Raw genomic sequence first — 576,716 nt, forward strand, 5'->3', positions numbered from 1 at the left:
AGTCTGCCCGTTCTCAGATCTCTAGCTGCGTGCTGGGAGAACCACTGCTCTCTTCAAAGCTGTCAGACAGGGATATTTAAGTCTGCAGAGGTTACTGCTGTCTTTTTGTTTGTCTGTGCCCTGCCCCCAGAGGTGGAGCCTACAGAGGCAGGCAGGCCTCCTTGAGCTGTGGTGGGCTCCACCCAGTTCGAGCTTCCAGGCTGCTTTGTTTACCTAAGCAAGCCTGGGCAATGGCGGGCGCCCCTCCCCCAGCCTCGCTGCCGCCTTGCAGTTTGATCTCAGACTGCTGTGCTAGCAATCAGCCAGACTCCGTGGGGTAGGACCCTCCGAGCCAGGTGCGGGATATAGTCTCGTGGTCCGCCATTTTTTAAGCCCGGCGGAAAAGCGCAGTATTCGCGTGGGAGTGACCCGATTTTCCAGGTGCCGTCCGTCACCCCTTTCTTTGATTAGGAAAGGGAACTCCCTGACCCCTTGCGCTTCCCGAGTGAGGCAATGCCTCGCCCTGCTTCGGCTCGCACACGGTGCGCGCACCCACTGACCTGCGCCCACTGTCTGGCGCTCCCTAATGAGATGAACCCGGTACCTCAGATGGAAATGCAGAAATCACCCGTCTTCTGCGTCGCTCAGGCTGGTTGCTGTAGACCGGAGCTGTTCCTATTCGGCCATCTTGCCTCCTCCCCCCGAATTTTCTTAATTGTAAGTATTTGGAGTCAAAGTAAATTTGATAGACTTACAGTTGTATTTTAAAAATATTACTCCCATGTTCATGTATCTAGTCTAGGGGGGAGATGAATTTGGACATGTGACAGTGACACAGAGGATGGCCTGTTGTTGCTTACCAAATGCTAGGGTATGCATGTGCCAGCACCTAATAGTGCCTGTCACATCACAGGTGTTCAGTATATAACTGACTGACTGAATGAATGGGATGATGCCATCCTTCTGTTTAAGATCCTCCAAGAGTGTCCTGTATATATACAATAAAGTCCCAATTTTGACCCTGACCTTCAAGACTTGCTTACCTTGCTAATCTCACTTATGCAGCCTCATCTATACTGGGCTTCTTAAACTCTAGCCTGTCTAAGGACTTTTGCACAGGTTTTTTTCCTCCGCCTGGAATACTTTTTTTTTCTGTCCATCCTCAGTTCTCAGTTAAAATGTCAGATTCTTAAAGAGGCCTTTTCCGGTCCCCCCACTTAAGTAGGTTTCCCTCTATTCTCCTCCCTGTCACCTTTTTTGTTGCTTTGGCAGTATTTTCCCCAATTTTCAATTATTTAAATTTAGCATATTTTAAAAAATGTCTCTTTGCCTGTGTTCCCCAGACAGCTAGCCCAAAGTCTGCCCATAGCAGATCCTGCTAGGCAATATAAGGGCAGTGAAGTAAGCAGTCATGAAGCGAGGTTGCCTCTTTCAAATGATTGCAGATAATATGGGGTAAAACAATCTTTTTCTCCTCTTCACCATAAACCTCAGAAGGTTTTTTTCTGATAGGGCTAAGAACATTTCTTTTTGGTCTGTGGGTCACATAATTTTGGTTTCATATTTGGTAGACAATATCTCTGCTACCATGAGCTTCATTTTATGAATGCAAAAGCATGGGCATTATATTACATTAATTGTTTCTTCTTTAATTGTTTATCAAGCACCTACTAGGTGCTAAACACTGTAATCCATCCTGGAGATTGAACAATCAGTAAAATAGAGTCCTTGCTTTCAAAGAGCTTATACCCTATCTTAGTCTGCTAGGTTGCATAACAAAATACCATAGACTGGAGGCTGAACAACAGAAATTTATTTATTTCAGTCCTGGAGGCTGAAGTCCCAGATCAGAGTGCCAGCATGGTTAAGTTCTGGTGAGGGCCTTCTTCCTGGCTGGCAGATGGTGGCCTTCTTGCTGTGTCCTCACATGGCTCTCTGGTGTCTCTTAAGGCATTAATAAGGGCACTAATCCCATCATGAGGACTCTGCCCTCATGGCCTCATCTAACCTTAATTACCTCCCAAAAGCTGAATCTCTAAATACCATCACATTGTGGGTTACAGCTTCAACATGTGAATTTTGGGGAGGACACAAAGTTTCAGTCTATAGCATATCCCCTTCTAGGCAAGGCAAGCAAATAAGAGGGAGTGACCATGCAGTCAGGATATGGGTGAGAGCCCAGGATGCTGTGGATTCCCTAAGAAGGACCCTACTGGCTTGGGTGTCCATGAGAGTTTTCCTGGAGAAATGTTTTTTAAGTTGCTAAAAGCACATGTGTGCTCACCAAGATGAACCAGGCTGGTTGAGAAAAAGCCAGAAAGACGTCATTTTTCTGACTGCTCTTTCCTGTGCTTCGTGAAAGGAGATGTGAAACTATTTAGTAGATGGTACTTGTGAGTTTTCCAACAGGTTGGTGTCTAAGAAATAGTGCTGGCTATACTTTACTTTCAAAGTCTAGATTACTCATTGCAAGCAGGACTCCCCATGTAATAGATACATATTTAAGTTTTAGTCATGTAAGACAAACAAAAGATCCAGAAGAATTCCAGGTATTCTACAGGGTCAGGGACATTAGCTTTCACTGTGGCAGGAAAATTGTTCATGCTCTGAGCAGCCCAATACCTCTTTACCACTGAGAGGACAGTCCTGGAAAGAAAGCTGTAATAAGAAGTGAGGACCCACTTTGTCCCAGAGGCTCTCAGGACTACACCGTCAAGCTTCACATCCTGTTCACCATGGTCACCACCAGAACTCCAAGCTTCCAGCATCCTCACTCTTGTTCACAAACAGCTTGGTACATTCCTCAATGTGACTCAATCTCCCGTGATTCTTTTTTTTTTTTTTTTTTGGAGACGGAGTCTTGCTCTGTCACCCAGGCTGGAGAGCAATGGTGTGATCTCAGCTCACTGCAACTTCCGCCTCCCGGGTTCAAGCGATTCTCCTGCCTCAGCCTCCTGAGTAGCTGGGATTACAGGCGCCCGCCACCATGCCCAGCTAATTTTTGTGTTTTTAGTAGAGATGGAGTTTCACCATGTTGGCCAGGCTGGTCTTGAACTCCTGACCTCGTGATCTGCCCACTTCGCCTCCCAAAGTGCCGGGATTATAGGCGTGAGCCACTGCGCGCTGCCGTGATTCTTGACTTTACAAACGCTTCCATGGTGCCCTCTGGAAGGGTCATCACCAGCAAAATCTCCTCTTTCTTCAAACTTTTTTTTTTTTTTTTGAATGTTTTCTTCATCTTGTTACTCTATCAGAAACCCGTTGTCCCTGGAGGCTTCTGAAATGCTGCCTGCTTTTACCTCCACATCTGCTTCTGAGAGTGGGTTAGATGTCCTCCCTGAGCCAATGGATCTCAGCGCATTTGCTAGCCCTTGTCCCTCAGAAGTCTAGTCCTTTGAAGTACCTGCTTTTAGTGTACTTGCTGACCTTCTCGTCCCTTTTAATTTAGCTTTTAGCACCAGGCTCATTTTCCTTCTGGCTATCACTATTACTGTCTCCATTCTCAGTGACTGCAATAACAAAACACAGGGCATGCATCTAATAGTCTGACTTTGGTTCCTTGATCTCCTTGCTTTCAACTCTCTCTTCTCTGTTTCTCTCAGTCATATCCTAGACCTTGTCATTACCAAAAACCATACTGCCTCTGAAATGGAGACTATAAGCTGAACATCACCGCCTAACTTCCAGTTCACTAACTCTAGTACCCAACTTCCATTATATTAAAACTTTATTGGGACCTTCAGTTCACCGGCCTTGCCACTCTTCCGTGTCACCTCACGTCCCTCCCTCATCTTCTCCCCGCCCTCATTAACGTGCTTAGATTTCATTCCACACACCCTTCACTTTCTTGCTCCAGCCTCCCTCTATTATATTTTCCTGGTTAAAACTAATTCTCTGACTACTTTGCACTTGCACCAAAGCAGTTAAAAGTGTTCCAGAAAAATACCCAAATGTGCTGATTGTTTTCACTTTAGATTTAGATTCGCTGATCCAAGTGGGCTTTTAGCACTGCTAAGATGAAGTTTAACTTCACCTTCTTGGTATATTCAGTTTCTCTTTCTTCCAGTTAACAGTTTCATACACATCACACTCTCCTTTTCAACTTTAAACTCTAGAGATTTCCTTTCTCTGTGCTCTTAGCTGGTAAGATAACTTCCTGATTAATTTAGAAAATATTAGTAATCATTTGGCCACCTTCGTATTGACCAACCTTCCTATCCTGTACTTAAATATGTTCTTTGCCAGGCACGGTGGTTCGTGCCTGTAATCCCAGCACTTTGGGAGGCCCAGGCGGGCAGATCGCCTGAGGTCAGGAGTTCAAGACCAGCCTGGACAACATGTAGTGAAACCCTGTCTCTACTAAAAAATACAAAAATTAGCTGGGCTGGTGGTGCATGCCTGTAGTCCCAGCTGGTTGGGAAGCTGAGGCAGGAGAATCACTTGAACCTGGGAGGTGGAGGCTGCAGTGAGCTGAGATCATGCCACTGTACTCTAGTCTGGGTGACAGAGCAAGACTCCGTCTCTCAAAAAAAAAAAACAAAACACTTTTTTTTTTCAGACTTTAAAAATATATTTTAGGGGTGTGTGTGTGTTTTCTTAAAAAATTCTTTTATTTCAATAGCATTAGGGGTACAAGTGGTTTTTGGTTACATGGATGAATTGTACAGTGGTGAAGTCTAGATTTGACTGTATCTGTCACTTGGGTAATACACATTGTATCCAATAGGTAGTTTTTCATCCCTCATCCCTCTTGTACCTCCTTCTCTTCTGTGTCTCCAATGTCCATTATACCATTCTGTATGCCTTTGCATACCTATAGCTTAGCTCCCACTTATAAGTGAGAACATGAGGTATCTGTTTTTCTGTTCCTGAGTTGCTTCACTTAGAATTGAACTCCAATTCCAGCCAAGTTGCTGAAAGACGTTATTTTGTTCTTTTTTTTTAATGGCTGAGTAGTTGATTCCATATCTTTGCAGTTGTGAGTTGTGCTGCAATAAGCATACATGTACAGGTGTCTTTCTGATATAGTGACTTCTTTTCCTTTGAGTAGATACCCAGGAATGGGATTGCTGGGCTGAATGGTAGATCTACTTTTAGTTCATTGAGAAATCTCCATATTGTTTTCCATAGAGTTTGTACTAATTTACATTCCCACTAGCCGTGAATGAGTGTTCCTTTTTCACCATATCCACGTCAACATCTATTGTTTTTTGACTTTTTAATAATGGCCATTCTGACTGGGGTACGGTGGTATCTCATTGTGGTTTTAATTTACATTCCCCTGATGATTAGTGATGTTGAGCATTTGTAAATGTTTACTGGCCATTTGTATATCTTCTTTTGAGAAATGTCTATTCATGTCCTTTGCCCATGTTTTAATAAGATTGATTTTTTTTCTTGCTGATTTGTTTGAGTTCCTTGTAGATTCTGGATATTAGTCCTTTGTCAGATGCATAATTTGCAGATATTTTCTCCTATTCTGTAGGTTGTCTGTTTACTCTGATGACAGTTTCTTTTGCTGTATAAAACTTTTTAATTTAATTAGGTCCCATTTATTTTTATTTATTAATTTTTTTGAGACAGAGTCTTGCTCTGTCACCCAGGCTGAAGTGCATTGGCATGATCTTGGCTCACTGCAACCTCCGCCTCCTGGGTTCAAGTGATTATCCAGCCGCAGCCTGACTACTGGAGTAGAGCTACAGAGTTTCCCCACTGAGCCCAGCATTGCACCTGTGCCTCTGCTGAAGAAAACATCCCACAGGTGGAAAGTTCAGGGACTGAAGGCTTGCAGTCCAGTATCTTTTGTCCCATGCTCCCTTAATGTGATACACTCCCTCTTCCCCTAAGTGTAGCAGTCCCTGAGGACCAGAGTACTGTGAATCCTTTTGCTCCTCTGGGTCTAGCTGCCCAGTGGGGCTGCCACACTCTAGGCTCCAGTGATGTGACTTGTCCTCTAGTCTCTAAGCAGCAAATACCAGCACCAGCTCTGGTAGTGGTGGGAGGGGAGTGATGTAAACTGTGAGATTTCCTTGGTTATAAATGGCTTTAGTGTGTTGAGTTTTTCAAATGCCAGCTGTAGTCCTAACTTACTAGGCACACGGACAAACTCAAGCCTTCCGGGTTAGCGAGAGTGATGCAGGCAATGAGGATAGATGAGGCCATGCAAAAGTTTTCTCCTTTCTGATTGCTGTGTTATTGTGCCTGTAGCTGCTGTCATGGGCTGTGCTGGTTGACCACCAGCCAGAAGGCGGTGCTTGCAAAAGAGCACCAGCTTGGTGGTAGCAGTAGAATTTGTGCTTGGTTTATGTTATTCAGGAGAGGTATTCTGATGTCTCAGGTAATGGGTGGTGCCATGGAGTTCCCAAATGTCTTATTCTGTTGTGTTAGGCTACCAGGGCAGGTGGAAGGACAAATCTGGGTGTGGGCTGGGTCAGGTAAGTTTGTGCTCTGGGTCCCTATGTGGAGATTGAAGAGCAGTTCCCTGGCCATTGGGGTAATGTTCCAGGGAGGAGTGCAGCTGCCTCTGCTGCACAAAAAAATCTGCATGGGGAATGGGCAGGTAGCAGGTGGCAGTAAGCTCCACTCCACTCCCACACCATTGGCAAGGCAGGTCTCGCACCCACAGTGTTCTTTTAGGAGCAGCTAGCTGGGTTTTAGGCAGCCTGCACTCAGAACTCAAAACTTCCCCAGGCCACAAGCCTTCCTGACAGAGACAGATACTGTGTGGCTTTCAGGCCACACCTCTCCTGGTCCACCTGTGAAGAAGAGGTGTCCAGCTCCTGCATCTGTGACTATAGCACTCTTCCCACTCACCCCTCAGTCTGGCCAATGGGATTTGTGCCTACTCAAGATTCTGTTGCAAATCTCAGTTGAAAGCGTCTCCCAACGGTGACCACTGTCTGAGTTGCTGGTTGGCTTCTGTGAGGTCCCTTGTGAGGTTAGGATCAAGAGTGGTTTCCCATCATCCCCACTGCAGTCTGGGACTGCATGCTAAGCGTGCTCCTTCTCATATATTCCCCATCACTCACTAAATCAGCTCCAGCGCTGGGCAGGGTCAAGGCCTTCACCCTTGGCTGGGTAGGGGTAAGGTGCTCCCCCTTGGCCTGGATTGCCCAGCTGCCCTGTGGGAGCGTGTCACAGTAGCAGTCTCTCTCCCTCTCATGCTCTACAGACTCAACAGTTTTCCATCTGGTTCACCGTGTAGGCTGCTGCCCACTGCTTCTTTCAAAGGGTCTGTGGTTTCTTTCAGTTTTTCTGTTAAGTTCCTGTGTTGCTCCTTGAAAATGGTTCAAAATCTCTACTCACTAATTGGTCTTTCAAAGTGGGAGAAGCATGCTAACAATGTCTCCAATCCACCATCTTGCAAAAACAAATGTGCTGTCTTGTCTCTGAGTACCTAATAAACTTTATGTTTCTCTTCAGGGCCACTTTTCCACTTGTGTGCAACATCCCTATACTTCTACTTTGTTGAGAACTCTGCTCTTTTTTCTCTCCTTCCTCATTAATTTTCCTCTTCTGTTGGATTATTCCTATCAATATACAGACATGTTGTATTATCCGCTATTAAAAAGAGATTTCTCTTGGATCCGCATCCCCCTGCAGCCTTGCCTACGTCTCTTCTTTCCTTCATAGTTAAATTCTTTTAAAGATTTTTATATACTTGCTGTCTCCACTGCCTTACCATCCAATTATTCTGAATTCCACTCCTGTCCGGGTTTTGTCTCAACACTCTACCTACACTGGTCTTTTCAAAGCTACAAGTTACCTTTATCTTGCCAAATCCAATTCGACAGGTCTGTCTGCAGTCTACCTGACTGCACAGATGCATTTAATATAATAGTCGTCTGCCTCCCTCTTGAAATACATTTTCACTTGGTTTTTGGGCCCCTCTCCTTTCTTTTTTTCTCTTTTCCAGTGCCTTCTCAACTTCCTTAGCTTGTCCTTTTGCAATCCCTGACCCGTTAATGGGTAGGAGGGCCTGTGCCTTAGTCCTAGAGCCCCCACTTCTCTTCCTTAGTCATCCCATTCAGGTTTCTGACTTTAAACATCATCTACAAGCTGATGATCCCCAAATCTATACCTCTAGCTGTGACTTTTGACTGAACTCTAGACTCTTACATCCAATTACCTACTCAATGTCTCTATTTGGTTGTCTAACAGATACATCAACCTTAATATGACCTAACTCTCAGTTTCCACTCTCCCACACTTATTTTCCTTGTGTCTTCCCTCTCTCAATTTATGAAAACATTCACCCACTTGTTGGAGACAAATATTTAGGTGGCATCCTTGATTTTTCCATTTTCTTTGCCCTGCCCATTCAATCTATCAGCAATCATGTTGGCTTCGCCTTGTCAGTATGTTCTGAACTCAACCATCTGCCTCTTCCACTGTCATCCCCAGGTCTAAGCCACCACATCTCTGGCTTGGGCTATGTTCGTCTTCCTATATTTTGTCCACCACATTGAAGCTAGAGTGAATTTTAAAAATAAATAAATTAGACAGGTTTTCCTGGTTACCATCCTGGCTCTGCTACATATAAGCATGTGTGATCATATGTTATAAAATCTTTCCGAACCTCAATTTTGTTATCTGTAAAATGGGGAGAATAATATAATATCATCTACCTCATAGACTTGCTGTGGAGATATTAAATGAGTTTATATTTGTAAAGCACTTAAAGCAATTCAAATACATGATCAACATTATTATCGACCTAAAAGGAAGAAGCTGAGGCAAAATTAATATACATAGAGAGTTTATTTGTTGGGCCAATCTTGAGGGTTGCAGCTTGTGGGCATAGATTCAAATTGCTCTGAATATACACTCCAATTAACAGCAGTTACAAATAGATTTTTAAAGAAAAAGGAGAGGGAGTTCTTAAGAATTTACATTAAGGTAACATAAGCTATTGATTGGTTATACAATTTTCTTTGTATCACAAATTCCAGGAATGTGAAGATAATGGATGAGGCAGCTAGTCAGGAACAAAATGCCTTTAAACAATTGTCTCCAGGCATGGGTGGGTGGTGGTGGTGGGGATGACTGAAATCCCATACTCATATCTCTGTGGGCGTGATAAATTTTGCTTACCTCACATAGCTCAGACTGTTCTAAGCTTCTTTTGTTTTCTCACTATATTAGAGATTTTAAACTACAACAGCTAAAACTCCAATTGCTTCTCATTACACTTAAAGTAAAATCCAGATTGAGCATGAGTCTCTAAGGCTTTGTGTTTTCTTGTTCCCTGTCTGCCTCTTCAAATCTACTACTTACAACTCTTTTTGTTCTCTATTCAACTACACTAGGCTGCCTTGTAAACTTCAGGTCTTAAAGCCTGATCTTGGCTGGGCACGGTGGCTCATGCCTGTAATCCCAGCACTTTGGGAGGCTGAGGTGGGCGGATCACTTGAGGTCACAAGTTCGAGACCAGCCTGGCCAATGTGGCAAAACCCCATCTCTACTAAAAAGATAAGAATTAGCTGGGCATGGTGGTATGTGCCTGTAATCCCAGCTACTTGGGAGGCTGAGGCAGGAGAAACTCTTGAACCCACCCAGGAGACGGAAGTTGCAGTGAGCCAAGATTGCACCACTGTATTCCAGTCTGGGCAACAGAGCAACAAGACTTCATCTCAAAAACAAAAACAAAACAAACAAAAAACAACAAAAAACCCGATCTTGCCACTGGTTAGAACAATCTTTGTTTAATTCACTCTTCAGCAACTCAGGGTTCTTCCAACTGAAAAATGATAAAGTTCATAAACTTGGAAAGGAGAGCTTTATTTCTCATTAAGAGTTGCAGACTGTAAGGTGGCCATTCTGACAGGCTGAGATGTATAACCTTTGACAGTAGCCAGAAACCGGCACTTCAAGGGAGGGAAGCATAAGAGAGGACTTTATGCAGAATGGGTTGGCTAGATGTACATATTTAATAAGTGATAGGAGGAGTCATAAATATTTATGAAAGAAGAAACATGTGCATGCACAATTGAGCTTCACATTTCCTTGTTGGGCTGCATGTTCAGAAAATGGTAGCATTAGTATGATCTGAGGGTGGAGATTTTGGCTGTCTTGTAATCAACTGATGAATTCTTCCTGCCCTCTGCACAGACAAAACCAATTCACTGAGACTGTGGTATTGCAGTGAAGAAAGAGTTAACACAAGGTAGCCAAGCAGAAGGACCAGAGTTACACTTAAATCAGCCTCCCTGAGAATTCAGAGGCTAGGGTTTTTCAAGGATAGTTTAGTAGGCAGGGGACTAGGGAATGGGTACTGCCAATTGGTTAGGGATGCAATCATAGGTGTGTGGGAACTGGTCCTCGTGCTGAGTCTGCCTCTGGGTGGGGGACCACAGGACTGGTTGAGTCATAAGTCATGAGTACAGGTGGGGTCAGTTAGTTGCCAGAATGCAAAAATCTGAAAAACATCTTGAAAGACCAAACTTAGGTTCTACAATAGCGATATTATCTATAGGAGCAATTGGGGAAGTCACAGATCTTATGACCTCTGACCAAATGACTCCTGAGCAGTAAGGGGTTATAGAAACTATGTTTACATTTTAGCAGAATTCAAGTCCTTCCTGTAATTCCTGATCTTGTGTCCTTTCATTAGACTTGCAAAGGTGGTTCAGCCCCCGAACAAAGAGGGGATTAATTTTAGGGAGGGATGATTATCATGCTTGCTTCAAAGTTAAACTATAAACTAAGTTCATCCCATAGTTAGCTTGACCACACCTAGGAGTGAGTGAGGACAGCCCACCTGTGAGGCTAGAAGCAAGATGGAATCTGCCATGTTAGATTTCTTTCACTGTCATGATCTTTGCAAAGGTGGTTTCACTCTTATATCAAAAGGTGAAGCAGAAGATATGAAAATCCTCAATGTGCCATCTCTGTAGACTGGCCAGAACCACTCTATGGTCAGTGGTCTCTTATCAGGAAGGAATGCTGTTTAGTTACTGTGTTGTAACTGCAAAAGGGAGGGGAGTCCAGTTGCAAGTCTGGTTGCAGCCTCAGATGATTGGCTAAAGGTGATAAAGGAATGAGTCTCCCATTTCTTGTTTTCCAGAGCTGGTTTCTTCTTACTCCTTAGGAAAGAATTCTGATTCAAGGTTAATAAAAAAGGGGCATACTGAGGCCTGTCTGACCTCCCATCCCATCATGGCTGGGAACTTAGTTTTTAAGGTTTCTGTGGGGTCCCCTTTGCCAAGAGGGGATCTGTTCAGTCAGTTGGGGGGCTTAGGATTTGCTTTTTGTTTCTCGGGTCTGTTGAAACATTGCCTCTTCAGAGAAGCCTATTCTGATAGCCTTTCCTAAAATAACCCCACCTAATCCCCAATTATACTCTATTCCCATATATGTATTATTTTTCTATAACAGTTTTTGTAATCTATAATTATATATATATGTTTATTTATTTATTATTTTCTGTTTCTCACACTCCCATGGTATCTCCATGGTGTAAAGCATTTTGTTTGCCTGATTTACCTTTGTAGCCCCAGGATATAGAACAGTTCCTGGCACTAGTTGGCACTCCATAAAAATTTGTTGAATAAATTGCAAAGTAGTCTTATAAGTGCATTTTACTATTTGGCAGAATTATTGCCATTTCATTCTTCTTGGCTAATGAATAGTGACTGTGGGGTAATTTAATCTTCTTAAATTAACTGTGAGCACTTGATTGGGATTAAGCAAATTCCAAATTTACTTGATTATAGTACAAGGAATTATTTTGACCTTTTCAGAAGTGTGACTTTTTCAGTTACTACCATTTTTATTAAATCATTGTGTAAAAATGAAATCTCTGGTCTTCCCTAACAGATGCAATTTAAATTATTTGGAATAGTTGAAGAAGATAAAGAACCAAGGAAAGGGTTTTCTCTCAATATTTATAGTCTAACAATTTTTGATGAATGTATTTTCTGATTCATAGCACATTTTATCAGTTTGGTAAGAATATAGTATAATGATAGAACTACTATGGTGTCACAGTTGCAAAGGCATATGGTGAGGGAGACATTCACCTTGACTGGACAGGGCTTTGGATGTAATAGTGGTGAGACTAATAGGATAAATAAAATGGCTATAAATTCTCCACGTTAAAATCTATAGGGTATTGCTGAGACAGCAATATTAGCATCATGTAGGCACTTGAAGGGGTGTCTGTAGTGAACCCTATATTCTTGAGGGAAAAATTCAGTGTTCATAGATATTTATAATCATCTAGGGTTTTGCTCTGGGTTGGTTCTATGGATGCACTTGTTGGCTTCTGTGGTCAGGCATCTTCAGAAGCAGCCTTACAGCAAGGTGAGCCAAAAGTTGCCAAGAGCATTCCCAGAAGCTTGACTAGACCAGGACATTAAGGAGATCACATAAATACACTCCTCTCCCTACCTCCAGCCCATGCTAAGCGTGCCTCATGGTTGCATTTAACTGAGTCCTTGATTCTTCCAAGCCTGGTTTATCCATGTTTTTCCAACAATTATTAAAAGAGGGCAACATATTAGCTTTGGAACATTTTCCTTGCTGAATCCATTGAATTGGACAGAGCCTAAAGTGACCCTCACTGGTTTTCTACTTCCTGGTATCTACACCTTTGTGTAATACCCTCCCTTTGAGTGTAGGTGAAATCTGCAGCTTACTTCTAACTAATAGAGTAAGCCAGAGATGATGGAATGTCATCAAGGTGACTGTTATATTATGTGACAACAAGAGATTATTCTGCATGGGCTAGACTAATCAGATTAAAGTCCTTAAAAAGAAGGACTGGGCCCTATCTGAGGTGAGATACTCTCCTGTTGGACCTGAGGAGGCAAGCTGCTAAGATGTGACCTGCCTTTGCAGAGGGCCATATGGCAGGGAACATACAAGTCCTACAACTTGCAAGGAACTAAATTCTGCCAACCACCCAGTGAGCTTGGCAGAGGATTCTGGGTTCCAGAAAGGAACATAGCCCAGCTAACACTTTGATTGCAACCTTCCAGCAAGGATCCAGCTAAGCTGTCCTCAGACTCCTGGCTCACAGAATCTGTGAGCTAATAAATGTGTGTTCTTTTAAGCTGCTGAATTTTTTTGTATTTTATTATTCAGCAATAGAAAACAAATACAGATATCAATTCTGTTCACATGCACATGCAAAACAGCATTATATATGAGTTTTGTGGTGTCAAGTATATTGTAACCACCTTACATGTGAGAATAGGTTTGAAAGGGATTCTCTGTCTTCTAAAGTTAATGTGGGAAACACTGTAATGTGATGTAGGACAGGTGTGGGAAAGGTGTCTATAAAAAATAAGGTCAAAGACAAGTTATTTGGGAAGATATGGATTTCTGTTATGAAACAAAGAGCTTTGGAAGAAAAGTAACCCTAGAGTGAATGTCAAATAAAATTTACAGGAGGCCATGGGTTTGGACTGAGCTCCTGCAGTAGGCCCCAATGGACCAGCCAAAATGGACTTTCTCATGCTAAAGTTTCATGTTACCAAACTGAAACAGTTGTTTATCTGATCTTCCAGGTAATCAGGAGAGAGATAATAGTCAAATCTCCAAACAGACCAGTTTAGCCAGCATGATAAGGAAGTCTTCTCTGCTTTAACCTTACAAGGAAGGTAACTTGATGCTAAGCAACCCCCTTTTTGATCCTAGTTTCTGCTTTCTTCAGCCCTTTTCTGCCTATAAAGCGAAACTCCCCTGGTCAGCTGAATGGAGCACCTTTTCTAAATTTTTAGAGGAGACGTCACCCTAATTCGTGAGTTGCAAATAAGAGTTAGTTAGATCATTTTGCTAAGTTTGTTGTGATTTTGTCTTTTGATAAGAGTTCTTTGTGTTGCTTTTACATGTTGAAGTGAGAATCTGTCCCAACCATGTCACACCCCCACCTCAGTGGAGGAAAGGGGAAGGAGGTAAGGCCATTGCTTAGAGGACAATGAGGACAACCCACTCCTTCCTTCTTTTGAGCAACACTCAGTGCAGAGGTGAAAAGCAATTTACAGTCTGTTTTCCAAGCTGGAAATTACCTGAAGGGATCAGTGGGTTCCTAAGTGTGTCAGTAGGGAGAGGTGGGAAACCTGGTTGGAGGTGGGGCAAAAGTGCAGGAGGGGGAGAGCTAAAGGGAGATGGACACAAGAAGTGAAGCAAAGGAGGAAGAGTTGGGGAAAGAAGGCCATGTCCCGGCAAGGCCTGGGGAAAGGTCACGTCTTCCTTCTACTGTTCCACATGATCCTCCCCATCCCACACTCCTCATCAAAGGAGAAGAATGAGTCCTGTGTGACCTGAGGCTATAAGAGGTCTGGACCAGTGACCACAACACCTGAATCCCTGATTCCCTTCCTTTCCTTTCAGTCTCCCAACACATCTCCTGCCAATGCACAGGCACCCCAGGATGGCCCCCTTGGTAATTATTACTTCTCCAGTGAAGAATTGCTTGAACGTTGCCTGTGGCTGTGACTCATGGTGGCCATTTGTGTCCTTGGGATGTCTACCCACGGACAAGGCCTGGCTGGAGAAACGGTCAGGTGTACATCTCTTTGCCTCTGGAAGGTAGATGCCAGCACTTCAGCTCTTTAAAAAAGGAGTCATCACACAATTTCCAGATATAATTGAGACCACAAAGAAAACCATTAGAGGCCAACTGTGGTGGCCTGTAATCCCAGCACTTTGGGAGGCCGAGGTAGGAGGATCAATTGAGGCCAGGAGTTGGAGACCAGCCTGGGCAACACAGTGAGACCCTGTATACACAAAAAATAAAAAAAATTAGCTAGATGTGGTGGCACACACCTGTGGTCCCAGCTACCTGGGAGGCTGAGGCAGGTGGATCTCTCGAGCCCAGGAGTTTGAGGCTGCAGTGAGCCATGTTCATGCCGCTCCACTCCAGCTTGAGTGACAGAGCAAACAAGCAGAAAGAGAGAAAGAGAGAAAGAAAAGAAAGAAAGAAAGAGAAAGAAAGAAAGGATGGAAGGAAGGAAGGAAGGAAGGAAGAAAGGAAAGGAAGGAAAGAAAGAAAAGAAAACCATTAGAAACTCAACTGAGGATTTCCTGTGAGTCTGAAACTGAGAGTGGGGAATATTCTCTGCCCTGACATGCTCTCTTCCCTCCCTCATCTCTGGGGTCTAATAGAAACCTAATCAAATGAGGCTGGCATTAACAAGAAGAAAGCATTGTCCTGAAGCAAAGGAGTCCATCCTCTCCCATGAAAAGTAGAACAACTTCCACTATGAACCAAAGAAATGTATATAAAAGCAATGATTATTCAACATGCAGATCATTCAAGATATAGGTAAATATTCAGAGAATGACAACAATTCCACTTAGAATCATTGGTGTCCCTTTCTAAGATATGCAAGTGTGGGAAACATGAGTTCTTAAAGATAGAATCTAACCTTAGCCAATCCCTCAGCCCACTTCTGATCTGTCTCATCTTCAACGTCAGCCCTTAAATCTTAGAGAGAAAATGATGCTCATTGTTTGGTAGAAAACAAAGGTGAAAATCTGGTGGTTGGTATTTGGACAGTGTCACAATGTTCCTGCTTCAAAGTAATCCCCTCAAATTGACCTCATCATATTGTCCTTGGTATCAATATGGCCACATCAACACAGCTTCATCAATAGATTATGCACTCAAGACAAATCGGGCACAACATTACCTCCACACAAGAGTGGTTATTATACCATCTGCCCTTGTAAATATCCACCGCTGACATCCATGCTAATTAAATCAAGTTGATTAGAACTCAGCAATGACCTAATTCCATGTCTTACACATCAACAGCTGTTTGTGTATACCAGTTAGCGGAACAGGGCAACCAAGCCACAGAAATAATTTAGGTGGCACTTTCTAAACAATGTAGATCAATTTAAAGTACATTTGCTTGTGGTAAATGACTCATGGTGGACCAATGAGATCAAACCTATGATAACTAATGTTTACAAATGGAAGAGAATGTGACAAGGGTAAAAAATTGTTAATAGAGTTACTTAAATACTTCAGATAAATTAATCTAGTTAACAGCTACTTATTGAGCACCTACTATGTTCCAGGCATGAAAATCCCTACCTTCATGGAGCTTTCATTTATGTGGATGGAGAATAAAAATATCGAAAATTAAATATGTATTATGTCAGAAGGTGGTAAGTGCTATGAAGAAAAATAATGCAAGAAAGGGGAACATTTCACATCTAATCTGTCAGCTAATCCTGATGGTTTGCGTTCAAAATATATTCAGAACCCATACTTTCTTCACTTCCACTGCTTGGGCCACATTACCAAAAGAATATTGCCTAATCTCTTGATTGTTCTTTCTTGCTTTAACTTGGCCCCTTTTAGTTTATTCTCAATACAGTAGCCAGAGTCATTCTGCTAAAAAGAAGTTAGATAATTTCATTCATCTCCTGTAAACATTCCAGCTGTTTACAATGTCACCCAGAGTACAAGCCTGAGTCTTCAAAAAAGCCTCTGAGGTCTTGCATTGTATAACCTCTGTGTGCTCTTTGTGTGCATCTCTTATTACTCTTCTCTCTGCTCCAGTCTCACTGGCCTGATTGCTGGTCCTTGAATGCTGGGCACCTCCTTCCTCATGGCCTTTGCTCTTGCAGTCACTGTGCCTAGAAATCACCTTGTTTATTTTTAATTTTTATTTTTGCCTTGGATGCCACCAGCTCCCAAATCACCTCTGGTGTCTGCACTTCAAAGTGGAATATGTCGGGGCTTGACCCCATGATCACCTTTGACCAGTTTTGCCTGCCATCTCATCAAGCACCGTGTGCCACATTAAAAGGGTGATAACACACGTGACATCTTGTCTTGCTCTGTTCATCACTCCCCCATCCAACTACCGAATGCTACTTTTCTCATTTCACCCTCACCTTCTGCCTTAGTCCTGTGCTATTATCTTCCTGATTGTGCCCTTGACTCCTTTGCGTGTGGACCCTGCTCCATTCTGGTAAAGAACACTGGACCTGCCATGGCAACGCACCTTCTTTCTGACTCAGACCCATGGAACATTTCTAACTGAAGGCTGTCACCAACCTCGCCCATGCTTCAAACATAGGAGGCAGGATTTGGACATGACTAGTTCAAGAAGCCACATTTCCTCTGAGTGATAGTAATAAATAGCAAAATGGGAACAAACATACAATTTTACCTTATAGCTGGTAATGATCCATAGGGTGAAGTGGAAGTTCTTCACTCAGCTCCTTATTCTAGGAAAATCTTCCCTTCTCTCATCCCTTCCTCATTTCTGAAAAGGACAAAATGTTATTTTGATTGCATATTTAGACGGTTAATTAGGCCACTCATGGTGGGGTTATTAACAGATGTGGCTCTCTGCAGAGATATGCACTTTTCTTGTCTACCTCTTGCTCCACACTGGAGCAATGTTAAATTCTGTTTTCTCTCATTCTCTTTGGCCCTGTCATGTTGCTGATCTTTGGGTACTAAGAAGAAATATTCAGGTATGGGCTTGAAAGAAGGAAGAGGAAGTGGTTCAACTTAGCTTTCCAGAGTTCCATATAACAGTCTTATTTGTTACCTATATCTATTAATATACTTATCTTCCCCATGATGTCTGAGACCCCAGCTGGAAAGAATTGAATGGCTGGGGTGACTGATTAGCTGGAGGCTGAAATCATCTGGAGGCTTCGTTTCTCACATGTTTGTTGTTTGGCATGGTGACTTGAAGTCTGGGCTCAGCTGGGACACTGTCAACCGATGAGTCTATGTGCATCCTCTTGATACAGCTTGGACTTCCAACAATGATTTTTATTGTACATTAAAATGTAATATAGTACTATATAGTTCCTGAGTGATGAAAAACAGCTTTCACAAACCCCATATTTCAAAATCTCTCAGGCTGCGTTAAAAAAATGTTCGCTTTTATTTTCACACACACAACACTAATTGGGGTGTGTTTTATGTTACTTGGCCTACAGCAGATTATGAGTGGCAAAGTAGACACGCAAGGCTGGCTGCTACAGGCAGGTGTACAGATAGTGCAGTGACTGTCAGATTAGTATTGGGGCTGCAGATTGTTTTTTTAATCAATTAAAGGAGGAATGAAATTATCATTGCAATTCAGAAAGAACAACAGTATGAATCATTTAGTGTAAGAATCAATAGATCTTCACAACTCACTAGCTCTTTCAGGCAGTACAGTGTGGTAGGGAAGGGATTTCATTTACTGGGTAAGGACACAGGTTTTGTAGTGAGACACTCTTGAGTTCATTGTCCTATTTCTATTACTTAGCAGCTGTAATAGAAATTGGTTCCGTAAAAGGGACTTATCAGACTCATCTTGTAGGATTTTTTTGGTGAGGGGAGGAGGGGAGATTAAATGAGGTAATATTTGAAAAGCACAGCATAGATGTGGATGCTACAAGCTGATAAACAATGGTCCCATCTCTGAGAGTCCAGGTGATGACCATGAATCATTAAGAGAAGGGCACAATATAATATGTGCACTCATTTACTTAGAGAAACAAGGAAGTGTACTGTAAATATTATCAATATTAAAATATTAAAATTATAAGGGTCCCAAGTAAAACATCTGTATCACACAAGGTTTTGACAAGAAACAGCCAATTCAAATGGAATGATTTGTGGATAATTTTACAGATGCATGGGCAGGGTAGTATACAGGAATCACTGGCTAAGTTGGGAAGGTTTCATATTACTGCTCCTAGGTCTAAGAGTAAGTAAGGGAAGTTAGCAGGACCTAGACCCAGTGAGGCTATGTGGAGAGGGCTGCTGAGACCTTTTGTGGAGAGACTCTCTCTCTGACTCTTTAGGGAGAAAGGTGGAGAAATAAACGATCTCGGTTTCCTCTTTCTAATCTGCTGATGCTATGCATTGGAACCTACTGGAAGCCAGTGTGCAACGTAGCCTGCTGTTGAGGTTCACTCAAGTTAGCGCTCCGGGACTTGGAACAGGGTGAACAACAATATCGTTTTCATCTCCCAGACAAGGAAAGATGAAAAGACCAACAATATGCAGTATGTAAAACTTAGAACATCTGCAAGCAAGATTAAAGGGCTTCTCTGTCTGGCTTTGTGAGTATTTACTTCCCCCTGTCTTCTCCACTCTGCTTCTGATTTTCTGTGGACAAGTCATGTGGTGATTTTAGATGAGTTTAGCCATATGTAACTTTTGCAGCAGGCGAATGTAGACATTCTTCTTGTTCCTAGACTGGCATCCTCACTCAACAGCCCTATTAGGTGCTCAGAATTGTGTTAGAGGCTGCGGGAGAAACAGACAAGGAGGGAAACCCAATCCCTGTCATGCAAGAACTTACGATGTGATTAGGGAGATAGGACAAACCCATAATATGGAGCAATTCAAGATGATGTATAATTAAAATATGGTAGGAGTTCTGAAGAAGGCCATCATTGAGGACTTGGTGCAGAGGGAAGAAAGATTTGTTGGAGGGGACAGCACAGCTGAGCTGTAATTTGACAGTAGTTGAGGTAGAGAGGAGAGCATCCCAGGTGACCAGACTACATAAGCAAAGAAGTAAATTTTTGGCTTCCAGTGGCACCAACCAGTAGAACAACCATTACCCAGTGAGCAAGGTGGAATAGGCTGAGAGTTAGAGAATCTCAACTCTGGTTTTGTGAAAAATGTAATATAATAAGTCCCTGGGGAATAAGGTAGGGTTACTTTTTCATTTGCTGTCCTGTTAAATCTGGGATATAATGCGAAGAGATCAGAAAAATTTCTAATGTTGTCTTTTTTTATTAATGTGGGATCTTCAAATGTGACCAGGCGAATTCAGTAATTTTCTCCAGTTTTTCTACGTGCTGAATTTGCGAGGTGCTCACTAAGAATCTCAAAATGGTGAGGTTGATGGATTTACATTAATTATTATGGTTGCAGGAATTTAACTGACTCAAACCTCTCCCTAAGACAGAAAACTTAATTGACAGTGAAAATAAAAATAGAAATTTACATTATCACTGTGAATATGAACACAATTATGATATATTTCAAGGGTCTGACTTTCAAATGAGTCTTTACAAATAATTGCAAGCACCAATATCATATTTTATCTATGTAAAATAAGTTATCTACTTTCTTGTGTGGTTTTATGTTCTTAGGATTTCTATGGTGAATTTTCAGTGTCCTCACTTGGCACTTAAAAAATTTTTTTTTGGGTGAACTCAAGATGCTTCTTTCTTTCATCTGTACCATTAGTTGATTTAACAAGTCTACCAGCCTGTGCTTTGAAGAAGGAATGAAGGCTACAAATTGGGGGTTGACCCCACCACAACCCCCAATAAATGCAGAAGATGAAAAGAAAATAACATTTACTTAAAATTTTCTATCTACCTAGTCCTTTTATATTTTTGATGGTAGTAGTATCCATAGCAACCTAGTAGAGGATTAATATCATTTCCAAGTTATATTTGAGGAAACTGAGGCTCAGAGAGGGTAAATTGTCTAAGGTCAGACAGCTATAAACAGATGGAACTGGAGTTTGAACCAGGAACAATTAGCTCTTTATTCCAAATCTCATTTTCTTTATGTTAAAATAATCTATTTGCTGAATTAATTCTTAGACATTAATAATACTTTTATTTGAATCTCACAAACATTTTATACAAAATTATGTCTTGTACCTTGGAGAATAACAAAGTCAAGCAAAAATACAGAATGACATTATTTTTTACTGTCTCAGACTCAGAAAGGAATCAGGGCTGATGCCCAAGTTTTGTTGAATGACCTCTTCCCCAGAGGTATCTGTTATTCTGACTTCTAACAGATTATTTTTCCATGTTTTGAATTTCATAGGCACAGAAGCATGCAGTACACATTTTTTTTCTGCATGTGGCTTTGCCTCAAAAATACATTTTTGAGATTCATCCATGTTATTTCATGTGGCAATTGATTGTTCATTTTAGTTGCTTGTAGTTCAGACTTCCCCTATCTAATGACTGTTCAGTTAAAAATATTCATTGTGATGACTCTTAGAAATTTATACTATTTTTAAGGAATGACTCCTTTTTATTAAGTATAATGACTTTTTCACTGTAAAATATACTAAATAAATATGCTGTAGGAAGTGATATTTGACAATGATTTCAAGGAGACACATTCACGAATAATCTTGACACAGTTTTTCCTGACCAAAGATTGTCACATGAAACAAATTCTAATTGTGTGACACATTTGCATGAACCCAAATGTGTTGTTTTGCATGTACATGCCATGAGAGAGGGATAAAGAGGTGGTTTATTTCAGTAGTTCTTCATTGTGTTGAGTGGATGTGGCATTTCCACTTGTTTCAAAGGGATCTCACATTTAGCTCTATTTTGCCCTCTATTTTGCTTTTCCATACTTTATCAGTGCCATTTGAGTGCAAGAAACGCTTAACCCCCCAAATGTTGAAAAATTGTTATAGAAAATGGTGTAGAAAGAAGAAAAAAGACTGAATGCAAAAAACCTTCATTATGTTTTATGTGCAAACTATTCTAATCTATTGTTTATTACATATATAAATTTGTTTTCATTATTCAATTTATTATTTTCTATCTGGATCTTATATCTTGGGTTATTAGGATTAGAATGAAATACATTAGTTTTTTCCATTAAAACTCATATAAATATTTTTCTTTTAATGTTTTTGATTTAGTGACAGGGTTTTAAGGAATGAATTAAAGTTCATCGGGCAAAGGATAGGTATATTCCACAGCACGACTATATCATAACTTATCCATTCTATTGTTGATGAATATTTTGGTAGTTTTCCTCTTTCTGCAGTTAAGAATAATGTTTCTAAAAATATCCTGTACAAGCTGTTTTGTGTGCACAGATTCACACTTCTGTTGGGTATAAACTTAGGAGTGGTTTTTCTGGATCACATAAATACATGTGACTAATAGATAATGCCAATGAATTTTTTAAAATGCTTGTAACAAATTACATTCCCACAAGTAGCATATGAGAGTTTTAGTTGTTTGAATCTTTGCAAACATTAGTTATCTTAGTATTTAAAATTTTATCCATTCTGGTGTGTATGTCAAAATCATTGTGGTTTTAACTTGCATTTTCCTGATTATTGAAAAGTTGAGCACCTTTTCATACGTTTATTGGCCATTTGGATATTTTCTTTTGTGAAGTGTCTGTTCTCGTCTTTTGCCTGTTTGTCTGGCATATTTCTATTGATTTGTAGGTGTTCTTATACATTCTGGATACTGGCCCTTTGTTATTAGCGTTAAAAATATATGTTCTTACCATGTGACTTGCCTTTTCACTCTACTAGTAGAACCTTTTGATAAATGGATATTCTTAACTTTTTTTTTTTTTTTTTTTTTTTTGAGATGGAGTCTCGCTCTGTCGCCCAGGCTGGAGTGCAGTGGTGTGATCTCGGCTCACTGCAAGCTCTGCCTCCTGGGTTCACGCCATTCTCCTGCCTCAGCCTCCTGAGTAGCTGGGACTACAGGTGCCCGCCACCATGCCTGGCTAATTTTTTATATTTTTAGTAGAGACGGGGTTTCACCGTGTTAACCAGGATGGTCTCGATCTCCTGACCTCGTGATCCGCCCGCCTTGGCCTCCCAAAGTGCTGGGATTACAGGCGTGAGCCACTGCACCTGGCCTTCTTAACTTTATTGAAGCCCAGTGTATCTATTTTTCCTTTACAGTTTGAGTTCTTTTGTGTTGTTAAATAAATCTTTGCCTACCTCAAGGTCACAAAATTGCTTTTTTATGTTGTCTTTGAGATACTTGATTGTTTCACCTTTCACATTTAGATCTACAATCCACCTGGAATTGAGTTTTTGATATGATGAGAAGTAAGGGTCAAGTTTCATTGTTTTCCATATGGATACCCAATTGACTCAGCACCATTTTTTGAAAATATGACCCTCCCTCACTTCTCTACAGTGTCATATTTGTCATAAATCAAGTGACCATATATGTATGGGTTTGTTCTGGCCACTCTGCCCTGTGTTGATCTGTCTATTATGTATCAGTGGCACATTCGCTTAATTCTTATAGCTTTATAATAAGTCCTAATAATTGGTAGAGGAAATCCTCCAACTTTGTCCTCTTTATGCTTATACTGGCTATTCTTGGTCTGTCACATTTTATTGAAACTTGAGTTTCAGGTGGTCAACTTACACACACACACATACACATACACACACACACACACACACACACAACTGCTGGAATTTTGATTGGGATTGCACTGGAAATATAATTTAATTTAATTTTCAGAGAATTGATATGGTGTATACTTTCATTTATATCTTTAATATCTTTTGAAAATGCTATATCGTTTTCTGTATACAAGTCTTATGTATCTTTTATTAGATTAATTTCTAAGGATTTGAGTTGTAGATGCTATTGTAGACTACAATACTTCATTGTTTTAAAACTTAATTTTCCAGTTTTTTGATGCTGGGATAGAGAAATACAACTGGTTTTGACTTGGTATTCAGCCAAGTGACCTGCTAAATTCACTTTTTAATTTCTATAACTTATTTACAGATTCTTTGGATTCTCTACATTCTCAATTATGTTGTCTGTGGATAATGACAGCTGTATTTCTTCCAGTCTCCCCTTAGCCCAAAGGTGGAGCTCTTTGAGGTCCCAGTCTAAAGCAGAAGAGGGTGATTTAACCAGTTCCTTGACCTTGGTGGGCCTTGGACTCTTACTTTGGTCTCCCCAGACCTTCAAGGCTGCTATTGGGCAATGTAGTCTCTTAGCTGTCTCTTCCAGATAGACAAAAGCTAACAGATGAAAGCTGCCTCTGAGTTCTCTCTTCTTTAAATCTTGACCTAGTTTTTCCTTACTGTTTTGTTAGCTCTTTGATGCTTTTATTTATTTATATACTTTTTTTTTTCTTTTTTGAGCTAGTCTTACTCTATCGCCCAGGCCAGAGTGCAGTGGCACAATCTCGGTTCACTGCAACGTCCACCTCCTGGGTTCAAGCCATTCTCCTGCCTCAGCCTTCTGAGTAGCTGGGATTACAGGCCTGCACCAGCACACTCAGCTAATTTTTGTATTTTTAGTAGAGACGAGGTTACACCATATTGGCCAGGCTGATCTCGAACTCCTGACCTCAAGTGATATGCCCGCTTCAGCCTCCCAAAGTGTGGGGATTACAGGCGTGAGCCATTGCGCCCAGACTCTTTGATGCTTTTAAAAATGTTTGAAATATTTTTAAAAATTTAATAACGTTAAAAATATTTCATCCAGTATTTTTCAATTTGTCTTCAGTGAAAATATTATATTAATTACCTAGCCTGCTATTACTAAAAGCAGAAGTTCATTGGATATTTTTCTATGGCAGCCTTGGGAAAGAAAAGATGCCAGGTTTCAGGACTGAATTCTTAAGTCTATTTGGGAGCAAAGAGATGAGTCATGGATGACGAGGCCTGACAGAGCCAGGTCAGAATGACCTTCTGGCTTTTGCCATGCTCTGGGATTGCAATGCTCATGGACAAAGCTAAAATTGTAGAACTTTGTATACTGGGAATGGGTGTAAGAAATACTCCTGAGTGCACGTGGAAACACCTTTCTTATCTATGCTAAACATAGTTGATTGGAGTTCACCCAAAGCTGCTTTCCTTCAAGCATTCATGTTTATTTTTAATCCCTGGGACTGCGGTGTCACATGAGAGTCCGTTCAAGGAAGTGAAATTGAGTTCTAAATTGGATAGTATAGATGAGCAGATATGAACATGATAGAAAAGGCCTTTTACATGTTTAGGGACCAAGGATTCATTTTGTGTGTGTGTGTGTGTGTGTGTGTGTGTGTGTGCGTGTGTGTGTGTGTGTGTGTTTTGAGACAGGGTCTCCCTCTGTCACCCAGCCTGGAATGCTGTGGTGTGAACACAACTGCAGCCTTGACCTGCTAAGCTGAAGTGATCCTCCTGCCTCAGCCTCCTGGCTTCCTGAGTAGCTGGGACCACGGGTGCACATCACCATGCCTGGCTAGTTTGTGTATTTTTTGTAGAGACCTGGTCTCAGCATGTTGCCCAGGCTGGTCTCAAACTCCTGGGCTCAAGCAATTCTCCCACCTTGGCCTCCCAAATTATTGGAATTGTAGGCACAAGCCACTGCACCTGGCTGAAATCATTTGCTGAGTAGACTTATTTATTTCACAGCATTTCCTAAGTCATATCTACAAATACAGTCATGTGTCCTTTAACAATGGGGATATGTTCTGAGAAATTCATTTTTAGGCAATTTTGTCATTATGTGAGCATCATAGAGTATATTTACACAAACCTAGATGGTATAACATACTATACATTTAGGCTATATGGGATAGCCTATTGCTCCTAGGCTCCTAACCCATATAGCATATTACTGTACTGAATACTGTAGGCAGTTGTAACACAGTAGTATTTGTGTATCTAAACATATCCAAACAAAGAAAGCAAAGTAAAAATACTGTATTGTAATCTTATGGGGCCACCGTTGCCTGTGTGGTCTGTTGTTGACCAAAATGTCATTATGTGGTGAATGACTGCAGTTGGCACACAGAAATAATTCTGCTGTATGGGGGCTTAACTTGAAATGGTATTTATTATATGGTATTTATTATAATGGATTTTTAGCTATCATAATTCTGGGCTGGGTTTTCCATATATAATATGCATTCTGATGAGATTCCATCTGAAAACATGATACAAAACCTTATGCTAAGCAGCACACTTTAGGAAGGACTGAATCCAGTCATAGACCATCGCTGAGTTTCTTAAAATGTTGCTCCTCCCCGGCCAGGCACAGTGGCTCATGCCTGTAATCCCAGCACTTTGGGAGGCCGAGGCAGGCGGATCACGAGGTCAGGAGATCGAGACCATCCTGGCTAACACGGTGAAACCCCGTCTCTACTAAAAATACAAAAAATTAGCCAGGCGTGGTGGTGGGTGCCTGTAGTCCCACCTGTACTCAGGAGGCTGAGGCAGGAGAATGGTGTGAACCCAGGCGGCAGAGCTTGCAGTGAGCTAAGATCACACCACTGCACTCCAGCCTGGGGGACAGAGTGAGACCCCGTCTCACAAAAAACAAACAACAACAACAACAACGACAACAAAAACGTTGCTCCTCCCCTTGCCTTCCACTTTTGAAAAATACTCTAATACTCTATTCCATAAGGAAGCATTGCCTCTTAAAAAATTTTTTTCTACCAAAAAAAAAAAAAAAAGATAAAACCCATCTTTCAAGAGCTGAAGGATCAGCAATCAATTTAAATTTTCACATGAAAATGGCTGAAGGCCTCTGGGAGTCTGTTGATCCAGCAATCATCCAGCTTTAGTTGATTCAGGGACACCTGAGCACTGGAGAGTCAGCATTTCTCTTTCTTTTCTAAGAGTCCAAGACTTTGTATGTTCTTCTTTAGCTATTAAGGAAACATGGCTTTTGACTATGTGTGCACTTCCTATGTAGGGGTATTTTGCAGTGTTATTAGAGGCAGAATGTTAAGGAAAATAGACATTTGCAATGAACATCTGTTATAAAGTTAGAAAGAGTCTGGTTTAGGGTATCACTAATCCCACACCATAAAAATATCTGGTTGAACGGTCATCGCTAATATTATTCATGGAGATTCAAGCTAAATACAGTTAATTCATCCTACTAGGACTCATTTGACTAGAACCTATCCTTTGCATCTAAATGTTGTAAATAAACCTTTAATAAATAGTTATTAATACAATATAGAATAGTATATTCAGAATGCAGAAAGATCCTTTCAGGCTATAAGAGCATGTTTAATAAAATTCAGCTATGAGATATGAGATGGAGTAAGTAACAACAGCAGCGACATCCACAAAAGCCTCAGACAAACAAATCATTCATGCACATACATGTGAAAGTATCTCCTTCCCATACCTCCCAACAGAAATTATTATTTAATTAAATGGGCAAAACCTTGAATTAAATTGATCTTATATACTGTACTCTATGGCCAAGAAAACCACCTCTGTTTTATGTGGTGGTAAACACACATAAATAATGGAGGTCAGAGAAACAGGATGAATTTATATTTCTAGTTGGTTTGAAAGGGTTTACAAATCGTGTGGGTTTGAAAAATAAATATTTTACAACCACATTTTATGCTATCAGTTTGATATTTCAATATAAATTGAGTAAATCCTCGATGTACCTTTTGTTTGCTATTACCCTTTGTAGAATAGTACCAAATAAAGGTTTTCAATAGGGAAGACAACAGGTGTCATCAGAAGAAAGAGAGACATGATTTTCACATTAAAGTGCCTTGGATGGCAATTAAATCAACAACAAAGCACTGATATAGAACCCTGAGATTCAAACGTCAGAGAAATGTGAATAATGCACAAAATCATGGTAAAAACACCAAATTATAGTTTCTTTGGAATAGCATTGTATTGTATGTAATGCCAAAATATGACAGGTATTACTGTCATGTGATATTGAGATATCTTGAGGCAATACGCTGGGATAAATTCATTTCAATTGAAACCAGATTTTCAAAATTTACAGCTCCTGTAATGTATAGAGACAGAATACTTCTTGTAACACATGATTAAATAAACTCCATTTGGAGGGAGAGAAAGACAAGGGTTGGAAACTTAGGCACTAAGAGTGGCCCTGTAAAGAAAATAGGAAATCAACAACCCCAAGACCCATGTAAGTACCAATGCTTTCTAGGGTTATAAACTACTACTTCAGACACTCAGACAACTAACTAGTATTTCCATTACTTCCCACTGTCTTCCAACTGTTTCTTTTTATTTCTCCAACTAGTGTTGGGCAAAGTAAAAGTTGAATACCCAAGCAGGCTTTCTTCCATTGCCACTAAGTCCCCACAAAGTTGCTTGAAGGATGCCCTAATGTATATGACTAGAAGAGGGAGCAAGAGGCTTGGAGGGACAACTATGGTCAATGATGATATGACAGTCACTGGGGACACAGAGATGGTCAAGGAAGAGTTCTTGTCTTTAAAGTTTCCATAATGAGTTGAGAAGGCAAATATGTTAGCAAATAATTGTAACCACACTATGTTGGTCATGATAAAATAGATTTGTATAAAATAGGGGTATGTGGGATGGGGAAGGAGTAGGGTGGAGGTGAGTGGTGGGGAAGGCACAGGGAGAGCCCAGAGAGAGGTATCTCTCAAGCTGAATCCCTAAGGCTGAGCAGGAGTTCTCTAAGCAGGGAAGGGAGAAAAGGCCTTCTGAGTAGCAAGCATATGCCAAGACCTGGAGATGTTTAACAAATCAGAGTACAGGTGTGATGCTGGGAAAACCGGTGAGGGGACTGGAGAAAATGCACAGGACTCAAAAGTCTGAGGGTCACAGGCTCTGAATTTAGATGTTGTCTTATAGGCCAGAGGGACAAATACAAGGGCTTGAACAGAAGTGTAAAATTATTTGATTTGCTCTTTGGAAAGACCATTCTCTCTGCCTCATTGAGAGCTGATTGAAGAAAAACTAGGGGAACAATGACTAATTGGGAAGTCATTGCCAGAAACCAGGATTTGAACTAGGACAGAAGTGTGGTAGAGAAAGGTGTCAAGATAACTACCAGATTGCAGGCTTGAGTTACCAGCAGTTTATCACTAGGATAGGGAATACAAATTTGGAAATATAATCATTTGAGTTTTGGACATGCTACATATGTGGTCTTGGATGATAGCTTGATTGATAGATGATAGTGTAGAGAGTATGGATAGAGGGAGGCTCAGCTTGGCATTGACCTTACAGGCAGAGGGATAGTCATCCGGATTGACTGGCAAGCACCTCTCTGGAAAGTGTTTATCTCCTGTATACAAAGCCCAGGAGAATGGGCAGCTTTCCTCCCTTCTACTGCGTGGCTAGTGTCACCCCTCTACCCCAGCACTGCAACGGATGTGTAATTTAAAAGAAAAATAACCTGTGGGAGTTAGTGGGGTGCCAGTCACTCTCAACCTCATGTTAAATAGAGTAATAAATAGCTGAGCTCATCTTAAGTTTGGAGGAAGTGGGAGGAACTAGTTTTGGGATATGGGAGAATACGCAATTACTGGATAGTGGCAACTGGACAGCCAGGGGTGCATGACACCACCCAAATTAGGGGATTAGAATAAGGGAATGCCAACTGTCAGGAGGAACAAGTCCAGACAGGGAGGTAAGAGGGTCCCAATTATAGCACTTTGGAATTTTGTCCCTAGAGGGTCCTGTTTACTGCATTGCTAACAATCCCCCACAGGTGGAGCGTAACACTCATGTACCAAGTACTTTTAATTTAAAGTAGATATGACCATATCTGTGAGTCCATTTTACAGATGAAAAATCTGAAGCTTGGAGAGTTGAATAACTTGCTAAGTGGAACAGCCAGATCTTTCTGCCTACAAAGTCCATAATACTCTTTGTACTGTATCATATTTGATCCTGAGAGGAGAGAGGAAGGAAAATTAATAGGATGTGCGAAAGTGTTAAAGTAAGAAGAATGAGTAACATTATTAAAATGTGTTTGATAGATATAGGTCCTTAGAAAAGACGTCCCCATTACTTCTCGTTGCAGTGCCTGTGTTCAAGCCTCTTCCCAGATCCTCAGATCTCTCACCAGGGTCCTAAGGATTGCATTTGAGATACGGCAAATCTGAAAATAATAATTTTACTTCTTCAAGATATCAGTCACTGGTTATTAGCATTCCATCTAGTGGCTTTGCTACTCAAATTTATCTACCATGGAACATATTGGCAGTGGGAACATGTTGCCAACCGTGCTGTTATAGAGAATATACAGAGTAAAGGCTTATCATTTTCAATGTCCTTCCATGTCATTATCTCACATCAATCCTACAAGATGACAGATTACAGAGTTAAGGAAATGGAGGACCAGAGAGGTTAAGTGACTTGCTCAGACCTACAGGTCTAGTAAGAGTTGGTGCCAGTACTAGAAATACAAGTCTTCTGACTTATTGGCAATATGCTTTCTGAGATATCACACAGACAGGGTGTGGAGAGATTGAGAGAGAGATGAGGGGATGGGAGGGAGAGGTTATATAATAGAGAAAAGGAATGCAAAGCAAAATCTAATAAAAATCCAGGGAACACGGAATCAACAACTTTGCTTTCAAATGCATCATTACGTTTTTTTCATCCTTTTGTTTTGCCCACTGTTTTCAAAGATTTTTAGGCTCTCAAGATTTCAGTGAAGAGCCACTTGAGGTAGCCACACAGGCTGTCACTAAAAGGTCCTGGAGCTGAGGAGTTAATGGACCCCAGAAATCTACTGCCACTGCAGTCACGCACAGCATCAGAGTTACAATTTCCATGCTGGTAATGAGCTGAGCATGCCCCATGGTCTGAAACAGATCCATGGTAAGATGCTACTTGTTGCAAATAATAGCAACTGTGAACAGCATGCTAGTGGGGCTGACTCTGGGCCTGCGATCCACTGTGGCACAAGTATCGCCAGTGAGATTTAATTGCTCACCTTGAGAGCCACTGTAGATAGGGCACAGGACATGGGGAGAACTGTTTCCACCCCTCGGATGGCAGTTCCTTCCACTCATTGGCTTTAGTGGGTGTCGGTCAATGTGCCTTACTTTTCAAAGGGCAATGTTGAATCTCTATCAAGTAATACAGCCAAGAGATCCTTCCAGTCTCTCCTGCAGCAGTTCAACAATTCTCAGGAAATATTTATTTCTGCTTATTAACAATGTTGACCAAGGATTAAGCGTTCTTATTTCTGGACTTTTTCTCTCCCTTGAGTTGTCTCTTTGGACAGGGAGCAGAGATGGCACCCAGGCATACCTACAAAACTTAATTGCTCCTTTCCCCTGGTTGTCTTGCCTGCCACTGCTATTGAAGCCAGGCTAATTAGTTTCTTCCAGAAATATCCATCCAAATCTGTGCTAGTCAAATCAAAATATCTTTATAATATAGCTTTCAAGGTGCAGGGAGAGCATTGATCCTAATATCTCTGTTTCCCCTTGAATGCCAAGATGGAAAAAAAATATGTTCCAGTCAAATATCCCCCCAAAAAGAGCATGTCAAAGTATTAAATGCATCAGCGATAGCAAAATAGTTAAAACCCTGCTGTTGCAGTAGACTCAGGGTCATTACTTTTGATGAATATTTTCCTTTTTTTAAGAGGCATAGCTAATATAAGTAAGTAGACCAAAGAGGATATTTAAAATATATCCATAGATTGCCTTTTGTTAAGATCTTTAACCCTGGAAAATCATGTCCATAATCGTAGCTCATTATCTTAATTAGATCTGTCCTACATTATCTCATGATTTATTCTCATTACTTCATAGGTGATCAGCCTTTTGAAAAGGATGTGAGCAGAATTTGCCGATTTTTATTGTGATAGTGTCTGTCTTCTCTTTCAAACTCTATTTAGATCTTTTGGGTATAATAATGGTGATGCTATATTTAATTAAAAATTACATTAGAAAGATATTAATATTCATTCTACTGAATGAGCACAGGAATAACTCAAGAATTAAAATCTCTATAATGGCTAATGAGGTGAACTATGCTGGGATGCCCATAAAAACAGAAATGAATCATAAAAATGGCTAAAAGTCTGAAGCTTTTTGTCCTATTGTCATGCTGTTTGTATGGAAAGCAGGGCTATCTGCTCACAAGTCACTTGAACATATGCTTGCCCCCAAGGGAGTGATGGTACCTGATGTTCAAGTTGCAGCTTCTTAGGATCAAGATTGTGTTGTCAGGAAGTTGTACCTTCTCTCTTCCTCTATCCCTCTCACTCGGGTTAAAAACATGAGGAATAGCTGTTTTAATACCTTGTCAGTTAACATGGGTTTATATCGTTTGAGGTAGGAAATAAATACCACACTTTCAGTTTTCTGGTTTGTAATACAGATTGTAATATAGGAGAAAAATTGCAGATGAAGAAGGCAGAATTTGGCTATTGATACAAAATAGGAAGAGAACATTGCAAGATTAAAGTTATTAGCAACTGTATGTGGAGCAGTTATCTCTAGATGAGACATCACTGGGCAAATGCTGGCACCTTCTGGGGCAGGTTGGTCCTAGAGGGAGAAACAGTCCCAGGGCAGGGCAGACAATTAGGATTATGGAAGTTCACTGTCAGGAAACATGCTCATGGGCAGCTTACTCATGGCTCAAGGGAGGTCAAGGTAGAACAGGGCAGGGCCTAGTGAGGAAACCATAGCTGAAAGACCAACAGGCTTGGTTGGCTACAGTTGATGAGTTTCTAGATAATCGTTTTGTAGCAAATGTGGACAAAAATATGGAGTACAAAATCAAATTTTCTTCTGTCCTAAAGGTATCCTTGGAAGAGAGGTAAAGTGTGGTGGAAAGAGCTCTAAGCTGAATCAAAGAAATCTGTAGTCCTCCTTCATCTATAAGCCATTAATCAAATTGCTTAACCACTTTGGTCCTCAAATTCTTTATCTCTGAAATTAGAAGGTTGAAGTAGAGCATGATCACTAAGATCCTCCCAACTCTAGAGTTATAAGTTTATCTCACACGAAGAGTATTGCAATAAAAGTAAAAATATCAGGTATGGTAGATTGACTGTAAAAAGGCCCCAGTCATTGCTCTTTTAGAATCTGCCTCCCGTGCAATTGACTACACAGCTTTTCCCACGGAGGTGGAGTCTACATTTGAATCTGGTGTGGCCTTGTTACTTGCTTTGGCCTACAGAATGGGATGTGAGTAATGGTGATCCAGGTCCAAGTTTAGGCCTCCAGAAGTCTTTTGCTCTTTTGCTATTTCTCAGACCCCTGTATCCACTGACAGGACAAGACTGAATTAAATTGCTGGAGGAATGAGACAGGTAGAAGAAAGCTGTGTCATTTCAGTCAAGGCTTCCTCATTCAGCAAACCTCAAGCTGGTCTGTTAGCTGATCACAGACACATGAGAGAGTCCAGATGAGATAATCCAAACCCAGCCCAGATTACCGGGGCTGCCCAATCTACCCAGACTTGTGAGAAATAAGAAATGCTCCTAGTAATAAACCTGTAAGTTTCGGGGGTTTTCATATGATAAAAGTTAACTGATATGTAAGGTCCACTTGTTCACCTAAGAATTCAGTACCCAGTAAAATCCTCTCTCTCTCTCTCTCTGACTGTGACTATTTATCATGGTCTTCAGGAAATATTTCCAAAGTATTCATGAAAAATCTTACTTGCCAAATAGCACCCACAGGGTCCTACTACCACTTCTACTGGGTGCTGTTGATTCAATTGGGCATGTTGATACCCTATTCGTGGTGGTCATTGCTTCTACCTTTTTCTGCCTTGCACTAGGGAATCAACAAGTGCTTCAAGATGCCAAGGCTTTTCTTGAAAAGAGGGCAGTGAAATTGCGGAAATGCCTTGCTCCTCATTTTTTGCTATTCTCTGTTACATGGTTACTAAAGCTATGTCAATATGCCTAATGTCTTAAGGAAGTTTAAATTAAATAAATTTTAGGTTTTGCTTATGGTTCTTTGTTTCTCCAGGACCCTGGGCCAGGGAAAGAAATGAATGAAGATGCCACCTTATGCCCAGAACACTTCTCTCATTCAATGATAAAGGATTTGTGGTTGGGTCAACTTTTGTTATGCTCAACTCTTTCCTTCGTAAGGATGGGCTCTTTCTCAGGAGGCTTTTGTACTCCCAATTAACGCACTGCTATAAGTTTGCCATATCGTTATGTAACACATACCTGGATGTGTTTGAACTCTGTCTCAGGATGAAGCTATGATGTCCCATTGCAATTGTTTTGAAATCTGCTTCCTGTATCCAGAGAGAGGGGCATTAAGATCCCAGAGATAGGTAGTTAAACATAACCTGCATATCAGCTGCTCTTCATTGCAAAATGTCTGTGTTTGCACATAATACCTTAACATTTTCAGCTTCAGCTCATTCCAACATAGACATTTATGGGATCTTTTCAAACCTATCCTTCTCCATTTATTCACACCACAAAATCTAGTGATCGGCATAGACCCTGATAAAACTTTTGTAGGGAGAATGAGGATGGGGCTTATATTGCATAATATATTAATCTAACTTCAGCTATGTTGTGATAATAAATAAACCTTCAGATCTTAATGACTTTGTATAAACAATAAGTATTTCTCTCCCATGCAGAATCTGATGAAGCTCTATTTTGTAGCTATGCCATCTGGATCACATAGCCTCCAAGGCCAGCAGAGCAGAGGAAGACAAAGAGCAGAGCAAGATAGAGGTGGAAGTTACACGTCCTTTGTGCTTACTTTCTACTGGCCTCATCGGGTCACAAGATCCCACTCCGATAGGTGCATGGGGGCTTGGAAAATTAGAAAAACATGTGAATATTTGGTAGGCACTTACAATCTCTGCCAGCATCTGCCCTTCTAATCAGCAAATTTTCAATTACTTTTTTCTTCACCCACATAAGACATCTTAATCCAACCTCGGGACACATCCTGATGTCCAGTCTAGTCACTACTTCAAGCTTAATGGGATACATGGGCCTCTCTGTCATGTCTGCATGAGGCTCTTCTTGATCAGGTGACCTATGAACTGAAAGAAAGGATATATCGTTGTCCTCCACTGTCTATATCACTGCATACAGAGTGGTGGAAAGGAACAGAATAACGATGGTATACATTCCTATTTGAAAGGGTATGATTAGAGACACAAAACAATGATAACATCTCACTGGTCAGACATGGTGAAAGTTCCCCTGTGCAGGGGATGGTAAGTGTTCCTTAATTAGGCCTTGGTTCTGGTCCTCGAGAGGCATTCTTTTATCCATTGTCCTCTATGGCTGTAAGCTGTGCCCTCCAAGATATTCTTTCTTTTCCATTACTCTCTGAAGTGGTTGAGGGGGAATACCTCTTCCTTTGGGGCTGCATGGTTTTCTCAGCAAACTTCTTTCCCACAGAACATTGGCAGCTTAAGGGTTATAAGTCTCAAAATGTCAGTGGCTTTTTTTAGTCCAGGCTCATGATTTATTTAACAATGCATTTCCCTCAAACACACAGTAGGCTTCTGATCTATTTGCTTTAAATAACTTTCATGTGGTAGTAACCACACCTAAAGTTCTTTTCTAGGCATAATTCTAAAATCTGCTTTGTTTCATTGCTTTCTCACTTCTGTGCATTTCTCTCTCTTCTATATGGGGGCTATGTTGAAGATGTCTGACTAAGAGGTAGAAAGTTCACACACTTAATCTGTTTACACTCTTAATTGATTCTCATCCTAAGTCATTTCATCCGATGGGGACATTTCACTGTGATTTTGTGGCAGTCTTTTGAGATGCCAAGTCTTCCTGTTTAGAGCCTAGAAGTAGTCACTTTTCCAACTTACAAACTTCCAAATTTCTGAACGATTTTTATTCCTTTCGTTTCTGTTTGCAAGCCAGCCAGGGTTTTCCTGAGCTTATTTCATTATTGTAATCCTCTGCCAAATACAGCCAACATTCACTTTCAACATTGTTTCCCTAAGTTGTTGGACTCAGAAGCCCCACGGTCTGCCTCCCAAATTACCACAGGATTTTAATTTTTGCCAAATGGTTTCCTACTGCTTAAAATGGATTGCCATTTTTTTCCAGCCTCTAACATTGGATTCTTCACTGCCCTCTGCCTAATTACTTAAGTCATTGCTACACATTTTAGGTTTCTTTGTGTTGGCCTCTTATCACTGATAAAAATTCTGAATTTGTTAGGATAGGCTAGACTATGCTGTGAAAACAAATATCCCCATTTCAATTCACTTACTAAACAAAATGAAGTTATCTTTTTTGTTCACACAAAATCTCCAGGTTCCCATCTGATTTCACTTTGGGCTGTGGTTGTGAGCATTGGAGAAGTATAAATTGTGGGGCAAATGGAAAGGAAGTTCAAGGTGACATTTTGCTTAGCAAACCCGAGGTGTATGTTGGTATTATTGCTTAGGTATGGTATATTTATTTGTATGTTTACATAGTGTGACTGCCTAATGGCATTAAAAAAATCTATAGTGCATGGTTCACTGTTTTCCCTTCGCTGAGAAGAACAATGAGTAAGAATAGAAATAGGAATATATTTTATCTGATGAACCAGGGTGAAAATTAGCAAAAAATTTGTGACAGTGGATATATAAAATAAAATTTCCCCTTAAGTTATATAATCATGTTTACACTTTTTGCATATGTAACTAAATGAATGTATACTTTCTTCTAGTGGCTTAGTGGTAGAAAATAAACACAGATGTTTTTGTTTTATATTTTACAGCAATGCTTTCAGTAACCTGGAGAGGTACACATGGCTGGTATAACAATTATCTTCATTTAATGATGTGGAAACACCTACCACAAGTCCTGGCACATTGAGGGTCTTGAATAAATTCTGTCAGATGAATGGACAAGTGCACAAAAGGTTGAAAGAGTGAATGAGGCAGGTTAAATGACCAGTTCTAGATTGGTTACTAAGTGACACAGCCTAACTGAGTTTTCTAATGTTCCACTAACCCTGCCTCCAAGCAACTTCAGAATGCAGCTTACATTTCTGCTATAAATATTTTCTTTAGAGTTTTGCTGATGAATTGAAGTTTCATAACAAGAAGAAAGCAGATGGCTTTTGGGAGGGGTTTATACTTGCTCTTTTAACTGTGTTTCTGTTTTGCTTGTTTATGCAGAGTGTGCACAAAGGTTGCCAGAGCCTTAATTTCAAACTGCATCATTTAATAAAATACAATAAGGAGAATTAAGAAAAAAGGCTGCAGGGGAACATCCTGCTTATTATCTCTGTAATGAGAGGACTATTTTTTCTCCCATCAGTTGCCAATGATGAGGTTTTTTGTTTCCTTTTGTGCAGGCACAATTGTGATATTCAACGAGAGTAGTGCGAAGTGCCACTTTACAGCCAAACATTCAATTCCTCCTAATTCACAAGGGAGAGAAGGATCAAGTTGTGCAGCTGGGAGGTGATGTTTCTTCCCAGCAGCTGTCATTGAGGAGACACGTGCAAACCATAGAAGTCATTTGTCACAAGAACCCCATCCAGAATTTGCTATGTGCGTCTCACTTGCTAACGTGACATGAAATACTGAAGCTTTCAAAATCAAGCACAGAGACTTTGTTGTGTTGACATGGGCAAAATGAAATGAAGAGCTGAGGCAATTATGTGGATAAATCAGGCCAAAAATATCCAACCATTGAGAGGAAAAAGTTCCTTTGGCTCAAATTATTCAGAGTGACTGTCCATGTTCATCAATTTATCAGGATAATGAATTTTATCCTATACTTTACTTTGTCACTATAGATATATCTTTAGTCTATGAATTTGAATGACTTTGTGATATTTTACTTCACTGAAAATTATAATAGGGGTTGAATGAGCAAGCACCGTGTTAAAAGATTGCTACTGCAGCTATGATAATAGTCCAGGAGATTTTAAACCCCGTTATTCAATAGCTAGCAGATATAGTTATTGGAATGGGGGTAGAGAGGGAGACACGAAATCTGTTGAGAATCAAATGCTTGTAACTAATCTGTCTTTCCCATTTAGCATCCTATTATCCAAAAATATCTTGGTCTGTAGCTCCCGGCTGGTTTCCTGGTCATTTGACTACTGGTTAAATGAGCCTGAAAATTTCATCAGGTTTCATATAAAGAATAATATATTATAGTTACATACATATAAATGTATATCTTTGTGTATTTTTAATATCCCTTATTTATCTACAAAGAGATGAATGTTTGAAACATGTGACGGATAAGCAAGGTCAATTCTTGTGTCTGCTCATGCATTGGCATTGAGCTTTCTGCTTGGAGTCCTTAGCATATTCTGCACTTGAGCCATCCTTCTTGTTTCTTCATACTTCCAGAGCCACTAGAATCACAGGCAAAAGGGCAGGAGCTTCTCCTTGGGGCAGAGGGAGAACCTCTGAGCATTACCCTGGGTGGTTTGGTCCTGCCAGAGTCTCTTAAACATTAGAGACAACTCATCATTTGGAAGTTACAAATCATGAAAGTGCTCACTGAAGCAAAATAATACCACATAAGAAATAAATGCCTAATGTTGATGAACATTTTAATCTTTATTATAAAATTATAACACAAAGAAGAATCCTGAAGAATGACCCTAAAGCTTTTGTCACAATAGCATTGTGATGGAAATACAGGTGTGTTTTCTTTTCTTTCTTTTTTCCTTTTTTGAGACAGGGTCTTGCTTTGTCACCCAGGGTGGTGTGCAGTGGAGCTATCATGGCTCACTGTAGCCTCGACCTCCTGGGCTCAAGCAATCCTCCCACCTCAGCCTATTGGGCAGCTGGGACTACAGGCATGCATAACCACATCCAGCTAATTTTTTGTAGAGATGGGGTTTCTCCATGTATTGCCCAGGCTGGTCTCGAACTCCTTGGCTCAAGTGATTCTCCCACCTTAGCCTCCCAAAGTGCTGGGATTACAAGCATGAGCCACCATGCCTGGCCTATGTGTGTTTTATGATTAAGAAAGAAATACATACAATTATTGGGACAGAACAAAATAAAGAGAAAAATACAAATTACCTGTAATTCAACTATCCAGAGATAATTATTTTTTACGGACTGAATGGTGTTTTCCAAAATTCATATGTTGAAGCCCTAGCCCTTAATGTGATTAATATGGTTTGGCTGTGTCCCCACCCAAATCTCATCTTGAATTGTAACTCCCACAATTCCCATGTGTTGTGGGAGGAAACTAATGGGAGGTAATTGAATCATGGGGGCGGGTCTTTGCCATGCTGTTCTTGTGATAGTGAATAAGTCTCATGAGATCTGATGGCTTTAAAAAATGGGAGTTTTCCTGTATAAGCTCTCCCTCTCTTTGCCTGCTGCCATCCATGTAAGACATGACTTTTTCCTCCTTGCCTTCCACCATGATTGTGAGGCCTCGCCAGCCATGTGGAACTGTAAGTCCCTTAAATGTCTTTCTTTTGTAAGTTGCCCAGTCTCAGGTATGTCTTTATCAGCAGTGTGAAAACGAACTAATACAGTAAATTGGTACCAGTAGAGTGGGTTGCTGCTGTAAATACCCAAAAATGTGAAAACGACTTTGGAACTGGGTAACAGGCAGGGGTTGGAACAGTTTGGAGGGCTCAGAAGAAGACAGGAAAATGTGGGAAAGTTTGGAACTTCCTAGAGACTTGTTGAATGACTTTGCCCAAAATGCTGATAGTGATATAGACAATGAAGTCCAGCCTGAGATGGCTTCAGATGGAGATGAGGAACTTCTTGGGAACTGGAGCAAAGGTGACTCTTGTTATGTTTAGCAGCATTTTGCCTCTGGGCATTTTGCCCCCATCCTAGAGCTTTGTGGAACTTTGAACTTGAGAGAGATAATTTTGGGTATCTGGAAGAAGAAATTTCTAAGCAGCAAAGCATTCCAGAGGTGACTTGGTTCACCACTTGGGTGCTGTTAAAGGCATTCAGTTTTAAAAGGGAAATGGAGAATAAAAGTTCAGAAAACTTGCAGCCTGACAATGTGATAGAAAAGACAATCCCATTTTCTGAGGAGAAATTCAAGCTGGCTGCAGAAATTTGCATAAGTAATGAGGAGCCAAATGTTAATCCCCAAGACAATGGGGAAAATATCTCAAGGGCATGTCAGAGGTCTTCACAGCAGCCCCTCTCATCACAGGCCCAGAGGCCAAGGAGGAAAAAGTGGTTTTGTGGGCTGGGCCCAGGGTGTCTCGCTGTGTGCAGTCTAGGGACTTGGTGTCCTGTATCCCAGCTGCTCCAGCCATGACTAAAGGGGCCAAGGTACAGCTCAGATTGTTGCTTCAGAGGGTACAAGCCCCCAGCCTTGGCATCTTCCATGTGGTGTTGAGCCTGTGTGTGCACAGAAGTCAAGAATTGAAGTTTGGGAACCTCTGCCTAGATTTCAGAGGATGTATGGAAATGCCTGGATGCCCAGGCAGAAGTTTGCTGCAGGGGCAGGGCTCTCATGGAGAACCCCTATGAGGGCAATGCAAAAGGGAAATGTGGGGTTGGAGTCCCCACACAGATCTCTATCTGAGACACCACCTAGTGGAGCTGTGAGAAGAGGGTCATCACTATCCTCCAGAACCCAGAATGCTAGATCCACCAACAGCTTACACTGTTTGCCTGGAAAAGCTACAGACACTCAATGCCAGCCTGTTAAAGCAGCTGGGAGGGAGTCTGTACCCTTCAAAGCCTAGATGTGAGACATAGAGTTAAAGGAGATCATTTTGGAGCTTTAAGATTTGACTACCCCACAGGATTTCAGACTTGCATGGGGCTTGTAGCCCCTTTGTTTTAGCCAATTTCTTTCATTTGGAATGGCTGTATTTACCCAATGCCTGAACCCCCATTGTATCTAGGAGGTAACTAATTTGCTTTTGATTTTACAGGCTCATAGGCTGAAGGGACTTGCTTTGTCTGAGACTGTGGACTTTTGAGTTAATGTTGAAATGAGTTATGACTTTGGAGGAATATTAGAAAGGCGTGATTGGATTTGAAATGTGAGGACATGAGATTTGGAAGGGGCCAGGGGTGGAATGATATGGTTTGGCTGTGTCCCCACCCAAATCTCATCTCTAATTGTAACTTCCACAATTCCCATGTATGATGGGAGGAAACAGTGGGAGGTAATTGAATCACAGGGATGGGTCTTTCCCATATTGTTCTTGTGATAGTGAATAAGTCTCATGAGCTCTGAAGGCTTTACAAATGAGAGTTTCCCTGCACAAGCCCTCTCTCTCCCTCTCTTTGCCTGCTGCCATCCATGTAAGACATGATTTGTTCCTCCTTGTCTTCCACCATGATTTTGAGGCTCCCCAGCCATGTGGAAGTGTAAGTCTAATTAAACCTCTTTCTTTTGTAAATTGCCCAGTCTTGGGTATGTCTTTATCAGCAGCATGAAAATGGACTAATACAGTGATAGTATTTGAAAAGGGGCCTTTGGGAGGTAAACAAGGTTAAACAAGGTCATGAGGACCCTAATCCAATAGGATTTGTGCCCTTATGAAAACAGGGAGAGACAAACCAGAGCTCATTGGCTATCTCTTCCATGTTGGGACACACACAAAGAAGGTGGCCATCTCCAAGACAGAAATGTGATCATGCTGGCACCTTGACCTTGAACTTCTAGCTTTTGGAACTGTGAAAATAAATTTCTGTTTTTTAAGCCACCCAGTCTATGGTATTTTGTTATGGTAGTCCAAGCCGACTAACACACCACTGTTAATATTTTTACATCCTTTTATATTTTAATATTATTCTATACTAAAATATATATCTATCCATCAACCCATCCATCCTTACGTACCTGTAAAGATGGTACTATACCCAATGGTTTTACATCAGCACTGTATGATAGACATATATTGTGAATCACATACATTAATCACATGTAAAAATTTTTTAGTGGCCTCTTTGGAAACAGAAAAAATAAAAATGTGAAATTAATTTTAGTAATATTTTAAATTTAACCCAACATAGCCAGAATATTGTCATTTCAACATGTAATTATTTAAAAATTATTCTTCAGGCCAGGCATGGCGGCTTACTCCTGTAATCACACTTTGGGAGGCCAAGGTGGGAGAACTGCTTGAGGCCAGGAGTTCAAGATCAGCCTGGGCAACACAGCAAGACCTTGTGTCTACTAAAAATTAAAAAAAATTAGCTGGGCATGATGGTGCATGCCTGTAGTCTCAGCTACTCAGGAAGCTGAAGTGGGAGGATAACATGAGCCCAGGAATTTGAGGCTGCAATCCTGGTTGTGCCACTGTACTCCAGGCTGAGCAGCAGAGCAAGATTCCGTCTCTGAAACAAAAAGTTATTCTGAGATAAGTAACTTCTTTTCAAAATTCTAAGTCTTTAACATATCGTGTATATTTTACACATACAGTACATTTCAATTTTGACTGACCACATTTCAAGTGCTATTACCACCATATTGGAAAGAGCAGTTTTAGATCGAGGGCTTTCAGTCCTGGGCTGGAGTTGGGCCTGTCTACCTTATTTGACAAACGGCGTTAGACAATTCATTTAACTTTTTTTTTTTTGAGATGGAGTCTCACTCTGTCACCCAGGCTAGAGTGCAATGGCGTGATCTCAGCTCACTGCAACTTCTGCATCCTGGGTTCAAGTGATTCTCCTGCCTCAGCCTTCTGAGTAGCTGGGATTACAGGTGCCCACAACTACACCCAGCTAATTTTTGTATTTTTAGTAGAGACGGGGTTTCACCATGTTGGTCAGGCTGGTTGCAAACTCCCGATCTCGTGATCTGCCTGCCTTGGCCTCCCAAAGTGCTGGGATTACAGGCATGAGCCACTGTGCCCGGCCTATTTACCTTTTTAAATCCTGGGCTTCTTGTATTTAAAATGAAGGTAATAGAAGCATCTACTTCAAAGTGTTGTCATGATGCCTGAATAATCCAATATGTAAAGTATGTATACTTCATGGTGGAGAGCACTCAATAAATGTTGGCTAAAATTATTTTTGTGGTTATGAAATATGAATATTTATTTTACAATAAATGCTGATTTGAATTTGAAATCATTTCCAACTTAATAATATTTTTCCATAAAGTCTAAATTTATAGACATGCCACAAAGTGAAATGTGTTACCATCAAAGGTCGTATCTTCTCATTGTAGTGTGTGTGTATTTCCGCTCCTGCTTTAGGAGAAGTATGCTGGTGAGAACATGCTATCACAAAAATCTTCCAGGACTGACATGTGCCTTTATTGAACTGAACCCCAAGGTCTGATGGGCTGCATTATGTTGAGCATTCAGGCAAGTATTTGTAATGGTGGTGAATGATGAAGCATCTTCCAATTTCTTAGTTGACATGCATCATATTACTCTACTGTTGCTGAATTTAATAGCCATTTCATTTATTGACAGTCTCAGCAAAGAGGTAAGGAAAATCAATTCTGAACATGAATTATGGCATTTCTTTGAATATCAACCATTTATGTTGTTTCTAAAATCTGCACCATGGTATCCTCTATTTCTGAGTGGTAGGTTATTAATGAATTCTAGTTGCACCTTTTCCTGTGCTTGTTATAATTTTTGTCAGAAAGATAATAGCAGTTCCTGGCACAATAACCTTTCCAACACTCTGTAACTTGATTTGCTGACAATTCTTTTACTCAGTTCTTGTGACTGGAGAAGAGGTGAAGTGGAAGGGTCGATCAAAGGACAGAGATTATCAAAAAAGTTTAAATAACTAAATCATTAAATGCTGATATCTTCCCACATGACAAAGATATTAACCAGAAGAGGAAATGGTATAATATGAAAGCATTTTTCATGAAATGAATATAATGGGATTAGAGGAGAGGAAATTATACCAACCTACATGCATTCATTAGAGTCTGAATATTGGCCTTTGGTACTCATCCTATTTCCTGAGCTCATCTCTGTTAAGAATAGCAAATCAATATGGCATTTTTTGAGGCCCTAAACTTGCCTGAAAACCATATTTCTTTTAAAATAAAACTATTATGTTAGTCATATTTAAATATGTGCAGTGGGAATCTAATATGACAGTGATTTGATATCCACCACTATCCATTAAAATTACAAGAACAAACTCTGCTTTAAGAGTCAGTCATTTAACATTATTCTTACGTTCTTTTTTCTCACTTCTCTCACTTCATTTTATCCTAATGAAGTACATATTTTTGTTTGACAGTGTTTTATTGATCATCCTATCATATTTATCTGTTATCACAATATGTTTATAAAATAAAAATTAAAAAAAATTTGGTAAGGCTCTAAGTAGCAATGACACTTTTGTTAATTAAGAATTTATAAAACCAAAGTAAACATATTAAATTATTGCAAAATATTGAAAAATCATTGAAAATTTTTTTGAGATGGGGCCTCGTTCTATTGCTAAGGCTTCAGTGCAGTGATGCAATCATGGCACATTGCAGCCTTGAGCTCCTGGGCTCTAGTGATCCTCCCATCTCAGCCTCCCAAGTAGCTGGGACTACATGTGTGGCTATTTTTTTTTTTTTTTTTTTTTTTTGTGGAGAGGGGGTCTTGGTATATATTCCAGGCTGGTCTTGAACTCTTGGCCTTCAGGGATCCTCCCCCGCCTTGGCCTCCCAAAGTGCTGGGATTACAAGTGTGAGCCACTGCACCCAGCCTGAAAGTTTATTTCTTAATGAGAATTGTGTCTCAAGCAATATTTCAAATTATCCCCTGAGATAATATACCATAAGGAGAGAAGCTATAGGTGGGAGGTATGCTTTTCTTTTATAAAATGGGGGAAAAAAACTACTTAAGAATGGGGCTGGGAAAGGAAAATCCAGTAGATAAAACTGCAGGTGCATTTCTGGCTGATTTTTAAGAAATAATATACTGTATGTGGAAGCCGATATTAGATCGGGAAAATTCAGTTTTTAAAAAGTTTCTATGCCCACATTTCCCTCTGGAGTAATTATTTTGAATTCCCAAGTGTCAGCAGCCCCTCCTGGAAGACCTAGAAAATAACTCTTCCATATATCTTGATAGAATATTGATGAATGGGAACAACTTGAAAAAGAAAACCACTTTCTAGCTCTCCATCCTTTTCTAGGTGAAGAGTGCTGTGTCTGAACAAGAGCAATGTCAGTCAGAGTGTGCTGTAGTGGAAAGACCCTAGGTTTTAGGGGCTGGTATTGTTACTCATTAGTTACTAAGCTGCCAGTTTTGTCATCAGTGAAATTGAGACAATCTATTAATATGTTATAGAGTTGCTATAAAGAGTCAGTGAAATAATATAAAGTACTTGGACCGTAAAACACATAGTAAGTGCTCAGTAAACAATATTTTTAAAACATGTAAATACGTGTGCAGTATTTACTTTGTTAAGAGATAAACTTAGGATTGCGGGGGGGCGGGGGGAGGAGCCAAGATGGCCGAATAGGAACAGCTCTGGTCTACAGCTCCCAGCCTGAGCGACGCAGAAGATGGGTGATTTCTGCATTTCCATCTGAGGTACCGGGTTCATCTCACTAGGGAGTGCCAGACAGTGGGCGCAGGTCAGTGGGTGCGCGCACCGTGCGCGAGCCGAAGCAGGGCGAGGCATTGCCTCACTCGGGAAGCGCAAGGGGTCAGGGAGTTCCCTTTCCTGGAAAATCGGGAAAATCGGGTCACTCCCACCCGAACACTGCGCTTTTCCGACGGGCTTAAAAAAGGGCGGACCACAAGATTATATCCCACACCTGGCTCGGAGGGTCCTACCCCACGGAGTCTGGCTGATTGCTAGCACAGCAGTCTGAGATCAAACTGCAAGGCGGCAGCGAGGCTGGGGGAGGGGCGCCCGCCATTGCCCAGGCTTGCTGAGGTAAACAAAGCAGCCTGGAAGCTCGAACTGGGTGGAGCCCACCACAGCTCAAGGAGGCCTGCCTGCCTCTGTAGGCTCCACCTCTGGGGGCAGGGCACAGACAAACAAAAAGACAGCAGTAACCTCTGCAGACTTAAATGTCCCTGTCTGACAGCTTTGAAGACAGCAGTGGTTCTCCCAGTACACAGCTGGAGATCTGAGAACGGGCAGACTGCCTCCTCAAGTGGGTCCCTGACCCCTGACCCCCGAGCAGCCTAACTGGGAGGCACCCCCTAGCAGAGGCAGGCTGACACCTCACACGGCAGGGTACTCCAACAGACCTGCAGCTGAGGGTCCTGTCTGTTAGAAGGAAAACTAACAAACAGAAAGGACATCCACACCGAAAACCCATCTGTACATCACCATCATCAAAGACCAAAAGTAGATAAAACCACAAAGATGGGGATAAAACAGAACAGAAAAACTGGAAACTAAAAATCAGAGCGCCTCTCCTCTTCCAAAGGAACGCAGCTCCACACCAGCAACGGAACAAAGCTGGACAGAGAATGACTTTGAAGAGCTGAGAGAAGAAGGCTTCAGACGATCAAATTACTCTGAGCTACGGGAGGACATTCAAACCAAAGGCAAAGAAGTTGAAAACTTTGAAAAAAATTTAGAAGAATGTATAACTAGAATAACCAATACAGAGAAGTGCTTAAAGGAGCTGATGGAGCTGAAAACCAAGGCTCGAGAACTACGTGAAGAATGCAGAAGCCTTAGGAGCAGATGTGATCAACTGGAAGAAAGGGTATCAGCGATGGAAGATGAAATGAATGAAATGAAGCGAGAAGGAAAGTTTAGAGAAAAAAGAATAAAAAGGAACGAGCAAAGCCTCCAAGAAATACGGGACTATGTGAAAAGACCAAATCTACGTCTGATTGGTGTACCTGAAAGTGATGGGGAGAATGGAACCAAGTTGGAAAACACTCTGCAGGATATTATCCAGGAGAATTTCCCCAATCTAGCAAGGCAGGCCAACATTCAGATTCAGGAAATACAGAGAACGCCACAAAGATACTCCTCGAGAAGAGCAACTCCAAGACACATAATTGTCAGATTCACCAAAGTTGAAATGAAGGAAAAAATGTTAAGGGCAGCCAGACAGAAAGGTCGGGTTACCCTCAAAGGGAAGCCCATCAGACTAACAGCAGATCTCTTGGCAGAAACCCTACAAGCCAGAAGAGAGTGGGGGCCAATATTCAACATTCTTAAAGAAAAGAATTTTCAACCCATAATTAAATATCCAGCCAAACTAAGCTTCATAAGTGAAGGAGAAATAAAATACTTTACAGACAAGCAAATGCTGAGAGATTTTGTCACCACCAGGCCTGCCCTAAAGGAGCTCCTGAAGGAAGTGCTAAACATGGAAAGGAACAACCGGTACCAGCCACTGCAAAAACATGCCAAAATGTAAAGACCATCCAGACTAGGAAGAAACTGCATCAACTAACGAGCAAAATAACCAGCTAACATCATAATGACAGGATCAAATTCACACATAACACTATTAACTTTAAATGTAAATGGACTAAATGCTCCAATTAAAAGACACAGACTGGCAAATTGGATAAAGAGTCAAGACCCATCAGTGTGCTGTATTCAGGAAACCCATCTGACGTGCAGAGACACACATAGGCTCAAAATAAAAGGATGGAGGAAGATCTACCAAGCAAATGGAAAACAAAAAAAGGCAGGGGTTGCAATCCTAGTCTCTGATAAAACAGACTTTAAACCAAGAGATAAACTTAGGCACATTAAATTTTTTAAAGAGTTTATTTGAGCAAACAGCGATTCATAAATCCGCCAGTGCCAGATCACTAGCAATTCAGGGCTCCACAGAGGTGCTGTGAAGGGAAAATTGTATAAGATGTTCTGGCAAGCAAGACAGAGAAAATATTTGATTAAAGTGGAAAGTCCCTAGTTAGAGGTTTCTGGCAGTTTCTGATTGGTTAACCCTGTTTTGCTGTCCTAGGCTGTGACCCTTCACTTTGAGTTGGGTTTCACTTTGCTGATGTAGGTACTCAAGGTTCTGGAGCTGTCTCAGGCTAATGGCCTCCCAATTAATTTTTGTAAAACAACTTTCAGCAAAATTCTTCAGAGGGAGGATGGGTTCAAAAATGCCCCAAGATTCATCTCGGCTACACACAGAGTGGTAACCAGTATTTACCTCCTTACTCAGGGATCATCTCACTTGTCATTTTGCAAGAGAAGAGGAAGAAAGAATAACCAGATACTCTTCTAATCTCTACTTGGAAAATTGCAGGAATTTTATCAGCCATCCGTGAGCACAAGAAGATATAAGCAAAAGCCACACAGAGAGAAGACCTATTCTAGACTCTTATCAGCCAAACACAATGCCCAAGAAACAGCTAGAAGGTTTCATTTAACCAGAGAAGAGCTCCTGCTTTGAAATGTTTTCAAAGTTTCCATGACAAAATATTCTTTCACAGTCTCTGCTTCAGTGAGCTGCTTTGTATTTCTAGCGCAGCTAAGCAATTAAAAGAAGATGAATAGATGTATTCCGGCATGTGTGATAACAAATGGCATACTTAAGGTGACAAGGTTTTCTGTGTTAACTGGCTTTGCAGTCACTTGCAAGTTTTTGAAAAATATTCCCTTTTTTCGGAAGTTTTTCCCTTCTTAATCTCAGCTTAAAGGCTATTTTTTCTCAAAGCAAATTGGAGGAGGACTTTTGAAGTCATCTTTGATGGGACAAAATATATGTACATATTCTCTCTGTGCAAAGGAATTGCTGCTTTTCTTATGACAGCTTAAAATTGATAAAGTTTTAAGCATCAAGCCATTCACCATTGCAAAAGATGCTCATGTGTCTATGAATGATGAGACTTCCACAGGAAACCAAGGTGGTCCATTTAAATTGCTACTCTATGGCTCCTGTTGGCAGTAATGTTCATGTAAACTGGAAAGGCTCTCCAAAGATCTTGAACTCAGGACATTTTTGGATCTAGACTATTCTTAGGGACAGGAAATAATGGGAATTTAGATACCATTTTGATTGCAAGTTGATGGAAAGTTGGCATTTAAGCCTTTTAAATTTAATCTTCAGTTCTCATTAAGTCTTTTATTTTCTCTTTTTTTTGTGTTTTTGTTTTGAAAATTAACCCACCCTCGACTTCAGTTAGGATCTCTCTAGTTATATGAACTTATGTTTATTAAATCTGATCATTAGAATCCTAGGAAATACTACCCTCCTGCTTGGCTTATGTACTATTTTGTAGCTTCAGAAAACAGGCCTTGTGGTGTAAGGTAATATATATCAACTTGGAGGAAAACAAACCTGGATTCAGATTCTGACTCTGCCGCTTTTGACTCTGTGACCTTCAGCAAGTTACTTGACCTCATTTAGCTGGCAGTTACAGATGTAAAAATGAGGACATGGGATTGACCACATTCTCTAAGGGGGGTAATACGGCCCAGTGGTTAAAAACTTATCTTTGTGATCAGATAGACCTGGATTTGATCAACCTCTTCCATTTCATAACTGTGAAATCTTGAGAATTTTATTTAATCTTTATAGGCTTGCTTATTATCTCAAACAAATTAAATTTTAAAGTGAAAGTAACTACCTTATAGGATTGCTGTGCTGGTAAACTCGTAAGGTTGCTTAGAGGGTTGCTTTTAATCCTTAGAGGATTAAAAGTCATATGCAAGTGCCTGATAAAGACCAGTTCATATTGGCTGAGATCTCTTACCCTAAAAACATTGTGTACCATTCTAAGGTCCTTGATAAAGATTCAAATCATAGAACATTGAATGGGTTTCAGATTACCTAATCTAAATTTCTGATTTTATACATAAAAAACACTCCATGGAGAGACTAAGTGACATGCTCCAAATCCCACGCCAATATCTCACACTTGAGTCTTTACTATAACAGTAAGTATATGTGGCACATTCAACAAATATGCTGTTCATTCCAAGAAATTCCATATAGAGTATTTCACCTCCAAATCAGTGAACTCACCAAAACATTCTTCTTGTAGGGGAACAAAGAGGCCCTTGTGATCACAATATTCTCCTTCCTACCTAAAATAGCAAACTTGCCATGAGTAACCAATGAAATAGACAAAAAGAAGAGTTAAGACATTTAGCAAGACAGAGTGCTTTGTCTAGTCTGAATCCACCTCTGCCTTTCAGTAAGTGAAAAAAAAAATATCCGCAGACCACTCATCAGAGGTGTGGTGAAATTTTTATGTTGAATGCTTACATTTTGTATTCCAATTTTCATCCCCTCCACAGAAAATGTTTCCAATCTTCTCTATCCATAATTCTTTGAAGAATTATTTTCGTTGTACTTCCCTGGAAACATTTTGCCCCTTGGTTCCATTTTAGACACTTCACTTCATTAGGCTAAACTAGTTTCCAATTGGAGAAAAGAGAAAATGTGAAAATTCAACCATAAAAACAAATACATATTACATAATTTTTACCTGGTGAAGTTACCTTGCTGAGTGTTTTGGCTAACTGGTGCCTTTAGATACAATTAATCTTACTATCTGGTATACCTTTTGAAGAGGTTAGAGCATGTCCCAGCTCTTTAAAACTCTGAAGTGGGAACATTAAATGACAGAGTGCCTTCTAGTATGGATATGGCCTGCATGGCAAACACATCATGCTATTTCACAGTTCCTTGCACAGTGTCTTTTAAAGATATCCCCTGTCTTCATTCTCCTCACTTTCCACCCTCTCTTTCTACAGTGGAAAAGAACCTTATGCAAAGGCATAGAGAACAAATACTGTATTGGATTTATCTACAAAGCATGTTGAGGCTGGAGCCGTAATGTTTACCCATATTCTACAATCTCCATCTGAATAAATAAAGTGGCATCGAGGGATAGGCTGCTCTACAGATAACGAGTTTTAAACTCATTCACCCTGATAAATTTCAATTGATATAGTTTGCCTATTAAATGGATTTAAAATTGTATTGTCACTACACTGCTTTCTATGGCGATTTCTGCAGCTCCGTGGTTCCATGCCTCAATAGATGGTTTGATTGTATATATCTGCTGCTTTCTTCCTATGATTCTGTTCATAATGGTCTGTAATGTATGACCCTGCTATCCAGTTATAAAGCTGAACATAACCCCTTCTGTGCTTTTAACTAAGGAACTTATCTGTTTCTAGTGCTATTTTCCGAGAGTAAAAGTGGATATCCTTTTTGCTGAGGACTTTTTTTCTCTCTCTCTTTCTTTCTTTCTCTCTCTCCCTCTCTTTCTTTTTTCCCTTCCTCCTTCCCTCCCTCCCTTCCATTTTTTCTTTGATCTATGTCTCTTTCTTCGACCACGGGCTTGATGAATATTTCTGCTGAATTTTCGTGAAAAGAAGATAAGTTATCAATGCATTTTCTACTTGTTAATGGCTTCAGTGGCCCATCATTTATTATCTGAGTGCTGTGTGCCCTGAATAGATGGTGGAGAAGATGAGGCAGCCTTTTACTTGGCAATCTGCCCCCCAACTGTCAGGGAATAGCCTTGGATCTTTTATTGAAATCAAGGACTGTCCTGTGCTTCATGCTTCACTGGTTCCAGGAATGAGTCTGGGATTATATCCTGTCCCTCTGGAAACACAATCAGCTACATTTCCCTCAAATGCCTAGGTTTCACTTTCAGGCTCAATTATCTATAAAAAGAACTTCTACAGCAAAGAGATTTCACCATAGAGAAATGATATTAAGTCAAATGGAATATTTAAAAAACCATATTCCAAACTGTCTCTGCTAAAGTAATATTAACTGAAGTCTGCAGTTGCAGAATAAAAGTGAAACAAAAACAAACCTGAATTCTGATGCTTTCTCAAAGGATAGATTGTTAAACTGCCTTGCTCGAGTTAGCCCCAGCGTTCTCTCTACAAAATCATCCGTTTAACCACTCTCTCTGAATAAAATTCTTAAAAAATCAATATCAGCATTATCCATTTATTAAATTTGATGTTGACTCAAAATGATGAGGTGTAGAACATCATTGAATTTTAAACTGACCTTGACATGTAGAAGAAATGGGCAGCTATAAACAGGGTGAACTGGCTTAATGTAGAGAGAAGGTGAGAGAGAAAGACTATGCATGCATATACCAGCAGGGCAGAACAGCTGGTACATACACAGTAGAAAACAGGTCAGGAGACATAGGAGTCACTTCATTCCAGATTTGCCTTAAATGTTACCTCCTTAGAGAAAGCTTCTCTTTGACTACCCTATTAAATATAGAACCCTAAGTCACTCTCCATCCCTTAACTGAGCTTTATTTTTCACCATATATATATATATATATAATCAAATATATTAAAATACGTGTATTTTTAAAATGTGGTTATTATCTGAATTTTTCCATTAGAATACAAGCTCAATGAAGGCAATAGCTTTGTTTAGTTCACTGCTGTAGCCTCCACACTTTGAGTAGCACCTGGCATTACATAAGCATTTGTTGAAGCGATTAATAAAAAACGAAAATTATAAATTGGTTATGTTTCCTTGCAGCTGGATGGCTTAGCCTGAAGTATGGATTGCTAGTAATTCCCCCAGTCACTAAACATTTTTTAGGTTTTATATAAGAACTTTACTCTGGTGCACAATGGTGTAGCGTTAGAAACTTGGCACAGATCTTGTAAACATGGTCGAAAACGAGGTATTCTTCAGCATTTGCATGAATTTCCTATGGGGTCTATTACATTTAGACAAGTTAAGGTGGATTATCTTAGGGAAATATTTCCTATATTTCCTCTTAGGGAGGAAAATGTAGCACAAGTGTGAGGTTTAATAGCACCTATTGAACATATGCAGAAATATCTAATATTTAATGACCAATAATGGCTAACATTTCTAGAGTGACAGTGTTTTAACTAATTTACATTTATTAGCTCTCTTAATCCTCACAACAGCCACTTGAGGTAGATCTTATCATTAGCCCCTGCTACATAGTAGTGGATTTGGCTGGACTTTCTCCCTGGTCCATGGAAACAAAGAAGCCTCTAAATCCTTAGATACTTCCTGAGTGATAGTGTCTTTGCTCTTCATGGTGGGTCCTGATAGATTATGCTAATGAGATGGCTCATCGTGGGTCCCTAGGTAGTTTCAGGATGAGGGCTGACTATGCTGGAAAGACCGGCCATGTGATTAAAGGACTGACCCATACGATATCAGTCCAACCTCTTGGGAGGGAAGGCAGGCTAAAGGTTGAGTTCAATCACATGGTCAATGATTCTGTCAATCATGCCTATATAATTATATATGCCTCATTATATAATGAAACCCCAGTAAAATCTCTGGACACTGAAGCTTGAGTGGGACTGGCATGTCGTGACCCTACAAGGAGAAGTCATCGAAGCTTTGCACAGAGATCCTCCCAGACCTTGCTCTGTGTGTCTTTTCTTTTTGCTGATTCTATTATAATAAAACTGTGAGAGTATAGCACATACCTGAGTTCTGGGAGTTGTTCCAGCAAATTATCAAACCTGGAGAGGTAGTGAAAGCCTCCAAACTTGAGGCCATTTGGTCAGAAGTGCAGGTGGCCTGGGAATCCCTGAGTTTGTGGCTAGTGTTTGAAGTGAGGCCAGTCTTGTGGAGGTCTGAGCCCTTGATCTGTGAAATTTTACCTAACTCCACGTAATTAGTGTCAGAATTGCATTGTAGCCCCACTTTCCAGATGAAGAAACAGAGGCATGCAGAGGTCAAATAATTTGCCCAAAGTCTCACAGCTAGTAAGTGGCAGCATCAGTAATCAAATTGCGGATATCGTAGGGGAGAAAAAAATATTTTTCTCTCTACTCTTCAAAGTTCTTGGACCCCTGTAAGCTGGGGCCCCTATAACAAAAGACCTATTAACAAGAGAAAAACAAACAGCCATTTATTAACATGTGTGCTTCCTATATACCTGGGATAAAATTCAAGGAAAGAGTAACTCTGAGGTGGCTTGGAATTCAGGCTTAAATATCATCAGCTAAAGAAAAAATAAAAAGGATGTACGGAAGGCCAGTCATGGGAAGGTAGCCAGAAAATGTATATCAGCAAGAATGAGGTTTGGCCCTGTGATTTAGTCATTTTTTTTCTTCCTGGAAAGAAGAGAGGAGATCAGAGTGGAAGGTCATCCTTGAAAATGGAGATTTATTTTACAAATGTAAATTTACATTACAAAAGGGTAATTTCTAGTGTTTTCAGACCTTTTCCTGTGTCTGCTGTTTCTCAAAATCATCAGCTGGAAATAATCCTTACGCAAAAGTGTCGTATTTTTAGGGTGGCATGTCTGTTGCCTGTAGTCTCTGCCTGCAAAAGTTTTCTGCTCTTAATCATTAGGCAGTTCTCTGTCTCAATTGAAGAGCTCATTTCAGTTTTCAACAGATGTAGAATTATAATGAATCAGTTAGAATTCATTAACCTACTCACACCTTGATTTTGAACTTCTGCCCTTCAGAACTGTGAGAGAACACATTTCGAGTGTTTTAAGCCACACAGGTTGTGGTAATTTGTTACAACAGCCCTGGGAAACTAATACAGTATCTTAAGTTTAATATGACTAAAACAGAACTCTTGCTCTGCCCCCACCCAAAACCCACATCCCCACAGTCTTAGTTTCGCAGTAGGTGGTAATTTTATCCTTCCAGTTGCTAAAACGAAAATTTGAGGAGTCATTCTTGATCCTCTTTTCCTTATCTCCCACATCTAATGTTTTACAGACCTGTTGCTTTTATCTTCAAAACAGATCTGCCTTTTCCACCTCCATTTATTTGCAACTCAGTGATTGCTACCTTGCTCACAGCCACCGTCATCTCTGGCCTGGACTACAGTAATACCTTTCTTACTGATCTGTCTCCTTAAGCTCTTGCCCCATTATGCCTAAAATAAAATCCAAACTTCTTACCCTGGCTTGCAAAACACTGCATACAGGGGTTCTTTTTGTTTCGCAAACAGAACAGCTCATTCTCATTCTCACCTTAGGCCTTTGCTCTAGTTGTTCCCTCTGCCTGGAATGCACTTCCCTTTCAAGATGCAACCAGTTTCTTGTTAATTATATCTGAACTTCAGTGTTACCTTCCTTTGGACACCCTTTTCTGATCAGCTGGTGTAACCAGCCTTCCTAGTAGTTACTCTCTGCTACAATAGCCTATTAACATTCTTTGCACTGTACTCGTCGTTACCTAACATTTTTCTTCATTTGTTCACCTATGCTCACTAGAATGCAAGCTCTGTGAGAATAGAGAACGTACTTACCTGGTTCACCACCACTTTGCCAATGCCTGAGCAGTCATTGGCATATAATAGGAACTCAGTAAATGTTTGTTAAATGAATAACTCCCATCCTCCCCATCCCTCACAACTATATGTGAAGAAATAATGACAGGTTTTCAAGCATAGGTTCTGAAGGTTTGGGTGAATCAGCTAGAGAAGAGTGAATAATAACCTAACAGGCTCCTTTTTTTTGGTAAGAGTCTTTTACACATTTTGGCTTTTCTTTTGGATTTGTCAAGTTCTCCCTTCTATTGACATATACTGAACCCCCCCCAACTGGGATGATTACATATCAAGAAAAAAATACATACTTCTTTCTCAAAAACGTGTATGGCACCTCTAACATTGTTAGTACTTTTGTGTGTGGGGAGGTTACTTATAAAAAGTAAATGAATAAATGTGCTCTTAATTAGTACCCCCAAGCAATTAAAACTGATTGAAGCATGACTAATTTAATCATTCTAAATTACCTACACAGTGAAAATAATTTTTACAGTTCACTTAAATTCAGAAATTTTAGAAACTTTGTTATTAGAAAATAATAAAAACAAATCAATACATTTCTGATAAAAGACTGCTTTCTAAAGAAGCACTTAACGATTGTCTTAACCCTCTCTCTTTAAAATATGAATTTCAATTCAATATCTGTTTAACTCATACTTTTAGAAGTCAAATTTTAGATTGATATGAAAATGCTTGATAAATTCATACAATATTCGAATACAGGTAATATTCTAACACCAAACTGCCTGTTTTTGTGTAGTCTGTGAGCTAAGAGTGTTTTCTACATTCTTAAATGTTTGAAACAAAATTCAAAGAAAGAATATTTTGAGACACGTGAATATTAAATGAAATTAAAATTAAAGTTAATTAAAATGAAATGAAATTAAGATTAAATTAAATTTCAGTGTTTATAAGTAAAGTGTTATTGAAACAGTCATGTTTATTTACTTATATATTGTCTATGGCTGCTTTCTCATTACAATCACAGGGTTAAGTAGTGGTGACAGAGACCATATAGCCCACAAAGCTTAGATATTTGTTATTGGGCTATTCGTAAAAAATTAGCTGACCCTTGTCCTAAGATAGAAAAACCTTTGAATAATATTCTTATTGCTCTGTTTATCTTAACCATCTAATTAAAAGACAACAATGTGGTATTTTAAAATTCAAACCAGTATTTTCTTGTATCTAAGAACTGGTGCCATTCAGAGTAAGAACAGCAAAACAAACAGAGCTACATATACTTGTTATACATCAAGTATTACAGCATATAACTATAGAACCTATTAGTTAAAATGTTCTTTCCTAGACTACATGGAAATAGGAGACTGTCTTTGTTAAGGCATCTATTTATATTCAGATGTGGTGCTGTGACACAAAGAAGAATGAGGAAGTCCCTACTCTCTAGGAGTTCGTGATCAAGCAGAAGTTCACATTCTTATTTAATTCCCATACAACTTAATGAGACACATCACTATTTTAGAAGTGAGGCAACAGAAATGCAGATATTTGCTTAACAGAAATGCAGAAATTTGTTTAAGACACCCTGAAAATATTTGAAATTCTTGTGTTTATTTTTCTGGATTCAAGTTAACATAGTAGTAAAATATAGAGCTACACTTTTACAAATGGTATAGAAAGAAGGAAGAACCTAAGGACAGTCCAGACCTGGCCAGTCCCTGTCAGAATGGATTCCTGGGCATGTTGTTTGTTTCAACATCTGATAGATTCCTATGTATATTCCAGGTTTAACGTGGTTAAGGGCTAAGCACAGGAGGCAGGGAATGGGAGGGCAGTAGACTGCCTGTTTTCTAAAGAAGTGTGTCCTTTAGAAAATATATTTCAATGGATCACAGACACCATACCAACTTTCCACTTTAAAAAAAATCTCAAAATAGACTCTGTGCAGCCCTGGAAAGTGTAACAACATAAGGGAAACAGCTGGGGGCCTGAGAGAAGCTCTGAAGTCTGACCTATCTCAGATATGGATGTGATGACCTACTTTCATTCCAGGTAGAGAATAAATTCAGATAACCGTATATGCTGCCGTCCTGTGGAGCTCACATATGGCCTTACAGTAAATGGGCATGCTGCTGGAGCTCAGAGCAACCAGGTTTATATTATAGATGCACTGATAGTCATCTCTGTGGTCCCAACTGGAAAGGCAATTCAGAAGAATAAAGGTTTAGACTGTAGACTTTGTCACTGTGAGAAGAAAATGACTCCTCCCTCTGGCCTGAGCTATTTTTGTAACTAGGAAGTTTAAGAGAAAATGAACAATATAGTCAGAAGAGCAGAGAAGGAGGAGCATAAACTCTTGCCCTACACCTCTGGGAACCAGCTGATTCAGACCACCTTCCTCATAACACGCATGGACTTGCTTATTTTGCTCATTGATTCATTTAAACTTCAATATACACTTTTGTCCCCTAGGATGGCGGATCCCAATTAGAACTGAAATGACTTTCTCAAATGAGATTTCCCAGAATCATATTAGAAAAAATATTACTGTTAACTATAGTCATCCACTGTAGTTAACAATATTATATAGATTTAAATGGCTAGAGGTGAGGTTATTGTATGTTTTCAACACAGACATGATAAATGTTTGAGATGATGGATATACTAATTATCCTGATCTGATCACTAAACATTATATGTATCAAAACATCACTATGTACACTGTAAATGTGTACAATGATTGTCAGTTGAAAAATTAGAAAAATAGCCCCCAGTAAAGTTCAATCTCAAAGAAAAAGCATATCCAAGAATAGTACAATAAACACACATAAACCTAAACCCTACATATAATTATTAACATTTTGTCACTTTTGTGCTTGTATGCTCTCTCTCTCTCTGTTGCTATTCAATATAAGAATAGCTCTCTTGGGATATGTGGACACTAATGGCTCTTAGCCGTCAGAAGAAATCTTAAGTATTACCTTCTCATGTACAGTAGGAAAAAAAATATAACATATATGTATATTTTTCTTTTCCTGAACAAGCTGAGAATTAGTTGCAGGTTTCCTGTTGCTTGCCCCTTCTGCCTGTGTTTGCTAGGAAATGGACATTCTTTGACATAACCAAACATCAATATCACACTCAAGAAATCAACATTAACACAACATTAGTATCTAATTTCTTGTCCATATTCAAAATTTCACAATTGTTCCAAAAATGTCCTTTATAGGTGTTTAAAAAAGTTTTAAAAATTAAAAAATTAAAATTGCATTTGCATGTCATGCCTCTATGGGTCTTTAATTTAGAACTTTTTTTTTTGGCCTTTTGGCCTTTTGGCCTTTTGAAGAGTCAAGGTTGGTCATTTTACAGATGTCTAATGATTTTCTTATTATTCAGATTAAACTTTTTTTGGCAGAAAACTACAGAAGTGATGTTGTATATTGTCACCCTAGGGTATCTAATTAAGAGACGCATTAGGTCAGTTTGCTCCTTTATTGGTTATGCTAAATTTGATCTTTTGATTAAAGTGAGGTCCATCAGATTTCCCCACTATCAAACATACCTTTCTTCATTAAAATTAATAAGTAATTGAAGGAGAAATAATTTCAGATTGTGTTACTATCCTGTTCTTCAACAGTCTTTCATTTGTGCTTTTGGCATCTATTACTAATTATTATCTCAATCAATTATTACTATGGTGGTTGCAAATGGTGATTTTTGAATTCTATTATTCCTTCTTAATTTATTAGAATTATTTTGCAAAATAGAGCTTTTGCTTGTCCACTCCACTTAAAATAGTATTTATTTATCATTGTTAAACATATAAACATGACCACACACACATATATAATACATATACACATTTTATATTCGTATGGAATCATGAATTAAAAAAATTCATTGTGTTATTATTTGTTTCTGCCATTCTTCATTATGATACTTGAATCATAATCTTTTTAATTTAGATCCACACTAACTTAGTCCTGCTGATGGGAATGTGGGATCTGTGTGACTGAATCTAGCCTGGAACAGAGCTTTCCTGGGACATACTGACTATGGCTCTTAAGAGGTGAAGAGATCTTAACCATTACCTTCTCATGGACAGTAGGAATTGTCTGCACAATGTCTTATATCCATTGGTGGGAAGAGTCTATACTATTCTATTTGCTCTCGTCTCTGGAATGCCTGTCTTCTTCCCAACAGAGATGCCCTTATGCTTCTGATTCATCACACATCTTCTGCCATCTGGTGGTAGGTTGCTAAGCAAACAAGAAGAGACCAGGCAAAGTCTTTACAATATTTGGAGAACACAGTAGGACCTGTGCTGTCCAGAAAACATAAAATGATGGTGTCCAAATGGCAGGTCATTTTTTAAAAGTAGGACTCTTAAACGCATGTGACTTTTTGGAAGAAGAAAGAAGATGAGAAGCATTTATGGGTCTCTGTGCTGAGATCTGTCACAAACGCTACCCAAGTTAAACCCCAAGAAGTTCTAGGAGGTAGATGCTATTATCCTCATTGTATAGATCAGGAAAGGGAGAATTAAATATTTTGTCATGGCCATGCATCTTCTAAGTGGTAGAGACAATATTTGAAACAAATTTACCTGACTTTGAAGCCTGGATTCTTTCCTTTCACTGCACTGACTCTAAAGTGTATTTGTTTTTGTGTTTGTACGTGTGTGCATGAGTAAACATAGAGGGTACTATCTGCTATGTAAATTAATGAAGGCCTTCCAAAATCTCAGATGAATATAAACAAATAAAAATATGTTAGAATATAATAATATATTCCTTTAAACACTTTTTTTTTTTTAAGACAAAGTCTTGCTATGTTATCTAGGCTGGCTTCAAGCTCCTAGGCTCAAGGGATCCTCTTGCCTCAGGCTCCAAGCATCTAGGACTACATGTGCTTGGCATCATGGTGGGCTTACTTTTCAGGTGCATGCCTAATCAGATAATCACTAATATTAGATATCCTCATTTCCATAATACATTTGAGATAGGCAGGACAGTCAAGTCCTGCCTATCTCAAATTTTAAAAAGGCTGGACTTAGGAATCATTGAATTGCTGTGAATACTAAATTAGGTAATATATATAAAGTTAACTCAGGGCCTGGAGAAATTCTGCTTAGCAAATGATGACAATTGCCATTATTAATTATGAGAAGAGTTAGTGGGAATCCTTTTAAGCCAGTAAATATTTCTCAGGTCTGAAGATTTTCTTGACATGTCTTCTTAGAGATGCTTCAATAAGTTAGTCTTGTTTTTTCTCCTTGACCCTACTTCGTATTTAAATAAAAGTGGTTTTTGGCCAAACAGTTCCAGGGCCTCAGTACTTGCTAATCAGACATTATCTGTGATTGGTATATGGAGACTCTTAACTTTTTTCTTTCACTGCTTGTTGCTAACTAGAGTCCCCAGAAACCACCTGATTTGGAAAGAACAATTATTCCAGATCATCAGAACTCAATATGTGATGAATTTTAAATCATTTGAGGATAAGCTTATTTTAGGCTATATTTCTAAGGTGCATTGTAGATTTTGATGTTTATCTCAATGTTAAGGAGACAAAAAAATGAAGCATTGTCTTTCATTATCTTCAAATATTCTTCGATTTGTTTTTGCACGTACATATGCAACTCTCCCTTTACTTATAGTTTATCAAATAAAAATGCATGATATTTTATTTGCTCTACTTTTGATATATCTTACTGTATTTCATCATTTAATAGAAAACTTTGCCATAGATTTACTTAAAAATATTTATTGCACGTCTATCGTATGCCAGGCACTAAGTCATATAAGGTAGGATTTAAGAGAAAAATTACTTAATGTAAAAATCCATGTGCCAAGCACTGTGCCTGGTATACACAATATAACAATTAAAAGGATATGGTCTTTTCCCTCAAGGAACTTTAAGATTGGTTTATCATCACAACTTAATGAAATTAATATTATTAAATACATTTAATGGGAGATGAGGAAACTGAAGTTAAAAGAAGTTGAAATAACTTACATAAGGTTACATAAGAAGTAAGTGGCAGAATAATAATTTGTGTTAAATATTTTATAATATTATATTTTATTTCCTAAATTGGTTTTTGAACTGTATCTCTTTGTTTTCTTAAGACATTGATCTGAGGTTCAAATATGCATTTTTAACTTATTACAGTCTATATAGAATCAATATTACACAGCTTTCTATAAAGTATAATAATCATATAATAATATACTTTTATTTTCCCTCTTTCAGCCTTTGGACTATTTTTCTCATACATTTTATTTTATTTTTATTTTTCCAGGTAGCTACCATTTCTAGTGTTGTGCATTCCTTCATATAGATCCATATTTCTTTTTTTCTTTTTATTTCAAAAGGTTTTTGGGGAGCCGGTGGTGTTTGGTTACATGGATAATTCTTTAGTGGTGATTTCTGAGATTTTGGTGCACCCATCACCCAAGAAGTATACATTGCACCGAAAGTGTAGCCTTTTATTCCTCACCCACCTCTCACCTTTCCTCCCTAAGTCTCCAAAGTCCATTGTATTGTTCTTATGCCTTTACATCCTCATAGCTTAGCTCCCACTTATAAGTGAGAACATATGATACTTGGTTTTCCATTCCTGAGTTACTTCACTTAGAGTAATGGTCTCCAACTCCATCCAGGTTGCTGTGAATGCCATTATTTCATTCCTTTTTTATGGCTGAATAGTATTCATATCTATCTATCTATCTATCTATCTATCTATCTATCTATCTATCTATCTAATCTCACATTTTCTTTATCCACTCAATTGATGGGCGTTTGGGCTGGTTCCATATTTTTGCAGTTGCAAATTGTGCTGCTATAAACATGCATGTGTTTTCATATAATGACTTCTTTTCTTCTGGGTAGATACCCAGTAGTGGGATTGCTGGATCCAATGGCAGATCTTTTAGTTCTTTAAGGAATCTCCATATTATTTAACATAGTAATTGTACTAGTTTACATTCCCACCAGCAGTGTAAAAGTGTTGTCCTTTCACCACATCCATGCCAACATCTATTACTTTTTAATTTTCAAATTATAGCTATTGTTGCAGGAGTAAGGTGGAATATCATTGTGGTTTTGATTTGCATTTCCCTGATAATTAGTAATGCTGAGTATTTTTCATATGTTTGTTGGCCATTTATATATCTTTTTTTGAGAATTGTCTATTCATGTCCTTATCCCACTTTTTGATGGGATTAATATTTTTTTTCTTGCTGATTTATTTGAGTTCCTTATAGATTCTGGATATAGTCCTTTGTCAGATGCATAGTTTGTGAAGATTTTCTCCAAACCTGTGGGCTGTCTGTTTACTCTGCTGATTATATCTTTGCTGTGCAGAAGCTTTTTGGTTTATTAAGTCTCATATATTTATCTTTGTTTTTGTTGCATTTGCCTTTGGGTTCTTGGTCATGAAGTCTTTGCCTAAGCCAGTGTCTAGAAGTGTTTCTCTGAGTTATCGTCTAGAATTTTTATGGTTTCAGGTCTTAGATTTAAGTATTTGATCTATCTTAAGTTGATTTTTATACGGGCTGAGAGATGAGGATCCAGTTTCATTCTTCTACATGTGGCTTGCCAATTATGTCAGCACTATTTGTTGAATAGAGTGTCCTTTTCCCACTTTATGTTTTTGTTTACTTTGTCAAAGATAAGTTGGCTATTTGGCTTTATTTCTGGATTCTCTATTCTGTTCCATTGGTCTGTGTGCCCATTTTTATAACAGTACCATGCTGTTTTGGTGACTATGACCTTATAGTATAGTTTGAAGTCAGATAATGTGATGCCTCCAAGTTTGTTCTTTTTGCTTAGTCTTGCTTTGGCTATGTGGTCTTTTTTGGTTCCATATCAATTTTAGTATTGTTTTTTCCAGTTCTGTGAAGAATGATGATGGCATTTTGATGGGAATTGCATTGAATTTGTTGATTGCTTTTGGCAGTATGGTCATTTTTACAATATTGATTCTACCCATCCATGAGCATAGGATATGTTTCCATTTGTTTGTGTTGCCTGTGATTTCTTTCAGCAGTGTTTTGTAGTTTTCCTTGTAGAGGTCTTTCACCTCCTTGGTTGGGTATATTCCTAAGCATTTTATTTTATCTTTTTTGCAGCTATTATAAAAGAGGTTGTGTTCTTGATTTTTTTCTCAGCTTGGTTGCTGTTGGTGTGTAGCAGTGCTACTGATTTATGTATATTGATTTTGTATCCTGAAACTTTACTGAAGTCATTTATCAGATGTAGGAACTTTTTGGATGAGTCTTTAAACTTCTCTAGGTCTACAATCATGTCATCAACAAACAGCAACAGTTTGACTTCCTCTTTATTGATTTGGATACCCTAAATCTTTCTCTTTTCTGATTGCTCTGGCTAGGATGTCCAGTACAATGTTGAATAGAAGTGGTGAAAGTGGGCCTCCTTGTCGTGTTCCAGTTCTCAGGGGGAATGCTTTCTGCTTTTCCCCATTCAGTATAATGTTGGCTGTGGGTTTGTCATAGATGACTTTTATTACATTAAGGTATGTCCCTCCTATGCTGATTTTGCTGAGGGTTTTAGTCATAAAGCGATACTGGATTTTGTCAAATGCTTTTTCTGCATCTATTGAGATGATCATGTGATCTTTGTTCTTACTTCTATTTGTGTGGTGTATTACATTTATTGACATGTGTATGTTAAACTATCCCTGCATCCCTGGTATGAAAGCCCCTTAATCATGGTGTGTTATCTTTTTGATGATATGCTGTTGGATTCTGTTAGCTAGTATTTTGTTGAGGATTTTGGCATCTATATTCATCAGGGATATTGGTCTGTAGTTTTCTTTTTTTGTTATGTCCTTTCCTGATTTTGGTATTAGGGTGACACTGGCTTCATAGAATGATTTAGGGAGGATTCCCTCTTTCTCTATCTCATGGAATAGTTTCAATAGGATTGGTAACAATTCTATTTTGAATGTCTGATAGAATTCAGCTGTGACTCCATCTGGTCCTGAACTTTTTTTTGTTGGCAATTTTTTAAAATTACCATTTCAATCTCACTGCTTGTTACTAGTCTGTTCAGAGCTTCTGTTTCTTCCTGGTTTAATCTAGGAGGGTTGTATATTTCCAGGAATGTATCCATCTCCTCTAGGTTTTCTAGTTTGTGCACATAAAAGTGTTCATAGTATCCATGAATGATCTTTTGTATTTCTGTGGTATTGGTTGTAGTATCTCCCATTTTGCTTACAATTGAGTTTATTTGGATCTTCTTATTTATTTTCTTGGTTAATCTCGCTAATGGTCTATCAATTTTGTTTATCTTTTCAAAGAACCTGCTTTTTCTTTCATTTATCTTTTATATATTTTTTTGTTTCAGTTTCATTTAGTTTTGCTCTGATCTTTGTTATTTCTCTTCTTCTGCTGGGTTTGGGTTTGGTTTGTTCTTGTTTCTCTAGTTCCTTGAGGTAAACTGTGTATTTGTGCTCATTCAGACTTTTTGATGTAGGCATTTAATGCTATGAACTTTCCTCTTAGCACTGCCTTTGCTGGATTCCAGAGGTTTTGATAAGTTGTGTCACTATTATCATTCAGTTTAAATGATTTTTAAATTTTGGTCTTGATTTCATTGTTGATGCAACAATCATTCAGGAGTTATTTAATTTCCATGTATTTGCGTGGTTTTGAGGGTTCCTTTTGGTGTTGATTTCCAATTTTATTCCACTGTGGTCTGAGAGAGTACTTGATATGATTTCAATTTCTTCAATATACTGAGACTTGTTTTGTGGCCTTGGAGAATGTTCCATGTGCTGATGAATAGAATGTATATTCTGCAGTTGTTGGGTAGAATGTTCTGTAAATGTCTGTTAAGCCTATTTGTTCTAGGATATAGTTTTAAGCCCATTGTTCCTTTGTTGACTTTTTCTTGACGACCTGTCTAGTGCCATCAGTGGAGTAAGGAAGTCTCTCTCTATTATTGTGTTGCTGTCTATCTCATTTCTTAGTTCTAGTAGTAATTGTTTTATAAATTTGGGAGCTCCAGTGTTAGGTGCATATATATTTAGGATTGTGATATTTTCCTGTTGGACTAGTCATTTTATCATTAATTAATGTCCCTCTGCCTTTTTAGCTGTTGTTGCTTTAAAGTCTATGGGGTGGGCGGGGGGGCATAGAGCCCTCAGAAGATTATGTTTTTTGTCTTTAGCTACCAAGACGGACAGAGAAAGACCATTTGGTGGGGGCAGGGTTAGGCATGAATGAGCTCAGACTCTCCTTGGGCAGGGCTTGCTGCGGCTGTAATGGGGGATGGGGGTGTGGTTCTCACCCCAATGGAGTTATGTTTCTAGGTGGATTATGGCTGCCTTTGCTGCATCATATAGATTGCCAGGGAAGTCGGGGAAAGCTGGTAATGACAGGACTCACCTAGCTTTCACACAGCCAGTAAAGCCAGTCTCACTTTCACTATGCCCCACCAACAGCATCAAGTTTATTTCCAGGCAGCTAGTGAGCAGGGCTGAGATCTTGCCCCAGGCTACAAGGCTACCTACTGTGAAAGCAAGTGGGGCTTTCAGGTCCCATCCCTCCCTGCCTGCCATGGCTTCCATGCTTGTATCTGCACTTCCCATTCATCCCTGCCCCTGGATTCTGCCCAGGAAAATCTGTGCTTGGTCAAAATTATTACAAAGCTCAGCTTTGTAGTAATATTACAAAAATAATTTTAAGAAAACTAAAATCAGAAGTTTTCTTCTCCTTGTGGTCCTTCCCCAATTCCACTGAAAGCCCTCCCCCAGGACGCCTGAGAGATGAAGTCAGAAATGTCTTCCCTGGGGACTAGGAGGGCCTACAGGGCTCTTCCTGCTGCTTCTTCTACTTTTGTATTTCACTTGGCTCTCTAAATTCATTTCAGCTCTAGGTAAGGTTAAATCCTTCTCCTGTGATCTGGATTTTCAGGTTCTCCAGTGAGTATGTGCACTTGGAGGTGGATGTTGCCCCTCTCACACTTTGGGCACTCACAGTTTTCAGCTGTCTCATGGAGTTTGCAGTGGCAAGCTGCTTCTTTCAAAGAGCCTGTGAATTCTTTCATTTTTCTTGGTATGTTCCTGCAGGAGTTCTTGGAGCAAAGGCTTATAGTGTGAGTCTCCACATGCTGCTCTGTCTGTCTGAGTGAAGCTGCAACATAGTCCTGCCTCTTTTCTGCCTTTTTTTTTTGACTCTAGATCCCTATTCCTATATGATATCTTTTTTATTCTGCCTGAACAACCTTTCTATTAAAAATTATTTGTTATACAAGTAGTGAGTGCAGATCTGCTGGTAATAAATACTTTCAGCTTTTTTATATCTGAAAAAGTCTTTATTTTGTCTTCAATTTTGTAGCATATATTTGCTGCATATAGATTTCTAGATCATCAGGGTTTATTTTTCTTTTTCTCTATTGGTATTTTAAAGACATTCCTCCATTATCTTCTTGCTTCCTTACTTTCAGATAAGAAATCTGCTCTCATCTTTAATTCTGATCTTCTTTAATGTAGCATGTTCTCCTGTCTCTGCTGGTGCTCTCAAAGTTTTCTCTTTATCACTGGTTTTGACCGATTTAATTATGACGTATCTTGATATTTGATATGGTTTGTCTCTGTGTCCCCACCCAAATCTCATCTTGAATTGTACTCCTATGATTCCCACATGTTGTGGGAGGGACCTGGTGGGAGATAATTGAATCGTGGGGGTGATTTCCCCCATACTGTTCCCGTGGTAGTGAATAAATCTCACGAGATCCGATGGTCTTATCAGGGGTTTTCGCTTTTGCATCTTCTCATTCTCTCTTTGCCTGCTTGCATTCCATATAAGATGTGACTTTTTCCTCCTTGCCTTCTGCCATGATTATGAGGCCTCCCCAGCTATGTGGAACTGTAAGTCCAATTAAACCTCTTTCTTTTGTAATTGCCCAGTCTTGGGTATGTCTTCATCAGCAGCATAAAAATGGACTAATACATTAAATTGGTACTAGTAGAGTGAGGTGTTGCTGAAAATGTATCTGAAAATGTGGAAGCAGCTTTGGAACTGGGTAACAGGCAGAGGTTGGAACAGTTTGGATGTCTCAGAAGAACACAGAAAAATGTGGGAAAGTTTGGAACTTCCTAGAGACTTTTTGAATGGCTTTGACCAAAAGCCTGATATGGACAATAAGGTCCAGGCTGAGGTGGTCTCAGATGGAGATGAAGAACTTGTTGGGAATTGGAGCAAAGGTGACTCTTGTTATGTTTTAGCAAAGACATCGGCAGCATTTTACCCCTGCCCTAGAGATTTATAGAAATTTGAACTTGAAAGAAATGAGTTAGGGTATCTGGAAGAAGAAATTTCTAAGCAGCAAAGCATTCAAGAGGTGACCTGGGCACTGTTAAAAACATTCAGTTTTAAAAGAGAAACAGAGAATAAAAGTTCAGAAAATTTTAAGCTTGACAATGTGAAAGAAAAGAAAATCCCATTTTCTGAGGAGAAATTCAAGCCAGCTGCAGAAATTTGCATAAGTCACGAGGAGCCAAAAGTTAATCTCCAAGACAATGGGGAAAATGTCTCCAGGGCATGTTAGAGTTTTTCACGGCAGCCCCTCCCATCACAGGACTGGAAGCCTAGGAGGAAAAAGTGGTTTCATGGGCCTGGCCCAGGGTACCTGAGCTGTGTGCAGCCTAGGGACTTGGTGGCCTGCATTCCAGCTGCTAGAGCCATGGCTGAAAGGGGCCCATGTAGAGCTTGGACCAGCCATGGCTTTATATGGTGCAAGCCCCGAGCCTTGGCAGCTTCCATGCAGTTTTGAGCCTGGAGGTGCACAGAGTCAAGAATTGAGCTTTGGGAACCTCCACCTAGATTTCAGATGTATAAAAATGCCTGGATGCCCAGGCAGAAGTTTGTTGCAGGGGCAGGACTCTCATGGAGAACCTCTGCTAGGGCAGTGCAGAAGGGAAATGTGGGGTTGGAGCCCCCACACCGAGTCCCTACTGGGGCACCACCCAGTGGAGCTATGAGAAGAGGGCCACCATCCTCCACACCCCAGAATGGTAGATCCACTGACAGCTTGCACCATGCACCTGGAAAAGTTGCAGACACTCAATGTCAGCCCATGAAAGCAGCTGGGAGGGAGGTTGTACCCTGCAAAGCCACAGGGGCAGAGATGCCCAAGACCATGGGAACCCACCTCTTGCATCAGTGTGATCTGGATGTGAGACATGGAGTCAAAAGAGGTCATTTTGGAGCTTTAAGATTTGCCTGCCCTGCTGGATTTTGGACTTGCATGGGGCCTGTGGCCCCTTTGTTTTGACCAGTTTCTCCCATTTGGAATGGCTGTATTTACCCAATGTCTGTACCCCCATTGTATCTAGGAAATAACTAACTTGCTTTTGATTTTATGGGCTCATAGGCAGAAGGGACTTGCCTTGTCTCAGGTGAGACATTGGACTGTGGACTTTTGAGTTAATACTGAAATGATTTAAGACTTTGGGGGACTGTTGGGAAGGCATGATTGGATTTGAAATATGAGGACATGAGATTTGGCAGGGGACAAGGTGGAATGATATGGTTTGGGTCTGTGTCCCCATCCAAATCTCATCTTGAATTGTACTCCCGTAATTCCCACGTGTTGTGGGAGGGACCCTGTGGGAGACAATTGAATCATGGGGGTGATTTCCCCCATACTGTTCTCGTGGTAGTGAATAAGTCTCATGAGATCTGATGGTTTTATCAGGTGTTTCTAGTTTTGCATCTTTTCATTCTCTCTTTGCCTGCTGCCATTCCACGTAAGATGTGACTTGCTCTTTCCTGCCTTCTGTCATGATTATGAGGCCTCCCCAGCCATGTGGAACTGTAAGTCCAGTTTAACCTCTTTCTTTTGTAATTGCCCAGTCTCAGGTATGTCTTTATCAACCGCATGAAAATGGACTAATACAATAGTTTAATTCATATTTCTTATTTTTGGGGTTTTTTGAGTTTCTTTGATCTGTGAGTTTCTAATTTTCATCAATTTAGAAAAATTTTGGTCACTATACCTTCAGACATTTAAAAATTTCCTCTCTTTCTTTTCTCTTGTTTAGCAACTCCAAATATATAAATATTAAGCCACTTGAAGTTGGCCTACTGATGCTCTGTTAATTTTTGTAAATTCTTTTCTTTTTGTGATTAATTTTTTATTGCTTCAATTGCTACTTCTTCAAGTTTACTAATCTTTTCTTCTTCATTATCTAATGTGCCATTATTCTCATCCAAGGTACTTTTCATTTCAGCCATTGTAGTTTTCATATCTTAAAGTTTGATTACCCCAGATTACTGGCTTCAGTCTTCCTCTCTTTTTCATATTTCTTTTCTCTATTTAACATTTTTGAACATATGAAATACAGTAATAATAATTATCTTTTTGTTCATGTCTGTTAGTTCTAACATTAGTCTCGGTTCTGGGTTGATTTCAGCTGATTGAATTACCCCTTCATTAGGGATTATATATTCTGGCTCCTTTGCATACCTGGCAAATTTTGATTAGATGCCAAATGTGAATTATATCTTGTTGAGTGCTGGATACCCTCTTGGAGCCTCAGGGCTGATTATACAGCAGAGCTGAGACATAGATTGAAGTCTGTGTGACTCTAAAACGTCAAATGTGTATCATTTAGAGTAGGCTAATTGCTGTAACAAACTACTGTCAACTCTCAGTGACTGAATATGATAAGAGTTTATGAAAGTGTTCTCGTTCTCATCAATTCTGGTGTGAGTGGATTGTGCATCAGCCTCCAACAGTCCTTCCTTCTAGTGGCTCCACTTTTCCTGGGGGACTTGGAGTTCTCTGTTGTTTCACTTTATTAGAAGACAAAAGAAGAGAGTGTGGAGGATCAAGCTGGAAGTTCTTAAGGCTGGTAAGTGGAGAACATCACCTTTGATCACATTCAGCTGGTCAGAAGTCAGTTATCAAGCCCCACCTAACCACAGGGATGCTGAGAAATGTGGTCTATCTGTGTACTAGGAAGAAAAGGGACAGGTTTTGGTGAAAAAACTAGTTAGTCTCTACAATAACACATTAAACCAAATTCTCCCCTAAGTTGCTCTTTGGGAAGTGCTTATATGTTTTGCTCTAAATGGAATTTTTCTAGTCTCGGGCTCTGGATTGGTACCACAAATAGTTCCTTTAAGCTAGTGAAAGTTAACAGAAATCATTCTCTTAGAAGATTTGGATATTTAGTTCATGTATGTATCACATTGCCCCACGTAGGGCCAATAATAATTATTATAATCTCCAATTTTAAGCAATATATTTTTATTCTTAAATTTTTGACATCCTAATCTACAGGTAGTATCTACATTACTTTAACTAAAGCATTACACTTACTTTCCCACCATTCCCTCCTATGCTGCCCCTCAGATCTGAACCACCATGGAGTCAACACCTTGTTTTCTGGTTTTTGACTTGTGCCTGTGTCAGGTTCTCAGAATGATGACTTCCAGTGAAAACTCTGAGTCTATAAACACAAAATAAGTGTCATTTTATGCTCTGGAATTGCTCTGGAAACAATGCTAGTGATAAATGAATAGTCAAAAACAAAACAAAATATCAATATGGGGAAGACACATCCAATGAAGGCTGGCTTAGGTTCCTTTGGGAAATGGTGGTGACACTTGGGGGATTAAGAGTTAAGTTAGAAAGAGGCAAAGCTGTGAAGCACTTTAGCCAGATTGCTTTGCTCAGCCCACCTGAGTCTTTTGATTTCAGTACATCTTTCCCATCTGTTTGGTTGGAATGTTTGAACGAATACCCTGAATTTCATTACAAATGCACCTGCCCTAAACCAGGACCTCTTTTTCTTTCCCTGTGATGACACTTTCAAATTTTCTCTGTTTTTAATATCTTCCTTCCTAATTCATCCTACACAGGGTGATAATTATCTTCTAGAAGTGCAGTAGATGTCATGTCTTATTCTTGCTCAGAAGTTTCCAATGGAACTTCCCCATTTCCAAATCATGGCTCTACCCTATATCTTTAACTTTGTCTCTGTTTTCTTCCCTCATATGCCCTCTGATCCAGCCAAACTGGTGTCCTTTGTGTTTTCAGAACTTGCTGCATGCTTTCCTATATCCATGCTTTTATTAATAGAGTTCCCAATACCTGGATATTTTCTTACTGTCATATCTACTCCTCAAATCCTACCCAGATTTCAGGGCCCAAGTAACAATTGATCTGTTCTGTGAAGTTTGCACCATTTTTCTGGTAAAACAAATCTTTCTCTTGTTTATATTTGTGTAACGCTTTATGCCAATCACTGTCTGCTTTATGTCCTGTATTCCCTACTAGATCATAAGCTCTTGGGGAACAAGTGTCTTGAGAACCTTCCTATCCATCCCACACTGCCCAACACTATATACCTTGTTCAGTGCAGAAGCTTAGAAATGCTTATTGGGAAAAATTAACAGCAGGATCTGACATCAGCTGTATCAAGACTTTTTTTGAATTAAAATGGAAACTAACAAGAGACTATCCTCAAAATGACTTGACAGTAAATTTGAGATAAACTACCTTATGCACAACCTAAAAGTGCATTTAAATACTTTCTTTAAAAAATAAAAAACACAGAATGCATGATTTAGAGCAAGTAGTAAAAAACTAATTTCTTCAAATAGTTAATTTTTAGTAGATTCATAGTGCTCTTTGATAGTCTGTAGTTTCTTAAAGATAATATTATATGCACTAATAAGACAGAAAGAAAGATGAGAATTATCCCTGTAAAATGAGTTCTGATTTCTGGTTTCCAAAAGGTACCTTAAATGGTAGGTATTTTGTGTGGCTGGGATAGTGCCATTGCAAGTGTCTTCCTTAGCCATGTCGTGGATACAATTTTGCATCTAGATTGGCTTTGTCCAGGAGAAGCACAACTTTTGTCAGAGATCACAACTGCTGGTACAGCAGAAAGGGTTTCATATGAGAGAGATCTTTCAGAGAGAGAGTGTGTATCTTCATCAAAATTCTAAAGGCATTGGAACTGTCATTCAAAGAGTTAACATCTGTGAAGAATAAAAAATGCAATGGAGAGGTTTCAGGCAAAGCATGGGGAGACTGATAAAATTATCAGTGAATTAAATTCAGGCAGATGGCTTTGGAAAGGAATGAAGTATACAAACCTTATGCAGAGTATAATGACTCTCACTTTGACAGGGGCTTTGTCAACAGGGTAAGCCCTTTTTATTTTTTAATCTGCATTTTAAAGCAGTTGGAGTAAAATTCTTCTCCTTTTCCAAAGGTGTTGTTTAGTACTTACAGCAACAAAAACAACAATGAGCTTATATATAAAGCAGACTTGACAGACACAGACTCTACTATGCCCAGTATAGGGACACAGGTTGGTAGAAGGCACATGGCAGGCATCATGCATGCCATTTCTTGTTGTTCTCAGATTGGCTGCCCATATTAATAGGTCCTTGGCAATTAAAATATTTCTACAGAAGAGAGGCCAATCATTAGCTCTGCTTGTAACAGCAGGATAACAAAGGAAGCCTTTAGTTGTCACACCAAAACAAAAATCAAAACAAAAATGAGGAAAAACTGCCCCCAAGCTCCATAAAACAAAAAATGCCTGCAAAACAGACAAACCCCTCCAAACTTAGAGAATGAAAAGACAAAAGTCAACCGATGTCTGCTGTTTAAATTTTCAATGTTTATAATTGTTGTTGATTGTGTTAAATAAAAAATAGAGCTCCTAGAAAGACTAATGAATAATATCCTTCTACATTTAGACAACAATAATGAGAAAATATATTATTTCTCTCTCCAGGTTTCTTTCCCCTTACGGTTTCTATTTTATCTTCTTCTTTAGCTCGAGGGACTGCCTCTTTCAGGTGACAGGACCTGGCATATTCATGCTTGAATGCTGATGGTCAGGCTGCTTCTTAGCAATGGACTTTGCTTTTGTTCCAGACCAGATGTTCTATTTCTCCCTGGTAACAGTTTGCATTGTGGTACCTTATTATACTCTCTGGAACTGGTGCCAGGGTAGCCTCCGAATCAGCCAAGAGCAGCACTGAATCAATGAGACAGCTGGCAGCCTCCCTGGGGAGGGAACGTTTTTACCTTTTTGATTCATGCAGTCTCCGCTAGTTCAGATCCAGGATGCCATGAATGATTTTTCTTAGCGACAGGTGAGAACAAAAAAGCTTTGTAAACCTAATTCAATAGAAGCAGGAGACTCAGTGTGCTATTGATTAAAAGGAGAAGACAATGAAGAGGAAGTGTACGCATGGTCTAGTTGCATTTTCTCCATAATCGACTTCTGTGCTTCTATCTGTGTTGGAGTTGTCAGGTTTGCCGGGAGGAAAAGCTTGAAATCAAGAGTATAGTGTTTATTGACTTAGGATTAGAATTTTAATCATGTCTGTGAGATTGCATGTCACCTACAAAAGCAAGATTACTCTTTTTTCATTTTTTTTTTTTTTTTTTTAGCTATAAAATTCCCTGATCTATCGCCAACTTTGCTAAAAATTCAAGGGTACTTTAATGGACTTGTTCATATCATCCAGGATTTAATGTTTGGGATGTGTTTATTTATCAGGGCTATGGATTCGGGTTAAAATCGTCCGTGTTTACACTCAAGCAAAGTATTACAACTCACTTTGGATCCTCGCCCTGGGTGATGCACATTTCAGCACACTTTTTGAGTCAGCAAGATCATTAGTGCTGGTCTCTCACTGCTCTATGAAAGCAGGGCAGTTCCTGAGCCATTTTAATCAGAGAGCCATTAGGAGATGAGATGGTACAATACCTGAGAGCTCCAGCCCTGGTGTGGCTGAGAGGCACAAATGTGACAGTAACAGAAGTTAGAGATCCTGCAGTACATCACCCCATCAATCATGGCAGACATATTGGCAACATGATGGATGATACCCAACCACTGACCTTGGTGGGTTAGCCTTTGTCACATAAGTAACAGAATAAGTCAAAGCAGTGGGTCTACCCACCATCAAATAGGAGAGATAAGCTGTGATAGTGGCAGAGGGAAAAGGAACATTAGTGGCAAATGTTGGCCATATTTCTGAGCCAGGAAGAGCAGCTCTCTTATTGTTTAACCATTAAATGGGATGGCATATTTCAAGAAGGGGGAAAATCAATATCATCAATGCATCCTTGTAGCAATATGAGCTTTTCTTTCTTAGCTAAGGTATAACTTAGAGGGTAGTAGATCTTAGTACAAATATTAGAGATCTGTAGACACTCTCATAGGGTGGGAACTATTATAACATAGGGTTCTTTACTTTAAACCTGAGAAAAATTAGTCTAATCAGAGAGCAAATCTCATATGAACTAAAGTTTCAATTCCATGTACAACACATGATCTCATATACATAAAGTTCAACATTCTGTTGGTAACAGATGGCTTGGCTTGGGAATAGAAATAATTTAGTTGGGGAATCCTGGTGGACTTTTCTTTCAAGCAATCTCCCAAAGCTTCACAGTTACAAATGACCTATCCCAAGTCCCTTTTCTGGAATTCAAATGTTACTTGATTGGTCATAGAAAGCAAAGAGAGATTCTCAATAAGATATCTCAATAATGTGCAGGTGGACATGTGGAGGGCTCAATGGCTAAAGAGGATAAAGGAAACAGAGGAAAGATGATGATCAACTTGCTTTTCATAGGAAAGTGGGGTTGGAGTGGACTAAAGCAAGATCAACTCATTTTTTCTCCAGACGGTAAGGAATCATGCCACATGGTAAGGAATTTGGTCAGCTTCATCAAAGAAAAGAGCCTTAACCATGCCCCTGAGCCAGTGAAATCTCTGAAAATCCCGTCTTATTTTTTTGAAATCAATATTTTTAACCCCCTGCCCAAACAAGAGATCCAGATATTCTATTCTTGCCTCCCCTTCCAAGTCAATGCATTCAAGTTGGCATCCTGAGGCACCCAGTCAAGTTGAGCCAATCAGGTGGTGCATTCATATTGAGGGGTCAGACCCTGCATATTTCTAATCCTGCCAATTCAAGTTGATATGTATTTTTTCAAAACATCTTTTGTATGCTTACCGTAGAGCCAGCCATCAGTAAAGTGTTGTTTTCAGGCAAACAAAAAAGACACCATGTATCACAGCCAAACTTACAAACTTTTGAACTTCAAGGGGCATGCACAAGCTGAAAAATGCATATTGAGTCAGTAAGGATTTAGAAAATAAAGGAGCAATATTGTATGCATCCTAGCTTTCTTAAGGAAAGGAAATCTATAGATGTCTCAAAATCAACATTCCCTGTTTTGAGATTGATGAGGAAAATGAACATATCCTTTCAGGCATGACCTGATGGTATAAGACATTTGTCTGATCCAACAAGACGTTTCTTATGTTCTCTAGTTCTTGTGATGGGAGTAGAGGCTGAAAAGCCAAAACATCTAGATGGGCTGTGTTTGGCTGTGTGGGCCTCTGTCTAGAGAGAGCAGATAAAGCCAAGGTGCAAGCCCTGATTGTATTCTGAGTTCATTCCTCTCCTTCCTGGATGAAAGCCTAAGATGCTGCTACACTAAAAACTGAATTACTTCCCTTGTTAATCTTTCCCATTCTTCTTGACTGCAGCATTTATAAAACATTGCTCTTTGGGTCTAGGTATCATTTTGGGATCACATCATGATAACTCTATGTGTGTGTGCTGGGAGGGCAAAGTTGCAAAGCAATTACTCAGCAATGCTGAAGAAAGAAGCAATTACTGGAACACATTTTAGCCCCGCTTGTCAGAGTGACTTTCACTGGGGCACAAGGGAAGCATTAACTTGGGCAGTATCCCTTTCAGAGGCTTAATTTAGTTTTTTCTTCCCTTTAATTGTGTGATTCCAGTATTTTAGCTACAATCCCTAGGCTGTAGGAACCTTTAAACACTTCTTTTTATAAAAGAAATGCATGGGCTTTTGAAGAATAAACAGGGGGCTGCATAATTTATAGGAAAATGGCACGATGGACTTTTCCTTCACAAAGAACATTGGGGTTACATTGGAACAAGCCAAATACCTTTTTAATGAATAGTCAGTAATCAGCAGCAGCTACAGTAAGTGCTTGAAAATTTTCTTTTATGTGCTATGAGTCCACAAATTAAGCATCTGATTCTGATTGCAGCCATGAATGCATTGCCCTATTGCTACCCGCCCCTCTTGCTCAGATCTCCCGCGGCAGCTCATGCTCAGCAGAGAGCCTTATGAAAAGCAGAGGGCAAGACTCTTTTAATATGTTCAATTTCCATCCATTTTAAATACTATAATGGAGAGGAATGTTGACAATACAGTTCACTTTCCTTTTTGGATCTAGATCACAATTTGGGGTTGAAGAGAGCAGTATTGTGTTCCAGAATGTAAGAAAAAAGTGTTTATGCCAAAAGCCATATTTTAATGTGAATTTTAAAGTGAATTGTCAAGGTGTCTTTTAAAAAATAAAAAAATTCTTCTAGCAGAGCTTTATCTCAATTGTAGGCTTCTAACTTGCTCATTCCTCCAAGATTTTGCGCATACTATTTTCATCACTTGGAATGTATCCTCTTTTTAATTTCCCATTTCTCAGTATTTCTAATGCTAATGACAACCCAAATAAAATATTTCAGGAAATTATTATTTTCTCATCTCATCTACAGCCAGATCCTGTTCACTCTCCTACACAATGGTTCCTTAGCCTCTGTGAAGTTAATGTGAGCATACAGTTTATTAATTTTTAACTAAGATGCCTTCTAAAAGTTCAAGAGCATTTAAAAAAGTCTAGACATATATTTTATTTGAAACAATGTTTTATGTAGTAGTTATAGCTTTAGGCCAAGTTACAAAATTTATTTAACCCAAAGTATGGGTTAAGTACAAATATTTAACATTTAAAAATAGCATTAGACAATAATCTTGCAATATGGGAAATACAATAAAATATTAATATTAGAGCTTTATATATGCTAAGCACTGTCTTAAGTTCTTTACAAGTACTAATTCATTTACTTTTTGCAATATTCCTGTAAGGTAAGTACCACTATTTTATGGAGGAGAAAACTGAGGGCCAAGAAGGTTTAAGTGACTTCTCAAGCTAGTAAGTGTTTAAGTAACTTTACATAGCTAGTAAGTGATAGATCTGTAATTTGAGCCCAAGGAGTTTAACTCCAAATATCATGATTTTAACTAAAATATTAATGGTATTTAATTTTCTAAAATTTTGGCAATTAAGGGATAAAGGAAATAAAGTGTAGAAGATGGCTTTAGTAAATATATTCAGAAGATAACTTTGGGACACTGTTAAGTGTTTTAGAAGTTGACAAAAATGCTTCTATTGAGGTTTAGACAGTTGCTGCCTTCTTAGGAAGTTTTTTTTTTTTTTTTCTTAAAAGAAGTAGAGAGAAAGGGTATAAAGAAAAAGAGAAAGTAAGTGAAGTTTTTTTAATGAGTTTGGGAAGAATTTAAAACTGAGGGAAAGGGGGAAAGAAGGAATTTATAAGAAAAAATATTTTAAAAATTAAACGAGTATTGAAGGAGAAAATATATGGAATTGCTACATATGCCTAAAGCTTCCTTATAACTGACTCAAGAAGGAAGAAAAAGACTATAAATGTGGGGTCTGATAGCTTCCTCAAAGGCCTACTAGGCAGCAGTGTTGTCTGAGACAGTCTTGTGGATAAAGCTGCTTAGCCAGAGCATAGGGTTTTTAGGGGAAGGGAAGTCTGAAACATGTACAGGATGTTTATTATTTAATTGTCATAACTTGGAGAATACCTTACTAGTGGCTATCACTTGTTATTCTAAAACTTTTTGACTTTCTTTTTTTTTTTTTGAGACAGAGTCTCACTCTGTTGCCCAGGCTGGAGTGCAGTGGCGCGATCTCAGCTCACTGCAAGCTCCGCCTCCCGGGTTCACACCATTCTCCTGCCTCAGCCTCCCGAGTAGCTGGAACTACAGGCGCCTGCCACCACGCCCGGCTAATTTTTTTTTTTTTTTTTTTTTTTTGTATTTTTAGTAGAGACAGGGTTTCACTGCGTTAGCCAGGATGGTCTCGATCTCCTGACCTCGTGATCTGCCCCCTCTTGGCTTCCCAAAGTGCTGGGATTACAGGCGTGAGCCACCGCACCTGGCCACTTTTTTACTTTCTTTATGTTCTTCCTTTAATTCAGAAAATTATAATATTTAGGGACAGGGAATATTATATCTTTTTCACATATCCTGCCATTAAGTTTCTCATATTTGGAAAAATGACAGAGATCATTCCTACAAGACACAAAAGCTAAACTGACATGGAACCACTTTCGTGACCAAGGTAGTTCCCTGTCCATGAAAGTTTCGTACTGTATCTCAAGTGTCCCTGAACACTGTATCCTTTACATTAATAATGTTGAATAAATGTTATCTTGCATCCTGAATCTTGAGTTATATGTAAGCACAGGGATTTTGTAGTTTAAGCCTGAAAATTATCTGTTGTGTCATTTCGTCAGCCAAGGACAGTAGCTTCAGCCACTTTCTTTTGTATTTTGCTCTTACTTGCCTGAGGAGAGAGCAACGTTGAGTAGAGGAACCCCAGGAGAAGATTTGGGGGGAATGTAAGCACTGTGGAGAAGTGAAGTGTTTAGCTTTGCATTAGGTAAGCAGAATTTCAGCAAGTCAAGATCAGCAAATTTGTGCGATGTTCTGGTAAGCCACTTCCCTTCTGCAACCCACTCATTAATTTTCGGAAGCCTGACAGAATGGCTAAAAGGATGATCAATTTCAAGTGTCACTCCTGGCTTGTTTCTAGCCTTATGTAAAAGGAGTTCCTGACAAGTAACCCTGTTAGTGGCCTCAAAATGTCTCCTATTATTAAATATTGGGAATAAGCTAAAATAATGAAACTAGCTTTTTTCTGTCACTAGAATGGTTGGCTTAGAAGATGCTGAGATTAATGTCTATTACTCACTTTTAGGTGGGCTCGAGCACCCAAAGCAGCAAAACCTTGAGAGAAATGAACACATTTCAGGAGAACTTGTTTTCCTTAATAGATTTGTGTGGAACACATGGGACATCCCTCCGCATGTTCCAAGTGATTGCATAAAGTTATTACCTAGTAGGTAATATCCCAACTCTTTCTTCCTCCTATTCAATATCTGTTTTTCTGCTTTACCCAGGATATCTGCTTTAATCCTGGGTAAACAACTGGTACCCCTGGGGTTCTGATAGAGTTGTAGCTGGCACTGTAGGGGTCCCTCTATCAGAGCGACAGTCTTTCCCTCCTCATTTATGCCTCTCCTATCTCCTTCTCATTTACTCAGTTTTCCCTTCTTTCCTGAATGTTTCCCCTTGCCCTTCCTCCTTTTGATAAGAACTTCTACTCTTACATTTTCAGGCCAAATCACAGGCAATGTTTGGCCATTTTAATGTCTATTGGCACTGAAGCATTTGTTGATGGTGATCTTAATTGCCTCTATATGCTAATATTTGGTGAACTGATTTTATTCCCCAAGTGCTTGATGAGAAAAGGGGAGAAAGTTATTGCAGAACCTGGCCGTAGAGTCTCTATTGCAAAGAAGTGGAAAGCTTTAAGAAAGATATGGCCTTAAGGTCAGACAAGCACTGCAAAAGTGGTGGCAAATGTGAACCCCTGCCTACAAGAGCCAGGTAGTTAGAGTAAGTAAACAGCACAGGCCTAGGAAGGACAGGGAAGAACAGGACAGCATCTAGCCCATTCAAAAGGGGCAGCTGCTACTCAGCTCCACTGCTTCTGCCCTTCAAGAACATATATGAGATCTATGAATTTGCTTGGTTTGACACTAATTTAAAAAAATTGTCCTGGTAAAGAAAGGAAGGAAGAAAAAATAAAACAAATAGAGCAGGAAAGAAAAGAAAGTTAAAGAAAAGTTATCTGGAGGCCTGGCGTACCGTAGGCAGCTTGTTTGTGACTTCTGCCATAAACACTATAATTCTGGAGATAGAGTGTTACACCTGAGAACCTTTATGTTACCACGGTGTTCTGACAGAAGTTTGAGCACAAACACTTTTCTAGATGAATGTTCATCCACTCAATTAAAACTCTGTAACTCAGAATGTGAAGTTCTGAAGTAAGACTGGAAACAAAAAACTGACTAATTAAACAGCCTCCCCTAGTGCTGCAATACAAAGAGCTATTAATTTATAAAGCTAATTGGATTGGAATCCAGCTAAACTTAAACCTGAGTTACATTCTAATTGCTCTTTTACTTTAGAAAATTTCAAAGACTACTGGATGATATTTTTATAGTGACAGTTTTTAACAAGCCATGCAGGTCTTCAACAGAAGCCTTTATTAAGGTAGTGGCATTTGAAAGAATTAAATATAACAGGCCAACTTCGTAGAATTGGCTCAGAGCACAATAGAAGAAAAATAATTTGTAAAGGCCTTTAAAAACACAGCTTACATTCCATATACACTAATATCTAATAGGCTCGTTATGTGTTTAAAATTTTTTTTTCTGGAATGTTGTCTGAAATATATATTTAACAAACTGAGTTGTTTTGAATTCTTTGAACCGCTGAAGACTCATCTTCTTTGTCTTAATAGAGCTGTCAGGCTGTTTACAATCATCTTGGCTTTGATGTCTGTCAAGAATCCACACACAGAGAGAAGGTTGGGTGACCTGTTTGACATGGTACTTCCTGGTAGATACAAAGTGACTGACTTAACCAAGCAGAAGAGCATGATAGACAATGTGACATGGAGTAGAAGACACACGCTCATCTGGTCTGAACCCCGACTGATTTTTGGGTGTTAAAGGATGGTGTACACTTCTATTCAGAACTATTTCTCAGATATTTGCCCTTGAGAAGGGCCTCAGATCTCAGGTGCTCTTTCTTTCATAATCTAAGTTGGAATAACCTCAAACAGACCTATGAGTCATTTCAGTTTTTCTTATCAGTGAGTTTCCTGTAGCTTTTATTCAGTGTCTTGAAAATGTGCAGTCTACTGAGCTTTCTTGGACATACTGAGTGCACCCATGTTCCTCAATTCTTCACAGCCCTGTTCCGAAGAATTGGCTATAGTTTATTTTTTAATCCCAAGGATTATCACAATCGTGGCACTCAGTAAGATTAAATAACACCCAGGGGCAGTGATAAGTCCTTAAACAGAACTCCTAAGACCTACACGTGTCAGGGTGTGTGCACTGGGCAGCCGCTGGCTTGTCATTGCTAACTTGGAGAATACCGCACCCTGCTTCTCTGCAGCAGCTCCTCAGGGGCCAGTCTTCACTTTCACAGGCTCACGGCTGCTGCTGGCCATGAACAGATGTTTCTCAGGGTGGATAACTTTTACCTTCTTGTGCTCTGTCAATCATGCATTTCTGCCCAGTGACCTTTTCTTCATGTCTCTTTACTAGGTGCCCATTTGTGGATGCAAACAGTGTCTCATTATTGGTTTCCTTGCTGTGTCCCTTGCCAGCCTTGTGTCAGGCTACAGCCTGTCAGCAACTTGTCACCCACAGTTCTAAACCAACACTATGGCTTATTGTTTTCTGCACACATCTCCCCTCTGTCTGGCATTGGATGGAACCTCACTCAGTGCCACGATCTGGTACCGTTGTGCAGCACAAAGGGAGATAGGGTTAGGAAATGCTATGCACTTAGTCGCCTGTCAAAGATTATGTCTCTATGGGGCAATTTCCAACTAGGCTTTGTTATTTGGCTTCTAGTTCTTCCCTAGCCCCCTCCCTCATGCCCTTTCCTCCCACTACTTATCGCTTATCCACATGGCCACAAGTGAGAACTGTGAAAAATATGAGACAAGATTTTACCTTGAACAACTTTAGGACTTGAAAGTTGAAGGCCTAGGCAATACCAGTGGAATGAATGGGAAGAAAATAATAATTGTAACTAAATTGCCATCAATACACTTCTGTGGGGAAGGTGACAAAGGATCAGTGGGGATGGAAGAAACATTCATAAGGATCCTTCAAGGTTTTACATGAGAGAAACAAATCTATTTTATTTCAGATATTGGCTTATTGCCTCTGAAGCTGAATGGTCTTGTATGATTACTCTTTCTCTTTTTTCCATCTCTCACTTGTATTTCTCTACCAGCTCTAGAAACCTACTTCTTACTTAAAGGCACCTAATCCAGTAAAGCTGCATTTCCCTGACAGTAAAGAAGCTGTGTGCAACCCTAATATGTGTGTGATGTGTTTTATTCATTCCTGGACTTGTCTTTCTGTGAGCAACAAGTTTGAACACACATACACACTAGTTCATAACAATCTGTTTGTCATATCTTTGCCTCCATATGTAATATTTTATGTAAATAAAGTCTGTAATTAATTTTACAATCTTGGCACCCTTTTGCAGTTCTTTTCCTCATCACTGTTATGTACAAAGTTAGCATGATATTAAAATTTTTCTATCAATTTATGTTCCTTGCTAATCTATTTCCAATCTGTGGCACTTTAAAGATCTTTCCTTTGAAATCATTGCTTTCCTCAAATGGGAAAACTTTATAATTAGGTGGAGTGATTTTACATCAGTAAAATAAAAAAGAATGTCTCAAGATTTAACCCCTTATGGTCTATCTTTAGATGGTAATTTGCAAGGTGTCTGAGAATGCATGGCTTCAGAATTTATGTTTGGACTGCTTTTTTTTCAATAATTGTAATAATTCATGTGCAAACACAAATTACAAACTTCTGCAATATTTCCAATTTATTCATATTTTTATCCTTGCCTAGAAGCAACTGCTTTGTTTTTGGACTGCATTTATCTGTTCTTTAGAAGCTATATGAGAATTTAACATTTCCTCTTCCAGAGGATAATGAAAGCCTGACAGATGAGAATCTAAAAGGGTCTTCTGTATTTCCCATTTTCTAATCACACAGTGTATTTCACCCTATTTCAGTTTTATGATTTGCACAGAAAGTAAAGGCATTATTTCACCCACATTTCTTCAGTCAGTCAAGTAAGGATAGCAACAGGTGTGTGCTTTACACAGTGAAAGAATGCTCATCCCTGGTTGTGAAGAACTTTAAAAAATTTTCTGGTAGTAGGATTTTTATGTTTTAGTCTGGGAGCACAAACATTCCTCTGGGTTCTTCGTTTCTTGTGTGTGTCTGAAACCAAAGAGAGTCTCCAGGCGTCAATACCTGTGTCTTTCCTTTGCTTTGTTATGTAGACATTTCTTGTTACAGATTGTTCAGTTGGCATCATCTTTACAAGCACAGTGGATCTTTCCACTTAGTTACAGGATGCGTTTCCAAAAACAAATGGAATCTTTTCCACAGAGAGCAGAGATCCTTTTTTCTTAGCCAGAAAAGATCTAGTTAGTTATAAGTAGAATTCCCCCATATTATGGCATACCTTTCTCACTGTGCATCTTTTGAAATGCCACTCCCATGCTTGGGAGTCATCAGAAAGTGGTAGGATGATCAAACAGCCCTCTATTATCTTAGAAACACCCCGGAGCCAGAGCTTTAGAAAACATGAGTAAGAACTCCTCACATTTCTGTCGATTTAATAGTTTAGCATCAGAAGCAGACCTTGAGATGAGGATTCATGTGTGAGTGATTTGCTGGAGAAACACTCTTTGGACAAATAGAAAAGAGTGAGGGAACCGAGGGTGTGATTCCAAGCTAAGTCTCAGGATTCTAACCCCGCAGGGAAGCACGTAAGAGAGGCAGCTGGGCTTGCTTGGTCCCGCCCCCAATCAGTCATTGGCTGCGCACCACGTAAGGGCGGAGCCAGCATGTTCAGAGCCTTGAGGGCTGCCTCCAAAGCAGAGTAACAAGTGTCATTTGTTGGAGGTTAAGGCACACTGAAGCCAGAAACAGCAAAGAGGACCTGAGAGCAACTTGGCGGAACACTGTATCCACTACATCACATAACTCCTGTGAAAACTGGTTTGGGCTTCATAGTATCACTGCGATGTTTCTTCCAAGGGTGATGTTTTTCTGCTAGTTAAGCCTTCTAGGGATCCGGCTTCACAAACAGGAAGCTTGAATGCTAAACTGGAGTGATATTCTGGAGCTCACTCCAATTTACTTGCAAGAGCTGATTGTGCACATCCTGACTCCTATTTGAGCGATGCATTGGTAGCTTGCAATCAACTATGGCAGGGATGTTTACATATGGAAATCTTCATTCAGGGCTTTTTCTGAGGGGGAGGGGTATGTGGAAGAAGGAGCCAGTTGTTAAACAATTACCATCATACCACTTTGATGCTAAGCTGAAATGTTAATAGAGACAAAGATATTGTTAAAAGTGAATGTTTATTCTGTTAAATGCATTAAACAATGTATACCCACAAATAATGTGTGTGAAACATTTTGTAAATCATGACATCACACACCAATGTAGTTCTTGAAACAATAGCCTGTTACAACGTAAAACACACAACATACAAAATTTCTCCCCAACTCCACCAACCTGGCAATATATGGTAAAAAAAATTGTGTGAAAAGGGGATTCTTTAGTTGTTTTGATATACTGTTGCTGATATTCAGCAAAAGCCATCCCAGAATAAAGTTCGGCTTTCATTTTCTTCTTTTATTTCCTTTCCCAAGATGCCTTATAATTGCATTACGACTCATGTCTTATACTTTGCTTCTCTCTTGGGCAGATATAAAATAATTTGTTGGGAGGAGTTACCACGTAAATGTGGAATATTCTCCAGTCTGGCAGATATTATGAAGGAAATAGGCTAGTCTAATAAAAGGAAGTCACAACAACAAAAAATCAAGATTTTCTCAGTCTGCCTGAGCATTTTCAAGGAGCACAGTGGTCTTCAAACTTAAAAAAAATCATCAATAAATCTCTGTTTAAAATGCAATATCATAAAGCCCTGTTTGAGGGTTGGGGAGGGGCGGTCAGCTCAACTCCTTTATCAGCCCCTCACCTGCTGGGACCAGCCAGGCTGGGGACCTGCAGTGGGGGAACTGCCCTGAAAGGATTGATTCATATTCCTCCATTATTCCAGGAAGGCAATGCGTCTTTCATTTGATCACTATGGTTTTGAAAAGCAAAGTGTAGTAGACAGAATAATGCACTATTTCCCCCAAGATATTCACATTCTAATTCCTGAAACCTATGGATATGTTATCCTGCATGGCAAAAGGGACTTTGCAGATATGATTAAGTAAAAGCTCTTGAGATGGGGAGTTATCCTAGATTGCCTAGATTGGCCCACTGTAATCACAAGGGTCCTTTGAAGAGGGAGGCTGTAGAGTTAGAGTCAGACAAGAAAATGTAGTAATGGAAAGAGAGGTCTGAGTCATGTGAGGAAGAGCCATGAACTCAGTAATGCAGGCAGCCTCTAGAAGCTGGAAAAAGCAAAGAAACTAATTCTCCCCTAAAGCCTCCAGAAGAAGCATAGCCCTGCTGACATCCCATTTAGACTTCTGACCTTCAGAACTGTAACATAATAAATGTGTATGGTTTTAAGAATTGAGTTTGTGGTAGGAAACGAATACAGCAAGTTTCTAGGCTCTGGTCTCTCATTTGAAGGTACCTTTTTTACTTCCTTTTTCATAGACCTGTTTGGTGATTTCCGTCAGCTGGGCAGGGAGAGTAATAAATGCAGCTCCTGAGAGGAATGCTACGTGCGACTTTTAATGAGCTCAAAGAACTCTTCTGTACTGGTTCATTTATCCTAACAAGTTTTTTTTTTTTTTTTTTTTTTTTATGAAAAGGGATTTTAGTCTAGCTTAGCATGCAAAAACATTAACAGTGTCTAATATATGGAGTCTTTGCAGGTTTTATTATCTTCCTGCTAACCTGATTTTTACAAGATAAGCATTTTCTATTATAAATGAATTAAGTATTCATTATAGAAAATTGGAAATAAATGGACATAGAAAGAAAAAGAAAAACCATCTATTTTCCCATTATCAGAGGAAACCACTCAACAGTTTGATATATTTCCTTCCAATGTTTTCTATGCAGTTTCTATATTTAGTGTACTCATTTATGTGCATAACATTTTGTATCTTGCTATTTTTACTTACTATTATATAAATACTTCTTTATGATTGTGAATTTATTGTAACTGTAATTTTTGCTGTTCTTCAATTTGGAAACTGTACATATGAGGGTTCTTGCATGCAAATGTAAGAAATCAACTCTGGCTAATGTAAGTAGAACACGTTGTGATAAAAGGACATTCAGGTGGCTTATGGAACGGTGAAAAGACACAGGAATTAGGGAGACAAGGGTAGCCATGATCACTTTGCATAGTATGCTTGGAATCCTGGTCGTGGACCTCTCATTTTGGACTGTGCCATCTTTTATTATTGCCTCCAATACACTGAGAAGCCCCATGAGCATTATGCCTTTTTTTTTTTTTTGTGATAGGAGGCTTGTTGCACAGCCACTTGCCCTTCCTCTTGGAAAGAATATGCTGATATTAGGTCCTGTAAGATTCCTTGAGTTGACACTTCCCTATATTTTTATGGGATTTATCTTCCACTCTGTCATATATAGATATATTTCCATGGTTTCTAGGATAATTTATCTGGATCTTGATTTCCAGATCATATCATCATGATGTCATCCATACAGAGAGCCACCACAATGAACTGTGGGAGGATATAATGACTTTTTTGGGATTAATTTTGGCACAGAGCTAGAGATTTTGTGTGATTCTGAGGCAAGATAGTAAAGGTGCACTATGCTGTCTTCCAGATTGTAGCAAACTGCTTCTAGTCCTTTCTGCTTTTGAAAATTTATATAGAGAAAAACATGTTTTCTTAGATTAAAAGTTATATATGAGCTGCTAAGGTCTACATGTATTTGCTTCAAGAAGAATAGCACAGCTAAAACCGTATTTTCAAGTACAGCAACCAACTGAGGAAGCTAACGTGTAACCACTAATTCTCTAAGAACCACATGTCTTATGCACAGACTAAACTGAATGCTTAAATGGAATTGTCTATTCATTTGTTTCACAAATAGATATTGAATGCCGAAGTGCCAGGTTCTATTTTAGACCTGAAACACATAAATGAACAAAACAAATATTCTTGACATCATATAGTTCATATTCTAAAGAATCTTGCCCTTTGCAATTTTCAGGTTTGGAGGAAGACACCAGTCCTTGAGATTTACCATTTTGGTAGTGACAGAGACCACCAGGAGCTTCCAGCTGCCCTGTCTTGCTGTAATGGCACTCACTCCATGCACTTGTCCTCAATGTGGGTGGTATCATCTGAAAGGACATTTTGGAAATTTGTGGGTACATTTCTCACTACTGCAATGATTATCTGTGCTGCTAGATTTTGTGGATAAGGGCCAGGGATGTCATATACAAGACAGACCTAAGCAAGAGAGAATCATCCTACTGCTGTACAAATTGCAGTAACATTCCAGATATTCCATAGACTAAGACCTAACTCCATCTTTCATGGAATGCTATTGTGCTTTCATAGTTTCAATATTCTTCAAATTTTCCTGTAGTGGAACTCCCATGCAAATTGGGGTTTGGTCTTACTTTGTTTGGAATTTTAAAAGAGTTTCACACCACTTTGCAAAATCACATCTTTGAAGGTAATGGCACTTGTGGCACTTGGGTTGCCAACACAACACACATGCATTGGTCTACACTGGCAGCTGTAACATTCATAGGGTACTATGTACCCTGTACCCAGGCTGGAGTACAGTGAATGGAACAAGCATCTGAGTAATTAATTATGACTTCTAATGCAATCATGCTTAAGTATTTCCTTCTATTTCTTTTGTTTTTTTCTTCATATTACTGTTAGGCCATTCTATTGTCCTTTAAAAACTTAGGTTTGTATGTTATTATCTATGAATTTTATTTCAGGAAAGTAAAGCAGGCTGTATAAAATGTCTGAAGGAGGCTGGGCACAGTGGCTCACGACTGTAATCCCAGCACTTTAGGAGGTTGAGGTGGGCGGATCACAAGGTCAGGAATTTGAGAACCAGCCTGGCCAATGTAGTGAAACCCCGGGCATGGTGGTGTACACCTGTAATCCCAGCTACTTGGGAGGCTGAGGCGGGAGAATCAATTGAACCCGGGAGGCAGAAATTGCAGTGAGCCGAGATCATGCCTGGGCCACAGGGGGAGACTCCATCTAAAAAAAAAAAAAAAAAATCTGAATCTGGGTCTGACTGGCTTAAGATTCACCACTTCATTGGCCCCTAAATTAAGAAGCCAGGGAGGGAATTCTGTCAGCTGATGAGCCAGCAATGGCATATCCAAGAAAAGGGGAAATAATCTCTAATTGTGAGGTTCCATCCAGACTACAGTGAAATGTTCTTGGTTCAGAATTGATCAATATTCATCAGCAGACTTGCATATGACCCTCTCTCACAGGTGAAACACCTGTGGTGCTTAGGGTGACCAAGATTTAAAGTTAGCTTCAGCAAGTGACTAAGAGTCCCCAGTGCCACAGATTCTCTTTGAAGTTTAGGGAGAAGATTCACAGTAAATGCTTGTGTGTTGCAAAGCCCTCCTCAAGGACCTGCAGATTCTTCCTCAGCTAAGGAGCTCTATATCTGTGAGATATGTGATTGTTAGGCCTCTATTCACCAGCCTGGAGACTTAGTTACAGAATCAAGATGCACTTTGGTAGTCTACTCATTTACTTTTGTGCTATGGACCTCATGGTCAATTATCCTCTCTGGAAAAGCCCACTTAAGTCAGTCACTGCAATTTTCACCCTGGCCCTTCTTTTTGTTGTGGTAGGTATTACTATTTTCTGTTGGCATTTCATCAGGGCTCCTGAGTCTCTGCCATCTCAGGATCCTGCCATCACCAAGGAAATATAAGAGCTCATTTCACTGCAGTGTCTCCTACCAGTGTCCTGGCATTAGGAAAGAACCACTTAAGTGCTTTTCAGAGATGCTAGCAGTCTTCTTGCGAGTGTATTTCCCAAGGCTATGGTGAACAAAGTGTCACGTGCCCTTGAAGGACAAGTTAGAGGATGGGTGAAGATGAATATGACTCATCCATTTTGGTATTCCTATATTATTAGTTCTTTATATATCTTCTTGTTTATTATACCAAGATTAAAATTTTATTAAAAATTATTTTATAGAGACAGAGTTTTGCTTTGTCACCCAGGTTGGAGTACAGTGATTCTATGACAGCTCATGGCAGCCTCAATTCTGTGGGCTCTAGGTATCTTCCTACCTCAGTCTCTGGTGAATTTTTAATTTTTTTGTAGAGATGGGGTCTTGCTATGATGCCCACACTGATCTCGAACTCATGGGCTCAAGCAATCCTCCTGCCTCAACATCCAAAAGTGCTGGGATTACAGGTGTGAGTCACTGCACCCAATCAAGGCTGTTTTTGTTTTTCTGGCATGCCAACTTCATTTAGTATTGTCTACTCTCATGTCTAGGTTTCAGGAAAATCATCCTAATGTCAATCAAAACCACTTGTAGCTGCTTGAATTAGTTGATCAAATACGTAATCTTTGGTGAATGTACTTGTGCTGAATGCATTTGTTTGAACACCTTGAGAATTCATTTCCACACATATTCCCAGATTTTTCTGACATGAAATTGTAGAGCCCAGAAATTCTTTTGGTATATAAGACTTCTCAAGCGTTTGACTTTCAAATTGTATTCCCAAGACATTCTGGGATCTGACTACATAGTTTTAAGACTAGTAGTAGAGAGAAATGAAGGATAAAGAGAGAACTGGCTTTTCCTTGCAAAGCAAGTTCTTCATATGAGATTACTAGGGGTCTTCAAGTACAGTAGAGATAACTTCATCAGACAGGGATGGAAGAGCTGAACCTTCTGTGGCAGTTGAAGGTTCAAGGCATTTAAAGTTCTCCAAATCTTCCCACATATAGTGTATTCATCAGCTTGCTCTACCATAACAAAATACCATAGACTGGGTGGCTTGAACCATAAGAATGTATTTATTATACTTCTGAAGGCTGGGAAGTCCAAGATCAAAGTGTTAGCTGATCTGGTTCCCTGGTGAGGGCTTTCTTTCTGATTTGTGGATGGCTGCTGATATGACTTGGTTGTTTTGTCCTCTCCATATCTCATGTTGAAATGTGATCCCCACTGTTGGAGATGGGACTTGGTGGGAGGAGTCATGTTAGAGTCATGGGGAGTAGATCCCTCATGAATGACTTTGTTCCATCCTTGTGGTAATGAGTAAGTTTCCGCTCTACAAGTTCATTCGAGATCTGGTTGTTAAAGAAGCCTGGCATCTCCTCCCTCTCTGTTACATGTAGCATGCTGGCTCCCCTTCCCCTTCTTCCATGATTGTAAGCTTCCTGAGACTCTCACCAGAAGCAGATGCCAGTAATATGCTTTGTGGACAGCCTGCAGAACCACAAACCAAATAAACCTCTTTTCTTTATAGGTTACCCAGTTTCATATATTCCTTTATAGCAATGCAAACAGACTAACACAGCAACACAGCTGCCTTCCTCCTGTGGCCTCACATGGCAGATAGAGAGAGAGAAAGAGAGAGGGAGAGAGAGTGTGAAAGAAGAGAGAGAGAGAAGGAGATAGAGGGAATGAGGTGGGGAAGCAAACTCTCTGGTGTCTCTTCTTATAGGGGCACTAATCCCATCATAATGTTCCTGCCCTCATCTAAAACTAATTACTTTCCAAAGGCCCTATCTCTAAATACCATTATATTGAGGGTTTGGGCTTCCATATATTTGAATTTTAGGGGGATACAGGTCAGTCCATAGTACTATATATCCTCAGTACAATTCTCAGAGTTCAATTACTTTCCAATTCACATGCTAATTTTCACATATGATGCATGGTAAACATATGAATTCGGATAATATGATTCAGTAGTTTACAGGATAAATATCCTCAATTATTGTTAATTTCCAACCACCCCCTGGCTCTTTGTGTCACTCCCTCAATATTCAAAATCCATTGAGTATCTGATTGGATAAGCCTAGGTTGCTGACACACATCCTGGTTGTCTTCCACTGTGGGAGGTAAAGCCCTGAATTCTTCACCTCTTGGGGCTTCCCCTAAATCAGCTCAGGTTTGGGTAGACAAAATGAAATAAAATAAAATAAAATAAAATAAATAAAACACAACAACCCACAAACCCAACTGTTTATTATAAAGATGTTTAGATATTTTTCTTCATTTTCATGCTATTTTAAATGACAGTCTGGTAAATAGCAAGGTTTTTGGTTATTTTCAGGATAGATTCTCAGAAGTAAAGTTTTTGAGTCAAAGGTCTTATAAAAATTTTAAGATCTATAATATATACTATCAAGTGACTTTTAAAAATTTTTGTACCAATTTTATTCTCACTCCAGCCATATTGGACTGATCCCATTTCACTGCGCCCACACTCCCACTGACCAAGACATTTTCTTTTCTGTCAACAGTCCATCATTCTTTCTTGAAAACATTACTGTCTTATCTTTTAATGCAACTTAGCATTTCCCCACTGCTTTCTTGATTTCTTCTGTAGCCCCTTAAGAATACATGGAGTGAGAAGGACACAATGTCATTTCTTTGGGATTCTTGCCCCAAATATACACCCCTTAAGCTGATTATGAGAGAATGTCAAACTCACTTGGATATTCCACAAAAAACCTGGCCTTCAAAAGTGTCAAGGTCATAAAGACAAAGAAAGACTCAGAAGTTGTCCCAGACTAGGAGAGACTAAGGAGATAAGATTACTAAGTGCAAAGTGAGATCCTGAACTGGGTCCTGGACCAGAAAACGGCTATTCATGGAAAAACTAGTGAAATTTGAATAATCTCTCTATATTAGTTAATGATATAATCTCTATGTTTATTTCCTGGTTTTGATAATTTCACTATGGTTATATAAGATGTTAACATTAAGAGAAGCTGGGTGAAGGGTGTATGATAGTACCTTTCTGTACTAGTATCATGACTTTTCTGTAAGTCCAAACTTATTTCAAAATAAAGTTAAAAAACACTCCTGGTTTGTGATGCTTGTATCTTGTGTTTTGTCTGTAAATAGTAAAAAATAAGCAGCAAAAGTTAGTGTAGAGATCCTGGTCTTATTTCTTCTCTCCCCTATTTTTACTTTCCAGTGTCTCCTTATCTTATGAATAATGGTAAAGAGGTGTCATAAATGTGGCAAGTCACCCATACCTCATCCAAGGCAGACATAGCTAACGGATCCAGAGTCTTTTTCCAGTTGAGCTCATTTTCTGCCATCACGGCTTGGTTGGAATTGTCATGCTAGTTAAGATGTACTTACTGTCTCTGCATGATGGGATGCCTTACTGTTCTGTAATTCTTAATTGATTTCTGAAATTTGATTTGAAACCATGTATTTGCACCACTTTACATTTTAATACATGCTTCATTTTTTCTAATGTTTTCTTTAAATAATTTAAGTACGCTTCTTCCATTTGTTTCATAACCATGTACTCTGAGCTCTTTAAGCTGTGCTTGACATTTTGTTATTTCAGGAGCAAAAAGGAATTGGAATACAGGCCGGGTACAGTGGCTCACACCTGTAATCTCAGCACTTTGGGAGGCCAAGTCAGGTGGATCACCTGAGGTCAAGAGTTTGAAACCAGCCTGGTGAATATGGCGAAACCCCATCTCTACTAAAAATACAAAAATTAGCTGGGTATGGTGGCTGCACCTGTAATCCCATCTGTTTGGGAGGCTGAGGCAGGAGAATCGCTTGAACCCAGGAGGCAGAGGTTGCAGTGAGCCTAGATTGTGCCACTGCACTCCAGCCTAGGTGACACAGCGAGACTCCACTGCCTCAAAAAAAAAAAAAAAAAAAAAAAAAAAAAAAAAATTGGAATACATGATTCCACTCTTCAAAGAACTCAGAGTCCAAGTAAAGAGATGAAATATAATCACAAGAAAAACTAGATAATGTGTAAAAACCACATAATAAATATGATATAAAAACTGAATGACTAAATTCTTAGACATTACAAATACACTAATGATTTGAAGGGCCAGTTTACAGAGGGAATATCTTCTGGAGAAGTTGTGTTTCCTGTATTTGTGTAATGTGGAATTGCCTAGGCCTCACCAAATATGAATATAAATGCAGATCATATTAATAGTGACAACACAAATTTCACCCCACCTACTCTTTATGAACTTGCAGCTGTTCTCCAAGTGTTGTGGAAATCCTTCAAAGATGGTGCACATGAACGTACAAATGATCACCTCCTGGCCTTTGATTCTGGCTTCTAGTTGATTTCTGCTACCTGGGAAGGCACTTGACTTGGCTGCTCCCTCCTGGCCTTGCTGCTCATGCACTCGGTAAGAGAGCTGATGTCCGAGCTGATGCCACTCTTTTTCTGCTGCTTGCTGGAGTCTCAATAGGTCTGAGTCACACTAAAGTCTGCAGAAAACTAAAGGGAGAATTCCTGTTACCCAGTCTGTATCCTACCTCATCTCTCTACACCAAATAGCATTCCTTGTGCCCATGAATTTCTCAGAATTCTTTGGAAATATAGCTCCTCACCTGGAACTGGATGAGAGAGCAACATTCAAGATAGATACCATGGATTTTTCCTCCTAGTACTCATGCAAAAAAAAAAAAAAAATTCTCCTCAAGCCCAACAACCCTCATGCAAATTTACCCCTGGAAGAGCTAGTCATGGCATCAGACTAGTTCAGATATTAGATTTTCCAGATAAAGCTCAAGATGCACTGTTGAGATCTCACTCTATTTCTTACTTGATATCATTATTTTTCATGTGGTGATTAAAGTTCTGAAATGTACTTTCATTTAGATTGTTTGATTTACATCTTTGGGTAGACATCTCTGTTAACCAATATTGGGATAATCTTCTAAGGGTCTGCCCTATATGTAATGTCATGGACAACACAGTAATGGATGAAGATACTGTCTGGATTTGGTGACAGTAAGGCTTTTCATTTCTAAACGTTTTTTATACTCTGTTTTACTCAGAAATATCATTAATCCTTGTACTGCGGTCATTTCCCTTAATGTTTTGTCCAAGGCTTTTTTAAACTGTCAAGGGCCTTGATAAAATCCACCAGTGAAATTCTCCAACCAAAGAATACTCTGTGCCCTCTGGAGCCTCACCCTATTATGCTTCTGCTTGTTTATTATCTTCTCATCTTTAACACATCTCCACCCGCACTCCTGGAGACAGCTCCTCAGTATTTCCGGGAAAATCAATGAAAGTTCCATACGAAGCATATATTTTTTTAAAATTGTTGTTGTTGACTATTACACACTCTCCATTGCGTAGGACTCTCATGCACTGTTTCTGACCTACTATGTCCATTGGTCTTAGAAGCCTGAGGGTTGTTCCTGTTTTCCCTCTCAGTCTCCTGGCATGGACATGGATAGCACTGAATGTAATCTTAGTGCTTACTGGTCCCTCCTGTTCAGGAGTATACATTTACTAATGCAAATTCTTGATGATACTTACATGCCCTTGTACATAATTCCCATTGTCACTCAATTGGTCAGGATGGGGTTTTCTGTCTGCAGTTCAGTAGATGTATAGTAGCTTTTCCACAAAGTGTGGTCCATGGGTCACCTGTACCAGAAGTCCTAGGAGTGCTTTTAAACGTGTATGATCATTTTACTCCTGTCACACCTGCCACTGTGTCAGAATCACTGGACTCATGAAGAAATATTTGCGTGTCTGAACCATCTTCATTCTTTTCTTATTCTTGATTGAAAGTTCCTTTTTGAATATACAACTGAAAACAGAAAATATCAGTTCCTCAGAATTTGAAGAAAATATTTGATTGTGAGAATTTCCTGGGAGAGCTGTTTCTTCCTAAACCTAGAGCCAGAATTAGAGAGCTGGCCAGAAAGTTTGAATCAAAATCTCTTGGTATGAAAACAAAAAAAAATCTGTATTGTTAATAAGATTTGCTTCATTTTATTAGGTTCTGTTTGGTCTTTGGCCATAACTACTTCACCCATATTTGACTTTTCTGGACTTATTTTTACATTCATATCTATACCTCCATTTCATGGAAAGACTAGTTGATTCATTCTTTTAACCCACATCTCTTTACTGAGACTCTAATTTGAATGAGACTCCGATACAAAGAAGAGTCAACGTCTCAGCTTTCAAGGAATTCACCTTTGAAGAGGGTAACAGACAAGACGACAATTACTACATATCAACGATGAGAGCTGCGGTTGAGGAGGGCAGGCCATAGCACAGCAGAGTCAACTCAGTCTGGGAAGGTCAGGCAGAGCTTTCTACAAGTACTAACACTGAGCAGGCAAAGACTGAGGGCAGCAAAGTGTCAGAGCTTTCTGGTGCATGTGTGTGCGTGTCCATGAGTGCCTCTATTAGTTTGATTTACTTTAGTCATCTTCTTTCTACTATTTTTATTCTAGTAGTTAAATCCTTATTGTTTTCACATCCCTGTCTACCTCCTTTCATCCCCTCCTCCCATTTTTACTGAGCCATTTTGAGGGAACCAATCCTCTCATCCCCACTAGCATTGGCCAGCCATACTTCTCCAAGTGTTCCTTCTGCTTCCATTTCCCTCTCTTCTCCCTTGTTCTTGTTGGACCTTGAACGAGTAAGTGCAGGTATTCCTTCAGGATCCCTGCATACCTGCACCTTGTGCAGTGGTCCCCATCAAAGACTGAACTGGCCAATCTCTGACACTGAATGACATTGAATGAGGAGGGATGATTGGCCCAAAAGAGGCGCAATGATTTCTCTCCACCCCCTAGTGAGAGTCAAGAGCGAGTAGTTTGTTACAGCCTTCCCCTGCCCTAGCTCTGCCTAAGTTCCTCCAGTCTGCTTGCTGTCCCATATGGGTGAGTAAAGGTTGCCACATTACCAGCTCTTCAGAAAGATGTTAGAGACTTTGTTTATTAAGTGTCAGCCATACTGTATGATCTTTGGATCAAATACCTTGGGGCATTTAAGGTACCAGTAGTTTTGATTCACTTACGAATTAGTTGCTGCCTTCTCTAGGGTATTCTTACATTACCCCAAATTATCTTTGGGGGCCTTCTCTAGGGTATTTTTATATTACAGCAAATTATCTTTGGGGGCCTTGCGATCCCTCGTTTCTCCTTTAGAAACCATATACATTTAAATTTCTCATTCTCTTCCTGTGAAACAGGCTTCAAGATAGGGCAACTGCTTGCACAATATTTAATGCACAGTATTTAAAAGTATTTGGAAAGACTTGCGCTAAGGAAAGGTTAAAAATTTGACAGGGAAGGAGTTCTCAGTAGTGTGCTGTATGAGACACTTCTTGTGCATCACTTTGCCTCCTCTTAGCTGTGCTTCAGTGACTAGTTCCATGCAGCTTTCCATGGGTGTCCTCTGTTAGCACCTCACCTCAGGCTGCTTCATGTTATCATGGCGTTTTTAGTGACAGCAGCTTGAGTTCTGTGCATGTGCAACCTGGAAGTGCCTGTGGACTCATCCTTGACCACTGGGAGACAGAAGCCAATGGATAAAATGTGTCTGTCTCTCTTTTGTCTCCTGAGTGGACAGCTCTGATATTTTCTGAGACTACTTCGAATGCTTCAGCCAGGTCAGATACGAGTCATCCGTAATGCAGTGGCAGTCTCAGCATTGCATCCTTGTATTGCTGTTTCTTTCTCCTTCTCTGTTTCATTCTAACTGGTCCCTCACTCCTGCTCCTTGCATCACATTCCCAAATAAACTACCTGTGCCTAAGGCTTTACATCAGTCTTTGCCTTCAGAGGAATCTCAGACTGTGACATCATGAACGTTTTAGCACATATATTTAATAGTACCATATTTCTCTCTTTTTTCACTCTAGGAATTTTGGGGCCATCACTGAAGCACTAGGAACATTTTATTCTATTTTTGCACTTCTCTCTCCTTTTCACATATTTCTTCCTTCTTTCATTCTTTTTTATTTCTTAAGCACTTGCTATGTACTAAGGATTATTTTATCAGTTTGGGATACATACATGAATAAAACAGACAAAGATTCCTGCCTTTAGAGAGCTGACATTCTGGTGGAGGGAGACAAGCAATAAATAGTAAACCACATAGTCGGTTAGAAGGTGATAAAAAGTATGAGAAAAACAAAAATTAAGGAGGGTAAGGGGAAATCAAGAATTCCAGGGGTTGGATGGGTGTTGTAGATTTAAATAGGGCAGTAAGAGTAGGCTTATTGAAAAGATGACATATGATTAAAGACTTGAGGAAGAGGAGGGAATTACCCTTGCAGATAACAGGAGGAAAAACTTTCCATCAGAGGCAAAAGCTGGAGTAGGCATGACACATTCAAAGAACAGCAAGAGTGAATTCCTTTTCTTTTTGTCTTCAGTCATCTTACTTTCTGCTATTGGCTATTCACTTATGGCAGGTGAGCTTCGCACACCATGATGCACTTTCCTGTATGGTTATTTATGGCTCCTGCTCAGTCTCCCATGAACTTCTAATTTCTTCACATTGTCCTCCCCATTTTCCTCTTTTTCCTTCACACACTCCTAACAATATTTTGCCATTTATTCAAAGGTAATCTTAGGTATATCCTTCCTCTCATGTTGATGGAGCAAACATTTTTGTTTTCATTTTGTAAGACAAGAAGAGGGACTATCCCAATTTTGTACAAGAAGAGACTAAAACACAGGAAATTTGTGATTGACTCAAAAGAGGAGGAACTTCCAGTCTCATGTGCTATGGATTTCCTAGTTTGATTGTGTAAAATAAAATCTAGTACTTCACACGCTTTAGGATGGTTACTGTCAAAACAAAACCAAAAAACCAAAAATCTGAAAACAATAAGCATTGGTAAGGATATGGAAAAAAATGGAACCCTTGTGTACTGTTGATGGGAATGTAAAATGGTGCAATTGCTGCGGAAAACAATACGGCAGTTCCTCAAAAAATTACAAATAAAATTACCATATGATCCAGCAATTCCACTTCTGGGCACATATCCAAAAGAATTGAAAGCAAGATCTCAAAGAGATATTTATACACCCATGTTCCTAGCAGTATTATTTACAATAGCCAAAAGGCAAAAGCAGCACACGTGACCATTGATAGATGATTGGATAAACAAAAGTGGCATACACATACATTGAGGTATTATTTAGTCTGAAGAAGGAAAGATTCTGACACATGCATCAGCATGAATGAACCCTGAGATCACTGTTAAGTGAAATAAGCCAGTCACAGAAAGACAATTACTGTATGATTCCACTTATATGAGGTACCTGGAATAGTCCCATTCATAGACAGAAAGTAGAAGGGTGGTTTTCAGGTACTGAAGGGAGGGGGAATGGGGAGTTGTTTAATGGGTTTAAAGTTTTAGTTTTGCAAGAAGAAAAGATTTCTGAAGATTGGCCATATAACAATATGAATGTACTTAACTATTGAACTGTACACTTAAAAATGGTTAAAATGGTAAATTTTATGCTGCATATATTTTACTATAGTTAGAAAAATAAAAACTAGTAACAGAAGAAGTTTTCAAAAGACTTTGATAACCAGTTTAGGATGGTACTTGGAGAATCAACAGGCTACAGGAATTACTGACAACCATGACCCTGTCATCACTTTGCTCATATAGAACCTAGACTGTGTTGAGTGTCTGTCTGGCCAGCCTGGAGCTGTGCTCATGAGCATAAAACAGGGGAAGAAGAAAAGCCAAGGCTCAGATGACCAGCTTGGGGCTCGCTTTCCTTACGAGCCAGAAGCTTAGATCTCTTAGCCCGGAATTCACAGGCTAAGCTGTGCCGTTGTACTTTGCCCAGCTTTTGCTAATATTAGTATCTCAAACAACCATGGTACATTTATCAAAACTAAAATAATTAACATTTGTACAGATTTTACAGATTGGTGCAGATTTCTTCAACTTTCTCTGGTGATGCTTTTTCTTTTTTCTTTTTCTTTTTCATTTTGGGATAACATGTTGCATTTAGTGGTTGGGTCTTCTTAGGCTCTTCAATCTGTGACAGTTTCTCAGTCTTTCCTTGCCTTTCATGACCTTGACAGTTTTTGAAGAGTACTTGCCAGGTATTTTGTAGAATGTTTATCAATTTGGGTCTTTCTTATGTGTTGTCATGGATAGACTGGGGTTATGCATTTATTTTAATTTTTTTAAATTTTACTCTAAGTTCCGGGATACATGTGCAGAATGTGCAGGTTTGTTACATAGGTATACACGTGCCATGGTGGTTTGCTGCACCTATCAACCCATCATCTAGGTTTTAAGCAGAACACGCATTAGGTATTTGTCTTAATGCCCTCTCTCCCCTTGATCCCCACTCCCCAACAGGCCCTGGTATGTGTCATTCCCCTCCCTGTGTCCACGTATTCTCATTGTTCAACTCCCACTTATGACTGAGAACATGTGGTGTTTGGTTTTCTGTTCCTGTGTTAGTTTGCTGAGAATGATGGCTTCCAAATTCATCCATGTCCCTGCAAAAGACATGATCTCATTCTTTTTTATGGCTGCCTAGTATTCCGTGGTGTATACGTGCCACATTTTCTTTATCTAGTCTATCACTGATGGTCATTTGGGTTGGTTCCAAGTCTTTGTTGTTGTAAATAGTGCTTCAATAAATGCAAATCAAAACTACAATGAGATACCATCTCATGCCAGTCAGAATGGCGATTATTAAAAAGTCAGGAAACAATAGATGCTGGTGAGTTTGTGGAGAAATAGGAATGCTTTTACAGTGTTGGTGGCAGTAAAAATTAATAAAACCATTGTGGAAGACAGTGTGGTGATTCCTCAAAGACCTAGAACTGGAAATACCATTTGACCCAGAAATCCCACTACTGGGTATATACCCAAAGGATTATAAATCATCCTACTATAAAGACACATGCACATGTATTTTTACTGCAGCACTATTTACATTAGCAAAGACTTTGGGTTATGCATTTTTAAGAATACCACAGATGTGAAGTGCTCTCCATTGTATCGTATCAGGAGTAACAGGATATCAACATGACTCACTGCTGGTGATGTTAACCTTAATCTATTTTGTAAATGGTATATGCCAGGTTTCTTCACTGTAAAGTTACCATTTTCCTTTCCATCTTCTATTTGATAGAAGAGAGTCACTAAATCCAGTTCATGTTCAAGGAAAGAGGAATTCAGTTCTACCTCCTAGAGGGAAGAGTATTAGAGAATGTGAATATATGTTAAAACCACAACAGTAATTAATACTTATTTTGGGGGAGGTTCTTTGAAGCTATTCAACTATTCTGTTTCTCATTGAAATTTTACCCACTAATTTTAACATGCCTGACTGAATCTTATCAGCAGCAATTATTACTGCAGTATTTTGATGGAGATTTTCTGTTTCACTCCTTCCTGCCTGGCTTTACTCATAGCGAGGCAACTATATAAGAAAGATTTGTTTCTTCTCTATTTACTTATTTATTCAATCATTTGTTTATGTCAGTATAGATCCATGAATCTTTATTTTATATTTTGGGTTATAAATCAGTGCTATTGCTATTTATTTTATTGCTCAATTTCTTTCAGCTTTGGTCATTGAGAACCCTTTCAAGTTGACTTCTGTGTCCTTTTGACAGGTTTTTATTCTCCCTCCCTCCTTCCTTTCCTCCTCCTTTCTCTGTCTGTCTCTTTCTTCCTTTCCACATTCTTATTTTCTGTAATTACAAGATTTTCCAGGTTCATCTTGTATTATCCCTGCCCCAGACCTACAGTCAGCCATTTCTTCAAGGCGCACTGGTTCCTTTTATTGGAGAATAGTATTCAGAAACCAAGATCTGGATGCTAGATAAGAAAATTAGTTTTAAGAAAGAGTATATGTGAATGTTGAGGATCTAGAAATGAATTTCCTTAAAAGTTATGTCTACATGTCCTCTGGAGGCTCTTGTATGTTGGACATTAGGTATTATGAGGTTTATAATGCATGTCTTAAAATCTGTATGTGAGAAATAAGTTCTATAAGATGCTGAAAGAGTGACTACATGTTTACATCCATGCCATATGGAATAGCTACCATGTTTTATCAGAAATAAGTGCAGGGGCAGATCAAAGCTGGTGAGAAAGAAGGATGCCTGCTAACTCCCTGCTAACTAAATACAACAGATTAACCCCGTTTCCTTTCTTCGTAAGCTTCCTTAAAGCTAATCAAGCCCAAATCTATAATTAATTAGGTGACATTTAACTTCTTGAGTGCTTACTCTGTACCTTTTAGTCTCTGTTGTAGTGGCTTTTGGTAGATATTAAAATCTTGGCATCTTTGCTTGATATCCTTACGTGTCCTCTCTTTTTCCATATATGCTGCATTAACAATTTCCTGCTTCACTGCTCCTTCCTATAAAACAGTTGTAAGGTTTTGCAGTCTTACAGCAGAGTTGAGTAACAGTGCTTCCATTTTGCTTTATAAAAATTGGTCTCCTTTATTTTTGCCTAGTGTTAGTCTTAGCGCAGTCACTCACTCAAGCTTTGAGGATATTTAAATGGTAGCAAAGGAATCCACTGCCCCCATCAGCCGATGAGGGCTCAGCTTCCCTATAGTTCCTCTTGATCCTACACTGACTACATGTCTGATCTACACTGTGGGAAATGCCTGAGATCAATGTTAGAGACTGGGCACACACATATAATAACTGAAGATTTGTGTTGTGCTTACATTCACCCAAATTCATACTGTGGGCTTAAGGAAAATTTTGGCCTTCAGTGTGGGTGCCATTGTTAATTTTTAAACTTTTTTTAGATTGTTGCAGCATCCCTCACTGAAAGAAGACAGTGCTTGAACATCTCAGAAAAGGATACGATAACTGGCCTGGTGTGGTGGCTCACGCCTGTAATCCCAGCACTTTGGGAGGCCCAGGCGGGTGGCTTACCTGAGGTCAGGAGTTTGAGACCAGCCTGGCCAACATGGTGAAACCCCATCTTTACTAAAAATACAATAATTAGCCGGGTGCGGTGCTGGGCACCTGTAACCCCAGCTACTTGGGAAGCTGAGTCAGGAGAATCACTTGAACATGGGAGGTGGAGGTTGCAGTGAGCAGAGACCTTGCCACTGCACTCCAGCCTGGGCAACAGAGTGAGACTCTGTCTCAGAAACAAACAAACAAACAAAAAAACAAACAAAAAACCGAAAAAAAAAACCCCCCAAAAGCCCCTCAGTTTTTACCTAATGTTGAACACAAGCTGAAGAAGAACTATTTGAATGACATTTGGTTTAATGTGTTTAGCAAGTGCATGCCTTGCCTAATGCCACCAAATGTACACATGTGCTCTGAAACATATTTAAGCAGTGTTCAACATTTTTGAATATGATGAAAACTTTTTAATGTTCCCTCACCTCTAAAACTTCCATAATAGCTTTGTATTTTCAGGATCTTCTGAGAAAACACTTGGTGACAAAAGCTCTTATGAATTCAGCAGTGCTTTGAAGTAAATCTGTATTTTTCACAATAACAGACACATACATTGGAAAATAGTGGTCTGCCTTTATGAGATATATAATATGTATTCAATGTACAAATAACTCTTGGTTAACGTGTTGATTTTGGAACTCCTTACAATAAGCTTGGGGCCAAGATCAGAGCATGATAGCCAGGGAACTACAGATACAAATAGCGGTTGATTTATTTTACTGATCTTATCAGAAATTCTTAATTAAAGAGTGGTAAGCAAGCCAAGACTAAGCCTTAAAGGCAGAAGCATATTCTGTCAAAAGACTTATTAATAAGAACTATGCTTTATAATATGGGGGAGGGCAGAAAAAATAAATACATACTTTATAATGTCAAAAGACAATACACTTTTTCATTGTTTAATCAGGATTCTGTAGAAAAAGCTGAACTTTTTTTTTTTTTTTACAATCACTTAATATCTGGAAGTAGGGGCTTGGGTAAATTCAATTGAAGTTTGTCATAATAAGAACAAGGCTCAACTCTGATGACCATTTGTAGAGCAGAGATTTCTCTTAAACAATAATATTAAGATGTGTCAGTGAAACAACCATTCAGATAATATTGGGGAGAGTTAAATTAGCACAACTTCCTATGATAGCAATTTGGCAAGATGCATTAAAAGCCTTAAATAGTTTGGCCCAGTAATCCTATTTAGTGGATATACAAATGCATTTAAACATTTTTTACATTGGTGAAGAATATGAAACCATCTACATTTCCAGCAATGGAAGTACGGTTAAGCAGATTATGGTTCACTGACTGAATGGAACATTAAGCAGTTATTAAAAATTATACTTACAAAGCACTTATTAAGTAAAAAATGCATTTTAAATTGTTTATGTTGTATAACATTATTGGACAAATAAAGATTTCCAGATTTTTATAATAAACACAAACATCTTTTATAGTGAAAACAATACATTTGTTTATTTTCAAACTGTATATTACAAAGTAGTTTTCCATTTTTTATATTATTGGAAAGCAATATGTAAACTAGCAAGGTCATTGACTTTTTATACAGGCAGATTTTGATTCAAATTTCAGTTCTGGGACTTGGTAGGTGTGTGACCTTGGGAAAGTAGTTTAAAAGCTCTAGTATCAGTTTCCTCATGTATATGAGTTGTTATGAAGATGAAATATAATAACAGACATGTAAAATTCTTAATGTTAAGAAACAGTTAACAGTTTCTATGTATGTATACTGGATTTGAACAAATGAAGAAATGAATGGTGGATGATGGGAATCAGTTTTCTCACTGCTGGAGAGTGATGTTAGATAAGCCAGGAGGAGGCAAGAGTGAGCCATGTGAATCAACTATGGATTAGAGATAGAAATCTCCATATGATGTCATGTTTCCCTTAATATAAAGATGCATAAATGCAGACATAATTGTAGATATGTATAAGCCATTTACATGGATTAGGATATATATATATATATATATATATATATATATATATATTTTTTTTTTTTTTTTTTTTTTTCTAGCTCTGTCTGCTGAGAGGATCTAGAAACAGTGACACCCTATTAGCGAGGAGCATACCCAGAGTACAGATCTTGGTTTCTAATACAATTCTTTCATTTAAGGAATGATGGCTCCTTGGGGAAATGGCTGACTCTAGGGGTGGGGCAGGGAAAATACAAGATGAGCCTGGAGCATCTTGTATTGCTAGAAAGTAAGGAAGCAGTCAAAAAACAAAAAGACGGGAACATGTCTAAGAAGCACAGGAGGTAAAAGAATTACCAATGGCCAAAGCTGGAAGAAGAACAAAAAGAAAAACAAAAAGCAAAAAACAAAAAAAACAAATTTGCAGAAGAGAGAAAAAAATGTAGTGGTAGTACTGGATTGTAACCTAAAGATAAAATACATGCTTATGAATCCATACTTGTATAAATGATTGATCAAGTAAACAAATAAATAAATGGGGAGAGAGACACATCTTACTTATGGAAAGATTCCAAATAATTTACATAGACACTATCTCCTGCAAGAGATGGAGCTCAATTCCTCCTACCCCTGAATGTGGGCTGGGTATAGTGATTTTCTTCCAAAGAACATAAGGATGAAAAAAGGGGAAAAACAGTAACTTTATAATGGAGAGATCTGACAAACACTACCTCAGCTTGATGATCAGTGTTAACATCAACAGTGGTACCACATTGATAGTATGTACTCTTGATATAATGTAATTAAATATGACACTTTACCTCTGTTGTCTTTCCCCTCCAAATTTATAACCTCAGTTTAATAATGAGGAAAACATTAGGCAAATTCAAATTGAAGGACATTCTACAGTATACTAGGTGATTCCTTCTCAAAACTGTCAAGGTCATCAAAAGCAAGGGAATTCTGAGAGACTTTCACAGTCAAAGGCACCTAAGGAGGCATGACAACTAAATGTCGTCTTCCATCCTGAATGGAATCCTGGAACAGAAAAAGATTACTACTGGAAAAGCTAGTGAAATCTGAACAAAGTGTGATGATTAGTAAATAGTGATGTTAGTTCTTTAGTTGTGGCAAAGGTACCATAGTAATGTAAGATCATGTTTACTACATCCTGGAAAGTGGTTGAAAAGTTCCCTTTGAACTTTCTAATCCACAAATTGAGGGAGGCTGTTCCAACTTTGGTTAGCTATGAAGATTACTCACTCTTCATTCCCATCCATCCATTTAATTAACACTGATTATGCACCTTAAGGCCCATGCTAGGGCATTAAGGTACATTGGTGAAGAAAATGAATGTAGCCTCTGCCCTCCAGGAGTGACTAAAAAGTGCTTTCTGTAAATTTGTTGAAGTTCCTTATAGATTCTGGATATTAGCCCTTTGTCAGATGGATAGATTGCAAAAATTTTCTCCCATTCTGTAGGTTGCCTGTTCACTCTGATGATAGCTTCTTTTGCTGTGCAGAAGCTCTTTAGTTTAATTAGATCCCATTTGTCAATTTTGGCTTTTGTTGCCATTGCTTTTGGTGTTTTAGTCATGAAGTCTTTGCCCATGGAAACAAACAAACAACCCCATCAAAAAGTGGGCGAAGGATATGAACAGACACTTCTCAAAAGAAGACATTTATGTGGCCAACAAACTATGAAAAAAACTCATCATCACTGGTCATTAGAGAAATGCAAATGAAAATCACAATGAGATATTTCCATATGTTTCCTTCTAAAAGCTTTATAGTTTTAACTTTATTTTTGGTCTATGATCTGCTCAAAATAAGTAAAGTTTTATTGAAACACAGCCACACTCATTTGTTTACGTATTGTCAATGGCTGCTTTCCCCCTATAACAGCAGAGTTGAGAAGCTGCAACAGAGACCCGTGTGACCCACAAAGCCAACAATATTTCCTACATGGCCTTTTACATAAAAAGTTGGCTGATCCATGTTCTAGGGATTGAGCAGGGACAGGGTTGGTTAGACAAAAAAGGAGATAGAAAAAATACACTAGCGAGTGATATATGTCAGATGGTGATAGATGCAATGGAGAAGGATGAAGCAAGGGAAAAGGGATACCAAGAGCAGCTGCAAAGGATGTGGGGGGTCATTAGGTAGTTTAGGGTTCAAGAGGACCTCTCCAAAATGGTGGCTTGGGATTGAAGGGAGTGATTCATGAGGGTATTTTAGAGAAGCACATTGGGAACTGCAAAGACCCCAGGCTCTAAGAGAAAAGGGTCCTTAGATTTGAGAAACAGTAAGCGGCCACTGTGACAGAAGAGAACGTGAGGGACAGGGAGAGTGGAAGGAGCTGAGGTCAGAGAGGAGAGGAGAAGGGGAGGAGGGGCTGAGTAGGCATGTTTGAGACCATTTTTTTCTCTGACATGGGGAATCTGTAGAAGATTTGGGGCCAGGAGTGGTGGCTCATGCCTTAAATCCCAGCACTTTGGGAGGCTGAGGCAGGAGGATCACTTGAGCCTAGGAGTTCAAGACCAGCCTGGACAATATAGGGAGACCCTGCCTTTACAAACAATTTAAAAATTTAGAAAAAAATTTAAAAAATTTGCTGGGTGTGGTGGTGTTGCACCTGTAGTCTCAGCTATTTGTGAGGCTGGGCTGGGAGGATCGCTTGAGCCTGGAAAATCTAGGTTACAGGGAGCTTTGATAGCACCACTACACTCCAGCCTGGGTGACAGAATGAGATCCTATCTCAAAAAGGAAAAAATAAAAGATTTGGGGCAGAGGAGTCAGGTAATGGGACTCCTTGTAAAGGATTGGTCTGGCTGCTATATTGAGAATGGACGGAAGAAGGGCAAGGACAGAAGCAGGGAAAGCATTTAGTGAGCTACTGTGGGGATCCAGGCAGCACAAATGGTGGCTCAGACCATAGCCACACATGGAATGAGGGGCAAAGCAGGACTGCAGCTCCAGATCAGCCTCACTCCAGAGTCTGTGCTCTGTCAAATGCAAGTTCTAATCACAGAAACTGATACTTTAGGTTTGGGAAATGCAAGGAAACATTTACCTGCAAAGGGTCTGGCCTCCTCAAGGATTCTCTGAGTCCTATCAGGGGAATTTGGGTAGTTCTGATAGACAAATCCATAATAACAAGATAATTGGGGGGATGCTAGTTAAATCCCTCGGGCAGCACTCCTTGGGTCTTTTGAGTCAGAGTAGGGACATCTTTAGCATCTGATTAAAGCTATGCAACACACTCTCTGGAAAAGAAAAAGGACACACACACACAGATTCGCAATATTTTGCATACATTTTTAGAGTGTTGATAGTCTTTGCCTCTAGGATTTAAGATTCTGTTGAGGTTATCTACATCTGAGCAAACTTCAAAATTGAGAATTGGAGGTTCATCAGTAAGAGGAGGTGGGCCTTCACGGAGTCAGTGGAGAGATACTGGGTTGGTGCAAAAGTAATTGTGGTTTTTGTTATTGAAATTAATGTAGTAAAGTAGTTAGGCACATGTGAATGTTATAGCAAGCTTTAAGCCATACTGAGCAAGTCACCTATTGTGACAACATACAGACTGACGTTTTGCATATGTGTTAGTGAGAAATAACGTTCATTGTAGAACTTAAGGCTTGTACATTTTCAATGTTCTAGTTAGCATAATAATATTAATATGTTAGGCCCTGTTATACTACACAGTTCCCTCTGATGAATTTACTGATTATTTTTTAAACACTACAGGAAAGAACTATTTTAACCTCGATGTACTTCTATTGTATTGAAACAAAATGATGTCTTTGGTGGTGTATTTTTCAAAAAATAAATTTATGAATGCTAGAAAATACAGACATATTTGGTTTTATTGCACTTTGCTTTATTGCACTTTGTAGATATTGTTTTTACAGACCGAAGGCTTTTGGCAAACCTGCATCCAGGAAGTCTATTGGCACCATTTTCAAACAGCATGTGCTTACTTCGTGTCTCTGTTTCACATTTTGGCAATTCTTGCAATATTTCAAACTTTTTCATTATCATTATATCTGTTATGGTGATCTGTGTTCAGTGGTCTTTGATATTATTACAATTGTTTTGGGGTACCATGAACCATGCCTGTATAAGATGGCAAACTTAATGAATTTGTGGGTGTTCTGACTTTTCCACTCACTGGCCAGTCCTCTTCGCTTCCTTTCTTCAGGCCTAATCCCTGAGACACACAATATTAAAACCAGGCCAATTAATAACTTAAAAATGGCCTTTAAGTATTCAAGTGAGAGTTTCACATCTCTCATTTTAAATCAAAAACTAGAAATGGTTGCGCGTAGTGAGGAAGGCATGCCCAAAGCCAAGACAGGCCAAAAGCTAGGTCTCTTGAGCTACACAATTAGGCAAGCTGTGAATGAAAGAAAAAGTTCTTCAAGAAAATTAAAAATGCTACTACAGGGAACACATGAATAATAAGAAAGCAAAACAACCTTGAATAGATCAAACCAGACACAATATTCTCTTAAACCAATGCCTAATCCAGAGCAAGGCCTTAATTCATTTAAATTGTATGAAGATTGAGAGAGGTGAGAAAACTGCAAAAGAACAATCTGAAGCTAGTAGAGGTTGATTCATGAGGTTCAAGAAAAGAAGCCATCTCCATAATATAAAAGTGCAAGGTGAAGCAACAAATGCTGATACAGAAGCTGCAGTAAGTTTTCCGGAAGACCTATCTAAGGCAATTGATGAAGGTGGCTACAATAAACAACAGATTTTCAATATGGACAAAACAGCTTTTTAGTGGAAGATGTCATCTAGGACTTTCATAGCTAGAGAGGAGAAGTCAATGCCTGGCTTCAAGGCTTCAAAGGGCAGGCTAACTCTCTTCTTTGAGGCTAATGAAGCGATGAACTTAAGTTGAAGCCAATTCTTGTTTACCATTCTGAAAATCGTGGGGCCTGTAAGAATTATGCTAAATCTCTTCCTGCCTCTATAAATAAAACAACACAGCCCGGATGACAGCAAATCTGTTTACAACATGGTTTACAGAATATTTAAAGCCAACTATTGAGACCTACTGCTCAGCAAAAAGGATCCCTTTCCAGATAGCACTGCTTATTGACAATATACCTAGTAACCTAAGAGCTTTGATAGAGATGTACAAGGTTAATGTTTTTTTCATGCCTGCTAATACAACATCCATTCTGTAGCCCATGTATCAAGAAGTAATTTTGACTTTCAAGTCTCATTGTTTAAAAAATACATTTTATAATGCTATAGCTGCCATTCATAGTTCCTCTGATGAATCTGGGCAAAGTAAATAGAAAACCTTCTGAAAAGGATTCACCATTCTAGATGCCACCCAAGAACAGATGTGTTTCATGGGAGGAGGTTAAAATATCAACATCAATAGGAGTTTGGAAAAAGTTGATTCCAACCCTCATGGATGACTTTGAAATGTTCAAGACTTCAGTGGAGGAAGCCACTTCCGATGTGGTAGAAATAGCAAGAAAACTAGAATTAGAAGTAGAGCCTGAAGATGTGACTGAATTGCTGCAGTCTCATAATAAAAGTAGAGCAGATGATGACTTGCTTCTTATGGATGAACAGAGAAAGTGGTTTCTAGAGATAGAATCTACTTCCGGTGAAGTGACGATGAACATTTTTGAGATGACAACACAAGATTTAGAATATTTCATTAAACTTAGCTGATAAGGCAGCAGCAGAGTTTGAGAGGACTGACTCCAGTTTTGAAGGAAGTCTACCATGAGTAAAAGGCTATCAGCTAGCATTGTGTTCTATCTTTCGTGAAAGAGTTAATCAGTGTGCAAACTTTGCTGTTGTCTTTTTTAAGAAATTGCCACAGCCACAGGTATGATCTGCCACAGTCAGACCTGCAGGAACCACCACCCTGATCAGTCAGCCACCATCAAAATCAAGGCAAGACCCTCCACCAGCAAAAAGATTATGACTGGCTGAAAACTCAGAAGATCATTAGCATATTTTAAGCAAATGAGTATTTTAAAATTAAGGTATGCATATTGCTTTTTTAGACATAATATCATTACACCCTTAATAGACTACAGTGTAGCACAAGCATAACTTTTGTATGCATTGGGAAATCAGAAAGTCTGTATGATTTGCTTCATTGCAATAGGCTGGAACTGAACTCTCAATCTCTCTTAGGTATGCCTGTATTGTCAATTTTCTTTGGTCTCTTTTGATATATTTATTTGACAGTTGAGTACAAGGCAATATCACAATTCCTCTTGTTACATTTACGCTACCATTCCCACTTTGTAAATGAAGAGATTGAAAAAGCTTTATAGGGAATGTAGATTCTTTTTCATTTATTAACTTGGCTTGAAATAGAAAAAAAAAGGCATTCAGGCCTAAATGGTGAGTTTTCTCCTTCCTCCTGACAAGTGCAGCATGATGAGAGTTGCACAGTAACGCTGGGTTTTCCATGAGCGGTCTAAACTAGCTATTAACCTGGTATGTATCTGGATTTGAAAGATTCAGACTGCAATTCTATTTCCTTAGACAATGCTCTTTATCTGACCCAATTCTAGCACTTCTTATCTAGAAGCAAAGACATTTTTCTAGTTGTTGTATTACTTTGATAAAGAGATTTGAGAGAGAGTAAATCAGAACAAGAATAATATAATATTTTCTCAAGGCATGCATGTAGAAGGTCTCATTCTCATGTGTGTTCAAGAACAAAGGGGTACATGTTTCCTTAGTCAGTGTCATGCAGTGGCATACCGAACATATTTGACACTTGAAGCTGATCATTTTCTTTTCTTTTTTTTCTTTTCTTTCTTTCTTTTTTTTTGGGGGGGGATGGATTCTCACTGTGTTGCCCAGGCTGGAGTGCAGTAGCATGATCTTGGCTCACTGCAACCTCCGCCTCCTGGGTTCAAGCGATTCTCCTGCCTCAGCCTTCCGAGTAGCTGGGATTACAGGCCTGTGCCACCACGCCCGGCTAATTTTTGTGTTTTTAGTAGAGTCGGGGTTTCACAACGTTGGCCAGGCTGGTCTCGAACTCCTGACCTTGTGATCTGCCCGCCTTGGCCTCCCAAAGTGCTGGGATTACAGGCGTGAGCCACCGTGCCTGACCAAAGTGGATCATTTTTTAACAACACATTTCCTCTCTATGACAAAACCATCTTCAGTAATTATCATAAAATAAAATTAGAGGCCTGTAGCTTTCATCCATAGGGATAGTGCCTAAATCTTTACTTGTAAGTGTTTCTGTGTCCAGCCATTGGTTTAGGATAATTTCTGGTTTCCTGACGCTGATCATAACATAACAAAATTTTGTTTCAAGGATTTGTTACACCTGCCTCTAGTGAATCTCTCATGCAAGGTAGTTATTTGAGCACTGTTAGATATGAGTTCTAAATTTCTCTTCAAAGATTCAATATGTCCGTATGTTCAATTCTTTGCCTTCTACTTTTAAACTTAACTTCCTCATAAAACAACCTTTTTTGATCACCTGCTCCACCCTGACTCATTCCGATTACCTGCTCCACCCTGACTCATTGCGATTTCCTACTCTGCCATAATCATTTTTCCCTCCAAACCATCACCCCATCTCTCTCTTTAAATTAGCCAATCGGAATTAGTTTAGCCTGTGCTCCCTTACCCTAGCCAATAGGGGAACTACACAACAGCAGGGGCCACCTGCGTCAGGAATAAGAACCCCTTCCCCTTCCTTGTCCAGGTGTGCGCTCACCATTGCTCCGTCGGTGAGAGCGCACCTTTCTATAGAAGTAAATTGCCCTTCTGAGAAGAAAAAAAGAACATTTTATATTTGAGTGCTATTTCTTTTGTGGCACCGAAGCTTTATTTATAACAGGACTAAAAAGAATACAGCTGAGACTTTATTTAGATCAAGATATATTGTATGAACAGTTCTTTTTTACTTGCTTGCAATTTCATATTTATTTAATAAATGTCTATATAAATGTGTCATAATCTGGTCTGAGATATGCTTTTATTACAATTTGGTAATGAGGTTACGGGGAAGTGGCTGACACCCGCCTTAACATTCTTTTGAGACCAACAAGAGTAACTTCAGAGTGTGCTCAACCAATTCTGTCAGCTCACAAAAACTAGGTATTCAATGGTCACCTTTATTTTCATGTTGCTTTGCTCCTTCTTATATGTGTAGGTATTGCACTCTAAAACGAATCGATTATGAAATGACTTATCTTATAAAAACAGGGTTAACCTTATAGTTACTCTGGTTTTCCAGGGAACAATGGCAATTAGGCATTTATCAATGGGATGAACCCAAACATGCAAAAGACTTAGTTCAACAAAAGAGACAAAGGCTTTTCAGCAATTTAAGAGTATTAAAACAATAGAAAATACTTTGACTATGAGATATCAAAATTAAACTTTGAGGTCTTCTTGTTTCCTTTTATTTGGGATGTATGACTATTATTAGTTTGGTTTCATAGGTGAACTGGGCTATAACATCATATGGCAAACACTAGGTGGCGCTGAAGGACTGTAATAATTGACCACAATTAGAGCCCTTTACAAATCACATCATTGTTGGAATCAAGAAGAATGTGAATGTTTACATTAAAAATGATGCATATGATCAGATTTCTCTCTCTTCTGACTATGGCTTTGCTTAGTAAAAATCCAAGTGCAGTTTTGTCATGAGTGAAATAGAATTTATGCAGTGCTTACTAGGCAATAACTTTTCAAAACAAATTACACTGGGGAAACAACATCCTTTTGTTTGGGAGCTCCTATTTTCAAATTTTGCTGCTCCTCAAAGTCATGGTCTTAGTCTGGTTAACAGTCATCAACTCATTGTAAAGCATTCACAGGAAAATATACTTGATAGTCACCTCCCTAGTGACTGACAATTTCCCATTTTGTGCAGGTTTTTAATTTTTTTAAAATTTTTTATCTTAAAGAGTTACTGTAAATCTTGGAGCATAGTAGAGCATGTGAAAGGTGAAGGCTGTTTCTTCATCCTCCATTTGCTCACATTGTAAAAAAGAATGAAAAATGCCTGCTGCAGAAGCTCATATTTTTCATGTCTCATCTTTACTCCTCAATGAGAAAACTCATTTTGTAATCGTTTCATCGAGGGCTATTTTTGTTCATTTTCATTGAAGGGTATCCACTTCCCAGAACCTAATTAAGGTTTGGCAAAAGAGAGGATAGTATGCAAGGTTAATTAGTTACATTTTTATTCTCTTTTTAGAAATGATAAAAGAAAGCATATACCTAGTTTGTCAATCAGCTTATTTGTTATATTCCTCTGCAATATATGGAGAGTTTCTGTCTCATTCATTAATTCTGAAACCTAAGACACAAGATAGAAGTAGTGAACCTGGGGCTTAAAATATAGAAATATATAGTCTTAAGATACAAAGTCTACAGTGTCTTAATATCTTACTCAATAGGAAGATCATTCCTACAAAATTAACATGAGTCTAATATAATTCATTTTATTTTGAATTATAGAAGCTTTTAAAATCCAAAACCTCTACATTATAGATTCACAGTTCACCATGAAAATAACCAAAAAGCATTTAGTGTTATATAAAATAAGAAATTTATTCACTAATATATGGTTAAATTTAAGTTAAATTATCCCAACTTTATATTCCTTTATCAAAGATAATTATAAAAATAGCACTTTGGTTTTGTACACAATTTCTCTGAAAATCTCAACACAACTTCAAGTTTTAGGACAGCTGACTTTAGGGTATAAGCTATACACTGAGGGCACTTGGGATGCTGAGTGGCTGTCTTAACTAGAGAATATATTTCCTTTATAGCATCATATGTTGCCATATAACTCTTATTTCTTAGGTTTTTTTCCTTAGAGCCCATGAACAAAAATAAAGCAAATGAGATTGTCAGATTTGTATTGTTAATCTTGAAGGATTCAATTATGTTGGGGTACCTGCTAGTTAATTATTCACTCAGATCTCGAATGGAATGGTATCTCAATGATCTAAGATGGTTAAGAAAGCTTTCAAAATTCACAAGAGTTTCCACACTAAGGAAGTAAGTAGAACATCTTTTAAAATATATCTAAGGTATGGAGTTCAAATAGGCTCAAGAAAACATTTGATTAATAAACCATTCTTTGTTTTGTGTTCTTAAGATCAGAAATCTAAGAGAATGAACATGTGGCAGAAAGATGTTCACTCCAAAGAGAAAATGTATTCCCAGAGTACATTTCTAGCTTGCATACCATTACCGTTTGAGTCAGTGGTAGTCTGACAAAGCTTTGTAGAGGTACAGAACCAAAAGGAAAGAAAGTTGTTAAAGAGCTATGTACTTTGCTGTGCTGTTATTTTGTTAAGTTAAGTAATCAAAACAGTTGTGAGACTATAAGTTTGTTATTAAGGAGTAAAAGAATATAATAGTAGAATTACAATTTCACTGGAAAACAGATTCAGCAAAATCTCATCAATTCTAAATGAACATGCTTTGAAAACAATTTTGAGTTAGGATTCCAGTGGTTTTACTTATGTATTTATTTCCAGCAAACAACCATGGTGGAAAGAGAAAATAACTGGATTTTAGTAGTTTTGGAATTGGATTCTGAATCTAGAACTGAATTAGGAAGTTTGGGTTCCAGTGTCCTGGAAAAACTTTGGGAAGGTTAACCTTTTTAAAACTATTTTATCATCTGTTAAATGTATGCTACCTACACCTGACAGCTGTCGTGTAGATTAAACGGGATAATGTATGCTCTATCAGATAACTGTACAACGTAAAAGCCATTTCCTTCCATCCATCCATCCATCCACCCACCCATCCATCCAACCATCATTTATTTATTCATTCTATCATGTATTAATCCTTAATTAAAAGCCTTTACCTGTAGTAATACTTTATTTCTCATTTTATTTTTCATTGATACTGAAAGTGCTAGTTAATGAATAGGAGAAACAGAAAACCAAAAATGCTAAGCTTGGTCTAGGATGTTTTTTAAAGTGGAACAAATATAAAAGTAGAATTATGGAGTGCAATAGACAGCACAGGAAATACCTCATGAGGTTGACATAGATATGATACCTAAAATCTGGGGTAGCTATATATTAAAGCAAAAAGCATCCAAATATGGGACCAGAGCTATTACTTGGTTAGTTTCTAAGAGGACAAAAGCCCTTGGATTGAATGAGGAATTTCCAAAAGATAATATCATAATTAAAATAATATGTGAAAATGAGCAGCTTTTTTTCAGTAAAGTCAACAAAATATCCTGACCAAAGCAGAGGGCTGTATAAGAAAATACTAAAAGACAAATTTTGGGTAGGGCCATTTTATGAAGGTCCTTAAATGTCAAATTGAAGAACAGAAATTTAATCTACAAGTTGCTTGAAGTAGTTAAAAGCTAGGAAAAGGGACAGAGAAAGACATTGGAGAAATATTTATTTGGTTTGCCATGTATTTTTGGATACTCATTGATATGGTTTGGATTTGTGTCCCCGCCAACAACTCATGTCCAAATTGTAATCTCCAATATTGGAGGAGGGGCCTGGTGGGAGGCGATTGGATCATGGGGGCAGACTTTCTCCTTGCTGTTTTAGTGATAGTGAGTCAGTTATCACAAGACCTGGCTGTTCAAAAGTGTGTAGCACCTCCCTGTTGTCTCTCTTCCTCCTTCTCCGGCCATGTAAGACATGCCTGCTTCCCCTTCGCTTTCCACCATGATTGTAAGTTTCCTGAGGCCTCCCAGCTGTGCTTCTTGTACAGCCTGTGGAACCGTGAGTCAGTTAAAACTCTTTTCTTTATAAATTACCCAGTCTCAGATAGTTCTTTATGGCAATGTGAGAACAGACTAATATACTCATTATGGGCACAGAATTGTGCAAAGCAGTGAGGGGAGTGTTGCAGATGTGAAATGAGATACCGATTCTTTCCAATAAGAGCTTCCAAATTAGCTGGAAAGAAGATATAAACACAATTGAAAACTAAGTATCACTGAGGGTGATCGTAAAAATGTGCAAGTAAGAAGATTAGTCCTAGATGGTGTAGAGACTGAGGGAGAAGAAAATTAAGTAGGATAAAAGTAACGTCCTGAAAGATGATCCATATTCACTGTCTGTACACCTCTCTCCTTACCAATGAATCCCCTCCATTCTAGCTCTCCCTTTATTTACTCACTGAAACTGCTCTTGTCATGGTCAGCAAAGACTTCCATATGTTTTAATTAAATGGTAATTTTTTAAAATCTTACTTGACTTATCAAAGCATTTGATTCCATTGCTAACTCCTCTTTTTTGGTCTCTGCCTGCCTCAGTGTGTGCTCATTCTCAGTCTCTTTTTCTGGGTCCTCCTCACTCCTCCACACCGACTGTTTAGCATTTAAGTGCTCCAGGACTCTTTTCTCCTTTTTCATTATTATTATTATTATTATTATTTTTTTTTATTATTATACTTTAAGTTTTAGGGTACATGTGCACATTGTGCAGGTTAGTTACATATGTATACATGTGCCATGCTGGTGCGCTGCACCCACTAACTCGTCATCTAGCATTAGGTATATCTCCCAGTGCTATCCCTCCCCACTCCCCCCTCCCCACCACAGTCCCCATAGTGTGATATTCCCCTTCCTGTGTCCATGTGATCTCATTGTTCAATTCCCACCTATGAGTGAGAATATGCGGTGTTTGGCTTTTTGTTCTTGCGATAGTTTACTGAGAATGATGGTTTCCTTGATGATCTCATGTCTTTAAATACCATCTATATGCTGATAATACCCAAATTTATGTTTCCAGCACAGACATTTACCCTGAATCCTAACTCATAATACTCAATAGCTCCACATGGACATCCAATGTACATCTCAAACTTAACATGCCTCAAACTGAGCTATCGATCTCTCCTCTTCCTCTGTCTACCTTTTTCTTCCACAGTCTTCCTCAAATTAATGGTGACTTCCATTCTCTCAAGTGTTCAGGGCAAAAACCTTGGAGACAACAGTGTCTCTCACATTCCATATTCAATCCATCAGCAAATTATGTCATCTCTCCCTCCAAAATATATCCAGAATTGGTTCATTTCTCACAACCTCTGCTGCAATCCATGTCATGAAGTCACCATTGCTTCTTGTTTGGACTATTACGGTAGCCTCCTAACTGCTGCTCTTGCCCTGCTTCAGACTGTTGTTGACACAGGATGTACAATACTGTGGTTAAAATATGAGTCAGGACATGCTTCTCTGCTCGGTGTAAAGCTATCCAGCAAGGACTTGTGAAGCGGAGTCCTTCCAGTGCCCTTCAGATGCTGCTCAGTCTGTCACCTCTGATATCAGCTCTTTGCCACTTCTTCCTAGCTCACCAGGAATGTGTCTGTTCTTCCCCAGACAAATTGGCATTCTTGCTGTCCCTCTAATGCCCAATGTGTACTCTTGCCTCAGCTTTTTTCACTTGATCTTCCCTCTACTTGAAAAGCTTTTGCTCCAAATATCCACATGGTCTACTTCCTCACCTCCTTCCATCTTTATTCAGTTTTCACTATCCTCAACCACTCCACTTAAAATTGCTTCTGCATTTTACTCCTGCCATTCTCTCTCTCTTCCCTTCTTTATTTTCTCCATAGAACTTATTGCCATCTAACTTAACCACATATTTTATCTTACATTACAATTTGTTTGTCAGTCTTTATGCACTAGAATATACACTCTCTGAGGACTAGGATTTGTGTTTATTTCTTCAGTGATATATCCACAGTACCTCATTCAATAAATTTGCCTTGAATGGATGGATGGATGGATGGATGGGGGAAGCTTGTTCCAGATGATGAACAATGGTTGGATTTGGAGATGTACAAAGGAAGAGGAAGTGGATGGAGAAGAGCATTCTAGTTAGGGGGAAGCTGCATAAGAAAGAACGTAAGGGCCGGGCATGGTGGCTCACACCTGTAATCCCAGCACTTTGGGAGGCTGAGGTGGGCAGATCACCTGAGGTCAGGAGTTTGAGACCCGCCTGACCAATACGGTGAAATAGAAAAAAATTACTAAAAATAGAAAAAAATTAGCCGGGCCTCGTGGCATGGGCCTGTAGTCTCAGCTACTCAGGAGGCTGAGACAGGAGAATTGCTTGAACCCGGGAGGCAGAGGTTGCAGGGAGCCGAGATCGCACCACTGCACTCCAGCCTGGGCGACAGAAACTCTGAAAACAAAAAAAAAAAAGAAAGAACTTAAGACTTGAATCAAGCCAGATATTAATATGATTGGGGGCAATAGGGCAATAAAGTGAAGCAAATGTTCTTGGGTGCACTTGCTATTAAATCTTTTTAAAAAATATATTTTATTTTTAATTAACAAATAATAATTGTATATATGTTTAGAGTACAACATGACTTTATGATATAGTTGGCCCTCCATAGCCATGGGTTTTGCATCTGTGGATTCAACCAAAACAGAATTGAAAATATTTGGAAAAAAATTAACAATACAACAATATAAAATAGTACATATTTTTATTGTAACAATACAACAATAAAAAATAATACATTGTATTAGGTATTGTAAGTAGAGATGATTTGAAGTATGCAGGAAAATGTGCATGGGTTATACGCAAACACTATACCTTTTTATATAAGCGACCTGAGCTCCCACGGACTCTGTGGAGAGGTGGTCCTAGAACTAATTCCCTGTGGATACCAAAGGACAATTGTGTATGTATACATCATGCAATGATTGAATCAAACTAATTAATGTATCCATGTTATCAAATCTTGATGGGTGGGGTAAACAGGAGACTTTGACAAACTTTAATGTCTGCCACAAGGGGTTCAAATGTCATTCTGTGAGATGGAGTTTTAAAATTCCAATTTATCACCTTCTAGGATAAGGTTTCTCAAAGTGTATTCTTCTGACGACCTTCATCGGATCACCTGGATGCTTGCTAAAATGCATCTTTTTAAAGATCAAAGCCCAGACTAGTAAATCCTAATCTAAAGTAGGGCCTGATAATGTGCATTTTACTTAACCCTCCAGGTGGAAATTAAGCAAACTAAGGTTTGGGAATTTCTGTCTTGGGGTATCTTAGATAGTTTCTAGCTCTAGGTTTGCTTGGGGATGGGAGAGAGGAGAGGAGGTAAGGTGGGAAAGGCTGTAGGTATGGATGTAAACATTTTACCCTAGATTCAACCAGAGAAGCTTTGAATTTCTCTATTTTACCTACCATGTTTTTGAGTGAGAATTCTCTTGAATAAATAATTTCTTGGAAAAAATTAATGAATACATAAAAAGTAACCCTGTTCTAGACATGGGAAGATAAGAGGAGATTTTCTGTGTGTGTGCCGAGGAGTAACAGGGCAAATATGTTGTGTAAGCAATAATCTATGGGTAGTATAAGGAAATGATCCACCCATCAAGTAAACATTTATTGGGCATCTACTGTGCAGTAGGCATCACACTAAGTGTTGGAGGTACAAAGATGGATAAGACCTTTGTACCATACAGTCCTTACCACTATAGTGCTCATAGAAGTGAGATTAGTGAGAACTGGAAAACTAGTTAGGAACTGGAAAACCAGTTATAAGGTGTCTGTCCACATATGAGATGATGAAGCCTTGTCCACGGTGCAAGGAGGTGGATGCAAGAGATATTCCGAAGGAAGGCTTGACGAGACAATGTGCCTGACTGGTCTATGAGATGAACACAAAAATAACCAGATTAATTCTGAGGTGTAAAGCTACATAGAAAGTTTGGGTGCCACAAATGAAGTCATGGGAGCTGTGAATAGGAAGATATGTGTTGGGGGTGGGGGTGGAGTATAGTGTTGGGAGTATTGTCTAGTTTACCATTGAACATTTTGTATCAAAGAATGGCGGGCATTTGAGTGAAGATTCCGTCTGGCAGATAGAGATATTAGCCTGTAGTTTCAAACCAAAGGGGTGGGCTGGAGGGCAAATTGTCAGCCTGGGAGTGGTTAGTAGGAACAACCAGCACAGGAGACAAAAGGAAACTGTCACAGGTGTAGAAAAGAGACCTGGAAAGAGTGGTTTTATTAAATAGTTACTGGTAAGGTTAATTCAATAGCCCAGGGCTCCAAGGCCTAGTGTTGTTTTTCTCCGGGGATGGCTAACTCCATTTCCCAGGTCCAGAGTTGGTGGTAGTTATGATAATGGTATGCACAGTGCTTTCTGTAACTCTTCTCCCTCTATCTCCTTTCCCTGTTTCATCTGGTCCTGAAGGTAGAGTGATAAGGTGAGGTCTGGTTGTAACAAACTGTTGGGTAAGATACTAATAAGTGGTGAAGCAACTGAACTGTGAGATAGGATTTGGGGTGTACCTGTGCAGAGTGAGCTAGAATTTGGGGACATTGGGGTCTTTTTGGTATCACCACATACTTGGCTCTGGACATGAGGGGGTTAATGAATCTGTCCTGAGTAACCCATTCAGTGCAAATTTTCCATTCAGTTTCTGATTCTGAGCAGAGTCTCTGAGGATGTTTGGGATGAAGGAGCTTGTGCCTTCTGGCCAAAATTTCCCACTCTAGTACTGTTCCTTTTGCTCATTTCACTTGGCTGATGTTTGCCTGAAAACTTCCTCCAACGACGCACTCTGTGAGAACTTCCTAGATGAGGACTTGCTGCTCCAGAGGCTCTGATATGCTCTCCTGCAGTGGGGTACACAAGGCTGTTTTTCGGACACTGAGCTTTCTGAGCATGATTGAACATTCAGCTCAATCTAGTTCAAGGTAAGGCTGGGGGTGCAAAACTGAATGTTGCTGTCCAGTAGAGAAGGGACATGTATAAACAGCATGGTGCAAATAGTAAGAATACGTTTTAGTACACAAGTCCCTGAGAAAAGTGGAGAGGATGAGAGGTGATCTTTGAGCAGAGGTTGTAGGAAGGTGAGGAGTTTACCTAGAGATTGAATTGAGAGGCATCAAAGCAAAGGAAAGAAGGTGCAGAGGCTCCAAGTTGAGACATATGGTTGTGTGTTAGAAGCTGTAAGGATAGGTAACTGATGAATGTGAAGCATGTAGTTGAGGAAGGGCCAGATGGAAGGAAAAAAAATGGAGTGGACAGAGGCCAGCTCACAGGGGGTCTCCTGTGCTGAGCTAGGGAGCTGGACTTGATTCTGTAAGCAGTGGAGAGTTTATGAGGAGATTTAAACAAGTGTCTGATGTGGGAACATTTTGGTTTTAGCTCCATCATTCAGGTAACAGTGAGGAGGATATATTTATGGAGATAGAAGCTGAAATGAGGGGAGATCAGTGAAAAGACTATTTCCACAGCCCAGATGACTAATGATATGAGCCTGGGTTATGAGCAGGAGCAGGAGCAGGAGCAGAGAAGAGAGGAGATAAGAGATAATTAGAAATAAAACTGAGATGTGTTGGTAATTTTATGTTTGATGTGGAGGACCAAAAAGAAGGCATAAGAAAATCTGGTACTTAAGTTTTCCAGTATGTTAGTGGGATCAGTTAGTCAGCTTTGCCTGTGATATGCTGCAAAACAACACCGAAATCTAAACAGTTAAAGAGTGAACATTTGCTTCTCACTTTTGGATCTGCAGAACTACAGGTCAGCTTGGTGGCTATGCTCCAGATCCAGGTCGGGCTCTGGTCTTCATGTGCTTTCTCATTTTAGGTCTCAGGCTGAAGGACACAGCTTCTACATGGTGCGTGCTGTTCTCCTGGTGGCTGAAGGAGCAAGTGGAAACATGCTATGCCTCTTAAAGACTCTGATTGTGATGGAAAAGAATAAGTAAGTAACACAGGAATGAAAGAAAGAGAGAGAAAGGAAGGAAGGAAGGAAAGAAGGAAGGAAGGAAGAGAGAAAGAAAGAAAGAAAAGAAAATAAAAAAAGAAAAAAAAGAAAGGCTTTGCATATATGGAGAGGTGTACTTCTTCATTCCACCAAGAGATCTTTTGGCAAAGGGCATGAGCTTAGTCCCATTACAAGTGGAGAACTCCACAGTGTGTGACACCAACTAACAGGATATATGTGTAATATAATGACATAATTTCTTCTGTTTTAGGCATGTTAATTTTAGGTTCCTCTAGCACATCTAAGTGGACATGATGGCAATTGAATATTCAGACAAAGAAAAAGATCAGAAATGGACTTTATGAACTTGGTGGTCACTAGATGTTAGTATATAATAAAAACATGGAACTAGACAGGATTGTCTAGTAGGAGTGAAAAGAAAGTTATTGATGGAACCCTGAGGAGCACCAATGTTTAATGTAGGAAGATTAGTGCACAGATAATCTGAAAAGGAATGGTTAGTGGGTTATTTAAAATACTTGGAGAGAATAGTGGCACTGAAACTAAAATAGTGGAGACAGTTACTAGAGAGAGGGGTATACATTAACGGGCCAGTGATTCTCAGATTTTCAAGTCAGCCTTCGTGGAGATGAGTGTGAATGAGATCTTCTCATCTAACCCGGGAAGTTTATTTTTAAAACTAAATTGCTGATTGATGCTCATGGACTCACTAGGGATACAGTGGAATGATATAAATAAAACACAGGGTAGGGTTCCTGGCATTTGCCTGGCACTTGGTAATTGGTAGCCATTACCCTGTTGAAAGCTATGGAGCTTTGAGAAATTACCATCTACTTAATACAAAATTTCATGTTAGACTATTTTGCTTTGAACTTTATCGAAAGCATTTTATTATTGAAACTAAAAGAAGCAGAAAAAATGTAATATTATGTGATTTTTATAGCATGACCCCTGAAGTTAATTATGGTGAAATTGTAATATAGTTGTTTTCATTAATTTGATATTAAAAAGGGAGATTGAAAGGTTTGTTGCATCCCTGTGATATCTCCTATTTAAAAGGTGTCTAATCCAAAACACTGTTATCACTATGACACTATGATATTTGGGTTGAAGCAGTTCTTTGTTCCCTGCCTGTATAAGTCATCTTGTTTTAGAGTGATGTATTCATATTGTCAAATCAGGATAAAAGCTGGACAAACATGAATGTTTCAAAATATCTAGGTACTTTAGATTATGGAGATGAACTATGCATTTACAGACTCATTTTCAGCTTCTGATAACCAAAGAGCTTGTAGCCTTTGTCCTTATAATTTCTTCCATCCCTACGTGGTTGAGAGTCCCAGTGTTCTTTCTGGCTGAAAGCAGATACTGTATTTTGCTTTGTTAACAGAACTTTGGTTATCAAGTTCTTTGTCTCTAATGATTCTGCTTTAGGGAACTGTCAATTAATAATCTCTGGAGGAATCATCATAAAGAATTTCTGTAATGAGATTATAATGCAAAGGTTTGCTTAGTCACAATATTTTTTAAAATTTTAATTATGATTTTCAGGCGATGACCCCAATCTTTCCATCTTTTACATTCAACTGCCTTTTAAATGCTGGCTTTCTTCAATTTCTCTTATTATGTTCATCCTCTTTTTAAAGTTTTTGAGCATAACTAAAACTACCCTACCTTTGAGAACCCTCTGTCTTCACCTAGTAGAATAAATGAAATGTGGATACAAAGGCTGAGCATATAAATTACCTTTAAAAAAGAAAATGCCTTCTACATAAAGCTTTTAGATTCCCTTTAGTTTTTTTTTATTCTAGAGCTTGACGGCTATTTTTCCTCTCTAGTCCAGTGATCTTGTTATTAAAGCATTCTTGTAAAGGTAATTTAGCACACATGCCTCATAGTTATTAAACAAGTTCTACTACATTCAAATGCCAAATATTCCAGGCTGGTAAAAATCACTTTGCAAATAATCCTTCCTTCCACTAGCAAAATATGTTGGGGGAGTGGAGAGGCCAGGGGCTTTTTTAGTAGTTCTGAGTGACATTTAAGAATTCTGCTAAAGGCCAGGCGCGTTGGCTCACACCTGTAATCCCAGCACATTGGGAGGCCAAGACGGGCAGATCACGAGATCAGGAGACTGAGACCATCCTAGCTAATATGGTGAAACCCCGTCTCTATTAAAAATACAAAAAATTAGCCAGGCGTGGCGGCGGGCTCCCGTAGTCCCAGTTACTCGGGAGGTTGAGGCAGGAGAAGGGCATGAACCTGGAAGGCGGAGCTTGCAGTGAGCCCAGATCGGGCCACTGCACTCCTGCCTGGGCGACAGAGCAAGACTCCGTCTCAAAAAAAAAAAAGAATTCTGCAAAAGTAGTGGAAATAGCTTTGGATCTTTGGATCTTTTCTAACCAATATTCATAAGTATAATAAGGATGCCACTTTGAGTGTAGATTCTCATAAATCAGTGACATTAAAAACATGTACAGAACAATTTACATGAAAAAGTAATATGATGAATTCAATACAGTCAACCTCTGACCTAGAAGAAAGGTTATGAGGGTGGAGCAGGGAAGAAATGCAGAAAAAATCTTTGGCTCAAACCTATAAACACACTTGACTAAAAAATCTTTGAAATGCACCAAAAAAGAATGTTTTTTCAAACTGTTAATATCTTTGAAAATCATAATGCAGTATACAATTGTTTTTTGGGAAGCAGGTAAATTTTTTAAACCTGCATTTAATCATAAAAGGTAAAATGAAGGAACTTTAGAATTAGAAATCACTTAAAACATCATATAACCTTACTTCTGCATTATACGGAGGAGGGTACCAAGGCCGGGGAATATTTAGGCACTTGTCCAGGACTATACAACATGCAAATGCCAGGTTATACTGAATTAAGGGCAGGAGGGTGATACAGTCTTTGTAAGTTTTCTATCACTATTAGGAAAAAAAATAGGTACAATGAAGTACTATGTGCAAAGTGATGTAATTTGGCCTGAAGCTTAAGCAAGACCATAGCTGGATGGTTTGTAACAATAGTTCTCTGTTTTTACTTGGATTTTGGGTAGAATATGATGATATTAAGGTGTTTAAGACAGGTTCATTTTAGGACAAAGTTTTGTAGAACTCAATCTCTCTCTTTATGTCTCTCTTCTCTCCAGCCCCAAGATAATTCAAACCTCTCCCTTCCCTCTCCCCTGCCAAAATAGAGAATCATACAAATGAACCAAACCAAAATAGATAATTACATTTAACAGAACTATCAGTATATGTCAGAAGATTCTAGTTTAATTTCTTCTGGTTTTAACTTTCAGGAAAGTTAATTTCACTATTTTCTTTTGATGCAGCCCATTTTAACCCTTTAAAAATATATTTCTTAGAGACAAAGATCTATATTATTTCTCGTACTGTTCATTTCAGGTTGGACCAGGGAAAAGCAGATGCAAAGGGTTGTGTTTTACAGTGGTTATCATTCATACTAAGTTTATATGTGTATTAAGTTGCATTGCACACAAAGTTTGGAAACAGTATTTCTGAAAGAATTTTCAGCATGAGTAAAGTCAGTAAAAATTGGTACAAACACTATACTTCTTAAGGTAATCACACTTTTGTTCTCACTCAATGAAGCTGACTGTTCATGTATTCTAAGAGTGCATTTTAGAGTAGGATACTACTTTAAACAGAAGAATGTAAGAAAATCATGCTTTTATTGCTCCATGTTCTTTATAAAGCAAATGATAGGAAAAAAGGAGGGTGAATGAACCATTCTTGTCCACTTCTCCCCCAATATTATATTATTAAAACTGGAGTGGTTTAGCAGAAACAATGATACATTTTTCAGTGTTACTTGGTGGCTCGGTATCCTTTTCTGGTTGAGTATTATAGGAGATGAAGACCCCTGTGAAATATGAAAAATGACAATCCGCCACTGTTTTATATCCCAGGCCAAGTGTCTCATAGGATCCAGCGAAGGTTGAATGTCTGGGAAGAAGATCTCAGGTCATTAACAGAAAAAGCTCTTTGGCATCCTGTGTCATAGAACAAAGTGTCAAACCTGTTCCCATTACTAGGTAGCCTGTGGTGCTTTTCTTAAATAATCAGTCCCATTCAGACAGACATTTTAAGGTCTCTGATCATCTTTCTATTTCACAAGCAGTATTTTTTTAAGGCTAAATGGCACTAGAAGCAGAATGTTTTTAAAGTAAGGCTTAGAAAAGAACTTGGTATATTCCAAAGCTAGCCGGATTCTTTCTCATTTTCCCAAAGGTCAGACAGAAGTTCAGCTCTGACAGCGTTGTAGCTGGGCATCCAGATAGAGGCAGGCAACATTTGCTCCAGCTCTACACTCCGGTCTGGGAGGCCTGGGAGCTCCTGTACAAATAGGAATCAATTTTAGGATAGCCTCATGAATCCTAGAGGATGGAATTAGACAAAGCTTTTTTTGCCCCTGCTTTGACCATTTGGCCTCAGATACGGGTGCCCCAATACTTTAATTTTTCTTCTTTAAAGTTTAAAGTTTTTAAGAAAATGAAATAGCTGGTAAGTGAAAATAGTCAAGAAAACGTTGTAATTATGCTATATGTACATGTGCGTTTTTTCTGAAGTGGATTTTCAGAGACCCAGTTAGAAGGTGTGCTTCACTGCTTTATTCTGCATATGCCCCCAATGAATTCCAGGAGGTCACAGCAGCAGAGTACAACTTTTGAGATTAGAAGAGCTTGCTCTTTAAAGAGTTATTTTTAGCTGGAAGGGAGAGTGTAGACCTCAAAGTGCTGGTAGGTATGTTCTACAGTGGGGATCTAATTTGGAGGTCTTTGGAGATCTGATTCCAGGGGAAGGTCTCAGTGGGGCTCCTCTTGCCTCTGCTGCAGGACTGGGTGGCTCTGCTGATTGTCACTGCCTTGTTTGAGGGGTGGTCTCCATCATCCAGGGGAATTCAGCCTGGGACCTATTGTCTAGAGTGTACACTGTATCTAGGCCCAGACCTGCCAGAGTGTCCACAGCCACACTTGAGGAAAGGACATTCCAGACTCATTAAATATCACAATTCGATTTTGATGTCACTAACTCAGGTTCCTGAGATAAATTTCCATACAATTCCTACAGATTGATATGGATATGTGCATCACCCCAGGAGAGGCTCTGGTGAAGGGCAGGCTTGGAGATGCAATGGGCAAGGTTGGGGAAGAGATACCCTCTTCCGGGTTCCGATTTGTGCCCTGAATTTGGGCAAGTTCAAGGAGCACTGGCAACCCCACCAGCACCAGAAGAAGCTGGTCCTGGCTGTCTCCCAAGACTGGTGAAACTGCTCTGGTGGTGGTGCACTGGAAGGGTGGAGGAAAAAAAGGCAAAAAACAAAACAGGGTTTGAGGGGGAATGGCAGGGACACGGTAGAGGCACAGAGATACAGAGACCTAGAGTCAGAAATCCTGAGTGAGACACACAGAAAGGCAGAAAAAGGCAGAAAGATGCTGAGGGACACAGACGCAGACCACAAGAACGACAGAAGAAGGAGACAGAGAGAGAAAGGGAGTGAGAAAGATACTGAGAAATAGGGACAGTAAGGGAGAGACTGAGAAAGACAGAGACAGCCAGAGCCGGAGCACAGAGGCCGGGTCTGGGAGACGCTGGTTGAGTGGGAGGTGTCAGTAGCGAGGGAGGTGGTGACGGCTCGAAGCATCCCCCGTCCTCCTCCTCCCCCTTCACGCTCAGCCCAGCCGGCGGCGAGGAGTCCAGAGCCCAAGGTCGCCCAGTCCTCTCGGCTGTCTCGAGCTGAATGGCTGGCAGTCTGCGGCTCCCCCGCCTCCGGCCCGGCAGCCACAGGTCGGAGGCGCCCGGCGTCCGCGCTCGAGGCCGGCAGGGGCGCCCTGCACCCTCCCGCGCCCTTCCCCGCCCTACGCTACTCCGGGCTGCTCTTCCCGCCACTCCCCTGGGCTTTGCCATCTTCCCTACGCCCCCCGGGAAGGGGGCGCTGCGGCCACCGAAGACACCGCGGGAGCCACTTGTCCCTGTGGGCCCAGCCCGCGAGAGCCTGAGAGCCGGATCTGTTTACACAGGGTACTAATTAGTCTTTGAGGAATCATTCACCCACGTGCCAAAGTAATTGTCCGTGTCGGGAAGGTAGGCGTGCCAAGCCGCGGCTCTGCGGAGAAACCACGACCACCGCGGCCGCCGGAAACCCAAAGCGCTCCAGAGCGTCCCCGGGTGGCCGGGCAGCACCAGGGACAGCGCCCGGGACTCCACTGGGGACCGGCTCCTGGGCTTCCCAGCGTCGCGGGTAGAGGTACGGCTGCTCCGTGTGCCGCAGGCTCCAGATTCTCGCCACCCCACCCCTCCCTCAGAAACTCGGACTGCTCTCGTCTGCCGTGTGGTTCTCTTTTCTTCCGAAAGGCCAGTGTCTTATCTCTCAACTTCAAGTCCAGAGGACTTGTTCAGTCTCCCCCCCTTAAGTCATTTCCACCATCCTCAGGCAGCTGTGGGAAGCCGAGAGTCCTGGACTGTTCGTCCGGGTGCCAGCGCTGGCAGTCCCAGTCCGTCCGGTGCAGCAGCCCGGCGCATTCCCCTCTCTCCCTCCCTCTTGCTCTCCCTCCCTTTCTGTCTTCCTCTCTTTCCTCCTCTACTGCTCCCTCCCTCTCTTGCCTCTTAAGTTTCCTGCACCGTGAATCCAACTGTGCCAAGCCTTGGCTCCCGCGAACCAATCCTGAGCGCGACCCGGGCACTGGGACGGCGACTCCGCCAAAGCTGGACGAGGCAGCCGGACCCGTCTGCGCTCGAGCATGGAGACGGAGCGCCTGGGAGGGCACGTCCGGGGCGCTGGAGACGCCAGGCCCGAGTAGCTCCTCCATGGAGCCTGCCCAGAGCTGTCCCTTCTCGCAGGATTCGCCCCAAGTCCTGTGCGGTACGTACCCTTTGCCTCCACTGTTCCCGGAGGATACACCTGGGAGCGGGGTGGTGGGCACGAGGAAGGGACGGCAGCGAGGGGCGCTGGTTAGGAAAGAGAACAAGCCTGGCAGGTGACCCTCACAGCTCGGAGGAGGCTTCTTCTCTAGAAGTTAGCGACCGGCTGTACCCTTTGGCTCGAAAAAAGTAGTGCTAGAGATGTGACTGTGAGCATTCGTGGGTATCTCTGTGTGCGCCAGGGGTTCGAATGGGTAAACTGAGCCCTGCTTTCCTGTATGCAAATTGCATTCTCTTTCCCCACCCCCACTTCACCGAACGTGTTGAGATACCTAGCACCTAATCGCGGTCAGTTCTACCTACCCCTTCCTCTCACCGCGCCCCCCTCGCTCAATCTCTCTCTCCCTTTATCTTTCCCCTCTATCTCTCTCTGCTGGTGTGTACGTGTGTGAGCACTGCCAGGGCTGGCGAAGAACCAGCCGCCGCCTTTAGTCCGAGCCGCCGGGCCACCCAACACTAGGGCAGGTCTCGCTGCCGGAGAAGGCTGGGCTCCGAACCAGCCTGCACGCGGCTCAGTGTGCTCCACCGCCTGGGAACTCGCACCCGAGGAGCGCAGGGGGCAAGGAGCCCCTCACCCTCCCTCTCGTCCGCCCGCCCGCCTGCCCAGCTGCGGACCGCGCGCTTGCTGGTCTCAGGCGCTGGATTTACTCGCTTTTCAATTTTTCGTACCCTCCCTCCCTTTTTTTTTTTTTGGTCCCCCACTCCCCGCTACGACCCCCTTTCCCCGCTTGATTGTCAAGCCTAACCTTGCCCGCGTAGTCATGGGATGTCTAATTTTATTTGCATCTAGGCTGCTGAGAGCGCTCCTTGCTCTGTAAAGTGGATGTCAGGTGGATCTATGTTTCTGAAGGAACAAAGACTCAAAGAAGGCACCGCCAAGGAAGTTTGAGACGCGGGAGAATGCAGGCTGCGTGCTGGTACGTGCTTTTCCTCCTGCAGCCCACCGTCTACTTGGTAAGTCTTGGAGGGTTCGGGGCTTTCGCATTCTTACCCCGGCCGGGAGGCAAGGAAACTGGGAACACGCGGGAGAAGGGTTACGCCGCCAGTTCAGCGAGAGCAGCTTCCTAGCAGCTGTGTTGGAGCAACTTTGGCAAGCTGGTCTCTGGATTCCTGCGGATTTTCCGGGGTTCCCACCCCATTTTCTGCTCCAATCCCCCAGTCTCCTGCGCGTGATTCTTGAAAGAGGCTAGGGCGCCCCAGACACCCTAAACCCAAGGAGGTAGTGAGATGGGGTGCTTTATGTGATAGAGGGCCAACGAGAAGAAGTGGAAGGCAGGAACTCTCAGTAGCTCATGCACAGAGTTTAAACGAAGGGAAGTGGGGGTGTAGTTGGGTGGTGGAAAGAACAAATCTGCCCAGGTCTGTGAGTTTAAAAGTGAATCTACCCACCCACTTCCCCGATTTGGAGATGAGACACATAAAGAAGCGCAGTTAACTTTCTTTGACTTGTAAGGGTTCCGATAGGATAAGTTTAACTATCAGGGGTACTGCAAGCAATCGGAGTTAGGTCAGAGATACTCCAGCAAACATGTCCACCTTCCTCTCGTCTCGACCTCCCCTTTTCATCAAATAACTAAATCCCATCTCCAGTGACTAGTCCATTATTAGGGAATGGTAGGCCTTGTCGCCAGGGAGAGTATTCTAAACAAAGCCGCGGTCCTTGTCCTTCAGTAGCAGAGTTTTCCGGGGGGCTGGACTTTGTACGCTGCTGGAACTCGGTTCCTGGTTGAAGAGATTTGTTGTGGTGAATTGGAAGCTGTTTGTGCCATGTTGAGACAAGGAGAATGAGATATTTCAGGTCTGGCTTCTGGGGTGGGAATGGGGGAATGGGGGTAAGGGACACTTGTGCCCTGCTGGTGAAGTTGTGTTCAGTGTCCCGACCCCCATAGCCCATCCTGGGCTGCGGGAGTGCACCGAGGGCTCGCTATGTTCTGTCTAGGGGTGAGGTGCGCTAAAGCAGCCCGAACTCTCTGATGGGCTACACCTCTGATTGGAGGTGATACTGGCGCTCCTCAATCCCAAGAGCCTTAGATAGAACCCAGAAGCCTGAAAATTGCCATCCCTACAATTGACAGCGTTTCTCGGCCGTTGCCCTGGTGCATGTGACTGCAAAGCTGCGAGTTGTGTGAATTCTGTGTATGTGAGTGACTACGTATATATATATGTGTGTGTGAATGTGTATTTAACCGATTTCAGCTTCAATCCAAGAACCCTCAATGTTGCCTGTCTTTGCACCTTTATCGCCTGACCGTAGCAGCCGCGGACGCCAGAGGGCGCTGCGCATCAGCGTCCTCGCCCACAGGACACCTTGGGGTAAATAGGTGAAAGCCAGGGCAGCCAATCCAAAAGAACAGCCTTTCTGACTCTGTCACCGAAGTCTGTGCCTTTACCCGCTGGAACGCAGGCGGAATGCAAAAAGTGTCCTTCCCATTTCCCATCTTCAATCATTTTCACCCCCACCTGTGTTCAGTAAGCCCACTGACATTGAGAGACCATGGATGGGGGCAGAAAGTTTGGCCAGAAGAAATATAGAATTTTTTTATGGAGAGATGGGGGGAGGGAATGCAAAGTGAAAGCGACGGGGGCGGGGGGGAGGTAATTTTAAGGATTCCCTTGACCATCGTAACCCGCTTGCCCTTTTCCTCTGCATACCTTTACGCATGACCTGAACTTGAGGACTGTTCTTACGTCCTTGGGCTGTGCTCACACACACGGCAAGGGCTTGTGGCTATGGTGCAGTTTATTGCTTGGAGCAAGTATTTCGATAGTCTGGAAAATAATCTATCAAAAGCAGAAGTGAAATCAATACGTTGTGTTAAATTTTAAATGTGTTTGTTGGCAGTTAAACCGTTTTCCACTCATTACAACAACAGTGCTGGATTTATTCTAATGCGCTGCGTTCTCAACAACAAGCGCATTAATTCTCCTTTAATTGTAAACTGGGAGCATTTGAAAACCATTCAGTGTGCAAATTATGCTGATTCAATTACCGTTTAGTTACAGACTTCATTACCTGAATGCCTTTTGGCAATACAGAGAAAGGAGACAATTTTTCCAATTTCACTCAAAACAATACGAAATGTGAACAATAAAATAGAGAAGGCGATTTAGAAGTCCATTCTTTTTTCTCCAATCTAAAGTACTTTTGTGTGTCGGGGACTAGAAACCACATGCACCACAAAAACTACAGCTGATGGCTGTGACCCAAGGCAGTATTTCCAGGGATTGTAATCCCATAGATATTTGCCAGCAGAATTCCGAGCTGTTTTCCTGAAGGAGCAAAAAGCTGACTTCTACCATGGAAATGAATTTAAAAGGGTGAATTGGGCAGTCATTTCGGGATGGTTTTAGGCAAATAAAGAAGTAGAGAGCCTTGATTAAAACTCTAGGGCAATGACCCGATCAAGAAGTGATCAAGGCTTCTTTCTTCATCTATTTCATTAAATACCAGATACAGTTAACTGGATTGATTATTTGTTTGTAGCTGCACATTGGAAGATCTTATCCCTTTGTAAGAACCTGCACTGGATGCATACAGATTGTCAGGAGCTGCTTTAAGTTACATTCAAAGAAGGCAAGAGTGGCAAAATCATTATTTTAATTTTCTCTTGAACTGACATAAGCCAGGGAAGAATTTGATGGATAATTTTTGTCTTTGTGAGCTCACACCACTAGTTAAGTGCCTGCATCACTCTGTTAATGCCTTACCTCTTAGCTGATATCTCAGTGCACCTTGACCTTTAAGCCCATGGTATCCTAGTTATGTTTCCCAGGGAGTAATCACCACATTAACTCCAGGAAACAAGGCTTGTCTAGTTATCTCCTAAAGAAATATTTAGGCTTCTGTTTAAAGAGAATACCTTAAATACCCCCAAATTTGAGAATAACTTCTTATGAAAACTCTGCAGTAGGTCAATGCCCCACACCAAGCCACAGTTTCCTACCTGTATTTGGGTGAATGTTTGCAAAGTATGTTTCTGGGCCTGGGATTCTTTGAATGCTTTAGGTTGAGGATTTTTGTGTTTTTTGAGAGATAAGTCTGTCCTAGTTCAAAATAGAAGCTTATTTTAGTACTTTAAAGGGAAACTAATTAGATATGTGCCCACAGAGTTACCGTCTGAAGCATGTTAGCTGGAATACTCAAAATCCACCACAGGACAAGCTCCAGCCATAAATGCATGGGGGTGGGAAACTAACTTTTAAAAATAAAGGTAAATAAAATTTCAGACTATTGAATGTTATGTATTGCAGATTTAAAAGCCTGAATTCAATAGGAGAGAAGTCTATGGTTAACAATGCTTATTAAAAATAATAAAAAAAAGTTTTGCAATCTTTATACTCTTATTATTCCTGGACCAATTCCAGGATATTTTCAGTATGATACAATGGGATGGCAGGATGATAGCATTTTAACTTTATTGAAGTATATATTGAATAAGCTAGAAAAATATGGTTTCTTACTGTGAAGAGTGGGGGTTCTAACTTGAATCAGCCTCATTGGATCAAGTAGAAGGATAGGCCAGGACACCAGGAGAGCATCTCCCACAGGGTGTGGCATTCTGTTTGGGGGCTCACCTGTGGTAATTCTCAGTTAGAGAGGTGAGTCTAATGAGCACTTTCTGAGCATGCTAATGAAAAAGTTACTCAGAAATTGAATCCAATGCATCTGACAAGGCATTGTATAATGTTACTGTGACTAGTCACCCATCCACAGCTCTATTCTAATGAGAAGGGGTCCCACCATTTCTGCTAGGAATTAAATTGCTAATATCGAGGTGCTTTCTAAATCAAAATAGGTGGGAATTAAAAATCCTTTCTAAACTTGTGCCACAACATTATGAGCCATCTATTCTCTCAAATTTGGGATATCCTTAAAATGTGAATTCTACACCAATTGTTTAATAGAGTTTGGAGAGTAATTAGTGTATCTATGGGACCACTACCTCTGCACTGTTAAAAGCTAGACCATTTGGGTGAAATCCACTCATTATGAAGATGGCTGTTAAGGTATATTGGAGCTGGGGGAAAAGCAGAGGGAGAGAGACCAGCAATGTCTTTTCTTTGGACTAGGTATGTGTGCTTCTCATTCTTTAAAAATTAAGCCAGCTGCACACTGAAAATTCTAATCAATTTGAGCTTCTTACTGAAAATAAACAAAATAAAATAAATTTCCTGACAGTGGCTATTAAGTGTTCCCTATTAAGGCTAGTTCTTGGAGGCAGTACTAAAATTTTCTCATTCCACTGCATTTCCTGACTCTTCTACTACAGACCAGTCTTTCAGATAGATACAGGATTCAGACTAGATTTTTGGAAGGCCCTCTACCCCAGCAGCACAGCCTTAGAACTCATCAGTTTTAAGATGTATTCCTGAGCTCTGGGGGACACAGAAGTTGCTACTATTCTAGGCATTTCCCTGAAATGTTCAACTTTCCATTGACCAAGAAAGCAGCTCGCCCAAGTGTGTGGGAAGCACTTGGGTGGGACACTTTTCTGCCCCATTTCCAGAAGGATTATCTTGGTCTGAGGCCTTCTAGTGACAGCTTTAGAGAAGCTGACTTTAGTATTCGGAGAGAACCAGGATTGCTCCAACTTTCTCAGCGGTATTTTTTCGGAAAGCCGTTAAATTCGTGGCTCCTCTGTGCGAAGTTGATTTCTATTTGGCTTTGAATTGTTGACGGCTATTTCTTCCTTAATGAAAGTGTTGTCTGGGTGAAAAATATATCAGGTGGCTGGGAAATTGGTTGATGTTTTTTTGAGATAGGTGCCCAATGTCCTATTTTTCTATCTGAGGAAAGATTTTCTGCAGACTACAGAAATTGACAGCATTGTCCGGGTAATAACCGTCGTCGACAATATTTTCGAAAGGGCATTTGAGTGACGAAAGCATTTGGATATTGCTTTTTCAAATAAGAAATTTTCTGCCCTGAGCTTCTTTGATTTTACAGGGGGTGGGGAGTTGACTAGGGGGGCGATGGGGAAGAAGGAGCCTCGCATTGGCAAAGAGATGCCTTCCCCATCCTCCCAGTCCTGGAATACCAAGGTGCTTGTCAGCTTCACCTGGAATTCCTGGATCTGAAGAGCCCTCAAATAATTCGGCTGCGAGTCAAAAGGGAATTTCGGGAATGAGGAATAACACTCTTCTTGCGCTCCTGTAAAGCAAGTGATGGAAGCTCTGAAAGTTTGCCTGCTCTCAAGTGGGAAGTTAGGAAGTGTGCGTTCTTTCTGATTTTTTTTAAAAATAAAAAGTGTCTAGCTTTGATTCGATTCAGGAAAGCTCCTCTTGGGCAACCATTGTCCGTTAGGGGCTTCAGATCTCATTTTAAGACCTTAACAGTCCTCGCCGTTCTAATTAAGGAAAGGCAGGCGAGCCTGCCAGCCGAGAGCGGTTGGGTCAGCGGCTTCATGGTGCAGCCGAGTCTCAAAGCGGGTCTGCACTCTCGCCTCCCTCTGCATTCTCTTAGCCACTATTTGCCTGGTCCCGTCGCGTATGTGCAGGAAGTTTCAGTCTTGATTTATCCACTAGTCAAGTTCCCGACCAGCTCTTTTTCTGGATGTCAGCACTAAACCCCTCCCGGAGCTTGGTAAACACAGCGCGCGCATTTTTCTGCCTCAGATTGGCATGTTGACGACTCTGCTTGAAGGAATGTGACAATAAAGTGGGAAACCAAAGCTTGGCAAGCACTTAATCAAGGATAAAAAGGTTCCGCTGTAAGGATGTCACTCAATTTATTGTGAAAGTCGAATGAATTACGTTTAATGAAAGTGCTCCCCAGATGAATATTACCAGCAATTTCCTGAGTTGGCTCTGTCAGCTCGAGATGAGGAAATGCCAACCCAGATCAGAAAAGAGCGCCCGTCTCAATTACTATGCAAGCTTTCCAAGAGCGGCTTTTTATTGAGATGATATATATTGGCGGCTTCTTCAAACCCCTCCGCGCGCCCAAGAGCGCGTTTGCGCATTTTCCAAGTTTGCCCTGCCCTCGCATGTTGGTGGCTGTTGTTTAAACTTCTGATGAGCGCGCTGCGTTTCTGCTACGGGATGAAAACCTAATTACCTCCTCTGTAAACAGCTTTCCCTAGTATATTTTATTGATTGCGGACGTGGGAGCCGGCAGGGGGTCTGTGGGGGTGGGCGGGGAGGGGATTCTCTTGCTCCGGTGCCCTCTGTTGCCGAAAGTTCCTTAGGCGTCTAGTCAGGGGTTCGGGGTGGTGGAAAGCGAGATGGCGTTGGGAGCCAGGGTGTTGGGACGGCACAAGCAGTGGGGTCCCAGGAGCAGCAAGACAGTAGCGCCTCTCGGGCCACGGCTTGCGAAAAGCTTTCCTAGCTCCTTCTTCCTATAAATTAATGAGGGTATTTTACTCGTTCAAGCCGGAAATACGATGGGGAGGGGGAGACACAGGCCGCATCCAGAGCGCATCCTCATCTGCATGAGAATGGAGAACCGGGAGGCTTTTCTTGTACTGTTTCTTTCTCCCACAATAAGACAAATTGCTGCTTAGAAAACTGAGTGTTTCCTTAGAAACTGGCTTGCGGGGGCTCTGCGCGTCCCCGCTGAACCTGCCTCTGGCCGCGCCTCGCCATCACCCCCGCCGCCCTAATGGATTCTGAAGCGAAGGATCCTAGCTGCCGCGGCTAAGGGCGCAGGGGGAGGCCGCGCGTCCTCGCCACACCGGAAGGAGAGGGCATCCGGCTCACACATCCCACCCTATGTCTTAGACCCCGTCCTCACACATTGACTTTAAAAGGCCGTTTTCCTTCTTCTTCTACAAGAAGCAAGAAACTTTTTTCGACGTAGGCTTCATACCCTCCCTTCGGAAACTCAGTCCGCTGACCAAAGCCGCAGTGTTCAGGCCCCGGGGTTTCCCAGCCGTAGTGGCCGCCGCCACAGCTGCGCGCTTTATTGTCTGCTTTCAGTCGCAGGTGACCTCGAGCGATCCCGACAGGTTTATGGAAACACAGATGCAGCCCTCTCGCGTCCGGAGCCCAAGTCCCCATGCAAAAGCGCTGTTTCTGGGTAATTTTCGTCGACGCCACCAAGCTTCGGTGCTTTTGGGACAGCGGGCTGGATAGCGGCAGTTCTCGGGAGATAGGCCGCGGGCTATAAGATTTGATCGCGGGCAGGAGGGCGTGGGGCACGCCAGGGCCGGGAGAGCGACTCTTCAGCACCATGGCCAGCGCCACAGGCTCCGCCCCCGCCCGGTGCCAGCAGTAGCGCCTCCCTCCCCCGCTGCCGCTCCGGCTGGGTCCTTAAAGTCGAGTTAGCACTCTCGGTTTCCGCAGATACCTCCTCAAGGCCCGCTCGCGACTGTGACGACCCGCCTACCCCTTCCAGTTATTCGGGGGGCAGCTAGCTCCAGTCGCTAGGTCCCCAGCATGACCTGCGGTCAGGAACTCTTGCTTGCACCCCTCTCCATTCCCACACTCCGTGGTTGCGGCGTCACGTGATCACCACGGAGATTATGCGAATCCTTCTTTTCCCCAACTTCTCCCCCTACCCAGTCTCCCATTCTTTCACAGTTCATTAAATCTACCCCTCCCCCGAAACAGAAACGTGAAGCCTGTAACGAAGAGCTAGAAGTGTCTTTAGTAATGTAAAAGTCTCAACTGACAGACAAGGAAACTGAGGCAACCAACTTATTCGCAAGAGTAAAACCCTATGGGGAGAAGCGATTCCTGCCCCTCTTCCCCCGGCGAGGAACACGGCTGGAGCCACCCAGGCGCCTTCCAGGCTAAGGCGCCTTTAGCGGCGCGCAGGGGTGAGGGAGAGGGTGGGGAGAGTCCTAATTATTATGAATTTCTAAAGGCGCAGTAATTATTCACGGGGAGCAGGACAAACCACGGCCAGGCAGGGAAATCGATATATTTGCTATCGAAAGTTCCTGGCTCGCCTTTAATGCAGACGAATGGGGGATGCAGCCTCATTATTTTCCGTGGTTAGGCTCGCCAGCGTGGGGCCTGATGCAGCGTGAAATCTATCATCATTAGACCCAGGATGGAGCGGGGTGGGGGGGGTGGAATTTCTCTTTACTTACCAAACCGCAACAACAAACAAACAACGACAAACAACCGCCCCCTACAAACACTCATTCTCACACAACGTTGCCCTACCTCCCTCGCCCCTTGCCCTGGCCGCTGTTGCACACTCCCCTGGGGGCTGTCTGCACGCCCTAGAGCAGACACTGCGGTCACTTAAAGTGCGCCCAGTTCCTCCACCGCAGCGGTCACACCGTTGATTTGATCCAGAAATAAGACGGATAGTACCGAGCGTTGGCGCTAGGGGTTGTCTATGTCAAAGGCGAAGGTTAGCTGGGAAGTTCTGTCCGTTTCTCTTGCCTTAGCATAGGAGTCAATCCTTTTCTTGTCACCCGATTCTGCAAATTCTCGCTGTATTAAAGGAGCAGAGATCTGGCATGTAATGCTCCATTAACCCGTAGCATAAGTTAGCTCGGACGTAAGGCAAGCCCTCGAGAAGGGAACGAATCAGAAGGTGAAAAGAGCGGTCGGAAGGTGAGGAAGAGAAGGTTTAGGCGCAACGCCTCGGAGGTATTCTCTGAGGCCCTGGCGAGATTTCGGCCTTTAGCTTAAGGGCCAACCCGCTTTAGTTTTCTAGGACTGGGTATAGGCCCCGCCTCCACCCACCGAGGTCACTGAACTGTCCAGGGTCTTGCCTGCTGGATTACAAGCCTATTCCCATTTCTCCTCTCTTCCGCAGTCCACCCTCCCTGGCACAGTCTTTTTCACACTCAGAAGTTGCCTGATGCCCCCGGTGGACAGCTGCTGGGATGAAACTTGTATTCCTGTACAGGTGTCTTCGCAGTTACCTGCAATGCCATAGTACTTAGGGTTAACTGAGGTGTGTGTGTGTGGTATGCATTTGTCAGTGCCTCATCTTCAACGTCTTCATCTAGCTCGCCCCTCCCTTATAACAGTGAATCAATCGCTGCAAAGAAGACAGGATGTAGCAGTTTTAAAATAACCTAACTCCTCCTTCATTGCAGTAAAATGATCGTATTTATAATAACATTAATGAGAACAAAATTAAAAATTATGGCTTTCCAGGCATTAAAGTAATAATATCTGCCCTCTTCTCTTGGATTTTCTTTTCCTCAGAGCCCAGCCTTTTTATGGCATATTGTGATTACCTGAGTGTCTTTGTTTCCTTGTGGTCAGAGACAGCTAGCCAACACAATACTAGGACTGTATGATGTAGGGCATCATTTCCTCCCACCCTCTTCATTTTTAGAGGCTTTGTAATTAAACTCTGTGAGATATATGTAACTTACATCCAGTGGACAGCTCTTTTATTTATATTTATGTAGCATGCTGAGAAAGGAAAATTAAGGAAGTGCTTATATTGAAGTAATAAGCCTGCTTTGATATTAACAGAATTGTCCTCTTAATTTACTTTTCTCAAGTCTAAAGGACTATCTCTCTGAGATCAGACCCCACAGTCAAGCCTCTTTAAAGAGAGATCCCAATAAAGCGAAAAAGACATTTATTAGCTTGTACTAACTTAGAGGAACAAAAGGCCAGGCTTACCACTCACTGAAAATGTACACTATGGTAAAGTGCAGTATGATGCAGGAAGCTGAGCAGAAAGAGGTGACTGGAAACAGCTGCAGGGCCCTACATTTTTCTGCCTCCCTGCCTCTAACCCACCACAATGCATAAATTTACACATAGTGTAACAGGGCCTTCTAGAGCTAAGATAAAGATACAAATTGGCAGGAATTTTAATACAATTGAAAACCACAGACTAAAAGAAAGAGGCACTTTCTTCTCTAAGAGGTTATTGGCACAAAAATTACGACAAAGATTTAGAGAAAATTTCCTGGTTTTAAAGAGCCTTTTTCATTTACAGATTACACATACACATATACACAAAGCAAAGCAAGGTTATATGTTTCTATGTATTCACCTCTTTAGAGGATTCCATGGAAAATAATTGTGGAGAATTCTTTTGTTTTCATATAAGTTGTTCCAACATGGATTTGAAAGTACCATTTCCTTGGTAGGAATCCGATACCTGACATTGCACTGTTGTCCTGTTTATGTCAGTGTTTTCAGCTACAGAATGAAAGCAATTTTGGTAAAGAGGAACTACAATGGCATGATAGCTGAAATTTTAGTCATGCGCACTCCAACCTCTTCAACTGAACTTTAGAAAATGATTCTTCTCCTTGTAACCTTGTAGCTGGATGTTATTAGAGGCCCATAGGTATATAAAACAGCTTATATGAAATTAATGGACTGCTTTACATTCACAATCTCTTACTTGTGAAGCCCTTGTAAAATATTGCATCTACTTAAAATAGGAAGAATATAAAGTTAGGTTTGGTGTGCAATCAATAGTTGTAAACGGTTCAGTGAAATATTTGATTGTTTTGAGTGAGTTTGACAATATAATGGAAATTTATTGTCTGTCTTAGTGCAGTGATATGAACACTGGTATGCTAATCATGAGTTGTCCCTTCTTTTATGTACTTGACCTGTTTTGAAAGTGATTGTAAGAGTCCAAGGTAACATCTAAGTACATAATCAAAATTTTAGGAATGATGCATTTTCTTAACTTACCAGATACAAAGAAATTTATGGGTCACAAAGAAGTCATGGCTAAGAAAGAAAAAGGCCTCTCTAACATTGCTTTAATATTTTGCTTAAAATAATCAACAATATATGAGTTATGTATTGTTGATATTCTATATGCATTTTTGAATAAATGAATAGAGGTTTTGATTTTAGCATCAAACATAATAAAAATGAGACTTTTTGAATGTAGTTAAATCATTAAAACCAAATCTCTTCCTGTTTTCCACAGGCACAATTTGAGGTCCTTATTTTTTTCTTCCTCCAAACAGAAATTAAAACTACATTTTCTCATTTATTCTGTTACATAGTGTATGGATCTCTAAGAAATGCCATAAATTCCACTATGATTTCCTTTTTTCCTCACTGTATATTTATATTGGGGGAATGAAGCATTTTTTTTTTCTTACCTTCCTGGACTGAGAATTATACACGGTTAAAAATCATGGTGACATTTTAAAAAGCTGTTCCCCTCCCCATTTCATTCCAATGATAACTAGAATAGTAATATTCTTTTTTTTTTCTTATAAGAATGACCACTGCACTATCCTGTTAACATCTCCTCTAAATCAGAAACAGTGCCCTGACTTATCAACTGGCTAGATGCACTGCTGATGCTGCCCAATACTTGATGGAAAACTCTTAAAAGCATGAGCTGGGCTATATGAGACCTGTTATATTTTCTGTTTGAGAAATTCTAAGTGAAAATTCCGTAATTAATCCTAAGTTTAATTCTAAAGCCTGTTTGCAGAATGATGAGTTGTGATTTGTTGTTGGAACAGCTGTGGTGTTAGTAATAGAGCTGTCTATCTAATCTCTGAAATTGAAGATACAAAACACCTTTACTCACATATTTTTTTCCAGTTATTTGTGAATAGTTTCTTTCACCAGGGCACCATCATTTACTGTGTTAGAGAATTAAATGCAGAGAAAGATGCAAGCCACTGCATGTGAAAGGAAGTTATTCATGCATGGTCAGTGTAGTATTTCTCTGGTCTTGATGTGGAACTTAATTGCTATTGATGTGGAGATTTTGCAGAACATGGCAGAGTTTTTGCGTCTTTCACAAGAAATATATAATTGAATGATGAGTGCCTGGTGTTAGCTTTTCAACCTTATTTCTTTCGGTTTAACAATGCAGAATTGTGAACAGCTGCAGCAAATAGGCAGCTACAATATCTAGCTATTATCAAATAAATGCAGATCTGGCATATGAGCTGAGCTACCACTTTTGGATCTGCACCTCTTGAATAAACATTCTGAAGTGTGGAAGCATGAAGAGTGAATGATTTGCCCTGAGGTGTTTAATCCTGCCTTGCATTCTTGACTGAAATTCTTCACAATTTGGGTGACTAACATTAATATGTGGCCAGATGCATTTGCACAGATTGATGGATTCCCCCCCACCCTTGATGTTCCTCGAACAAGTGGTCAAAAGTGTGAGAGACTTTAAAGGCAAAGCCACGTGCCTCCAGGTGGCTGATATTTTCCCAAAGACCATCATCAAACTTCCAGCCAGGTGGATAATATCACGGCACCCAACCAGGTGTCAACACTGAATTCACTTGGCTCCAATGAGGACCTGGCCATAAGAGAGAGAAAACAGGCCTGTTTTCAGTTATCCCAGGACCTCTCTCTCAGATCCCTCACTGCAATTCTTAAGGGAAGCAGCATTGTGAAAGACTGGCTAGGAGAAAAGAGAAGGTAATGGCAAAGTATTTCCTTAATTCTGTGACTTTGGGCAAGCTTAACTTCTCAAATCCTCAATTTCCCTACTTGAGAAATGGGGCTGACAATACCTCCCACCCATTAGAGTTATTATTGAGAATTCACAAAGTTAATGTATTTTAAAGAGCTTAGAAAGGTGACTGGTACAATGCAATGATGAACTAACAAAGAAAAAAGTCTTGCTAACATTTTAGAAAGAAGGGTTTCCGGACCAGGTTCCCATGTGCTTCCAGCACAGTCCTTATGAATATGACACAGAAGGGCTGATTCTATCCTAGGGCCATATTTTTTGTTTCCTTCTTTCAGCTAGTTGATGGCTATATAGTTGCTCAGTGCTGCCCAGAAAGCCATATGTATTTAGAGTGGATAGTTACCTTTACGATTACAGCCAGAAGAAAATGGACATTTGGCTGGGTGCGGTGACTCACGCCTGTAATCCTAGCACTTTGGGAGGCCGAGGCGGGCGGATTGCTTGAGCTCAGGAGTTTGAGACCAGCCTGGGCAACATGGTGAAACCCTGTCTCTACTAAAATACAAAAAACTAGCCGGGTGTGGTGGCACATGCCTGTAGTCCCAGCTTTGGGAGGCTGAGGCAAGAGAATTGCTTGAACCTGGGAGGGGGAGGTTGCCATGAGCTGAGATTGTGCCACTGCACTCCAGCCTGGAAGACAGAGCAAGACTTCGTCTCGGGGAAAAAAAAAAAAAAGGACATTTCTACAGCAACTAGCCAATTGTTTATGGAAATGAAGAGACAAGTCATCAATAGGCTCAATAAATAGATTGCCTAATTGAGATGAGAATCCTTGTGATGTTTTAATTCCATGTGGCAAACACTATGGCCATTTACTAAGATGTGATTTTAAATATTAATTTGTGAGTAGTATTTGCTTTAAACTACTTTTAACATTTGAGAGTATCTTAAAATTTGCACACAGTATAATCGAAATTTATAATAGCCTACTGGGTTTCAAAGTCCAGGGACCTTTGGCCAGGGGGCTTTTTCCTATTGAAGTTCATTCTAGCTGAATATCTGAGTGTGACACATTAACTCCGTGGAAGGACTTGTCGAAACAGTTTGGTGGAATGAGAGCCACAGTATCCCTCTCATATGCTGCTAAAAATATCTTGTATAGGTTACCCTATGCCCCCTTCCAAGGCATTGCCCTGGGTATGCAAGAAGAGTTCCTACACAAAAACACTATTTTGTTGTATATTTGACATTAGAGTGGGGAAGGTGTAAAGACTACTAGAAAGGATAAAACGTTCCATATTTCTGTTTATATTTGAGGCAAGCACTGTGCCAGGATCTTAACATGGAGTTTTTTTTCCATTTAGTTATTTTAATGACCCTATAAGATGACATGTACTATTAATATTAGGTCATATTAATATCTTTACTGTTAATACATTAATATGCTCATGCTAGTGATATGGTTGATAATACCCATTTTATAGATGAGGAAATTGAGGCACTGAGAGTGTGTCTGGTGTAAGGTGGCAAGATTCTATCTCAGGCAGTCTTATTCTTGAGCCAGGGCTTTTAATCATTAACCCATGTTATGTTTGTGTTGGAGAGTCTCATAAAAATATTTCAAAAGAAATAACTGTTGCCTTCCATTTCAATTAAGAGTTCTTTTTTTCTCCCTCCTTTGGGCAGATCTTATTTGGGGAACTGGGGTCTGCATAAAATTGCTGTTGGTACTACTGTAGTTAAGTAGTTTTATTAGATGCAGTTTTTATTCTTTAGGGACTTCCCATCAAATGGGGTTACAAAGTTAAGAAATGCAAGCTTGATACTGATGATTGTGACTGCAGCTTCTGCTCGTGGCACGTGGGACACAAGCATTTTAGGAAGTCTGCATCTATTGACCTGACCAATATGAAAAATGATCCCTGGGCCTCAGGGTAAGGTAAGAAGCCAGACTGGGACATAAAGTACAACCCTCAGTCATCTGTAGTAGATTTAAAAATGATACATAACATCTGTATCTCTTCTAACAAATCACAGTCATGTTTTTTGAATTATTTGCCATGTCTTGGCAGCAGGAGGTGGGGAGAGAAGAGCAGAGTTCATTTCTAAGGGGGAAACCATATATACAAAGCATAAACTCTAACTTTCCTGTGGCATTTAATCTAATGAGTCCTGCCGTGCTGACAGCTTACTGGATTTAAAAGGAGATGCAAATCTACACTCTTTTTAAAGTAAAATATTTGCACAATTTTACAAACTATGAAACTTCAAATCTGCTTAGTTTAAAACCTTACAGTCAAAAGAGTTTCAGACATCCAACTAACTTAGCACAGGTCTTTCATTGCATTCTGCATGTGTAAAGATGAAGTAGAAAACTTCCTTGACAATATTTTATAGAATTATTCAGTCTATGTTGGATCTAGGAATTTATCTATCTCTGAAAAATAAAAGTAGATCCAAGACACTTTTGCCCCAAGTGGAAATCCTCTGGTAAGAGATGAGGGAGGAGAGTCTGGCTTCATTTCAGTCTTGTACTACTTTTGACCTTGGGAGAGCTTAGTTATGCCTTGGGGCAAAAAATTAAATGTTCCATTTTGCAGCAGTATCATCTTTCACCTTTACGTGGATTTAAAAATGTAAATAAAATTGCTTTCTGTAAATGGTATACATGAAGGTCATATTCATATTCTCCGCAAGAATTCAAAATGCCATTTGATCCATCATTGGCTCAATAGATAATAATGTGTTCTATTAGTTTCTAGTAATCTACTTTTTAAGCATTTTATGACCCAATATTTTAATGCCTAGTTCCTAGTTTGTGAAATAAGAAGTCAGAAATAAACCTTTTAGCACTTCATTGTAGATTTATTTATAGAATGTGTGCTTTCAACTTTGAACTTTAAAAAACGCCAAATCTTCCCAGAATATATTTCCTTAGTTATAAAAGTGGTCTGGATGAACATCTGCACTGTGGAAGAATATGCATTTGAAAGATTTTGAGGGATCTAGCTTTTTTTTTTTTTTCAACTATCATCTGTGTTCCTTTTGCTTATTTTTTCTTGTAGATCCCTCAGGAATTAGGGTTTAGGAATCCTGATAACAGAGTGCAGCCAACAGACTTGGGAAGTTAAGTGACTGTTCTGTCTTTCAGAGAGCGGGTGTCTGAATTATTTTTATTGCAATTTGGATAATAAGACCCTGATAGATCCTTGTATTTAATTGTCATGATTTTGATCGCTAATGACTTTTGATTGCTTCTTCTGGAGACACCTGTCAGCCGCTTCCGAAGCACAGATGGCTTTATCAGCAGCAGTAGGAGTTTCTTTTTCTTACTAACCTTGAGCTGAACAAATTATTTTGGGAATATGAACATACCAATGTCATCCCAAGTTTTTCTGTCTTTGGAACATTATTTTGTTTATTGAATAACGAATTGAGACTGCTCTTTTTCAAAACCTTTTGGATTTTGTTCGATAGTAAAAAGCATTAGTCTTTTGTCTGAGTAGGTATGTGACAATTTTTCAGTGGCAAAGGCCATACAACTATGGTGAGAGAATACTTCTCTGTTTACTTGGAACAGTTCTGTTTTATGCCCATTGCCTATATTAAAAACAACCCTCCTCTTATATTCAGAAGTATCCTGGTTTGGATGATTAAATTATATCATCGTCTTACATGTGATTCAATGTTCAAATGGCTGACTGAGAAAGGTCGATCATGAGCTATGAAAGATTGCTGCATAGGCAAGAAGAGTATTTCCATTTCTTTTTCATGATCCTTTCCCCATTAGGCATTCAGGGTCCTCATGGACTTGGGTACATAGGGTTCACCATGGTATGTCTCATGGAACATAGCCCAAACTCTTTTCCTTAAAAATCTGGTAAAATTTTTGAATGAAAATTGGGCAGTACACAGTTAGTTACTGGAAAAGCTGACAGAAGAAAACTGACTGATTAGCCACTCAGATGTCCCGCGGTTTGCATCAGCCTGGTGAAATTGATTTGGTCCCAGGCCCGGAAATGGAACTTTGTCAGTGATTCTAGAGTTAATAGATACTCAGAAATAAACTGACTCTCACCAGAATACGTTTTTGATATACCCTTTTCTTGTGAGAAGAATATCTGAAACACTAGAGTACTTTCCTTTCTAGCAATCCAATAACTGAATCCAAGTTTTCTATGCTGACAAGCCCATCCAGTCTTTCTGATATACTCTTTCTTTAAATATGTTACCACCACTGATGAAACTTCAGTTAAATAGCTGTACCATTGACCTGTTGAATATTCCTCCTATTCCCATTTTTGATTTATTATATCCACTGAAGGCATTTTTATCTCCCTTAATGCCTTGGTTCCTTGATAGGCTAGAATCTCATTGACAGCCTTGATTTTTTCATCATGTTTTACAGCTCTCTTTGTAAGGAGATGTAAAGGCCTTGGGAGTAGAACTGTGAATGTATGATGTTGATTTAATAGGTCAGATTATTCATGGTGGGGAATTCAAGCAATTAGTTAGGATCCTAGGCAAAGCCATTTAGGTATCTGGTGGAAAGAGGGGAAAAGAAAGCCTTTTCCATGCTTCTATTCAAATGTTTGACTGTTTTTCTAGTGGGCATCCTAAAGACATATCTCAGTTTTCCTAAATTTCTTAGGATTATAGAAGTTGGTGCCTCATAAAGTATTAAAAAGAATGGGGGGTAGGGTGAGGTGGTCCTGGGGATTGATACTAGAGCCACTTCACAAATCTTCTCTTTTTGTAAATGTATTGGCAAAAATTAACTGGATCCTTCTTGGTAAGAAGCATCAATGCAGATTGCTACTTCTGACAGCCCAGAAGATGAGTGTACTTTTTAGTTTGCTTTTCTGGGGAAAGTCTCATCAGAACATGTACCCCAGGAATATAGTATCTGCAGGCCTCTGGCAAGAACAGAGTTAATAATGATAACATACCAGAATTTCACTCCAGTTAGGAAAGTAAAATGGTCTAAAAGACAGAAAGAATTAAGTTTACTTTCAAAGATACTTTTTTATTTTTTACAGAATTAGAAGGAGAGGGGGAAAGGGGAGAGAGGGAGAGGAAGAAAGAAATACTTGTATTTATATTTATACTGTATTCAGAAACTGTCATCATAAACCTATTACCCTCTCCAATGAGCTGAACAATTGACATGCGATCTTGCCTTCTTAGTCACCGAACATCTGAAAATCATTCTAAATATTTTAATCGGCAGGAAAGAGACAAAAAAACCCACCCAAACATCAAACATGCACAATCACCAAAAATGTTATAGAAATGCATCATTGGTTGCCAAGGTGGCTGTATATCCCAAACACGGCATTTTTATTTCCAACTGTGGCATTTTGCAGTGGGGTTGTTTTATAAACTTAGTATATGAACAAATATGCTCTTACTCATGAGTTGTAAAGAACCATTTTCTTTAAGAAAATTTAATATGTTTTATTTATGAAACTGCCTTAGAGGAATATTGTGTAGGTTATTGTTGATCTGAGGACTAATGATATTGGTACTACTGCATCTCAGAAGTGAGTAATTCCTCTAACATGCTTTACACATAATGGTTTTAAGATATTTGTTGGTTCACTAAGGATAACGGCTTCCAGCTCTACCCATGTCCCTGCAAAGGAAATGATCTTGTTCTTTTTTATGGCTGCATAGTATTCCATCTTATATATATACCAAATTTTTTTTATCCAGTCTACCATTGAATGGGCATTTAGGTTGATTCCATGTCTTTGCTATTGTGTATAGTGCTTCACTGAACATATGCATGCATGTGCATTTATAATAGAGTGATTTATATTCTTTTGGGCCCGTATCCAGCAATGACATTGCTGGGTTGAATGGTCTTTCTCCTTAGCAAACTAAGGAACAGAAAACCAAATACTGCATGTTTGCACTCAGAAGTGCGAGCTAAATGATGAGAACACATGGACATATACAGGAGAACAACACACACTGGGGCCTTTTGGAGGGTGGAGTGGGGGAGGAGAGAGAGGATCTGGAAAACTAACTAATGGGTACTAGGCTTAATACCTGGGTGATGAAATAATCTATAAAACAACTCCCCATGACACTTATGTAACAAACCTGCACTTGTACGCCTGAACTTAAAATGAAAGTTTAAAAAAGGAATTTGTAGAATTGAATTTTGAAAGAGAAAGTTAGTGGACTGCCTTTGGAACCCAGTAGTTTACCAGTGAACTCTGTGATATGGTTGAAATAATGGGTAATTTTCAATGTCTTAGGTGTTTAGAATTTAAAAGGGAGATAGATTTTAACCACCACAAGGTCTGAGACAAAGCATTTATCCTCTGCTTTGTGCATCATGCTTCTCCTTCTACAGGATGTTTCAGTTTTTCCAAGCCCTTTGTTCATTTGTAAATTTGACTTGTATTGATTGGGAAGTGTCAGAATTAGGGCCAGTCATGGAGCTAGATGTAGAAGATTTTCTGATGACATGCATTGGCCACTAGCCCCTCTTTCTGGCCCCCACCATATCTCTCCTCCTCTATGATATACTCAAAATTACAAATAAGTGCAAAAAGGCTCTTTAAAAAGAGAAACGTGGCTCTAGAGGAACATTGGTGGCTTGTGGTAGAGTTAGAATAAGTCAACTTTTCCAGCAATCAGTGCTCAATGGAATCCCGTAATTGAAACTAGAGTCCACGTCCCTATTGGGCAATATGACACTCTTAGTGAATTATAAATTTCTCCATTCCTGTGGCTTACTACATTAGACAGTCATCTTTCCTAGGAGCCACTGCATTATATATATGTGCTCATGGTAAGTTGTATTTCAGAGACAGAAAATGGATGAAGAGATTTCAAAAGAAGTATGTTTTCTTTGATAATTGCAAAAGATATTAAAAAATAGTCTAGAAGTCTAATTTATGATGCTGTTTTCTTCATTTGTGTAGCCATTAACAGTAGAGTAAATTGTGGACCAGAGGGCTACATGTTTGTGTCTTCTATTATCAGAGGTAACCTTGCAATCGTATGCCACGCCATTATTTTTTGTTAGACTGCCACATGAATCAATGAATTATTCCACCCACTATATTGTCGGTTCTCCTATATACATAAATCTAATAAAAGGAGATTAAAGCTGTGTTTGCAGAACGGTGGCATACGGCTAAAAAGAAAATAAATTGGCTTAAATTAAAGAGCAACTTGTGGCCACTTTAAAAGACTAATCCTGAGACTTTAATGAGTTGTCATGATATTCCATGTATGAAGAAAATTGATGTGCAGTATATTGTGTCTTGGTGCATAATCTCTGGCCCTATTTTCATCTGTGGTGCCATTGAAAAAGGAAATGAGTGGATCTTTTAATGGAAATCAGGACTGTTAACAGCTTTAGCAGAAGGGTGAAAGGTAAAGCTTTATTTCCTAGCCAGGACATTTCAGCTCACAATGAGAACAGACTTCCCTCTTTCTGTACACCATCTGCACAGCCTCGTGGCCTGCATTGCCATTACTGTCCAGAGAGAATGTTACTTCCCAGAAAGGATCAGAATTTGAGCAATGTTCCAGCCTGGAATTTCAACTGTCATAGGCTGTTTGTGAACACATGTTGGGAGGAAATTGCCTGCTGCTTATCAGCATCCTCTCTTCGTTGCTTCTTCCAAAAGGGTTTCAGCCAATATTCAATATCAGATGCTGTTGGAGCCACTAGCCTATAAAATATCAAGTGGCTTGTTACAAAGCACATTGGCATACTTAAAATTTGTTCAAACCAAATATGAGATGGCAGGGTTTTCTTCCCATGTGTCCTAGGGGATATTTTCTTGCCAATCATTTATTTCCTGACCCTTATAGAGAAGGACAATTCTCTGGAATGGTACACATGATCCTTGCAAGGTCATTAGGCAATTTTCTAGATGTAGCCTCTGCTCTGAAAATGGGAAGAGAGGAAAGCCAGGCATGGGTAAGTCATTTGATAAGTGGTGAATATGAGGCATAGGGTAGTTAATTGTCTTACCTGGGTTACACATGTTGGAATGAGAACTCTAGTCTGATGATTTCCATTTTGCCCATGACAGAAATTAAAGCCACAGGATTTTACTGCTTCCCCATCTACATAAGGGTAAAAGTCTAATATGTTACTAAGGAGGGGCTTACCTAACAACACTATGTTTTTAAGGGAGGTAGAGTTCTGGTTTGTCTTGGTAGTAGCTGATTACCTTGGTGATCACTGAATTGGAAATAATAATGAATGCATATTATAATTGTTCATCACTATTTCTTGATTCTAATGTTACAATAATTTCAGCAATTTTACAATATAATCTGTCTATCTCTGTAGAATTCACAGAGGCTGTGGGACCTTGAGTCTGGTCCAAGTGGCTCTGTTTGCTTAGCATGTGACAAAAATGATGAATGGAATTGCAGGTTTAAGGAAACAGAGGTCTTATTGGAATGACATCTGCTTCTCTTCCAGGCCAGACATGACATACCAGGGGTCAGTGAATCATGGTGGAAGAGAAATTTGACAGGCTTGAAAATGTAACATTTTTTTTGTCTATTTGATTTTGAGCTGAAAAACCAAAACAAAAGTAGTTGAATTTTTCTATTATCCATAACTTTGTACATCCAAATCCATAAAGCTATATTCAAATAACTGCAGTAAGAAACACATTTTTGACTTTATGAGACTTACAGTTTAAGGCATGTTGCCCTTTTATATCTATTCCATGGGTAAAGTCTAGCTTGGTGAAAGAGACATTTTGCTTTTGATTTGTGTTTTAAGTTTATTCCTTGCCAGTGATTTCTAACTCCATTTATACCACTCTCCCCACCACAGCCTAGATAAGGTCTCTAACTCTCTATCCTTCTTAGATTGTCAAAATGGTGGCACAATATCTTCTAAACATTGTCCCTGGCATCTAGGACAAAGAACCCCTAATGTCCGCAAAGGTCAGTTGGATATTTATGCTTGATACAAGGGTTTTTAAAAACATTGTGTAGGAACTGGGGGTTCTTCCCATTTTAAAATGGCTTTTAAGTGGTGTTTTCAAACTCTTTACCTGTGGAAGAGGCATTAATTCTTGGCTTTTCCACTTAATTTGTGGTGGCCTTGAAGAAATTCTCTTTACTGTGCAACCATTTTACAACAGTTGGCAACTGACACAAGGGAAATAAATGTCTACTTCTCTGGTCTATGTAGCCTAAATTTCTCAGACAATCACAGAGCCTCTTCCTAAATGGGGGAAGAAAACAACCCAGAGATGCAATCTGTGTCTGGGTCAGGATTGGTACACCGATGGAGAAGGCACTTGTCAAGCTATGCAGCAAAGAATCAGGGTGCCTGTGACAGCTAGGCCTGGAGGCCCACATTCTTAACATAGTTGGAAAACCGAGGGTCTAGTCACATACACTTCTTTTTTTGCCATTGGTAGAATGCTTTTCGTTGCCCCAATTCTTAGTTTTTTAAAAATTTTATTAAAAAAAAAACTTGAAAGGAGCCTCAGAAGGCAGGTAAGACAATTTCACTGGTTCATTTGGTCTCATATAGCTCCTGGCATTCTCCCATTGTTCATACTTATATTTTCTCAGCATTCTCCTTGACTGGAGTGCTCAGTTCCTGGCTCACCTGAAATATTTGCATACTTATCCCTTGCTTCTCAGCCTTCTGGCAAAGACTAAGTGGAGGCTATGTGTGTATATTGATGTGTTTAAGATCAAGGTTGGCATTTCTGTCATCTTGGTTGCCATTGATTAAAATAATTGAAAAAAAAGTTAGAGCTATAAAAAATTAGCAACAATTCAGCCCAATTTCTTCATTTCAAGAACCAAGGCCAGGAATGGTTCACTTTCTTCCTTCAAGAGTTAGTCACATGCCAGAGGCAGGTTCCCAAAGCAATTCTTAATAATGTCATATTAAATGTTTTTATTTAATTATTTGAGAAAAATTTTAATGGGAACTGATGCATTTCAAAAATTATGAAAATAAATGCTATTCCATAAAAATAAAATGTTAGTGCTAGTGCAATTGAGATTTAATCTGATTGCATATATTCTACGCTTCTTCCTATGTAATCTGTGGGACTGTACTGATGTGAAAAGATGAACAACGGTGTTGCAAAGAGACGTGGAGAATCATTGACTTTAGGGTCTCTGGAATTGACTAGTGGGAAGAAGACCAGATGAGGAATTTTCTCAGGCAGTTCCAGAACCTCTTTCTAAGTGGGGGAAGGAAACAACCCACAGATTCATGCTGTGGTTGATATATACTGGATCATAATTAACACATTGATATAGAAAACATTCTAATACAGATTCGTAATATACCCTGATACAGATTCTCTCAGTTTTGGGTAAGGCTTAGAATGTAGAGCTGAAAAGTACTTTGGAGTTAATTTACTTCATCCCCTCATCCTTATTCCTTAAGAAAATGAACCAAAGAGTGATGAAGTGACTAATTCAAGATCACATAGCTAGTTTTAGGGGCACTTAAGAAGAGAATCCCAGACTTCGACTTTATGTCCTTCAGTATTTCTCCTACAATAAACTGCTCTCAGTCATTCAGTTTCTTGAAGTCTCAGTTTTCTAATATGTAAAGTGATGATTGTGGCATTTGGTTAACTATTCAATAGAGTTGTTGAAAAGAATAACCTTTAATGAGAGAGAAGACAAGAGAGAGGGAGAAAGAGAGAAAAGTAGGGTTTACCATAACTTCATAGAGTAGGAATTATGAGTAAAACACTGCAAATTTAGTAGGTTGAAATGATCTTGATAGAAGGAATCACTTTACACAACTATTTGAAAAGATCCCTCCTGGCATGGAAATAGAATTTTGGGGTGAGGTTAAGAAGGAGCAAATGACACATTCCTTTCCTTAAACTAAATTTATAAATTGATTATTGTCTTGGGAGCATTCTTACTCATAAAACTGTAATTACATAAAGCATTCCCCTTACCATAAAGTAGCTTTTTGATTCTGATCTATTCATGATTTTTCCTTGATTTTTTTTTTCTTCCAAGGAGAAGGAGTTAACTTAATGAACATCTTGGGTTGTCTCTGCGGTCTAATAATTTAATGCTTATCTAAGAATTTTAGTATTTTGCATGGAAAGTGGTTAATGAGGACATAAAATTATTCATTTTTACCTGAATTCCAGATGAAATGATATGAGAGAAGGATGATTAATTTTATCATGTAGAGACTTTACTGGATTTTACAAATTAAAGGCAAACACCCTTCACAAAAGTTCTTGGAGATGTGACAAACTGCTTTATATTCCATTAATTTAACTCTATTTAGGCAGAATCATGGACTTGTGTAATAAAACACAAAATTAATTAAATTGCCCAATAGTATAATTACAGTTTCATCAATAGAGAAAACAACTTTGAGTGCCAGAGTTTTAAAATGTTAAACTGCATTTTCAGTTTAATTTGGTTAAAAATGTGTAATTGTACTCTGCCCTGCCATCTTCTTTCTTCTAGAAATATTAATGCAAATGCAGTCACTGCTTTCCCCTACTAATGACTTCAGCTTTGATTCCAGTCTACTAAACTTGTCCACTGTGGGTCCTCAAGACTGAAAGAGACTGAGGTTGGGGCAGCAAAAGCATTGAAATGGAGTGGAAAGGGTAAGGAAAATCTAGGGGAAAAGAGTAAGGATGTGCAGTAGATATAAAATCCCATTATGAAGTCTGCGTGTCTGTAAAGAATATGACAGAAAGCAATATAGACCCAGATATGCAATAAATATTTGTTGCACGAATGAATTCGTGAATGAACATTGCAGGGCTGAAGATCCCTTGAAAATAAAAGCAAACATGAGTTATATGAAACATGGGTGCTTAGCCAAACTGAGCTATGCTGTGACAACCCCAAAGGTTTAATTGAATAAGTGACTTTCTGTAGGATTACATTTTAATGTGTGACCTTCCTTGTTTCCATGTTAGGTCTTCTGTTAGTTTTGTTCAGATGAGTAAATCAAAAGCTTATTTTTATACAAAAGAAGCTCAATAAATATTTAATTTACAAACGTAAGGATGATATAAATATATCATTTTTCCCTAGGCTAGATTTTTGAAGTTAAACTTTTGTTAATTTTATATAAAATTTGTGCTTGCTTCAGCAGCACATATAGTAAAAAAATTTTACCTGGAATTTATTATTTACTAATTTTGTACCTCTGATCTTTTTTATTCATTCTCCCTAATGGCCTTAGACTTCCCATTCCAAAAGAAGATGAAAGTAAAGAGGGACTGTCTTTATATCTATCTTTCCTCGTCCATTTAGTTGTTGCTGTTTTGGACTATATTTTTGTTAAGAATTAATTTTTTAAAATCAAGCAGTAGAGTACAAATTCAGGGGTTTGAGCCTTGATAGCAAACTTGACTCCTCTTTGCATGGCACTCTGCTTAGGATTTTCCTGAAGCAGGTTTGTTTAGTTAGTAATAGAATGTGATCAATGGGAAGGTTTGGATTCAATGAGAAGGCTAACTTCTACATTTTGCGTTGACCATTGGACATGCCTAGCTCTGATCCCTCTAGATGAGTAGAAAGTTAGGGGAAATAAGCCAACAGTGTTTTGAATGGTTATTGCACTCCAGGCTTTTGTTTCTTGCTTAATGGAAAGTAGAAAGGAAAACAACATGAGCCTCGCAATGGACATGCTTGAGTGTGAATCTCAGCACTCCCAATTATTGACCACCTATCTTGGGAAAAATTACTCAACAGCAGTCAAACATCTGTTGCCTATCTATAAAAAGGAAGATTGGAGTGATCATCTCCTAAGACTTTGTGAAAAATCAATGAAATAATCCATGTGAAAGTACCTGGCACTCACTCAGTAGGGCCTCATCACATTTCCTCAACTTCATTTCCCTTACTTTTGGCTATTTGTGTTTGGATCTTTTCAATATTAGGTATTAAAAAACTGCCTTACACTGATGGATAAGTATTGGATGGACTAGAAATGTGGTAGCCATTGTCTCTTTGGAGGGTTATGAAAATACACAAAGATTGGAGAATTGCTTGGAGAAGATCTCAGCACTGGGTTGCAGAGGAAGAGAACATTTGGGGAGTGAACCATGCCCCCTTGCATTCAGTCTCTAATTGTTGAGTTTTCAATTCTCCATCCTCCCTCTGTCACATTACATGGTTAGGAAGAGATTCCAGTTGGCACACATCCCTTTCTCTTTCTCCAGGTTGTATTTTTTTTTTCCTTTCTCTCTTCTTTTGCTTAAAACACCAGTTGAAGAAAGAGTAACTTCAGCTACTCCCAAGCTCTAAGGTGGAGAGAGAAATAGAAAAGATAAAAGAATTAAGGAGACTTGAAGACAGGGGAAGCCTTTGTAGAGACTCTGAAGATGGTATTATTAATGTGAAGTAGATAGCGTTATCTAGGTCACTGTATTTTCCTCAAATCCAAATAGCTTTGTTGTTTTGCTCACTTTAAGAATAAACACACAAGTGCATACGTGCACACCTACATATACTCAAACACCATTTAACACAAATGGAGTCATACTCCACAAGCTACTTGGGGTTTATATGTAGTATATTATTTTTATATTAATATAGATCAATGTTCTGTTCTTAAAAACATTACTCTTTTAAATGACCACACTGTTATATATATCTATATATCTATATCTCTATCTCTGTCTATTTTTTGAGACAGAGTCTCACTCTTGTTACCCAGGCTGGAGTGCAGTGGCGTGATCTTGGCTCACAGCAACCCCTGCCTCATGGGTTCAAGTGATTGTCCCACCTCAGCCTCCCAAATAGCTGGGACTACAGGCATGCACCACCATGCCCAGCTAATTTTTGTATTTTTAGTAGAGATGGGGTTTCACCATGTTGGCCAGGATGGCCTCGATCTCTTGACCTCATGATCCACCCACCTTAGCCTCCCAAAGTTCTGTGATTACAGGCATGAACCACTGCACCCGACCTTGTATTATGATTTATAAATATTTTATGTATTTAAAGAACATATATGTGCTAGGCACTTTACAAATGTTAACTCATTTAATCTAGATAACAGCTCCCTGGTAATAGGTTCTGCAGAGGTCAAATAGCTTCCTACAGTCACTCAGCTAATGATGACAGAACTGAGATTCAAATGCAGGAAAGCTGGCTCCACAGACTGTGCTCTTAGCTGCTAAGCTATGCTCCTTCCATTCTCCTATTGATGAACATTTACATTATTTTCAGTTTTATGGTTTGTATCAGAGAAAATGCTGATCCCACAATGTATAGATATCTCAGGACAACATGTTGTACATGATATATACAATTTTTATTTGCCAATGAAAAAATAAATAAAACAGAATACTTGAGATGAATACCTTTGCATATTTCTTTTATCCTTTTACTCTTATCACTGTTACTTATCTCTGTATCATTTTGCATTTACTTAGTTATTTCCTTTGGATAAATTGCTAAAAGAGGAATTGCTGGATTGAGAGGCTTATTTTATAGTTAGACTAATAAAATCTCAAAGTTTGAAGAGACATTACAGACTACCATGTTGCTGCCCAGCTTCTCTTTAATCTCTTACTTGAGGTAGGTGTTACATAGATTCCTTTCTCTTTTGTAATCTCCCTTCTAGCCCAGAAAATTGTTTACTTTTTAAGTAAACAGTGGAATTTACTGACAAATATAATTCATAAGTTTAGGGGTAATTCTTCAGTCATAGCCAAGGCAATGGAAAATAAGCCTTTTATAATAGATCTGAAATTCTCAAAAGTGAAATACATACTGCTCCTTTAAAACACAAATTGAGGCATATTTACATATACTGACACTTCCTTCTTTTTCACTTACCATCTTGGAGGTATTACCAAATGGTATCTATAAATGTATCTTTTTTTTTTCACGGCCACATAGTATTTTTTTTTTTTTATCATGAACTGTAATTTACTTATTGAAGTCCTCAAATAGACATTTATATTTTTTAACCCTTTGAAAATATAAACAGTGTTGCAATGACTACATACACACTCTTTTATGTGCAGTTATATTAGTATTACCAATTCTTGGAAGTGAACTTGCTGCGTCAAGGATATGCCAATTTAAAATTTTGATATTTCCAAATTGCCATTCAAAAGTTTTGTCTCAAGTTATGTTTCCACCAAGAATGTATATGAGAGCTGTTTTTCATATCCTTTCCAACTTTTTGATTATTAGTATTTTCTTAGATTAAAAAATAGCTACTTATTTCAATTATTTGCATTTACTTAATTTTGAGTGAGGTTGAGTACCTTTTACGTGCCTAAGGCCATTTATATTGCTTTGTTCTATGGACTGTTCATTCCCTTTTTGAGTTAGTCGCTTAAGCTTTCTAAGTTTAGTTTCCTTATCTGTAAAATGAAGGTTTTGAGGGATTAAAGATTATCTAAGGGGTTTTGTACAGTGTCTGGCAGAAAATAGGCAATTAATATGAATGTTGACTATTGCTGGCATTATTTCTACTACTCCATACTTGCATCTTTGTCTGTCATTTGGACCTTTCTTAGGAGTTCCTGATTCATATTTCTATTCATATATTTTGTTCAAAACCGTATGTTCCCAGAGACGTCTCTCCTCTTCCTCCTCCTCCTGTTCTTTGTTCTCTACCTTAGTGGCTCTTACGTGCTCCTGCATAATCAGATTTGACAATTCTCAGTGCTCTTTGTCCTTCACTCCTCACTCTTCCTTCTCCCCCATATCTAATCAGCTGCCAAATTGTATCAGTTCCACTTTAATGATCTATCTCCATTTAACCTCCTTCTTTCTTAGCCATCCCTAGACATCTTTATATCCCCCCGTAAAACCTTTTACCAACAATGTATGAGAGGTCCTTATCTGTGACCACTTGCCACTTCCATCCATCATTTTCACTCTTTTAGGAATATTTCTTTATGAAAACAAAGATGATAGTATGCATCTTTTTCAAATTATTTGATAGCCATCTGTTGCTCATAGGTTAAAGTCCAAACTCCTGAGTCAGACATTCAAAGCATCTTGCAATTTTAATCTTCCAGTCTTTTTACCCCACTACACTAATTCTTTCATGATCCCAAAATGTCTTCCTGATATTTAACCATCCTAATCAATCTTTTGTCTGCTCCCTACACATGCTCAAGGAACCTCCTTAACATATATCACTTGCCTGTAGGAGTCAAGAAGATCTAGATTTGAATTCTGTTTAGTTCTGTTAAGGTAACCTAGAAAAGATAACCAATTTCCTTGTTTATTAAAATCTAGGACAATAAAGGTGGAATGATGCTTCTACAGAGTTTAGTGGAGTGAGAGGCACAGAGCAAATGTGTAATGCATGTAGTTTTTTTTTTTTTGTACTTGAATACTATTATTGATAGCTTATCTGGAAATGTTTTACTCTCCTAAGAATTCATATAGCAAGTGTATCACTCATTGGGATGGCATCCTTTATAGCCAAGGATTCATATGCCCATGTTCTGGAGGGCCTTAAAGTTAGCCTAACTAGTTTAGACTTTGGACTTTTGATGTTTTTTTTTGAATGAGGGAGGGAAGGACCAAAATGTGCTTTAGGAAACAAATCTGGCAGCCTAAAATAATCCAGATGGGAGAGAAGGAGACACGAAGACCTATTAAGAGGTGGATATAGATACCAGGACTTGGGAAGGAGAACAATTCTAACTAGAAACAGTGGGACTTAGAAAGGACAACAGGAAAATTTATAGTATAGGGGATCTCCCCAAAATCTAAAAGAAAAGCTTTCAATTGCACAAGGAGGTCTCAGTTTGATGGAGAAGTATGGGTAAAATCCAGCTGAAACCCCCAGAGGATTATTGTAGCATCTTTACAGAAATATTTTTCTACTGGAATTTCTGATATAGCCCCCTTTCAGTGTGATCTATATAAAGAATTTAGAATAGTGGAATTTTCCACTCGCTTCTCTATGCTCAGGTGACATTGGGGATTGTGCCTCCTGAAGGATTAATTACCTTTTATAAGGCCTCTCACCCCTGAAAGACTTCCTTTTAGGTCATGGTCCAGCTCAGCTTGGGTTGAGTTGGGAAGGGTTGTATGTGGGATGCCTGCAGTGTCCCTGACAAGTAGACAGATGAGCTCTCATTTCTCATATTGTGCTATTAGGCTCCCAAGCTAGTGTAGCGCAAGACACCAGGAAAGTATTGCAAAGCAGGGGGCATTTTCACGGTCGCTTTCCAGCTGTTGGCTGTTAGCAACAACATCCATTCTGCTGCTGACACTTTGCTCTCCCTGGTGGCACTTATACTTAGAAATTATTTAAACCACTTAAAGACGGTAGAATATTTAAAAGTCAAAATGCCTGCTTTCTAACTATTCCCTAGACCTCACTTACCAATGGCTGGCTTCATGTCACACAACATGACTCTCATGGGGATTACAGCAGCCCCCTGAACAGAAGTGATGGTGTTGGCATGCTACTAACTAAACTGGAGACTGTTGTGTCCACAGCCTTGAAAAAGAAAGAGAATCCCCTTTTGTCTCCCATGTACTGCAAAGTCTCTAATTCAGAGGATAGGGCAATTTCAATGGGTTGTTCTTAGGTGGTTGGGGGAATCTTGAGGCTATTCCTTGACTTGCTTTAATTCACTCAGGTCATTCCTAATGAAACGATCTGTGAAAAATGTGAAGTAGTGAAAAGGGGATTTGGTACTGTTGGCTTCTCTTGACCCTCACTGACTTTTGTGAGTACCTTGAAAAGTCATTAAAAAATACAAAAGGATTAATGAGTTAAAGGAAATCAAGACAGGGACCATGATATTATCAGGAAGTTTGTTGAATGAGCTTTTGAATTTGCTTTGTTAAATCTTGAAAATGGCATTAAGCAGCTAATGGAGTTGATATATTAAATACAACCCTAGTCTGTATACAAGATGGACACTAGCTAATCAGTGATGTGCTACTTCAATTGGTATGGGAACGATGAGCTCTTTTTATTAGGTCAGCAGAACCAGTGATGTATGGAAGCACTAAAATGAAGGAACAGATTAGGCTGCTCTTTGCAATTTTAATTATGAATTTTTATGAACAGAAAAACGTAGACATTTTTGACTGCAAGAATAAAGGTGTCTGCAACATTTGCTGGAGTTCTGATCTATTCATGTTCTTTTTTCTTTAGCCTCACACCTAGATAAAGACTCGAAGGGACATTGTAAATTAACGTATTCTTAGTTTTTAGTGTATCATTATGGAAGATGGTGTGGGGAAAATCCTTTCATCTGACGGCTTGTGATATTACTCATATTACCCATTTTTAAAAAAGTAAAAAACCTAAAACTTTATACCTTGAAGAAACTTTGGGAAGTCAAGTTCTAGTCTTTCGTTCCCTAGTCTTGAAAATTTACTTTTCTTTCAGTTTCCGATCCGCCCCTCCCACCCTGCCCCGCTCCATTTTGTGTTTGGGAGGTGGTATAGGATAGTGGTAATGAGCACAGGGTCTAGAGTCATTAGAGCTGATGGGAATGTGGACTCTACCACTTGCTAACTATGTGACCTGGGACCATTTCCTTAATTTTTCCAAACCGTAGTAGTTTCTGCATCTGTAAAATGGACATAATAGCCTCCCCTCCTTCCAGGGCTGTTGTGAGGATGAATAATATAAATGCAAGAAATATACAGCAGCTAGCACACTGACACTCAGTATTCAGTGAATTTAAAAAATTATTTGGTATATGAATCTTGGAAAGTCTTCCTATTATAGAGTACTTTCTTTTTTATATGAAAGTCTGTCACTACTTTGGGTCTCTTGGATTTTTCTGATAATGATACTTAAAGTATGCACAAGTTTAACTAAAATCTGGTTTAAAAGGTCCATGTATTTTATAGATCTATGAAAGGGTATTAATAGCTAAAGACTGTGAAATGAGGAGCCACAGAAACATCAGGTGATGAAGCCTCTTCTAGAATTCTCCCTAAGGTCATATCATGCACATTTGCATATAGTTGGCATATGATTTACAGAAGCTTCCTGTCTGTTCTGAGATATTTTTAACTTATGCTTTTATTATGGCTCCCCTTAGGACACTAATTTCCTGAGTTTCCCTAATCTTCTTTCAGACTATCTTACATCTTACACTCTTTATGTTGTTAACTTTCTAAAAACATGAGCCTGAGATAGTAGATATATAAGTTAAGTGAGGGATATATAGCGGTGGGGGCTGGCACATACCTTTGACTGGGCTTCTTAACCTGTAAATGAAAATGTTGCATTTTTGGTCTAGCATCTTTAGATCTTGTGAGAGCATCTTGGAAGTTCAGGGGAATCAGGTTGAAACTATGACCAGTTAGTTAATACAGTGGTCAGTAACAAGATAGCAACCTCTTTCAATTTAGAACATTTTATTTAAAGTGAGTAATCATGAATACACATTTCCTTAGAAGAAAGGAGTTATCAGGTGTTCAGCCTGTTTTCTTCTAGAAAATTTATTATCAAGCATGGCTATTTATTTTGAGGCAGCTTCTAAGTTTTTTGGGCATTGTATACTATCAGTATTATTGATTGTACTCTGTAGGAATGCCTGTAATTTGTGTGCAGTTAATTAATAAAGTTTATTGAGCATTTAGTTGTGAGATAAATTGCACAAAAAGAAAAATTTGTGATCCATCCATACTCCATTTAAATAAAGCACGAAAGATAAGGAAAATGGTTTGTGCCATGTTTTAATATACTTTCACCAAAATTTCTAAAACAAAGCAGGCTATAGAATAAATAATCAATATAAATGCTTCCAGAATGTAGCATATGAGATATTCTATAAAGATAAATCTAGAACTTGGCTAGAGCATTAAAAATAAAGTCAGACAAATGTCAGACAAATGGCCAAGTAAGAATGATCTTTCCTTGGAGTTTTCCTAAAATGGTTACATAGGTGAGTTTAGACAGTTGAAGGGGATTTAAACCCAGTTCAGAAATTTAAAGCCTATTCACATTTTATCTTGAAAAATGTCTTCTTTGAAAATGCTGACCGTTAGATAAAAGCTATGCTTGCAACAATCTGCATCTGTTCTACTATATCTCATTTTAAGATATTTTGTCCATGAATATAAAATCTTTTGCTTTGGTTTTTGGTTTTGAATTTGTGTTGTGTAATCAAAGATAATATCCCATGTCCTGCTAACTTATTTTTCATCAATACTCAACCAATGATCAGGAAACTATGGCCTGGGATTCTTTTCTGTACCTTAGGATGTGTACATTCCCTGGAAGTCTCCAAGATAATACTGGCTTTGGAAAGTTCAAAGCTTGGGGTTAAGTTTCTATGTTGCTTGCAGTTGATTGATTGAAAATGCTTTTTTTATTTGTAAGTTTTTCCCTAATGGTTAAATTGTTATGATAGTTCAGTTCTTAGATTTGAGCGACTATTCTAGTTGTGCTAGTGTAAAAGACAGTGTAAAAAATTACCCAAGATAATAAAATTAAGGAAAGGTAGTTTCATCTAAAATAATTTATTTTCTTCTATTTCTGGAAAAGTATATAAGGCAATTTTTAAGACTGTTAAATTTTTATCTGTGATTTTGAGACCATTTCTTTTCCATGCAATTGATATAACAGTCTTGTTTTTAACTGAATGCTCATGTTGAAATTCTTATTTTTTAATTCATAAATTTGAAGTTTACATAAAAAGTAGATTTAAGTATCTTTAAGATACAGAAAAAAGAAATATTAAAATGTAGAAAAAGGATGTCAATTTTCTTAGAGTCCCATATTATACAAAGAAAGGGGTGAATGTTATTTTTTTTAAAAAGTAACATTATAGTGATTTTTTTGGGAAATTCTACAATCTCTGAAATTTAAATTCTTGGACTATTTTAGACTTTCACTTGAATTTATCTAGACTTTGAAAATGACTTCTATAGGGACCCATGGACTTTCTGTGATAATAGTCACATGAACATTAAAAAAAAATCTTTATTTGCTAACACATTTTTATTGAGTATTTACCATGTGCCAGACACTGTGCTGGATGATTTAGCTCCAGCTCAGCAGCTCTCGGTTTTGTGAGTATAATCATCTAGGATCTAATGACAGAGAGCGTCAAATGTATGTGTGCTCTCAGTTTCTTTTCTAAGTCCTGAACAATCGTTCCCTCTCCTCTTATCCTTTCATGAAACTACTAGTCGTTTATCTCTCTCTTTCAAAGTATGGTCCCAGGAAACAGTCAGATAATCAGATAACTTACATCTTATATTGAATAAGCTAACTTCATTATGAAGATTACCAGGGATCTTTACACTTTAATTCTATCGAATTGTGGATTGAAATGCACACTATGATGAGGGTAAAATACACACTATTACTATTATTGCTAACTATAGAAGTCTTCCATATATATGATAACTACCAAAGACTAGACATGCTGGGCATTTAATATACATTGTCTCTAATCCATGCAACAATGTTTGTGAAATGTCATTATCCTTACTCTCAGTTTACAGATAAGGAAACTGAGCTTCAGTGATACTGGCTTGCTAAAGTCCATATGGCTAATTATTAGAAGAGCTGCAATTCTATCCTAGTTCTGACTGCTTCCAAAGCCCATGTCCCTCTCATTCTACTAAACTGGTCTCCAACTGTATCTTAACATTGCATACATTAGACAATATGGATTATATGTCTTGTGTATGTAGTTGACATGCATGCACTACAGGAATCCAGCTCAGGTATGGTCAAATTGGTTGAAATTACTTTTGGGCTGAGTTTAGCTTAAGCATCTAGAGTTGGCCATGGCCCAACATGTCAGGCTTACAAAGAAAAGTCTATTTCCCATTTACACTGTACTTTTATCGCTGGATAGATTATGCAGAGATCTACATTGACTATTAAGTTGGCTGAAATGTGGATTTCTATCATTTGATGCACATATAAGTGATGTTAATACATGTCAACCAAGAATGAGAGGGAAGTTTTTGATATGTGGTCAAGAGTAACAGACTAACATTCTTGAGGACGCCTGAATTTTTTGAAATAATTTTCCTACAAAGGGAAACATTTTGCTTTGTTCAAGTTGTGGCTGTTCCCTAGATTCTCAGAAATTCATGTTTTGCTTGAAGCTGAATCACTTCTGAATATTAGACCATTTAGGGCAAACTTTATCTTTCTAGGGAAAAAATGCAGAGTAGGAACAGATCTCAGGAAAAGGTAGACCTGGTGCCTGGCTAAGCCAGTGGTGAAGTGTCAAACCTTTACTGGAAGTTCAAGAGAGGGTGAGCATGAAATAAACACCCACCTTTAAGACTCTTGCTTAGGCATTACATAGCCTGGTTTACATATGGATTAGTATAATGGCTGTTTATCAAATTCTTTAAAATGTCCTGTCAACTTGTCACCATAAAAACATTGTTGCAAAGGTGCTACTTTTGTAGCATGTTTTCAAGGCTGGCAATTGTGAACAGTCTTCCTCTTCACCAGCTATGGCTCTGCGATGATGAAAATAGATTTTTTTTTTTTTTTAAGAAGAAGGAAATAGCAGAATGGCCTAGACATGGGAATGGGATCTTATAAAATTCTATGGTTCAGAGGGGATCTTACAAATTTTTCTGGAGGTTAGGGCAAGAACAGGAAAAGTGAACAGCTAATTGGAACTTCTTGGGTTTCCTTTTTTTGGGTGATTGGGGTAGTGGGCAGATACAAAGTGATAGCTTGGGTTTTCAGTGAGTTTATATCTGAAAATCAGAGCTAGTGCAGTAGGCCTGGTTTTACCCAAATTGGATTTGAATGACTTATGTGGAACTGCCGAGTTTAGCGTCTCAAAATTAAAGAAAACAATGGGATGTGGTCACCTTTGAATGTTACTCTTTAAGGCAGAGATCAGGCCAATGTGGCGGTACTCTACACGAAAAGCTGTGCTTAAGGGAATTTATAAGTGGAATGAACCCTCACTCTGAGGGGAAGGATTTGCGAAGAGTAAAAACTCTGGGTCACACGAATATCATTAACATAGAAGATATATTCTTATAAAACTGACCTTTAGTTTAGAAGAGGGTTGGAAGAACAGAGGGTTAAGGATGAGTATTAAAAAATCACAGTCTCAATTCTGATACTTAAGATGGGAACTGCTGAATCAATGGCTGCTTTGGAAATGGGTTGTAAATACAACAGCAGACAACCTCCCTTAGGAACTCATTTTGTTGCTTCCTACAGAAAAGATCTTGACTTGGCATGGAACAGTGGGAGGAAGGATTCATCCATGGCCTTCAACTAACTAGAGAAATCACTTTTTACCTTTTTATTCTTGAACTATCTATATTTATTTTTTTCTTCCCTGGAGACTAGAGCAAAATCTTTGTGAAGGTTTTTCTTTACTCATGAAAACAAGTATGCTATTACTCTTACATTTCTCATTTTTAACATGTTTCACTGATGTTCCTTTGTTCAACTATACAGGAGAGCATCTTAAATTCTTTTCATTTAAAATAACAAGTTACAAAAACAGTAGGTAGAGTATAATCTCATGGTAAATGGTGTTTACCATAAAGCTAACATTGATATTTTTCCTGAGAGAGACATTATGGGTAATTTTAATTCATTTATTATTTTTTTGATATCCTACACGATGGCCATAAAAACTTAAAATATAAATAATATTATTTTATCATATTTATAATATAGTAGCAATAAGCCATTATTTTGTATCCCAAACATAGTAGCTATTATTTTATTTCCATAGGTGATGTGTCTTCTTTTTGTGCTAAGGATATATAAAAATAACTTACTGATATAGGTATATTCATATTGGAACTGTACAAATTTGTAATAATTGTGCTTTGACTTGTAAAACAGCTCTGCTTCTGTTTGACTTTGTTCAAGTCATTTAAGCCCTTGGGGATTGTTTCCTCATCTGTATAATAAGGGACTGCAATAAATGATCTCTAAGGCCCTTCTAAAATTCTGTGATTTCATGAGTGAACACATTCTTCAAAGTACTTTGATATTCATGATTTCATTTGATTCCTTGACCACCTGGTGAGGGAGATAAGAACATTGCCATTTTACAAATGAGAGACTGAGCCAACGAGGGGTCGAGTGGTTTGTCCAAAGTCACCCTGAGTTGGTATGAGACCCTGTGTGAGGCTATGGCTGGCTGTCCTTCTGAGGGCCCAGGCTTTTTGCCTCTAGTGCTGTCAGAGACTCCAGGATCTGGATGCCACACTTCCTTGGTGGAAGGAAGGGCCCAATTTCCTGGTAGGGAAGAGAGTCTGGATAGGATACCACAATCTGAGTTCCCTAATGGCAGAGAGGAGATGGAATAAATCCCAGGCCAAGTCAGGGAAGCTGTTGGTTTAAAATTCTCCTTCTCAGTCTTATAAAGAGTTAAACTAGGCTGCTGAAGGAATTGACTCATTAGCTGCAATAGATTCCCACTTGTCTAATGAAGGCAGAAGCCTCAAACAGAAAGATCTAGACTAAACAAGGGGAACTCACTTGGTTTTAGCACCTAGTCCTGGCATTCCTACAGGCTTCTAGAAGTTTGGAAAAGCCATTACTGTTCTGAGATCTCAGTTTCTCTATAGTCCAACAATAGGGCCAATCTACCTTGTCACTGAAACATCTCCTTGTGGGCCTTGCATAAGAGGCACATATTACTACCAGTGTTATGTGCTGCTCTCCAATTCTAAAAACAGACCAAGATCTGCACCCAAGAACCACTTTTCTGGTTATGGGGTTTAGACATGGCATAACTGATGGTCTTTTAAAATCTTTCTTACCATTTTCGTATCTGAAGTTTTCAGGGAACACCCTTCAGAGTAATTCTTCAATGTAGGGAAATGGCCATTGTCAAGTGCCTAGGACTATACATGCTTTATCGAGCGGCTGTTCCCAACCAAGGCTTGAAAATCATTGACAAAAGCAGGCTGTATTATCTAAGTTAGTTGTTTCAATGCATTACACCCAGGCTATGTTATCCATCATAAATGTACAAGAAAGCCTTTTTCCCACTGCTATTGATTTTCGCATGGTGACTATTTGTTTGTATTCTTGACAGGATGATAGTCGGCTGACATTGCTAAGCTCTAGTGTCCTATACCCCCTGCCATCTAAAACTGGCATGCGGGTGTGAGGCTTCAGATTAACACCTACTTAAATAATTGCTCTCTTATTGGAGTTTTTCCATGTAACTTATTATTGTACTGTATTATCAGTTCAACATCTTTTTGCTCCCACACAAACTTTTGTTATATTTTTTCAGTTTCCATCTCTCTATGCTGTGTTTTCTGTATAAATAAGCTTATATTATCATTTGCTAGATTCTAAAGGCATTCTAAGGCAGTACACAGTGATTTGAGGTAGACATCAGAGTGCTGTGTTTTGTTTTTTTTTTAAAGAGAACGCAAATTGCCAAAAGATAGACCAGCAATGATAGACTTTCCATTTAGTTAATTTCACAGCCCAATTTGACTAGTCTAGATGAATCTACCCCCAAAGAACCGACGGTTTCAGCTTGGGCAGGATGTCATTTCTCTTTTATAGGCTACTCAGATTTCATTTTCCACTTGAACTGCTGCAGGTATCCTGAGCTCCCTTCAAATTACCCAGGAGCTTGATGAATAGCTGGACTCACCAGTGAGTGGACAGCTCATTAGCCAATCTACAAGAGCCTGCTGTGACTACTCTGAATCAAAAAGCCAGTTTCTAATGGTGGATAGCCAATTAACAGCAAAGTATAACCTCATGAATTTTAACTTACCCTGTCAAAAGTCTGAGTTTGTTCTCTTCATGATGTTTATTTTCCTTATTGTAATTAGGAATGTGAGAGGACATAGAATCAAGAATCAGGTGTATAAAAATAATTTTAGGATTGCTACACATATTTTGTGTTTTTTTTCTTTCTCTTCAATTGGTGCAAACAATTTTGATCAGTTTCTATCGAATGGGTGCTGAGAGAAATGATACAGAAAAAGAAGTAGTAGCAAAGCTTTCTTGTTTTTATTAATAACTATTATTGTTTTATATATAGTACCAAATTGGGAAATATAGGGAAGTCTAAAAATGAAGATAATCACCCACAATCTCATCATGCATAATAGACTCATGCTACCATTTGATTATACATCTTTCTGTCTTCCTGGCCTTTGTCTCTACTCCTTACTCTCTCACACACATCTAATTAACACATACCAAGTATGTATGTTTAAACACATTTACAAAAAACAGGTTGATGCTCTGCAAACTACTTCGAAATCTGCTTTTATAGTTGATCATTATATTGTGAGGATCCCTATATCATATATCTGACAAAACTTTAATAGTCGCATACTAACTCTCAAGGTTTCACTCAATCTAGCCCTGATCAGTCACCTTTTTCTTCTAGTTCACTTCATCCAGGTCTATACTTTTTCATGTCTCTTTTTTCCAACCTCACTTTTATACCCCTCTCTCCATCTCTAGTACATTGTCCACTTCCCACTGGCTTTTTCTTCCCTCTCAGCTGGAATTTAAGAGGAACACATCATGAAGCTGCGGCCATGCTGGTTGGTTCTTCTAAGTACCTTCTCCCAGGGTGAGCAGAATGAATGCTCCTGAGGCTTATGCGTGAGGACAGTCCCAGGTCTGAGAGCAGAAATGCCACTACCAAAGTCCCAGCCCTGGATATCACCCCTACTTGTGGGAGGCCATCCTGGTTTATGGAGAGGCACTCTGACTGGGGGGTGGGAAGAGGGTGTTGAGAACTTGTTTTCCTGCAGTGTATTATTCTCTTTGCCTTTTCACCTCTACATTCCTAGATTCCTTCTTTAGAGACCCCTAAAGTTCAGTTGTTTAACTCTTGTGTAAAGAGATCAAGGGTGTGAAGCCTGATTCCCAATCTGGCCTGTCCCTCAGAGGCTCTATTTGAACCCTGCTGCTTGGTGTCCCCAGAGAGAATCTCAGGGACTTTGTTTCCTTTGAGGTTTACCTTTATTAGGAACCTTTCTGTTCTATAACTAAACCATAAGGTTGAACTATGTAGCTCTGGCCTAAAATCAATGGATAATTTGGGAAAATTTGGTATTAGGTATGTGAGGGCAAATTAGGACTTGATTTACAGTTGAATAATAACTAAACCCATGGAATGAAGATTTCTAAATAAAAAATAACAATAGCCATGCTGAAAACCCAACTAGAGCAGAAAAGTGATCCTCTGTGAATTGTATAAAGTGGATGTCTTCATATGACTTTCTTCTCTGGTAACTGCAACAAGGGAATCGGGACTGATTGCTGGGGAAAGTTTAGTGTTCAAAGGTTTTCTTCTTTGGTGGGAAGCTCTTTTTTTTCCCCTTTCAGGATATTAATGCTAGTGTTTTCTAATTTTTAAAATCCTTTTACCTCTTCACCTCTTCTATTCTTTTCTTTTGCTCCTGTTAAAATAAGGATATAATATCACATATATAATTATTGATTAGGAACATGAAGCCATTTGATTGAAGTAAAATTTAGTCATATTAAAAATGTTATCTTGAACTGGCATTTGAATTCTGTAATCTTTATCTCTGTTTTAATTCCAGATAATACCCATATCTGCCACCCCTGCACAACCTCTCCAACTTCCACTCACCTTGCCAGCAAGGAATATTTTTGTTTATTTTTAAGGCAATGAGAGTGGAGGTAGGGTGAATCTGAAATGATGCTAATATTGCTCTTACATAATGCAAGTAATGTTCTGAAAGTAATTTGATAAGTTCTTCTACAGTAGGTTTCTTAACATTTTGGGGACCATAGGCCCTTTTCTAAATCTGAAAATATTTATGGATCTTCCATTTTAAAGACTTAATTACCTTTCCCTATTCTGTATGTATTTAAAAGATGCCCATGAATATCTGGCCTGTTCTTGGCAACACTCTGAGCGGTGCAAGTGAGTGTGGATATTCACAGTAGAATGCCCTGTTATTTCTCTGTCAGCTGACAAGTTTCTTCCCTCAAACACTTAACCTACTTTTTCTAATCTTTTTCTGTTCTTTCAGGCCTGGGTTTGTATCTTCATGTCCCCAGCACACACATGCCTTTTGAGTCTCTCCTATAGAATCCTCTTACCCTATCTGAGTTTAGACGCAATTCATTTTTTTTTCCTTTCTAACATTACTCAAACCTTAGCTTGTTTTTCTTTTCCCTCATATTCATATGAGGGATTCATATAGATTCATATTTGGTGTTCTTTGATATACAGGTGTTATGTTGTTTTTTAATGATGTTTTTACACTAACCTTCCTGATCTGACATCCTTAAATGCAATGCTATACATTCTTTATTTTTTCTACCTTAGCTATGAAGTATATCATTAAAAGGCTTCATGTTAATAAAGATAATAAAAAATAAAAACTGTAATGTGTTATACAAAATAAGCTAAAACTGTAAGAAAATGGCTCAATACATGGATTAATTAAATAAAAATACCCAGCAATGAGAGGGTGTAACTCAGGAAAGAACCAGAAATTTTAACCAGGCACAACCAGGTATTGTTGTACTTAAAAATCTAACAACCATATAGAACTATTCCCAGAGCTGACTATAGGAGATCACAATGTACCTATTTCCTTATACTTGCCTTCAAATTTATTTTAAATTGAAGACTAGCTGGGAATCTTATGCCAGAAGAAGACACCTAAGTACAAATATGTTCACGTTTTTGTGAGACTTGGGGTTTGTCTGTATGTTAAGCAGTACCCAAAAATACATCATGTCTGTGTAGTTGGGAGAGTAAGCAAATGAAGAATTCCTTTTCTCCTTCTTGGTTCTAAAATGGAGACAACCATATGGGGCATGACTCTATAAAAAGTACTTCCCTGGTGGATGACCTGGGACAGCAAATGTCCACAGTTTCTATAAGCAATTAAAGGAAGGTCTACCCAAAGATTGATATGCTTGTACACATTGTGTTTTACTTACTCTTACTTGTTCCCCTCCCTACCAATCCCCTGCTGTTCCGGAGCTGTATTTTTTTTAAAATAATTATGTTGCTAGAGTGCAGGTGATTGATGGCTATAGATCATCACTCCAGTGGTCAAGCTGAGTTGTTAATCCAGCTAATAAACATACATTTTTTGGACATGAGGATGACTGGGAAAATGGCAATAAATTTTCTTTCTTTCCTAGACTTTTGCCTAGCAATACATACAAATGTACAATAGGATAGAGAGAGCTATGTAATTAAAAAAGAAATATGCAAATGTGCCTAATTTTCTCACAAGTCTTAATGCGCCTCTTAATGTAATTCTAGATTTAATGGCATTTTGGTGCTTGGGTCAGACCAGTGATTCTTAATAGGAATCACCTCCTGCTGCAGGGACGGTGCTGGGGGAGGATGGCTGCATCAGGATCACATAGATGAGTGTTTAATGTGCTGCCTTAAGGAAACATGCTTTCTGAGCTGAAAAATCATCACTGTCTAGTTAGCCATTATTGCTATTCTATTTCTTATGTGTCTTATTGTAGAGAAAGATTGAGAACCACGTAAGCTGATTGTCCAGGGACTTTATTACAATTATGTGTTTGAATTTCTGACTCCCTTATCAGCTTTTAAATCTAGGATTTAAAAGGCCTGAACCATGTCTGCCTCATTAATCATTCTTCTTGCTAATCATTAATAATCTTGTTAATAATTTGATTCCCACTGCTACACTTATAGTAGGTGCTCGTTGGATATTTGCTGAATGAATAAAAAGATGAATGCATGATGACAAGGAGACATTGCAGTTGGAGATTTCTCTGAGATTGGATTGTCTAGTTGGAAATTACCTTGCATGAGAACTTGCAAAAATGTGTAACTGTCTCCTTTCCTCCAAAAGCCACCAGAAAAACATGCTGTAGGTTTCTTAACATTTGATAAGTTCTTCTACAGTAGGTTTCTTAACATTTTGGGGACCAAAAACTGTAATGTGATATATAAAAATAAGCTAAAACTTTAAGAAAATGGCTCAATATATGGATTAATTAAATAAAAATAAAAATACCCAGCAATGAGGGGGTGTAACTCAGGAAACAATCAGAAATTTAAAAAATATCAGTTAAGAAAGAATAAACATAAAACCAAATAAACAGAATGGATAATTCCTTAAAAGAAATATAAAGTAAAATGGACAAATTTTAAGATCAAAAAGAAATGAAGAAGTAAAGTTTTTGTAAAGAAAGATCCAACATAAGTATAATGGAAATTTCTGAAGAAATAAACCAAGAGAACAGAACAAATTCTAAAACCATAATTCAAGAAAACTTTCCAGAAATAAAAAACTGATTTGAAACTACATAGTGAAATATGTAGCTGAGAAAGTCCATCCAGAACAACAAATGCCAAGACATGTTCTAGCAAAATTTGATACAAAAGGAAACAAAGGCCATTTGAGCATATTGATCAAACCAAAAGTGATTTGTAAGTGAAAGAAAATAAGATTATTATCAGACTTTTTTGATAGCAATTCTTTATAGCAGAACAAAATGGAGTAACATACTTAAGAAATTCAAAGAAAGAAAATATGAGCCAAAGATTTTTATATCTAGAAAAACTGACTTACAAGTGTAAAGGGCTCAGACTATTATTGGCATACAATGACCCAAATAATGTTGTTCCATGTGGGCAGGCTTTTCCTGTGCTCTCTTTGTGATAGTGAATGAGTCTCATGAAATTTGATGGTTTTATAAAAGGGCAGTTCCCCTGCACGTGCTCTCTTGCCTGCCTCCATGTAAGATGTGACTTTGCTCCTCATTCACCTTCTGCCATGATTGTGAGCCCTCCCCAGACATGTGGAACTGTGAGTCCATTAAACCTTTTTCTTTTATAAATCACCCAGTCTTGGGTATGTCTTTATTAGCAGCATGAGAACAGACTAATACACCAAGCCGAAAACTGAAGCCAAACTAAATAAAAACGTGTCAACGCATCCTCCAGAGGGTCTTGTTCATGGATACCTCAGAAGTTCCTCAGAGGAACTTCTAATTTCTCATTATCTTTCCTCACTCCACAGAAGGATGGCACAAACAATGACTCTGTTCTTCTCCGGGCCCCATGAGCTCCCATTGTCTTCCAGGAGATAGGTAGGGGTGGAGGTGGGATAGACTAGAGGTGTAGTATTTCGCTTAAGTGGGGGGGGGGGGCTCAAAAGACTTCTCATTTGCCAAAGTTCTTTGTAGTCTAAATATTATATTAAAAACAACTATTTTTCAACTGTAGGCTAATAAGTTTCAAGGGACACATCAGAGGCAATAATTACAAATTATTTTCCTGAAGAGAACATTTTGGATTCAGGTATTGATTAGGACCCTCTGTGAAAATGAAAAGAAAACCAAGATGAATAAACTTAAATCAATGTCATAAAAATTAGAACAGCAGCTGCCAGAACCATCTGTGGGTTAAACTTCATTGGTGTTCATCTGGCATTGACTTTAGTTATAAAGATCAGTTTCAACTTATCTGGTGTTCCCTCTCCAGCCTGACTTATGAAGATAAAATGCCTAGAAAGAGTTACTCTTGGGATTTTAAAACATATGATGGGATTTGAGGTACCCCATAAATGCCATTTCTTTCCCCATCTGAATGAGTCAAAAATATTTTATTTCTGATAAAATCGATTTTGGAGATTGTAATTTTTATCTGCTTGCAAGTAGTTTCCCTCCTTCTGAAGGAAGAACTAGACAGAATTCCCTTCAGCCACAGGGAGCAAAATGGCATGGTGCCTCTCCTAATGTAGGAAGACCTAGAGGAGTAGAGCAGAATATATTCTTTAAGGAAGTAGAATGTTCTTTAAGGATAAAGCTAGAAAGCAGGGCCTTGGTTCTGACTGCCGGTTTTACCTTCCAAACTCAGTCTGATTAATTTTCTCCTCTGCAGCAGATAAAGGCTGGCCTATTGTTTTAGTAAGCTCCTTTACTTGTAAGAATCATTTGGTAAGGAAGGAGTATTCCCTTAAAGGATACATTCTTCTTTTAATAAGACTGCCTTCTGCCACAGACCAGCTGTGTGAACTCAGACAAGTCATTTAACTTTTCTCAATCATTGTTTCCTCATCTGTAAGACAGGGATCATAAAGACCTGCTTAGTAGATTAATTAAGCGAGATAATAAATTCCATGCTGGATCCAGCCCTGCCTGTCTCTCCAAACTCATCCTGTGCTAGTCTACACTTATTTCTAATGTTCTGGCTTTCCCATCTTTCTTTGCATTCCTGGCATACATAATGTTCTTTCTGACCTCATAATTTTTGGTGTGCAGTTCTCTCTATCTGGATAGGTCTCTTCTCATTATTTTTGTTCTGGTTAATTCCTACCTTTTAATCAGTTCTCAGATTAAATATAACTTCCTTAGTTAAACCATTCTAATCTCCCTCATTTATTTAAATTACAGGCCCTTTATTATTTCTTGCTTATAGCCCTTATGAGTTATAATTTATCTTTCTTTGATTATTAGTTTAATCTCTATTTTCCATGATCAGATATTATGCATATAAGAACAAGAACCTGTGTTTTTTTCATTTATCATTGCACATTGAGAGCCTTTAGAGTACTTAACATAATAGTTTCTCAGTACATATTTTTGAATGAATATGTAATCTACTTATCATATAATATATTCTATAAATAGAGGTTTCCTTTTGTTTCTCCTCAATATGTTATCAGTTCACTGGTTTGTATGATGGTAGATCCATCATTTGTGATATGGTTTGGCTGTGCCTCCACCCAAATCTCACCTTGAATTGTAGCTCCCATGGTGGGAGGTAACTGAATCACAGGGGTGGGTTTTCCCATGTTGTTCTTATGATAGTGAATAAGTCTCACGAAATCTGATGGTTTTGTAAGGGAGAGTTCCCCTGCACATGCTCTCTTGTCTGCTGCCATGTAAGATGTGAGTTTGCTCCTCATTTGCCTTCTTCCTTGATTGTGAGGCCTCTCCAGTGATGTGGAACTGTGAATCAATTAAACCCCTTTCCTTTATAAATTACCTATTCATGGGTATGTCTTTATTGCAGCAGTGGGAACAGACTAATACTGTAAATTAATCTAGCTTCTCTCTTGTCCTTCCATTTTATCACTCTACTTCCATACTACTTATGCATTGGTACTGTATCTCTCTAATCACTGTGTAACACTTTTAAGTGTCTTGAAATATAAATCTTTTTACTTCATTCACTAGCTTGCTCTGAAACAAGTGACTCTACTCAAAATAGAAAGAATAAAATTTTGGAATTTGTTTAACAAGGGAAGCTTCCCCATTTGGAGTGAGACCGTGGGACATGAGACAGCTTCGGACTGTGGGAAGGGCTCAGAGTTTAATATTAGAGGAGGTGTTTTGAGTTTCTCTTTCAATACCAGATTGCCTTATTAAGTAATTTAAACTTCTGAAACTTAATTTCCTTATCTGAAGAATTTTAAGGGTCACATAGAATAACATATTAAAAAGTTAAATTATAAAAGGCCATTACAAGGCTTACAAAGGTCATCAGTTGTAACTTGGCAGGATTAGGTACTTATCAGGCTCTGCCACCAGATTATAAGCCAGTTTAGGGCAAAGTCTTTACTCATTATTTTGTCTTCCATAGTTCTTGCTCTTCATTTGTTTAATGGTGATAACAATATCTAACTTATAGATCTCATGAACACATTTTATGGAAAGCATTATCCTACAGTAGGTAACTTTTCTTTTTCTTCTTTTACCACTATCCCATACCATGGGACACATACTGCATCTTACATATTACATCTTACATACTACGTCTTACATAATACATCTTACATACACATTTATGTATGACCATAATGTGATCTGTCAGTTTATAAATCATACATCCATTAGTTGTGATATCAGGCTTCAAAAAAAGTAATGACTTCCCTCTTAAATGTTTATAACATTTGACCATTTAATAACTCTAGAGATTAAATTGATTAAGTGATTTTCCCAGAAGCATAAAGCCAATCTTATAGAAATCAAAATAACTGAAACCCAGGCCTCATCTCCCTTGGTTTTGTAATTCTTTCTCCAACCGTGGCCGCTTATAGTGCTACCAGAAGGTACATAATGGGAATTTTATTTTGTGCCTTTTATTCTAATTTGTATGTTTTTGGTCTTCTGAAGGCTAATCGAGGACTTGCCTCTTTCATGTTCGCCTTCATATAGGAATTTCTGACCTAGATCAATCACCCTTAGCTGTGGAACCAACAATAAATCTACACTGAGTTTCTACATCTGTAAAATGGGTACAATGGTAGGACTCATCTCAAAGCTTCTGAGGGTTAAATGAGATAATCTCTGTATCAGACTGTGTGCAGTTTCTGGAAGATAGTAAGAGCTCAATAAAAACAGCTAATGCCATTGCTTCTGTTAAGATGATGGGTTTTGTAACTGTCAACTTTATCTTGTAGCAGCCTACTGAACTTCAACAACTCTGTTTTGAATTCTGCAGTAAGTTCTCTTAATGTCTCAATACTAATTGTGGTTGAAGAGTCTTTGGACTCAAACCTTTCAGAGGCAGATAATTTTGTTCCTTGCATTTGCAAATCATCACGTATGGGGCTCTGATAGATGGGATGGGATTACAAGATTCGTGTCCAAGAGAATTTCATGTGATTGGCTGTTTCGTTGTCAGGGCTGTGACGGGAGGGTAAAATAACTGCAACATCTGTCCCCACGTGCTGGGGAAGATTCAGCCTATCTAGGGATGTTCTCTTCCTTCTTCAGTGTTCTATACAGAACTCTCTGGAAAGGGGGTGGCCTTCTCATATCGAAAAGGACCCTTCTTCATTCTAGGGAGTCTGAATTTTCATAGCACCATTGAGTTATCTGTTCCAGTTCCAGAAAATTCTGGTGGTATAATACAGGGGATCAAGCTACTAACCACAATGAACAAAGAGAAAGGAACTAAAATTTATTGAGTGTATATGATGTGCCAGGTACTTCACTTGGGTAGTTTAGAGCTATTCTCACATTTAGTGTCACCAACTCCACTGAAGTCTGACTGGGGCTAATGGTTGAGTGGGTGGTGCTCTTACTATTAAACGGTTGATTTATGAGACCTGGGCTGTGCAGTCTGAACATTTTCTTAGCCAACATTGGCCCATCTGAAAATAATGGACAAATATTAGGATACTGTGATTTAGAAAGAAAAGCTCAAGATTCCTGCTTTGCTATTCCATTTGAAAAAACTACTCAGACTCATGGCATATTAGTATTATGAATGACATGTTGAAAGGACCTGCCTTAACATACCCTTAATTCCCTTAGCTGGACACTTAACCTCCACCTACAAATTCAAACCTGCTCTCAGTTAAGGGACCAATTTCATGGATGTATCAGGAGAATTTCTCTGCATCTCAATAGCTTTGCTGGGTCATGTTTTGGTCTGATGCCCTGGTTCAAGGTAAATTGGTTCTTGATTTAATTAAGCCAAACAAATCTTACTCAATTGAGCCTATGTCTTGGTCCCTCCAACACTCAAGTTCTGCGGTATCTTCAGTGGAAAAGCCAGAGGCTATTGTATTTCTGAGTCCCAGCCTTAAAAGGAGTGTCCTTCAGTATCCTACTGACTTAGTCTGGCTCTTTGAAATATCCTCTCAAGGCATGTGCTTGATTTGTGCATTCAAAGTCCACAATTTTCCAAACCAAATATTTAAATGCTTTTCTGTTAATAAAAAAGAATTTCATGACTGCTACTTCGAGGGAAATTAACCAAATCATTCTGGCAGTACTTCAGATTAATTTTAAAAAACACAGGAGAGATTAAAAGAATGCATGAATGGTAATCTAATGAGTACAGAAATTACTAGACTAACTTAAATCCATGTATTCCAATGTTACAGTAGGAGGTCTGGGGAGTTGCAGAGAAATAGCTGCTTGTAGTTACACATACACAGGCTGTTTTTTTTTAAAGCAAATTTTAAATTTAATTAGCTGATTACAACTTTGTAACCAAATTGTTTACTTGGTACTTCATACAAAGGAGTATAGTTTTCATTCTCATTTAACCTTCTCTGAGTGAAGGAATGTGGAAGTGATGATTCATTTTTTGTGGTCCTACATTTATAACTGGGGAGCTCTTTGCTTCCTGTGAAGCAGATCGGCTCCAATGTTTGTGGGAAGATTTTGACGACAACTGTTTACTAGTATAAAAATCTGTGTTATAAAATGTGAGAATCACTGTTTTCTATGTAAGATGTCAATAGTTTTAAAATGGCAATAAATATTTAAGGGGGGAAGGAGACAAAATATTTAAGTGATTCTAAAGCTTGATATCCCAAGCCATATAATTTAATCACAACAGCCCCACCTTCCAGGTCTTTAATGTTTTACCAAATACATTTTATGAATAAATATTAGCCAAGTACTTCTGGTGTTTGTGATTAAATATTAACAGGGTTATTTTTACAAAATGCATAAGAACATTTCACAGGACTGTGTCTATGAATGTAAATAGGTTGACAGACATTTTGACAGATGCTTATGATTTCTTTTAGTGACACCTGCGACACCTGCTTTGGTTATTATTTAGTATTAGAAAAACATTTTTTTTTTGCCTAATGTTCACCAGTTGCCTTCTTCCTCATCAGTGTAGCTTGTAGTTTATTATCCTCTGAAAATGTAATTTTACCAGAGCAATGAATAAAAAATTTTGTAATGTATACTAATAAGCTTGAATGGGAATCCACTTGCTTTGGACATTTCCAGCCAGGCATAATTTATCCCTATCCTTGGCTGTGAAACAGTGTGGATCTTCTTAACTGAGTCCCTGACAGATGGTTTCAGCGTTTTCAGGACTCCATTTCCAATCATTTTGCCCATATTGCAAAATTGGCCTTGAAAAAGGGTAAAGAGTTGTTATGCTGCATTAACATCCCTTCAGAATTGCTTGCTGTGAAGGGCATGAAGAAATGAAGGAAATCAAGACAGTAAGGTTTGAAAAATATGCTCCTGGAAGTTAGAAATGTTAGTGACATATTGATAATCCCAGATTACATCACAATCTCCATTTGATTTTGATTGTAAATCTCAAAGACACATTAAATACACTAGTAAAAACACAAATATTCAGTTCGTGTGGCTCATAAGCCATTCTGATGGTATTCATAATGTGGAAAGCTAGAAAGGGCTATCGTTTGGCTGGCTTCCCATCATCTTAAATCCTGCTGATAGGTACCACCACGGACTATTAGATGAACAGGGATTCTCACAGTACTTTTCAAGTCTTGCTACCAGCTCATGATGAAAGCACTGAAATATCTACATTCATTTTCCAAGAAACATGAATTGATCACATTCAGCATGCCAAATTTTCATTTTCTTTTGCAGCTTCAGCTGACTGACTTCTTCATCTAAAGTGCTGTTCTTTTCTTTTTGTCGCCTTTTAGTTTATGATCAAAATCAATGAGGACTGAAGCTTTCCACAGCCATCTATAAAATGCAATTACTGTATACAACACACAGTAAAACTCCTGTGGTGTGTATGTTGAGACATAATTTATGCCACTTACCTCCAGAGGTATCGATCTTTTCCTGTGAATGTTTTACAAAAGGGTCTCTTGAGTGCAAGCACAAGGAAATATGTGGCTATTGGAGCTGATCTATAATTTGATTAATAATGACCAATCTTTTGAACTTGACTCCTTACTGCACTTTTATTGTGATCCGACATTAGAATTTTAGATTTTTTCCTTCTGTCATTCTTTCCAGAAGCATAGTTATTCCTACGTTTTGACGTGCTAATTTTGTTACTTGCCTTATCCATGATGTCACTCTTATTAAGTTCGGCAGCACTATAGGGTGATGAATACTAAATTTGGAGTCAGAATATCTGAGTTTGCTTTTGATTTAGCCATGTAAGAGCTGTGTGATTGTAGGTACACTGCTTACATACCTGAGTCTCAGTTTTAAACTCTGCAAAATAGAAACAATAATCCATTTCAGGGGATACTGTTTTCTGAGGAGTAAATAAGATATTTATTTATTCAGCAAATGTTTATCAACTAGGCCTTTTGACAGGTTTTGGGGGACACAATGGTGAATAAAACACACATGATTCCTGACTTCATGGAGCTTACACAATCAGCTGGTATGTAAATAAACTTCATATGCTTTAATATGTTATACATATGGAAGATGGCACCATCATCATCACTGCTATGACACATTGTGGTTGTTGTCATGCCTGAGAGTGGAAAGCACAATAATGCTGATGCTGTTTCTGACAGTGGGTCCCATTGGTGGAGGGAGCACTTAGAACTAATGCCATGGAAATTGTTCTGAAACTGCACAATGAGCCTTCTTAATGCTCCAAAGCTTAGCATTTACTAGTTTATCCCCTTAAGTTTGGCTGGAAACTCTATTTATTGATTATTTCCCTTGTAGCCAGAGTGTTCTAAGTGAAAAAGACAGAAAGAAAAAGAAGGAAAGGTCTTTTCTTTTGACTCTCCTAAAATGTAATCTATTAGAGTCAATGAGCACAGGAAGTTCATTTTCAAAGAACAAACCTTCCTGATTCATCCACGGTCCCTCAGGATCTTATCTTGGGACAGCATGTGATGAATAATCCACTCTCCTCTCGACTATCTTTGTGAGGCAGGGTAAATTTGTGATTAAGGGGTTGTGGCCCTTTGACCTAGAATATATTTGCCATTGCCAGGGTTATATTATGGGATTTTATGCCCCCCAAATAATGTGAGTATAATGGTTAGTTCACCTGAAGGAATGTCTCCTGCTAAGGCTCTGCACCAGCCATGGAAGGAAGTATGTTTTAAATTGCTTGCAATTTTAACCCTATAGCTCAGGCTATTTCATCATGGCTGGAGGAAATGTAGGGTTCAAACTCAGTACTTCGCTGGCATAGAAAATGGCAGCAGGTAAGTAATTAGTATATCAGACTGCCTTATGCTTTGACTTTGCTTACTGCTGTGCCCAGAATCTCATACTTTGCTGGAACATTTGGACTATGTGAAGAAAGAACATTTTGTCCTGCTAGAATGAGAGAACAGCTCAGGCTAATTTACCTTGAGCAGAAAACTGGAGAGTAATATTAAACTTCATTGTTATATGACTACAATATATTTTCTCTCCTTGACCTGGAGTAAATGTCCACTTACGGGATTAGAAGAAAATTAATTGCCTACTTTTAGCTCACTGAAGTCAGTGACATAATAAAATGTTCATGTATCTGTGATCAGAAGGATTGTATTGTCAAGAAAACGTTCCAGTGGCACATGGCCACTTTTTGTCTTAAGCACAAAAGTCTGGAAGAAACCACTTCAAGTCAGAGGCGATACTTGTGAGTGCATGAAAAGTTATCTCTTCCTCTCTCGGTCTCATTTTCTGTAAGTTTTAAGTGCCAGGAAAAACATGAGTACTATTGGGCTAAGATCCATGGGATGGGATATTTTATCATGTTTCTGTTCACTCAAATAAGAAAAAGGATCCAAAAAATAAAATGAGGGTAAGCTTAAGAAGAAGTTAGTTGATTTTTATAATCATGTTTTAAATTAGAAAAGTTCCTTCTTATGTATAGTATCCTAGATTTTTTTCCGTCTCAGGATATTGAAGGCCTTTACTGAGAATCAAGCTGTCAGCAGGCTCACAGGGAGGTACTACTTGTCACACTCTGTTTTCTAACTTGATTTTTCAAATTAGATTTCTTGATTTTTCATAGTAGAGTGATTTTTCATAGGAGAATGATTTTTTTTTTGGCAGAAAGGCATAATTTCTTATGTAAATTTTTATTCCTGCAGAGGAAAAGGAATTAATTTTCATTGACTATATAGAATGTGACAAATCCCATGATTGGCATGTTACACATATTTTTCAATTGTTATCTCTTTGTATCCACCTGTGAGGTAGGTAGTATTTTTTTTCTTTTTTGCTGCTGTGGGAATTAGGAGTTAACTTATTTTTTCTGCAACCTTATTTGACATCAGTGAGGCTCAGTTTCTCATTTGTGAAGTGAGGCTGATCGTGCCTTCTTCATAGATATTTAATGATACAATGTGTGTAGAGTGAAGATCACAATCACATAGTAACAATTTCAGAAAATTGTTGCTCTTTAAAATTTTCATTATTATTACTATTTTTCCCTACCTCCAAATACCTTGACAATGCCAATAATGGAGTCAATCATCTGAATGGTGTATCTTCGTGCGGTACAAACAATTGGTTCTATCGAGTTGACAGAATTATCCTGAACTTAAGTCACTGCATTAATTGTTCTTATTCCAGGTACACATAATTTCATGGATGAATCTGCATATGCATATAGAATACAACTCAACTGGCTTAGTGGTCTAGCTTTTATGGGCACAGAGTAATAGATTGTGGTGGTGAGAACATGATCCTAAGAGTCAGAGACCTGAGTTCTAATCCCAGGGGTACATCCTGATCGTACTCCCACTAAATGCTGTCTCTTGGTTAAGTTCATGCTTTTATTTCCTCATCTGTAAAATGGGGACAATATAGATTTTTGTGAGGTTTAAAAAGGGATGTTAAAATGGAAGTTTCAGCAAGATATCATGGATTAGTTAGGTTTCTCCAGAGTAATAGAATCAATAGGAGATAGGTAATAGGTAGATAAGTAGATAGATAGGGATTTATTTTAGGAACTGGCTCAGTGATTGGGGGCACTGGCAAGTCTGGAGTTTGTAGGGCAGGTTGGTAGCCTGCCTACTAGGATTGATGTTGCAGTCTTGAATCTCAAGGTAGTCTGGTGGTAGAATCCTTTTTCCTCAGAAAACCTCATACTTTGCTCTTAAGGCCTTCAACTGATTTGATGAGACCCACCCACACTATGGAGAGTAATCAGCTTTAATCTAAGTCTACTGATTTAAAGATTAATCACATCTAAAAAATATTTTCACAGCAACATTGAGGCTTGTGTTTGACCAAACAACCGAACACCATGTTAGCTAAGTTGACACATAAAATTTGCCATCGCACACCATGATGCCATGGATGAGAAATTCTGAAGCTGGTTTTCCGTAGATTGACTTCATAGAGAATATGACTTAGAGCCAATTCCATACTTTTCTAGCATTTTCTTTCATATTCTAAAAATGTAAGAGGGTCTATGGAGAAGAAGAGGAATGATTTAGGAAGAGATGTAACTGAAGAGAGGCATATTATTTTGTGGAGATGCAGAGGAAGAAAGAAGTGGGATGGGTGTTACCTGCTCTGCCTCAAGCTTTGTGAATGAGATTTCTATAGGACCACTCAGAGAATCTGAAATACGTTCCTTGCATGTGGGAGAAAGACTTAGAGGATTGGGGCTTACACAGGCATGGGAGTGGGGAATGGGCCTATGGCAGCAGGATAGACATGGCTGCCATGGTATTTGTTTGCATTCTTGGAATTTAGTGGGGCAGGCAAAGCATGTAGTTGTGTTTCTGGTGAATCACAGGAGAGAGAACTATTGTGGGCTTGTCATGGGTCTTTCTAATAGGGCCTCCTGAAGGCACAGAGGGTTCCTGTGGAAAGAACTTAAGTATGAGCACTGGATTTATAGGGGCTTAAGAGGGACTAGGTGGTAGCTATTTTGAATGAAGTTATATCAAATGAGTTGCAGCATTTGGATTCTCCAAACAGCACACTAAAAGCCCATTGGAGAGTCAGCTTCAAAATCTGCCAGACCTGGAGAGTGCAAAGATTATTAAAATAGTACCATTTCATGTCGGGCCTTTCTTTACCCCTTACCTCTCTTCACACACACAAGACCCCTTCACCAATCTCAGAGGAGCTGGTGTGTGAAGGGTGAGCACAAGGTAGACAAATCCAGAAGCCAGGCACGTTCCTCTTTCCTTCCTCATTGTTTTCCATCCAGCTGGAGGAGAAAGAAGGCAGAAATTTTAACATTAAATAAAATTCAGACTTTTGATGAATATCATAATCTTGACATTCTAATTTCTAAATTGAGATTGTGTTCATAATTTACAGCAATAGTAATTGCAATTTAATATAATCCAAGAGTGGGCAGAAGAGCCTTGAGACCTACCTGCCCAAGTCTTTAATTGGAGTCAATAAGAGACAAAAGAGAATTGTGTCATGAGTACTTGAAAATGGTTTTCAAAGTGTGGTCCCCAGACAGGCTACAGTAGCATTGCCTGGGAACATGTTAGAAATGCAACTTCTTGGGCCCCATCCCAGAACTCAGGGAGAGGGAGCTCAGCAATTGCAAGCCCTTCAGGTGACTGTGAGGCATGCTTTACTTTGAGATAACTTGTCCTAAAACAATGTCTCAATGTCTCACAAGAGAAAAGTAGTTTCCTTTTCTTATGCTCAGATATATCTATTTAATGACCCATGCTTCTCATAATAAATATAAAGGAGGTAGGTAGGTAAATAAAAACAGATTTTTTAAAAATTATACTTTAAGTTCTAGGGTACATGTTCACAATGTGCAGGTTTGTTACATATGTATACATGTGCCATGTTGGTGTGCTGCACCCATTAACTGGTCATTTACATTAGGTATATCTCCTAATGCTATCCCTCCCCTTACCCCATGACAGGCCCTGGTGTGTGATGTTCCCCACCCTGTGTCCGAGTGTTCTCATTGTTCAGTTCCCACCTATGAGTGAGAATGTGCAGTGTTTGGTTTTCTGTCCTTGCGATAGTTTTCTCAGAATGATGGTTTCCAGCTTCATCCATGTCCCTACAAAGGACATGAACTCATCCTTTATTATGGCTACATAGTATTCCATGGTGTATATGTGCCACATTTTCTTAATCCACTCTATCATTGATGGACATTTGGGTTGGTTCCAAGTCTTTGCTATTGTGAATAGTGCAGCAATAAACATACGTGTACATGTGTTTTTATAGCAGCATGATTTATAATCCTTTGGGTATATACCCAGTAATGGGATGGCTGGGTCAAATGGTATTTCTAGTTCAAGATCCTTGAGGAATTGCCACACTGTCTTCCACAATGGTTGAACTAGTTTACAGTCCCACCAACAGTGTAAAAGTGTTTCTATTTCTCCACATCCTTTCCAGCACCTGTTGTTTCCTGACTTTTTAATGATCGCCATTCTAACTGGTGTGAGATGGTATCTCATTGTGGTTTTGATTTGCATTTCTCTGATGGCCAGTGATGATGAGCATTTTTTCATGTGTCTTTTGGCTGCATAAATGTCTTCTTTTGAGAAGTATCTGTTCATATCCTTCGCCCACTTTTTGATGGGGTTGTTTGATTTTTTTCTTGTAAATTTGTTTAAGTTCTTTGTAGATTCTGGATATTAGCCCTTTGTCAGTTGGGTAGATTGTAAAAATTTTCTCCCATTCTGTAGGTTGCCTGTTCACTCTGATAGTAGTTTCTTTTGCTGTGCAGAAGCTCTTTAGTTTAATTGGTTCCCATTTGTCAATTTTGGCTTTTGTTGCCATTGCTTTTGGTGTTTTAGTCATGAAGTCCTTGCCCATGTCTATGTCCTGAATGGTATTGCCTAGGTTTTCTTCTAGGGAATAACAACAGATTTTAACCTGTTTCCTTATAGCAGTAGTATTAAAACTGAAGTTTCCTCCTCTGTATGAGACAATCATAGGGCTCTGCTTATTTTGTGAGAATATTGAATCAAATGAGCTAATATCTGTGAAAATGCTTTTTAAACCATGAAGCATTGTACACATGCAAGTTATTATTATTACAAGTACCTTATTTAGATGGACATCAGCTTCATTTTGAAAGGATATCCCTGGGGTTTGCTGATCATTTAACTTTCATTATCATACCTGTCAACCAGTTTCCACCGCTAACCAATTAAGTATCAGGCAGAAGAGCCAAATCAGAGGGGAAGATTGGTAAAATCAGTGCTGAATGCTTTAATTTCAGTGGGAAAAAGTAGAGTTGATAGATTTTTGTCTTGGCTGAAATTGGATATTTAGAGTAACTTAATGACTACTGGTTTATCAGTCCCTCTATTTTTTCCCCCTACTTTCGAAAAGGTTTCTGCCAGTTCCATAGACCCAGCCTTGGATGAAGTTAATAAAATTTGCAAACCAGAAGGAATTTCAGGATGTGATTGATTGTTTTTGAAATCTCCACTTGTGGAAAGTTCTTTTCATATTGAAAATAGTCTCTCATTTTTTTGTTCTTATTGGAACATCTCTTTTTCAGTTCTATTGGGAAATTATAGCATGATGGGTTTATAGATACTGATAATTGTGTGTTACAAACTTCAGCATGCTAGCAGTCAATGAACACACTATTTTCAGGACCTATTATGAGCAAAGTCCTAGGGGAAATATCTAATGTGTCCTTGTTCCAAGTTGTTCTAAGAGCTTAGTAAGAGGGATAAGATTTAGACCTAGGAAAGGGAAATGTGATGTCAGTCAAATAGAATCTAGGTTAGAGTTGGGTAGATAATGCATGAGTGTGGGTGGCTTCCTTGAGAATTTGAGAGTTTAACTCTGATTAAATAAATGTCATATATTTTATGTAACATTTGAGTATAAAGTTTGGTATTTGACATTCCAGGAGCTCGGACTTGAGAGAATGTTTAGCATGAAGTGAACAGATTCTACATAGTGTAAAGCCTCCTATCAGGTAAGATGATGTGAGGCACTACAGGTGCCTGGGTGATGATCAATGGTGTTGGACAGGAAGTATCTTTGAGCTGTGCCAGTGGAGAATTCTTTTTTGGTTTCTATACCAAGCAGGAAAGAGGAAAGGACGATTCTTAAGGAAAGTACTTTAAAGTCTCTTCTATCACCACTACAAAAAAGAACAGTTTGTTTGAGCATAAGAATGCTCCTTCCAGCTGAGACAGCACAGACAGAATGCCCAGGTGACCCCCAGCTGTGACAGCTGTACACAGCCCTCCCAGGGTTCATAGCAAACAGCCAGTGCTCCAAGACTACTTTCATCAAATACTCAGCCAAAGACCAAGGCTCTGTAATAAGGGCCCTGATACAAACAGCAGGGATCCCAGCTGAGCTATACCAGCCTACAAAGGCTAGTCTTGATTTGGAAATTAGCAAGAATGAGACTTGGATTCAGCCTAAGTTGCTTGTGGTTTGGTTAATTATTGAGCTATAAAAACAGACAGTGCAAAAATAAGGGTACAAGTAAGTGAGTATATGCAGCATCTTCCCAGAACCTCCCAGGTTGCACACAGAAATGCTCCCAAATTCTGTAATCAATACTCATGCCTAGTGGGAAACTCACCAAGTCAGAACAGCAAAAGCTAGACTCCCAGTGGTGAGGCCCAAGGAGCTCTCAAATGTCTATTCCCCGCTATTTTTGAGGCCTTTACTGCATGCCGTAGTTGCACACTTCTGAGCATTGGCCTCTGCAGCTGGACGAGCCATGGCTTTCCATAGAACCACAGATTTTACAGAGAGGGAAGGACTGGGCCAGCAAAGAGCCTCCTTGTGCGGCCACATTAGGAGTTAAAGGTGCTCACCACTTCCCTCATGAGGAAGAAGCATGTACGGACAGAAAAATCTCTTCATATCCTTTATGGTTTGTTTTGTATGGATTCTGTGTACTATAAAGCGAATAACATTTTTGTAACAGAATGTGGATTGCAATATTTCCAACAAATCTTTTTGTTCTTTTCATATATTTGTGAGTTAAAATACTGCATCCAGGTATAAACTCACACAGGCAGAAGTTTCCTCGCCATCAGGTCAAGATCCTGGAACCCAAAGAGGGCAAAAAAAGACAAGGCTTTTTGGTGTCTGGCATGGACTTAATTAGTGGTCACTTTTAGATTCTAAATCTAAGTTTTACTTCAGCAGCATCAATTACCTTTTGTCTAGTAGTCCTTCAGGTAACAGTATTGGATCAGATAATTTCTTTATGTTTGGTGTTTTAGGGAATTTCTGAAGTTTGGTTATCTGAGAAAAGGCAGGATATCATGATGATGAATAGCACAGACTTTAGGGTCAGGCTGCTTGAGTTTGAATTCGAGCGTGGCATTTTCTAGCTGTGTGACCTTGGGCAGGTTGCCAACCTCTCTGTGATTCAGAAATGGCATCTGCCTTATTTGGGTGTTGTGAGCATTGAATGAGTTGCTGTGTTTTGAAAATTCATAACAGTGCCTGACATGTGTTTGCTATTATTATTTCCAAACACAAGACTCTTTTGTGAGGGGCACAGTATTATCTAGACTGCTCAGGGTTTGCTTGCTTCTGTCATATAGAATTTTTGAAAGGAGCTTGTTTCTTAACTAGCTTTATGGCAACAACACTGTCTGTAACCACTGGAACCAGCTGATGCATTATCCATAATCCTAATAGCAAAATACAGATTCAACGTCTTTTACTTTCTTAACCTCATTTTTCACAGTGTTATACGATTTTGATGCAGGCCTTCTCCAGTTGGCCCTCCCATTTTTCAGACATGTGATCAATGGTTAAATAATGACGTAGGGGTCCCTTAGCTTGTGGTTGCAGCCTGAATTTGAATATACACGTCTTTAGGCACTTAGCTCTAAGAAGTGTCCAGTAAGACATAATGTTCAAAAGTAAATAGCATGGAAGAGGTCTCTAACTCAAATCTTGAAAGGTCTGGTCTGCAATTGTGGAAGGTGTCTTATCCTTTAATGACACTTGTTTATGATTTGGGATCTTCAGCATAGTTTTGGTTTTTGCTTTTAGAACTTTGAAAAATCTATCAGCTGTCACAGATACGATTTTTGTCATCTAGCTCTTTTGAGCTCTAGGGATCTGCCTTTTCTAAATTTCATAATATAATGTGGCTATCAGTTCTCACCAATGAATTTAAATTAGGCTTTTCATGTGCACAATGCAAACATGAGAAACTGTAGTTTGTTACTGAGTAATGAAATGGCAAATAATCAGTTCCTGGAAGCTTTTAGGAGTTGTACCATGCAAGATATGACTACAAATCACAGCCTGAGTGCCTGGACACAGTGATTTTCATACCCAGCCATGTATCCTGGGTAGAGCCTTTAAAAATGTGGATTCCTGGGTCCATTCATAACTTGGGAATCCATATGTCTTATGAACAGAATTATGTAAAAAATTTCATAGTGATTCTGATGAACCACTTTCCCAAATGACACATTAAAATAATTTCAGAACTCCAGAGTCACATTTCAAATATTAACATTAAAGCATTTGGACACTGGTAGGAACTTACATTCTACCATTTTACAGGTGAATAAATTAAGACTGGGAATGATGTAGCAATTTTAGGGTCATAGAGGTTTAGAGCAAGGAGCAAGTACACCAATTATCTGATATGTCATTGGCACTTTATAAATGAAGAAACTGAAAACCAGTGCAGCAAGTAAAGATAGAGCTGTCATAGCTCCCCAACGCAGCGACGAGAGCTATAGCAAGAACAGACTAACAGTCTTACCCAAGAGTCGTGGGTACATCAATGAAGACGGCAATTAGAGGGTAAGGCCTAGGGCCTATATACCCATCCAGTGGCCTACGCAGATATTCTAAAGTTGTCTTGGAATATTATACAATTAGAGAAAAAAATTAATCTGAGATGACATCTGAGTTTGGAGTGATCTTGTTGCTTGTTAATGGGGGAGTTAATAGAGTGGAGGGAAAAAACATTTGGCTGAGAGCTGGGAGATCTGAGATCTTTTCTCATGTCTATCATTAATTGGCTCTGTGGAACCGTGTGTAAGTCACTTAACCTCTTCTAGCTTCAGCTTCCCTATCTCAGAAATTACAGTGATAATGTCTTTACTAAGTATTTTTCAGAATTGTTGTGAGTATACATTTTTTTAAATGTACAGAAATTTTAGATTTTATTGTACTAAGATGTGTTTAATGGCAAAAACTAAAAGGAAAGCAAATATTAGTTTTTCTTTTCCCAGGATTCCCTATCAAGGGAACATTTTGATGAGGAACTAGGTCTAAAACTATATTTATTTCTTTTTTTTCCTGGCCCTTATGTTAAAGATTAATTTAACAAACATTCATAAAAGTGCATATTATGTACAAGGTGCTGTCTTGCACTCAACGAATAGGATTTTATTAATCCTCTTACATCAGTCAGAGTCCAACCAGAAGACAGAAACCACACAGTAATTTGAGTAGGGTAAATACAATATAAAGCATTAGTGGTGTGACAAGGGATTGGAGTAATGAGGGATTGGCTAGTAAGAAGTAAAGAGAACTCTGAAGAATAGAGGAGTAGCAAGTATAGGAGCACTCACTATGCCCAGGCTGAGATAGAGCTTTCAAGGAAGAAATAGGTCTCCTGTACCCAGGATTAAGATCCAGAACTCATTAGGAAGTGCATAATCATGGCTCACTAGATGGTAGAGGATACATCAAAGTACCTCACTGGCAGAAGTTACTGCAAGCCCATCTTCTGGAGTGCTGGAGAAGCTGTTCACAGAGATGGGCTGGGCCTCCGAATGTGTGGCAATACTGTCTCAGAAGTTTTGGGGAAGCTGCTGGGTGCTAGGTGGGGCTGGCCACTGCATGATGCACAAGGTAGTACTAGAGAACCCATCCATGGTAAGGGCTGGATCCTGGAAAGACCACATATTGCAGGAGCCTGTTGAGTGCAGTGTCTTGGAACTGGGTGGGAAACCACTGAAAATGTCTTTTTAGTGCCCTTTCATGATGGTGCTTTGCTTACACCAGCTGGCAAAGAGAAATATTTGAAGGGCCCCACTCTATTTGTGCACAACAGACAACAAAGGGTGAATATGGAGCTTCAAAATCAACACATTGATAACGGGAACACTTTTTAACAGTTCTGTGAAATAGATACTATTATTATCCTTATTTTATAGATAAGGAAGCTGAGACACAGAAAGGTGAAACAACTTGCACAAGGAAGTTCACAGGAGTAATAAGGGGCAGAGCTAGGGTTTGAACCTGAGTATTTTGACTCCATAGTCTACTCTAAATTCCTCCCCTGTGCGGCCTCTTTGTCTCCTTCCTCACCGGTGATGCATGGTCAGTGTTATCTTGCATTATCCTGTGACTTTATATGCAAGTCCCACTACACTTGAAGATTGACTCTTACATTTACAGACATCTGTAAAGTCCTGGAACTATTTAGCTCAAAGTTTTCTTGATACTTTTTCTGCCTTAACTATTTCTCCTGCTTGTTTTTGATGTTTCTTCAATTTCTGCTACAATCATGTGTCCAACCCAAACCTCAAACCTACTTTCTTTTTAGATTTCCTGATGCAGGTAAGGAAGGAAATGTGAAGGAGTGGTTTGATCTTCTCTGTAACATTTCTCTGTTTTCTGCTATCTTGCCACACTAGTTCAGACCCATAGTATTTCTTACCTATGAACACGGCCTGCCTAGCAGTCTGTCTGCTGCCCATTTAAGGTCCGGTTCATCCTGAACACCATCACTGCATTAGCCTTCCTGAATAGCTGCCCTGGTCACATCACCACTCTCCTCAGTAATCTCCAATGCTTCCTTAGGCACTGCTCTGTTAAAGCCCATTCCCTCAGTTCAGCCTGCAAAGCCATCTACATTGTGGTCCTAAGTAGTGAGCTTTCCAGCCCTAACTCTCCTGTCTTCTACTAGTGCCTATTCTTCTGCCTGAAGTTGCTATTCAGTGTTTCCTCAACTTTGTTTCTGCCCTGCCCCTGCTTCATTTCAGGGATGCATTATGCCAGGGGCTTTTCTGTCCCCATGTGTGTCCAATGTCACCCATCTTAGAATCAGATGTCCCTCTTTCCACAAAGCCTTTCCCATTTCCAAACAATCTTGTTCTCTTTTGAAGCTCTAGAATGCTATATTTTTCTCTTGTGGTATTGCTTCTTAGGATAGCAGTACTATTCTCAACCTCCACCCTATTATTAGATCACAAATTCCTTGAAGACTGAGGCAATATTTTACTAGTTTTTCTTTCTTTCTTGTTTCCTTTCTTTCATTTTGTTTATATATAATTGTATTTTTTTCATCTGAGAGGCCACTAAAATAGGTTTCAAGGTATGGATTTTCAGTCAAGTTCATAAGACTCAATTAGATTTACTTAGCAGAAATTTTACTTAGAAAAAATGTAGAACAGGGAACTCACCTATGTAAAGCAGCATCATCACAGAAACTGCAGCCACTCAGGAGCAGTTTCTGTCTCTTAGTCATGGCTAGGACATGTTTTTGTCTAAGATTAATAGTAAATGAATGGAGAACAAGGCCTATCAGAGAAATCACATGCTCTGCATTCCCTTGATGCTATGGACTGAATGTTTGTGTTGTAATCCTAACCCCTTAAAGTGATGATGTTAGGATTTGGGGTATTTGGGGTAATTGATTCATGAGGACAGAGTTCTCATTAACGGGATTAGTGCCTTTTCAAAAACAGACATGAAAGCTTGCTCTTGTTCTCTGCTCTGCTAAGTAAGGATATAATGAGAAGATGGGCAACTGAAAACCAGGAAGCAGATCCTCACCAGACACCGGATCTGCTGGTTCATTGAACTTGGACTTCCCAACCTCTAGAACTGTGAAAAATAAATATTTGTTGTTTGAACCACCTTGTCTATGGTATTCTGTTGTAGCAGCCCAAACTTACTAAGGCATTCAGTTTGAATGCCCTGCTAGCTACACAGCCCTGCAAGAGTAAGGGACATTCACTACCATGGTATCCTGCACACAGTAGGGGATTAAATTTTTTTAAATTCAATTTTTTGTCATTTTTTGGTTAAATATCTGATTTTACAGTGCACTGAAGGTCAGTGTTTTCCTCATATTAAATGAATGCCAGGTCTCTGACCTACTGCTGGCTCTGATACTTTCTATACGTACCCTTAACTCTCTGTTTCTAATTCTCAGCCCCATTGAGACCTCCAGTCACTGCTTGGTTTTCAAAACTTTCCTAATAATTTGGACTCATTTTCAGTGCTAACAACCTTCTTGATCTTTGAAGGCTTGTCTTAACCTCCTCTCCAGTTCTGGGTCCTTTATATTGGTCTATAATTTGCCCCAGAGTAGCCCGACTGGCCAATATAGTCATTTGTGAGCAATATACCATGAGAATACCTATGCCTAGAAATAAATAATAGACCTCAACATTGCAGACTGGATTTCTGAGCCACTCAGCAGGGGTTCCTGGTAGAAGCAATAAAAGAAAAACAGTCTTAAAATCACATTTTTTATATTAGCAAATCTAAATCTAGGGGATATCAAAGTGTGTACTTATGAGATAATTTCCATAATACTTTTTGTAAAACTTGTGCCCATTAGGTTTCTCATGTGATTAATTGGAGATTTCAGTTTGCATTAAAGTTTTGCATACTCTGAACATTCAATCATTCAATAAAAGTTAGTTAAATAACTATGTTAGGCACATGATGTTCTGTTCTCAATTACTAGAAGTGTCATTGTTTGCTAGAAAATTGACTCTGAGGAGCATGCAGGTGTTTCTGTATTCTAAACTTTGTTGTGCGTAAAAACCATTTCCCATGCAAATTAAAAGTGTAGATTTCTGGGAACCATTTTGATTCAGTAGAGACAGAAATGGGCCCAGACACCTGCATTTTTGTAGTGTCCATATGGTTCTGATGTATGTGATCTGAGGACCATACTTGAAAAAACAATAAATTAGTCTTTACCAAAAGCATTCAAGAGTTTCACAGTTTTAGAGGTACTTTCTGAGTTGAACTCCAAAATATCCTTGAGGAACTTAGAGAGATTTTTAAAAACAATTTTATTGAAGTATAATTTATCTATTATAAAATTTACCTATTTTAGTGCACAATTCAATATTTCTAATACATTTGTTGAGTTGTGCAACTGTTGTTGCAATGATTTTTACCTCCTCTTCCTTGCCTGGATCGAAGGAATTCTGTTACTCCAAGGGAAGACCACAGAGTCAAAGACCCAAGTTTGAGTTTTGGCTACATCATCCAGTGTCCTGAGACCTAGGAGCAAGGGACATGGGTCTTTCCATGTCTTAGTCACCTCATTTATAAAATGGGGATGCTATTAATATTTCCTTTATAGGATACTTGTGAAGATTAAGTGAGAAAAGACGTTTGGAGTGCAATTTGTAAGTTTATTCAACTATCTAGTGAATGAATACCTACCTTTGGTTGCTTACTTGCTGGTCTAGGAACAGACTATTAATGAGTAAAGACAGATACCATCTCTGCTCTCCCTGAGCAGATAGCCAGTAGGGACAGTGTGTGTTTTATGAGAAAATACAGCAAATAAATTTGATTTGAGTGGGAAGACAGGATCCTGTTTAAGGAAGTCAGAGAAGTTTTACTGAAGGAGGTGATGTTTGAGATAAGAGTTAACAGATGAACTGGCATTAATTAGGCAAGGAGATGGTGGTGCTAGCATATCAGGGGGAAGGAGTGAGGGCCAATGCAGCAGAGGGTACATGGAACATTACAAGTATCTGAACAAATGCTAGGGTAGCTGCAACATGAGGCTCAATGAAGAGGGTGGTGCTGGGGGCAGGCACTAGACCCTGCATGCCCTGCAGCCCATGTGAAGGTTTGGTTCCAATCCCTGAAGGGCTTTCAGTGTGTGTATTTTCATGAGCATGCGTGTGACATGATCAGATTTGCATGTCAATTGCCCACCCTGGGAAGATGAAAGGGGAGTAGGATGAGGGCAGAGGTTATCAGAAAGCCAAATGGGAAGCTATGCAACAGTTCAGGTGAGAGACAATGGGCTAAGGTAGTTGTGGCAGACCTGGAGAGAGGTGGGTGCAGAAGAGGCAGATTTAAGGGATGAAATTGATTGGGTTTAGCTATGGGTTATATTTGGGGGTGGGGTGGGGAGAAGGAAGTGTCTGAATGACTATTAGATTTCTGACTTACATAATTGAATAGATGGTTGTTAATACATTAGGGCATGGAACACAAAGATGAAGAATTTGAAGGTGAAGGGGTAGATCATGAGTGAAACAGAAGCAAAACATTTACACCAGTGTTTGACATAACCAGGGATAGCCACTATGATGATGGTGATAATTTTAAGATGTCATTGAAGCATCCTAGTGAACATCTTAAGCTGTAATGAGCTATACTATTATTATCATTACTTTGGTCATAAAACTTGCAAGCAATATTTTAATTCATGTTTTAATTTCTTACCACATATACATCAAAATCACTTATAACATGAATCCTTCTAGTAGTTCCCCCAGTGGTATAAAAGCAGGATTTTACCATATTACATAGGTGCACATGTTTCATAATCTTCTAAGTTTATTGATTGAAGCTGAAAGCTGCAGCTAGATCATTCCTCAGAGTGCCTCTAGGGAGTGTTACATTAGAAAGATAACAGCAGGCTTATAAATTAGTACAGTTTACCAACTCACAAACATTTGTCACCCTCTCCCCTCCTCACAGGAGAAAATAAGCAGTCTTTCCTCAGCACCTCCTGCCTCATGATTTGTTTGGCATAAATTGCTACCTGCCTTGTGGCTGGGCAGTTAGCTAATTTAAAGGCTGAATGAGAAAGCTCAGAGAACAGCCAGAGTGTTCTATTGAAGTAGACGGTCAGTCAATAGGGAAAAAAGGGAATAAGCTGATTAATGATCAAATCAGGAACACCCTTTGAAAAGAATCTTTATGCTTTGCCAAGCTAATTTCAGTGGATCTCATATCACTGGTCACCTGGTGCCCATCCAATGTTCCTGATTTCAAGTTTAGACAATTCTCAGTATATCACTGTCAAATCATGACTGATATTCCTTTCAGTGGAACAATACTCAGATAATTGCAATTTAGCTTTTCTCTCTATTACAAATTTAGTTGTCTCTTTACCTGTGCAACAAAATCATAATTAGATGAATACCTGCATATTTATAGGTATATTTCAACCCAACAGACGGTCTAGACATTTTCTGCTAACAAACTTTGATTGATTGTTAAGGGCATGTGGAATCAGTAGTTGGCTATGTTGAGTACATCTGTGAGCTTTGCTTTTTCCATCTGTAAAATAGAAATAATATTATCTCCCTCATAGGGTAATTGCTGGAACTAAATGAAGCAAATATCTGTCGTATATATCTGTAAAATTCTTTGAACAGTGCCTCTTACATAAAAAGCATTCATTCGGTGAAAGCTATATTATTGTTAAAGAGTTCCTTCTAGCTCAGCCTGGGGAGATAGGGTGTAACCATTTCTCCATCCTTGGATAAACACTGTGGGTGGAGTTTGAGTCAGACCAAAATAAATTGCCCTTCATTTGTGAGATCTCATATTTGCTAAGCATCTTTTTTTTTATGTCTTGAATGTAAATCCTGGAGTTCAGAGGCTACAGCTATTTCTTCTATAACCCCAGTGTCTGGCCTCATGTGCTGCAAAGGGTCTAAGTTCAATCACTGTTTGTTGCATCAATGAATACATAGCACAGTGATTTGAAGTCTTTTCATTGGCCCTCAAGTCTCTGTGGAAGGAAGTTAGGGTCTTGTAAAAGGAAAGATATCAGTCTGAGACTATTAATTTTATGCCTATGGTCATTTGGGGAGGCGGGCACATTAGAGGAAATAGGACTAGATCCATGGCCAAAGAGAAAGCTCAAACACAATTTCTTGTGGCATAATCCAAACAAGCGATATTCATAAAAACAACTCCATATCTGTGGATATTTTCTTGTTTTTAGATGACCAAATTTGTCTGAAGGAGGCATGAAGCACCATGAAGTAAAAATTCTAACACTTGGTGTAATTTTGATATCTTTATTAAATGACATTATCCATTAGTGCATGACTGCTGAGCCTACTGTTTACCAGCTTGAGGTGAACTGCAAAACTTATATATCTTATTTAAAAATTAAAATGTTGATTCTACAGGGTTATCAAAGAATCTAAGACATGCTGATTTCATATTGCAAATTATGTAAATGGAATTAATTTTGGAAGACATTTTGTACAATTTAAGTAGCTTATTTCCACATTAATAAATATGATGTGGTGGCTAGGATAAACACCTTGCTTTGGAAGAGGACGTTTATTTTCCAAAGACAGTGTTAACTTGTGCCCTGTCATAGAGAGTGACAATATATGTGGAACGTCTCTTCTCTTTATTTCTTTCTTCTTTTTTCTATCTCTGGAGACTAATGTCTTCATTTACCTAAGGTCTCCAGCAATTGGAGGCAATCCTAAGGAAATTGGTAGTCCTCTGATTCTTGTGCTCCATTGTATTCCCCCTTCTTTTTCTGAGCGTGTGCTTGTTAGGGAGCTTGCAAGGATCTACAGTGGGCAGAAGCTTGTGTTTCATCTGAGAGAGGAGAGTGACAAAAGGGGACTAGGAAAGTCAGGCCTGACATGTCTATTTGGTGTGATCTGAGTTTCTTCCTGTGTTTTTCACTATGGGCTTCACTCACAGCCATGAAACAGTTAACACATGTTCCAACAAAAGCAAAACCAATGTGAAAAATGTCTCATCAATGCCTTTGTGTGGTGAGCAATGGGAAGTTGGGCAACAACATTTTTTCATGTAGCTGAGAATTAGCAATGATTATTTCTTCTTAAAGCAACATCTGCTTAATGACAGCTCTTTTAAACTTTATCAGGAAAAAGTGAGTGAAAAATCCTGTTATAAATACTACAGTGAAAGATTCTATTTAGATGTTCACTGTTTCAAAGTCACTAGCTCTGAGCTAATCCTAAGCTTCAGAAGCTTACTGTGCACCCTGACATGCTGACTATTCAAATGGGTCTTTCTCAAGATGGCTGGGAAAATTGTTCATATACAAAGGAGCTCAGCTTTAGCACCTAGCGGGGCTGAAAGCCAGCTGTGACAAAGGGTGTCTGGGGAGGCCAGAGAGATAAACTTGACATTTTGCCTATTTTCAACATTGAAATGACTGTTTATAAGTCAATGATGAATGTAATCATAGTCTTAATTAGTAATTACTAATGTTTATCATTATACACAAATATTAAGTGAAATACTTTCACTAACATTATTTTATATAATTTTCACAACTACCTTCTGAGGTAACTAATATGCCTGTCTCACAGATGACAAAGTTGAGGCATAGGGAGGCTGAGACAATTATCTGTAGTAGAATTTGCACTGGAATCTAAGATTAAAAAAAAAATCTACATGTTCTCCACATACAATTCTAGCATTAGCCCCACTAACATATAGGGCCACAGGGGAAAGTAAAATGTTTAAAAATTTTTTAAAGTTTGGTGACTGAAGGAATATTATATTTTGGTTTTAGGTAGAATGAGAAGTGTGGGCACAAAAGCATGGAATGCCTGCTCCTTTTTGAAGAATTATACAAATACATAGTCATATAATGTATAGGAATAGGTAACTTTTAAAAATACTTTATATGCTTATGTTCATAATGTATGTATTTATAACCACTATCAATATTAATTTAAATATTCTGTTATAGGCTCCAACTGAGGGACTAGTATATATTTAAGGCATTTGCCACTCTACACTGAAAGTATAGTCTCTCTCAATAGACGCTTGCTTTTTGGCTCCAATTCATTTTAAGTTTGAACTTCTGAACCCTTCCATTGGAAGTTTCCATTTATTTTGTCATGGGCTCTTGGGAAATAAATACCTGTAGTATGCTGCTACTAGTCTGATCTTCTCTGCTTCCCTGACCTTGGATCAATAAAGGAGGGGTCAAAGTAGATGTTCTCCACTTTGCAGAAAAACCTTATTTTAGGTAGAACAATAGAGCTTGGTTTAACCTGGAATCCAAAAAGAATAGGACTTGAATTACAATTACAGGCAAGTCTTCTAAAAAAATTAATGCATTATGTATAGCATTAAAGAATTATTCTAACCCTTAGTGATAACAGCCAATCTGGGGCATTACTCATATCTCATTTGTAAATACTTGCTATATTTCCAGGTTTTGTGTTGGTGACTTTCTGGGTTAATTACTGCAGAGTCTGTTTTCTTTTCCATAGAGGCCACAACTCTTGTGACAGAGGCTGCCAGCCACAATTTTGCATTTCCTTTCTGCATGTGGAACCTGTCCTGCCTGTGAATATTGTCCCAGCCTTTGATTTCAGATTTCTGCTGCATGTGGCCTGGGCTCCACTGTTGTCTGGCACCCTGCTCCCTCTCTCAGATGTGAGGCTAGTGTGTACAGTATAGACTGACCCCTCATTCAACTAGAGACCTTGAAATATCTCCTTCACTCTATAAGGAGTGGAGGTGAACAGCCCAATAGTAGAACAAAAGAGGAAGCTGCACATTGTACCCAAAGGATTTGGGGAAGACTTTTCCACCTCTCTTCCAACCCCCTGGCCCCAGCGAACTTGTAGACTATATGTCACCGTGCGCTACTTTTCTGGCACCAGTATAATACAGCAAATAACAATTATTTCTGTTCTGATGCTGAATTAGATTCTTAGCTTTAAGTCCTCTCACACAGAGCAAGTTTGTAGACCCTACTGAAGATTCTGGCACAATTTCAGTCCTGGTGCAGGCAGCTTCAATAAGACATGGTCCAGGGGACTGAATTGAAGGCATATTTTCTTTTATCAAGGTTGACTGAAAGAAAGTAGCCACCGGGAGGTTCTGACAACCCAGGAATGGATGACCCTGCCCAGCAGCTCTGGCCCTTGGCGCCCAGCCAGGGCAGATGCTAGAGATGAGTCTCACTACAGCTGCAGATGCCAAAGCTCAAGATGCATAATCCTGAGCTTGACAGCTGCCAAACTAGCCCCCTGAGTGTCCAAATGAGTTGGCTCTTCTGAAGGAGATGACAGGAAGGAACCAGAGGGATTGCTGTGGCTCCTCTCCAAATACAGCACTAAAAGGAAGCCAAGAGAACTTAGCAATTTTGCCTGTATTGTAAGAAGCGCAAAGAATCATGCAATAATCTTAACCAACTGTTATTTCAGTGGTTGGAAGCGGTTATGAGCTAGATCCCTTATATTTTTGTAACCCTTTTTGAATTTTAAAACATTCATTAATTCCATCATTTGACAAACATTTATGACATGTCCACTGCATGACAAATAGTGAGAACACAGAGGTATATAAAGGTATAGGAACTTACCTTAAGGAAGTGACTCTTAATCTTTTTGAACACAGTCTAATTAGAAGGGGACAATACTGTGGCTCATCAACTCCAGCCTTTCCCCTTTTGGTAGGGGATATTTGAGAGGGTGATTATGATGAATTTACTTTAGGATTAGTGGTTTGTATTTGAATCATAGTGCCCAGTCTAGTAATTTAAAAACTAGAGGCTAAAATAATTTTGATGCAAATACACATTTCTTCATACTATAAAGTTAACCAAGTAGCACAAAGTAAATTAACAACTAGAAAGTTAAATTAATAGTATTTCTTACTAACGGTAACAAATACAAACCACCCCCAGTTTATTGTACCCATAATAAAGTGTTTTCTCCCAACTGCAAAATTCTATCTGCTTATGCATGTGTAGAAAAGGAGCGTTTCCATGTTGACCAGAATTGCACGGCAGCCAGACTTCTTAGCAGAAAACCAAATTAGAATTCTAACTACATTCTTAGAAACAGTAATTTTCATTTACAAACACTAAATGTTAGAAACTTATGACACACTGGATATATTACTAGCAAGTAATCCTTAGTGGTACAGGAAGATGAGGCTATACAGTATCGACCTTCAGTCTCTCTAAGGACCTGGAAAAAGGTGTTCTTTCTGAGTGTGTACCAAGTCAATATGAGAATTACTAAAATAGAAATATGCATGTGGAAGACATCATAGAAGAAGGAGGGAAAAGTGCCCAACTACCTAAGTAATGAGAGAACGTTACTTGGGACTGGTGGTCTTTGAATGGGGTCATGAACATGGAATAGGAATTTTACAGGTGGATGAGGATGCAAAAGGAACAGTCCAGGTGCAGTAAACAGAATATACAGGGATATCACAGAATAGAATAGGTTCCCAGTCTCTTACCTGCAATTCTGAATTCCCCACATCTTTAAAAACTGAAGGGTTTTCTTAACTCATGTGGCAACAAAATTGACCTTACGTGATGTGAGGCTACATGTAGTTTCTACTTATCAGCATTAATATTCACATATTTGGTTACAGAAATATTAAAGTGTTGATTACAATGTATACCAGTACATCCTGCTGGAGGTTTTACTTAATAGATGCTACATGCATCTATTTCTAAAACCTGAATAATTTTGAATTCCAACACACCTGGCCCTAAGGGCGGCAGGTAAGGGATTGTATACCTTTGAGTAGCTACCAACATTGCATTATGGTTTGGGGGAACAAGGAACATTTGGAGATGTGATTAGAGATAGGATGAAAAAGGTAAGGAGGAGTCATCTGAACCTCTTGAATTCCCTTTGAGCTCTCCACTAAGGCTTTCAAGAGAACCACCTATGTCATATGGTTTGTCAGACTTGCCTGCGTCTTGCTCCATGTATTCGTTTTCTAGGGCTGCCATAAAAAAGTAGCACAAACTTGGAGGCCTAAACAACAGACGTATTGTCTCTCAGTTCTGGAGACTACAAGTCTGAAATCAAGATGTTGGCAAGGTTGGTTCTTTCTCAGGGCTATGAGGGAAGGATCTGCTCCAGGCCTCTCTCCTTGGCTTGTAGAGGACCATCTTCTCCCTGTTTCTCTTCACTTTGTTTTCTCTCTGTGCATCTCTCTGTGTCGCAATTGTTCCTTTTTAAAAAGACATAACAGATTGGGGTCTATCCTAATCATCTCATCTTTACTAATTACTTCTGAAAAGACTCTATTTCCAAATAAAGTCACATTCTAAGGTACTGAGAGTTAGAACTTCAACACAAGAATTTTGGAGGTACAAATTTAATCCATAACTTACCACATCTTGCCTGCCTTCAATACATTCTGCTTTTTATATTAGTAGGCTGAAGCTATAAGTGTTGCTTCTCCTTCATAGACTCTCTCTCTCCAACATTTTTAAAGCCTTATTATTTGGGAAACCTACAAGTTATTTTTCTCATTTAAAAAATCCTCACTTCTAACGATGATTCAGAGAGGTTCAGTGACATCCTTGAAGTTGCACAGCGAATAGCAGACTTGGGAATCAGTCTCAAGTGTTTCTACTACTATGGACAAGCATTTGGCTTTTGCTCAATGCATTGGAAAATGGTTAAAACAAAAAGAAGAGTCTATTCCCTGATGCTACCTCAGGATGGTAGATAAAACTTCATATCCCGCATGTGCTGTGTGTGTCATGATTGTGGACTTATGAAAGTTATAGGGTCTATGTTCCAAGTGGGTAGATCCCATCATCTCATTGGTCTTTTAGACTCTTAGCTTGTGAGATAATGTAAGTTCTGTACGTATCTCTGATCCAAACAGACACTGTGCAAGACTGCATATTAATTTTTTAAATTGCATGCTATTCTTTTTCACCAAGCGGATGTCCATCTCCACTCCACTTCCTGCCCCTCCACTCACCTCCCCTTGCTACAAGTCAGTAGTTCAGTTGAGATGATTTAACCCAGATTACACACTGTGAAGGAAATTTACTTTACTGTCTTAGTTTCCAAATGTTTTACAGTCAGTTTAATTCATATGGCCCATATGTCTTCTATCCCACACAGAGGCAGCTGCATACTTAGTGCCTTTTCTCCCTTCCCAAAGAACATTAGAATAAACAGAGCGTTGCAGAAAGTGATGCCTGTGTGTATGTGTGTGTGTGTAAGAGTGCACACATGCAAGAGATAGTGAGACTAAGAAAGAGAGATTATAGTTTACAAAATGCTTTCCAGCTAAAATGACCTTTTAAAGGAATTTCTAATCTAGCTGGGCTGAAAATGTTTCCCATGGGGGATGATTGTAAGTGAGGCAAGAAGTCTGCATTTCTGGGCAGATGTGTGTCTAGGTGGGAGGTGGGATAAATTAGAGAACAGTTCTGCAGCATGTCCACCAGTCTGTGTGATTTTGCTTCATCATCATCAATTAATATTTATTGAGGGATAGATCATGGGACACATGGTACTGTATGCTGCTCCAAAGGCTAATATTTTATCTCCTGCCATGGATTCCTGGAGAGCTGCTACATTTCACAGCTAAATTGTGCATACTTGAACAGTTGGTTAAAGGGATTCATTCATGTATTGTTTATAAAAATGCTTCACATTCTTTGGAATCAAGAAAAGCTTTTATGAATCGGTATAATTTTAGCTGATTATCACAGAGAGGAAGAGAAATGTATATATTGCACCAAAAGTAGTTTGCTTTAAGAATAGAGTAATAAAACAACTCGTGAATTCCACATTACTTTTTACCATGGTGTTCTAAAGGGCTGTAAATAAGACCTAATGTGTAAATTTGGAATCATTGTTGAGAAACGTTTTTATTGCAGGTGTTATCATTTTCCTCATTCAACAATTGGTAGGCCTGAGCATTTTAATCACATCTGTAAACTCACATGTGGAACATGAATCTGATCACATCAGCCCTCTGAGCCAAAGCAAATTGAATTAAATACTAATTTTTCTTCTGTATGGCCCATGGGTTACTCATTACTCTGCTATCTTACCTAACTCTAAATCTTCCCTTCTTCTGTTCTTACCACCTCATGTTCCCACAGCCTCTCACACACTCATGCATACCTATCTGGTGTGCATGCACCAACTTCTGTCTTAGTCATATATTTTTCTGCCACCAAACCTTCGATTTGATTGTTTACTCACCTGTAACACCATAGGCTATTATTCAAATCCTGCTTGCTTACGTCTTGGACATCTTTAAGGAGCTATTCAAATATCACCAGTTATCAAGACCATTTTTTGATGTCCTTTCTTTTCCATCATTAGTAACCTCTCTATTTTTACCTCTTTAGCCATTACTCATCAGTTGGATCATCTACTATATCTCTTTCCTCCTGCCTCCGCAATTTCTCATGCTTTATCTACTTGGGATTTGCTTATTAGTTGCTGAATATTTCATGTTACTGGCTGGGTGCTCTCTTGTACCTTAAGGCAATAGAATCATCAATCAATAAGAAACCAGTTACTCAGAATATTTGTTTGGTTGTCTACTGTGAAGTAATAAACACAAAGAGCATTACAGTGAACCTCAAATGATGATTTAATACTGTTTTTGCTGATTAGGAATTAAATTGTTTTGTATGAAATGTCATTTGAAAGTCTTCAGATATCACCTGGTGCTCAAGGATATCTTGATCCTGCTGAGGTTTCCATTAAGTTGATCAATAAAAGTGATGGTTTTGTCCTCGAGGAACATACTTGCCCAAGGCCAACAGCAGAATGGGGGAATTGCTTCATCTAAGTTATTCTTGCCTTTATTATATACTTTCAGTTATTAAGAGGAGGTAGAACTCTGGAGCCTTTTGAGTTTAGAACTTTAGTGAGAAGTGGAGAGGGAGAGAAAAAGAATGAATCTCTTGTTATTTATTCCCACTCAAACAGGTTTGCAAAGCTGTTTATTAACAACAAAATCATGAGCGACTATAGAGAGACCCAATGCCCAGGGTGCAGAAGGTGGATGGAAAGAAAGAGGGCAGATCTTTTCCCTTCATGATGTGTGGTCTGGCCATCTTAGGGGCTTCTGTTTTTGTTTTGTCCTTTAGGGTTTAATTAGATAGGATTCATCATTGAACATCTAAGAAAGCATGTATAAGTCAATAAATTATAAACAAACATTAATCAATGGATTGATCCAATCCACAAATGTACTGAGCACCTACTATGTTCCAGGCATAGTAAAGCACCAAGAACACAACAATAAAGAAGACAGATGTAGCATTTGCCTTTGCTGAGATGGCAAACTAGTGTGCATAGTAGTGACTCAGCAGTGAGCAACAGTGGCAGGTGACTAGGCTGTTACAGGGGAAGGACAGGGTGTTGCGGGGCCACAGAGAGGCACCTCACCCAGATTTGGAGGCTCAGAGGTAGAGTTGTCTAGAAATTGGGACTAAAGGGTAAATAGCATTTAACTGATCAGAGTGAGGAGAAGAGGATTGTAAGCATGTGGAGGACATATGTGGAGGACTGGGATGAAAGAACATGGAGTGTATGACTGTTGACATGGCTGAAGCATAGAAGCTGGGGGCACAGTTCGGTGCTGTCAGATGTAAATTTTGTTTCTAGGGGAGCCCATCTCCTAGGTAGGGGAGTAAGAAGTGGAGTCTGGAGTGATCCTTGCACATCAGTGTTTGGTTATGTTGCTTAAGATCTGACTCTGAGTTTGAAGCAGACAGATACACAAGGACTGAAGGGATATTTCTCTTTAAAGAGAACATACGGCACTGGATTACTGAACCCTCCCAGAAGAGATCTCTCCTCATATTTGTGCTTGGGCTTCTGTTTACAGAAATGGTGGAGCGGAGGTCAGGGAAGTGGGGAGAGGAACAGCATTTATTTTTCTTATACTCTACTTGGGACATTTACAGAGGCAGTTCCTGGCAATTCTTTGAGATAATGAAACATATGCACTGGGAGAGAGCTAGGGAGATAATCCCTGACATCTCTGAAGAACCGTTAGGAGTGAACAGAGTTGCCTGGGACCATGTTTTGGTGAACAGAATTGTTTTTGAAATTGAGTTTCACGTAAGCTTGATGTCCTGAAGCAGTTTCTTTCTACCACTGCAATATTCATCAAACATGCAGATAAAAGGTAGATAGGAAAAGCAAATGCTTAGGTGCTGAATTTTAGTAGCTATATTTGTGAAACTTTGTAGGCCTGAGGTATGCCTTCATCTAAATTATGACAGTACTTTGTACATAGTAAATGTAAAAAAATATTATTAGATTGAAGTTAACATTTAAATATATTACTAAAGGGTACAGGTCAATATGAAATTCAAGGAAAAACCCAGACTTATTTTCTTCCATATTAAGAACGATTTATTTACTTCTTTTGCATTATTCCTACCTGGTACTGATCAGGGGCCTGGGTATGTAATATTTGTTGAAACATTGAAGGAGTGTAGTCCCAAATAAGAGTAGCATAAATATCTTCATCATCAACAACATAGTTATTATGTCTCACATTTTCAAGGTATTTTATTATATACCTAACACATAAAATTATTAAAAAAGAAAGTATTGACAGCAAAAACAGAAGAATATATAAAGCATACATTTATTTCCTAGCTCCAGGTAGCTTTCCGCCCCCTTGTTTATAGAGGCAGGTCTTGCTGTGTTGTGCAGGCTGGGTTGGAGTGATGCAATCTCACTGTAACCTCGAACTCCTGGGTTCAAGTGATCCTTTTGGCTCAGCCCCCCAAGTAGCTGGGACTACAGGGACAGGACACCACACTCAGCTAATTAAAAAAAAAAAACTGTAGAGATGAGGTCTTCCTATGTCTCCCCAGGTGGCCTCAAACTCCTGGCCTCAACCAGTCCTTCTGCCTCAGCCTCCCAAGTAGCTGGGATTATAGGCGTGAACCACTGCACCCAAGTAGCTCTTTCTAATCCATGGGTTTTGGAGCCACATAAGCTTGTGCTTAAACCTAACAGTTTCCACTGTTGAAGTAATATAGGGGCAAGTTCTTAAATTCTTTATATCTCCTTCCCCAGCTTCCCCCATCCCCTGTTCATTTTTTTTTTCTCCCCAAAGACTGGAGATAGTGCATGCTGATTTTGTAGTTTTGTGAAGCTATGAGGAGATTGTATCTTTATGTAAAGCATGTAGCAGAGTGCTTGGCACGGGTAGGTGATTGTTATTTGTCTCCTCAACTTTCCATCACCCTTTCCTTTGTTCTGAAGAATCAAGCTTATGAGCAGTATGGCTAAGCCTCATTAGTATTATCTCATTTATTCTGAATTTGTTATTTTGCCAAGAATAGACAATATATTTTGTATATTCTATAAGGGAAGATTTCCTTAAATAAATGAATGGTGTAAAAAATTATAAAAAGGTATTACATTTACTCAAAAAACACCTTTAGAAAATGTGAGGCAAATGACACAAACATTAATTAAAGTTGCCCCTTCCTATGTAGAGAGTCCCTAAAAGAACTGAGTAATATATATTCTGCAATTCACTTGTTTAAATTCAGGATAGCTTAGCCATGTTGTTTGATTTAGTAAAATTTCCTACAGTGTTTCCCAACATTAAAAATGCTATTTTGTTTTCAGCAATGAACACATTTAAACTGAAGACACACTTAAACTAAGGGATTCCAAGGAAATAAAAGGACTAGGTTATACAAGGAAAGAGTTCTAATATGGAATAAGCATTTTCATTGCTTTTTTTGCTGTGAAATTGAATTGTCAGTTTTCCTATCTTCATAAATTGCAAAACAGCATTCATTTCCTTGTGCCTTCTTCTCTCTCTCCCTCACTTCTCCTTATGTTTTTACCTTTCCGTATGTGTGTGCATTACTTGAAAGCCAGGCATGGGCTGAAGGATGTTGCAGTAGAAAAAAATAAGAAGGCAAACAAAAGCTTATTGAATTCACTGTTTGTTAACAAGAAAAAAATATATATACACACACATATATTTATACACATGTATACATACAAATACATGTATACGTAGGTGGACATGTACTTGCATAGACATTAATGTATCATTTGAAATGAGAAAGTTTATTGAGGAAAACCTATCATCTTAAAAATCTCACTGCCACAGTAGCTACAGATAAATTTCTAGTGTTTTTCACTATCTTCATCATGTTTATAAAAAATTATTTATATAAAGATGATGCATAATATATATATTTTCATTATACAAAAAGAATGGGGTTATAAACCCCAAATTCAAAAATGAGAAATACGGATTAAAAAAACTCCTTGATCATGTGTCACGAGAATCTGGAATAATCTTCCAATCTTTCATGCTGACCTGGATTAGGCACTCAGAAAATCCATTGCCGCTATCCATCCTCTCCTGCCAGTAGTAGCTAGACAACCCAAATATAAGGTATTTTTGCAAGTCACTGTCTGACTTTTTCAGACAATTCAACAACTTCTTTTTAAGGGGAAAAGCAGCAGCATTTGTTTTCCTTCAAAGCATTTTTGTTCTATGATTGAGATGACATGGTTTTTGGACTGCTCCCTGCAGGAGGAGAAGCCAGACGGAAGGTGGCTTTCTCTCAGCTCTGGTAATTATAGCAAAGTCATAAAACCCCAGGTAAATGGGAACTCTTTAAACATTTGCAGATATAAATCCGACACGGTAGGAAAGTGACCCAAAGGGAAGTGCTTATTGATCCATTTCCCCCCAAAGCTGTCAGTGACGAATGAACATCATCTAATTTAATAGGAACAGCTCTAAGCCTGCAACCTTGCAGGTATTCTCCCTGGTTTTTCTTGTGTGACTGTTTGACCATGCCCAAGAAACTTAACCTTTTCAGGTGTCACTCTCCCCATCTGTTAATGGGGATAACAGTGTTTCAGTTCTGAGCCTTCTTATCTAAGGTAGCTCAGGAGAAATATGCTGTTGAGTTGCATTGTATCATAAACATATTTCATGCCGGGTTTTGTCACTTCATTTTCTCTTTGGTAAGGCCTTGTCCATCACTGCAGAATTCATTCTGTCCTAGAGTATAAAGCAGTGAAGGGGGACATTTCAAAGTTGTGGCATTCACATGTAGTTGATTGAAACAGCCACAAGAAATTCTGACATCCCTGCCAAATTCATTTGTCTCGTAAGCTGCACTTTTTCTGCAGCTAGATGTTGGAGCAAAGAGCTATGGAAGAGACATAACTTGATCAGATGATGTTTTCTCTGTCAGTTTTCAGATTAAATCCATCAATAAATACTTCCTAGGGTGATTCTAGTATATATGAGGTGTAGTTCTAGAAACTCAAGCAGAATCCTGAAGATGGATATGATGAATGTTTTGCACTTAAAGACTCTAGAGTGCTCAGACAAGTTAGAGCCACTACCAAACAATCAAAGTGCAGTTTAAACCTGCTTGGCATCACTGATGTCCCAGTCCATTTGGGAAATATGATGTACACTCACTGTGATAGAGAGTGCCGGGGCTCATCTACATCCAGTTTTCCTATTCTCTTGGAACATTTGCCAATGCTATAGTTCCCAGCCCCCTTGCTGTTAGGTGGAACTGTGTGATGAATTCTAGCCAATTGCATAGTAGTGGGTGGGATGTATGTCACTTCTGGGCCAAGGCATTGAATTGCTGAGAAAGCTACCTCCAAGCTTGCTTTATCTTTCCCCACCATGGTATCCTTGAAGGCCAGGTGTTGAGATGGCAGCATTGCCAGATGGAGGGAGCTGGGATCTCTAGTTGTTGAATGATGGAGAGACCCTAATAATCCCCACTGGACTTTATGTGGGTGAGAAATACACTTTTGAAGGGGTTCACAATTGAGATATAGGAGTTTTTAGACATCATTGCATAGTCTGGCCTATTTTGACTGATTGAATGTTAAATCATAAGAATTAAATGGCAGTGTAAGACAATGGCAGTGTAACTGTCACAAGCAGGTAGAAAAATAATTACCAAAAAAGAATTCAGGTGAACAAGCTTCCTCAGCACATGGGAAGATAACCAGTGTGGGTGGAAGCGATTTGAAGGATATGGAGATTTGGATAGGAGGAGGACAGAGGCAGGAGAAGAGATAGCCTGAGAAGAAGGCAATGAGATGATGTTGTGAGCCAAGACTACATGGCTGCAAGGGAGAGTAGGATACTGACACTGCTACCTTGGAAAAGGGAAGAAGAAAGAAAGATAAACTTTGTATTATTGAAATACTAAAAGCTATAAACTCATACACATATAGGTAGTTATTGTTCTTAAGAGGCATTGTTTCAAAATTTAGGACTACAATGCATTACTGACATTCAGGGTGGAGAATATCACAGTTGATTATTTGAAAGAGAGCAAGACAAGTTACAATTGAACAAAGACCATAAGAATCCCTGGGCAATAGGAGGCCATTCTTGTGAAATCCAGGACACCAAGCGTGAGTCTAGCTCTATCCCTTGCTCCCATTTTCTGCTGGGCTAGCTCTCCAGTTGTGTGCAGTGTTGACAGTGCAGGCATAGCATTCATTGCACAGCATTGAGGCCTGTAAATCAGCTAGTTCATACAATTGAATGTGATGACTAATTATGTCCAACATTGCTAAAAAGTCCCTTAGAAAATGGATCTAATTTGTTTTATGTAGTTAATATTATTTTATTGAGTATGCATTATTGATTTTATAGAGTAGACAATTCTTTGAGAGATATGTTTATGAATTTGTATCAGCTCTAGCACCGTTTTTTTAAAGCACAGGAGATGCCAGTGAGGGACTTAAAATTCAAGTCCTCATTTTGTGATTGTTAATTTTATTCCATTGTCATTTAGATTAATTTCCTCCTGCATTTCAGAAAACTAATTTTCCTATTTAAAGGCTGAATTGTGAGCTCAAGTCTGGTTCCCTCAGCCTATATCTTCCATAAATGCCAAAGCTGGATTCATTCCTGCTTCCCACCTCTAGGTCCAGCCCTAGGTGCACCCTGTCCTTCTGGTGGAGACAGTGATTATATTATGCTCTGAGTTCAAAGACCTGCAGGCTCTGTAGAGTCTACTTTGTACCCATGGGGCTTCCCCTTAGAAAGTGTTACAATGTGTCACAGAGCATTGGCTTTGGAGACAGATGAACCTGAATTTCAGTCCCAGCTCTGTCATATACCAGCTGTGTAACTTTGGGCAAATACACTTTTTGTGCTCAAGCTTCCTCATCTGTAAAATGGGAATATGCAGGTATACTAGTTGTGAGAACGCTAAGAGAGGATGTGTTTCATGTCAGAAGATAACAGGCATGCAAAATGATTGTTGGATGAGTGGATATAACGAGTAATGCTGGCACAGTTTAGTCCAGTACTTCCTTTGACTGCACTGGACCTGATTGAGGTCCATCTCAAGCCCATATCTTCCAGAGTTACAGCAGAGAGCCTATTGTTACCTTTCACACTTGGTGCCTCATAACAGGCACACTCAGAATTTCTAATATTGGGAGATGTTAATCTGACCTCTTCTGGCACCTGTATATTGAAGCTGGGGTCCCCCCAGCCAGGTTTTCACTACATGAAAATTCTTAGAGTCTTTTCTTCTCTCATGATTGTACAAAAATAACTGAAGGATTTGATAAATATGACTGTACATTTGTCCTTTATGAGAATTAAGTACAATTTTCTCTACACTAGCACTTCTAAAACTGTGTCCCAAGGAACACTAATTCTCTGAATGTTCTAAATGTTCTTAGAGGGAAAAGAATAGGATTCTAAGGATTAGATACATTTGGGGAAACTTGGGTTAAGTAATCTTTTTTTCTTTTTGTTCAGGATTTCTTGAAGCGTTTGTAAAGTAATTTGTACTAAGGAGCTCTAAAAGACCTGACACAGACTAGGCATACAACAAACATTTGTTCCATGAGTGAATGAGTAAATGAACAGCTGAGTTAAACCTAAATTTCTCTTTCTGGATCCATTTTTGAAGCCTCATCAGCTTCCCCTCACTCCTCACCCTTCATACATTCTATATCATGGGTCTGGACATGATTGCTGTCCTTCCCCACTAACCATTTGCTTTTGCCAACCTGCATGCCCCTATCCAGAAAATCAAGCGTGAGAGAAAACACTAGTGTTTCTCGTGTGTCAAGGATACAGGAAAGCTATCTTCAGCCGGGCACGGTGGCTCATGCCTGTAATCCCAGCACTTTGGGAGGCTGAGGCGGGTGGATTAGGAGGTCAGCAGTTCAAGACCAGCCTGGCCAAGATGGTGAAACCCCTTCTCTACTAAAAATCCAAAATTAGCTGGGCCCAGTGGCAGGCACCTGTAATCCCAGCTACTCAGGAGGTTGAGGCAGGAGAATCGCTTGAACCTCAGTGGTAGAGGTTGCAGTGAGTGGAGATCGCGCCATTGCACTCCAGTCTGGGTGACAGAGTGAGACTCTGTCTTAAAAAAAAAAAAAGGAAAGCTATTTTCATACTTGTGAATCCTTACAGAATGAATATAGTGACCCCAACAAATCTTGGTCAGCATCCTCTTAAGGCTTGGCTCTTTTCCCCTTGAGATGCTATGCTCTTAAAAGGAGTACCTCAGGTGGGACTTACAGGAGTCTTTCTGCAGGATCTGCTTCAGAGGTTCAGCTGTCCCATTTTTTCCTTCCTTACTTACACTGATTGACAATTACCTGTTGGAAATCATAGCATGGATTGTTCCTCTCTCCTTTGCCCAATTAAGGGGACTTTCGTTTAAAATGACAATGCCACGGTGTCTGATATGGTTTAGCTCTGTCTCCACCCAAATCTTAACTTGAAATATATCTCCCAGAATTCCCACATGTTGTGGGAGGGACCTGGGGGAGATAATTGAATCGTGGGGGCCGATCTTTCCCATGCTATTCTCAGGATAGTGAATAAGTCTCATGAGATCTGGTGGGTTTATCAGGGGTTTCCACTTTTGCTTCATCCTCATTTTTCTCTTGCTGCCACCATGTAAGATGTGACTTTTGCCTCCAACCATGATTCTAAGGCCTCCACAGCCACATGGAACTGTAAGTCCAATTAAACTTCTCTTTTTCTTCCCAGTCTCAGATATGTCTTTATCAGCAGTGTGAAAATAGACTAATACAGTAAATTGGTACCAGGAGTGGGGTATTACTGAAAAGATACCTGAAAATGTGGAACTGACTTTGGAACTCGTTAACAGGCATAGGTTAGAACAATTTGAAGGGCTCAGAAGAAGACAGGAAAATGTGGGAAAGTTTGGAACTTCCTAGAGACTTGTTGAATGGCTTTGCCCAAAATTCTGATAGTGATATGGACAATAAAATTTAGGGTGAGGTGGTCTCAGATGGAGAAGAGGAACTTGTTGGGAACTGGAGCAAAGGTGACTCTTGTGATGTTTTAGCAGAGAGACTGGTGGCATTTTGCCCATGCCCTAGAGATTTTTGGAACTTTGAACTTGAGAGAGATGATTTAGGGTATCTGGCAGAAGAAATTTCTAAGCAGCAAAGCATTCAAGAGGTAACTTGGGTGCTATTAAAGGCATTCAGTTTTATAAAAGAAGCAAGAATAAAAGTTTGGAAAATTTGCAGCATGACTATGTGATAGAAAAGAAAAACCCATTTTATGAGGAGAAATTCAAGCTGGCTGCAGAAATTTGCCTAAGTAGCAAGGAGCCTAATGTTAATCCCCAAGACCATGGGGAAAATGTCTCCAGGCCATGTCAGATAACTTCACTGCGGTCCCCTCGCATCACAGACCCAGAGGCCCAGGAGGAAAAAGTGGTTTCATGGGCTGGGCCCAGGGTTCCCATGCTGTGGGCAGGCTAGGGACATGGTGCCCTGTGTCCAAGCTCCTCTAGCCATGGCTGAAAGGGGCCAACATATAGCTTAGGCTGTGGCTTCAGAGGTGGAAGCCCCAAGCCTTGGCAGCTTCCACGTGGTGTTGAGCATGTGGGTGCACAGAAGTCAAGGATTGAGGTTTGGGAACCTCCACCTAGATTTCAGAATGTGTATGGAAATGTCCAGATGCCCAGGCAAAAGTTTGCTGCAAGGTTGGAGCCCTCATGGAGAACCTCTGCTAGGGTAGTGCATAAGGGAAATGTGGGGTTGGAGCCCCCACACAGAGTCCCTACTGGGGCTCCACCTAGTGGAGGTGTGAGAAGAGGGCCACTGCCCTCCAGACCCCAGAATGGTAGATTGACCAACAGACAGCTTGCACCATGCACCTGGAAAAGCTGTAGACATTCAATGCCAGCCTGTGAAAGCAGCCAGGAGAGAGGCTGTATCCTGCAAAGCCACGGGGGCAGAGCTGCCCAAGACCATGGGAACCCACTTCTTGCATCAGCGTGACCTGGATGTGAGATCTGGAGTCAAAGGATATCATTTTGGAGCTTTAAAAGTTGACTCCCCTGCTGGATTTTGGACTTGCATGGGCCCTGTAATCCCTTTGTTTTGTTCAATTCCTCCCATTTGGGGTAGCTGTATTTAACTAATGCTTGTACTTCTATTGTATCTAGGAAGTAACTAGCTTGCTTTTCATTTTACAGGCTCATAGGCGGAAGGGACTTGACTTGTCTTAGATGAGACTTTGGACTGTTAACTTTTGGGTTAATGCTGAGATGAGTTAAGACTTTGGGGGACTGTTGGGAAGGCATGATTGGTTTTGAAATGTGAGGATAAGAGATTTGGAGAGGCCAGGGGTGGAATGATATGGTTTGGCTGTTTCCCCACCCAAAACTCAACTTGAATTGTATCTCACATAATTCCCACATGTTGTGGGAGGGACCCAAAGGGAGGTAATTGAATCATGGAGGCTGGTCTTTTTCATTCTATTCTCATGATAGTGAATAAGTCTCATGAGATCTGAGAGGTTTATCAGGGGTTTCTGCTTTTGCTTCTTCCTCATTTTTCTCTTGCCACTGCCTCGAAAGAAGTGCCTTTTACCTCCTGCCATGATTCTGAGGCCTCCCCAGCCATGCGGAACTCTAAGTCCAATTAAACCTCTTTTTCTTACCAGTCTTGGCTATTTCTTTATCAGCAGCATGAAAACAGACTAATATAATGTCTCAGCAGAGGTAAGGCACAGGTAAATATATTGTCGTGCATAAACTTCTGTTTCTTGGAAGACAGGGGCTATCATAGCTTTTAATTCCTGTTCTTGTAATACCAGTCAGGACCACTCTGATGATAATATCTCACCAGAAATTCTCCTATAGTAATTTCCCAACAGAATTTGCCCCTTACCAAAAAAAAAATGGGTAGAATTTTCCTATGAATTGATATTTGGGTAAATCAGGTTTAATAGCTTCCTCTTCCTCTCTCATTAGTGGCCAAAGTAATATTAATAACTGACATTGAGTAGGAGAAGGCAAGGCCATTTTGAGTGGCCGCTTCCTATTATGTGGAGATTCTGGTTGACGCTATTGTTGCAAGGAACCACGTAGTGATGTGTCGCCTCCCATGCAGCCTCAGCTTTTGCTTTCTTGGATGCACTCCAGAGGATGAAATTCTGATCCATGCATGATGGCTGGACAGTAGGCAGAAGGGGGCACTCAGTGAAGCTCAGATGGCCTCTAAATTGCTTTCAGAATCTTATCTGCAGTGTATACAACTCATTTTTCAGCTGCAACATTTTGTCTTTTTGGATAAAACTAACATGCCTCCTCCTTAAAAAATGACAGCATTATGGCTTTGGCAAACCCATAGAGGGGACAAGTTAGATCCACACAATCAGAAGGGGGAGACCAGTGCAATTAGTTGGGACCAGGACTTAAATATTTATAAATCTGGCAGGAATTAGTATAGGTGTTCCATACTTTTGAATGAGACTTTTCCGTGGACCTGCTAAATGGATCCAGACTCTGGCAGGAGAGAAATGAACTTGTTGAAATTAGCTGAATCTTTGTCATGTCCTCCAAATGGCTCATTCATCCAGGATCCAATATGAAATTGTCTGACAGACATTTTCCTCTCCTGAAGAGACCTAACTATTGTAATTTAACATGGCAAAAGGACACCCACAACTTGATACACTTTTTAGTGTGAGAGATGGGAAAAGAAGGAACATGGGATGTGGAAATTGATCAGATAGATTTTAATCCACTGTCAATGACCTGTGACATGCTATCTATTTCTAATTGATCATTTGGTAGAAAAGAGTTTCCTCGGGAAGAATCTTCTCTCTGTAGACTATTTTCTTCGTGTTAGTTTTCTTTTTGTAGCTGATAAAACTCATACAGGTAGTTCTTTGACCTAGGTCCAAAAGCACAATAACCGATGGTTCGAATGAGAGAGAGGAGCTGTGGAAGTGGGGAGAGAGGAGTGGGGAAGTGGTTTCATTTACAGAAAACAGAAGCTAGAGAAGGGAGCAAAGGCTTATCTTGCAAAGCCCCCTCCTCCCCTGAAGGGCAAGCTTTGGGGCCTGTGGCAGTGCCCACCAGCAGTGGCACAGATTGTGCCCTTCTCCATGGTACCTGGGCTGCTTGCTGAGGTAATGGCTCTGGGGGGAGCCAGAGTGGGTGGAAGTGCCCATGCAGCTTGGGGCTACAGCCTGGACATTGCAGGAGAATGTGTTGGAATTTAGGCATGACTTTGGTTTGCAGAAATGCTTTTGTTTTTCCAACAGATTGCATCCCACAAGTAAACAACATGTACAGACACATGATTCATTTTAACATGAAATCTGCACAGATGAAGTGCAAGGCATAAACCATATTGAATCGTCTGTCTTGTTTTAAGAGTCTTTATCTGAAAGGATGCCTTATTTGCATATGAAAAATATGTTCCTTTTTGCAGTGGTCTCTTCTCCCTCATTCTTCTTTGAAGGAACAGCTTTAGTTTGCTACTGACAATCATAAGGTTTACTTTGTTGAAGAGTAGAAAGAGACCTTAGGAAAATTGCATATACTTGCTTCATATTTTAAGTTTTATATTAAAGTTGAGACATCTGTTTTTCTTGTCCCAGGTGGACCTTGAAATAAAAGCAGAAGCTTATGATACAGAAGAGAGTACTACATGAGTTTTCTATTGCTCTAATAACAAATTTCCACAAATTTAGCAGTTTAAAACAACACATATTTGTTATTTCAGTTTCTGTAGGTCAGAAGTTCAGCATGGCAGCACTTGCTTCTTTGGTTAGGTACTCACCAGACTCAATCAAGGTATCCCATGTGGTTCCCATCTGGGGTTCAGTGTCCTCTTCCAAGTTCACCAGTTGTTGGCAGAATTTAGCTCCTGGACCTGTTTCTTGTAGGACTCTATTCCCTTGACATATGACACCTGTCATCATCAAGTTAACAGTGATGCATTTACTCCTTCTCATCCTGGTTGTCTCTCTGATGTTCCTCTCTGTCACATCTCTCTGACTTCTTCTGTCCTTTGATTTTAAAGACTCACGTGATCACATTGGGTTCACCCAAATAATCTACAGTAATATCTATTTTCAGGTCACTAATAACCTTAATTATATACACAAAGTCCCTTTTGCCATGTAAAGTGACGTAGTCATAGATATGGCACCAGGGGGCCAAAATTCTGCCTGCCACAGAGAGGGATTACAGCAGGAAGCACAGTATAGGCAGCTGTGTGGGTGCAGTACACATGGGAAGGTAAAAGGACATATGATTAAGTGTTTTAGAAAGGACAGTAGAGATAAGGAGACTTGATGGGAGTCATGATAAGGGTTCACACCTGCCAATATCTATTGTTCATGCTGGCAAGAAAGGGCTCCATTACCAGTAGAGTACTGTGGCTAAGTGTGGATGGTAGGATCAGGCAGCCTGCATTCAAGTCTTGGCTTTGCCGTTATTAAATTTATTAACTCAATCAAATTATTTAATTATATTAAGCTTAAATTTTCCCATGTGTATAATAAAGATAATAATAAAGCTTAGCTTATAGGGATGTCATGCAGATTAAGTGAGCTAGGGCATAGTCTGGCATACAGTGAGTGGTCAATAAATTTTGTAATTTTTATTATTACCTCCTTTTCTTCCTGAATTAAAAAAAAATGGTCCAGAGTAATTACATTAAGCTGAGAATGGCATGAATTTAATTTCTGTCCTCTCTCTTCTACCAGCTACCTGGGTGATCTTTCTTTGTCTCACAATTTTGTCACTTTTAATATGAAGATTATGTTAATTATGCTAATCATTCCAAAAGTAAGTTGGTGATTTTAGAACACTTTGAAGTAATCACTAGTTATTTTTGAAATGTGTATGATAATTTAGGGGAAAACAATCCTGATTTCTTTTAGCTCATTCTGTAGCAGAGTCACCCTACAACTAGTGGTAGAGGCCCAGGACATTTCCCACGGGATGTAGAGAAAAACCAATCATCATGAAGAGCCTGTTGGAAGTGGACTTACCCTATGGATGGGCAGGGTAGCTGGTTGGCTAAGGGGTATGAGTTGTGAGATGTCAGAAAGACAAACTGCCCTCAAATATGTATGCTATTAACCTGTAGCAAATGCCTCAAATATTAATTTTAGAGATCTTATCTTTTCCAATATTGAGACCTAAAAAGCAATGTGTTAGAATACAAAGAACATTTCGCTCACAAAAATCTAGATTGGTTCTAGGACTAATTAGCCACATATCATACATCCTTTCTGAGTCCCATTTGTGAATGAAGGAGGTTAGTCTAGAATGATGTTTGAAGTCTTTTCCTTCTTCTAGATTCTGTGAACTAGACATCTAAGACCTTTGATCTTGGAGTATAAAAATCAGACAACCATTCTGGTGAGCAGCAGTTGCTCCAGAAGGTCGTCTCTGAGGAGATGAGCAAGAAAGACGGTTGTTGTAGGGTTTCTGCAAGTGTCAGTGAAAACTTGCCTGGAGGGGCATGAGGGAGGAGGTGAGTCAACAGAGGAGATGTTCTCAGGGGTGAGGTGAGAGCAGAGGGTGCCATGCAGGCCCTTGCCCAATTTTCAGCCCTGCTGAGGAGCTCTGACTACAGGCATCATCTATTCAGACATCTGGTTTGTACTATAAAGTTACTAGCCTGTTTCCTGGGCTGATTGAACTCTGTTGGCAAAAGCTTTGTCTATAAATGAAGTTAATACCAATTTATTTGTCTGAAGGCAGGGGGTTAAATTATACAGGTTTTTGAGGTTCAGTTAGCAATGAGGTATATTTATTCTGGGATGTACATGATCTCTTTTGCTTCAAAAGAGGACAGAATGTAACCTAAGGTTTTATATGTTGTAGTTTAAGGAGAACTAGAATGGGGATCAGAAAACATTATTTTCATCTTTGCTCTGGCACTGAACAGAGACACAAACAGGGGCATTCTGAAACCCATCAAGATTATATTCCTTCTTGGCAAGTGGAGATAATAATATCTGCCCTGCCAGCCTATTAAGCCATGTAAAGTGCTTTGCACAATGTTTCACTTAGTAAATCCTCCATAACTATGAGCTATTATTTTTCCAGCCCTGGCACACTACCTGAAAAATTTGAAACCGTCAATAAATAGCTATAGAGTGAATGAACAAAAAAAGGGTATAGTGAAGTTCAAGGTAACTTAGTGTGATGTACTACATAATAATGTCATACTGTATTTGTTGAATGAAGCAACAGTTTTTACATGTACAGAAACATTGTAGAAAAATTCTTTAAACATCTCTTCCCAAGTGAGGTGGATGGCATAATGTGTCACCTAATATCAGCGATCTCTTCTGTGAGCACCCTATGTAACTAGAACTCCCTTCAGTTACTGTACTCTCTATTCTCTATCTTGCCTTATTTTCCATCTCAGCACTTACTTATTATCACCTGATGAGCATTTTTTTGCTTTTTAATTGTCTGACTTCCCCCACTGGAATGTGACATCTATAAAGGTAGGTTCTCTGCTTGCTTTTGTAAATTCTTGTTGCTGTAAACTACATTGGTAGAACAATACATGGCACATAGTAGGCACATAAGAAAGATGATGAGTTAATATATTTTGGGGATGCCTCCATTGTGACAATGACTTTTCTTAAATAATCAAGCTGTTTTCACTCTATCCACCATTACTTGCAGCCTACAATATGTTCCATCTGGTGTTAAAGCAGTAGCAGTATTTTTCTGTGTCTCATAGTAGGTATCTTACATATGGTTGGATCTTATTACTAGGACCTGGAAACTATTTGTATCTGATCCTTCGTTTCCTTAGGGATGGTCAGGATAACTACTTCCCAAATGGAGGTACCCTCAATCCCAACAGCTACAGAGGTGTCTACGTTAGGAACAACACCAGTAATTCTGCTCTGTGCTCCATAAAAAATTAACAGCCATAAAAGTCAAATCAGCTTCCTCTCTAGCAAATGAACTTTACAACCTGCTTTAGCTTACAGACTCTTAGTAACCAATATGTAAAAAATACCAACCAGGGAAAGATATTTTCCTGCTTTATAGGCTTTAAAAAAACCATTTAATTCAATCTGGCACCCAGGCTGAATGTAAAATAGCTGCAAAGCAGTATTGATGGAACAACACATGATATAATTAAATCTATGTATCAATTCATCCAGTGTAAGATAAAAATCAATCCTGCTCAAACAGACACCTTCAGGCAGGAAAGAAGGAAAGCATTTGCTGCAGCCTGCCCCTATGTTGTACCCTGTTGGTTTCTTATTGGAGCAATACTCTCGCCTGCTCTAGAATTATCCTTTCATATTTTTTTTGAAGTGGGGGAGGGGGCTGCTTTTTACAGGGCTCTGAATAAAATATGAGTTTTTGAGCTTCCACTGCTGTTTTGAAGTTACTCCTTTCTGGAAAAAAGTGACAGAAAGCGACTTTCCCATGTAGACCACTCAGGAGCAAAAATCCATGATCTGAGGTCTGAGACCTTCCTGGGGAACTTGTTAAATTTGCAGACTCTTTGGCTCCATCACAGAGATTCTGATTATGCTGGTGGTGGTCCTAAGACCACAGCGTCATTTGCGCCCTGGGTGAGAATCCAGACTCTATCACTCAAACATTCTATGGCCTTGGGCAAGATAATTACATATTTTTATACCTCCGTTTTCTCATTTGTAATTCAAGCTTATGAATGGTAATGTGCTCTGGGTACATTCTCATTTAATCCTACTTTCTAGGTTAGTGTAGGGGTAAATGAGGCAATGTATGTTAAACATTTAGCTTAGAGCCTGATAAATAGTGTACTATTGCCACTGCCAGCAGCCAGAATTACTGAGTGCTTGCTGTCTGAGGGGCACTGTTCTGAGTGCTTTACATGTATTCACTCTTTTTAAAGCTTAGGTTGGTACTGCTATTATACTTATTTTATAGTTGAGAAAACAGGCACAGAGAAATTAAGTGACCTGTTTTAGGTCACACAGCATTGAGGTGATAGAGCAAAGACGAGAATCCAAGTTTGTATGACTTCAAACACCACATATTTTACCCACTATCATTATGTATTTTCAGCTATATATCACCTATCTTTTTTTCTTCTAGCTTTACATCTGTTTGTCATCAGCCCAATACTGAAGTTGTCTTCCTGGTTAATCTGTTGTTCTTTTATAGGTTCTGGCACTAGTATATTTTATTAGTGAAAGGACTCTTAACATATGCTTTCAGCATATATTCTAAAATTAGAATCCACATCATAAAATGTAAGAAGTGCAAATAATCTGATATTCTGTCTCCCTCCCCCATAAAGATTAACATTAGGTGACATATAGGAAAACTTAGCATTTTTTTTAAAAAATTCAGGTTAGTGTTCATCCTCAAGGGGAATCATGAAGAAAATGTTTAAAAACCAATTGAAAATTTAGTATTGTTTATGGTTATTTATGGCTAGTGGTATTATAGGCAACTTGCCTATCTCTTTACATTTTCTGCTTTTTCCAAATTTTGTACTACAAAGAACTGATACTATTAATACTTTTATAATCAGAAAGAAATTCTTTCTGTAAATAAAAAGCAAATTAATTACAAATAGGACCCCGTGGCATTGGTCCCATGTTTCTTCAGCCTGCTGTTCACTCCTAAGCATGCATCCTGGTCATCTCCATAGGACACCCAGAGAAGAGCTGATCAATATTTTGGTGTCAAGGGGAGGAAGAAGGAGCTGGTGAGAGGGAATGTTTTGAAATTCTTTCTGTGAGCTCTGTTAGAAGTATGCCTCAGTTCACTGACCTTGAAAATTAACCTAGGGTAATCAGAGGACTAAGCCCCAGAATAAACAAACAAGCAAGATAATTCATTTTTAATTTTGACCAAATGTTAACAACATATTGTGCTTCCATGATGCCAAAACTTATTAGTTTAATGAAAACAACATCAGTTAAGTCATTGGAAACACACAAAAATCAATATGGGTGTTATTCTATAGATCAAGCTATCACTTTATAGATGGGATTTCTCTACCATTCATGTATTTGTTTATCACTTGACATAGTTAGAGGTCGCTCTGAGCAGATGCTGGTGCCTCACAGACAACAGTTATGAAAATATGAAGTCAGAGAAGGAAATGTGATGAAGAAGTCTCTAGTACCCTTCAGAGCCATAAAAGAACCACTGGAAACATTCCATTTTCTAATAAAGTGACTGCTAAATTTTAAAAAATAGCACAGTGGAATCTATTTACTACTAGGTTGAAAATGTTTGGGTATAAAGAAATTGTAGACTGTGTAAAAAAATCTTCCACACCAATAATAATCTCCCAGCCACACTGATGCATTAAGCTACTTTATAATAAGAGTTGCTGGGTAGCTAATGGGATAGGAGGCTCTGGAATGAAGGTATTTCATATCTCATATAAAAGCATAGTATGTAAAATAGGGAGAGATGTTATTGTAAGTTCCTAAGAATTTGGAGAAGAAAAGCCTTTTATTTATCTGTGTAAGCTAAAAAAGAAATATCAAACAATAACAGTATCTTACATTTATAAATTATTGTACTCTCAAATATTTGACATGATTTCAGGTCTCTTATCACTCTATTCCTGCTAACAGCGCTGTGTCAGGTAGGCATTATCACCGCTGATTGATGAGGAAATGAAGTCATTGTTAAGTCATTTGCTCAAAGTTACTGGTAGGGCAAAAACTACAACGCAGGTTATGTACCTACTAAATTGGAGTTTATTTATACATTGCATTTTTTTGTCTGTCTTGAGCATTTGTCATCATGGCACAAATGTATCTGAATGAAACATGAAAGAAAATAAGCAAATAGACAAAAAGAAAAAACCCAGTACCTAATTTGCTTTGTTTACAAATCATTTAATATTTAGACATGCCCAAATCAATGAAAGTAAAGTGCAGTGTTCCAAAAAATGTCTAGGTGATTGACTACTATCTTTCCTTGTATCCAGATGCTATAGCATCATTTAGACCCAGATAAAGTTAAAATATAGACAGACAGACATGAACACCAAAAATCTGAATCAAATTATGCATTTGGTAGTAGTCCTATCTTTGACTCAGGTTTGAGTATAGCTAGATGCCTGTCACGTTTAGGTTTGTACCAACAAAAAAAGAAAACAATCAGTGGAAATAATGGGGACAAATTTAGAGATACATAATAGAATCTTATGCTTCATTTGGGATTTTTTGAAAAGATTTGTTAAAAGAATGTTCCAATTTAAGCCGTTGATGATGTACTTCTGAATAACCTTGGCTATTAACAAAAATATACCCTGAAATTAGATGACCTGGATTCCTATCACATGAGACTGATAATGGATATGTGCTGACACTGTCTTGGTGACTGGGATTAATTGGGATATGGAATATAGCACTGGAAAAAAAATCCAGACAAACCAAACACAAGAACAAACCAAGACCCTGCGGTCATGGTGGTCAGAGTCTAGTAAGGGAAGAAAGATAGAAAATAAAAAATCCTAACTATATGCCATTCCAAGGGGCTAGGATGAAAAATAAAGCAAGGTAAGAAGAAAGAGATAGAGAGTGACTGGGGTGTTCTTTTAGATAAGGGATCAGGCAAAGCAGTTTGTGGACAAGGTAAAATTTTAATAATAAATTTAATTCAATTTACAATTTTGAAAAAACTGGATTTTTCAAAGGTGGTTGGTATGAAAATATTAAGGCAATACGTGGTGGCAGAACCATGCCATGTTTACCTTTTGTTCACCTGCTGTTTCCTTTGCCAGAAGCATCTCCTTTGTTCCCATATCCCACCCAGGTCTCCCCTTTGCCTAGGTGATTGTGGTAACTCCTGTTTATTTTTCAGGTCTCAACTTGTGTGATCCTTTGCTCAGATGGGCATTCTCTTCAATTCCCCCTAAACAACTTTTACTTCTACTTTTGTAATAGGAATCACATTTGTAATTGTGTGTTTATTATCGGTCTTCCCACTTGATTGAGTTATAAGAGTGCTAAGATCATGTTGCTCTGTTAACCTTCGCATTTTCTTTCTTCTATCCTTGTGGAGCTTGCAGATAAGAAAATATGAGTTTATCTCCTAGTTGGGGAATTGAACTCACTCACATGTATCAACGCATATAATAATAGAATGTTTGAAGCTCAATGCTGATCACATATTGAGGGGAGTAAACATGGGTGTCAGTAAGTTAGATTTTGGAGTGATAAGAACATGGCTTTAGAACATTTCTGTTTTTTTGTGATTGCATTGTGTAGCTAGCAATGTCCTGTTGTTGTTTGCTGTTCTTAAGAAAGGTACCATGTAACAAACTCTGGTAACTGAAGTCATGAATGGCTCTTTTTGCTAGTAGTTTGCCTAGTTAACTGGTAGCTGACAAGCTAGTTGTATTTTTGGGGTTCTTTGGGGAAAGTGCTTAATAAGCTCAGCTATAAACTACAGAAAAGAGGCTATTGTGAGCATTGGTAGACTTAAAAAAAAGGAAGTGACGTCATTGGTTCACTTGCTCTTAGAGACATTCTGGTTGCTAGGTAGAAAATGTATTGTAAGGGGCCCAGAGAAGAAGAAGAGAGACTGTTTAGAAATCTATATTAATATCCCAGACAAGAGAATGTGGTGGCTTAGAGTTGTGGAAATGGAGGAGAGAAGCAGACATATTTAGGTTGTGTCTTGGAAATCGGATCAAGAGGATTTGTTTTATGGATACAGGGTGAGAAGGAAATAAAGATGTCTGCTGATTTCTGGTATGAGTATCCAGATAAATGGTGGTGGCATTCACTGAGATGGCAAGCCTAGATGGTGGCCAATTGATAGTGAGAGTTTTATTATGAATAGTTTTAAGTTTGAGATGCCAAATTACACATACAGCTCTATGTTCTGGGCTAAGACTACAAATTACTGCATTTATTATGATGTTTGGAAATAATTTTTAAATCTTTTCTCTCTGAATTGTGAACTCCTTCTCAGCATAGCATGCTTTTGTATTCCCTCTTGTACTCCTTATTTCTGGAGTCTCTCAATTACCTGGACGGATGAACGGATGGATGATGACAGGGACTTCTACACTGCTTACTCTTTATTTCTCTGTCTTTCCTCTCCCTCTCCCCCTATTCACTTTATGTGCCACCTCCCTGCTTTCTGCAGTTTAACAGAAGCACTGTATTAATTTGTTCTTATGTTGCTAATACAGGCATACTTGAGACTGGGTAATTCATAAAGGAAAGAGGTTTAATTGACAATTTGGCATGGCTGGGAGGCATCAGGAAACTTATGATCGTAGCAGAAGGGGAAGCAAACATGTCCTTCACATGGTGACAGCAAGGAGAGGTGCTGAGCAAAGGGGGAAAAGCCTCTTATAAAACCCTCAGATCTCATGAAAACTCATTCACTATCATCAGAACAGCATGGAGGTAACCACCCCCATGATTCAGTTACCTCCCACCAGGTCCTTCCCATGACACATGGGGATTATGGGAATTACAATTCAAGATGAGATTTGAGTCGGGACACAGCAAAACCATATCAAGCACTAAACTGGGAATTATCACATTTGTGTACTAGCTGTGTGACAATGGGAGCTCTAATTAATATTTTTCTGGGCCTCAGCTTCTTCATCTGAAAGATGAGGCAGTTGGACATGATCTCTAAATTTCCTTTCAGCTTGAAAATTCTGTAATTGATATTTTTTTCTCTGAGATGTTCAAATCAAATATGTACTTTTAGACCTTACTTTTTATGTTTTCAAAGGCATGCATTTTTAGAAAGAGACAATTTAGAGATAATCAGTTCAACTCACTCGTGTGAAAGGCGAGGGGAATGGAGCCCTATGATATGCTCCTCCATTTATAAAATAAGGCTACCAATGATAGTAACAATAACAATAGTTACAGCAATGATGATTGCTTCTCATCCTTTGGCTAAGATCAAGTGTAATAATAGTAATGATAAAAAGAACACCTATATCAAAATATTCTTGTGGAACTAAAATTAGATAAAACATATAAAAGTGTCCAGCTAGGAGTAAATGTTCAATAAATATTGATTCTCACAGGGGTTTTTAATATTAAATGTCATGTGACTTGCCCCCAAATATCTGGCTGGTGACTGGCAAAGCTGGGACTGAACCGTTTCCTTAAGGCATACAAGCCATTCATTTTTCTTCTAGGCCCCTTCTTGTCTTTTCCTCCAACAATCAGAACTAAACCATCCTTCTTCATACAACATGGAGATAATACAGTGAAATAGTTATGAACATACCTTAGGGGTAGGATAAAACCTGGGTTTGAAACTAAATTCTGATATTCTCTATTTCTGGGACTGGGTAAGTTACTGAATGTTTCTGAATCTCAGTCTCTTCATCTGTAAAATGAGGATAATGATAATGGGTACCAACCTCAAAGAGATGTAGTAAGGATAAGACATTATGTCAAGTACTTGGAACAGCTCATGGCATGAATAAGGTCAATAAATAGTATCTATCTTAATTATCAACTTTTCCCCCATGTGCTAAGTGGCAGAAGTTCTCCACATTGTCTCCTCATTGCCTAGACAGAAGTTATTACACATACTCTTGAAAGAAGACTTGGACATTACCACTCATGGCAGAAAAATATATCAATTCAAATGCTGACTGGAGAAATATTGTCAGAATCATTCAGTTTGGATGTTAGAAGGTGACGGTAAAGCTGAAGTCCCAGACAGCAAGCTGTACGGATTTGAGCAGAAGGATGGAGAGGCATTTAAGAGGGTGGGCAGGAAAGAGATGAAATTAGCAGATTATCCAATATGTTTTGAATGTTTGAAAAATATTACTAGTGGCTGGTAGATGTGTGGAAATATTTTAAAAATTCAGTGATAATTCATGTAAATCTGAGTAAATGAGGCTAGTAAAAGAAATGTCATCATTGGACATCATTTGGCTCAACAGCGAACAATATTACACAGACAAAGTTATGCAAACACTGACTACCTATGTAACCATAAATTGCAACTTCACTCTCCTGGGAAGATGGGTAGGTGGAAGGGGAGGAGTTGATGGTGGTGCTGAAGAAAAGCACCACTATCAGCTAAATTCTCATCTAAATTGACAAGAAGCTAAGGGATAATATCTAAGCTTGATAAATAAAAAATATAAGATTTATATTTAGAAACATGCAGAAAAACAGCTAAAGAAGCTGAAAGTGGCTATACTTGGAGAATAGGACATGGGGAGTTAGAGGTTTGTTGGATAGAGGCCACTGTCTTTTCTTGTAAGCATTTATGAACTGTTTGACTTCTAAAACACTGATCACTCTGATAGCAAAAATAGAAAAAAGTGATAATACATACTATCTTTTCTTTTCGTAAATAAGATATATATGAGTTATCAGTAAAATTTACATGAAATTTTTCCTTTTAAAATGCTTATCAAGACTTTCACAGTGGTTGCAGAACTACAACCCTCACATATTATGTATAAGGATGTTTATAAAATACAGTATTGGATGATAGAATGTTTCTCACATTTATATACAGATATTGTTAATGCTGGAAATAAAGCATGTATTGATTAAATTATCAATGCACATGTATTAATGATATTACCAGACACATGTCCACAAACAAAAATTGAGGTTATAATTTTTAAAATAAATAGATACCATAATAATGCAGGATAATGCTTATTGTTTTACTATACTTTTCTTACATTGAGTGCAGGAATTGAGTTTTTCTCATCTTTGATAACTCTTGGAACCCAACAATGAATAAATATATGAGTTACAAATATTTTAATTAGTGACTTTTGTTAATTATATTTCTTCTTATGAATATGTGCAAGACAGTAAACCTTTATATTTTGTTTTAGATAATTTACTTTGTTAAAAATATGATTTTGATAGTCTCATTTAGTGGTTTTGTTGTATACTTTTTGGAAAATATGAAATTCTATTACACGCTAATTTTATAGCAGATTTATTAGCAGATCCTACAATCTTAAAAACAATATAGTGGTGATTCTTATTTGGGGAAGATCAATGACAATCACAGAATCACCTGGGAAATTTCAGAAATTAAGTTACTACCCACCTTGGATATTCGAAATAACTCTCCCAATACCATGGGAGAGCAGGGTGATGGTTCTTATCAGAATCTGAAAGAAGTAATCCACTTGAACTGGGACTTCTGCTGTCGGTAAAAGTGAAGTAATAGGGGCCAAATTTACACTGAAACAACCAAGAATTAATAAAATATGTGAAACGACAAGTTTAAAGATGTTGGACATCAGACACTGAAAGATAGTGATCCCTGAGAGTAGAAAAATAAACAAGGTGAGCCCTACAGTTTCCCTCACTTATTGCCTTGAGAGGGTTTCCAGGCCACTGTGCAGGGAAGGAAAACCCAAGTGAAGCCCAGGGGACCCCCTAAGTGAGGAGATGAAGCTGAGTGAATGGGGAGGTCAAGGTGGTTAGGATTCACATACAAAAAAAGAGTCCTCGAAAGGAGAGAGCTGCTTTTAAAGAGAATTTCCAAGGTCTGCAGAGAGTACCTTTCAATTCAGTGGAATAATAACTACCATGTAAATGTGAAGAAATTAACCAGCCTACAGAAGGAACCAGCTGAAAATGTTAGGAGTAACAGTGGCTAACACTCACACAGTGCCAGCAATAGTGCTGGTTTCCTCCAGTCAGACTTGAAAACCTCATGATTCATGGGCTGGAAGGTTCTTGTCTCAGTGGTGAAGAATAACTAACCCATGACTGAGCATGCTCCAGACCTCCCCAACAAATCATAAAACCAAAGCCAGAATGAATCAAACTATTTCTAAGTAACAACTCTTCCAGAACAAAGCTTAAGTATATTTATTGAAATCCAAAAATAATGAGCACCCATCAAGGAAGATCTACAATGTCTGGCATTTAATTGAAAACTATCAGGCATGTAAAGAAGCAGGAAAACACAACCACTAATGAGGAGAAAAATCAAACAATCAAAAGTTATCCAGAGATGACATGAATGTTAGATTGAGTAGATATGGAAGAGATGGACTTCAAGGTAGTCATTACAACTCTATCCCATATGTTCAAAAAGTTTAGATATGGAAGATACAAAAAAGACCTAAATTAAACTCTGGAAAAGATGAATAAACTTGAAGACATAACAATAGAGATTATCCAAAATGAAACACAAGAGAAAAAAGGATATGAAAGAGGACATCAGTGAGTTGTGGGATAACTTCAAGCAACCTAATATATATAATTAAGGTCACTGAAGGAAAGGGAGGGAGGATTGGAAAGAAAGATATTTGAAGAAATGATGCTTAAAATTGTTCCAATTTTGATAAAATTATAAATCCAAGAAGTCCAATGAAACCTAATCACAAAAAATATGAAGAAATCTTCAACAAGGCACATCATAAACAAATTTATCAAAACCAGTGATAAATATAAAGAAGGAAGGGCATTAAAACTGGTTGCCACATGGGTAAATAAAGAAGAATTTATGGTATAATTTAAATCTCAAAAATTGCTTAAACCAAAACAATCACAATGTAATATGGAGTTAAAAACATGAGTGAGAATAAAATACATGGCAGTAAAAGCACAAATGTCAGAAGGGGGAAAATGGAAGTATATTAATATAAGGTTTTTATACTATATATAAAGTGGTATAATATCACTTGAAGGTAAACTGTGATAAGTTAAAGATGTATAGAGTTAACTCTAAAGCAGTAACTAAAATAACAAAACTCACAACAGAGAGGATAAAATGGAATAACAAAAATATTTAATTAATCCAAAATAAGTGAAAACAGAGGAAAAGAGAAAGAACAGATAGAACATTTAGAAAACTAATAGCGAGATAATGATAGATTTAAACCTAACCATATCATGAATTAAAATAAATGTAAATAGCCTAAATATTTTAATTAAAAGGCAGATATTGTCAGATTATGTGAAAATTGAGATCTATTAATAACTATATGTGGCTTGGGAGAAACACTTTATCAATTATAAGAAAAAAAGAAAAAATATACAATGTTAACATTAACAAAACAAAGCTGGGTTGGCTATATTTAATATAAAAGTGGATCTCTGAGCAAAAAAATAGTACTGGATATAAAGAAGGTAATTTCATAATAATTAATGGGTAAATTCATTAAATGGTCATGTAATTATAAGCATTTATGTATCTAATTTCAGAGCTTCAAAATACATGAAGTAAAAATTGCTATAACTTTTACAGCAGTGAGAGAGTTAGCGATTCCAACACCACTTTCTCAGTAATTGATAGAACAAGTAAGCAAAAAAAAATCGTAAACTATATGGAATATTTGAACAACACAACCAACAAATTGATCTAATCTGCAGGTATAGAAAACTCTATGCAACAAGAGCAGAATATACAGTGTTTTCAAATCTACATAGTGTGTTATCCAATGTGGATCATATTCTAGGCCATGAAACAGTCTCAGTAAATTAGAAAAGTATTCAAGTCACAAAAACTAGTTTCTCTGACCACAGCAAAAATAAATTGGAAATCAGTAAAATAGTCCATTTAATAACTAAATGAAATTACTTATACAACAATTCAAGTGAAAGTATACTTTGATTTTAGGGACAAAAACCTATCAACTCTCACCTCAGGAGGAAAAATTATTATGTTAGATTATGCAAAAATTACCAATATAGGAATACCATTTTAGGTACAAGGTTACACAGGCAAAATAATGTGGGTACTATGAGAAAGACTTATTCAGCAAATATACATGTACTTTGGATAAATGGAAGGAATTAGGAGACTTTGAGATCTGGAAGGTATAATGCATAGCGTAATTTTATTTTCTCTTTGCATTGCAAATACAGCCTAAAAGTCACTGAAAACACTTTTCCTTCAGACAACATTTAAATTGAATTTACATGCATTTGAGCTATCCCTCCTTGACCCCCATGATGATTGTCCTTTTGGGGGTAGATATTTTGAAATTGGTTCTACCATGTATGTGTAGCGAACTCACTTTATTCATTATTTCTGCTCAATACATATACTGCTACTATAAAACTCTTCATTGACCTTCAATTGCATCTCATCCACTCCCACCTATGTATTTTTGCTCATGTTGAAACTCCACGTTGAATATATTAATACCTTTTCCTTCCATTTTGCTTTCCAAACCTTATCCATGCAAGCTCCCATCTTACCTGCTATGGACTTCTCCTCTATTATTCTGATCTGTCACTTATGTTTCTTCTCTGAACTCCTACAGAATTTCATAGATAATTACGACTAAAGCAATATCACACAGACTCTCTTGTTAATTAATTTTGTACTCAGCAGGTTTTAAACTATAGTATACATTATAATTACTTGGGGGTGATTGTAACAATGCAGATTTGGGGCCAAATCCTCAAAAATCCCAGACCACTAAAACTGGGGGCTCAGGAATTTATATTTTATAAAAAATCCCAGGAGATTCTGATGTGATGATTTGCAAATCACACTTTGGAAAAAACAAATTTCTTTAATGGATTTTAATAATTTGTCTAGTTCACACATAGATGCACAGTATCTAATCCTTCTTTTATATTTTTATGTCAACAGGTAGCATGCTAAGCATATAATGGATCCTTAATAAATGCTTGTCCACCTATTGATGTAGTACAGTTAAACATTTTGTGTATGTACTCTTCAGTTAGCTTTTTAAATAAATGATTGCATACCAGGTGTTTTAATTTTTAATTTTTTTTCTAAGCTTATGATTTTGCTTTTCATTTGAATAATGGAATTTTAGAGCTGGAAGCGATCTGTAGAATTAATTTAGCTCGGTTCTTTCTTATTTTTTCTGGAGGCAATTGAGGGCAAAAGAGGTTAAGTGACTTAACCGAGTTCATACAGTTAATTAGAAAGAGAGCTACATCCACAATCCAACTCTCCAGGCTCCCAAGCCTAGTGTTCTTGCTGGGGCACATGTTGCCTCTTACCAAGGAATTTGCCCGGTAGTTCTAGTTAGTCACACAAGTGAGAAGATTCAAACATGCATTTGTCAATAATTTGAGTGACTAAAAACTTTATGTCACTCTTAAGAAATCACAGCAACTGTTGCTTTAGCTTGTTTGCTGTGGATAACTTTAGATTCAATACTTCTTTGTTTTGGGGGCTTTCTTGTACATTGTAGAAATTTTAGCAGGATCCCTGACCTCTAATCCCTCACTCATTGCCAGGAGCACCCTCCTACCACGATTGTGTCAATCAGAAAGGTCTTTAGACATTGAAGAATATTCTCTGGCAAGCAAAATCACCTGCAGTTGAAAACCTCTACTTACAGACAAAGACATAGATCATAGATTCTTGAAAGACTCATAAAGAATGTTTACATGGAAGGATGCTTGGCATTTGAAATAATCCCTACCCGAAGATATCATAGGCATATGCCATAAACAAAAGAATAGTGAAGTTAGGAGTGCAGTGCAATGTTATAATGTAGACTGTACTGAGGCAAATGATGGTGTCATTTTGATTTTATGGCTTTTTTATTTGTATGAATTTTTATTATGCTTCTTAAAAATTTTACTTATCAGTTCTAAAGTGCCTGTTTCTTTAAGTAGAGCATTATGTTATGGTATAAAGAGTGGTTTTCATCATTTATAAACCAACATATATCTATTCTAGACATGAAGCATTTGTTTTGCAGAATTTTCAAAAGTCAAGAAAAATTATGTAGCTATACCCTTTAGAAAATGTAAATACATATAGTGCTTTGTTATATGCAATGTCTTATCTTCTTTTATTTACTCTTTTCTTTGATTGTAGAAGCTTAGGGAAGCTATTTGACCACTTAGTCTAGCTTGACCTTAACAGAATAGTTTCTTAATGGATATCTACTCATCTTTGCTGCAGTACTGAAGGAAACAACTTCTTTCTACTTTCACAGAAGAGGATATAAACTGAGGTTTAACAGATGAGCAGCATGTTATCAAGCAGCTACCAGGGAAATGTCTCTTCAGTGCTATCAAATGTCCAAAATAAAGGAAGAGGAATATTATTTACGGAAAGTTTTATCCCAAAGAGTAACTTGTGAAATTGAGGCAGCATGGAGGGAGTAGAAGATTGAGTTTCAGTTCAGGCTTTGTCACTAGGACAATTTCTACTCTTGGGATCATTTTTATTCATCAATTAATGACAGTGTTGGGCCGGTTGATCTTGTACATGCCTGTGCTGCATATCTACAGTAGAAATTGTAATTATTTATGTTGCTCAAAATAAAATATTTTTAAGCAAAAAGATGAAAAATAGTATTAGAAAAACGCCTCAACTGATAACATAAACCTAATCAGGAAAAACTGTCCTCTTGTAGAGTTAAATATGAGATTTTACTTCGAGGGCATATGTACATATATACCTCAATACACAATGGTTCTAATTAAAATAAAACAAAATACTAACCTGCAAATAACTTTCTTTTTCTATGTTTGAAACAAAATACTGTATTTGCTCTTAGCAACTCTCTGCTCAGTTAGGTCAATTAGTGGTTTAATATTTAAAGGAAATACTCAGCTTTATAATATTGATGATTTTCATAATTAAAGAAATTATAAATATCAACTGCTTAGACTCCAATGAGCTTATTAACATGCAGTAGAGAATACAAATGTTCATAACTGATACCATTTTTCTTAATCCATGGCAACTAAGCACTGTCAGCCCTTAATACAATTACATCAAGCTCTCATACAAGTTAGCTTCTGGCCAAATGGTCTGACACAGGCAGTCAATATCTGGGCTTAATTATGTTGATAAACAACAAAAGTCACTTTTTTGTGTGTAGGCTAAATGCTCACAGTGGGTAGAGAGACCAGCTGTTGTACTTTTGATTTCACCGTAAAGATTGTAGCAAAAGGTCAGAACTCTTTTGATGCCAGCTAATTAAAATATCAATAATTATGCAACTTATAAACTTGCTCTTAGTGTGTAAAGCTGAAACCTCTTTTTCATATATTTTGTGACTAGGTACTTTAGGGTAATTATTTTGATGTGTTAAGTGTCAAGGAGATTGACATGTTAAAGAATACTCAGGCAATCATTCCTGGAGTTGGGTTTTCTTCCTTCACAAAATTGAGTACATTAAAGTATGGTCCTCCCATTCATGACAAAGGGAAATTGAGTTCGGGAGAGAAAGTCACAAATATGGAGGAAAGTATGTTCCATCAGATCATTACTGAAACGAGATGGGGATATTCTTTACTAGTGGTTTTTGGGCCTATTATTATATGCCTGTGAGTATTCCAGCGTAATTAATTGTGTTAGCTTCCTTAAAAATTTGTCCCTTTAGATCACACTGCAATCTATGGACTCTGTCTTAGAGTCACTGAGTGTTCTTATTAAAATGCATATTCCCTGGCCTCATGGTCAGATGTTCTGTTTCAGTAGGTCTGGAGTAGAGCTTGTGAATATACTTCGTAAATATTTGTTCTGATACTCATTAAAAGTTCTCAAACCACTAACTTAGGTTGCAGGAACCTAAACTCTGTTAGGACAAATATTTTGTCTATTTGCTTGCTTATCTTTCTGCTCATTCATCTCCCAGTGACCCCTCTTCCCTGCTCCATCCCCTACCATAAGCTTATCTAGGTTTCAGTGAACTGTCAATTGGTATCTGCTAATTGGTGCTTGAAGTATTGATGCTCATGGTGGTATTTTTGTTTCAACAACAATAGTAATAACAGCAACAACCACAAGAACAGTAATATCTGGTTTGCACTTTTGAAACCTTGTATCTCTTTGACCCTCAAATACTTCTGGTGCCACAAGTTGTAGGGAATTTTCATACTGTGAGATGATATTGGCCTTGGACTTTCATGTAATCACTTGAAATGAGTCAGCAAATTGGGAAGTAGGAGTACACTTGAACATCCTCCTGAACTGAGATGGTTAGCAATAACTTAAGTCTATATGGAAGTAACTGTAAACCATATAAATATTTCCCATTAAGTTCCAACTAAATGTAACCATTCACAACCCAATGCCCCCTTAGGTGAATGCCAAAAATTCCTGCACACAATCGCTGCCACAGCACACAAGGTTATTGGAAGTGTGAGAGAGGGGGAAATTGGAGGAGAAAAAGATAGTGGCCTTAATGTCATTGAAGTATCTTCTTTTGCAAATTTTAGAAAAACATATAGATTAGGAGAATATGTGTTGTCCTTCTCTTAAAGGGTTCCAGATAAGTAAGGGGCCCTGAAGCTTAAGCTTCACTCACTTCTCAGTAAGACACTTTTGCCTGTACACCTTGCTCAGTAATAGAAACAGCACAAGATGTATATACGATAAATAAATGAAAGACTAGAAAACGTGTAATTCTTTTTTAAAAATTATTTTAGATTCAGGTGATACAGGTGGTACAGGTACAGGTTTGTTTCATGGGTATATTGCATACTGAAGGGGATTAGTCTTCTAGTGTACCCATTGCCCAAATAGTGAATATTGTATCTGTTGCCTATAGGTAATTTTTAAACCCTTGTCCCCCTGCCCCACTCTCCTGCCTTTTGGGGTCTCCATTGTCTACTATTTCCATCTTATGTCCAAGTATACTCATTGTTTAGTTCCCACTTCTAAGAGGGAATATGTGGTATTTGATTTTATGTTTCTGAGTTAGTTCACTTAGCATAATGACCTCCACCTCCATCCATGTTGCTACAAGGGACATAATTCTTTTTTTATGGCTGCACAGTACTTAATGGTATATATATGAATTTATCCAGTAAACTGTTGATGAAAACTTAGGTTGGTTCCATGACTTTGCTATTGTGAATAGTGCTTCAATGAACATACAAGTGCTGGTGTTTTTTTGATATGATTTATTTTCCTTTGGGTAGATACCTACTAGTGGGATTGCTGGGTCAAATAATAGTTCTATTTTTAGTTCTTTAAGAAATCTCCGTACTGTTTTACATAGAAATTCAACTAATTTACATTGCCACCAACAGTGTATAAACATTCCCAAAAGGTGTAATTCTTATCCTCCCACCTTTTCAGATGAAGTGTTGAAGTTGACCTGTTTGAAATCACTTAACTTATTACAATGGGACAAGTATTAAAAAGGATACTTCCTGTTCATGGAGTTTACCATGCTCCTCAATGAGCACTACTCCTAGTGTAGCTCACTGTCACTTGGTTTCCATGTTGGACATCGCCCTGGTTTCAGAGACCAATCTGCATGGCGACATTTTTTTCTTTAAGAAAATTTCTATCTGCATGGACCCATTCTTTGTTAAAAGGAATCCAGAAGAATGTGACAGCCACTATTAGGTTATTTCTTCCAGATATCAAAACTCTTTGACTTAGTTAACTTGTGAGTTCTTAATAAGCCTATAAAGTAGCTGTATAAATGCTGGGTAATAGAGAGAGATAGAGGGATATTCAGACTTTTGGGTAGTTTCCCTGTGAGACTGCCTAATGTGCCACTGACGCTGTCTCTGACATGAGAAGGACTTAAATGCCAGTTTACTAAAGTTAGCATTATACAGGGGTTGACAGCCTGATTTATGGAGTTGGCATTCCTGAGTTCTTAACACAGCTTTGCTGCTTACTATGTGACCTGTGCTCATTCACTTAGTCCTATTTCACTATCACATATTACTATCTGTTAAGCATAACTGTTTTGAGGATTGAATGAATTAATATGATTAGTAAGTAGTCAATAAATACTGGCACTTACTGTTGCTGTACTTGGTTTTGTCTTTGACACTAACTAGCTTCTTGACATCAGCATCAGTTTTGTCATCAGTAAAACTAGTAGTTAAATGGTAGTTAAGATTCATAAAATTCTATGTTGAGGAATATTGGATTATACATATTACACTCAGAAAAAATTATTTTGAAGTAAAAGCTGTTGTAGAGATCCTTTGTTTAATAATTGAAAGATAAAATCCCACTAATTATCTAGCATCTTAAAAGATAAATTAAAAAATCCAATAAGTTGGTTTCTTTCTTTCTCTTCGGAAACAAGTTTACCGAAGAGCCAGTCTTGTTGCCTAATGAACCAAGAACCCAGACCTTGGATTTCATTACTGTTACGATTCCAGATCCCACTAGAGTCTCTTATCAAATGTGGCCTCATTAAGTGCAACAGGTAATGCAATTCTCCATTAAATTATGCTGAGTTAACTCGTGACTGACATGAGCCAAAATGAAATGTAATTATTTTAAATCGTTCCTATTGGACTGTAGTTGCACATCACAGACAGATATTAACACATGCACCACTACTTGTGAATCCTCATTTACCCAGGCTTTATTCTGAGTAAGTATACTGAATGCCAAGTCTTTTTAATGAAGCTTCTGTCGATAATAAAAATGAAATATAAAACAACTCCTGTGTTATCCTGTTTTGAGTAAGTTGTTGCTAAGACTAATTTAGTAGATTGTTTTCTTCCCCTTCTATGGAAGACAGAATTACTTATAAACAGACCCCAGCCCCCAATATTAATCTCTGCTTTTTGGAATTTTGTAAAGATATTTATAACTTTGAAAAAAGAGAGAGTACACTGCCTTATAATAATTGCTAAGATTTTACACCAGAAATGGTTATAAATGCCATATATGTGTAACTAATTAACTTACTTAATCTGTTTTTACAGAGGAGGAAATAAATGTACACAGAGATTACACATTTACCCATTTATACATTTTAGCTAGTGAAAGAGCTGGATTCACACCCTGGAAGCCCAGTTTCAGTGCGTGTTTGTAACCACTAAACTACCATTGTTTCTCAAATTCCCTCTAAATTATACTGCTTTCCTTAGGCAGAGAGACACACTAAGCACTGAACAGTGAGGATTGAACCCACAGAATGCAAGTTTGTATCTGGTGATATATATATGTCTTATTTTGTTTCTCAGTTAGGAAGAATACAATATATCAAATGCAACCCAATTTTTAAATAGGAGAAACCACCAATAGGTAGTTATAAAACTTGCCTGCGGTGATCTGGAGACTTTAGTGAAAAGCAGGAATAGTACAAGCTTGTGACTCTGACTCTGTCCTTGGCTAAAGCCACTAGAGAATGTGTCTGCCTAGTGACAGCCATCAGTGGCTGTAGGGGATAGAGATGACTTGGACACAATTAGTGATTCCAGAGGGAAGTGACAGAACATGAAACGCCTGGGGGCAAAAGGGGGGTGTTGCTGGGATCCAGCTTACGGTAATAACTTCACCAACAACCTCAACTCAAAACAAAATTGATAATATATTTTAAAGGGCATGCCAAAAGGATCTTACTATTCAACCCTTGGGTTCCACTGTTACAGAGTGAGCCCGCACTTTCATTCCTGAAGTCTTTTTTCAGAGGCAAAGACACATAGGCAATCCTATAAACTCTTCCCATGACTTATTGGAAGCATAGTGCTTCTGTTTTTCATTGACTTTTAAAAATAGTATTACTTTATATCAGAAATAATAACTCTTGAATAGACATATTATATGCAAAATAACCCATAATACCAACTCAGAGAGGAAATAGGAATTATTTTAGTCCCACCATTCAGAAACTATCAGTTAACATTTTTCTATATTTACAGCTATAGTTATATCTATAACAACTTTTGAACCACATGCATCTGCAATTTTGGATCTTGTATTTCACTTAAGGTGAATAGTTCTCCAGGTTGTTACATATTTTTAAATTTTAAATTTGAAATACCATTTAATGGGTGGATAATAACCTATTGCACATTGTACCATAATTTATTCTACATGTTCCTGTTGAGCAATTAGATTGTATACAGATGTTTTCAATTTTGAACAACACATATTTTTATACTTGAGTCCTGGAATTTTAAAAATTATTTTTAGGATAGTCTTTCTTAGGATAGGCATTTGTCTTCAAAGAATGTACAGTTTTAAATAAAACTTCTAATATGTAATAGAAAATTGTCTTACTGAAATATCTTAGTTTTTTAAAAATTCTATCAGCTGTGCAAAAGGATGTCTGTCTCATGAGATCCTCAAAAAATTAAAGATTATCATTAAAAATATTTGGTTAATTTAGTAGGTCAACTATTATACCCTATTCAATTTCTATTTTTAAACTATTTGTCATCTGTGTTTCCTCTTTTACAAATGAATTGTCTACTCATATCCTTTGTCTAAGATCTAATATATTAAAGAAGTGTTTGCTACTGTATGTTGTGATCAAAATGATGAATTCTGAACAAACTTGGTTAAAGCAAAACATGCTAAATTCCAATCAACTTCACAAGGAGTTTAAAAGTTTTCCTTTACTAAATAAAATTCAGCCAGACTTTTAAAAATGAGATATGTGGAAAGATTTAGGTGAAACAAATACCATATTTATAATATCTTATAAAATGGTGATGAATTATAAATAACGCAGAATTATCCTTTACGATTTTGGAACAAGGTAAAATACTCTGTTTAAATAAAATAAGAATTATCCTTTACAGTTATCTTTTACAATTTTGAGGAAATTATCCTTTACAATTTTGGAAGAAGGGAAATGCATTCTTTTTTAAACAGAAAAACATTCTTTTAAAATAAGATTTAGGAATATGTTTCATTCCTAAGTCTTATTTACTACTCTAACTGCTCATTGTTTCTGAATTCCTACAGTGCATTATAACGACTTTGAAGAGCAAACAAATGAGCCAGAAAACAGTGTTGTACAAATATTGTCAAATATTTTTTCTCCATGTCCAACCATTTTAGGTTAAACAGTCTAATAGCTTTCTTCACCTTGTTCACCAAGTCAGCTTCCAATTTGTTCAAGTAGATCTATAGCTTTAAAGATGTGCATATTTTTTGAACATTTTTTCCCTTAAATCCTCTGATGTCTCTTTTTTCTTAAACAAAAGACACAGTTTGCTTAGCTGCAAAATTTGTCTGTACTTTTCAGAAATTAATGTGAATCTTCCCAAGTCTAAGAACAATAATTCTATTTGGCTTAACTCCAATTGTCTGCAGAAAAAAAACCAAAAAAAAAAAAAAAAAAAAAAAAAACCACCAAAACCACACAAACCGTAAGGAGAGTAATGTAATTTGTAGAAATCTGCAGTAGGCCTTGGTCCTTGGTCCAGGAGTACTACTGCTGACAATTACACAAATAATGTTCCTATGCAATTATCCCAGCAATAACCGATAGCAAGCAAAAATTATAGAGGCCTGATGGGATTTATACTCAGAGGTTTCTATGTAGCACTTTGTTTGAATCAAAATGGCTGTCTTTATTTTTTTTTTTCTTTTCTTTAAAGAAAATAATCAGTCAACTTCTTAGGAGAACATAATTTTCTTCCATCTAGGTTTAAATGGCATTAGCACAGCAATCAGATGTCAAGGTGAAAGAAACATGTCTGCCCCAGGTACATAAATGGCAAAAATACCAGGTAATATGGGTACCATTTCCCTGGCTTTTGCATTTTAAATTGCATTAACCTTGTGCTGTGTAGAGTTATGATTTCTTGAACTGTTTTCACTCTAAAATGGGCAATCAATTCTACAATTTGAAAATATGCTGTGTGCTGTCAAGTTTTTCTCTTGGATGCGAAGGCACAGAAAAATATTCAGTTTGTTTTGGTTTTCATGTTTGCATGATTACTGCACTGTATTTATTTCCACAATTCCTTCAATGTCACCATTCGACTACCCTTAATTAAAATCTGCTTGTATTTGCTCTTTGCCTAGGAGATTACATCTCAGGACATTATGTAATACATTTCAAGCAAATCAGATTGGAAGAAATTATTTTTTCCTTTTTTAAAAGATGCAGGTATTAATGGTCACGTATGAAGTGTGTTGAAAAGTAGCAAAGGTCTATCATTTAGGAAGTCAGACAGCCATTTTTACAAAAACTAAATACAACCACAAAATCTAAGAAGGAAGAAAGAGAGCACATGTGTAACAAATTCCCTTCCAATGATCCCTTTTATAAAACTTGACTAGAGGCAAAGAGAAATTGAAAAGCAGTTTTTAGTGAAGCTGTCTTTGGAAATTGTGCAGATTCTCTTTGGCTGAAAAAGAAAAAAAGCAGAGCTGGACAAACAAATTTATTTCTCTATCCTTAATGGATTGAATGGAAAATGAATTCCAGTGGGCAAACCAGTTTTGTCTTCATTGGGGTTTAAAAATTTATATTCCAAAGGAAATTTGGTAGCTTTTAATGAAAGTTCCATATTTTTTTTCTGAGGAAGGTGGTGGGCATTTTTTTTTTTTTTGGCTTATTATGTGTATTAGAAAACCGGAAACAATCTAATAATTTTCTATATTTAAAATGATGGAGCAGAAATTGGCTGGTACGTAATCATTATTAAAAAAATGCTTGTTGGATTAAATATTACTTGACATAGTCTTGACTTGAAGCCTAGGCCAGTTTTATGACTAATGAGGAAGATACCCAGGTTTTAGCCTTAATTCAGAATGGGTCTTAAAGGAATGGAGGGACTGTCCAGCAAACTTTCTCAGGGTAATAGTTTAGAATATATGTGGCAGTAAATCTCTAGTTTCATCTATCCACCCAATACTGTCTTTTCCTTAAATCTTCCAGCTAACTTATCTCCACAGATTTAATGAATCACCAAGTCCCATCAGGCTAAGATGTTCAAACACCCTTGGTTTGAAAAAATCATCTTGAGCCATGATCAGTGTAGTCATTTGTTCTGTTGGATAAAAATAAAACAAACTACAGGTTTCCCCAAGTTGAGATCTATTACTAATTCCAAATCATCACATAATTCTCTAATGAGTGTTGAGATTTCCTGTGGCATTGGAAAAATTTTTCAATTATATTTCTTTCCAAGAACATTTCTTAGGAAAATAATCCTTTGATTTAACTGTGGAATTTAGTATTGAATCTCTAGAAAGCTGAAATGGTTATGTCAGTGGCTGAGGTGTGGTTTTAATCGACTGTGCTGTAAGAGGTACACAAACTGATTACAGGTGGAGTTATGCTTGTTAAGAGCTAAGTAAGATCTTGGTCTCAACAAGATGTGGGACTCAGGGAGCTTATAACATGATGGAAGAAAAAAGCAAAAAAAATAAGACTATGCCAATGTTAGATACTATCATTGCTTAGGTGTTAACCTTCAGGCATTTAGGATGACACCGAAGTTGCCTAAACACAATAATAGCCAGGGGCAATCCTTCAGTCTAATGAGACAGATGTGATCCAAACCTGGGGATGACGCACTTGTCAGAGGAGGAGCAATACCGACCATATGGTGTGAGATCGACTCACATCCATCAGAATGAGGTGGTCGGTGCTCTTAGGATTTGAAGCTGAGAATGTTGTGCTTATGGGGCTGTACATGTTTTTGGGTGTATGTGAGTGGGTAAATGAGCTGCAGTCCTCAGTACCCTGAATTGTGGTCCATAAATACATTTATAATAGGCTCTTAGTACATTAATATGTGTTATCTACGTTCCACATACTTCCACATCCTTTCTTAGGTTCACATTTCAGGAAAAGCAAAACAGTATTTGGGTAGAAAAGAGGCTCTAGAGATACCTGTTTTAAAACCTGTGTTAAAAAACAGAACATGGCTGATCTATTTCCTGAATTCTTTGGCCTTTTAAGTACAAAGTCCTTCCATTCTTTAGGAAGGCTCTTTGCTTGAAATAATACAGCCTGTTCACCAGAACAGTTACGTTTGTAACTGTATGTGAAACAAGACTTTAAGGATTTAAAAAATGAAAGAAACAATCAAGACCTTAACTTTTCTAATTCCAGTTTAAATTTTTTCTTGATCCTATTAGAATTTTAGGAGGGATATCAAATTGATGGAAATTGCCATGACGTCTTGAATCACAGGGGTGTTAAATCCCTTTTGGATCAAGACACACATAGATGTCATCTTCTGCCAGAGCTTGATAGTAGGGAAGGGCAGTCCTTGGAAGGCAGTGTGGTTTGGCTTCGTTTCTGAAAAAGTGTAGGTCCTCAATAAAAGGCATTGAATGAAAAGACTGAATGCAACCCAGATATGCTGGTGTCAAGAGCCTGTGGTTCTAATGGTCAGGAATGAATACAGTTCACTGGTTGGGGAAAACTAACACGCAACTGATAGATTGAAGTCCAGTGGGAGTTATTTTCTGCTCAGCACTCCATTGGAGGCTGCATTTGTGAATCAACTAAGAGCAGCTTTTATTGATATGGTCACTTTGCTTTTAGTTCCCATTTTGAAGTGTGTCTCTTTGATGGATGTGTAAGGAATCTGCTTAGACACCTCTGACAGAAGACACCAGGCAGAAGATACGAGTAGATTTTGAACAATCCTGATTCCACAAAAGAGATGACACAGACTGCTGAGTAAAACACAGCAAGCCAGTTTGTAAAGAGACCAAGCATTACATGACAGAAGCACCTAAGTCACTTTTCAGGTTGCTTGTCTTTGAGGGCTGGAGAGGAGGCTTCTTTCTGAAAGGAGAAAAGAAAAACTTTCCCAAGGCCAAAGCACACCAGGTTGTAAAAGCTTGGAGTAGAGCTTTGCTGACCTCTTGTCCAATCTCCCCAACCTCATTTCTTTGTTCTTCTTGGCAAGGACCCTCTGCTAGAATTTAGGCAGTTTCCTTCACAGATCTTGGCTATAACTTGTTCATTACCAGTTTTGAACCTTTGCATTTGTTATTTCTCACTTACTGAATGTATTCTCTGCCTGTTTCCTGTGTGTCTACTTTATATTTTTTATCTTAAAAAATCTGGCTTACATCTAACTCTTGGGGAAGCATTTCATATCTAAGCTTCTCCTGTCTATGTCCTATGTCCCCGCTGGGCTTTCTATCTGTACTTGGAACAAATGGATCTAGTTTAGACAGTATAATTCGCATTGGGGTTAAATACTTGTTAACTATGGATAGTCATTCTCTCTAACTATAATACAGGCTCTTGAGGGGAGGAACATATTTTTACTCATGCAGTTGTATTTGTCCTTCTTCCCTCCATCCAGGATAGGCCAGTGATTGGCAAACAGCAGGCACTTAGCACATGTTATGGCTATTGATCCAAAAATAAGTATCTTTATAATGGGCCCCAACTCAGAGAAGGTGAGCATCAGGAAAATGGAAAAGAGTGATTACATAGAGCGTGTGTTCTGGGTGTCTACTGCTGCCTAACAAACTATCCCCAACTTTGGTGACTTGACACAACAGTCATCTGCCATTTAGCAGGGTTTGGAAGTAATTGCTCAACTCTGCTGTGTGTGATGTTAGCTGGATTTTCTCTCTACTGAGTCTGGAGCATCTACCTCCAAGATTGCTCACTCACCTGGCTGTCAAGTTGGTTCTGTTTGTCTACTGGGAGTTCAGCTGCAAGTGTTGGCTGGGGGCTTTGATTTCTCTTCATGTGGGCCCCTCCACCAGGTTACTTGTGCTTTCTTACAGAGTGATCAATGAGTTCCGAGAATGCTCCAGCAGGCAGAAAGTAAAAACTAACTGGCCAGTTAAGAACTATGTATGTCTAGAACTGACACAACATCAAATCGTCAGAAACAAACCCTACCTCTTTATGGGGGAGTAACATGATAGTATTGCAGAAAACCACACTTGTTTTAAACATAGGTATTTGGAAAATACAGACTGCTATATGTTGTGTTACTAATAAAACTACACAAAGTCACATTACATAAAGCATGGAAACCCCTTGGTAGTGAACTCTTTTCAAACGAATGATGATAGTTAACATTTATTTAATGCTTACTCTGTGTCAGGCATGGGCTAAAGGGCTTATACATGATTTCTCATTTGATTCTCACAACTTACAGGTCAGACATTTATTCCTGTCCCCATTCCAGATGAAGAAACAGATACAATGAGGTAATGTACCTTGCTCAAGGTCATAACTATTAAGAGGCAAAGGCAGGATATGAATTGAAGTTGTCTAAATTCATAACACATACGCTTAACTCTCCTGTTTCCTAGTCGATGACTACATAGAATGAGACATAGTAACGTAGCACAGAGATATGAGAAATACCAGTGGTCACTTGTCCAGAGGTTAAGAACCTGTGTTTGGGTCCATACATGTGCTTATGGGATAGTTGAAACCTCTGTGATTGTGTTACAGCATTGTTCATTTGGGTACATCCCGGGCTTTTGTTAGTCTTAAAAGGGCATGCATTGTAAATGCTTAAATGTTAAAACAACAACAACAACAACAACAAAAATGTGATTAGACCCCTCTTCCTAAGGCAGGCTCAATCTCAAATATCTCATAACAATGTCAATCAACACCTTCCTTTAAAACATTCAGAAGGAGGCTTCCATGGTATACTGGGGTCATGCTTGCTTTGGGTCCTGTGACAGACTTGGTCAAAATCCTAGCTACTCCTTTGCAATCCTTTTAATCTTGGGTAAATTATTGACCCCTCCACTCAGGGTCTGGTTTCTTGGTTTGTAGACTAGAGCTAATGACAACCACCTTTAAGGGTTTTGATGACAGAATAATTTACTGTGTGTAATGTACCCAGCAGTAATAGGGTTTTACCCATTGTTATTTCCTTTAATGGTATTTTGAGTATTGCATAGAACTGGTGGAGTAAAAACATTTCCTTCTCAAGTAGCTGCTACCCTCTAAAGGCAGGACAAACCTCCAGTGAAATTCATCTCTCACATCACTCATATACAGCGACATAAACTGCTCAGCTCACTTTTCAGGATTCAGTAGAATGCTGGACCCATATTTTCCTCCTTGTGCTAAAACATTCTGCAGATTTAGTACCATGTAAAGGCATACAGAAAATCAATCCAGGCAATTGCTTCTTTACTTTCTGATCAGTTCCTCCCAGTTTATCCCCATCTTTGAATGTACTTAATCTCTTCTATGTAGACCATTATCCTCTCTGCCCGCACAGTCCTATCATAAAAAAAGGTTCAAAGCACTTCACACACATAAAAAGGCTTGTTATTAAAATTTCTCTTCCGTCCTCCCTAATTTGATATTTTCTTAATAAAATCAGAGAGAGATTTCTATGAAATTTATGTATGAGAAACATTTTGATTTTAAATTCTTACAATTAGGTTTTATATGGGTTTCTTTATTATCTATCAGCTTTCAAGAGTCAAAATTGTATCTGTTTATTTGGTTATTTTTTTCGGTGACACATTTTATCTATTTTATTTTATTTTTTGGCAAACATTAACAAGTCTTTTTGGGAGGTGGGAACTCCTGTACGTAATGGAAGCAAGTTGTAATTCTTCCAGAGTGTTTTTCTCAGGTGCCACTGGACATCCTGTTAGACTTGAAGAGTTAGAGCAGCTGGGGCTTGGGAGAGAATATTAGTAAATGGTTAACAGTAAAATCAGCTTTTAATTTTATCTTTTTAATGTCTAGGAGACATTGGAGCCAATAAAGCTTAGTTACTACATAAAATGATATCTATTAACAATGCTTCCAGTGTGGTCTCTTTCTTTGTTCTTAGAGCCTTTTCTTACAAGTAGGTTTAGTTCTTTAAACCTTTGAATGTGGCTCCATACTGAGCTAGATTCTTATATCTCATAGGCTCAAGTCACCTATGAGCCCAACCTTTTCCTTTTATATGGTTGTTACTGATATTTAATAAGTTTCATTTCTCCTTGTTATTTTTAAATTAAGTTTCGTCAGCCTACAGCAGATTTCGAGGTATTTTCTAGTTAGAATCGATTGTTTAAACTGCCCACCTTTCTTGCTTGCTTTTCATTTTGTTTCATAGATGACTGCCGTCTTTTCTGTTGATTATCTTGCTATAGTTTGTTTGTTTGTTTTGATCTGTTTTTGGAAGTATAGTGAACTGCAGAAAAAAATTAAAAACAATAGAATATTGATTACATCCTAATATTGGGATCTTTTTATTTTATTTTATTTTGAGACAGAGTCTTGCTCTGTTGCCCAGGCTGGAGTGCGGTGGCATGATCATAGCTTACTATAACCTTCAACTCCTGGGCTAAAGTGACTTCCACCTCAGCCTGCTGAGTAGCTGGGACTATAGGTACCATGCATGGCTGATTTTTAAAAATTTTTTAGAGACAAGGTCCCATTATGTTGCCCAGGCTGGTCTTGAACTTCTGGTCTCAAGTGATTCTCCTACCTCAGCCTTCCAAAGTGTTAAGATTATAGGCATGAGCCACCACGCCCTGCTGGAATCTAATTTTAGAACATTAATATGAACATACAAAAAAGTCTTAATTTGATTGAAAAAGAAAAGTCCTTTCTTTCTTCTGTCACCTCCCGAGTGTCTTAGAAGATCTGTATTTACAATTTCCCTTAAATTGGTAAGACATGCTTTTGCCTTAGGTGTTTTCATTAAAATTCATAAACACCAGACAAACTCATTATTTGGATGCCCAAATTTAATAAAAATATAAATTCTTTTGGTTCCTATTTTCTCCCTACTTTCTTAAGACACAGTAATTAATTTATGCTGAGAACACTCATTTTTGTCTTAGCTGAGTTCCCTAAAACTTTCAGCGCTAAGTTAACAGGTACATGAGCTTTTTTCCTCAGTTAGATGCCACTAGTCCATTCAGTGTTGATAGAAGGCTGGGGGTGGGTCTGGTGCCTTAGCAGAGCCAAGTGTGGACCTTATAGGCTTAGGTCCGTAAACTTCACCTTATATTTTTCCTTCAAGATAATGCTACATAGACATGGATTTCAGTCATAGAAACTCAAATGTGTCACTTAATACAGAATGAGTCTTCATGATGTCACCAATTTGGAGTGGGCATAGCATACTGGGCCAGTAGTCAACTTGCCTGCCAAATCTGATCCATTTGTAGTGGTTGTTTTTCTGAAATTACAACTAGGCTGACATGAAAGATTGCCAGAATCGATTATTGATATCTACCATGAAGTAGGGAGAGAAAAATGGTAACGGTAGAGCCATGCATTTGCCGTCTTTAGGCATTATTTATGAAGAAAACAAAGAAGGACTCCTTTTCATTTTACTTTGATGCCTCAGTTACAAAACAGAATTCTACTTGAAAGGTTAATATAACTCATTTCTGCACATCTTGAATAATCCACTTAATTTCAATATTCATAGTATAGTCAGGTCATATAAAAAATAATAGCATATGTAAAAGTCTAGTATTATCAAAAAATTATAAGCTGTGAAGTTTGATTTCTCAAACCCAACCTTCTCATACTATAATGCAGATGTGCTTTGCTTTACTCCTTGGCATTAGATATTTCAAAGACTGTTGACATTTGATAACCAGAGTAGCTGAACATGGACTCTCTAAAGAACACACTCTAATTCTAGAAAAAAGGCAGTGTGATCTTTATTATTTTGTTTGATGTGACAGACTGCAAGGGAGTATACTCTGTGGTCATAGGGATGCTCTCATTTCAGAAGCAGCCACTTACTTGAATCCACATTATTACTGTTACGCCCTCCAATGGTAGGTTGTTGGCAAGTATTTATTACCCTTTCTGCAGTGTGTAAGTTAAATTTCTTTTCCAAGGCAATGGGGCCCTAAGGGAAAATCAAGGAAGGGGGAGAGTGAGAGGAGCCTGGGATGAGACGTCTGGTTCTATAACTTCCTTCCAAGCCATTAGTTGATCTATTGGATCAGCTTTTCTCAACCTTTTGTGTGTAACTTTCCTGGCACAGTTGTTGAATTATGTGCAGGCACTTTCAGCAAGCTGCTTAGGTCAGGGGGCTTTTCTTTGGCATTTAGCTCCCACATACTTAAACAAAACCTCAATTTGCTAAGGTTTTTAACACTAGAAGCTTGTTCTCCTTATCTGGTTGTATTATTTCTTCCACACATTGTTATTCATAACACATCTGGCTGCAGGTTACAGCATTTTGGCTGAGTTTCACCATGCTAACCTTTGTTACCTCTCCTAGGGTTTAGGAAACAAGCCCCTCTGGATTGAAATATTAATGATCATAAGTACAACAGCAACCCCTCTGCTTTTCAAGTAATGCAATTCTAAGCCGAAGGGCAGCAGCACCAATTATAACTACGGGAATTCTATATACTCTCCCAGTAGGATAGACAGATGCACACACAGGGACTCAGCTGGGCTCTGATACTTGTAACTCAATGCTTCCTTGTGCTTTGGTGTTTTGAAGCTCTAAAAGAGAAAAATGATTCTAGCAAGGAGATTTGGTTGATGAGGGAGAACCACTCACAACTGCTGAGCTAGCTGTGTAGCAAATTGCCCTTAGGTAGGGTCTCCTTACTTCTTGTAACACTCAGTTTTGGAGATGAGGGAAGCCTATGTGACACACACACACACACACACACACACACACACACACACACCTCTCTCTCTTTTTCTCTTTCTCTTTCCCTCCCTCCTTCCCTCCTCTGGGCTGTTTTCAGTAATTAGAATAGTGTACCAAAGAATGTAGTAGTACATTTTATTTTCAACTCAACTGCCACCTGAGAGACGCCCTGAGACATTCAGCCCAAGGGTGAAAACAAATGAGCAAAGATTATAAAATGGGTCGAGTCACATGGTATAGGGAGCCTGTTGGCAGAAACAGATTCACAGACTGAATCTTTTGAGGCTGACTTTTCTGCTAGACTAGTCCCTAACTCCAGGCTGACAGTCAAAAGCCTTAGATGATTAGAGGGCATAATGAGGTTTTGTAAAGGTCCATGAGTTCTCAACAGGAAGAAAAGAGAAAAAAAGTGTAGAGCACCAGGCAGGGAAAAATTTAGGTATTTACATAAAAAGAGAGTGGTGCTAAAAGAATAAAACTGCAGAAAATGGGCAAACAATGGGGAAAATGTTGCTGAGAAACAAAAGAACAAAGCAGTATGTGATTTTTTTAAAAAAAGTATTGTATATGTTTAACAACATGATGTTTTGATATACATATACATAGTGAAACGGTTACTACGGTCAAACGATATTAAGCATCCAAATGAGAGTTACAGATAATGGCACTCATCATTTATTGAATATCTATACTGTTCCAGGCACCATTTTAAGTGCTTGGCGTGCTATTGACTTATGATCCTTGTTAATGACCCTGTGAGGAAGGGAATATTTTATTACCATTTTACAGATAGGAAACTGGAGGCACAAAAACCTTAAATTTTAATTTGCTCAAGATCAACCTTATATTCTTAACCATTATACGTCAGCTTCCTCCCAAGAGATTGAAGAGGCTTTTTAAGAAGAGGTTGGAACAGTTGGAAAGGCCAGATGGAAAATATTGATCCTCAAAAAATCTGTAGGATTGAGCTAGGCAGGGGAGCTGATGTCTATTCCAGGCAGATGAATAATATTAACAAAAGTACTTCAGCAAAAGAGATACCTTACAAAAGAGAGCTTTGTAAATGCATGATTTTTAATGGTTGATTCATTTCCTTGAAGCAACTGATTAACTTACTTTCCTTTTCCTCTGTAACTCTGAATTCAGCCCTGGTGATAATGAAATGAGTTTTTTTTTTGTTCTTTTCTTTTCTTTAAACTGTAACTTTCTTAAATGTGATTTTTACAGATATTCTTCAATGACTAACACATTCCTGTGCTTGAGTGATTTAAATGGAAACTTTAAAATAAATCTAAAAATAAATACAGTTGATGGATATCCTAATAGATAATATCCTAATAGATAATATCCTAATGGATATTGTCTTAACATATCCTAATGGATAATGTTTAATATAAATGGGAATGCTCATGGTATAAAAAATATGTCTGGTATAAGCTAGTGTTGTTTAAAAATGTGTATTGGTATGTGCATATATTTCAAAAAGATTGAAAAAACATATTTCCAGTTATCTCTGAGTGGTGAGAATATCAATGACATATACTTTTTCTGAATTTCCTAATTTAAAAAATAACATGTATTATCTCTATAAGCAGAAAAGATGCCATCAAAAGTAAAAATAAATATGGCTCTAACATCATGTTTTAGAAATGGCTCCAGTAGATAACTAAGTTATGAATTCTAACCTATAAGCATATACATACTTAGTTCTACTTTTTATTTGAATTAAATCTTTTGACTTTATATGCAAGATAGAACATTGACTTCCAAATCTGTAACAGAATTAGTCAAACCTCAGGAGGTCAAAATGAAACCAATTCTCTATCACACATTGCAAAGAAAACTGCCAGTTCCTGTTCTAAACTTTGGGTCCTTGAATTCTTTATCTGATTTCTAGTGTACAGCACTACTTAATTAGGAGAAGAAAAACATTGTTGTGTATTTTAAAAAAGAAGAAACTGTGTCTTAAGGCAAAAATCAGCCTAATTTTCTGTAGGTTATATTCAGTCATTGTGTTTGAATTCTTAGAGCTCTTTGAGAATGCCCACTAACTAAGAATTTGGATATATGTGCTCCTAGTTAGAGCCTAGAATGAGCAACAAAATTGGAGTGTTCCATTACAGAAATATAAACTTATGAAAGTATAATATGTTGATGTTACCATTTTTATTGATGACATAGGAAAGGAGGATGCAGAAGGGATTGAAACAAGACTCGGAAGCACTTTCTGACTATGAGCAATAAGGTGTGAAAAAATGTGGAGAGCTAGTATGAGAGCTGGTAAAGGGAAAGGATTTTAGGAGAAGTCAAATTTCCTTGGGGTGATTCTGGTTGGGGGAAAAGGTTACCCATTTGGAAATTCCTCCTTCTCTATAGATTGAGACAAATATCCCCAGCAAATGCTTTATCTTTTTACCTGGAGTCCAAGGCAGCCACTGTGCTCTGCTAATAATGCACGCAGAAATTCTTTGGGAATGCCACTTATTGTGGTTAACTGGCTTGCCCAAACCATAAACCCTGGAGGGAGCTTAGTTAAAAATTGATGGGCCATTGAGATTAAAAGAGCAAAACAAACAGCCACAAAACAAATAAATAAGTGATGCTTCTTCAGTTAGCCAATGCCAGAACTCTTCACTGCCAGTTGGAATTTGAATAGGGTAGAATATATGCAAAGAACAGGCAAAATGCCTCTCTCAGTTCCATTGCATAAAACTAAGAAACTTCCCACCTCCAATCCTTCCTCTTGTCCCCAGAGCACAAAAATTATAGATTTAGCCCATGCTTTTTGACTATCTGCTCACTCCTTGGGCAGAAACATCAATCACCTTGCCATCCGCTTACTCTGATGGGGCTGTATAGTTTTTCTTTTTCATTGTCTGTTTGCCATCCTAGCCTCCTATAGCAAAACAGATTCAAGCCAATTGCAAAATTAATTTTAAAAATAAATGTCTTAAACCAGCGTAGCAGTAAATTAATTTCATGCCTATTCTAAATAGTTCTGTTAATAAAAGTAGAATGCGTATGGTACTTGAGAATGACTGTAGAGGGGATGATTTTGCTGGCTTTCTCCTCGGGATGTGACATTGCTCATGGCTCTTCCCAACTGCTGCCAGAAACTGTGTTGATTGTAGGTTGTGGGTGCTTAACAGCCATCTGGAAGGAAAGTTGGCAACACCTAGTTGAAAGCATATCTCAAACTGAGGGATCCTGGCTGCCATCTCGGTTAGTAAACACTGTAGCTTCCCCACTGGATTGAACACTTACTCCAAATTCCTAATGGGAAGAGAAAATCAAGAAGGAGGGAAAAGAATAAGCGTCACTTGAATGCTTTACAAACTGGAAATTCATTAAGGCAGGATGCTTTTCTTTTATTCCAGGACTCAATCAAGGTGAAGTGTGGTCCATTTCTTTCTTAATCTCATTAGATAGAGCTAGTCAATTCAATTACTGCTCAAGTTTAAAAAGAATATGCACTCTGTGCTTTTTAGAAACCAGAGTTTGTAACAGTCTTTGCTGGAAATAAGCAAAGAAGCAGGAGACATAGGATGATTTTGCTGTATGTTTATTCAACACTACAATGCCAGTTCTGGAATTATTCTCTTGAATCTTTTTCTCTTATTTGCTGGACTGTGTCCTCTCAGGAAGTAAACAAGTAGACTTCAAGAGTCCCTTAAATTTTGGATTAGAGGTAGCAGTAGTAATAAAATAGGGAGCTTTTGTTGAGAACTCTTTCCTGCCCAATCACCTGTGGCATATAAAACGGCACCACAAATCAGATGTGGCCCTGTGTATTCTTTCTCATGTTTTCTTTCTCGTAGTTTTCAGGGTCATTCTCAGAAACCTGGAGAGTGATGATGGATAGATTCCAGCCCACTGTCACTCTGGGTGGGTCCTTTCAAAACATCAAAATGTGATTTTGCTGTCATTTGAGTGTCAATTTCTTTTCTCTCAAGAGTATTTACCAAGAACATCACTGGAAAGAGTTTGTCTTATACCCATATTTTAAGCACGCAATGCAGGATCTTAGTATTTTTAAAGCCAAATAAAGCAAGGAAGACATAAGTCAATAGAGAAATTGAAACATAGAATCTAGATTTGTTGCCTAAATCTGATTCAAGAGCTTATGCAATCCTTAGAATGGGACTATTTCTACAGAATCACAGTGAGTTTGACATACATTCAAATATAAAGGAGAGAGGGTTTAGGTATAACAAACCTTGTTGTGTTCTAAACTAGAACATTTTTATCCAAACTAGATGTTAGTTTACTTTTATACTGTAGAAAAAACGTGAAACTATGTAGCAACAAAATATCGAAATATTTTGACTTACGCCACATCTTTTTAAACTTTATAATTTTATTTTTTTGGGTGTTTCACTGGTGTGTTTAGGTGCCCTCACAACATATTTTGTGGAATAAACTTATACTACCTCTGGCCCATGGTTACTTTTAATGAGAGTTTTGTGAAGCACAACTTTACAGTGGGTTTGGCTTTCTATTTCTATGATTCCTGGTGAATTTTAGGGCCACAAATTCAATTACAAAGGTGTTAAAGCATTCATTTAGTTTAGTATTCTCCCACAAACCTCACTGTAGCCTAACTCTCTTCCTTGAATTAAGAATGGGGGATCCTTTGTGTGTTTTAAAGAGCTGACAGTTTCCCTTGGAAATTCTGTTGGTTTGGGGCACCCTGGTTACTCCAAAGTAGGTGGGATGATGCCAGATGAGGACTTTACTGTCAAGAGAATCCAGTTGTTATTGCTTCCTTCTTACCCACTTTGCTTACCAAGTAAGCACAGCATTGTGTTTTCTGAGGCTCTCATAGAGGCTCGAGCAAAGGAGCTTCAGTCTCTCTAGTTCTTTGGCACCATCGATTCTGATGACTCAGATACTTGTCCAGATGGAATCATTGGAATCTTCTCTACGTAATGACACTGTGGTGCTCTCTTTTGGAGGACCATGAAATTGTTCCAAAATTAAACCTGTTGTGTAGCTTTGGTTGCATGGACAGAGACTATGATGATTAATTTTAAATGTCCACTTGACTAAATTAATGAATACCTAGGAAAGTGGTAAAGCATTATTTTGGGGCTTTCCTATGAGGATGTTTCCAGAGGAGATTGGCATGTGAGTTTGAGTGGACTAAGTAGGGAGGATCTACCTTAAAGGTGGGTGGGTAGCATCTAATGTGTTGGAGCCTTGGATGAATAAAAACAGAAGAAAGGCAAATTGGTCTCTCTCTCTCCTGGAGCTGGGACACTCTTCTCCTGCCCTCAGACACTAGGACCCCAGGTCCTCCATCCTTGCAATTCTCGGACTTACACCAGTGGCCCTCATGAGTTCGAAGGCCTTTGGCTTTGAATTAAGAATTACACTATTGGCTTCTCTGATTCAGAGGTGTTTGGACTTGGACTAAGCCATGCTATCAGTATCACAGAGTCTCCAGCTTACAGGTGGCCTGGGTCGTGGGACTTAGCCTCCCTCATCATCTGAGCCAATTCCCCTAATAACCTCATATTCATTCATATTTTTTTCTCTCTCTCATCTATCTATCTACTGTTAGTTCTGTCCCTCTGGAGAACACTAATACAGAAATCATCATTTACTCAAATTGTTTCAAGAACAAGAAGAAAAAAAGAATACTTAAAGATTCATGTGGCCTAAAATTTTAGTGAAACATTCAGGCTTCTCTCTTGACTGTCTGCTTTATCTCTCACACATACACATCTCTGATGGAAGCTTTGCTTTTCTACGAATCTTCATTATACACTTTCTACTAACTGGTTTGGCTCTGGTCCCTTATACTGTTAGCTTGCTTCAAATCTTATGTTTCCAACTCTAAATATGATTTTATCTCCCCCAGATAACAGTTTAAGTTCTTTTGGGTTTTCTAGAAACCATTTCTTGAGAAGCCCTGTTTCATTTTATTTTAAATAACAGGTCCTTTCAAAGATCACTTGCTAAGTATGAATTGTTTGCCTTTGGTTCATGTTTGTACCTCTGGTCAAATCATTTCTGCAGGGGTCTTATAGTAAATACTGCACCTAAGAATTATGAGCATTACATTTCTTTGTGGAAAAGGCTGTGGGCAGGGCCCACAATGACTAACCACCTGTGTATCTGATATGCAATCCTTAGAATGGGACTATTTCTATAGAATCACAATGAGTCAGACATATACCTTGTTTCATTCTAAACTAGAACATTTTTATCCAGTAACTAAAGTAGATGTTAGTTTGCTTTTAAACTAAAGAAAAAACGTGAAACTATAAAGCAACAAAATATTGAAATATTTTGACTTATGCCACATCTTTTCAAACTTTATAATTTTATCTTTTTGGGTATTCAATGCCACCAGACTGAAGCCTGCATATTTCTCTGAGGTGCTCTCTGAGGTTAGTTTCCTGCTAGTGTGACTATGTGGAGTGTGATGTTCTTATAATCGACCTAAATATAGTTTAGTTAAAGGAGAACATATGGTCTTTCAGTGTTGCTCAAGGCATGATTTCACTGGACTAATTTCAATCAGGTACTTTGCTTTCAGTGTGGCACTTAACAGAATCATAGGCAGTCTGAGCTAGGAGTGGCCTTACATCGTCTACTCCAAATCAAGTCCAACCCCTTTATATTTATAGAAAATAATTTGACCGAATACAGGTAATCTGTGTGGGTGAAAATAAGCTTGCTGAATTGCAGGGCGAGTCTTTTTTCAATGTCCCATGCTATTTTCAGGGATAGATATAACACATAGCTTTAAAATTGATATTCATCCTAAGTACTTTAAATACAGGTAAATTAAATAGAGCAGATTATGTGACACTAACTGTAAATGTCCTGAGAATGGTAGAAACCTCTGTTGACTATAACTGGTTCTAAACCAAGATGCTGGAATTTTATTTTCTCAAATGTTTTCAGCATTTAAAATTTCCCTTGTATGTCTCTCTTAAGGTCCCAATTTCCTCAAATGAATAGGCAAACAAGAACTAATAATGTATTTTCTCTAGCTACATTCTCCCTCCTGATGCTATGATTTTTAAAAATCTCATGCTTTCTGCAAATATTTTAAATGATAAATTTTTACACAAGGCCCCAAAATAGCAGCTTATGTGCAGATGCATAAAGAGAAGGCTGTATTTTGTATGTAAACTATGTTAATGCAATGAGGAGACTATTTTTTATTTGTTTCTTTTCACAGCATTATGACCTCCTAACTGTGGTTCTGTTATTTTGTATGTGTGTAAATCTCCAAACCTGATGCTTTGATCAAGTAATATGTCATCAAATTTCCCTTACATAATGCATAAAAGAAAGTTTTCATTCTTAGCAAAAAAAAAAAAAAAAAATTCTCGTTTCAACAGAATAAATATTTATTGAATCAGTGCCAAAATGTTCAGTGAAGAACTGAGTACCCTGCTGGTACTTGAGGTCTATGTCAACTACAGTTTGATGGAGTGCTTTTTCTTTGGTCCTTAAATGGGTAGTATTTTCTAAAGCTAGAGACTTTTATCTGCCTCCAAGTCAGTACTGAGTGCAGTGTTTGATATCTTTGCATTTGTAACCTGACCCATTTACTGAGCAATGCAACAGGGATTTGATCATGGATAAGAATTTCAAGTTAACAAATGCAAGGGGATTATGCAATTAGAAAAAAATTATAATTCTAAAAGCCTTTAAAATATTGACCCTTGACAATATGAGTCTATGAATTTAAAACTATTTTGATGAAATTCAAACACAGAGTCATTAATGCATCAGGTTGCCAATTCTGATGCATCCCATCAATCTACTAATTTGGGATTACCAGACATTATAATTCTAATCAATAGCTCTGGACATGTATAGCATCACCTATGAAAGTTTTGCAAAGATAATTGAACCAAAATCTAATTAAGCTTCTACACCTAGCTACCAGTTCTACATAAATGTCATGAGAAAATTAGAAAAGGGGGAGGAGCCATTGTACTTTAAAAGAAGCAATATACATAACAACCCATTGAAAGGGATATATGTTGTTAGGATTTAAATTCAAATATGACTATAAAAGAATATTTTTGAGACAATCAAGGAAAAATAGCAAGTATTAGATTTAATTTAGAGGTATTAATTTTGTTAAGTGTGATAATCATCTTATAACTATTTTAAGATATCTGTTAGCAATACATACTGATAAACTTATGAGTAAAATGATATAATATTTGGGACTTACTTTAAAGCTGTTCAGTAATAAAAGAAAATGTGGGAGGGCAGGTGCAGTCATGAATGGCAAGTTGTAAATAATTTTTGAAGCTGGATGATGGGTCTATGGGAGATTATTACACTCATCTCTATTTTTGTGTGTGTTTCAAAGTTTTCAAAGTAAGAAAATTACAAAATAAGCTAACAGAGGTTTGTCTTCTTCCTAGAGTGGGCAAGATCTTTAGAACCACAACTCAGGTTTGACTTGGTAAGAAAAAATGATATTCTGTAGGTTCCCACACTACTCAACACTGAAGGCTGACAACTTATTTATCAGGAGAGGGCTACCTACGGTATTACTTTGGTCTATTACTGGTTGTGTGTCTATGGGCATTCACCTCTATCAGCCATTAGAGTTATCATTTGTGATGTGAAAATAATAGTACCCATAGTACATGATTGTAATGAGGTTTAAATATGACAATGTATGTAAAATACTTGGTATGATGCCCAGCATTCATTCACTCCTCAATAAAGTGGAGCTGTTACTGTCTTTACCTCACTTAACAAAGATCAATTGAGTGCCAGTTATGTGCCAGAACCTGTGCAATATCCATAGGATTTTATGACGAAAAAGATATACTTCTCCCCATGAATGGTTCTTAATTTATTTAAAAAATTGACTCAGAAGAGATTGATGTTTTGTTGATATAAAACTGTTAAATATCAGCAGTTTCATGCAGTTCAACTTGGTAACTAAAGTGAGATATGATAATAGAGGCAGCATAGTTAAGATGATAGATTCTAGCACTGGACCTTTTGGACTTGAAACTTGGCTCTGGCATGAATAAGCTGTGTGATCCTGGGCAAAGTCATCTTTTTGTGCTTTAGTGTCATTGTGAAGTGAGGGATAGAATAGTACTTACCTTATAGGATTGTTATGAAGACGGCACATAACATACACAGCACAGTAATTAGTACATAATAAGCCTTGTATACTATAGTAATCAGCATATGTAGAAAGTGATGTGCGAAGGCACCCAATTGTGGGAAGTGCAGATAATCATATTGGGTGTTGGGGGTTTTTGCTGAGGGGATCATAGAAGGTTTCACAGAGAGAGTATGACATTTGAGATTCAACAGGAAGAAGGAGTTATGCAGGCAAAGATTACTCTAAGCACAACTTAGACAAAGGACCTGGAATGTGCAAAGGCATGGAAGTGAGAGGGAAGAGTTTCAGGAGCAGAGAGAAGTGGAGTAGGGTTAGAGTTTAAAATGTGGGTCTTTGGAATGGAAAGGAACAGGGCATGATATAGTCATGGTAGATTGGGTGGTTTATATTTTGATAATTTGGTAGGCAAAAGAGTCATAAGGAGATCTTAACCAAAAGAACAATAGCAGTATTGTGATGAATTGCAATTGAGGGAAGACTTCTTGGGAGTTTATAAAAATAACCTACTCAGAAGGTGGTTTCTGTATCAACAGAATCAGTATATATGTGTCTGTCTATCTGTCTGCCTAATCTAATCTAATCTAATCTAATCTAATCTAATCTAACTCTGGTTAGAAATGGGAATTCCTGGTCCCACTTAGAATTATGTGGTCCCACCTCACCCAGAATCTTTAACAAGATCTCCAGGTGAGCTATAGCATGTTGAAATTTGAAAAACACTGGCTTGACAATGTCACAGGAGAGTCTGGGCTAAGACAGGAATAGTGGGATGTAAAGGAGGGTGTGAGGACCACTCCCAGATATATTTAAGAAGTGGAACTGAAAAGATTTGACTGATATGGTATGGGGATAGTGGGTAGTAAAGAGGATGCCCATCGAGAATATGTCTGTGATTACTTATTAGGGTTTCTTTGTGGATGGCAATGGGAAACACAGGAAAAGGGGAAATTTGGGGGGAACAGAGGTGGGAAAAAGAACTCATTTTATTGCATATTAAGCAGCCTGTAGGACATGGAAGATCCATAAGAAATGGATTGAGGAAAAAGGAGTCACTTTATAATGAGGAAAATCTTAAGAAAGCGGTTATTTTAATGTCAAGGAAGAGTCCCAAAAAGACAAATGCTAGAAATATCCCTCTCTACTGTTCTTCTACAACAGAACAAGGACAAATTAGAATTGGTTCTATAGTAAGCATTAACTACTCTGAAAAATTTTGAGCTTGTAAAGTCAAAGATCTCTGGTTCCTCTGTCAAGTATAAATGCATAAAAATAAAACCGTAAGACACAACAAAGCTTAGTAATTTGTACGTAATTCTCCTCCACAGACTTGGCAGGAATTCAAGCTCTGGAATTGGAGAGGTTAAGGAGTCCTAGTGATTCCTTGGCATCATTGTTGGTGGATTTGTTAAAAAAAAAAAAAAAACACTTGGTTTGGAAGGATGTGAATAATTTAGATATCTGAATTCACTATCTGCTGAGTTGAAATGAAATGCTACCCAGGGGTAGGCTTGAAAGGTTATTTAGCCAGATTGTGGAATCTCTAAATATGCAATCACTCCCCAACTCAGAGTTGCCACATTTAGCAAAAAACAGGACACCCAGTTAAATCTGAATCTTAGATGAACACAAATAATTTTTTAGTATATCTTAAATAATGCATGGAATATACATATATTTTAAAAAGAATCATTATCTGAAATTCAAAATTAAGTAGATGTCGTATATTTTATCTGGATACTTCCTCCAATGCCCTAATTATATTAAATAATTGCAATATATATATTGCAGATATAATGAAAATAGCAAATAATGTTTAAGGGCTAAGCTGAGAATTTTGTAAAACATTATGTAGAAATTTAAAGCAGTGATTAATACAAACATGTATATATTCAATTTGGAGAAAAAGAAACAGAACAAGCTTGCTGGAAAAATTATGCCATGATTTTTCTTCCTGTGCTTATGATAAAATTACTGACTTATTTTTTAAACCCTGCATACGTTTTAGCACCTCGTTCTATAATCATAATACAGCATTTAGTGGCAAGACAGTCTATTAAGGTGTAAGGTATCAAACAAACAGTAGACATAGAGCTGTGAAGATAAAGCCTGATGCTTATTTTTTTAAAGCAGACTCTGATATTAAGCAGATGTGCTTGTAGTGAACAAGGCAATGTTGAAAAATCAAACTCTATTGCAGGTAGCATCTAATACATAATGGAAACCTCCTTTTTGGTTGGATCTGTTTTTAAAATTTTAAGACTTGGGTATATATTAGTTTTTTTCAATTAAATTCAACAAATATATCAAACAGAATATGCAATTAAAAATAGTTGGAAGTAAGAAATATTATGAGGCCACAGAGAAATAAGGAATTAATTCCATCAAGGGTCATTTGAGAAGGTCTTACAGAGGGCAGCATGAGAGCATCTTCTTAAAATACAGGATTTGAAAAAACCTCAGTATGTTATTTTTTTCTGATTAAAAGTAATACATGCAGGAATTTTGTAGAGGGGAGTTTAAAAAAGCAGCAGAAAACAATTACCCTGAATCTCAAGACCTAGAAATACTGATATTGTTTTGATATATTTCCATCCAGTCTTTCTCTGAGTTTTTTTTTTACCCAGTTAAGATCATACTGTGTACATGCAATTTTCTGTCCTGCTATTTCACTTAACAAATGTCTTAAACATTTCTCCTTGTCATTAAAAACTCTCTGTTCACATCATTTAAACCAATCATACATTATATTGGTGAGTAGTGATTTTCAATATAATTGTCTAACTTTGGGTTTTTATGTACTGATAAGGTTTTTAAGCAACTGTTTTACATTTAAATAAATTTATATCTCTATTTCTGAGCCTTAGAAGTAAATTTTGGGAATTAAGGGTATAAAACGACATGAATGGTCTTGACATACATACTACCGAACTACTTTATAAATAGATTATCCCAATTTAGACTTGAAGAGTCAACAGATAGAGACAGGAAACAAAAGAGCACTGTAGGGCATAGGTGGGGAAGTGTAGTATGTATTTGGCAACAAGGAACAGTTGGAATATTTTGGAGCATAATGCATGAGTGATGGATAGGTACAAACAGCCTGAAAAGGCACTTTAGAACCAGGTTATGGAAGCTCTTAAATGCCAAACTAATGCAATGAGCTTTCTTTTTGCAGTGAGTTGTGAGCCATGGAAGGCTTCTGAGTAGGAGAATGCCATGACTTTAGAACTTTCTTCCAGTTAATTATAGGTTATTAAATGTCTCTGAACTTTTGGATCATGACCAAATAATATTTAAGGTCATCAGCTATCAAAATTTGAATGTCTGGAAATAAACTATGCCATTGGCTCCTCATGTTTAAAGACATCATTGACATTTACCTTATTGAACATAAATTGATTTTTACACACTTCTGTCAGTGACTACATAAAGCTCCTGGAAGGTAAAAAGTGCTAGGTCAATTCTATGTCATGGAAACCTTTAAAGGTGTACTCTGGTGGTATACAGAACTGTGAGTGTCATAAAGATTTATTGAGGATTTAAGATGTTCTTAGGACCTTCTAGTTTAATGATGTGCCCTGTAAGTGTTCAGGCTCTGAGCAGGACCAGAAGAGCAAAAATGGTATAAAAAGGCTATTCAGGTACATATTGTCTATTTAAAATCTGTACACAGTTTGCACCTTTTCCCCAAGTGTTCTGTTTGTCTATGACATGAAATATTCATCTGAAAAGCTAAATAAAATACTCAAATTTATTTTATATTTTCTAGGCAAAACTGTTTTTTTTAATTTTCAAAATTAAAAACATTTTTTTAAGAGATGGGGTCTTTCTATGTTGCCCAGGCTTGTCTCCAACTCCTGGGCTCCAGCGATCCTCCTGCCTCAGCCTCCCAAGTAGCTGGGACTCTGACTCGAACTGACTTTATTTTATTTTCTCTCATCACATAGATGTTTTTATGGAGCCAGTACAGATTCAGTTTAAGATTGCTCAGTCTGGTCAATAGATTGTCTCTTTCTGAAGGAAAAAGATGGAATCTGTTAACTTCTTTCACATGAGTGCATACCCACAAAAAGGAAGATGGAACCCCAGATGGAAAAGGAAGGCCAAACAACACCACAGGTTGTTTTCCTGGTGTCTGCATCACATATACTTAGGGGGTGGGACAATGAAAGCTTCCAAATTTAGAATCTATTTAAACATTGAAGGTTCTGTGTTTCAAATTCAACTTGATCTTGTTCAGCCTTGGATTCTGTCTCCTGCTGTCACAACATCCCTTCTCAATTCAAAAGGGAAGAAAAGAGATTCATAGGACCTCAAATAGAGTTTCTCTGGCATGGCTGTGCATCAAGTGTAAATGAATAAGAAAACTGAGCATTAACTTTTACTTGAAATAGATAAGACTTTAAAAAATAGGGATAAAAATGCATTGATGGTTTGAAATAGCAATTCAAGTAGTTTTATGGCACTTACCACCAGACATGCTTGGTTAAGAGAGTGAGGTACTCCTTCGACATTATAGCATTCATCGGAGACGTTCTGTTAAATCTAAAATGTAAATAGCTTCTCCCTTTTATACTATGTTTGACTCTGACATTAATGCTGTATCATTTAAGTGACTAAAAGAGTATTTCTGACTAATCCTTCTAATTTTGTCATAAAACTTTGCTCAGAATGAATTTTTGCTTAAAAGGCCAACTCTAATCCATTTTTCTTTTGGCCAATTTAAAGCAAATAAATCAGGTCAGTTCTCTTTATGACACAAAAGGGAAAAATGATAAGTTTTCTTACTTCATACTCTTTTATTTTTGAATTTCTACAACTAAAATGTCTCTTTTTCTCCTTTAAGTACAAGCTGACAGGTCATTAATCCTTAATGTGAATTTATACCTCTGGGTATTTTGGGAAGAAAACTCATTAAAATTCTTTTGTTTTATATGTGACTGTCCTAATAGAAATTTGGAGTTCATGTTTAGAATTTGTTTAAATGAATAGAAAGCATAGAAATTCTTTTAAAAGAGTTGAAGTATATGAAATTACTTCTACCTATAGTCAATGCTGTTGCTCTGATCTTAAAAGTCTGCTGCTAACTTTTCTGCAGAAAGAACATAAGTTCTGTAAGCTCCATATTTTCAATGTGAATAGATTTATTCCATTTGAATTATCTGGATAGGCCTATGCACTTAATATAATTTTCTTTAATGTTTCCTGTTTTTCTGTGAAGCACTGTTTTATTTTTCTTTAATTCTACCAAAAGGTGAGGCATTGGGCAATGATCCTTTTTTTTTTTTTTTTTTTTAAATAAGCTCTTACTTGGTCAAAGTTAGCTAGCTATGGCTTATGTATAGGCCCATTTTATGGATACTGGTGGATATATTCTGCAGCCTATTGCTGGATCATAGTTTCCCATTATTTCCTCTCTCTCCAGTTTCTTCCTTCTTTATAGGGTGCTTGAAAGCCTTCTAAATGAAAAAGAACTGCTATCAACAAACTCATATTTCAAGATTATTAGAGAGATTTTATCATCTGTAAAAACCTCCCATCTCAATAGGGGGTGGGTATACCTGCTTCTCTGATTGTCCAGAATAGCTTCTATCTCTTTTTATTCTAGCCACTGATAACAACACAAGAACTGATGAAGAGAGATATGCCTTGTATTTGCTTTCTTTTTCTTAAACAAGTATATCAAACTCTTCCACGGTCTTAACTGTATTCTAGGCATATGTTTGAAAACTCCATTCATTCCATGTATCCATACTTAGCAAGCATCAACTATGCCTTGAACACTGTGTTGGGCACTGGGAGCACAATAATGACCAAAGTAGTCATCATCCATGCCCTTTGGGGTAGGAGTGAGGAGAATGTGGCAATCAATGCTATCTGACTTGTTCCACAGGGAATAAAAGTGACAGCTGCGATAAGTGGTATTAAGGACAGACATGGTGCTATCATGTGTATAATAGGAAGAACTAATTTCTACTGAAGCGCAAGGAAGCCTTTCTTGAAGTATGTTTGAATGAAAGGATGTACTGAGGGACGTTCTAGACAATGTAGCTTATGGAAGAAAGTGGTGAATGACTGTAATGTAGGACTGAAGGAAGGCTGCAGCCTTCTTTCACACGTAGGCTTAGGAGGGGTCTTGTGAGGTGAGGTGGGAAAGTTATATTGGGACCAGATCGTACATGACTTTGTGGAACAGACAGTAGAAAAAAAGGATCTAGGAGATAGTGATTTATTAGATAAGAGAGGTGAGGGAGAGAGATGTGATAGGATAAGTACCATGTTTTTGACTTGTTCCTTGTACTGATGATGGTTGTTCTTCATTGAAATGTTGCTTTTCTCTTGAGTTCATTAGATTATAAACTCCTATAGGGTCAGAGTTATGTTTCCAGATGAACTAGTAATCTTGAATATTAAAGTAATCAATTCTGGTCTGCAAAATTCTCTTTTTACTCTGAATGGCCTTTACTCTTTTATGGTGAAAATTTACAAATATTTACTCAAGCATCTGAGTTCCTTTAAAAACAGGGCCAAAGAAAATGCAAATAATGTTATTATTAGAACTTTGAAATAATGTTATTATTAGAACATTTGAAATGATAATAATATTAATACTGTATTAGTCAGGAATTCTAAAAGCTCAAATCCTCCCTGTATTGTTTAATGTATTTGCATAACATTCACGGGAGTATCTAAATTGTGAATTTCCATTACAAGGATAATGCAAAAAAGATTGACTTTGGCAGTTTCTAATCCTCTTATCGTTTCTTTTAATATAAGTGATAAAGTTCATTTATCTATACATTTTATTCAGAGCTATGCTAGTGGATCAAGTAAGACTGCGTTCAGAAACCTGGGAATTGTTGCAGGGGTATGTGTCTTCTCCCACTATTACTAACCTTCTCCTCAAAACCAGGAGAGTAACAATCTGCTTTGCTGTGGTGATTGGGGAATATGTATGTGTAGTTTCATTACTTGCTTCAGTATTCCTTGTTTTTGTTTGTTTGTTTGTTTACTGTTTACATCAAAAACTACCATTTGTTCCTTGGGCCACCCTTTCATCTATTGATCTATGATTCCAGCCATAGTTCCCTTCAAACACTTATTATCAATTACACACTGTGCATGAGGCACTGTACTAGTGACTCTGGACAGAGAAAATGACATCATCTGTGGAAGCCAGCTTGAAGGCTTCCAGTGCTCCTTACCGCCTGATACTGTGCCCTTGCGTAGTCTCCTTCCACAGTGAGTCAAGGCTTGCCTGTGTAACTGAACAAGTATTACGGAGGTGATGACGTGTGATTTTCAAGGCTTGGTTTCAAAGGGCATTGGGTCTTCCATCTTGTTTCCTTGAATGACTTGCTCCTTGAATCACTTGAGAGAGGCTTATTTGAAGAGGGACTGAGGCTACTTATTGTACCAAATTGTGAGCCACATGAGTGAGCAGACACCTTAGAAGTGGATCATCCAGCCCTATGCAAGCCTTCAGATGACTGCAGTCCCAGCGGACCTCAGACAGAAACCTCATGAAATACTCTGAGCCAGAAATATCTAACCACACTACTTTTACATTTTTTCCCCATCAAAACGATGAAAGATAATCAATGTTTCTTATTGTTTTAAGCCACTAACTTTTGGGGCGATTTGTTACACTGCAGTAGACTCCAACACTGGTTCCTACCTGAAGGTATTATTCTCCCTTCTATAACGGAGGAGGGTAGTATGGAGCTACTTGATTTACAAAGGGCTTTCATCCTGATAAACCCATTGTAAGTTGAAAATACTGTAAGATGAAAAGATCAAATTCAAAATTTGAAGCACAGTTTCCATTGAATGTGTCTCCCTTTTGCATGATTGTAACTTTGAAAAATCATAAATCAAATCATCGTTAAGTCAGGGACTGTATATATTCACATCTCAGCCATGTCCCAAACAATAATAAAGTTCAACTATAGCCTCAGCAAATAGACAGTTACAATTCGAGCTTTTCAGAATTCATACCATAGATAATAGTAGTGACTTAGAATTTTCTAGCAATTTGCAATTTACTTTTGCAGTTTACCAAGTACTTTCATACAATAACTATAGTCCTCTGAAAGCAGAGCAGATTTTATAGATAAGGAGTTAACAAATCTGTATTGAGTAACTACTGCAGGCTGGTCATGAACTAGGTACTGAGGTCATAGCAGAAATAAAGACGGACAAAGTCTCTGTTTTCACTGAAGAGGGGAGGAACACTTAAATACCAGAGCATGCTTGCTGCCAAGGATCAGGCATAAGTTGCTATGGAAACATAAAACAGGGGGAAGCCAAAGTAATATAAGGACCAAGAAAGGCTTCTCTGAAAGCATTTTGGTTCAGTTGAGCCTTACAAGATTGCAGGAGTTATCAAATGCAAGAAGTGTGGTAGGTAAAGATGAGGCAGAATATTCTAGGCATATTAAAGCCTGAGTCAGGATACAACATATGTTGTTTGAAAACCTGAAAGAACTCAGGTATGGATGGAGCAGGACAAGGAAGAGGACACTTGGTGCTAGATGATGCTAGAGAAGCAGGCAGAGGCCAGGTACTCATCACCGTAGACCACTTAGTACCACATGTTTGTGAAAGTTAAAGGGAGAAACGTGAAGTGCAAGGCTGCGTGTGGCTGATCTAGGACTTGAACTCAGATTTTCTTTCCAATCCTTTCATCTTTTAGTACTCACTATTTCTTTATTAGAGTATCCTTGACAGATAGAGAGCGAGCAACCAAATACCTGCTTTAAAAGAGAGGAAGAAAACAGATTCAGTGATGGCAAAGACAAGACTTACCTAAAATTATAACTCATTTGTGGTAGAGTAAGGAACTTTGCTATTAATCTAAGATTCATGGAATTCAAGTTTTTTTTTGTTTTTCTGAGACAGAGTTTTCACACTTGTTGCCCAGGCTGGAGTGCAATTGTGTGATCTTGGCTCACTGAAACCTTTGCCTTCCAGGTTCAAGCAATTCTCCTGCTTCAGTCTCCTGAGCAGCTGGAATTACAGGCATGCACCACCATGCCCAGCTAATTTTGTGTTTTTAGCAGAGACGGGGTTTCTCCATGTTGGTCAGACTGGTCTCAAACTCCCGACCTCAGACGATCCGCCCACCTCAGACTCCCAAAGTGCTGGGATTATAGGCGTGAGCCACCACGCCTGGCCGGAATTCAAGTTTTATGACACAAAATTCAGAATGTAATTTGTTTTATCCACTTGGTTTCATTTAAATCACATGATTGTTCCACTTGATTGCCAGAAGCATCTTTGGCAGTGTTGCAGAGCATAGATCACAGGGGCTATCAGAGACCTTGAAGGATGGTCCAGCTATAGCCATCCCTATTAAATCCATTGAGGGGCATCTAGGGATCATCTAGAAGCGGGTCAGGCATTTGTCTGCATTGAATGCCTCTGGCTTCAGACCTACAGAGAAAAAGCAAAGTCTTTACATAAAAAATGGTTGATGTATTTGTTATCAGAAACAGTGAGTGGAGAGAGATGGGAAGAGTCTATGCCATTCCACAACTACTTTTGGCCAAGAACTAAAAAGTATAAAATGGGCAGTGGCTGTTAGTTAAGGAGAACAAAGTAGGCTGAGGCCCTGAGGCTTGCTTCACTGGGGAAGGGGCATGTAAGGATATGGACCAGACTTATGACCTTCCATGTAAGAGAACAGAAGGAAGGTAGCTTATGCAGCATTTATATGCCGAATCAAGAATGGGTGTGGGCAAAGGATAATGCTGATTGAATATGGAGTTTAGAGGAGATAGTCACAGGCTGCTATTGTTAAAAGTTTATACTTCCACTGCCTATGACACCTTGAAAGATTGAAAATAAAGGCAAGAAGAGAGACAGGATGTTACTAACATCCACTTACTCCTGGCAGAAAAAGATTAGGAAACCAAGAATTCTTGAATTACTAACCAGAGACTGCTTCCTCAGGCAAGAAGAAGCTATTACTCTGCTTGGAGATTAGGGGGCTGAGAATGGGAGAGAGGCTGATCCTTGGAAAATTGCAAAGCTGCTGAAGAGGCAGCAGCTGAACATATTTTCCTTTTATTTTTGAATGTTTCAGTGTCTGAAGAAAAAGATATCAGTCATAGTACTGACTGGCAGTGATCCAGACAAACCTCTGGATAGCTTAGAATTCTGATTGGCACTTGAGTGAAGTTCCCTGACACCCAAGCTGAATCTGCGGCATTCATGCAGGCTGAGTTGTGTTGGTCACTTTTTTTTTTCTTCTTATGCAGAGGGAAAAAAGTAGTTTCTGGGGCCTGTTAGGCTTAAATTCCTTCCAGAGCAATTAGGGCACCTGCTTTCTTCAAATCTCTGTCCTTCTATCAATGAAATATTTTAACATCTGGAACTTGGCAGATGGAATTGTTCTTATATTCTTAACATTTTCCTTTTTATTTGGATTTTTAAAAACATAACCATCAGTTCTTCTAGTCGTTTAGTGTTTCTGAATGAGTGCTCATCCCTGAGAAATGCTAAATCCCTGAGCAAAAAAGGAAGTTACAATCAAGGACCAAATGGGAGTCCATTACATTCACCTTCCACCTCTACCATTCTAGAAATCTTTGGTCTACAATCCTAGAATTTTCAGGTTTATTGAAATTTTCCCCAGAGGGGTTAGGATGGAAGAGAAAGCCATTCTCTTTCTCATTCCTGTTCTTCCTTTTTTTAAAAATATATACTTATTAAAGACATCTATGTATCAGGCATTGGGGAAATAATATGTATTAGTCCATTCTTGCATTGCTATGAAGAACTACCTGAGACTGGGTAATTTATAAAGAAAAGATGTTGAATTGGCTCATAGTTCCACAGGCTGTACAGGAAGCCATGGCTAGGGTGGCTTCGGAAACTTACAATCATGACGGAAAGCAAAGGGGAAGCAGGCACATCTTACATGGCTGGAGCAGGAGGAAGAGAGAGAATGGGGGAGGTGGTACACAGTTTTTAACAACCAGATCATGTGAGAGCTCACTCACTGTCATGGAACAGCAAGGGGAAAATCTGCCCCCAGGATCCAATCACCTCTCACCAGGCCCCTCCTCCAACATCAGGGATTACAGTTCGACGTGAGATTTGGGTGGGGATACAAATCCAAACCATATCCTAATGATTAGCACAACATGCTGGAGTCTTCACAGAGCTTAGAGTGTAGAAGGAAACACACATATGAAACAGAGCTTTTATAGTCCAGTGTGATAGAAGCCAAAATAGGGAACTAGGGGACAAAATAGCAACATTCAGCTTATTTGGGAGGGAGAGTAGAGGAGGTCAAAAAGGACTCCCCAGAGAAATTGCCATTTAAACAAAGTAATAGTGTCATGGGATCCTTGGGGTGTTGCGTTGCTAGCCAGAAACCTCTGTGGCCAGTTGCATCTTCTGCCCCTGCTGCCTCTGCTTGTGCTACCAGCCCAGATCCTATACCTGCCAAGGGCGAGACAGGTGCAGAGTGGTGAGGGGTGTGTGGGTGAGCAAGTGCTGGGTCCGGCGTTTGCACATAGCCAGGCATACTGGCTGCTGTGGCAGGGTGGGCAGCTCTGGGCACCAGCCCAGGTGCTGGCTCTGTGACAGGCTGTTGCTGGATCAGGTGTACTGCACGCAGCTTCCACTGTGGGCACTGGCATCTGGATGAGGGGAACACAGTGGCACTGGGAAGCTTGTAGATGCCGGGAATCACAGAGCCCCAAAGAGAAGGTCATAGCCCTGGCTCTGAGAGCCCCCAGGTCTGGTCTCCTCAAAGGGACACAGCTCTTCCTGCCTTCTCATTGACCACAGTATGGTGAGTGGGGTCTGTGTTTCAGCCCTGTTTGTGTTACAGCTCTTTCAGTCCTGCCATTTGGCAGGTCCTGAGTTCTTGTCCTGTGACCAGGAAGAATGAGGTATGTGCACACCCAACTGGAGGGCAAGCAAGGTGGAGAGGAGCTTCACTGAGTGCCAGAGTAGCTCGCAGGAGAGCTGGAGCATGTAGCTCCTTTCTTCAAGCAGGTTGTCCCGACGAGTGTCCAGCTCTCAGCAGAGAGGAGACCTGCAGTGGGTAGCTCTGCAGTGGGTAGCTCCTTTCTGCAGGAAGGTTATCCTGGTGACCCGAAGTGGGTTGCTTCTTCCTGTAGCTGGTAGTTCAGACAACTGTGTGAGTCTGGCTGTGTCTAGGGGGTTTTTATGGGCTCAGAAGGGAGGAAGTGCATGCTGATTGGTCCATGGGCCCCACAGGTGGGCCAGAAAAAGCACTATGAGTAAATTCTCATTCTGGGTGCTAACTCCACCTGGAACTGACAGTCCAGCCCCCATGCTTCAGGCTGTCCCTGGCTTGAAGGTGGGGCTTCACTAGGGACCCACCCCTTTCCACCCAGGAGCCTGTCAGCCTCCTGCTGCCATCAATTATGTTGTCAATGGCACCCAGGCTGTTCACGCTGAGGGGCAGCTGCAGGCCCACGCCAAGCCACCCTCAGCACCCCCTTGGCCTTCCTCCCATGCCTGTTGGCACCCAAAGTCTGAAGGGGGCCAAGGGGGCAGGTGGCTGGCATGTCAGCACCACCCTGAATGTGCGTACACTTGGCCGGGTTGTGACAGTGCCCAGGCTTGGCCACAACTTTGCTCCAAAATCAGAGCAGGCACCGGGAGTGGGGAGAGGCCAGGGAGTGAGAACAGGAACTGCCAAGCCTGAGGGGCAGGGTGGCTTCCTGGGCCCGGATATCATAGGGATGCTGGGTCTGGAGCCACTGTTGGGCAGCTGCAGCTGTGCCCAGGAGCATAGGGCTCCTACCCCTTTAACTCAGTAGGGGGCAGGGTTCCTGCCTGTTCTTAGCCCCTGCTGGTTCCCTAGCTGCAGCTGGGATTCCTGCAGTGGCTGTTCCAGACAGCCCACCATGGCCATCAGTAGTGAGCTAGGTGAAATGGTGCTAGGCAGTGTGCTCTGAGCCAAGAGAACAGGGAGTTGAGAAGATCCAGAATAGAGAGATGATGGAATTGTGACATGTTTAAGGTATTGAGAGAAGTTCACATGGGCAGGGTGAAGTTTGATGGTCATGGTGTTCGGGAAGGGCATTACGAAGGGTCAGGGAGGAAATGGTAAGAAATGGTACTGAAGAGATAAGCAGGGGCCAATTCATGAAGAGTGTGAAAGCTGTGCTTAGGGATCTGCTCAAGTATAGGCTGGATGCTTTCTTGCCCACAAGGATATAATGAGGACTCCCATCCTGACTTCTAAATTGTCTGCCAATCTGTAGATCTATTATGACTTCCCAAAATAGGTACAGAGATCTGGCATTTCCCAACCATCTACTATAGGTAGACAGGCATTGTAAAGTGCCTTCTGGGGTCTGGAATCAGAGTGTCTGAGTTTGAATCCCGGCACAGCCATTTATTAGCTATGTGACCTTAGGCAAGTTACATGGCCTCTCTATGCCTCAGTTTCCTTATCTATATGTAAAATGTGGATAATAATAGTACCTGTATCATAAGATTATGTGAATTTTAAGTGAAGTAAGGTCAGTGCCTAACAGATTGTAAGCATTCAATGCATATTTGCTATCATTATTATTATTATTACCCCATTATTACCCCCATCTTACAGTGGGAGAGACTGAGTTGCAGGGGGTTTAAGAAATGTGTTACACAGCACTTAGTGATAGAATCGAGGATGCCACTACCCTGGTGAAGGATGACATACTCTGCTTTTCTGGTAGAGAGAGCAGATATTGAACAGGGGCCGAGAGCAACAAGTGCAGCAACAGTGGTTCACAGAGATTTGCCAGGTGGTCAGGACTTGAGAACTGACAAAGGTGAGAGGGCAGGTAGTTCCCTCCCATTCCCTCTTCATTTTTTGGAACTCCTCTGAGAGGTGGAGGAGAGGTAGGGTAGCAAGTTATTCTTTCATGCTACAGCCCGGTCATGGAGCTCTTGTTTGGATATGGAAGATGTAAAGTGGTGGTCAAGCTTCCAGTAGCTAATGGCATACAGTGAGAACACAGTTATCTGCATGGTCTCTCACAGAAAATTTAACATGGCTGAGCCTGTCAGTTCTCCCAAACTATTAATAAGTGTAAGCTAATTTTTCTTCAGATATTACTATGCATTGGATGCTGTTCTGTGTACTTTACAGATATTAACTCAATTAATATTCACAACACATTGGTGAGGTAAGTACTATTATTATCCTAATTTTATATATGATCAAACTGAGGCATGGAGAGGTTAAACAACTTGCTGAATCTTATAGAGCTGTAAAGTGGAATCAGGACTTGGCCCTAGATAGTCAGACTCTAGAGCCTGTAATCTTAACCTCCATACTTAGAACTTTCTTAACTGTGAAGATTAAAAGAGACTATTGAAACACCAATAACATGGTTCCCCAATCCCTGTAGGAGCACAGAATAGCTTAGTTCGCCTCCTTCCCCTACAGACTTGTCTTCCTCAACAAGAAAATAAAGCTTTAGTTTATTTAACAAATATGCATGCATATTTTTATTATATATAAGCTAATTAGGTTTCATAGGGGGATAAAAGATGAATAAGATTTCCTTTAAGAGGTCAAGATCTAATAAGCCAAGCTTTCTATAGAGACAAATACACACTCAGAGATCCAATACAAAATAAAGTATTAAATGGTATCACAGAGGGATAAAGTGACATGGAAATATGATCAGTACCATGGGTTTGGAGGACTTGTTCAAAAAACATTTGTGATTTATTAGATCCTTAACCACTGATTCCAAGTGGAATCTGGGGGATCAGAATGGAGATGGTTGTTAAGGTTTGAAGTTGTCTGTGTTCACCATTTAAATGTCTAGTAATTTCACAATCCTTTTGTGTCCAAGGTATCCCATTTCAAATTATTACCTATCTCAGTGGCCTTTTCACATTATTCACAATCTTATATTACTTTGTACTATGTATCTTAAAACATTTCTGTCTCATTTAGACTGCTTAGACTGACCACATAGGAATTGCTTTGGTAACCAGGACTATCGATATCTCTTTCTGTGTTAAAAATTGACTTAAGGCCTCTCTACAGTTTAAAAAAAGTTGTCATTTTACATTTTGATTACTTTTCTATATTGGAGATGTCAGTAGTGTTCAAAGTCTGGAAATTGGCCTACCTAATATTTTTACTGCTCTCTTTTCATTGGGAAATATCAGTAATTTGGGGGACTTTCTCTAAAATTATTCTATGTCTGCAACATCTGGTAACATGAAATACTTCGTTTGCTTATAATTCTTTCTTCTGTGTTTTTAAAATATAAAGATATGCCTCTTCTGTTTATTTGTGCCCTTGTAAAAGGGATCCAACCTGCTGACACGTGCCCAGCTCTGCCTGTGGGGTCCAAATGAGGTATGCTTGCTCTGCCTGGGAGTGGGGAGTTCAACTGAAGCTTTGTGTTTTTGCTATAAACAATCCTTTATTATGGATCTTGAACTGTGGCTTTACTATAACGTAATTCTTAGAGAGTAGCTCAATTCTTTCAGTGTAACTTGATATAATCATTCATGGGTAAATCATAACCAGGATTACTGATGAAACAGCCAGGGTTGGTAGAAAGAGTCGTAGGGACAGGGAAACTTGCCCCAGTCTTGCTGCTCTTACATTGAAGTGTCTCGTATCTAAGAGTCTTAAATATGTTTTATGAATCTATTTGCATCCTTGCACTCAATCTGGTAATATGATATGTTTTGGCTGGACTGTTTATATTTCAAGAAACTTCGTTTGTGTATTAAAATAAAAAAGATGAGTGTGCATCACATATGTTGAAACATTTGCAATTAGTTGGTGCTACTCTCTTAAGTGATTGGGCAGGGCAGGCAGACAGCCAGCCTTGGCAATCTTTTCAGATTCTTTTTCATGCCAATTTGCAATTTGTGACAGTGCCACATTTTTATCGGGAGGGCTTTATTGAGCTTTGGAAAGAAGTACTTCTTGACCTGAATAGGTGGGTTCTTGGCTAGAACCCTAGAACTGTTTCTTCCTCTAATATTTTTCCATGGGAATGTTGGGGATAAAACATTTTGGAAAGCTCAGTGTGGAACAGACATCGACCCTTTTACAAGTTATCATGGAGAGGTTTGTAATACAGTTTGCTGTAGAGATGGAGTGATAGTAACACAGAAAGTCTTGAACGATCTCATCATGAACACACCATATCTGTCTTAGTTGGTTAGTTAAGAATGGAATCAGTTGACTAAATCAAATGAAAATTTTAATCCAAAAACACTGAGGAACCTAAAATGCTGGAAATTCAAATCCCAAAACACTCTGTTTGGGATACTGTACTAGAACCTCATAGAACAGGAATGCAAGGGGAGAAGATTGTGGAGGGAGGTTGTATAAATGGGCTTGAGAATTTATTCCTGATCTCAAAGAGTAGGGAGTTTAGTATGGAATTCGATAATAATTCATAGAAACTTAATTAATAAAAGCCCATGTCATATGAACCAGTGCCAAATTGATTGCTGGTATGCAAGTAGAGACCACAGGATCTAAGAGGAAATGAGGACCCTGAATACTGTGATGGTCAGAGAAGTTTCCAAAGAAGACATGAGTTTTGTTCAGTCTTGAAGAGTAGAGCCAAATAACCAAGGTAGAAAGGGGATTAAGGAACAGCATGACCAAAAATTCTGGGGGAAGTAATGGCATGTTAAGAGAATAATGAATATATATATATATATATATATATATATATATACACATCGAGTAGAAACTTCACATACTGTAAGTTGGAGATTTATTTTAGGATAAAGGAGTGATTTTCAAAACCTTTAACCTTTTGCATTCCAGTTGGAATAGCTCTAAGATTTTTCTTTGTGTTGGTTTTCTGTGTTGTTTTATATATTTGATAATGTGGAGTAAGATATTTCAATTGATTTGAGTTGGGAATTTTAATTCATCAGACTATGAAGGAGAAAGTAAAACACCATGCAATACTCTATCCCTTAGAGAAAAGACTATTGTTGACATTAGGTAAATATTCCAGGCAATTCTCTATGAATACATAAAGACGGATACATAGATAATTATTAGATAATCATAAATAATAAAAATGGGATCATGCTATACCTGCTTATAAATTATATTCTTTATTATTTTCATGTAAAAATAGTGTCAAAATACAGTTAAGACTTTACATGTCAGAGAATTCAAAATGACATTTCATTTCCTAGTCATATCTCAGGCACCATGTTTCTCATAACCTTAATACCTTTGTGACATTTATTTGAAAATAGTTGCTGTGCAATCCTTTATTTTAAATTTCCTGGGTTCGTGTATGTATCTCTAATTCTTATTCACAATGCTGCATTTATTCAAGGGCAGATTTTTAAGCTTTTTTTTTTTTTTATAGAGGGGGATGGAGTGCAGTTTTGCTATGTTGCCCAGGCTGGAGTGCAGTGGCTATTTACTACAGTGATCAGGGTGCACTATAGGCACCAACTTTTGAGCTCAAGGGATTCTTCCCAATCGGCATCCAAAATAGCTGGGACTATAGGTGCATGCCACTGTTTCTGGCTTCAGGAGATAATTCTTTTTAAAATTATACTTTAAATTCTGGGATACATGTGCAGAACGTACAGGTTTGTTATATAGGCATACACGTGTCCTGGTGGTTTGTTGCACCCATCAATCCATCATCTACATTGGGTATTTCTCCTAATGCTATCCCTCCCCTAGCCCCCAACCGCCCAACAGGCCCCAGTGTGTGATGTTCCCGTCCCTGTGTCCATGTGTTCTCATTGTTCAACTCCCACTTATGAGTGAGGATGTGCGGTGTTTGGATTTCTGTTCCTGTGTTAGTTTGCTGAGAATGATAGTTTCCAGCTTCATCCATGTCCCTGCAAAGGACATGAACTCATCCTTTTTTATGGCTGTGTGGTATTCCATGGTGTATATGTGTCACATTTTCTTTATCCAGTCTATCATTGATGGGCATTTGGGTTGGTTCCAAGTCTTTGCTATTGCAAATAGTGCTGCAATTATGATCAGACACTTCTCAAAAGAAGACATCGATGTGGCCAACAAACGTATGAAAAAAAGCTCAACATCACTGGTCGTTAGAGAAATACAAATCAAAATGACAATGAGATACCATCTCACGCTAGTTAGAATGGCAATCATTAAGAAGTCAGGAAACAACAAATGCTGGAGCAGATGTGGAGAAATAGGAATGCTTTTACACTGTTGGTGGGAGTGTAAATTAGTTCAACCATTGTGGAAGACAGTGTGGCGATTCCTCAAGGATCTGGAACCAGAAATACCATTTGACACAGCAGTCCCATTACTGGGTATATACCCAAAGGGTTACAAATCATTCTACTGTAAAGACACAGGAGTGAATTTTTTAACATGTTAAATACATTGTATTAAATGACACTATGGATTCAAGGGGCAGACATAATTTGAACTAACTCAAAGAAGAGGGAATTTATTAAAACTGCACTGGGATATCTGATATAAATCAGGAAAGACAGGGAAAGTTGTGTCCCAGGACAGTGAAAAAAAAAATGGAATGGAATCTCTGCTTATTTTTGCACATTGGCCTTCTCTTGCACAACAGACCACATAACTACATGGTGGGGAATATGGTTGTTCAAGGCTCCCAGGCTTTAATTTCCACAGCCCTCCAGAGAGGTACTGACTCTTTTTCATTAGTTCCATCTTGGAAGACTTTGGGGAAAGGCTGGTGTGGCTTGGGTTAGGTGCCCAATGGATTTTGAATAGAGTCACATGGCACACACCTGGTAATTGGAGTACATTCCTGTTTATCTTGTGTTCTAAGATGAGGGAGCTGAGCAGCCACCCTCCTCTAATTGGTGCCAGATATATACATAAAACTACACTTGGGTTGACATGGACAGGGTGCTTAAAATGCGATTATAAGGCCATAAAATTTAGAACACTTTGGAACTTCATCGTTTACAATTAAGGAAATAAGGTTGATAAGTGTACAATTTATTTACATGCATGCTGTAATCTTTAAAAAATTTCCTTTGTGTATTAGCACTATATGGAAATAGAAAAAAATCTAGACTATCCAAGTTTGTAATTTAAGAATAAAGCAGTATGTTATTATCAGTGGAGGAAAAAGGATTCAAAACAGCTTTCTGGTGCAATAAAGTTTGCCTGCTTTCACACCTGGATAACTGACTTTTAGAAATATCAAATTTAACTTCTAAAATATTTTTCCTCTGCTCTGGGCTGTGGAAAGGAGGCTATAGGTGAATATTAAAAAATGGTGACTAATCTTAAAGTATAAGATGAAAATGGACACCTAAAATAGAATCTGAGAATCAGAGAATTAGAGGTGGAGCTGAACTATCTTTGGCAGGCCCGGTCACTTGCATCATATTAAGTCACAAGGTATAAGATTTTTGAGCAAGACTTCTGAAAATTGTAGTTTTTGATGGGTACAATATTAGTTCTTGAAATATTACTATCCAGAAGGAGAAAGTAAGTATGCTCACCAGCAAACAGGAGAAGATAGCTGAGAACTATGTGGATGGAATCCTGCTGAAGACATGAGATGGTGGAAGAGTGGTTTCTGAGGGAGTATGTACCAGAGAGGGTATTATACCTAGCAAAAAGTGAGGGTGAGGAGATCAGCTTCTGATGCTGGACTCCAGGGGCAGGAGACAAGAGCATTGGTCATGCAGACAGAACAGGTGAGTGAGTCAGAAAAAGAACGAAAAAGATAACCTGAAGAGAAGTTGGTGAATAAGTATTAAATCTTGAACCAAATATGAAGTTGGGGCTGAACGGAAGCTATTAAAGACTATGCTCTGGGAAAGGACAAACAGACCAGACAGCAGGTCTACAGTTGTAGCTGCACCATCCAATAGATAGCCACCATCCAGTAGATAGATAGCCACCATCCAATAGCCACCATCTAACAGCCACCATCCAATAGATAGCCACTAGCCACAGGTGACTCTTTAACTTTATTAAAATAAAATGAAATTCAGTTCCCCGATCTCATTAGCCACATTTCAAGTGCCCAATAACCACATGGGGTTAGGGGTTCAAAGTCAGTGCAGGCATAGAACATTTCCCTCATGGCACAAAGCTCTATTGGATAGCACTGAGAGGCTATGACAGTGAGCCTGAAGTGAACATGAACCTGAAGCCTTGACCCATGTCCTGGCTTCATTCTTCTTTTCATAGTTATTGGAGGTTGACTATGTTGGGAATCTACTTGGATTCTGACACTAACATTTGGGGGCAAGCATCTAGCATCACTAGAGAGACAGATACTGGAGGGTGGGTTTAGATACGAAACTCTGCATCCAGAGAACTCTACTTCCTTCCAAAATATAAATAAGTAAGTAAGTCTAGGTCTAGGCTACCAGGTAAAGACTTGTTTTAATTATGGTTAGCCAAACCCTAGAGTGATCCTTCTGCTTCCAATCAAGGCTGTACCTAAGCCATATAAAAGAGTCGACTGGCCAAGCTCTTTTTAGATGTTGCTTCATTTCTCCAAGGACATGCTAACTTTGTCCAGGATTTAGTGGGAAAATTAGAACCTTTACAGATGTCAGGTCTTTTTACATAATAGCTACAACACCTGCCTTATTGCAAGAATGTGGTGGTTTAAGATCCTGAAACTAAAGCCATCTCATTTTTGCATAACTCAATCTGTTCATGAACAATAAATGTTAAAAAATGAAATCCACATTCTGCTATTTGTAAATATTAATTCTTTGACTTGGTGTATTTATTTCAACTTAGATATTTTTTGCCCTCATCAATGATTCTTCCTAGAAACAGGGACCTTTTCACAGTAATTGACTCCAATTTTGTTGAACTGGTAAGCAATTAGGATTTGCATATTTATTTAGTTTTTTTTGCTAAATTTTGCTCTTTTAAAAATGGTATTGAGGAATAATGTCAAGGCAACACATAGAAGCTCATTTTCTCACTCCTTGAACTGTTCCTATTTTTAACTCAATGGCTTTTTTAAAAAATTACATCGGCTTTCTGAGGCTATTAGGCTACTCTTCAATTAGGTATTGCTTCTGTGTACACAATAGCACGCCAGAAGCTGGAAAGTGCTCATGCAGTTTCAGAAGTGTTCAATTTGCTACCAGGGAATAGCTTAGTTTAGAACAGCATAAGAAAAGCAGAGAGGAGAAAACAAGATACTATTTCTCACACCTACAGTTACCAAAGAAGGATAATAAAAACAATGAGACCTAATGTTTATTGAGTGTTTACAGTGGGATAAACATTGTGTCGTTCTTTCATGTGTTTTATTCGACCCTCACAAGAATGATTTCAGGTAGGTAGGATTGTTATTCCTATTTTGCTGATGAGGAAACTGAGGCTTATAGAGAAAGAGCAATTTACTCAATGACACAGAGCTAGTAAGTGGTGGATCTAAGATTTAATACTCAAATTGTTTGATTCTAGAGACCTTGTTTTTAACCACCACTTTCATATCTTAGTTGACTAAGATGGCTGTTTACTGAACACCTTCTTTGCTTTCCCACCTGTATCTTTTCTCAAGCTGGGCTGGAAATATCCTACTCCTGGTTCTCTTTGAAGTTTTATCATGCTTTAAGATTCTTATCTCCTCCAAGATTTTCCACACCTCTTCAACCAATATGAACATTCTTCTTCTCCCTTAATCTTGCAAAACTTTGTGTTTCCATTCCATTATTTTCAAAGTCTGCTTTGTATTGGAATTTTATGTCTGTACTGTGAGCTTCTGAGGAGTCAGAACTTTAACATATAGAAGTTTTATTTCCCCTGGCACCTAGAAGTGTGTTTTAATATGGTAGGTACACAAAATATTTTTGTTGCTGACAATTTTGAAATTTCACCCACAACTTAATGAACATTGTATTTGCTGACTTTGGGTTGAAAGGGAGGGTGAAAGGGCTGAGGTTTCTTTTTTTTTTTTTTTTTGATAGTCTTTTTAGTTGCACTTCCTTATGTTTGAGGACAAGTTGTCTGTTGTCCTTTAATGGTGACCTTCAGGGTTACAGGCATTCATTCAACAGATACTCATTATCATCTTTCAGTCTTCTAGGAGCCAGGCATATGATGGTGACAAAGACTGATTGTGTCACTCTTCTCTTGGAGTTAAGGGATAATCTGGAGAGGCGACAGATTGTCAAAAGTTGTCATCTAAATATATAACTGTAAGGGTACTATGGAGGAAACCAAAGAGGTGTTAGGATGAAGTGACTGAGGAAGTGATATTTAAGGGAAGACCTGACAGGTGGAAAGGAGAAAGCTGGGATGAGCAGAGGAAGGTGTATACTCATTATGGGACATGATGTGTGAGAGTCCTGGGGTAGGCAGAAGCTTGAAGAATTCAGTTACCATCCGTTCAAATGTCATGCAATACATAATATAGCAACAATTGCTTTCTGGTGGTCAGTCCTCCATAATCCATGCATGACAGGTTTATGTGCATTTCATGGTTATAGTTTAGACCATGCCAATATTTCCATTTTGTAGGGGCTTTAGCAGCCACTTAGGGGTAAGTCATGCCTTTTGTAGGCTTGTTTACTTTTGAAGTTGTAAATTGGGTTTAAATTATAGCTTCTTACAAAGCAATCATCATATTTACTGTTCATTGAGGATTTATATGTTAAGTAGTATGTTAACCATTTTATTCATATTATTTCTTTTAATTCACTAAAGCAGAGATCTTGGCAAATGTTTCCACAATGGGCCAGATAGTAAATATTTTAGGCTTTACAGAGCTCATCGTCTCTGTTGCAACTATTTAACTTTGCTGTTTTAGTACAAAAGCAGCTGTAGATAATATGTTAATAAATAGGTGTGGCAGTGTTCCAGTAATGCTTTATTTTTGGACACTGAAGTTTGAATCTTATATAATTTTCACATATTGTGAAATAGTCTTTTTTTTTTTTTTTTTTAAATGTTCCAACCATTTAACAATGTAAAAACCATTCTTAGCTCACAGGTCATACAAAAAGAGGCACTGGGCAGCATTTGGCCCAGGGGCTGTAATTTACCTACTCCCACCTGCTCTCCTTATTGCCCCCATTTTACCAACACGGAAGCTGGAGTCACTGGGAAGTTGTTTATAGCCAACCCAGGTCTGGTAGATTCCAAGGTCCATTTCTTTAACTCAAATGCCTCACAGCATTAGCAATTTGTTGGGTTCCCAGAATGATTTCTTAATAGTTTCTGGTGTATAAATTTTAGTCCCTAAGCAGATTGCATGTTTCTCAGAGTAAGCAGCATTTTTTTTTTTTTCTATTTGTCTTGTTTCCCTCCACAGGAATGATGGACTTACAGGAGGCATTCAGTAACGGATTTATCTGCCCTTCAAATGGTTTCTCTGAACGGGGCTATGAACTGTAGATTTTTGGGAATACATAGCAATCATATTTATATTGCCCACCTAATTTAGCCTTTTAAAACAGGGCCCTGAAATTAGAAAGATGATTAAAATCCTGGATGCCATTTTCACATCATATTTGTAGAATTAGTGTCATATTTCCAGTTTTCAAATGCAAATCTTGTAAAACAAAAAAGTTGATTTCTCTTCCTTTGTGGAATAAATTGCCCCCTAGTCCCCTGAACCATGGGGAATTCTTTAATTTCTTGTTTTTAAATTGTGCCTGTGGGGTCAATTAAAGGTGAATGTAAGAGCTTTCAAAATCTAAATAAAATGAGTAAATAAATAGAAAAAGCTTGAAGAAATTCATTAATAATACACCAGTAGCCAGTTTGTCTTGATGTCTTGCTGTCTCTGGACCTCTTCATCTCCCTTCCTAGTTACCTTAAAATTAAAATTCAGATGTGACAAAATTGTCATTAACATGTAGAAAGTGGCTAATATTTTTAACAATGAGAACTGGCCTTGTCATTTTGGATTCTGCTTATAACAGACATTTTCCATAGATTGGAAGATCCAAAATGTACCATGGTTTGGTAAAAATGTATTTAAAGCATACACGATATGTTACATACAAAAATACATAGATTTTTACAAACATTTCAGCTTATGATAACATTTTTAGACATCAACTTAAAAACATGTAAGTGGGTAGTTTTTCAAAATTCTTGTGGGAGGTATGATAGCAACAAATTTTGAAGATCACCGCTTTAGGGCATTTTTGTTTTAAAGGTTTCTCTGAAAGCCAGAATTCTTCAAGATCCCTAATGATTATCTACCTTAAAAGGCCTACGTTTTACTAGACCAGCACACTCCACCCCCACATTTACTTGAATGGTAAATGTTAAGTTAAGAGAATGCTGATGAAATGACATGCATACAAGCTACAGTAGTTTTGAAAAGAGTCTCTTTCACTCTGCAGTATTTGCAGGAAGAGGAAGTGTTTTGATATTTACCTTGGGTAGAAACATGAAAGGGCTGTTTTGAAGTTTCACATATTTCAGACATGCAGAAGTATGTCATTGTTGACAATAGTAAACAGCTGGTAAAGATAACTGCCTGGAACAGCTGGAGGAGGGAGTTGACATTACCCTGTTTAGAAGTCTGGAAACAGAGAAAGCATATTTTTTTAACTACAGTGTACATCAGCAGCATAGATGCATAGTCTATGTGCCTATAAAGCAGCCATTCAAGCTTAAAAATATGTTTCTCTTTGCTTGTTTGTGGGACAAGGCTGCGAACAAAATAAATTAAGTGAGGAGGTTCTGACCTCCGCAGCTGGCTTCCACAAAATGATATGAGGACTTGGGAGGAAGAGAAATGAGTTTTGTCTGGCCTCAGTGGAACCTTCTCAAGGGAGCCTTAGTGGCAAGTTATATTTCTTTGGAAGTCGACTTGACTTTACTCCGGTTCAGGGAAGGAAGATTCTACTTAATAGAACCCTGGTGTCCCTAAAGAATCAATGCCGCTTCCAATTGGCACTTTCAAATTTAAACAAATTATTGTCTTGTGTAGGCTCAGCCTTTTCATTAGGTTTTCATGGGGAATAAACTTCCTGAATTTGCTGCAGGCTGAGTGTGTATTTCCATTAATTAGCAATGCAGGAAGCAGACACCAAAAGATGAGCAAACCTAGGTAAGACTCAAAAGCTCTTGAACCTGACAAAGCTACCGAGGTTCACAAAAGTGAAGTTACAGCTTCTACACTAAGTGGAATCTCAAGGTCACCCTGGAGAATTATTTGGCCCTAATTTTCAATGGCAACATCATCATAATGTTCTTTGGAAGCACACTTTTATCTGTCTTTTAAAAATGACATTTGGTTTTCTCTAGTATAAAGAAGGAGTGTTACTTCTGCCAGTATGAATAAATAAATAAATAAACAAATATTTGATTTCAAGAATTCTGGCTTATGTCACTTCGAGCAACCCCAGTATAAGAAAATATAAAATAAAGACAACAAATACGCATTTAAAGAAGTCATGTAATGAATTTTAGTGCATTTAAAATATCACTGGATGTAGAAATAATGATTTATTTTTTACTTAAGAAAAAATGAACTTAAAGCCATGTTTACCATAAGTTGAAAAGTTGAAAAATGACAACCATCTGGAAATTATTTGGTAAAATATATTGTAAACATATATATATAGTAATTTCATAATTTAGTTTACGTAGCGAAAATCCGTAAACATTGTAAGTATGAGTTAGTCATTGGATACATAATATTGATTTAATCTGCTAGGCATTTGTTTGAAAAGTATTTGATAAAATCCAGTTTTTAATGCTGCAACTTCTGACAATTTGTGAAAGTGTATCTGACTTCTACGGAACTCAAGAGTATACTGACTATATTTTATTTGAGCTTAGTTATTTGTGTGTGTGCGTGTGTGTCTGTGTGCGTGTGCGTGTGCGTGTGCGCTTCTGGGGAGGGATGGTTTTCTTTTGAATTTTTCAAGTTTCTTTCCCTAATGAAAGGAAAATTGAACAAACATCATCCTTTACCATCGCTTTTAGTGATTATGTACCCATTTGTGGCTCGGTTTTACAGCCTGTTCTCTACTCTTAAAAGGTTATTATAAGGACAGATAAATAATAGGTTAAGTGATTTTTAAGTTACTCAGATGAATTAATTTGTAAATTTAACATCGTACTGACATTCGGATCCCTTTTAAAAATTTAGCATGCAAGTTTGATATGTCTATGATGTACATGTCACAGAAAACAAATGGTATATATATTCACTTAGGCATTATATATTTTTTTCCTGGGGATTTTGCATTATTCAATTTTTATACTTATAAAATTAGTTAAGGTTGAGGACTATTGAAGTCCTGTTTTTTCTAAGGTGAGCAGAGTGGTTGAAATTGGGAAGTTCATTTCTGCTAAGTAAGTAAGCTCATGAGCTAATTCTGAATTGCCTGGGGAAATTCTGTTCAGGAACAGAATGACAGCATTGGTACAGAAATAAAACCTTAAAAAGGATAAGAGTGCTTCAGAATTAGAGTTTGGAAAGTGACAGAATAGCGTACCTGGAAGGAGTTAATGAAGACATTTAGTTATTAGGGCTCTTGGAAGAATGTTTCCTGCTAAATGGCCCACAAAATCTAACATCAACCACTGCCAAAGTGTTTTTTATTGGAATGAACTTTACTATTATATCTTAAGTCAGCCTATGCAGGCCAGTTAACTGTCATGTCTAAGAGTCTACCATGTGTCCAATGGAGATTAAAGATGGGTGTCATTTACCTTTCAATATCATAAGTAACACTCATTAAACATTTACTATGCTAAAGCTTTATAGAAATCAGATTTTCTAATAATCCTGATAGCTCTCTAAGGTATATATTATCATGATCCTTATTTTACAGTTAAGACATTAAGGCACAGAGAGGTTAGGTGACTTGCCCAGGTCATGCAGTTGGTAAAGGCTGATGTTAGCACTTGAAATCAGGGAACTCTGAAGCCTGTGTTCTGAATCACTGCTTTACTTTAGGAGTAGTGCTTGAAGAGCTCACCTTCTAATAAAGGCGAATGGGTACATACAATTTTAATATAGTAGGATAAATACAATCAAACAACTATGTGCAACGTGCAGGAATCCTATAGAAAAGGAACTATTAATACTATTTGTGGGAATAATCTTGGTATGGGAAGAAAGGCAGCTTACAGAGTCAGTGACACCTTGGTAAAGCATTGAGGATAAAGAGAGCCCTTCCAGGTGGGCAAAGTGGGGATGGTCATTCACAGCTGAGGGAAGAGTCTAGCAAATATAAGAGATTTGCCACTACAACATGAATTCATAGAGCTGCAAATACTAGTTATGATAAATTTTTAAATGGGGTAGGAGTGGGTGAAGTGTTCAAGAGATGAGAATAGAGACTGACAACAACAAAGAGAGTTGGGTCTTTTCAGCCAGAGTAAGATGTTTTGGCCATTAAAGGGTAAAGTTTATTTAGCTAGATTGCTTAGTTGGACATGCATGGTGGACAGACGTGGTGGCTGGGAGACCACTTCGGGTCCAGTGCTAGAATCTAACCAAAGATAATGGGGGTGGGCAAGTGGGTGGATGGTAGAGCACCTGTATTAGGGAATACAAGAGTAAAAGCAGGCTTGGGGAAGATAGTGAGTTTGAATAAAGGTTGTACAATTACTTGATGAGTCATTCAGTGATATTTTGTACTTTCTTTATGTCTAGAATTTTCTTTAATGTACATTTGTATGGGGACAGATACTCAGAGGAACCAGTTTTAAAAATCAAACAGCCTCTATTTGCTCATTCAGACATCAGAGTTGTCTAAAGAATTAGAAGACTGAGTAAATGCCTCCAGTTCTGCTTATATAGTCAGGTCCAGGATGTAAAAGGAGGATCCGGGTGGGGGGAGGGGGGGCAGTGTGGGGAGCAGTAGCTATCACCTTTCTACTTGGCAACATGCCTTACTACTCTGAAGACCAGTCATTCTTTAGCTACTGTTAATGCTGATTACACAGAAAATTGCACAACACTTCACTTTGATTTGGCCAATTGAAATGCCCTTTTAGCAAACAAGTGGCACTACCAAAGCAGTCAATTCCTGGATCAATGCAAATCTGAGAGTTCTTTTGCTGCGGAGAGTGGTCCTATCATTTCAGCGTAGTCAATTAGCAGAGGTGATATGAAAACCTCCAGCTCTGCTATAGAAAGCAAATAGGCTTTGCATGATTATTAAGCAGTTTTCTCACGTGTTCTTTCCTTGATGGAGTTAAAGGCATTAGGGTTTGAATCCTGCCCATGCTCATATATACAGCATATGTCATCCTCTCCATCTTTATTGCTATTCATATTGAGGTCAATTATGAGCTGCTGTTTAATGTCACCATGAAATTGTTCAATTATTTTCTCCCAGCGTCTAAGCAGCTATCCTCAAAGGGATTTAGGAGGAATGGTATTAATACTGAGAAATTCTTAAGAAGCCAGTAGGCCTGGATGGCTCTCCTTTTATAATTCACCCCGTCTCAATTATGAGATCCAAAATGCTTGATAAGTTGTTAATGAATAGCTTAGTATCCAATCTTCTCTTTGGCTAATATTGGGGCAAATAGACATAGTTCCCTTCCTTGGTGGTGGAGTTGTAACTAAAGAAGAGAAGCTGCTATCTTTGTCACTTTTCCCCTCTCTCCCGTAACTAGACTCTTCTGGAGCCCCAAGGGCCCTTGCTTGGTTATTCCTAACTAAGGAACAATTAGGATGAGTTTTCTTTTTCCATTTTAATGTTGGAATGGGAAGCAAGGGGGTAGGGGAAAAGAAACCTTTTTCATTGAGTGAACCATAAGTATATTTGTACAGCGTCAGTATTTTTCTGTTTGCAGTTTACAGATAAAATGTACTTGTATCTCTGTTATTATTGTCATGATTTGCAGGGGGATGCAAAGAGAAATATTTCTGTAAAGAAACAAATATCAGTGCTTTTCTTGAAATAGATCATGTTTCAGCTACTCCTTTTTTCTCTGTATAGCCTGGTAAGAGTTTTCTGAAGCCAGCCTAATTGCTTCTGATCATTTTATGCCTGCTCTAGGCTCTGGGATTTGGTTATGTCTATAGCAATGCAAAATCAGCAAAGTGTCTCTTTGAGACATTTCAATTTGTTCATTTATTCATCCAAACTTTTATGCATAAGGCATTGTGCTAAATTTATTGGGAGAAGGGGTATAATTGGATGAATCAGCCAGGGACCCTCTTTAAAGGAGTTTGTGATATAATGGAGGCAGTAGACATGGAAACAGTTAACTCAAATACAATGTAGAATGAACTGTGTTATAAGAGGAACAAATAGAAGGCTGTGGGAGAAGAGATGAAGAAGCAGGTCTCAAAGAGATGACTTCCTGGAAGAGAAAATATTTGAGCTGAGCCTTAGGAGTGAGAAGGATAGTTATAGGTGGCATGGGATTGGTTGGACATTCAGGATGAGAGAATGCCATCAGCACTCACGAAGGTCATTACGCTCTACGATTTCATCTTCTTAACAATTCCCTGCCATGACTTTTGTTGTGGCCTTCAGAATCCTTCTATTTCCTAATGCTGTGTTACTCCTCTGGGCTCATCATTTTTGAAAATCTCATTCTCATCCTGTCTTCCCCACTTAGTAAGTACAATAGTATTCAATTTTCTTGGCTTAGTGTATGAGGTCTGCCATGATCTGGTAGGCACCTATGTCTGCCATTTCATGTCTTTCTGCATTTTAATTTAGGATTACCTATTCATCAGGCATGAATTTTCACCCGTTTGTCTTACTGCCTTCAATTCCTTCATTTCTTACCTGCCTGTCAAACACTAAGTTCAATCACCTCAATTTGTACTATTGTTAGCACTCAAGACCTGGATTATTGTACTAGTACTGCAGGCTAGTATGAGTGGAGCCAGTAAACAGCACCATTAGAGAGTGCTGTTTAACCACACTTGTTCATAACTTGTGCCCATGTTACCCTTAGATAGTAAGATTTTTTTTTTTTTTTGGTGAAGGGAGGGATTGTTGGTATTAGTTTAGTAGCAAATATAATTTTCATCTTTAGTCATTATTTATGTATCTTTCAGTCATATTACGATAACTATGCAGATGCTAAAATAGGTTAATTTTGGAGGAAGAGCTTAAGAAATGAAAGATGTGGGATTGTGGGAGTGAGAATTATCTGAAGACAATATTAGTAGTTGAAGGAGGGAAGGTGGCGTTGGTGGAGGGTGTTTTCCAACATTTTCAAATTTCTTTCTAAGAAAATATTTATTTATATGATGTTGGTCTTCAAATGAGAAGTTCGATTCAGTAAATAAATATTCAAAAAATGATTATTGCAGGGCATTGGGTATATACTTGTTCTGGGGCCTTTGCCTACTTTTTTACTGTGTTGACTTTTTAACCGAATCCTTGGAAACCCATGCCAGTGATTGAGAGGAACCATGTAAAAAGCTAATTTGGAAACCTGAAATCCCAATCAGGAGATTTTGCAAGGTTCAATTTATTTCCTACTTATGCTTTTGCCCATTCAGTGCCTGACCCACTGGCTTCTGGTGGTATTGGCTTCCTTCTCTGATCTATCTGTTTAGTGTCAGTTACCAGGTATCAGATTGCATAACTGAACCATCTACTTGACGTACCTCTGTGCACCACATATGTGAAAGGCCTGTCACTGTGGTCAGATCTGGTTTGCAGATCCTGCTGTGTGGACCTGCATCAATGTCTAGGCTCTGTCTAGGACAGTTTGGGAGAGATCAGACGTAGATGTTCAGAGCAGAAATGTGGATTAAGTGGTATGACAACTAGTTCTAAGTCTTGAACTTTAAGCCACTTGCCTTCATTGAACCTTCTCTCTTCTCTATTACTTATGATTGACTTTTGGTTTCACAAGAGTATTTAAATTTTATTGCATAATATAAATGAACCACTTTGTTTTCGTTAGGGGACTCCATACAAATGCAAACACTTTGTTTAAAAACAGAAGTATATACAGTTGTCCCTCTGTATCCCTGGGTTCTGCATCCCTGGATTCAACCAATCTTGGATCAAAAAGATTAAAAAAAATTGTGTCTGTACTGAATGTGTAGACCTTTTTTTTTTTGTTTTACTATTGTCTACATAATATAGCATAAAAACCATTTACATAAAATTTATTGCATTAGGTATTATAAGTAACATAGAGATGATTTAAAGTATATGGAAGGATATGCATAATTTATATGCAAATATTATGACATTTTATATCAGGAACTTGAGCATCCCCAAATTTTGGTATCCACAGGAGGTCCTGGAACCAATGCCCCTCAGATACCGAGGGATGAGTTTATATATTTTTCCACATGGTGATCACAATTTCTTCCTTCCTGAGCCTTATGCAATTAGTTACTATCATTTCTCTTTTCTGTTTTTTTTTAAAATCCCATTAAAGGAAGTAACCAAACTTCTTTTATTAGTATCTGAATTTTAATCTACTATGGTGTTTGGTCATAGGAGAACCAGACTAAGAGGAAGTGAAAGAAATATCATTTTTGCTGCCAAATCACTTTTCAATGCATTAAGGGAAAAAAATGCAAAAAGACAATGCTACCAAATTGGTGTATCCAGTGACTCTGAGGTTACCCAAGTTCTCAGCGCTCTCTACCTGTTCTTCAGGATGAAAAGTTCTCAGTCCCTTTACCATTTTCCTTTTCTTCCTCATGTGAAGACCAAGGTGTATTATTCCAGGAATGATTAGTGATGTTGACCCTTGTCCTCACCAAAGTTATGCTTGAATTGTCTTTCATTGAAAATAGGGACAAGTCCCATAAGAGGTACATCTACTCATCATGGAATAGATCATGTCAGGACCCAATTCCCTAAAATACAGGAAGTCACTGTGACCTTGTGCTTATTTAGGGCCTAACTGCTCTGTGATGAGAAACTCCTTCACTTCCCAGATTTGTGATCCAACTGGCTGTTCTTCCTGTAACTCAGAGCCACAAGGCTATTCTAGGACCAGACTGCAGGATATTCGGTAAAATGCCATCATATGTTGGCTGCTGGAAATATTTGGCTTTAAATCAGTTACAATAAAAGTCCAGACCGAAGACCAATGGCCACATTTTAGCTTAATCAATACTGAAAGTTAAATACTTTTATGACTTTCAATTTTCTTTTGCCTCCAATCTCTTATATATATGTTACAGTAATAATAATTAGTATGTTCAGTATTGGTGGAGATAGTATATCAGAAAAGTACACAACTTGCTTTTAAAAGTACAAACACCAGTCATGTTCATTGTAAAACATTTGGAAAATGCCAATAGGCAAGAGTAGTTAAATTCTGTTACTCAAAAATTTTACTTTTGTTAATATTTTGGTGTTATATGCTTTTTTAGTTATTTCTCTTTATATTTAAAATAGATTTGTAAGTGATCCACGAATGTGTTCCAAATTTTTCTTCCTTCATTAGAGATCTGAACACATTATTCCTAAACTCAAAAATCTTTACTTGCTTTCTCTTGTGTCTATAGGATAACCTCAGTCTCCCTGGCCTGTTTTTAAGACTCTTCATGGTCTTTTGACTGTTTCCCCTTAAATTTTCTGATTTATACTTTGGTCTCTGACATAATGAATAGGTGCAGTTTTGGGTACTGGGTTCCTTTGTCTCAAATGCCCTTTCCCCTTCATTATCCATCTGGCTAAGGCTGTTCAAATCCTCTTTCCTTTGAATGTTCTCAGAATTAATGTCTTGCTTTACTCTGCTATTCAGCTCATTTATATTAAGCATAATTCTCAGTCTTTCCTTAACTCCATGTTTACATACTGCTTTCTCTACTAGATTTCAAGTCTGGAAGGAGAGGATTGTCATTCTCACAATTTGTTGTGAAGACTCATTTACTGTCAGTGTTCTCTACTCTGCTATTATCTGTATAAAGGCAGGGTCCACCTTCATAGCTCCAATATCATGTTCCTGTTGGCTGGGAAGAGAATAGTACAAACTCAACAATAGTGGACTTACCCTTGTGTCTTTTTTTTTTGATGGAGTCTCACTGTTGCCCAGGCTGGAGTGCAGTGGCACAAATTTGGCTTTCCGCAACCTCTGCCTTCCCGCCTTAGCCTCCCGAGTAGCTGGGATTACAGGCGCCCACCACCATGCACAGCTAATTTTTGTATTTTTAGTAGAGACGGGTTTTACCATGTCAGTCAGGTTGGTCTCGAACTTCTAGCCTCAGGTGATCTGCCTGCCTGGGGCTCCCAAAGTGCTGGGATTACAGACGTGAGCCACCGTGCTCTGTCTACCCTTGTGTCTTTTGCAGCTCTTAGCATAATGCCTAGAATATGGTAATGCCTAAGAGATATTTGTTGAATTGAATTGTTATTGACTGTAAGTAAGGAGCATACATGGGCTATGTCCAAATTTGTTGGAACGTTTTTAAAGGAAGTAAGCTTATTACTCTGAAACCTATTCAGTAGTATAAAGCATTTTGAATAGAAATACAGTTAAGTATTATTCCAGGTAGCAACGTGTATTACAGAGTGTTCTTAGTGACCTCAATAGCCACTATCACCTTTTTAAACGTTATTGTTCTTACTATTTTTGTTTTTCTTTTTTTGCTCAGCTGGACACATTGTCATTAAGATTGAATCAATAATTTTGTCATCAGCCACCTTCCACGTAGAGGATTCCACCCATTTGCTTAAGACCCCTCAAGTCTGCCTTCATCATTTTGGGTATCATGGGTCTTTACTATCATTTGTTTAGCTTTTCCACATTTTGTGATATCTTTTCAGCTTTTACCTATTAGAATTATTTTTCCAAGTCTACTTTTGCATAGAATATAATTTTACTGTTTTTGGTTATTCTCTAAGTGACATTGAAAGGTACACACTTTTTATTTTTATTTTTTACTCTCTCCAGGATCTTAGTAGGAAGGAATGCATTTTATCTTTTACCCACTGTGTAATCTCCTTGGCATCCTCTCCTTTATTTGTTGGATTTTTCTTTTAATTAAAAAGTCATTCCAGGTATGTTTTATTGCTTATTTATTCTTTCCTTATTTATTTTCTCAAAAACTAATTGAACATAGGAAAGTAAATCTTTAATTCTGCTAAAAATATCAAGACTATTATTGAAATCTATTCTTACACATTCTTTAAAATGAGCACCCCAAATCATTGTTCTTTCTTGGGACAAATGCAATGAAGATAGTGTGTTAGCTATGCGATATCATCAGTGGTGTCCAAACGAGGAAAAAAAAAAAAAAAAAGTGGATGGTTCTATCCTTTCTTCTAAAGACTAAGCTGGTAGCTGCCCTTAATGTTGGTGGCATTTTCTAAGTCAGAATCATGTATTACTTGGTACATTTAGAATGATATAAGAAGTGATTGGGATTAAGTTGTTATAAAACATCATGTATTTTTTAAACTTGTTGATTCAATGTTCTCTGCAACCCTTTTCAGTATAGCCTGATCTTTTAAATTTCTAATTATCTTGTACAAAAACATATCTTGAGCACCTACCTACAATGTACCCAACACTGAATGTACTCTTTGAGTGGTACAAATGGAATATAAGGTGTTACAATGAGAAAGTATACTAAAATGGTTTCACCTGCATTTTCTTTTTAGTTGCGCTATTCCTGCTTTCTTACTGTATGATTTCCTTTCTTTGTTACATAGTAGATTGCTTTTCTCTCACCATATTTTTGGTTAAAATTGACTTATGCAAGAGGGGCTTTGAAGTGAACAATATAAAAAATATAATTTTCAGTCAAAGTTTGAGCTTCATGGTTATATGTTTTTCATTGCAATTTAGAATCTATAATATTTTATCATACTATATATATGCCTTATTTGTGATTTGGAATTTGTATTGAATTATTTTCTAAAACAAGATATTATAGGCAGGTTCCAATATGGTACTAGACTACTAGTGGCAATAGCATAAACAAATACCAGTTTTGAGATTTGTGAATACACATTTCTTACAAATTTGTGGCTGGTCAAAATGCTGACTTTCTGATTAATTAGAAGTCTGTAGCCTCAAATAAGCCCAAATCTATTTATTCATGTCATAGAGGGGATACACTGAGTACTTCCAAATAATTTATATTATATGGAAATAGTAACATGCTTGTCATTTTTTCTCCACCATTTTAGATTGATTCTTAAATATCACAACATTGTACATCATTGCTAATTCTCAGAACTGCATACCATATTGCCATATTTACTTCTAAAGCTTTTCCTTTGTATTTTAACATTTGAAATAACTTCAAGTGAATTCATTCAGATTCATTCTTAATTACTAGATTCCTAATAGGACTGTTTAAGGAATGCCTTATATTTGATGTGTGGAAAATGAAAGGTGATATAAAAATGCAGTGTTATAGGGTAGCTTCTGTGTAATTTTGGCTCACTGGAATGCCAGTTGGGGAATGGCAAAGGCTAATACTCAACAGATGGCAAAGTCCTAAAACCTATAATAATGGTTGCAGTTATTTTCATTACTGTCATTTGAAGGCACATGCAATAATGTGAAAAGGCTTGAACTGGGTAATCACAGTAAATATACTCAAAGGGACCAGATGCATTTCAAACAATCAAAACGGTGATGGATATTCAGGCTGAGTGCCACTTCTGCACATATTCTAGGTACATTTATTGCTAGGGATTAGAAGCAACATTACTTGTCACAGAGAGGAGCTCCATTTCCCCTTTTAGTAATAACAAGCAACAAAAATTGACATCTGTTATAACACAGACAGAATATTTCACATCCTTTATGATTGTGTGTCATTATCATGCATATAAATTTAGTTTGCAGATGTTCAACGTCAGAGATCAAAATACCAATTTTGCCTACAAAAGAGTTGCAATGGATACCGAAAATCTAAGCACTTTTGAAAATAGATAAGTTAAATCTTTTAGAGTGGGGACAATAAAAATCAAATAAGATTAGGAAGAAAAAGCATCAAAAGGCATCAGAAGGGGCTGTGTGGAAGTTTCAGAAGATCTTAATATTTCTATTTCCAGCTTTGTAAAAGCACCATTCTTGATTTTAATCTCCAGAGACTGTAGTTTGGAGTTGTTATATATCTTTGTTATTTTCTTCCATACAATAAATAAAATGAGGCCAACATTTTTTCCTTGAAAGAATCTGTCATTCTAGAAAATTAATTAGTTCACATATGAATATTCATAATTCTTCCTGTGTCTAATATGTAAAAATAGTTCTTGGTGATTTTGTGCAAGGGATGGGGTAGCAATGACCTACAATGATGCTATTAAACATAGTACAACAGACAAGTTGACCTTTTCAGGTATTCAGTACTCAATTTAACATCACTATTTGTAATATATATAATTTCCTTTATTACATTTAGGAAACAGATTAACAGATTGATAGAAGATGAGAGGAAAATTGTATATTTTGTAGTACAATATAAAACACCTAAGAATAAAAAAAATTATATTTTATGGAAAACTCTTCTCCTTTTCCCCACCCTAAGTAACCCCTAACCACATACAACTTCAACCAAAGAAAAGAAACCTACGTTACTTGTTTTAACAATCTTGTGCCTGCTTCAAAGGTACTGTTAACAATGTGGATGTATTTTGCATTTGCCTCTGGGGATTTACCACTCAATATTAAAGTACTTCCCACTGTGACATTTTAAAAACTGTCTCTTTCCTCTGCTGAGCTAAAAACATAATGGGGATCAAGAAAACCATCTGAAACAAGCATAGTATAAAATTTCTGCCAGGCATTGGAAGTTAAGGCATGGTTTTTGACCCTCCTTTTGTACTGGGCAAAGATACAGGACTGCTGCCCTCTCACTCTGCCTTTTCAAAAGCTTGTTAAATGAATTGGCTCTGTCATATTGTAAACTTGACATATTTGCCCAGGGTCTTTGGTTCAAATCTAAGTGTATATCCTACTAGTCCAGTGAATATGTGCAGAATGGTACTTGTAAATCAAGACATGGTAGTGATGATACTTTCTGAAGAATCTAAAAAAACAGAATTGGTAGGAAGCTGGGATTAGATGATGAGAACATATAGTTTCTTGAAAAATATTTTTATTTTTTTTCTAGATATATATTTCTACCTTGAAAAGCAAACCACTAATTTTATTGATTGCTTGATTTCTGATGTTTTGTGAATATAACCTATTCTTAGTAAATTTGGTAATCTGAGGACATATTTTATTGAATAATTTTAGTTGGGGCTTTAATTCTGGTTTTTCCTGGGACAAATATATGGTTGGACTCATATATATCCTGGGACCAATACAGTTTAAATTATAGTAAAATTAACAAAATTAACTCGAAGTTTGAACTTGAACAGTGTGAAATCACATTGGAACATTTTAAATTTAGTAGCAATAATTGGCCTATCCATAATTAATACAGTACTTATATATATTATTGCTTAAATAGGTGTTTAAATTTTACATGCTCTGGGTGATTTTGCTTAAATGAGTTAAAAGCACAGTTTAATTAAGACCAATGAGTTGCTAGAAGAATGCATTTGGCTTCATACTTTTCTTGGATCGTGTCACTCGATACAGTACTCATTAACTAGTGGCAAATAAAAAAGTCAATAAATTCCTGTTTCCATCAACTAGACTAATGAACTTCATTAGTTGATCATGTTATCAGTATAATTACTACAGACCACATTTTGCCCTTGGCTATTAATGTAACAGACTTCTGTACTTAGAAGAACTGCCTAAGAAGAGAACTCAGGTTAACTCTGGCAAATAACTTTGACTCTTTTCTTTCTAAAATCATTATTACATCCTCTGGAAATAGAGTATCCCATATACTCAGCTATGATGGTTTTCACATTCAACTGTGGGAATATGTTGCTAGACCCCTTTGCTTTGTTATAATTGTGTTGGCTATGCCTTTACGGGATACTGTTGTGGGTTGAAATATGTTCCCCAAAAAGATCTGTTGAGGTCCTAACATCTGGTTCCTGTGAATATGGCCCAATTTGGAAATAGAGTCATAACAGATGTAAATTAAGATGAAGTCATACTGAAGTAAGGTGGACTCTTAATCCAATATGACTGGTGCCCTCGTGAGGTGAGAAGAGACACACACATACCTAGGGAAAAATGCCATGTGGTGATAGAAGTCAAGATCAGAGTGATGCAGCTGCAAGCCAAGGAATGCCAAGGATTGGTGGTGACCAGCAGAAACTGGGAGGAGGTAAGGAAGGATTCTATCCAGAGTCTCAGAGAGAACACTGCTTTGCTGATTCCCTAATTTTGGCTTTTACCCTCTGGAACTGTGGGAGAATACATTTCCATTGTTTTCAGCCACCCAGTTTGTGGTACTTTGTTATAGCAGCCTGAGGAAACTAATACAAATTTCTTACTTGAATTATTAACCATAATAGATTAACTACTTAGCTAGTTAGGAGGAAGTGATCAGCTGTTCTCAGGGATAAATGGAAGTCTTGAAAGTCCAAGAATTATTCATTAGGACAAATTCTTAAAAAATCAGTGATTTTTTTTTTTTTTTTTTTTTTGAGACAGGGTCTTGCTTTGTCATCCAGGCTGCGGTGCAGTGGAGTGGTCACAACTCAATGCAACTTCAACCTCCTGGGCTCAAGCAAGCCTCCCACCTCAGTAGCCTCCCACTCCTGATTAGCTGGGACTACAGTGATGTGTCGTCATGCCCAGCCTAGTGGTATTTTTAGCAGATGAATAAGAATGGAGGTAGTGGCAGAGGTGGAGTGAGAAGAGAGACAAGTAAAATACAGAAATTTAAGGAAAGTGAAATGGCCCTTTCTGTATTTTTTTAAAAATATGGAGGTTTGCATCTTCTTGATTTGCAGCTTTGAAAACATTGAATTTTTTGTGTGTCATATGACACTAATAACAGAAACTACCCCACCAAAATACCACCACAAACTTCACTTAAAATAAACTCCAAAGAAGAATACATTTTTCGTGTGATATGAATGACAAATGATTATAAGGAATTTTAATAATTTATATAAAAGTCCAAAGAGTCATATTGTAAGTACTGACAGGTATACTAGGGAGTTTTTGATCACACTTAAAAATTACTTGTGTAAGTAGGTACAACATTAAAATGAGAATAGGGATGTATACAGTAAGTCCTCACTTAATGTCATTGATAGGTTCTTGGAAACTTGACTTTAAGGGAAATGACTACTCTATAATGAGACAAATTTTATCCCAGTTTAAATGATATAAATGAGAGTCATTTTGCTTGACATCACTGTTGACAAGAACCTATCAATGATTTTAGGTGTGGACTTATTGTGTGCATAATTTATATATTATTTAACAATATATTAGGTCCAAAGATATATCTCTGGCTTTCTTATTCTACAGATAGTTAATGTCTGCTAGCTAAGCTAGGTAAGTTAGGAAAAGCTTAGAAGCTCAATACATGTAAGCAAACAAAAAACCCAAAAACATCATTTTAGATGATTCTTTAACCTTCTATTCTAAAATTATAGCAGACACTATACGTAAGGGCTTTATAGTTTACATTTTGTAGACGAAGAATGTAACAATCAAGAAACAGTCTTAAAAACTGGCAATGGAAGAAAGAATGAAGAGAAACCCAAGACTTAGCTAATTCATGATGTTGCCTCAAATATCAAGAAGCTGGTATTATGCAAATGGATCTTGTGAGAGGAAATGAACTCAGAACTGAGATTATGACTGTGACGTACTTTGAGACACTTTCAGAAAGACTGAAAGACGAAAAGATATTTCTTGGTACAAAGCACATTATGATTGATGACTGTTTGAGGGCAGTTATCTTTAAACTAGTATTACAGACAAAAATCCCATCACTTGTGTGATGTCCTCCATTGTGTTGCAGATTTTATTAGCCTCATGGTTTTATGTGAGCAAAGAATGATCTCAACATGACACAATTTTAATATATTTTCTCCCAAGCTCTCAGAGCTATTTTTTTCTATTAATTTTAACATAACAGAGACTGCAGTTCCCTTATATTTTGCTGTTCTAAGGGAGAATTATGTCTTTTATTTTAAGCCAGGTAGAGGGAAAGCATTTTTGTTGTTAAAATAAGTGAGGATGATTATTTTTCCCATTCAGATTTTCAAATCCCTTGGCGAAGAAGGTATTGCATTATTAAAATTTACTTGTTTGATTTAGAGGTACTGCTTTTGGACATGGTAAGAGTTTTGAACTTTAATTTTGATTTATTTGCTTGCTAGAGTGATAGCTATGAAGAATTCATAACATTTTATTTTAAATGGAAATTGCTAACAGAAATAACTGCACTTTATAATCGTTTTGAGATAATTTTGGTTGCAATTTCACATTTGACTAACAGCATTAGAGATATGATTCCAATTAAGGGAAGTAGTAAATATTTTCCTTTGAAATTTCTAAGAACGGAGAGCCTTTCTGTGAATTAATGCATAGGTTGATATATGCAGAAAACCAAGCACTCTCCATAGCACAAGAATGTTGAATTAGCTAGGAATTTGCACTGAATTAGCTAGGAATTTTATACACCTGTCAACATTCTCCCCTTTTCTTGTAATTTTCTGTCTATTTCCAAATCTTCATTCCTCATGATTCTATCACAGGACATGTTAGAGGAGCGCACATCACTATGGCTTATGACATTTCAGAAAACATAACTTAAAAATTCCTTTGCAGAATTTTATTACATAAAAATTGATCACATGTAGTAAGGAATAATAGGATACACAAAGAGTACCACATAGAACAGTACAATTTTAGAAAGGGGAGAGAAAGAAGGAGAATATGTATCCTTCCAGATGTAGATCCCCAAATGATAACAGGGTTATTTCTGGGTGGTATGATTACAACTGGTTTCTATTTTCTTCCTTTTGTTTATCCATTCCCTCTAATTTTTATATGATTAACATGTATTAATTGTGTAATATTTTTTTCAACTTAGAACAACTGAATTAGGGTGGATGTTTTAAATCCCATCTCCATAGTACAATCAACACACTAGATATCGAAGGCTCTTTTTCGGAACAGGAGAGCAGACTGCTATTAAATATTATTCCAGGGATACGCAAATGTTTAAGAGGCTCAGGTGGGCATGGAACAAGTGTGCTGGGAGGGTATCACCAATGGAATAGCCATTAAGGGCCTAGGCAGCACTTAACTTGAGTCACAATAGCACTGGGTCTGGATAATAGCCACTGTAGCTGAAACGCCGCTTAGAGTTGTACTCTGTGCCAAATTCACTTTACCCACAGAAATTGCAAATGAGTTATCATTCTCATTTTTTCCTTTTATTTCTAGTTGCCACATCATTGTACATATTTATGTGATACAGAGTGATATTTTGATACATGTATACAAATTATGATGCATGCCATGATCAAATCAAAGTACTTAGATTGTTGAAGGGCAGGCAGAAGACTACATGATATAATTTGATGGGCTTTTAAAATGTTCCCTTACCCCCAAGTTTCTCTCAATCGGCTGGCCCTAGGGTTTTCAATTACCTCTGTCTTCCTTTGGGTTAAATCACCATATTTTGAGAAAATGTCTTTGAAAATACTTGCGTTACATGGTCAAGACCACCATTCTGCAGATTACTTGCTAAAGACCAAATCTCTGAAGAAATGAGCATAAAGTAAGAATATTGACAGAGGAAGGGAGACAGAGAATCGTTTGGATTGTTGATCACTATCAGTAGCAATAGGTGATGAAGTCAAAGTGGAGGGTTTTTTCACCAGGACTCAGTGTGAAAATCCTAAATATTTGATGTGAATTTGTGAAGGAAGGCACTGTAATAGGGAAAGAAAAATTTTAAAGCTTGCTCTGTACAGTGAAACCTTGTGGTATATTTAACAAATATGTTTTCAATAACTCCAATGATCTCTTGGTATGTTGGAATGCATAATTTTGCCAAATTTGCATAAAGTTCATGGTAAAGTGATGATAGGAGACTTTGGTTAGGTAGTAGGTGCATCTATCCAGCCACTTAGCATCTCTTTCTCAGCAGGGCTCTTTTGTGTGTTCCTGGTACTACTAAGTCTAGAGTAACATGGAGAATTGTCCTACAATATTCTTAGCAGCGAAACTTTAGGCAATTAATTTGTAATGTCAGGAAGTTCCCAGCGTGCATGTAACACTAGAAGGAAATGTGATTTCAGAATGAGCCAGATGCATTTATAAATATTTCAAGATTGTAAATTTCTTGAAGTTTCCAGAGTAATAAAGAATATCAAGAACTGACTCTTTGGGAATTCAAGTTGTTATAAAGCTAATTGAATATGTGAAGGCATGTTCAATGTTTGAGTTCTTTTTCTCTTATTTTTTCCCTTCCCTTTCTTTCCTTTCTGTCATTTCTCCCTCTTTTCTTCACTTTACCTCTCTCCATCCCTCTTTCTTTTTCCTTCTTTTTTTTTACATTCTCCCCTTCCTTTCTTCCTACCTTCCTTCCTTTCTTCCATTTTTTTTTCTTTTTCTGCCTTTCGAGTATTTATAGTGATATAATCAAGCAGCTCAGGGAATTTGGCTGCAATAAAGGCTGTTTTGGTGACTCCCTGCTTCTCTTTTCTTCTCTCAGACATAGTTTTGAGAAGAGGAGATACAGTGCTAGTAGGAGTACTCAGGAGACACTTGATTAAACTTGAAATTTTACAAGCATTCCAATGCTATTACATTAAATATATATAAATACTGACTTGGCCCCTTTTGCCAAGAGTGAATTAATAAGCATTCATATGTGCTAAGTTATAAGAGAATCTAATCACTTCTGCATTCTAACATTGCCTTTTGCTTCTACTCCTGTTACAGTCTGAAGAGAATATTTAAAAGATTCCATGTTTATATTCTTATTTCTTGAAATTAGACCACTACTTATTTTGTTAGCATTCTGTCTTCACAGTATGTCTCATTCATTCATTATACCCTTTTCCTGGCCTGGTATCATTAACCTTGCTTTGTAAATAAAGAGAGACACAGAGGTCAACCTTCTTGGCGAGTGTTTTGTCTACTTATTGCTATTGCTGATATTAGATAAAAGTATTGAAAAAATGCAGCTTCATTTCCTTGTTTACCTTACCTGAAGTTAGGTCTCAATTATGCACCAGGGGATTCTATGCTGCAGTGAAACTGCTTTGTTGGGTAGGATGTGACCAGGGAATGCAGACTAACTTTCAATTTTCTGTGAAAAAATAATAATAAAGATGGTCAGTGTGTTGCCAAACTATAGGGATATGTGTATTTTTACTTGTCACTCTATACATGTGTATCCACATTTACATAACCGTGTTTGAGTTTTCATGCCACTACTACCTTGAGTCTTCCTTAATATATAGGATTCAGAGGGTTTTTTTTCAATCATTATCTCCATTACTTTCACATAGCCAATTTCAATAATTATAGTCATGTTTTAAGTTTTGCGCACATTTTCTTTTAGCCAGAAAAGCTCCATTTTAAATGCTAGCAAATCCAGTAACTCAAAAGCTTTCAAATATAGTCTATTGTCCAGGGCTTTCGTGGTGCATTTCAACAAAGAGAATCTCTATGCTCACTCAATTTGCAAACATCTGGAGGAAAATAATGTGATAATTAGAAGGCACCATGGGTTCATCAAAAACAAATCATGCCAAACTAACTTAATTTCTTTCTTTGATTCCTTAACAAGCTGAGTGGGAACACAGTGGGTATTTTTATTATAGTAAGACACTTGATGTAGCTTTCTAACAATCTTAAAAGGCTTAGGGAAAATGCAGATTAGGGAAAATGACTGGCTAATGTAGGATATCTTTGTAAAAAGGGACCAGCAACCATTATCTATCTATGGTTCAGGATACAGTTAGTAGAGGCTGTTGGATAAATTTTATTTTATTTATTGTATCATTCAATATCTTAAGCCTTTGACTTTGATTATCTATATTTTATATCTCATAGTGTTTTTTAAGGTAACTGGCTATAGGGATTTTATTTTTAACTAATAACATTGGTAATTTTTTTCTAGAAAGGAACATATACCTTGGCCAACTTTTTTCATTAAAAATCTATGAAAATCATACACACACATATACATATAAATCACATATAGACTGAACACACGTGTATATATAATTCATAAAATTATATCATAAATCATAATCTTAGTTTCAACGACTAATATTGTTTTAATAACTGTTCTTATGGTTTTGTGTCTGTCCATAATGTTGTTATAAAAGTGAGAGTATAGTAAGTTTACTATTTCTGATTTGTTTTACTTTAATAGTATAGTGTTAAACACAGTCCTAAGTTGATAAATGTACTTTTACAGATTTATTTATAATTATTGCATAGTATTTCCGTGGATGTGCCATAATTTATTGACTCATCTCCCTTTGTTAGATAGATTATATCTTTGTTGTTGTTTTTACAACTATAAAATATAATGGAATAGCTATACTTGTAGTTAAAACTGTTTTCTTATACGGCATATACCTAGACATTGTATTATTGGGTAAAAAATGCAAACATTGTAAGAATTTTATGTGTGCTCTCTAAATGCCTTCCAAAAGGTTGAACCAGTTTACATTCCTACTGGCTGTTTAAGAGAGGATGCTATATATATGTATTCATATCTGTAGACATATATGTATGTCTGTATGTGTATATATATGTAGATATATGTATATGTCTATAGATTTTATGCGTATGTCTATAGATATGGATACATATATATACATACACGTTTAGAAATAGACATACATGTGCACATATAGGTGTATATGTCACATACACACACACATTTAGAGATAGAGACATATCCATATACATATATGTAGGTATGTATATGTCTGTAGTTTCCATTTGGAAAAAGGAAAGTTCCTCTTTGGGAAAAATGAAACTCACTGGAAAGATTTAAATGATAAAAGTTGCCATAAATATTTTAGAAACTCTATGTTTGATTATGCAGCTGTGATGAAAGAATATCAAAATATAGGCTTAAATTGACTTTTCTCCTATTTCTCTGTAAAGATTTATCAAAAGGAGAGATTCATTTTGTGGCAGTTATTGTTCTTATTGAACATCCTGAAATAAGAATTATTCTATGCCTCAAAGTAACACTAAATTATATTCTTTGTTAATATATTAAACGAGCAAAGGTCTTTTAAATGGTGTTTGAGATTAAAGATTCTGTTTTGTATTTTAATTCTGCAGCAAATACAGCTTCCTAGCTGCTACTGTTAGTTGGCTCTGATTTCTAATTCTCATCTCTTCTTTCTTTTTACTTGTTGTGCCTCATTACAATTTCAAATGAAACTGTATGGCGCTGATTGGAATTGTTTCTGTTGGGGGAAAATGTACGAATTAGATGTGCCCAGGAATTCATCTGCATTTGAGCCCTGCTATTTGTTTGACACAATGGGTTTTCAGGAATGGGATTGCGGGAGCTAAATCTTTAATAAAATTGTTATTGACTGTCCCTGCAGGAGGCAGTGCGCATGGTGGCTAAACATGAGGATTCAAACCCTCAGCTCTGTAGCTTATTGGCTATGTAATTAACCTCTCTGAGTACATTTACTCATCTGAAAAATGTAATGATACAAACCTCTTAAGGTTGTTGAGAGGATTCGATGGGATAATTTAAATAAGTACAGGGGACCTAGTAAGCTTTCAATAGATGTTAGGTGCTACTGCTATCTCTTGGTGATCCACACTTCCCTCAGATGGGAGGGCATAATCTTTCCTATAGCTATTGCAAAAATAATCTGACTCTGCTTGTCCCATATTATTGCCTCATTTTGGAACAATTATATCAGAATCTGTAAAATAACTATTATGTCAATATTTTCCTGCCTCTCTCCCTTCCCTCTTTCCTTCTTTCCCTTTCCTTGCATTTATTGAGAACCAACGGTATTCTATACTTTGCTAAAGATTGGAGAAGGAAAACTGATAAGAATCATATTTTGAAGAAGGTAACACACCAGTGGAGAAGAGAGATGTTAATCAGGTAATCACATAAATAAATGTAAAATTGCAAGGATGACAAGTGCTACATAAATGACAGCTGCATGGGTTATAAGAGCATATAGGAGATTGGAAAGACTTCTCAGAAAATGAAACAGGGAAATAAAGTATAAGAGGTAAACAGGTGAAGCAGTAGACTTCTACATAGTGTCCCTATTTTTGCCGTTATCTTCTTAAAGCTTATTCTCCGCATAGCAGCCAGAGTGACCACATTAAAATGAAAGATAGATTATATTAGATCTCTGCTCAAATCCCTCTCATCATGACTTCATTACATCTCACTCAGAATAAATCTCGTAGTTCTTATTTTGTTTTATAGACCCCTATGTGATTGGTCTCCTGCTATCTTTCTGACCTCATCATCTTTCACTCTCTTCTTACAGTCACGTTCAACCACACTGGCCTCCTTGCTGTTCTTGCTGTTCCTTGAACATATAGGTAAACTTCATTTTGAAGTCTTTTGATCTTGTTCTCTGCCCAAAACACTTTCCCCAGGTACCCCCTCACCATATCAGTGAGCTCTTCCCTGATGACCCTATAGAAAATAGCAACTCTGTCTCTATCAGGACTCCTCATTGCCCTTATGCTGTATTTATCACCATCCCACATTTTATAAATTTACTTGTTTATTTTTTGTTCTCCCTCGTCATCTCGACTCAACTTGTTAAAAACATCATGGGATCAGGAGGTTATGTTTACTGCTGAAATCCCAACTCCAAGAATAATGCCTTGAAGGTACTAGGAACCCATTCAATATTTGAGGAATGAATTAAGGAAGAAGAGACATGGTGGCAAGAGCATTTAGGACAGAGAGCGAAGCATATGTAAGGGCCCCAAGGCAGGTAGAAGCATGGCAGCCAGGGGGTACTGAGGGAAAGACATTGTTGCTTTTGAACACAGTGAACTAAAAAAAAGGGTGGAATACTAGAGGCAAAAAAGGTAGGTAAAGACTGGATCATGCAGTTATAAAGATTTTCCCCTAAAAACAAATACAAGCTACTGAAGTATTTTAAGTTGAGATGGGTTTGAAGGACCAGATCGAGTTTATGTTAAAAAAAAAAAAAAAACAACCACTCTCCTGAAGTATGGATATCAGATTTGAGGGGAGGACAGTGTGAATGTGAGTAGATCAATTAGGAGTTCGTTATAGTAGTTGTGCCAAGAGATGGTGCCAGCTTGGGCCACTGGCTTCAGTGGATAAGAAAGGAGCGGATTGTTTGAGAGCAGTGCTTCTCAACTGGAGCAATATTTGACAATGTTTGGAAATATTTTTTGTCATTACAATTGTTGGGGGAAAGGGGATGTCTACTGGCATCTATTGAGTAGAGGCCAGGGATGCTGGAAACCATCCTACAATGCGCAGAACACTCTCCAATTATCCAGTCCCAATGTCAATGGTGTTGAGATTGAGAAACTCTGTTTTAGAGGTAAACTCAAGAACTCTCTTCATGAGGTACAAACTCAGAACTTGCTGTTGGAGTAGACATGGGAGTTAAGAAAGTGAGTATTTCCTATAAAAGAGAGGAAATCAGTATATCAAAGAGATATTTGCACTCCTATGTTTGTTGCATCACTGTTTAGCTAAGATTTGGATGCAACCTAAGTGTCCATCAACAGATGAATGAATAAAGAAAATGTGATATATATATACAATGGAGTACTATTCAGCCATAAAAAAGAAGGAGATCCAGTCATATGCGACAACACAGGTGGAACTGGAGATTGTTACATTAAGTGAAATAAGCCAGGCACAGAAAGACAAACCTTGCATGTTCTCATTTATTTATGGGATCTAAAAATCAAAACAATTGAACTAGTGGACATAGAGAGTAGAATGGATCAGAGGCTGGGAAAGATAGTGGGGAGATTGGGGGAACATAGCAGAGGTACAAAAAATAGAAAGAACAAATAAAACCTACTATTTGATAGAACAACAGGGTGACTATAGTCAATAATAACGTAATTGCACGTTTTAAAACAACTTAAAGAGTATAATTGGATTGTTTGTAATTTAAAGGATAAATGCTTGAGGGGATGGGTACCCCATTCTCAATGATATGCTTATTTCACATTGCATGCTTGTGTTAAAATATCTCATGTACTCCCATAAATATATACACCTATGTACCCACGACAATTAAAGTTTTTTAAAAAGCAAGTGGGTACATCTCATGTAACCCAAAATATATACATCTATTATGTACCCACAAAAGTTAAAAATTTTTTAAAAGTAAATTTAAAAAACTTCCAGATTTGGGGCATGGGTAACTAAACTGGTGAGTGTCACTCGCCGCAGGGTTCTTCTGCCCATAAGGAATTATGATGTCTGTCCAACCTACATCTTTTCTTTGATGTTAACAACACTAACCAAAAGGGTAGAATGGATACTCATGTTTGTACTTTATGATCTGGGCATTTTGGGATCTATTTTATGGTATTAGCATGGAAGTTAGGAAATACAACATTTAGTTTGATATTTTCACTCAATTATCTGATGCCACTAATTCATCTGACTGTATTCATACAGCTGACATGTGTGGCACTAATTCTCAGAGCTGGCTTTATCAAAATAGCCATTGAATGCATCTTTTAGGGAGCATCAACACTGTGCTAACAAAATCTTGGATGTTTAGCCAATGAGCGTAAAGGTAATTAAATATTTTATTAACTTTGTATACAAGAGCTCAAAGCACTTTCACATACATTTTTCCTTCATACTCTTTATGTGCTTGTATTGGCAGAAAGAGGACAAAGTAGCTGTATTGCATTATAGCACAAACTTTCAGGCAATGAGACATTCCTGAGGCTTAAATTTCACTTGCAAACTAGGAGAAGAGGTGGAAAAAAGGAATCAGAATTTACACTTTTGCTAATGCATTGTTTCCTTAGAAATGTAATCACTGCATCATTCTTTCATTTTGAGAGCCTTCTGAGGTTATACAAGATATTTAATCCAATATCTTTATATGTTGAATCTGCATAAGAAGAACTGGAGAATGTGTGTGTTTTTTTATTTTATTTGTTTGAATTCATGCTAAACACACTCTACAGAATTCAAGGAATGCTAATTATGTGTGCTGCAATTGAAGTTATCTGGACCCTGTTTTTTTCTCTTTTGCTGCTGCATTTTTCATGGCAAGAATCTGGTAGAAGATGAAAATTATAAAATTGAAATCTTTTCAGTTTGTGTGTTACTATTTTTAAGCAGGAAAAGTTTAGTATGTACAAAAGAGATGGTTTCAGTGAATTCCTGTGACATTAATGTGCTATTTTCTCTCTCTAAGAAGGAAGTTGAGAACTTGAGCTTGATTTTAGGATTATGTCTGCCCTGGTACCCTTGGCGAACATTTCTGTTTTTGCCATGTGTTCCTGGCATAGTTTTGAGGTGGCGTGCATTTTGAAGGGGCACTGATTTGTGTTTGAAAGAAATTAGGTCCTCTGTAATAGTCAGCAATCCCTGTCTTGTCTCCTTGGTTCAGATTGGCCTCTAATCTTCTATTACCTCCAGTTAACTTCTGCAGTCTGCTTCTATTCTCTTGTTAACATTTGTTGCTGCATCTGGGATGAAGCTTATAATTATGTGTCCATTGCCAACTCTTTACTAGAGTTTTGGTTAATCCAGGTCTTATTTTGTTTATGTTTGCTTAAGCAAATGATGTTCAATGCTCTTTCAGATATCCTTTAAAGTAATGGGATCAATAATTTAAGCCTTTATAAGTATGCATATCCTGGCTAACCTCATTTTACCCATGTGTCTGTACCGTCAGTTATATTTACTTTGAGCAACCTCACTGACTCTTGTGGATTTATGTAACTATGAAGCAAAATAATAGTTATAAATTCAGTATGAGAAAGTATTACAGATATCATGTCTTATCTTATTCTCCAGCGTATTTTTTAAGTGGGAAACTGAGTCCCAGAGAATAGGAATAATTCTCTGCATTTGTAATAACACTCTGTAGTTTACAAAATATACTAATACCATTATTTCATATGATGTTTTCAGTAATTCTGTGAGGTGTGCTAGGAAGGCATTATTATCTCTATTTTACAACAAGGAAAAAAAGATGTAGAGAAATTGAGACTTGCTTCCTCAACTACCTACAACAAGTATGTGGTAAATCTGGATCTAAAATCCAAGACTTAAGGCTGTTAATCAAGTGTCCTTTCCCAAATATGATCTTGGCTCATGAGCAGAGTTTTTCCATCCACGTACTGCTGTGCTGTAATGTGTTGAGATACTGACTCTCTCAGCACTTAGAGCTGCCAGAGTAGCCATTGACCTCTAGTCACAAGGATCCTTCTCACCTCAGTGCAACACAGAACTACTATTATCTTCTGTGTACCACGACATTGAAAAAACACAGAAGCACAGTTCTAACATATAATGGAAAAAGCCCTGATTAAGTCACTCAGTGAGTTTATTGAAAGATTACTAGGTGCCTAACAGTCCTGGAAATGTTTTCACAGTCTCCATTCATCCACCTCTGATACTCATATATATTTACCTCCAAGGAACCTCCCCTTCCTACCGACAGTTTGTGTGGTTCCAGGAAGCCAGCTGACAACAATTCTGACCCAGGTTAAAGATGTGGGCCTCAGTAAGCCTCTGTGCTGCCTCTTGTTGTCATGGTGATTAGTTCAAGGGGAATTATGGAATTCACCCAGAGCCAACCAGATCTCATGAGACTGTGACTTTTGGGCAAAAGAATATTGCTACTGTTCTGTAACAGACTCTGGAAGCATGCAGGCTGAGGCTGCTGCCACCAGCCTGACTCCTCATGTAGCTTAAGATTGAAGCCAATGCTGGAATTAAGGAGATCTGAGAGAGAAACTGAGCCCCGCTGATACCATTTGATGTCAAGCTGACAAAAAAGCTGAAGCTAATTCTGCGCTTTAGAATTATACGAACCAATACATTTCTCCTTTCCTTAAAATGATTAGATGAAGTTACCGTCACTAAAAATCATCTGTATTCTTTCATAAATGGTTAAAAATTCTAATTTGTCACTTTAAAGGCCTCATGGGGACAAGGACGATTTAGAAATGGATGTTCCAATTTGATCTGATCTCTTCCAGGTTGTATGTTTTTCTTCTCCCTTTGAAAAGGTAATTCATAACCTATGAATAAAAACGCTCTCTCTATAAACTTTCACACAATCTAAAGGTGTTTTTGTCATAGTCAGTTGCCTATATTAATTCATCAAATAATTATTGTTATGACACTGAGGTAGGCTGGGGAACAAGACATCATCTTTGCTGTCAAAAAATTTATAATTTAGTTGGTAGAAAAAACATGTTATAATGGAAAGGAAATTAAATTTAATTGATGTATATAACTAAATCTGATGTGAGTGTCACTGGAGTAGGTCAAAGGAGGACAAGGTGCCATAGATTCAAAAGTGATAGTCACCATGAAAGAGAGAACTGGAGTCAAATCTTTAGGATTTGGGCAGGTGACCAGGAAGAAGTCTGTCCAGGAGCTGCAGCATAGCACAGACAAAGACTCAGACAGGAAAGAATGGTGTTTGAGGAAGGTAGTGACTCAACAAGGTGGGTTGCAGCAGAGGAGTTAGGGTGAGCAACAGAATAGCTTGGAAATTTCCATCTTTGACTTTTGAGAAGAACTTTGGGACAAAGCTCTTTGCTTAAGATTGGTATTGAGAAACAATAACATGCTAGCCACTCTTTTTTTTTTTTTTTTTTTTTTTTTGAGGTGAAGTTTCACTCTTGTTGCCCAGGCTGGAGTGTGATGGCACGATCTTGGCTCACTGCAACCTCCACCTCCTGGGTTCAAGCGATTCTCTTGCCTCAGCCTCCCGAGTAGCTGGGATTACAGGCGTCTGGCACCACACCGGCTAATTTTTGTATTTTAGTAGAGACAGGGTTTCACCACGTTGGCAAGGCTAGTCTCAAACTCCTGACCTCAGGTGATCCACCTGCCTTGGCCTCCCAAGGTGCTGAGATTCAACTCTTTATTGAGCACTTACTACATACATGACATTAGGTTAAAACTTCACATGCGTTATCTCACTTAATAATAATAACTTTCAGGTAGGTATTATTGTACCTACCAACCAACCCTGTAAGTGGATGAGGCAGAATGAACCAAGGACAGTCTGCCTCTGAAGACCATGCAGTTGCTCTGGCCATGAAATTCCATCTGTCTAAGATGAACAGAGCAGTCACTTTGCACATGTCATGTAAGTTTATAATAGTCCTCTGCACATTTTGGTGAGTATTTGTATTTTTGGCAAGTTTAATATTCGGAGTTACTACTAGCAAATTCTTAGAATTACTAGATTTCAGGCATTTAAAAAGCCTCTATTTTACCATGAAATTCATTGTTATTTATTCTACACTTAAAGCAAGGGAGTGAAATCTCATGAATTAGATTGAAGTAATAATTATTAAGAACATCACAACTTCTAGGGATTGAATTAAAGTATTTGCATTATTATTTCATTTTTCCCCAACAGATTGTGAATGAGGATGTTGTTATTCCCTTTGTATAGACAATAAGACTGCGATCAAAAGTATTTAAGTAGCTTATACAAGGGCATATAATTAGTGTGAGCAGAGCTGTGACTTGAATTCAGGTCCTTCAATTATAAGTCTAGTTCTTTCCCAACTACATTAGTCTATAAGTGGCCAAAAAGTACATATGAAACTTGGCATTTTATATGTATTGGAGTTACATTAGACCTTAAGTGGCCATAGAGTAACAAATGAGACTTGGCATTTGTGTTTACTACTAGTGAGTGTGAAAAGTCTAAGTAATTATCAAATACGAGGGATAATTTGACAAAGTTAAGTCTCATTCAAACTGAAAGTTTGAATTTTCCATTTGTCTGGTTATTCTATGATTTGTCAACAAGTCAGGATAACAAATATTTATTGAATACCAATTTATTAGGTAAAAGTATATGCTAATGTAAAAAGAACTTTGTGCAAACGCTACACTAATGGAATAGAAAATATGGTTGAGGACAAGGCGAAAACCTATACAGTACAAGTGCGAGTAATCTCTGAGAAATGATTAAATGAATATTTTGAGGTGGGACATAACTAATATATCATATGAATATTAAGGACTATGAGTGCAGAGGAAGAAAATATTTGTAGCTGCTGGAGTGGTCTTGGGAAATGTTAACATGAAATTTATTGTTATTCATGAAGGAAGTATTTGAACTACTCCTTGAGGGGAGGACTTGGAGAAATCAGAAAGAGCAAAAGCAGAGTGGTAAGGAAGTACGTGGTGTGCTCCAGGGAGCAGTTTGTCCAGAACCAATATTTAAATACAGGATAAAATCACAGAAGTGGGTCAGGGCCAGCTTGAGGAAGTCTTAAAGAAAAACTAAGAGGCCTGAATTTAATGATGCAGGAGGGATGGCAGTGCGGGGCTGCAGGTGCAGAGGAGTGGAGACAGGGAAGACTCTGGGAGACGAATTAAAACAGGAGAAGAGTAGAGACAAAGGTTCATTTGTTATAGAAAATACTGGGGAAATTGGATGAAATAACTAACACAAACTACAAAGTGATTGGAACAGGTCAGGTCCCCATAAGTTAAAGGGGGAAGAATAAATAGATAAATGGCATTTCAAGTAAACAATCAGACAAATTTAATTTATCTGACATTCTGTAACACAAAGTAAACTGCCATGAAAACTAAATACTAGAGAGAAAAATTAAAAAGATAAAAGAAACAGAATAATTAACTACAAACACAACTTGTAAACTGTGATCGAATCATAGTTAACAAACAAAAAACCAAAAGCTGGGGGACTAGCGGAGAGATTTGAATATAGACTGGATTTTAGGTAATATTAATGAACTGTCAATTTTTAGTTTTGATAATAATTTTGTGGTATAGTAAGAAAAAGTTCTTATTTTTAAGAGATATATACTGAGAAGTCTCATATGTGCCTTTTATTGTCATTTTTTTCTGCAAAATATATGTATATGCATATGTGTATTTTTATTTGTATTCTATCTATATCTATATTTACATGTAAACCTTTTCTATGGCTTTGTATGTATTTATATCTACATTCATACTCAGACCCATACTCATAGTCACCCCATCCCTATCTCTGTATATATAGCTAGATCCAGATATAGATCTAGAAGAAGTATATATGACATAATGTTAAAAAATTTTTGAGTCTAGTTTATGGATGTACAGATGAGCAACGTGCTATTCTTATAATTTTTTGGTGTGTTCAAGATTTTTTATAATAATATTTGAGCTAGAGGGAAGGGGGATAAATAGGTCAGGACTTGGAGCCTAAAGGAGAAGCAGTGTGAGTGGAAAGGAGGAGCAGATGTGCAGTGATAATTGGTAGCACAGGGTGAGTTTTTTAACCCAAAGCATCAGAGGAGCCTCTTAGGTATGAGTTTTGGCATTAAGGCCTCGCTGATTGGCTGTGGCCACATTTTGAATAAGGGCAGGATTGTCTTTAGAGAAAGTAAGTTTGAGGGAGAGAATGTACTCGTTTTCAGATGGGTTTTGTTTCCAGCGAATATGAGCTTTCCAATTGAACCTTGTTGGAGGAAGGTTGTCCAGACTCTGAGAAGATCAGAGCTAGAGATGCCAATTCCATAGTCAGACACAGCAGATGGCAGTCGAAATCATGAAATTGGATGAAAATTATGAGTAAAGAAGTGTGCAAAAGGAAAACTGAGAAAAACCCTAAGAAATGCCCATATTTAGGTGGTGGAAAGAAAAAGTGAGGAGAGCAAAGCAGACAAAGCAGAAGGGAGAAGATAGTGTCATGTGGAGAAGTGGAGGGAGCACACAGCCCATGGTGAACACACCATGCATCTTTTTGAATGAATGAATGAATGGAGTTGTACAAAAGAGTGAGGGTCATTAAAGTAAAGATAAAGAGAACAGTAAAGACAATTGCAGAGTGAATGAAAGGCATTTGGGATTAGGAGTTGAGAGGTTATTTTAAACTCAGACTAAAGGTTTGGTGGAGGCTGTTGCAATGGTTCATTGTGGAAGCAAAAGCCAGCACGAGAAAGTGGGGAAGCTGAGTAGTAGAGGGCTCCTCAGCGCAGTTTGGGGATAGGAAGACCTGGATTCAAGTCATGACTCTTAACTCTATAACTGCCTTCCCTGGGCTTCAGTTGTCTATTTCCCTAAAAAAGTGGGGTAGGCTAAGTGATGTCCAATATTTCTTAAAGCACTCACATTCCACTGGCCCTTCAGCTGTTTTAAAATATATATTTAGAGAAGACTGTCCCAATCCATATTGTAGTGTCATTTTCAGCTTCCTATGTGTCACAGTTGCTTTGACTATAGAGTCCCTATGTAGAAATAGAATTATCCTATTCTTTTTTTGGCAACCTCACTGATTTACAATGAAATTATTGGAATGGTCAATAGATACATCCATATAGCATTTTGACATAAGCAAAATGTAACTTGACTGAATAGTAAAATAATACTGTAATTTTTTATTTCCAATTTCAAAGATTATTTTAAAGAACTGAGGAGATGATATGTTGCTATGCATTGGCAATTTCTGGTAGGAAGTTAGGGGGAAGATCAACTCAAATTCTGAAACTTTACTCCATTATGAACTTTTCTACATCCTATTAGGTCCAAATATGCAGAAAGGGATTGTGCAGATGATACCATTCTGCTTAAATGACAAACCTGGAATGATGAATGCTTTTCCTGGTCAATTAACCCCTGCCACAGCTCTCAGTGACTAAAAGAAATGCTGTGGAACACAGTCTCAAGTAGACTATAAAATATACAATTAGAGGTCTTCTGAAGATGATAGTGTTCCATTAGAAATCTACCAGCTCCTTTTAACTCTATGGGTCCCTATTTCTCGGAACTTTTACCAGAGGTTTGTTCAGAAACTGGCTTATCAACAGTTTTCTTAACAAAGCTTTCAGATCTTTGTTATCACACAAAGAGATAAAGAGTCTGAAATCCTCCTTATGATTCAGGCATCATCTGTTATCCTAGATCAATGTCAAGCTAAAGATTTTTGGAAAGGATTTTGGCAAAGTGTAATTGTAGATTAACCCCACAGCCTTCCATTAGATAAATGGCATAATGGGAAGTTTCAAACAATGAGTCAGAGGACTGGGCTCTGATCTTGAGAAAGCTGATTTTCTCTATGACCTTCAATTAGTTATATAATCTTTTTGTCTGTGAATCAGTTATCTAATCTATGATATATGGTAACTACTTTTTTGTTTGTTGGTTGAGGACTATAGGAAATACAAGATGTTATTTTTTCTCATATGTTGGGAAGACCCATTCTTTCTGCATTTCTTCTAAGGGACCTCTTTCTCCTTAAGCATGTGGACTTCACTGGCAAACAAAGGATGTATTTAACCTGATGAGGAAAGTCAATTCTGAAAAAAAAAAAAAGAACATTTTAATAAGGAAAGTGCTGGTATTGACCTCATATTGAGTGTAATGAAGCATGGTTGGATATACATCATAAATTATGCATCTTTGGGCCTTAGTCTATTGCAAACTGCAACTTTGTTGAACCTCATGGACTATAATTCTGATGTGTCAGTGGGATATACTCATTGTCATGCAGTTTACCTTTTTTTTTTTTTTTTTTTTTTTGGCAACTTCAAATACTTACCTTACTCCAGATCTAACTTTCTGCTGAGGGTAGCTTGCCACCCACCTTGGATTCCATTACTTTCTCACTGCCACGAGGGACTCCTTTCCAAGCACTTGAATTTTCATTTTTTTTCTTTTAAATTACTCCTTACAATGACTGATAAGAGATAGGATTCATTAGCACAGTTTGCTAGTACTTTGTGCTAATATTACACTGAAGTCAGGTCATATGAAATCAAAGTGTTCTTTAATTGTCCATTTTGCACATTCAACATGTTGCATATGGCCCTTCAGGATCTGGTCCTTGATAATGTCTTCTACTATTTTTAAGGCATATTTCACTCTGATTTTATGCCTTAATAACAGTAAAGTAGTAATTTCTCCCATGCAATGTGGTGTTTATCACCTGCAAGCCATTATCCATGCTTCTCTTATTCTTGGGACACTTTTTCTGGGCACTCTGCCTACTTACCTTCTATTCTTCCTATATACCTCTGCTCAGACTCCCTCTTTACCAGGGTCTTTTTCCTGACATCCTCATTCCTTTAAGCATAAGGACAAAGAGCCTCTCTGGGTGTTCTTTTAATATCCTGTGAACGCCTCTGACTTTATGCCCCCACCTTGTTTATATTTCTGTTTCTGTCTATTATATTAATTAGACAATGATATTCTGCAGATCATTCCAATACCCAGCCCAGTGCTTGGCACACAGTAAATGGCTAATATACATTTAAGTGAATTGGCCTACTTGGAAGAAGAAAAAGATTCAGATTAGTGGCCATTTTTATGTATATTTGATGTCCAGCAACTATTATTTACATACCTGGGAACTCATGCATGACCTCGGGCAAGGTAACAAGGGAATGCTCATTCGGTAAATGAGGCAGAATAAAAAACTACTTGTTAGTCTAGAAATTAAGGCCATATATAGATAGGCAAGTCTATATGGGAGGAGAAAAGAACTCAGGGGAAATAGGTAATGAAATAAGCCTCTTAAATATGCAATGTTCTTCAGTTAATATCTCATATAAAACAAAGAAAAGACTTCCAAGCCTTCAATGTTCTAAGTTGCCATGGCAGCAGCACCATCACTCTTGGCTCTTTGAGTAGTAGGATTGCAGGGGGAGAAAGGCCTGACACTAGTAGGCAGAATGCCAAGGGGCTGGGAGAGGTTACTGAAGCATTTTATTACTGACGCTGAAGAAATGATTATAGATCATGAAGCAGGAGAACCTACCATACCGTGGCAATGAGATTCATTGGTTTCCAGAGAGTTGCATTTTGACTTTTAAAAGGAGATTTTAAAAAATGATAGTCAAATTGCACTTCAATGGATTAAAAAAAATAACCATTTTAAAAGCAGAAGGGTAGAAGCTGCTAGAGAGTGTATTCAAATCCATGCTTCTTAGCAACCAGACCAGATTTCATCCATAAAAGAAAGCCAGAGGTACAATAAAAAAAGCCTCTTTGGTTCTCTAGAGAATATAAAGGCATATTAGAAAAAAAGAAGCACTTTGAGATCTGTGGATAAAAGGCACTATATGGGCATAAAGTATATTACAAAAAGAGAAGGACAAGGAAGAAGTGATGTCTAGACTGGGCAGGTTATCTTGGGTACGTATGAGAATAATTGCCAAAGTCAAAATGAGAGATCATGACAACTAGAATCATTAGAGTGTTCAGAAGTTAGTATTATTTTAAAACATAACAGATATGTATTTTTTCCTGAATCAAAGCAAAATAAATGTAAAGGGAAAATAGAGAATATGTGGATTACTTAGTAACTACATACTATTTCCTCAAAAGATTTTCACAGTGAAGAGAGATGAAAAGGTGCAAAGAAAAAACGTCACTAACATGTTACAGAGTTTGATGTTATCTATCTTCGAAGTTTCAGTGAAATTCTACACAGTAATTGATTCTTTCTGATTCAGCCAAGTAGGAAACATTAGAACATTTTATGCATAGGTGTTTTTGTTTTTGTTTTTGTTTTTAAGATAATGTAAGGTTAGAAGAGTCATCACAAACAAAAAAGCAAAAACCAAACTAAACCAAAAACCCAAACCCAACAACAAACAAACATTTAAGAGGAAAGTCAGGGACAAGAATGTAGTTTCTGGTGATAGGATAAGAAAAATTACAAGTTAAACTAGAACTCTCATTTTCTCTAAATTAAGCCAGCCCTTTTTGTGTATGTATAAAAAAAAAAAGAACTGGGGGGTATGAAAGAAATGATTCTTTTCATGTACTATAATCAATGCAGAGATTATCTTCAGGAAGATTCAACAATGTTCTTGAGTGGTATACAAAAAGCCTGATGTATTTGAAAGAAAATAAATATAAATGAATGTTTTCTGGATAAATGAAGAAGCAAAGCTTGGAAGTAGAATGTGTAAATTTAGCAGAGATTTGACGCGTATGTTTGAACAGACGGTGGTGCAGTTGTTATCTTCCGAGGTTATTTTATGAAAGCTGCATTTTCCCTTGAAGCCAGACCCCATATGCGGTTGAGATGACGAAAGCCTCATGTATCTCACTATCATTAGGCTAATGAGATTGGTCAAGGCCACATGCATTCTAGATCTTGGCAAAATTTAAGATAAATCTAGTAAATTCTTCTAATAGCTTTGTGCTGTTTTTGGAAAGAAGGAGAAAGATAAGAAATGAATAAAAACAAATTTTCGAGTACAAAAGATTCCATTTCTGAAATACTGTTCCATTATGAAAATGATTGATTTTAAGATAGATTATTTACCCCCATTGTTATAAAATTTTATGGTCACAGAAATAATTTAAACCAGGTATTTGTAAAAAATCCAATATGTAAACACAAATATTAGGAACATTTGTTTTTTAAGCATTCCTTTTGTACCCAAAACTTTCCAGTTTTTATAGTGAAGCGTTTTGAAAATTATGGTGGATGGACATTGAAAATGGGTTAGTTTAGCTGTGAAAAAGTTTATTTTTGAACTGAGACCAACTGTTGGAAATTATAGACAATTTGTAACTACTAAGAAAGGTGAATTGGTGGGAGCCATAATAAATGCTTTCTGATAGGAGGCTTATAATGACTTACATGCAGTTGGGGGAGATATTTCATTTAAAATCTTTGGGCAGGTTTTCATAGCCAGTTAAAAATAATGCAAACTGATTTTAAGTTTGGTGTGTTAATATTACAAGCTGTTATGTATATAAGTCATCGAGATTACTAAAATTGCTCTTTATATTGGTAGGAAATAACTCCATAGTATTGTCTGTAAAGTAGAGGCCACTGGGTGAAAAATGCTTTGATTGCTGTCCAAACGCTGAAGTTATAATACAGTGCAGAGCAACACCCAATAATAAATGGAAGTACCATCTGCAGTATATTACAAATGAGTCACTTTAAAGCCTTGTGTGGGACTTTTTAAAACACAGTTGTAGCTGCACAAAGTAAAGTGGGGAGTTTAGAAATTGCCTGGTGCTTTTATCAGCTCAAGCAGCTACTATGGATAATTTAGGTCCTACAACCTTTTGCCTCTGTGAGAATTAGATATTGTTGGCCTGAATAGCTTATATATAGCTTTAAGTTCATATATCTCTTGATTTGGTTGTACTATGCTAAAGAGGCCAAGATGGGTGGATTGGTGAAAATTTTACTCCCCCACATTTCACCCTTGGGTCTTAAGAAAAAAGCATACCATTAATTTTGCCAGAATAACTTCTGTTGTAAGGCATACTGATGGTTGTTCAGACGCATCACGTTGACATAATACTATGATAATAGATGCCATCAGAGGGTGACATTCTAGTTCTGGGTCCAGTGCTTCATTAAGAGACTTCACCTGGAAAGTTGTTCCTACTAAGACATGTTCTAAGATATAATAATTAAATTAGTATTGAATTTAATTCAATCCAATACTGAAAAACTAATTGAAGAATTAAAACTGTACAGTGTTTTATAATGTCTCACTATTCTCAAGATATTTAATGATACATTTTATGTCCAGGATTGGATATTGTTTCAGGTGCAATGCTTCCTCATGGGAGCTCCCAAGTTGCAATACATTCCCACCAGTGCTCCCCATGCTGACCAAAGGAAAACAACAGCAAAGATTTTGAGGAAGTAATGCAAACAGAACTAAAGACAGTTGGCATAACATTTATAAAAATGTTCTACAAGCATATACGTAATAAAATCCATCATTCAACATTCTAAGTTGTCATTTTTCGAGGAAAAGAAATATGCCCAATGTAATTAAAACTACTGAACTTTTATGTCGTGAGTTTTTCAGTTCTCTTGTTGCCTTTGATACTACTGAGCCAAAGTCAAACTATTGAAGATTACGCATAATTTGACTTCACTTTATTGTTTGAAATTACAAATGCTGGTTTTTTTCTCCTTTTTTAACTTTTAACCTTTAAGTTCAGGGGTATAAGTTCAGGTTTGTTAAATAAATAAACTTGTGTCATGGGAGTTTGTTGTACAGGATATTTCATCACCAGGCATTAAGCCTAGTACCCATCAGTTATTTTTCCTCATCCTCTCCCTCCTTTCACCCTCCACCCTCTGAAAGGCCTCAGTGTGTGTTGTTCCCCTCTATGTGTTCATGTGTTCTCATCATCTGGTTCCCACTTATAAGTGAGAACATGTGGTATTTGGTTTTCTGTTCCTGTGTTAGTTTGCTAACGATAATGGCCTCTTGTGCCATCTATGTCCCTGCAAAGGACATGACCTCATTCTTCTTTTATGGCTGCATAGTATTCTATGGTTTATATGTACCACATTTTCTTTATCCAGTCTATCATTGATGGGCATTTAGGTTAATTCCATAGTTTTGTTATCATGAATAGTGCTGTAATAAACATACATGTGCATGTGTCTTTACAATAGAATGAAAATTAACTCAAGATGGATTAAAGACTTAAATGTAAAATCCCAAGCTGTAAAAACCTGGAAGACATCCTAGGCAATACCATTCAGGACATAGGGACAGGGAAAGATTTCATGATGAAGATGCCAAAAGCAATGGCAACAAAATCAAAAATTGACAAATGGAATCTAATTAAACTAAAGAGCTGCACAGCAAAATAAACTATCAGCAGAGTAAACAGATAACCTTCAGAATGGGGGAAATTTTTTGTAAACTATGCATCCAACAAAGGTCTAATATCCAGCATCTATAAGGTTTTTTTTTCTGGTATGGTACTAATAATAGGATTAGCACTTTTCAACTTTTATTTTTGACTGCTTTGTTGATTTGTTTTATTCTTAGTATGTCCACGAAATGACCACTTAAAGGATTTTAACAGTTTTCGGTCACCACAATGTTGATAGCACTTGCAGGTGCTGTGGTCAACATCCAGAAAGCCATGGATTATTGGATATTCCAGGTGTTAATCCATTTAATTCTATTCTATTCTTTAATTTCTAACATTCTCTTATTAGAAGCAAGTTATACCTTAGAAGTGTTGTTAGGACACAGCACTAAAATCTATAATTCCAATTTCCATGTGTCTTTATTTAATTTCAAATGTATTTGATCAAGATGAGTATTACATTTTTGTAATAATAAATGTCCTCAGTTTTCTGGTCTGAAGGAGGACACCATTATTCATGTGTAGGTTATAGGGTATTCTTTACTGTGCCTGAGATAGCTAAGATATTGATAAAGATTTAGAGATTCCTGTAAGTTCAGCTTTGAGACCTTATGTCTGCCATTCAGAGAGCGTCCATCAGATGGCTGTGGCAACTTGAAAATTGCCATATACTTCCTTTTCTCTCCAGGGGCTGAGTGTTTACTAATAATTAAAATTTTCTTCCTCTAATTAATTCATTTAAAATAAATATATTGAATTAAGAAAATCTTACGATGACTAACCAAATAATTTTAGCTTGAAGCAAGATTGAAGATTTAAAACATCTCATGGCTTTTCCAGCAGTACTTTTCTATCAATATTTTATATGTTGATTGCAATTTACTTCTATATTGGCATTCTTGATTCCATTGCTTACCTGTTTACATTCAAGTAGATGTATAACTTTATGTCTTTGGCTCTTTTTCTCTGGTAGCCTCATTTCTGACTACTTCGAGGGTTGCTTGGCAGTGGTGAGTGGGAAATCAGTCACTTTAAGGGTTATCCTTTGATTTTTCTCACTTATATGCTTAGCGGCTAGTCTTGTCTATTTCCCAAATGCAGCAACTGGCACAGTGACTGGAGCATGGAATCTGTTCTTATCGCCTTATGATTCTTCTGAGTTAGAAAGCATTCTCCTCAAAGATGGCAGCTGTGTGGCTAGCTTTCTCCTTGTAAGTTAATATACTGTTGCCTTAACTTACTCTCAAATTTCCCCTCCCATGAGAATTTCCGTGGTGTAGAGCTGTAATTGTAAAGTAGGGCTTCTAAGGCCCCTAGAAATATTGTAGTTTGTTAGAAGATTTTGAATATATCTTTCTAGAATTTTATTGAACCACAGTCTACTTAGATGAGCATTCTAATAATCAAGTACCTAGTGAAAAGGAAACATGACAAATATATTTTTGGGGCAGATTATTTACTGCTCTGTGCATTATTACATCACTTCAGCCACAAGAGTATGGATGATTCTTTTTCAAATTGTAATTAATTCATGTGTTGAGAATGTGGGAAACTACTTCATGAAATTTTACAAATATTATCAGTGATGCATCCATCTGCTTCTACATGCAACCAAACTCACATAAAATCAATTAATAATGAAGTTAATACAACCATAATGTATCATTAAAATAAAAGTAACAGGCCGGGCATGGTGGCTCATGCCTGTAATCCCATCACTTTGGGAGGATGAGGCAGGTGGATTACGAGGTCAGGAGATGGAGACCATCCTGGCTAACATGGTGAAACACTGTGTCTACTAAAAATACAAAAAGCCGGATGTGGTGGCATGTGCCTGTAATCCCAGCTAGTCAGGAGGCTGAGGCAGGGGAATCACTTGAACCCAGGAGGCGGAGATTGCAGTGAGCCAAGATCGTACCACTGTAGCCTAGAGACAGAGTGAGAGTCCATCTCAAAAAAGACATCCTTGTTGATGATCTCACAATAGAGTTTCCTTCTTTAGAATTATGCGGATGTGAAAGCGCACACACATTGTACTCCAGTGTTGCATGACAACCGAATTTCTTAGTAGAATACTGAATTTCAGCCTCAGTAAGCTCTAATGATCTTCTAACATTCATTTATAAAACCCAAACTTTAGAAACACTTAACAAACCACTCAATAGGATGTTTAGTAACCTTTAACAATTTGCAAAAAATAATTGCCAATTACCCAGAAGACCTGAAAAAATAATTCGTAATTTTTATACAGCCCATGGTTCATCAAGCTGAACCTTGCATGAGCTGACAACAATGCATGTTTGACAGTCTCTCTTGAGTTGAACCCTCTTTTTGTGGATGACAAAACTGAGGTCTGCAGAAGGAAGGTTCTTGTCAGTTGTAGTAAAGTTAAATATTTTTCAATTTTTTGTGTGAAGTATTTGCTTAAGAATTTGAAGTCCAGGTTATATGCTGGGCCAGTTTCCTTATTTATTAAAACACCTTTGCTTAAGAGCATCTGTAAATAGAGATTTCTTCCTATTATGGGGTCATTTATTCCATTATAGGGTAATTCTGATTGTTTGAAAGTTGAGTCTGATGTGAGGCTGAAATCGAATCTGTCTCATGAAAACTTCTATTTATTTTTTCATTTCCTGGTGATGTAGTTTAGCTGTGTCCCCACTCAAATCTCATCTTGAACTGTAGCTCCCATAATCCCCACGTATCATGGGAGAGACCCGGTGGTACGTAATTGAATCATGGGGGCGGGTTTTCCCATGCTGTTCTCATGATAGTGAATATCTCATGAGAATTGATGGTTTCATAAAGGGCGGTTCCCCTGCACATGTTCTCTTGCCTGCAGCCATGTAAGAGGTGCCTATGCTCCTCCTTCACCTTCCACCATGATTGTGAGGCCTCCCCAGCCATGTGGAACTGGGAGTCCATTTTTACTTAGTAAATTTAATTTACTTTGTAAATTAAGTCTTTTACTTTGTAAGTTACCTAGTCTTGGGTATTTCTTCAAAGCAGTGTGAAAATAGACTAATACACCTGGATAATGATAAGGTTTATTTTGTTTTGCTATCATACTCATCTGAGTGTTTCAGGCCTACGATATGGCCAGATTTGCATTAACTTACAAAGCAAGAGTTATAAAATTCTTTGGAGTGAGTTCTTTCTTCTGCAGTTATCTGCATGGTAGAGATTGTCCAGAAGAGTTTTTTTTTTTTTTTTTTTTTTCCAAAGAGCAGCCTCACTTCACCATGTGATTTGCTTTGAGATGGAAATGGCCCAGGAAATGATAGGGTTTATATCTATCTTCTTACTTAATAGGAAAGCATGCAGATGTAAAGAACTCCTCTCTGCCCCAAATCTCTGATAATTTCCCCAAGAATAGGTATTGAGAACTCCAGAATTCAGATGTTTCAACTCCTTCACAAGACACGTTTAAAGTACTTGAATAATAATTTCTGTATAACTTTCTGCTGTGTGTAGAAATGACTCTTTTGCTTCTCACCATTGACATATTACTGGAAGTGCAAACAATATTTGATGATGTAGCTATAATACCGGGAGTTTTGAACAATAGCTATCTCTAATCACATTTGTCAAAAGCAGACTAGAGATCTTACCTGTCTGAAGTTGTCAACCCGTAGGCCATTTTTCTAGAGGCAACCTAAAGTGCTGAATAAGATTTGCAAGTGGAAAAAAATGCTATGTCACCGAGGTAGAGGTAAGCTTGGAGCCCAAGTACTGTGCATAATTCTTCAAAGGTTATGAGAATGACAGCTATTAGCAAGCTGAAGGCACAATCCTTTAAGAACTAACACACAGCAGTCTTTGTTGCCTTTTGCCCTAAAATCTCACATCACATTCTATTTGGTTAGACAGCTATTGAACTCAAAAGAACTTCAGAGTTTCTTTCAAGTTTCTTTTCCTACCTTTCTCCTTTTAGTGGTATAAATGCATTCAATCTCTTGGGCACCCTTTGAATTATTCTATTAAATTCTGCAAGATCTTAGTGATTGGTTTCTGGTATTTCCTCCATTATCAAGACCACTGCTAAATCTTAAGGGCAATGTTATGGGTATAGAAAAAAGAAAATAAAGATGCATCAAGATAGATATGTTAGATAGAGAACCTTCACTCAATTACCTGCCAGAACGTTGGAGAGTGACTGTGATGACACTGGCTCTAAAAGCATTTGAAATATTTAAAAAGAAATGTAATAACAGATCAACCCCCTATAGAAATCGTATTTTATTCTACTGAATTGTTTCTTGGAAGCATTTACGTCTTTAACCAATGGAAAGATGAAACAGCTTTTTTTCTTTTTTTGACAATTAAAAAAGTTTGGTCCGACTGAACTTAGAATATATACACTTGGATAGTTTGCCCATTTGTTTCAGCTAACTGGTAGGGTTTTTAAATGTGTATTAATTGTACCTCCTATTTATAGAAAAAAAGTGCTGTTCTTTGAGAGAGAGAAAGAATCCAGGAAATATGATGCTTAAAGGTAATGTCTTTCACTACACCCACTGAAGGTCACTTTATCTATCCAAGGGTAAAGTTTTTCTTTCTCTCTTTTATTTTTATTGAAGTTGGACTGCAGCCTGCATAGACTTTCTTTTTCCTTTAAAGATATCGTTTTCCGCCTAATTGTGCCCAGCTTCATTTATACCCTGAAAAGGATTGTGTTTGTGCTTACATACTCAGGAGACTCTTTCACTCAATAGCCAAACTCCAGCAACAGCCCTCTGGGATATTTGAGTAAATGTAAGTGAAAGCTCCCTGTGTTTGTCTCTGTGTTCCTTTCAAACAAAAGTTTAACTCAGGACACCGTGGGCATATTTAAAGAAATTTATCTGTAGAACTGTCTTCCAGCTAAGATCTGAAAAATACATTTTGGCCTGCCAAAGTGTTCATCAGTCAGCAGAATTTCCAGTAATGCCTCTTGTATTTTCCAGCCACTTTCTCCCCATATTAATAGGTAAAAGAACTAGCAGCACATGCCTACAGCCCATAATGATGTGCCTTTAAAACTTTCCATGAGAACTTAGCAAAGGATTAAAAAGGAAAGGGCAAACCAAGGATAGCAAATTGATTCAATTCCAGTGGAATGCCAATTCCAGTCATTTAGTGAGTATGGCATCCCATGCAAGCTAAGGGGAATCATGAGGATGCACTCAGTAGGAAAGCATGCTGTGATTGATTTGATTTTGCCATGGGCATGGGAAGGCAAATGATGACATATGTTACACACATATTCCACGTCTGGCTTAATCTTCAACATCAGGTTTGTATAGTCCTACCAATTACCTGTTTGGGTTTCTGAGCTACATCATTCATATTCTGTTAATTTGGGATTCTTATTTCCAACTGAATATGAAGATTCATATTGGATTTCTTTAACTAGTGAAATGTTCAAATCTGAGCAATAATTGAAGGTTCAGTAACAGGCTAGCTTTGCTTGCTTGGTCTTCCAGTTCTAGATCTAGGGACATTGCTTTGATATTTATGACCATAACCTACTTTAAGCAGCCTAGCTTCATCTCCTTGAGAGCCCTGTGCATGGAACAACAATCCTTTTGTGTACATTTTGTCCTTTTTCTTCCTGGGAGCAGAATCATGGTACTGCCTATAGACATGTGGTCAGCCTTTACACTTAAATCAAGAAAATGGCAGGACCTTTGTCTTTTGCACAACTGTAAACTTTTGAATGTCCCTTACAGTTCATATTTCTCATCTTGCTCACTGCTGGGACTGACTCTTTATTTATTTATTTTTTTTTTGAGAGAGAGGGCCTGGCTTTTTTAACCAGACTGGAGTTCAGTGGTGCAATCATGGCTCACTGTAGCCTCGACCTCCTGGGCACAAGTGATTCTCCTACACCAGCTTCTTCAGTAGCTGGGACCACAGGCTCGTGCCACCATGCCTGGCTAATTTTAAAAAGTATTTTTTAGAGATGGGGTTTCAGTATGTTGCCCAGGCTGGTCTTGAATTCCTGGGCTCAAGCAATCCACTCCGTCAGCCTCCCAAAGTGCTGGGGATTACAGGTGTCAGCTACCGCACCTGGCCAAGAGACTGACTCTTATTTCCTGTTCTGGTCAGTGAGGCTGGGCTGTCCCTGATTAACCTTCTTTTACACGATCTAATTGGCCACACTAACAGCTCCTTTTTATTTTTAGATGTTGTGTTTAGATTTTTGTTTAGATTCAGAAATAAATTTTAGGCTTTGAGCTACTTTGGCCTTAATTTGTGCAATGAACTCACAATACAGTACATGCTCTTCAGCTTCATTGAATTTGTTGTTTACACAGAGATTGATATTTTTCTTACATAAGTGGTTTAAGTCAGAAAATAAATAAGTTATTCAACTGGGTAAATATATTAATAAGAGGGACTTTGGTGATACGATATAAAGCAAATCAAAGAAATTTATTTTAAATGTGCTCCTGGTTTTTAAAAACATGCACTGAATAAGCTGAGCCCATACCTGGAATAGGAATCCAAGTCTAGACTATCAAATTAAATAAAAGAAACTCCTCCAAAAATAAAAAGTCAGCTAAAGAAAATTGGAGAATTGAATATAAAAATGGATGTGGTGCAGGTGGCCATTACTTTGAACAGAAAAAACTCCAGCTTGTAGCGACAGAGATGAAGAACCTGGAGAGGAGAATGCTGATCTACTAAAGCAGATGGTCCAAACAAACACGAGCTAGGAAAACAAAGCAGAAAGTCTGGGAGAAGAGCCAACATCTACAATGGACTAATAAAAGCGAACAAACACCACGGCAACCACATCCGACAGCTAGGAACCCGAATTGGCATTGCTCAGCTCATTGTTTTGGGCATATCAGAAAAAGCAGAGGGACCACCAGCCCGTAGATGCTCCCATTCACTGCGGGCCAACAACCACTGGGGAGAATTAGAATCCTCCTGGTGCCAGGAAACCTCTTGAAGTTTGCATATTACCACAGCTAGTGCTATTCTCATTCAAATATACCAGTAAACCAAGGAATTGTGTAAGATATTATATTAAAAAGTTGTAATCCACAGTAGAAAGCTTTAAAGAAAGAGAATGGTGAGAGCGAAGGAATGCCTTATTTAAGGATTGATTGTTGTATTTTTCATAAGTAGTTGTGTTTTTAGTTAGATAACAAACACTTAGAGGGGCTTTTAAGAGGGAGAGAGAAGAGCAAGGAATTCAAAAATTCTTTTCTCTGTCCATGCAGTGCTGTGCATATTAATTTGGTGAATGATTATTGTGTTTAATGTTTCAATAGTATGATTTTAACAATGGATCCTATAGTTAATTATGTATAATAATTTGTAATATAACCCATCTTGGCTGCATTATTTTTTACCCACTGCACTTTATTGCTTATATTTTACAATCACAACATAGTGGTTATGATGTTTGGGGCACCTAGACCTTGGCTTGAATTACCTACTTCACTTACTCTTTGACCATTGATAAGTTTAAGTTCCTTGACCTCTCCAACCCTCAGTTTCCTCAACTCCAAGCTGAAGATAATAACATTTAATGAAACATTTATTGAAACTATGAAATGAAATGTATAAAAGGTGCTTAGTTTCTGGCATAGGGCAAGCAGTCGATCACTGGTAGCTATCAACTTGTTTTTCTGTCAGTGCCAAATAAAATTGATAACAGAATTACTAAAAATTCATATAAACTAATAAGGAAATCTTTAATAACCAACTAATAATAGAATTAATATTTTGAGACTTCTGACCCGCCTAATACCACATTATCAAACTTCAGATCTGTCTAGAACTATTTTAATTTGGAAAAAAAATAGTCTGATAGCTGCCTCTATATGGGCAAATGGAGATATAAGGAGTTCTCCAGAGAATGTGTAGTCAAATAGATTTTCACATCTTGATTCCAGACACTACAAACAAAAGGCATGAACATTTACTTTAGATAGATACAGCCACATTGTCCTCTAAAAGAGTACTTATTTACATAGCTACCGTCGGTGTAAAAGAAAAAAAAAAAGGCTGTTTCTCTATATACTTTCAAATTTTTGCCGATTTGTTGGCTGAAAAGTTGTATCTTGTTATTTTCATTGACATTTTCTTAATTATTAGTGAGGCTGAGCATCTTTTTATAAGTTATTGGCTACTTACCTAGTGATATGGTTTGGCTGTGTCCCCCACCCAAATCTTAACTTGAATTGTATCTCCCAGAATTCCCAAGTATTGTGGGAGGGACCCAGGGGGAGGTAGTTGAATCATGGGGGTCCATCTTTCCCATGCTATTCTCGTGATTGTGAATAAGTTCTCATGAGATCTGATGGGCTTATCAGGGGTTTCCGCTTTCACTTCTTCCTCATTTTTCTTTTGCCCCGGCCATGTAAGAAGTGCCTTTCGCCTTCACCATGATTCTGAGGCCTGCCTAGTCATGTGAAACTGTAAGACCAATTAAACGTCTTTTTGTTCTCAGTTTCAGGTATGTTGTTATCAGCATCATGAAAACGAACTAATAAACCTAGCTTCTGTGAATTGGTTGATCTTATAGTTTGACAACTTTTCTACTCAGTTATTTGTGTTTTTCTTATTGATTTATAGGAACTCTATACATATTTTAATTCATAATGTATATTGCAAATCCATATTCCCATCCACTACTTGCCTTTTAATTTTTGGTTGTTTTACTCCATAGGAATTATTACTATTTATGTCAGTGTACATCTTTTTCTGTAAGGACTTTGGGCTTCATATCTAACTTACGAAGATTTCAAATTCAAAGAGAAATCTGTATTTTAAATGCTTCTAAAGTTTTAAAAAATGTTTAGTGATTTATACAAAATTGATTTTAAAAATATTATATGGGGTGGAAATCAGAATTAATAATTCCATTAATGTTTTCTCTGTAAGAATATTCAGGGTCCTCATGTAATTTTTGAGTACTCCATTTTTTTCACCACTGATTTGAATATTATATTTATTAAGTATTAAATATATGTATAGTTTTAAATTCATTTTGCTTGCTTTCTTTGACCTAGTCATACATTTCTGTATCCTGTACTTCTTTACTTATCTTTAAATAAGTAATATAATCTTAAAATGAATTGGCTTTATTGTGTGTTTTAATATATAGAAAGTGCTCACTCATTTTTTATGTGATAGTCTCATAATTCTTATTCTTTTAGATAAAATTTAAAATTAGCTTACGAAGTTCTATCAGAAATCCTGGCTGGGCATGGTAGCCACACCTGTAATGTTAGCACTTTGGGAGGTCAAGGCAGGAGGACTGTTATGAGTCCAGGAGTTTGAGACTAGCCTGGACAACATAGGGAGACCTCATGTCTACAAAAAGTAAAAATATTAGCTAGGGTGGTGGCGAGCCTGTAATCCCAATGACTCAGGGGGCTGGGGCTGTTGGATCTCCTGAGTCTGGGAGTTCAAGGCTGCAGTGAGTTGTCATCACACCACTGCACTCCAGCCAGAGCAACAGAGCAAGACTGTCTCTAATATAAATAAATAAAATTAAATAAAAATTTAAAAAGTGTTATTTATATTAAAAAGTATTATCATTTAGTTTCAATTAACTAAAAGTTTGTGACGCTGTAGCATTTTAATTGCACAGACTTCCATGTAAGAACAAAGTTTTGTCTTTAAAAATATTTATTTAGTTAAGTTTTATCATATTCTTGATATTGATCTTTAACACTTTCAATAACATTTATTCCTAAGTATTTTATAATTTTTAAGAATGGGGACATTTTTATTGTTAATTTTAAGCTGTCATCCCTACCAAGTATTTGTTTATTAATTTTCAAAGTAATACCTGTGCACAGTTTAATATTAAATAATAAAAAAGAGTTCCCTTGGATTGAAAACCCTGGTGTGCGGGAGCAAGCTTGTGTGGATCTCTTCCCAACTCTGTGTTCAGGGATGACAAATTGTTATTTTTAAATGGGCCATGGTGGGAGTATTTCTACCACAGAAATTGGCATGTGCTATAAATCTGAACTTTTTTTTTCCTGGAGAGCAAATTTTAAACATTTATCAGCCTAACACTGCAACAACACTACTCCACTCCAATTCCCACCCCCAGAGACAACAATTTTCAACATTTTTAGCAGTCTCTTCAACTGTGTGTATCTGTTTCTAAATATGCTTTGTCGGTTTCCTTTTTCTTTTTTAAAAATTTCATTAGCCATTGCTTATGGTATTTACTTCCCACCTTCAGTGATGAGAATTTCCACCACTCCTCTTTCTATAATAGTTACATCTCATTTTATTCAGGCACACTATTTTGATTATGTCCATATTTTTCATGAGTTATATACTATAATTTAGTTTTCATTCTTATACAACCTTTTTGTCCTTATTTGAGTTAATAATTGCCTAATTTTTCTTAGCTTAGTTTTCTATGAATATATCACTAATTATCCTCTTCACTCAATGAATGTGTGAAACTTCTACAATAAAATCAAATGCCAGGGAGTTTACCTATAAGCTTCATTTCTTCCCCTTTGGAGACATTCCTGGAGCCCTGCACCTTCCTATTCCATTCTGCTCTCGATGTTACTATGGAAGTGTCATCCTTGGGCTTTCCTTCACCATCATTTTGGGAATTCCTTTTACTTCTGTTCACTGGAATTTATTTTCCTGGGCTATTTCTATATGTTGAACCACCCAATTAGCTTCCTTAAAAAGAGTGTTTTGAAGATCCTTTTTACTGGTGCTTTGCAGGACTGAAAGTATCCTTATTCTTGCATCATACTTGGTTGATAGTTAAACTGAGTATAATGTTCAAATTGGAAATCATTTTTCTCTAGTGATTTTAAAGACATTGCTCTGTTGTCTTACAGATTCCAATGTTGCTGTAAAAAGGTCTGATGCCATTCTCATTTCAAATATTTTGTAGGTGGCCTCTTTTTTTCTCTCTCAAAGCTTTTAAGACTTTCTTTTTAAATCACAGGTATTCTTAATTCAAATGATATCCCTTAGATGGGCATGTTTTCCTTCATTTGGCAGATTTTTTGAGGATAAGGGTGCTTAAGCAGTTCCCTCTGAGATTTATTAATTTTTAAAATTGGTTACCAAAAATATGTAAAAAATACTTTATCTTTTTAATGTTGCCTTTTTGTTTGACCATCTGTCTGGATTTTGTTATTCTAACATTCTAAATTTTTTTGTTGATTTTCTTGGATATTTTACATGAATATCATCAATAAATAATGACTTTTTATCTATTCATCCATATTTTCATATTCCTTATTTTTCTTGTCTTATCTAATTGTCCAAGACATCTAGGTCAATGGAGAATAGTAACTGCAAACAGCAGATATTCTTTCACTTTCACTGACTTTAATGGGAAAGTTCTTAATGTTTTACTATGGATGTCTGGGCATATACTTTTTTTTTTCCTTTTCTTTCTTTTTTTTTTTTTTGAAATGGAGTCTTGCTCTGTTGCCCAGGCTGGAGTACAGTGGCCCAATCTCGGTTCACCACAACCTCCATCTCCTGGGTTCAAGCGATTCTCCTGCTTCAGCCTCCCAAGTAGCTGGAACTACGGGTGCACGCCACCATGCCTGGCTAATTTTCGTACTTTTAGTTGAGACAGGGTTTCACTATGTTGGCCTGGCTGGTCTCGAACTCCTGACTTCATGATCCACCTGCCTCAGTCTCCCAAAGTGCTGGGATTACAAGCATGAGCCACCATGCCCGGCCAGGCATACACTTTTATAAGTGAAGGACACTTGATTTCATTCCCAGCTTTATATAATTAGTATGATAAATAGCTGGTACATTTTCGCTATTTTATCTTGACATTAATTTTTAATAATATATGTATATGTACATATATATTCTTATACATGTGTAATTTTGCATTCTTTGGAAAATTGATTTGAGGCTATGATGAATTATTTTGTTAAGAAACTGCTGAATTGTTGCTAATACTTTATTAGGAATTTTACATGAATATTCTCAAAATAGGTGTTCTAAAGTTACCTTTTAAGTGCTTTTCTTCTGCTTTGATCAGGTTATGTTAGCCTTTAGAAATGTTCTGGCTAATCTTTTGTTAATATGACAATTTGACTGATTTATTTAAATCTCACTTGTCTGAATATATTGAGATTTTTTTATTAGCCTAATACATGTTCAGGTTTTATAGTTATTGCAAAGGACATTTGAGATAATGTATAATACGAACAAGATTTCTCTATATACCTACTTATTGTAAGCTTACTAATTATTGTTATTTAACTGAACAAAACTTTTTACTTTTAGGTTCTTTATTACTTTATTACTTTTGCATAGAGGTTTATTAGAGTACCCTTCTATGATTATAATTTTTGACAATATCTTCCTTCATATATAAATTTTAACTTTAAATTCCATGTTGCTTAGTGTATAAAATTTAAAACTATGTGGATTTGGCCTTCTATCAATCTAAATATTCATATTGTTTCATTTCATACTTTTGTTCTTATTTTAGTATTACATTTTTGCTAATAGTAATACTGTAGCACGTGCTCATAGAGGGCTTTCTTTGGGGTTCATGGACAACAACAGGCTGAAAATCTTTGCTCTTGGATTAGAGAAATGTGGTGTGTTTCACAGCTGGGCGTTACACACTTACATACTACATAGTTATCTCCCTGTCTTTTGAGGAGGTTTGCTTTGCTTTTCTTTCTGGCCTGGATATCTAGGCTAAAAGCCCTCTCACGGAAGAGTTTTCTTTCTTTGGAAAGTAATTCTTACGACTTTAACCTGGGAAGCAAATGTCAAATGTTCCTAGCTGTTTTGGTTTTTGTCTGGGAGAAGGAGGGCCAACACTGACACAGCAGTTGCTGTTTGACTGATGGTAATTTAATTAATTGTACCCATGAATGTCCTGCTGTTTGAATTTGCTGACTCTGAGCTTGGAGTTTCTCTGGAGTTCCTTTGGGAAGAAAGGTTCTCACCTTGGCAATGGCTTTCTCTCAGGCCTACTTTCGGTTGAAGTTTTTTCACTGTATTTTCTCTCAGTTTGATCCTCTCTTTATTCTCTTGTCTAGAAATCCTTCCGTATTTCTGGTTTGTTGATGGCATTTTTTCTTCTTGATGACTGCAGTTATTGTTGAATTCTTATTTTAGACTATTTTTTTTTTGCCATATTGGGATTTCAGAAAGAACATTGTGCTCAGCCTGCTGTCTCAAATTGATAGTGTCATGTTTTTTAACAGACTAGGACTTTTTTTGTGAATATAAAATATCTAATATCTAAATATAAAAAATATAACCATTACCATCCAGATTAAGAATTAGGATATGATAATGACCATTGGATCCCATTGTGTATTACAGCCCAGCACATCTTCCTCCTCTCCAAGTGGTAACCACTCTCTTAAATTTTGTGCACATCATTCCGTTGCTTTTAGTGATAATTTTACTATATATGTTTATCTCCCTAAACAGTATATGGTTTAGTTTTGCATATTTTGTACTTTATATAAACACAATGTCTTCTTTGGCAGTTTACCTTTTTGCTTAGTATATTATTTGTGGGATTCATCCCTGTTGATACATGCAGTTCTAATTTATTGGTCACTTTTGCAGATGTACAATGTTCCACTGAATAAAAATAGTGCTCGTTCTCTTGGTAAACATCTGAGTGGTTCTAAATCTTTTTTATTAGAAACAATACTACTATGATTCTTTTACTTTTCTCCGAATGCACACAAAGAATTCTTACAGTTTATACAAATAGGGTTAGAATGATTGAGTCATGAACTATATACACATCTTTAATTTTATTAGATAACTTAACCTTTTCCCAAAAGTTGTACCCACTACATTTCCACAAGTTCTATGTCAAAGTTTTCAAGGCTCTTCTCCCTCAGCAATATTTTCAAAGCTTTAAAATGTCTGCAAAATATTATATGGAAGGTTGTATTTCATTGGGCTTTTCACTTACAGTTTGTTGATTCCTATGATCCTGAACATCATTTCATATGTTTATGGTATTCAAACTCCCTCTGTGATATTCTCCTTTATATTATTTGCACATTTTATTGGCATCTTTCTCTTTTAAATTTACTTTTAGGAGTTTATTAAAATAAATTTTAGGTATCAACCCTTTTTTGATTATATCTAATGAACATCACATATATTATAAATGTATTATCTCTTTTTAATTCTTCTAATGTTTTCATCATGGTTTGGGCTTTTTGTATCTTTTAATGGAAATATTTCTGTATCTTGGTCTTAAAGTTATTCTATACATTTTAATGTTTTGTTCCTTATATTCGAGTGTTTGATCCACATGGAATTGAGTTTTGGAGTACATTGTGATGTAGTAACACAATTGTGTGTTTTTATTTCATTTGGAATTCCCAACACCATTATTTCTCCACTGATAAGCAATTCCACTTGTTATATATCAAGTTTACATATATTCGTAGGTCCAATTCTTTGTTTCATTTGTCTCTGTCATCTTTTTGCCAATTCCATGTGTGTTAATTGTATTTTTATTATAGGCACTGATGTCCATGAAGTATTTTTTCCTTTGTACACGTTTTAGTAACATCTTGTCAAGTCCTCTCATGACCCTGTAGATATTTTGATTTTGCTATTAATTAAATTAATGAATTTTGAAAAATTGACATCTTTTACATATTATCATCCTATCCATTAATGTGACCAACTCAACTTTTAAATGGTCTTAAAATATGTCTTTCAGCAAAGATTTTAACTTTTTCTATGATGACCCTGTGCCACTTTTCTTAGATGTATTACTGGGTGTAATTAGTTATTTTATTTTTTATTGTAAATGAACTTATTAGAGATACATTTTTAAACTCTCCATGAGTGGTAAATACAAGTGCAATGGATTTTTGTACATTTATCTCATATCCGACAATCTTTTAAACTCTATTATTCTTATAATTTGTATATTATTTCATGCTTTATCTGTTCACAATTTGTACATAATGACAATATTATTTCTTTTTTGCCTATCTTGATTCACTTTATTTTGTTTTCTTGTCTGATATTCCTGGCTATAACCTCCACTAAAATTTAGAAGAGAATGCTAATAAGGAGTATCTTTTTCTTGCTTTTAAAAGAAATATGACTATAGGCTTCGTTGTACTATTTGTAGTTATATTTTATCAAGTTCAAGCATTCTCTTCTATTCCTAGTTTCTGAGATTTTTGTTTTTAAAGTCTTGAATGCCAATTTTATAATATGTTTTTCCTATTCTATCAAGGTGATCATATAATTTTTCTCATTGGATGTGTTAATATAATGTAATATAAATCTTGCTGGAAATCAGTGGACCCCAAACAGTCCCTCTATAATTTTATTTTTATTTATGTTTATCATTTATTTTTAAATCAGGTTTACTTAATCGGAGAGACTCTGAAGGCATCAAGTTTCTGTCATTTTTTTTTTTAAAGGCAATAAACTGGCAACTCGGGTGCATGATGGGTAGGAACTGGGCATGGGGAGCTGGGAGGGGTACATGGAGAGAACACAGGGGAACAGGCACTGGGGAGGGGAGGAGAGAGAAGAAGGTGGAGGAGTATCAGATGGGACCATACAACAGTCAGACCCAGCTCCTAGCCACCCCTGGGACAGGCAGACAATCGGACAGACACGGATACAGACACACACAAAGACACCTGTGTTCTCTGAGCTCAAGAGCCTCTGCTCTCCTGCACAAGCAGGGATCAGTCAGAGCCAAGTGTGGAGAAATTCAAGCGGATGCACAGGCTGCGCCTGATCCCTCAACCCTGACCCTCAGGCCCACAGTGTCTCCACTGGCCACCCAGAGGCTCTCTCCCCAGGGACTGGACATCCAGGCGCAGCGCAGGTCATGGGAAAGCAGAAGTCAGCTAGAAGAGAAAACCTCCAGACCACTCATGCCCAGCCCTGGCAGGAAAAGAAAGGGGTGGGAGGCAGAGAGGCAGGCAGTCTGTCCATCCATGGTCACACGATTGCATTTAACAGGAAGAAGACAGCCCCCAGTGCCAGGCCAGTTCAGCCATAAAATATATATATTTTATATACATTTCTTTGATTTCATTTATGAATGTTTAGGTTTTAATGTTTATATTCATGAGTGTGTTGGTTTGTAATTGTTTTTCTTGAAATTCTTTTGTGTGGTTTTTATATCTCTAAATGATTTGGTAAGTATTCCCTATCTTTTAATCTCTAGTTATGTTTAAATAATGTTGGAATTATGTTCAATTCCAATATATTATATCCTACTCTAGTAGAAATTTTCTGTAGGCCTAGTGTTTTGTCTTGTGTGAAGGTTTTTAATCACTGATTCAATTTTCTTAACCATTCGGTTTTTTTTTAACTAAGTTTGGTTATTTTTTTCAAGTAATTTGGCCATTTTATCCCTAACCCATTATCTTATCCTAATTTATCCTTGACCCATTATTTCCCTATGACTATGTTTAAAAATTTGAAATATATGAGTTGATGTAGTTCTTATAATGTGTTTCTATCTTAATTTTTAGTCAAAATATTACATGGCCTATATGAAACTATCCAAACTCACTGTATACCTTTTTAAAATAAATTTTTAATGTTTGTGGATACATACTAAGTGTATATATTTATAGGGTACATGGGATGTTTTGATACAGGCATGCAATGTAAAATAAGCACATCATGGAGAATGGGGTATCCATCCCCTCAAGCATTTATCCTTTGAGTTACAAACAATCCAAATTATATTCTTTAAGTTATTTAAAAATGTACAATTAAGTTATTTTTGACTATAGTCACCCTTTTGTGCTATCAAATAGTAGGTTTTATTCATTCTTTTTTTTTCTTGTACCCATTAACCACTCCCACCTACACCCAATCCCCCCACTACCTTTCCCAGCCTCTGGAAACCATCCTTCTACTCTCTACGTTCATTAGTTCAATTGTTTTGATTTTTAGACCCCACAGATAAGTGAGAATATGTGATGTTCGTCTTTCTGTGTCTGGCTTATTTCAGTGAACACAAGGATCTCCAGTTCCACCCGCGTTGTTGCAAATGATTGGATCTCATTGTATTTTATGGTTGAAGAGTACTGCATTGTGTATACACACCACATTTTCTTTATTCATTCATCTGTTGATGGACACTTAGGTTGCTTCCAAATCTTAGCTATTATAAACAATGTTGCAATAAACATGGGAGTGCCTTTTTATTATAAACTTACATAAATCCCTCATGTGTGCTTGAGAATAATGTTTATTATTTTATTCTTTGGAGCAGATCTCTGTATTTGTACACTAAACCAAATGTGTTTTCTTGAAAACATCTGAAACAAATTCATTTTTATTTGCATAATTTATCAATTACTAAATGAGGGCCCTTCCTTAGAAAGCCAAAACTATATGGAGAATTTATCAATTCTTATTGTAGTTTTAAAAAAATTTTTGTTTTATATAAGTATATACAAGTTTCTAATTGGTATATCCTTGTCTTACATTGAAACATTATTATTAGTGAGATGACTCTTTTTCCAATGTAATCATTTTTGCCTTAAAAATCTGCTTTTTTTTAAGATTGCTATTTTACTCTCCATTACTTTTTTAGTTTTTTTGTATTTACACCTTTTTCCTTTTGATGGTACTTATTCATCTATTCCATATATTATACTACTTTTCTTTCAACCTTTATATACATCTCTTTAAATCAGCCCTAAGCTGAGTTTACAAAAAGATGAAAGTCTGTCTACATACCATTTTCTTTTTACTGGAGAGTGAGTTTAGTCCATTTACATTCATTGTGATTGCCAACATATTTCAATATAATTTTGCTATCTTATTTTGTGCTGTTTTTCATATGGTATTTATCTCTCTTTTAAAACGTGTTTCTTTCCTTTTTTGTATTCAATGTTTATTTTGTTTTACTTTTTCCATTTGTTAGGATGTACGTTCAAACTACCTACTTTACAAACATGAAAATCACCATGCCTCTCAACACCTGTGTGTATGTGAACCTGCATATACACACACAATTATACTCTTACACACACATCAAAAACGAAGACCAGGGCAAAATATTTCCTTAGTATTTCTCTTTGGTGGGTGAATTTTTAAAATAATCTATGTTTTTACTGATTGTGCAGCCCTTTGGAGACGCGTTCTTTCCAGCTTTATGTGCCTAGGTTCCAAGTCTATTGCAAGTGACCAAGGCCTTGTTTCTTGTCTTTGTTGGCTGCTAGAAGAGAAATGGAGTTTGAAGGTTAGCAGATGCTTTTATAATAGCCACAGCCTTAAATTATTGCTTATAATTTTCTTCTTTATTCCTACTTTATTATTCTCTTTTGAGTTTTTTTCTTACTTTGCAGAATAAACACTAGTATTACTTGGTGTTGGGTAGTGGGTATGTTCAGGGGATATCTAATCTACCATCTTGACAGAAACAGAAGCCCCCAATGCTATTTTACTCTTCATTGCTTTCCTATGATATCCTCTATATAGGTAAAGAAGGCTTAAATTAAGGAGGGACTGAAATACTATGAAGTACAGTCAGTGAATTGGACATTGGACAATTTTACCTGTTGAAACCTGTCTACTTGGAGGTCTGTCTTTATCACTCAAGAACTCTGTTGCTGGTATTTCTGGACAGTTGTACAAGAAGGATGCAATGAACAATTTTTATCTTAATTTACTTTGATTTAGAGAAAAAATGGTCTGTGTGATATAGGAAAATCTGATCCAGCGTCTTTTGTTCTTAAGGTTTTATCAGCATGATTTGAGATTAAAATGAATTAGAAACTTCCAAGTCTGCCTTTATTTTTTTCTAATACAATTATTTGCTAAATATGTAAAAAATAAAAAGTTTTCAAGATTGCTTAGGTTTATTACTATGTGATATTCATCTACATAGAAGAAACAAATACCTTATAGTTCAATTAAACTAGCCTTTACCTTATGTGATTTTTATAACATTTAGAAGGATGTCTTGTGATCTAAAGACACAGCTTCTTGGAATGAGCCTTAATTAGCAGTCTAAGTTTTAATATTATGTTTGTCACTGATGCAAGTCAGGTAGTTTATACATTTCAGTTTTGTCTTCTACCAAAGGCTGCCTAATCTTAACTCTGAAAAATGTTAGAATATGCTGGTATTCTTGCAGCTTTCTCCTTTTTGTTTTTATTTTTCAAAATACTTGCATGTCTGTACATTACACAATGACAATCATGTGGCCTCTTGGTCAGTCTCTTTAGTTGCCACATGGCAACTGTCTCTCAGCTATCATTTCAGTTTTGGCAGCATCCTATTGTAATTCACTTGTGTATATCAATGACTGGAAAAAGAGAAATGACAGTGCTGTTGCAATAAAGGTAGAAGCCACTACTACAGACGTAAGTAGTATTTAGTCTTATTCAGACACTCATTGTACTGACTGAGTTCAATGGTAAAGTAAATGAACAAAACTAAATGGCATGAATAAAATGTTGACAATATACCATTGAAAGTTGATCCAAAAGATGGGATTTCATTTAAGACATAATATTTATTTATTTATTTATTATTATTATACTTTAAGTTTTAGGGTACATGTGCACAATGTGCAGGTTAGTTACATATGTATACATGTGCCATGCTGGTGTGCTGCACCCACTAACTCGTCATCTAGCATTATGAATATCTCCCAGTGGTATCCCTCCCCCCTCCCCCCACCCCACAACAGTACCCAGAGTGTGATGTTCCCCTTCCTGTGTCCATGTGATCTTATTGTTCAATCCCACCTATGAGTGAGAATATGCGGTGTTTGGTTTTTTGTTCTTGCAATAGTTTACTGAGAATGATGATTTCCAATTTCATCCATGTCCCTACAAAGGACATGAACTCATCATTTTTTATGGCTGCATAGTATTCCATGGTGTATATGTGACACATTTTCTTAATGCAGTCTATCGTTGTTGGACATTTGAGTTAGTTCCAAGTCTTTGCTATTGTGAATAATGCCGCAATAAACATACGTGTGCATGTGTCTTTATAGCAGCATGATTTATAGTCCTTTGGGTATATACCCAGTAATGGGATGGCTGGGTCAAATGGTACTTCTAGTTCTAGATCCCTGAGGAATCACCACACTGACTTCCACAATGGTTGAACTAGTTTACAGTCCCACCAACAGTGTAAAAGTGTTCCTATAATTTTAAGTTGCCAAATAAAATTCTCTGTACCTTTCGGATTTATTCAGATTTAATTTAAGCCTTTCGGATGAATTCAGAACATTTAATTTTGGTTCATCATTTCAAGTTTACCTTTTGCCTTTATCCTATGTTATGATACATGAAGAAAAACATTAAGAGAATCATCAACTGCCTGGTGGTTATAAATGCACTAGAAATATTTTTCAATACATTCTTGAAAATGCTTGTAATGGATAATTCATGGCTAAAATAATTCTTTTTTGTGTAGTCTATTAATTTTCGAGAACAAGTATAATATTCTTTAAGATACTTTTTCCTACTTTGACGTATTCTGTATATTTTTTCTGACACACAGAACAATAAAAGGCCATTGATCCTCCCACCTCCACCCTATTTTCTGCTTCTTTTTGGTAAATCTTAGAAGCATTTGAAATTCCATCTGTCCCTTTTTAAGCTTTCACCAATCTACGAAGGACTTACACACTTTCTGGAGCACCTAGCTTCAATCTCAACCTTTACTTGACAAAATAAGCCTTCCATGTAAACATATATTTGATGAAAAAATTTCAACAAACAATGAATTATTATTATAGAAAATGAGAAAAAGCTGTAACAAAATCACCTTTAATCTGCCTGCCAAGAAATAACCAATGCTACATTTTGATATAAACTCCCTGAAGTATTTAAATTTATGTGAATAAATTTTACATATGTGTTATTTTATCTATTTTATTTAGAGAAATGAATCAAATAATTAAGATTTTATCATTTCTTTTTATTCATTCAAAATAGAGCCATTTATATCATACTTATTTCCATATCGATAAATGTGCCTCTACAACTTATATTTTGTATATAACAAAATTCTATTACATGATATAACAAATTTTAACTAATCCTCAATTTCTAGAAATTCAGGAGGTTTCCAAGAACATTATTACACACAATTTTTGAGCACCTACTATGTGCCAGCTCATATTTGAGGCACTGGAGTTTAGCAATAAACAAGACAGGTAAGTTTCTGCTCATATGGAGCTTATTTCTGGAGAGTAGCCTTGAATTAATCTCTATTTTCTTTAACCGAGGTATTTTTCCTCATTATCACACAGGTATCTTAGGTTGTTGTCCAGAGGTGATGCTTTTTATCCTTCTTAAGGGAAAAAACATAACTTGGATGTATCTTCCCATCATTTTCTTCCACCAACTATGAGTAACAATTCATGGTTAAGAGATTTAATTCTCTTTTTTATGTAGCTTATGAATTTTTAAGAACAAGTACAATATTCTTTAAGAGACTTCTTTCTGCTTTGATTTTTTAAATATATTTTGTTGACACAGAAAAATATAAGGCCATTGATCCTCCCACCTCCACCCTATTTTCTGCTTCCTTTTGTTTATTTCCAGAAGCATTTACAATTCATTTTGTCTCTTTTTAAGTTTTCACAAATCTATGAAGAACTTTTTCACTTTCTGGAGTGTTTTTCACTTTCTCTGCTTTTTTTTTTCAAGACTTTGATGGTACAGAAAAATGACTGCTCTTGCAAAACTAAAAGTGTAGCTGGAATATTTGTATTTATTGATTAAGAATCATCTTTTACTATCACTCTTTTAAAAAATAAACGCTCCTAAATAAACACAGTTTAGTATATATGAGTTACAGTACAGTTTCATCTAAGCCTCATAGGCTACATATATTTTAGCAGTTTTGGTGGTGGAGTTTTGACAGCCACTTTTTACTCTCGCGTTGTCCTGTATGGCATTGCTCCATATCCTTAACCATAAAAGCTGAGGTGATTTCTATAGCGCTCGTAAGCTCTGGACAGAGAAGCGTTGTACTAGCTACCGTAAAAATAGTTCTTAAGACTCTGGTACAAATGACTTTAAACCCTTTTGTATATATGTAATCATCCAATCTTTTGGCTTTTAGTTCTGGTTTCCCATAAAGATGTTATACTACCTTTTTCAATTATGGTAATGGCCGGATTTTCAAAGAAGGATAGTCTATACCAACAACCTATTCTACATACATAACTTCAATTTCTGTCCTCTAAATCCTGGGGAATATTTGCCCTCTTGAATGCAGAAAGGCAGCCCATCTGCTTCTTTGGGTAATTTACTTCATTATTAAATTGTTCTATAAGGTGATAGGAGAACTTTTCAGAGGCGTTTTCATCTTATCAGAAACATGATATACCATTGGACTTCATTCATTTTCTTGTTTTCATTTCTTACAATACATAGCTGACTATTTTCTCCTCTACATACTTTTGCATGGCTAGGGGTCAACTCCTATCGTTAGAAAAATGTAGATTACAAGTGGCACTATTAATGTAAGAGTTAACTTTGCTTGGATTTCATGTGTGGAAGTTCAGAGATAATTGATTGGGCTTTCATTGTAGTTTTGCCTTTTTCATTTCAATGTATAAATCTATTTTCAGGGAGGGCTGGCTAGCAGGACAGCAGACATCTAAGTCTTCCATAACCTTCACCTTTTGAAAAACTCTTCATTGCTTTTGGATAGTCTCAATTTCTTCTTCTATTTCTCTTAAGAAAATTCAGAATTAGTGTTGAAACTTTTTTTTTTGTTGTAAAATCAAACTCTGTTAGATCCTTTCAAGTAATTCATTTACCACAGATTTCCTGGAGTTAGATTCCAACTAGTATTTATGTTTTTAGTTGACATTTAGGAAAGGTTTTTAGCTAGAGTTAAAAAGAGAGTGAGGGGCGAATATGTGTAGCTCAACTGTTTTGAAAATGATCTGTTTTTAGAAGGCCACAAAACAAATATGATTATCTTATTCTTATTCTGAATTTTCACCACTAAAACCACATTCTATTGAAGGAATATATAATAAAAGTGCATTATCATATAGTGTCACAATGAGGGATTCAGGTGTGAAGGGAAGACTCATTCCTGTGAAAACATAGCCCATCCCCAGCTGTTGGTAGAAGGATTTGCTGGAGTTCCTCCTCTTTGTGTGGCCTATAAAACATTCCATGAGGCGTGTGGCAATAGTCACAATGATACTGGTCTTATCTCCTCCAGTCTTTGCATCCTCACTCAAGCCACCTCTTTTCACAGACACATACTTTATGTTTGGGAAGAGGCGCTCTAGGTGGGACACCCCTGCCTGCTCCAAATAATTCCTACTGACATCCATGGCAGCTTCATTCTATCTGAGCTGGAGACTTGGGAATTTAGGTGGGCACAGAAGAAAGAAGGGGTTTGGGGCAGTGTGGTTTGGATGATTTTGACAGATTCTTCCTGGGGGTAAAGAGAGTTAGGTGGGTCTAATCATCCAAGGGAAATAAAATGCAAAGGTGTGTATATGGAAGATCAAGGGAGAGGAAATTAAATTATCCAGATTGCTTATTTAATAGTCAGGAAACTCAACTTTCCATGAAGGTAAGATTCCCCACTGTGTCTTTTTCTTTTTCCTAGAAATTGACCAATTTCTGAGTAGATGAAAAAATACAGGTGGCTGGGCGAAGCAGCTTATGTCTGTAAACCTAGCACTTTGGGAGGCCAAGGTAGGTGGATTGCTTGAAGCCAGGAACTCGAGACCAGCCTGGGCAAAATTACAAAACCTTTTCTCTACCAAAAATACAAAAATTAGCTGGCCGTGGTGGCAAGTGTCCATAGTCCTAGCTACTTGGGAGGTTGAGGTGGGAGGATCGCTTGAGCCTGGAAGGTGGAGGTTGCAGTGAGCTGAGATCGCGCTACTGCACTCCAGCCTGGGTGACAAAGGGAGTCTGTCTCTGTCTTTGTCTTTGTCTCTGTCTCTCTCTGTCTCTGTCTCTCTCTCTCTCTCCACACACACACACACACACACACACACACATCAGATATGTCCATCACACACACACACACGCACACATGCTTTCATTGTAGTTTTGCCTTTTTTATCTCAATGTATAAATGCATGTGTGTGTGTGTGTGTGTGTATGTTTATGTGTGTGTGTGATGGTCATATCTCATATATGATTATTGTTGATTATTAAAAGATTTTCTTCATAGGATACTGCCCTTGTATGGAAATATCTATCCAGAGAAGAGAAAAACAAGCAGTTCAAGAAGAGTTCACAGGCAGCCAGGCAAAATAAGGATCTGTTTTTTCACACTCTTGCCTTTGCCTAGAATTCTCTCCTCAGCTTTTGCATTTGGGAAATGTGACAAAGTTTTCAAGGTCCCTTTCATATATCAACTCCTCTGAAAAGCTTTCCTTCATCTCTAGCAGAATTAACCCTTACTCCAATGTGTTCCCTTGGCACAACCGTAAGCACAGTTTTGTTTTACAATATTATATTTTGTTGTGCATGTGTCTTTCTCCCTAGCTACACTAAACTATATGGGGCTAGGAAGGCATTTAATATTGCATCTCTAGTGCATAGCAATTTGGTGGCACAAATTAGATGTAAGATAAAATGTTATTGAATGAATGATCTTCATCTAAGTGATTTATATCATTGGCTTCAGTTTATGTTTACATCTTGGTTGCTGCACAAGGAAGATATGTATAAGAAGGAAACGTAGCAAAGGCAAAATATTCTAGTTCACTTCTGATAAGACAAATAATAAAGCTAATTAATAATGAGTAAGCATTACTTGCTTTTGCATCACAAAAACACAAGTAGGTTCTTTGTAATATTTGTAGAATAAATGAATAATAAAAGCTTTTTAAAATTAAACCCTTAATATATGCTAGACACTGAGTAAATTTATTTACTTATCTCATTTTACTTCTATTAGACTGGGAGCAAGGTGTTGTTATCCCCATTACAGAGAAGAGGGTATAGACTGGAAGAAATGATGCAACTTTACTAAAATCGGATAACTCACAAACTGTAGAGTTAATTTTTTTTTTCAGAGGGTGGTCTTTCTTTTTTTTATTATTATACTTTAAGTTTTAGGGTACATGTGCACATTGTGCAGGTTAGTTACATATGTATACATGTGTCATGCTGGTGCGCTGCACCCACTAACTCGTCATTTAGCATTAGGTATATCTCCCAATGCTATCCCTCCCCCCTCCCCCCACCCCACAACAGTCCCCAGAGTGTGATGTTCCCCTTCCTGTGTCCATGTGATCTCATTGTTCAATTCCCACCTATGAGTGAGAATATGCGGTGTTTGGATTTTTGTTCTTGCGATATTTTACTGACAATGATGATTTCCAATTTCATCCATGTCCCTAGAGTTAATGTTTGAACTGAGGTTTGTCTTACTCACTTTCTCATTAAGGTCTTCACCACTCTGCGAGTTTCCCATGAATTTACAATTCTTCAGCAATGGATTTTTTATTTTGGTCCTCATTCCAATTGTGTATGGCAGAGTAAGATTCGAGTTTCCACAGCTGGTGGATCTTTGATTCAGTGTTTATTGTACTTTTATGTACATGATGTCCTAACTGCTATAGGATATACAGTCTTAGCTACATAAGGGCAGGGATTGTGTTTAATTTATTTCTTAGTCTTATAGTGTCTGCCTGACACAGCACATTGCTAATAAAAGCATACAAACATTTAATTTGAAATTCTGAATTAAAAGAGCAAAAAACCAGCACCATAAATGCCATAAGGTAGTGCAAGTGCCAAAGAAATGTTACAAGGAAAATGGGCTACGAGCTCAGAATTGAGAGGAATCATTGTAGGTGGGAATTGTCAGGGCGGTTGGATTTGATAATTTTGTAAGATATTTTGAAACTTCCTGCCTTAGGTTATTTTTGGTAATTCATGTATTCTTTTGAGCAGTGATTTGCAGGATATTTCCTTTCACATCAAGGGTCTGGACGCTTGACTTGGAAACAAGGCGAAAGTAGAGAAGCCCTGGCCCACTCCTAGGCAGTCACTGGAGGAAGGGTGAGGAATTTGGGAAAAGGAACCAGCATCAAATCAGAGATGAGGGCTCATGGCAGCTAAAAGGGAAGTGGACAGCAGCCTGGAGTATAAGATTCAGGTATGATTTATGATGAGAACTCCAGCAGCAGGAGATGTCAGGGATATTTCCAATGTTATAAACTTCAAAAATTAAAAGTTTCTTGGCACCAACAAAATCAATTGGAATATTAAGAAAGCAATACTGGACCAGGTACAGTGGCTCACTCCTGTAATCCCAGCATTTTGGGAGGCCAAGGGAGGTGCATCACCTGAAGTCAGGAGTTCAAGACCAGCCTGGCCAGCATAGTGAAACACTGTCTCTATTAAAAATGCAAAAATTAGCTGGGTGTGGTAGCACGCACCTGTAATCCCAGCTACTCGGGGGGCTGAAGTAGCATAATTGCTTGAACTCGGGAGGTGGAAGTTGCAGTGAGCCGAGATCGTGCCATTGCACTCCAGCCTGGGCAACAGAGCAAGACTCCATTTCAACAAATAAATAAATAAAAATAAAAGCAACACTGTTTTTTGGAGGAAGAACAAATTCAGTGAAATGCAATAATTCAAAGTTAATTTCACTCTGCATTTCTGTTTTCAGACCAGTATTTAGTGACTTCGAAAATACAGTATTTCTATGTCCATGTATACTTTCTACATAAAGTTTGAATAAAATTAGGCTTAACACTTATATATTAATACACTCTCTCAGTGCCTAAATTGTAAGTTCCTACTACTATGTTTTATTCTTTTTATCTTCAGTACTTGCCCTGGTGTCTAATTTATGTTAAGTGCTCAACGAGTGTTTGATTAGTGAACACATTTCCATTTAGTATGTGGCAGTGTTTAGTACTTAAGAAATTTTTTCTTAAGTTTCCCTTGGTTCACAACTTACCCATTGTAACTACACCTACAATAAATTGAATACAATATGCAGTACCAGGCTCCAAGGAAACTTGCTTCATGTTGATTTGTGCTTATGAAGTTGACTTTGGGATTTTAAAAAACATATAGATTAACTGTGACCACATTCAGACATTTAAAAAAGGTTTCTTATCTATCCTTGGCTTTGATTTGTAAGTTATATAATCAAGATGAAAACAGTCATTTATAATCATTCCTGGTTCCCATATCACAGTGTATTTATAAAAACAATATGTAGCACTATGTGTATTATTTTATAGTATTACGTATTGTCCTTCTTTTGGTTGCTTACACTCTAGTAGAAAAAAAAGTCAACCAATTTAGGTTACCTATAAGAAAATAAAATAATATAGATTAATGTGCATACAAAGTCAGTGTGAGGTAGAATAGATGATTTTGGGACAGGGTAGGTTAGTTTTGAATGGTCTAAAAGAAATAATGAATTATATGCACAAGATTTATATCTGATAACTTAATATTTAAATGCTGTGATTTACAGAAGAATAGTAAAGGGAAAGCTGGCATAAGAATATATATATATATAAACTTTTTTTTTTTTTTTGCTAAAACAGAAAAAGTATAAGGTGAATGCCCCAGCAAATGGGTTTGTTTCATGTATCAAGGCCAAGTGACAATTGGCTCTGTGTGGTTATAGTTTTCAGTCCCACTTAGAGGGATGTAGAAGAATCCCAGAAGTTTTGAAAGCTGATTAACAACTTAAAAAGGAAGATTACCAGAGTGCTATTGACAATAACTAAATGGAGATAATAAACGGCCTTAAACAGGTTTATCAGTCCAGAAAACATTGCTATTTAGAAAAACGTTGGATGCCTTCAGTATTTAGGGATATTGTTTCTCAGACCCTCTATTAAGGGTATCAGAAGACATTTTCTTTAATCAAGGTTTTTAGCTTCTTTGCGATGTGTTCAAACATCCTCCTTTAGCTCAGAGAAGTTTGATCATCTGAAGCCGTCTTCTCTCAACTCGTCTGGAAACCGTCATTCTCAGCAAACTATCGCAAGGACAGAAAACCAAACACTGCATGTTCTCACTCATAGGTGGGAATTGAACAATGAGAACACTTGGACACAGGAAGGGGAACATCACACACCGGGGCCTGTCGTGGGGTGGGGGCAGGGGGGGAGGGATAACATGAGGAGATATACCTAATGTAAATGACGAGTTAATGGGTGCAGCATACCAACATGGCACATGTATAGGTATGTAACAAACCTGCACGTTGTGTACATGTACCCTAGAACTTAAAGTATAATAACAAAAAATAATAATAAAAGAAATTTTCTTTAAAAAGAATGAATATAACTTAGAAATGTATTGTGTTATTTTTTCTGTCAACTCAAATTATTGTGTACTGTGCACTTAGTCACCTGAGGGTGCACAGCACAGAAGATAGTCTCAGCTCTGATGCAACTTATCATCCAGTGCTAGGGATGTGTGAATGATTGTGCAGGCAAACAATTTGGGGACATTTCACAATACAGAGAGAAGTGCTGGGATGGGATTGGCGTCAAGTGTTTGGGGAATACTTAAGAGGAGCAGAATCCTGCTTGGGAAAAACCCAGTGTGACTTTCTTCATCTTGCAATATTACTTTAAATTAATTTAAATTGCTAAAATATGGTAATGATAATGACAGCAGATATATGGAGCATCTTATAATGTGTCAGCACTGTGAAAATATTTTATATAAATTATTTCGTTTTAATTCTTAAAATTACACTGCCAGATAGGCATTAATTTGTTTTGTTGTTTCTATTTTGCAAATAAGGAAAGTGAGGCCTAACATTTTAAGTAACAGTCTGAGTAGCACAGAATTAATCAGGGGTGGTGAGAGGATTCAAACTCTTGGACTTACCTTACAACTCTTAGCTTACTGAACCTTTAGCTCTTAAAACTCTGTTAACTTACATAAACACGGGTGAAACTTTTGAAAAGAGACACTAAGCAAAAGCATAGTATTTGTTGCTAAAACAACTACTGTTCAAAAATTAAGAACAAACTTTCCCACATTTAAGTAGCTATGAATTTTAAAGATTGCAATGCCAAACTTGTTGAAGTTTTAAAAATGAATAAGGCTCAAATGTAAAACTCATTTTTTGGCATCTGAGGACAGGAAATGTAAATTTGAAATGAATTGGACAAAAGTAAAGCTACTCACTGAAACTGAAATCCTTTGTCGTAATAACAACTGCAGGCTTCTTTGGCGCAATAATAATTGTAAAATTTTAATGTATGATTGAAGCAGAACTATCAGACAAGGAAAAGATTCACAATCTTTCCAATAATAGATATGTTAATTTTTTATGACACTGTACAAGAACAAGTTTAAGGTTACTCTAGAAGGTTAAACATTTGATTTTTAGTTTTACTATTTGTCTTTTATTTATCAAAAATTTCCAGTCTAAAAATGGTTAATTTCACAAATGAAGAAAAGTATCAATTATGGAAAAATCAGGGGACATAATTTTTATATCATTCCTTTTTTTTTTTTTTAAAGTAAGTGGCTAACACCATTATACATTGCCTTATATGGAATGATCTTTTCCTCAGGTAATCTCTTTTGATTAAGAAGCTGCACAGTGACATAGAAAAATATAGCAGAGTGATTGCTTCCTCTACAAATCATATCTGAATAATAAGTAGTCAAAGCAAGAATAACTGGGAATATTGAGGTGTCTTCATTTTCTAACCTCAGAATATTTCACCAATTTATTTTACCCTTAAAATGCATTTGAAACTTTTTGTTGCCTTCAGGTTTGCAGCACATAAAATGATATTGTTGGAGAACAATTTGAACTGAGGATGGGTTATGAAAAGATCTTTTTATCCCAAGTAATACCAATACCAAAGTGACGATTTCCTGTGCCTACTGATTCTTAAATGACAGTTTGGCTCACCACACCCAGACTTATCAAAATAGTTCAACCTAAGTGGATCTGACAACTGCCTGGAAAGCTTGTCCGACCCACCTTATTTTGTTGTTGCTGTTTTTCTGTTTTGTTTTGGGCTTTTAGCAGCCTGAAGTCATGTTTTTTGTTTTCTGTCTGAAGTGGTAAGCAGAAAAGATGGGAGAGGAAGGGGCTTTACTGGCCCAACCAGAAACAGAAACTAAGAACCTATGTCTGTATTCTCTCCCTTGGATACCTGAAAAAGGACATTAAAAAGTCAGTGTAAAACAAAGAAAAAACTAAAATGTAAGCGGAATTTATGACTTTGGTTCAATTATATCCCAGATATCCCAAATCTGTAGAAATAACCGAGGGGAGATCAAAAATTTTCAAGTACAAATGTAGTACTCAGTTTTTAACTTCTTAAATGAGGAGTGCCCCTCAGTCTTCTGTTATATAAAAATTTACTATTGCATATGTTTCCAAATAATGAATCATCAAGTATGACTGATACATAAAATTATACTATGAAAGAAAACTTACAAGTATTTGAAATATATCAAGTATCCCCCCAAAAAACAAACCAATTAACTTGAAATTGTAAATTACACAAAATAAGTAAATTAAAATATAAAGTCTTTTGTAAATTAAACAAAATATATCAAGTAAGTTAAAATATAAAGACTTCCCAGGTAGATTCCAACCAAAAAGTTGCTCAGGAGCTTGAAAATACCTTCTTAAATGCTTTGGCTCACATTTCTAGTTTAAATGATTATTGCATATATTTTTGAGACATGGCATATGATTTTATATATATGTATATACATACACATATATATATATACACACACACATATATATATACACACACATATGTATCTCAAGAAGAGATGGATAGTTGTATAGCTTGATATTTGTTTCTATGTTTGATTTAACATTGTCATATAAATTTGTAACTGGCACTACATGATATTGATGCCTTATGATTCCCATAAGTAAGAAAAGTGGACAGTTGTTTTTTATTTATTTCCGTTCATAAATGTCAGAACAGGTACCCTTAAACTATGGGGATAAGTTTTGGCTTAAGTTACTGGAACTTTTTGACCAATATATTTAACTAGAATGAGAAAATGTACTTTGACAACTTCAAGCATAGTTATGATTCTATTTCCTAAATAATTGTACAAAATTTAATATTTTACTTTTATGTAGGTATTTTTTTAAAATTTGTGAATGAAGGACTTTCAATTTTTTATCAAGTCTGGGTGAGTGGTAGTTGTTATTGCATTACCTTTATGCAAATGAGAAAACTGAGAAGTGACTAAAGTCAGATAGCAAGTAAATAAGTATCAGTCAGGGCTGGCTGGCTGACTTCAGGTTCAATATTCTGTTCATTAAACTACAAGTAATGTTTTAAATCTATTCAATGTTGCAGTGATATCAAAAAGCCATAGTTTGTGATATTTGTGCAGCTACTAGTGTTGTTTCTTAAATATATTTTAAAATACGTGTCATTATTCAATGCTTGGAAGATGCAACAATAAAAGGTTATGCATTTTTTAACAAGTGAGGACATTTCTGTATAAGATTATCTTATCCATGTTTTTATCTTAATCAAAAATTTACTGATTATAACACAGTAAGTGCTAAAGGAAGGTATGAGTGTAATACTCTGAACTGATATGGATAGAATATTTTGGCGTGTTGGGAGATGAATGCTTGCCTACAGAGGATTGATGACAAAGTCAGAGGGTATCAGGATGTGGTCCCACAGAAAGCTCTGGGCTTAAAATTGAGATATTGGAGTCATTTAGTATACATGGAGTCAATGTTTGTGAGTATCTAAATTCTTACTTGTAAAAAGAAGGAGATTGGTAGACATCAGGGTCCCCCATCGTTGAATTCTAGCTAATTCTGCCTTATCATCCCTTTCGCACTCACAGTGTGCACAATTTTCCTTTTTAAATCCCTTTGGAAGAGGATGCACTTGACATTTAACCATGGTCCCCATCATCCTTTCTGGTCTTACGATCCATCTGATTTACAGTTTTTGTTATCTGCCTAGCCCCACTGTAGATTAATTCCAAGTTCTCTTTTTGCTAAGCAAAACAAAACAAAAAAATCCTTGCGGCATTTTCATCTAAAATTAACTGGTTGTATGTGTAATTGCAAACAAATAATAGCTAAAGCCAGCTTCTGTTCCAGATAATACTGTTTTAAGGCTACAAAACCTACTAAAATTGTTAAAGGTTTCTCAATTGCCAAAATATAAAGATATCGCCTTACAAAATTATTAACATTAATCTAATATTCTCATTTATGAAAATTCTTAAGAAGTACATTAATTACTTGACTAATCAGCCAGGGGATCCAGCATTAGCTTTCTCAAATTTAACTGAGCTGAAAGGAGTCTAATCCTGTGATACAGAGAAATAGTTGGGTTTCCATTGTCTGATAGTCTTAATTCATGGAGATAGCTTGAGTCCCTTGAAGAAAGGTCTGGTCATCAGGGTCTGTTAGCCTCTAATCGTAATCCTTATTTCTTCTCAAAGTTCTTGCTACCCTTTTTACTGGATTTAGAACGCCATGTATGATGCTTTAACTTTCCATCTGTAACAGATTTTCTCTGTCTGTTTTGGGTATTTCCACTCATTTTCTTCTCTTTGTCTCCCATCTTCCTAGAGAAAGAGAAGTCTTGCTATCCTTTTTACTGAATTTAGAATGCGATGTATGATGCTTTAACTTTCTATCCCTAACACATTTTCTCTGTTTTGGGTATTTCCACTCATTTTCTTCTCCTTGTCTCCCATCTTCCTAAAGAAAGAGAAGGGTAATCTTATCCCATCTCCTCCCTCAAGTGCTTTCTCTTTGATTTTTGATTCTCTTTGCCTAGCTTTTTCCCCTTTGTGAGGACCAAGAAAAATATCCTGTGCTTCCTAGAACATGTGCACTCTTCTTTCCCTCCTTATATTGCCCAACTTGTTTAAAAGTAATCTGCACAAAGCACACTTCACATGTGCCTCATCTGCTCACTACCTAACCTCTTACAGTTGGCAATCTTCTCCCACTGCCCTTCTGAAATTGCTTCTGCTTTGCCTTGACTGGCATTTATTGCTTTCTGTCTGATTTTAAAAGTGATATCTATTTACTGTAGAAACTTACAAAGATATAAAAAAAGAAAGAAAAATTACCTTTAATACCATTCTCCAGAGATGCTGGATTATAAGGCACTTCTATTTTTAATCTTTTGAGAAACCTCTAGACTGTTTTCCATAATGCCTGTACTAATTTATATTCCCACAAACAGTATTCAAGGGTTCTCTTTTTTCTCACCTCGTCACCCACACTTCTCATTTTTTGTCTTTTTGATAATAGCCATTTGAACAGATGCAAGGTGATAGCTCATTGTGGTTTTAATTTGCATTTCTCTGATGATTAGTAATGTTCAGCATTTTTTCACATACTTCTTGGCCATTTGTATGTCTTCTTTTAACAAATGTCTATTCAGTTTATTTGACTGTTTTTTAATTAGATTTTTTTGCTATTAAGTTGTTTGAGTTCTTGTATATTTTGTGTTTTAATCTCTTATCAGGTGTGCAGTTTGCAAATATTTTCTCCCATTCCATAGGTTATCTCTTCACTCTGTCAATTCTTACCTTTGGTGTCATAAAGTTTTATATTTTATGTAATCCAGTTGTCTGTTTTCACTATTGTTACCTGTGCATTTGGGGTCATATAAAAAAAATCACTGCCAAGACCAATGTTGTGGAGATTTCCCCTATGTTTCCTTCCAGTGGTTTTACAGGTTCAGTTCTTATATTTAAGTTTTTAATCCATTTTAAGTTGATTTTTGCAAATGGTGTAAGATAAGGATCTGATTTCCTAATTCTACATCTGAATATCCAAATGTTTCAGCGCCATTTATTGAAAGGGCTGTCCTTTCCCCATTGTGTGTTCTTGGCACATTTACTAAAAATCAATTAACCATAAATACATGGATTTATATCTTGGCTTTCTATTCTATTCCATTAGTCTACTTTCTTTTTATATGCTCTACCATGCTGTTTTAATATAATTTTGTAGCATATTTTAAAGACAGATAGTGTGATGCCTTTAGCTTTGTTCTTTTTGTTCAAGACTGCTTTGGCCATTTGGGGTCTATTTGTGGTTCCATATAAATTTTAGGACAGTTTTTTTTCTATTTCTGGGAAAAATACCATTGGGATAGTTATAGAAATTGCATTGAATTGGTAGATAACTCTGGGTTGTATGAACATTTTAATAATATTATTTCTTCACATTCATGAACATGGGATAGCTTGCTATTTATTGTGTTAAATTTATTTCATCAATATTTTATAGTTTTCAGTGCACAGATCTTTTACCTTCTTAGCTGAAATATTTTAAAGTATTTTATTTTTTGGTAGCTATTATAAAAGGGATTTTTTTTAGTTCTTTTTTTGGAAAGTTTGTTGTTAGTGTATAGAAATGCTACTGATAATCGTATATTGATTTTGTATCCTGCAACTTTACTGAATTGATTTATTAGTTCTAAGAGGCTTTTTTTTGTTGTTTTTTTGAAGGAGTCTTTGGGTTTTTCTATTTGTTAAGATCATGTCATCTACAAACAGGGACAATTTAGGATTTAATTTCCAATTTGGAGACCTTCTAGGTCCCTTTAGTTCTTTCTTTTGTCTATTTTTTCTGGCTAGGACTTCTAGTACTACACTGAAAAATGTGGGAAGAGTGGGCCTCCTTGCCTTGTTCTTGATCATAGATAAAAGCTTTCAAGTTTTCACCACTGAGTATGTTAGCTTTGGGCTTGTCATATATGGCCTTTATTGTGTTGAAGTACATTCCTTCTATTACCAATTTGTTGAGAGGTTTTTATCATGAAAGGTTATTATGTTTGTCAAAGGATTATTCTGCTTCTATTGATATGATCACATGGTTTTTGTCTTTCATTCCGATAATGTGGTGTATCACAATTATAGACTTGTGTATGTTGAAACATCCCTGAGATAAACACCACTTGATCATAATAAGTAATCCTTTTAATATGCCGCATAAGTTCTTTGCTAGTATTTTGTTGAGAGTTTTCGTATTTATGTTCCTCAGGGATATTGACCTGTAATGATCTTTTCTTGTAGTGGCTTTGCCTGGTGTTGGTATCAGGGTAATGCTGGCCTTGTACAATAAGTTTGGAAGTATTCCAATTTCTTTAATTTATTGGAAGACTTCAAAAAACATTTGTATAAATTATTCTTTAGATGTTAGAATTCAGCAGTAAAGCCATCAAGTCCTGGCTTATCTTTGCTAGAAGACTTTTTATTGCTTATGTAATTTCCTTACTCGTTATTGGTATGTTTGGGTTTTCTATTTATTCATGATTCAGTTTTAGTAGGTAGCGTATGTCTAGTAATTTATCCATTTATTCTAGATTATCCAATTTGTTGGCATATGATTGCTATAATAGTCTCTTATGATCTTTTGTATTTCTGTGGTATTAGTTGTAATGTCTCCTATATTATTTCTAATTTTGATTCTTTTTTTAAAAATTAATCTAGCTAAAGGCTTGTCAATTTTATTATCTTTAATTTTTTTGTTCATCTACTATAGGTTTTTGCTCTGTAACTAACATGGGGCTTGCTTAGAACATCTTATAGTTATAACTACGGTTATTTTAAGCTGATGACAACTTTTATCACATTAAAAACTGAACACTTTTACTCCACATACTCTAACATTTTGTTTTTAATGCCACAGTTTAATTTTTTAATTACATATTCGTTAACAGATTATTGCAGCGGTTTTTTAAAATACTTTTGCATTTTACTCTTTATACAAGGATATGTGATAATTAGCCATTACATTATTAGCATATTCTGAATTTGACTTTCACCAGAGAGTTTTACTTTCAGATGATTGTGTGTTATACATTAGTGTCCCATTTTTTTTCAGCTTGAAGAACTCCCTTTCACATTTCAGGTCTGGTAGTAATTAATTTCCCTAATGTTTGTTTTGTTTTGTTTTGTCTGAAAAAGGCTTTATCTCTCCTTTGTTTCTGAAGAGTATCTTTGCCAGGTGCAGTATTCTTGGTTGACAGTTTTTTTTTTTCCACAGCATTTTGAATATGCATTTGCCATCCATTATCTGTTGGTGTTTAATGATTTTTTTTTTCTGTGAAATCTGATTCTAGCCTGATTGGAACTCTCATATATGTGATTTGCATCCTTTCTCTTGCTGCTTTCAGGATCTTCTATTTGCCTTTGATTTTTGGCAGATTGTTTATAATATGTCTTTGTGTAGTCTTATTTAGATTGAATCTAAGTGGAGACTCTTCTATACCTAGATATTTATATCTCTACCTAGATTTGAAAAGTTTTCTGTGATCACTTATTTGCATAAGCTTTCCACCTCTTTGTCTCTGTCTTCTTCTTCTTGAACCCCTAAATCTTGAATATTTGATCTTTTAAAGCTGTCCCATAAATCCCATGTTTTATTTATTCCTTTTCATCCTCTTTTCTTTTTTCTCCTCTGATTGTATATTTTAAAATAAACTGTTTTCGAGTTCACAGATTGTTTCTTCTGCTTTGATAAATTCTGCTGTTGATGTTCTCTATTGTATTTTGTTGTTGTTGTTGTTGTTTAGTTCATTATGTTTTCCAGCTCCGGGATTTCTGATTTAGAAAAAAATTATTTTAATCTATGTTAAATTTCTAATTTGGTTGTTTATTATAGTTTTTCTGATATCATTTTATTGTTTCTCTGTATTTTCTTGAAGTTTTCCAGACTTTCTTAAAATAATTATTTTGAATTATTTGTTAGACAGTTTGTTTCTCCATTTCTTTGTGGTCAGCAACTGAGAGATTATTGTATTCTTTTGATGGTGTTATGCCTCTTTGTTTTTTTTTTTTTTTTTTGGTTGTTGTTGTTGTCTTATGTTGATAACTGCACATTTGGAGAAGTTGAGACTTATTTTAGTCTTTGCAGACTGACTTTGTCTGGGAATACCCTTCAGCAATCAGCCCATCCAGAGATTCTAGGCAGGCCATTTGCCACAGTCTACAGGTGAGCTTGCTACTGGAGTTCTCATGCAAGCTTATTTGATTCTTGGGTTCAGCAGGTAGGCAAGCCTGATGCCTGGGTCTATGGGATTGGGCCTGAAACCTGGATCCACTTGGGTAGACCTGTTGATTGAGTCCATGGGGGTGGGCCTGGAGCCTGTATCTGCAGGGGCTGGCTTAAAACTTGGGTCCACAAAGGCTGATGTACTGGTGGGATAGGCTTTGAGCCTGAGTCTGCAGGGGCTGACCAGGTACTGGCATGGGCCTAGGACCTGGGTCTACTAGAACAGGCCTGGAGCCTGAGTCCATAGGGTCTGGCTTGGTGCTGCAGCAGGCCTGAAGCTTGTGTTCATGGGGGCAAGTATGGCTTCTGGGTCCATTGGGGGCTGGCCTGGAGCCTGGGTCTGCAGGGGTTCATGAGGGCTACCCTAGCACTGCCCTGGCACTCAGGGGTCTACTGTAGTTAGGCCGAACCCTGGGTATGCTGAAGCCAGATTCGACTCTGGATCCAACTGGAGCATGGGTCCATGGGGACTGGCATGAAGCCTGGGTCCTCTGGGGTTGGCCTGGACCATGGGTGTGTGAGTGCTGACCTGGAGACTAGTTCTATGAGGGCCGTCCTGGAATTTGGGTCCACAGGGATGGTCCTGGAGCTTCAGTATGTTCCAGCCAGTAAATTGCTGCGATTTACTGTGATGGGTCTGAAGCCTGTATCTGCTGGAGGAGACCTGGACCTCGGGTCTGCTGATGTGGGTGTGTGCTGGGGCCAGCCCAAGACTGGGCAGACATGGAGCACGCGTCCATGGGTGCCAGCCTAGGTCCCAAGACCAGGAGTGCTAAGCTAGCCCTGTGTGGACCTGAAGCCTGGGGCTGTGTGGGTCCACCCAGCTCTGTGCTGGTCTGATACCTGGGGTAGACGTGGAGACCAAAGGGCCTGGCCTAGAGGTTGAGTCTGAAGATGCTGGCCTGATTACTAGGGATGTGGGGGCTGGCCTGGCACTGGGGTTGACCCGAATCTCAGACCTGGCTTGGGGGACAGTATGAAGCCTGGGGCTGTAGGAACTCAACTGGTTTTGGCACTAGCTTGGAGGTTCAGTCTGAGGGTACTAGCCTGAATTCTGGGAGCATGTGGGCTTGCCCAGCTGTGTTTTACTGGGGTGAACCTGGTGTTGGAGTACAAGGCAAAGTCTTGGCACCAACTCTGAGGTTCAGTCTGAGGTCTGGGAGCATGTGTGCTTGCCCAGCTGTGTTTTACTGGAGTGAGCCTGGTGTTGGAGTCCAAGGCCAAGTCCACTGCTTACTTCCCTCCTTTTCCCTCAAGCAGAGAGTATTTCTCCCCATGCTGTGCTGCAGGGGAAGGATTGATGTGGGTAATGTACAACTGTCCTTCCTACTCTCTTTAATGAATCTTTTCTTATTTTTGTGTCACACTCAGGTGCTATAATCTTTCACCTGTTCCTTAGCTCTTGTAAAAATATTTTCATGCATGGATAGTTGTTCAAATTGATGTTTCTGCAGGAAGCCAGGGAATGAGGACTGGAAAGTCCTATTCTGCCATATTGCTGACATCTTGCTGATCAGAACCCCAGTCTTCAGTTGTTAAGGATTTAGAATATTTTCTATTATAAACAAGTATTGGAATTGCTCTCTTGAAGGTTATCAGTAACCCCTAATGATGTAAACCAGTGTCATTTTCTGGGCCTTCTGGCATTTGGAATGGCTGCTGCATCTTTTGAGATGAACTTCCCTCTGCCTTTGATTCTCTTTCTTTTGTTCTGACTTTTTATTCCTCTCCCTCTCCTAAATGTAGATGTCCCTTGAGGTAGTGTCCTTTGCTTTCCTTTGCTTTCTAGTCTAATAAACTCTTCTCTGGAAAATTTACTTTTCTGAAATTTACATTTTTAGTGTTGAAATCTCTCACAAGTTCTATCCCTTTTTTCTTCTTAAACATTTCTACTTAAAACCAATGTTAAAACCAAATTGGGCTTACCAAAGATTATATAAAATTGAACTTCACTAACCCCAAATTTTTGACTTTTTGTAACTTACAGATTTAATGGTACTAACTATTGTCTGAATTATCCAAGCAAAGCTTCTCAGGTAAACTCGTGCATCTTTTCTGCCAACATATCCAAGTCCTTTTGTCCCCTCCCTCCTTTCCTTTCCATTTAATCTCAATGAAATTCATCCTGTACTGTTTTAACAGAAGTTATAACTTCTAGTAGCATCACCTTTAGGCTGCCCAATATCGTCATTTACCAGAAAAAATGTGTTCTTTAAAATATACGTCAGTGGTCCAATATGTATCACAATATAAAAGCAATTTGAAAAAGTTTTTGATACTTCAGTTACCTGCATCACAGAAGAGTTTTCTTTTTCTATGTAGAGGGTTAGGGACAGGGTCTCTTTGTTCCTGCTTCTTCAAGGATTTGTGGTCTGGAAGGTTTTTCACTCTGGGTTCCCCTCTGATACTGCTTTCTAATCATTGAAATCCATACACAGTGTGTTAGGTAATATCTAAGCTGATAGCACCTCTGACATGGTCTTATCTACTTGGGATGTACTCATCTGCCTGAGTCATCGTCATGTTCTTTAACAAGAAATCATTCAAAAATTGCCCTACCGTGGTCTGTGGACAGTTAAGACAGGCACTCCACAGATACATACCATTCAACTCTAATAAAGGCTACACATTTTTCAGATTACTTTTTAAGGCAAGAATATTTCTGTACAAATAGTTAAATAAATTACATATGCTATTTTTGTGTGTTCGTGGTGCTTAAATGAACAGTTTTATTTCTATGTGAAAGAGAAAAAAATGGTAATGTTATTACAGGAAAATACTATCACGTTAAGAAGAACATATGTTTGACTGAGATTTTATCATATTAAGCACCCAGCTGTCTTTGGCCATTGAAGCTTTCTTGGACAGATATATTCCTGAGCATTCTAAAAACACTCTTTTTGATTGCCAACATGATGTTTGGTTTCAGAGACTTTCTGTCTCATGTATTTGCCGTAAAGAATGAACATACTGATGCTCTCCCTCAGTTTTAGCAAGAGAAACATTTTAGAGCACTGGAATGAGGTACTATGGAAGGCTGTATAATTACCTTCCATTAAGGTCTTTAAAAACAGAATGGCTGTTTATATTTCTTGAGTTGTCTTAAAGAAGCTCTTTCTACATGGGAGGAATGGTTCTGTGATGGTTTTTGAGGTCATTTTAGGTCTTGAGTAGTTTTTATGTTTTAGATAAGTTTGGTACAGAAAAACACACTTGTTCAGAAAAATTGGGTCTGGCACTGGTTCTATCATAAGGTTATTGCATAAATCCTAATTCTGTCACCATTTCTAAAGAGTGTTTTAGGATGGAATGAAATAGTAAGTGTAAACATTCTGTCGCCTCTTTAGAAAACAGCTTGATTTGAATTTCTCTGATGGCCAGTGATGATGAGCATTTTTTCATGTGTCTTTTGGCTGTATAAATGTCTTCTTTTGAGAAGTGTCTGTTCATATCCTTTGCCCACTTTTTGATGGGGTTGTTTGTTTTTTTCTTGTAAATTTGAGTTCATTGTAGATTCTGGATATTAGCCCTTTGTCAGATGAGTATGTTGCAAAAATTTTCTCCCATTTTGTAGGTTGCCTGTTCACTCTGATGGTAGTTTCTTTTGCTGTGTAGAAGCTCTTTAGTTTAATAAGAAAATGTGGCACATATATACCATGGAATACTATGCAGCCATAAAAAATGATGAGTTCATGTCCTTTGTAGGGACATGGATGAAATTGGAAACCATCATTCTCAGCAAACTATTGCAAGGACAAAAAACCAAACACCGCATATTCTCACTCATAGATGGGAATTGAACAATGAGAACACATGGACACAGATAGGGGAATATCACACTCTGGGGACTGTGGTGGGGTGGGTGGAGGGATAGCATTAGGAGATACCTAATGCTAAATGACGAGTTAATGGGTGCAGCACACCAGTATGGCACATGTATACATAGGTAACTAACCTGCACATTGTGCACATGTACCCTAAAACTTAAAGTATAATAATAAAAAAAAGATTTAAAAAAACCATAAAACACACCATAATAAAATGAAACCCCTAGGGAAAAAAAAAAAAAAGAAAACAGCTTGAAAGACAAATCCAATACAGTCTTGTCTAATTGTTTTTTAATGTCTATACAGCTGAACTGTTGTGGTGGTTGAGGCAATTAATAAAAGAAGTCTGCATTTTGAAGAAATAATAAGTGAGAATAAAAGTCAGGGAAGACCATTGTTTCACAGAGGCGACCTAAGTGGTTTCAACTTATACCAACACTGTGTGCTAACAGCTGTGGGTCCTTTCTCCTTTTCCAACTTTGAGAAATTTTCTCCTTTCAAACGGTTCTTTCTTATCCCACAGTCTGCTCTGCCATCTCTTTCCTCATCACTTTTCTTGGCCTGAGCATCTGTTCTTTCCCCTGTGTGCTGCTAAGGGAAGAGGCAAGGTGGTAGAGTGAAAAGAACAGGGATTTTGAATGAGACAGACCTGGATTGGAATCTTGCTTTATTACTTAGCATCAAGATTGCTTTAGTCAACTTACATATCTCCATCTAAAACACTGAGATAATTTCTGTTACAAAACGAGGTGATATATTGAAAACATCTTAGCAGGGTTGCTGACAAATAATGAATTCTCAATAATTATTAGGCATTATTGCTCTATTTTCATATGGCATGTCAAAATACCACCACCACCCAATTTAAACATAATTATTTTAAGCCTAATAAAAGGAATATAAATTGGCTTTAGAAAAAAAGTATAAATAGGAGCAAAAGTTATTTGAGTGAGATAGCCAAACATAAATAAAAGCAGGCAGTATTAACATAAACAGTTTCAATTAAGATGCATGCTTTTAAACTGAATACTTTATGAGAAAAGTATCAAGTTCTCAGATATAAGTTGAGGATGGATACCTCTGGTAATTTTCCCAAATTAGAGGCCACTATGAAGAAATAATATTGCAGATATATACTCAAAAATGGAAATGTATTTCAAATCTGAATGTTTGTTGGTGAAAGCATGTGATATTTTCCAAGTCAAAGAGGCTGTGTGGCATTAGAGTTAAGTGCAGTGCTGGGTTTGTATTCCAACTTTATTAGTTACTAGCTGTATTATCTTGGGCAAGCTATCTAACTGCCCCATGCTTCATGCTTTCATGCATACATTTCGAATAATAATAGTTCTGTGCTTACATAGTTTGTGTGTGTGTGCATGTATGTATGTATGATAATTAACTGAATTATTTCATGAAAGGGATTACAACAGTCTTCGGCAAAGACTAAGTGTTCAATATTAAGTAGGTGCTCTTATTGCTATCATTAGTAGTAGTAGTAGCTACAGGAAGATAGTGCTACTTGAAAAAAAAACACATCTTCCCCAAATTATTTTATGGCTAACATGGATTGAGCATTGAATATCTTCACAGACTAGAAGAAAACACTGTTTGAGCCTAAAACAAGGGGACCAATATTATTAGTATTTCATTTATTTATTGATGAAGAAGTTAAAGATAGCTATAATGTTGAAAGCTACTCCACATAACAAAGTAAAGATCTATTGTCTACTTGGTTTGTAAATAAGATACAGTATTGGAGTTGTGCCTAAGTAAAAATTATTTTTTCTATTGTGAAAATATCAATTACACATTTATTTTTTGTAAGGTACATTTTTAATCAATGTCCCTAGTACTTACAAACATATAGACACACACACACACACACGCACATACACACATATGCAATTCAATCCTTGCTGCAATTCTGCAAGGCAGGTATTAATATTTCTATTGTACAAATGGAAAAATTGGAGATGAGAAAAATTCTGTGGGTTGCCTAAAGGGATGACTAAACTGAGTAAATGGGATACTTCTTGACTCTTCTTTGGGTCGCTTTGTTTCTCTCAAAGTATATTCACTTCCTGAGAGTATGACTATTACACTTCTCTGTGGACCTCTGCTATATTTTATGCTCAGAAAATGTACCGTATTTAAGAAGAAAGTTCATTCTTTGCAATTAAACTCTACTAAGAAATATGGGTGCATTCATATGGAGAGCTGCTGAATGCCTGAGACTGGCAAGCAAATCTCTGGAGGCAGAATGGAAACAAAACTCACTCTAAAGGAGTTTGGGGTTCCAGGCATTTACAAAAGTAGAAGGCCAGAGATAAGCATGGAAGATGCTGATCAATAGACAGACTGGAAAAATGTGACCATAGTCACAGAGGGGTTGAATTGTAGCTGCGTTAATGAAGCAGGTTCTTGACAATTTTGGTAAACCATGCTGATAGCCAGCAGCATGCACCAAAGAGTAAATCATGCTCTCTGGAGGCCTATCACAGAAGGGATGCCAACTAATGAGATTCCACACATCATTGTGATGAGGTATGAATGCTCATCAGGAACAATCGACCTAGAAACCGAGGCCAGTATTTCAAGGGGTATCTTACAGTCAAGCCCTTACTGGTGTAGACAGCTCCAGATGAAATATATAATTTTTCTAAGCCAACTTAGTGACAGAGCAACCCTGACTATTTCCTACCAGGGCTGACAGGTTTTTTGGACTGGGTATGGATGAGTAAACCCTAAAATAGAACAAGGGGTAGGCTAAATCCTTCTGGTCTTGTGTGTTGCTGGGAGAATAGGAACTCTGGAATCAGAGAGACCAAGATTCAAAACTCAGCTCTTCCATTTATTTTATATAATATTGGGTAAGTATTTACCTTCTTAGGCTTTAGTTTCTTTATCTCTAAAATGGGACTAAGAATACCTACCTCAAAATGCCTAATATAATATACATAAATGTCTATAATGTAACATCTATTTAATAATTTTTATTTTATTTCATTTAAAAATTTTTTAATTTCAATATTCTAATTTTTAGGCATAAGCCAATAAATATTAGTTTTATCAGCCTCCTTCTATTAGTATTTGAGACCAGAATTGATATACGGTGTACTTCATATCTTTTCCTGATTATAATTTCCTCACATTCTTGCTTTTTTCTTAAAGTTGATGATGCGTTTATTCATTCGACAATCAGTTATTGAACAAATATAATGTGCCAGGAACAGTGTCAGGTACTGAGACTGCATAAACACAAGACATGGCCTTTCTTCCAAGTTAATCATTGCAGCATTCATAGACAACTTCCATACAATATGGTGAGTACAGGATGCTAAGGGAGCACCTCGGACAGACAGAGTGATGACGGTTAACATCTGTGGTACATTTTAAAATATTAGTATAGGTTATCCAGGTAAACGTGGATGAGAATAATGATACATTCCCCCAAAAGGATAACATATGGAAAGATATGGAGGCCTTGCATGGACAAATATGGGTCTCTTTCTTGTGTTTTAGGCCATTTATAATGTGTAAATGGCTTCCAATAAATTAGTCAATTCAACTGCTAATCACGGACACCCATTTCCATCTAGTCTTCTCTTTTGCCACTTGTTGGTCATTCTTGGCTCCAGCCACCTCTAATTATCTAGTTTTCTATACTGTTTGGCTGTGTAAACTAACAAATCTCTAGGGATAGGCTTTAGATTTGCAAGCAGAGTCTGGATGTTTTTCTTAACAATTTAACCATAGTCAGTGCCACAGATGTGTTAGCAAAAAATAAAAGTGTAAAGTTTTATTGGGAATTAACATTTCAATGCAGTTGCTGCTGTACTTTACACACAGCCTTGAAAACAAGTATTATAAATTGAATAACCAGAAAAGATTATAACTCCCTACATCTAAGATGTGTGTTATCCTAAGTGTCTATTGTGTGCAATAATGTAACTAGTTTAAAAACAGTGTTCAAATTTTGTCCAAATAGTCTACCAAAGCAAAGGATGGAATTCTGGTGCTCTGTACTTTAGTTGGCTTGTGTGTATTAAGATGAGTAGCTGTAAACTGAAGTCATTTGCATAACACTCCACCTGAGAGCCCCAAATCAGGCCTCATCTATGCAATCGTGATTTTTATTTTATTTTAGTTAGATAATATATTTTGAACAAAGGAATTTTCTGTTTGTATATTATTACCTTTAAAATGTCACTTTGTCTAGCAAAGTGTAAGCTCACAGAAATGTGTGGATATATAGAGAAATGTTGAATAAACACATTTACATTACTAGAAAAGAAAAAGTGATGGCTGGTGACTTAGGATTCCAAGACGTGCTTATTTATCAGTATAGAGCTTGGCTGCCTCTTTATAGTTTTCTAGTACTTGTAGGAATATTAGTAAGTTGCTTAACTGGGTAAAGAAGTAGCAACTTAAATATATATAATCCATTATGACACAGGGCTTAAAGGCCAGAGAGAAAACATACTGTTTGGGACCTATAGTTTTATACTCTGTTGTTTCAAATCTCATTATTTATCAAGAAGTGTAAAGAGCCAACCAAGGTGATTAAGGGGGAAAAGACTTCTGAACCAAATATGTTTACTCATCACTCTAAAGTATATGGGCTTATGCAGAAATGCTAACCCTGCTACAAATTTACACTGTTCAGCAAATACTGGGTCTCTATGTTTTGTTTATTCCAATTGTGTCCTTTAGTCTCTGAGTCTCTGAAAGCATGGTACAGGTTGAATGTAGCCATCTGTGATGTCCTGTCTGATGTATCAGAGTTATCTTGACAACAGACAGCAAAGTTATAGATGTACTTTGTTTCATACTAGTCTGGTATTGAGACCTAAGGAAACTAGAATAATTATAAAGGGCAGTTTTTGAAGAAATTCCCCATGCTATATTTAACCAGGTTGATAATGACAGAATTTGCAAATTAAACTAAATTAAAAAATTTCTAAGGTTATAACATTTATACTAAGATCTGTGATTCCTTAGAAAGTTAATGTTTTAGTTGGGTTCCATTTAAGTAGAAGGTTGTCAGAATGTGAATAAAGAAATAATGGGAAGGTATTTAGAAGTGCATTTAAGAAATGACAGACCAAAGAGAAAATGCTAGTTTGTTAATAGGAAGAGTAGACATTAAATGAATTATTTGCTAAGATATTTACAGGGAAAGGCAGGGGACAGATGCCAGCAACAGACATGAGTTTCCCCAGAGAGGAAAAGAGGAACTATGATAGCACAAAACCAGATGATCAAGGTATTAGAATGTGAAGTCTGACAAAAGCTCCCGGCCATATGGAGCCCATCCCATTACTGTGAAATGAAAAAAGAAAGAAATAAACCTTCCTCTCTGTGCTTAGTTTCCAACTACACAAGGCACTATATTAAAAGAAAGTGCAAATGCATTTAGTTTAGAAGAAAACTAAATATTAATTTAGCTATGAACAAGATGATTTTATTGATAATAAAACAATGCATTTTACAGGTTATAAATTGAAGTTTATTTGAAACTTATAAAATGACTTAATAAAATATACTCTCAATCTTTTTGTCACCAAAGTAGTTAGATTACATTACCAAATAGTTGCCCAAAGAATTAGTGTTTACATATATATAAACATACATACATTTATATATATTTTGTAACTATATATGGTTATAAAACAATCTTTAGTATCAACCAATATAAACATCTCAATGTTGTATGTTTCCAATGAAAATGAAGAATAATTTGGATTAGTTACAGCTTGATGGAGTTAGAGGATACTTTTGAGAGAAAATGTTGGATAAGAGGAATACATTTATCCTATTTCAAGTACTCTCTAAAGTAGGTGATTTCCTAAGTGTTTTAGGTCGCTAGTACACTAGTACTATTGTTTAGTAGCCCAAGGGCCTACAGAACTCACCAAGTTATGGGTTCAGAAGCAGGTTATGGCAGCCGTTAGTCCAGAAGTTCAATAAACCCCACCTCTAGGTGCTTGGTCTAATTGCCGTTATATAAATTCACATCTTTCCCTTGAGTAGATACATTTTTCCTTTTCCTTTACTCCTCTTAGAAGTACTTATGTCTCTCTTATGTACCCTTTCCCCTTCTAGAACATCTCTTGGGGTCTGTGGGAGTTTCTCATTTACAGTCCTTTTGCATCTCCAGTGTTTTTCTCCAGTTGCATCCTAGCTTCCTCTGGTTATTGCTCACTACAGCCAGCATTGGAGCTGTTTGCTGGCTGTAGTGGATGGGCAGCTATGCCAGTGTTCAGGGGCACCCATCCTCTCTTGATCACCAAAAATCTCTTATTAATCTCACTCCCACTGCTCTCAGCCAAGTCACAGGCTCCTACGGGTCCGCAGAGCCTCCTGTTAAGGAATGGGTCACTTCCTATTAGTTGCTGCTTGTGTCATTTAGGCTATTACCACTGCCTGCAGGTTTGTGGTCTGCACATGAACTACTCCTAGGGAAAAAAAAATAGTCCTCTTGTTGTTATTTTGTTTATGTAGAGTGGTCCCACAGCAGAGTTGCTTTGGACCTTATTATAAAATCTATTTTATCCTTGCAGACCTCTCCTCTCTTAGTTTTGGTTCACTTTTCTAGATTTATCTTTGCTTTATCCAATTTTTTTTTTTTCTTTTTTTTTTGAGACGGAGTCTCGCTCTGTCACCCAGGCTGAGTGCAGTGGCACGATTTCGGCTCACTGCAAGCTCCGCCTCCCGGGTTCACGCCATTCTCCTGCCTCAACCTCCCGAGTACCTGGGACTATAGGCGCCGGCCACCACGCCCGGCTAATTTTTTGTATTTTTAGTAGAGACGGGGTTTCACCGTGTTAGCCAGGATGGTCTCAATCTCCTGACCTCGTGATCCGCCCACCTCGGCCTCTCAAAGTGCTGAGATTACAGGTGTGAGCCACCGCGCCCAGCCTGCTTTATCCAATTCTTATTGGCCCCTAACATTTTAAGAAATAGTTCTGTAAAGAACACGTTCAAGTGTAATTCAGTACAATTTGCAACATTATGGGCTAGACAAATATAATTTCAAGGAATTGGGGTGCCGCACTGGAGAGCTCTATGAAAAGAGAAACTGTATCCCATTTATCTGTGTATCTCATATAATGGCCAGAATGTTTTTTAATTAATGTAACATGTTTAATTGATAACGTTAGAGTAGGAATTAAGGAACACTCTAATCATAGCAGGTTTGAAATTGTTAATTGTTAAAATCTTATTGTCAATTTTCCCTCAATGTTTCTTTGTCACAAGTTAACTTTTGTTATTATTTTTGGTGTGAGTTGAAAGTCTTTGGTTAAGAATAAATATTTGTGATCAAATGTGTCTGAATTGGGTGAAGGCTTGTTTCATGGTGGCCTTAATCACCCAAGTCTATTTGTTGCACTCTCTTCATTAAGATTTAAGCTAGGCTGGGCGCAGTGGCTCACGCCTGTAATCCCAACACTTTGGGAGGCCAAGGTGGGCGGATCACGAGGTCAGGAGTTCGAGACCAGCCTGACCAACATGGTGAAACTCTGTCTCTACTAAAAATACAAAAATTAGCCAGGTGTGATGGCGCGTGCCTGTAATTCTAACTACTAAGGAGGCTGAGGCAGTAGAATTGCTTGAACCCAGGAGGCTGAGGTTGCAGTGAGCAGAGATTGTGCCATTGCACTCCAGACTGGGCAACAGAGCGAGACTACGTCTCAAAAGCTAAATCATCTGTTTGAAACCCTAGTATGTTTTCAGACACGGAGTGGTATTTGTTCATGACCTGATTACTCTCATCAACAGCATAAAGCTTTTATTCAGTGCCATTTGTGGGTTTTCCTATGTTGGTAATTGTATAAAAAAATTCAATTCATTTCAAACATTTATTGAGTACACGTGGTGCATCAGGTACTATGATAGATCCTGGGGATATGAAGGTGCATTAAATGTGGTAAGAGTGTGCTGGTGGTGAATCGGGGAGAGGGATAGTTTGTTTCAGATGGGAGGAACAGCATATGCAGAAAGCACAGAGTGTGGAAAATACATGGGCTGTGTGAGGTCAGATGAATAATCAGTGCAGGTAAAGTTAAAAAGATATGCAGTCTGTTCTTCCAAGCCATATAACCTAAGATTGTAGATTGCATTGAGAAAAACAAATCTCATGTCTTATAGATTATTTCTCCAAATGACTAAAGAGAAAATGTTAGGTAGTATATATAGATGCTTAGTTAAAACTTGTTCAATGACAAAAAAGCATTTTAAAATGAAACAAAACTAAAAATATGTTTCTGATGGAAGTAGGAAGATGGTGCACATTTCAAAAAGTGAAGTACAATGCCAAGACACTTGTGCTTAGTGACTAAGGAAAATTGTAGAATTATTATGCAATGATCAAAGGAATGAATTCATGTAATATCAAGGATCACTGTAACAGTTATTGATATAAAGTTAACACCTGGAGCTGCCAGTGCTAATGAGGTAGCTCCCATCAAGGATACCTGTGATCAGCATCTTTTATATGCAAAAAAGTGCTAAAACAGCTCCTGCATAAGCCATGAGGAAAATTTCTATTAACAGAATATTAGTGCTGGAAAAGGATCACATGACCTAAAGCTATCAGCAACCTTCTGAATACTTCACCTGGGACAGGGTTAAGAGACTATTGAACTAGATGTTTTACAGATGAACAAACTGAGGCTACAGAGGTAAAGAGAGTTGCTCAAACACACAACTGGCTAGTAACAGAGCCAGCCCTAATGTCCGGTACAGTGCTCCTCTCCTAGACTTTGCTGTCCCTGGCCAGCCCCTTTATATTACGTAGTTAGATAAGTAGATATTTATGACATCATTAAGTGGCATAAGTCATTTAGCTTCAGAGCTATAATAATAAAAATCCGTCCCTTTTACTTTTAGATTTGAGACCTTTCTACCACATCACACCATCTTTCATATATAAGCGTTTATTTTCTGACCAAAGTGATATATGATGCAAAAATACCAAATATAAACTGGAATTGCTTTATGCTTCTTTCTGTGAAAGTTAAGTAATATTTTGAGACAGTTTACCCAGTAATGTGGATTTCTTTAACTTTGTAGACACCAAAGGGACCTTGTGTTTATTATAATATATATGTGACATAAATTGTAATATATAGTTTAATGAAGCTACTCAGAGTGGGGAAAGTCCATGAGTTGGAACTGTGCCACTGCCCTGACGTTTGCTGCATCCACTGACCCCTTGTCTCCTTGACTAGACAGTAAGTCACAGGATTTCTAGGAAGGGTGTGTGCATGTAGAGGGCAATTAAAATACTTCAGGCATTTCTTCAGTGTTAACAGTCATATCTAAATTTTGATTCCATAATATACAATGTATGGTGAAATGAAATCTTAATTATACTGCATTACAAAGTTTATGATTATTAGTACAGTGTGGCTGTTTTTCTTGAGAAACATCAGGCCTGTGTCAGGCTGCATCTGAGATGATTGGGAGACATTGGCCTATCTGGCCTACCACATCTATATTTTTCCAGTCTTTCTCTACTATTGGGAGGTTGTAGAAACTTGTCCAGCCCATATGTGCCTCATTTACTGCAGTGAAACTGAGCTTTGCCCCTTTTCTAGAAATCTGAAAGTTGAGATCCAGAACCAGAAGTCCTCAGGGCAATTATCAGGAGCAAAAGCAAGGAGGCAAGGGAGGAGATAAACAGGAGGAAGAAGAGAAGTGAAGGGTGAGCATGCCAGTGGAAGGGTCTGAATGGGTGCTGGGGTGAGGGGTGATTGATCACCTTCACCTTTGTGCTTGAGTATGCCTGTTTCATTGAAAGGGCAAGGGAGGGGCCGAGCAGGCAGTGAGGATGAATGTGGTTACTTAGGGTCCTGAGGAGCACAGGTGGGAAAATAATTCAGACCTCTATAATTCTCTTCTGGCCTTAGAAATAGTAATTCTCAAACCTAGCCGTGCCTCAGAAGTTCTTTGGGATCAGATTCCCAGGAAGATGCATTCTGACTTCATAGGTCTTGGGATGAGATCAGGAGTGTATGTGTTTTAAAAGCACACTAAAGGATTCTGATACACAGTTGATTTGGGCTCTATGCCGCTGGAAATTCTTTACAGTACTCACACAATGATTAAATGATTATATTTTAATATTTAATAAAGACTCTGGAATATTTACAAGATACCACTTTTACTTTACCAAATTCCTTTGCTCCATATAAAGGTCATACAAATAAGAGGCAAGACTTTACTCTCCTATTCTTATATCATCTGGGGAAAAATCACTTGAAATAAGCATCAGTGGAATCAACATACAGATATAAAATTGAAATATAATCTCATGCCTCTAGTGCTTAATGGAAATGAGTACCCACCAACTAGACTTTGGGCATGAATAAATAGAAGTATTGACCATCAGTCAGAAGCAATCATTATAACATTTTATAAAGAATGAGTGATGCTTCTTCAGAAATGCAGTACAAGATATGCCATTTAAAGGAATGCACACATTATTAACCTTTTAATAGTTCAAGTCATTAGAATGTGATGTTGAATATTTTCAGGTATCAAGAGAAGATGAATTTACCACAAGGCAGCTTATTCCAGCACAAAGAGCCCTTGATTTCAATTCAAGAAATCTGGGTTCTAGCTCTCATTCAGCTCCTAACTAGCTGGGTATATTTTTCTGTTTTGCATTACCATAAAGGAATATCGTGTAGCTTGTGAAGAAGAGGTGTTTATTTGGCTTGGAGTTCTGCAAACTGTGCAGGAAACATGACACCAGCATCTGCTTGGCTTCTGGTGAGGCCTCAAGAAGCTTTTATCCAGGTCGAAGGTGAAGTGGGAGCAGGTGTGTCACATGGTGAGAGATTAAACAAGAGAGATGTCAGGCTCTTTTAAACAACTGTCTTTTGCATAAATGCATAGAGCAAGAACTCACTATTGTGGGGAGGGCATCAAGCCATTCATCAGGGATCCAACTCCATTAGGCCTCACTTCCAACATTGGAGATCACATTTCAATACGAGATTTGGAGGAGAGAAACATCCAAACTATTACACTGGCTGAATTGCACAACACTCCTTAGTGTCTTAGAAAAAGAGTGGGGCTATATCTCCAAAGTTTCCCAAAATCAAATTTTCTATGATACTTGTCATTGTGATTTAGAATTCTTACACAGGAATGGGTCAGATTACTGCAGTACTACAGTGGTTGGTTGGCAGAAAATGATTCAGCCCAGTGTGGTTTCTTCTGGTAAAATGCTACAACTGACAAGATCGTTTCTGGGTTTGCCATTTATAGTCTCTAAATATCTTTAATTTAAAAATAACCTATTTTTTTCCTGGCTTTTTGATCTATTAGGTTGGCACAAAAGTAATTGCATTTTTTTTGGCATTAACTACTATTACTTTTGCACCAACAGAATTTTTTTTGTTCTAGATCATCTTGTCACTTAACAAATATATATTGACACATATTATGTTCAAGACACTAGCCTGCTTAATATGAAAAATATACCCCCAAGGAATTTAGAGATTAATAGAGATGACAAGAAATAGACAATGCCCAGGAAGCTAGAGACATTGCTATAAAATGATAATTATAAGAATTCAGACTAGGAGACCTTATTTCTACTATGATTCTGCTTTATAGAGATGGCATCTGTGTTGCATACTAAAGTTCAGGAAGGATTTGGAAATGGAAATTTGGTGGGGCACAGCACTTCAGGTAGAGAGAGATGAAAGAACTGTATCATGTTTGGAGAACAGTGAATGATTAAGTTTGATGTATAAGACATAAGAAGAAAATCCCTGGGAAACAAGCTGAAAAGATGGGTTGGATGAGTGACGGTGAGGCTCATGGGTCTGCCTTTTCAGGAAGAAACTTTCTACGGTCAGGCTATTTCTGGGTTTGTTAATATCATATTCCTGCCCGTGAGGCACCTTTGCCATTAGCTGTGATCACCACATAGTATGTGTGTGTTTCCTCACACCAGAGCTTATTTTCAGGAGACTTTTGACATGGTATCCTGGCCTTGAAACTTGGCCTTTGATATGCGATACTTGATGTGAAAGGCTAGGTTCACTGTTCCTACTTTGTTGACTGTTTTCTTTCAGGCCATAGTCTGGGTTTATTAATTCTTAGTCTCCCTCCTTCAGTATGTTTCAAGATGGTATGTATGAAGGAGAAACTGATGCTTGAAATAAAAGAGAAAGTGCACATCTCCTGATACTAAGCACTAACGATCCTGGATGTTCAGAGCTTCATGATCGTCTTGCTAACAATCTGGCACACTTACAGAACTGTAACTGCAAGAAGAGACTGTTTGGAGAGGTTTTACTTTCAATAATAAACCAGATCTACTCATTAATTATATTCTAAAACCAACTTTTGTCATGGTGAGAAGAAAATTTCAAATCATTTCCTTCAGTGTCCAATGTCCCCTGTGCTATTTATTATATTCCTCTGGAAACCATTTTGTTTACCTATTTGAAATCTATTAATTTTGTCCCATTGGTCATATTTAGGCCCTTCTATAAGATGTACTTGCTGTGTTAATTATTTAACTATCTTCCAACATAAATAATGTGTGGGTTTGATTTCAAGTGTAGATGATCCAGGATGTGTTTTAAAAGGCTCAAATTCACCATGTTGCACTGTATAACTACATTAGGTGTGTCTGGGAATGGCTCTGAGCAGAATTAGAAGTAAGGGAACTTTGTTCTTCATCCTAGACCTACTTTTCTTGTCCCTTCCCTCTCCTGCCAGTGGTCTTGGCTTCTGTCTCTCAGGAACAGTTTCTATCTGTTCCTTTCAAAACCTGCCCTTATATGATGCTCCTTTAAATTAATTCACACAATAGTTTAATCAACTGATAACTGAGAGTTATCCTTTATTATGTGCATTTGATTTAATAGGTTATAATACCCTAAGCCAAATGAGTTTTTTTTTTTTTAATTAGGTATGTTTGAAGTAGAGAGGCATTCCTGGCTTATTAAAATGTATCCTTTTGACTTTTAGATCCCACAGATAAGTGAGAATATGTGATTTTTATCTTTCTGTGCCTGGCTTATTTCACTTAACATAATAATCTCTAGTTCCATCCATGTTGTTGCAAATAACTGGATCTCATTATTTTTATGGCTGAATAGTATTCCCTTGTGTATATGTACCACCTTTTCTTTATCCATTAATCTGTTGCTGGACTGTTAAGTTGCTTCCAAATCTTAGCTATTGTAAACAGCGCTACACAAAACATAGTGCAGATACCTCTCCTTTGATGTGCTGATTTCCTTTCTTTTGGGTACGTACCCAGCAGTAGGATTGTTGGATCATATGGTAGCTCAAATTTTAGCTTTCTGAGAAACCTCCAAACTGTTCTCCACAGCGGTTGTACTAATTTACATTCCCACCAATTGAACTCATCGATATAGAGAGTACAAGGAAGGTTACCAGCGTCTGGGAAGGGTAGTGAGGGAATGGCGGGGGGAAGTGGGGATGGTTAATAGGTTAAAAAAAATAGAAAGAATGAATAAGACCTATTATTGGATAGCACAACAGGATGACTACAGTCAAGAATAATTGTACATTTTAAAACAAAGAGTGTAATTGGATTGGTTGTAACACCAAGGATAAATGCTTGAGAAGATGGATACTCCAATTCTCCATGATGTGTTTATTCCACGTTGCATGCGTGTATCAAAACATCTCATGTACTTCACAAATATATACAGCTACTATATACCCACAAAAATTAATTTAAAAATGAAAAATGTATTCTTTATCCTCTCCTATCCCAATCGAAAAGAGCCATTTTAAAAAGTTAAGTATTTGATAAAATATTCTAAAGCTCTTTGTTAGGTATGACCTTAAGTTTAGCAAACATACCTGATATTTTATACCTACAAGATTCCTCTTTCTAGTTTGCATTTAGAATGTGCTTTATTCCTCAAGTGTTTCGATGTTTCTTTTCTTACATCTAATGAAAATTCTGTATTGCTGTCAAAATTCAAAAAGAACCATTATCATTTCTCTGTGGTAGTTCAGGAAAATTTAAATTAGATTTGTACTCTTCAAAATCAAAGCCTGTTTAGGCATAAACAAATTACATGCAAATAATGCAGAAAATATCAGGTGTATTTATTACACTTGGATATGACCTTTGGAAAAATAATGTAGTGCCTGGTTTTGTTAAAGAAGCAGTGGAGAACTGTGGCTGAATAAAAAGTCATCTATACACAGTAAAAGTATAGTTTCTTTAAGTAATTGTTCATATCAGAATTATACTCCTGTTCTGATATGTAATGAGAAAAAGGTGAAGAAAGTTAGCTCCACAAATGTGCTAAAGACAAAGAGACAAGTGGCATTATTTCATCTGCCTTTGGTTCTAATCTTGTTAAATTAGGGGACAGAGGAGAATAATCTTTAAAATGCCATGTGTGGAATGTCATACATGACTGGAATCTAGGTTCCTTCAAACCAACTTAATATTAGGATAAACTGGAACTGTTGTCATTGTTGTCATTTATGCCATCACTGTATTTATGGCCAAGGATGCTGCATTTTATGCTGAATTACACATTACCATAAACAAATGACGATAATTTTGATGCCTATAAGAAGTTTTATTTTTTAATGAAAAAAAGCAGGCAAGAAGTTGTACCGTTTGGCAAGATAGAATTTTCATGAAGACAAAGTATGTCATTGTTCATATAATGTAGTTTGGCAAGTGCTAATTAAGGGTCTCAGTCTCAAAACAAGACACCCTTTTGACTTCAGCAGATATGTAAAGGCTGTTCATTACCTTCCTACTTACTCCTTTTGGTAGATTTCACAGTATGTAATGCATCAGTGCAGAGGCTCTCAGGATACCATGCATGTAAACTGTGATGACTGGTGGAGTATTGGGATCATTAGACTAAGTTTGGGTTGTAGAGGATTGGGCACTGCCTGAGTGAGCTTTTGGAGGTGAGTGAGAAAAAGGAGCAGGGGGACTCCAAGAAGGAGGAGTGCTAACATGAGAGACAGAGAATCCAAATTTCATCAAATCTTTTAATATTTAGTAGGACTAATTTTAGGCCCAGTATTACTAATTTTTTCCCATTTGATATTTAGCTTGTGAAAAGTCAACATGTAGACATTTGGTTGGGAAAAATGTTATATTAAAACATCATTTTACTTCATTTTTCTAATCATAGAAACATGGTTCTTTTTCCTGTAATATTTATGTCTCTGGACATTTTTGTCCCTGAACATGCATGGGTACAAAATCAGAAAGAAATGAGCTTAAATACTGCCTTTGCACATAGGAGCAAAGTGATTTGGGGCAAGATAACCACACTGATCATAATTTTCTCATTTGAGAAATAGAGATAATAACCTTGATGAGATTTTTACGGAGCAATATGATGATATCTGTACATCACCTCATTGAGTGCTGGTGCATGGTAATGTTCAAGGTTAGCTAGTATCATTGTCATTGATACTACTGTCTCTCTGCTGAGACATTCTGAAAATTATTTCTTTCTAGAAATAAGCCTTTTGGTCAGACTTAACAAAAATGTTATTTTATTTTTAATATATTTGAAAATCAGGACTATCAGGCTCTGTTGCTTTTTTTCCACGTGGTACAAATACATGCAGAGTTGATTTGATTTTAAATAAGTAAGGTATGAGAATCTTAGTCAAACCTTTTTTATGCCAAGAAATGTAAAGATTCCTTATTTGAATATTGTTGTGGTTCTTTGTATAAATGTAACCATTATGAAATGTACATTATGACTTGCTTCTCCATGGCATCTTGGACAAGAGCTTTTGCTTACTTTGGCAGAGGTCTGTGTGTATAAGGGTGTCTTCAAAATGCACAGCTGACTGATCAAAGGGATGCTCTAGGATCTGATGTTCTTGATGTAGGTAAGACTCATTATTCAGAAACTTGATAAACAGAAATATAAACTTTTTAATAACACTAATGTAAGTCATGGAACTGATTCATTATACATTATAAATTCATTTACATATCTTGTAGTTAATTCAACATTTTAAATGTTATCTTCTATTATTTAATGTCCTGTAGTATATATCTGGGTAAATGTGGTTCTTATTTTTTTCTGTTACTGTAACATATTAGATTGCTGCTTCTGTCCTTATTTTGCATATCTTCCTTGCTTTAGGCCAAACCAATCTTTAGATTGTGTCTGCCAACAGAATTGGGAAGTACAGTTAAAGAAGCAAAGGATTACAGGTCATTGATCTGTTGCATGACAGGCAAAGATGCGATAGAAAGTAAGTGATGTTTTAGCTTAGTGTGTTGTATTCAAATTAGACACATGCATGTGTCTTCTTTTCACTTATAAGGCTTTGGCACTCATCAGACAGTCCTATGCTGGGAAGGGGAATTGTAACTCCTGCTCTCATTTATCTCACCATCTCCTAGTCTTGTTGAGAAATCTACTTTGACTTTGCAGATACATTTTCATTGTATGACACAGTTAATAATTAGGATTTCAATTTATCAGAAAGTAATTGACAAATGTTGCAGAACAGGATTACAGCTTTCAGGCACATCCTTCTAAAGGTGCTCTTGGATACTGTATTGTTACATTTTGAAATTGACATCTGTTAATGTTTCTAGGTACCTTCGTTTTCCATGGTCTTTGTTTTTGATCTCTTCTGGTGCTTTCCTTAATTATTACAGCACCAAATTCATAGTAGTCTCTTTTTCAGAAAATGTTTGCTGACTGAGTATTTGCTCTTATGTCTCTGGAATTTTTTAAAGCACGTATTGTGCCATTCATTATCTAATTGATAGAATGAGAGTATATAGGATGGCTAACTTCATATAGGAGGATAACCCATAGTTTTCAGAGTCAAGGGCACTCAGCTTTGAATCTCATTCTGTCCTGTACTAGCTGGAAAAAATAAAGTAGCTTCACTGAGCCTAGTCTTTTACACAAGTAAAGTAGGTGTGCTTTCTATTACATGCTACATTCTATGCAGATGAAGTGGAAAAAAAAAAACCAACTTACTATCAGTCAGCTCGCTGGCAGGAAACATAGGACACATTCAAATGGGAAATTGAGGGAAGCAACACCTTGTAAAAGTATGGACAAGTTTAAAGGGGACCTACAAGGTAATATGAAGTATCCTGGACGAGCAACAGTGGGGGATCCTCCTCGCTATGCATAGGCCTGAAGGGGAGTGATAGGAATGAAGTTTCTAGAACCCAGAAATAGTGTTAGGGTGTAGGAGAGTGCCTTCTGGAACTGTGGCCTTTGGTAGAAGAATGAAGCTGAACCATAGCCTGGTAGGGCATGAGAACAGGGAGTAAATACAATAACTTGACTTGATTCCCACTCTCCCATTTTCTGCTAGGGCTTCTGATTGGCCAAACTCAGTCAGAAAGGAATCCACTAATGCAATTTATAGAAATTAGCCTCTAGGGAACAGAGAAGGGTGGAACTGAGAGGAAAATAAACATATCTAGCTATCTATGGATCTATCATGGACTTAGTGACTGCTATTTAGCATATAGGGTGGCCATATAATTTATTGTCCAAATTGCAATACTTTTGAGAACAAAAGGAGACACCACTATTAATAACTGCACTGGGACAACAGGCATAAAGCAGAGCTGAGCCAGGCAAATTAGGCTTACTGTTACCTTACTAAGACCATAATAAGCCTAGGTGAATATGAATTGCCTTTCCTTTTTTAACCACTTTTCTCAGATTCTTTCTTTTCTTATAATAGTGTAATGTGAGTATTTTGAGAAAGAAGATTGGATTATTTTAATAAAGCAATCTAGACTCATACCCCTGTGGCAGGCTTTCCAAAGTCGTAATTATTACTGAGTCCCTTGCTAACATCTGCCAGAAGAGTGCAAAGGATTTAGGTTATTCGTTAAACTTAAGTCCTGATTATCTTGTTTAGTAGTCTCCCATTGCTTAGAAACCTCTTTTGAGCACTGAAGACAGTGGAAGCAGCAGAAAGTCTATTAATAAATGGGATATACATGCTTTGCATGGAGAAATTTGGTGAGCTATTTATTTTTCTCTAGCCATGGTCTTTCTGTTTCTATCTTAAACCCAAGTACTTCACATGTAGGTTGCTTTGTTTTTAAAGATATCTATGATTAGTATTTTTCGTTTGTGTTAATATTGGTGATTGACCAGGAATGGTTTTTAATGTCTTATTTCAAGCAAGAAATAAGAATACTAATGAATACAGGGAATTAATGATATCAACAAACATTTCAGCATAGATACTTGTAAGTTCAAAGACCAAAAATATTTTATTTAAGTGAAGAAATGTCAGTAGGATTAAATGGAATAAAGTGCATTTGGAACAAAGGAAACTCTATGGAAATTGTAGTTTACCTTGTATATATGTCTTGACTGTCATTTTTTGACAGCAAACTTGAGAAATAAACAATCCTGGTGATGTCTGCTTATCAGTGTTCCATTTTCATATTGACGCATTTACTGCCCCGTTTGTGACATCCCTGCCAACATCAATAACCTGCTGCTTCCCTTTCCTGGCCCACTGACTTTTTGAAAGTGCTTGCTTTGCCCAACTTTGATGTATCCATTTGTTCATAGGATCTTGCACTGCTCCTTTGCCATTCATTCAGATTTGAATGAAGTCTCCTCAAGGAGTGACTTACTCCTTTCCTCTGAAGACTTCCTTTTAGTTAACAATTGGTAGATTCACTTGACTGTGAGTCTAACTGATTGGGGTGACATATGGCTCTCTCAGCCCTAGTGTTTTTCCAGCCCTTTTGAAAGACAGGGTATAATCCTAACTTTCCAATGAGTTCTTTTTAGAACTTCTTTATTTTATTTTATTTTTTTTGAGTTGGAGTTTTACTCTTGTTGCCCAGGCTGGAGTGCAATGGCGTGATCTCGGTCACCATGACCTCCATCCACCTCCTGGGTTCAAGCAATTCTCCTCCCTCAGCCTTCTGAGTAGCTGGGATTACAGGCATGCACCAGCACGTCCAGCTAATTTTTGTATTTTTTGTAGAGACGGGGTTTCTTCCGGTTTGTCAGGCTGCTCTCCCACTCCCGACCTCAGGTGACCCGCTCTCCTCAGCCTCCCAAAGTGCTGGGATTATAGGCGTGAGCCACTGTATCCTGCCCTTTCTAGAACTTCTTAATGTCACCTCTACAAAAACAAATTAAGGAGTTTACACAATTTGGTATTGGTAAACATGATTTTTTAAAAAAGCATATGTAATTATAATAAAATATTTTTTGCTACCAAATACAATTTTTTAAATTGAAAAGTAGAAATGGAAAAATTTTAACCACTGAAACTGCCGTATAAAGGTAAAGCAAATATTTGCAAATAAGCTGGTTAACTAAGGTATCTATTCATTCACAAAATACTTTTTAAGTCCTGTTATCACCAGATGTTCCAGGCATAGGGGTACAATGGTGAGTAAGATAGGCATGTTCTCTAATCTAATGGAGTTTAAATTTTAAATAGGGAAGACAAGCAATGAACAACTACAACACAAGTAAACAGTTTATAAACCATCAGAGACTATCAAGTGCTATGTGAAGAATGCTGTTATGGAGTCACAGAGTTGCTGCCTTCTAGGTTAAAGAAAGTCTTTTGAAGGAGGTGACTGTTAAGCTAATGTCTGAGTGACAAGGGGCACTAGTCAAGCAATGATCTGGGGAGATACTTTTCTAGTCTGTAGGAATCTCCAGCACAAGGGGGCTGGGGCTAGAACCAGCTTGGCAGGTTCTAGGCACCAGAAGATGGTCAGGGAGGTTGGAGTGAGCAGAGAGGAGAGTGCTATGAGATGGCAGGGAGGGCTTACTAGATTCTGTTGGGCTTTGTAAGCCAGGATAAAGAGTTCAGCTTTTATTCTTTGTTCTCTGGAATATAACTGAAGTGTGTTACATAAGGAAGTGAAATGATTTGATGAACATATTTAGAAGATCACTCGGACAGCTGAGTGAAGAATTAACCACACACGTAAGCCAGAAAGGAGGCTTGAAGATTATTGAAAAGCTATTGCACCACCAGTGATAGATAGCGGTGGCTGACAATAAGGTAGTGGTGACAGCACTGGAGAGAAATAGGCAGAATGGGGTCAAGTTTTGCTTTGTTGGATGTTTGACTTTAGAAAGCAGTCTATAGGAATATAATAGTTGGTGACTAGAATCAAAGGATTGTTTGTTTCTTTTTAACATAACAAGACTTCCTAGGTAAGAACTCAGGAGGGACTTATATGTGCTCTAGCTATACTACTTTTTTCCTGTTTAGTTTTCTTGGCCTATTATCTGGAAAAGTGCTACTCAACCTTTCTCATAAAATATTATGGGAAAAGTCTCCATAGTTGCCTCTCAACCTGTCCATATTGACTGGGTGCTTTGTGGTCGTCTAACTCCCAGTATCCTTTGTGTACACAATTGTAATTCCCACATTTTTGTGCTATTTAGAAAAGGGTGATGGTAACTTCTAAAGCCGAGTTGAAAGAAGCATGATAGAAAGGGATGCTGTGTGTAAGTAGGTTGTTTGGTAGATGAAATGACCCATGCTGAATGAATGTGACAAGGAAGAAGGGGATTTGAATGAATCACCCTTAGACAAAACACCGCCTGTAAGTGATTCTAAGGATGCATTACAGAAGCCTTTTACGAGTAAGTGAAGTCTTCCTACAAGCCCACAGCTGATAGCTTGATTAAATATTTAGAAGGAGCTCTTAGGAAAATAGAAAACAGAGGCAAGTGAAGGGGCAAGGAGGAAAAATTTAGAGTGGAAATGGAACTTAAGCAGAGTCAAAGCAAGAAGAAGGGAGAGTCTCATTCTCCATTTGCTTCAAAAACAAAAACCAAGAAACAACCCCCGCCGCCAAAACAAAAACAAACGCAAAAAAAACAAACCTCAGTCTGTGAACAAAGCCCAGGTCAATATTTGGTAGAAAGAACATTGACTTTAGAGTCAGGCAGGCCTGAGTTTGAATCCACATTCCGAGTTACATGTGTGTCCTTCTGTGCGTAAGGGAGGGATGCTTATACACAGCATCCCTTCCTATCATGCTTCTTTCAACACGGAATTGCCTTTGAGTCTCAATTTTTTCATATAGAAAATGGAGTTGTAATGTCTAAATCATAGTGACCCTAGAAAACACTTAATGAGATGGCTGTATTTGACTCTAACTCCTGTCTGTTTATCTAAGTGTCTTTGGCAAAAGACTTAATCTTTTAAAACTTTGTTTCCTCATCTCTAAGGCAGGACTAATATCTATGTCACAAGATTGTTGTCTAATACGTTATCATTAAGTGTCATTATTTTTGAAGTTTCATTGTTTAAAATCTCAGACCAGAAAAGGCAATCAATAAATATTTTTTCCTTTGTTATTTTCTTTTCTTCAAGTCTTGTATATTATTACTGTTCATCTTCCATTACAGAAAATCACTCCCATACACAATGTTTATAAGTTGGTTTTCAAGTTTGCTTAAATAAGTACATACTTGCTTTGAACTATTTTTCTCCTGGGATCTCTGCATAATGTTTTTCCTCTCAGTTTGGTGTAATTACTAATGGCTTCTCTTTTCACTCTAAAAGTGTCCCAGTTTGGACAACAAATTATGTCGTCACCCCACTTATGGTTTCTATTACTTATGTAATCATCCAATGTATAATTTAAAATATATATCTTTTAATTTTATGAAGAAAGAGTCATGTCAGGATGACATTTGTGAAAACAGTTTTCTGAAACAAAGCAGTATCTTGTTTACTGAATATGCAATGAACGAATCCACTGGCAAGCCCTGATTGATTAGGACACTCATGATGATCTGTCACTCCTGGAACATGCTGGGGCAGACCAGTTACATTCTTGTGGATCATTTCCTCAAGCTGCATGTCATGAAAGTGCTCATGATGTTAGAATGCAATCCACTCTTTCCTAAGTGCAGGTGCATGGTGGTCTCTGTGATTCAGATGCCCCTATGTGCATTGGTTGAGTTGTCCCTTGACACCCATGTCAGGGATGCTTGTAAAAGCAACATGACTGTCTTTAGGGAAAATGAATTTTTGAAGTCTCAACAGAAAGTATAGCTCAGTGCTTTTGGGGGAACCACAGGGATGACATTTTTTGGGAATGGTGATTTCATTTCTCAACTTGGTCATATGGTAGAGAAAAAAAAGGCTCTTTTAAAAGTATAGTCTGGACATAGCCCTAGTACCACATCAGATTGGAAAACTATGAAACTTTGAATTCTTAATATTTCATTTCTCCTTAAACGGGTTATAATAACACATCTATTTTTTTCATATTTGATTCATCATTTGATTGATTTTTATATGTTCTAGCAGGAAAGGAGCTAAAAAATTCATAGTATTATAATTAACAAATGTCAAGTATCTTTACAATTTATCTCATTCTACTTTCTATGCCAACCTCTTTCCTATCACAATATAACTAGAAATTCATATAAAACAGTCCACATGAAATAGCATCTGCTTTCAGCTGGCTTTCTAACTTCTCAGAGTTAGATACATGAAAAAAAGTTGAAGAAAATGAGAAGAGAGTAAAAAATAACTGTTAAATTAAGTTTAAAATGAATACTTCAGGGCAGGATTTGGGATTCTGTGGATAATTCAGTCTACCTAGGAAAGAAAATCTCTAAATACATTATTATTTTAAAACCAAGTATTAGAGGGTTTAGACTTTTAAAAGCATTGGATATAATTTTGGATGTCTGGCAGAACTAGGATATCAACTTTTATTAAAACAGTCCTTTTAGGAAAAAACATGAAATATTCATTGCTGATATTATTCCAAATTTTCTTCTATATTAAATCTGGAATTAGAATAGGGTACTTTTAATTTTTATAATGGTAGGTACATTGTGCTGTAACAATATTAGCTCCAATTTAAGGGCTTGGCGGGTGCTAGGTCTTTGAAGTTTACTGTCTCATGTAATCCTCCCCACCTTCTTAAGAGTTAGTGTTATCTTCATAGCACAGGTGGTGAAACTGAGGTTACTAACTTGGTCAAAGCCACACAATTAGTGATTGATGGAGCCAGTTTTCAATGCTAGAACTTGCTCTTTTACCATGTTACAGAATGTAGTTTGTTTACAAGAGTTATTATGTTTTTTTTCCTAGATGTCATCATAACTTTAGTGGAAGTCACAATTTACTGCAATCATAATGTTTGCTAAACACCTCTTTATCCCTTACTTATCAGATTGCCACCATTAGCCTTAACTACATTGCTATTTATATGACCTTTACCTTCTACTTTTCTATGGTTAAGTAGATATGAACCATTTCAGCCTTCTTTGTTAAGGAATTTTGGATATTTCTTGGTTCTGGTCTTCCATCTTAACTTCTAATATACTAAGTATTTTGTGCCATAGTTAAACGTTTACTACCATTGACAAGAACTGTCAGCACTCAAAACTTTTTTATAAAGAAAAAATACCCTACAAATGTTAAGATTCAGATTGTTGAATTTTAATCAATAGGAAGCTTTGCTTACCCTCTGCAGTGAAATTTTCTAACTGAGATTAAACGTGGTTCCTATTCTCAGCTGTGCCCCAGTGAATGTTCATGGAGTCATTGTATTGCTTCTTAATTTCTTCTTTTTAGAAATATTGATGTACTCCTTAAAACTGAAAGAAAATAACACCATGTGTCCAGGGATTTGGAAGCATAGTCTGAAGTAACTTCTAATAGCATAAAGTTTCAAGTTTTGTTTCATATTAAAAATTCATGTGTGCACTGTAACTTGTATATTCTTATCTCTGATATAAATATATTGTCTAAAATACTTTCACATAAAACTGGTATTTCAGGAAGACGTGCTACATTTTCCTCTGGTATGAACTGTTTTGGAAAACTAACTTACGTTTTCTGGTGGCACACATAGTCTAGTTTGAAAATCATGAAGCTAAAGAATTTTCTCCAGGAAATCTTATTAGAAAAAGGAGCCACTCATCCATTTATTCATTCAACAGATATTCTTTCCTGAATTCACTCTAATGACTGTGGGGACATTGGGCACAGGCTAATGACTAATTCCATCAAGGTTCTTGCTTTCATGGGTCTTACATTCTGAGGAGGAGTATTACTAAATAACTAAGTAAGCCAGAAAATGCCATATGACAATATTAGGATGAAAATAAAGCAAGATATTGTGATTGGAATAAACATGGACTTTTTCAGATCCCATAGGTTGAGAAAGATCTCTCTGGGGATATAACTTTTTAAACGGACACCTGAATGATAGGCAAAAGTCAGTCATACAAATATATGTTGTAGTAATTTCCAGGCATATAGTTCCAGCATAGAGCAAAAGTCTTAGGGCTGAAATGAGTGTGACTTTGTCTTTTACCAGAAAGAAGGCAAGTTGTATAGAGAGAGTAGAATAAAAGTGAGGCCTGTAGTCCCAGCTACTCGGGAGGCTGAGGCAGGAGAATGGCGTGAACCCGTGAGACGGAGCTTGCGGTGAGCCGAGATCTTGCCACTGCACTCCAGCCTGGGTGACAGAGCAAGACTCCCTCTCAAAAAAAAAAAAAAAAAAAAAAAAAAAAAAGTGAGGCCGGGCACGGTAGCTCATGCCTATTATCCCAGCACTTTGGGAGGCTGAGGTGGATGGATCACTTGAGGCCAGGAGTTTGAGGCCAGGAATTTGACACCAGTCTGGTCAACATGGCAAAACCCTGTCTCTACTAAAAATACAAAAATTAGGTGGGTGTGGTGGTGGGCGCCTGTGATCCCAGCTACTAAGGAGGCTAAGGCAGGAGAATCACTTGAGCCAGTGAGGCAGAGTTTGCAGTGAGCTGAGATTGCGCCACTGCACTCCAGTCTGGGTGACAGGGAAAGATTCTGTTTCAAAAAAAAAAAAAAAAAAAAAAAGTGAATGATGAAGTGAGGGGACCAGATTGTCAAATACCTTGTAGACTGTGGTGCCAAGAGTTTGGGCTCCATTCTCAGTGTGAAAGATGCCAGTTGGGGGTTTGAAATGGGAAAGTGACATGATCTGGCTTATCCTTTTAAAAGGTCACTGTGGATGCTGCATGGATAATGGATTATAAGGGTAAGAATAGAAGTAGTGTGACCAGTTAGGTGTCCTATGAAATGGTACAGGTGAGAGATGATAGTGGCTCAGACTGCAATAGTAGCCATGGCTGCTATTTGTGGTATATTTTAGAAGTAGACAGAAGACTCACTCATTGTTTAGACAGACTGAAGTGCTGGGGTAAGGAGAAGAGTATTGTCAGAGATTTTAACCTGAACAACTTGGTGTGTCTCTTTTTTTGTAATTGAGATTTTATTGGTTGTGTGATAATTAGTATATATATTTCAATTTGTACACCATTGATGAGATGGGGAGGATCATGATTTGAGGAGAATGAACAAAGTATCTTCTATGGAAAATGCTTACTCAATATTTAGGTGAAGAAGTCAGGTAGGAGACAGAAGCCAGAGAAAGTCTCAGGCAAGCATGTTCCAGAGAGTGAGAAAACTGTAAGTACAGAGGCTAGAATAAGCTTGATGAATTTTAGGACCGGCAAGAGAGCCAGTGTGTTTGGAGAGTGGAGCAAGAGAGACACACTGGTAGAACAGAGATCACAGAGATGACTCCTATAGGCAGGATCATTTATGGCCTGAAGGTCATGCAAGATAATTTGGATTGCATTCTAAGTGTGGCAGGAAATCATTGGTGGATTTAACCCAAGTAAAATGGCCTGATCAACATTTGTAAAGTGATCACTTTGGTTGTTATATGAAGAACCAATGGGGAAAGGACAGTGCAGAGAGCAAGAGTAGATGAGGGAGACAAAAAGCTTACTAGGAGGCTTTCGGAGTCAGAAATACTAGACGTCTTACAATGTATGGCTGAGTTCTGTACCATGACAAACATTTACACCAGTATTCCATGTGTTGTTTGAATACTCAACTGAAGATTCATGGAGGTAATAAACCTATTTTCAATTCTATAATATATATAAATACAAACCATTTTTGCATAGTTTTATTGTACACTAAGTTTTTCAGGAATACAATTATTGCACATATTGAAGAAAATGTTGTACTTGTTTCGTTCAGAACTATACCAATAACTATTCACCATTTTATAAAATCAAGTCATTGATGGTAATGCCACCCCTGGTATTTAAATTGGTGTGGCCAATATCTCATACCAGTATATATCTGTGTTTGTAATTGCTATCTTATTGATTGCTCTATGTATAGGTATAAGCAACTGATTTCAACATGTCTTGTAGGATAGTAGTATCTATGCATTTACATATTGAAAGACATCTTATGGGGTACTATACTGATTTTTTGTAGTGTATATAGGTTACAGTATCTATGAATTTTATTTCAGAGTGATAAACTATTGCTATATGAAGGAGACTATTAGAGTGATAAGTTGAGAACCACAGATCTATATAATTATGGATAATCTGGAATCTTAAGTTTATGGTTATGACCAGTTTAGGCTAGATGAAATTAGAATTGGTAGTCTCTTATATCAATGTAATTTTCCCAGGAACACATAGCTAATCAGCCACTTGTGCTAGTTTTGAATTCAGCCCAGAGTGTCTCTAAAGCCCATATTCATTACCATTATACCATTATATCAGGGTAAAAATTTATTTTCCGAAGTTTATTCATTGTAGTAGAGTATGCTGCTTAAATTCTTGGTGCAAATAAAATGTTTTAAAGCTGTGTCTCTATTAGCAATAAAATAAATTTGTTGATTCAGCCAATTTAGTGATACAAATAATTACATCTGGAGGATTAGAACAGATCAAATTTTTTTGGTCCATTATATGATGAACAAAATCTGATTGTGGTTTCTTTTCACTTAGATCCAGTTGTTGAGATATCTTACAGAAAAGGCTAGGTTTTCTCATTTTTCATTTTAAACGTGAAAACAGGTTCCTATTTGTTTCTAATTATCTTCTCTTATCACAAACTTGCCTCATACTTGGTTAGATAAATGCTTCAGGACTATCACAATGGAAAACATACATACTTTTATTTTAAGATTTTAAAACTACTAATTGTTTATTAGAAAAGATCTTCAGTTTTTATCTCTGATTTTCCCTTTGCAAATTCACATAGTGAAATGTTCTTTTTAGTGTCAATGTTTTATCTCATCAAGTACCAACAATATTATTATTCTGCAGAAGAATAGCTAAGAAGGAATTAACTTGGCAGTAATTCTCATAAAAAAGTAATTTTGAACAGATATGACAGTTTTGTGAGCCATTGTCCAACTATCACCAAAGCATTTTAATTTGAACGTTAAAAGAATTTGCAACAGTTAAGAAAGATAGTTGCTAGGGAATAATATATCAACATATTGTGTACTATATCAAAGAGTTTTTTGATAGGGTGTTGATGATGGGGAAAATACAAGTTAAAATACTAAATCTGTCTTCCGTTTGGGCCACTTTGCATTGGAAATTGATGTGGTTTTAAAAGATTGATTTTTAACATTTCCTTTTTATTGTGGGGCAATCCACAATATCATGGAGGATTTCTTAATCTTCATGTTGCACCTTGCTCTTCATGGTGATTTGTGCTGTCTTTGTCTTATGGATAGAAAGGGAAGATCCACTTACTATGTGGAAGATATAAAAGAAATTAATTACACTGCCGGTGGTTATTATCTTCACAGAATCAAATTACTTGGTTTAGGAAATATTTCATGTGTTAAAAATCCAGTGTGAACCAGAGATACTGCACCTCAACCAAATGAATGGTGAAACCTGAAGATAAATTTTCTTTTCATTACTCTGCCTGTGAAAGGCAGCAGAGCACATGTTTAAAAGCTCTCCAGTGAGGCACCTGAGAGAAACTGTCATCGTTTCTTTACCAAATTGAATTGTAAACTCTTCCTATTTAGGATCGTTTATGAGCAGTTTGAATGTTATTTAACAAGCATAATGTTGTGGAGTAGTGTTACATATTGCCTAAGAAGGAGGTTTCTATTACTTCTATTTATCTTTTGCATCAGTGTTTGACAGGTAACAAATGAAATTCCTTTTCTAAAATTAAATCAGGCTTCATTTCTGTCTTTCACCCATAAAGGATGAAACATTATTTGCTTCTTAGACAGTTCCTGTACTCTATCATCTTTCATTACTTTTATAAGTTCTGTCATAAATGCTTTACCTCTTTGGCCTTGGCTTCTAACGGCCTATTATAGAGATAAGTGTCTGGGTTTGATAATATAAAAACCTTAGATGTTGCTTTACCCTCAATTAAAAAGTACTTTAAAAGCAGCATTAGAGTACAATATGGTCTTTCACTTTTTTATTATATTTGCCTTCTTAAATAGTTTTGGTTCTTTATGACCATGAAGAGCAGCGTTTGCAGAGAATTTGGGGTAGCTCCCTTTACTGAAGTCCATAGCTGTACACCTGCCTTCTGGACATCTTTACCTGGTTATCCCACAGCACCTTAAATTTAGCCTGATCACTGTTCCTTCCCATGTTTTCTCTATTACAGAAATTGGCAAATGATGGTCTCTGGGCTCAATCTAGTCCACTGCTTGTTTTTGCATGGCCTTGTAAAGTGAGAATATTTTTATATCTTTAAATGGTTGAAATAAAATAAAAAGAGTAATATTTCATGATATGTGAAATTTAGATGAAGTTAAAATTTCTTTGTCTATAAATAATGCTTTTTTTGGAACACAGCCACACTTGGAAAGTTTCACCACTCTCTCAACTCCTAATCTTAAAACCACTGAATCACCTTCCAACCTTTCCTTTTATTCACATTCATATTCTGTTAATGTATATAAGGCATATCTCCAAGGCCAAACTTCTCTTTACTGTACCCTTTATCTCTTGCCTGGACGATTGCAATAGTTTTCCATAACTCCTGCTTCTCTTCAATAAAATGTAATTCTATAATGGTATCAGAATTATCATCTCATGAACATTAATAAATTAGATCATTTTTCTCCCATATTAAAGATGTCATTGGGATCCTTCTTTCCATAGAATCCAGTCCAAACTCCTTAGCACTGTAACAAATTATTTCATTCATTGGCCCTGATTCCTTTTCTAGTCTAATCTCCTGTGGCTGCCTGTTCCCTCCTCTTGCACCTCTTGCATCTTAAATTCCTACAAGACAGTACTTCTTATTGTTGTCCCCCAGTATGTTGATTTCTTTCAAGATTCTCTGCCTTCGTAATGCGGCTGTCTTATCTTTATTCCCCTTTTACTACTTTTTACATAGCAAACTTGATTTAAGTTTTTGAGATTCAGCTTAAATGTCACATTTAAGAATCCTTTTCAAGGGCTTTCAGGTAAAATTAAGTGTTCTCCCACTGAATTTCTGCACTTGTGTTTTAATCATCTATGTAGAAGTTGGAGCTCTTCCCCATTTTGTATCCTCAGAACCTAGCATTTGTTACAAAGATAGTCAGTAAATATTTGTTGGCTGAATAAGTGCTCATTTACTTTAGAAAGATTCTTCAGTTTAATTCAGCAGAACCAAAATTCTAAAAATAATAACAATCAAGTCTATTATTCTATATGGTCTGGAATGAACCTCTGAATCTTTGTGGGTGATTATCTAAAAGTCTCTGATAAGCATCTAGAACAGTCTTCCTTATTTAATTCTGTGGTTTCCTAACTTGCAAATTTATTGAATAAAATGTACCAATTTATCTATGAACTATTTGCTTCCCAAATAATTATTCACGATCCCAATTAAAGAAAAAAAAAAGCCCTCCGTATTCTAACTTTTGTTGTCTGTGTTATGTTGATCTAGTTTTAATCAATGAATTAATTATTTCTATAGGCAATAGTTAAATTTTCAAATTCAGCTTTTTCTGGTGCTTTTTGGCATCTCAAAGATTAGAATGGCAAGAAGATCAGGTCATGCAGAAATAGTACATGGCTCTATCACCTCAAACTTTTATGCAAATTATCCTAGCTGGATCATTACATATTGCATACATGTATTGAAACATCACACTGTACCCCATAAATATGTACAATGATTGTGTAAATAATAAAATAAAACTTAAAAAAATTATGTGTTATGTTTCACTTATTCAAACCCGACATTTATTTGAGGAATTAGCTAAGCTTCTGATGTCCTATCATTCCCCCTGCTCTGTCCTTGGATTCACATTACTGCTTGTTAGCATATCCATGGGAGGCTAGTCATGGGCCTTACTGAACTATTATATATGTGCCTTACATAGACTGGTTGGATGGGAAAGAATATAAAACCATCTAAATAAAGATTTTAAGATTATCTACGAGTTTCATTCATCTATTATTTTCCTGGCTCCATTTAGTGTGGACAATAATAGTGAGACAAGCTTATGATTATATAGTACTTTATACTTATTTAAAGTGCTTTCACCTACATTATGCCTCCTGCTAGGAAGGCATAGGTGGTACTGTTACAGAGATTTTTCAAGTGAAATGGATGCTCAGAAAAATGAAATTACTTTCTAAAACTCTTACAGTTAGAGATGTGATAAGAGTAAAACTTAGTTCCTGACTTCATGAAATTTTTCTGATTTTTTCTTCATATAAAATATGTACTCATTATCCAACTATTGCCTCTGGGCTCTAAAACTACCCTTCCATACTCTGATCTGTGGTACAGGGATAGGATTTGCAGGGTCCTGTTCTCCTTCATTAGATGGCCTCCTGTTAGTTTCTGCCAATAGAGGGCACATGAGGAGGCTAGATATTGCTGGAGGAAGAGAGGGATTTTACCTTTCCCTTTTTGCTGCTGTTTCTGTCAGCATATCCCTAGTAATTGAAGTTGAATGGAAACTTATCTTGGCCTTCCCCAAATCAGCCTCATCATACTTCCTTAGAGCTACCAGCATCCACAAAGCAGTGCCTCTTCTCAGAGGTTCAAGTCCCAGCCCCTCCTGTGAACTTCTAGATTCTGATCGCTACCACACCTCTCATATTTCTCAATACTGAGTCATGGTAGCTGCTTTCTGCAATTATTACGTCTGTGCTACTTTAGTGTTCCACTCATGCTTTCTCAGTCCCCTAATTTAATACCTGTGAAATCAATTCCCTATGTTATATGCACTCTATTGAAATACCTGGTTTGGTTTTTGTTTTCCTGAAAAAATCCTGCATAATGGTATGCTTGTTATCAGGAGTAGTCACAGAAAATATACTCTGGGATTAGGTGATATTCTGGGGTTGGTTTGGTTATGTATTTGTCTTTGTCTTGGAAGCAGTACTGATTTTTTTTGCTTATAGTATGCAGTGGCGCTCAATTAAATTATTATCCATGGTTGATTGAAATGAAGTGTCTGCTGAAGCAAGTTGTTGGAGGGATTAAATGGGTGGGATAGCTTTTTATGACTTCACTGAGGAGCTTTCGAAAAAGAAAAGGGCAAACTCCTTTCTTTAAACCCTTGTTTCAAATCACTGTTAGATAATCAGAGAGCTTTCATAGCAGCCCTGAAAGATTTTATTCCTTATGATTGCGGGCCAACCCACTGGAAAGAAACATAAAATTACACCACCCTCCCTTTGTTCAATTATTTCACCTGGGGAACTTGCAGTACAAAGGGATGTTTTTGTTTCCAAACCCCTTCCTATTACTTCCAGACCCAGAACTAGAATCAGATATCAGAATACTCCAGAGGAAGAATGAAGTCTGACCCAGGATAAGATAACTTATATTCTAGAATGAATGAAAAATTTTGCTAATTTATATCAAAAGTTTCAAGGGTTTTAGACTAAGGAGGAGATATGTAATGATATATATATAGCATAAGGTTAAACTTACTGCTATGGTTAAATTGGCAGAAATTTGTGATTTCATGTTTTAGTTTGTTTAGTATTTTAGTTCCAGCTCTCTGCTGAAAGTGGTTGTAAAAATTTATCTGGTTAGTAACTGAAACTTTGACTCAGTGGTAGCCTAAATTCAATGAGGTTGAAATCCTAGAACTTCTGTGGCATACTATGAAGGAAGGAATAAAAGGGCATATGGAGGTAGGTAGGTATTTTGGAGTAGATTTATTCCATGGGTCTTGCACAATCGATTCTCTCCATGCCATCACCACCACACGAGACACTGTATTCTCAGAGAGATCCCAAAGGACATTCTTTTAACTTAAGCATTGAGAAATACATTGACAAATAGAATACCCCAGAAGTCACTCTCTTCTATAAGCCAGAGATGATGGTGGGAGATGCTGCCAATGAGATAGCTTCCTGAATTCACTGGGGTTTCTGGAATTCTACAGGGGCAAGGTAATTCCAAGTGGTAATGCCTAGCCTTTAGAATTAAGGGGAGACCATTAGTAGAAGGCAGGAGTAGCCAATTAGCATGGAGCATTTTTATTATCTGCATGGATTTTTTGGTTATAGATAATTATGGTATTCATAAAAGCAAATATATAAACACTTTTCTAAAATATCACTTAATCTGTAAAAAAAAAAAGATGAAATTGTAGGTCTGGTGGCCAGGAACTTGACTTGAATCACCACAGTGAAGGGTCCTGGCCTCTCACTGAGTTCGTAGGTTAAGTCAGCTTTCAGAACTGGAGGCAAAATCCTCCTAAAGGTGAATCCTAAAGTACTTTCACAAGTATATATAAAATCTTCCTTCAAGTTCTACCCAAAAGGACCTGCAACCACTAACTAGGGTGACTATGCACTTGGGAGAGAGAAATGCCCAAAATATATAGGGATTAGTCAATGTTGTGTCTAAATTTATACTAATTCATGGACCCAAAATGCTACTGCAGTCCACTAGTCAAAGTGGAGATTGTGCTTGTCCTGACACAGAGCCAGGACTAGGGTAAAGCAAGCCAGGCATGTAGGGCATACAAAATTGTAGACTGCACTCACAGGTTTATGCAAGTGCTGAGTCTTCCTGAAGTCTCAATCCTGAATTAACAAATGGAGTTTTGAACACAGCTTATCCCCTTAGTGGGTCCATGGACCCATATTGAAATTACTTCTCTGGCATCTGTGTGAATAATTGCAACACACTCAAACGGCAACTGTCAGGTTCCATACATTTATCCCTGATTCATGAAGTGAAAGTTTTTCTGGCAGGATGGGACATGGGTAAACTTCTGGAGCTTTTCATCCCTGCTAGGACGGTGAACCTAAAGTAGTACTGCAACCCTAGAGAAACTGCAGATTAGTGCCACCACCAAAAGCTTGAAATATGCAGGGGTGGTGGTTTCCATTATGTCCTCATTTTATTTCCTTGGTCAGATTTTGAAGAAGATATATGTATCTTAAAGAATTACTGTGGATTATCTTAAATTTAATCAGGCATTGATTCCAGTTGCAGCTGTGGTCCCATATGCGGTTTCTTTATTGAAGCAAATCAACGTAGCCCTTTGGACGTGGTGCACAGTAATTGATCTGGGCAATAGTTTTGTCTCTATAACTATTGCAAAGATCACCAGCAGCAGTGTGCTTTTACCTAGCAAGATCATCAGTGTATCTTTAAAGTCTTACCTCAGGGCTATGTCAACATTTCTCTCTGCCATAATTTAGTCCTCAAAGATTATGGTGGCACAAATCTTGGTTAGCTTATTTGGCTTTGGGGGACAACATAAACCACATTTCTTTGTTGCTCCACTGTGTCTATTGAGTAACTGAAAAGGCATCTCATAGAAGGAAAAGCCTCTGCACCTAGTAACGCTGCAGTGCAAACTACTCTTCTACATAGGCCTAGTGTCCCAGTAGACATAATAATATTTGATGTATCTGGAAATGGAGATACTTGTGGAACTTCTTAAAAACCCTTATAGGAGAATTAGGGTTATAGTCTCTACGGTTTGGAGAAAAGCTATGTCAACTTCTGCAGTTAACTAACCTCTTTTCAAAAAATGGTTCCTGCAAAGCTATCAGGCCTTGGTAGCATTGGAATACCTGAACATGGATCATCAAGTAACCATGCAATTTTAGCTGCCATCATAAACTATTTGATTGGGCATGTGTGCAACAATTTATCATGTGTGGAAGAATATGTTAGAGACCAGGCTTAAGCAGATTCAGAAGGCACAAGCAGGTGTCTCAAACTTTTACTACATATAATCCTTCTGCATTACCTCTCCTCCCTCAATGCATAACTAAGCCCTTATGGGGGAATTTCTTAGGAATAGTTGAGTGCCAAGAGAAAAACTCGATTGAGGTACTTGAGTGATCCGTTTGAAATGGTCAGAGTGTGAAGATGTTGCATTCTATGTAAATGTTCAACAAAGGCACTGCCAGAGAACAGGCTCAGAACAACCATGTGGAATAGAAGACCCATCCTCTGGTTGTCAGTTGGCCTCTCTCCTCAGCCATTCTCATTCCTACTCAATGGGTTCATGGTCATGGTGGCCATGGAAGCAAAACTAGACACTATTCCTGGGCTCAACAACACGAATATTCCCTTACCAAGACCGGTCCAATTGCTGCCAGTCCTGAGTGACTAATCTGACAGTTGTAGAGGCTAAGGCTGTGTCTTCTGTGGGTACCCCATTGAAGAGCGAGGAGGAGTCCCTCTTAGGAGCAGATTGACTGTATTAGACAGATTTGTTTTCATTGTCTAAAAAATGTTTTTGAGATGCAGAATGGTGAGAGTGAGAAGGGGGTGAGTGATGAGAAATTAATGGGTACAATATATATTTTTCACACGATGAATACACGAAAATTGCAGACTTCACCAGTACACAATATATCCATGTAACAAAATTGCACATGTGCTCCATAAATTTATAGAAATTAAAAAACAAAAATATTTTAATATGTTTTAATGATTATTGACTATATTAGTTTGACTTTTACTATTTAAGCTAGAAACCTGTATCCTTGACTTCCATCTTTAATTTGCTCTCTAGCACTTCACACTCACTCCACCCAATATTTCTTATAATTACAAGGAATTTATTTGGCATTTGTAAACACATTATGCTTTCTAAGCTTCTAGCAGGCCCAGCTTTTCTATTCTACCTGGCCAAAATAATATTCAATATTCAAGACCCATCTTAAATATCACATCCTTTAATTCCTGACAACATTTCCTATGTATTTACAGCATAATATTTCTCAGGCTATTATTAAGACATGTTATAAGTGCATGTTTACCCCATCTAAATAGTATGTTCCACAAGGAGTTGCCAATGCTATTATTGCATCCTGTCCTTCTGCTTCCAACTCAATGACTATTATATTGTTGGTTCTCAGTATGTATTAGTCAGTGAATGGAATATGGTGCTTTCCACTTTTTTTCTGCTTTTACCATTATATTGAATGGCAATGAGAATATATATATATATATATATATATATATATATATATATATATACACTCATCATCTCATACAGATCCATCAGGATCTGTAGGTCAGTTTGAATAATGATAGTAAAGCAGTAAGACATATGAGAGATGAGCATTGGTCTAATATTCAAAGGCCTAACTCTAGGATTTGCTAGCTGTGTGACCTTGAGAAAGTCACTTAACCTCCCTGAGCTTTGATTTCTTCTCTTCTAAAACTAGGCCTCTTTTAACTTTGTAATTCTACTGCTTAATTACTCACTTCAAAAAAAGAAATAAATTGTATTATTGGGACAATTAACTTTTAGAATTTCCCTTATTATTTTCATATAGTTTAGATTAATTACTTAAATAATGCAGATGAAAGCTTTTTTTTCTTTTGAAAATGATCAATGCTTAAAACTTTGCTAGGATACAAAACATAAATCTTTAAATAATTTAATATGCACTCATATATATGAATATGCAAATTTTAAATGGAATTAATTTGAAGCTGAAAATATTTATAACATGCTATTACAAAGGATTCATCCTACATTTGGAATCACTATAGTGACAAAGAGCCAAATCATGGTCTATAAAGAATTCTTAATTCTTTTCTTCACTCAGAAAAATGATCAAACATGAGGAACCTGATGTCTGTTAGTTAATTCATTCAACTGACATGAAGGAAGATATGTTTTTCCCCCTTTGCTTATCTAGGTGTTCTAAATTTTGTCATTTGGTCAAAATAGATTAAGAGATATGTGTACCTAGAATGCATGTTTTTCTTTTCTTTTTAATTTTTTTTAATTTTTTTGGTTTTGAGATGGAGTTTTGCTCTTGTTGCTCAGGCTACAGTACAATGGCACGATCTCAGCTCACTGCAACCTCATCCTCCTGGGTTCAAGTGATTCTCTTGCCTTAGCCTCCCGTGTAGCTGGGATTACAGGCACCTGCCACCATGCCTGGCTAATTTTTTGTATTTTTAGTAGAGATGGGGTTTCATCATGTTGGTCAGGCTGGTCTGTAACTCCTGATGTCAGGTGATTTGCCTGCCTCGGCCTCCCAAAATGCTGGGATTACAGGTGTGAGCCACCATGCCTGGCCTAGAATATGTGTTTCTCTATATCCACCCCATACAATTTTTTTTTTACAGAATTGCATTTACTGAATTGGTGGTATGCTATTATCATACTATGAAGAATGCTATAAGGAAATTATGAAATTCGCTTTTGATGGATTGTTAGCAAGAACATCCTTGATATTCTCTATGTCTTGCTACTCAACATGTGTTCCATGACGAGCAATGCTGACAATACCCAAGAGCTTATTAAAAATTCAGAGCCACAGGCCCTACCTGTAGATGAACTGAGTCAGAATCTGCATTTTAACCAGAGGCTGAGGTGATCCATATGCACACTGAAGTGAGAGAAGCACTGGACACCATGACCAAATAGTGTCCTTTTTAAGAGATTCCTCATAAAATTGGCTTATGATAAAGTTTATTTATCTTAAAATAGTAATTATATGATTATGACAGTATACATAATTAAGAAAAAAACTGTGCTTCTCCAAATAAGAGTATTTGTTATTGTTTTCAATCTTTTGAACACTGTGAATTCTGTGGTTGATCTCATTTCCCTATCTGCTTTGGCAGTGTGTGCTACCACTTTTGAGTACTGTATGGTAGTCCTCTTTGAAAGCACTTTTCTTATCCTTTTATTTGTTGATTTGTATGTCATTCACATGCTCCCTTTGCCTTGATACCTTCAGTTTTTAAAATTCTTAAATGGTGTATTAGGTGCTTCGAATTCTTGGTGGGATGAGTGTAAAGAAATAAAACCAAAATAAAGAGCCTAAATATTTCCAGGATTTGTTATATAACTTGAGCATTGCAAACCTACTCTTTCCTCTTTGCCACCTACCTCTCAGTAACATCATAATTAATGTTCAGTATGAAGATTTTTGAGGCACTCTGGGGGTTACAATTATCAGAGAAGTATTAATTATACTCAGCACACTATACTGTACTTACTGAGCCAGAAACATGGACTAATATGTTTTATAAAGAATTTAAACAAGAGTGGAAAACCCAAAAGATTTCTGACTAAATCAGAACATTCACTTCAGTTAAAACATTCTATTTTATGAGAACACTGGTGAATATGAGTCTGTTAAGACTTTATAGATAAATTATTTTTCTAGTCCTTTTTTAAAACCAAAGTACAATGATTTTCTAAGAATCTAGAAATTATTTACATCAAATTTGTACTGTTAAAACAAGTTGCAGGTAAATTCTGAGCTAATGTTAGGCTATATATCTTTACCAGCAGGCAGCCAAGTACTTGAACTTACTGCCTCAGGAATCCATTGAACCAATAGTGGCTGAATAATTTTATGACCAGTAATAAGGCTCACAAGTTATACATGCTAAGAGAGGGGTAATCAAATCCTATGCTTCAGGGCATAAATTAATCACTGCAGGGGTCAGAAAAGAATCTCCTTTGCCCTATGAACAGAATTGAATAATTAGGCAGTATCTGTATTGATACTGTTTTTTAAGAACAATTTTGTGACTTCGTGGGGGTGTTTGAGCTCTTGATTAGAAGAGGAGGGGTGCTGCAAGTTGAGCAGTTTATTCTGGCAGACAGAAAGGTTGGGCAGCTTCCTGATTCCACACTGTTCAACCTGATTTTCATTAAAAGCTCAAAGTCCCTGCTGTTAAAATGTCTCCAGGCAGCTGGGGCAAATGGGCCTCCTTGCCTATCTGGAAATCTTGTGGTGGGTTTTCATCTTTTAATCAATTCTTCCATGAGGGAGGAGGGATAGTTTACTAATGTGTGAGGTTTGTTCTCTGTCTTCTGCAACTCATATTTTACATTTTAAAGAAGCATTTTTCTGGATTGAGGAATTAAGCCTTGAGTACTTTTTCAGGAAAACAAGATCAAGGGGAAACATGATAATCAAATGACATTGAAGGCCAAAATCAACTGCCAAACTCATAAATCTTTTCAGGTTTTTCTACATGGTTGTTGAACAAAGCATGTCAACTGTTACGGTTTTATGATAACACAAGGATACTGTATTCCATGGAAAGTAGATTTTATTTCCTACATCTTTCTGCTATAGCTCTATCCTCAGCAGTTTTAAATTTAGATATGGCAACATAACTTCCAAGTTATCTCCCTGGAGTATTCCTACTAAAAGGAAAACTAAAGGGTGAACCATTTCCAAGTAATGACTGCCTATGAGTGGCCTAGATTCTCAATACACCTGGAGAAGAAAACAAAGACTTTATTGACATACTTATTTTTTGACCCCATTGGCCTTCTAGTTGTTTGTATATTTGGTTCTCTTTGTTCTTACTTTGTTTTCTTTTTGAAGTCAGTAACATATTGTTAGGCTAGTCCAGCATGGGTTAGACATATTTATTTTTGATGTAAAATAGTATATTTTTTTCATGAAAGGATTTACTATATCCTTTCTAGAGGCCTAACACTGAGGCAGGCATGTAAGTTAAAATAAAGGCAGCAAGTTTTCTCTTTGGAAGCTCATAATCTGGTTTGGAAACATAGGCCATAGCCGGAAAACACAGTTAAGTCATGTTACAAGCAGTCAGGTTAAGTGTCAGAATAATGGTGTCAACATGGGCTGGCACAATTTATGGAAGGAGTGAGGCTGCTCTGGGTACTGAAGAGTATGCATGCTTTTTTTGGGGTATGGGAAGAAAGCTATCACTTGGGAGCATGAGTGTGTGCATGTAGGGGTGTGTATGCATACATATGTATGTGAGGGGATGGAGATGCTGCAGAATGAACAAGGACTTGAATTCAAGAAGGAACTGAAGGTAAACAGGGTCATGTAAATGGAAGGAAGCCTGACCTCTGAGGAATTGAATGCCAGGGTAAGCGATATTCTAAAGAGATTATAAAGCCGTTGTTGAAAGCAAATTTTGGGAAGGATATGGTTACAATAGGGAAGCTGGGATAGAACAGGAAAGGGCCAGGGTCAGGAATTCTGACTAGAATGCCATCCAGTTGCGAGACAATTATGTTCACATTATCTGCCATTCGCTTGGGTTTCACAACTAGAAATTCTTCTTGATCAGCTTGGCTTTTTATTTCCTCTGAAAGCTCAAGGTTGTTCTTTGCCAAAAGAGAGTTGAGAAGTGGAGCTTGATTTCACTGACATGTGCTAATGTGACTACAGCACTGGTATAGACTCTTAGGAGCTAGATTCAAGCATCTATATGTTTAGATCAAAAACGAACATAAGTATGTGCCCCTAAATCAGTGTTGAACTCAGTATGTTTAATTTCAGGATCAGTTTTCTTTATGTTATTTTTTTCCAACCAGGTATCCAATATTTTTTACAAGGCCATTCTCTTGAATTAAATATACATTAGATATCTCATCTAGATAATAAATCTTTGTGTCAGCACCTATCATGATCTCACCAGATTTCATTTTGCAGCATTTTCCTGATGCTGTAAGATAGCAAAGTAAATCAACTGCTTTGACAAATGAGTAGCTTAAACTCCTTCAAAAAGTCAGTCAATAGTGCCCACCGAATGAAAATTCTTCCCTCTGTGTCTTGGGAATACAAAAAGAACTGGATGACTAGTCTCCACTCCTCATAAGATTTCAATAGAATGAGAAAACGAAAAAGCACAGACTAAGCATTAAATGAAAACATAAAAAATCCTAGAATAATAACATCTCTGCATCAAATAATTACTGTGTACCAAAAACTTTACAAGCATTATCTCATTGACTTCTTATGTCAGCCCCATGGGTTGTGTTATCAGCATGAATAATTTTGCAGATGAGGAATATGAAACTCAGAGAGGTTAGCCTCCTTGCTCATGGTCACGCATCTAGTAAATTGCAGAGTCAGAATTCGAACTCTTATTTGTCTCTTTCCTCTTGCTGCTTTTAGGATCCTTTCTTTACTCCTGACCTTTGACAGTTTGGTTATAAAATGCATTGAGGTAGCCTTCTTTGGGTTAAATCTGCTTGGTATTCGGTAACTTTCTTGTACTTGAATATTGATATCTTTCTCTAGGTTTGGAAAGTTTATTATTCCTTAGAATAAGCTTTTTAACCCCCTCTCTCTCTACCTCCTCTTTAAAGCCGTAACTCTTATATTTGCCATTTTGTGGCTATTTTCTAGATAGGCTTTCTATTTTCTGCAAGAAGCTTTCTTGTAGGCATGCTTCATTCTTTTTTATTCTTTTTTCTTTTGTCTCCTCTGACTGTATATTTTCAAATAGCCTATCTTCAAGCTCACCAATCCTTTATTCTGTTTGATCAATTCTGCTATTAAGAGACTCCGATGTGTTCTTTAGTATATCAGTTGCACTTTCAACTCCAGAATTTCTGCTCGATTCTTCTTATTTATTTCTATTTCTTTGCTAAATTTATCTGATAGGATTCCGAATTCCTTCTCTGTGTTATCTTGAATTTCTCTGCATTTCCTCCAAAAAAACTCTTTTGAATTCTCTTTGTGAAAGGTCACATATCTCCGTCTTTCTGGATTGGTCCCTGGTGCCTTAGTTTGTTTGGTGACATCATGTTTTCCTGGATGGTCTTGATGCTTGCAGATTTTTTTTTTTTTTTTTTTTTTTTTTGCTACCTGGGCATTGAGGACTGAAATATATATTGTAGTCTTTGCAACCTTGGCTTGTTTTTACCCGTCCTTCTTGGGAAGCCTTTCCAGGTATTCAAAGAGACTTGTGTGCTGTGATCTAAGTTTTTGGTCACCGCAGCCATATCTGCATTAGGGAGTACCCCAAGTGCAATAACACTGTAGTTCTTGCAGATTCACAGAGTTATCACCTTGGTGGTCTTGGATAAGATCCAGAAGAATTCTCTGGAATACCAGGCAGAGATTCTTGTTCTCTTCCCGTAATTTCTCCCAAGCTAATGGAGTCTCTCTTTCTGTTCTGAGCTGCCTGGAGCTTGGGAAGGGGTGAACACAAGCACTCCTTTGGCCACCACCACTGGAACTGCACAGGGTCAAACCTGAAGCTAGCACAGCACTGAGTCTTGCTCAAGGCCCTGGTAACCACTGTTTGGCTACTGCCTTGAATACTAAAAGACCTAGGGCTCTACAATTTACAATTAGCAAGTGTCAAAGCCAAACAAGGCCCTGGGTGGGTTCAGAAATGCTGTCTAGGATCCAGGGTCTAGAGTGTGAAATCTTTTAAACCTACCTGGTGCCCTAAACTACTGCAGCTGAGCTGGTACTGAAACCACTACACAAAGTCTTTCCCACTCTTCCCTTCCCTTTCTTCCTGTGTCCATCACCACCATAGGCCCATGGAGAGTATTGCCAGGCTACCACTGGTATTCATTTAAGGCCCAAGGGCTCTTTACTCAGCTTGTGGTGGATGCTGACAGAGCTGGGACTGACTCACCCTTCAGGGAAGTATGCTTCCCTCTGGCCCAGGATAGGTCTAGAGATGCCATTCAAGAGCCAAGGCCTGGAACTGGGTACCCAGGACCCTGCTTAGTGCTCTTCCCCACTGTGGCTGAGTTGGTGTCTAAGCTTAAGACAAAGTCCCCTTTACTTTTCCCTCTACTTTTCTCAAGCAGAAGGGGTGTTTCCATAGCCACCACAGATGTTAATGTGCTGGGTCACACATGAAGCCAGCATATCTCTGTGTCTCGCCCAATGCCCACAGTATGTACTACCTGGTTACTGCTGCTGGTTATTCAGGGCCCAAGGGCCCTTTATTCAGCAGAGGATGAATTTTGCCAGGACTGGGTCTTTCCCTTCAAGGCAGCAGGTTCCTTTCTGGCCTAGGTTGTATCTAGAAATGTCATCGGGTAGCAAGGGCCTGGAATTGGGGCCTCATAACTCTGCCTGGTGCCAAATCACACTGTGGCTGAGCTGGTATCCAAGTTGCATGACAAAGTCCTCTTTACTCTTCCCTCCCCTCTCCTAAAGTAGGAAAGAGGGATCTGTTTTGGAACTTGGAGCTGCCCTGCCTGGGGTTGGGGGATGGGTGGCACAAGCACTCCCTTAGCTTCCCTGGTTGGTGTCTCATTAGGTCACATGCCCCTAAGTTCATTGGCTCTGAGCCCAGCCCAGCACAGCACTAGGACTTGCCTAGGAGTTGCAGTCCTTGTGGTTTAGACAGCCTTTCAAGTTTATTTAGGATCCCAGAGCACTTTAGTCTGTGGTGGTGAGGCTTGCTGAAACTCAAGTTTTGATTGCTGCAATAGGCAATTCCCCTCTGGCTATGGCTGGTCCAAATGCCCCCTCTGTGGGTGCTGGCCAAGTTCTGTCTAGCTTTGGCAGCACTGTGTTCCAATGCAAAGTTCCACAATCACTACACTCTCCCTCCCGCAGGTGCCCAGGTTCTCTCTCCATACCACATGGCGAACTGCTGTGAGGGGATGGGGGAAGGGTGGCATCAAAATTTGAGACTGTCTTTCTTATTCTCTTCAGTGCCTCTTTCAGTGACATGAAGTTGAAACCAGATACTGGTTTTTGGTTCTTTTGAAGGTGCTTTTATTGTGTAGATAGTTGTTAAATTTGGTGTTCCTGCAGGGAGGACAATTGGGTGTCAGGAGGAGGCTTCTATTCGGCCATCTTGCTCTACTTCCCCAGAATCTGAACTCTTGGCTCTTGAATTTTTCAGCCAGATCTCCTTTCAGGTTGCTATAATCAGTTATAAAAAGGCAAAAATGCGAAAGTTATTGTTTCTTAATTACAAATAAAATGATTTGGGAAGGTTACACAGAGTCTGACTTAGGAGCCACTAGGGTTGTGGAGAAAACATACGGGTTAGATAAGAGTCTTCAAGAGAAAATTCCAGGTGAGGGAAATGGCAGGCTTGTAATTACAATGCAAAAGACTACGGGTGTGGGACAGCAAACAGGACCAGTGAGTTGACGTGAGAGATGAAGGGAGAGGTGTCCCCAAATTAAGAGCATTATAAGAAGTTGAAATCCTCATTTGAAATCTTAGTGCTGGACACATAAAACATTGTATGTGTGTGTTTGTGTGTGTATATTTATATATACATATATATATATATAAATGTATTAGCAATTGTCAATGCGTATATATGAATATACATATATATGTACATATATGTATATTTACAATGGTGGGTTGTAGGTGCTGAGCACTAATGTGAGCTTCACATGGCAAAAACAAAAGAGGGACAGCAGATAAGGTGAAAAAGCCAGCATCTTTGGGTATTAAGAGACCCAGAACCACAGGACTTAAATTATCCTTAAAACTCCTTATGGCAGTAAAGGAATGTGAGTGTCAGAATAAATTTCGTACCTAAAAATTTCACATCTTACTCTTTTTTATATTACACACCTCAAAACTTCAGAAAGTCCTCCCATATCATCTCCCCTTTAAGGTGGCCCTGACTATAGCTTTAATCTGCAATTCTTTGTATAAAAAGTGCTAGGAAATGGAGTTTAGCCAATATAATTTTCCCAAACCTTGGACCATGGGATTAGGATTCATCAAGGAGAAAAACGGCACCAATGTTGTTTGCATGAGATTAGAAAATGTCAGTGTGACAAAATTTTTTGTTTAGAAAATTTATAACTAAATTTATTAAGTACAGATTTTTATCCAATTTATTGTATCAGACAGCAATAATTCAAAAGAATTTCACCTCTGCATTACCAAAGGGCAAATATAAAAGATAAGAAAAATTTAAACTTGTGAAAAATATGTTTCTGTACTTTTCATTGCCTTTCAACCATTTTGAATTCTTTGGATTTTGGTGTTAAAAGGGTATTACTGGGATATGTCTGTGTTTCTAGGCTGATGAACAATGAAGAGTACATGATTAAAAAAAACCTGCAGGGAATATTTAACTAGTATGTACCAGCAATAAAATATTTAAAAACTTATGTACTAGTTGGTAAACAGTCATTGCCCTGAGCCATTGGAGTGTCTTCCCCTACAATCCTTTCCTCCCACTGCTGCATGGGGCACTCTAGTCTCTGGCCCTTCCCCCAGGATTATTTCTTCACCTCCCTAATGCACGGTATCTAAAGGGTTGATTAGTACAGCAGTGAGGCTCCAAGACACTGCTCTGGTGCCCCAGTACCCACCTTCATGTTGTATAGTTGTTAACCATTTTGAATTGCACCCCAAGAAATAACATGCAAGTTACTGGGTGAATGTGATTGGAAATGTAACCATGTCTTCTCTTACTCAAGTACTTCTGTTTGTACCTCTTTCTTTCCCTACTTTTCTTCCCTTAGTAGGTTTGCTAAGAAACATACACATATAACTTTGGAGATGATGCATCCTTTCTCTTGAGTTAAGTGTGTCTCTAGCTGTATTCATGTCCTATATTCTTGTTCTGATTTTAAGAAAAAAAATGTTGAAAATAATAAGAGTGGTATTTTGGTCACTGTATTTGCCTATGGGCTCAAAACAAGAAGGATTTATTATGTATGTTTCCCCAAAGCAGAACAGTTCTGAGATTGATGAAAAAACTCGAACAAATTGACTGACTGATCTTTAGTGAGTCAACCTCTGCAAAATGTTCCTAGGATTCGGCTGAAAGAGATAATGTGTGGATTAAAAAAAACCCCTTAGATGTATGTAAGATTCCTGAAGCTCCATCACTGAATTGATCATAACTTTGAAACATTAGTTAAAGACTACCATCTAAGTCCCTTTTCTGACTTTTGGTTTTTCACTGAGAAGTCCAGAATAAAGGTGCCTTCACTTTCTGGGCCACAAGGCACTGGAATGAAATCTTTTGTAATACCAATGAGACTTGTGCTCCCATCTAAGAGATGCTAGCTCCCTCCTGCTACATATGTGGTAAGCTTATTTTTCTACCACCTGTGAATTTAGTTTAATAATGACAAACTTCTTGATCTTTACATCATTCATGTCTATTTTAAAGTGCATTTGAGAATAATGGATTCTAGGTTTTCCTAATAAATATTAAACTTTAAAATAAAAACTGGATCATGTGGGTGTATTCTTCTCTCTGTGTGTATATATATATATACACAACATGTAGATATGCATGTGTATACATATACACATAGACACAGAGCCCCTATATAAATTTATTTTGGCTTGATGACTCAGGATGTAAAATGTTGTTTCTCTTAATGTTTAATAATACATTAATGTATTTCTGGTACAATACTTCTTTAGTTGCTTATAATATTCCTTATGATGTGGAACTGTTCTTTACATTTCTACTTGAAATGCATTTGCTCTCTCTCAACATAGAGTATTTATGCAGTTTTACTTACAGTGACAAAGAGATATTTCTTTGAACATATTATATGTAAAGCAGGCTTGAACTCAGCTTTTGATTAAAACATAGTTACGTGGCCTTCTAGCTCAGCTGTAATTGCATTTAAAATTCCTTTCTGCACTGTACTGAAGACCGCAAACCAATATTAATAAAGTAGGCTTAGAGCAGTGTAGCACCTGAGCAATTGGTTCTTGACAAACGTTATTTACTTAACTAGAGTTTCATTTCAGAGCTAACATGTCTCTGTGCTACTTGAATAAAGCACTCATCTGAAAACTCTGTTAGACATTTTAACCCAATTTAATTTATTCCCTGAAAGTTTAATCCCCTGTTGAAAAGAGTAGTTGCAAATTTTCTGGAGTTACAATTCACTGAAGTGAAAAATAGTTAATGACATCAAGAGTTTAGTTAAAAATCTTTCTCAAAATGTAAAACAGGGGGCAAGAGTTAATAGGATATTTTATGTAGTTATATTTCAATCCTTTTCCGAATCTTCCTAAAGTCACTTGCTTCTCTACCATTAAAGAGGTATGAAATGAGTTACTTAGACATCTCCAGGAAGTAGGGGGAAAAACCACTTATATTTTAAACCAGAAAAGCAAATCTCTTCTGAGCTTTGTCATTTAAGTGGCACATTCAGTCCTTTTACATTTTATAACACCCTTTTTGTATCACATCCACCAAACGAAGCAAATATTAGGTGCCGGCCATCTACAGCTTTCTACCTAACTGTATGAGGAAGTAGGGTACAGTCTGCAACACAGAATGCTTTGGCACTCATATGCCATCAACCCAGACTTGATTTTATGCAGTAAATTGTCCAACAGAAGTCTATTTATCTGTTATTGAAATATTTTTGGTTTCACTGCCAAAGAGGATAAAAATATGGGTGGAGAGAAAATAAAATCTGAATTGACTTTGTTTTTGGCATAGTAGAAAGCATTTTGGTCCCCTTTATAGTCTCTTAAAAATTTAATTATTCATTTGGCAGATATACCTCTATAGCACAACTGGATAGTTGTTTTAAAATATGCAAAGCGCAGATTTCAGACTTAATAGGAGATAATGACTGCTTTATAGCCTGTCAGGTCATGGCCTACTTGGCCTAGTTACAGAGATATTGCTTCATGGTTCAGTGCTCCAAGAGCTGATGATGGCTCCAGGCCAGCAAAGGTGTCATTGACGTAATAGAAAGTAAGGGTTTCTCTGGAACTCTAATGGGATGCTCCATAAAGCATAGATCAAAAATATTATGGCTTGGATAGTACAACCCTAGTGGGGATATTGGGTGGTATTTTTCCTCCATATGTCATTAAGAAAACAACTAAAAATTTATGTGCAAAGTCATAATTTCACATTCTAAAAGTAGGATTATTAATGAAAATTATATTATATTTGGTGGATAACCATTTGAAAAAGATAACAGTGTTCTGGTTGCCAAAATGACTTGGAAAGTCACCATTTAGGCAGTTCCCATAAAAAAGGCATCTGCCTTAAGAGCTGTCAGCCTGCAGCCTGGCTCCAGAATCTAGGCTCTTACCACTATGCCATGCTACTTAAAATGTGCAATGTTTTCCGACATGAATTTAAATTATGGAAATGAAATACTTTTATACAAAATTAACGACATAGATCAATATAATCGTATTGATTATTAATGAGTAAAAATAAAAAATACAATATTATTAACCACTGAGAAGAACAGCTTATGTACATTCTAATTCTCAAAATAACACTGGGACAGGGGGATTCTATCCTAAATTAGAATAAGAAAATTTAGATTCAAGAGATTATGGCTTCATAATCAATTGCCATTTGGCTATGAAGTCCTTGCTGAATATCCTTGAGTGTCTGTATAAGCACCTGGTGTATTATGAACAGTATGATCGGCTTGTCAGCTCCTTTTGGAGAATGATGATTGAGGTTACACTTTAACTTGAAGTTCAAGGATTGGGCTTCCAGGATTGAAACCTGAGAATGCCTCTACTTGGTTAAGTGTCCATTCTTGGTTCATATCTGTTCAATGAACTGAATCACCATAATGTACACTCTTAAATAGCAATAGATAGTACAACCACCTTTCATTTGGTAATAGCAGTAATAGTAATCTTGTGGTTTTGGGTCAGAACAGCAGGATAAGAATTCGAATGCTGTTTCTTGTATGTGTGATTCTAAGGCCATCTCTTGGGGCAGTGGGTCTTGCATTTCTCTACTCTATCATTAGGTTACTGGTATCTACATCACAGGCAGATCTGTGGGGATCAACCCACTCACATAATGTATTAACATATGATGGAAATGATAAACACTATGCAAATATTTGTTTAAAAATCTTTATGATTAAAATAAAAGAATGTCAGCCTCAGACTGAAAGATAAGTTTAGTAAATCCAGCAAATGGATTTTAAAAAACATTAGCTTCGCTTAAACAAAATGTGAAATGAAACAGACCACAAAATGACAAGATTTAATGAGCTTATTATCAGTAAAACAATTGAATATAATGCAGATTAATTACCTGTAAAATTATGTTAAACAGGCTAAATGACTTACTAGGCGATGATTTTGCATAGTACAATAATATTTTACTCTCTGCAACTACTAAAAACATTGCTTTCTATATACTCAAACCAAGGAATACCCTTTCTCTAATATCAATTTGTCAATCTAAAGTTCTAGAACTTTACTATAAAATGATTTGCAGTGCACATCAGTACAACCCAAACTGAGGGACATTTTACTGATTAATAGCCTATGCTGTTCAAAAATGTAAAGAACCAGAAATAGAAGGGAAATAAGCTGCAGAGTCATGACAACTGAATGCAATGCAATTGCATGTATTGGATATAGATCCTGGACTAGAAAAATTGGTAGGCATAATGGGGTAACAGATGCCATTAGAATAATGGCAATAGGTTAAATTATGGTAATATATCAAGGTTAAATTTCCTGATTTTGATAGTTCTACTGTGGTTACATAAGATAACATAATTTTCTTAGGGTCTACTCCAGGACCTGCTTAAGGGTAAATGGGCATGATGTCTCAAAGTTACTCTCAAAATGGCTCAGAAAATTTATACACACATACATACATATATGCATAAATATGAGAGAGAGTAAGACAGCAATAAAGTTAATGTGATCAAATGAAACTAATTGGTGAATCTCGGTAAATGGCATATGGAAGTTTCTTGTAACTTTTTGTAAATTGGAAATTATACCAAAATAAAAAAATAAAAATCTAAATACGTTTTTGTGCAGGTTTAAATTAAGATGGATAGTCTTTAAGAACCAAGATTACTTAAAGAAAGACAGTTTCACTTAAAAATGCATTTCTTGTGGCTCATGCCTGTAATCCCAGCACTTTGGGAGGCCGAGGTGGGTGGATCACGAGGTCAGGAGATCGAGACCATCCTGGCTAACACAGTGAAACGCTGTCTCTACTAAAAAAAATACAAAAAATTAGCTGGGCGTGGTGGCGGGCACCTGTAGTCCCAGCTACTCGGGAGGCTGAGGCAGGAGATGGCCTTGAGGCCAGGAGGCGGAGCTTGCAGTGAGCTGAGATCATGCCACTGCACTCCAGCCTGGGCAACAGAGCGAGACTCTGTCTCAAAAAAAAAAAAAAAAAAAAAAAAAAAAAGCATTTCTTGATTGTTTAAACGATCATCCAGTTCGAAAAAACCATAAATCTCATACCTTCCTTTAACATTATGTGAAATTATGAAATAAACATTTTAATTAAAAGGACATTAATGATACACTTAGAATATGCTATTTAATTTCACCACCCCCACGGCAAATTCCATGATCCTTCTTAAATATTACAGATCAAGTTACCTTGGGTTTACTTTAGTACTTCCTGTTGAGAGTTACTGACTTTCAAGGCTTGTAGCAGGAGAGAGCCTCCAAAATACCAGGACCTTTATTCATTAGAGGGTAAAAAGTACCGATGATGTGGGTTATATGGAATGAGTTGACTTAGAGATGGATTTGAAGTATGCGAAAAAAAAGACTTCCATGGAATAATTTTTTAAAAATTTTAATATTATAGTTATTTAACAAAAGCTTGTTGATGGATTTATTTATTTTTGGCTGGGATAGAATAGAAAATCTGACATTTTACTTTTACTTTCCCCTTTTAAAAGCAAGACTTCTGAAAATAGGAATGAATGAGATTTTGGGAAACACATATAAAACATTTTCCCTTCAGAGCCTGAAGAATAATTCCCTCTGTGTTATCATTTGCTTGACTGAAATTCTGTTACAATGGTTCTCTCATTTCAATTCTCTCCTTCCTCACAGTCCTCACTGTTCAGATAAAAGCCTGGGAAGATCTGTGCACAAGTTTGTGTCCAAAGTCAACCCAAGAGACCCCGAGGTGTAATTGCAATAGACTAGGTTAATGCCTCTTTTTTAGGGGTTTGCAAATGATGCCAATTTTCTAGTATCTCTTCCTTTCACAAAATTAAAACTTTCCAGCAAAGTTAAGCAAGTTCCTTGTTTTGAAGTGATTTGGTGATTTCCAGAGCTTTGAAGCTTTAAAAGCTCTGAAGAAGACGTTAAATACCAGCTCTCAATAAAGGAAAACCTTGGAATGCAAGAGGAGGGGGCTGGATGCTAAGGAACCTTCATCACAATTTTGGCTCTGCTCCTAACCATCTTGATAGCCTTTTGTGAGTCACTTTAGCTCTATGAGGCTCAGCTTTCTAAGTTATAAAATATGTTCAATGGCCCCTTCCAGACTCAGATGTTTAGTGATTGTAACTCTCAACAGTCATGGATTTTCATGACACAACCACAGAGCAAAAATGTCACAGTCAAACTGTGTTTATTTACACTTTATCAACTGTAGAGTCAAGCCAAAAATGCCTTCAATACTCACATTTTAATATTGTTTTAATTTGTGCTGTTAATGAACACTTTTACAGCTCTATTTTAAACCGTTGCAAACATACCCATAAAATTGTGTTTGCTTCACATTTTAAAAACCGCACTGCATTTCCCAAGCAAATAGGCATTTATGCAAACAAATAGCCTAACACGTGTCTAACTGCCTGTTTCAAAGCAATTATTATTTGTCAACACAAATGTCCACTTGAGTAGTGCAAAGAAAATGCTCCCAGAAAGTTTGGCAGACTCTGTTCTCTGCTTCAATTCTATCAGTATTCTTTTCATTACCACGTTAGGATCAAATTTCTAGAAATTCAAGGAAGAAAATGTAGAATATGATGCTAACTTTCTTGCCACTTAAGAGACCATACTCACTATTTTATTAAGTTTTGCTAATGTTTCTCAACCCCCCCAAAATATAGTTTTATGCTCATCTAGGTATTTTGCTCTTATTCAGTTTTGTCTTAAGTAAAAATACATTTATTTGGGGATTTTTGATATAACATTTTTGGTTATAATGGCCTGTAGCAGTCACTTGTATTTTCCAAGAAGAATGCCACCTTTTTTTCTTGTGCCACTGTGCATGATTACAGAATTACACAAAACCTCCACAAAGGATTACAATACAAACACCTTTATCTCTGCCAGATATATAATATTCAGGAAGGATTTGTATAGGGTGCTATGAGTGGGTCAATGATTGCTGTAGAAATGAAGTTTATGGGGAGCTAGATAATGCGGAGTTAGCTTAGCTAATGGGAATGTGTAGATAGGATTCCAGGAAGGGGAAGCAGCTTATACACAGGTTCTAAAGTTGGAATAAAGAGAGCACATGAAAAAGTCTGATGTGCAAAAATCCTGAGACTAAAGGGAAAAGTAGCCAACATGAAGCTAGAGACATAGACACATGTTGCATTGACTTAGACTACTTTCCAATAAGTAAGCAAGTAGATAAGTTAATAAATAATCAAATAAATAAATAGGTAAGTGTATCTGAGCTTTGAACATCCTTTCTCTCAGGAATAGGGCCCACAATAACTTCTTTAGTGGATGACGGCTTTTAGTAGCAGTTCCTTGAACAACAGCTGCTCCTTCCAGGTCACTAAAGCTCACAGAATAGGTGGTTCCCACAGAGTGCCTCAGCCAGCAGTTACCGCAAAAGTTCCTGTCCATCTTTTTTCAAAGAGACCTGGGACCCTTAGTGACACAATCCTGTCTTTCAGCACCATGAATAGAGGCAGCTGTCATATGTCCTAGCTGTGCCCTCTAGCGGCAGCTGGAATGTTACCCGGCTCTTTGAAAAGGGTAATTAAAATACCTCTCAGTATTTGAAGTCAGTGAGTTTAGGGACATACTAGGAGAGGAAAGTCTTCCCCAACGACCTGTTCTCTCAGTTTGCCTATGATGCCTTCTATCCACAGTGCTCAAGGTAAAACAAACTGCTAATAATGAGTAAGCCACTTTAAGCTACATTAAAAGAGGGTTGAGGGAATTTCTGAAAATATATACAAATTTTCATCCAACCTCTCTATTGTGACTTATCTTACAGCATCTCTAGTCATTTTGAGGTTATGTCTGCCTCATTCTCTCTATGACCTATTTCATCTTATGATGTTTGTATCAATACCCTTCTTTGATTTAATGGAACTGTTTGCTTAAGACTTGGCTCTTTTTGTTACCAAGGATATTTTTTCTTTTAACCCCAGGAGCACCACTCAGTTTTATGTCTGATTAACTTTTCTTAACAGAATCTAAATCCAGAGGCCATCTTTTTGCTTATTTATGAGATCTCTCTGGCTAAACATCTTTTTTCATTAGCTCATGTCTCTTCAGTATCAGATTTCACACACCATGCTTTAAGAACCTGGGAACTGAGGAAAATGGTGAGGCAAGACCAAAGCAAAATCTAGCCCAGGCTTGTGGACAGCAGCAGCATCTGATTCCAAATCTGGCAGTAAGTGGTTAAGAGATCTGCAGAGGGCACAGTATAGTAACCCAGTGCTAGGAATCTTGCAAGGGAGAAACAGAAGGTCAAGGAATGGATGTTACCTTCTTAGGGAAGAGCTTTTTAAAAGAATTCTCAAGGGAATAGTTTTCTTATAGAAATAGTGGTGTTTGATATTCTCAGTGCATGAGTTGTATCTTCCCTGAGCTATGCCTAAGAACGCATTGTAGGACAGGCGCTGTGACTCACGCCTGTAATCTCAGCACTTTGAGATGCCAAGGCAGGCAGATCACTTGAGGCCAGGAGTTCGAGACCAACCTGGGCAACATGGCGAAACCCTGTCTTGACAAAAAATACAAAAATTAGCTGGGCATGGTGGTGGGCGCCTGTAGTCCCAGCTACTCAGGAGGCTGAGGCATGAGGATGGCTTGAACCTGGGAGGCAGAGGTTGCAGTGAGCCGAGATCCAGCCACTGCATTCCAGCCTGGGCAACAGAGTGAGATTCTGTCTCAAAAAAAAAAAAAAAAAAAAAAAATCCATCGTAGGGCCTGGTACTCTAAGTTGGATGTGTTTTTACCACTTCTTGCTCTGGCCAAGTCATGATTCACCAAAAATATTTATTTACTTAATGTAAAAAATTCTTGAAGGAATTCAAACTCCAGCATCATCCACCTTTGTTGAAAGGGTGAGAGGTCTATTCTATCTACTAGACTTTATTTTTTCTTAGACAGTGCCACATTAGAACATTGGATTTGCTCTGCTTCAGAGAGTTGGAGATTCCCAGGACTTTTATAGGAGTGTGGAGAGGCTCTATTTCCAGGATCTTTACGTTTTTTTTTGTATTTCTGGGTTGACTGACATTGTCCACTCAGTACCTGGAAAGCTCTGAGCACTGTCCTTGCACAATACTCTGATCAGAAAAAGACACTAGAAGGGTTTTTGAATCAATCTAAAGTCTAAATGACATAGGAATGTTATTCCTTGGCAACTAATCTCCATTATTTAATTTATATAATGCTTCCTTCTAACAAAAGTCTTCCAGGTGAAACTCTGGATAATCAGAGTGTGTTAATTTAGGCATATTGTATCAAAAATATCAAAGTCATTATTTCCTTAGGAATTTGGACTTCTATTGGATAAGCTACAATAGCTTATCCAATGTGTTATTATTGCTACAAAGTGTGTTTTTATATAAAGTTGTATATAAGAACATCTGTATGTATATTATTAATACCAGTGGCTAATAGGTACAAATGTCTTGCGTATACTACTTTGAAAATATGGTTGGAAGGTAAGTCAATCCTTCCTCGTTTGTTTCTTTTTCTTTTTTTTTTTTTTGCACTTTACTGCAATAATTTTCATTTTTTTTGGTTTTTTTAAATTTATTATTATTATACTTTAAGTTTTAGGGTACATGTGCACAATGTGCAGGTTAGTTACATATGTATACATGTGCCATGCTGGTGCGCTGCACCCACTAACTCGTCATCTAGCATTAGGTATATCTCCCAATGCCATCCCTCCCCTCTCCCCCCACCTCACAACAGTCCCCAGAGTGTGATGTTCCCCTTCCTGTGTCCATGTGTTCTCATTGTTCAATTCCCACCTATGAGTGAGAATATGCGGTGTTTGGTTTTTTGTTCTTGCGATAGTTTACTGAGAATGATGATTTCCAATTTCATCCATGTCCCTACAAAGGACATGAACTCATTATTTTTTATGGCTGCATAGTATTCCATGGTGTATATGTGACACATTTTCTTAATCCAGTCTATCGTTGTTGGACATTTGGGTTGGTTCCAAGTCTTTGCTATTGTGAATAATGCCACAATAAACATACGTGTGCATGTGTCTTTATAGCAGCATGATTTATAGTCCTTTGGGTATATACCCAGTAATGGGATGGCTGGGTTAAATGGTATTTCTAGTTCTAGATCCCTGAGGAATCGCCACACTGACTTCCACAATTGTTGAACTAGTTTACAGTCCCACCAACAGTGTAAAAGTGTTCCTATTTCTCCACATCCTCTCCAGAACCTGTTGTTTCCTGACTTTTTAATGATCCCCATTCTAACTGGTGTGAGATGCTATCTCATTGTGGTTTTGATTTGCATTTCTCTGATGGCCAGTGATGGTGAGCATTTATTCATGTGTTTTTTGGCTGCATAAATGTCTTCTTTTGAGAAGTGTCTGTTCATGGCCTTTGCCCACTTTTTGATGGGGTTTGTTTTTTTCTTGTAAATTTGTTTGAGTTCATTGTAGATTCTGGATATTAGCCCTTTGTCAGATGAGTAGGTTGTGAAAATTTTCTCCCATTTTGTAGGTTGCCTGTTCACTCTGATGGTAGTTTCTTTTGCTGTGCAGAAGCTCTTTAGTTTAATTAGATCCCATTTGTCAATTTTGGCATTGGTTGCCATTGCTTTTGGTGTTTTAGACATGAAGTCCTTGCCCATGCCTATGTCCTGAATGGTATTGCCTAGGTTTTCTTCTAGGGTTTTTATGGTTTTAGGTCTAACGTTTAAGTCTTTAATCCATCTTGAATTGATTTTTGTATAAGGTGTAAGGAAGGGATCCAGTTTCAGCTTTCTACATATGGCTAGCCAGTTTTCCCAGCAGCATTTATTAAATAGGGAATCCTTTCCCCATTGCTTGTTTTTCTCAGGTTTGTCAAAGATCAGATAGTTGTAGATATGCGGCATTATTTCTGAGGGTTCTGCTCTGTTCCATTGATCTATATCTCTGTTTTGGTACCAGTACCATGTTGTTTTGGTTACTGTAGCCTTGTAGTATAGTTTGAAGTCAGGTAGCTTGATGCCTCCAGTTTTGTTCTTTTGGCTTAGGATTGACTTGGTGATGCGGGCTCTTTTTTGGTTCCATATGAACTTTAAAGTAGTTTTCTCCAATTCTGTGAAGAAAGTCATTGGTAGCTTGATGGGGATGGCATTGAATCTGTAAATTACCTTGGGCAGTATGGCCATTTTCATGATATTGATTCTTCCTACCCATGAGAATGGAATGTTCTTCCATTTGTTTGTATCCTCTTTTATTTCCTTGAGCAGTGGTTTGTAGTTCTCCTTGAAGAGGTGCTTCACATCCCTTGTAAGTTGGATTCCTAGGTATTTTATTCTCTTTGAAGCAATTGTGAATGGGAGTTCACTCATGATTTTGCTATCTGTTTGTCTGTTATTGGTGTATAAGAATGCTTGTGATTTTTGTACATTGATTTTGTATCCTGAGACTTTGCTGAAGTTGCTTATCAGCTTAAGGAGATTTGGGGCTGAGACAATGGGGTTTTCTAGATATACAATCATGTCGTCTGCAAATAGGGACAATTTGACTTCCTCTTTTCCTAATTGAATACCCTTTATTTCCTTCTCCTGCCTAATTGCCCTGGCCAGAACTTCCAACACTGTGTTGAATGGGAGTGGTGAGAGAGGGCATCCCTGTCTTGTGCCCGTTTTCAAAGGGAATGCTTCCAGTTTTTGCCCATTCAGTATGATATTGGCTGTGGGTTTGTCATAGATAGCTCTTATTATTTTGAAATACGTCCCATCCATACCTAATTTATTGAGAGTTTTTAGCATGAAGGGTTGTTGAATTTTGTCAAAGGCCTTTTCTGCATCTATTGAGATAATCATGTGGTTTTTGTCTTTGGCTCTGTTTATATGCTGGATTACATTTATTGATTTGCGTATATTGAACCAGCCTTGCATCCCAGGGATGAAGCCCACTTGATCATGGTGGATAAGCTTTTTGATGTGCTGCTGGATTCGGTTTGCCAGTATTTTATTGAGGATTTTTGCATCAATATTCATCAAGGATATTGGTCTACAATTCTCTGTTTTGGTTGTGTCTCTGCCTGACTTTGGTATCAGGATGATGCTGGCCTCATAAAATGAGTTAGGGAGGATTCCCTCTTTTTCTATTGATTGGAATAGTTTCAGAAGGAATGGTACCAGTTCCTCCTTGTACCTCTGGTAGAATTTGGCTGTGAATCCATCTGGTCCTGGACTCTTTTTGGTTGGTAAGCTATTGATTATTGCCACAATTTCAGATCCAGTTATTGTTCTATTCAGAGATTCAACTTCTTCCTGGTTTAGTCTCGGGAGGGTGTATGTGTCGAGGAATTTATCCATTTCTTCTAGATTTTCTAGTTTATTTGCGTAGAGGTGTTTATAGTATACTCTGATGGTAGTTTGCATTTCTGTGGGATTGGTGGTGATATCCCCTTCATCATTTTTTATTGCGTCTATTTGATTCTTCTCTCTTTTTTTCTTTATTAGTCTTGCTAGCGGTCTATCAATTTTGTTGATCCTTTCAAAAAGCCAGCTCCTGGATTCGTTAATTTTTTGAACGGTTTTTTGTGTCTCTATTTCCTTTAGTTCTGCTCTGATTTTAGTTATTTCTTGCCTTCTGCTAGCTTTTGAATGTGTTTGCTCTTGCTTTTCCAGTTCTTTTAATTGTGATGTTAGGGTGTCAATTTTGGATCTTTCCTGCTTTCTCTTGTGGGCATTTAGTGCTATAAATCTCCCTCTACACACTGCTTTGAATGCGTCCCAGAGATTCTGGTATGTTGTGTCTTTGTTCTCGTTGGTTTCTTTGTTCTCGTTGGTTTCAAAGAACATCTTTATTTCTGCCTTCATTTCGTTATGTACCCAGTAGTCATTCAGGAGCAGGTTGTTCAGTTTCCATGTAGTTGAGCGGTTTTGAGTGAGTTTCTTAATCCTGAGTTCTAGTTTGATTGCACTGTGGTCTGAGAGATAGTTTGTTATAGTTTCTGTTCTTTTACATGTGGAGGAGAGCTTTACTTCCAAGTATGTGGTCAGTTTTGGAATAGGTGTGGTGTGGTGCTGAAAAAAATGTATATTCTGTTGATTTGGGGTGGAGAGTTCTGTAGATGTCTATTAGGTCCGCTTGGTGCAGAGCTGAGTTCAATTCCTGGGTATCCTTGTTGACTTTCTGTCTCGTTGATCTGTCTAATGTTGACAGTGGGGTGTTAAAGTCTCCCATTATTAATGTGTGGGAGTCTAAGTCTCTTTGTAGGTCACTCAGGACTTGCTTTATGAATCTGGGTGCTCCTGTATTGGGTGCATATATATTTAAGATAGTTAGCTCTTCTTGTTGAATTGATCCCTTTACCATTATGTAATGGCCTTCTTTGTCTCTTTTGATCTTTGTTGGTTTAAAGTCTGTTTTATCAGAGACTAGGATTGCAACCTCTGCCTTTTTTTGTTTTCCATTTGCTTGGTAGATCTGCCTCCATCCTTTTATTTTGAGCCTATGTGTGTCTCTGCACGTGAGATGGGTTTCCTGAATACAGCACACTGATGGGTCTTGACTCTTTATCCAATTTGCCAGTCTGTGTCTTTTAATTGGAGCATTTAGTCCATTTACATTTAAAGTTAATATTGTTATGTGTGAATTTGATCCTGTCATTATGATGTTAGCTGGTCATTTTGCTCGTTTGTTGATGCAGTTTCTTCCTAGTCTCGATGGTCTTTACAGTTTGGCATGATTTTGCAGCGGCTGGTACCAGTTGTTCCTTTCCATGTTTAGCGCTTCCTTCAGGAGCTCTTTTAGGGCAGGCCTGGTGGTGACAAAATCTCTCAGCATTTGCTTGTCTGTAAAGTATTTTATTTCTCCTTCACTTATGAAGCTTAGTTTGGCTGGATATGAAATTCTGGGTTGAAAATTCTTTTCTTTAAGAATGTTGAATATTGGCCCCCACTCTCTTCTGGTTTGTGGAGTTTCTGCCGAGAGATCCGCTGTTAGTCTGATGGGCTTCCCTTTGAGGGTAACCCGACCTTTCTCTCTGGCTGCCCTTAACATTTTTTCCTTCATTGCAACTTTGGTGAATCTGACAATTATGTGTCTTGGAGTTGCTCTTCTCGAGGAGTATCTTTGTGGCGTTCTCTGTATTTCCTGAATCTGAATGTTGGCCTGCCTTGCTAGATTGGGGAAGTTCTCCTGGATAATATCCTGCAGAGTGTTTTCCAACTTGGTTCCATTCTCCCCATCACTTTCTGGTACACCAATCAGACGTAGATTTGGTCTTTTCACATAGTCCCATATTTCTTGGAGGCTTTGCTCATTTCTTTTTATTCTTTTTTCTCTAAACTTCCCTTCTCGCTTCATTTCATTCATTTCATCTTCCATCGCTGATACCCTTTCTTCCAGTTGATCACATCGGCTCCTGAGGCTTCTGCATTCTTCATGTAGTTCTCGAGCCTTGGTTTTCAGCTCCATCAGCTCCTTTAAGCACTTCCCTGTATTGGTTATTCTAGTTATACATTCTTCTAAATTTTTTTTGAAGTTTTCAACTTCTTTGCCTTTGGTTTGAATGTCCTCTCATAGCTCAGAGTAATTTGATCTTCTGAAGCCTTCTTCTCTCAGCTCATCAAAGTCATTCTCTGTCCAGCTTTGTTCCCTTGCTGTTGAGGAACTGTGTTCCTTTGGAGGAGGAGAGGGGCTCTGCTTTTTAGAGTTTCCAGTTTTTCTGCTCTGTTTTTTCCCCATCTTTGTGGTTTTATCTACTTTTGATCTTTGAAGATGGTGACGTACAGATGGGTTTTTGGTGTGGATGTCCTTTCTGTTTGTTAGTTTTCCTTCTAACAGACAGGACCCTCAGCTGCAGGTCTGTTGGAATACCCTGCTGTGTGAGGTGTCAGTGTGCCCCTGCTGGAGGGTGCCTCCCAGATAGGCTGCTCGGGGGTCAGAGGTCAGGGACCCAGTTGAGGAGGCAGTCTGCCCATTCTCAGATCTCCAGCTGCGTGCTGGGAGAACCACTGCTCTCTTCAAAGCTGTCAGACAGGGACATTTAAGTCTGCAGAGGTTACTGCTGTCTTTTTGTTTGTCTGTGCCCTGCCCCCAGAGGTGGAGCCTACAGAGGCAGGCAGGCCTTCTTGAGCTGTGGTGGGCTCCACCCAGTTCGAGCTTCCTGGCTGCTTTGTTTACCTAAGCAAGCCTGGGCAATGGCGGGCACCCGTCCCCCGGCCTTGCTGCCACCTTGCAGTTTGATCTCAGACTGCTGTGCTAGCAATCAGCAAGACTCCGTGGGCATAGGACCCTCCGAGCCATGTGTGGGATATAATCTCCTGGTGCGCCATTTTTTAAGCCCGTCGGAAAAGCGCAATATTCGGGTGGGAGTGACCCGATTTTCCAGGTGCCATCTGTCACCCCTTTCTTTGACTAGGAAAGGGAACTCCCTGACCCCTTGCGCTTCCCAAGTGAGGCAATGCCTCGCCCTGCTTCGGCTCGCGCACGGTGCGCGCACCCACTGACTTGCGCCCACTGTCTGGCACTCCCTAGTGAGATGAAGCCGGTACCTCAGATGGAAATGCAGAAATCACCCATATTCTGTGTCGCTCACGCTGGGAGCTGTAGACCGGAGCTGTTCCTATTCGGCCATCTTGGCTCCTTCACCCTCGTTTGTTTCATTCTAGACAGAGTTGCACTTTGACTTTAAGAAGCTAAAAATTTGTCTAATACCATTCATATAATAGCCTTGTTATGGAAAAATCATTTGTATTGACCACTAATTCAAGTAGAAAGAAGCAATTCCTACATATAGAACACTTCTCTCTTCCTGAAAGGCATCTGGATTTACTGACAAATTCAAATCGTTTTATGGGTAATACAAAAGTGATTCTGAAGTGTCTGTTTTAGCAAAGAAATAGTCTTTCAATGTGTTATTTTAAATGTTTTGTTCATTATTATAACCATGTACTCAGGGGTCCTTAGATGAGATACTCCTTATAACTTTTAAAATAATGTAATATAAAATATAAGCTATTTTCTTCTGGGTTATTGTCTCCTTGTTAGTGGTGAATCAGTGAGTGGTGAGGAAATGTGAAGGCCTAGGATACAACTATGTACTATTGTAGACTTTCTAAGGACTATACCCTTGGGCTTCATGAAATTTATAATTTTTAAAATTTTTAAAAAAATTTTACTTTACGTTCTGGGATAAATATGCAGAGCATGCAGATTTGTTACATAGTTATACATGTGCCATGGTGGTTTGCTGTACGCATCAACCCATCATCTACCTTAAGTATTTCTCCTAATGCTATCCCTCCCCTAGCCCCCTACTACCTGACAGGCCCCCCGTGTGTAATGTTCCCCTCCCTGTGTCCATGTGTTCTCATTGTTCAACTCCCACTTATGAGTGAGAACACGTGGTGTTTTGTTTTCTGTTCCTGTGTTAGTTTGCTGAGAATGATGGTTTCCAGCTTCATCCATGTCCCTGCAAAGGACATGAACTCATCCTTTTTTATAGCTGCATAGTATTCCATGGTGTATATGTGTCACATTTTCTTTATCCAGTCTATCATTGATGGGCATTTCTGTTGGTTCCAAGTGTTTGCTATTGTGAATAGTGCTGCAATAAACATATGCATGCATGTGTCTTTATAGTAGGATGATTTATACTCCTTTGGATATATATACCCAGTAATGGGATGGCTGGGTCAAATTGTATTTCTGGTTCTAGATCCTTGAGGAATCGCCACACTGTCTTCCTCAATGGTTGAGCTAATTTACCCTCCCACCAACACTGTAAAAGCGTTTCTATTTCTCCACATCTTCTCTAGCATCTGTTGTTTCCTGACTTTTTAATGATCACCATTCTAACTGGCATGAGATAGTATCTCATTGTGGTTTTTAATTTGCATTTCTCTAATGACCAGTGATGAGCTTTTTTTAAATATGTTTTTTGGCCACATAAATGTCTTCTTTCGAGAAGTATCTGTTCATATCCTTTGCCCACTTTTTGATGGGGTTATTTTTTTCTTGTAAATTTGTTTAAGTTATTTGTAGATTCTGGATATTAGTCCTTTGTCAGATGGATAGATTGCAAAAATTTTCTCCCATTCTGTAGGTTGTCTGTTCACTCTGATGATAGTTTCGTTTGCTGTGCAGAAACTCTTTAGTTTAATTAGGTCCCATTTGTCAATTTTGGCTTTTGTTGCCATTGCTTTTAGTGCTTTAGTCATGAAGGCTTTGCCATGCCTATGTCCTGAATGGTATTGCCTAAGTATTCTAGGGTTTTTATGGTTTTAGATCTTATGTTTAAGTCTTTAATCCATACTGAGTTAATTTTTGTATAAGGTGTAAGGAAGGGGTCCAGTTTCTGTTTTCTGCATATGGCTAGCCAGTTTTCCCAACACCATTTATTAAATAGAAAATCCTTTCCCCGTTGCTTGTTTTTGTCAGGTTTGTCAAAGATCAGATGGTTGTAGATGTGTGGCATTATTTCTCAGGCCTCTGTTATGTTCCATTGGTTTATATAACTGTATTGGTACCACTACCATGCTGTTTTGGATACTGTATCCTTGTAGTATAGCTTGAAGTCAGGTAGCGTGATGCCTCCAGCTTTGTTCTTTTTGCTTAGGATTGTCTTGGCTATACAGGCTCTTTTTTGGTTCTATATGAAATTCAATGTAGTTTTTTCTAATTCTGCAAAGAAAGTCAATGGTAGCTTGATGGGGATAGCATTGAATCTATAAATTACTTTGGGCAGTATGGCCATTTTCACAATATTGATTCTTCCTATCCATGAGCATGGAATGTTTTTTCCATTTATTTTGTCCTCTCTTATTTCCTTGAGCAGTGATTTGTTATGATTTCCGTTCTTTTGTATTTGCTGAGGAATGTTTTACTTTCAATTATGTGGTCAATTTTAGAATAAGTGTGATGTGGTGCTAAGAAGAATGTATATTCTGTTGATTTGGGGTGGAGAGTTCTGTAAATGCCTCTTAGGTCCTCTTGGTCCAGAGCTGAGTTCAAGTCCTGAACAGCCTTGTTAATTTTCTGTCTCATTGATCTGTCTAATATTGACCGTGAGGTATTAAAGTCTCCCACTTTTGTGTGGAAGTCTAAGTCTCTTTGTAGTTCTCCTTGAAGAGGTCCTTCATATCCCTTGTAAGTTGTATTCCTAGGTATTTTGTTCTCTTTATTGCAATTGTGAATGGGAGTTCACTCATGATTTGGCTCTCTGTCTGTTATTGGAGTATTAAAATGCTTGTGATTTTTGCACATTGATTTTGTATCGTGATACTTTGCTGAAGTTGCTTATCAGCTTAAGGAGATTTTGGGCTGAGACCATGGGGTTTTCTAAATATAAAATCATGTCATCTGCAAACAGGGACAATTTGACTTCCTCTCTTCCTATTTGAATTTCCTTTATTTCTTTCTCTTGCCTAATTGCCCTGGCCAGAACTTCCAATACTATGTTGAATAGGAGTGGTGAGTGAGGTCATCCTTGTCTTGTGCTAGTTTTCAAAGGGAGTGCTTCTAGCTTGTGCCCATTCAGTATGACATTGGCTGTGGGTTTGTCATAAATAGCTCTTAGTATTTTAAGATATGTTCCATCAATACCTAGTTTATTGAGAGTTTCTAGCATGAAGGGGTGTTGAGTTTTATTGAAGGCCTTGAGCAGGTATTGAGATAATCATGTGGTTTTTGTCATTGGTTATGTTTATGTACTGTATTATGTTTACTGATTTGTGTATGTTGAACCAGCCTTGCGTCCCAGGGATGAAGCCGACTTGATCATGGTGGATAAGCTTTTGGATGTGCTGCTGCATTTGGTTTGCCAGGATTTTATTGAGGATTTTCGCATTGATGTTCATCAGGGATATTGGCCTGAAATTTTCATTTTTTGTTGTGTCTCTGCCAGGTTTTGGTACCAGGATGATGCTGGCCTCATAAAATAAGTTAGGGAGGACTTCCTCTTTTTCTGTTGTTTGGAATCATTTCAGAAGGAATGGTACCAGCTTCTCTTTGTACCTCAGTAGAATGCTACTGTGGATTCATCTGGTTCTGGGCTTTTTTTGGTTGGTAGGCTGTTAATTACTGCCTCAATTTCAGAACTCGTTATTGGTCTATTCAGGGATTCAATTTCTTCTTTGTTTAGTCTTGGGAGGGTGTATGTGTCCAGGAATTTATCCATTTTTTCTAGATCTTCTAGTTTATTTGCATAGAGTTGTTTATAGTATTCTCTAATAGTAGTTTGTATTTCTATGGGATCAGTGGTGATATCTCCTTTATCATTTTTATTGTGCCTATTTGATTCTTCTCTTTTATTCTTTATTTGTCTTCCTAGCCATGTATTTTGTTAATCTTTTCAAAAAAACAACTCCTGCATTCATTGATTTTTAGAAGCATTTTTTGTGTCTCTATCTCCTTCAGTTCTGCTCTGATCTTAGTTATTTCTTGTCTTCTGCTAGCTTTTGAATTTGTTTGCTCTTGCTTCTCTAGTTTGTTTAATTGTGATGTCAGGGTGTTGATTTTAGATCTTTCCTCCTTTCTCCTGTGGGCATTTAGTGCTATAAATTTCCCTCTAAACACTGCTTTAGCTGTATCCCAGAGATTCTGGTATGTTGTGTCTTTGTTCTCGCTGGTTTCAAAGAACTTATTTATTTCGGCCTTAATTTCATTATTTACCCAGTAGTCATTCAGGAGCAGGTTGTTCAGTTTCCAGGTAGTTGTGCAGTTTTGAATGAGTTTCTTAATCTTGAGTTCTAATTTGATGGCACTGTGGCCTGAGAGACTGTTTGTTATGATTTCTGTTATTTTGCATTTGCTCAGGAGTGTTTTACTTTCAATTTGTAGTCAATTTTAGAATAAGTGTGATGTGGTGCTGAGAAGAATGTATATTCTGTTGATTTGGGATGGAGAGTTCTGTAAATGCCTATTAGGTCCTCTTGGTCCATAGCTGAGTTCAAGTCCTGAATATCCTTGTTAATTTTCTGTCTCATTGATCTGTCTAATATTGACAGTGGGGTGTTAAAGTCTCCCACATTTGTGTGACAGTCTAAGTCTCTTTTTAGGTGTCTAAAAATTTGCTTTATGAATATGGGTACTCCTATATTGGGTGCATATATATTTAGGATATTTAGCTCTGCTTGTTACATTGATCCCTTTACCATTATGTCATGCCTTTCTTTGTCTTTTTTGGTCTTTATTGGTTTAATGTCTGTTTTCTCAGAGACTAGGATTGCAACCCCTACCTTTTTTTTTTTTTTTTTTTTTGCTTTCCATTTGCTTGGTAAATATTCCTCTATCTCTTTATTTTGAGCGTACGTGTGTGTTTGCATGTCAGATGGGTCTCCTGAATACAGCAGATCAATGAGTCTTAACTCTATCCAATTTGCCAGTGTGTGTCTTTTAATTGGGGCATTTAGCCCTTTTATATTTAAAGTTAATATTGTTGTGTGCAAATTTGATCGTGTCAGTATGATGCTAGCTGGTTATTTTGCCTGTTGCTTGATGCAGTTTCTTCATAGTGTTGATGGTCTTTACAGTATGGTATGTTTTTGCAATGGCTGGTACTGGTTTTTCCTTTGTATATTTAGTGCTTCCTTCAGGAGCTCTCATAAGGCAGGCCTGGTGGTGACAAAATATCTCAGCATTTGCTTGTCTGTAAAGGATTTTTATTTCTTCTTCACTTATGAAGCTTAGTTTGGCTGGATATGAAATCCTGGGTTGAAAATTCTTTTGTTTAAGAATGTTAAATATTGGCCCCCAGTCTCTTGTGACTTGTAGGGTTTCTGCAGAGAGATCCACTGTTAGTCTGATGGGCTTCCCTTTGTGGGTAACCTGACCTTTCTCTCTGGCTGCCCTTAACATTTTTTCCTTCATTTCAACCTTGGTGAATCTGACAATTATGTGTCTTGGGATGGCTCTTCTTGAGGAGTGTCTTTGTGGCATTCTCTGTATTTTGTGGATTTGGATGTTGACCTGTCTTGCTAGGTTGGGGAAGTTCTCCTGGATAATATCCTGAAGAGTGTTTTCCAACTTGTTTCCATTCTCCCTGTCACTTTCAGGTACACCAATCAAAGGTAGGTTTGTTTTTTTCACGTGTTCACATATTTCTTGGAGGCTTTGTTCATTCCTTTTCATTCTTTTTTTCTCTAATCTTGTCTTCACACTTTATTTCATTAAGTTGATCTTCAATCTCTGATATCCTTTCTTCCACTTGATAGATTCAGCTACTGATACTCGTGTATGTTTCATGAAGTTCTCGTGCTGTGTTTTTCAGCTCCATCAGGTCATTTATGTTCTTCTCTAAATTGGTTATTCTAGTTAGCAATTCATCCAACCTTTTTTCAAGGTTCTTAGCTTCCTTGCATTGGGTTAGGACATGCTCCTTTAGCTTGGGGGAGTTTACTATTACCAGCCTTCTGAAGCCTACTTCTGTCCGTTCGTCAAACTCATTCTCCGTCCAGTTTTGTTCCCTTGCTGGTGAGGAGTTGTCATCATTTGGAGGAGAAGAGGCATTCTGGATTTGGAATTTCAGTCTTTTGCACTGGTTTTTCCTCATCTTTATCTACCTTTGGTCTTTGATGTTGGTGATCTTTGGATGGGGTTTCTGTGTGGATGTCCTTTTTGTTGAGGTTGATGCTATTCCTTTCTATTAGTTTTCCTTCTAACAGTTAGGACCCTCTGCTGCAGGTCTGTTGGAGTTTGCTGGAGGTCCACTCCAGACACTGTTTGGCTGGGTATCACCAGAGGAGGCTGCAGAACAGCAAAGGTTGCTGCCTGTTCCTTCCTCTGGAAGCTTTGTCCCAGAGGGACACCTGCCAGATACCAGCTGGAGCTCTCCTATATGAGGTGTCTGTCGACCCCTGCTTGGGGGTATCTCCCAGTCAGGAGGCACGGGAGTGAGGGACCCACTTGAGGAGGCAGTCTGTCCCTTAGCAGAGCTCAAGTGCTATGCTGGGAGATCAGCTGCTCTCTTCAGAGTCAGCAGGCAGGAACATTTAAGTCTGCCGAAGCTGTGCCCACAGCTACCACTTCCCCCAGGTGCTCTGTCTCAGGAAGATGGGAGTTTTATCTATAAGCCCCTGACTGGGGCTGCTGCCTTTCTTTCAGAGATGCCCTGACCAGGGAGAAGGAATCTAGAGAGGCACATTGGCCACAGTAGGTTTGCTGAGCTGTGGTGGGCTTCACCCAATCCGAACTTCCCCCAGCAGCTTTGTGAGGGGAAAATCGCCTACTCAAGCCTCAATAATTGTGGATGTTCCTCTCCCCACCAAGCTCAAGCATCCCAGGTCAACTTCAGACTGCTGTGCTGGCAGCAAGAATTTCAAGCCAGTGGATCTTAGCTTGCTGGGCTCCTTGGGGGTGGGATCCACTGAGCAAGACCACTTGGCTCCCTGGTTTCATCCCCCTTTCCAAGGGAGTGAACGGTTTCGTCTCACTGGAGTTCCAGGCGCCAGTGGGGTTAAAAAAAAAAAAAAAACCCTGCAGCTAGCTCTTTGTCTGCCCAAATGGCCACCCAGTTCTTTGCTTGAAACTCAGGGCCCTGGTGGTGTAGGCACCCGAGGGAATCTCCTGGTCTGTGGGTTGTGAAGACTATGGGAAAAGTGTAGTATCTGGGCCAGAATGCACCGTCCTTCAAGGCACATTCTCTCACAGCTTCCTTTGGCTAGAGGAGGGAGTTCCCTGACCCCTTGTGCTTCCTGGGTGAGGCAACACCCCACCCTGCTTCTGATTGCCTTCCATGGGCTGCACGCACTGTCTAACCATTCCCGGTGAGATGAGCTGTGTACCTCAGCTGGAAATGCAGAAGTCACCTGCCTTTTGCATTGATCTTGCTGGGAGCTGCAGACTGGAGCTGTTCCTATTTGGTCATCTTGCCAGTCACCTATTTTCCTCTTTTTTCTTTCTTTAAAATAACCTTAGCATACTGTACCTTTTTTCTTTATAAACTTTTAATTTTTTAAAACTTTTGATTATTGTGTAATAACACTTAGGTTAAAACACAAACACACTATAAAGCTGTACAAAATATTTTCTTTGTTTCCATCCTTATTCTATAAACTTTTTCTATTTTTTAAATTTTTATATCTTTTGCTTTTTAAACATTTTTAAAAATGAAGACACAAGCACACATATTAGCCTAGGCCTACACAGGGTCAGCATCATCAAGACATTATTAGGTGATAGGAATTTTTCAGCTCCATTATAATCTCCTGGGACCACCATTGTATATGCAGTCCATCTTTGTCTGAACATCAATAGGCAGTGTGTGACTGTACCTCTAAAGATGACCACAGAGTTGTCAGAATTATGCTAATTCCCACTTCAGTTTGTTTGGATTATTTGAGCTGATGTAATGTTTCCAGTCAGAAGACAAGAATAGAATAGCAGTGCACATTCTGAAAGCCTTATTTTCCTTTCTCCTTCAGGGTTTCATAACCTAACTTGGCATAATAGGTCTCATGTGTTGTGCTCAAACTGCATATAACGCTATATTTATGCCTTATATTTGTAGCCCCTATATTTATACCTTAGTATAAAAGAAATGAAGGAAATAAGTGCATATCCTCTTCTCTGATTTTTACCCAGAATTACATAGATAGCTTCCCATTGTTTGGGTGGCAAGAAGAATAAATACAGGCATGTATTTATCCCCATGACATGCACTACATACAAATTTTTTAGTTTTTTCTCCACAAAAACCCAATGAGTTAGGTAGTATCTAAATTTTTTAAATGGATAAAATGTGGCTCTAAGAGATAGACAATGATGAAGTAGCAGGATTTGCATTTAGACTATGATCTCTGACTGCAAAGCCCATTCTCTTAGTTCCTATGTAATACAGGCTCCTGGAGCCTACTGGGTTAAGAGAGAGCCATGAAGCTCCTTTTCTGCTTTTCCATTGTTAATGCAGCTCTGTGGTACGTGAAGCACTGCTTTGCATGAAGGAAATGATGTACCTTTTTTGTTGCTTGTTTTTTGCTTTTGTTTTTTTTCCTTTAAATTTATTTATTTATTCCCAGCTTTACTGATATGTAATTGACCAATAAAAATGGTATATACTCAAGGCTTATAATGTGATGTTTTGATTTATGTATACACTGTGAAATGATTACCACAACCAAGCTAATTAAAATATCCATTACCTCACATAGTTACCATTTTTTGTGTGTGTATGTAGTGAGAACTCTCCTACTCTCTTAGCAAATTTCAAGTATAGAATACATTGTTAATAACTGTAGTCACCATGTTGTACATTAGAACTCCAGAACTTATTCATCACATAATCAAATGTTTGTATCCTTTAACAAACATCTTTCAATTTCCCCCATTCCCCAGCCTCTGGTAAATACCAGTCTACTTCCTGTTTCTGAGTTCCACTTATTTGGATTCCACATACAAGTGAGATCATGCAGTATTTGTTTCTGTCTAGCTTATTTTACTTAGCACAATGTCCTCTAGGTTCATCCATGCTGCTACAAATGACAGGATTTCCTTCTTTCGTAATAATTTTCTCATCCATTATGCATATTTCTCATTAATTATATAGCTCATATCTTCTTTTTCCATTCATCCCTTGACGGACACTTAGGTCTATATCCTGGCAATTGTGAATAATGCTGCAATGAAGATAAAATGCAGATTTTTTTTGAGACCCTGATTTCATTTTCTTTGGATATAAACCCAGAAGTGGGATTGCTGGATCAAATGGTAGTTCTATTTGTAGTTGTATTTTTTTGAGGAATCTCCATATTGTTTTCCATAATCTCTCTACCAAGTTATAATCCCATCCACAGTGTACAACTGTTCCCTTTCTCCACATCGTGATCAGCACTGATTATTGTTTGACCTTTTCATAATAGTTATGCTGACAGGTGTGAAGTGATATATCACTGTTGTTTTGATTTACAGGAAGGAATGTATTTTTGATGTATTAAAACACTACTTTCCTCTGGCTTATGTAAAATGCAGGTACTTTGGGTATTATCAATAAAATACAGGCTCTAAATTTGTAAGAAAGGAATCTCTGAGTGCCATGTGTCCCCCTAAAATATTGATTGTGAATCAAATAACATTCACTATTAAAATAGATGTAGCTAAGAATATGAACAATACAGGTAATTTATTAAGTGCTTACTCTATGCTAGGCACTCCTTTTGCCAAGATACACATGGCATAAAATAGAAAGAACATCTTTCAAATATTCTTAAGACTATAGTCTTGGGAAACTAAACCCTGGAGATAATTGTATGAAAAAGAGTCTAACACATCTTTAAATAGCTGCCTACCTTTCTCTAAACTAGTTAAGAAAGGGTCTAGTGAAAACATGGGCACCACGTAATCTACCTTGTAAGATTCAGAGTGCCTGAGATAGAATTCTAAATTTCTTTGCAGAGAGATAAAGCAAAAGAAATTAAAAGATGAAGGAATACTATATCCATGTAAGTCTATGGCCAGTAAAGACACTTTTGGGTATGGACAACTCATTTTATCCTATATGAACTTCTTTTAAAGTAATCATACAAATATATACACCCAGAAAAAATGAAAATGCAATGAGAGAGGGGAGTGGGATATCTGAAAAAGCAATGAGCAAAGAAAACAATGGAATTGAGGCTAAAATAGTAACTATGTAACCTGGCTATAAAACAATGTAATAATTAAGGATCTATCACACAAAACGTATATAAAATGTAAAAATACGGTATATTCATAATATAGAATTCTAACTGTACTTAAGTTTAAAATAAAGGTGATGTGCATTGTAGAATGTTTAGTTAATAAAATACAGGTGATATATCTGAATATACTAGCTGAGATGTGTCTCTAAGATATTTTGTTAATTGGAAAATATATAATGTAATTTATAAAATAGACACCATGTATGTAAGATATTTATATATGAAAAAGAAAATACTTAGGAACAATATATACCAAAATTTGAACAGGTTTTATCTTTGGTGGGGGTGGGATTGCAAGGAAGCAGGGGTTGATGATGAAGAACATCTTTTACATTTTATTTTATTAATTTCCTATAACGTTTAATGTTTTAATAAGCATAAATTAATGTAAAATTTCATTATTAAAATGGCTTTTAAAAATAAAGGATATATCCTGTGGAATAGTGAGAAGTAGCTTACCAGCAGTGATCTTGGACAAGTGCTATTTGAGTTTCCATATCTCTTCAGTAAGCTGAAGACTTCGCTATTGACCTCAAAGTTACTGAGTGTGTGAGTGTGTGCGTGTGTGTGGTTTAAATGTAATACAATGCCATATGTAAAGTGCTAATTACAATGTCAGTGATATAGTGTGCCCTTAACCAATAGTAGTCAATATTATGCAACATATATTCAACGTAGGTAACCATAAACCACTAAAATGAAGTTGTAATCATAGAGCAATGTTTGTTTGTTGGTTACTTATTCACCAATGAGCAATGTTGCTTAAGCAATAGTTTTTTTTTTAAACATTTTTGTTTGTGTTCATACATTTGGTGAAATAAATATAAATTTTTCAAAGCAATCTTGAGATTATTTATGCTGAACAGTAATAGATCAACAGTAAAATATGCAGATTGGTAAAAGTTAAAAGACATCTCATTTCTCATTTATAAAAAGAGATATACAAATGTTTGGAGACACTTGTAGTTGAAGATTGTATATATAAAAGAGATATATACAAATGTTTGGAGACACTTCTAGTTGAATATTTTATATATAAGGAAGTAAACATTTTGTCACGTACGGCCAGAATAGTTGAAGTGGGAGTGAAGTCGAGAAGTGGTTTATTCCCCCAAAATGGTGTCTTTCAACAATATTTTAAAAGGTAACATATTGGCATTATGGCATTATTACTATAAACCTATTATGAGATGATATTAGAACGAGCAGTGTGTAATTATGCTCCTCAAACATGTATAGGAGGAGCTAGAGCAAAGTGTGGCAACTCTTTTTTTTTCTTTCTTTCTTTCTTTTTTTTGAGATGGAGTCTCGCTCTGTGGCCCAGGCTGGAGTGCAGTGGCGTGATCTCGGCTCACTGCAAGCTCCGCCTCCCGAGTTCATGCTGTTCTCCCGCCTCAGCCTCCCGAGTAGCTGGGACCACAGGCACCCACCACAGTGCCCGGCCAATTTTTTTGTATTTTCAGTAAAGACGGGGTTTCAGTGTGTTAGCCAGGATGGTCTCTACCTCCCGACCTCGTGATCCGCCCGCCTCGGCCTCCCAAAGTGATGGGATTACAGGCGTGAGCCACCGCGCCCTGCCAAAGTGTGGCAACTCTTCATGCGCTCACACTTCCACCATCCAATGGTGGTTTTTTCTCTCTAGCCCCAAACTCAGTTTCTGTCCTAGGTATGCTCCTTTGATGTTAGATCTAAGTTTGGTCTTTGTTTAATGTTGAAGAAAATGACCCTAGTCTATGCCCCTATTTTTATATAGTCTCAAAAGAATCATATATTTAAAAATGCATACACTTATGTTAAGAATCTTTATGTCTCAATGTTTCTGAAACAATGAGACACATAAAATTTGTGGAAATGGTATCATTGAACTAGAGAGCCAGCTCCTTTGGTAATGGGCATTGGCCACTTTTGACATGGAAAATTATCCTCAGGAAGTATATTTGGTGTTTTCATTGTAATATTATAGAAAATAGTTATAGAAAAAGGTTCATATGCTTTGGTTTTTTGTTTGTTTGTTTGTTTTTTGGTAATCATCTTTATGCCATAGTCCTTACCACTTCTGATGATCAACCTGGCTCCTCTTCTGCCTGTCCTCAAAGTGCTAACATTTTTAAAGATATTCTTAGCATACTTCTTTATTACCACACGTTACTTGCACAATACCATCTACTCATACTACAAAATCAACATTACCATCCCTCTCATGTCTCCAGACCTTCAGATCCTTGTTCCCAGTTTCCTAGTGGATGGCATCACCAGAATGACTTCCCACAGGCGCTTAAACTCCCAATATTTCTATGAGATTTCATTTTATTTTCCAGCCAACTTGTTACCACTGTTTTCCTTACAGATGCAAGCAAACTTTCTCAACCTTTTCATGTTTCTATTTAGCCAAGAATCATCAAGCTGAGTTAATCCTACGTCTGAATTATCTCTTAGATCCATCATTTCTTCCTCTTTTTCTCTGCTACTGTTTTGGTTCAGGTTCACTTCTTTTTCAAATGAAATATTGCAATTAGTTATTTAACTAGTCTCCCTTCCTTCAAGGTCTCTATTAAACCACCCTTTAATATCTACTCAGCGATTTTTCTAGAGCCAGGATGACCTACTTAAAAAGAAAACAAAATGAAATGTAGTGACTCCCTTTTTCCTGTAAGATTAAGTTTAAATGCCTTAGCAGCACCTTTACGATTTGGCTGTAGCCTGCCTTCTGCAGGTTTTTGGCAAGCTCTTCTATTTCTCCTCTAAAGTAATGCTCCCTGGCATTCAGCAGTAAGAAGCTATTTTCTTTTTTTCCCCTTTCTTTATTGACAAGTGAAAATTGTGTATAATTATGGTGTACAGTATAAGGCTATGAGATATGTATACATTGTGGAATGGCTAAATCAAGCTATTTACCATATGCATTATCTCACATACTTGTTTTTTGTGTATGGTGAGAATGCTTAAAATCTACTCTCTTAGCATGGTCTCACTTAAATGCGGAGTGTAAAAAAAGTTGAACTCATAAAAACAGAGTAAAATGGTGGATACCTGGGGGGTGGGGGTGGGTGGAGTAGAGAGATGTTTGTCTATGAATATAAAATTTTAGTTAGAGAATAATAAATTTGTTTTTTCATTCTTACATTTGACACGTCCTTTCTCTGCTCTGTGCTTTGGCACTGTCTGCCCCGAAACAGAGTCTTGCTCTGTCGCCAGGCTGGAGTGCAGTGGTGCGATCTTGGCTCACTGCAACCTCCGTTTCCCTGATTCAAGCAATTCTCCTGCCTCTGCCTCCCTAGTTGCTGGGACTACAGGCGGGTGCCACCACACCCAGCTAATTTTTTTTTTTTTTGTATTTTTAGTAGAGACAGGGTGTCACCATGTTGGCCAGGATGATCTGATCTCTTGACCTCGTTATCCTCCTGCCTTGGCCTCCCAAAGTGCTAGGATTTCAGGCGAGAGCTACTGTCCCCGGCCCTGTTCTTTATTCTTGGAAGAACTCCTCTGGCCCATGCACTAGCTGTTAAACTACCAAGCCTCTTTTATCTACCACATCTAAGGATCATCTCTTCTGTTATACCTTCTCTACCTTTCAACTTTGACTATGATTGCTGGAATGTTACACATAGTGCTGGTTGCATCACACTGTGATGGCTTAATTGATGCCTCCAGTAGACTGTGAACTTCTCCAGAGCCAGGACCATGTGCCATTGATGTTTGCATTTCTTTATTCCACTCAATATTCTTGTAGTCTCACTATACAGCTATTTTGTTCATAAGACAAAAGAAATTGGAGTTGTTAGTCTTGAACAGCTCTGGGGACTTTGCTAAGGAACCTTCCTGTTTTTTCCAGATTTATATTCTCTTTTAGACATTGCCCTACTCCCTTCCTAAGTAAAAAGCAAGGACTGAGGGAATAAGAATATTTAAGACAGTGTTAATGATGATTACAGCTGAAACCTGCTTTGATTCTTTACCCACACTGAGATGTTCCAGAGAGGCTTCCTGACTGTCAGCACCACTTGAAGCCTTTCCCATTATATCACTGAAGGCAAATAATTCATTGCATTTGGAAGCTAAGCTGTTTAATAGCTAAAATTATGCTCATCCTTTGTTAACTTGAGTTCAACCACTTACTTTATTTGCCATATATTTAGGTAGTCACAGCAGCACTTTCAAAAATATATGCTTGCTTTCTTTCCTTTTCAACATTTCAATTCATGTTACATTGTTTGGAGTTCAATATATATTGATGCTATCCTTAATATAAATTTTAAAAATTATTTTATTATGGTATGAGCACTTAATGTGAGTTCCACCCTCTTAACAAATTTTTAAACTGTAAAATACAATATTGGCTATAAGTACAAATGTTGTACAGCAGATCTCTGGAATTTATTTCAACCTGATTAACTAAAACTTTATGCTCATTTTCTCCCCATTTTCTTCTCCCCCCCCTTTCCCCCACAGCATGCTTTTTTTGAAATTGTTTGCTTTATGTTTGTGGTTATATTGAAGGGAGATTTTCTTTCAAGAATGGTTTATGCTCTTAAATCCGATTATAAATTAATAATTTACATAAAATATTATGTAGTGAGATTCAGAGGTAAAAATATCTGGTGATGACAACAGCTAAGACGACTATTGAACAGTGTTCCAGGTACTGTCCTTAGTAATTTGAATGGAGTGCCCTATTTAATCCTGACAACAGCCCTGTGAAGAAGATTGATATTATTCTTCTATTCCCTGGAAGAGAGAAACAGTGAAGCTTGAACAAGTTAAGTAACTTGCCCACATCACACAGCTGTTAAAGATCAGAACCTGGACTGGGATTCAGGCAGTCTGACTCCAGAGCGCACTCCCATAATTACTACAGCTGTGGATAACATAATTTAGAACTAAACAATTTTTATTCTACCTGAAAATCAGAGGTTTGTCTGTCAGAGGAGTCTTAGCAACTTTTTGAATAGATTGATTCTTCCTTCTTGAAACCATATTCACTACTTCCACAAGTTTTATTTCCCCCTATGCTACTGGTAAATTGAACTGCAAATCCCTCTTTTCTTCCTTCTTGAAACCATATTCACTACTTCCACAAGTTTTATTTCCCCCTATGCTACTGGTAAATTGAACTGCAAATCCCTCTTTTCCTCCTCCTTTGGGATAATTTTGTTACTGCTTCATTAGCCAGTGCATCATGAAAGCATCTCAATACAGCCCTTTGCTGATGCTGAGATATAAGCACTAAGCCACTACTAAATGCGTTCCTGTATTTATTCTTTTTGCCACACAAACAATGGGAAACTGTCTAGATAATTCCAGGCAAAAGCCAGAGAAGAGGATACACATGTATTTGTTTTATACTGAGGCATAGATGTAGGAACTGTGATAAGGGCAATGCTTATGTAACTAGGCAAGCGCAGATTCAGATGTTTAATCAATTAGATTTTATTCACACACACACACAGTCTCCCAAATCCAAAGGTATGTACTATTTTTACTGATTAATGTTAGTTTTAAATTTTACATTATAGCTACTTTGTGTTATAGAAAAATAGTATCTTTTGAAATGCAGTACCTTCAGAAAATGAGTGGGAAAGCTGTAGTTATTTTTATTAGTTTTATAACTATAATGAAAAATACTAACTCTGGAACTGCTAAGGATAATCCTTTTGATGTGAGAGTAAATATTTTTCCATAATGGAATGGCTTTATTGTCAGGATAGATTGGAAATGTATTGTTTTTTTCTTAAGAAAAGTTATATATTCCTATGCATAATCCTCCTCTCCCAAGGAATATTTTTCCTCTCAACTTTATCCTATTAGAAATTAATATTTAGTCCTTATTAAAAATTACTTGTGCTAAAGCAACCATTTTGCTGTTATTAGTCATTTCTACTGTTTGAATGTGGTCCATTTCTGCGATACTATTTTGGTATGAAGAAAATCTGTAAACAGGAAACAGTTTGGGTACATAGGGGAAAGGAGAGATACCAAAGCAAGGGTTGAGCAAAAGTGAAAGGGAAGTACTTACAACTCAAAAAAAGTTGGCAGCAAAGATAACCTTCTGTCAATTTCCTATATTTTCCCCAAGACCACTAATGGCCATCTGATAGCCCCATTTGACTCCACAGCAGGGTGTTTGCTTATTGTGGGGAGCAGACACTTTAAAAGGACTGACTGCATACACGAGGCTGGTCCGTGTTTCTCTTAGATGTGACCTTGCCCTGACAATAATCCAGAGACTGATTCTCCATTGGTCAGTGTTATCTATTCTTCCTTCATCTCTGCACACAATGGCCCTCTGCATCTTTCCATGAAGGCATTGCTATTGCCTTGGGGATCACAGCAGATGCAACTGTACTCGAGCTAGCAGCCTGAAAGAGTTCACAGTTTTTTTTGTTAGCCTACCCAAAGTTTCAGTTTTGGCTTTTCAGGGTGCTGTCATGGGATACAAACGCATGATGAAGTTGCGTTTTATCTCAGATGCAATGAATTTTCATGGAGACAAACTTGCACAGTTTTAAAGCTCAGCATTATTAGGAAGATTACAGCTTCAGCTGGTATTCTTTCTGTGGTGAGAACAGTCCAGCCACACTCATTTTATCTCAATTTGAACAGGCAAATAGGAGACTGCTTCTTGGCTTGAAAAGAAGGATTACAAGATCTAAGAGCTTTTGTTCTAGTTTAGATGACGAAGGTTCTCTGCATCCATGTCCCTGGGGGAGCCCATTTTTTTCCACATTCCAAGCACTTGGCTGTGTAATCCTGTGCAAAACTTCTCCCAGGCAAGTTCTCCATATGCATTATTTGGTTGCTTTCTCTAATTGTCCTCAAACATCAGCTTAGTATTCACAATAATAGCTACATTTATTGAGCCCTTTCCAAATGCTAGCCACTGTTCTAAAGGTTTTACCTGTTTAGCTCACTCAATCTTCACAAACTTATGAAGTAGCTATCATATTGCCTACATTTTACAGATTCAGGAAACAGAGGCAGAGGGAAGTTAACTAACCTGACCAGGGGCACACAGCTTGGCAGTGTCAGAGCTGGGAGGGAATTCCAGGGAGTCTGGCTCTAGAATTTATGGTCTTGCTCTCCAGGGATTGAGAGCGCATCCTTTCAGTAACAAGTGGTTGAGTAAAATGCTATTTTCAGGTCACATTTGTATCCTAACAAGAGTCCCACACAACTAAGTCTAGGGAAGTGTCCCTGGAACACAGCTATAATTCCTAATGGGCCTGAATTTTAAAAAGCTTTCCAGGAATGACCATTCATTTTAAGAACAGTTTGGAAGGAGACTGGAGGGTCCAATGAAGCTGCTGAGTGGTAATCAGGCTGGTATCTGAGACAAGACTCAGAACTGGTTCTCCAGGGGCATGGCAATGTAAGTTTATTGTGAAATGTGGCTTTTTAATGGGTAGCTGAGGACTCCATTCAACAGCCTTACCTTAAAACAGCAAGTCCGCATATTGAATGGTTTACTGGTCTTGGCTATTTTAGTTCCCGTGGGTCCTTAGTTCTGTTAGCTCCTGTCCTTGATTCTTCCATGTCAGGATAAGAAGTTACTGCTTTAACTACAGGCCAGTGTGGTCATTGTGGCCACTGGTTCTTCTGTATCTCTGTGCAGTTCGAAATACAATTCTTTCCTAAGAAATAATCTTGGGGTCCTAGGAGAACAGTGTCTGCACGTGACTCTCATAATCCACCCTGAAGTGACCTCTCAGTCATTGACCACATGTTGTTGGTTTCTCTAGAATTGACAATTACTTAAAGTCACGTTCCTAGATCACATGTTAAGCCCTGCAAGGTAAAAAATTATGTCTTATTCAATATATTCATTGCTTATTATAGGTTATAGTAAACATGTTATTTTGTTTTGACCAGTTAAAATACACCAGAGTCTCTTTGCAAAACTAACTTTTCTAATATGACTGTAATATGGATAACGAAATAGTCTAAAGGGTGTCAGTTGACATATGTCTGAGAATCACAGTTTATTTCATATTTATATATTTCTTCTAACAAAATGGGATACATGTGCAGAATATGCAGGTTTGTTACACAAGTATACATGTGCCATGGTGTTTTGCTGCACCTATTGACCCGTTCTCTAAGTTCCCTCCCCTCACCTCTCCACCCCTCAGCAGGCTCTGGTGTGTGCTGTTTGCCTCTCTGTGTCCAGAGAATCATACAGTTTTAAAGCTTAGGGTAATTTTGAAATAGAAAAAGAACATAATGATTTATAAAATCTGATTTCAAAAGTGTTTGAATTTTTGTGCTAAGAAGTAATTACTTTGGTTTATATTTGAATTTACTTTGCTTTATTCATGCTGGGTGGCCTTTTCTTCCATTAACCAATGGTTTTATATAATTTTTAGGTCATATTTAGTAGTTTTTCCACCCACATCTCCTTTCTTCCATTGTTATACAAAAATATAAGTGGTGTTTTATCACATATTAAAAAATATTGGCCAGATGCTGATGGTGCTTTTAAAATGTAATTATTTAATTCTGAGACTCTGGGAGAGGGGGCTTAGATCTCTGCTTTGGGTGGTCTTCTCAGATGCGGTGCTTTTAAAAAAAAAGTGTAATTATTTAATTCTGAGACTCAGAGAAGGCTTGGATCTATGCATTGGGTGTTATTCTCAGATGCAGAGATGTAAATGGCATTTTTCTGTTCTGTTTTCAGGTCACATGTGCCAACTTAACGAACGGTGGAAAGTCAGAACTTCTGAAATCAGGAAGCAGCAAATCCACACTAAAGCACATATGGACAGAAAGCAGCAAAGACTTGTCTATCAGCCGACTCCTGTCACAGACTTTTCGTGGCAAAGAGAATGATACAGATTTGGACCTGAGATATGACACCCCAGAACCTTATTCTGAGCAAGACCTCTGGGACTGGCTGAGGAACTCCACGGACCTTCAAGAGCCTCGGCCCAGGGCCAAGAGAAGGCCCATTGTTAAAACGGGCAAGTTTAAGAAAATGTTTGGATGGGGCGATTTTCATTCCAACATCAAAACAGTGAAGCTGAACCTGTTGATAACTGGGAAAATTGTAGATCATGGCAATGGGACATTTAGTGTTTATTTCAGGCATAATTCAACTGGTCAAGGGAATGTATCTGTCAGCTTGGTACCCCCTACAAAAATCGTGGAATTTGACTTGGCACAACAAACTGTGATTGATGCTAAAGATTCCAAGTCTTTTAATTGTCGCATTGAATATGAAAAGGTTGACAAGGCTACCAAGAACACACTCTGCAACTATGACCCTTCAAAAACCTGTTACCAGGAGCAAACCCAAAGTCATGTATCCTGGCTCTGCTCCAAGCCCTTTAAGGTGATCTGTATTTACATTTCCTTTTATAGTACAGATTATAAACTGGTACAGAAAGTGTGCCCTGACTACAACTACCACAGTGACACACCTTACTTTCCCTCGGGATGAAGGTGAACATGGGGGTGAGACTGAAGCCTGAGGAATTAAAGGTCATATGACAGGGCTGTTACCTCAAAGAAGAAGGTCACATCTGTTGCCTGGAATGTGTCTACACTGCTGCTCTTGTCAACTGGCTGCAAAATACACTAGTGGAAAACAATCTGATGTAATTTCTGCCCAGTCAGCTTCATCCCTCAGTATAATTGTAAATCATCACAGATTTTGAAGTCACACCTGAAGACATGCTCTCACATATAGAGGTACACAAACACACTGTCATGCACATTTCAGCTTGCATCTATCATGATTCCTGTTGAGAGGGCTTTCATTGTCTGACTCATAATGGTTCAGGATCAACTATCATCAAATGGAAGGATTAACTAAACAGAGAATGTTTCTAACAGTTGCTGTTATGGAAATCTCTTTTAAAGTCTTGAGTACATGCTAATCAATAATCTCCACTCTTGCATTCCTACTGCTTGGAGTAGCTGTACTGGTAAATACTACTGTAGGAGTATCTGCTTGTTAAAATGGAAAAATGTGTCTTTAGAGCTCAGTATTCTTTATTTTACAAACACAACAAAATGTAGTAACTTTTTTCCAGCATACAGTAGGCACATTCAAAGTGGTCCAAGATGGCTCTTTTTTCTTTGAAAGGGGCCTGTTCTCAGTAAAGATGAGCAAACATTTGGAATTTACATGTGGGCAGACATTGGGATAACAACTTTCATCACCAATCATTGGACTTTTGTGAAGTCGACACCAGCTAAGGCTGCTTAAAATAAGTTCTGATCATTATATAAGAAGGGAAATGCCTGGCAGACACCATGTAAGTTATAAGTGTCTGTCTTATCTTTACTACACATATTGTAACAAATTCAATATCCTAGTCTTCATTTGTATGAATGGTTTGTATTGTACATAGTTTAACCAAGTGTTATTTGAGCTGCTTATTAATATTAACTTGTACTTGTCTCTCTGCTTGTTATTGGTTAAGAAAAAAGGATATGAGGAATTCATTTTATCAATGTAGCTGTGAAGGCCATTAAAAAGACAAACTTAATGTACAGAGCATTTATTCAGATCAAGTATTGTTGAAAGCTATACATATACAACATTACAGTCTGTCTGTATTTAGATATTTTATTTCTGGACAAAATGAAATGTACATAAAAATAAAACACTTAAAGTTGAGTTTCAATATGTACTTGTGTAAGATGGTGATTTAAATGGTTCTGACAAGAAGAATGTGCTGGAATACAGTCCTGGCTTTGCATCTCATATCTCTAAATTTGTACAGAACTATCTAAACGGCTGTTAGTTGCCCAGTCAAAACAACTTAAGAGTTTCAATCTGAAGCCTGGGGAATTTGTGGCATACAGCATTGCATACATTTTTGGTTTGGTGTCATGCTAGTTATTCAAGAATACCAAAAATCAATGAACATCAGGAGATAATTGAGGTCTCCTAAATTAATTATATATAGTTGAATTATTTCCTGACCAGTCTTTATTTAGCAGAAGAACGGAAGTGAAAGCATTCTTTTTGCTTTAGAAGAGTCAAGATGCCTGAAGATTGTGGCTGAATTTTCCTGATTATACTGTAATGACTCAACTCAACTGAAGAAATTGTGATAACATTGGAGGGCTTCAATGCTCAATTTACCTATCGCAGATTGGATCAACTTTATATATATATATAGAGAGAGAGAGAGCGAGAGAGAGAGAGAGCATTGTTTATGGACATTATTTTAAAAAATAATTGCTGTACACAATCTCTCTCAGCAAAATAACCAGATGAATAGTTGCTGTACACAATCTCAGCAAAATAACCAGATGAAGAAATATGGGAGGTGACCAATTTTTAAAGCCATGAGTTGGGAATCGGAATTTGAATTGTTTCAAAGGTTAACAAACTATGTCAAATTAAGAACACAAATTCATTATCATCTTCCCCTTATGGTACTTAGAAATAAGTCTGTTTTCATACAGAAAATAATGAAAGTACTGCAAGAGAAACAAAACCAGAGTTCTAAAGTGAGAACTCAATAACCGATTTGATTAACGAGAGTCAACTGCAAATTGAGCACTCATTACTCTGTTAAATGTCCATTTCTTGAAATGCTCCAACATATCTAGACCATTTATATCAATATAGTTATTAATTAATTAATTTACCATGGAATTTAGAAGCTAATGTTAGAACGGCGTCTCTTTGGCACTACAGGCAGTAAGACCATAATGAGTCCTGGCTGCTGAACATACTTGCCGTAGATAAATCTTGTCATTCTGGAGTTTACTTATCAAAAGTGATCACTTAGGAATTAGTTGGCTCTTAGCAAACATGAGAGTAAGTAAGAAAGGAAAAAAAATATTTTTAAAGGATCCTTCGATTAGTGGACTATGAGTCTCATTGTATGGTCTGATCTGTCGTTTTGTAATACAAAATTCAAAGTAAGATAAAAATGTACTTCAGTCTCCAACCCTCTATCTTGCATTCTAACCTCCCAATGAAATATAGCTTATACAGTTTTATAAACACACAGAACACAGCTAACTAACATTCATAGACTGAAATGTTTTACTGAGATTTTCTTTAGAAGAAAAACAAAAGAAGAAGAAAAGATGTAGCAAACTTCCAACAAGCATTTTAATTTTAAAAAATCCAAACCTTCAGGACCCTTATTCTGGCCCGGTACACATTCATCCCAAACTTCTATATCAACAACACCTCTATCTGTAATAGAGAAAAATTATTATGATATAGAACTTTGATTCAAAGAAACGTATTTGCACCCATTAAATTCTTCCTTTCTTAGACAAGGAAATGGGTGAAGGAAGATGATCAATGTCAAAGAAAGATCAAAGGCTCAGAGGAAAACTATTAGACCAACTTGTTGCTTAAACAAACTGGTTAAGTTTTAACTGTGTTAGAAAATGCTTTTGTTATTTGGAAAATAAACTTTAAGCAACACTAAGAAAATAACATTCTCTAGAATCTTAAATGTTATTTTACGCCTTTGCTGAAGTATAGAAAAAAAATCTTCCAGGTGGAAGTGGTTAGTATCTGATGCAAACATGGGTTTGTCATCTCCTAGTGTTCGTTTCAAAAACATTTTAGTAAAATCAAAATTATTATAAAGTAATGATTGTTGTAGCTTCTTGCCTCATGGAAGAAAAATGATACAAATTACTGGTTTATTTCTTTATAAAACAAAAAAAAAATGAATTGTCATGTTCTCAGTTGGGCATTTTTGGGTCCATGGCTCTTGAGAGAATTTCTCTGAACGAGTGGAAGGGGCATACCTGGTAATGTCACACAGTGAAGTTCTGGAAGTGATTACCTTGCAAGTAATTGAGATACTTGTTAAATTTAAAAGTGTGGACTGGGAATCTTCAGGTTCCTACATTTCAGCAATAAATTGTAAGCCATATTTTTGCACAGAATAGATTAAAAAATCATGAGAAGCCTGAGAAAGTGTTTTCTTTTCACTTTTTCCCCACTGCTTTATATGTAAGAAGCAGCCTAACGAATAAACAGCTCTTTGGAAAAGTAATGTCCATTTTCACCGTCAGCTTTGAATGCCCAGTTTTAGCCTGAAAGAAATTCTAATGGCCGTATTTACAAACCATTGGAAGAAGTGGTTGATATACCAGTTTTAGAACTTTATTTACCTGTTCAACTATCAATCTATTTATTTTACATTTGTTTCTTTTACGTTTTTCAAATAAAATGCAAGTTAGTATATCGATTCAAATATTTAAAAATAAACAATTTGCATAAAAATTATGACCACTTATCGAATCTCTAGACGACAAAAATTGAGTATAGGCTGAATACAAAAATTGACTATAGGCTGAATCAAATCCTGAAAAACTTACTGCAAGGTCAGGGTTTTCTCAGGAGTCCCATGCATATGAAAGAATAATTGCGGGGGTTGGGTACATAAGACAAAAAGTCTAAAATTGCAGTGTATCATTAAGTTTTATATACAATAATATCAGAAATATTTTACTTAACAAATTTCTAATTTCTGTTTACTAGGATGGGAAAGACAGAAACCTCCTAATAAAAGTTTTAGTTAGGATTTGCTCCATGAGCAAGGTCTAGAGAAACAGCCTTAAGGTAGGGGAGTACTGGCGCCAAGCAGCTAGCCAGGTGTCCCATGCCTGACCAAAAGTACTTTCCTAATTCTGCATCAGTGATAAGATGCCTTTTATCACTGATGGTTTGCAGGATAACTGTAAAGCTCCCAGATGTGATGGCTATGGAAGGCCTAGAGACTTTCTGTTGGTGGCTGGAGTAGCTGTTGCCATCAGAGGCCAGGTGTTGCTACCCAAAATTCTAGCTACTGAATTAGACATACAGCTCTGTTCACATCCTCACCCAAAAGTCTCTGGCTTTTTATTTCCTGATCTTAGTAGTTCAAAGGGAGAAATAGAATGCAATTCTTCTACTCAAACACAAGAGTAAACTTGGCCCTTGTGATTGTGATAATTTAAAGAAACAATGCAAGCAAGTTGTTGGAATGCAGCTATTGTTGAATACTTTTTTTTTTTTTTTTTTTTTTTTTTTTGAGATGGAGTCTTGCTGTGTCACCCAGGCTAGAGTGCAGTGGTGTGATCTCGGCTCGCTGCAACCTCCGCCTCCCAGGTTCAAGCGATTCTTCTGCCTCAGCCTCCCAAGTAGCTGGGATTACAGGCATGCACCACCACATCTGGCTAATTTATGTATTTTTAGCAGACATGGGGTTTCACCATCTTGGCTAGGCTGGTCTTGAACTCCTGACCTCCTGATCCATCGCGGCCTCCCAAAGTGATAAGTATTTTTTTTTAAATAAAAAGTCTACCATTGTTTCCATTACTGCCAAAATTTACCATGTCAATTTTCTGAAGTCCAGTTTTATTACCAAAATCAATTTGTTTTGCATTTTATAGCAATTTTTGATAGCAAGCATGGCCAAATGACATTGCCTAAGCAGGTTAAAAATATTTCATAAACTTTGTAAGAGAGGTAAACAATTGCTATTCTCTTTTATTAACCCCCTTAACCCAAAAGAGAAAGGGGTACAGGTCCATGATAATGGCGAATATTTGTTGAACACATAAGGGTGGGCCATTTACTGTGCTAGGCATTTCTACCTATTCCCTCACTTAAGCATCACGACTCTGTGAGGAAGGTGCTCTCATGCCCGTGTTACAAGAGGAGACTGATGCTTAGAAACATGAAGTAACCTCCCTGAAGTAGCACAGCTCTTAAGTGATAAATCAGGGAGTCAAAACCCATCTCTAGACTCCAGAAACTGACTTTTTAAACTGTTACTCCTCTCTGTTATTCTATTTTCAAATTGCATTGAAAACACTTCTACCCCAAATTAGCACATTTAATGTAAACATAAGCATGGTATCATTATATCGAAAAGAGATGAATAATTCATTTAATTCATTTATTTTTCTTCAGCTTTTTGCTATTTTTCTTATTTGCTCAGGTCCCCCTCATAATCCTGTGGCGAATTCCAGCCCTGGTAGCTCTCAGGCAGAAACCAGCTATACAATGTAGTTGCCTCTGCCAATACACTGCTGCGGTAGCTAGCATTGTTCCCCAAACTACTTTTTATAAAATCATTTTTGATTTAGGGCCAGAGTTGTTTCTGAGCTTGATACATATGAAAGTTGCAGGTCAGGGATAAATGGAGCTATAACGTAATTCAGAATTACTCAAGATTCCTTCACAAGAATCTCATTTCAGGGAAATACTACTGCATGCTTAGGAAACTTTCAGCAACGTGACTTAAGTTTTCCTCAAAAATGACTTAGATAATTTTAATGTGGCTTTTTTTCAACTGTATTTATTTCATATCATAGTGAGTCTTTCTGCCCTTCTGCTACAGGCTTTGAATTGGGTATTCTCACGGAGTCAAAACAAAAACACATGAGGGTATTTTCTGTAAAAAGCTTAAGTGAGTTGAGGATACTTGAAAAGGTTGCTCAAATCCTGTCTTCTGATATGTTTCATTTTCCTTGCTTTCAAGGTTTTATTCTTAAACACACACACACACACACACACCAAAAATGGTAACAATTTCCTTATTTTACTTTCTCAAGTTTGTTAGAAACCCAGCTCTATACACAAAACAGGAGTTGGAATACACTGAATGTTTGTGGCTGCTGTGCCCTGGTACTCTATGACAGTGATACTTATACTCACTTACTTTTTGTAACTTATTCATGTTTTGCTCATGTATAAAATTAACATTCTTTAAGAGAACCGTAAGTGTGAAGGCAACTTGTACTCCATTATGTTAACAGAATCATGTTCAAATTCTAGCATGTTATAAATAATCTGTGAACTCAATGTATGAACTCTGTTATTAACTGAACCTGGTCACCTTTTCATTTTTCCCCTAATTTTGGAAAAAAGTGAATTTTATTATTAAAACGACACATGTTCAAGTCTAAGCTATTTCACTCTCTATAAATTACAAAACACTAGAAGTGTAGTTGAGCTTAAAATGATCTTCGTTTTCTTTGGTTCACAGGATTTTTGTTTGTTTTCATCAGGTATTTGTGAGGTATTACTCTTGCAGTTACTTTTAGTGGGGCCTTTTGCAGTATGTGCCCCCAATCCCCATACACACATTTACCTATTTGCACCATGTGCGCTTCCCCAACTTAGGCAACTACAGCTTCCCACATTCAGGCCTCTGCTGTTGCAGGGCCAAAAAACAAATAAGGACATTGGAAATCCTTGGCAAATTTATTTTGAAAATTTGGCAGAGCTAATGATCTTGTCATAAAAAGTTTTTCTGTTTGTTGCTTTGTTTTCTTTCCACTTGAGTTATGTATATCAAAAGGAATGCCTTGAAGCACGAGGATATAAATTCTGCATCATATCTAATAGAGTTTCTTGGAAAAAGTTAAGGTCATGCAGAGCCAGTTCCTCCTCACTCATTCCACCAACTCAAAATAGGTGTTCTGTATTCACACTGTGAGGAAAAGGAATTCACTAGTGGAGGCAAGATTATAAATGCTGGGGTGGCCCTGGGAAAGGGCCTTGACCTCTTGGGGCTTCGGGATCTGACAGCAGGGGGATACTTCCTCCCGGAATGGAATATGGGGAAACAGCAAGTCTTGCAGCAGAATTGAGATGGCTGTATGCAGTAGCTAGGCCATTGGGAAAGGGGTGTCAAAAGTCTCATGAGAGCAGCAGGAAGTTTTCTGTTGTAGCAAAGTGGCATAAACTTGATGGAGCCCAGAGTACCAAAGAGGCCTTGAGATTAGAACAAGAAGTATGCAGGAGCCATCTACCAGACCTGACTACTGCAGACTAGACAGGATGTGAGTTTCTGGGAGGCCAGTGTGGGCTCATAGTGATTGAGAATTGGGTAACAGCTTCTGCCAACACCATGGCATTTTATATGCCCTGTGAAAGTTGTATGCAACCTTTGGAACAGGTTCGAATAATCCCTAGATAGGTTGAAAATGACTTCGATTGGCTGAGATTTTGTGTGTTCTCCATGTGGCAGAATTTGGGTTTAAGAGAAAAAGTTATGCTACAGAAAGGTAAAATTACTTTTTCTACAGTTGATTATGTGACTAATTAACATCAACTAGATGTTATTTTATTCATTTGATGAAATTTGGTGGTATATATTTTGGGAAAAGTAGAATGGTAGCACACTGTGAAACAGAGGTTTTAATATAGAGACACCTATATTGAAGGACAAGATAGCCTATTAAAATGTAGAGAGGATTTTGTGACCTTTATGATGCTTCCCATCCAATAGAAATTCAACATTTTAATATTGGCTTAGATAATTTTCATAAATAATGGTTTTAGATTCAAAGGACAATTACAGAAGTATGAAGGAGATGGGTCAAGGGTAAATACGTTTGCAAATCACACCTTCAACATTCTTCCCCCCTTTGCCTTCTGGAATGGAATTTTAATACTTTGTGGATAAGTGTAGAACTTAGTTTCAAACACCGACATACTGAAAGGAACAGAAGATTTTTTACACTTTGTGGATAAGTGTAGAACTCAGTTTCAAACACTGACATACTGAAAGAAACAGAAGTTTTAGGAAATCTTACACACCTGTGCTATGGAGATGCATTGCACTGGGAATGGGACTCAACCTAACTCATCAGCTGCACATCTAACACTCTTCTGTTATACCAAACTATACTTTCTCCACTCTCTCTGAGAGGTCCTACTTGTATAATTGTAAAATAATCTTTCTATATTAGGGCCATGGTCTACACATATGTCCCAAATTCCTAAATTTCCACAGACATAGTAAAATTTCCATTGCCTGGTAAATTTCTATTGCCTGGTAAATTTTGTTTTCTTTGGATCACAAGATTTTTGTTTTGTTTTCATCAGGTATTTATGAGGTTTTCCTCACAAATATACATTGCCATAGTAAATTTCCATGCTTGGGCCTCTGAAATAGGACATGAAGGAGGCTAAGAAGGAGACAGAACTAAGCTATTTGTGTAATTTTCTATCTTAGCATTCATGTATTCATTTGACATATTTACTGAATGTCTACATGTGTCATGTGCCAGGTTAAGTTCTGAGTATATAGCAGTGAACAACATAGACAAAGTCCCTGACTGACTTCTTAGAGCTTAGAATCCAGTGAGACAAGACAGCACTCACTAAATAAACACTTAGTACATCTGGTGGTAATGAGTGTTACGAAGGCAAAAGAGAGGTATGATGTAGTGGTTTATTCATTTCTTTTTTTTTTTTTAAATTGATGGTTTGGAAAGGTGGCTTTTCTATTCTGTGGTAACATTTGAAGGAAGTGAAGGAGCTAGTCATAAGGATATCTAGTACAAAAGCATTCCAAAAATCAGAGCATAGCAATTCTAAGTGTCTGAGGTAGGGGCTCACTTGGTGTGGTTTTGGTGAAAGGCAAAAGGACCAGAGTAGCTGGAGCGGAGTGAACACTGGAGAGAATCTTAGAAAATTAGCTAAGAAAGGGAGCAGAATGTTGGCTTTACTTATGAATGTAAAATAAATCTTCAGGACTAGTGCTATTACCTGCCTTACCTTTATGGACCACTCTGTACTGTGGAAAATGGATTGTAAGTGGGAAGGGTGGCTGCATTGAGGCAAGATGTGAAGCTAGCATAACACAGAGGAGAGATCATGAAGGCTTAGATTTAGACCATTATGGTAGCAGTGTTAGCAATGAGGAATGATTAGATTCTCCATATAGGACAAAAGTGGAGCCTAGGATTTACTGGCTGAATTGGTTATGATGTGTGAAAGAGAGAGTTAATGATGCCTTATTTATTTTTTATATTCAGGTTACAAATAAAGATAGATGCTTTATAAAAGCAAACATTTGAAAATCTGCTTTGACATTAGTAGAAAGTTACAGATGTGCATGCTCCTTCTGATCTCTATTACACTTGATCTATCTCTTTGGAATTCATAGAAGGAATAAATTAATTTTATATTTTGAATACTCTATATCTTCTTTGGGTCCATTCTGATAGTCACTTAATTGCTCTTAGAAGCATTATGAGATTTACACAGTTATTTTCTTTAGATGCCACTATTTAAACATATATGAAGAACTCATTCAGCAAGTGTAAAACTTGCTTAATATTGATCCATTGTTGAAAATTTGAGAGAAAATTTACTATTATGTCAATTGAAAGGGACAAGTAAATAAAAAAAGAACATGTAAATTTCTTTATGTTCCATTTTAAACCATTATTTCTTATTCATATCTAAGTAGATCTACATATAACCTGCCAATAAGGCAGAGGTTCTGAATTTGGCTTTCAGGGAGACCACGAAACTTCCCAAATTGTGCATATATTCCTTTTTCTTGGAAGAGAGATTCTATTTTCCAACATATTTACAAAAGGGTTTTTAAAAGTTAAAAATGTTAAGAACAACTAAGTTGAATGGTTAAGGAATTGGAAAATGATTGGAGGGACTGAAGCTACTCGCTGATTAGCTAAATTAATAAAGGAAAATTTTGAAAGATTTTTGGAAGATTACTTTAAAATTATCTATTTTACACTTAACCATCTGCAATTTAAAAAATTATTTTTGAGGTGGCTGGACGGTTATAATTTTTGTGTATTTTTAAACTTCTGAATAAAAGTTCAATGAACAAAACAATAATTAAACTTAAAATATTACATCATCCTAAATTGTCTAGAAACATACTTGGGGCATACCTTAAAATCAGGTGTTGTCACCACAATTACTTGTTAATCTACAAAACCTTTTCAAAGTCTTGAGCACTAACACTGTACTTGTACTCAGGTTTCCCTGAAATGTGCAATTAAACTGAAAACCAGGAAAGAAGCTACAAATCATAGGATGGAAAGACTATAATAATCTGTTTGTCTAGAAAAAATTAATTGATTATGTAATTGGGTATGCCATTGTACACTGGATAACACATTTAATTCATATTGATGTACTTCAGTGGGACAATTGATTCAAAAGTATTGTGCGTGAAGATTAAATATGTAGAACTGATATTTACTTAGAAATGTAAATACATGTGGTGGTTGAATAGTCAGCTATAGCCATCAGTTGATGCTGACTCTCCTTGTATTATTGTTTAAAAACAAAACAAAATAATAACAAGTGTAATTGTTTCATTTCATATGTGAAAATTGATATTAATATTTATAGGCCTCTGGGATAGCATTTAGTATACTGCTGTAGAATAATAGTTTGGTAGTTATAACAGTTAAGTGTCTTAAATATTATATGTATCCCTTAATATATTTCTGCTGATAAGGGATCCTGGGGATGATGTAGTTATCAATGCCAAATAAAGACTACTGCAGGAATTAATAATTGAAACACTTATTAACAGTATTTGTATCTTTTTTTACAATGATGTGATTTAATTTGATGATAACATTCAATGATATTGACTATTTCCAGCATATTTGAATGGCATAAACCTGACTTTCAAATTTGTGGTCAGCTCATTTTGACTTACATCTTTCTAGTTGTAAAAGGTGTGTTAGTCTTGAAAACAAAATGAAAATAAATGTATAAAGGATACAAAGTTGTCTTTAACTCTTAATATTTATATGCCTAAAATTCCTGAGTTAGCAATGAACTTTAAGTTATCGAGTGTTCTTTTCCGGCACTGCTGTAGCAGACACTGATACCGTCCTGTCTATGTCACTACTTTCCTTATCACTGCAGTCCACGTTAGCTCAATTTCCAACTGCCAGCATGTGGATTTCTTTTCCTGAAGGCTTTCTTTGTCCGCTGGAGCCTGCTCTGCTACCTGTACAGTAGGACAGAAGTGCTCAGGAAATAATGCTGTTTGGTACCCAAGAACAGGCTTCCACAAGTTACCTGAGAAGTCCTCATCCAATGATCTCAAGAGGGATAACTTTGATGCATGTATTGTATACGGATTCACCAAACCCCACAATGGTAACTTGCTTGATGGAACACACTTTACTAAACTACTTTTTTCTGCTTCAAATCTTCACTTCCTTACTTCTTCATTATTGATGCCTCATATAATCACCTTTAATATAAATTACTTTCATTCAAACCTTTGTCTCAGGAAATGCTTCTAGGGGAATGGACACTAAGATATATATAGATTGAAAAAAATTTATTTGATCATGATATTTGCTCTCAATCACAAATATAAAATGATATCTTTTGTGAATGTAGATTTTAAAAATCACATTTATCGAGGTATAATTTACACACAATAAAGTACAATCATTTTAGTTGTACAGTTCAATAAATTTGATACAACTATGTAATTTCCTTCATTATAATCAAGATATGGAACATCTCTCTCTAAAACATTCCCTCATGCCCCTTTGTAGTCAACCCCCATCACCCCCATTATCGATTCCTCACTATTGATTAGGTTTCTTATTCTAGAATTTTATATAGAAGGAATCAGAGTATATACTCTTTTGTCTGGCTTCTTTAACTCTGCATTATGTTTTTGAGATTCATTCATTATGTTTTTCATGAATCAATAGGTTTTACTTATTGCTAAGTAGTATTCCATTGCATAGAAATGCTACAATTTGTGTATGCACTTATTTGTTGATGGGCATTTAGGTTGCTTTCAGCTTTTGGCTATTATGAATAAAACTGCTTTGAATGTTTGTGAACAAGCCTTTGTGTGGACCTATGTTTCATTTCTTTTGGGTAAATACCTAAGAAGGGAATTCTGGGTTGTATAATAAGGGTATGTTTACCTGTAAGAAATATTTAACTGGTTTACAAAGTCGTTTTATACATTTTATATTCCCACCAATGGTCTATGTGAATTAGAGTTGCCCCAGGGCTTTCCCAACAATAGGTACTGTCAGTCTTTTAAAATCTTAGCTATTCCAGTGTGTATGTAATAGTGTCTCATTGTGATTTTAATTTGTATTTTACTCATGATTGGTGAAGCTAGGTATCTTTCAGACTTTCCATTTGTGAAGTGTCTATTGAACTCAATAATTTCAAAATTATTGAGTTTAAAATTTTAAAATTATTGAGTTGTAGATGTTCTTCATATAGTCTGGATAACAGTCCCTTGTCGGATATATATATTGCAAATAATTTCTTTTAGTCTTAGCTTGCCTTTTTATTAATAGTGTTTTTTGAAGAACAGAGTGTAATTTGTCATTATGTAAATAATTAGTACTCTCTTGATGTCCTAGAGAAGCAAAGATCTAAGAAATCTTTGTCTACTCTTAATTTTTTTCCCAGAAATTTTAGAGTTCTAGATTCTTTGTTTTGGTCTATGATGTATTTAAAGGTAGGTTTTGTGTGAGGTGTGAGGTTTTTTCAAATGAACATAGTTTTTTCCAGCAACATTTGTTGACAAGATTGTCTTTTCCTCACTGAATTATATTGACAATATTGTAAAAAAATGATTAAACATATATATGGGGTCTACTTTTCCACACTACTTGGTTCCATTGATTTCTATCTATACATTTTGATATGTTGTGATTTCATTTTTCTTCACTGCAGTATATTTTCCAAGTTTCATTGTGATATTTTTGACTCATCATATCTTTAGAAATATGTTGTTTAATTTCCTAATATTTGTAGATTTTTCAGATGTGCTTTTGTTATTGATATTTAACCTTATTGTGGTTAAAGAATATACTCCAGGTGATTTCAGTCTCTCTAGATTTACTGAGATTTATTTTATGGGCTAGCATATGGTCTGTTTATTTTAGTGGGTGGCTTGTTTATATGCCTTTGAGAAGAATGTGTGCTCTGCTGTTGTTTGTTATAGCGTAGTGTAATGTCAATTATGTTAAGTTGGCTAACAATGTTTAGCTATTCCATAGCCTTACAAATTTTGTGTATATTTAATTTTTTGTTACCAAAGGAAGAGTATTAATATCTGAAACTATCCACATTAGTTTTATCTATTTCTTCCCTCATTTCTGAATACTTTTGGCTTCATGTAGTTTGAAGATTTATTATGGGCATATACACAAATAGGATGTTACATCCTCTTGACAAATTAAGACTTTTTGTTATGAAATGTTCTTCTTTACTCTTGGTAATATTCCTCAATCTTAAGTACATCATTTAAAAATGTTATATAGCCAGTTCATCTTTATTTGATTAGTGTTTTTATAGTGTACCTCAAAAAATCCTTTTACTATTTAGCTACCCATGCCTTTATTTTTACATTGTGTTTCTTATAGACAGCATATAGTTGAGTATAGTGGACGCCGTGCTGTGTCACTCATATGCTCCTTCAGTAAAAGACTTCCAGCCCAAGCTTTTGAGAATGCTGTCAGCAGATAGGCTTTAGCTTTCACTTTCTTCATGAATTGCTTATGCTCCAGAGGGCTGCCTCATCATGTCTTCAGAAATTACATTTCTGGCTCCAGTTGATATATCAGAAAAGATAAGGCTAATCTGAGTTTTTTTGTTCATTGTAGAAGACCCATTTTTAAAAAAATCACCTTTACACTTCACCTTTATTCTGATGCTTTCATTAAATTATATAGAAAATCAAATAATTATATGCAAATGTTTAAGAATGTTAAGAGACATTTAAGCTACTAAGTTTCCTTTTCTGTGTTAATCAATGAAATGTGGCCTTTGCCTGAGTTTCATGTCCTTTGGAGCTAGGAATGGATGACGTATGTTAATCTAGAAAGGATCATATCTTTTATAAAATAAACCAATTTTAACTTCTTTTTAAAGGATTGATTTAGATGAGACAGGATAAAAATAAAATGCCAGGACTGATTGGCAAAATGAGTCGGTATATTCTCATCAGTAGCCTCAATGACAAATGCATTTATTTTATTCTTCTACCCTCTGCAAGTGTCCTACAGAAGTACTTATATAGCATATAAGAGTGAGCAGTTTCCAATTTGATAACTAAATGGAAACCGTAGAAACATTTATTGAATGCACGTTAGGTCCCAATTACTATCCTAGGCACTTTACACATTCTCTATTTCAATCCTGGAAGTAAACCTGTGAGAGCTATAGATGCAATCCCTCATGTTTTATTGGTAGTGAAACTGAGATTCATAGAGGTTAAGAGAGTAGACATTGACAGTCTGATTCCAGACTGGGTGCTCCTTTTGTGCTTTCATTTTGGTCTTAATTTTTGGACATAATTAAACAGAAGTTTTGGTACTAATTTTTTAGTAGTCTGGGAAATATGCTAATATATCTGTGAGTATATATTTTATTTTTTGTTGGTAAAACTATATAAAGAAATTTAAGAACTCTAACATTTATTTATATTTGAAGATGATATGAATATTTCATTTCAGATAATGTACATTAAATATTTCACTCTGATGACCTAGATACATTAACATTGTACAGTAGCATTTCAATATTAACATTTAAAAATGCACTCACTTTTCAATTATACCGTTATTTTGAATTATGGGGTCATGATTAAATATTTAACCAAGAACTCAAAACAATGGCAGAGGTACATAGCTACAGTTTTGATTTGACATAGCTACAGTTGTGATTTCAGGGTTTCTCCCTCAAGGTGACTATTTGCTTCTAGCATCTGCCTAAATATGTAGATGCCTATATGCCTATAGTATAGGCATATAAGCATGGATTAGTGTTGATTAATTTTTTTAGGGCACTTAAAAAAATCTTTTTACTATTAACTTATTTAAACCTTTATGTGAGAAAAGAAATTTGTCTATTCATAAGAAAAAGAATGTGCACATAGCATAGTGACATTAGTAGGGCATAATGTGTGAAATAATGTAGACATCTTTAATGCTGTGAAAACCAGGTAAACTATTATTTTTAGTAATTTTTAAATTTTGAGTGAATAAATTGCATAGGAAGACATATTTTAGAGAACATATTGATTTTTGTATAAAACCACTAGTTCATGATATATGACAGATTCAACTGGCAAGCCTAATGCATGGTTATAATTTCTTCTTAATATTCCATTTTTCAACCACTGCTTAGCTTTACCTTACCCAAAATATATTTGTCTTTTTCTGCATGTTACTGATTTCTCACTCTGTTAGTATTACCAGTATTTGAGGAGATCAAATAATATTTTAAATATTAGGCTCATTATTGCAGCCATATTTTTTTAAAAAATTATGTAAAAAGCAATTATTGAGCCCCTACAATGCTCTAGACATCATAATAGGTGCTGAGAACACCAAACTAATTTTTTAAAAGAAATTCCACATTGTAGGAGGTAAAAACAATTTGTCTCATGAGAGATATAATTATATTATACCATATCATATCAACATGATATGATATAGAAGATAAATTGCTTTGGTGGCCCAGTTGAAGAAATAAAATATCTTGCCTGTAGATAGAATGAGGTGTATTATGGTTTAGATGCTCCCTCTAGTTTGAATGCAAGTAATTTATTTGAAAGGTAGATAAGTGAGACTAGGAAGGACAGCCAATAAAGGGGCTTTAATAATCATAGGTAAGCAAGGGTAATATTTATACATGGGATTGGACACAGAATAAAAATAAGCTGATAATTCTCTGAAAGCCATAACATTAACTGGGAAACTTAAATAAAGGATCTAAGCTTGATTATAAGATGAAGAACAAATAATTTGGGGGGGCGCAGACCGATGCTATTTCTTTTTTCTTTTTTGAGACAGAGTCTCACTCTGTCACCCCGGCTGGAGTGCAGTGGTATGATCTCAGCTTACTGCAACCTCGGCCTCCCGGGTTCAAGCAATTCTCTGCCTCAGCCTCCCGAGTAGCTGGGATTACAGGCGTGCGCCACCAAGCCTGGCTATTTTTTTTTTTGTATTTTTAGTAGAGACAGGTGTTCACCTTCTTGGCCAGGCTGGTCTTGAACTCCTGACCTTTTGATCCACCCACCTCAGCCTCCCAAAGTACTGGGATTACAGGCGTGAGCCACCACACCCAGCCAACTGATGCTATTTCTATAGAGAAAAATGATTGTATGAGCTCTTTGCTGACATATATTTTTCACAATTTTCTTAATTAGTCCAAAGCACCTTGAATGCTAAACTTGAAAATATAAGACCAGTGTGAAGCTAACATTTTCCACTAAGTATATCTCACCAGTGGGCATGTTCTGTGAAGAAAGTAGACAGTTTTGAGTGTTCTTTTTTCCTTAGGATTTGATAAGAATTTGTGACATAGATTGTTGGAGTTGAAAAGTGAGCCCTCAATAATAGCAACATTCTTTTCTATCCATTCTACACAATGTCACAAATAAAGAGTAAATTTGCAGGCCAAAATATCAACTTGCTTATTGATAGAGACTCTGTACGAGGATGTAATTTATTGTAAGAGCCAAATGGGTCTGAAATCCACACCCAAGGACTGGGCTGACTTACCCAACAGTTGGGGAAATATGCTTTTCATGTGGATCACCTTCCCGTGGAAGATGGAGTAAGGTGAGAGGAATTTCTACTTTTGGGGGCCAGCTTGTTCTGGGTGGAGCTGAGTTTAACATGCACAGTTATCCTCCTCACATTTGTCAGATATACCACTGTGTTCCCGAGTGGCAGAGATAGTGAAGGAGTAGAGAGAGGCCAAGAGTGTGTGTAGAACAGATTCTCCTTCATAAAAATCAGAATTTGTGTTGGAGAGGTGACAGGAGAGGGATATTTCCCCTTTTTAAGAGATTATGTAAAAAGATTAGAAAAAAACAGAAAAAATTGATTTAATATTTTTCCTGTTAGAAAAATTTGGGTTTGTTGTTGTTTAGGACAAAATGAGGAAAATTCATTATTTTATAACTACTCATAATGATAAAGATATAGAAAATTATAGCATCAGAGTATCCCTTAAATAAAAATTTTCTATTTGTTTAAAATCTGATTATTAACAGTTTGGGCATCACCTTTGTTCTAAACAATAAGTGTAAAGACCAGTTGTAATAACAAACTTAACTAAAATTTAACTTTGCTTCAAATTAGCTTTAACAGTATCACTATATGTTTTAATTTAATATAGCCTACATCATCTTCCAAATTTTTACTCTATAGAATATCTAAGCAGCGAGATGCTCACATTTGAAAAATGGCACAGTCACATTAGTTGGGAAAATATTGAGCTCGTAAAGCTTTGAAGGTCCCAGACTATGACTATGGGGTTTCTTAATTTGAATATAAATTGTGAATAACCTAGAATTTTAAAAACTTGACTACTGTCCTTTCTTTCACAGACTAATTAATAGGACCATTTTTTTTCTGTTTAAATTTCTTTAATGTGTGTTATTTTATTTTGTTCTCAAAGCTATCTTCTCAGGCTGGCATTAAAATCGGAATATGAGAGATGAAAAAATTGAGATGTTAAGCTACATCATGGGTTCAAGGCAGAGGACTAGAGAGCTCGAGTCAAACTGGAGTCTTCTGACTTCCATTCTGTCAGCCTTTCCATTGTGGTGTTTTTATTAAGTACAATGTAAAGTCTTTCTTCATAGAAGTTCAATGCAGTCAATTAAAAAGGGAAACAAAAAAAAACCATAAGCATTTGATGTAATAATAATGAAAGGAAGCTGACATTATTCAAAATAAATTTTCTCTTACTGAATTGATGAGTAGTTTGGAGGAAGGCAAAAAGGATTGAATTACAGTGTTTTGTGCCAAAGGGTTTTTTTGACCCTGAACCCAGTTTATTTTCCTGACTTTGAGATAAGATGCTGAGGTGGCAATCAAGTTTTCTAGAAAAGGTCTAACATGATATGAACAGAAGAATTTCTCACTTTCTCATATTAGAAAACTTTCCTTTTCACTTGATATTTGAAGATGAAGGGCTCATTGATACATGTTTTCACTAACCCTTAGCTTAAAACTACTCTATAAAAGATTGTGAAAGAAATAAATATGAACCTAATCTTGATTTCTGAAAAGCTATTTCTTGTGAAACAAGAATGGGATAAATTGGTAATGCAACCTTTGTAAACATGATTTTAGATTTTTTATGCTAAGGACTATACTCATAGGAGCTTCATCTTCTACTCATTTGCATGATATTTTATGGGTCAAACATCCTCTTCAGCTCAAGCGAGGCTAGTGAAACATTTAGTCTAGAGGAAATTTTTATTTTTGAATAAACTTTGTGTATCAGCTTATGGTAAAGGATTCTACTGTTTTTGGTCTTTTCATTTTTTTTTAAGAGTGTTTTTGTTCAGGATTGCTGTTTACTAGTAGTTGAAAATTGTATGGAAATGCATAGGATTTAGGTCTGTTTTTGAGATGATTTATGTGCAAGTAAATCCTGTAAACCATCACCCCAAAGCATATTTATGGCTTCAAATATCTCTCTGTTTCCATTGCTCTTCTGCAGGCAGGAAGCGTCTCATTTAGGATTCATATCCTCTGGGAGGGAGAGAAAGTAGTTAGTATGCATTTTTTAGGATATTCTCTTAAAGATTGCTCCCATTATTAAAATGTTTTTTGAAACCAAAATACAGATAATTTTGTCAGCATTCAACTTTTTACTTTAGTTTACTGAGAAGGACAGTTCCTGCACTCTGCAATGTGTTGACTGGACTCCAGGATAAGCAGATATAAAACCAGATCAGTTTATGTTGAGAAATTGTATGTAGAATTGGAAAGCAGAAGGTTGTTGGGAAAGATGCTCTATACAGATTTACTTTTTAAGCTGTTTTGGTTTCACCTAGTGCAAATCATTTTACCTCTCGAGTCTCAGATTCCTAATCTGTGAAATAGATGTAATAATACACACCTCCGAGGGTTATAAGGATTAAGTAAGATGAAATTTATAAAGTAACATAGCATGGAGCTTTATACATAGTGGATAGTCTATGAATTCTAGTTGCTATTATTGATTTATTATAAAATATCTTTTAACCTGAGAATCCAAATGAAATGTTAAAAATCACACCACACCACCACCACCACCACCACCACATTATTATTTATTTTAGATTACTATAGAAGCAAGAAAAATAGGCTCCTGAAGGCCCTTGAGTCAAAGCTATTTTAATGACTTTGTTCTTTTCACTACCTATGTTGATTTGTATGTAAATGTATCTTCATTCTAAACCAATAGTTCTTAACTATCTCAACCAACATTTATCAAAGTTAAAAAAAAAAAGAATACTCAGTCTCCTTTTCTATGACACTTAAACCAGAATCTCAAGGTAGAGCCTGTGTATTTGTAGTTTTTAAGAGCTTTTCAAGTCAGATGCAGCCATTGATGAGAATATCTGGCCTACCATGCATCTAACCCCAAGACTGATGCATCATTTTTATAAATTGCAATAAGACAATCAAATTAGGTTAAGTATATTGGTTAAGGTAGGCATCTTAGGCTGTGATGCTTAATTACACTTCCTAAATCTTTTACTTTCTGGGTTATGGGCAGCATTAGAAACTTACAAGAAAGTCAAGTTTAGCGGAATCTGTGTAATAGGCTGCTGAGCCGTGAAAAAAAAAAGTAAGTAGATATGGGAATTTTATTTGGAGAAAAAATGAAAAATGCTAGGTTATTGATTATTGATAGGCCCTCCATTTTACCATTATTTTAAGAAGAAACCATGACTGATTCTTAATTAACACTCATCTCAGAAAATTTTTACAGTTGAGAATGTGCAAGATCTGGGACATTCATATGGCTGCTTTCTTGTACTATAAATCACCTGTCTAGAGGCTTGTTTCGGGCTTGGTTTATTTATACAGAATGAAAAAAGGAAGAGTTCCATTATAAGATCAATTTGGAATTGACTAGGCACCCAAATTCAATGATGCAGAATCAAAGTGTCCTGATGATGCAAAGCCAACTTTGCCTCTGAAGCCCTGGATTTAAGCAGTGTTTGTGATGCTAGATCATATTAACATCCCCCAGGCAGTTGGCAGTGGTAATGTTCATTTAGGGCATCAATCTTTATGCCCATGTTGGAGTTATAAATCTGGGCATTCAAAGGACTCTTGCAACAGTAATCATGTGGATAAGTGATTTTTTTTTATTTCCATGTGGTTTAGATAGCTCTCATTTTGTATAAAACTAGTATATTCTTGATGACTAGAATAATACATTTCTCTTTGTAAGTACATATATATTATAGCGAATGTATACACTGACACATCTAGACATCATGTGTAGATAGTATGTACCTCTTTGTTTCTAAAATATATATAATATATATTGCTACATTTCCCTATTGCTTCCTCGAAGAATGTACATGGTCAAAACATTAGTAAACATATACTATGCTATAATGTATCTATGAACTGAGTAATGAAGCCACACTGACTATTTGCTTTGCCAGAATCTGTCCAGCAATTATTTTAATCCATAATTTTGGTCCAGTGAGAAATTGTTAGTACATACAGCAAGAATGTGACATCATCTAGGATAGTAGATAGATTGATATGTGGACTACTGGAAGTGAATGAGAAACATACAAATGAAAATGTTTTCCAACATTGTAAAACACAGTATTTTTTATCAGAATATTTATGCGGTTTCTCTTATGTACAATGTGCTATGCTACTTAGAGAACACAGGTTTTTAGAAAATCTAAAATTACTAGTCTTCAGCTTTTAAAATGTCATATTTTGCTTTATAATTTTATATGCTGTAAGTAAAATATTTAATTGGTATATATGGTAGATTTTTGTGCCAGAGATTGTTCAAATAAACTTATGGAATTCTTTTTTTATTTATTTACTTATTTTCAACGTTTATTTCAGAGTCAGGAGGTACATGTGTTAAGTTTGTTACCTGGGTGTATTGTGTGATGCTGAGGTTTGGGGTATGAATTATCCTGTCACCTAGGTACTGAGCATAGTGCCAAACAGTTTTTCAACCTTGCCTGCTCCCTTCCTCCCCACCTTTTAGTAGTACTCAGTGTCTATTCTGGCCATCTTTATGTTTACGAGCACCTGAAGTTTAGCTCCCCCTTGTAAGTGAGAACATGTGATATTTTATTCTTTTGTTTCTGCATTAGTTTACTTAAGATAATGTCCTCCAGCTGCATCCGTGTTGCTCCAAAGGATATGATTTCATTCTTTTATGGCTGTGTAGTATTCCATGGTGTATATGTACCATATTTTCTTTATGCGATCCACCGTTGATGGGTACCTAGGTTAATTTCATTCATTTGCTGTTGGGAATAGCACTGTAATGAATAGGCAAGTGCATGTCTTTTTGGTAGAACAGTTTGTTTTCTTTTGGATATATACCCAGTAATGGGATTGCTGGGTCAAATGGTAGTTTCTGTTCTCAGCTCTTTGAGAAATCTCCAGACTCCTTGCTATAGTGGCTGAAATAATTTGTATTCCCACCCCAACAGTGTAAATATATTCCCTTTTCTCCACAGCCCAACCAACATCTGTTGTTTGTTGACTTTTTAGTAATAGCCATTCTGACTCATGTAATATGACATCTCATTGTGGTTTTGATTAGCATTTCTCTTATAATTAGCAATGATGAGCATTTTTTGATATATTTGTTGGCCACTTGTATATCTTCTTTTGAGAGTGTCTATTCATGTGTTTTGCCCATTTTTTAATGGAGTTAGTTCTTTTTTCCTTGTTCAATTGTTTAAGTTCCATATAGATTCTGGACATTAGGCATTTGTTGGATGCATAGTTTGTGGATATCTTCTCCCTTTCTGCAGGGTATCTGTTTACACTGTTGATAGTTGCTTTTTCTGTGCAGAAGCTCTTTAAAGGTTCTACTTGTCAATTTTTGTTTTTATTGTAATAGTTTTTGAGGACTTAGTCATAAATTATTTCCTAAGGCCCATGTCTAGAATGGTGTTTCTGAGGTTTTCTTCTAGGATTTTTATAGCTTGACGTCTTACATTTAAATCTTTAATCTATCTTGAGTTACTTTTCATATATGGTGAAAGGTAGGGGTCTTGTTTCATTTTTCTGCATATGTCTAGCCAGCTATCCTGAGCATCATTTATTGAATGGGGAGTTCTTTCTGCATTGCCTACTTTTGTTGACTTTGTTGAAGATTAGATGTCTGTAGGTGTGAGGCTTTATTTCTGGGTTCTCTAATCTGATCTATTGGCCTATGTGTCTGTTTTTGTACAAGTGCCATGGTGTTTTGGTTATTGTATCCTTATAGTATAGTTGGAAGTAGGGTAATGTGATGATTCCAGCCTTGTTCTTTTTGCTCAGGGTTGCTTTGGCTATTCAGACTCCTTTTTGGTTCCATATGAATTTTAGAATAGTTTTTTTTTCTCTCATTCTGTGAAAAATGACATTGGTAGTTTGATAGGAATAGCATTGATTCTGTAAATTGCTTTGGGCAGTATGGCCATTTTCATGATATTGATTCTTCTAATCCAAGAGCATGGAAAGTTTTTCCATTTGTTTGTGTACTCTATGATTTCTTTTAGCAGTGTTTTTAAATTCTGCTTGTAGAGATCTTTCACCTCCTTGGCTAGATGTATTCCTTGTTATTTAACTTTTCTGTGTGTGGCTATTGTAAATGGGACTGCATTCTTAATTTGGCTCTCACCTTGAATGTTATTGGTGTATAGAATTACTACTGACTGTTATATATTGATCTTGTATCCTGAAAGTTTGCTGAAGTCATTTATCAATTCCAGAATCCTTATGGCTGTCTTTAGGGTTTCCTAGGTATAGAAAAATATCATCTCTGAAGGGATATAGTTTGACTTCCTTTTTTTCTATTTGCATGCTTTTAAATTCTTTCTCTTTACTGATTGCTCTGGCTAGCAATTTCAGTAGTATGTTAAATAGGAGTTGTGAGGATGGGTGTTCTTGTCTTCCAGTTCTCAAGTGAAATTCTTCCAGTTTTTGCCCATTCAGTATGATGTTGGCTGTGGGTTTGTCATAGATATATGTTCCTTCAATGCCTAGTTTATTGAGGGTTTTTATCATGAAGGATGTTGGATTTTATCAAAAGCTCTTTCTGCATCTATTGAGATGATCATATGTTTTCTGTGTTTAGTTTATGTGGTTTTGTTCTGTTTTTGTGGTAAATCACATTCATTGATTTGCATATGTTGAACCAACCTCTCATCCCAAAAATGAAGCTAACTTGAACATGGTGAATTAATTTTTTAATGTTTTTGATGTCAAATTCAGTGTGCTAGTATTTTGTTGAGGGTTTTTGCATCTATATTCTAATCAGGAATATTGCTCGGTAGTTTTCATTTTTTGTTTTGTCTTTGGAAGGTTTTGGTATCAGGGTGATGCTGGCTTCATAGGATGAGTTGGGGAGTAGTCTTTCCTCATCAATTCTTTGAAACAGTTTCAGTTAAACTGCACCAGCCCTTCTTTGTATGGCTAGTAGAATTTGGCTGTGAGTCCATCTGGTCTGGGGTCTTGGTTTTCTTTCTTTTTTTTTTTTTTTTTGACTGGTAGGTTTTCTTTTATTACTGATTTAATTCAGAACTTGATATTTGTATATTTAGTATTTTAATTTTTTATTTGATCTTGGGAGATTCTATGTTTCCAGGAATTATTTATTTACTCCCTATTTTTTAGTTTGTATGTATACAGGTGTTCATTTTCATAGTAGTCTCCAAAAATCATTTGTATTTCTGTGGGATCATTTGTAATGTCACTTTTGTCATTTCTGATTGTGCTGATATAGATCTCCTTTTCTTTGTTAATCTAGTAGCCATCTATTAATCTTGTTTATCGTCATAGAGAACAACTTTTGGTTCATTAATTCTTTGTATGGATTTTTGGGTCTTAATTTCATTCAGTTCCACTCTGAGTTTAGTTATTTCTTTTCTTCTGTTAGCTTTGGAGTTAGTTTGTTCTTGCTTTTCTAGTTCCTCCAGGTGTGATGTTAGATCATTAATTTGAGATCTTCTACCATTTTGAGGCAGGTATTTAGTGCTATAAACTTTTCTCCTAATACTGCTTGTTTTGTATCAAGAGATTTTGGTGTGTTGTGTCTCTATTTTCATTTATTTCAAATAATTTTTTGATTTCTTTCTTGATTTGTTTGCCCGAAAGTTATTCCACAAGTGGCTTAATTTCCATGTAATTGTGTGGTTTTGAGAGATCTTCTTTGTATTGATTTCTGTTTTTATTCCACTGAGGTCTGAGAGTATGATTGGTGTTATTTGGATTCTTTTAAATTTATTGAGACTTGCTTTATGACAGAGCATGTGGTTGATCTTCGAGTATGTTTCATGTGCACCAGAGAAGAATGTATATTCTGTGGTTGATAGATGGAGAACTCTGTAGATGGCTATTAGTTTAAGTGTCAAGTGTCAAGTTTAAGTCCAGAATTTTGTTGTTAATTTTCAGCCTTGATGGTCTGTCTAATGCTGTCAGTATGACGTTGAAGTTCCCCGCTATTATTGTGTGGCTTTCTAAGTCTTTTCAGAAGTCTAGAAGTACTTGTTTTAGGAATCTGGGTGCTTCTATGTAGAATGTGTATATACTTAGTATAGTTAAGTCATCTTGTTGAATTGAACCTTTATCATTATGTAATGTCATTCTTTATCCTTTTTTTACGATTGTTGGTTTAAAGTCTGTTTAATTTGATATAAGATTAGTGACCCCTGCTTTTTTTGTTTTTCATTTGCATGAAACACAGGATTAAAATACCTTCTAATCTTGGATTGACAATCTACCTTGAACTAAAAGATATGTACATCACCTGATTTCCTCTTTCCTTATTCTTTATATCTGACTAAGCCATTTCCTTTGACATATTGTTTTATATTTTTGGATCCCTTACTGTTTATGTGACTTCACTTCACTAGACTGCCCACTCTTCTGATGTTTTACCACAATCCAGTAGAATCTACTGTAATATTGAGAAGATATTTTAGATGCTCAGTTTCAACTAAACCAATTATGCCATCTAATATTGCTCTAGTTAAGTTGTAGTTACCTTGCTCTTAATTTCAATTATTATTTTTATTATTTTGAGACAGAGTCTCACTCTGTCACCCAGACTGGAGTGCAGTGGTGCGATCTTGGCTCATGGCAACCTCCACTTCCCAGGTTCAAGAGATTCTCCTGCCTCAGCCTCTTGAGTAGCTGGGATTACAGGTGCATGCCAGCATGCCCAGGTAATTTTTGTATTTTTAGTGGAGACGGGGTTTCACCATGTTGGCCAGGCTGGTCTCCAACTCCTGACCTCAGGTGATCTGCCTGGCTCAGCTTCCTGAAGTGCTGGGATTATAGGCATGAGCCACAGCACCTGGCTTTTAATTTCTTTAAAAAGTAAGACCTTTTTTTTTTAAAAAAAATTAAAGTATATGTGCTTATATATAATCGTATCCTAAAGATATTAAATATATTTCATACATTTCAAAGATATATTCACATTAATATAATGGATTGTATTAAACAGTGAGATTTTGTCCAAGAAGATTGACAGCTTCGTTTTGTTATACGAAATTTTTGGAATTTTTTTCATAAACATTTATGAAAAATGTTTAAAAACCTTGGAAGAAAAGTAATACACATGGCAACTTCCCTCTTTCCTTAATGACTTTCAAAACAAAAGAAAATGCATATAAAAGGAAACACTTGTGGCCTAATTTTATTTTTTAAAATTAAATTCTTATTACTTAAAAAATTGGGTACTACCTCATGAAAAGTCAGTAAGAGTCAGACAATCTAAGTATTTTTGTACATTTGTTTGTTTTTAATTCTAAATTATTTTCTCAAATGCTCATAGAGGGGTATTAATAAATGTTAATTAAATTGCTATAATTTTTACCTACTTTATTCATCATTGTCATCTGTTGCTGCTCTTGCAGCAGAACAAGGAAATTGGTATAAACCATTCGAAGTTCAGAAGTCCGTCTTGAATGCCTTTTAAAATGTTCATAATTCATTTAATAATTTATCTTCTAGTTATGATCAAAATTATATACAAATATTTGTTTACAGGACCTTTATTACACCCTTTAACATACAAAAAGATCATGCAAAATAAAAAAAATGCCCACTAACAGAATTGTTAAATAAATTGTAGTATATCTATGCTGTGGCATAGTATATGCTTTTTAAATTCGTATTTTCAAAGGCTATTAAATGGCATGCAAAAGTCTTGTAATATTATCTGAAACATTCACTATTGCAGACTCTTTGTATAACGTGATTCTGGTTGTTGTGATTTGGGGATTTAAGCACTGTGCTTATGGCATTGTGTGTTTCAATACATTCAGGAGGAAATGCATCAAATATTAAAAGAGATCATTGCTGGCTTGTGTTACTAAAAGTAATTAAAAATTTCCTATACTTTTCTATATATTTTCCATTTTTACTGTAAATATGTATTATATTTTTGTTTGAAAGATGTTACAGAAAGAAAACTGTGGCGCTCAGTAAAGATAACAATGGACCCCAAAAGATCATCATTTCGAAGCCAAGTTTTTGTTAGTCTCTGGAGGAATACAGCCTGTCAGTTAACGACTCCATAACCGAGAGACCATATCATCCCAGTCAAACAGAGGATGATGAAAGATACTCAGAAACCTCCACTGAGCTTATGCCAAACACAAAGGCTTTGTGTCAGCTCTGTTATGCTCAAGTTTAACAGCCTTGGTGGCAGCAAATATTTGGTTCATATAAAACAAGAATAAAGCTGATGTAGTAAAGTTTTAAACATCATAATGTGAAAAATAAGATAACCCTTTTGGGAGCAATTGGCAATAATATCAAGAGCTTTAAAAAATGCTTATATTTCTGGGCTAATTTAACATCTGAGGGTAAGTCCTAAGGAAATAATTTCAAATATTGAGCAAATTTTAGGTACGAATATATTTAGACATTTTTTAAATGACAAAATATTAGGTGCTAAATATCTATTAGAAGAATAATTATAGGATATTTACTTGATAAACTGTTGTGAAGATATTAAAAATAAAATATTGAAAATGCTTACAATATGTGTGATGAACAAGCAGGATGTATCAATGAATCTACAGAAAGGATTTTAATAAGTTTGCATAAAGGGGAATTGGACAGAAAAAAGAATGAAATGAAATATGCCAAAATGATCAGTGTGGTTCTGTTCGGTGGTAGACCAGTAGGGTTATTTGTTCTTTTATTTTTCTCTGTATGCCTAATTTTCTTTTCTGACCATTCTTTCATAAGACAAAATAAACATGACTAAAAAAAGACGGTGTTGGAAAATTTTTGTCTGTATAATTTTAAAATAAAAATGGGACACTTAAAGTAAGCTCTCAAATGGTCTATACCACCTTGACTATAACTCAGTTATTTTACTGGCTCCCCATCCATCAGTATCAAGGCAGATAGAGATCTGTCTCTAAAAAAGGCTCCATCTTTCAGAAGTCCACACCTGAATTTCACCCAAGAACCCTGCATCACCATTTGTCTGTGGGTGCTATGGAGAGTGGTATGAGGAGTGATTGAAATAAAACTCTACTGAACAATAAAAAATTGTGTTTGAAAATAAGTTTTATTGATAATTTTTCACTAAATTCTCACATGCAGGTATGGGGAAAAGTCACCCCCATCCTTATATTAGAATCTCTGCATAAGAAGTACCAAGATGGGAAAGAGTGACCTGATGGGAACGGAGGGTTCTGCGAAGACAATGTGCAATTGCACTTTCCTTGTAGTGGGAAAGCCAAAGGAATTGTGAGAGCTGAGATAGAGAGTATTCAATTATTGTTTGTTTACTTTGCTGTGTAGTAAACCTCATCTATTTACTCAAATCTCCAGTAAAAGTCAGTTACAGACATAGCGTTATACCAGTGGCTGTTTTGGGGAATGAAAAAATCAGTATTCCTTGCAGTGGGAAGTGATTCAGGGAAGGAAAGGGACAACATATTTGGGTAGCAAGACAAACTGAGCTAAATAAGAGCAAAGAACTTGAAGCCAGTAATGACTAGGAGAGATGCAAGCCCCCAAGAATTTAAGCAGAGATTGGGAGAGATGTTTCCTCCCATTTGGTTGACAAAGCTAGTTTTATTTGTATTTCAAAGGGCAAGATGATGCCAGGTGGCATTAATTTATGGTTGAAAAAGGCAGAATTTTTTATATGAACTCGGGAACTCAATAATGAATCCAGTGATGTTGCATAAAATCAGAATTACCAAGCTCCTTTGCCTTTGTCAATTTTTTCTTTTGCTTCTAATAGTTGGAAGAGGGTTCTAACATCTCAGATATAAGACAATTTATTTTCTAAAGTTAATTCATTCACCTAAAAATATGTATACTGTCTACTATATGCCAGGCATTGTTACAGGCACTGGTGATACATTGACTAGTAAACATACTAAATGCCCTACCTTCATAAGACTTATATTACTCTAAAATTAAAACCTCAAATTGAAAAAGTTAACACTGAAATATAAATAGACAAATATAAATATAAACGGACAAGTTCATTACATTTAAGCACCCATTCAACTGCATCCCAGAAGAATAGTCATTTTTTGGTAACATTACAGATCTTTTACTAGGTCCAGAAAGATAAGAACAATGTATTTATGTAGCTTAGAGGTATGTTGGATCCTTGCTGAGAGTTTTAGACTTTTAGGGCCAAAATACAGCCCTATACATCCTTCTAGCCCAGTTAATCTGCAGAGTGACTGGATTGAGAATAGTTATCTAGCAAGAATTTATTCCACTGTCTGGCTTTAAAAAATGGAAGTGGATGTGGGTAATAAATGAGCTGTGGAGTTAATGTGCTGTGCTTTGAATATTTGTGTCCCCAGTAAAGTTCACCTGTTGAAGTCCTAATCCCCCAGGTAATAGTATTAGAAGGTAGGCCTTTGGGAGGTGATATAGTTTAGGAGGACTACTTAATGGATTGTTGACCTTAGAAAAGAGGCCTGAGAGAGACCTCTCAGCTCTTCCACTATATAAAGACAAAAATAAGACACCAACTATGAACTAGGAAACAGGTCATTGCCAGACATCAAACCTATTGGCACCTTGATCTTGAACTTTCCAGGCTCTAGGACTGTGAGAAATAAACTTAGTTTGTTATACACTGTCCAGTTTATCATACCTTGTTATTTTAACTGAAATGGAAGAAGAGAGCACAAATGCTTGTTAAAATGAACCTCATGAAAATTTGAGATTTTTCCTTCAACATTACTGATTTTATTTATTCGTAAGCCAAAATGGCCAGACCATATGTTTACAAGACTCTTGACATCATGCTGAGGGTTGGCACTCCCTGAATCACTGCAGTGTAATTCAATAGCAACTGAAGTGAAACAAACATCACAAAAGCACACAGGCAAAATCCAGCAAAATACCATAGGAATTGTCCTTTGTTATTACCATTTGGTCACAAATACTTAAATGTGGCTTTTATTAGGGACATGCTGTAGAACAGTAGTTTCTTGTGATACTTGTGGAAAAAGGATTCAAAGGTCAAATGAATTTCATAAACCATTTATTTCCTGGAGGTTCTCAAAAGCTTGTCAATCTAATAAAGTCCCTAAGACATCCAACGTAAAGAAATCTCTTGGCCTTTGTTTACTCAAAGTTTTTCTAAAGTTTTTTTTTTTGAAAATGAACTAAGTTTTTATATTTTGGTTTTTTTGGTTTCTAGAAACATCTATTATCATCCCATAAATGTACTTTAAAAATGTTACTGTAATGTGTTTTAAATTTTAAATTTTGAGTGAAAAGATAATTACATTAAGAAGAGAATTTACTTGAAGTTCATGAATGGTGCATTTAATCATATTTGGTAGGCATCAACAAACCTGAAAAATATTTTTGAAGTCTTTATGAATAGTTTTTTTTCACTGAACGTCTAAACGATTTTAAAATAGCAAATAGGTTCCTAGGCCATACAAAGATGATGGCAATTTGTTGCACAAATTTGCACCAGTAGATAATCGGATTTTTATCACTCATTTCAAGCTGATTATGCTCTTCGAAGATGTTCTGCTTTTCCTCGACTTTGCATCCAAGGCACACATTAGCTGGGCAATTGCTTGCAGTTTTTGTTTTTCATTCTCTAGCTTTTAATGCCATTTGAAGATCCAAAAATGTTCAAGAAGCAGCAAAGCAAGAAAGTACTATCCTGCTAGCTAAAAGAAAATAAAACCATTTTCAAGGTATGTTTACTCCTCCAATTTCATGGATGCTAAAATCCATGAATGGGCTCCATCTCAAGGCCATCTTGAGCAGAATCACACTGCTTTGCATGTAATGTTAGATTCCTCCACCTAGGAGTATTTTTCCTGGGAGAGTATTTCTTATTAAAGATGAGCAGCAGCATTTCCCAAGATGAGCAAAACTTTGTAATGGCTTGGTTTTTAGACACCTGATGGGATATGCTAATGCAACCAAAAGTGCCTCTGTGAAAGAATAACAGCATCCTATGAGCAAAATAAAACCTTGCTATGCCTTTTTACTTTTGCTGTTAATTAAAATTATCAGGCTAATGAATAGATTTCCTGTCCTGTATATAATTGTTATCTTTCCTTGTTAAAATATCACTAAACACTTAAACACTATTTATATTTCATTTGTGAAGAGAGACCACTTATTCTAAAGTTCAGATAACTGACTGGATTGTAAAGGAAATTAATGTCAGGTCTCTGAGCCTAAGCTAAGCCTGATCACATCCCCTGTGACCTGCACATACACATCCAGATGGCTGTTTCCTGCCTTAACTGATGACGTTGTCTTGTGAAATTCCTTCTCCTGACTCATCCTGGCTCAAAAGCTCCCCCACTGAGTACCTTGTGACCCCCACTCCTGCCCACCAGAGAACAACCCCCATTTTTCCTTTACCTACCCAAATCCTATAAAACGGCCCCACCCCATCTCCCTTCGCTGACTCTTTTTGGACTCAGCCCACCTGCACCCAGGTGATTAAAAGCTTTATTGCTCACACAAAGCCTGTTTGGTGGTGTCTTCACAAGGACGCGCGTGAAAATTAACATCAATAATATGCTTTGGTATCTTTAAAATTAATTCAATAAAAGAAGTTAGCTTCAAAGTAATATCCAACCAGCTTTTAGTTAAATTATAATCCTATTAAATAGAAGACTTAAACTGAACTTCTTAGAGGTATCAGCTATCAAAATCAAGTAGAAATTAGTTAAATAAATAGCTATTAAATTGACATATATTACTCATATTATGGGCTATGCACTCTGATAGATGTTAGGGAGATAGACAGCACAGTCATGGTCCCTTTCTTAAAGAGGTTACATTAGAGTAGAGAAAAAAGTACAACAGATATGCAATCATGCCATGCTCAGTGTTAGAGAGTAGGGAGGAAGTGGCAATTCACGAATGCTTCCAGAGGAACTGAATCTGAATTGAGCTTTTATAAGTGACTGATAGTTAGACTTGGTGAGCTGAGGGGATTAGACATTCCAGGTAGAATGCACAGTATTTGCAATGGTACGGGGTGAAAAGGAGCTTGCTGAGTTCTGACATCTGGGATTAGTTAGAATAAAGTCAGAGTTAGTTTAGTTATATTCCGTGCTAAGGAGTTTATATTTTATCCTGTAGTCAATGAGGGTCATTGACACATCTTACTCAGGGATTTCAGACATCAGACCTTATTCAAGCACATATTTATGATTATGATGGGCAGCATTCAAAATATCAGATTGCAGTGGTGGTGGTGTCGTGTGCATGTGTGTGCCAGAGAGGAGAGAGACCAAGAACTCAGCTATGGAAAGATTTATAGGGCTCAGTAGTTTAGCAGTGGTGGTGGCAGCGAGTGGCGGCTGGGGTGTGAAGGGCACCCTACACTGCTGGCAGGTGAAAGTAAAATTCCTTTTTGTGATTAGGAATAATTCACCATATGGAGCCAAAGGTAAGAGTTTTTCTCTTGTTCAAGGAAATAGTGATTTTTCTTCTGGTGAAACCAGAAGGGGAATACTTCTGGGTTTCAGGTTTTAGGCTGGATGGTAAAGATGTCTCTTTTCCTGATCCTGTGACTCTGTCTTCCTTAATAAGATTAATTTACTTCATCAATCTTTTATCTCCTTTATGTCTGAAAGAAATTTTTTCATAATGTAAAGTACAATTTTCCAAAGTAAAAGCTACAGCTGATTATAAAATCCAAACTAAATCTGCATTGTGCTGAGAGTGTATCCGCTTCATCAAATGCTCAGACATTTATCCACAATTCAACCTTCATAGAGCTGTCAGTTTCTTTCCTTTTAAAACAAGTTTGTCAATTATATATATATAGTATATATATTTATTTATATATGTAAAATCTTTAGTGACCCTTCATTTCATATATGATGCAACATCATTTCCTGACATGTGAGAGTAGTTTATTTTTCAAAAATAATTAACACTATTTGAGCCCCAACTTTTCTTAGTACCTGCCATGATTTTTTTAATACAAAGGGTCCTTTAGAGATAAGCAAATTAACTCAGTCTACTAAGTTAAGAGTAAAGGAGATTGAGTGTGTGTGTGTGTGTTTTCTTCTTTTGGAAAGGTAAGGAGCCAGTCATTAAATTCAAGGGTAGGAAGATAGGCTAGGCATTATAAAGCTACAAGAATCAGGAATTGAAAAGTCTTTGTGCTTTTTCTTTCTCCAGGTCTGCCCTGCTATAATCTCTTAACCCTCTTCCTCTCTATATGCCTGTTTTAATTCTCTTCTATGAAGTCTGGTTCTGTTTAGATATAAACTGAAGGTCTTAGTCACAGATTTATACAAGCTTTCCAGTAAAGACCCCAAATAACAATCCTACTACTGGCTAGCTACTTACAGGGAAAGAAGACATTATATAAAATAGATACTTGAACATGTATGTTTGTTGCATCACAATTCACAATTGCAAAGATACAGAATCAGCGTTAAGTGTCCATCAACTGATAAGTGAATAAAGAAAATGTGGTATCTATATACCATGGAATACTATCCAGCCATTAAAAATAAAAAAAATAAGTATTTTGCAGTAACTTGGATGAGACTGAAGGCTATTACTCTAAGTGAAGTAACTCAGAAGCAAAAAACCAAATACCACATATTCTCACTTATAAATGGGAGCTAAGCTATGGGTGTGCAAAGGCAGAGTGGTATAATGGATATTGGAGACTCAGAAGGGGGAAGATGAGAGGCAGATGATGAAAAACCACCTAGTTGGTAAAATGTGTACTATTCAGGTGCTGGGTACACTGAAACTCCAGACTTCACCACTACACAATTCATCCATGTTACCAAAAACCTCTTGTACCCCTAAAGCAATTAAAGTGTAAAAAATAAAATTAAAAAAGAAAAAAAAGCAAATACCTAATGGCTCCAACACAATTCCAAAATGACAGGAAAGAAATCCTAATTGGTTCATCTTAGGCCACATATTAGCCCATTTCAGTGGGTTAAAAGCAGGGGGCTAGGTAGCTTGGGCCAGTGCCCACTCGCTGAGGATGTAGAGAGGAATAGAGAGATGCTCCAAGGAGGAAATCTGGGGGCAGGAAGAAAAAATTGGCACTCTGAATCACCAGCTGAGCCACATTCCTGAGTCTGCTGCTACTCCCCCACTTCTTTTCCTCAGAGCATCTCACAAATTTCAACTTAACCTAAGTTCTAACTCTTTAATTTAGATGCTAATGAGCAGTGAAATGACCCAACTATGGACATGAATAAAGAAAAGGTAGAATGAAGGTCTAAGGGGAAACTCATGAAAAAGATAATGAAACCTTGAATAATCTAGCATTACCTGGCATATGTGTGACCTACTGTCTGTGGGGCAAGAGGACTCACTTGTCTTCCTAAACTATTGGTATGGTTACAAGGACCTGAATTTTCTCCTGCCAATGTAGCACAAGCTGAATTAGTTCTATGACTCTTTCCTGGAAACTGCTTGGTACTTAACCTCTCCTCACCTTCTGCTAGCAATTCCGAAGTGGATATTTGTCTTGTTTCTATTTGTGCTGTTTTACTCCTCTCTTTTCAGAAACTGCACCCTTAGTACATTACTTTGCTTCCTTAATAATGAGAATATCAATGTCCCTAGAAGCAAAACACGTAAATTTAACCCTTCTTGCTTTTTTTTGTGTGGAAAAAAAGCTTTCTGGAGTTTTTTTCTCCACTTTAGTATGTGTGTAAGAATGAGCGTTGATAGTTGCAGGAACATATTGTCTTCCCTGTGGGTGATCCAGGATTATAACTAGGGGCGAAGGATAATGGTCTTCTTGTCCACACCGCTTCTAGCTTTGGGTGAAGTAGCAGTAGAGCTGATGGGAAGGCACTACCATTCTGATGTTGGAGTAATGGCTCAGCAATGGAAATATTCAAATTAGCTTTCAACGGATTTATATAATTATGGTTTGACATATGGCCTCATCTCAGGAGCTATCTTCCCTAAACGATGCCCCCTCCGTTGAACATCTGTTTTGGTTTGAAACTGGCAGAAAAATAAAAAAAACACCAAAAATTTTTAAAAAGACCATTTACAAAATTAAACCTATGTTTTTTCAAGCCCTTGATGCCAAGGTTTCCACAGAGGTATGACTAAAGCACAAACAAATACCAGAATAAGGCTGAGTGGCCCATTCCCTTTGAACTAAAACAGTTTCACAATCTTGAGTGATTTATAATCTATATGGAAGGTGGACCATTATCTTTCACATGTCAATTCATTGACTTCCTTATTTCCAATGACTTCCTTTTCCTCTTCACCTTAACAACCTACTTTCTTCTTCATGCCTTGCCCCTATAAGTGCCCCATCCTGTAACTGCTAATTCAAGGATCTAACTTCCTGACCCAATTCTCCTCCATTTTCAGCATACTTGTTCAGTAGTTCTCATTATGCCCATCCATAGATCTTTTTGGCTCCTCCTATTCTGCCAACTCATTTTCCGGTTCATCATGTTTCACTTCTATTCGCAACCCTTATATTCAGTTTAAACTTTAAGTTATATTAGATCAATAAACTCACTATTATCATAAATTCCTTTTCACTTTCTTTTTGTCACATCTCTATGGCAGAATCCCATTCCTAGATGAAGCCAACTGTCTACTTTACTTGTACTGGTGCCCAGGTAGCACAAAGGTCTTTGAGAAAATATTATAATAAAACATACTTTTTCTTCTAAAAATCATAACATGACTTCAGACAAACTCTTAGTATTGTTGGCAATCATGGTTCATAGCTCTGGGCAATCTTCCCACTACACATAGATATTTCAAAGTTTCTATACTCTTCTCAGATGCCTAATATATACATTCCCACTCAATTCCTCAATGTCAGCGTATTATCTTATTTTCTATTTATAGAGAGAAAAAAAGAGAAATAGACAAAAGAAGAACCAATTCCCAAATGTAGTTGTACTTCTACCCATCGTCCTCTCCCTCTTACAGTGGAAGAACTGGTCCTTCGTGTCCTCCTGGCCAAGACTAAAGTGACTCCATCTGTTTTCTCAGAAACTGTAGGCTATTGCTTGTCTTCTTACCTTTTCCTTTTAATTACATCCAATACCCCCATCTACTGGACTCTTTGCAGTGACAATTGAGCATGTTCAAATCACTTCTACCAAAACAAAACCAAAAAACAACAGCAAATAACTTTTGTAGCACATTTCTCAAAGAAATTGTCCATGCTCAATTAGTATTTGAATAAACAAAGACATTATTTGAAAATATTTGGCTTATCAAAATATTTCATTTTGAGAAGGACTTTCACTGTGTAAAAGCTTTAAATCTAAATGTATATTTATTGAATTTCTACTGTATTGAGTATTAGGGATATAGTATATACAGGAGAGTTCTCTCTATGTATCGATGGGCTTACTGTCTAGTAGGGAAGACTGGCAAGTAAACATTAACAACACAACTTTATTTATGCTATGTAAATGTATATGTATGGACTATGGAAGCATACACAAAAGCAACTGAAAATTTAAAATGAAAATACAACATAATTTTTACTGAGGTAGGGTAAAATTAAGACAAATGTGCTTTTAACTTAAAATGAGAAATGTTCTCCTTTTAAACTTTTATCTTAGGTTCAAGAGTACATGTGCAGGTTTGTTATATGGGTAAATTGCATGTCATGAGGGTTTGGTGTACAGAGTAGTTCATCACCCCGGTAATAAGCATAATACCCAATAGGCAGATTTCCTATTCTTCTCCCTTCTTCCATCCTCCACCCTCAAGTAGGACCCAGTGTCTCTTGTTTCCTTCTTTGTGTCCATGTGTTTTCAGTGTTTAGCTCCCACTTATAGGTAAGAACATGGAGTATTTAGTTTTCTGTTCCTGCATTAGTTCCCTTAGAAAAATGGCCTCCAGCTCCATTCATGTTGCTGCAGAGGACATGATCTTGTACTTTATCATGGCTGCATAGTATTCCATAGAGTATATATACCACATTTTCTTTTTCTAGTCTACCATTGGTGGGCACTTAGGTTGATTCCATATCTTTGCTATGATGAATAGTGCTGCCATGAACATATGCATGCAAATGTCTTTATGGTAGACCCATTTCTATTATTTTGAGTATATACCCAATAATGAGATTGCTGAGTTGATGGGTAGTTCTATTTTTAGTTCAAGAACTCTCCAAACTACTTTCCACAGGGGCTGAACAAATTTATATTCCCACCAACAATGTATAAGCATTTTCTTTCCTCTGCAGCCTTGCCAATATCTGTTATTTTAAAACTTTTTAATAATATCCATTCTGACTGGTATGAGATGGTATCTCATTGTGATTTTGATTTGCATTTCTCTGATGATTAGTGAGGTTGAGTATTGTTTCATATATTTGTTGGCTGCTTGTATGTCTTCTTTTGAGAAGTTTATGTTCTTTACCTGCTTTTTAATGGGGCTATTTGTTTTTTTTTCCTGTTGATTTGTTTATTTTCCTTGTGGATTCCAGATGTTACTCCTTTTGTCAGGTGCATAGTTTGTAAATATTTTCTCCCACTCTGTAGGTTGTCTGTTCATAGTTTCTTTTGCTGTTCAGAAGGTCTTTAGTTTAATTCCACCCTGATTGTCAATTTTTATTTTTGTTGAATTTCCTTTTGAGGACTTAGTCATAAATTATTTCCCTATACCAATGACCAGAAGAATATTTCCTAGGTTTTTTCTAGGATTTTTATAGTTTTTGTTTATAAATTTAATTCTTCAACTAATTTTGAGTTCTTTTTTGTATATGGTGAGAGGTAGGGGTCCAGTTTCATTCTTCATAACCATACCTCATATGGTTAGCCAATGAGGAATCCTTTTCCTATTGCTTATTCTTGTTTACTCTGTCAAAGATCAGTTGGTTGTACATGTGTGGCTTTATTTCTGGGTTGTCTATTCTGTTCTATTGTCTATGTGTCCATTTTTATATCAGTACCATGCTGTGTTGGTTACTGTAGCCTTATAGTATTTTAAAGTCTTGTAATGTGATGCCTTCACCTTTGTTCTTTTTTCTTAGGATTTCCTTGGCCATTTTGGCTCTATTTTAGTTCTATATGAATGTTAGAATAGCTTTTACTAATTACTTGAAGAATATCTTTGGTAGTTTGGTAGGAATAGCATTGATTCTATAAATTGCTTTGGATAGTATGGTCATTTTAACATTATTGATTCTTTCTACCCATAAGCATGGAATGTTTTTGCATTTGTTTGTGTCATCTCTGATTTATTTGAGCAGTGTTTTATAACGCTTGTTATAGAGATATTTTACCTCTCTGGTTAGTGATATTCCTAGGTATCTTATTCTTTTTTTGGTATTGTGAATAGGATTACATTCTCATTGTGTATAGGATTTTGTGAATAGGCTATTGTGACTAGGATTTGGGTCTCAATTTGGACTTTGTTGGTGCATAGAAATGCTACTGATGTTCTTACATTGATTTTGTATACTGAAGCTTTGCTGAAGTTGTTTTTCAGATCTAGGAGCTTTTCGGCAGAGACTATGGGGTTTTCTAGGTATAGAATCATATCGTCTGCAAACAGATAGTTGGACTTCTTCACTTTTTATTTGGATGCCTTTTCTTTCTTTCTCTTACCTGATTGCTCTGGCTAGGACTTTCGGTACTATAATGAATAGGAGTGGTGAGAGTGGGCATCATTTTCTTGTACCATTTCCCAAGGGGAATACTTCAAGCCTTCGCCCATTCAGTATGATGTTGGCTTTGGATTTGTCATAGATGGCTGTTATTGTTTTAAGGTATATTACTTCAATGCCCAGTTTATTGGTAGTTTTTAATATTAAGGGATGTTGAAATTTTTCAAAAGTCTTTTCTGTGTCTATTGAGATGATCATGTGGTTTTTGCTTAAGTGATGAATCACATTTATTGATTTGTGTATGTTGAACCAACCTTGCATCTCAGGAATAAAGCCAACTTGGTAGATTAGCTTTTTGTTGTGCTGTTGGATTTGGTTTGGTATATTTTGTTGAAGATTTTTTTGCATCTATGTTCATCACGGATGTTGGCCTGAAGTGATCTTTCTGTGTGTGTCTCTGCCAGGTTTTGGTATCAGGATGATGCTGGATTAATAGAATGAGTTAGGCTGGACTACTTCCTCCCTAAGAGAATAGTTTTTAAGAATAGTTTCAGTAGAAATGGTACCAGCTCTTCTTTTTACATCTGACAGAATTTGACTGTTGTGTTGGAACTGTAGCATAGTGTGTATTTATGTCTACAAATTTTATATAAATTTTGTGAGGTCATTTTAGTCGAGACTTGCACAAGTATTTATTAAAATTTATTATAAATTAATTAATAATAGATTTTAATACTTGTGCAAGTCCCGACTCAAATTAAAGGATCTTAGATTTTACTCTAAAATCTTCTAATTACCCATCAAATCTTTCCAATATTTAAATTCGGTCTATTTTTTCAAGTGACCACTCTTTCTTTCTTCTATAATGAGTTCCTGGTGTTGACTCACAGTTCATAATGTTTTTGTTTCAGTTTACCAACTCTGGGAAACTCTCTGTATCAGAATAAATCTCCCAAAAAGAACACTTAGCAACATTATATTTTAAAAAATCATCTGTTTGAAGCCACACGAGAATTGATGACATGAATACCCAATATGTGGGTAAAGTAAAATAAATACTAAAATATTAAAATAACAGTGATATATTGTGGAATTTATGCATGCATAGACATGGATGTATGTGTGTGTGTGTGTGAGAGAGAGAGAGAGAGAGAGAGAGGAGAGAGAGAGAGAGAGAAGCAGTAATATTTAAACCCTAAGTTATAATTACATGAAATGTAAATGGACTAAATACTCAAATTGAAAGAAAAATATTGCCAGAGTAAACAAAAAATTAAAATCATTTCTATATTACTTACAAACGGGGCAGCTTAATTATAAAGCTGTAAAAAGATTGAAAGCAAAATGCTGTAAAAGATACTAACCAAAATGGCTGATAAAGTTATCCAATATCATACAAAGTAGATTTTTAAACTGAGACATTCTAGAGCTAAGGATAATTTACAGCGAAAATGGGTTAACATACAGGTATCTCAGTCCATTTTGTTGCTATAACAGAATACTGGAGGCTGGATAATTTGTAAAGAAAAGAAGTTTATTTGGCTTATGATTCTGGTGACTAGAAATTCCAAGAGCATGGGTGCTGGCATCTGTTTGGCTTCTGGTGATGGTCATGTGCTGTGTCACAACATGGCAGAGAAGTAGAACAGCAAGTGGGTGTGTATAAAGAGAGGCACAGAAGAATCTGGGCTTACTTTATAACAACCTGTTATTTGAGGAACTGGTATATTTTCAAGAGAGTGAGAGAACTCACTCACTCCCATAAACTTACTCATTCCCACAAGATGGCATTAATTTATTCATGAGGGCATTGCCCCCATGATCCAAACACCTTCCGCTAGGCCCTGTCTCCAAACACGGCTACATTGGGAATTAAATTTCAGCATGAGTTTCAGTGAGGACAAATCAGAGCTAAATCATAAGCAATAGAACAGACACATAATTCTATATACACGACTCTATATTCATATGTACCTAGTAACATAGCTTGAAGGCATATGAAGCTATAACTTGTACATCTACAGGGAAAGTTAATCAAATCCACCATCATTTGACTTGAATGAATTTCTCTCAATAAATGATAGAACAGACAAAAATTAAGTGTGTAGAAGATTTAAAAATAACAATAACAAGTGGTTATATAGATACATTAGGTTTTAAAAACTAATGCTTGAATAATTAAATCCCAATAAAATAAAAATATTTTAATTGAAAGATAATGAAAAGATACCATTTAAAAACCTGTGGCTTAAAGCGAATCAGTACTTAGAGAGAAGCTTATGGCCCTAAATAAATATCTTAGAAACAAGATTAAAAATAAGGATTGCTCTCAATAAGTGGTTAGAAGAACAGTTCAGTAAATCTAAAGAAATTAAAAGGAATACAATAGTAAAGAGAGTAGCAAAGATCAATGAAATAGTAAGCAGGAATAAAATAGAGAGGGTCAGCAAAGCCAATAAATAGTTCTTTACCAAGATTAATAAAATTAATAAACTTTTAGTAAGATGGTTGGAGAGACAGAAGCAGAGGGAGAGAGAAAAAGGCAGTATGAATTATAAATTTCAGTGATGAGAGAAGTAATAAAATTAGATATTCTACAGACTTTCAAAGTCTAATAAAATAATATTAACGACCCTGTGCTATTGAGTTTAAAAATGTAAGGGTAATGGGCAAACTTAGAAAATATTCAAAACTAACAAAATAATAAATAGCAAACATATTAAGAAGCTTTAGGCATAATTTTAAAAGTTCCCACAAAGAAAACATTTAGACTCAAACAGCTTTACTGGTGAAATAATTCTTTCAGCAATTTTTAGAAATAAATAACATCAGTCCCTTACAAACTCTTTAAACAGAGAAAAGGGAAACACCAAATATCAGCATAATCTTGATGATAAAATCTGACAGGTACCTTATGAGAAAGAAAAATTATAGACCAAATTCATTATAAAAATACATGTTAAAACCTTTAACATGACATTAGCAAACCAAATCCAATGGCATATGAAATGAATAGCCTATCCAGGAATGTACACTTTTGATAATTAATGAATTTGATAGATTCAATATATTAAGAGCGTAATAGATGTTAAAACGCTTTGTCCAATTTTACTTTTGTAAAATTAGAAATAGAAAAGAACTTCCTTAGTCTCATAAAGAGTATATACATAAAAGATAAGAAGAAAATATATTTAATTGTGGGATCCTGATAAGTTTTTCTGTGAGCTGGGGAAAAAGGCATTACATGTTATACAAACTCAATAAAATGGACGGCTCTATCTGTATATTCTTGCATTGGAAGTCTCCATATTGTACAAATGTTAGTTCTACTGAAATTGGTGCAAGGTTGTATGGAATATTAATCAATGAAGGGCAATTCATAGAGTTCAAAAATATTGCAATATTCTGGTTTAGGTACTTTCATCTAGAATATGTAATAGTCTCCTACAAGTCCATTTAAAAAGACAGAAAATCTAACAAAACTACTTTACACTTGAGGTGGTACAATACAAAAGAGAATATTCAAATGGCTAAAATAACATACAAAAAGGTGCTTAACCTCATTAGACCTTGGAGGAATGCAAATTAAATCCATGAGCTACAACCGCACATCCACAAGAATGGCTAAAACTACATGCTGGTTATTACTCATGATTGGGAAGACTGTAGAGCAAACGAAACTCATACATTGGTGGTTAAAGTGTAAATTGGTACAACAACCTTGCAGAACTGTTTGATAATATCTGGTAAAGCTGCACCTATACAAACCCTATGACTCAATATTATCATCACTGGCTGTTTAACCATCAGAAATGCATACATGCATTTATTTAAAAAAAGTCCACAGCATTAATAGTAATAGAGAAAAGCTGTAATCTACCCCAATGTTCATTAAAAGGTAGAATGGATGAATATATTGTGATATATTAGTATAATGAAATACTATATGGCCATGAATATAAAAATATTTCTACATGAAATAATAGCAAGAATAAATCTCATGAGCATAATGTTTAGTGAAAGAAGTCTGACACAAAAGCACACAAAGTGGTACTATTCCATTATATGAAGTTCAATCCCTGGCAAGATAAATCCCTTGTGTAAAGAGTCTGGCTATGGGTTACTATTGTGGGAAGGAGTAGTGTCTGAGAGGGGCATGGAGGAGTTTCTGAATTGATAGTAGAAATCTATTTCATGGGTGGGCAGAGTTAGATGGATCTATTCCATTGAACAGTATTTGTGATATATGTGCTTTTCTATATAAATGTTGAACTTGAATATAAACCTTTGAAATCTCTATGATTTGGAATTATTAGAGATATGGGACGTTCATATGAGAAAAAGAGAAACCTGTTATTTTTTAAGCTTGAGAATGTTTTCCATCAAAAAGAGGATGGTATAACAAAAGGGAATAGACTTTGGGATCAGGCGATTTTGAATTCTAATTTTAAATTTATTGCCTACCAGCTTTATGAAACTGAACACCAGAACACATCACCTAATTGATTTGAATAGGTAAAACATGCCTTATAAGAATACATAATGTGTCAATAGACCTGTGTTTGTTGGTTGGTTAGCATTTTTTGCGTGTTTAATGCTGTTGAAGGAGTAAAGCCAGTGTCCTCTCAGAATGACCTAGAGCCAAGAGATGTGGGTTTGATGGTTACTACATTTCTGCTTTTACTCACTTGGAAAAGTCCAATTTAGAAAAAAAATATAAGGTGCTTTTTTACACACAATTCATAATTACTTTGCTTTGCAATCCTTGCTCTTTCATGGTTAGTTCTTAGGCACGTCAAAACAGCAAAAATAAACAGACTAATTTTCCTATACTGAGGACTCACTCAGGAAACTCATTTATCTCTTCTGTGCCAAAAGTAAATATCTTCACAGTCTCCCTGCTTTGCCTTTTAGGTGACTCAGAACACCTGGTTGCCAATTGCTAGCTGATGATAATTAGCTTTCAATTATCACCAGTTACATTTTCACCTGTTCAATTTGCAAATTCCTGAATTTTTTGGCTTGTTCCATTAACAAGTTCTGATCTCGTCTGTCTTCAGTGCACCTGGCAATGTGAGAGTGAGGGAACAGTTCTTTCACTGGGGAATTCCCCTTTCATCTGCCATTCTGTCCAGTTTTATCCATCTGGTGTTAAACCGGGACATGCTCCGCAGAGACACATGGAAAGACCCATGTTGTTAGTCTCTTATGCTTCCAGTGCTGTCTTGATTTCTGAAAGTGTTTCTATGGCTTTTCTCACTTTATTCACAACCAGCCAAATAATCCTTTATTTCTGTAAATTAGCATTAAGAGATGACCAAAACAATATCCAGGCAATATAACAAATAAGTGTATTTTTTAACAATGGAGGGGGTCTCTTAATAAAATTCAACAATGACTTAAGACTCAATAAATCTGGAAATGAAGTGAAGTTAGTGGAGATAATGCAGTAAGATTTTGAGCAGGAATAGGAAAATATTCTAGTGAAATTTGTTGGTAGTTACATTTGAAGACATTCATTCGTATCAATTAAACAGAAGATATTCACTATCTGATAGGTGGTCTTGGAATAAACATAAATTAAAATGGAATCCTATAAATATTATGTTAGCACCATGCACAAGGCAATATTGCATTATAAGATAATATTAAACTTAGTGTTAAGTGGACACATCATATATTGACTTATACCTTAAAAGACATATAATTTACTAAATCATTCACATATTTTGGGGTATTTGTGTTGCCTCTGTTTCTTACATTATTAAGAGTAACACTGCAATGAACATCCTTCTATTTTTATGCCTTTTAGTATATTTATGGAAAATTATTTGTCAAAGGGTATATAACTCATATATAAAGAATTTTAAAATAACATTGAAAAAACAAAACAAGGTTGCTTAAATTTTTCACTATTTTCTATTTAAAATCATTGCTTAAATTATAAAACAACAAAACTAGGACATTAAAAGTACTATAAAGAGAAAAAACCTCCAGCACCTTTCTCTAACTTTATATTTAATTTTGCGTATCTTCTTATTTTTACCAACATATATCATTTTAACCATGGTTTACAATAAATACTATGTTTTTAATTTAATAATGTTTAATGTTTTTCTGTTCCCACACTTTTTATTACTATTAGGGGGTGCAAACTTAATTGCGATTTTTGCCATCAGTTTTAATGGCAAAAACCATAATTACATTTGTACCAATCTAATATAATGATGCAAATTAGTTCACTAAAATTGTGTATTATAATTTACCAAATCATTCCTGTAGTTTGGGGGTTTTTGGGTTGCCTCTGTTTCTTAAATTATCATGAGTTACACTGCAAGGAACATCCTTCTGTGTTTATTCCTTTTAGAATATTTATGGGAAATTATGTGTCAAAGGGTATGAACCATTTCTTATGCACCTTGGTATAATACCAAACTGCCTTTGCAAATATTATTAATTCGTGTTTTTGAATTCCAAATCTATATTACTAAAATGATAATGTTAACTATTTTTACATTTTTTTCAACACGGATATCTTTTTACCTTTTTATATTACAAATTAAATAATGCTTAACGAAGGGAACTTACAAAATAGGAATATTACTAAGAAAAACAAAACCAAAGTTAACATGATTCTATGACCTGAAAAATTCCTCAGCATTTCAAATATGTTTTAAATTTTTATAGAAAATATTTAAAAACTGAATTAAGATGGTGATATTTTAAAACAATTAATAATATCCATTTCATAGTTTAATCTTCCTAATTACATTTTGAATTTTTTGGATGTAAGCATCATGCCTTATATTTATTTTGAATCTGCACAGTACAAATCATAGTTCTGTCATATGAAATATATTCAAATACTTGAAAAATTGGTGAAGTCCACTATGTTCCCAGAAGGAGGCATGCACATTTTACAAAATCCAATTTACTTGAACTAAAAACTTATTTTAATATATTAAGTTTTTGCTATCTCATAAATATGATTTAATTTTATATTTATTCATTTACTCAGGGGATTTCTTGAGTGGCAAGCAAAACACCAAGAAAGATGTGGTTATTCTAAGATAGGCCATAGGCTGAATAGAAAAGACTTTATTGAAAGAGTAAAACTTGATCTGAATATTAAAAGATGCTGATAGACAGTAAATAGGTGTTTATTAGGCTTAAGTGGATAAGAGAAGTATTTCAGAAAGAAGACACAGCCATCAAAGACTCAACCATGTGAGGGAACCATGACACTGACAATAGCTTGATGTGAGGAATAAGTGTTAAGAGCTTGTAGAAGTAGGCAGAAGCCAGACCAGAGAGGACATGATGTATCAAGCTAAGGATAGTTACCAAAGGTATTACAACACAGGTACTGACTTTGTAATTGGAAAATTTCTAATGATATATAATTAAATAGATATTTATTACGTCAAAGCCAAAATTTCCTAAATCCCAGGGAACATGTTTCATGAAACTAGTCAGTATAAACTGATGTCTGTGGAAGTAACTTCTTAAATACAAAATTAGAGAATCATTGTTTCACGCATATGTTCACAATCTAAGCAATGCAGACAGTATATTTAAGGGTCATCTCCCTCGTATGGTAAATGCATGAAAAGGCAACTTTAAGACTTCATCTCAACTAGAATTTAACCCTCAAATCTCAACTGTTAATACCATCATATCTCTTAAAACAGTAGGTTCTAACTATGCAGATACATATACTAGATGACAATTTACTCCCATACAAACCTTTTCTCCTGAAAACTAGCATTCTGATTTTTAAAAATGGCAGTAAATATTAATGAAGCATGAAAAAAGGTAGATGGGGATGATAGCTAAGCTGAGCCACCAAAGATGGCCAGAGACTAAGAATATATTCAATGCATGCTCAACAATTTTAAGCGAAGTAGGCATGTCAGACCAAAGGATATGGCTCTGAGTGTACATCGAAATATACACAAGTGATATCGTTGGACCCACAACAAGCAGTAGTGCTCAGTCTGAATGTTCAAGAGGAATTCAACATATTTCATTTGTAGTTGAGCATTTCTTTAGTATTACAAATAGTATTTCTGGAGCCTCTGTATGGTCCCTCAATTAAGATTTGATGCATTTTAGTTCAGCTGCCTGGGAATGTGCCAGGCATTATGGGGCAGTGCTGCAACTTTCCCAGACTTCTGCAAGAAACTAGTGTAGGATGTAGAAGAGTTTATAGTAATTATTAAACTATTTGTATTGGCTTTAATTTCTGGGCCTGGATAAGAAAATCTGGTTGTAATTGTTTCAATTACTTAATTCCCATTCCATGTTTTTTTCTGACTTTAGAATGTTCATTGCAATGATGTCTGGTTGCAGAACTTTAGTCTCTGGATTTTTATGCACTCTTACACCACTGAAGTTTTTGCTGTAAATACTGAAAAATGTAGTCAGCAAGAAAGTGCTTAAGGAAACTTTAAAGATCTGACATATACCAGTGAGTTTGCTATCTCTATTTGGATAGTCAGTAACTGCTTGCATTGATAAGCCACTTAAAAACTGCCACCTTCAGTGGTTCACTGATTCTGTGATTTATATTTGTGCAATTTGGTATATATCATATAAATATCTTATAAAAATTATACTCTTGTACGTTTGGTTTGCCTGGGGCTTTTAGGTGGTATGATATATTTTTTGATATCTTCACTTATTCACCTGAGAATTAAATGTGTTATTTCTCACTCTCAATGTTATCACACTCCTTCAAGGTGAAATAATTATGAAAGTCAGAAAATTTCTATTGTTTACATGAGGAGAAAATTCCCAGAAAATCTAGGTATTTTCCTCACTTCTGTGAATTCATGTTTCTTGATAATTGATGAGTTTATATAAACTACTTGTACTTGCTGCCCTCTTAAAAAATGACCCTAGGACTGAGATGGCATCTACATGTAGAATAGCAGAGAATGAAGGATTTCCATACTGTGAATTACAACTTACCTATTGCAAATGTTTTAGAATATTGAGTGAAGTCTCACTTTCATTTGCTTCTTTGTGATATTTGAATGTTTGCAATGCTCCAATTAAAACAAAAGCTACGTTTCCCAGCTTTTCTTTATCCCAAAGGGTAAATATATAACTTTGGTTGTTGAATTATGAGAAGAAGTTGCCAGGTGGGAGCAGCTTCAGCTAGCACCTCCCATCTGTTTTCTCCTTTCATTTCGTGTGACAGAGACACATGTGTGACAGTGGAGCAACCATTTTGCCTCCACAAGATGGCAAGAATAAGAGTGGTGTCACTTTCTAAAGAGACTGTATTTATCTTGAGCACCAAGGGCCTGCCGTGTCAGAATTACACCATCTATGTCTGATCTTGTTGTGTGAAAAAATAATCTCTTTTTGCTTAAACCACTACAGCTTGGGTTTTCTCTTACTTGTAGCCAAGTTAAAATCCTAACTCATATACCAGACAAAAAATGTTTACTACATGTACTAAATTTAATATATTTATAATATAACGCTAAGTTTTTAAAAAAAGAAATGTGAACTTTTGCTTCTGGAATAACTGGTGTGGAATTACTCTCTCCAGACAAACAACCAGAAAAATGAAACTACGATAAAACCACCATTTCAGATGTTGGACAGCCGGCAGAGCAGGACTGAGATCCCTGAGAGAAGGCAAACGCATAGTGTGGGCCATATGCTTGACCAGACGTATTGCCTGGAGGCAATTTCTGGATGGCCATGCAAAAAAGGAAAATCCATGAAGAGTCTGTAAGTCTTCCTGATTTGAGGAGAAGGGTGTTGTCTAATCAGAAATGAAGAGGTATACGAAGACATAAATATGACCCAAAATGGGGAAATAGATCAATAAGTATAAACAGTTGTAAAAAAATTACTAAAATGATGAACAAGAACATTAAAAAAGTCATTATGGTCAATATGCACAAAAATTTCAGAACTGAAAATATAGATAAAAAAGCAAGTTAGAACTTCTAGCGATGAAAAATACAATGTCTAAAATAAAAATTTTATGGGGTTAACAGTTTACACACTGCATGATAAAAGACCAGTGAACATTAAAATGAAGCATCAAAAACTAACCAAAGTGAAATACGGAGAGTAAAAATACTGAACAACAGACAGAACCTCAGTGACCTATGAGACACTATCATGTTTCTTTAACATATGTGAAATTGAGAACTAGAAATACCATTTGACCCAGCCATCCCATTACTGGGTATATACCCAAAGGACTATAAATCATGCTGCTGTAAAGACACATGCACACGTGTGCTTATTGCGGCATTATTCACAATAGCAAAGACTTGGAACCAACCCAAATGTCCAACAATGATAGACTGAATTAAGAAAATGTGGCACATATACACCTGGAATACTATGCAGCCATAAAAAATGATGAGTTCATGTCCTTTGTAGGGACATGGATGAAATTGGAAATCATCATTCTCAGTAAACTATCGCAAGAACAAAAAACCAAACACCGCATATTCTCACTCCTAGGTGGGAAATGAACAATGAGAACACATGGACACAGGAAGGGGAACATCACACTCTGGGGACTGTTGTGGGGTGGGGGGAGGGGGGAGGGATAATTTTAGGAGATATACCTAATGCTAGATGACGAGTTAGTGGGTGCAGCGCACCAGCATGGCACATGTATACATATGTAACTAACTTGCACATCGTGCACATGTACCCTAAAACTTAAAGTATAATAAAATAAAATATGTGAAATTGGAGTCACAGAAGGAAGGTAGCCAGGAAAAAAGTATTTTAATAAATAAGGGCCTGAAACATTCAAAATTTGATGAAAAAAGTATGACAGACCCAGGAAATTTAATAATCCCAAACATTATGCACACATACAGTATATTAAAATCAAATAGCTGAAAACCAGTAATAAAGATAAAATGTTAAAAAGCAGCCAGAGCAAAGAGATACACATATTGCAAAGGAGTGAGTGCAGTCATGAGTTGCTTAATAACAGAAGACATTCTGAGAAATGTGTCATTAGGTGATTTCATCATTGTGCGAACACCGTAGGGTGTACTTACACAAACATAACTGGCATAGCCTACTACACACCTGGGCTATATGGTTTATCCTATTGCTTCTAGACTTCAAACCTTCACAATACATTACTGTATTGAACACTGTAGGAAATTGTAAAATAATAGTATTTGTGTATCTAAACATGGAAAAGTGCAGTAAAAATACAGTATTATAATCTTATGAAAGACCACTGTAGTATATGGAGTTTATCATTGACCAAAACATTTTTATCATCAGAAACTATGCAAGACCTATGACAATGGAATGACACGATATTAAGAGATTAAATTAGAAAATCAATGTTATCATTTGAATAGATGCAGAAAAACTTTTGACAAAACATTTATTTAGGATAAAAATTCAAAATTAGAAAAAAACATTTTCAACTTGATAAAAGGTATCAATAAAGCTTGCAATTGATTTCATACTTAACAGTAAAATTCTGTATGCTTCTTCCTTCTCCCCTAATATTGGTAACAAAACAAGGATGTCCACTCTCATCACTGCAATGCACCATGATACATAATATTTTGGTGACTGCATTGGTTCAGTAAGAGAATAAAAATAAATACAAGGGAAGAAAAAAGTAAATTTCTCTTTATTGAGACAACATGATTGTTGTAATCACTCTACAGAAGCAGGATAGGTCCCTCACCCAAAATTAGTTTTAGTTGTTGAGACAGATGACCCCACATATGTACCAAAAATGTATAAAAGGATTTAGCACTAAGAGAATGAGGCTTTCTAGGGATAGCACAATGAAAATGACTTGAGGCTGGGAGTGGTGGCTCATGCCTGTAATCCCAGCACTTTTGGGGGCTGAGGAAGGTGGATCACCTGAGGTCAGGAGTTCGAGACCAACCTGGGCAACATGGTGAAACTGTCTATACTAAAAATACAAAAAGTAGTCAGGCGTGGTGGTATGCACCTGTAATCTCAGCTATTCAGGAGGCTGAGGCAGGAGAATCTCTTGAACCTGAGAGGTTGAGGTTGCAGTGAGCCGAGATCGTGCCACTGCACTCCAGCCTGGGCAACAGAATGTGTCTCAAAAAAAAAAAAAAAAAAAAAAAAAAAAAAGAAGAAGAAGAAGAAGAGGAAGAGAAAGAAAAGAAAACGGCTTGAGAAAGCAAAGAAAATAGATTGAGTTGGGGTTTTATGGTGGTTAGTAAGAGTGAGTTGAGAGTTTCTGCATCCCTGCTGACAATAAAGGATTAGAAATAGAAGATAAAATGGAATCTAATAATTCCCAGATAAAAGGAATCTGAGCTTTCTTATCAGTTTGCCCAGATGTTGGGCAAAAGTAGTGAAAGGGGTAGGGCTTAAAAGCCATCAGTTGTCAAATATCAAAAATAGAGTCAGAATTTTTATTACAATTGTATGCACAGAAAATTCTAAGGAATTTCTTAGAATTAATCAAAATGAGACATCACAGAAAGGTCAATATAAAAAATCAGTCTATATGCTGAAAATGAACAACAGGTAAATAAGTTAAAAATATCATTTTTACTAGGCTCCAAAAGCATGAAACATTTAATGTTCATTTTAATGTTCGTGCAAATTCTGTACATTTAAATCTGTAAAATATTTAGAACTATTTGTAAAATACTTAAATGTAGACATAGATCATGTTCATTGAACAGATGACTCATCAAGATACCAATTATTCACAAATTGATCAATGGATTCAATGTAATTCCATTCTTTGTCTGTCTATGCTGCTATGACAAAATACCTGAGACTGGGTAATTCATAAAAACAAATGTATTTTGGCAGGTTTGGTGGTCTGGTTAGGGCTATATGCTCCCGAGGGGAGAAACACCATGTCCGCATGTGGCAGAAGGCAGAAGAGCGAATTAGCTTGCAGAACACTGCATGAAGCCTCTTTTATAAAAGCTTAAATTCCATTAAGGACGGAGTCCTCATGCCCTAATCACCTCTTAAAAAGCTCCACGTTGAGAAATAGAAATGCTTTTACACTGTTGGTGGGAGCGTAAATTAGTTCAACCATTGTGGAAGACAGTGTGGCCATTCCTCAAGGTTCTAGAATCAGAAATACCATTTGACCCAACAATCCCATTGTTGAGTATATACCCAAAGGATTATAAATCACTCTTACTATAAAGACACACAAATATGTATGTTTATTGCAACACTATTCACAATAGCAAAGACTTGGAACCAACAGAAATGCCCATCAATGATAGACTGGATGAAGAAAATGTGGCACATATACACCATGGAAAACTATGCAGCCATAAAAAAGATGAGTTCGTGTCCTTTGCAGGGACATGGATGAAGCTGAAAACCATTCTCAGCAAACTAACACAGAAACAGAAAATCAGACACCACATGTTCTCACTCAAAAGTGGGAGTTGAACAATGAGAACACCTGGACACAGGAAGGGGAACATCACATACCAGGGCCTGTCAGGGGGTGGGAGGCTAGTGGAGGGATAGCATTAAGAGAAATACCTAATGTAGATTACAGGTTGATGGGTGCAGCAAAGCACCGTGGCACGTGTATACCTATGTAACAAACCTGCATGTTCTGCACATGTATCCCAGACTTAAAATAATAATAAAGAACAGCTTTAAAAAAAGCTCCACCTCTTGATACTATCAGATTGGCAATACTGAATACTGAATTCTTCAAGGAACACATTCAAACCATAACAACATCCCAATATGCTTTTGTAAAAATTGAGAAATTGAGTTAAAAATGTATATGAGAAAGGCAAATGATCTAGAATATCCAAAAAAAATTTGACAAAGAAAAAATTTGGAGGACTCACAATTTCTGATTTCAAGACTTAGTGCAAAGCTATAATAATAAAGACAGATTTCTTACAATGTTAAATATATAGATCGATGGAATATAATTATAAATCCAGTATATGATCAATTGATTTTTGAGAAATATGTCAATATTGTTCGATAGTGAAAACTAAGTTTTCCAAACATGGCACTGAAATAATTTCATATCCATGTTAAAAGAAAATTTTATATTATAAAAGTTATATAAATATTAACTCAATATGTATTATAGAACTAAACCAAACAAATCTGTAACTCTAAGTCCTATAGAAGACTATAGTGGAGATAAATTTTGCAGACAGTAAATTTTTAGATAGGATACGACACAAATGTTAAGAAGAAAACAGTGTTAAATTATACTCCAACAAAATTAAAACCACAGACTGAGAATATTTGTAATACATTTGATAAAAGATGTGCATCCAGAATATATAAAGACCCTCTAACAACTCAAAGATAAGACAAAAACTCAATTAAAAATGGGCAAATATTTGATCAGACACTTCATCAGAGAAAATATATGAAGACCAACATGCACATGAAAGATGTTCAACATCTTTAGTCCTACGCAAATGGAAATTGCCACATGATCCCACTGTACACATGTTAAAATGGCTAAAATTAAAAAGATTAAACACCAAGTTGAAGCTCTCATATGTTGCTTTTGGGAAGATAAGTAGTATAATCTCTTTGAAAATCAATTTATCATTTTTTAATTAAACACACACTTACATACCTGAGGCAATTCCAATTCTGATTATATACCAAAGAGTACTGAAACACATGTCTGGATATACTCATTCTAGCTTTACTCACAATAACCCCAAACTGGAAAACCCCCAAGGTTTTTCAACAGGAGAATGAATGTACAAGTTTTGCCCTACTCATATAATGGGATGTTACTTTAAAAATACTAATACATGGAAAAATCATGGGTAAATATCACAGTATTATTCTATGCAAAAGAAGCCATGTACACTGTTTATACTGCATGATTTTATTTATATGAAAATCTAGAAAAAACAAATCACATCTATGATGACTGAAAGATCAGGTTTTCAAGAGCTTGATGTGTAAGAGTAATGACTGGGAAGAGTTATAAGGAAACCTTTTTTGAGTGTTGAAATGTTCTGTATCTTGAGTGTGGTGGTGGTTAGCCTGGCAAACATATTTGCAAAATTATCAAACTCTATGCTTAAAATCAGTGCAGTCTCTTGTATATAAATTATAACTAAAGTATATTAAAAGGCATAATAAATATACGTACATATATCTACAGATGCACTGTAACATTTATACTGCAATATAAAATATAACCCCAGAAGATTAGAAAGTTATATAACCATATTTTAATAATAATTACCGATATGTTTTCTTCTCAGTATTAACCTTTATTTTCTTTATTTCCCAAATGAACTCATGTTGTGTTTATAAACAAACAAAAACAAGAGAAAGCAAAGAGTTTCAGGGCTGAAATTAGCAACATGGATCTAAGCTATTTCCTCTGGTCTTGTATATAGACGTCATGGTTATTTCTTAAAAAAAGGAACTTATTTTCTTCATCCTTAGCAAAATATTATCAATTTTAAAATGTCTAAATGACAATATTAATTTTCGACTGAAATATAAGTCACTTTTGTTTAACAAAATAGTGTTTAGAAATTCCTACATTTATATATCCTAAACCCAGTATCTAGTGTTCCAAGAAAATCATCTATAGAGAATATATTTTAGTTCATTTCACACTGTTAATTGTGTAACACACTGTAACCATTACCTTTTACCAACTACAATTACTCTTCTAATGAAAAGTGATGAATTTAACGAGAAATTATTAGATCTGTTTTATCTAAGCATGAACAAGTGGTTGATAGGAAATGCTTCCTAATAAATATTTAATTCCTTTTACCACTCCCTCCTTCAATTTTATAATTGAATTACATGCTTCAGCTCAGTTAAATAAATAATAATTTTACACATCTAGTGTACAAAATACCATAATGTGCAGCACTGGATATAAATAATCTTGATTTCAGACCAGTGAAGATAGTGGCTTCTTGACTGCTTCTGTCATTTGGTTTTACTTCACCCAGCATGTAAAGGCAAACATTTGGAAGTTATTTTTGTTCTTTTAAAATTTTTCTTCTTCTTAATTTTTCTGTCTCCCAAATGGTTTTCAAATATATCACTTTCTATGTAAACCATTATCTCTGAGCTCCTAATCTGCTGCTTCCTTTTCTTAGCTCCCATTTTTCTTCCAGTTCTATATCAGAAAACCCTTCAGAAATGCTTAAATTCTGGTTTCAATCTTGTAGTGGCCTCCAATTGCCTTTTAGGACAAGGTGCAAGTATCTTAGAATAGTGTAAGAAGTCCATTGGGATTTGTTTCTCGCTACTTCTCAGTGTCATTTTCCCCATGCCAAAGTATATCAGAAGCATAATTTTTATCCTAAGAATACTGTAAAATAATCTGTATATTTTAACCCATCTTCCTTATCAACTTTTCATTTTTTTGATTTCTATCATGTTTACAAACAGAGCCTTCAAAGAACCTTAAAAGAATGCATAATGAAGAAGAGTGTAATGGACATGACAAATACACTACTCATATCTCCTCACTCTTTTCAATGGGCACTAGAAATGGAGAGAACTAGAAACCACTGGGGCAGCCCTCAACAAATTAAGGAGAGAAATTGATATATAAATACCACAGGCCCTTGTTGCTAGTTTTGGTAAGAACCCTTTATTTGCAGTGGCAATTTGCTGGATAGCTGACTCTTTGTTCCCTTCCCTTCCCGCTCCCTCTCCCTAACTCATTTCTTCAGATCCTCTCCAAAATAAACTGCTTGCACTAAAATCTTTGTCTAACGTCTGCTTCTTGGAGAACACATAATGAGACATGAGTATAATGTCACTTTTTCATTAAACTGTTTTTGCATGTCATCATCTATTAATGTTCATTTAATCAGAATATCTTAGGAGTTGCAAAGTAAACGATGATACCCCCATATGAGCACATAAACTTATATACAGTTTGTGTATAAGGATACAGATTTTGAACATATAAACTTCCTTGATATCCAAATAAGTGAAAGTAATTTGAAGGCTAAACAATAAGATAAAATAAACCAAGGAAGATGATATAAAACCAGCCTCAATCTATGGGTATTATTTGACCTACAGCATTCTTCCGTTAGCCTTGGGAAAAAAAAAATCCCTGAGTCAAAGCTACTATCAAAATATCACTTAAATCTACGTATTATTCTTATGGTCTGGAAATACAACTTTAGACTTTTCTTACTTTTTTTGTTTGTTTTTTAAAATTAATTTCTGCCATTTATTTTACAATAAAATTTTATTTTAACACAATATAGTAAATCAAAAGGCAAAAGAAAATAAAAAGCATAGCACTCGTAATTTCTCCCTGAAAGGCAACACTATGAAAAATCTGGCATACCTTTCCATACAATTTTCCATATGTACTGATATAAACAAATGTAGGATATCGCTGTTCATATTTTTATGAACACTTTCCCATTGAATATATTTGGAAATATTTCTGTGTCACTAAATATTCTCATAAAATTATTGAATAGATTTGGAAATATTTGTCATAAAATATTGTCATAACATTATTTTGGTGGTTATAGTTACTCCTTTTAAAATGTTTCATTTTGTTTTGTTTTGGTTTGCTATTGTAAGTGGCATGTTTATAAATCTTTAAAGTCAAATTTTATAGAGTGATACAGATAACAGAGCCCACCCATGGTAATCATATACTGTAATCATATGGCTTGCAGAATCTTGGGAAATTTTACTGGGCAAATGATGCCAACTGGCATCAGAGAATCAAGTAATTCATTGATGTCTCAAACCAACTTCAAATTTGCCTCTGCTCAAATTTTATTTTATCAAAGATCCTTCTCCTATATAAGCACTTTCCCTAACTTTCACTTTAATTTCATCACCAATCATCCTCTTATTCTGCTTCCTTTCCCCCACGTAACACACATCATAACCTTATTTATTACGTAGTTACTCATTTTTGTGTGTTTCTTGTCGGTATCCCTAATAGACTTTAAGAATCATGGAGATTCTGGCTATTGCCTTCCATTTACTGTAAGAACCAACATCCCATAATAGTTAATAGTTTATATGTTTTCTTCAGATTGGAGACTTTTGTCCAAAGGTAGATCAGTTGCTAATTTTCCTGTGAGTTCTTGGACTATTTTGACATGTATCATCTGTTCATTTGCACTAGAAATTTATTTATTATTATTTAATAATATGAAACTGGGTGCTTTAAACGCAAAGACAGAAAGGACTGACCTAAAATCTACCTGAGTTCTTCTCAGAGCCCAGTATCAAAGTTAAGATGTACGAAGCATGTCCAACCCGGGGCCCATGGGACTCATGTGGCCCAGGATGGCTATGAATGTGACCCAACACAAATTCATAAACTTTCTTAAACCAGTATGAGATTTTTTTTTTTTTTTTTTTTTTTTTTTTTTTTTTTTTTTTTTTTTTTTTTTTTTAGCTTAGCAGCTATCGTTAGTGTTAGTGTTTCTATGCATGGCCCAAGCCAATTTTTCTTCTTCCAATGTGGCCCAGGGAAGTCAAAAGATTGGACACCCCTGCGTAACCATTACAACTATTACAAAAGTAAATGTGAACACTCACTTGATAGGTATGTATTATCTGTAATACGTTAATGTCTATAAAAATCATTATCTACATATTTTACATACTATATTTTTGTTTTATTTTCAATTTCCATGGGTACATAGTAGGTGTATGTATTTATGGGATACATGAAATATTTTTATAGAGGCATACAATGCTTAATAATCACACCAGGGAAAATGATGGATATTCACCCATCACCTCCAGCTTTTATCCTTTCTTTGTATTACAAACAATCAATTATACTTTTGGTTATTTTAACATGTACAATAAATTATTGTTGACTGCACTCACCCTGTTATGCTATCAAATACTAGATCTTACTCATTCTATGTTTTTGTACCCACATTAACCATCTCCAATTCCTTTCCCCACCCAATACCCTTCCTAGCATCTGGCAACTATCATTCTATTTTCTATGTCTCCATGAGTTCAATTGTTGTAATTTTTAGTCATAAAGAATGAGTTCTTGTCATTTACAACAACATTGTCTATATTATTCCCATAGAATATCTTCCTAATATAAATGAAAGTGCATGAGAATTTTAAGGATGTTGCACATTCATTACTTTTACTTAGATTTTGTCATATTAAACATTTTCATGTGACTTGGAGTATGGGAATAAAAATGTTTTTATTTACTCATATTTTGTTTGCTCATTAAAAACATGTATTTCTCTTTATTTGCTGCTTTTGGGGGTAACACTAGGTGCTTTCAGAGGAGAACTTTCCCTTTCCATTGCTGAGCTTAGCCAACAGTGTACCAGAGGCCAGGGTATTTCATCACGAGTTGCTGCTGATTAGCACAGGTCTTGACACATGAGTTTTGAGTATTATCTTAGCTCTATGCATGGGGTTCACTGGAGAACATGAAAGGTCTGAGAGATATGGGCAGAGCCTTTGTCTGCCCCAAGGATCTTCCCCAAAATTGGGCAAAGGAGAGGGGTAGTTGATGTGGGAGTTTCAGAGCCTGGCCTACTTGCCCAGAGGTTGGGAAATGGGGCTTGAAATGGCTCCAGGTTGCCATGATTATTGTGAACCAAAACCTTTTGTGCAGGGTAAAGGCTGATTCAGAGTTTGCTATACTTGGCCTTTCAGACCACCTGGCTCTCACAGCTTCTCATGCTTCACAAAGTAGGCTCTATGGCAAAGCAAAGAAGAAGGAACAGCAGTTTCAGCCCTGTAAATGGAAGACATGTGTATTGTTAGGGAATAGGATGTCCCATTGTCAGATATAATTAAGGTAAAGTTTGGCCTCAATGTTAAGTGGGGCATAAAGACAGGGTAAGTTAGAAAAACAACACTGTATAAGGCTTCTTGTACCCAATTATATAAAACAAATTAATATCTGCAATGGATGACAATATATCTTATATCATTGTATTAATATATATGCAATATAATTTTAATCTAGTTTCTGTATTCCATTATAAGGGTGTGTCATAATTTATGTAACCAGTCTCCTATTGTTGGACTTCTGATGTATTTTGAATAAAATTGAGATGGTCATCCTTTACTTTTATCTATATGAGGCTGAAAATTTTCTAAGGAGAAATTTCTTACTGTGGAATTCTGGATCAAAAGGTGTGCAGTTGAAGGGTTTTAAAACATATTCCATGATAGTCTTTCAGATGTATATATTCATTTATATATATTTCCACAATCTACTTGGGGTTTTATAGATGCACAAGCAGCATTTCAAAGTATGTCTTTTAACTACATACAACCATTCCTAACTTCCCTGTCTTAATCTTCTTTTACGTCACAATTTAACAGAAAGTCATCAGTTATCAGGACAGGTATATCAAATGGTACCACATTGCTCTTAATGAGACTAGTTGAGATTCTTCTCACTTGTGAGATATATTTGGAAACTGGAAGATTTTTTTCTTTGATGTTTATCTAAACCCATTTGGTAAATTTGCTAGCTTTTGTCTAATATTCAATTCAGGTTTGATTTGGTGTCAAGGAGTTACCAAAATTTGAGTTGACTCATGTTTTTCAGTTTTGTTATATTATTTTGTTTGCATGATGAAAAACTGATAAACAAAAGTCCATGTATATTTTAAATACCACTTATTTGATTTACAACACTTGAAACTCCCCGTAAGTAAAAGGAAGATGAGAGAGGTTGAATTTTTGATAAGATTAGAGTACCATCAGGAAGTAGTATTAAAATTGGCTTTCAGAATATAGGAAAGCATTTGTCCAGTTATCTTTAATTGATCTGCTATAAAAATGAGAGTACAAATTGTAGATGAAATTGCAGTGCATTACAAATCAAAGAAGCGGATAAAATAAAGCAATAAGATAGGATGTGGATTTTTAGTTCTTTTTTCATCTCAGTACTCATGGGCTACTTGGTATTTTTCAATAGTGCTAGTAAAGGAACAATGTTCAATAACTTAAAATGAACCTGGACTTTAAAATGAAATGAAAAAGCAAGTTCTTATAATTTCAGTTACTTTTTATTCAAGAAGGGGGTTTCTGTGACAGACTGCTTGTTACCGCATTGTCTGACAGCCTGGAGAAACTACTCACTCAGGCAGCATGGGTGAAGGGCTAATTATGTCAACGAGGGGAGAGAGGGGAATAGGAATTAATGAGCCTGAATCTCCCCAGTGCTATGCTACTCCCTTACTCCCTGTTACTAAGTTAGGCTTGGAAAGATGTGAGTTTCTTTTGTAGCCAGAAGTGCTCAGGGAAGCAGTCAAGAGCATGGAATTGGGCATCACACAAACTGAATCTCATCTGTTTCTTACTATCTGAATTACAAGTTATTTAATCTCCTTGAGCCTCAGTTTCCTTGTCTATAAAATGGGAAAGATAATGTCAATCTCATTGGGTTATTGTGAAGATTAGCAAAGATGAAAATCCATGCATTGTCCAAGTTTGTATGTGACATACATTAAGCATCAAAGGATAGCTATATTATTTTTACTTGCTGTTTTGGCTATTATTCCTACAATTACATTATAATTATTTAATGGTTTACTTTGGTTGGGGGTTAAGTCATTTAGTAGAAACAAAGGAAGCACTTTATAAGATTCAACTTTCCTACAAGTCACACTTAAAAATGAGTTGCAAGTGATTCTTTTACTATAATCAATAGAATAGGCTTTGTTAGATCTGTTGAAGGGGCATTCTAAGATTCTAACTCTGCATAATTATTAAGAAAATTAATACACAAATGTGAGCATTTATATTATTTATTCATATGAATAACAACAATACAAATACTACAGTGGTTAGCAAAACTGGATGATGATCAAAATCACTTGGGCAGCTTTTACATCATAACAGAAATAGAGGTCCTATCCGAGACCTTCTGAATTAGTGTTTCCAGCTCGATTATTTATCTGTAAGACAGGGAGCACTTCTGATGGTCTGACCCATGCAGCAACTCTTCCCATATTTGAGGGTTAACTTTCAGAAATGCACTGAAAGGTAAACGAGCTCTTCCCTTTCAGTTTTCTAATAATATAGTCCTTAGAGTTATTCTAGTCTAGTCTTCTTCATGTGCAAGTATCCTGGCACTCCTGACTCATCCAACAGAGAGACTATATATCACTCCGTGGATGCATCTAATTTAGTTAACAGAAATCCCTTCTCATGAAGTTAAATATGCCGCCTTGTAACATTTGCAGAAATTTAGGGAGATAGTTCTCTGAGTGCTTCTGTGTTTAAATTTGAAACTATATTGTTTAAAAACCAAAGATTTGTATAAAATGCTGGGAAATAAAATTCAGCTGTGATGTGTGGGAGAGGAACGTGACAGAAGTTCAATGGCTTGTTTATCCATTGAGTTTTCTTCATCCAAACCATTGTTGCTCTCTTCAGACCAAGTTTGCAAAATTAAATGCCAACAAAAACTAAGCAGGTAACATATATGAGTGACATAGGGGGAGTCTATCATATAATGGTGTTGTTCTTAATTACCTAAATTGAATTCTTTCTGAATCGTTTTGTTTGTAGGTTATATATGGAGTGATAATTCACTTTTCAGAAGGTGTATGTATTCCTCCAGTTTAGTTGAAAGTGCTGGTCCTCTTGGTAGAAGTTTTCTTTTTTAAATTTTGATAGAGACATGGGTCCAACAAATATTTCATATTCCCTTTAAGAAAACTGACGGTGCAAGTGTAACGATAAACGTGGCTGACACTGGGCTTCACTATCTGGAGGCAGCAGGGAGTAGAGAGGGTGAGGATGAATGGAAGAATTCATTTATTATCTGAGGAGAATACCATTTCTTAGTTGACTGCTGCCATATAGGAATAAAGATGCAATGTTCCTGGATCTGATTTTTTAAAAAAGATATCTCCATATGTCTAAGAGCTGGAAATTAATACAAAATGTAAAAATATATTGTTGCCTGTACAATCAGGCCAACAAAGACACATCTGTGGGATAAGATGTGGCCCATCTTATACTTTCCTTCAACTTCACTTTAGACCTTTAATTTTTTCTAACATAAATGTAATCATGGATATTTACCATCAATCCCCAGTGATGCCATGCATTATTTTTTCATGTGTATTCAAGAATAAGATTTTTAATTTTAAATTCTATAAAACTTTTTGCCTATAATTTTCTTTCTTTTTTTTTTTATTGATACGGAGTCTCGCTCTATCGCCCAGGTTGGCATGCGGTGGCGCAATCTCGGCTCACTGCAATCTCTGCCTCCCAGGTTCACGCCATTCTCCTGCCTCAGCCTCCCGAGTAGCTGGGACTACAGGCGCCCGCCACCATGCGGGCTAATTTTTTTGCATTATTAGTAGAGACAGGTTTCACCACGTTAGCCAGGATGGTCTTGATCTCCTGACCTCATGATCCGCCCGCCTCGGCCTCCCAAAGTGCTGGGATTACAGGCATGAACCACCGCACCTGGCCTTACCTATAATTTTCTAACATTTAGATACAAGTCACTAGAAGAATATCTAGAGTCACAGACTATTAGAGTTGGAAATGCTCTTGAAATTTTCATCTATTAATTTTGTAGATGAAGAAACTGAGAGGAAAACGGAGTTGCTAAAATTTATGCATCTAGTTAGTGGTAGAGTCAAGGTTTGAACCCAGAATTCCTCAGTATTTCTCTAATGCTGTTTTAGCACTCTCATGGCGCCTCTGATTTGCTTGTTAGTTTATTATATAAGGCCTGGGAAATAAGGCTCAATTTTCTTACGCAAATTTTTCTACCCGTCTGTTCCATAAGGAAAGAGACATATATTTGGCACTTTAGATAGTAGCAAACTAAAAATGACCTCCTAAATGCATTTGGCACTTTAGATTGTAGCAAATTAAAAATGACCTCCTAAATGTATGCTTTGTTACGTAGGATACTTCAACATAACAGACTGACAGCAGAATTAAAATTGTCAAACTCCCTGCTGTACATTATCCATTTATAAACTACTAGTTTTGTGCTTGATTGATTATATTAGTCAGATTTGTTTCAGCATTGGATAAAGCCTCAGAAGTAGGGAAGGAAGGCACACACTGTGCTACTCTTATTAGTCTTAATTGTCTCCTGCAATTCATGAAAAGTGAGCTTTCCTTGAATCTTGTTTTGGTATTTTTATTTTGACTTTGTTCAGCACATTTATTAACACTAGTAAATTTCAGGCTGTTTTCCAATAGAACTCAGATGTTCGAACACAACCATATTTAGGAAATAGCAATTGATAATGCAGCTATTTAGTTTCTGTTCAGAATCTGCTATTTCTTAGTGCCGAAAGATGCAGCCCAAATCCCATTTGCAGTGTTTATTACCTCTCAGAATCTGTGAGCAAGCATCTTTCCTGGTCCTTTTACTTGTCTGTCTTGTCTATTGGCTATCCATTTTCCATTGTTGTCCCAGGTTGGCTGCCAATGGTATATTTTTCAGCCACTTAATAACTTTACTTAGACAGATTTATAAGAAGCCAAGTGCTGTCAAGTCCCTGAGATGTATAGATTGAAGCATTCTTCCTCTCCTCCACCCATTCCAACTTTACAGTATAAGTCTGTCTCCTTAATAGCACTCTGGTCTTAATAGAGTGTGTCTCTCAGGGTCTGGCATCTGCTGCATTGTTGGAACACGGCTGATGCTCATCTCTTCTGAGCTGGACGGCAGTTAAATAGGAGCAATTTATTTCTGCTGTTGTCAATATCACATTTCATGAACCTGAAACTCATTACATTTTTTTAAAAATTACCTTGCTTGGCTTTGTAAGGGCATTTTGTATTTGCCACAGATCATTCTTTTAGATTTGGAAAGAACTGAAACTTTTTGTTACACTGCTGATTGGTATAATAGGGTGCCATTTAGGCTAAGTGTAGGCAGGAGAAGAAAAGCACACCTTTTGACTGCAGAAACTGCACTTGACTTGCTTAATAACAAGGATAGTGGTTGTGGAGCATCTAGTTCACAGTGTAATAAAGAGAAAAGATAGCTTCTGGCATCAAGAAGTTTCTAGAAATACATAGAGACTGGAAAATTTCTCTCAAAAGGAAATTAAGAAACATATCTGAGGAAGAGCTATTGGTATTATAAAGGACATAGCTGGGTGGGCATTATTATGCTGAATCCAGATAAAATTGTTTTTTTCCTAAGCACATCTTATGTTGCAGTTGTGCCCTCTATCATTTCTATCTGTATGTTCCTGTAAAGCAGAGGATGACAAACTGCAGCTCACCACCTGTTTTTGTATGGCATGAGAGCTACGATTTTTGCAGTTTTATGTAGTTGAAAAAAATCAAAAGAGTAATCTTTCTGACACATGAACATTATATGAAATTCAAATTTCAGTGTCTACAAATAAAGTTTTATTGGAACACAGCTGCACTCTTGTTTACATATAAGGTCTGTGGCTGCTTTCATGCTACAACAACTGTTTATCCCACAAAGCCTAAAATATATATTATCCAGATTTTTCCAGAAAAACTGCCAGTCCCCGATCTAGAGCAAAGTGCTAGGCAATCAGGCATATTTCTTTTCCTTTCACCTTCCCATTCTGCTACTTAGAGAAAACACTGATAACAGAAGTTGCAAAGTCAGGGCTGGCTCGTGGCCCAGATGGAGGTGCATAAATGAAATGATTTATAGGATACAGCAAAGTTTCTTCTACCTACCAATATCTTACTATGTCCTGCCAAGATACAATTCTATCCTTGTCTGACGTAAGTCATTCCTTTGAGGTCAATTATCCAAAAGTGGTGGGGAGGAGCATTATTTATAGAAGACTACAAAAAATATTTTAGAGTAGAAAAAGTCCATACTGAGACTTAAACCCGAGATCTAATTAGGAATTACCAGTGACTCAGCCATATGCCCTTAAGCACTGCATTTAAGCTTTTGCAGAATGTTTTCATCTGTAAGGATGATAAACCACCTGCTCTCTAATGTCTGTTTTAACTTCTTATTTTGTACTTCCCAATGTGTGGGAGGGAGGCTTAGGGCATAATTTGGATTTCTCCCGTTAGGATGATTGAATTTACTAAATAAATGATGTGCTACTAAGAAAAGATGCAGAGATTCTGTCCCTTCATGCACATTATTGGTCGCCATATCAACAACACCTATAACAAATGAGATAGTTAATAATATGATTTGAATTAATGAATAAATGATTGCATGAATGAAATAGCCTTGTTATGAACTGGGTATCACGTCACTAAATTTCCCTTTTTTACTGGATTCTATCTTTGTGATTTGTCTTTTTATGACCTTACCTTACACTTGTACGTTGGGAATGAACTTGACCTTTTGCTATCCTTCTCAATATCATGGCATAGATTTTCATATTGCCTTCTGCTGGCTTGGCTTACCCAGGGCAAACATATCAGTCAGATCTGCTGGTATGCTAGATCCTTAGCAGAACTTCCTCTGCCAGACTGGCTGAATTCCCACAGGTGGGAGCTAGAAACCTTAGGGAGCTGAGAAGCAGCCATAGAATGCCAAGTCAGAGGAGATAGCATCTAGATTTTTGGATGAAGCCCAATTAGAGGACTGTCAGTAGCAAACTAATACTTCTAAAACTTGCCCAGAATGAACGCTCCATTGGATGTCAATATATAATGTATATGTTGGCTCTGTGGGTTTTTGCACTCCTGTAGCTCTAGCATTTCTATGTTCAGAAGGGTCCTTATTTCTAAACAGTAGCTAAACATATGTTTAAGGAAGCAAAATACAGTCTTTTTAAGTAGGAAAGTCATAATTTTGTTTTGGACTTCAAGAAATAAAAAAGAATTTAGAAATGGTGGTTACATGGGAATGTTTGCCTTGAGAGAGGAGCTATTGTAAAGGAGCATCCTTTATTATAGTTTTGTTTTCTTTTCATCACTTCTGTAGTGGTAATACCTTCTAATATCTGCTTTCCAAGATGAAGACAGATAGGAAAAGTTGTATGTGTTGATCTAACACTTGAATTCACTCTATTAAGGGAATTTAATAGAGATTTTTTAAGCCAAGGAAGTGTAGCATCTCAAATATGATGCAGGAAATATTAAAATATGTTTAAAGAACATTCATATTTACTTTTCTTGCCTGTGGTTTAGGAGGCAAATGGCTATGAAAAGATGACACTTATAAGAGTAGAATGGGATAAAAACAATAAGCAAAAATAATATATAAATATTCTGTTTTCTAAATTGAGTACCATTAATATAATCTGTATGTGTGCGCTTCTGTCTTTTGCCAAAAGTTACCTCTGCTTATTAGACCGATCAAGTAGCTAACTCCTTTTATATAATCATTGTTTACCTTGTAAAATGTTGGTGTGAAATTCAATGGTTATAAAATATGAAGAACATCTTTGAGTCTTCCTATAACTAACAGTCCCAGTTCCTAGAATGCGTTTGTGTGAGGTTGAGGTGTAGATGAAGAGGGTGGAATGGTATCGCATCAGATAGCTATTTGGCTATTTACTTTGATTTTCTCTATCTACATTGAAATAATTGCTCTATGTACCCTCACAAATGTAAAAACCAGATTAAGAAGACCTAGTTACATTCCTAGGTCAATCCTTGATAAGTATTATTTTAAAGACTTCTATAGGAGAAATTTCTAAACTTTTCCCATAACATTTCTGTTATTTTTAAGTAACTTTTCCTTTCCCACATTTAAAATTCTGGTTCATTGCCTACATCAAGTGGTTATAGCAAAGGTGAAGTGAACAATCATAGTACTATCATTGATTTTGATATAATCATGCTGACATAATTATGTTTTCTATGGACACATTAATACCATAGTCAATGATAAATAATAAAACCTTGCAAAAAGAACAGCGGATTATGATCATGACTAGTTTTTATTGAGAACGTCAATATGTCAGGAATGGTTCTAAGTACTTTGTAAGTTATAATGTTTATTTTCAAAATAATTTTGTGAGTAGGCACTCTTCATTGTTTTATAGATATGTTATAGATGAGGAAATTGAAGTACTGAGTTTTAGGCAACTTGCCCAAAGTGACACAGTCATTAGGTAATGGAGCCAGAATTTGAACCCAGACAGTCTGACATCAGAGTCTGTGTGCCATCTGATTAGTTTTTTAGACATATTTCTGAACTTATTATATTTGTCACAAAAATATTATTGATTTACTACACTCAACTTCCAAGTTGCGTTTTGCAAAATCGTTCCTTGGAAAGAAGTTCCAAGACGTTTTAAATCATATGGGGCATTCCTTGGCTGAATATGATCGGGAAGTAATGGTTTTAATAAAAAAACCAGTTTCTGTGATGCAGGCCTTCTCAGAGCACTTACTCTGTAATGCACATTGTAGTGCTTCAAAACTGGGAAAGAATATGCAGTATTTGCCTCTCCTGAAAACACTAGTACTTTAGACAGTGCATATATAAAACATTTCCATCCTCACAGATATTTCCGATAGGCAGCAATGCTGTTGACTTTTGTGTCTGCGTTTGTGTCTAGATAGAAATAATGGTTACATGGGTTATTAAACCACATAGGCAGACACTGGTAACACTGAAAGTGAATCACCTAGAGATTAAAACAATTTTGACTTAGTTTTTCTACTGAAAATGAATCTTTTGATTACAATAGAATTTTAGTACATATGACTCACAAATCCCTTACATCTACAGAACAATTACGTTTATAGTACTTGGAGTTCAGAGTTTAAATAAATATAAGCAGTAAAATAAAACGGGGGAAAGCATTGAAGAAAGGATAGATTAGTAATTGATCTTGAGAGCAAGAAGCTGCATTCAGGGATTCCCCTTCCTTTGTACTGGATACAAAAATCAAATGTAATTGTAAGATACAAATGGCATACTTATGCCTCTAACTTTAGAGCAATAACGATTGTGATACTTAGCTTGATAAAACTAATGATATAAGACAGACCCTCCCATCAAAGTAGCATTAATGGAGGTGTGGGAATCAGAAAATAGATTATACTTAGGGTTACTTTTAGATACTTAGGAATATTGAAAGCAATTATCTTAGAGATCAGGTAGGTGAGGTAAATACATAAAGAGAGACGGCATGGAAGTAGGGCAGTATATTAGTCTGTTCTCATGTTGCTAATAAAGACATACCTGAGACTGGGTAATTTATAAAGGAAAGAGGTTTAATTGACTCACAGTTCCACATGGCTGGGGAGACCTCATAATTATGGCTGAAGGCAGTGGAGGAGCAAAGGAACGTCTTACATGATGGCAGGCAAGAGAGTGTGTGCAGGGGAACTGTCCTTCATGAAACCATCAGATCTCATGAGATATATTCACTATCATGAGAATAACATGGGAAAAACCTGCCCCCATGATTCAATTACCTCTCACTGGGTCTCCCATGACATGTAGAGATTAGGAGAGCTACAATTTAAGATGAGATTTGGGTGGGGACAAACCCAAACCATAGTATTCCACTCCTGGCCCCTCCCAAATCTCATGTCCTCACCTTACAAAAACAATCATGTCTTCCCAACAGTCCCCCAAAACCTTAGCTCATTTCAGTATTAACTCAAAAGTCCACAGTCCAAAGTATCCTCTGAGACAAAACCAGTCCCTTCTGCCTATGAACCTATAAAATTAAAAGCAAGTTAGCTACTTCCTAGATTCAATGGGGATACAGGCATTGGGTAAATACACTCATTCCAAATGGGAGAAATTGCTAAAACAAAGGGCTACAGCCCCCATGCAAGTCCAAAATCCAACAGGGCAGTCATTAAACCTCAAAGTTCCAAAAGAATCTGCTTTGACTCATGTCTCACATCCAGAGCATGCTTATGAGAGAGGTGGGCTCCCATAGCCTTGGGCAGCTCCACTCCTATGGTTTTGCAGGGTACAGCCCTGCTTCCAGCTGCTTTTACGGGGTGGTGTTGAGTGTCTGCAGCTTTCCCAGAACAGTGCAAGCTGTCGGTGGATCTACCATTCTGGGGTCTGGAGGATGGTGGCCCTCTTCTCACAGCTCTACTAGGCAGTTCCTCAGTGAGGACTAAGCCTACATTTCCCTTCTGCACTGCCTTATCAGAGGTTCTCCATGAGGGTCCTACCCCTGCAACACATTTCTGCCTGGGCATTCAGGTGTTTCTGTACATCCTCTGAAATCTAGGTGGAGATTCCCACACCTCAATTCTTGACTTCAGTGCACCTGCAGACTCAACTCCACATGGAAGCTGCCAAGGCTTGGGGCTTGCACCTTCTGAAGCAATGTCCTGAGCTATATCTTGGGCCCTTTTGGCCAAGGATAGAACACCTGGGATGCAGGGCACCAAGTCCCTAGGCTGCACAGAGCAGTGGGGGCCGACCTGCTCTGCAAAATTTGGACTTGCCAGGTCCTACAATCTTATGAGCCCATTCTTTAAAATAAATCTCTTTCTCTTTATATATACATACATCCTTTTGGTTCTATTTCTCTGGGACATGCTAATATATAGCCATAGAAAGACAACATTGAGGAAGTGATGCTTAGTTTGAGCTTTGAAAAAAGAGAAGGAATAGTTGAATGAAGAGGGAATAGAAATAACATTCCAGCAGAAGGAAGAACATGATCAAAGGCCTTCAGGTGATAACATACTGCATATTCAAAGAATAAATGCAGAGAGTATTGACGAACGTGCCATGAGACAAGTCAAGTGAGATAGACAAAATCGTACAGAACTTGGCCATTTTATATGAAGGAAATTCACAGAGCATCATTTTTTTGTATTTAACTTTATAAATGATAACATTAGATCTACATAGCGGTATTAATTATATTTTAAATTGTTCATAATTTAAATAGTAGTTTAGTAGTACTTTTTTCTTCTATTAATGCATTGATCAAGAGCAAACTGTTATCTGCTTTTTATTATCCAAACTCAGAGACAATCTGGAAAAAATAATAGAAACAAATCCCATGTGGCTCAAATGGATGTTTGAAAATGTGAGAAAACATCAAATATCTGCTACATTGAATCAAAACATCAGTAAAACATTAGCAGAGGTTGAGTGAGCCTGACAAAAGTTCACAATTCACTTAAGATAATGAAGAAGGAAGTTCAAGTGTGAGGGAGGCAGAAAGAGATTCAGACTATTTAATATTGCTTAGTTATTGTGCTTTAAAAAATACCATTTGGCCTTCTTCTAAAATGTCAGTGCACATTTTTGTAAATTTCACTGCACATCTATTCATCGTATCACTTCTTTTAGACCTTTTAATGCTGTTGCGCACGTTCTTGGGATTGTCAAATATTTTTGAAACCATACACGTATTAGTGTTATAGAAAAAAGTGGATGAGTAGAAGAAAAAAATACATACATCTTGAAAAAGCTTTATGATAGATGCTTTTTAAATAATTTGCATTTAAAAAATCAGAATATATTTTTAAAGGAAGGGATATAGTAGTAAATGAACATATTAAGTGTTTCCCATTCTTAAGTCCGTTTTTTGTAATTAAGAAATTGAGCATAATGGTGGGAGAATAAATTTTTAGAATATAAACCAGGCCAGGCGCCTAGATTACATGGTTCATGCCTGTAATCCCAGCACTTTGGGAAGCTGAGGTAGGCAGATCACGAGGTCAGGAGTTCGAGACCAGACTGGCCAACATGGTGAAACCCCATCTCTACTAAAAATACTAAAATTAGTCGGGCATGGTGACACGTACTTGTAGTCCCAGCTACTCTGGAGGCTAAGACAGAAGAATCACTTGAACCTGGGAGGTAGAGGTTACAGTGAGCCGGGATCGCGCCACTGCACTCCAGCCTGGGCAACAGAATGAGACTCCATTTCTAAATAAATAAATAAATAATAAAAAAAGAATATATAAGCTACTTTTCCCCTAAGAATTTAGTGAATAACCTTTCAGGAAATATATTAAATTCTGCATTATACACACACATCTACATTATAATGTATTGACTAATATAGTTATGAAGGCGAAGCTCAGCAATGTGCTTTCTGCAAGCTGGTGTCCCAGAAAAGTTGCTGGTGTAGTTTGAAGGCATCAGAGCCAGAAAGCTGATAGTCAGATTCTAGTGAGACTAAGAAGGCCTGAGGATAAGGAGCACCAAGGGCAGAAGAGTGATGTTACATCTCAAGCAATTAGGCAGAGGTTGAATTCAACCTTATTTGGTCCTTTTTTCCTATTCAGGACACTGGGGAGGGCCATCTGTTTTACTCAGTTTATCAATTGAAATGTTAATCTCTTCTGAAAATACTCTCACAGACACACAAAAATATGTTTAGCCAGCTATCTGGGCATCTTGTAGCCAAGCTAATTTGACACATAAAGTTAACCATTACACTAATATGTAAATGCTATATTTTCTAAGAAATGAAACTAGTGCACGTGCTCCTGAAACCATGAAGTTCTTTGAAAAGTCAGCTCTACCTTGAAAATTTTTCCATGTTCCCCTTATCTGCTTTATCAACTATTTTAGCTTTACACTGTTGTTGAGGTTTTTGCTGCCTGAATGTTCACGTCTTTGTGTTTCTTAAATGGCTGTATGTATCTGTTTTATGTCAGCTAACATTGTGACAGCCAATTGTCCTTTTGTCATAATCTTTTTTGTTTTTAGTCCACTCTGAACAATTTGTTGTTGTTGTTGTTGCTTTAGATGATGCAGAAGAGGGTAGATTAGGGAATGCCAAACATCCATGATACTATTAATTACCATACCTTTAAAAATCTGTTTAGAGCCACTGCAGCAAGAAAGAAAAGAGAAGCACTGAAACTTCAGCTGTCAGCAACTGGCTACCTTCTGCCAGGAGAATATAAAACCTACTAAAGGGATTTTTGTTCTCAGAGAGAATGTTGCTGTGATGGTAATGAGATGCTGACTTCTAAGTTCGGCTATCAGATGACATAATTTACAGTGCACATATCTCATCAAAAGCATTCAAAATGACCAAAAGATCACTTGTGGGAATAAAAGTTATGTAACATCTGGGCAGGTGGCAGGCAATGTTTGTTCAACGGTCTGGCAATTGGCTTACTTCACTAAGGACTGTGTGGTTCTTGGGTCTCTTCTGTTTAATATCATTCATTGGTCCTTCACTTTCATAGCCACTTCCAGGTTACATTTCAAAAAGAATTTTATTTAGTAGGATGCATAGTTACACGTATTGAGGAAATGTAAAATTAGATTACTGCAGACATAACTAAATCTCATACTAGGGAAAGTTTTTAGACTTACAGACTTAAATCATTAGGAAATAAAGGATATCTTATTTCTTCAACCCTGAGACCACTTTTAGTCTAATCCACTCTACACCCCCATATCGCCAATAGATTTCTTGACTGTATTGTAACCACGTATCTAATTTCAATTAGTGACAAGATTCTTAACTTACAGCCTGGTACTCCTTCTACTATTTCATACTGTCTTTACTGCCCTCCAGGAGAGGATACAGAAACAAGAAACAATTTGACTCGAACTCACCAAGATAAATCATTACCACTTTTCTTTGCTTCCATTTGTGCTATATACCCAAAGGCTTGGGAAATTAAAAACATGAGCTTTAGTAGTGAAAGTTCTTGCCAGCATTGTTTGCCAAGCAACCACATAAAAATACTGAACCCTTGTTTTCTTAGTAACATTTCCTTTCTTTACTGAGAAATGGATAAGTTGCAAGTATTGATTAATTGCATTATAGAACAAACAATTACTGAGAAGCAATTTGATTTTAAAAATTAAGCTACTTGAGGGGAAACTTTTATTAAACCTCATGAACTAATATATCAGCCAGAATGTCCAGACAGTACAGGCTGATTTTTGTTATTCTTGGGCAGCCAGCCTTTGGTATTGGATATAAGACATCATACTCACAGAAGATTAGTGAGTGGCAATTTTTAAATTATAGTAGTTCTTTGCCACATGAAGAGTGTTTTAAAAAATGTTTTTTTGTTCAAATAGCATTGCTCCCTGAAAATGACAAGAATGAAAGAACTAGCTATCCTTTAATTTCAAACAGTGTTATCTCAAGCAACAGTAGTTCAATGATTTTGTTCTTCTTTTTAATGACCTAAGCCCAGGGTAAATGATTTATAATGTTTGCTTCACAGTCACACCAGTAAAATCATATCGTGAAATGATCTCTTCATTTTTCATGATAGATTACTTTGAATAAAATTGCATTTAGGCAATATCCAATATTTACTAGCCTCTTCCAGATATATCTAAATTACAACAAACAGTAGGCTCTTTTCGCTGCAAATTGTTATATTTCTGAAACAGAAATTTCTTTTCTTTCTTTCTTATAACCCTTATTCAGAGAGTAAAGATAATTCTAGAAATAGTGATGTCATCTGAATATTATAGTTGATCTCTGAAAAGTAGTTATGAAATAGACCTATAATGTAGGAATACAATAGCTTAATTTAGCCAAATATACACTTACATGTGCATATTACACATAAATATATATATATATATATATATATATATATATATACACATACACACACACACACATATATATATATGTACTCTTGGAAATGATCTTGAAACCAAATTTATCTTATAGCCCTAGAGCACTGTAGTTCTAACTAGTAATTAATTTTTAAAGATAGCTTTATGAATTAAAACAGAATTTTAAAAATTTTGTATTTGTATTGATTTAGGGGTACAAGTGTAGTTATATTACATACATAGTGGTGAAGTCCAGACTTTTAGTGCACCCATCAGACTAACAGTGTACATTTTAGCCAATAGGTAGTGTTTCATCCCTCAATCCTCTTCCCTTCCCTTTCAAAGTTTCTGATGTCTGTTTATTTCACTCTATATGTCCATGTGTGCCCATCGTTTATCTCCCACTTATAAGTGAGGACACATGGTTTTTGACTTTCTGCTTCTGTATTATTTTACCTAGGAAAATGGTCTCTAGTTCCATCTATGTTGCTACAAAAGACATGGTTTCATTCTTTTTATGGCTGTGTGGCATTCCATGGTGTGTATGTCCCACATTTTCGTTATGCAATCCACTAATGATGGGCACCTAGGTTAATTTCATGACTTTACTATTGTGAATAGTGCTGCAATGAATATATGAGTTTACGTGTCTTCTTGATGTAATGATATTTTCCTTTGGGTAGATACCCGGTAGTGTGGTTGCTGGATCAAAGGGTATTTCTATTTTTAGTTCTTTGAGAAATTTCCATACTGTTTTCCATAAAAGTCGTACTCATTTATAGTCCCACCAACAGTTTATACTAATTCCCTTTTCTCTGCATTCTTGCCAACATCTGTTGTTTCTTGACTTTTTAGTAATAGCCATTCTGACTGGTATGAGATTGTATCTCATTGTGGTTTTGATTTAAATTTCTCTGAGGATTAGTGATGTTGAGCATTATTTCGTATGTTTGTTGGCTGCTTGCGTATCTTCCTGTGAAAGATATCTGTTCATGTCTTCTGACTGCTTTTTAATGGGGTTATTTGGTGTTATTCTTGTTGAGTTGTTTGAGTTCCTTGTAAATTCTGGATATTGGCTCTTTGTCTAATTCATTATTTACAATTATTCTCTCCCACTTTGTAGGTTGGCTGTTTTTAGATTACTTCTTTTGCTGTGCAAAAGTTTTTCATTTAATTAATTCCCGTTTGTCTATTTTTGTTTCGGTTGCATTTTCTTTTGAGCATGTACTCATAAATTCTCTACCTTGACCAGTGTCCAGAAGAGTTTTTTAATAGGTTTTCTACTAGGATTTTTATAGTTTCAGGTCTCATATTTAAGTCTTTAATCCATCTTGGGCTATTTTTTATGGTAAGAGATAGGGGTTCAGTTTCATTGTTCTGCATAAGGCTCTCCAGTTTTTTCAGCACTGTTTATTGAATAGGAATCCTTTCTCCAGTGTATGTTTTTGTCGATTTTGTCAAAGATCACTTGGTTGTGGGTGCGAAGCTTTATTTCTGGCGTCTCTATTATGCTTCATTGATCTATGTATCTATTTCTATAACAGTACTATGCTGTTTTGGTTACCATAGCCTTGTAGTATAGTTTGAAGTCATGTATTATAAAGTGTCTGGCTTTATTCTTTTTACTTAGGATTGCTTTGGCTATTCAGGCTCTGTTTTGGTTGCACATTAATTTTAGGGTTATTTTTTCTAATGCTGTGGAGAATGATATTGGTAATTTGATAAGGATTGCATTAAATATGTAGATCGTTTTGGGCAATTTGGTCATATTAATATTAATTCTTCTGTTCTATGAGTATGGCACGTTTTTCCATTTGAAATAAGACAATATCTTATTTGGAGTCTTTCTGTCTGAAATCCAAAATTCATTTACTCTCCTGTATAGCTAAGGGGATTTGAATTGTGTTATGTGAGTGTAAATTAATACTAATTTTAAATAGTAATCTTCAATTATTTTCATAGATGAATATGGTGTACAAAATAAGATATTTGAAGATTGAGCTAGTGTGAAAGTCTCTAGATAAACTGAAGATTTTGAGATACTTGTTAATAAATTGCAGTTTATTTGTTGTATAATAAGAGTTTAATTGGTTTCAGGATTTCATTTCTGGATTATTAGTGTTCTATAGATAAGTTTCATGCAATAAGTATTTGTTTTGTTTCTGAACACACATCAATTTGAGCACCTTACCAAATCTGGCAGCATTGACTTGTTGAGCACTTGGTATAATGAACTAAGTTGCAGGTCATATTTATGCCAGATACAAACTTGTAATTAATTAGTACATAAAATTTTACTTTGAAATATTTTATAAGTAGAATATAAAATCCTGACCTGCAAGGAAAAAATATATATAACGAATGGCAAGAAAGGACAATCAATAAGAACTAAGAGAACATTAAAAAATAGTGAGATCATTAGCTCAAGCCCCTCAGACAGTCTTGGTCTCAGTCTAAAGTGATATGGGATTGGAGAGCATTATTATTCTGTAATCATACTTTATGTTTAAGAACTTCTTGACACTTTAAAACTGTGAGCTGTTTTGCATGATTTACATGCTAACCAATGATATGAACAGATGAGGGAGGAGGTCATTCATACCTAAGTGTAGGAGCACATTTATTTTGAATATACATTTTATTTTTCCTTTGAGTAGGCTAATTTCTTTTTAGAGAAGTGTCACCAAGGATGGAATGAAAAGAAGGAAAAAGAAAAGAAAAACATGTAGACAGAGCAAATATACATAAGAAAATTGAATTAATTAGGGAAAAACAAATTTTATCCCTTGCTGTAGGATTTAATATGACTTGGAGAGTATATCATCTCCGTGAGAACAACTTGAAAAACAAACGAATGGTATTCTAGTTTGAATGTAAAAAGAAGATTAAGTGTCCTGAATATAATAATAAACTCAGAAAAATAATGAAATTCACTCAGATACTAATGTGCAAACACCAGGAGGGCTCTAGGAAAAATATAACAATAAAAATCTTGTTTCATATTAATTGCATCATTTGACAAACTGAACATTGAGTTGCTTATGTCCAGCAGCCCTTACATAGGCAAGATCACAGATGTACTCTGAGATGTTAAAATGCTAGAAATCCATCTTCCCAGGAGGATTTTTGCCAATTAGTTTAGGACTAAAGAATCCTGCCAGGCATGTGGCTGCCCAGCAAGGTAGAGGATCAGAAACAGGAAAAAAGAAATATTTTATAAGAGAGAGCTAAAAAAACAGCAACTCAGCTGGTAGCACAAAACTATGCTTAAAAGTAACTTTAGGATTAGAAAGCTTTCATAGTGGATTGCATTATAATTTTAGAAGTCTTTTTGGGAAGATGTGCAGTATTTTTGGCATCAAAAAATTGTGTAAAGATTAAATGATGTGCTCATTCATTATGATGGCCTGCACTTAATAAAGAATCTAATTAATCGCTTTTGCAGATATTGCAGAGTAATTGATGGGATCATGATGAGCCAATTTTATCACCTTAGAAATATTTTGGATATTTGGACCTCTGTAACAATTGATTAGATGGACTTTTACTTTTTAAGTCTGTATTTGGAGTTGAAGCATCACCATATGTGGAGGAAAAACTATACTCAGTAAAATAAAAATCTAAAACATAAATATAACTTTCAAATTATTGAGCAGCTCTAACTCATTGCCAGAACTAAGGTATGGACTTTCTCCTTACTTGAGTTAATTAGCTACATTTTTTCTCCTTACTTGAGTTAGCTACATGGCTTATAAAGAAAAAGAGAAATACATTTTCTGCTCATTCTTTTTTTGTTCTTTATTTCTAAACTATTTAGCCATAATTTATTCCAAGATACCTTGAAATAAATATGTTTGTTTGGTAGAGGCTTGCATTCTATGAAAACCTACAAGAAGATATCTCTTCTGAGTTTCAGTAGTTTGCTTGCCTTTATTGGCCTTTAGTCAATTTTCAATTTGTGTTTTCATGATACAATTAAAAAATATTGAATGGCAGGAAGACATAACTGAAAGACAAAGCTAGAAAAATTTAGGATGCAAAAACTCACTCTGTGACCATAAATGAATGTGCACATCAAAATAAATATGCTCCTTCATACTCTTCACTGTTTTTCTTAAGAAAAACTCTAGTCTTTAGGCCTGGGTAATATTATACTCCTTTAGATTTCCTATTACGTTTTTGGGGTAAGGAGTAGGTAAGATGTTTGACATATTCCCAAACATTCAGAATACTGCTGCAGACCTTGCAAATATTCAAATAGTACTTATTGGCTATAAGCCAATTATACAAAAATGACCACCTACTTGGTGCTAGACCAATGCTGATCAAGCAAGAGATCACTGTGAGAATATATAAAAGAAAATTTTCATAGTACACAAATCAGCTTTATACAATCAAGGCTCAGAACATTTAAGTGTTTGGGTATGAATCAGTCAGGGCCCAACCACAGACATAGAATCAGTTGGAGATATGTATTAATAGATTTATTGCAAATAACTGCCTTACAGGATTGTGGAGGCTGGCTACATCAGTCTGACATCCGTAGAGCGGGCTGTCAGAAAGGGCAGACTTGCAAGCTCAAGTATGGACTGAAGCTGCTGTCCACAGGCACAATTTCTACTGCTTCAGGGAAGCCTCAGCTCTGTTCTCACAGCCTTTCAACAGGTTGAATTAGGCCCCCACAAACTATCTAGTATAATTTCCTTTACCTCTAGTTAATAATAGACTTTAATCATATCTACAAAATAACTCAAGAGCAACACCTAGATTAGTGTTTGGTTGAATAACTGGGAACTGTTACCTTGCTAAGTAGACACATAAAACTGCCTAATGCGTGGTAATTCCCAGAGGACTAGCATAGAAAAAGATAGCTTTGGATTTAGTAAGATTTGGGCACTAACTGAAACTTTAACTATTATTAGCTATGGGATCTTGAGTAAATAACAAAATATTTATGTAGTTATTTCTAAAATTTGACATTCTTATTAATGAAGTATGTGATATCATCATTATCAGAATGAGGCTAGGTGTAACACACTTACTGGCACTTAGTACTCAACGAGTGTTAGTTCTTCCTGTCCTTAAAAAATCACATCTTATGGTTAGTACAGTGATGTTTCTAAATAGCAATGCTTTGTACAATTTAAGAAAGTAAAAAAAAAAAAAAAAATAGAAGTGAAAGCTGTGACAGAAAGATGGCAAAATATATTGCAGTTTAAGATATATTAACAGGGTTGTTGGAATGAGGCCTAAATTTGAGTATTATCTTAATTAGTGAACAACTGTGACAACCTGGTGTGCCACTTGATCATTTTAAGCCTCGGCTGACTCACTTATAAAATGCGGGATGTAAGTACTTGCTCTACCCACCTTATAGGAAAATTATTAGATAATTAGCTACATCTTTTCTCCTTACCTGAGTTAGCTAAGTGGCTTATAAAAAAGTACTTGCTCTACCTACCTTATAGGAAAATTATGAAAAATAAAAAAATGCATATGAACTCCAAAAATTACACAAATTATTACATTGGTCATTAATTCTGATCCACCCTCTGTTGAGGAAATTATAAGGATCTCTTGAGTGCTTCCTTCAAAAATTTAGAATACCAAAGGGTTTTTTTTTTTAAAAAAAAATTAAAAATGGGGGAAAATCCAAAATCTCTCAGCTATTTATTAACATAAAAACTAATTTCTTAGGACTAAGAGAAAAATAACAAGTAATTAACTAAGACATTATAGAGTTCTCCTAGGCTTTATGAAAATTATTTTAAAACATTTATCTTAAGAAATGCACAGCTAAGTAAGCTTAAAACTCTGTTATGACACAGAACTCATTCTGTTCAGGTTATGGAACTTTGAAGTTATCAGCAATTTACTTCTGTGTTAGTATAAAGAGCAATCTCCCTGTACTTTATGAACAGGAAATCTTTATGGAGTTTCTGTGTATATTTAATCCAGTTATCAACTGCTGAGTAACAAAGTATCTCAAAACCTAGTTGCATCAAAAAAAATTTATTTCTTAATGCTCATGAATCTGTGTGATAGGAATTCAGATAAGGCATAGTGGTGATAATTTGTTTCTTTTCTAAAGTATTTGGGGCCTGAGATGGGAAGAATAGAATGTTTCGGTAACTTGCTGTGGGCTGGAAAGATGTGAAGGCTTGGGGGCAGGCTTGAGATGTTTCTAAGACAGAGTTCAGCTATAACTGCAACACATAACTTTTCCATGTGGCTTTGGTTTTCTTACACCATGGTTGACACAAAAATAACTGGGCTTCTTATATACTGGCTCAGAGCATCAAAAGTGACCAATTTCAGGGATTAAGGCAGAAGCTGAGCACCCTTTGTGACCTAGTCTCAGAAGAAACAAAGTATCACTTCAACCACATCTATTGGTCAAAACAGTCACAAGCTTACCCAGATTGAAGGTGATGAGACATAGTACCCAAATCTTACCAGGTAGAAAATAAGTTTTAGCCATTTAAATTTAGTTCTATGATACATTTCAAATCAAATTTTGCATATGGAGTAGATATTTGAGATATTGGTTGAGGTTAATTTTTCATGATAGACCTCCAATTTTTCCAACTCCTTTTGTTGAACAGATTATTATTTCTCCCAGTACTACATAATGTAGTCCCTGACTGAATGTGCAACTTGCATACCAGTTAAAGCCAGAGGAGACCTGTAAACTGTTTAAAGTCAAAAAGCATTTCCAGACCCACACACAGATCCATTAGCAAAGAGTCAAAACTTAACTGCCTCAAGGGGTTTAAGCACAACCGCTTACCAATTATTGGCTGACCGCTAAGCTATGTTGATCCAGGTATAATACTAGGAAATCAGGCTTAAAATTAAAAATACCACACACCACTGGAGAGATACGCTTTACTGTGTTACTCTAAGCAAATAGTTAGAATGTAATTGTCAAGATAATAATATTGGAAGGTGATTAGATCATGGTGGCTTTGGCCTAATGAATGGATTAAAGCCATTATCATGAGAGGGGGTTTGTTATTGCTGGATTGAGCTCCTGATAAAAGGATGAGTATAGTCCCTCCCTCTTTTGCTCTCTGTCTGGCATGCTCTTTCCCTCGCTTCTACACTCTCTTGCCTTGTGATTCCTTCCCCAATAGAATGACCCTTGCTAAATGGTGGCACCGTGCTTTGTGCTCTGCTGCAATGACAGAAAACCACAAATGGGGTAATTTATAAAGAAAAGCCAAGATCTTTGCTACTGCTTAACAAGAATGGCCTTTAGTCCAGTTTTCAATACTTTGATCTTTATTTCCATCTAAGGAACCCCAAAAGTGGGCCTGTTGCTATGCTAAATACCTGAAAATGTGGAAGCAGTTTTAGAACTGGGTAATGAGTAAAGGCTGAAAGAATTTAAAGGGTAAGGCTAGAAAAAGTCTATATTGCTGTGAATGGAGCATAAATGATGATTTTGATGAGGACTTAGAAGAAAAGGAGAGCTGTAGGGAAAAATCTAAATCTTCTTAGAGATTACCTAAGTGGTAATGATGAGAATGCTTGTAGAAATAGACAATAAAGACCATTCTGATAGTATTAGATGGAAACAAGAAGCAAAGTACTGGAAACCAGAGTAAAGGCCATTTTTGTTCCACAGTAGTAAAGACCTTGGCTGAATTGGGGGCAGATTTCTCATGAATGGTTTAGCACTATCCCCTTGGTGCTGTCCTCTCAATAGTGATAGTGAGTTATTATGAGAACTTGTCATTTAAAAATGTGTGGCAGCTCCCTATCTTTCCTATTCCTGCTCTGGCCATGTGACATGCCTGTTCCCCTTTACTTTCTGCCATGATTGTAAGTTTCCTGAGGCCTCTCCAGAAGCCAAGCAGATGCCAGCATCAAGCTTCCTCCACAACCTGCAGAACTATATGCTAATTAAGCTGCTATTCTTTATATACTACCCAGTCTCAGGTATTTCTTTATAGCAATGTGAGAATAAACTAATACAGATATTGAGCTATTATTTTCTATTTTGTCTTGAGTTAGTTTGGGTAAGTTGTATTTTACAAATAATTTGTTTTTTATGTTGTCAATTTATTGGCATAAATTTGTTTTTAAAAATCCATTTAATATCAGTAAGATCTATAGGAATATTACAACTTACTTTTCTCACATTGATAGTTGGTGTTTCTCTTTTTTTCCACTTGATTAGTCTTGCCAGTGGCTTATCAATGTTATTTGTTTTCAAAAACCAACTTTCAGCTTTTTAATTTTCTGTTTTCTATTTCATTATTTTCTTATTTCCTTCCTTCCTTCCATTTAATTTGCTCTGGTTCTTCTCATTTTTTAAGTTAGAAATGTAGGAAAGTTCAAATACTTCACGGTATAAATTTTTGTCCACATGATGCTATAGTTTATTTAAATTTTTATATATTGTGTTTTTATTATCATTCAGTTTGAAAATTTTTTAAATTTCTCTTGTGATTTTTTCTTTGAAACAAATTTTTTTAAAGAATATTTTAAATTTTCTAGACATTTTGGAACTCTCGATACTCAATATTTGTTTCTACTTTAATCCCATTATAGTGAAAAACACATTTTGTTAAGTATCAATCTTCTAACATTTTTTTGAGACTTACAAACCAGGATTTTGTGTATCCTGGTGAATGGTACCTGTGCACTTTAAAAAAAATGGGTTTATTGCAGTTAGATTTCTTTTTGTAGTTGTTTGGTAGTGTGCTCTTTCAGTTTTTGCTTCATTATTTTTGTGTGCTTTGTTATTAAATGCATACGTGTTTAGAATGTAAATGCATACAGGTTTAGAATGTTTATTCTCTAGTTGATTTGTTCCTTTTAACAATATGTAATGTTTCACTTAATATTTTGTAACCTTGTTTACCTTGAAGTCTACTTTGTCCAATGTTAAGATATTTCAGTTTTTTTATGATTACTGTTTGCATGGGATAACTTTTTCTATAATATATTTCTATCTTTGTTTTTATATTTAAAATTTATTTTCTTATAAAAGATAGCATGTAACTTTATAATAAACTGATTTTCTGTGGAATCTAGTAGTCTACAAAATGAAGAGGTTACTTCTGATTCACAAAAAATGAATATTTCAGAAATATTGTTCTAGTGTTTCTTTTTATTCTTGAGATGAATCAGAAATGAAAAAATGATTTGAGAAGTATATTTAATAGGAAGCTGGGAGAAGTCAAGTGTCAGAAAAACTATCTCAAATTTGCTGGAAATAGTGATAAAAGTTTATGGTCAAAGATGTGGGATTTTTGGACAAATATCATAATTCTCCCAAACCCATGAAACTACCCATAATAGCTTGGGAAGTTGGACTTCTATTAATTAGAAAGTAAATATAGTATGTGGTATTTTTATTCTCTGATTTCCTAAACAGGCATTTATTATTATATTGTTTCATGAAAAAAATTGATACTTTTTAAAGGTTAAACAGTAGTGAGAAAAATTAGCTGTCATATTCACAAGTTCTTTATCTTAGGAACTGAGAATTATTTTAAAGTATTTTATTTGTTATTTATTTTCTCCAAATAGTCTTGGTGAACTAAGAGTATTCAAATATTAATTCTAGTTAAGTTTTTAAAGGCTGAATTATTAGACAAATATCAAACATGATATGATTTCTGATTATTCTTCTCATTAATTTTCTTACTTTACAAGGCATATATAACTGTAAATTCATTTAAAAATATAAAGGAAGGGCAGTAGTAAGAAGAGTCAGGTCATAAAGTTCAATCTATTCAGCATTAAGTGAAAACTCTTGCTTAATTTACCAAATTGAACATTAATTAAATAAAATGAAAAGTTTTGTTTCCTATACAAAGTTTTTTTTTCTTACTGTAAACACCATTTGGTGTTTTATTTATCACAGTATTTCAGATCTAAAGCATGAAATACCACACACTAACTTGTTATTTATTTGCAATCTGGGACCACTTACATTGAGTTGCACCTGTGAGGTTGTCTAGTACATAGTAATGTGAATTTTATTTTATCAATGCACACAACCAAGCACACATACTCAAATGGATAACTAGGTTCCCTTTGTTGCCATTTGTTGGTAGTTGGATAACACCTTGGAACAAAAATAATAGCAGTTCATATGACAGAAAGCACTTTGAATGGGAGAATAAGTTTTAGAGGTATTTACCTATTTTTGGATTGAAGGTCCATAAGCTAAACTACATAATTTCTCAACCAAAGATATTTAAAAAAATAAAGAAAAGCTTTGGTTTAGTAATAAAGAAGGAGAAATTCAAAGAATATCTTAAAGAATGTCATTTATAGGCTTACGTTATTTGGGTTACTTTTTAATAGATGCACAGAATTGTTTGGAGATTTGGCTGAATTTTAAAAAATGGTCTAATTTCTTGCAAATCCCATATAGCACAACAATAGCCAAACTCTTCAACAACTCAATTTTCTGCATTCTGATACCTCTAGAAATCTTATTTAGAAGTATAGCTATTTAATTCCTGTGTAGTTTTTGTCATTTTGTCCAATGACTGTATTTTCCCAAAATAATTCTTCTTGCCAGTTCCAAAACTGAGCATCTTTGCATAGACAGACGCCAACACAAATATATAATTATTGAGCTATGTTAGAAGAGGTATGTGCTTCATATAACAATTATTACTTGGCTAATCTTCAAACAGAGTGCATTACAAATTAGTGATGATGGGTGTCACTCTCTCTTCCTTCTAGTTGCATAATGAATGACATTTCAACATTTCAGTAGAGTCCTATATTTACATTTCCTTATTTTTATTAAAATTTTTTGCCATATAAATTTTAAGTTTAATCAAAAGGCAACTTAGAAAGGCCATTCTGCCTAAGGGATATTTTTCTATTAAGTATTATGACATATTGGTGGCCTTGAGGGATTATTGGTTTTTGAAGAAATATTAACAGCTGGAAATTTGCATTTTAATACAGTTCTCCTCAGCTACTCGAGCAATTTTATTTTTAAGACCTGTGACAGGTTTCAAAGCTTTAGTTCTAAAGCAATCTAGTCAAGTAGAGCTTACATCATTTTATTACAAATAACTAAGTTTCTAATAGTACTTTTTTCACCTGAAATTTTTAGTTTGAGATGTCGGGGAAATCAACACCCAAATTTTATATCTGCACTAAAACCAGACTTGATAATTAGGGCAAGTAGAGATGAATTCTTTTTAAGCCTTTGCTTTCAATAGTTGAGGAATAATAAAATAGCACATCTAATTAGGTTTCTTTGATTAGTAGTTAAAAGTGAAGTAGATGCAAAGCAACCCTTCACACAATTGTTTCAGTCTATCTAGATGGTTGTCCCTGGGGGAAATGATTCCTGCGATAGCACTAGAAGATTCTGTGAAATAAGAACAGAATCCATCACCCTTGATCCTGGTATTAAATATATATTCGGAATCGCTATTGAAATTAATTGGGGATTTTGAGTCAGGATCAAGTGTCTTATCACCACTTAAGATGGTGGCAGTTAATAGAACCTAATGTTAACCACAACAATTACAAACGGATTTTTCCTTTAAAAACGACTAAGTAGTTAAATACCCGAGGATGGTGCGATGAGTGATACATACTTTCCCCCTTGATTTTCAGTCGGAAGTGAAAATTTGATTTGTTAATCAAACCTAAACGCCTGAAATAACAGAATCAGAGCATGAACAAATTGCCCATTCGCTAATGAGCAAATCAAATCACCATGTATTAGTGCTCTCAATACATTGTAATATGTACAGTGCCATTCTGGGAGAATGGAAGACTGGAGAAGAAATAGTAAGGAAAGGAAGAAGAGAACACCTGGATTTCTGGCAAATAGATGAGTGCAGTTCTTACAGTACCAAATCAGCACCATTACTTTTATAAATGATTTTCAAAAGATTCCTACTTTGCAAATTCTGTCTCCTAATAGATTCTTACACTGTGATTTAAAAAATTCACCCATAGTTAGCAATTTTCTTTCAGATGTAGACCCATTTGTAGACAGGAAATGATATATAAACATATGCCAGCCCTTTTGAACTAAGAGGTTTTTGCATTTCTTTGGCTAGCCTTGGTGGTGCTGGTTTCTCCTTATCTTTCATGCATATTTTGTTTGCAATTCTATTAAGACCACAAGTCAAATAGGTAGTAATTATTTCCAACCATATTTTGAGTAGTATCTACTGCATTGCTTTTGCTTGATAATATTTTAAAATAATACAACAAACAGCTAGAATCATATAATAAATTTAGGTGATTAAAAGAGATCACTGTTTTGGGAATATGGAGAAATAATTACTTTTTCAACATAATTTAAGCTCAAGTAGATTTTCAGATCTAAATTCTGTGATACAAAATGGCATTATTCTCATTTAGCCAATTGTAAAGTAAGGCTTACAAAATATAAATAACTTGCCTAAAATCCTACCACCTGAAAAATGGAGAGGTCATTCAATCCCATTTTTGTCTGACTTCAAAGGTTTTATCACCTCCAGCAGAGCATGATTTGATGGAAAAGACATGTGAATATGCACTTGTCATTAGACAGGTGGAATCTGTAATTTCCCCCCCCCAAAAAAAATTTTGTGATGATTTATTTGTCTCTATCACCTGCATTTTATTTTCTTTGAGGATATAGCCAGTAATGTTGTTGATGATGGAATTTTCATGAACAATAACAAATATATAGACAAAACCCAACTTATGATAAATCTTTTATTTGCTTATGTGGTATTTACTTATAACACTTGACTTTTAGAATACCCTATCATCTGTGGGATTATGTTTTCTATGTGACCTTCAGTATCTTAAAATTTTAGTATATTAAAAACGGTACATATCTTGAAATTAGTTATAAATAGGTTTACTGTTTATATTTTAGTAACACTATGAAATAAATAGTTTAATTTTTGAGCCTTAGTTTACTCATCTTTAAAATGGGATTATTCCTGCTCTTTCCTCAAGGAGAATAACAAGACAGAGGATCAAATGATGAAGAAAGTATAACACTTCGCAATTTGCCACAGAAAATATGCTCAGTAAATACTGGCTGTCCATTTCATTTTGCTTCCAGAAAATATACTTTTAATTTTTTCACAGCTCTTCAAAAGCAAAGGACATTTGCTATTCTTTACTCATAAAATACCTGGTAAGAAGTACTGAGTCTCTGACAATTAGGAGACAGGTATTATTGGGTGATCTATTTTAAGGAAATCGCAGGGGATGAAAAACCAGAACTGAGTCTGATTTCTGCTTTTTCAGTAATAGCTGTGTAGGCCTACATAAATTACTTAATCTTTTCTTAGGCTCAGCATTCTCACCGATGAAATAAGTCTAAACCCAATACTTACTCAATAAAAGATGAAATTAATTCAATGTGAGACATGTTAAAAATGGCCAATAAGGAAGGCCACTGAGAAGTCCAGATAATCCAACTAAAGAGGAATGGATGGTTCTCCTCAAATTAAAGGCCATACTCCAACTGGCCTCCCACCTCCTGTTCCCACCTATATCCTTCTCTAATGGATTTGGCCCAAGACTGTTAACATATTGTGAAATCTCTGCCATCTCCCATCTCCCAAGCAAGACATTCAATTCCTGGGGTCCCACTTAAACTACGAATCAAGATTTCCACTTCAGATTTACATCCTAACTTGCTGAAAAAGCTTCTTGAATATACAGCCGGTCACCATTTCCTCAACTCCCATTCACCAACCTCAATCCACCCTTCTCTGGTTTTTCCCTTCCCACCAAGTGTGCCAGGACTGCTTTAGGGGAGATCACTAATAACCTGCGTTTTGTTAAATGTAAAGGATGGTAAACCTGACAGAGGCATTTCTGTCCTTGTCTTTCTCATCTCTCAGCATTAAGGAACACAATTGACCTCTTACTCCTTGAAATGCTCTTCTCCTTGGTTTCCTTAACATCAAAATCTTCTAGCTTTATATCTCTGATTTTTCTCACAGTTTATACCCAAGTCCTTCTTTTTTTACCTTATGTTTAAATATTAGTATACAGCTCTTCAATATCTTTCAAGCTTCATACCTTCTCCCTAAATAATGCCATTTTCATAACCCTCAATATCACCAGTTTGTTAATGATTCCTTATGTCCCTATTTCAAATATCCATACTGACCTACAAAAATCATACAGCAAACCACTTTGTGCTGTAAGTTGCCACTGCCCCATTTCCCTTGGTATTGATAGCATGTCCTCGCCTTTCAGTTGGCTCTTCCCTAAGTCATTGATTGTAGTTCCCCTTTTTCAATTATCTTCCACACAACCATAGATACCATTGTAAGTAACACTATATCACAATCATAATTAACCCAGGCTGCATTTCTCTGCTCAAACTGAGGCTGACCACTCCATGGCCAGCCCAGATCCTGGGTCTCAGAATTAGCCACAGCATTGGGCTATTTGCCCAAACATGTGGATCTTCTGGAATGTCAAAAGCATACCTTCTTTCTAGCAGTCAGCCCCTGAAGTGATCATTAACTAGGAGAGTAATAAGATTGTCCCTGGTTTGGAACATAGATGCTTTATTGGTGGAAGTGAGAAAACATATAGATTTGGAGAACATCCAGTTGTCATCTACTATATAGTCCAGTAGCAATAAAGTATCCAGGCAAAAAAGCAGAGTTGATCGTATGTCTGCTTGACATACACCTTACTTTACACATTTATTTTATACTGTTCCTTTTTCCTCCTTCTACCCAAAATAACTGCATAAAACTTCCAATGAAGAGACATGGAGCTATCAAGCTTTCTCAGAAAGCACCCTAAGCTTTTGAAATGAAGTCATGTTTTTAAAGTGGAAGTTAATTCAAAGTTGGCTTATGCTTTTTATCCCTAGAGTGGGATAAATAAGTGTGCAATTGATTTTAATTTAATATTCATGGTGTATTACAACTGCCAGAAAATATAAGTTTTTAAAAAAATTAAAAATAAAGAATGAAAGCACAGCCTGGACCTAACTTTATCCTTAGAATTATTGCCAGAGTTACAAGGACACTCTTGAATACTAAAGAACATGTGTTTAGGAAATAACTGTACAAACACATTTTTAAAAGGCTGTGCCTCAAGCAGAGCTTTTTCTCTAAATCCTGGTTTACTTCATATAAATCCTGGTCTACTTCATATAAAAATGCTGTGATGGGCCAGACGTGGTAGCTCACGCCTATAATCCCAGCATTTTGGGAGGCCAAGGCGGGCAGATCACGAGATCAGGAGTTCGAGACCAGGCGGGCCAACATGGTGAAACCCCATCTCTACTAAAAATACAAAAATTAGCTTGGCATGGTGGTATGCACCTGTATTCCCAGCTACTCAAGAGGCTGAGGCAGAAGAATCACTTGAACCCAGGAGGCACAGAAGTTGCAGCGAGCTGAGGTTGTGCCACTGCACTCCAGCCTGGGCGATAGAGCGGGGGGAAAAAATGCTGTGATGTCTCATCATATACAAATTTCTACCTGGAACATTTCTGCCCAAATCTTCACTTGGCTGACTCCTCATTATTCAGTTCCTAGTTCAAATGTCACTTCCTCAAAAAGGACTTCCTTGGCCACCAATTCAACACAGACCCTGCCTTTCCACAGCATTTATCCTTCCATGAAACTACACTGCTTTTTTCATTTGTTTATTTTTATCCCCTCACCACAGGAACACGTTCAAATATAAGCTCCACAAGAACAGGGACAATGTCTGCTTTCATTGTTATGGCAATGACAGCTATTTCCTGTAGGTGGATATATATGTTTGATACATGCATATGGCATTATATGGCAGAGAAACACTTAACTCTTTCTTTCTTTTTTTTTTTTTTTTTGATGGAGTCTTGCTCTGTTGCCCAGGCTTGAGTACAATGGCATGGTCTCACCTCACTGCAACTTCTGCCTCCCGGGTTTAAGCAATTCTCCTACCTCAGCCACCTGAGTAGGTGGGATTACAAGAATGCACCACCACATCTGGCTAATTTTTGTATTTTTAGTAGATACAGGGTTTCACCATGTTGGCTAGGCTCGTCTCAAACTTGCGACTTCAGGTGATCCACTTGTCTCAGCCTCCCAAAGTACAGGGATTACAGGCATAAGCCACCACGCCCAGCCCACTTAACTCTAAGACTCGGTGTCCTTCATCTAGAAAATTAGTCTAAACCTTGCTTACAAGATTGTTGGGAGTCAAAGTGGAAATAGAAAGTGAGAAAATATTTTATATAGAAAAAAATTCTTAATATATCAGATTTTTAAAAAAGAAAATGCATGCTGTTGACTCTACAGTTACATATAAAATAAAACCCAGACAGTTTTTATTTTCACTAAATGGTACCCAGAACCAACATGAGATTGGATTGACTAATTCATACCTCTGAGTTCTTCGTTCATGAGGTACAATGCAGGGGCTATATTGTGAATTTTAGGTGTTTTCTTTTCTATATAAGTACTATGTTCTTCATTTAATTCCATTAATCTGTCTATTTAGATACTGCTGTTAAATATGTAATAAACTGGTGTTGCATCTGGCTATGGCAAATCCTATAGGTTCACTTTTGGTTCTATAGGTTCTATAAATAGAAAGAATTTTGACACTTAAAGTTACATTGATTGCCAGACACAATGGCTCATGCCTGTAATCCCAGCACTTTGGGAGGCCTCGGCAGGCAGATCACTTGAGCCCAGGAGTTCGAGACCAGCCTGGGCAACATGGCAAAACCTCGTCTCTACAAAAAAAATGCAAAAATTAGCCAGGCATGGTGGTGCAGGCCTGCAGTCCCAGCTACTTGGGAGGCTGAGGCGGGAGAATTGCTTCAGAGCAAGAGGCACAGGTTGTGCAGAGCCAAGATTGTGCCACTGCACTCCAGCCTGGGTGACAGAGCGAGACCCAGTCTCAGAAGAAGAAAACAAAAAATGCTTATACAATCAAGTTTGATGGTTCTATGTCAATTTGCAAAAGAGCTAGTACTTCGATGCCAACTGTATTTAACTTTATTTTTTAACCTAAAAATTTACAGACAAAATAATAAAGCATGTAACAGCTTTCCTTTTGATCTTCAAATGGACAAAAACATCTATTTTCTCAAGAATAAATTAAGGTGGTTGAAGTCATTTAAAAGCAAGTAAGAAGAATTTAAAGAACACAAAACAGTAAGTTTATGATGGCGTATTTTTTTCTTACAAATGATTTTTAGTCCAAAAATCCCAAGCATATTTTGTAAATGCTTTACCATCCCAAAGATGAAACAGATTACAAAGATTCAAAGGGATGTATAAAGACAGATAAAATTTTAGGCCATATTTAAGTAGCTTAGCTGGATAAACAAATCACAGTGGAAGAGGAGTTTGTCAGGTATGTCAAGGATGATCTTACAGCAGTCTATCAGATTAGGACACATCCTACTGGCACAAATGTCACCTGTCCTGGAAGTTTTACCTGACCTCTTTAAGTAGGATGAAGCACTATTTTCTCTGTTCTTTGGTTCAAATGATCACAAAAATCTCTCACCTTCTTAAGAGAATATATGAAATATTTCTTTCCCTCCTAAACTATAACTCTGGGAAGCAGAGAGTTTATATTTGTAGGTTGGATGGTTATTAAATAACTAGAGGTTTTATTATATGCATCTGTTTTATTTTGTTGTTGCACATAACTGCTCTTGAAGCCTTTGCAGTTATATAGATCATTTTTCCTCACTACTTGATATACCCCCCAACTATTTTATTTTCAGAGGCCTTATATTAGTTTGTGGATATTTTTTCTGCCCTATCCATGTTGTTACATTACATATACCCATAGCAACTTGTTATTCTTACATCTAGTATAATGAGTTCATGTAAACCACATTGGTAACCTCTGGATTAAAATAAGATTATGGAGATACTTCCTATGTATCTGCCTGTCTATGACTCTTGGGAAAGGATTTGGAAGGTAACTGGTAATTACCTTGGAAGGTAATTATGGAAGGTGATTAAATACATTTGTTATAAAGTATGTATGAAGAACATAAGCATAATATTTCACGTTATATCATATTAAAATTTAAATGTATTTAAATACTTTTTATCTCTATTTTAGAATAATTTTCTAGAATAACTTAGATGCCACAGATATTTATAAATGGCACCAAATTAGAAACATTATTTCTTTGCCATTTTGAATGTTTCTTCATAGAAAGCAGAGAAATTCAAGTCATTACACTGACCACACATAAAGACTAATTCTAGCATACCCTAAAATTGTAGTCAATGATGATGCTATTTCTTCCACTGTAAGAGAAAAAATTTAAAAAGTAAGATCTAAAGCGCTGTTTAGTTCTATTGTCTTCTACATCCTCGGATGAAAATACACATGTGTGTCTATTCACTAGCAATACGGCAAAGAATCCATAGTTCTGTTAAAATACTCTCAGCTTTTATGGAGTTGGTACAACAGGAGCACTTCACACATCATTGGAAAGCCAAGAGAACTAGTTCCAGATTGTTATCACAAACTCTAAAGCATTGCTCAGAGGATTGCTTGCTTAGCACTAATGTTACTTCCTTTGAGAGAGTTTCACGGACCAGTTTATTATTAACCTTACCTTCTGTGTTACCATAACGCTATATGTAGTCCTCTATTGACACTGCTCATTTTGTATAATAATTATAGCATAGTCTCTGGCCTATATTTACACAAAAAGTTCTTACTGAAATTATATAAATATATATATATCAGTTTATGGGCATATTCTCATAGTAACAAAAATTTTATTTGTAAATTTTTCCAAATGTTTTCCTAAAACACTTTAAAATTTCATGTCTAGATAATATTCAGTATTTATGCAACAAAATTAAATAGATAGTTTTGCAATTTTTTGGATTCTATCCTTTATGTTACAGCTAACACAAATATTTGTTATATAAAAGAATAACATTCTAAATGGTGACTACGTATCTTGTACATCTTGTATCCATATTTTATAAAACAAATGCTAGTGTTTAAAAGACTATTAGTAAAGGCTAATCAATAACATGCTTACCCAAAAGTGAGTTATCTATCAATCTGTACTGATATGCATCTCACTGATTATAAATTTGCATTTTATAAAGTACCATGTGTGTTTTCTTCACCAAATAACATGTCTAATTCATATATACAGCCTCATGTACTTGATTAATACAGAAGAGACATTTAATGCTAATTTAATTCATACAAAAACCAATTTATTTGGATTTTTGGTTCTAGAAGTGGAAAAGTAGCTTTTTAACCAAACTAATTCTCCCACAGGTACAAATTATAATAATTGTAAAATATTAAAATGAATATTTGCAAACACTAAAAAGTGGCTAAAACACATAGAAACTGGAGGGGATCAAACCCTTGAAATCAAGGGACTCCCTTGGTTGAGATATATTCTTATATGTCTTTCTCCCTGAGACTGTTCCTAATATCGTGTGGCATAGGGCAGCTGGAACTCAAGCAGAAAGCTTGAAGTTTAGAAATACGAACTTCAGAGTTACAAAAGCAGCTATAAACTAGAAGAAAACATTAGGAAAGGGAAGATATCATGGAGGGAGCCCAAACATCTGTGATATTCCCCCCCGAGAAATTCTACACACAGCCAGGGGACTCAAAAAGTCCAAGGAACAATAGCAGCTGAATAGCAGAAAATTTGAGCATGGATTTGAGAATCTTCTCACTCCAAAGTAAATATAATTTGCAGTTTGAATTTTCCCATATATGAAGCATTTGGTAGTAAGTAAATACCTTAGGTTTTCATCAAAACCTGAGAATGACCACACTTAAGGATTAGTGACTAAATTCCCTGAGATTAAAACCAAGACCAAAACAGACCTTTTCTTAAAAAGTATAAAAGCCAGATCAGTCATTAACTGAACTCATTCCCAGAAGAAAAATCCATAGTCAAAGAATCCAAACTTCTTATAGTGTATTATTCGCAATATCTAGTATACAATGAAAAAGTTAAACCAATATTTCATGCAAAGACATGGGCAAGAGTGGCTCAAGGTCAAGTGAAAAGGTAGTCAATGGAATCATACCACAGGATGACCTGAATATTAGAACTAGAACATTAGAACTAAAAGAACTGCAAAGTAGTTATTATAACTATGCTGAAGGACTTAAATGAAAGTCATAATGGGTAAAAATATGGATCATATCAGAGGAATGGGAACTACAAAAATGGAAATTGAAAAATTAATAACTACAATTTCTGAAATGAAAAGTTCAACGGATACACTTAACAATAAATTTAAGATTACAAAAGAATGGGTCAGTAAAAATGAAGAGAGTAATATAAATTATCCCATCAAAAGAAAATAGAGATAAAGGATGAAATTTTTAAAAGAACAGTACCCTACCCACCTATGGGACAATATCAAGTGGCGTAATAAATGTATAATTGGATTTCCAGAAAGATAGAGAGGAGAAAGGATAGGGAAAACATCTTCCAAAAAAAATCGTTGAAAATTTGCAAATTTTGGTGAAAAACATCGTTACAAGTCCAAGGATATTAGAAAAGATGAAGCATAATAAATACATAGAAAATGACATATAGGTTAGAATTTTACATCCAGCAAAAATAATCTTCAAAATTGAGAGGTAAAGACTTTTTCAGAGAAACAAAAAACTAAGAAGTTTTCATCAGCAGACCTATATGGTATAAGAGACACTGAAAGAGTTCTTTGGGCTAAAGAAAATGACATCAGATAAAAATTTAGAGCTACGTGAAGTTATGATGTCACCATAATTGGTAAATATGTGAGCAAATGTAAGAGGCTATTTACCCCTTCTCTTTAATTCTGAACTAAAAAATTATGACCATTTATAATATATGTGTAATTAAAATATGTGATCCAATAGCACAAAAATAAATTTAGGTGGTACAAATAAAATCATATTACTTCAAAATTCTTACATTTTATGTAAATGATACAATATTCTAATTAGTTATAACTTGAAGATAGATATTGTATGTCCTATAGCAACTACCAAAAATAACATAAAAAGTATGAAAAAAGCTAATAAAGAAATTTAATTATTAAGAGATATTCAATTAACTCAACATAAATCAGAAAGAGAACCAAAATTGAGATATAAATAGAAGAAAAATTGCAAAATAATAAACCTAAATCTAACCATATTAATAATTACGTGAAATTTCAATAGACTAAACACTTTAATTAAAAGGCAAAGTTTATTAGAGTAGACCAGAGGTTGACAAATTATGGCCCATGGGCTAGCTACCTGTTTTGGTAAATAAAATTTTATGGAATACTATTATTCACATTCACTAACACATTGTCTATGGTTGCTTTTGTGCTCTTATGATAGAAACGAGTATTTGGAACATATGATTCTCAAAGCCTGAAGGGAGCATAAGATGATTTTCTGAGATGATGGAAATAGTATGTATTTTAATCGGGTTGATTGTTGTAACAGTGTATTCACACATCAACTCTGAGTTTTGACTCAGTTTTAAAATTAAAATCTATACATTTTTGTTTATATAAATTTTTATCAAAAATAAAAAACACAATAAAAATCACTGGGAAAATTATTCATTCCTGAAATTCTAAATGCACAACATTTGGGAAAACTACTTTTAGCCATGCATTTTGTTTTTGGTTTTTTGAATCAGATAAAATGTTAATTCTTTGTGTATTGGTGTAAAGAAGATGATAAATTGTCCTTCAACAAATTACATAAATTATTGGTATTTTATTCTTTAGAAAAATGTTGCTGCTAATAGTTTTATTTGCTGACCTCTTGGTAATATAAGCCAAATGAATAGGGCTGGTATATGTCATTAATCTGTTGGCCCTTTTCATTGAGTCCATGTTTGGTTTTGTAGTTCAATATACATGAACTGTTAGGCTTCCAGAGAGCTTTCAGGATATACATTGGTTTCATTGCTAAGGAGGCATTTTATCTTTGTCTCTGAATTTCTATAGTAGTTTTGGAAAATGTTATTTAAATGTTGTAAATTTGTGAGTAAATGGTAGAATGCTATGAACTATATAGGACTTAATGATATCTATAATGAGTTACTAATAAGACTTGTTACAAAATTACAACAATGATGTACTATGAAAAACAATAATTACAATTGTAATAAGAGTTGGGAAATGATTTGAATTAAATCAATATGGAACACGTAAAATCTCCAAAAGTATTTGTGCATGAGAAAGACAAAGAACATATAGTTGGCTATCGATACTTAAGGTAATTCATTACATTAAAGACTTCCCAAAAGGTAGAATTGGCAAAACTCTCAAAATAAATGGAAATGCTATGAAAGTGAGATTTACAAAACTCCTGGATTATCTAACATTTTTATGCATAAAACTCACTATTTCTATGTAATTTAAACTATACTTCAGTGTTCTTTCAACCAGATCCAGCCTCTTTGGATAACTGGGGCATATGTACAAAAGTGGGTACATGCCAAAATTTACCTGCTTCCTTCAAGTTAACTTTGTGCTGCAGATCAAACTTTAGTTCTAGTTTTAAGTTAAACATTGAGAAAGAAGCATGGCTGACAGGTGGGGGCATGTGGACCTGCTATGTTCCCTGCGTAACTGGCTCAGTGTATACATTTGCTGTTCTTCTTTATGATTACATGCAGCTCTACGCCATAAAAAGAAAGGCAACCCACTGTTTAAAATGCATTTAGGGGATATGAAGGTCACAATTGAAGTGTGAATTTATTTTAGTTGGTTTGAGTTTCAATTCTAAATGCCTTTACTTTACTGTGTAAAATCTCTCTTGCTGTTTTGAAAATTGCACCTGAACAGAGAAAGGTCTCATTTAATTCAATATTACTTTATTTTATATAGAGTCTTTCTTTAAAATCATGTTCCAAAAGGCTGAGTTAAATAATATTGCTTCAAAGGGAAATTAAAAAGTATAGTTGGGGAGGAAAAAAAGCAATGTCCACCAAAATGGTGAAATACTAAATAATTTTAATATTATTATACACATAGCCAGGTCTTCAGATAAATCTACCATATTGTTGGCAAGTACAAGAAGAGCCATAGCTGAAGACCTCCCTGCAGTGTTGGTATAGATTTTCTTTCCCCTTTTTTCTTCCTCAATTTTTCAGGTCCTTTCTCTTAGAGTGCCCGATTTACAAAATGAAAATACAAGATACCAACTTAAATTTGAATTTCAGGTAAACAGTGAATTTGTTTTAAAGAAGTATGTTCTGAGCAATATTTAAAACACACTAATATATGTCCTGTATTTTACTTGCATCCCTTTCTCACACTCAAACCCCCAGTGGGGAACTAAGTGGTGGTCTTTCTGATGACCAAGGGCTAGAAGAGAGACCAAAGTAAAATCTTGCGTAAGATCCTGGTCTTTAAATATAGCTCATGGTGTCATCACGATTTGGCAAAGGGGCAAATATATATACTGGAGGATAATGATGGCTCTAGATTCTAGAACTTTTTCTACATGACAGATTCTCTAGAGAGAGGTTGCAATTATATGAAATATTGCCCAATATGTACATATTTGTCATTAACTGCCAAAATCCATAGCTCCTTGGTACTAGCCTGACTCTCCTTGTATAAATATTTGCTCTCCTTCTGTAGACCCCAAACCACCAAATCCAACTATGCGTTCTGGTCCGCAGAACCCCCAGTCACTATAAAACCCCATCTGTGTTTTTTTTTTTCATGAAATACATCATCAACAATGTCTTTTTTCTGCAAATCTACTTTTTCAGATTTTTTGTGTTTTAAATAAGAAGTGTCTGGTTGCCTTGATGAACATCTATGCAGAAATCCTCATTAAAATAATGGCAAACCGAATCCAGCAGCACATCAAAAAGCTTATCCACCATGATCAAGTGGGCTTCATCCCTGGGATGCAAGGCTGGTTCAATATATGCAAATCAATAAGTGTAATCCAGCATATAAACAGAGCCAAAGACAAAAACCCTGGGATGCAAGGCTGGTTCAACATATGCAAAGCAATAAATGTAATCCAGCATATAAACAGAACCAGTGACAAAAACCACATGATTATCTCAATAGATGCAGAAAAGGCCTTTGACAAAATTCAACAGCCCTTCATGCTAAAAACTCTCAATAAATTAGGTACTGATGGGATGTATCTCAAAATAATTCATTTATTTTTCTGTTTATGTCTTCTAATTTATAAATGACTTACTACTTACTTAATTTTATCTTATTGTATTTATCATATCTTGAGACATTAAGTTTACATTTTACTTATTAGAATTGGTGCACTTAAAATGTTATTTTTCCTTGTCATTTAGAAAATATATTTAAAATTTTATTATATTTTTATGTGATTTTATATTTTATTCAGTTTTATTTAAAACTATTTTTTATTTAAGGCAGTCTTTAAAATACCAATAGTTGTTCTTTTGTTCCTATTCTAAAATTAATGTCTGGTTTTATTGTACTACAGTGGGACAATATAGAATACATAATTATATTCATTCGATTTTTAAGATTTTCTTTAATAGGGTGGTAAGTTTTTAACAATAAGAGGTTAATTATTTTTGGCTTTCATATATAACATATCAGTTTTATTATCAGCTTAGAAATGTTGTAAAGGTAGTTCTCACCCTAAGTCAGTGAGCATATTACAAAAGAAATTCCGTGGAAGTGATTTACAATTCATCAAAATTTCCACTTATCTAATATGACTGGCATGTCAGAAAATGTTTCTCAGAGGAGAAGCTTCATAATTAAGTTGTGTATGATGAACTGATATAGTCAGTACCAGAAGCAGGGAATGTGTAAGCCTGGCAGTAAGAGAGCACGTTAAAAACCACCTAGGATAGAGTACACCTAAGAGAGAAAAGGTCTAGTATGATTCCAGGTTTCCGGATTGAATGACTGAGTCACTGGTGCTGCTTCTTATCAAGGTGCAAATACAGAGATCGTGAGAAGGAAGATATCAAGTTTGGTATCAGCCATATAACCATGCAGTCATACCATTATGTACACATTTCAAAGCAATTTCAATATAACATCCCATTTTGTATTTACAACAAAATAGTGAATGAAATAAGGCAGTTAACATTTCCATTTTATGAATGAAGAAATTAAATTAAGTGACTTGCTGAAGGTCACAAAGCAACTCAAGAATGGACTCAGAAATCAAATTCTGGTTTCTGATTTATGAATTCAGGGCTTTTTTCTGCTATTGTACTAGAAATCCATATTGTAACTATTAGCATCCCCTGTACATATTGGTTGTATAAATTATTTTGAAATGAAGCAGATGCTCATTCGTGACCTGCTACATATATTCATCTCTCTCTCTCTGTAAAAACATTGACTTTCTGACAATATTAATGACATAACTTCTTTTAATACATTTTTAATGTACTAAAAATTCCTCGTTTTCAACTTTAGGAGAGACTAAACATGATAGCAAGAAAAAAGTAAAGTTTTTACATCATGACACTAGTTGTGGAGAAAAATTATTTCTAAAGGCAAGAATTTAGTTGAGCTGGTGAAACGAAAACCATTCCTTTCATTACAAATAGCTTAAATCTGTAGTCTCATAACTACCCCCTAGCCATGAACTTCAAAGCTCTGCCACAGCAGTCCTGGAACAGGTTTCTTATTTTTTCATTTGAACTTCTTAATCAATCTTCTTCGCTACCTACTATTCACGCTTTGGAAGCCGAAGAAAATAGAAATCTGAGTTTTAGCTGAATCAGACATAAACAAGAGCTAGGAACCAAAGTGAAATCTGCCATTCAGTTCAGGTCTATTTTAACTCTGGAAAACCCTCTGAGCTCTCTTCTTTATAACGAACCAAATTGAATCAGTCACCTGCACATGCTAAGAAGTTTGTACTATAAAAAATTGATTTGTGAAATACAGCAGCAACTTAATAAGAAACACAAGAAAACAGGTAGTGGAGCAACAAACTGGATGCATTAACTTCATTCTACTTAGTTCATGTATGTATGGTTTAAAGAAAATACACACTTGAGATAGAGCCTAATTTATTGCAGTGGTTTGTGTTCATTTTACTTACTTCCATGAGGAGTAAATGCATAGGATCTAGGATTGCAAAGAGGGAAGAAAGTTGCATGGGGTGAAATCAGTTACTAACTTGAGATGTGAGACAGAGCACATTTTTCAAAATTGGCTACAGCAATATTGCTTGTCCTTCATATTCTTCCAGATGCTTGTCAAACCCCATCAAGAGGTGGAGACAATGTTTCTTCTTAAACCTGGGTGGGGCTTTGTGAGTGCCTTTATGAATACAGTTATGGGGAAGTACATTTTAAGGCTACATCACAAAAAGAGAATTGAGTCTCCACATAGCTTCCACTCTCTTGGGAAATTCATCTGGGGAGCTCTAAGATCAGATGTAACCAGTGGGGATTCCTGAGCTAGACAGACTACAATTAGAGGCCACATAAGAGAAAAGGAGAAATTCCGCAAGACCTCCAGCTGTTAAAGCCCTTAGCTGTTTGAGTCTTCGCAGCATCAGCTGCCAGACATGTGAGTGAACAAGTCTTAAGATGCTTCCACCGGAGCCTTCAAGCTGTCCCAGCTGACACTGAGTGGAGCAGATAAGCTGCCTCTAAGCCTTGATCAAATTGCAGATTTGCAAGGAGACTAAATGTTGTCACTGTTTTAAGCCAGTAAATTTTAAGTGATTAGTTACAGAGCATCTGATACAATAAAAAAATTTATGTATATTTTAAATTGCATGCTATCAATAAATTCAGTCCTCCATTATTTAGGAAATAGTTTATGCTTTATTTATACACTTAATTCTTTGTCATATCTCTTCTGCCCATCTATTGGATGTTGCATCCCTAATAATGCTACACTGGAAATAAAATTAACATTAGATAATAGGTTTGTCATTAGGATCTTTAAAAAGAGATAGTTCGGGAGAGAAAATGGGGAGAAAAATTTGCCTAATTAGGACACTGTGATATATTCAGGAAGTATACAAAAATAGTATTTCTCCTCAATAGCATTTTCAATGAGAATATATAGGGTAAAATTTTTTCATAGTGGCCATAAAATTAATATGGATTCCAGAAGTAAACTTAGTTGACATTTGTTATAGTGAAAACTTTTTGGATATAATACCAAAGACATGATCCATGAAAACAATAACTGATAAACTGAACTTCATTAAAATTAAAAAGCTTCTGCACGGCAAAAGACACCGTCAAGAACCTGAGAAGACAAGCCACAGACTGGGAAAACATATTGGCAAAAGACACATCTGATTAGGGACTGTATCCAGAATACAGAAAAAACTCTTAAAAGTGAATAAACAAATGACCTTATCAAAAAATGGGCCAAATACCCGAACAAATGTTTCACCAAAGGAGATATACAGTTGGAAAATAAACATATAAAAAGATATTCCACATCTTATGTCACCATATGTTTTAATTTAATTCAAATTAAAATAATGAGATACCACTACATACCTATTAGAATGGCCAAAAGCTGGAACACTGACACACCAAGTGCTAGTAAGAATGTGGAGTAACAGGAACTCACATTCATTGCTGGGGGGAAGGCAAACTAGTGCAGCCACTTTTAAAGACAGTTTGGACATTATGCAAATTAAACATACTTTTACTGCACAATCCAGGAATCACATTTTTGGTATTTACCCAAAAGAATTGAAAACTTCTGCCCACACACAAAAAACATGCACATGGATGTTTATAGCAATTATATATTCATAATTGCCCAAACTTGGAAGCAACCAGGATGTCTTTCAGTAGGTGAATGAATAAACTGTGTACATACAGACAATGGAATATTATTCAGCAATGAAAAGAAATGAGCTATGAAGCCATGAAAAGATGTGGAAGACCCTTAAATGCATATTACTAAGTGGAAAAAGCCAGTTTGAAAAGCCTACATACTGCATGAGTCCAATTATGTGACATTCTGAGAAAGGCAAAACTATGGAGACAGTAAAAAGATTAATGTTTGCTGGGGGTTGGAGGTAAGGAGGAATTAATGGGTAGAGCATAGATTTTTTTGAGAGGAGTGATGCTATTCTGTATCATACTACATTGGTGGATACCTGTCATTATACATTCATCCATACCCATTGAAGGTACAACACCAAGAGTATACCCTAATCTAAATAACCAACTTTGGATGATTATGAAGTGACATTGTAAGTTTATCAATTTAATAAATGTACTCTTTTAGTGGGAGATGTTGACAAAGGGAGAAACTGCATGGACAGGGGCAGGGACTGTATGGGAAATCTCTGTACTTTCCTGTTACTTTTTCTGTGAAACTAAAACTAGTAAAAATCATCTTTAAAAATATTGGCACACATCATATGAGATTAGTAAAATATGGTAGGTATATCAACTTTGTAAAGGGTAGGAGTGATTAAAGACTATAGAAGACTTTAATGTTAACTTTATAAATTTTTTTTTTTTGAGATGGAGTCTTGCTGTGTTGCCCAGGCTGGAGTGTAGTGGCGTGATCTCGGCTCGCTGCAACCTCCACCTCCCAGGTTCAAATTATTCTCCCACCTCAGCCTCCCGAGTAGCTGGGACTCTAGGGACGTGCCACCACACCCAGCTGATTTTTGTATTTTTAGTAGAGATGGGGTTTCACCATGTTGGCCAGGCTGGTTTCAAACTCCTGGCCTCAGGTTACCTGCCCGAATCGGCCTCCCAAAATGCTGAGATTACAGGTGTGAGCCACCACACCTGGCCATATAAATTTGTTTTATTCAAACAATATTTTAATGCTTTTGGTTTAGAAAATTAGTACTTGTGAAAATATTTCTAGTCTTTTTAATTGCTTCTTACATAATATATTTTCATAATGTATTTATTTTAGGTTAGTACATAAGTCTTTCATTTCCCCCCATGTGGTAAGTACAAAACATCTCATTGTTCCTATCACAGAAAACACACTAGTAGAACAGGAAGGTGTTTTATTTGATATGTTAGGTTCTAAAAATACAGTTAAATATAAAATCCAACGAGTCTCTAGTTCTGATATGCTAAAAATACATAAAGTCACTTTGGATACTATTAGGTTTTCTTCATTGCTGATGGTGAGGGAATTAAGAGTACAGGTAAGGTGCAGATTTTTATGTAAGTTGTGGATTTTGATATTGTTTTATGAGAAAGAATAGTCAGTGTATTAAGGAGTTTAACAGATCTTACATTTTCAACCACCATTCATCTTTAAATTTTATGATTTAACTTTTGAATCCTCATAGTTAAGCATTGTGATTTCTTTGATATTTCAGTAGATTTTAAAATTTAACATTAATCAAGTTACATATAATTAAATCCAGTGTTATTGGAGAAGAATCATGACATGCCAGGGAGATGAGGAAGGAGTATATTCAGTATGTAATTTTTAATACAAAAAAAGAAAACACTGGTTATTAATTGCTTCATATAAGTGTACTTAAAAGTGTCAATTTCTAGAATGCACAGGCCATATTCCTTGCTTAAATTTATCTGCAACTATCCTAAAAGTTCATATGCAACTATTTTAAAATTAATGCATATGCATAATAAATTTTATTGATGAATGATAAATTTAGGTAAAATTTAATACACTTATATACACAAATATAGAGCTAAATTTGCCTTTTTAAAAATTATGATGCTATGGTATGATTCTCATATTTATGTCTCTATGTGATATATAGTCACTACATTATCTTGTGTTCCTTAAATACTGAATAATTACAGCTTGTTTATAGCCAAAATTCTTTCTTCTACAAGATAGAGAATTAAATAGTATAGCATGGTTTCTTTCCTATCTTATTCTCATTTCCTGACAAGTAAATAAAAAGTGTTATCAACTTCAGTTTCAGGTCTTTAGTTATGATGATTTCTCTTCATGTAATAAAATATCATTTTTGTGAGTTTCTTTCTTTTATTCTGCTGTCACTGACCTGGCCCACATAAATACAATTTCATAGAGCATTTCTTAGACAGTACTTTCAGAAATGTCATTGCACCACTAGAGAATTGCCATTTTCTGTGCCAAGATGTCATTCCTAAAAATACAGTGTCTTAGGAAGTGAAGCTGGGAGAAATAGCTAGGAGGGTGGTGAAGGATGGGTTGCCACATCTGTAAATAACAGTGATTTGCAGGATGATGATCTCACCAACAGGGCTCATCTCCTCTCTTCCTCTACATTAGGATATTCAGCAGCACCAGGGTGAGGCTGTCAAGAACCCCAGTGGGGACTGAGAGTGATGATGGAAGCTGTTTTGCATTTTAGTCATTCCTGATTGAACTCTAGCTCTCCTCATTGCAGAAGGTAAGGCAGCAGGATGTTCTATACAGACCAACAGAACTTATCTTTCCATGCTGCTAAGTGCAGTTCCTTTCTCTGCTAGAGTTATATTCACTCGGTTATTCAACCTAAAATTCCTTTAAGGGGACATGGTTAGGTAATGTTGGTGGGAAAATCAGGGACCGTATTCAGGTGGGAATTTAGTGACTTACTCTGTGGTTGCTACTGCCAAGCTCTGGGGGAAATTTCTTCAGTCATTGTACCAGAGAAGATGCAGTGAGTGTATTTAGGTTTTTACTAGACAAAATTGTCTAAAAGATAGTGTCTATGTTCCTTTGAATCACACTGCACATAACCTGTAATAGCACCACAATCATGGTCATATAAAATTTTCTACAGAGATGAAGCTGCATATGGAAATATATCTTAAAGCAGATTCCACTATAGACTAAGGAAGAGGGACCTGCTTCAATAAAAGCATCTTCTTCCAGGAACCAAAATGTGTCATTTCAGAAGACTTTGTGGTACTAAAAAAGTTAAACTAACAAACAACAAAAGTGTTTTACTAGTTAAAAAAAACTGAAAACTACAGGTGCAATGCAATAGGCATTACTAACATCAATATCCAATTCACTCCTACTGTCTGAAACAGAGTGACACAGACCATGCTTTTCTCACACTAGCAGAACTCAAGGTATTTTCATATTTGCGTGGTCTCAACTTTTCCAAAATTGTCTTCCTTCATTCACCCATTTGTCTTTTCTGCTCCAATTACGCAGGGCTAAGTACTGGTAAAGGAGCACACACCTGTGTCCATATTCCCTTACTTAAAAAGATCCTGGCAGTGCTCTGTCCAATTGTATAATAATTCCACTAGTTCTTTAACATCTGCTTCATGACAAACTTTTTCGATCATGCCTTCTGTGATTGCCTATAGCCCAGTTTGATAAATTCTTATAAATTTTTGTGGGTTATAATGTTATTCGAACATCAAAAATCAAATCAGAGTTTTGACCATATTAAACAAGTTTAGTGAAGTATGAGAGAGGAGATAGTTCTGTCTCACCAAACTCTTCTCCAAGACTGTCAGGGGAGATGATGATGACAATTGTAGTATAGAGTAGTATCTTCCAGTCACCTTAAATTTTTTGCATGTATGAAAACATTTATGTGAAAACCTTGTGAAATATATACTCACATTATTACTATCTCACAAGAGTAGAAATTGAGGCAATGAGGTAGTGAGCTACTTGCCAAAGGTCATAGAGTTAGTAGGTGCCAGGGCCTGTGTTTGAATCTATGCCTAACTGTCATACTGTACTTAGCAGTCAGAGGGCACAGGCTTTTAAAAATCTTATCACTTAACGGCTGATAATCCAGCACGTAAAAATCAGAATTAAAGAACACTTAAAAGACACTTAAATTCATTTCAGAAAGAAATGGGTCAGGAAAACTTAGGACAGACATGGTAAGAAGAAAATATAGGGTAGACATGTTTACTGTCTTCAAGTATTACATAGGCTGTGAAATACGGGGGATTAACTTATCTTAAATTGCCCCAGGACTATAATTAAAATCATTAGGCACATATTTTCACCAAAAATATAAAGAAGCTATTTCTACCTGTCAGAACTGTCTAAAAATAATTTCAAAAAAGCTTTGTGAGAGAGAACATTTCCTGTAGCTGAAAGTTTCCGGCTAGTTGACATGTTTTGGCAAGAGTTTTGTCGGTGGGTATCAAATATCAGAAACTAGTTAGAACACACAGATTATAAGAACCTGCACATTCCATGAATTATCAGAAGACTGTCCTCTGACTGCTGGGACTGGGAGGCAATTTAATACCATGGGTAGATCAGGGACAGAAGGCAAAAATGTGAAGGAGGAAAATAGGAAATAAAAATGGAAATGGAGTGGGTGGGTGATGACTGGGAGGAGAGCAAAAAAGATAAACCATCGTCTAGTGAGGCCCCACTGGGCAGAGCCGCTAAGGCAGAGAGAGTTGAGCCCCTGTACAGCCTTTCTCCGACCTTTCCAATGTTCACACGTTTAACGGTGGTTTAGGGTTGGTTTAGCTCTGCTGTTATGTTTTTCCTTTGAGACAGCTTTTTCCTCTTTAGTTAGGAAGGCAGAGCTCTGACTCTGTTGTGGAGAAAAAGCTATTGAAAGAAAATTGTGGTATATAAAATGGAGACACATTTTTGATCGTATTTCAAAGGATTTGAAGGGAAAGACAAGAAAATCAATAAATGCATAGATTCTTTTACACTTTAAAAAGACAATTCTTTCCTTTCTAAAGTCTGTTTCTGGGTGTTCCTGCTGTGAAATCAGCCCATAACACAAAGATTTGATGGAAATTTACTTGGTAAAAGGATACAATAGTAAACAGAAGAGTGAAGGTTTCAGTTGCTTCCCACCCTTTCTACTTTTTGACAAGTGATAATGCCTTCATTGGGAACCATGTAGTTTTCAACGTGTTTATTTATTTGGTTAGAGGAAGGTTGACATTCATTTTTAAATCTAAAGTATAAAACAAAGTCCTTTTTATTAATCATAATTCCCAATATTTTACAGATTTAAATTATCTATGACCCAGGGACTTCTTTCTCATTGTTATTTTGGCTAACAAGAACATAAATAAATCACCATAATAAAATCTCTGGCAATTTGTGAACATAGGTCTCCATTTGAGATTCTTGATGATTTATTGTAAACAACAAACTATTTTAAAAATTTGAAAAATAATAATTTTTGATTTGAGGAGATTTTTTCCAAACCAAATCCTTCTCCTTTCATTAAATAGAAAAATGGAAACTCTGCCCCTGTAATTACTCCATGTAATTGGAAATTTTGTCCTGATTCATCTAAATCATTTGGTTCTTGCTAGGAGTATTAGATGGTATTAACTTCTCTTTCTCTGTGATGCATAGCATTTTTAAACATTTTTATTTTGAGATACTGTGGGTGTGTATATACTTATAAGAAATAATAGAAAGAAATCCCATGTACACTTTTCTCAGTTTCTCCCACCAGTAGCATCTTGCAAATCCATAGTAAAATAACCAAGATATTGACATTAACACAGTCAAGACACAAAACAGTTTCCTTACCAGGACAGTCTCTCGGATGGTCATTTTATAGCCATACCCATTTTTCTCCTGCTTCCACCCATCCTTTAAGCCCTGACAACCACTATTTCTTCATTTCTATCATTTAGTCATTTCAAAAATGTTGTATAATTGGGATCATATAGTGCCTTAATCTGTTCATGCTGTCATAACAAAATGCCATAGACTGGGTGGCTTAACAGAAATTTATCTTCTCACAGTTCTGGAGACTGTGAAGTTCAAAATCAAGCTGTTGGCCAATTCAGTTTCAGGTGAAGCCTCCTCTCCTGTCTTGCAGATAACTGCCTTCTTGCTGTGTTCTCACATGGCCGAGAGAAAAAGCCAGCAAGCATTCTGGTGTTTCTTCTTCTAAGGGCACTAATGCCATTATGAGGGTCCCACCCTCATGACCTTATCTAACTTTAACCACCAAAGGTGCCTTCTCCAAACACCATCACCTTAGGGATTAGAGCTTTCACATATTAATTTGTGGGGGATACAAATATTAGTCCAGAACATACAGCATGGAGTGTTTTGATAGTGGCTTTTTTTTCCCACTTACCATAATTTTCTAATTTATTCAAGTTGTTGTGTGTATTTATAGTTCATTACTTTTTATCACTGAGTATTATTGTCTAATATGAATGTGCCATAGGTTGTTTAACCATTCACTTACTGAAGGCCATCTGGGCTGGTTCCAGTTTTTGGCTATTACAAATAAGCTGCTATAAACATTTGTGTACAGAGTGTGTGTGTGTACGTGTGTGTGTGTGTGTGTGTGTGTGTGAGAGAGAGAGAGAGAGAGAGAGAGAGAGAGAGAAAGAGAGAGAGAAAGAGAAAGAGAGAGAGATTTCTTTTCCCTGGGATAAATGCCTAGGAGTACAATTGTTGGGTCATATAAAAGTTGCATGTTTAGTTTTTAAGAAATGATCAAACTCTTCCAGAGAGGCTGTACCTTCTTACAGTCACACCAGTGATTTTTCCCATTTTCTAATTGGAATTTTTATTATTGAGTTTTAGAATTTATTTATATATTCTATATTCTCATCCTTCATTTGTTATGTAATTTTCAAATATTTTCCTCCAGTCAGTATCTTGCATATTCCTAACAGGACATTTAGCAGAGCAAAAGTTGTGAATCAATGATGTTTTAATTTGTCAAATTTTCCTTTTACAGAATATGCTCTTGGTGTCAAGGATGAGAACTCTTTGCCTAATTCTAGATCCAAGTGATTTTCTCAGATATTTTTTCTTAAAGCTTTATAGTTTACATTTTACACTTAAGTCTGTGATCCATTTTGAGTTACATTTATATAAAGTGAGTCTCTTGTTTCACTTTTTTGACTATCAGTATCCAAGTGTCCCAACACTATTTATTGAAAAGCCTCCTTCGTTGAATTGTGTTACCTTCCCTCTCTCTCTTAAATGACAGGAAATTCCAAATGAAGCATGGAGTTTAGCTACCCATTCCAAACTAAAGTTTTTGTTTTTAGTCAAACTTCCTCCACATCTCATATGTCATCTTATGCCTTTGTACCCAGGCACAAATATGGTACACAAAGTTGATGACCATTCTTTTTTCCTTTTTTTTTTTTTTTTTTTTTTTTTTTTGAGTTGGAGGAGTCTCACTCCTTGCCCTGGCTGGAGTGCAGTGGCATGATCTCGGCATACTGCAACCTCTGTCTCCCAGGTTCTAGCAATTCTCCTTCCTCAGCCTCCTGAGTAGAGTAGCTGGGACCACAGGTACGCACCACCGTGCCCGGCTAATTTTCGTATTCTTAGTAGAGACAGGGGTTTCAATGTGTTGGCCAGGTCGGTCTCAAACTCCTGACCTCAGGTGACCTACCTGCCTTGGCCTCCCAAAGAGCTGAGATTACAGGCGTGAGCCACCACACCCAGCCCCATTCTCTTATTTTTCTAATCAATCATCTAAACCTTCACTTATCTTATTATTGAGAACATTAACAACTCTTTTAAATTTGCATATATCTTTTATATTGTTAAGGAACCAGAATAACTTAGGCTGTTAAAGAAAAAAAGGAAAGTGTTGGCTGCTCCAAGCCAAATGGCAGGTGATTAGTATATTACTATCATTTCCTATTACTGCCAAACAAAATTATGTTTGGAGACTGGCCTGAGAGATGAAGTCTGTCCCCTGCTGCAATGACTTTTTACAGGTTCAGATCCTTTCCCAGACTCTGGTGAAATTTAACGGGTGGCAGGGGATGATCTTTCTCAATGCCAACCTAGCCAATGGGCCTCCATGCTATGGATTCCAAAGTTGAAGACTCAATTTCAGCAATTTCAATTAATTCACAAAATCATTTACTTTGGTTTATACTGAACCTGAGAGAGAAAAATCAGGCCTGGTTTGTGCATCTGCTCCCAAGTATTCTTGGAAACACTTCCTCCTCTACTCAGTCAACTCAATTCTCTCCCGAGTTCACCCAATGTGTTGATAAATTATTTCTTAAATTCTGAAAACAAAGATCTTCTGACTACTCACTCCCAATCAATTCTTCCAAGAAACTTTACTCTTACTGATACCAAGATGATTTATTCCTAATCAATACGTGTAATTCATGGCTCCGCTCTTACCAAATAAAGAAACATTTAATCTTTGGCGGATATATCAAGTAAGAGCTGTATTAATCTCTAAGAAGGGTATATAATGGACCAGCTTCTCATACTTGGTCTTGGAATCAGTCTTTTCAATATCTCTTGGGACCAGTGTATTATTGATATTTGCAGAATATTTTGTTTTTCTAAAACTTGAATAGGGGAAATAAAACATTTCTAAAGAAATGTGAAAGTAGGAAACTAAAATGACTGTCTCAAGATCACGCCAAAAGTTCTGGTACATGTTTATTTACAGTTCATTTTAAAACTGTTTCACAGACAAGGACCTGAGAAATGCCAGCTACATTCCAGAAATTGTTATTCAAATTGAAACCTTTAAGGAGATTCTTAAATGTATCTTATCTTGGATTTTATGTTTTAAAACTTTTTATTTCCAGAGTAAGAGCAAAAAAGAAACTATGTACTTGTATATCACAAGTAAACAATTTCCGGTCCCTGGGGTTTGTTATTATTTGCAAGCTCACTTGTTTGCCTTGTGAATTATCTATGCTTCCTCTTCAAAATCACTGACATACATTTCCTTATAGAGACCCAATAATCTTGAGATAGAATGGTGTAATGTATCATCCAAAACACAAAATCACTTACCTTGGTTCATACTGAACCTCAGAAAAATCAGACCTGGTTTATAAATAGGAATAAAATTTCCCTACATTTTTAATGGAAGATATCTGAGGTGTCAGAGTAGAGAAAAAAATGGCTTTTGCTTCCTAGAATGGCAAGTCAATGTCATAATAGTATTACCATCTTTGTGAGTTGCTCCTTTTTCATAGTCTCATCTTCAAAAAAAAAAAACTCAAGAATAAAGCAAAACTATTTTTTGGATGAAAATATATTAATTTTCTAGTCTGCATACTGGCTGTTATCTGTATAATTACTGGTTTGACTTAACCTCGGTATACAGGAAATTCTTTAAAATGGTTTTTTTATGTTAAATTTTGACAGCTGCTTTGATTTTGACAGACATCTAGTGAAGTGTTTCCTATGCAGTATGACAGTGCCAGCCATGACGTTAATTGCATCTTTTGTTGGAAAATGCCACATGTAACATTTCAAACAGAATCCAAACACCTGTATGACTATTCATTTATTTTGCTTTGCAGTAGAATTCTAAAATATTAGACTACATTTTGTCTTTCTCAGTTTTCTAATTGACTACTTCAACTATGTGCACTGACCGTATTAGCCAGCGCTATCAGTTAACTGGATAGTCTAATCAAGGATGTCTTTTATCAACAACATGCCATACTCAGTCCTTTTAAGAACATGTTAGAGTTTTAATTGGTTTTTAAGTGTAAAGTTAATTTGAGAAACAAGCCAGTATCTTTTCTAGAAAATCAAAATGTGAAATATAACTTCAGACTTAGAGACATTGATATGAATGTGCATAAAGTAATGTAAAGTAATTTAACAGGAATTAAGTTTGTTAGGGGGTTTCTGTTGCTATTTTGGACAGGAAGATCTTTCTTAGCATACATTGCAGAAGTGTTATCGCTATGCACTGTATGCTTTCTTATATGTGTTTATTCATATATTGATTTAAGAAATACTACAGAATCTATTCAGTGCCAGGTACAATAGAGAGAAAAATAATAAATGGTTGCTGCCTTCATGAGCGTTGCTTTACATCAAAATATTGTTTTAAAATAATAGTATCATCGAAAGGCCCATGTTTTCTTGCACCTGGAATCAGCTTTACCATTGGATATATCACAACCCCTTATCTACAATCATAAGGTCCAATTTTGCCTTATAAGCAATACAATAATTTTTACCACGATTTTATTCATCACAGGGTCAAGTTGTGTTTAACTATTTACCTTCTTGAGAGACTTAAAATCCACAGCCATATTTACAATACCACAATTCTAACCTTAGGAAATTAAAATATCCCTGCTTGTTTTCTGATTTATTACTGCCATGACAATGCAAAGAAAATTAAAAATGAATCTGAAAGTGTGCCAGATAATTTAGACTCACTACAGGAAATATTTTCACTGAACTAATCATTATCTTTTGGGTTTGGTGGTAATGATCAGTTGCCATTTTGTGACATCTATTTCCATATTGATAATGTCAATTTGTTTATCAGATTTGTGCTCCTACTGGTGTAATTTTAAAAAATTGACCACCAGCAACTGGTGCCATCCAATGCCCTTGGAAGCATTAGTCAAAATAAGAACATCCAAACTTCATTATTGATGGAGCCACTGGAGAAAAAGACATTTAGAAATTACTGAGTATATTGATTATCAGATGTTATTATGATATTGAAGGGACTAACTGTCCTCAATTTGCTATTTAGACTGTTGGGACATCAATAGAGTTATCAGCACTGAATCAGATGATGCATTATTCATTTGCTTTCAGCCTTGACCCATTACTTAAATATAAGTTTGAGATTTTGTAACCACCTCTTATGTTTTATCTTAACATTTGCCTTAAGTGAACGTCTGCTCTTATAAATTTATTTTAATGGCTTTCAAATCTAGATCACTCTCCTAAACACAATTTTCAATAATTTGCTCTATATCTTTATACTATTTCTTTTTTATTATATCTTTGAGATTTAACTGAGGTGCTATCCCAAATTCTGTTAAATGTCTCTTGTTTCCTAAATTGATTTTCTATCATTTAGCTAATTCAAAATATTGGTAGTGGCCAACCTCTACTTCTAGTCCTAACCTCTACTTCTAATTTACAAAAATGGGCACTTTTTTTATATTGGTGTTCTATTTTTTATTTCTAATGCCACCTAAGTCAGCCCATATATATTTTTTGGGTGTGTACAACACACATTTGCCTATTTCCATAGCCTTGCAACATACGCTTTCTCAGAGTTCTCTTTAAAAATTACAGGATCATTCTTATTCCTACATTGCTAGCAAACCCTTAGTAGCTCATCACCCCAGGCTCCTAAGCCTAACATCAAGGCCCTCTCCATACTTGTTTCCCTGCTTCCACACATGCCCACTTCCAAACTACTCTCCTCATACACCCAAGAGGGACAAGTTAAACATGCAAATCAGAGCATGTCCCAACACTGCTTATGGTAACAGTGTATAAGCTTTCCATTGCTGCTAGAATAAAATCCAACTTCTGTTCCTCGGGGTTGTTCATGGTCTGGCCTGACTACTTGCCTGTCTTTCCAGATTGTATTTGTGCCACTCTACTCTTTGTTATGTTCTGGAAACACTGTTCTTGATAATTAAAAAATACTTTATACACTGTGTCCTCTTAAGTACCAAGTAGATGGTTTCTCAACCAAGATGGCTGAGAAAATAATGTGCCAGGCCGACTTAAAAAAGGGAAAAGAGAATTATATGAGGAATAATTGCTATAATTCATGCCATATTACCACTAATAAGGAAAACCAAAGAAGTCTTTATCACTAGTACACACCTACTTAATGTCATTAGTATATGTCTATTTTACCGTAAAAGTCTGAGAATGTTTGATCTGTTATTTTTGACATAATTCATTAGTTTCTATAACTGTATAGATGTCAATGTACAACTTTACACACATTAACACAGTCAAGCTGAAAACATTACAATAACGTACAATTTGTTTCTATACTGAGTTGTTTCTCAAAAAAAAATACTTCACAAATTTTAGCAGACTTTAATATTATTTTGAGTTTGTTTCAATCTTGAAATGTTTATCTTACTCAAGATAATCTTGAAATGTTTATCTCACATTTTTGGCATTTTTTTCTTAGTATTACTTATTGGTCTGGTTCACTATCGCCACCAGAATACAAGTCTCATTACATACACTCATAGGCATCTATGGATTATGTGGGAGACAGGAAGATGAGCGAGGAAGGCTGAGCTGCTACAGCTCAGTTGAGAGACTTCACAAACACTAACAGCTGAATTCTCTTGTATATTCCTATTGGTCCCTTAACTGAATTCTTTTATCTCCTCTTCTTTCACAAATAGGAAGACTCTTATGAGATCTTCTGAGTTGAAATAGAATCAAGAGACAATAGGTTTTGAAGCTGTATTAAATTGCAAGACTGAAGAAAATCTTTATGTAAGAAATAAATTGGCCTTCCTTTCAGAAGATTTTGTGTGTGTGTGTGTGTGTTTGTTTTGTCTTTGCTTGTTTTATTAACTGACAGTTGTTATAGGTAATCTATGTGTTAAATGAATTTAGTTGAGAGTTCACCATTTATATGTGGGTTAAAGACTGAAATTAAAGGCCTGGTTAACTATGCCCTTATGTATTAAGGAAGGTTATACAAAGAAATATCCACATGTCCACAGATCCATGAGTTGTTATATCATAGCATAATATTTTAAAACATTTCAAAATTAACTGTCTCTTTAAGAAGTACATCAGCAATCAACATTTACTAAAGTTTGTTAAGATGAGTTGTCAGACAGCTGTTTGTGTTATTTATGGGAAAATTTACATTTTTTTGCCAAAATTGAATTATTAATTTGTCAATTTGAAATAAATTTTTAATCTAAATTTATATTTTCAAAGAGTTTGCTTTAGGAGGATATGTAATTATTCCCTTAATTTTTTTAGGATCAACCCCTCCAACTTTCAAAATTCTCTACTTCACCTGCTCATTAATTTTTATAATTGGAACACTGAAAATTTTACAGAGAGCTGTTTTTACACTCTTCTTAGTAGTATTTATGGATGATTTAGAGACGGGATTAAATCTACATGAAATCATCACGTTTCCCTAGATGTCACCATAAAATTACTACTTTCCCCTGCAAATTTCCATGAAATTACAAAAATTATTGCATCTTTGTCTCTGGATATCTTGCTTGAAAATATACATGACACCAAGTTAACCTTTATTTTAGTTCAGTTCCTGGTATAGATACTTATTCGTGAATTTGTTAATTAAGCAATAGGAGAAAAATGTATACATTTTATATAGGAAAATTTTAAAGTTGAGTCATATTAAATGCCTAAATTCAGTGATCAGAATCCTACTATTTCCAGTGAGTGACAGCCTGTAGCATAGGCAAGTTGCCTATTTTTGCCAGTTTCACAATAGTATTTGCTGTCACCAAATATCTCATGTAATATGAATTTTCATCAAGATTGACTAAATTGGTGAATTAATTGTAATGAAGTATACTTTTGTCTATGGAGATAGCCTTTTGAGTATGATTTAAAATATATACTCTGATCTCACACACATACACACTCAACTACATCTTATGTACCATACTTCCAACAATTTTAAAGTTGCTATAAGAGATCTTTAAATATAATTTTGCCCTCATTTTGTTGGGATTATATACTGCAGACTTTTAATGTACTGTTTGGATATGTGACTTAAACATTCCCTTTTTGCAAGACAGTGGTTTCTTGCAAACCATATACTAGGCTTGATATATGATTTGCCTGGGGCAATTTAATGTGAGTAAAGGAGCTTTGTACCATATCCAAACAAATGATTTCTGGGCCATTGTAAAGCTTTGTTATGGTGTCTTTTACTTCTGCCATAGAACTTGTAAGTTTCTAGACAGGGGCTGCTTCTTTATTCCAGACTACCTCTGTCCTGAAACAGAAACAAAGTAACTTGAGTTACAGCCAATCCACAATGAATATGTGAAATAAGTGAAAAAATAACCCAAATAATAAACCCAAATAATGAACATATGGAGTTTATGCTGTTTTTTAGCCCTTCTCCCCCCTCTCTTGCTCCCGCCTTTTGGAGTCCCCAGTTTCTAATTCCTGTCTTTATGTTTTCGTGTACCCAGGATTTATCTACCACTTCTAAGTAGAATATGCAATATTCTATGGTTTTCCATGTCTGCATTAATTCGCTCAGGATACTGGCCTCTAGCTACATCCATGTTGCTGCAAAGGACATGATTTCATTCTTTTTATGGCTGCCTAGTATTCCATGGCATACATGTACCATGCTTTCATTATCCAATCCACCATTATTGAGCATCTAGGTTAATTCCATGTCTTTTCTACTGTGAATAGTGCTGTCATAAACATATGAGTGCAGATGTCTTTTTGGTAGAATTTTTCTTTGGGTATATACCCAGTAAAGGAATTGCTGAGTTGAAGGATAGTTCTATTTTCAGTTATTTGAAAAATTTTCCAAACCCTTTCGACAGGGGCTGAATAACTTATATTCACACCAATAGAGCATAAGCATTTCATTTTCTCTGCAGCCTTGCCAACATCTGTTGTTTTTCAACCTTTTAATAATAGCTATTCTGCCTGGTGTGAGATAGTATTTCATTGTGGTTTTGATTTGCAGTTCTTTGATGATTAGTGATGTTGGGCATTTTTTGATATGTTTGCTGGTTTCTTGCATGTCTTCTTTTGAGCAGTAGCTGTTCATGTCTTTTGCTGGTTTTTAATAAGGCTATTTTATTCTTGTAGGTTTATGTTGCTTATAGATTGTGGATGTTAGTCTTTTGTTGGATGCATGGCTTAATTTTCTTTCACTTTGTAGGTTTTCTGTTTTCTCTGTTGGTAATATTCTTACTTTGCAGAAGCTCTTTAGTTTTAATTATGTCCCAGTCATCAATTTTTGGGTTTTGTTGCATTTCTTTTGGAGGACTTAGTCATAGATTATTTGCCTAGACCAAAGTCCAGAAGAATATTTTCCAGGTTTTGTTCTATGATATAGTTTTAGGTCTTATATTTAAGTATTTAATTGATTTACTTTTTGCATATGGTGAGAAGTAGGGCTCCAGTTTCATTCTTCTGCATATGGTTAACTAGTTTTACTAGCACCACATATTGAATAGGTTAGTCCTCTTCCCATTGATTATTTTTGTCAACTTTTTAAAAGGTCAGTTGGTTATAGGTATGTGGCTTTATTCCTATGTTCTGTATTCTGTTCTATCAGTCTATGTGTCCATTTTTGTATCAGTACCATGCTATTTTGATTATTGTAGCTTTGTAGTATAGTTTGAATTTGGGTAATGTGATGCTTCTGGCTATGTTCTTTTTGTTTAGAGTTTTGTCTATTCGGGCTCTTTTTTTGGTTCCATATGAATTTTAGAATTTTTTTTTCCTAATTCTGTGAAGAATAACATTAGTAATTTAATAGGAATAGTATTGAATCTGTAGATTGCTTTGTGTACTATGTATATTTTAATGATATTGTTTATGAGCATGGAATGTTTTCCCAATTGTTTGTGTCATCTGTGATTTTCTTCAGCAGTGTTTTGCAGTTCTCCTGCTGCATCATGCAAACTCTAGAAAGTAGTATTTTCCTTTCCATGTAGTAAAAAAAAATTTTAACTTTTCATAAAGATTTCTAAGTACATTTTTATAGGAAAAATTTAATTCTCCTAAACCATGGACATCCTTCTGGAACCTAAATGTTGATTTTGATTTAAACTCACTAACTTTTCAGTAAACTGTGCATAACCGTCTAACTTCATTTGGTCTAAAATAACTATATAGGGTTATAAAGCCAGAAGTACTGATGGGATACAATGATGGGTAGCTAGTAACTTGAAGGATCTACTGTTCAAAGTATTAATTCTTTACCAGACTGTTTTTGTAAGGTACACAAATATAATTTCTCTTTTCATAGTAGATATACAATTTTTTCCATGAAAATAAAATTAAGACAAGTTTTGTAGTTTTGCAGGTCTTCATAATTGTATAGGTTTGGTAACCTTTGTGATTTATAAGGTGATGTGATCCAAAAACCTCGATAGCTGTGTGTGTACTGGACTTTTGCCCTTGGTATTGGGATACATATAGAAAGAGTTTCAAGGGACCTTGAACATCAACTAAACAATCATCTTTTAACAAAAAAAGAAATAAGGGTCAGCCTTTCCTATTTCCCAAAATTCTATGTCAGGTGTCTATTTTTTTATAGTGTTTTGTGTATCTTCTATCATAGCAGTATATTAAAATTGGTTTTTACTTGCCTGCTTTTCACTATAATGAAAGCTCACTAATTGCTTAGTAAGTAGATTGTTAGCATTGAATTCCCAGAACATATAAGACATTTTAAAATCTAGAATTATAATAACATATAACATTTACTGAACATTTACTATGTTTCAGGAAATCTAAGTTTTATGTATGTTATATAACAAGATATATATCTGTGTATATATGTATAACATTTCCATATATACACGTATGTACAACATCTATATCTGTCATACACACAAACATATACCTATATACATGTGTATAAATATAGACATCTCTTCATATATAACTTGTCAATTCTGTGAGGAATGGGCTATTTATTATCCCCTGCTTACAGAAGAGGAAATTAAGAGTCAGCAAGGTGAAGCAACTTGTCCAAATTTACAGTGAAGTTAGTAAGTGGATTCAAGATCCAAACGTAGCATTTTAATTACAGAGCCTTCATTTTTAGCCATTATATTTAATTGCCTATTATAGAGTAGATGTTCCATAGATGTTGAAAGTAGATTAAATACATCTAATTGAGGGAATGAACATGTAAAACACAATGACAATATAATTCAACATGCTAAGTTATATAAAATCTGTAAGCAAAAGCTATGCTATACTATTTGTATACTAGGTACACAAGAACGGGTCAGAGAAGGCTTCATAGAACATTAACATTTCAAACTAATATTTAAAGTAATATTTTAAAGAAATATGTGTTCAAATCAAATGTAAGAAATTTTATTTTATCTTTGTCAGTAGAATGCCCACTTAGGTTTTTCTTCTGCCTTACCAATTTAGTAATTAGTAAAATACACTGCAAATCATTCTTAATACACATTTGACACAGATCCTACCTATTTGCATTTTCCCATATATGTTTAGCTATACTTTTCTTATGAAAAATGAATGAAAACCAGAATGAATAATAACCTACCTCCTCTGATGGCTGAGAGTAAAGTATCCTGGTCTTTGTATCATTTGTTAAGTTCCCCATTCATGAACTATCAGCATTTGGTTTAACTGACTGGGGTTTCAGAAAAGGATGCCCCTTCTTTTTTTGGCTGAAACTAAGGAATTTGATGCACTGGTACTTACATGCACTTTAAATTTTCAATATTTAAAATAATCTGGTGTGATAATGGAATCTTATATGTTTGCCTATGAAATAATTACTTTTAAAGCAATGCTTCCTAAATGATTGTCTTTTTTTTTTGTAAAACTTAAGATTTTTATAAGGCAACAAAATATATTGATTTTATTTTTAAAAGACATTACCAAGGTTCCTAAATTTTTAATTTCTGTGATAGTCAATGTTTGTCCTGCCTTACCCACTCCCTCCTAGCTCTCCCAGTAATTTGACATTAAAAGTGTGGAATAACATGCCTCATTCTAGTCATGAGAAAAACCTCACACAAACTGGGAGATTTTCTGTATAATGCCTAACCTACTACTCCTCAAAACTATCAAGGTTATCAAAACAAGGGAACTCTTTGAAACACTATCAGAATTAAGATACACCTAAGGAGACATGACAGCCAAATAATGTAACGTGGTCTCGTGGATGCATCCTGGAACAGGAAGGTAACATTGAGCAAAAATGGAGACAATCTGAATACAATGTGGACATTTATTAAGAGGCATGTATCAAATATTGGTTCAATAATTATAATACATATACCATACTCACATAAGATGTTAATCATAGGAGTATCTGGATATGGGGAATTCATAAACCCTCTTTACAACTATTTTGTAAATCTAAAATAACAAGTTTGTTTAAAAAATATACAATGGTGTGCTTATTCATGTTAGCAGCTCCACCAGGAAATCTTGAAAGACTGAAATCTTTTGATGTTTGCTTACAAGTGATAAAATTGGGGCATTTTATAAAGGTATTTGTTATAGAAAATTAGGGAGCAACTTTAGTGAATTCATTTGAATATAGACATTGAGCGTACTCTGCTACCAAATATTCACATGCAAATTCACTCAAATGAAAAGCTCTTTTCCACATACTGATTTTTCAGTGTTATAATGTAAATGTGAAGAAAATCTGTGTTCTACAAACTTCCTGAGGAAGTCTTCAGATTTAAACTGAACCCTGACTTGTCCTCTGTGTCCCCACAGTGTCACTTGACACATCATGGGGGACAGGCTAAACTTTAACTGAAGAAAGGTAAGTAATTGTACTCCCTTCTGAAGCAATTGTATTTTGGGTATGTAGGTAGTGTTTCTAGTACATGGCAGGCACAACACAAAGTTTTATTTAAAATGCATGCAATATCGGTGGCTTAGAATCTCTTGATATAGTGTCTTTCCCTGAGGACAAGGCTTTAACCACATCCGTCTCTAAAACATATTTAGGCCAAACTTTCATCTTAGTATAGAGGAAAAGTAGTACATTCATCGCCCCTGCTTGATGCATACCTGGATATGATTAATGTAGACATGCTCTCAGGACTAGGATGACTATTCACAGAGGTTGGGACTGTCAAGCTCTGAGTTGAGTCAATCCTTATGCTTCACAGTTGTAGTTTCTATTCCTCACCAAAATTTTAACATTTTCTGTTTGGATATTCTTCTTTGCCCAGTTAAAAAGTTATCATCCTCTTATTAATCCCTGTCCTCATCCCCAAGCCTTTCCCCTGTGCCCTGCAGAAATTCTCTTCCAATTGAGAGCAATTTACAAAATTCTTTAAGTTAACATGAACAGTTTCTTCCATTCTTTTTTGATTGAATCCAGGATCTTCTGGGGTCACTACTTCCCTTGCAGACCTCTTAGTCACTTTTTTACATTTTCATATAACATGTGTCCCCAAGGGTCATAAGTGATCTACATTTTTTCCTAAAATTAAAAATGACTATTTGAAAGGCCAGTGAAAATAGAATATTTATGTGTTTTCTAGACCAATTCTCTTCAGACGCCTCATTTCTTTCACTAAAAATATATTGAGTATTTTTTCTTGAGCAAGGTACTTGATCAGTCCTGCTTTAGGTGCAGCAAATTCTGTTTCAGTAAAGATTCTACTTGTATTGGTTATCTTTGCCTACGCATACATTTACTTAAGAACTTACAGGCTTAATACAACATATATTTATTATCTCACAGATTCTGTGGACTATAAATCTGGTCATTGTTTAACTGGTTCCTTTGCCTCAGAGTCTCTGGCAAAGATGTAATCAATGTGTCAGTTAGGTCTCCAGTCTCATTTGAAGATCTGATTGGGGAATAATCCACACTTCTAAGCTCATGTTGTTAGCAGGATTCAGTTCCTGGTGGACTGTGAACAGAGGACCTGATTTCTTGCTGCTGGTTGGTCAGAGACCACCCTGAGTGATTCTCACTTCTTTGTTTCACCAGAATTGCAGAGTTGGAAGTGAGAGGGAAGGAGGGAGGGAGGGAGCATGAGACAGTGAGAGAACAAGAGAGCATGCTAAAGTCAGTCTTCTGGAATATAATTATAGAAGCGACATCCCATCAACTTTTCCGTATTCTACTTGTTAGAAATGAGTCAATAAATTCAGCCTACACTCAAAATAATGGGATGACAGGAAGAGATAAGTATCATGAAGTGGGGATTTGAAAGCTGCTTGCCACAAACAGTCCGGAAAAAAAAAAAAAATCACGCACTGAAACTTTTCCTTTATGTGCCTCATACTTTTGGCCTCTAGGCCTCTGCCTGCATTTTCCTGTGCTGGAAACATGCTTCAACAGCTGCCTCCTCACTCTATTATCAGCATGTTTCCTCATCTTTAAAATACAGATCAGGTGTGATGGCTAATTTTATGTGTCAATTTGACTGTGCCATGGGATGCTTCAATAAAACATTATTTCTGGGTGTGTCCATGAAAGTACTCTGAATGAAATGAACATCTGAATCAGTGGGAATCATCCAATCCATTGAAAGCAGAATAGAGCAAAAAGGAGGATGGATGAAAACTTAGCCCCTTTTGCTTCCTGCCTTGAGCTGGAACTTTAATCTTTTCTGCTCTTGGACTGGAATTTATATCATCGGATTCTCTGATTCTCAGGCCTTCAAATCTTAAAGGAGAATTATACCACTGGCTTACCTGGGTCTTCAGTTTGCAAATGGCAAATTATGCAATTCCTCAGGCTCCATAATCATGTGAGCCAATTTTTTATAATATATCCTATTGGTTCTGTTTCTCTGAAGAATCATAATACATAATCGATTACCAGGGTCCTCTCTCTGGTAATGTTACCTTTTTCATGCAAAACTTTATCACCAAATATAAGGTAAAAGATATTTTTAAAAAAAAATGTTTATAATAGAAGGCTGAAACTTCAAGAGACCAAAGATAATATCTAGTTTCTTTTTATAGGCATTGACTAGGTAAATTTACTTTCCTAGTGCTGTATAATTTTTCAGACAAAAAAACAGTTTCTTGGTCCTGAGATTCTGATAATCTTACCACTTCTCTAAACTGGGTGATATGTTATTTGTCATTATTAAAATTATCAAAGGACTGTTTGAATTCATAGTAATGGGTTTTTCTCTGAATAGTAGCTATACCTGAATACATGCTAATGAATATATCAACTTGAAGTTACATGTTATTTTAGTATGGAGAAAGGTACATAAACAAAATCTTTTTCCCCATAGATGACCCAGGATAACTTGTTAGGGTAGAAAGAATTTTAAAAGGGGGAAACTAACTATTTTCTAGATTTCTCATGTAGGAAGTGTGTTAAATTTACCAAATTTGCCTTACAGGATGTGAAACAAATGGCAATTCACATCAGTAACTGACGCATTAAAAAATGCGGCTCATTTCAATTCAGTGTATATTGGCCCTAATCACTAAATGTTGGTTTATTTAAAATATTCCTGATGTCTTTAAGCTGCACACCATTTTAGAGACTGAGTGTGAACCTATATGTATTAATTTATAAACACACACATACAGAGCACTTAGATATTCAGAAAATAACTGAAGACAATGAACTAAGTTTTTTAAACTCATTAGTAACTGATACAGAAAAGGTACCATTGAATGAGAGTATACACAGCTACTAGAGCTTGCAAGTTCAAGTTACATCTCTACATGGTGCACAAGGTTATTGAAGTCTGTATCTACAAATAAAATGACAAATGCTAACTTTTCTCCTTCATTTATAAATGTTGAAGTGATAGAGGAACATAATCGCCTGCATGATTGTAGGCCATATACCAGAAGAACAAGGATTTTAGCACAAAGTTTTCTCATTTGAACACTGATTCATAATTTGATCATACTGATGTCATCTAAACTTAGTTGACCACACACACAAAAAGGTTTCCATTCTTTTCTTGACCTGCCACACTGGCCAATTACTATGACATTGATAGACAGTTGAAAACTGATCTTTGCAGGACAAATAGCTAATGCATGTGGGGCTTAAAACCTAAGTGACAGGTTGATAGGTGTAGCCATGAACTATGGCATGCATATAGCTATGTAACACACCTGCACATTCTTCACATGTATCCTGTGTAAAAAGATAACTTAAAATTCTAGCATCCAAAAAAAATGACCTTGAATACTTCCAATCAGATTAATTTTTGAACCACCTTCTTGTACCAAATTTCCTTCTCATTAAAATGGAGAGAGTATGGTACATGGACACTTATTAAGGTGAGTGGAGGGCACTTAAGTGGCTACACCACAGAGCATGACTATCATGAAGCACAGCCATGGCGTATTGTGTCCGTCATTGCTGCGACTGTGCTTAACGTGCTTAATGTAGACGTGGAACTATTTGATGGAATTATGATGAAAAAATGTCAAGCCTTATGGGAGAGGCTGGGTAATGATAATGAGCCAAGTGTTGTAGCCCGTTGGTGCTGGCTGCCTGATTTGTCCGGATGGGCTTCTGCCTGGAGGGTTAGCATTAGTCTTTTGACAACATCTCCATTAATTCTCACTTTACAAAGAGTGATGGCATGGAAACCCGTCTCAATTCTTGTGCTTATGAGATGTGTGACCGTAAGGCATGCCAACCATTTCAGGGAATGGTAGGGACAACACTTAAAATTTGTGCTCCTGAAAAAGTCAAATGAGAAGGCACAAACATCTTCAGAACTTGAAAATAATTTTTTTAAAGTGCCTTTATTAAACTCAGCATGGGAGACAATCTGAACCAGGATCTTCATCAATCAGATTAACTACTTTCCAAGATGAAAACAGACGAGGCACAGTGTGAGGCTGAGCAGATATTTATCAAAAGCCATATTAATAACCACTTTCAGCTTTTTCCTGACAGTTTCATCTGAGGTTCCATGTTTAACATTTGAGTATCGTATGTTTTTGTCAGAATGAGGCTGCTAAGAGCATCAATTAATTAATACTTTTGAAGTACAGTTCAGAAAGGTAATAAAGTAACTGTCCCTAAGGCCAAACCAGTAATGGTAAGCAACATTCTGGAGCTACACAATTTGTTACTTGGGAGAGAAATTAAAAGCAAAATGTCTTCTTGAACTCACCTGAGAATAAATACAGATATATTTTGCAAAGTGGCAATAAGATATATATGTATTTATATATGTATAGCCACAAATATATATTTGGTATACATAATTGCCTACTTGGCTGAAATATTTCTCATTTACATTCTAGTGTATACTTTAGCAGAATAAAAATGGACTCTTTAATTTGCTTTATTTAAATGGCCTGTAAATAGGGCAAAATTAAACCTGGAAAAATAATGAGGAAATTTTTATATTATTAAGATTATCAACCACACTTTAGTGTTTTAGAAAATTAATTTGGTGGGTTAAAAAAGTTTCTCAGCTCATGAAAATTAACACTTGAAGTAATGCAACTCAGAGTGTAGAAAACATTTGTACCTTGTCACAGCCAGATGTGAGTTACATATATTTAGGGACCCCTTTCTGCCATCTCCACTTTATGCAGGGCCCATCACAGACATGGCTAATGTAGTTCTCACTTCAATGATGTAATATTAGCAACTGGAAAGCAACTAAATCTTAGTAATCTCAGAGATACTTTGGCTTGACACCTTACGTACACAAAAGTGCAAAATAAAAATAAGACAGGTGTGTGCTGATGTAGGCTCATTTTACATGGGATATTTCTTCAGTCTGGAGGCATGTTCCTTATGAATAATTTAGAATGAGCTTTCTCTCTGTTACTTGAAGCTTTATATCATCCACGTTTACAGTGACCCAGCCTTATGACAAAAATTTGTCACATAAATTCCTGGATGAGATGGTCTATTTTGTAAAACTCTTTCACTAATAAACAGATACTAATTCAAAGTGGCATGACTTGGAGTGTGAGCTACCTTTGGAGGTAGATGGCCTGCCAGGCAACAGCAATGTAAGGTGCCTTCTCACTCTGATGACCTGTGAGTGACAACTCTCAATTATTATGTTCCTGCATCAGAGACTTGGATCACAACTTTCTTGCTATTGTGACGTGGGTTCACATATTTCTTTTCCATTTTCTTCCATTTCCTATCCCTATTCTAAGACAGGTTATTTTTTCTTCTAATTGATTAAAAAAAGGTAGTGATGTTTTATCAATTCATACTCAATATTCATACTTCTAGTATAGAAGTATTAAGAGTTTCATGGTCTCATCTTTTTTTGTCAGCTAGGATTTCAGAGGTTTTTGGACTGATATCTTTATGGGAGCCTGGCACCATGGTCTCAATAATTGTCCCCCTAAAATTCATATGTTGAAACTTACTCCACAGTGTGATATTATTAAGAGGTGGAATCTTAAGGAAGTAATAAGGTCAAGAAGGCGCTGACCTCATGAATAGAGTTAGCGATCTTGTAAAAGAGGCTTGAGGGAACACTTTTGCTCCTCCTGCATGTGAGGATGCAAAGTAGGTGCACTGGACATGATCGATATGGTGACTTACTGGTGTGCTTCCAGCCTCTGTAACTGTAAACAATAAATTTATATTGTTTATAAATTACCTAGACTAAAGCATTTTATTATTATGACCCAAACAGATGAAGACAGCTGGCATCTCAGTTCTCCAGGTATGTTTAAGTGGAGTAATAATACATTGAGCAGAAAAAAAAGGGATTAGGTCAAACATCAGTGGTAAGTTATAGGAGTTCAAGTCATTGAACAGTACATTTTCAAACCTCAATTGTCAGATTTTTTTAAATCACTCCTTCAAAATAGATGTTTGTAATGGTAAACATTCCATTATTTTCTACTTTTAAAGTGCATTCTCACAGTGGAAGAGGTGCCTGGGAAAGACTGGGCTGCCTAGACCATCTGCAAGTGACACAGTTGACCTTATTTTAATTATAGAGATACCACATCTGTGATGACAATATGAGCTGAAAGAATGAGTCATAAAAAGAGATGAGTGATGGTGGAGAAAGTTGAGATTCTTCACCTTCCCCAGGAGGGGGACTTTCAAACACATGAAATTCAAGACAATGAAACTAAGGCATTCTAATTATATGCATAATTGACTCCAGCTGATTTTTCCTTTCCCTGCTACCATCCTTCCCCTCCTCCCTCTTCGTGGTATGTTGTATTAAATTGACATTTTTGAGTTTCTGTTAAAATACAGACACACACACACACATACATATATATACACATTATATATCTATATAAATTTATGTTAACTTAGAATTGTTATAAGTCATTCTACTGCCTTGATTTATGCTCTTTAGATTTCCTTTTAAATTCTATCATTTGCTTCATGCATTTCTTTAGAGTTTATATGTTATATTTTATATAATGTTTTTAATTTTATATATTATGTTTTAATGTTATTCTTTATATTAAAGTAGGAACTATTTTTTATTTATTCAGTACTTACTATATACTAGCAATTACACATTAATAATGCATAAACTAAGTTCAATGTAAAAATCATTTCTAAACCACATGGACTGGCCTATTTGCTATTCTAAGTATGAGATCGTGCATTGCTTCTGATGGTTTTCATCACCTGAGTTATTTTACTGGATTTTTCTGTTCATGTCTGATGCTAATTTTTCTATTGAAATATTTTTGTACATTACATAAAAAGAACACTATAAAGTTATGTATATTCATATGTATATTAAACTTTTGCCTTTTTAAACATTTACTGATGTAATTCTATGTGCTAGTTATTGTACTTTTTACAAGTATAAGCCAGTATAACCTTCTTGGTATTCCTATTTGATAGTATTGCAATATCCATTTTAAGTTGAAGAAATTTAAAAGTGAGGAAAACTTTGTTGAAAGTCACATGGCTAGTAGCAGATATATAGCTTTAATATTAGCCTATCTTATTTTAAACCCATGTACTTAACTCCATTTTATGCTACCTTCCTATCTATGCAATAATTATTTCCCTCAGGCTTTTACTTTTAACTTTACTTTCTCCTTAAAAATTGTTTAATATTTATGTAGTGAACCATATCTATATTTTCCTTTAGGGTGTATGCTTTTGCTGTTATGCTTAGAGAGTCTTTACCTGCTTCAATATTATATAAATATCACTTAAATCTTCCTCTAGTTTCCTGTTCTAATCTTAAAAAATATTAATTACAGGTCCTTTCACAAAGCTTTTGAAAGGCAAAGTCTTTCAGTAAAAAATGTGCACAAATTTCCGTATATAGAAAAATTTTCCTACAACTTCAGGAAGTTTATACAATGCCTGAAACCTGTGCATTGAGGTCAAAAGGGCCATATTCTAGTATGTTTTGAAAATTCTTAATTCTTTTGAAATGAATTTTGTATGAGTATAATGCACTGAATCATGTGCTCCCAACATTCATATGGTGAAGTCCTAACATCCATTATCTCAGAATGTGATAATGGATGCATTTGGAGATAGGTCCTTTAAAGAGGTAATTAAGGTAAAATGAGATCATTAGGGTAGGCCCTAATACAACATAACTGGCATTCTTTTAAGAGTAGATTAGGACACAGGCATCCCGAGAAAAGACCCTGTGAAGACACAGGGAGAAGATAGCTGGCCATCTACAAGCCCAGGAAGGAGGACTCCGAAGAAATCAACCCTGCTGACATTCTGATCTTGAATGGCTAGTATCCAGAATTGTCAGAAAATAAATTTCTAATGTTTAAACCACCAAGTCTGTGGTACTTTGCCCTGGCAAAGTAGCCCTTGTAAACTAATACAATGACATAGGGATATAATTTTTGTAGCTTGCTAGATTTATTTTTATTTTTGGCAAATGAGTTTATCATTTCAACACCTTTTATTCAGTAACTTCTTATGTACTTACTGAGAATATCACTTAAACCATATTGCAAATTCATACTGTGCCCAAGTGTAAGATGTGAGTCTTGATATATAGGATGTATATGCATGCATACATGCATGTGCAGGCTGGCTTGTTTCCATCTTAATTCATATGGTAAGAGCATATGCCCTTAACTATTCCTATTTTTAAAAAATAAGTTACAGTAAAGAAAAACAAATCCTCCCACATTTTATTCTTTTGTTGTTATTGCTGTTTGTGTGTTCTTTGTATGTCAAAGGAACTGTAAAATTGCTTTTTTCGTAACAAGACAATTCAGTATTTGGAGTTAGATTGGATTCAATTTATAGCTTCATGCAAAGAGGTTCAATATTTTTATAATAATCTTTAAACTTGGGGCAATGTATATGGCTTTCTCTTGGCTATGCCTTTTCTGCTCCTGGTTATGGTTTGCTCGTGTTCTTCCCATGATGTTGTGTATTTCATGATTTATTTTTTCCTAGGCGTTTTATGTTTCAAGGTTACAAATATGATTTCCTTTATGTTTTATTTCCTATTAGTTTTTGGCAGTATCAGTAAAGCTCTTGGTGTTGATGTTGATAATGATAGAGATGACAAAGGCAATGATTTACCTATTATATTCTCATTTTCATTATATGATATTGTCATTATCTCCCCTTACTTTTTCTTAGAAAGTCTTTTTTCTTCTTTATGATATTTTGGGATTCACATATATCACAGAGTCATAAACAAGCATTAAAATAGCTGGTCCCAAACAGTTTGGCCTTTAGGGTCATAAAAAATATCAGTTCTGGAATCTTTTCCCCCTGAACGGAGTCTCGCTCTGTCGCCAGGCTGAAGTGCAGTGGTGCAATCTCAGCTCACTGCAACCTCCACCTCCCCGGTTCAAGCAATTCTCCTGCTTCAGCCTCCCAAGTAGCTGGGACTACAGGCCTGCACCACCATGCTCAGCTAATTTTTGTATTTTTAGTAGACACATGGTTTCACCACATTGGCCAGGATGGTCTCGATCTCTTGACGTCGTGATCCACACACCATGGCCTCCCAAAGTGCTGGGATTACAAGCGTGAGCCACCGTGCCCAGCCTCAGTTCTGGCATTGTTGAAGATCTTTTCTGTAAGACCCTTTCTTTTAATCTGTTTTTGTCTCTTAAGAGAGAGAGAGATCTTTGCTTTACACTTTCATAGATGACCTTGAAGTATTTCCCTGCTAGATCCTAGAACCAAAAACATTTTTTTCTTTTAAGTCAAATAACTGAAAAGAAAGAACAGCAATTCTCTTCTCTTTATTGTTGGCCTGTGACCCTTTATCATGACCTGGGTGACTAATGCCTTGTCTTCGTCCGTTTTATTCCATTCTTTTTACTCTTATATCCCCTTCTTCCTTCTCTACTGCTACCACATCCAAATGCACTCACCAATTGTTTTATGTTTTTAAAACTAAAGCTGCCACTCCAAAACAACACTTTTACAAGCTATTTTTACCCTATTTAATGAAGCAAGACCTTTGCATCCTTCCTTCTGGGCTTTTTCACATGAGCTCAAATGAAAGGCGTAGTTGGGAAGACTGTGGAGGCAGTGGTATTGGTTACAAGGCAATAAAAAGAAACCAAACTAATTGACTATTTGTGTAGATGGGAACATAGAGAAAGGCCTAAAAATAAATTAGCACTGGGATGCTGAGAGTGAATAGCTTGGGAATCTTCAGAGAGTGGGTAGTTGGGAGTCTTCAGAGAGTGGGGCCTTAACAAAAAACATTTGTATAGGGCATATTGGGGAGTCAACGTCATTTTTGTGTTTCTCCTCATTCAATAAAAAGCTACACATAGTGCAAAACTTAGCCTTGTAATGTTTATAATATTTCCTTAATTTCTCAATTTTTGCCCCCTCCCATCATATTGAAATCAATTAAATATATATCAACCGTTTTCAAACTACTCTTGTTCTGTCTCTACAACACCCCTCCAAACTGTAGCCAGAGGTGGATCAATGTATTCCCTTGTCAAATAACCTTGTTATCAATGTTTGCAGAATAAAGTATGCTTTTTATCAAGAGAGAATAGACCCTACACTGATTAGTTTGCTTAACTCTTTCCTCTCTGTAGATGTTAACTGGGTTTCTGTGATGTACCAGGCTATTTGAGCTTCACAGCTATGAATATGGCACCCTTTCCCCTCAAGTTTCTCACGGTGTAATGGGGCTGTCAGAAGGGTTAATAAACCTACTTTTGCAGTCAAATAAGCCAGGGCACCTTGCTTTGAATCCTATGCAGCAAACATGCTCTATGTACAGCAGTTTTTCTTCCCAGAACACACATGCCCCTATCTTTGCAAATGCTCTTCTTAGACTATAATGCCTTGCTCTCTTCCAATGACAAAGTATCACATTGTGTTGGTAAATGTTTATCAATTAAATATTTTCAAAACTTATACATGACTTTCAACTGATTTCGTTTAAACACTGTTTAGCCCAGCAATCCTGTTTGTACAGTTAAACCAGCATTTCTCCTCAGATTCTGAGAAGTGCTTATCTTCCACATTCCCTTTCCACACAACATTTTATCATGACATAAATGCAATCTAAAGTGAGATTTCTAATTAACTTTTCCAGTGTGTTCAGTTAAGTTCAAATTTCCACATAGGTTTTGTTTATAAATAAGAAAATAGTTTTTATTTGGGTGGCAAAGGGCATATAGAAATCTGTTTGGAAGAAAAGGAAATACATCACACACATACTTGGAAGTGGTACATAATTTCAAAGAAAGACTGCCAGTGAGGCTAATTGTGACTCAGTGATAAATGACAACAGAGCAGATTTGTATTAATGTTATTATTTTTCTTTGATTTTCCTTTATAGTTTGCATTTTTTAAATCTCAGAATTATTTTGCTGATATCAATAATGCCTGATTTATAAAAGTTTGTTTCAAATCCGATTACTGTTTTATAACGTATTTCAAGTGATAAATAACTGAACATGCATTAAATCTAAGAATATTTGAATTAAACAAATTTAAATAAAGGTTATGTTCAATAAAAACCATACCTGAGAAAGCATACACAAAATAAACATAAGCAGATAGATGACATCAAATAACTTGCCTTTTCATTCTAATTAACAGAATTATCTGTTACTAAATATATATGTTTAACATATAAAGAAATATTTAAGGCATACTTTGGCTGTCTGACCTACCCCAAAGCCACTAATAAATGTTTTGGTTCTCAATATTTATTAAAATGTTTTTTATTTAACATTTTTAGAAGTCAATATACTTTATATCAAAAAAAGCCTTATCAATGTGGATGCCATATATATGTATATATAGACACAACAAAATGTTGGACAAAGTTATATTGCCCAATTCTCATGCTAGCATAGTCTTTATTGAGTGAGAGAAGGGCCAATATCCTTTTATTTGTGAATGATTATTTGGACATTGCAGAAAGATCTCTTATTCTCTTGTCAAGGAAAAAATGACATATGACAAGAGGCAATGAAAAAAAGTGTTTAATGAAAATTTACTATAATGGAAGAATTGTAAAAATGAGTCAGATACACACAACCACGCATCAGCATGGTCAGAAGATCTGGCTTTGGATTATTATGTGCTAGTTAAGAGACATTAAGTTTCTTAATCTAATTTTTACCTTTTGATTTCTCATCTGTAAAATGGACTTTATACTAGTGCCCGTACATAAAACTGTTAGGAGAAAAGTGAGGTAGTGTACGTAAGATACTTAGCTCCTAGTATTTCAAAAAGCCAGCTCTTCTGCTGACTTTAGAACCATTATCTTCATGTTACAATGATGTCATTTGGAGTTGGCAGTGAATATTTGTGTTATGAGAAACAGTATATATATAAATATATATATATAGTGCTGTGTGAGGTAAAAAGCACTAGATTTGGAGTTAGCCGCATGTGGTTGAATCTAGGTTCTTCTACGTAGAAAATGTGACCTTGGGTATATTAACTCCTGAAAGATTGAATTCTTCAACAGTAAAATGGGGATAAAAACAATTCCGCCTTTCAGGGTAAGAATTGCTCTGCATAATGACAAACATTGAAGTCTGAAAAATTAGTCCTTCCTTTCCTTTAAATTATAGGGGATCATTTAGGTTAGTCACTTCAGCTCAATTTTTTGCCCACATTGATAGCAATTTACTGAACTGATACTGTTCAGGTTTGGAGGACTTGAAGCCATTTATAAAGCTATTGCTTGAACAAGTGCTCAGCTACCACATATCAATTAGAAAGGCCACAGTCGCCAGCCCATCACCCTCATGGTGAGCTGACCAGTCAAACCTCAAGAGGGATAATGCTTTGGTCTTTATACTTTACAATGGGACTTATCATGTGAACTTTGTAAATTTCTATGCAGTGAGTATAGTAAACAAATACTGAAGTAAACGGCCTAAGGTTACAGCCAGGGCATAAACACAGTTCTCCCAGTGTCTTAGAATATATTTGAGTTCCCACAGCCTGGGCTTAAAGAGCTTGTTCTTTGAGTGAGAAACATTTCTATTAAGGGAAACGAAAATATTTAGAAGTTCTAATGCTAATAGCACTTGCTTTTACTACCACCTCTGGTCTCCCTTCAGGTATCCCTCCCCCATGCTTGAACCATTGATATGCCATAGAATATTGAACCTGTATTTTTTTGGAAAATTTAATCAAGTTATAGCCATTCCTCCTTGGCCTTTGACTTGAATATATTAATAAGGCAAGACCTCGCATTAAGGCAGCGCGTCTTCAACTATAAGGCAGGATTTCTATGAGATTAAAGAGCTCATAAGAACCACTGCACAGCCTTGTAGAAGTTGTAGGTATGAGCGCTGATGTTTCCTAAAGAAAGGAATTGTCTGTAGCTCATTCTTTGACCAGTTTTGATCTAGAATTGAAAACTAGCAGGCCAACTTTGTTGCTTGGCAGTGGAAGTAACTGGTAAACAAATAATTATTTGGTCTTTTATCATTTCAAAAGTTTGTTTTTTGTATTAATAGTATTCATAGTAGTACTAGTAGTACTTTTACTAGTATTTTTGTGGGGCTCCTTAATCTAAAAAAGTTTAGAATAACTTCATTAGCAGAATAAAACCTATTTATGCAAAGACATTCTCTAGGTTTCATGTATTTGTGAGGAAGGTCACTGTTTTAAACATCTGCTTAAGTAGGGAGCGTGCCTGGGAATGAATGGGGTAGGGCTGCTTTGGCAGAGCAGGGGTGGTCAGATTACATATCATTCTTATCTCTGTCCTCATGGTGGAAGATATAACCCGAGAGCCATGTGGCTTTGTGGGGCCTGAGGCAAGACTGGCACTGATCAATCATTTCAAGCTTCACTGGCTTTGATGCAATCTAGACAGCAGAACATAATTTTGCATTTTTTAAAACATGCACCATAATTAGATAATTTTATGTTTGTATTTATCATAATCTTGCTAGATTCCATTAGGCCTCAGGGCATAGCAAAATCTGAAAATGCCAACAATTAAGTGTTTTAAATCACTTAAAAAACAGCAATAAACAAAGTCACGCTTTCTACTAATAAATGCACTATTAACAATTTCAATTTAGACTATTCTTGAAGGAGTGAGTAAGGCTGGCCAAGTTTACAGGAAAACATAATTATGAAAACATGGGAAAATACTGTGCTCCCAACAGCCTGATATACAAATTCAGCAAACAAGCTGAAATCGTTTAGCCAATTTATAATACCATTACTGGCATCCAAATCCAAGCCTATAATGATGCAATATTTATCAATTTACTCAATTATTTTCTCTGAGCTAGAGAATTTGAAGTCAGACATTAAGCTCATCTGTAGTCCAGAATTCTCTGTAAGACCAAGGGAAATCAGAGAAAAATCCAAGTCCTGTGGCATCACTCATAATTTAGGAATAGCTTCATATTTCGATAATATTTTAAATCTTTAAAAAATTGCTGTATTTTGGGCATTTCCATTTTAGTAAACATTAAATGTGATGCTAGATTTTTATCTTATAGAATATTTCATTGTATGGAGATGTGATAGTTTTATTTATGACCTATGGCTGGAAATTTAGATGGATTGTAAATGATTGCTATTTTGAAGAATTCTGAAGTAAACACTTTTCAATAAATGTATAAATTTCTGATGATTTCCTTAGGATAGGTTTCTAGCATTAAAATTAGGGTAAAAAAATGTTAGACATGTTTGTGTTGTTGAATGATAAAATAAATTTTTAAATTGCATAACTTTTCTAGATGGACAGAATGATAGACAATTTTTTCTTCAAAAGTTCTTCTGTTCACAATTAACTAAAATCAGGAATGAAAGCGGGCATATTACTACAGACCTCACAAAAAAAAGAATTCTATGAACAATTGCATGCCAATAAATTAGATCAACTAACATGGACAAATTGTCAGAGACACACAAATAACCTAAACTAACTCAAGAAGAATTAGAAAATCTTTACAGAACTGTAACAAACAGAGATTGTATTAATAAAAAAAAAACTCAACAGAAGTTCAGGGCCAGTTTCACCAGTAAATTCTACCAAATATTTAAAGAATTAACATCACTCCTCTTCCAAAAAATAGAGGAGGGAACACGTCCTAATTCACTCAATGAGGAATTACCTTGAGGCTAACACCAATTAAAGACGTAATATAAAAAGAAAGTTACAGACATATTCCTTATGAATATAGATGCAAACATCCTCAACTAAATACTAAAAATGTAATCTAACAGTGTTTGAATAGATTATATACCATGAAGTAGGATTTATCCCAGGAACAGAAGCATGGTTTAACATAAGAAAATCAGTCAATGTAATGTACCAAATTACTAGTATGAAAGGGAAAAAGCAGCTCATAATGATCTCGATGCAGAAAAAAAGACTTAAGAGAAGCCAACACCCCTTCTTGATAGAACACTCAACAAGATCAGGAATACAAGGAAACTCTTCTTATAAGGAAACAGGACAAAGAGTATTTACAAAAAAAAAAAAAAAAAAAGAAAGAAAAAAACAGCTAACATTACACTGAATGACAAGAGATGGAAAGCTTTCCCTCTAAGCTTAGAAAAAAGACAAATATGTCCAGTTTCTCCACTACTATTCATCATTGTTCTGAATGTTCTATCAAGAGAAATTAGACAAAGAAAATAAAAGGCATCCAAATTGGGGGAGGAAGAACCAAAACTATATATATATTTGCAGATGATATGTGTACACAGGAAACCCCAAAAAATCCACAGAAAGCTAATAGAGCTAATGAATGAATTTAGCAAAGTATCACAGTACAATATCAACACACAAAAATCAGTTGTGCTTTTATGCATCTACAATCAATAAAGGAAATTAAGAAAGACATTTTATTTACAATAGCATCTAATAGAATAAAAATACCTAAAAACAAATTCAACCAAGCTAGTGAAACACTTGTCACTAAGGACTACAAAACATTGATGAAATAAATGAAAGAAGTCTTAATGAAAAGACATTCCATGTTTAAGGGTAAGACGACCTAATATGCCTAAGTTGTCAATACTACCCAAAGTGATCTACATCTTCAATGCAATCCTTATCAAAACCCCAACAGCCTTTTTTGTGTAAATGGAAATGCTCATTCTTAAATTTGTATGGAATTGCAAGGGGCCCCAAATACCAAAACAATATTAAAAACAAGAACAAAGTTGGAATACTCACACTTCCCATTTCAAAATTTGCTGGAAAGCTGCAATAACCAAAACATTGTGGGACAGGCATATGTCTATATATTGATTTATAAAGACGCACAGGCCAAAGAAATAGAATTGCGAGTCCAGAAATAAACCTATACATCTATGGTCAATTGCCTTTTAACAAGGGTGGCAAATCCATTGAAATGAGGAAAGATTATCATCGAATGGTGTTGAAACTGGATTTCTACAGACAAATCAATTGGACCCCTTAAACTGTATAAAAACCACTAACTAAAAATAGATTAATGACTTACAAATAAGAACTAAAACCAAAAAACTTTTAGAAAAACATAAGGGTAAGTCTTCATGTCCTTGATTTGGCAACAGATTCTTAGATATGACATCAGAAGCATAAACAACAGAAGAAAAAATAGATAAACTTCAAAGAGAAACTTTTGTGCATTAAAGGGGATTATCAACAAAACAAAAAGACAACCCGAATGGAAGAAAATATTTGCAAAGCATATATCTTGTAAGGGTTTAATAACCAGAATATGTAAAGAATGTCTACAATTCAACAACAATTTAAAAAACTGACACAGGACTTTAATGCAATAAGCCCATGAAAGGAAACTCAACAATACTAGTCATTAGGGAAACGCAAATTGAAACCACAATGAGATACTGCTTCACACCTAGATAAATGGAAGTATACAATAATAAATGCTAGATAAATGGAAGTATACAAAGAAGAATGAGGGTCATGGGAATGAAAAATGAGATAATATTTTAAATGAAAAAAATCAGTAAGACTTGTCAACCAATTTGACAGAAAGTGAGAGAATAGAGTTAAAACAAGTTTGAGGTTTTGACTTCAGTATCTGGCAAATGAATTGTGCTACTATGGACTGAATGAGTCCCCTTCAAAATACCCATGTTGAAACCTAATCCCCAATGTGTTGGTTTTTGAAGGGGGGCCTTTGGGAAATGCTTAGGTCACAAGGGTGGAAACTTCTCCATGAATGGTTTAGTGCTATTTTAAGAAATGCCCATTTAACAAGAGGCCAGAGAGCTTCCTAGCACCCTTTCAACATGTGAGGAAACAGCAAATTGTCCACTAGATTCTAAATCTGGGTATTTTGATCTTGGACTTCCCAACTCCAGAACTCTGAGAAATAAATTTGTTGTTTATATGCCATCCAGTCTATGACAGTTTGCTATAACAGCCTGAACAGACTAAGATAGACGCTCCTGATGAAAATTGGAAACATGATTAAAAATTTGACCAAGAATAAATCCTTGAAGAGGACTCAATATTGGAAACAATCCGATGTTGGGGAAGTAGGAGAAACCAAGGTCACCCGTTAATAACTATAGAGAACAATGAGCAGGAAAATCAAGAAATGACTGTTGGTTTTAGAGACAGAACATCAAGAGCCTTTGAGAAACTCCTTTTGGTGTTGTAGTGAGGATGGAAGCCACGTATTGAAGAATACAGAGGTATTTTGCTCTGTAATTTTCTAGCTCTGTGAATACTGTCAATGTTTCATTCATTCTTGCCAGCTTAACCTTTGGCATTATTCTCAGCACTCCTTCCCTTTCTGCTACTCTCCGCAATCAGTTCAATAATTTCTATTGATTTTACTCACTAAATATCTGTTAAATATATCCATCACTCTCCTTTCCCATTCCCAAAACACTTCTTCCAAGTCAGGTCTGTCAGTGTCTCCGTATTAAGCCACTGCAATAACACCACTCAACCCATTCTCTGCATAGCAGTATATATCTGATTTTGGTAATATGCCACTGAATATCCTTAAATATCACCTTTTAAGATAAAGACAATTCTTTGATATGGCTCCCTTAGAACTAAACTATTTGGGTCCCACATATCTTTCCAGACTCATTTAGTAATTTTCTTCCCCAGACATTACAGTCCAGTCACACTTGCTTCCTTAGAGTTCTCCAAATATACTTGTCTCTGTTACCTACTAGACTGGAATGCTAATTGGGAGGGAAGATATTTTCACTATAATTTCTCCCTTTTTACCTCTTCTAACACGTGGGATATAGTAAAGTCATAGGTTTTCAATAAAAGCTCGTGGAGAAAATGCACTTGACATGGTACATTTCCTCACTTTGGTGACAGTGCCCAGTATCATTGAATTATAGTTTAGAAAGACATTCAAGGTCAGTAAAACATACTCTCAAAGTGCCTTTTATGAGCAGAAAGCAGTATTTTTGGATAATTCAGATGAACACAAACTGCTGATTGTTAAATATTTAAATCAGAGCTTCCTGTTGAAAAGCATGATTTGAATTGAGGCATTATCTGAGGGTATTTACTCTCCTGAGGAGATAAACTAGGAAACCACTTAGTAGCTCATACTACCTCTTGACCTGCAGTGTTTGTATTTACATTTCCATGTTAGTTCCTGTTTATAATCTCTAGGTCAAACATTGGTCTCATCAGCCGGCATGAATTTTGGTATTATCATGATATAAACGCACATTGTCAATGAAATAATTTTAAGGCTTGTTGATATTTGTATTTCTGGAAACTAATGGATATAGATTTCAAGTCAACATAAATTTTAAAGAATATTGATTCATTTTCTAGTTGTAATCTAATTTAGATGAACTGTTTAGTATTATATGTAATTTTTATAACAAAAAGTGTTTTCCTTGTACAGGTTGTTCATCAGTTGGGTTTCTTTACCCTTGCTGCCTGTCGTGCTCGCCTCTGCTACAGTTGTAGGCTCCGATTCTGCTGATGCATCAGAGGGAATATAGACTTTTGCATTTCTGCAAAACAGGATTGATTGTGTTTCCCTAGCATCGCCTATTTCAGTGACTAGCACTTATCTTCTTAGTTGGGTGAGCTGAAATTTCCTTGCATCTCACATGTAGTTCATCAGCTCCAAAAAATATCAGGAGTACCGTGACTAAGGGCGCTAAGTAACACCGCTCTCTTGCTTCTCCTTTCCAAGGGTAGTAAGCAGTTTCTTCGGTTATTAATCGCCAAGTAATCTCATTTCACTATCTTTTGTTTTCCAGTTTTTCCAGTCCTTTAATGCTATATTTTAAATCCCTTTATATAGAAGGATGGCCTATGCTGGCTAGTTGTCTGTTGGCTTGCTCCTCAATTCTACACCTTATCCTCTCCTCCGTATTGCAGAGAGCTAGAGGTTAAAGAGATTTCCCTGACAGTAGAATTCCGATTAATTTCTTCAAATGGGAAGCACAAGCCAGGATATTGAAAACTGGAAAGAAAGGAGAAACAATTTATATCTATTACTGGTAGAGTTTCAAGCAATAGTAGCTGAAAAGTGCCCAAGAGTGGGCACCTGACTTCATGGGCAGTATGGTTTTAACAGTATGAGAGGAAATAGCATCAGTCAAACCGGACTCAGCACTCATTGTCTCTGAACACATAGCAGTAGCTGTTGTTCTCCTAGGCTTCTGCAGTGACAGTAGTTGTTTGTGGGTCCTGTAAAGACACCATGGCTGTTATTCTTACAGCAGATACATCAGCAGAAATGTCCTGGACTCTCAGATACATTATTCCTTTTTTTAGTCTAGGAGTTGCATCACCTTTCTACGTTTACTATTCTCTAAGCATCCTAATTTTAGTCTTATTTCCTAGACTTTTCAATACTCTGGTAACTAATTATCTGTGTTAAATTCACTTTCTATGAAATACTGTTTTTGTGAGGGTTCTCTAGAGGCACAGGACTAATAGGATAGATATATATATATGAAAGGTAGTTTA

At 37.1% G+C, this 576,716-nt stretch overlaps 1 protein-coding gene across 1 annotated transcript; it reads left to right on the forward strand.

Moving 5' to 3' along the window:
* The first annotated feature begins 126,560 nt into the window (after positions 1-126,560).
* Positions 126,561-439,609, forward strand: NXPH1 (neurexophilin 1). Its single transcript, XM_009452654.5, has 3 exons — positions 126,561-127,707; positions 128,557-128,720; positions 437,656-439,609. The coding sequence occupies exons 2-3, from the start codon at positions 128,667-128,669 to the stop codon at positions 438,415-438,417; spliced, it is 816 nt and encodes a 271-aa protein (XP_009450929.1). The 5' UTR covers positions 126,561-127,707; positions 128,557-128,666; the 3' UTR covers positions 438,418-439,609.
* The last annotated feature ends 137,107 nt before the right edge of the window (positions 439,610-576,716 follow it).

This window comes from Pan troglodytes, chromosome 6, assembly GCF_028858775.2.
Source record: "Pan troglodytes isolate AG18354 chromosome 6, NHGRI_mPanTro3-v2.0_pri, whole genome shotgun sequence".
NCBI lineage: Eukaryota > Metazoa > Chordata > Mammalia > Primates > Hominidae > Pan > Pan troglodytes.

What these genes read in the sequence shown, in the direction of transcription:
- NXPH1 (XM_009452654.5), top strand. Translation starts at nt 128,667, where the DNA reads ATGCAGGCTGCGTGCTGGTACGTGCTTTTCCTCCTGCAGCCCACCGTC. An exon ending in TGCAGCCCACCGTCTACTTG is followed by an intron (nt 128,721 to 437,655) that starts GTAAGTCTTGGA and finishes TTCTGTTTTCAG; the next exon opens with GTCACATGTGCCAACTTAAC.